Raw genomic sequence first — 576716 nt, forward strand, 5'->3', positions numbered from 1 at the left:
ATAGGGGTAGATTTTATAATTTTGTGCAAGCGCGTACTTTTGTTCACGCACCAGGCGCGAACAAGAGTACATGGGACTTCAATAGATACGCGCGTAGCCGCGCGTATCCATTAAAATCCGGGATCGGCGCGCGCAAAGCTGCCGATTTTGGGCAACCTGTGCGCGCCGAGCCGCGCAGCCTGCCTCCGTTCCCTCCAAGGCCGCTCCGAAATTGGAGCGGCCTTGGAGGGAACTTTCTTTTGCCCTCCCCTCACCTTCCCCTCCCTTCCCCACCACCCCGTCCCTATCTAACCCCCCCCCACCTTTACCGCAGGATTTACACCTGCCGGAGGCAGACGTAAATCTGCGCGCGCCAGCGGCGTGCCATCACCCGACCCGGGGGCTGTTCCGGAGGGCACAGCCATGCCCCCAGGCTGAAACCACGCCCGCAGCGCCGCCCCCGAAACGCCGCATCATGACCGCCACGCCCCCGACACCCCCCCCCCCCAGCACGCCTCTCCATGCAAAATTAGTCTGCTTGTCCAAATCAGTCTGCTTTTGTCGGAGAACCTGCCCCGCCTTCACACTTCTGTGGAAGTGTGCTGCTAATTTCCTGCACTTCTGTATTAACTTATGCAGGTATTCATTCTCTTGGTCATTGGAATCCAACCCCAGAGCTGACTTCATTGCCAGGTGTAGAGTGTGTGCAAAATATCGGATATCCTTAAAGTGCCCATTGTTTATTGCCTTAACCATGTTTGCACCATTGTCTGTGACAAAGAACCCTACAGGAGGATTCCTGTCTCGCTTGTGTAGTTGCCAGCCCTCCAGCATTTGTCTGATACATGTTAGAATATTGGTTGCAGTATGGGCCTAGTCAGTCAGATGGGTGTGCAGTAAAGCCCACCTCCCCCCTGATACCTGTTCAGTAATAGAGCTGCTGCCTGCCCCTGCCTCAGCCATGTCCCACCAGTGTGCTGTCAGGGAGAGGTAAGAGTGTGCAGCATTCATGGCATTCCAGACATCGCAGGTGAAATGCACATTCTCCTGTGCCTTAGCTAGCAGCGCTTGCATGCGACTGCGACACTGCTTGTACAGGCTGGGGAGGACATTTCTGCTAATGTGGTTCTGGAGGGGACTTTGTAATTTGGAACTACGACCTTCAGAAAACGCTTGAAACCCACATTCTCCACTAACTGCAAGGGCTGGTCATCAAGGGCAATCATTTCTCCAATGCTCCTGGTTACAACTTTTGAGGCTGCCTATCTCCTACCCCGGGATAGCGTTACCATACTCCACCCCATTTCCTCCATGGCGGGTTGTCGCTTCTGCCACATGTCAGGGGGTTGCTGGCCTGCCACCTGACTGCTAGAAGGGGATGAGGGTGTGGGCTGACTCTGCTGCTTTTCAACTTCTTTACCCTGCTTGGAAGGGTTCCCCTGACTGGTACTGTCCCCAGATGGCAGTACTCTTTTTGGGTGTTGCCTCTTTATATGATGCGTCATGCCAAAATTAGATAGATGTCCCATTTGCTTGCCTCTGCTAATAGCCCTGCCACAGTAATTACACAGAGCAAAACGCGGGTCATCCGTCACTTTAAAGTGGCTCCAGATCGCAGATGTCTTTCGTGATCCCTTCTCTGTAGCCTTCAGGATGGATGCTGGTACTGGAGCTGAAGTAGTGGGTGAACCCTGAGAAGCAATGCCAGGTGCCTCAGTCACACTCTGTGCCTGCGCTGACTACTTTCCTCCTCATCAGTTTCATCTCTCCCCTGCTGCACTGAAGTGAAGGCTAAGACAGGACTAACTGATCCTCCTAAAACTTCATCAGCTATTACTTCTTCCGTTTCTGATGAGAATCCCACACAAGATGATTCTTCATCTGAATAAGAAGTAAACAGTGCCTGCGCTACATTGTCAATGCTTAGTCGAGACTTTTGTCCCACTGCTGCTTTTCGGTGTCGACATTTTGTCTGGCATGACTCAGCCTCCCCTTTCCTCACCTCCAAAACTACAGGGTCAGAAACAGGTGGTGGCGATGCATCATGTTTAGATTTCATTTTATTCCAGTTGGAACTGCCTGCCCCTACAAAGAGTTTAGATTGCAACAGGTCCTTTTTTAACTTTAATGCGGGACTGGCACTAATGCCTTTTAAGTGCCTCCTCTGGCAGTCCCAATCACACGACTACATCTACCTTTCCCTGACATTATGGATTTAATGTCACTGCCTAGTGCCTATGGGCTGCCCATTGTCACAGTGCCTTGCTATGCACTAATGTAACGTGTGTGCTGTGCACACACACACACAGCTTTCCTATAAGCACAAAAGAGGGAGACTGGGGATTTCACTGCACAGACTGTCATAATAATAAAGTTCAGTCTGTTAAACTACCCACTACCCACTGTCACAGTACCTTGCTATGCACTAATGTAATGTGTGTGGTGTGCACACACATTACATTAGTGCTTACAAGCAAGCTGTGCATACACACACAGCTTGCTTGTAAGCACAAAAGAGGCAGACTGGGGATTTCACTGCACAGACTGTCCCAATAATAAAGTTCAGTCTGCTAAACTACCCACAGCCCACTGCCCACTGTCATAGTGCCTTGCTATGCACTAATGTAATGTGTGTGGTGTGCACACACACACAGCTTGCTTGTAAGCACAAATGAGTCAGACTGGGGATTTCACTGCACAGACTGTCCCAATAATAAAGTTCAGTCTTTTAAACTACCCACTGCCCACTGTCACAGTGCCTTGCTATGGACTAATTTAATGTGTGTGGTGTGCGCACACACAGCTTGCTTGTAAGCACAAAAAAGGCAGACTGGGGATTTCACTGCACAGACTGTCCCAATAATAAAGTTCAGTCTGTTAAACTACCCACTGCCCACTGCCACAGTGCCTTGCCTAGCCCAGAGGGTGAATTAAACAAAATGGCACTGCTAGCAGCTTCTCTCCCTGGCACAGAGAGACCGTCTCAGATCACCTAAATAAACTGCTTAAAAAACCAAACAGGGCTATTTTGCACTGCAGCAAAATAAAGAAATAATTTTTCTCTTAAGTAACTAGCCTAGCTAGCAATTGAATAGATATTTCTGAACTCAGAGTAGCTCAGAGTGCAGCCACCTTCCACAGAGACCACCTTCCCAGACCACCCCTGCAAAGAAAGTGCGTGGCACGCCGTGTGCTTAAGTGTATATAGTGCTGGGTTATCAGGAAAATCGTCACCGAGCACTGAAACAGCGCGACTGGCTGCATTCAGTGCATTTCACAAAATGTTATCACTGATACACTGCATTCCAGTATCCGTGCCAACCTGTCTGACCCACTCTGACAGGGCTGTGAGGTCACTGATGACTCACAGGAAAGGGCTGGTTTTTGGCTCTGGATACACCCAAATGGCGTCCTCCCATTGCAAATGAAGGCAAAGAAAAGTGCACGCTCTGTGCAATGAATGAAACGGATGATACATTATATTCGTGGGGAGTCGCATGCATTTCGCTTCCCCACGAATGTAACGAATAGGGACATATATGTTGCAAATTGCCTATACTTCAAAAATGAATGCACATCCCTACTTGCCAGTGAAGGATGCCCTGGGACTGGGGCGCTAAGGCCCTGGGAATCTATTCTTAAAGGACATATTAAAGAGTTGCAGAATAATAATGGGATATTAAAAGTATGAAGGTGCAGCAACTTCTCCATGAAAGCAGAAAGAATTCAGGATGCCTCATAAGTGTCTGATTCAAGATGTTGGCAACCATTATAATTCCACCTATCTAGTGTTGCAGAAATTAGTGAAATAACAAAGACCCCTTCATGATTTGTCTCTGGAAAAAAAAGATAGATATGGATCGATTTCTGCAGGATCATGATCGGGAAGTGATGAGTTAGCCAATACAAATCTCTGAAGCCCTTCAAATATGACAACTTTGTGCTATTTGTGATTAACTGGAATATATGCCTTGAGGGTGATGACAATGTTGTGCTTTTTGCACTTGCCCACACTGTACATATTGGGGGTTTTAATACCTTTGTGCTATTTGTGATTCCCTGCACTATTTCTTTTGAGTCAGTGCTCATCAGTATAAAAAATGAAAGCTGATGAGGTATATATCACATGCAATATAATCTTCATATAAAGACTGGTATCAGAATAAATATAGTGCTGTATGTTCTAATCTACTGCCTGTTGCCCATAATGGGCAAGCAGTATGGACATTCAATTCATCTATTAAATCTCTACTACCTACACAACTTGCACAAAATTAGACTAATTTTGCAACTTGTCCTGCAGCTTATCAAAACTCAATCAAAAAGTCAAGCTCCTACTTACTAAAGCCTAACATAGCCATTGTTTTGGCAAAACATTTTGCCTTCATCGGGGTCAGAACAGCACACTTCAACAAGAAATAAAACAAAGAATTTTTATTAAGAAAATCAATCTTACCAACCAAAAACCACTTAAAGCATACCCTTCTTATGTGTCATAAAAGTTCTTAACTTTAAAAAATGGTGACATACTCATAGAGATGCCAAAAACTCAACTCCTATTTAAACACTAACTAATCAATAAAACTCATTGATAATCACCTGCCAACAAAAAAATAGCCATACCTTATAAATGTCAAGTCACAAAAAAGCTCAAAAATTTAAAAAACACAGACCAATTTGATTTCTTTATTCAGGCCACAAGGATGGACAATATCAAGATGCTATATCCATCTTTGCTCACATTGAAATAAAAATGAATCAAAATTTCCACTCTGTAGTTGCTGATGCAGATATAACAAAATAGAAAATTTAAGATGTTCAAATGTGTGTTGTGCGCAAAAGCAAGGTTGGACTAATGATGCTTCTATTCTTTCATGTGTAATCAAACTGCAATGTTCTACCATCCTCCTCCTACTACTGCTTAACATTTCTATAGCGCTTCACGACATACCCAGCACATACACATACAAAATGACAGTCATTTTACCTATATGTAAGAGCTTACAGGGACACCATACAACTTAAACCACACCCATTGGTAGCATAAGAAGTATTAGTCCGCAAAACACATCCATTCAATTTAGAGAGTGGCAAGCGATTACTGGCAAATGATTGATCATAGACCAAACAGCGGCCACTTGGATACTGTCCTGCAATTTCTGACTGTAACGTGATGACCATGGCCACCTTATGGTACTCAATGTACTACCTGGCTCCAGATATTATGGCCTCTATGAAGGGCAAACTGTAGGCCAGATTCAAAAACTTGATGTAACTGCAAGACCTGACAGTGTTTGCAGATACTTTGTTGAACCTGAAAAATTTGTGGTGGCTTTTTCTCAAAATATCTTTCCCCCCCCCCCTCCCCCAACTTAAATATAATGGGTGATTAACATTTTTGCCATATGGCTTTTTTCAGCTTTTTCACTCCAGTGGTAAAAGATTATTTGGGTGAATCAATTCCTGAATCCCCATCTGATTGCAAAGAATCTTTAATTAAAAAGCTCTGGCACATTCACATCTTAATGCATTGACTTCAGCAGCTGGGATTTTCCATGTTCCCATACTAATAGAAAATCCATTAGAACAGAGTAGTGGATACACTAAATGCTGTTAAGCAGTTAAGATGTGACAAGAGCACTGACAGCCAAGAATATTCTTTGATGTAGTTAAGAACACAATTGAATTTCTTAATCTAGTTCTTATTTGATCATAGGATAAGTAGCAGTCTGAATTACTATTGTGGAAATAAAACCAAAAGAAGTTTGAATGCATTTAACATTGAATGAAAGAGTACAAGACCATTTTCATTTTATGGACTAACAGACTGGCTGGAGAAAACAGATAATACATGAGACTGAGTTGTTTTTGTTAATTTTTTTTAATTACTAAGTGCTCCCCAATACAACAAACAGCATCAGTAGTGTACACGTTGAAGAAAAGGAAATAGCAGGGTAGAAAACAAAATAAAACAATAATAAACTGAATAAATCATAAGTGTTCTAGCATAAAGAGTTTCTACATCCATACAATATACAGTACAATATATGCATGCCAAAAGATGGGATGGAGATTTTGCTTTTGAAGAATTAAAAAAAAAACCCAAAATAAAACACATCTTATTTGTCTGAGGCTCAGGGATTGTCTGTACACAATCTATACACCAAAAACTATCTTCTTTTGACCTTCAAAAGTCTTGCATAAAAAGTAGCAGCAATTCTTTAGAGGTGTCAAGTCGATGTATCAGTGGATTAGCTTTACAAACACAACAGAAGACAAATCCTTACACTGTATAATACTAGAGACTGTCGAGGTTAATTTTATCTATGTTCTAATTTTATTTCATACAGCCAGACACACAGTTGAGTGTTGACTTCAATCAGCAAATTATGCACAAATATATTTTCTTTTCAAAATGTACTTCATAGAGTCATAATCTAGTTTATATAATTTTTGAGCTACAAATGTCACTAATAAAACAGTTTTCTCTTGATTGACTAACTTAAAAAATTTGTTTTTAAAAAAGGAATTGCACATTTAATTTTAGTAAAGTAATAAAAAACTAGGATGCATGTAATAAAACCATTGTCATAAAATTTAAAAAATATATTTAATCCATTTCCTCTACAGTAGTTTTGTTAGCTTACCTTCCTGTCCTATGCATATTACATAGTGTGTTCCTAATTATACGTCTCTATTTAATATTGGCAAAACAAGTTTATTGCTACTAGTGTAAATATTTAGTACATACAATGCTATAAAGAAAATCAACATTTAATAAATATATTCCATTCTCAATTCTATATACATGTACTTTACAGCAACACATGAGAGAGTACTGTAGGACTGGCTTAACGGTACACAGTATGATTACTGATATAAATTACATTATTGCAGTCAGATGCATTGTGGTTGTGGAAATTCTGAGGTGAACCATAGTGAAATAAATACCTCTCTCACCTTTTGATCAATGTTCTAAACGAGAAAAAAACAAAACAGTTCTAAGCCTTGACACTGCTGCTCATTAGTGCTTAGTGTCTATGATGCTTGTCAATTAAGAACATATAGATAAGGTTACCTTGGAAACACAACTCATGTCTGTCAAGATATGGCTCCGATGCTATGGTAACCCTATCAACCTCCTGAACTATATCATTTTTCTAACAGGTAAAGTGAAAATGTTTGCAAGGAACTTTTTCACTGAACCTGAATAATACCTACTAACTATAGGGTCAAATGTTACTACAAGACATTAACATATTTATTTTTGGACAGTCACCAGACATGTAAATATTTACCTTTGACTATCAATACACAAAGAAAATCAAATCTACTTTTTCACTAAAATATGGCTAGAGTGGATTCAGACCTGTTTTACAGTACCTTTTATATCTTTTTGTGTTAGGTAGCATCATATTTGATAACAAAAAATTGTTTATGTCACTAGCTATAATTTATCCTAAATCAGGGGGAATGAGGATGGGAGGGGGGAATGAGGATAGGGTGGTGATGGTGGTTGTACACAAGGCTGCTTTGAAAATCCCCCTCCTGTAATATACATAAGGCAGTACATAATGGTAGGCACCCAGTCATGTTCAGACATGGAATATACGTCAAGTGTTTGACAATGCAAATTACCTTTAAAATAATACTGGTTTTTGCACTATACAGTATTTACACAACAGCTGCATATTTGTTTATACACAATTTGTTTCCAGAGATATTAAATTAGATTAGATTGCTGCTGCACCTTGAAAACTTTCTGTAGAAGTGTAAACTTTTGGTACCTCCTGGTTCTTTAAAATGTGATTGACGTTAAAAACATACAAACAAAACAAAACAAAACAAAACAGCTGATGTGCAAAATTGGTTCCGGTCACTTTTTCTGTATCAGAGGATGACCAAAACGCTCAGCATTTTTTTCTTTCACTTACTCTGTGAACTTCTTTGGTGCTTTTCTTCAATAAATTCAAGCTAACCAGACAATGAAAAATGAAAGGAGAGCGAAAGCAGCTAGAAAGTGAACCAGCACTTTTTTTGTTCTTTTATGTACAAATTAAAATGGAGTTGATGATCTGCGGACAGTCCTGCTTTTTCAAAGCAGAATGCACCATATGGTAACCACAAAACCTTTGGCTCCTGTCCCTGGAGACCGACCGACCATCTTTCCCGAGCAGCTGACCTTTAAGGATGCCTCTTGTTGACGGACTTCTCACTTTTTCTTGTGGTTCTGGATGAAGAAAGAGTACCTGTTGAACTAGCGTTGACCGCCGCTATGGGAAAAACGTTTACCAAGGCTGAGGAATTATGGAAGTGAGAATTTCCACCTTTGGAGGGTGACTGATTTGGCCCCAGGACTAATCTAAAAGATTTGCTTCTGGCTGGATGAGCCCGCCTCTGGGATGCATCTGCCCCTTTGGGCTTACTATCTGGAAGAGGCCGAGCAGCTGAATCAGGGTTTTCTTCCACTGAAGGGATCTTGCCAAAAGGGTTTCCTTTCCCAGTCACAGACTCTGTATGATGAGGCGTTGACGATGTGGACATCATTGCAGCCTTGGCGAGGTCACTTGGATCAAATACGACGACTCCTTCACTTTCAGCAGCCTCTGTAAGGAAAGGAGGTGGGAGGGTGCCACTGCGTTTGCTGCACGACTCACAGCAAAGTTTATTGTAACCAGGAATAGAGCAATAACGGGCCAGCACTTCCATCTGACAGAATATCGATTTGTCTCCTAAGCATGGTTCATCTATAAGACAATTAAAGAATGGCATTAACACTGAAGCTTTGCAAGTATGCTCAGAAATGACTTTGCAGATGAAATGCATGCACAATTGTACATTGTATCTGTCCTGTCCTGTAACATCATCACAGTCATTCACCGCCACGGAGAATGTGTTATTATACAATCTGTCGGCTCCTGTTCTCAGAACAGGTTTCTCAATTTTTTCGGTTTCCAATTCCGGTCTCTGGTCTCTTTATTCACACAGAGTGAGATGGAGGTTGGCAACAACTTCTTCTACTTCTTTAAAGTTCGAAAGCAAATTGAGTGTGGAGAAGAGGACAGAGTGTGAGGGATAGAAGATGGTGTACAAAATGGAAAGGGGTAAGGGAGAAACTGCAGCTTAAAGAGAATAAAGTAGGGAAGAAGCTAGAGAAAAGAAAATATTTGGGACTAAAAGACGGGAGGAAGAGGGGGAAAATGAACCAATACTTTGATTTTGCCAAATGTCATCACTCCATACGGCCCCACTGACAAACATAAGAGCACATTTTCCCACATACTGAAGAGATTCTGAAATAGTAACCAAGGCATTTAAAATCTAGCAGGTCCCTCTTTTCACAAAGTGCTTAACTGTAGGGGTTAAGTAAAGAAACATTGTCTGACAAATGGCATGTCCACCATAATGTGAAGGCAGGCAAGGAGAAGTCCAGCCTGCCGTAGTTAACATGGAGGTGGCTGCGCCTCTCCCCCTCCCCCTCTTAACGCCTCCCATGCCTATGTTGGGATTTGTTCTCTCTTCCCTCCTTTCATAGACATTGGTTTAGTTTTAAACATTACACAAAAAAAAAGTTAAAGGCATCTACACATGTAGATTTGAACCAAACCAGGATTTACGTGGTGCTGGTTGGTCAGTCTGCACGTGGACTGTGTCCTGGGGGTGGGTTCCTCCATCCTCATGTTTTTTTATTCTCTCAAAGGCCTCACTCAACCTGTTCTAGGCTCTTCCCTCCCTCCAACCCAATTTTTTTGACTTCTGTATTTTTGTTTTGTACCTATTTCATTGCTGTTATTACTTGTCGCAGTTGGGCAGGTAACCTGAAGCTGGATTGTATATCCTGTACAATTTTGTATTGTTGTAATGTTAAAATACAGTAGTGGCGGCGGGGTTTAGCATTGGGTAAGTTGAAAAGCATGAGCAGACATGGCGCGGTGGGGTCGTCGACCATGCGTCAGGTCCTACCCTGCTGGGTTGTGGCAGGAAGGGACGGTTTAGGTGGAGGACCGCCGAAGGGGGGATGGGGAGTGGGGCCGCTTTGGAAGTTGGTTTGTGTGGCTGTTGGCAGTACTGCTGGTTAGTGGTGGACCACCCCATAGCTTGGCTGGATGTGGGATGTGGTACAATTGAATTTGGAATTGAAGGTATTGTAATGGCTTGTTTATTGGGCTCAGGTTGAGTTGTGAATGAACTGCAGCCCTATTTAACCCATTTATGCTTGTCTGACTCTGTTATGTGTGAGAGGTTCTTCTGAATTCTGGATAATTACAGTGCAAGCTAAGGAAGCTTAACAGCACTGTTCCCTCAATGCTGTGACATATGCATACAGGTTGTGAAGTCCATGCACACCGCAAAACATAGAAAGAACAAAAAAGTCTGAAATTATTTGCATTATACTGGCCCAGAGTACACAGATTTGAACTTGGCTTATAAAAAGTTGCACAAAAAGATGATTTTGTGCACACAGAATTTCCAAATGTCGAGGGAACACTGCTTAACATATGTACTGGTGCAAGAGTTTCGAACCACAATAATGCACAATTCATTTATCTATGATTTCATAAAAGCATATTAAATGAAAATCTTTAACAAGGAAAAAAAACTTTAAAAGTCTGCCATTTTTTGGTATTCATGAATGCAGTTTAATGTCATATACTAAAGACTATTTTAGATGAGCATGTTTACGTTATGACATTTAGAACCTATGATGCTTTAACAAATGATAGTCATGAAGGATTACAGGAATATGCTTAATGAAAATAAGCCTAATCACAGCTCATCAGGGAAATAAGTCTACATAAGAACATGAGATATGCCATGCTGGATCAGACCAAGGTTCATCGAGCCCAGAATCCTGTTTCTGAAAGTATCCAATCCAGGTCACAAATACCTGCCAGATCCTAAAAAGTACTCGTTCCCAAGGAGAGCAATGGCTTTCCCTGGTGTACCTGGCAAATAATGTTTATGGGCTTCTCCTCCAAGAATTTCCCACTATGCTAGTTGCCTTGATCTTGTCCTCTGGCATCAGATTTCACATTTTGATAATGCACTGAGTGAAAAGTACTTTGTACTATTTGATTTAAATCTACTAGTTGTTAGTTTCACTGAGCATTCCCTTATTTTAATATTATTTGGAAGGGTAAATAACTGTCCTTTCTTTACCTGTTTTACCCCACTTTTGATCTGATAAACTTCTACTATGTCCTCTCTCAGCTGTTTCTTTTCCAGGCTAAAGAGCCTAATCTCATCACAGGGGAGCCATTCCATTCTCTTATCACATTTGTTGTCCTTCCCTGCACCTTCTTTAGTTCCACTATTTCTTTTTTTTGAGATAGAGCAACTAGAACTGCATCCAATATTCAAGATGAGATCACACCATGGATTGATACAGAACCAATATGATATTGTCTGTTTTATTCTTCATGTCTTTTCAGATCATTCCTAAGATTCAATTTGGTGTTCTGACTACTGCTGCACATTAAGCTGTGTATGTCAATATATTGTCAATATATTGTCCATAAGGATTCAGAGGTCCATTTCCTGGGTGGTGATTCCCAATACAGAACCCAGCATTGTGTACCTGTATTTAGGATTATTTTTCCCTATGTGTATCATTTTGTACTTTTCACATTAAATTTCATCTGCCACAATCTGCTGCTGTATTAACAACTTTGAATATCTGCAAATATGATCATCTCACTCATTCCCTTTTCCAGATCATTTATGAATATGCTAAACAGCACAATTCCCAGTAAAGATCAGTGGGGTACTCTACTATTTAGCTTTTTGCATTTGGAAAACAGACCATTAGTCCTACCCTCTGCTTCCCATCTTTTAACCAGTTACAAATCCACATAGGAAGCTGCCTCCTTATCCCTTGAATTTTTCATGCCTAGAGAACTTTCTCATGGGGACGTTAGTCAAATGTGTTCTGAACATTCAAATATATTATATCAAATGGCCCCCCTTTATTTACATGTTTGTTTATATCTTTAAAAAAAATCTAATAAGATTTGTAAGGCAAAACTTCCCTTTAATAAAACCATGTTGACTCTTCCTCATTATGCCATCTCTATCTATATGGCCAGTAATTTTGCCTTAAAGAATAGCTTCTACCATTTTGCCTGGCATGGATGTCAGGCTTACTTGCCTATATTTTCCCAGATCACCCCGGAACACTTATTAAAACTGGTATTACATTGGTCACCCTCCAGGCTATAAGAACTGTGGCTGTTAAATGTTACAGATTACTAGTGACAGGTCTGCAATTTCATATTTAAGTTCTTCCAAATATGAAAAAAATATGAAAAAAAACAAAAGAAATGAAAGACCTCTCCCTACAAACAGAAAATCACTTAAACAAATGCCCATATCTGGGAACTCTCATGGTTTGGCCCAGAACCTCTGGAGATTTTAAAGGAATTACCAGACTTCTGGACCAACACTGGAAAGCTCCAGGTCTGGCAGGGAAGTACCTGTGTGGAATCTGGAAAAGGAAATCTTCTGGGCTCGCTCAGACATAAAGATGAAGAGTATTGGCTATGTGGGTAGGAATAAGAAAAAGAAGTCATCCTGTCTGTCTTATGGGCGGGAATAAAGAAGAAAAGTCCCATTGCTCTACACACCGGAAAAAGGCGGGGGAAGAGTCCTGTCCATGGTGAAGGCCTGAAGAAGGACATTTTTGCTGCTGATGAATTTGGGGAGAATAAGAGAATATATGTGACAGTGTGTATGTGTAAGGGGAGAGGGAGAGAAGTGTGAGTGGGCATGTGTGAGTGTACATTACAGTATGAGTGGGCATGCATGTGTTAGGGAATATATATAAAGTGTAGAACTTCAGCAGTTAGGCGACTAATCAGCCACATTTTAAAACATGCTCAGCCAGGCCATGCGTGGGCTGAGTGCATTTTAGAAATGGCCCAGCCACGCATGTATCTGATAGTACATGTAAAAATGCTGGCAGATCGAAAAGGGATATGCTGGGGGGTGGGTTCTGGGTAGGCAGGGTTGAGGAGGGGGCTGCCTGGGACAGCGGCCATTAGGCCCTGTCCCGAGGAAGCATGTGCTGGCCGCCAGCAGGCACGCAGAACTTATTTCTTCTATTCAGATGAAGTAAGTTCTGAAATAAAGAAAAAAAAGGTAGGGAAAAGGGTTTTAGGGCTTAGGGAGGAGGGGAAAAGGGAGGCAGAGTAGGAAGGGGTATAGGGAAGTTCTCTCCTAGTCGTTCCTTAATTGGAGTGGACTGGGAGGGAACTGGGAACCGGCCGATTGCATCACCTTGTATAGTTTATAAAATTCACGGTCCGACGCTAGGGTCTCTTACATGATCCATTGGGGGTGTCTGATGGCAAGGATGGGCCTTGTGTTCCGAAGACTGAACCTAGGTCGTAGCCCGGGATCAGGCCCAAGGCTGGGTCATGACATCTGGGCCTTGGCCTAGGCTGGAGCTCAGACCCAGGCCTAATGCTGCAACCTTGCGCAGAGGCCAGGCCCCAACTCTGGGGCCTGGATCCAGGCCTGAAGCCACAACCTGGTCCGGATGGCCAAGTCCCAATGCCTGGGTCTTGGCCTAGGCCAGAGCCCGGACCCAGGCCCAGAGGCCAGGTCCCAATGCCTGGGCCTTGGTCCTAGAATGGATCCTGAACACTGACCTGAGGCCAGGTCCCAATGTCAGAGCCTCGACATGGACCCAGATCAGACACCGAAACCAGGTATGGATGCCGAGTCCCGACCCGCCCACACATGTGAGAGAAAAAGCTCCCGAAAACAAACAAAAATGAATATTTTTCCCCCTGCACATCCCTACCAGCAAACACAAGCTCGGTTAGCAGCACTCCCTCAGGACAAAGAAATACTTTGTTTGTACATTTCTATATATATGTGCTTCTACAATTACTTCAAACCAAATTCTTCAAAATCAATCTCATCTGAGTGAGTCATACTATAAATATTTTAACAAAGTGATCCTCTCAGCTAATCTTCCTTCTTGTCTCTATACAATACTTGTAATTAACACTTTTTAAAATCAAAGTTATTTTTTTTTATAAAAAGGCTTTAAACTTGGCACTCTCATCAGAAGAAATGAATAAATCCATTAATGTTCTTTGTTTCATCACAAATTGGCCTTCACATCTGCATGGGCTACTCTGCTTTGCTAATGATACTGTACCTGCTACAATTTTCTGACAAGCTGTCAAAAAGTATGAGGAAATGAAATAAAAAGGAGATAAGAAAAATTAGGCAGGGTATGGTGGAAGCAAATTGAATACAGTGTGGAATAGTTCTCAGTCTTCTAACATACAATTATCTACCCTAAACTCTTTGTAGAACCTACTCATAGTTCCCCAGTCATCCAGTCATTGGGGGATCCCCAAGAATTGAATGGTGAGTGGATCCTACTGATGTTCTGTAACTGTTACTTCCAGCTGGTGGGTGTAATGCAACCCTGGTGACCTGGTCCTTTCCTAAACTAATGAGCACTAAGGATATACATTCATTTGAAATAAATCGGTAAACACAACAAATGAGTCTATATTCATTTCATTAGTGGACTCTCAAAACAAATGGAGAGGCTCCACAAATGAGCTAAACTAAAAGGAGCTATAATAGTAGCAGCAGAACACAGACTGACCCTTACCTAAAACAGAAATAAGGGACTACAATTTAGAAATAGAAACATGCAAACAAAACCAAAATAGAAAGCCTGAGAAACCAGACTCTGAACAGTGGAATGCTAAGGAGCAAAATACAAAATTATAAGAAATGCACATACCCAAAAATGGCATATTCCAATTGCTAAAATCTAAAAACATATATATATATATATATATATATATATATATATATTTTATGTTTGTCTGATTTTTTCTTTTTCTAATCAGTTGGGTCCGGTCTCTTTTTTCCTCTTTCCCCTTGTCACACTTTAACTAAATCTTTCTCCAGGGTCACGCTTCTCTTTCCATTTCTTCTCTCTCCCCTATCTTTTTCCCTTCCTCTCTCTCTCTCTCTCTTACACACATATACATACACACAAAGGCTCATGCTTTCTCTCACAGACTCCCTTACATGCACAAGATCTCACGCACTGAGGCTTCCATTCTTTCACATACAAACACCAACACTCAGGCTCCCATTCTTTCACACAAACTCATACTCAAGCTTCCATTCTCATGCACAAACACTTATATTCAGGATACCATTCTCATATACACACACCAGACCTCACCATCAAACCTCTTCTTCCGCCACCACAGGGATGGGCTCCTGGCTACGGCTTTACTTTCATTGCATCCTTGCTTCAGCAGGGTCGGACTTCCTCTTCACCGCCATGTGGATGAGCTCCTGTGGTAGCCTTGCTTCAGCTGGACCGGACGTTCTCTTCGTCGCCAGGTGGATGAGCTCCCATGGCAGCCTTGCTTCGGCTGTGCCGGATTTCCTCTTCACTGCAATGGGGATGAGCTCCCATGTTGGCTTTGCTTTGGCTGGGCCAGACTTCTTTGCTGCCATGGGAATGGCCTCCTGGGGCGGCCTTGCTTTGGCGGGATCAGACTTCTTCACTGCAACGGCAATGGGCTACCATGGAGGCCTTACTTCAGCTGGGCCTTCTTCTTCTTCAGCCACCGCGATGGAGATGGTGGTGGCCAGGCTTTGTTTGGTGTCAGATAGCCCTGATTGAGTGGGCCTGAGCCCAAAGTGGGTGGACTGTGGCACGCACAGTCCCACCCATGGCTTCACCACTGCTGTAAAGAACATATTCAGTGATGCTGTGGATCAGTGTTGTGACATTTTACTTCCATTTGTAACAGTAAAGATTTATTTGGACACTAACAAAGTGGCTCCAGTGACTTCTTTGGCACTTTCAGAAAACACATTATCACATCACCCAGGGGAGTTAGGAGAGAAGAGTTAACCACCCCGCACTGAGACCCAAGAGGACTCCTTTCATTCCCCAGTCAAATGGTAAAGAAGGGAGACAGTACAGTTAGCCAGGATTCCTGCCCCAAGGAATTACAAATTAGTTTATGGTCTCAACTGTGCTAAGGTTGCACACCGGGATGGGATTACGTCAGAAATAAAAATCAACATCCTGCAACTCTTGAGTATTCAAGCGGGTTAGTGGTATGTGTCTGGTTCCTGGATAAATTCAGGTTTTAAAATACATTTTTTTGTCTTTTAGAGTTATCAGCATGACAGTGATTAAACTGAAATGAAGACACATTCAACAGAGAACGTAAAGTCACTCAGCTACAATACTGTATATTTATCCTGTTAATGATATTCTTCAGAAAGCCAGGAAGGGTGAAACAGACAGGTGCTTTTGTTGGAGATTAAAATAGCTAGAAGTGGCAGAGAGCAAGTTTTAAGCTAAATTTCTACACATTGTAGTAAGACATGGTGTGAGAAAATCTGCATTGAATTTGCAATATATTGAATCTGCAACATGTCGAGGTCCATATTCAGTAAGCCAGCAAGTGGACAAATTATCTAGCTAAAGTTAACTTGTTCTGGATATTCAGCAGGATAAATGTCCCTCTCATTATACTCATCTAAAATTATCCAGCTATATTTAGCCGGATAGCTTTAAACCTGACCTGCCAGCTTTTGAATATGGCTGGTTAGGTCTAAAGTTATCCAGTCTTGTGTACCATACTGGAGGAAGGCGCCAAAGTGGCATTTATTTTAAGACTTCCCATGGAAACTGCAACAATTTCAGTAAAAACTAACCTTGTATGCTAATACTGATGTTTCTGGTAGTCACAGATACTGCATCATTTTGTTGTGACTTCCAGCACAAAATCTGATCTTTTCTGTTTGCTAGCCTGGTGGCACCACTCAGTGTAATGCCAGAGACTACTTCTTCTGCACTGCCATTATTACGACAAGTAACCATATTGGTCCGCTATGGGCGGACAGGATGATTAGCAATCTTTGTCATGACTGCTGTGAAAACTGTTAGCATTGTATTATACTATCAAATGTCTACACATTTTAAGCACACATCAAGTGAAATACAAATTTCCTCTAACATATCATGTTTTGAAAAATCAAGTTGCTGTAGAAAAATTACCTAAACATGCATTTTATTGGCCTTTGCATATATTGCATTTACATTTTCCCCATTTCTCCTTTTATTGTACCTGCACAGGTTTGCTGAGGTGATTCAGGTCCAACCACTGTTCGAGGACTAAAGGGGAAGCTTGCTCTACTGTCCCTTCCCTACCATTTAGTGTTCCTTTCCCCCAGAGATCCGGTGCACCCTCACACTCCCAGCACAGTTCGTACTACCACTGAGATGCCTTTCTTTCTTTGAGCATAATACCAGGGATGTGCTGTCATCAAAATGATCAATGGGTGTTAAAGTGATTTAGTATGCACTAAAGTGATTTAATGCCTATTAAATCATGGAACAACACAAAGCAAAATAAAAAACAAAATGAAGAGAAGTGAAAATGTTTCAGCTGCAAACCCTTACATTATACGTTTTTTTTTTCCTTACGCATTCAAAGATATCACAGTTGCGATTAGTAAGAACCATTATAGGAGAAACAAGTTGAAATTAAAGGATAAACGCATTTTTGAAATTATTTAAAAAAAATCAATATTCAATTACATACCATTGCAAGGAGTAAGCTTACAAACTTTCACTGACTCAGGTTTCTCTCCATCACACTGGTCACCAGTACGGCACACAACTTGTCTCACCTCAGTTCCTTCACCACAGGTAACAGAGCACTAAGAAAATAAGGGAGAGCAAGACCACAGCATGGTTCATGATGGTTATAGTGGACCAGAATAGCATCCATTTCACCAGTGACATCTGGGCAAGCCAGAACACTACATATGCCTACCTGACAACACACTGGTGGCAACTGAATGAGGCAGGGGGCAGGTAAGCTGTGCTGCATACCCAAGTGATGGACAAGAGCCATATCTCAGTCAATATCTTAGCAGCAATAAGGAAGATAAGGGCTGGTAACTAAACCAGGGAAATAGAATTGTTGTTCCTGTTTTTTTAATTTTGTTTTTGCTACAGATAAGGGTGCTAACATGAAAAAGAGGTGGCTATGAGTTGGCCATTGCTTTACACACTTGCTGCACCTGGCAGCAATTAATGCCAAGTTTCTTTAGGATTAAGCAGCTGCTTAGTTCTAAAGGAACTGATATTGAGGTACAGAAAAATGGAGAAGCATTTCCACCAGAGCAGGAAGGGTGGGCAGCAGCTCTGTAAGAAACAAGAAGCAGTGGCATATTCAGGATGTAGGCAGTAATTCCACCTATCTAATGTTGCAGGGATTAGCAGAGCTATGGACAATCCATCATTTGTTTCTGGAAACAGAAATAGGTTTGGAATACTGGGGCATCATGATTGAGTATATGTGACACAGATGGGATGAGTCATGAACCATGGATCTTAGATCCACAAGAACCACACTGGGCAAGGCCATCCCCATATTTAATATCCTGAAGGAGAAATTAGACAGTTTCTGGCAGGAACAGAGACTGGTATCAGAAGTGGTGTTGTTTGTGGACTCCTTGCAATGACAAGTGTGAGACAGGCTCAAACCCCTCACCCAGCTGGATACTTATATGCTAGCCACATTGTGTAACCCATGGGTGAAAGGGAGTATCATCCTCATGTCTAACGGTCTAATTTACTCAAAAAAGCCACTGGTGGCTATGGTGCAGGAACTAGATTGTCAGAGGCAGAGAGGGTCAGTAGGGATGCAGCACAGGAAACAGTGGGCACACTTCACTGTCAGCTTACACTCACCCCTCTATCTTTATCCACCAACACTCCACTCCCACCCTGCTGTGGCCACCATAGAACAGGATTTCATGACACAGGCCATAACTACAGAAGTTGGCAGTAGAGATTATTCTCTCTTCCTAGCACAAATTTCAGTCATAAACCATCTTGAATATCCCAGTGACGACACATATACAAATCCATTGGTATATTGTGCAAACAAGGCCACAGTCTGGCAAGATCTGGCCAAGGTAGCCCAGCATTTCCTTTTCTATCCACCAATCAGTGTGCCTAGTGAAGAGGTGTTGTCAATGGCAGGGCACATCATGAATCCATATAACTCATGGCACCAGAGTTAGTGAAAATGTTGGTCTTCACTAAAATAAATCTCCCTTTGCTCAGTTTCCCTGAATTTTCATGCATGTGGTAGGAGGACTGAGTGCACAGCTCCAGTGACTCAATGCCCATAGTGTTCATTTATTTATTCATTCATAGGTATTTGATTACCCACCTTTTGAGTAACAACAAGGCGGAGTTACAACAACAAAAATTGCCAAAATAATTTACAATACATAATAATATTCACAATAAGAACAAATAATTCTAGCATGATCAATAAAACCATCCCGGTATTAAATATATAAAGCAATACAATTTTTAACATCCCCTCTCTCCTTGTCAGATGTCACAACAAATATTTAATTCTATGTGGATATAAAAGTCTGCGTGAAAGCTAACCCTTTAAAAAATTATGGAAGTGGAGATAATACTTCTGCACTGGAAACTGGTAAGGCAATTTAAGAGAAGGTGCCACACATATAAAAGCAGAGAAATGCATGATATGTAAACAAGCCTCTTTGACTGTGGGAGTAGCAATCGATGCCTGTTTTGTCCTCAGTTCCTTGCTATGTTGATGCCAGTTGCCACATTTGCCATTGCTGCCCAGCCTGGTACTCGTGCCCTACCTCTCTCCTGGTTCAATTTCCTTTCCGTACTGTTGTAAATGCCCTCGCCACTCTCCCCATTTGCCTCCCTCTTGTTTATACTGGAGTACTTTGGCCCCATAACATAAGCTTAAAAAGAAAAATGTTCTCCTCCCCTGCTGCTCTCTGGATGTCCTGGGATATTGAAGCCATGTTTCTAACTGCAGCTGCCCGGCCAGTGGTTGGTGCCCTGCCTCTTGTTTCAGCTCCTTACCATGCTGCTGTACTACTATTGATGCCTTGGTTGCTCCTCCAACCCTGCTCCTCTCTTGGTTATATTGGGTTCTTTTGACCCCAAACACATAAAAATAGAAAAACCTTCCCCTTCCACCTTGTCTCTCTCCTGGTTCAGTGCCTTGCTGTGTTCTTTTGCTCTTACTGCCCAACCTGTGCCTTCCCCTCTCACTGTGCCTTAGGAAACTTCTGCCACTCCTGGTATCACCATGTCCCTGTCACAGTGCCTTGGTGTATTCATGCCATTGTTTCAGATGATTTGTCTCTCTCTTATTGCCACTGTTGTTGGTACCCTTTGCTTCTCTTTTGGTGGTTTGGGGTTTTGATGCTACTCTCTTCTTCCTGCCATACCCCTCGTTCTGTGTCATGGATGTGGAAACCTTCGTGTTTGCTTCCCTGCTATGCACTCCGTTCTTGGGGTTTTGAGGCCACTGTGCTTGCTGCTTTATCCCTCACTCTGTGCCTTGGGGAATCAATGCCACTGTGCATAGAATGAGGGATTATTAGCCTTTGATAGACTATACCAGCCACTGTATGTTGCATTCCAAACAAATAAAAAAAGAGAAGACCTGATCCTGTGAGCTATGGGCCACTATCAGCCCAACACCAACAAGAGAATGAATTTCAGCCTGGCTTCAAGGAGACAGACTTCCATATGCCACATTTCCTCCATCCACCAGAACACCTACCTATGAAAGTTGCTTGAGAACTGCCTTTTTCAAGGAGTCAAATATTTCACTACTTCTAGCTGAACCTGTAGTTGCTAATCTCCAATATACATCCAGTGCACTTAAGCCCCATTAATAAAAATGTGCAAACAACCTCAAGTTGAATTTGAAACAGAAGGATTTCAGCCTGATGGAAATGTTGGATTTTCCCTATTTCCAAAAGATTTTCTCCATCACATCTGGGGAAAATGTAAAGTGGATCTGTTGATTTAAATAAATCCACTGTGGATTTCCTAGATGCTCCTTTACTTTTCTCAGACTCAATGTAGATTTTACCAAAAATGCAATTTTGCTAAAAAAAGGTTTGTTGAACTGATTTGCCAAAACTATGGAATTTTTTCAGACTCATTGAACTGGATGGCAAACTTCTTTTCAAGATTTGTATAGCTCAATCTACTAACAGCAACTCTTCTTTGTGTGCTGTCTTTGGTTAGCTTCTACCATATCCATAATTATTTCTAACAATTATAATGGCATTGTTATTGTCTCACCTGGAGGTGGACCCATGTCCTGAGGCAGTGAGGAGCGGCCTCCTGGATGGACCCAGGAAGCACCTGCCACCAGGGGGCAGGGCACAGGAGGAGACAGAGGCTAGCTGGAGCTTCACCACTGGAAGCCCGAGGTCCCCCTTGGTGGAGCCTTTGGGGACCCAGGCCGCTTGGACTTAGGTGGGCCTTGAAGGGTCTCCCGGAATGGAAGTGGAGAGGTGTGCCCACCAAGATAAAGGGTGTGTGGTCGATGTTGAGACTGGAGGCTTGAGGAATAAAGGAAGGCCAGAACAGTGTCTGCAATAACAAAGCTAGAAGCAGGGCCAGGCTCAAGGAAGCGTGGTCAGTGGTAGCAAGGGTCAAGTTCCAAAGCTCAGTCTGAAAGTAGTCAGCCAAAGCAGAGGTCAGGTTCCAGAGGTCATACGTGGTCAAGGAGAAGGCAGAGGTCAGTATCCAGGCAGCGGTCAGCGTAGTCAAGGAACACCCATTTTCTAAGTTTTCTTTAATATACTCAGACATGGATAGGGTCTCTGGATGAGAGAAAGGGTAGGTTCTGCCCTTGGGGGCATGGTGCCTGGCAGAAGTTCTATGGGGCAATTCAATTTACGGAGTGGAGGTAATGTGTCAGCTTTCTTCTTCGAGAAGACGTCCTTGAACTCTGAGTACTGGGCTGGCAGCCCGGTAAGGGTGGTGGTTCTCAGGACGGTTACTGCTGAAGATACTTGTCATAGACAGGTCTTCTGGCATTTAGGACCCCATTGCATCAATTGCAATGAATGCCAATCAAATTGAGGTCTGTGGATCTGGAGCCAGGGCAGCCCCAGGATGACTGGATGGGTTGAACGCTTTAGTACGTAGAAAGACATCTCCTCTTCATAGAGAGTGCCCATGGTGAAATGGACGGCCACCGTTCAGTGGGTGATGAGCCCGGGAAAGTGTTCCCCTTGAATGGATGAGATGCGAAGAGGTATCTCTAGGGGTTGTAGAGGAATGTTCAGTAGCTTGACGATGTCGTCCATAATGAAGCTGCTGCTTGTTCCTGTGTTGACAAGGGCAGTAGTGGTGAAGGAGCGAGGCTCGATGCTAAGCGAGACTGGAAGTAGAAGTTGGGGGCCGATGACAGTAGTGCCCAAGCTTGGGACCCCCGCCAGGCTCAGACGTTGCATTTTCCCGGTTGGACCGGGCAAGACTGCCGAAAATGTCTGGAAGCACCACAGTAAAGGTGGAGACCTTCCTTCCTCCGACGTAGATGCTCGGTCGGAGATAGTCGCCCACGGTTAACCTGCATAGGTTCCTCAGCAGGGGGTGATGAGACTGATGGTGCCTTGGAAGGTGGGCTTTGGTACACCTTAGCGTGGAGTAGGAGATTGGGGGGCCTTTACTTCTAGGCGCTTCTGCTGGAGTCGATTGTCGATCCTCCCAGCAAGGGAGATCAGGTCCTCTAGAAATGTGGGAGTCTCACAGACGGCGAGTTCATCTTTGAGAGCATTGGAGAGACCATCTAGGTCTTGCCACCCGAGCTTGGTAGCCACCCGAGCTTGGTAGCCAGGGTCCTGAATTCCACTGTGTATACGGAGAGGGTTCTTGACCCTTGACGAAGGTGGAGGAAGTTATGACTGGCTATGGCTTGATCACCCGTGTCTCCAAAGGTCATAAGAACATAATAGCATAAGAAAATGCCATACTGGGTCAGACCAAGGGTCCATCAAGCCCAGCATCCTGTTTCCAACAGTGGCCAATCCAGGCCATAAGAACCTGGCAAGTACCCAAAAACTAAGTCTATTCCATCTTACCATTGCTAATGGTAGTGGCTATTCTCTAAGTGAACTTAATAGCAGGTAATGGACTTCTCCTCCAAGAACTTATCCAATCCTTTTTTAAACACAGCTATACTAACTGCACTAACCACATCCTCTGGCAACAAATTCCAGAGTTTAATTGTGCACTGAGTAAAAAAAGAACTTTCTCCGATTAGTTTTAAATGTGCCCCGTGCTAACTTCATGGAGTGTCCCCTAGTCTTTCTACTATCCGAAAGAGTAAATAACCGATTCACATCTACCCGTTCTAGACCTCTCATGATTTTAAACATCTCTATCATATCCCCCCTCATTCGTCTCTTCTCCAAGCTGAAAAGTCCTAACCTCTTTAGTCTTTCCTCATAGGGGAGCTGTTCCATTCCCCTTATCTAGCTGCATGAAGACAGTGACAGACTGATAACTGGGACAGCATGGGATCATAGCGTTCCCATAATGGAGAGGCCCATGCTAGAGCCTTTTCCTCCAAGCGGGAAAGGATGAAGTTTACCTTCGTGGTTTCCTTCAGGAACAAGGAGGGTTGCAGTGTGAATTGCATGAAGTAATGATTCAGGAAGCCTCAACAGAGGCATGGATCCCTGTTAAACCGAGGTGGTGCTGGAAGAGCCAATGATGCTCTGGGTAACAGAGAAGCCAATAGGCCCACGGAATTGGCCAGGGCTGTATCTCGCAGCTGGGAACGGAGTTCTTCAACCGAAGAGGCCAAAGATTCCAAGGCTCGTCGATATTCTTGGACAGTTGCGGCCAAAGCTGGTAGGGCCCAGGACGTGGGGGACTCCGCCGAGTCCATGGCTTTGGCAACCTGTTGCACCTGGAGGTGGACCCTTGTCCTGAGGCAGTGAGGAGTGGCCTCCTGGATGGACCCAGGAAGCACCTACCACCAGGGGGCGGAGCACAGGAGGAGACAGAGGCTAGCTGGAGCTTCACCACTGGAAGCCTGAGGTCCCCCTGGAGGGAGCCCTCGGGGACCTGGGCCACTTAGATGGGCCTCGCAGGGTCTCCCAGAAAGGAAGTGGAGAGGTGTGCCCACCAAGATCAAGGGTGCGCGGTCGATGTCGAGACTGGAGGCTTGAGGAATCAAGGAAGGCCAGAACATTGTCTGCGATGACAAAGCTAGAAGCAGGGCCAGGCTCAAGGAAGCGTGGTCAGTGGTAGCGAGGGTCAAGTTCCAAATGTCAGTCTGAGAGTAGTCAGCCAAAGCAGAGAACAGGTTCCAGCGGTTAGACGTGGTCAAGGAGAAGGCAGAGGTCTGTATCCAGGCAGCGGTCAGTGTAGTCAAGGAACAGGCAGAGGTCAGTATCCGGGCAGTGATCAGTGTAGTCAAGGAACAGGCAGAGGTCAGTACCAGAGAGTCAGTCCAAGAGGTACTACCTGAGGGTATGCAGGAACAGACAGACACTGGAACAAGACTGGAACAAGCATTGAGACACTGAGGCAAACTAGTACATACACGTTGTCGACCCAATTGCCAAGGCAAGAAAGTGCAGGCAGGAACTTCCTGATATAATGTGCTCAATCAGGGTGCACCGTGGAGCCTGGTCCTGCCCCTGGCCCTTTAAGAGGCCGGGCGGTCCGCGTGCGTGCACCTAGCGACGGGACCAATGCCACGGAGGTTGCTGAGCTCCGTCGTAAGGCCTGGTACGTTGAGGAAGGCCTGGCGACTGCCACCGTGGGATGCCGAGGCCTAAAGGAGCTAGCTACAGCTGCGGAAGAGGCCGACCTGGGAAGGTGAGCAGGCCCATGTGCGGGCCGAGCGTGGATGGGACACGCTACAGTTATTAAGCCATTCAATTTTTCAAGACAGCCCAAAGCAATCCAACTTCTCCTTTCCTATTGTATACCCTGAAGATTTATCTTATCCCTAACATACAGAGCTATTCCTCCCCCCTCCCCCCTTTTTTTACTCATTTAATCCAGTACTGTCTGAAAAGTATTTATCCCAGTATGGTTCTGATTATTGCTGACCAATGATTCAATGACAACTATATCAAAGTTCAATCCTACCATGGTAGTCTCTAGATCAATGATTTTGTTAAATTATGAGCATTCTACACATGACTTTCCAAACTGCATATCTACCTCTTACTCTCTCACTCTCTTTTGTTGTCTTCCTTTTAAAATTATTTGATCCACCATCCTTATAACTTCCTCTGCATGCCTTCCATTATGATGTTAATGTTCCAAGCTTTCATTCACTGTAGTTGTCCAGTGTCCATTCAGTATCCAAAATGATTTTTAATTCTCCACTTTTTCATCGTACCCAGCTGTATATATCCCTATTCCCATGACTTCATCCTTGTTACTATGTCTTTTTATCATCTGTGGGTTTTCCTTAATATCCACAGATACATTTAGTTGTAGGGAATTGTATTCATTTGAAGTAAAATAGGAAATGTCAACATTATTTCATTTTTAAAATTGAATGAAAGAAAAAACAATCAAATTATGTTCATTTTTCATTTGTTTCTTTTGAATACACATCACAACCCCCCACCCCCAACCTTCCATTAGTGATCTTGGCCTTCCCAGGATTTCCATGAGACCTCCCCAAGGCCTTCACCAATAACCAGGGGTCCAGACCCACCTCAGTGGGGCTAAACCGAATGCAACCGGACCTCCCCAAACCCTTTCATCCACTCCTTATCCCCTGAAAAATCTGCAAAAGCCAGGGTCCTCCCCGGTACCATTTACCCTTCCATGGAGGTCCTGGGTCTTGAAAGGAGCAGAAAAGATGCTCACTTGCCTCCTGCCCCACCGGTGTACCTCTAAAAATTGTGCTTGCTAGTCCTGAGACAAGTTCTATTGTGACATAAAAATGGTGCCAGTCTTAGGGCCGGCCAACACCATTTTGTTATATGGCTGTGTTTGTATGGCCTTACAACAAAATGGCACTGGCTGGCCCTGAAACCATTATCATTTTGATGTCACATAGAAACATAGAAATGACGGCAGAAGAAGACCGAATGGCCCATCCAGTCTGCCCAGCAAGCCTCACACATTTTTTCTCTCATTCTTATCTGTTACTCTTAGCTCCTTGTTCTATTCCCCTTCCACCCCCACCATTAATGTAGAGAGCAGTGATGGAGCTGCATGCAAGTGAAATATCTAGCTTGATTAGTTAGGGGTAGTAGGGGCAGTAACCGCCGCGATAAGCAAGCTACACCCATGCTTATTTGTTTTACCTAGACTATGTTGTACAGCCCTTGTTGGGTTTTTTTGTTTTTTTTTCTTCTCCCCTGCTGTAGAAGCAGAGAGCCATGCTGGATATGCATTGAAAGTGAAGTATCAGGCACATTTGGTTTGGGGTAGTAACCGCCGTAACAAGCCAGCTACTCCTCGCTTTGTGATTGCGAATACTTTTTTTCTTCACCCCTGTCGTTGAAGCTATGCAGGATATGCGTGAAGCATCAGTTTTTTGTTTTTGTTTTTTTTTCCCCCTGCCGTTGTTTATTGTTTGTTTGTTTGTTTGTTTGTTTTTTTTTCCCCTGCCGTTGAAGCAGAGAGCTATGCTGGAAATGCGTGATGTATCAGTCTTTCTCCCATGCCGATGAAGCAGAGAACCATGCTGGATATGCATGGAAAGTGAAGTATCAGGCACATTTGGTTTGGGGTAGTAACCGCCGTAACAAGCCAGCTACTCCCCGCTTTTTGAGTGCGAACCCTTTTTCTTCTCCCTTGCCGTTGTAGCAGAGAGCTCTGCTGGATGTGTGAAGTATCAGTTATTCTTCTCCCCTGTCTTTGAAGCAGAGAGCTATGCTGTATATGCATTGAAAGTGAAGTATCAGGCATATTTGGTTTGGGGTAGTAACCGCCGTAACAAGCCAGCTACTCCCCTCTTTGTGAGTGCAAATCCTTTTTTCCATTACCTCTTGCTGTTGAAGCTTAGAGTGATGTAGGAGTCACAGTAAGCATGTGTATGATTATTTAATAAGGGTATTGTGTCAATAGCCATCATTCTGGTGAGTCACCCACTCTTCATTGGCGGCCTCTTGACTTTATGGATCCGCAGTGTTTATCCCACGCCCCTTTGAAGTCTTTCACAGTTCTGGTCTTCACCACTTCCTCCGGAAGGGCATTCCAGGCATCCACCACACCATCACAATAGTATTACTCTCAGGGCCAGCTTGCACTATTTTTTTAAGAGACATCATTTGGGCAGGAGGCGAGTGGACATCTCTTCTGCCCCTTTTACAGTCTAGGGCCTCAGCAGCATTTTTGGAGGCGGGAAGGAGTCAGAGGGGCCCCTTTTCATTTTTTTCTTTTTTAATGTCTATTTCACTTTGGCAAATGAAGTGAACCAAAATAAATATTAAACAAAAAAACAAAAACCAAATACCATTTTTGGGACTGCATATCCCTAGTAGGTTGGTGAATCTATGGGCAAAAGAGTTCTTCCTTGTAAGATATATCCTTTCTCTACCAACTAAGCCTTCTTAGAATATGACACCATGCTCCAAGAAACCAACGTGGAAACTCCCTCCTAGACCTTTCCACCACATTTGACAACATAGTCCATATGCTCCTGCTACAATGCTTGGGAGATATCAGGATTGAAGGCTTTGCCTTGAAAGTTTCAAGTCATTCCTAACCAATCAATCACAGTCTGTCTTTTGGACCACCATATCACCCACTCCTAGGAATCTCACCTGCGGAGTCCCTCAGAGCTTGATAATTTCCTTGTTCTTTTTCAGCATTCATATTCACTCAATCTGCGACCTCATCTTTCAACATGGAATGTCATTTATTTGTCGATGACATCCAGGTCTGTGTCAAAACAAGACCAAAACAACCAAGCCATAACCATCACTAATCTTAATGATTTTCTCACAGTAGTAGCACTATGGCTAATCAAACATAAGCTCAAACTAAATCCCTCCAAGCCCAAACTCCTCTGATTAAGCTGTGAAAGGTATTCCTTACCTTGCCATTAACCCCTTTACAACTTAAGGACACTGCACATTATCTTAGGATATAATCCGATCATTATCTTACAATGGAAACTCAGATCTCAGCTGCACAAAATATTTCCTTTATGCATCTGTGAAAACTCCAACTGCGCAATTACTTGGAGCATTGTGACCTAGCTGCTGTCAATTGATCACCAATTGCCTTCTATAACTCCCTATTCCAAAGCATCTCAAAATGCAACCTCAAAAGCATTCAACTATTGCAGAACATGGCAGCTAGACTTTGGTACAAGTTAATGCAACAGAACACACAAAGCTGATTTTGTGTAGGCTACACTGGCTCCTGGTTGAAAACAGGATAAAATTTAACACACTTTTCTCAGCCTTCAAATGCATGATTCAAATGTCCCCCTTAATATCTTTCTCAACTTCTATTTTCCTATATTCCCACAAGTGAACTTTGATTCTCCCAGCCGGCCATTTTATCCTCCCCTTCACTGGTTTCAGCTAGAATACCATGCACAAGACTTCATGCATTCAGCTGCTCTGCCCCTAAAAAAAAGTAACAGGTTATCTCTAATGCTCTGCCTGGAAGCCTGTTACCTCTCATTCAAAGAAAAGAAAAAGTAAAAGGTTGGCTGATTAGCCAGGTCTTCCCTTAGACTCCATAGCAGAAATGTATCCCTTTACCACTTGCCAACCAATCTCTTTCTGACCATAAGTTCCACAAGAACTATGACTCTAGGACTGCCTTTAACTGCTAACTCACTGACCATATTTGGCATACTAGCAATCAAACAAGGTGGGTTATAGTATCTAGTAGGGATGTGAATCGTTTTTTGACGATTTAAAACAATCATCAGATATATTTTAAATCGTCAAAAATCATTAGAGCTGCGATACAATAGCAATTCCCCCAATTTATCGTCAAAAAATCGTAAATCGGGGGAGGGCGGGAAAACCGGCACACCAAAACAACCCTAAAACCCACCCCGACCCTTTAAAACAAATCCCCCACCCTCCCGAACCCCCCCAAAATGTTTTAAATTACCTGGGGTTCAGTGGGGGGGGGGGGTGTCCCGGCGCGATCTCTCGCTCTCGGGCCATGGCTGCGTTAATAGAAATGGCGCCGGTGGCCCTTTGCCCTTACCATATGACAGGGCAAAGGTAGCGCCGGCACCATTTTGGTTCCTGTCACCCGACGTCACGAGTGCAGGAGATCGCTGGACCCCCAGGGACTTTTGGCCAACTTGGGGGGGCCTCCTGACCCCCACAAGACTTACCAAAAGTCCAGCGGGGGTCCGGGAGCGACCTCCTGCACTCGCGCCATATTGCCAATATTCAAAATGGCGCCTGCGCTACCTTTGCCCTGTCATATGGTAAGGGCAAAGGGCCACCGGCGCCATTTCTATTAACACAGCCGTGGCCCAAGAGCAGGAGATTGCGACGGGACCCCCCCACTGGACCCCAGGTAATTTAAAATATTTTGGGGGGGTTCGAGAGGGTGGGGGATTTGTTTTAAAGGGTCGGGGTGGGTTTTAGGCTTGTTTTGGTGTGCCGGTTTTCCCGCCCTCCCCCGATTTACAATTTTTTAACAAAAAAAAACCATAACGATCAGATTTCCCTCCCCCCCCCAGCCAAAATCGATCGTTAAGACGATCGATCACACGATTCACATCCTTAGTATCTAGGGCCCTCCCAGCACTGCATCCCTGAAGCAAGGTCCCCTCAAAGGCAATGCCCTTGGCAGCCTTCAGCATTCTCTCTCTTCACCCTAGAGAGACCTCCTACCCCCAAAACAGACCTCTCAATCCCAAGGCACATCCCTCTCCCAGCAGACCCCCACTTTCAAGGCAGACTTTGCTCTCCCAGAAAACCCCTTTAAGAGAGCAATTTTGAGAGATGCCGGGAAACTTGATGGTACACAGGTACTCTGTACTCATGGATCTGTATGGATTTACCTGAGAAGTTTCCCTTTGAAAATGTGGCCTGTCAGGGACTGCTGGTGTGATAGTACCAGGGCCAGCAGAAGCACTAGGCCCTGGTACTGGGTGGCCGCTTAGAGTGTGGGAAGTTTGGGGGTGATAGCCTACTGCTCCAACCAGCTTTGATTGGGGCCCTGTGGGGGTGAACGGAAGAATCTGAGCTGTATCTGGGGCTGGAAGGAGGAGAAGCATAGGCAGTTGGGCCTGTGTGTTGGAAAAGAGCAGAAGCCTCTGCCAGCAAGCACGGCAGCATGGTCATCTGAGGAACTGAGTATCATCGGGTTTGCGGCAGATGACACAAAATGGAGAGGATGAGGGAGCAATACATGTACAAACAATATGTCATATATGTTGATTGTGTGTGTGGGGGAGATCCTGGGTGTGTGTGGGGGGGGGGGGAATCTGTATTTCTGCCAGGGATGCCAAATACCCTTGCACCGGCCCTGGACAGTACCCACAGATTTCTGAGTATCTCACCTCAGACCAGAGTCCTGTCTTCCACTGTGCAGGACACGGTGCTCTGTTGCAAGGCCGTCTACCCTCAGGGCGATCCCCATTACAGTACTTGCTGTGGACGGAGCGGTTCTTTCCATCATGGAGAGGCTGAATGCAGCGCACAGTGCGGATCTGGTAGCCAGAACTTCCACAGGTTTTAGTACAATGTTCCCATTCATCTGAGATCCAGCTGTTGGACATGCAAATATAATAACTATTACAATCCTATACTGTCTGCATATGCGTTAATTAAATGCAATTTGCTTATTGTTGCCTTTAATTGTAAAAATTGTTTTATATTATAAAGCAATTATCTTCATGATTTTAAGCATTTGTTTGTAACCTTCACTTCATAAATAAGTCAGATACATAGACACCAACTTTTCAAAATGATTAGGGGTGCTAAACGCAACACAAATTACTCCTGCTTGGATACAGTGAAGTAGTTTACTCAATATTGGGGGCGCTCAAACACCCACTATGCCCATAGAGCTGGCACCTGTGTAATGATGTTTGTGGGACTGCTCAAGTTCCCTTCATATCACAGTAACCAGTACTGGAGAGAAGTCAGAGCCAAAGCTCTGTTTCCTGTGATAAAGAAGCCACAATTTCCATTTGCTGCAGAATTGCAAGAAAGAGACTGCCATCAGCAAAAAGCAGAGAATTAGCACCAGAACCATGCACCTCAAAGTAAACACATTTGTGCAGCACTGGTGTTAACGTAAGCTTCCGAGTAGTTGTGGAAAGTGCAGTCACTGGAGAGGAAAGGAGGAGCTTGTGCGAGTGAGGGGAGTGAGGAAGAGAAAGGTGGAGGCTGGTGTGGGAATGTGCTTGGAGCCATGGCCATGGCCTACCCACTTTGAAAATAACAAGGGTCTTAAGTTTCCACCCCAAGTGACAAGCAATATTGAAAAAAGGAAACTTAGTAGTTAAATCAGTCCTTTAAAGGGCTAACAATTATTTAGAAAAATTCTTCAGGAATATCGTGCGCTCCTTAGAACGCATCGGCAAACCTTGACGGCGTACCTTTTTTCAATTATGAGTCACCCGGACCTTTACACCATGTGTGCGCACCAATTGTTTTTTTAGTCCAGCTCTACATGGGCTGACGTTTCGCATGTATGCTTCGTCAGGAGTGCTTAGATCTTATTGTCAAAAGAATAATATCCACTGTCATTTTCAGAGATGTTTTAAATAGAAGCAGTTCTTCCGGACATAAAACGTCTCTCCATATGAAGCATCGGCCCATGTAGAGCCTAAATCTAATTGTTTTATCCTTGTTTGAAGGTTTTTTTTTTTTAAGTTTTTAGATGCATATAAAAGATGGATTAAAAAATGTGGTGCATGCACATGGTATAGAAGTCTGGGTGACCCACGTTCGAAAAAGGGTACGCCGTCAAGGCATGCTGATGCGTTTTAAGAAGCTCACGATATTCCTGAAGAATTTTTCTAAATAATTGTTAGCCCTTTAAATGGCTGATCTCACGGTTAAGCTTCCTTTTTTCAATATTGCTTGTCACCCACTTTGAAGCCAGGCCCACCCAATTTCAGCCTCTGTCTGGTCATACAATGCCAAAAAGAGAAAGGCAGGTCAGTTTCTTATGAGATGGGATTTTTAGTTGGGATGGGAGAGTATGAGTGGCGGATTTGAGGTGGTGCTAAATATGTGAGATGGGTGTAACAGCAGGGGACTTAGTGGTGGGGAGGAGGTGAGAGGTGACATGAATGACCTGGAGTGAAAGACAGTGAAAAAGAATGGGAAGGGGGGGGGGGATGGGGAGGGGCGACAGGCATTGGAAAGGTATGGATCTGTGAAGGGAGTGATAGATGATGGAAATGGGGCTAGGAAGGAAGCAGCAGGATCTGGTTAGTGCAGTTAGTGTAGCTGGGTTCAAAAAAGGTTTGGATAAGTTCTTGGAGAAGAAGTCCATTAAAGGCTATTAATCAAGTTTACTTAGGGAATAGCCACTGCTATTAATTGCATCAGTAGCTTAGTGTTTGGGTAATTGCCAGGTTCTTGTGGCCTGGTTTGGCCTCTGTTGGAAACAGGATGCTGGGCTTGATGGATCCTTGGTCTGACCCAGCATGGCAATTTCTTATGTTCTTATGTTCTTAAGCATGGTATAATAGGAGGATAGTTAGGGGATATGTGATATAAGAAAGGAGATGGAAGCAGGAAGGGAATTAGCAACAGGGAAGGAGCTGGGGCTGGTGAGAAAATGAAAGGCAGAGGAAAATAGATGAGGGTTGGGAAAAGAGTGAGTACAGATTACATTTGGGGGATAAGGGAATAGGTGAAGGGGTAATAATTAAAGACAGGGAAGGAGTGAAAGACAGGAGGAATGGGAGTGGGGATGAGAAGGGGTGAAATACGGAGACAAGTCTGGTAGGTAGGTGGGGTGAAATGAGGGATATTAAGGACTGGAGTAATGAGAGGCTAGAGAGATAAAGAAAAGAAAACATTTGATAAGAGAGACGTGAAAGATCATTGTCAGAGACAGATGTTGAAGAGGAAGTGAAGAAGACAGGGGGAGGGAAAAGAAATGGAAAGTAGAAACAAGACCCTGGAAAAAGAGGAAAGTGGAAGAGAAATTGGGTCCAATGCAATAAGAAAACTAAGATGCCCAGACAATAATGGTAGAAAAAAGCATTTTATTTTAAATTTAATGATTGGAATAAGTTAATTTTAGGAATGTGCATCTCTGATATCTTTATATTTTGTTCAGTACAGGAGAAAATGCATTTCTGTTTCTTTTTTTCCCAATGTTGCACTGCAAGCAAAGGTGGCTTCTTGGGGTTTCATGTTTAATTTTTGTCTACATATTACTCTTTGTATTTTTTGTTCATTTACTCTGTACTAGGTAAATGTCAGTTTGTTCTGTGTAGGGATCTGTAGCAGTTCGGCTTGTTCTGTTTTCCCATTTGAAAGTGTATTAGTGTTCTATGGCCCGGTGTAATATATCTGCAGTGCCATCTTTTGCTTGTTGTGTGCATTCTGGGCGTTAGTGCTGTTATAGGTTTTCTCTATAGATGCTGCATGACTTTTGTAGGATAGCATATCTAAAATAAATTGGAGAAATTATTTTTTCACTAAGTGCACAATTAAGCCTTGGAATTTCTTGCTGAAGGATGTGGTCAAGGCATCTAGCATAGCTGAGTTTAAAAGAAGTCTATTTCCTAGAGGAAAAGTCCATAATCAATTATTAGCCAGTAGACTTAGAAAAACCACTGTTTATCCCAAGAGTGAACAATAAAGCACTAGACCTACTCTTTGGGATCTGCTGAATACTTCCTAATGACCCAGATTAGCCACTGTTGGAAACAGGATGCTTGGCTCAATGGACCTTTGGTCTAACCCAGCATGGCACATCTTATTTTCTTCTGTTTTATACTTCTTCAATGTGCCTTGCAGTGGAGAAAATTTGTTTTGCAGTTTCTAAAGTGACACCAGAATTTAAATATTAAAGTTTAGAATATGAAAGTATGCTATACAATTATGTATATTCACAGGGGCAGGGGGTTGGAAATCATAATTGGTTCTGTTACCAAACTTAGTGGGGCCTTTATAGGTACGAGCCCTGAGTTTACATAGCTAGCATTGCTTCTGGGAAGACTTGGTGGCGAGTTCAGTTAAGAGAGATGCAGGAAATGAAGGAGTTTGAGATAGAGACATTGCTGGGGACATTGCTCTGAACCTGAGAGAAAATCTACTGGGGATTGAGGTTGAAGACTTGAGAGAGAGAGACTCATCCCCTGTTATCCATCCTGTCCAGAGCAGTCTCGTGCTCTCTCAATATCCCTCCCCTCCACCAGTCTCTCTGTCTCGCATCATGGGGAGAAGAAGCATTGAGAGAGGGAGAGAGAGGGAGACTGAGTAACTACTTGGGAGAATGGGGGAGAGGGGGGTGTTGGATAAATGTCTAACTAGCATTTGTATGCCTAGTACCCATCCAAGTTAACCTCAGGCCCTACCAAAATAAGAATTCAGGCTTCGCCACTGGCTTGGAGAGAGGAAAAATCAGATTTGTATTGGAGAGGAGGCTAGTGTCTGCAGGGGAGTTGAAAAGAGGAGGTGGATGGATATTTACAGAGGGGTTTAGGGTGCAGAGGGGTGTGGAAATCACTTAGAAAAATCCAATCACTTCAGCTGATTTATTCTTTCCTGTAATAAGCTTTCAAAAGACTATATTTTGAATGTTGATCATGCACGCAAAGACACATCTACTCTTATTTATTTTACTTATTTAAAAACATTTATAGCCCGCTTATAAAGAAACCAGTCAAGTTAAGCAGGTTACAACATATATAATAGATACAATAATAAAACATTAAAAATACATTTTTTAATACCTTGATCATTTAGAAATGTGAACATAAAAGTGCATGCTAATTTAAAATCCTTATGTAAACACAGCCCTGCCTGTAAGAGTTCACTCATGTCTGTACAGTACTGCATAGAAACCATGAAAAAGGCACTTACAGTGGCTGCGTGCATTCTTGGAGATTGCACATTCTACGGATTGGCTTCGGCTTCTTGTTGGCTTCACAGAAGCTGCGATGTACCATTTTACTATCACTTTTCCGGCGACAGCCATATTTAGTATATTGAAAACCTTGGGAATAATTTTAAACAAGATCAATTTTTTTTTTTTTTTTTTTTTACAGAATTTGGGGATAATTCTACAACTGCTCACCTTTTTACCCACAGACTTTACACTAAATTTTCAATGTGCAAGCATTCGTGTACTTTTTCCTTTGAAAATTCTCCCAGCACATGTACCTGCTAATTGGTAGGGCCAGATCTTCAGAAGAAAAACGATGTGCATACTTTGGAAAACTCAAAATGTACGTACACTCCTCTCCAACCTAACCCCCAGGAACTCCTCCCCCATACTGCGGGCAAAAGTACATGAAGAGAGGCCTTACATGTATACTTTTATGCTCAACATATAGGGTGGGAAAATATTTTTAAAGCCCACCCTGTACAATATCGGCTGAATTTTAAATCAGCCACGTGAGCAAATAATGTCACTTACGAGCGCGGTTGGGCCCTGAGCGCGTCGCGCACATTTTCAAAAGGACCTGGCCACGTGCGTAAGTGACAATACACGCATAATTGCCAGGCCCTGAAATGGGGGCAGGATGGAGGGGCAGGGCAGGACGGAGCTCAGGAGCTGAAGTATTTTGAAAACAAAGGGAAAAAACCCTAAAAAGATAAGGTGGGGACGAGAGGAGAAGAGGGAAGGGGTTTAAGTAGGGGGGGTAGGGAAGTTCCTGATCGGGGGAAGGCCTGATTTCGTTGCTACGCATACTTTTACAAAATTAGGCCCCCCTGTGCGTGCTACCTGCACATGCACGTGTGGATTATAAAATCCAGCGCATATGTGCGCACAGCCCACGGATTTTATAACATTGTTTAGAAAGTTTTTTCTTACGTTTTTTCATTTACAGCTGATTCAGAAAAGGGCGCTGCCACAATATTGCATGTTATTTACCAAGCCTTCCATTTCTTTAAAATGGGTTATTCACTAATTCAGTGTTTTCCAGCCCTCTTAAAGCCCTCTTAAAGGTTTACAGGATTGCCACAATGAATATGGATAAGATGGAGTTGCATACACTGTGTCTCCTGAAAACCTGACTGGTTAGGCCTGCCTACAGGAGAGGCTTAGGATACACTGCACTAACAGTATTCATTGCCATGCATTAACATGCATTATCGCAGTTTCCCACTTTCATGAATAGGTCTATTAGTTTCTTCTCATATTACTGACAACCCTTAAAATAATATGCAAGATACATTTTTATGATTCAGGCATCTGATCTTTTATGCTCAAATTATTTTATCTTGTACTATCCTACATAAATCACTGCTAAAACAAAAACCCAACTTAGATGGCAGTCCCAACAGAATCATTAGGATCTTTCCTTTAATTCTGAGCTGACTCTTCAGTACATAAAATTAAATATAGTATGCAAAATAAATGTGTGTTTAATCTAAAACACTTTCTAAATTCTTGATTATCCTTCAGTTATGAAATAGAATTCTGAATAGCAGAAAAAGTTACATAGAAATTTAACAGCAACTCCAGCTCCTGAATGTGTAAAGAGAGATACATTTTCTACTAGCAGAACTGCTCACTGAATCTGCCTGTAGGGGGAACAGGTGAAAATTGATAGGTTGACAAGTTCCTTCCTTTTTAAGTTCCTAGGGTTGCCAGCTGGCTCCAGATTTTCAGGACAGGTTGATTAAGCCTTGGTTTCACCCCACTGCAGGCAGGAACTTGTAGTTCTGACTTCCCCGTTGCAGTTCCTTAGAAAAGCAAGACTGTAAGACCCTGAGTGCAATGGGGTAAAACCAGGACCGGATCAACCTGTCCTGAACATCTGGAACTGGTTGGGCACCTCTAGTCCTACCAAATGCAGCTGAAAAGGTCTCAAATTGACCACAAAGGGAACTCTCTCAAATCTGCTGTGCCAACCTGAAAATAGTTATTGAATCTGCTTTACCTCCATTACAGGCCTTCGAGCACGGAGACCAACTTTTTAAAGCCCATTCAAAAGTATCTACTTCCTCCTGAAGTACATTATTGTTGTTGATTGTAGGTACAGAGTCCTCATGAATGATGTACTTGTAGGTCAAACTTGATTTGGTATCATTTTCCTGTGGAATAACCTATACAAATGATAAGATAATGCTTTTGGAACATGGGGAATTTTAATCATAAAAACATAAGAAGTTGTCATACTGGGTCAGACCGAAGATCAAGCCCAGCATCCTGTTTCCATCAGTTACCAAGCCAGGATACAAGTACCTGGGGCAAGTACCCTTAATAAAACCGCAAACCTTAATAAAACTGCAAATACAAAAGCCTTTTAGATGGCCCTGTTTACCAAATCATTAGTTGTTTGTACGAGAGACCCCCCCCAAAAAAAGATCCCATTAAAAAAATGTTGTTTTTCAGCACTTGCATCTATGCTGAAAATATTGGATTAATTCCCTCTGAATACCTCTCATCCAATTTGTTGTAGGTTAATAATTTCCAATGAGATAGTTTTATCCTGACAAGACATAAATCCATTTTTTCAACAATATAAACAGCATATTTCACAATGGCCTAGTAAGGAAGCAGAAGCTGGCTGGTAACAGTAAATCCATGAGAATGCTGTCATTCTGAAGTTTTTTTAAATTAAAGCACAAACTAAACAGATTGCCTGAAAAATAACTGCAATAGTCCAGAAAGATATATTATCTTCTTGGTTAATTTTTTTTTTTAATTCTTTATTTATAATTTTAACATATAATATAAGAATAACTTGTCATTATGGGAGTTACAGATAAAATGCATTCTCTAAAAGATAAACAAGAAAAAACATTGTTTTTTCTTGTTGGTTAATTTTTAGCTCATTAAGGGTCTAATCTATCAAGGTCTTTTCCCATAGACACAGAATAGGTGACAGTGAATTAGGCCCCCAAGTTTATTTTGGGGTCTGTGTGTGTGCTAACAACAGTTGTCTCTTTCTACTCAACTGAAAAGAGTAAAGCTTTCAGACGCCTATATATAGCTGGATAAGTAATGGCATATCTGGCTATTTATTTATTTATTTTATTTAAGTCTTTTCTATACCGTCGTTTGGTGGGGACCGTCACAACGGTTTACATTAAGGCACATAAAAGTAATCATACTACAATTTGTCCGTTTACATAGGTGCCATAAGGTTCGGTAACATAGTTTGTTATCAATGTTAGATGTTAAATGTGATTCATGTCCATGTCTTTCCTTCTCAGTTTTAATTACAGAGCTAATTTTACAAATGTAACTTATCCATTAGTTATGGTGTGCTATATCTTAAAACTACACACTTAGTGAATTTCTGCAGTGTAGTAGCAGCTGAATATCTGGCTGTGATCAGCGGTTGCCAGATACGTACTTATCTGGCTAAGTTGTTAGTCGGATAAGTGATGGGCAGGATGTGGGAGGATCAGAGAGGAGCTACTTATCCTGTTAACTTAGCTGGATAAGGGCTGATATCAGTTCTAAAGACCTTATAAGACTTATCCAGCTAACTAGCAACTTTTACAGGGATACTCAGAAGCATAGCTGTGCTGCTGAATGTCCCTTGTAAGTTATCTGGATAAATCTTATTTAGCTAACTAACTTATCGGGCTTCAGGGGTCATTCACTAAGCCACGATACTTTTCCTCCCGAGGGAAAAATATCGCAGGAGTCACAAAGCGGTGATAAATGACCCTGCAGTTATGTGAATCCCTGAAGCTTTGTGAATTTCATTGTATTTTTCCCTCACGGCCTGCAGTATTGTCCTATGGGAAAAATATTGAGGTAGCAAAATCCCCCCCCTACACAGCCCCAGGACTGTGAGCTTCCATCAGTTAAAGGGGCCTCTCAGCCCCTATCCCTGCCAGTTAAAACCCTGGGTATCTCTTTAGAACCCAGTCCCACCCCCTCACCACCCTTGCAGGTGGCCCATAGTTGTTATAAATGATACAAAAGCATTTTGTGTGCAAGGTGGGAAACATGCCCCCCCCCCCCACCCCACACACACACACACACACAACACAGCTTTATTGATAAATCTGGACCTCAGAGTCTGGGATCCCCATTTGTTTAAAAAATATAGCCGTGGTGGTCAAGTGGATCACCCCCCCCCTCCCCAATGTCCCTCTTACATAAACAAACCTTCCTGGTGGCTTAGTGGCCCTCTGGCCTTCTGACCCTCTCCCCTGAACCCTGTTATTTGAAAAATGTTTATTGGTTGTTCAATGGGGGCCCAGAGTATCCTGCCTTTGCCTCACATGATAGGGATTATGCAGGCTAGTGAATGAGGCCCTGTGTAATGTATTAATATCGCACTCTCAATGAATTGAACAAGGATGGACCCAAAAACAGAGCAGACTGGTAAAGGGAATAGCAGTACATGAAGGCTTTATTGTTTCACAATGGAAAAAATAACCATGTTCATGTATGGCGTTAGAAGCAAAAATAGGTTAAAAATCATTAGCCCACAACCATTTATTAGAACTATCAGCATATTTCAAATTTTAATTCTCTGATATTACTCTATAGTGTTTGAATATATATAGTGAACTGAAAAATAAGACCCTATCCTCTTCCTCCTCAGCTTGGGGAAGGCTTCCAGGAATTCTAGAGGCAGGATTCAGGATAAGGGTCAGACGTGGGGGCAGTTGGATTTTTTTTTTTTTTTTTTTAAGAGGGGTGAGGGATAGGAAGTTTAAATTATTGTCTAATTATTTTATTTTCTTGAGTACTGCTAGACCATTAGCAGGGATTTCCCTGCTCCTCAGCTGCCAGTGACAAAGGGCACACCCCCTTGATGACATCACTCTTGGTCATAAAAGGGGGAGTGGTTGTGGGTCTTGTCAGTAGCCTCCTGTCAAAGCAACCTGACAAGGATCCTTCACTCTGTGCCCATGGTGTATTGTATTGCTACTAGATATAATAAATAAACTAGATATATGAATTATTTTAATTATTTTTTGTATCCCTCAAATTCATTCCCTAACCTTCAGGGGAAGGGCAGAGAAAGAGTGGAGGACCCCCCTCCTCTGCTTCTGCGTAGCCTGTCTTTCAGGGTGAGGCTTGGACTGGTCTAGCAGTACTCAAGGAAAGAAAATTATCAGGTAATAATAATTTAACTCTCATTGTTGTCTGCTAGACCGGGTCATTACACTAGGGAGATACATAAGCTACCCCCTAGACAAGATGGGAGGAAGACAGGGCTGCTCTGAGAATTCAGGCCTGAAGGCTGCTTCCTTCCATTCGCCTGGATATCCAGCCTGTAATGCTTGGAGAACGGGTGCAGGGATGACTGAGCGACAGCTCTGCAGATTTCTACCCTGGAGAATGCTGACACCTCTGCCCAGGAGGCTACCTGGACTCTCATGGAAAGAGCAGGGAGTACTGCCGGTACTTGCTTAATATTGAGATTATACGCTGATTAGATGGTCTCCTTAATCCATCTTGCTATTGTGGCCTTGAAGGCTGCCTCTCCTTTCAGACATCCTCCAAAGAATACGAATAACATGTTAGACCTTCAGAATGAATTTGTGGCTTTCAGGTAGCATAACACCACTTAATGCACAACCAGTAGTTGAAGGTCTCTGTTCTTCCCTTTCCCTTCCTTACAAAGGCTGCAGTATCACTGCCTGGTTCTTTTGGTAGAAACAAGGGTGCCGGTTTAAATATCACCGCATGTGGTTATATTGCTAAGAAGGGCTCTTTGCAAGAGAGTACCTGAAATTATTAAATGTGCCTAGCAGAGCAGATTATTCTCAGGAAGGTGATCTTCAAAGATAGATCTTTAATGGACGCTTGCTTCAAGGGCTCAAAAGAATGGTTCACTAATACATTCAGGACCATATTGAGGTTCCGCTGGGGGAACGATTGGCCTGAAGGGAGACCAGTTCCTCTTCACCTCTCCCAGGAAGCTTAACACTTCCAGGTGAGCCACCACCTGGGCACCTCTATCCCCACCCTCGTACCATGAGATAGCTGTCACCTGTATCTTCAGTGAGAAGAGGGCTAGGCCTTTGCCTAGGACCCTCTGTAGAAAGTCTAAGATTTGAGAAATGTCTGCTTTGAACGGAGCAATTTTTATATCCTTACAGTGCACCTCGAAGAGTCTCTAGACTCTGATATAGGCTGCAGAGGTTGACATTTTATAGACCTTCCACATGGTGGCCACTACTGCTCATGAAAAACCCTGTGTTTCACAGCTGAGCCCTTTCAAGGGCCAAGCTGTAAGACAGAATGGAGTTGGATCTTCCATTGGTGTGGGGCCCTTTCAGAACAGCCAAAGCTCTCTGGGAAACACTTGGAGGGCTTCCATTAGAAGTCTGATGAGATCCATGCACCAGGGTCTTCTTGACCTATTCAGCCCTATCAGTATCACTTTGGAACGGTATTCTCCACCATCATTATCTCCTTGCCTATCAGTAGCCAAGGAGGAAATACATATAGAAGTCTGTCCTTGGGCCAGGATAAAATCAGCACATCTATGTCCCTGGAACCTATCTCTGTGCAGTGACTGAAGAGCCACTTTGCTTTGTTATTGGCTTGAGATGCCATTAAGTCCACCACCAGGTAGCCTCAGCATTCTACTATTCATCACATGAAAGGCCTCCTGCCTGAGTTCCTACTCTCCTGGGCCCAGCTTTCTCCTGCTGAGAAAGTTTTCTAGCATGTTCTATTTCCCTGAGATTTGTGCCTCTTCAAGTTGGGAGAAGTTTCCCTCTTCCCATCTGAGTATCCACTCACCTCTGCTAGGCTGAGGCTGCATGTTCCCCCTTGTTTTTTTATGTATGCCACAGCTGTGTCATTATCTGAAAGGATTCTTATTTCCTTTCCTTTCAACCAAGCCTGGAAGGCCTGCAACACCAGGCTGATGGCTCTTAATTCTAGTTTGTTGATTGACTATAGTGCCACATCTTCATTTGACCAGGTCTTCTGGGCCACCTAGCCCAAGCAGTGAGCATTCCAACAGCTTAAGCAGGCATCTATTGCCATTATGCCCAAATTTGGTGGCTCTAAGTCCACCCCATTTGTGAAATTGACCAGGGCTGTCCACCAATCAAAACTCTCTGCCACCTCTCAAAGCACTCGTAGATGATGTTCGTAGTCACAAGACACTGGGAACCAATGGGCTAATAGCACCCACTGTAGTTGATGTATGCGTGCTCTTGACCATGGGACCACTTCTATGGTTGCAGTCATGAGTTCCAGCAACTGTGGATAATCTAATAATTTTTGTGGATCTAGTAAATGAAACCACCTCACTTATTCTATCAACTTGTCTACCTTCTTGCGGGGAAGAGATACCTGACCTTTCCTGGCATTGAACAGAGCTCCTAAGAATTCTAGGGTTTGAGAGGGCACTAAATTCCTCATCATATAGTTTATCACCCAGTCCAGATTATGCAAGAGCTGGATCACTGTGGCTGAGGCCCAGTGATTTTCCTGGGCTGATTTTGCTCTCAGTCAATTTAGATACAGATGAATCAGCATCCACAACTTGTGCAGTGTTGCTGCTACAACTATCATGATTTTGGTGAAGGTTCTTGGTGCTGTTGAAAGTTCAAAGAGAAGGGTTTGTGTGGTAACTCAAGTGGTAGTGGCTTGGAAACAGCCAGTTGAAAAAGGAGGCAGACTCTGACTGTTCCTTAAGCACAGTTTATTTACAGTGGACACAAAGCTCAGTGCAAAGCAAAACAAACAAATTAGAAGGCTCATTTTAAAGTTCAGGTATCTCACAAATAACTGGATATCACACATAACAGGTCTTAGCATATTCCTGGATCCTGCCTGCTCCCTGGGGCAGGGTCCCTTCTGGATCTTGTCAACTTATGTTAGGCTGAAGGGATCTTCCCTGGGTCCAGAATAGTTTGCAAAGCTGATCCTTAAGGAAGACCCGGCTAGATCTCTGAGGGAGGTGGTCCTTTAAGATGGTTTGAAGAAGGTTTCCCCCTCAGCTCTTCCTGTACAAGGGATACTTCTCAACAGGAAATTCACATTGGCATTCTCCCTTCCTGCCCTATGCCAGATCTTCTAGTTGAAGGGCTGTAGGCCCAGGAACCATTTCATCATCTTCAGGTTGGAATCCTTATTCATATTCATCCATAGGAGTGGATGGTGATCCATTATGAATGTGAACTGCCATCCCAGCAGGTAATAGCGCGAGGCCTCTAAGGCTCACTTGATTGCCAATGCCTCTTATTTCACTGTTGAGTACCACCTTTCTTGTGGCATCAAATTCCTGCTAATGTATGCCACTGGGTGTTTTTGACTATCACTCTCTTGAACTAAGATGACTCCCAAGCAGACTTCTGAGGCATTGACTTTTCAGGATTGGTTTAGAGTATATTACCTCTTTCAGGGCCCTGAAGGCTTCTCTGCTTCCTCTGACCACTGGACTTTCTCTGGTGCTTTCTATACCAACAGCCTTTTCTGAAGAGTTGAGAATAAACCTTTTATAATATTATGTAATGCCTAGGAATCTTCTTACTTTCACTTTTGTTTGCAGGATTGGCATCGGGGTGACACCTCAAAATTCCTGGTCTGTGGATGGATCTTGTCCTTCCCCAGGATGAAACCAAGATATTAAACTTCTTGTCCTCCCAGCAAGCACTTTGTGAGGTTAACCGTTAATCCTGCATTCTTCAGAGTGGTTAGGATGGCCTAGAGTTGACTAAAATATGTTTTCCAATCAGGGCTGTACACCACGATATCATCCAAGTAAGCAGCTGCGTACCCTTGATGTGGGCAGAGCAGGTGGTTGACCAATAATGGAAACATTACAGAGGTGCCATGAAGTCCAAAAGGGAGGACGGTGAACTAGAAAAGTCCATCTGGCATCAAGAATGCAGTCTTCTCTTTCACTGTTGGCATGAGAGGACCTGCTAATACCAAAGTCTCCTTCTTGCACCATTCCGCACTCCTGTGCAACCCACTTCTTCAGGAGGTTTACGTGGTTGATTTGAGTTTTCTTTCATTTCTCTGGCTGAGCTATTTTCTAACATGAAAAAATTTAGACCCACTAACCTCAAGTTTTATTGAAATGAATTAAAGACGCTGAAATATTATTAAATGACCATCATACTAGGCTTCATCTGATGTCATTTTTGATTGACATCTGTTCTGATTTAAAGATGAGAGAATCTCGCTGAGTTCCAGTTCACGAAGTCACAGGAGTGCAGAATAGTGCAAGAAGGAGACATTGGTCTTAGGGCTCTACCATCCTCTATCCAGAGTGAAGGGCTTCTTCCGGAATCATGGTGATTTGAGCATGGTTTGGGCTAATAACAGGCCTCCGCTACTTCTAGGACCTTTTCAAATGTAAGGCTTGGGTGTCAGCAAACCCATTGTCACCTGGGCCATTCGAGGCTCCTCAGGAACTCTTCCTTCACCCTGATTTTACCTTCCAGTGGCAAGCACTTCCAGGGAACATCTTTAAGCATGTGGAACAGGTTCCTGGGATTTTCTCTTGCCTGCAGAACTCCCTGCTAAAATTGCTGTCAGTAGACTTCAGGAGTGAGTCCCGTTCTCTTGAGAATGCCTGCCTTTACTTCCTGATAAGTGGCCCTCCCTTCCGAATTACCTGTTTGGAAGGCATCTTGTCTATTCCTGTTTGAATAGATTCCCCAAATAGATAGCCCATCTGTCCTCTGGCCAGCCTACCAGTTTTTCTAGAACCCAGAGGAAAAAGGAAGCAGACTCTGGCTGTTCCTTGAGTACAGTTTATTTACAGTGAAAACAAAACTCAGTGCAAAGCAAAACAAACAAATTAGGAAGCTTACTTTGAAGTTTGGGTATCTCACAAATACTGGGTATCACACATAATAGGTCTTAGCATATTCCTGGTTCCTGCCTGCTCCCTTGGGCCTTTCTAACCCTTCTAGGCTCAGCCAATTTATGTTAGGCTGAAGAGATCCTCCCTGGGCCCAGAATCCCTTGCAGGGATGATCCTTAAAGAAGACCCAGCTAGATCTCTATGGCCGGTCCCTTAAGGTAGTTTGCAGGAGTATACTCCTTCACAGCCTGGTATTGAAAATGGTGGCTCAAAATGCAAAAATGAAGAAATCTCTGAAAGCTGAGTCTCATGGGGATGTGGGGGTAAGCCTCAGGCAGATCTAATAATGCCAGGAATTCCCCTTTTCTTATGGCTGCCATTTCCAAGTAGAGAGTCTCCATCCTGAAATGGGATATTTTCAGGCATCTGTTGACTCTTTTTAAATCCAACACAGGATAAAAGGTGCCATCTTTTCTTGGCACCACAAAATAAATGGAATATGCTCCCTGCCCCATTTCTTCGGGTGGAACCAGTGCTATGGCTTCTAAGGCCTGCAACTTTTTAGAGTTGCTTTGACTGCCTCCCTTTTGACTTGTAATTTGCAAGGAGAAATCAAAAATATATTTGGGATTAGCCCCTTGCAATTATCTCCAGAAGCCAGTGGTCTGATGAAATCTGGGCCCACTCCCCATTATACCTTCCTAGGCATCCACCCACTGGGATTATTTGAGGAAAAGCCTCTTGCATATCATTTTTGGGGGAGACTCCTCTCTGTATCTGTGGGGGGACAGGGGGGTCTGTTATTGGTCTCTCAGCACATGAAAGGACTAGGATCTGCCTCTCACACCCTGGGTCTCTTGTACCATGTCTTCACTATGAAAAGTGGGTCCTCCTAGGGGATCCGCTGTCCCTAAGGAGCAGGGGTCCTGTCCTAGGAGTCTTGACTTAGGGAAACCACCTAGGAGGCAGCAGTTCTGGGGAAAGTTACCCCAAAGGGTAGTTGCCTCATTTTCATAATCCTGAAGCCGACGTGATCCTAATATTCGCTGCCTGCTGTTACCACTGTGGCCCTAATTTCCATCTTTTGCAGCAACCAGAGCCCTCATCTTCTCGCTCCTTCCACTGACTCTGTGGCTCTCATTTTTCTGCAGTACTCATTCCCTTCTCTGCAGAGGCCACAAGAAGCTTCCAGCAAGTGACACTGTGAGCCATGTGACTGCCCTGACTGGCCCAATGGGGCATGCCTGAAGCCCCGATTGGCCAATTCGCCCCTGTGGAACACAGAAGTAAAACTCGTTAGTAGTTACACTGACTCACCGTCAAAATCTTCGCTTGGTGGCTGCCTGCAGCACCCTCTGCAAATTGGCACTGTGTAGGGATCTCTAGCAGCTTGGCTTTTTTTGTTTTCTTAATAATAGATATATTGGCTTTTTCGGATCTGGTGTAATAATCGCAGTGTTGCCTTTTCATTAGAGGTGTGCATCCGCTTTCCACGTATTTGTAATCCGCAACTTATTTTGTCCTATCTGTTAAATACGTGGGGAGGCGAAACGCATCGCGACTCCCCACGTATTAAACAGATTTCTGTTTTATTCGGCCTCCTAAATAAAAATTTAAACCCCCCCCACCCTCCTGACCCCCCCAAGACTTACCAAAACTCCCTGGTGGTCCAGCGGCGAGTCCAAAAGCCATCCCTGCATTCTCACACCCACGTTTGCCGGTTTCATCATGACGCCGATAGCCTGTGTCACAGGGGCTACCGGTGCCATTGGTCAGTCCCTGTCAAATGGTCACCGGCGCCATCTTGTGCTCCTACCATGTGACAGGGGCTGACCAATGGCACCGGTAGCCCCTGTGACATAGTATGGGCAAAGGCTATCGGCACCATTTTGAGTCCTGGCATCGGACGGCAGGTCTCTCCGGGACCCCCGTTGGACCCACAGGGACTTTTGGCCAGTTTGGGGGGGCCTCCTGACCCCCACAAGACTTGCCAAAAGTCCAGCGGGGGTCCGGGAGCGACCTCATGCACGCCGGCCGTCAGATGCCAATACTCAAAATGGCGCCTATGTGTGACATAGTGAGGGCAAAGGCGATCGGCGCCATTTTGAGTATTGGCATCTGACGGCCGGCGTGCACGAGGTCGCTCCCGGACCCCCGCTGGACTTTTGGCAAGTCTTGTGGGATGAAGTCCCAGAAGAAATTAATCTCACAGAAAACTATTTGCAAACAGTTGGAATCAGCCTTGATAAATGCACTCTGAAGTTTCAAGCTCTAAAACTGTTTCTTGAAGATCAGCGCAGTGAAAATGTGGAGAGGGCCATTCATTATGCAAGTACAAAATGTGAGGAAATGGGTATGTCCATGGAGAGAAGAGAGAGAATAAAGCTCCATAAAAAGGATGCCAGAAGAACTGGCAATGGATTCTGGACTCACATTGCCAGAGGAAGTAAAAACAGGCTATGCTTGAATGTCTTGATCATTTTCATCAAGAATTGGAGATTCCTTCTAAGGCAATGGATCAAGTTCTGTCAATCTTCACAATTATTTAGCCAAATACTTTGCTTTTTGGAAACAAAGAAGAACTTAAAAAGTATATCCCAAATTTAACTCAGATTTTTGATGAATTCTCTGATAAAGATATCAGTGGAGAAACTGGATGACTTTGGAGGCATTTGAAAGCTGCCAAAATCAGATTTGAAGAGACAAAGAAACAGACAGCATTGCAGTTTCTGGAATTTATTGTGAAATTAGATTTTTGTTAATCTCTGCCAAGTGTGTCACCATGTTTGAGATTCTTGTGTGTGTCTGTTGCTTCATGTGAAAGACGTTTTTCTAAATTGAAATTGATTAAAAATTTCTTACACTCGAACATGAGTCAGACAAGATTGACAAATTTGGCTTTACTTTCAATTGAACATGAATATGCAAAGAAAGTGCATTTTGATGAGATTATCAATCGATTTGCAGAGATTAAGGCTCAAAAGCAGAGACTGTGAATAGGCTGATTGTTGAGTTTGGATTTTGTGTGCTTTTGATTAAAGTAAAATGCAATAGTACTTGTTCACTAAATTATCAATGTCCTGCATTTGGAGGATTATGTGGAGAAGTCTGGGGTTTGGGGATTAATGTTATAAAAACAAAACAATTCAGCAAATGTGTTCTTGCTCTTGGATTAATGTAATAGACATTTGCATTGTGCTTTAAGTTTGAACATAACTGTCTTGCATTTTTCTTATTTCCAGTTTGACAGCTCTGTACTTAATGTAGTATTTAAAAATATACTTCCAGTCAGAGCATTACACTGTACAGACTAGATAAAAGCCTCTTGTTTGTTTGTTTTTTTGCTTGGATTGTATACAGCTTTGTGGTGTTTTATATATTGTTGGTTTTTAATAAAAAGTGAATATTAAAAATTAACTTCCAAACATTTTTCTGTGTATATAAATTTTAAAATTATATATTTGTGGGGTGCCAAAGAAAATATCTGCCAAATACTTTAGGTACGTCATAGGACCCAGGAAACTCTTATCAGACCCAGGGTACTCCATAGACCATTTCTATCAGAAGTTTCTTTCTTATAGTATCTGTAGCGGTTATGCAAGATATGAATGAGTGGAAATAGTGATGAATGACAAGAGTGTGTGGAAATAGTGTCAAGAATATGAGGAAAAGATTTTATACTGTAATTTAGTTATCATACTGCTGTTGACTATCTGTTGTTATACTAAGTAAAAGGATACGTTCTGCCAGATTAATTGCTTAGGTATTGTACAAAATAATGTAACATGACAGAAATTCCATGTATTCATGTGTTTCTTTTTAATGCCATTGATACCAAGCCACCAAGCATCCAATTTTTGCTGTGAAGTCATTAGTATGTGACCTATATTTATAATTTACATTTGTAATTCATCTGAGATCCGTTTATTTGACAATTGTATTTTTAGTACATAGTTGCTCTTTTATTTTAATGATTTAAATGCATCAATAAAACATTGTTTTAACTTTGTAAGATTCTGCTTATATTGTACATTAGTGCTTTTCTTCCTACGTAGGAAGTTTTTCTGTTGTTATTATTATTGAGCACTTCACAACTTTACATACATTGCGTAATTTCTATTAGCTTATATAAACACACAGTATATAGTGAATATATAGATAATAATATGGTGAATGAATAGTGAAAATATAGATAGCCGCACTGGGGTGGCTAAATGTTTACCTCATAATGAATGTTAATAGAGTACATTCTGTGCTTCTGTCATCTTCTACAGTTGGGGTAAATATACATTAAGCTTCCCTAAGCTGTAAACTATCAACCACCTCAAAGACAGTGGGCCGGATTTTAAAAAGGTTACGCACATAAATCCAGAGGATTTACGCACGTAACCGCTCTTATGCACGCCGGGTCTATTTTATAAAGGCCTGGCGATGTGTATAAAGCCCAGGGACGCATCTAAGTCCCGGGGCCTGCAAAAAGGGGCGGGTGGGGGCGGGGCCATTGCCGCTGTGTCAAAGGATCGTGTGCCGACAGGCTGCTGGAGGCAGGCGCAAAAGGTAAAATAAAAGTTTTGGCGGGAGGTTAGAGTAGAACTAGGGGGGAAAGGTTAGGGGAAGGGGTGGGAAGGTCAGGTTAGGGGGAACGGGGGTAGGCGGCGTGGCTCAGCACTTGCAAGGTACAAAATTGTGCACCCCCTTGCACGCACCGACCCTTGATTTTATAACTTGTGCGTGCCTGCGTGTGCAAGTTATAAAATTGGGTGTGCATGTATGCGCGACGGGTGGCGTGTGCACATGTACGCCCGTGCGCACCTTTTTAAAATCTACCCCAGTTTGTTAACTTATTATATAAAACAAAATATGGAAATGTGCACAGAAATATTTTCATTTCGGTTCAATAATTCATTTTGTATGACCCCAAAATTAGTTATGTTCATTTCAAATGGGAAAAAAAGGTGTTTATTTATGCCTTTTGTTAATTTTTTTTCCCGTTAAAGTCAATCAAAGAAGCCTTGTATCCTATTTTGGACTCCAAAATTGGGATTTTCTGATCGGTTGCAGACATCTTCAGAAAAGGGAAGAGCACTCCAAGACAGTGTACCATAAGTGGCATGAATAGCCAGGGTATTAATGCAGGGCAAAGTAGCCAAACAGAGGCAGTCATACTCCATGGCATCATGAGAGGAGCAAGAGTGACAAGAATACCCCAAGGCTCCAAAAGGGAGATAAAGGACATCCGAGTCAACATCCTCTCCTGCTGAATTGGAGATTTTGATCGGAGGGTGATAGTCCCTTTCATCGATGGGTCACACAGCATGGCTAGCATATAACTGTACTTCTTAGTGAGGGTTTTCACTCTATCTTGTACCTGCTGTTGCAAGGAGTCCATGTGTACCAAACACCTCTCTTGTCTGTCCCTCTTCCTACCGGAAACCTTTTAACTTATTGTGCAGGATGCTGATTACAGGGATCACCTCACCCAGGGCATGGAGGTCAACATTTCAAAATTATTGGGGTGCTAAAGTCAACACAAATTACCCTTTGTTCAATATTGTAGGTGCGCAAGCATCCACTGCACCTACAGAGCTGGCATCTTTGACCCAGGGTAGCTCTTGAGAAACTGAAATCCTCCATGACACCTGGAGGTCCATATTCAGTAGGGAGGTTAGTGAACAAGTTATTGGGCTAAAGAAAGCTGGATAACTTGCCCAGTATATTCAGTCGGATAAATGTCCCACTGAATATACTTGCTTAAAGTTATCTGGCTACATGTAGCCTGTGGAAAGCGGTCTTTCATTTTTTTTACAAGTACTCTAGTACTTGTTAGTGTGTGTACTCCTCTTTTCACTACTCTCATGTACCTCTACCTGTGCCCTGGTAATGCTACTATTTTTTTTCCATAGATGATAACAGTTTATGGAAAAAATAGCACAGTGCCACATGCACAGTTTACATTGTTTACCACTCCAAGATGAGACTCAATGAAGCAAAAATCCAATCCTGTCTCTTTTGCTCATTTTCCTAGTCATAACACATAGACTGAAGAGCAATTCTGTAGTTTAAATATCTTGTTGGTATTGTATGACAGAGCTCACACTGAGTTTTTTCTTTTTGCAATATCACAGTTGTACTGTGTGTGCTATATCACTGCAAAACAGATAAAAGGTTAGACTAGAGATGTGATTCAGCTGAACCTTTCGGTTCAGCATTCGTTATCGGCCTGCTGTGGGAAATTTCATGGTTTTCTTATTGTTTTTTGGGGGGAGAAAGGGCACATGAAAAAGAAAACCCATCCCAACTCTTCAGATTTAATTAATGACAATCTCCCACCCTCCTGACCGCCCCCCCCAAAAAAAAAAAACTTACCTAAAGTCCCTGGTGGTCCAGCGGGGTTCCTGGGAGCGATCTCCCCCTCTCGGGCTGTCGGCTACCACTAATCAAAATGGCACCAATGGCCCTTTGCCCTTACCATTTGACAGGGGCTATTGGTGCCATTGGCCGGCCTCTGTCACATGGTAGGATCAATGGACGGCCGGCACCATCTTAAAAAATGGCGTGAGCCATCCATTGCTCCTACCATGTGACAGGGGCCGGCCAATGGCATCGATAGCCCCTGTCACATGGTAAGGGCAAAGGGCCATTGACATTATTTTGATTAGTGGCAGCCGATGGCCCGAGAGGGGGAGATCGCTCCCAGGACCCCCACTGGACCACCAGGGACATTAGGCAAGTTTTTGGGGGGTTGGGAGAGTGGGGGATTGTAATTAATTAAATCTGAAGGCTTGGGGTGGGTTTGAGGTTTGTTTTTTTTTAATGTGCCCTTTCTCCCCCTCCAAAAACCGATAAGAAAACCACACAAAATTTTGTGAGTTTTCCTATTGTTTGGGGGCCCACCGAATCGCGATGAAATAGGAAATATCGTCTATATTTCCTATTTCATCGCAAACGATTGCACATCCCTATTAGACACACAGTAACAAAGTGTGTGTCTGACAATAGGAAACAGTAGAGTTAGCGCCCACCTCACTTTTCACTTCTCTTAGTCCCAGTTTTTCTCACTCTTGTCTTTTTTCAAATGTTATTTAGCACTGACAAGTACATTTTGAAAGGGATTATGCACAGAAATTTAGCATATATGTGAATATATAACATATATAGGTATATCTGCTATTTTATAAACAACAACATTATGTGCATTTTGGGGAAGATTTTCAAAGGGTTACACGCGTAACATACGTATAACATACGTGCGTAACCCCCGAAAATCTGCCCCTGCCTACCCCTATCTTGCATAGGCTCGGCGGTGCGCGCAAGCCCTGGGATGCGCATATGTCCCGGGGCTTTCAAAAATGGGTGGGCTGGGGGCGGGGCCAGGAGCATGGCGGCGGTTCGGGGGCGGAGCCGAATCCTCTGGCACAGCAGCCCATGCCGGGGGATGGTGAGCTGGTGCACGCAAGTAACGCCTGCCTCGAGCAGGCATAACTTTTTCAACAAAGGTAGGGGGGATTTAGTTAGGGCTGGGGGGTGGGTTAGATAGGGGAAGGTGGGGGAAGGTGGGGGGGGGCCGGAGGGAACGGAGAAAGCCATCGGGGCTCCCCTCGGGCTCGGCACGTGCAAGGTGCACGTGTGCACCCCCTTGCGCGCGCCGACTCCGGATTTTATAACATGTGCGTGGCAGCGCGCGCATGTTATAAAATCTGGTGTAGATTTCTTTGCGCCGCGTTACGCAAACAAATCTATGCCCAAGCATAAGTTTAAAAATCTGGCCCTTTATGTTTTCGTATGCACATTTACAGGAGCAAAAAAAGAGGTGGTCTAGGGGCATTTGGGTGCAGAGTTAAAAGGTATGCACAGAAGTTGCTATTTTAAAAAAGAATTATGTGAATACATTAGTCAACTTATTCATGTAATTTTATACCTGCTAGTGAAATTGGTCTTGTCTGCTATTTTTGAGTTGGAGGACTGTGTGAACAGGGGGAGTTCAGGGTGTGGTACTAGAGGGTTTAGGTGAACTGGAAATGGACTCGATGAACTGGCAGAAGTACCAGCAAACTGGTGATTTCAAGTATGCATGCATATTTTAAAATATACCTGCCTCTTCATATACATCAGGGTTTTATGCATAAATGTTATTTAATTTTCACACATAAAGTATGTGTGTATGTTTATAAAATAGAGAAACTAAGCACTTTCATTGCATTTCAAATATTAATGCCTACTGATATTTTCAGAGTTGAACTTTGCTGTATTTTATAAATTATGCAGCAACCCACTGCAGTTTATAAAATACTAGGATAATGTTAAGATTACTTACCTGGTAATCTCCTTTTCCTTAGTGTATGCAGATGGACTCAAAACAAATGGGTATAGTGTGCTCGTGCTAGCAGTTGGAGACGGATCTGACGACAGCACGGGTACATATACCCCCACAGGAAGTGAAGCAATTTAGTAATCTTCCTTGCAAAAGCTGTTATAGCCATATGTGTACTGACCGATCGATTAATCAACAGGATTACCCTGACCAATTGATGGTAGCTGGAGACCGCCAGTGTTCTCAACCGGAAGGCGTCGACACCCGGCAGGGTGGAAGCCCTATTATAAGCAAAACATGGCTTACCGTGAGTCAGCGAATCCCCATGCATACCGGCAGCCGGGCGGGATGCTGAGTCCATCTTTATACACTAAGGAAAAGGAGATTACCAGGTAAGTAATCTTAACATTTCCTAGCGTGTAGCAGATGGACTCAAAACAAATGGGATGTACAAAAGCTACTCCCGGACTGGGCGGGAGGCTGCCCGAGGACCGTTTAGGATTGCCCTCGCAAATGCTGTGTCCTCCCTGGCCTGAACGTCCAGACGGTAGAATCTGGAGAAGGTATGGAGGGAGGACCACTTCGCCGCTTTGCATATCTCTGCAGGCAACAGCAGCTTAGCTTCTGCCCAAGAGGCTGATTGTGCTCTGGTAGAATGAGTCTTGACCTGTAGAGGTGGTGGTTTTCCTGCCTCTACATAGGCTGCCTTGATAACTTCTTTAATCCAGCGGGCGATGGTCGGCTGTGAGGCCGCTTCCCCTTGCTTCTTCCCGCTGTGCAGGACGAACAGGTAGTCCATCTTTCGTACTGCTTCTGACATTTCCAGATATCTGGACAGCAGTCTGCCGATGTCGAGATGACGTAGTATTTGACCTTCTTCCAATTTCTTCAAACCTTCCGTGGTAGGCAAGGATATGGTTTGGTTGAGGTGAAAGTGGGAGACCACTTTGGGTAAAAAGGAAGGAACTGTACGAAGATGGATAGCCTCTGGAGTGATTCTAAGAAATGGATCACGACAGGATAGTGCTTGTAGCTCTGAGATGCGGCGTGCTGAACACACAGCCAGCAAGAACACCATCTTCAAGGTTAACAAACGGAGAGACAAGCCTCGAAGGGGCCTGAAGGCTGATCCTGCTAGAAATTCCAATACCAGGTTAAGGTTCCACAAGGGCACTGGCCACTTCAGTGGCGGGCGAATGTGTTTAACTCCTTTCAGGAAGCGTGAAATGTCTGGGTGCTGGGCAATGGATTTGCCGTCACGTCTGGGACCGTAGCAAGACAGCGCTGCTACCTGTACCTTGATGGAGCTGAGGGAGAGACCCTTCTGAACTCCATCTTGTAGGAAGTCCAAAATGATAGGAATCTGTGCGGTATGTGAATTGGTGCTGTGAGAATCGCACCAGGCTTCAAAGATTCTCCAGATCCTGATATATGTTAGTGAAGTGGAGAACTTGCGTGCTCGGAGGAGTGTATTTATCACCGGCTCTGAGTATCCTCTTTTCTTCAGTCTAGCCCTCTCAATGGCCAGACCGTAAGAGAGAATTGAGCTGGATCCTCGTGGAGGATGGGGCCTTGCCGTAGCAGGTCCCGGTCTGGAGTCAGAGGTAGAGGATTCCCTGCCAGTAGTCTTCTCATGTCTGCGTACCATGGTCTTCTTGGCCAGTCCGGGGCCACTAGAAGAACTAGACCTCTGTGTCGCTGAATCCTGTGAACAATGGCGCCCAACAGGGGCCATGGAGGAAATGCATATAGTAGGATCCCCTGAGGTCACGGCTGTACCAGGGCATCGATCCCCTGAGCTCGAGGATCCCGCCTGCGGCTGAAATATCTGGGAACTTGAGCATTGGACCTGTCTGCTAATAGGTCCATGGCTGGCGTCCCCCAGTGATCCACAATTATCTGAAAGGCTGTGGGTGACAGCCTCCAGTCTCCCGGGTTTAGGGTTTCTCTGCTGAGGAAGTCTGCTGCAGTGTTGTCCTTCCCGGCGATGTGTACGGCGGAGATGTCCTGAAGATTGGCCTCTGCCCAAATCATCAGGGGAGTTATTTCTAGGGACACCTGTTGGCTTCTGGTGCCGCCCTGTCGATTGATGTATGCCACTGTGGTGGCGTTGTCTGACATCACTCTGACCGCTCTGTTGCGAAGTCTGTGGGCAAATCGCAGGCACGCTAGCCTGACTGCCCGTGCCTCTAGTCGGTTGATGTTCCACTTTGACTCTTCTCTGGTCCACCGTCCTTGGGCGGTGAGCTCCTCACAGTGCGCTCCCCATCCGTTCAGGCTGGCATCTGTGGTGAGCAGGATCCAGGTTGGGGAGGACATTCTTGACCCCCGGCTCAAGTGGCCGGACCATAACCACCAGCGCAGTTGATTCCGCACTCTGGCTGGTAGAGGCAGGTGTATGGTGTAGTCCTGTGATCGTGGACTCCATCGAGATAGAAGGGCGCGTTGCAATGGTCTCATATGAGCCCGCGCCCATGGCACCACCTCCAGGGTGGATGCCATGAGGCCAAGGACTTGGAGATAATCTCGAGCTGTGGGCTGGCTGGCGCTCAGCCGACCATGCCGTACGGTCGGCGCCATTTTGCTGTACGGCAAAACGATTCGAGTTTAGGTCGTTCCCGGACCCCCGCTGGACTTTTGGCAAGTCTTGTGGGGGTCAGGAGGCCCCCCCAAGCTGGCCAAAAGTCCCTGGGGGTCCAGCGGGGGTCTAGGAGCGATCTCCTGGACGTGTGACGTCGGGAGCTAGGAATCAAAATGGCGCCAGCGCTACCTTTGCCCTGTCACATGATAAGGGCAAAGGGCCACCGGTGCCATTTCTCTTCACAGCAGCCGTGGGCAGAGAGCGGGACATCGCGCTGGGATCATCGCGCCGGGACCCCAGGTCATTTAAAACATTTTGGGGGGGTTCGGGAGGGTGGGGGTTTGTTTTAAAGGTTCGGGGTGGGTGTTAGGGTTTTTTTGGTGTGCCGGTTTTCCCACCCCCTATTTAACGATACAATACAAATGCCCCTGACGATAAATCGTGGGCATTTGTATTGTATCGTGCACTCTAACGATTTTGGACGATTTTAAAATTATCGGACGATAATTTTAATTGTTCAAAAACGATTCACATCCCTAATATGTACCCGTGCTGACGTCAGATCCGTCTCCAACTGCTAGCACGAGCACACTATACCCATTTGTTTTGAGTTCATCTGCTACACGCTAGGAAAATGTCCACATATCCATTTACATGAGCATATCCAGTAATGCAATTTGAAAGTTATTCTTAAAGAGCTCAAAATCCAACCACCCTCTCCTCCCACCCAGAGACAAATGAGCTGAAATGGTGCTTGGCTCAAAATTTATTTCATTTTCAGCTTGAAAGAAAAAAAGAGGAAGCCATTGTCAATCCATACAGATACCAGCTAGGATAGGCTGGTTAAAAAAATGCTTCACCTTAATTGGTCCTGCTTCTTGGCTTGTTCCCTCTCCCTTCCAACCCTGGCTCCAGTCAGTCTAGGGTCAAGTATGACTTCACAGATTACTAGCTGCCTTCAGGAGAAAAAAAAAACCCTGCAGTTTTGCTTGTCTCATAGACTTTAATGGGAAATGAAAATGAATGCAAATGAAATTTTTCATTGATTTTTGGGGCACTATTCATTTGTCATCATGTTTGATGATCCAAAACAAATCTTCCTGATTCAGTTTAGATTCCTTTTTAACAAATGCACATCCCTAATAACATAGCTTGGGATGGCTCCATTGACAACACTAAGAAGCTGGTTAATATTAGTATTTCATTTTCAATCCTCATTTTTTATTGACTTTCACATATTAATAGTAGCATTAATTTACAAAACATTGTCTTTAAATGAGATGACCAGAAATCTGATTCTTATCTATTCTCATCTCTAGTGTAAAGAAAGTGATATGAAATAACCTACCAGTACAACAACAGTATCATGCAAAGGCCCATCTGTCTGAAGAGTTTCAATATCATCCTCTATGACATACTCCCACTCCACACCAAGATCTATGAATGATCGAGACTTTGCTTCCTCTCTTTTGCCATTTAGAATATAGTGTCCTGTGGCCTGGTTCTTGATTGCTAAAGGAGGGAAAATCATGAGAACTGTGCATCATGTCATTCAATTAACAGACACTGGGGTCAGGATAGTCACAAAAAAATCACTAATTGCATTGCACAGAGGCACATTGCTTTCTTGGCTTCTTTCTGATTAATTTTTTGCAATTTTCTGTACTGCCTCAGCAACCCATGCTATGTCCCAGACCTAAAAACTGTATTATATTGAGCTAAAATATTTCCACATCTGTTCCTTTTATATTTCTCAGTCTGACTCGTTTGAGTTCCTTTCTCTTTCAGTCTTATGCTTTGGAGTAGAGGTACATTATCATAATTTACTTACCTCAATATACGCGCGTGTCCATGTGCGCATGCTACCCAGCACTTCCCAACCCTCTAGCCTAACCTCCGTTCCCCTTCCCCTATCCTGCCCTCCTCCTATCCCTATCCTAAATCCCCCCAAATTCCTTGTCCTACCTTTTGCTCCTGCTTCTGAGCAGGAGCGAGTTGCGCGCGCTGGCACCCTGCCAGCGCACGATCCCCTGGCACAGCGGCAAATAGCTGCTGTGCTGGGTGCCTCTAGCCCGCCCCGGACTTCCCTGTCCCCCGGACCGCCCCTTTCACTAACCCAAGGACTTACATGCGTCCTGGGGGTTTACGCGAATGGCCGGGCCCTTTGTAAATTGACCCGGTGCGTGTAAACCCCCGGGATTTACACGTGTAACCTTTGAAAATCCGGCCCACAATTCATTAGAATGGGAATTAGAAAAAACAGGACTATAATAGTGTGAACCTCAGACTGAGATGCATTAAGTAATAAGTGGCAATGAAGAGAGACTGCTCATCCATTGGTAGTAAGCTAACTAATGTATGCATGACTTGTACCTTTAGAGGAAACTACTAAATGTAATCCATTTATTATTCAGTCCTGGAGTCTGCCAGCTGCCTCAGTAAGATACTATAACCAGCAGCATTAAAGACAGCTAAAGATTTAGGAGGATCAGCAGTGCCCCATCTGGGTGATGCTGGATATTATCAGCTAAAAAAGTAAAGCAGTTTCAGTTCTATACCTAGTCCTAAAGCTGAACTAACATTTCAAAAAATGTTTCTATAAAGGGGGCCTAGTTGCTTAACAGCCACTTGCTCTATTAATTTCTCCAGGAATGGCAAATGTGAAATTGGTCGATGGCTCTCAACAATATTGGAATCTGATGAAATTAAAAAAAACAAAACAGAACAAAACAAAATATGTGGAGTAATGAAGCTCTCAATGAGTCGAGGACAATTCCTTCCACAGGAGAAGTATTTAAAATTCTGAGCCTATCTAGCCAGCTGGTACTCAGGGATCTTAAAAGCCAGGAGGGCAAAAATGGACACCACAATTAGTGGGTCTTGCACTAGCTAAAATTTGTTCCACCTCCTCGATATTCATTCTCTTGAAATTGTCCACTAAATTGTTCCAAAAAATGAAGATGAATGTGTAACTGAGCAGCAGAATTGTCCATGAGCTCTCCATGAATCAGTAAAACCTTTGTAATAAAGACATTTTCACTTTGATCTCAATCTAAAATAGATTAGCCAGCTTTAAAAGGATTGGAAAATTGATGAGTAAATTTATGTACTATATGTAATAACCTTTTGGAGCTGTTCTGAGTTGAGGAAATCAAAAGAGCACAATATCATCATTAGAGATGTGAACCGTGTGATCGATCGTCTTAACGATCGATTTCGGCTGGGAGGGGGAGGGAATCGGATCTTCGCAGTTTGGGTTTTTTAAATATCGTGTAAATCGTGTAAATCGAAAACCGGCACACTAAAACATCCCTAAAACCCACCCCGACCCTTTAAAATAGCTCCCCCACCCTCCCGAACCCCCCCAAAATGCCTTAAATTACCTGGGGACCAGTGGGGGGGAGGGGAAGGGGGAGGGCGGGAAAACCGGCACACTAAAACAACCCTAAAACCCACCCCGACCCTTTAAAATAAATCCCCCACCCTCCCGAACCCCCCCAAAATGCCTTAAATTACCTGGGGTCCAGAGGAAGGGTCCCGGTGTGATCTTTTTCTCTCGGACCTCCGGTGCATTGTAGAAATGGCGCCGGCGCTACCTTTGCCTTGTCATATGACAGGTCAAAGGTAGCACCGGCGCCATTTTGTTTTTTGTCCCCCGATGTCAGGAGCATAGGAGATCGCTCCCGGACCCCCGCTGGACCCCCAGGGACTTTTGGCCAGCTTAGGGGGCCTCCTGACCCCCACAAGACTTGCCAAAAGTCCAGCGGAGGTCCGGGAACCACTTCCTGCACGCGAATCGTTTTTCCATACGGAAAAACGATTCGCGGTAGGAGATCGCTCCCGGACCCCCGCTGGACCCCCAGGGACTTTTGGCCAGCTTGGGGGGGCCTCCTGACCCCCACAAGACTTGCCAAAAGTCCAGCGGGGGTCCGGAACAACTTCCTGCAGTCGAATCGTGTTGCCGTTCGGCCGGCGCCATTTTCCTGCCGCAAATCGTTTTTCCGTACGGAAAAATGATTCGCGTGCAGGAAGTCGTTCCCGGACCCCCGCTGGACTTTTGGCAAGTCTTGTGGGGGTCAGGAGGCCCCCCCAAGCTGGCCAAAAGTCCCTGGGGGTCCAGCGGGGGTCCGGGAGCGATCTCCTACGCTCCTGCCTTCGGGGGACAAAAAAACAAAATGGCGCCGGCGCTACCTTTGCCCTGTCATATGACAGGTCAAAGGTAGCGCCGGCGCCATTTCTACAACGCACCGGAGGTCCGAGAGTAAAAGGGGGGGTTCGGGAGGGTGGGGGATTTATTTTAAAGGGTCGGGGGTGGGTTTTAGGGTTGTTTTAATGTGCCGGTTTTCCCGCCCTCCCCCTTCCCCCGATTTACAATTTTTTGACGATAAATCGGGGGAATTGTTATTGTATCGCGGCTCTAACGATTTTTGACGATTTAAAATATATCGGATGATATTTTAAATCGTCAAAAAACGATTCACATCCCTAATCATCATAGCATCTTCCACCAAGTTTTAATAAGCCTTAAGGTGATTGAAATAAAGAGCTTTATCAGTCCAAAGATGATTTCTGCCACCTCCTTTCCAATTTCCTACACAATTGTTTCATATGTATTAGTACTTCAGAGAACCAGAGGGTTGAATGTGAGGGGTGAATTAAGCAATGTTTCAAAAGAGCAATGGAATCAAGTTCCTTCCACAAGAATATAATCCAACAGTTAACTAAAGAGGTGATTAGTTCACCATTTTTTTTTCTAATGCATTGAAAAATGTTAATGGATTTACCCTAGTTCAGATGCCCTGATCTTTCTTCCCCCTTGCCTAGACCTCCCCCAAAATGTCAATCATCCTGATCCAAACCTCCTCAAAATGCAAATTGCTCTAGAGTTTATCACTGAACAACCCTTTTCTTGAGGAAGTTGATGAGGTAATCTGTTTCTTGAAAGGACAGAGATACTTGTATACCTGGGTGAAAAGTAGATCTGTCTACTGGGTAACTGTTGTCAATTGTAGCCAATCTGGATACTCCAGCAGAACCCCCTTCTCTAAATTTGGGTTGTAAACCCATCAAAAGAGACTGTGATGCACGATTTTGGGTAGGGGAATTTGGACATTGCACCCATCTGTTTGTGGTTTCCAGCTCATCAAAAGAGATAACTGAAGTGCTCTCATGTAGGCTCATGCCCATGGAACTAAATCTATAGTTAACACCATAGTTCCAGGGAGTTGAAGATAATCCCATGTCTTTGTGGTCTGCTGCTCTAACATTCTTTCCACTTGGATATCCCCTTTTTTGAGTCAATGAGACCTGTGATATATTGAAACACGCTCCCAGATGTTCTAACCTTTGCGAGGGCTGGAAATAGCTTTTCCTGAAATTGATTACAAGGCCTAGCCTTTGTAACAAACAAACTACTCGATTCGTAGCCACCACATTCTCTGTATATGTCTTGGTTCTTATTAACCAATTGTCCAGAGAGGATTATACTACTACTCCCTCCTTTCTTAAGAATGCTGCTATTACTCTCATTATCTTTGTAAAGGTTCTTTGTGCTGTAGCTAGACCAAATGGGAGGGCTCTGAATTGGTAATGACTTCCGATTATGCAAAACCTTAAATACTTCTGGCATGGGAAAAGTGGTTGAAGCTTTACGCATTCCTTTTAATACAGTATCCCACACCGAGGTCTCCTCTATCTTGCTTTCGGTTAATCGCAACGCTGAGCTGATGTGAAATTAAGGCTCTCATTTCATTTTTATAGGAAAGCCTTATTAGAACCTACTCTTCACCTTTTTATTACATTTCTCCCTACTCCAGGGAATCATAACTACTGTCAGCATATGCTTCAAACTAGGTATTCTTAATATCTCAGCACCAACTCTCTTTCTCTTCTGAGTGCTGCTTGAGTGGACTGGTATTTGCTCTGCTGTGGATGGGATTGGCTTTGCATGTAGTGCACCTCCCAAGATTCACTCTGTCCTTGCAGAGCCTGAATAGCCTAATGCAGGAACTTATAAAACTGGTGAGTACTCACTAGTTGAGGGGTAAATAACATCTGAAATACTATTTAAAGGTCGACTACTCTCAAGGAATAGAACAAGGGGCTCCTTAGATTGTTCTTTGAGATCAGTACTGGTGCTAGATGCCAATCGAGGTTTTTAGTTTTTAGTTTTTTCAATGGCTGCCGTGTCACTGGCAACAGCCAAATTTCAGGATTTGGGTAAGCTTTTGTGACCAAAACAAAATGCTTATCTATTGATTTCCATAATTCCAACTTGTTCCTTTGCCATGTGATGTCCTATCTGGTATTACATTTAAGGTGCCCTGATTACAAGTACCATAAATTAAAAAAAAACAATTTCCATTGGTTTTGATAGTGTGTGTTTAACGTCAGCTTTTATTTTTAAAAGGGCATTGAATATTTTATTTTTTAAATTAGATGGATATGTTATAAATATGCAAATGGCGCATTTATGAATACATTGACAGTATTACGTTTTTATGTGGAATTGTATTTGCTATCTTTCACAAAATGGTAGCAATAGAAAAAAAGACTCATGGACAAGGTTCCTGCTACTAGACAATACAAGATGAAAAAACAAATTTCAGAAAGATGCCAGGTTTCCTCTGTGTTTAGTTTAATTTAGTGCATTTTCCAATATAATATATATTAGCTGCTGGTTAGTTAATAATTAATATGCTTCTGGTTGTATTAAAATCTACTTTAAGGCAACAATAGTTCAAGTAGTTGTAAAATTTAGTCTTCTGCATGTCATTAGAATGAACAATGAGCAGAGATGTGCCCCAGACTAAAAAATTTTACAGCCTTTGAATGCATATTATTATTTTTATACTCAGTCTCACTGAAGTATACAAAACGATTTGTTAACCTTCAAGCATGGAGGCCAAACCTCAGGAAAGAAAACTTACCAAGAACATGAGGAGAGGCCTCGTCTTCTTGGATAAACACATGTCTGGCACCAGGGGGGATATCAAACATCTTAAGGTAGCCTTTGCATGTGTAGTTATTGAAGAAAGCAAAAAGAAGAAAACAAAAAGTAATAGCAGTTGTTAGTATAGCACTCCATTACAAAGATCTTATTTGCAGAAAAGGGCATCCATAACCTAGAAGCAGAAGGAAAAGAGATTGTAGGTGTGAGACAAGTACATTCAGGATGACTTGTATAGTTTCTACAGAGAACAAATGTTATTCTTCTTACAAACCTTGTTAATTTGATTTAAGGTAACAGCAGCTAACAATGCAAGCAAACAATTGCACAAATCCTTTGTGTGGTATAGTAAAATATTAATTTTCAAGGTATTTATTCTCCTTTAACTACACAAAGCCTTCCAACTCAGAATCAAGAGCCATTCTTCTGTCATTGTAGTGGAAAGAATGTTCAGTATTTCTGAATTTCTTACGAAAAGATGTGCAGAAATTTGAGGAGTGACTAATTGTCATTATTTAGCAACTGGAACCTAAGCTGTTAATATTCAAGACGTGTATTTGTTGAAAAGTCCATATCTAAAAGTCTCTACTGTAAAGTATAATTTTCAAGTTTTTAAACAAAATATAGTAGCTGATAATAACTATATCTATGTTGTAAGTACAAAAATAAATTTTGGAAAACTGTTCTTCTACTGGTAGCTTGTGTCCAGTTTTGCTCTTGTAAAGTTGGGATATTCCCATAGGAAATTATTGTGAATGTTCCAGCAATGGAAGGTTCTAAGGGAGCATGATTTAAGGTCATGGCAGTAACAGTGCCATGATCTCATATCAATTGCCTCACCAATTTGCTACATGTTTTTGAAGGTGTGGATAAACATGTGGATAAAGATGAGCCAGTTGATATAGTGTATATGGATTTTCAGAAATTGTTTTGCAAAGTACCTCATGAGGAAATTAAAAAGTAATGGGATAGGAGGCAATGTTCATCTGTGGATTGAGAACTGATTAAAAAATAGAAAACAGAGAGTAGGGCAAAATGGTTAATTTTCTCAATGGAGAAAGGTGACTACCCCAAGGAATGTGTACTAGGACTGCTGCTTTTTTTTTTTTTTTAATCAACAATTTTTATTGCATCTTTAGGAACAAGTGAGGTGGTCAAATTTGCTGATACTAAATTACTCAAAGTTGTTAAATCACAAGAAGATTGTGGGAAATTGCAAAAGAACCTGGCAAGACTCAAAGACTGGGCATCCAAATGGCAGATGACATTTAATAAGGATGAATGCAAAGATATGCATGTAGGGAAGAGCAACCCAAATTATAGCTACACAGTGCGTGGTTGCATATTGGGAGTCACTACCTAGGAAAAGGACCTAGCCATCGTCGTGGATAATTTGTTGAAATTCTCTGCTCAGTACACGGCAGCAGCAGGCAAGAAAGCAAAAAGAATGCTAGGAATTATTAGGAAAGGAATGGAGAAGAAAACAGAGAATATCATAATACCTCTGTATTGCTCCATGGTGCAAATGAATTTTGAGTACTGTGTGCAATTCTGGTCATTGCATCTCCAAAAATATACAGCAGAATTTGAAAAGGTACTAAGAAGGGCAACCAAACTGATAAAGGATATGGAATAATTCTCCTATGAGGAAAGGCTAAAGAGGTTAGTGCTCTTCAGCCTGGAAAAGAGATGGCTGAGGGGAGATATAACAGAGGTCTAAAAAAAAAAAAAAATGAGTGGAGTATAACAGGTAAATATGAATCCGTTGTTTACTCTTTCAAAAGTACAAAGACTAGGGGACATTCAATGAAGGTACTAGGTGATACATTTTAAACAAATATAATTTTTTTTTTATTCAATGTATAATTAAACTCTGGAATTCATTGCCAGATGTTAAAAAAGCTCTTAGTGTAACGGATTAAAAACGTTTGGACAAGTTCCTGGAAAAAAAAGTTCATAAACCATTATTAAGGTGGACTTAGAGAAATTCATTGCTAACCCCTGTAATTTATCAATTTTTTGGGATCCTGTCAGGTACTTGTGACCTGGATTGGCCACTGTTAGAAATAAGATACTGGGCTTGATAGACTATTGGTTTGACCCAGTATGGAAATCTTATGTTCGTGTTGTGGAGTTTTAGTATACTACCAGAAATCCAATCATTTATCTAAAAATATTATCAAAAAGCTGTTTCCCCTTTGAAGACAAAATCAGAGGGTTGAACTTTTTTCCCTTTGGAAAAAGAGGAAACTCCCTCACTCCCAAATTTAGTACAAATTTAGTATTGTGGACATTCTCTATTGTTTGTACCTGCTGAACTTTTGATTCTTTTTAAGTAAAAGCCATTTTTGGATTTGGAACACAACACTTGGTACTGACTGGTATTGACTGTTTTTATTTGTTAAAAGTGATCCCTTTGTATTATCCAGGTTTTATCCTGTCCCCATCACAGAACCTCTGCTCCTAACCCTGCAACAAGTGGGTCAGTGCTCAGCTGGATTTGGAAGTGTGATTTCCTTGTTTTTTTGGGGTTTTTTTAGCTGAGGAGCGTTACACTCTAATCAACATGTAGCATGTATAAGATGAAACAATAATGTTCCTAATGCAGTAGGAAGGAACACTGGAACATTATGCCAACCAACATGTACATGTATGGAGACCCAAAGGGTTTACATCAAAACAATGCTGTGCATCAATATGTTCCTTTAAATGGCCTCATCTTGCTTTGGGGTATGCCATGGTAGAACAGGCATCTCAAACCTGCCGTCCCTATGAAAGAATGACATTATAAATGGTGTGAAGTTTTTGGGTCATTTTTGTTCAACTTCTAATTCTACTGTAGAATGCATAGATGTTCCTATGTGCAACATACACTTGATGTGATGTATCAAATATTGTATATTCACTAATTTAAACTAAAGTCTGCGCTATTTACTTTTACTGCAAGCAATTAAGGTGTATCTGTGCTTGTGAAACAGGCTGCTTCCTAAGTTGCAATTATGTACTTTTATATAGCTCAGGAGAATGAATCAGTCCAAATACATATTATAACACCTGTACACATTCTCTTTTGTCATTTTGCTTTCTAGATATTTATCAATATAGTACCCCAGTAATCGGGGGCCTGTTACTGTGCAGACCAGCACATGAAACATGAACTGTTTGCTTGCTTTGTTGTCGCCCTGCGAGCAACTGGCAGATGTCAGTATTTGCCAAAGTTGTATGATCTTGATGGATGCCCAACTTTCTGCAAAAAGACGTGACTTACCCAGGAGATTTTTAGACTCCCTTGTTTCAGAAAGAGAAATATTTCGAGCTCCTTTGGGAAGTGTGAATGCTCCTCTTGTCTTCCCTTAAATAGAACACCTTTAGTCAGTTCTGGGGAACCAAGTCTTGCAGTTTCACTGACTATGATTTCAGCCATATGCATGCTATCGCTATGGTGTTATGTTTGCATTAAATTGTGCTGCATGCATTTGTTGAAGATAAAAGAAAAATGAGCTAACATAAATGTTTCAAAATTAGCTAGTAAACTATCATAGTCAATGAAAGCAAGACTAATGTTGGAAGAACCATGTAAGTGATCAGAAGTCAGATACTTGCAGATTTCATTTTCCAGCGACTTGAATTCCTTTTGGCACCTCTTGCTTACATGCTTTCCTGTTGAAAGAGGTTGATTAGTCTACATGATGACTGTGTCACCAGAATTAGATATTACTGTAAAGCAACAGATGGTTACCACTGAAACACAAGCTCAGATTTTGTATGGTGGAGAGCCTGGTGCAACCATCAGATTAAGGCTTTCCTCTCTCACCTTCCCTGAGGCCTTCCTGCATTTTAGGAATGGCACCATCTGGGCCCTTCCATCATACTGTAGATACATCTTGAACCACTCAGGGACTAAAAACACCACCATTTAAATAATGAACACAACCTTCAAAACTATTTCAGTGTTAAAAGACTTAACCACTTTGAAAAGTACAAAAATGATTCATAATGGGCCACAAATATATACAATTATGGATATGGTTCCAAGTTGCTGTTTCCTCTGATTTATATCTAATATGTAAATAAAGCCAAAATTACTTCAGGCATTACAAACAATTGTATGTCAGGAGCAATCCCATTCCACAATGGAAACACAGAATTATTACAGCATGTATGCAATTGCTTAAAAATCCTTTCATAAGAGGTTCATAAAATGCATAGTAAACCCAACCTATATTATTTAAGGAAAATGATAGCACTGGGGTAAATAATCAATATTAAACACAAACTGAAGTTATCAGCATTCTTCAGTGAAATTCTGATTGTGCTGTATTGTAATACGGCATTATTCTTTCTATCTCGTGCCTTACAAGTAATGATTTTTCTATTTAAATTTATGTAAGACTTTAAAGTGAGACTTGACAATGTTATCATAATATTTCACACACAAACAACTTTCTAGAAGAAAAAAACGACTTGCACTGATTAATTGTTATTCACCTCTAACAACAACACATGGAGGCAGTTGTATTAATAAACTTTGAAATAATATTGGAGGGACGGCACTCAAACCTAAAAGTAAATTCACCCAAGATATCATTAACAGAGTCAAGAATCAGCCAACATAACAATTTGAAAAATGCAGGTAGCATCATCAGTTGTCTCTAGAGAAGGCATGCTTTGTCATTTCAATAAGAAATTAGAAGAATAAAATATTACACAGGCATGGGTGATGGGAGTTTGTAAATTATTTATTACAAATAGTTTCAAAAATGTCTAGTGGGGATATGGGTTATTAAAAGGCTAATATACAATATTCAATATAATACTATTAAACATCATTAATTTTGTGCATCCTTTGACAGGAATGGACTTCAATAGTAAGCCAGGGTATGTTGAGTCTGATCTCAGTCTCTCAAATTCACTGCTAAGGCCCTTCGTAATATTTGAATTGGGCCAAAGAGAGCTTCCTCCTGGAATTTATAAGGGGTTATATAACCAGGAAACATGTCTACATGTGCCTGGAAGTTCTTTTTAATCAGGGCAGGGGCACCTGTGTAAATGGGCTGGGATGTACCCAAACTCGTTCACAGATAGACCTGTTCTATAGAAGCGTAACCTGCGTGCAGGTGAACTTACACGCCTACGTTTTAAAATCTAACTACATGTTACATATGTCCTATTCCACCCCTCTCCCCTCCCCCCCCCCAGAATGCCTCTGCTCAGTTTGTGTAAAAGAATGCCCAAAATTGGGTCACAAGAGTACTTTTATGCACCCTAAGCCCTTGGCATTTTATAACAGCCATTTATGTGCATAAAATAATGTTTTATGCACATAAATGGCTTTGAAAATTCAGTCCAAAATAAGAGTAAACAAGAAATGAAAACAATGTTTTAGATGAATGATCTAACAACATAATAACCACCTCTTGGGTTGAGGCGGTAACTGTGGAGCATCACACATAATTTAATTGTCCAATATGCGCATGTTACACCAATCTTCAAGGTGGAATCAAGCGCATAGACCTGATTCGAACATTATCCCGGCAAAGCTGTGTGTACAAGCAGATCAGTTATTAAAATGTGTGCAACACACTTTTTAAAATCAAAATGTATGTGCTTAAATTTCAAACCTCTTCAAACCCTATCCCTTGGGAAACCTTTTCCCCATGTGCATAATAGTACGTGCAATTTTATGCATGTATCGGTCACGCAGTTTTCGAAAAGGTCTTCTGTGTGGGTAAAGCGCTACTTTATCCACAGAAGTCCCTTTGGAAATTATTCTCTAAACCTTTTGTTGATTACCCACAAAAGTACCCTTTACCCATAGGATTTGCATAACAGAATTTTCTTCGCCCAACCTAAACACATCCCCAAGTATGCTTTCTCTAAATGTGGCAAAGAAGTCTGCACAATGCATGGCCATTTTTAGCAGCATTGAAGGAGGGCAGTATTCAGACGGTTGGATTTGCACGGATAGAGATTAAGGCTGTCTGAAAAGTGATATACCTCATGTGGCAAAAAGTAAATGCAGTTATCCTACGATGCATGTATTCTCAGGGGTGTGTTAGGCAGTTAGAGGAAATGTGTACACATGGATGGTATTTTCAAACCCTCAAATAAATGCACTCAAATAAACAGCAGGGGCAAATGTTCATGGGTCCAGCTATACCTCTAGCAAATTTCAAAGTTAAGATAAAGTAAGAGCGTCCTTTCACTTTGAAAATTGGTGCAAGGTCTGCAGGCAACAAGGGCTCCGGGGCTTTGTCCCAAATCTCAGTCTTTGGAACGTGGCCCCCTCCAAGCATATCCTTAGCATAATTATGAGCACTAGAGCATTCAGAGCATGCAACACATTTGAATTCGCAAAACCAAAGAACCTACCAGGCTTCTTGGGCATTCTGGTGAATGTTCCTTTTACAGTTCGACAATGAGAGTTATCCCCTCCACAAACACCGCACTTGTCTTCCACTTTGTTGGACCCAATCTCTTTGTCGCAGCCCACTTTCTGAAAAATCATGAAAGAAATGAATTGCTATATTTTTAGCCCAAATTACAAGCAAGATCTGACTTGCTCTATACGATCCCAGGCATTTTTGCTGTAGTTTGTCCTCATCAGAATTCTGATGGACTACGTTTTCATTCTCTTATGAGGCGATGGGAGAACTGATAGCATATTCAAATAGGGGTAGATTTTAAAATATTTACATGCATAAGTGGGGTTACGCACACTGGGCCTGTTTTAAAAAGGCCCAGTGACACGCGTAAATCCCTGGAACACGCGTATGACCCAGGGCTTCGAAAAAGGGGCGGGGTGATCTGGCAGTGGGGCGGAGCTAGAGGTCCCCAGCACAGTGACCATTGGCCACTGTGCTGGGGGATCGCATGCCGGCAGGGTTCCGGCACACGCAACCTGTGCCTGACCCAAGGCAGGCGCAAATGGTAAGTTAAAGGAATGGGGAGGGGGGGTTAGAATAGGGCTAGGGGGCAGGAAGGTTAGGGGAAAGGGTAGGAAGGGTAGAGTAGGGAGAAGGGAAGTTCCCTCACAGGCTGCTCCTAAATTGGAGAGGCCTAGGAGGGAACGGGTGAAGGCCGCGGGCATCAGCGCACTCAAGATGCACTAGTGTGCACCCCCTTGCGCGCGCCGACCCCCAATTTTATTAACATGCGCGCATCTGCGCAAGTTCTTAAAATCTACTCCATACTGTACTATTTGGAACTGGTTTAGTGGTTTCACATAAATCTGTGCATGGGATATACTATATCATCAGTATATTTTTTGCACTATGATTGTGCTAAAATTTTAAGAGTGAGGAAAGAAGGGTAGCTAATATAGTTTATAGAGATAATTTAAAGAATGTGAGACCTTCCCTTCAGGCTAGGAACATCAACTCTGGTCTTTGAGGTCTACAAACACATTTGGTTTTTCATATGTACACAAAGAATATTCAGAACATATGTCTGCTTATGATCAATCTAATTTAAATAGCTGAACTCTTTAATAGGTACTGCTGTTCTGAAATTTGTGAAGCCTAGTTTGGAGTTAAAACATTTCTATGCACTTTATGGCACTAATGATCTCAACTGGTGTGCAGTGTACTGCCTCCTCATTTTCAAATAATTTAAGCTAATTGGAACTGGAGAGAACCTGAAGTGAGTAACTGGAGCCTTACCAAAAAGAGGAAGGTATGTGATAGGACCACCCAGCCACATGGTGCTAACACTCTAGGTGTAAGCAGAAGTTCAGGGCAGGATAGAGGGAGGGAGTGGTGAACTACATTTCCTTCAGCCATGGGAAGAGCAAAATAAATGAGAGTCTGGGGGAAGGGCCTTTGAGAGCTGGGAAGGTGGAGGCTCCCATAGCCCCCTAGACACACGTATCAGCATTAAGGCAAGGCAGTGAAAGCCCAGACCAGGTGAAGGTGTTCTACCCATGATGGAGGAGGAAGCAATGGAACAGGTGATGGACAGGCCCTTTACAAAGGAAGAAGTCATGGAATTAGACATTTGGTACCTACATAAGAACATAAGAACATGCCATACTGGGTCAGACCAAGGGTCCATCAAGCCCTGCATCCCGTTTCCAACAGTGGCTAATCTAGGCCACGAGAACCTGGCAAGCACCCAAAAACCAAGTCCACTCCATGCTACCGTTGCTAGTAATAGCAGTGGCTATTTTCTAAGTCAACTTAATTAATAGCAGGCAATGGACTTCTCCTCCAAGAACTTATCCAATCCTTTTTTAAACACAGCTATACTAACTGAACTAACCACGTCCTCTGGCAACAAATTCCAGAGTTTAATTATGCATTGAGTGAAAAAGAACTTTCTCCAATTAGTTTTAAATGTGCCACATGCTAACTTCATGGACTGCCCCCTAGTCTTTCTATTATCCGAAAGAGTAAATAACCAATTCATATCTACCCGTTCTAGACCTCTCATGATTTAAAACACCTCATTCATATCCCTCCTCAGCCGTCTCTTCTCCAAGCTGAAAGATCCTAACCTCTTTAGTCTTTCCTCATAGGGGAGCTGTTCCATTCCCCTTATCATTTTGGTAGCCCTTCTCTGTACCTTCTCCATCGCAATTATATCTTTTTTGAGATGCAGCGACCAGAATTGTACACAGTATTCAAGGTGCGGTCTCACCATGGAGAGATACAGAGGCATTATGACATTTTCCGTTTTATTAACCATTCCCTTTCTAATAATTCCCAACATTCTGTTTGGTTTTTTGACTGCTGCAGCACACTGTACCGACAATTTCAATGTGTTATCCACTGTGACGCCTAGATCTTTCTTGGGTTGTAGCACCTAATATGGAACCCAACATTGTGTAATTATAGCATGGGTTATTTTTCCCTATATGCATCACCTTGCACTTATCCACATTAAATTTCATCTGCCATTTGGATGCCCAATTTTCCAGTCTCACAAGGTCTTCCTGCAATTTATCACAATCTGCTTGTGATTTAACTACTTTGAACAATTTTGTGTCATCTGCAAATTTGATTATCTCACTCGTCGTATTTCTTTCCAGATCATTTATAAATATATTGAACAGTAAGGGTCCCAATACAGATCCCTGAGGCACTCCACTGTCCACTCCCTTTCACTGAGAAAATTGTCCATTTAATCCTACTCTCTGTTTCCTGTCTTTTAGCCAGTTTGCAATCCACGAAAGGACATCACCACCTATCCCATGACTTTTTACTTTTCCTAGAAGCCTCTCATGAGGAACTTTGTCAAACGCCTTCTGAAAATCCAAGTATACTACATCTACCGGTTCACCTTTATCCACATGTTTATTAACTCCTTCAAAAAAGTGAAGCAGAATTGTGAGGCAAGACTTGCCCTGGGTAAAGCCATGCTGACTTTGTTCCATTAAACCATGTCTTTCTATATGTTCTGTGATTTTGATGTTTAGAACACTTTCCACTATTTTTCCTGGCACTGAAGTCAGGCTAACCGGTCTGTAGTTTCCTGGATCGCCCTGGAGCCCTTTTTAAATATTGGGGATTTTAATACCTACATTTAGGTAGTTCCCACAAAAGGGAACACTGTCCTTGGATTCCAGCAGTCACTTGGCCTTGGGCGGAGAAAGGGCCCAAGGTTAAAATTTGCTAAAGAAAGTTTAGTGGTGCCATGCGTGTGGCACTGCTGGCTTACAGGAACTCTTTGTAGGCCTTAAAAAACTGCATTTGCCTCAGTCAGCAGGCTTACGCTCCCAAACCTTATGATGGCAAAGGAGGTGAGAAAGCAGCAGAAACAGCATGCCAAGGACTGAATCAATAACCCAGGACCATCTTTCCCACTCAGAAATCGGATGTCCATATCGTGACGGAGTCTGTTGATCCTGAACAGCCTCACCAACATCTAGAAATGAGTAGGGATGTGCATCCGTTTTCCACGTATTTGAAATCCGCAACTTATTTTTTGCTATCTGTTAAATACGTGGGGAGGCGAATCGCATCACGATTCCCCACGTATTAAACAGATTTCTGTTTAATACGTGCTGACCAATGGCACCGGTAGCCCCTGTGACATAGTGAGGGCAAAGGCGATCGGTGCCATTTTGAGTATTGGCGGGACGGCGATTTTGATTCTCAAAATGGCGGCGATCGGCGCCATTTTGAGTATTGAGATCGGGCGGCCGGCGTGAAAGGAGGTCGCTCCCGGACCCCCGCTGAACTTTTGGCAAGTCTTGTGGGGGTCAGGAGGCCCTTCCAAGCTGGCCAAAAGTCCCTGTGAGTCCAACGGGGTCCCGGAGCGACCTGCCGTCCGACGCCAGGCCTCAAAATGGCTCCGATAGCCTTTGCCCATACTATGTCACAGGGGCTACCGGTGCCATTGGTCAGCCCCTGTCACATGGTAGGAGCTCAAGATGGCGCCGATGGCCATGTGACAGGAGCTGACCAATGGCACCGGTAGCCCCTGTGACAAAGGCTATCGGCGCCATTATGAAACTAGCACCTAGGATGTGGGTGAGTTCCCGGACCCCACCGCTGGACCACCAGGGAGTTTTGGTAAGTCTTGGGGGGGTCAGGAGGGTGGGGGGTTGTAGTTAATTTTGTAGTAACGTATTTACAGATAGACAACTTATTGAATTCTCCATACTTCCGCATGAAACGGAATTGACCCCCCACGAATACGGATCGCGTACGCAACGAAAACCTTTTGCCTGCACACCTCTAGAAATGAGCACAATGTTTGAACTGGGGGTCTCACTAATGAACTGTACAAGTTGAGCGTTATGAACTTCTTTTCCTTATTAGTGATGCTTCTCTTTAAACACATAAAGTGGCAATTTTTAGCAGGGCAGGTACTTTTATACTCATGGATCTTCAAGCTAACTTTTGAAGAGAAACTACATGGATAGTTTACCTTTGACAATTTGCTTCTGTGAGGTCCTCAGCCACAAACAGAAAGCCATGGACCTAGCAGATGCTTGAACTGTAGGCAAGGAAAGTATATGAGAGTGGGGATTTGTAAAGCAAATCTCCACACATTGGGGCAGATTTTCAAAGCCCTACGCGTGCCGGGCCTATTTTCAAAAGGCCCGGAGGCACGCATAAAGCCCCGGGATGCGCATATGTCCCGGGGTTTGAAAAAAGAGGCGGGGCGTGGACAGGCGGGGGCAGGATCAAGGCCTCCAGCACAGCAGCAAAGCCGGGGGATTGTGGGCCGGCAGCTGGCAGGCGTAACTTATAAAATAAAGGTAAGGGGGGGATGGGAGGGGAATGTGGGGGGCTGAAAGAAAGTTCCCTCCGAGGCCGCTCCGATTTCAGAGCGGTCTCGGAGGGAATGGGGAAAGCCATCGGGGCTCCCCTAGGGCTCGGCATGCACAAGTTGCACTAGTGTGCACCCCTTGCACGTGCCGCCCCCGGATTTTATAACATGCGTGCAGCTACACGCGCATGTTTATTTATTTATTTATTTTATTTATTTATTTAAGGTTTTTTTATACCGGCATTCATGAAAAATTCACATCATGTCGGTTTACATAAAAACAGGGGTGCGATGAATACAACAACGAACATAAATAAACGTGCTGAAGAGATGCAGTTACAATTAACAAGGGCTGTTGAACTGGGGTGAAGGAATTAAAGAGAGAAAGAGGAGTTTAATTATATGCAAATATACAATATGTACAGTGTATAATATATACAGCTACTGTGTCAAATGTTTGCTGGTGAGGCATATTAGATGGGGTTCGGGAAGGGGTTCGGGAAGTCCTCTGCGGTTAGTACCTCCCTGGAGGTACTAACCGCAGAGGACAATGAGGAAGGGAAATCCCCTCCCCCCTCTGCGGGCTGCAAGGCAGCCGAGAATGTAGACAAAATAGCCGCAATTCCTGCGTTTAGCGCAGCTACTCTGCTGAAGTGAGCCTACCAGGCTCATGGCACCCTTGCGAAAACGACTTCTTTCCCTGATGTGTTCTTTCCACTAGAGAGACACTGGGAATATCGATTGTCCCAGGAGATGCGCGCTTGCATCACCACAGACAGTGCAGGAGGAATGTTGTCTCGAGCCGCTTCAAATGAGAGCCAGAGAATTAGCACCCTGGAGAAAACGTTGAACTGCCTGACCAACAGCACTGGGAGGCAGCCACACCTAGACTGCCCCACAATAAAGTTTGTTCTTTTTTTTTTTTTTACGACTTTAATGAGAACAAATAGTAACAAACATAACACTTCCCTTAGAAAGACTGGCAACAGGCTCTGGTCCTTCCTCAGGGTGCAAAAACTGAAACTACCAGCTATTCACCCTGACCGGTGCCAAGGTACCGAGCAATCAAGGTACCCAACCCTCTGCTTGTTCGCCTCATCATCCAGGGGGGATGGCCTCACCAGGCCTAATAATCCCCTGGGAGGCTCGCTAAATTATTTTTGTCTTCGTCTCTTTTTTTTTTTTTTTTTTTTTTTAATCAGACTGCAGGTTTTGCACATTCATCATCTGCTGGAGACAGAGAAACACTGAGAGACTGCGGGCGGCACCCCGTCCTAAGTGTCAGCGTCAGCAAAACTATCTCTGTCTCCATCTGGAGGGGAGGCAAAACCCAGGAATCTGGACTGCTCTGGGCACATACAGAGAAATAGGAGTGGCAGATATGACATACAACAAATCCAACTCAGGAAATCTTTGGGAGAAAATCCAGGCAGAAAAGACATCCCAACAGTAGCAAGCAGTACTAGCATGTTATAAAATTGGGGGTACATTTGTGCGCACCAGGTAGCGCGCACAAATGTACCCCGCGCGTGTAGGTATTAAAATCCAGCCCATATTTTTCCTCTCCCAGCTCCCCATCTTCCTACCATCAATGACCCTTTATCCCACATCTAAATTTGGCTGCCTTGAGAAACTTGAGGGCTAAGCTTCATCGATGAGGGGATGCCAATGTTCAGCTCAAGGGATTTACCTTGGTGACTTCTTAGTCACCCAATAAACTCCTATGAAAATTGTCCTCCCCATGATGTCATTAGATGTTTCTGATGCTTTATCACACTTATTGACAACCTTCGGGTCATACAGTTTACCAATCCTTGTCCTACTAACTGATAATATGCAATTATAACAAGGAGGAGTCTCTGAAGCTATCACTTACCACACATTCTCCTCGCACGCAGATGCTGTATGGGTCTTTGTAGGAGCAGCGGGTTCCATCATGAGCCAGTTGTTTCATAGACACTACATCTCCAGTCTCTTTGGACTTGCAGTAAAGTTGACATCTTTTGCTGGCTGCCAAATGTAGTACAGAAAAAACAAGACTGTATTTTATACACTGGGTACTCGTTCACTAAGGAAATAATTTTCAGAAGGATTTACATGCATAAAACTGGGTTTTACATGTGTAAATGAACTTTTGAAAATTGCTACTTTTGCTTTGAAAATTTGTTCCATAGAGCTCAATTTTCAAAAGTTTCTGTGTGCCTAAACGGGCTTTTGAAAATTGCTCCAATGTATGCTACTTTTATGTACTACTTTGAAAATTATCTTCTATGACTTTTCTCCCATTGCCTGTCTATGAGAAATAAAATTTTAGTGGTTGCATACTGTAGCAGTTTAATATTTGTAATATTTGTAATATTAATGATGTTTATTACAAAAAAAAAAAAAAGGGGGTGACAGTTTAAAGTAAAAAAATCATGAACCAGCAACAAAACTATCATGCTGTGGAACAATTGTCACTGTGGGCACTATAATTATTCTAAAAAAAAAAGTTAATAAAATGTTTAAAATTTCATACACATCTTTAACAGCTGTTTCTTCATCCAAACAATCTGCAGCAAACTGTATCTTATGTATATATCTAACCTCACCTAACCCATTCTGATAGGGTGTTTTAGCTTCTCTCTCTGAATGCAGTTTTCAGTAGCTCATATTTGCTAGAGATGTGAATCATGTGCCCGATCGTCTTAACGATCGGGTTCAGCTGGAGGGAGAAAAAAATCTGATCGCTGGAGATGTGGCCGGCGGCCATCTTTACGATGGCGGCGGCCATCTTTAAAGATGGCGCCGGCCAGGCAGTGCTCCTATCATGTGACAGGGGCCGGCCAATGGCACGGATACCCTGTCACTAATGCTCCTACCATGTGACAGGGGCCGGCCAATGGCACGGATACCCTGTCACATGGTAAGGGCAAAGGGCCATCGGCACCATCTTTATGATTGGCAGCCGACGGCCCGAGAACAGGAGATCGCTCCCGGGACCACCACTAGAACACCAGGTAATTTTAAAATGTTTTGGGGGGGATCGGGAGGGTGGGAGAAGCTAAGGGGTCATCTTTAAAGGGTTGGGTGGGTTTTTTTTTTAATCGGGCCATCGACGCCATTTTTGAGTGGCAGCCAAAATGGTGCCGATGGCCCGAGAGCGGGAGATCGGTCCCCGCGCCCCCACTGGACCACCGGGTACTCATAAAAAGTTTTGGGAGGTTCGGTGGGGGGGGGGGGGGAGGAAGGTAAGGGATTAGTTTTATAGGGTCAGGATGGGTTTAGGGGTTGTTTTGGTGTACCGGTTTTCCCGCCCTCCCCCCAAATAACTCCCGTTAGTGGACACTAACGGGAGTAACAATTTTTCATGATAAATCGTGAAAATTTCTATTGTATTGCGCACTGTACCGATTTTTGACAATTTAAAAACTATCGGAAGATTTTTTTAAATCGTCAAAAAATGATTGACATCCCTAATATTTGCAATGTATACAAGGCTCTTCTAGCCCAAGTACACTGCAGTCAGTTTTCAAAGGGAACCAATGTGCATTATTTGCCTTTGCACCTATGTGCGCAGTCAATCGAAGGGGAAGAGGTGCAACCCGGCACGCACAAATCTACGCTCAATTTTATAACATGCGCGTGCAGCCGTGCGCATGTTATAAAATTCGGGGTCGGCGCACGCAAGGGGGTGCGCACTTGTGCACCTTGCGTGCGCCGAGCCCTAGGGGAGCCCCAATGGCTTTCCCTGTTCCCTTCGAGGCCGTTCCGAAATCATAGCAGTCTCGGAGGGAACTTTCCTTCCACCCCCCCCCACCTTCCGCTCCCTTTCCCTACCTAACTCGCCTCCCAACGCTATCTAAACCCCCACCCAACCTTTTTAAATAAGTTGTGCCTGCCGGCCGAGCGCTGGCATGCAATCCCCCGGCACAGCCACTGTGCTGGAGGTCTCGTTCCCGCCTCCGACCCACCCCCGGACCACCCTGCCCACTCCCGCCCCTTTTTTCAAGCCCCGAGAAATGCGCACGTCCCGAGGCTTGCACGCATCGCTGGGCCTATGCAAAATTGGCTCGGCATGTGCAGAGCAGATATACGCGCTTAACCCTTTAAAATCCGCCCCATACTGCGCAACCCCCTTGTCTACATTTAGCTGGGTAGAGAAGAAATTTCAGCCATACCATTTTTACCTGGGCAAATCACTATTTAGGCAAATGATTTGAAAATTTCCCTCCCTCAGGTTAAAGTAAGTTAGCTGTACTGAGTTTATATGAGAATAAACAAAAGCATGTTGGTGCAATAACAGTCACAGGCATACTACCTCCAGAGGGGCAGCGTGCAAGCCTGTAGTAGCAAAAATGACATAGCCTATGCAGGAGCCACCAGCCTCTAATAGGTTTATTGAGGCATAAGAGTCCACTTCATCAGATGCAACTGAGCAGGCAGACTCTTGTCCTTGAAGGCTCATGCCTCAATAAATCTTTGAAATGGCACCAACCTCTGAAAGTTAATTTTATAATTGTGCACATGGGACTAAAGTGAGCGAGTAAAAAGTACTCACTTACTTTAGCCTGAATGCTCAGCAGACTTACCCATTTAAATCAGCTTTGAAAATTAGGGCAGACTTTCTTGTGTAATGCTGATTTTCAGCAGCACAAGTGTGACTTTATGTGCACACATTTACAACTGCAAAAATTCAAATGCATAATATTAAAGTACATGATTTCCCCGCCCCCAACTCTGCCTCCCGAATGCACACATTGAGTTATGCATGTAATCTTATACACATAACCCTCCCAGGCAATTTTCAAAAGACCATTTATGCACATAACTCCTTTTGAAAATTCAGCCCTCTGCGTCCTTTAGGAATTTTCCAGTAAACCTTTAAAATATTCTTATATTTTGCATTGCTTTGATGCACATTGGACTCAAGAGGTAAAACTAGCAGAAATATATGGGTACATTTTCAATAAAGCACCAAACAACAAAAATATGCATGCATTTTTCAGCAGTAGAAAGCAACCTGATCTTTCATTACAAACTACCTGACTTTGCGTTTGTGAATGAATTGTCATGTGGGTAAAAAGTATGGACATACATTAAGTCATCACAAATGAGGACGTGCACTATGTGCATTGGCCTCATACATACAGGGGCATATTTTTAAAATTACGCGCGGGGGGGGGCACATTTGTGCGTGCTACCCAGCGCGCACAAATGTACACCCGATTTTCTAACATGCGTGCGCTGCCGCCCGCATGTTATAAAATCCAGGGTCGGCGCGCGCAAGGGGGTGCACATGTGTGCACCTTGCACGGACCGAGCCCTAGGGGAGGCCCGATGGCTTTCCCCGTTCCCTCCAAGGCCGCTCCGAAATCGGAGCGGCCTTGGAGGGAACTTTTTTTTTTGTTCTCCCCCACCTTTCCCTCCCTTCCCCTATCTAACCCACCCCCCAGCCTTACCTAAATCCGCCCCCCCCAGCTTATTTTGTTGAGTTACGCCTGCCTCTGGCAGCCGGCATAACTTGCGCTCGCCGGCTGTCTGCCACGCCCCCAGGCCGCGGCCCCGCCCACGCCCAGCCCATTTTTGCAAGCCCCGGGACATACGCGCGTCCCAGGGCTTGCGCGCGCTTTCGAGCCTATGCAAAATAGGCTCGGCGCGTGCAGGGGGGGGGGGGGGGTTTAAGGGTCACCTGTGTAACCCTTTTAAAATCCGCCCCACATTTTTTAGACTTTACTGAAAGTGCATAGTTTCTATCCTGACCCAGTTATACCCCTGGGAATGCCTTCTTTTAGTGTGGCCTAAAGTAAGTGCATTGTGAAAGGTACGAGTGTGCTTTCAGTCAGCTGAAAATCTGCTTAGGTAGTATTTTTGCCGTATTTTGTTTATGTTAATGGACAGAAAAAAAAAATGTAAAAGATGATACCCCAGACCCTCTAAGGAAAGTAGACTACCAAATCAACTTTTCTTCAATACCGATATTCAATGTTCTATTTTCCAAATAGAATGGTCCTTGACCATTCTAAAGCCTCTGCGACTGATGCATGGCATGGTCAGGAGACCCCATACCCCTGAATTCTGGGCTGTTGATGACAGAGGTTTCTGCTGTTTCACAGTGTCTCCATTTACCCAGAAAACTAGTTGCTTACCATTGTGATGTTCATAGGGCAGCCAATGATGCTTGGTATTTTGGTACTCAAATTGGGAATTGCGTTGTTGACACTGCTGAGCTCTAAAGTCTTCAAAGTGCTTTGGGCACTCCTCAGTGCTACATAGCTGATACTCAAAGTTAACACCTGGACAGTCCTGGCCTCCATTGACTGGCCTACAAAATAAAAAGAAATAACAGATCTTCCATCCTTCGTGTTTATTAGTTATATATTATTGCTGGAATACAAGAAGTGCAGTCTGAGATGTCAGAGGCGGGAGCTGTGAAATTAATGGTATTTTACGTGAACATCAACCTGAGGGACTTGAAACAACAAAATGGACTTGATATGCTGCTAGCACTGAGACAGCAAGGATGCACTTGTAATGATGAGAGCAATTTTCCAAGCAATTTTGTGAGTTTAAAAAAAAAAAAAAAAAAGCTTTATCTGCTTAAATCAGCTTTCTGAAAACATCCCACTCTCGCAGCAGCTAAAATGCCTGTGGGTTGTTCTATAAAATGAATGCTTTTACCACATCAGGAGAAGGTCTTTCGGCAGATGTGATTTTATGCTGGGACAGGAAAAGAGCATGCACAGATGGCATTTTCAAATCGGCCCCACACTTTACAAACAAAATTCTACTCACCCCCCCCCCCCCCCAAAAAAAAAACAAACACAAAACAAAAAAAAAAACAGGTGTGGAATGGACCATCGGAGGTGGGGATGCATGGTGGTTATTTTTCTAATGTGGCTACACTTTAACCATGAAAGGCTTATTTGTTGCATTTTTAGGCGTTCCTTTATAATGTATAGAAAATCTTAGGAGTACATCCTGTCTGCCCATCTGTCTGCCTGTGATATTTTATCACAGGCAAAACCACAGGAGATAGGGTTTTGTGCTGTAGTGTAATTCACCAGTATAGTATCACAGGTGCAACTGTTAAGTTAAACGCTGGTCGGTTGTGTAAATACGATGTGTGGTCATTGCTGAGGAGGCACTGGGGCAGTGAGCTGTTGTGTGCCAGTGAAGCACGACACATTGCATAGAGAAAGTAAGTGAGGCATAGGGAAGCAAATGCTGCTGACATGAGAAGACATGGAACAAAAGAGCAGAAGTACAGACACTTGCAGCTAGAGGGAGTAGAATGCCATTATAGGGTGCATGTGAGTAGGCAGAGAATGACAGAATTACTAGGGATGTGCAGAGGGACGCCATACTTTGCATTCGTGATTCGGATTCGTCGGGGAGCAGATAAGTTGCATTCGACCGTATGGCGCCCCGATGCGTTAATACGGCGATTTCTATTCGTGTCCTAGCTAAAATTAAAATTAACTACAACCCCCCACCCTCCTGACCCCCCCAAGACTTACCAAAACTCCCTGGTGGTCCAGCGGGGGGTCCAAGAGCCATCCCCTGCACTCTCACACCCTCTGTGCCGGTTTCATCATGGCGCCGATAGCCTTTGTCACAGGGGCTACCGGTGCCATTGGTCAGTCCCTATCACATGGTCATCGGTGCCATCTTGTGCCCCTACCATGTGACAGGGGCTGACCAATGGCACCGGTAGCCTCTGTGACATAATATGGGCAAAGGACGGTCGGCCCCTGTGACATAGTGAGGGCAAAGGCGATCTGCTGCCAGTATTCAAAATGGCGCTGATTGCCTTTGCCCTCACTATGTCAGGAGACCCCCCAAGCTGGCCAAAAATCCCTGGGGGTCCAACGGGGATCCCAGAGCGACCTCCTGCACTCCGGCTGTCCGATGCCAGTACTCAAAATGGCGCCGATAGCCTTTGCCCATATTATGTCACAGAGGCTACCGGTGCCATTGGTCAGCCCCTGTCACATGGTAGGAGCACAAGATGGCGCCGATGGCCATGTGACAGGGGCTGACCAATGGCACACGTAGCCCCTGTGACAAATGCTATTGGCGCCATGTTGAAACCGGCACCAAGGGTGTGAGTGCAGGGGATGGCTCCCGGACCCCCCGCTGGACCACCAGGGAGTTTTGGTAAGTCTTGGGGGGTTCAGGAGGGTGGGGGGGTTTGTTTAAATTTTTATTTAGGTGGCTGTATAATTCAGCGAAGATTTGTGTATTCGTGGGGAACCGCGATACGTTTCGCTTCCCCACGAATACTACGAATAGTGCAATATACGTTGCGGATCGCCAATACGGTGAAAACGAATGCACACCCCTAAGAATTACAAGACATGTGTACTCTCAAGGGAGTGCATACTTTTAGATCAGACTTCTCTGTCACAAACTATCACACCCATGCAATGCCTTAACTTGCCCAAATTATTTTGGATTAGTCTACCACAGATACGTTGTTCTATTTATGTTTCAGTAAAATGAATTGACATATTTTGATTGGCAGCTTGCAGAATACTAAGAGATTGATTTTAAAAGCATTGCTTGAGCAAAAATGCCCACACATGAGCGTATGTGGGCCACACACGAGCAATATGGATTTTAAAAAGCCACACAAATTGAGGTGGTGCGGTGAGGAAAGAGCTGCTAATAACGACCCAGGGATGAGGTTTGCTTACCTGGCCCCATTGGAGCACCTGAGGATATTTTGCCTACTGAAATCGCTGGATTGACGTCATTAACCTGAGACGAAGGACTTTAAAAATACCCTTCCTGCGAAGTATTCCTGAGGTGGTGCGGTGAGGAAAGAGCTGCTAATAAAGACCCAGGGGTGAGGTTTGCTTGCCCGGCCCCGTTGGAGCACCAGAGGATATTTTGCCTGCTGAAATCGCTGGACTGATGTCATTAACCTGAGACGCAGGAGGGCTTTAAAAACGCCCTTCCTGCGGCACGCAGCCACGGCCAGCATGTTGCCTAAGCCGTGCACGCCAAAGGGGCATGCGGCTTTGTCTCGTTTGGTTGATATTTTTTCTTTTTACTCTTAAAAGGGACTGAGTTGGTTTACCTTGAATATTTGCAACTTCACCACAGCCTCCACTTGATTGATCCAGTATTTTTTTCAATACAGAAGAGTGGGAAATAAAATCTCTTAAAATACCTTAACTGTGAAATTGATTGGAATGCCTCATACTAAGCGTAAGGGCAGGATAAGAGCCGAGCCCTCAACAGTTCAAGTCTTAGTCTCAACGCAGCCTACAATAAAAGTTTTTTTTCCCCCTGCAAACATAATTTCTCCGGGAGTTTTGTCCGCTACATCGTCTGGTGAGGAGCGCATTCAGGCCATGTTGGACTCACAAACATCATTAAGCCCCGGAGCTCCTGAGACCCCCATCTCACCCCTGCAGTGGGCAAACCCAGCAATCAGGTACTTTTTGACCATCGGAAGTCGGTGAATGAACTGTTACCTGTTGAGACGATTACTGAGAATAAACCCGCTGATATTCTGTCTATTGGAGGCACGGTAATACCACTCCAGCAGCGGCAGCAAGAGCTGGGCATAACTGGAGGGGAAGAACCATAGCCAATACCGAAGACTTCAACATCTTTGGGGCAAATGGATTGGACAGTGTTAATACAAACAAAAAACACACTTTGAAATGTTTGTATGCTAATGCCAGAAGTCTAAGAAGTAAGATGGGAGAATTAGAGTGTATAACAGTGAATGATGACATAGACATCTTAAGGACATGGTGAAAAGAGGACACCCAATGAGATAGTAGGGATGTGCAGAGGGACGCCATACGTTGCATTCGGGATTCGTATTTGTCGGGGGGGGGGGGGGGCAGATACATTGCATTCGGCAAGGGGGCTCCCCGATATGTTTATACGTTAATTCCCCACTAAAATTAAATTAACTACAACCCCCCACCCTCCTGACCCCAAGTCTTATCAAAACTCCCTAGTGGTCCAGCGGAGGGTCCAGGAGCCTCCCCTGCACTCACAGCTTCGGCTGCCGGTATCAAAATGGCACCGATAGCCTTTTACCTACTATGTCACAGGGGCTACCGGTGCCATTGGTCAGCCCCTGTCACATGGCCATCGGTGTCATCTTGTGCTCGTACCATGTGACAGGAGCTGACCAATGGCACCGGTAACCCCTGTGACATAGTAAGGGCAAAGGCTATCGGGCCCATTTCAAGTACTGGCAGCCGACAGCTCGAGTGTAGGAGATAGCTCCCGGACCCCCGCTGGACCACCAGGGACTTTTGGCAAGTCTTGGGGGACCCTTCTGACCCCCACAAGACTTGCCAAAAGTCTAGCCGGGTCCGGGAGTGACCTCCTGCACTCTGGCCGTCGGCTGCCAGTATTCAAAATGGTGCCCATAGCCTTTGCCCTCACTATGTCACAGGGGCCGATGGTCAGCCTCTGTGACATAGTGAGGGCAGCCGACGGCCGGAGTGCAGGAGGTCGCTCCTGGACCCCCGCTGGACTTTTGGCAAGTCTTGTGGGGGTCAGGAGGGTTCCCCAAGACTTGCCAAAAGTCCCTGGTGGTCCAGCGGAGGTCCGGAAGTGATCTCCTGCACTCGGGCCGTCGGTTGCCAGTAATCAAAATGGCGCCGATAGCCTTTGCCCTTACTATGTCACAGGGGCTACCGGTGCCATTGGTCAGCCCCTGTCACATGGTAGGAGCACAAGATGGCACCAATGGCCATGTGACAGGGGCTGACCAATGGCACCGGTAGCCCCTGTGACATAATAGGTCAAAGGCTATCGGCGCCATTTTGAAACCGGCAGCCAAGGGTGTGAGTGCAGGGGATGGCTCCCGGACCCCCCGCTGGACCACCAGGGAGTTTTGGTAAGTCTTGGGGGGGTCAGGAGGGTGGGGGGTTTGTTTAAATTGACTCCTTTAGGCGGCCGAATAATTCGGCGAAGATTTGTTGTATTCGTGGGGAATCGCGATACGTTTCGCTTCCTCATGAATATAAAGAATAGGGCCCTATACGTTGCAGATTCCCAATTTGTAGGGAACGAATGCACACCCCTATGGGATAATGCTATACCAGGATACAAATTATATCACAATAACAGAGAGGAGCATCTTGATGGCGTGGTGGTGTTTTATGTCCAAGATGGCATAGAGTCCAACAGGATAAAGATCCTGCATGAGACTAAATGCACAATCAAATCTTTATGGGTAGAAATCCCTTTTGTGTTGGGGAAGAATATAGTGATAGGTGTATACTACTGTCCATCTGGCCACGATGGTGAGATGGACAGTGAAATGCTAAGAGAAATTAGGGAAGCTAATCAAATTGGTAGAGCAGTAATAATGGGAGATTTCAATTACTCCAATAATGACTGGGTAAGTAAAACATCAGGACGTGCTAGAGGTATAAAATTCCTGGATGGAATAAATGACAGCTTTATGGAATAATTGGTTTAGGAACCAATGAGAGAGGGAGCAATTTTAGATCTAATTCTCAGTAAAGTGCAGGATTTGGTGAAAGAGGTAATGGTGGTGGGAGCTCTTGGCACTAGTGATCATAATATGACCAAATTTGAATTAATGACTGCTGGTCACGTGCTAACCTGAGTGGAGGCAGCTCTCATATGCTCCCATCTTTCTCTGATTTTTTCAGCTATCCTAGCATGAGTTGGGGCCTGTTTTTACATTATGTCACAAGGCAAAGATCAGGGCAGCTGATCCATACCTTCTATATGGGCTGAGGTGACTCATGAAAAGAAAAAAAATGGATTTTGACAATGTCGACAGAGCACGTGTCGCATGAAGGGGAGTCAGCCTCAGAGGAGAGTGAGGCACAGGAAGTGAGGGTTGGTGACAATGTCCAGTATTTATAGCTCATCTTATGAGCATTTTGCTGAGAAAAATCATACAAAACCTTGATGAAACATTCAGCATTATTGTTGAAAAAGTGGCAAAAGTGGTTCAAATGATCCAAAATGGTTTGGAAGACCTTGTTAGTGTTATCCACTATGACGCCTAGATCTCTTTCCTGGGTGGTAACTTCTAAGATAGAACCTAACATTGTGTAACTACAGCAAGAGTTATTTTTCCCTATATGCATCACTTTGCACTTGTCCACGTTAAATTTCATCTGCCATTTGTAAGCTCAATCTTTGTTTTGCAAGATTCTCTTGCAATTTATCATAATCCATTTGAGATTTAAATGTTCTGCATAATTTGGTGGGAGCACTGAGAGGAGAGGATCATCTTGCTAATGGCTAGAAAGAATCAGTAAGTACTAGGGATGTGAATCGTTTTTTGACGATTTAAAACAATCGTCAGATATATTTTAAATCGTCAAAAATCGTTAGAGCCGCGATACAATAACAATTTCCCCGATTTATCGTCATAAAATCGTAAATCGGGGGAGGGGAGAGGGCGGGAAAACCGGCACACCAAAACAACCCTAAAACCCACCCCGACCCTTTAAAACAAATCCCCCACCCTCCCGAACCCCCCAAAATGTTTTAAATTACCTGGGGTCCAGTGGGGGGGTCCCGGCGCGATCTCCCACGATTTCCTGCTCTCGGGCCACGGCTGCATTAATAGAAATGGCGCCGGTGGCCCTTTGCCCTTACCATATGACAGGGCAAAGGTAGCGCCGGCGCCATTTTAGTTCCTGTCACCCGACGTCACGAGTGCAGGAGATCGCTCCCGGACCCCCGCTGGACCCCCAGGGACTTTTGGCCAGCTTGGGGGGGCCTCCTGACCCCCACAAGACTTCCTGCACTCGCGCTGTATTGCCAATATTGTATTGCCAATATTGAATATTGGCAATACGGCGCGAGTGCAGGAGGTTGCTCCCGGACCCCCGCTGGACTTTTGGCAAGTCTTGTGGGGGTCAGGAGGCCCCCCCAAGCTGGCCAAAAGTTCCTGGGGATCCAGCGGGGGTCCGGGAGCGATCTGCACTCGTGACGTCGGGTGACAGGAACCAAAATGGCGCCGGCGCTACCTTTGCCCTGTCATATGGTAAGGGCAAAGGGCCACCGGCGCCATTTCTATTAACGCAGCCGTGGCCCGAGAGCGGGAGATCGCGGGAGATCGCGCCGGGACCCCCCACTGGACCCCAGGTAATTTAAAACATTTTGGGGGGTTCAGGAGGGTGGGGGATTTGTTTTAAAGGGTCGGGTGGGTTTTAGGGTTGTTTTGGTGTGCCGGTTTTCCCGCCTCTCCCCTCCCCCGATTTACGATTTTTTGACGATAAATCGGGGGAATTGTTATTGTATCGCGGCTCTAACGATTTTTGACGATTTAAAATATATCTGACGATTGTTTTAAATCGTCAAAAAACGATTCACATCCCTAGTACTTACTGATTCTTTCTAGCCATTAGCAAGATGATCCTCTCCTCTCAGTGCTCCCACCAAATTATGCAGAACATTTAAATCTCAAATGGATTATGATAAATTGCAAGAGAATCTTGCAAAACGAAGATTGAGCTTACAAATGGCAGATGAAATTTAATGTGGACAAGTGCAAAGTGATGCATATAGGGAAAAATAACTCTTGCTGTAGTTACACAATGTTAGGTTCTATCTTAGAAGTTACTACCCAGGAAAGAGATCTAGGCATCATAGTGAATAACACATTTAAATTGTCGGTTCAGGGTACTATGGTGATAAAAAAAAGCAAACTGAATGTTTGGAATTATTAGGAAGAGAATGGCAAATAAAATGATGAATGTCATAATGCCTATGTATCGCTCCATGGTGAGACCACATCTTGAATACTGTGTGCAATTCTGGTTGCCGCATGTCAAAAAAAGTTAGTTACACTGGAAAAAGTGCAGAGAAGGGCAACCAAAATGATAAGGGGAATGGAACGGCTGCCCTATGAGGAAAGGCTAAGGAAGTTAGGGCTGTTCAGTTTGGAGAAGAGATGACTGAGGGGGGATATGATAGAGGTCTACAAAATCATGAAATGACTTGAAAAAGTTAATGTAAATTGATTATTTACTTTCTCAGATAATAGAAGGACAAGGGGGCACGCCATGAAGTTAGCAAGTAGGGCCTGGCTCGAGATTGGGACCCACTGCAGAGGCTGGGACGAAGCCCAGGCCTGGCACTGGGGCCCAGCCCAAGGCCAGGACCATTGCCAAGGCCCAGATCTAGGTCTAGGCCTGATGCCGGGACCCATCGCCAAGGTCCAGGTCCAGGTCCAGACCCAAAGGCCCAAGGCCAAGCCTGCTGATATCTTCTTTCTTCTTGGATCACCAAGAAATGGCGCTGTCCAGTGAAATGATGCACTGCAGTGATGCTACTGCGGTGTCTTCCTTCCATACAGACAGTGCCATTTTGATATACAGTCATACATTTCAGTGGGCATACATCAACACGGAGCCATCCATTCAGGAGGAAGGTCCCAAAGAAGCTTCACTGTAGCACATCCTTCCACTGGATGGCATCATTTTTCAGTAGTCCAAGAAGAAAGAAGAGGTTGGAAGGCCTAGCCCTGTGTCTTGTTGACATGACTTTGCCTTGAGCTGGGTACTGGCTTTGGGCCTGGGCCTCGGCAATGGGACTCAGCCTTAGATCTGAGCCAAGGCCCAGTTCTTGGCAATGGGACCTCTCCTCTTGCCACTCCTTGGCTTCGGCAACAGGATCCATCCTCAAGCCAAGCCTCACCATCATGTTAGGGCCTAGACCTGGGCATATAAACCTGGTATTGGGCTATGTCCCACCCTCTTGTCTAGGCCTAAACCTGGGACTCAGTAACAAGACTTGACCAAGGGCTGTGTGCCAATATTGGGCCTGGTTCTGGGCCTGGACCTCAGTGATGGGACTTTACTTGGGCAAGGCTATACCATTGGGTCTAAGCCAAAGCAACAAGACCCAGCCTAGGCCTGGGCACAGGACCCACCCTCAGCCCAGGCCCAGGCATTGGGCCTAGGCTTTGGCTTCAGTGATGGGACCCAGCCTCAGGCAGGCCCCGACATTGGGATGGCCTTGGTAATGGGACCTAGTCAGGCTCCAGGACATGGCCATGGGATCTGGCCTCAGACTGGGCCCTAGCATTGTGCCTGGGCCTCAGTGATGGGGACCCAGCCTCAATGTGAGCCCTGGCATTTATCCCTCAGTGTCTGGCCCAGGCCTTGGCAATGGGACCCAGCCTAAGGCTAGACCCTGACATTAAGCCTGAGCAATGGGACCCATCTTTGGCCCATTTTGTATTTTACATTGAAGTCAATGGGGCCTATGAATTTATTGCTTCTCCCACTGACTTCAATGTAAAATGAAAAAAACAAAAACTGAAGACATTTTTTGTTGAGATGTTCCTAAAACAATGACTGTGACCTACGAAATGAATGAAGAAACCAAAACTAATTTTTTGACTCTGTACATCCCTGTGGGTGAGGGGGTAGCCCTTTATGAGGTGATATAGGTAGTATGGGGCCCATTAATGGAGAACACATGCTGACTCTGCCTCCTGCATATTCCAAATATCTATTTCCTGGCCCTTCCAAGTATGTTTTAGAGAGTTTTAAAATAACAAGATTAGCAGCCTAATATTCCTCCTTTTGTGATAGTAGATATTTGTCTGTTTTTTGCCAGGAAAGCATAATCCTCCAGGAACGAATTGCCCTACTAAACAATGAAAGGCAAAGTAAAAAAAAGAGCTAAGTCAGGTCATGCAGGCTTACATTGGATTGTTGCACTGACGGGTTCTGAAACGAACCCCTGTACCACAGGTCCGGGAGCAGGCACCAAACTTAGTCCATGATCCCCAGTTGCCATCCTGTTTCATCTGGTTAGCATTCTTCCACATGCAGTGACCCTTATAGCACCACTGAGGGAGAAAGGAAATCCACAGTCAATTAAATCTGGGGTACTTTTTATATCAGCACAGTTGCATTGCATCAGCAATTATGTAAGTATACAGACCCTTCAGAAAACACTGTTATGCATTTATTTGATCAGACAGGCAATACAAGATTTTTTTTTTTTTTATTTAATTGCTAGTCTTTCAACTCAGCTTGAGGCGTGTTACAAATTACTAGGGATGGGAAGTCATTTGCAACGAAATAGGAAATACAGACGATATTTCATATGTCATTGCATTTCACGAAAACCAAAAAATGAAAGGAAAAACCATGGAATTTTGTGTTGCTTTTCCTATCATTTTGGGGGGGGTAAAAAAATGCAAACTTTAAAAGAAAAAAAAAGGAACCCGCCAAACCCTTAGTATTTATTACAAATCTGAGCCTACCAACCCCCCAGTACTCATCACAAACACAAACAAAGGAGAGCCCGGGAGTGAATTCCTGCTCTTGGGCCGGCAACTGCCCTCATTCAAAATGGCGCTGGCTGCCCTTTGCCCTTAACTTGTGACAGGTGCTACCAGTGCCATTGGGAAGCCGTACTATGTGACAGAAGTTGCCAAATAGCACTGGTAGCCCCTGTCATATGTCAAGGGCAAAGGACAGCCAGCACCATTTTGATTGAGGGTAGCAGCTGGCCTGGGAGCGGGAAATCACTTCCGGGCTCCCCACTAGATCATTGGGTGTTTGTGGTGGGTACTCGGGAGTGGGGGGCTCTGATTTTTTACATGGTGCCGGCCATCCATTGCTCCTACCATGTGACAGGGGCTGGCCAATGGCACCGATAGCCCCTGTCACAAGGTAAGGGCAAAGGGCCATTGGTGCCATTTTGTTTACTGGCAGCCGACGGCCCAAGAAGGGGACATCGCTCCCGGGACCCCCGCTGGACTACCAGGGACTTTAGGCAACTTTGTTTTTTTTTTTTTGGGGGGGGGGGGGTCGGGAGGGTGGGGGATTGTAAATAATTAAATCTGAAGGATCGGGGGTGGTGGTGTGGGTGGGGGGGGGGGGGGGTTTGGCTCAGGACAGCCAAAAAAAAACGGTCAGAACCGCGGGAAACGATGAAAACTAAACTGGAAATGATTGCCGGTATGATGCACATCTCTACTTTATACCCATGAACTTTGCACCAAATTTCAGAGGTAAAATATCTCCGATAAAATCTATTATACCTGTAGAATTTCTACAGCTGATTTTTGCGTGGGTGGATTTTTCATGCAAAATAATGACCATAGATTTATAAATACCATCTGTGAGAGAGATTTACTATACTTCTATATTTTACTGTGGAAGGAGCAAAATATTGCTAGGGGTGTTTCCACAATATTTGGCCTCACCCCAGTAAAATATTTCATCCATTTCCCTGCAATATTTTTTATAATGGAAAACACCCACAATAAAAGATATTGCAGGGAAACATAGAAAAGCACATGATGATGACCCACTTCACCTAGGGCTACCATTGTGTTAAAGGCCACGCGATACAGAAATGAGATCCCCACCCACCCCTGGGGGGTCTGTATAGACCCTTGCCCACCCCCATCACCTGTCAAGGCAGCCCAGAAGTATTTAAAAAACCCATTTTCAATCACAGGGCGATGCCCTGTCCCTTTGACAAACCACTCCCCTTTTTTTTTCCCTTCCAGCCAAATACCCCCACACCCCAGAACCATTCCTTGGTAATCTAGTGGCCCTCCCTCCCACCCCTGGACTCCCCATAACCCCTGGAGCCTCTTAACCTAAAATCTGAATCCCTGGTGGTCCTGTGGCAGCCTGGAATGCCCTCTAGGCCTCAGGTCAGTCAATTCCATTTTCCAAAATGGCAGGGACTGGCCTTTGCCTTTATCATATGATAGGGGCAAAGGTCAATTGGCACCATTTTGAAAGATGGCATCAACCATCTCAGAGCCTAAGGGGTGCTACAGACCTCACTAGAAACCAGGGAATTTTTCTAAAGGTATGGGAGATCCACAGGTGGGCTAGGGTGCAGGGATAGGGAACTAGACATCAGGGACTACTTCTAATGTTGGGGGGCAGGGGCAGAATGTCTTGTGGGTGGGCTGGAACCTAGGAGTGGGACTCTTTATAGTGGAAGGGTTTGGGAAGGGCAGGACATTGCCATGCAGCATTTTCATTTTTCTTTTTCTAAGTATGGGGCCATCTCTAGAAGCGGTGGGAGGGCGTAGGAAAAGGTCTAAACAGATCCCTGGGGGAACATTTTACACATTGGGGGGTTCTGGGCCATGTGACTAATTTCAGCGCAGGAGCATTGGGATGTGTTAATGTACCTATGCTCCTGCCGAAAAGTTATCTATAACTTCCTGAGTTGTAGATACATTTTTGGCAAATAACACGGCTTTGGTTAAATATCATGCGATCTTGCACAATAAATGCTGTTTTCCACACATCATTCGCTTATCGCAGCTTAGTATATCTACTCCTAAGTGTGCTATTTTCCAATTCTGCACAAAGCCCACCTCCGAGAACACTTTCCCCAAATGTTGCTAAAAGCATGAGTGATGGTGGTTGTGATCATGTATACTTTTAGGAGAATTGAGGGAGGGTGATTTTCACACAACTAATTTACGGAAGTAAATCACTATTCACCCACAGAAATATCTTTGAAAATTGCCTTTTGAAATCCCCAGCTCAATGTGCAGCAGTAGTCAAAAATGCAGACACAATGTTGGGAATTATTCAAAAAAGAATAGAGAATAAAATGGAAAATATCATATTGCTTCTGAGTTGCATTTTCAAAGGAGTTAAGTGCATAAAAGTAACATATATCATAGCAATTTTCAAAAGCCCATGCACACTCAAGTCCATTTACGTGCATAAAAACGTTTTGAAAAATCTGTGAAATTTCAAAAAGAGTTAGGTGTGTAAATGTTGCAATTTTCAAAAGTCTATTTATGAGTGTAAAGTCCATTTATGTGCATATAACCCAGTTATATGCTCATTTGAAAACTACCACCTCTGCATTGATCCGTGGTGCGACAACACCTTTAGTATTGGGTGTAATTCAGGTCATCCCATCTCAAGAATTATATAACTAAATTAGAAGATGCACAGAAATGGGCAACAAAACTGATAAAGGGAATGGAGCAGGTGCCTGATAAATAAAGGCTATACAGGTAAGGGCTTTTCAGCTTGGAGAAGAAACATTTGACAGGAGATTATGACAGAGATTTATAAAATTAAGTGTGGAATTGAACAGGTTAATGGGGAGCAGTTATTTTCCCTTTCCAATAGCACTAGGATTATTCAACATGTCATGAAACTATGTGGTATCAGATTTAATAAATATATTTTCAGTCAACACACAATTAAGCTGTGGACTTTATTGTCAGAGGATGTGGTCACGGTCAGTAGTAAAGCTAGGTTTAAAGAAAAGGGTTTGGACCAGTTTCTGGTCCATTAGCAGTTATTAGCCAGATATAGACTTTCTGGGAATGAGCAACAGGGAATATTTCAGCACAAATCTAAATGGAAGGCTTCTGCACAAATTTAGCCTTGTAGTCATGTTGGTCTTTCTTGAGTCCAATTCTATTTATAAAAGAACAACTTCGGATGCCTAGAACTTGCAGAGCCCTAGGCACCAGCAAACAGCCATACAGAAAAGATGCACTGCACTCATAGGGGACAACTCTGAGTATCCCGTGTCAGCTGCAAAGTACACGGGTACTTTTAAAAAACACACTGTCCAGCTAACTTTAAAAGGAAAACTGTGTGTTCAGTTTCCTTTTTTAATTAGCTAGCATAAAGCACACGTAATAAAAGTGCCCACGTGCTCTGCACCTGCTATTTGTGTGGGAAGACGAGCAGAGGTATATAGCGCATGCACTTTTGGAAACCGACAGATGTGTGTTGCATTATTCCCCAGTCTGAACGCACCCGTAGGAAGACCTCTGTACAACCAGGCTAAAAGAACAGGCATACTTGGAAGTGCTTTCTGCCAGGCAGAGAAGGGACAATTTCCACCCAAGTCATGTGATCTGGGTAAATAATCATTTACCCAGGTACAAACTTGGCAGAAAACAGTCTTCCTCATGGCCAAATTCTCTTCTCACTCCCTCTTCATCATCTTTTTTCTTTCCTAGGTTTGATGTGGAAAAAGTTACAAGAAAAACAAAGAATAAACTACAATCACGAGGCACTCACTTTTCCAGGGGCGCATTCTGTTCCATCAAGTGGAGGTCCTTTTTTGGTTTTACAGAAGTACGGGTTGTCTGGATGACTGCACCATAACTGTTTGCAAGGGTCAAAAGTCCGGAACTGAAACAATTGAATATTAAAAGGTAAGTTAGTTCTGACATATGAGAAAGGTAAGCATAAAATGGATGGTTTCAATTAATAATGCATTTGTGACAATTTTCATCTCAGAAGGCAGATTAAAACTTCTCTCTAGGGCACAATGCAAGTACACTGTAGTCACAATTATCTGAATCCTATTTAGCAGACTATGCTTTTGGCTCTCAGAAACTGCATGGTCAGAGAGCATTACCTCTCAGGGGAGCCAGCTGTTGCAATGAGGAGGAAGGATGAGGAAAGTAACTATCACCAGTCCACAGCCTGTTCTGCTAGTGGTCACCGTGTCTCTGCTCCTCTTCCTCCATACACTCCTGCTACTGCCAGCCACCACTGCTCCTTTTACAGGGGGCCTCGCCCATCATTTGCAGGACCAGTGCTAGTGCACTCAGCTGCCCATTTTCATACTTCCATGCCACCCAATATTTTGGACGACTCTCAAGTGATTCAACTACATGGAATTGGTTTGAAAGTCTCCTAGAAATGCAGTTCCCGATTTTCAAATCTGCCCAGATATGTAACTTAGTCTATTATGACTTATCCAGCTAAGTTACAAGGGATATTCAATGGCACGGCAATGCCACTGAATATACCCGTATAAGCCTCTACTTAGCTGGATAAGTTATATCCGATATGTTAAACCTACTCATTGGCAGGTCTAACTTAGTCAAATAAGTTATCCAGCTGAGGTTGAATATTTCTACTTAGCCGGATAACTTACCTAGCTAAGTACCGCCGCCTGATCTGCCCATTGCCCACCCACAAATTGACCGGCCAAGGGATAGCCATATAAATGACTTATTCTGTTATCTAGTGGCAGCTGAATATAACTGGATATTCAGTGGCCCACTAGATAACTGGGTACCCTATCTGGCTATCAAGCACTGAACACACTTTGAATATTGGGCCCCCAATATCTAACTACTGTAATCATATTAAGCTACCATTCTGCAAGCCCTCATATTTCCAACAAAAACATTTAGAACATGAGGGCATAGAGCACACGCAGTTAATGGGTGCAGCGCTGTACCTCCTGCCATTACGCCACCACACACACATTTGTGCTGGCCATGAAAAGTATGGCATTACTCAAAGAGTTAGCCAATTTAGTTGTTAATACATTTATTTTATTATAGTCTGCTTTTTGGCACTTCATTACATTTAGGTACTGTACATATTTCCCTATCCCCAGAAGGCTTACAGTTTAAGTTTGTACCTGAGGCAATGGAGGTAAAGTGACTTCCACAAGGGAAAAAGGAACAGCAGTGGGATTTGAATCCTGGCTTCCCTCATTTGTAACCCACTGTTCTAACCACTAGGCTACTCCTGCACTCTAGTGAATAGTGCTCTATGTTGATTTCAGCTACTAAAATAGATTAACTTCATACACGTCCTGGCAAACTCTAATAACCTTGAAAAGTGGGCGACAGCCACATCAGTTTCCCAACTCACCACAGTTTACTATAGTTCAAGATTTCTGTTCTGAGCAAAGAGTGGACAGTGATGTTGGAAAACAGTGTGTTTTCTGGAAGGCGATCTGGAATCCTGAAAGGTGTGCTGTGGAAACTGACACTGCTGGGGCCCTAGGGTCATTGCTTAAACTAAGCAGCCTTTATTTATTAGCTGATTGCTGCAAATTAAAGACTGTACATTCCGTTCCTTGGGGCATATTTTTAAAGTAAGACAACATGCAATATGTGTTAAAGTGAGAAAATTACCTGCCATCTAGTAGCATTTAAGTAAAGCATTTTAATTTTCCTTGTTGAATGCAACTCACCCGAATCTGTATGTTAAATGAAATAACAAGCATTTGGATAATGCCGAGTTCCAGTAGTCTTATTGGTTCTGGAGAAAACTGGATTCCTTAGTTGGACCATAAGAACTGTCCAAAGTTACTTTTGTACATGAGCTACTGATACCACAGAGGCCTCTTCTTCAGATGGCATGATAGCTTACATTATTATGCTTAGATTATCATTTGGATTAAACGTACACTGTGTTACTGTTTTAAGGAAACTGTATTGAACATACCGCTGTACACATTTTATAGCCAACACCAAAATCAAAGCGGCATTGTTCGTCCATAGAATAATTGATTCCAGGAAGTTCTGGGAGTTTGGGCCAATCATGTTCGAAAGGGTCATCAAGAAGGCAGTCATAAGAACTGTGGAGAAACAACCATGAGAAATTGATATGACAGCAGATAAACACCACATGACCCATCTAGCATATTGCCATACTGCGGATCCTACTTGATCTCTTGCTGCTGCATGCTGTGAAGACAGGTTTTCTCAAATTACTTCTGAGTCTACCATCATTCAGTTTCATACCATGACCTATTGTTCTAGAACTTTCCTTTCACTGAAAAATACTTAGCTCTTGAACATTACTTACTGGATACCTTTGAGGTATTTGAATTTCTCTATCATATCCCCCTCTCCATTTCTCCCTACACATATTTAAGTCCTCAAGTCTCACCTCATAGATCTTGTGGAGCAATCTCAACATCACTTTGCTAGTCTTCCTCTAGGCTGCCTCTACTCTATTGGCTTACAAAATCTGCAGCCTTACAGATATTCAACCTCAGAATTGAAAAAAAATGCTTCACATGTGGGCTCACTATTTATACAAAGGTATTATCACCTCCCTTTTCATAATGGCTAGAATTCCGATGACTATTGACATTGCCTCGTTGGACTGTTTGGCTAAGCTGAGCTCATCAGATATTATTATGCCAACTCCCTTTTTTTTGCGTGGTGCACAACAGAACCTTACCCCATATCATTTACTCGTCCTTGAATATATCCTGATTACAAAAATCTTAACTTTTTAAATTAAACTTTAGTTGCCAAATAGATGAACACTTCTTATTTTTTTCCATGCCATGAGGAGTATCCACCTTGCTGCAGATCTTAGTGTAATCTGTACAAAGACAAACCTTTTCTCCTCACCTCTGTGCAATGTCACCTATGTTGAACATAACTGTGGACAGAACTGATTTCTGAAGCACCACTAATAACCCCCCTTTCCCTTGTAATGAGATCCATTTACCTGTACCTTCTTACTTATCACTCAATCAGTTTCCAACCCAGTTAAGCACCTTAGGATTCAGGCCTCATTTATTAAACGTTCTGTGTGAAACAAACTCTTAGATGTAGTAACTACTAACTAGGATATCATTGTTTCTGGAATCTACTTCAGGTTTAGAAAATGTTCAGTTTAAATTGAGGAGTAACTTCAGTATTGAAACTGCTTTGGTTTCCTTGGATAATGATGCTCTGTTTCACTTAGGTAGAGAAGATTCATTTGTGCTAGTGCTTCTTGACCTCTGAGAAATATATGATACTGGTGAGGAGGCTGAAGCATCAGGATTTGGGGGACAGGACATTGGCTGGATCTCCTCTTCCTTTAGCAAACATCATCAGAATATTAAAGTAGGGAATGATATATCACAATCCAGACTGCTTCCTTGCAGTGTGCCCTGGGGTTCTTCTTCATCACCATTGTTATTTAATATTTATATGGTTCCATTGTTATGATTTCAGCTGCAATGCAGCCTCACTGTACCCTGACTATGATGCCTCCCTACCAGCAGAGGCCTCCAGTGTGCTCCGCTCACAACTGTTCTCACCATCTAGTCTCTTATCTCATGACTCAGCCTGTCTTGCAGCCTCCACTCCACCAGGGGACCTCAACAAACAGACTCTCTAGGCTGGCCAAGCTTCTTCTCTCTGTTCTCGCCATGCCCTGGTCTCTGCCCTATGTAATCCAGCCCTGCCATAACTACCTTGTCGGTTCATGGAATTATCTTTGACTCCTTTGTCCTGGGCTCTGTCTTTCTTGCTACTTTACCTCTAGCCTTGTCTCAAGGCCTTCAGGCCTACTGCTCTTCGTCTTGCCTTGTGGCCATCTGGCCTTCTGCTCCTAGCTTTGCTTTGACTTGTGGCTATTTGGCCTTCTCATTTCTTGCCTTGTGGCCATCCAGCCTTCTTGTTTCTTGCCTTGCCTTGTGATCATCTGGCCTTCTCACTCCTTGCCCTGCCTTACCTTGTGGCCATCGGGCTTTCTGTTCCTTCTTTGTCTTTCTTGTGGCCTATCTGGCCTCATTCTGTTACCCAGTGGCCTATGGATCGTATGCCTATTCCTTCTGTGTTGTCATGCTCAGTGTCTGTTCTGTCTTGTCTCGGGTGTTTTGTCTTGTCTATGTCCTTGTCTTGTGTTTGCTTACAGACTCTACCTTGCTTGATCTAGCCTGTCCTCAGACTTGCCTGGTCCAGCCAGTCTACAGCTTCTCCACATCCAGCCTGTCCACAACTTTCCTGGTCCAGTCTATCTACAGCTTCACCACATCCAGCCTATCCACAGCCTTGCCTGGTCCAGCCTGTCTACAGCTTTGCCTAACTCAGACTGTCATTGCCTTGCCTGATCCAGCCTGTACTCAGATTTCCCAAGTACTACCACTGAACTGGACTCCTACTGGCCCCTAGCATCCAAAGGTCCAATCTGTGGGGGAGGGAGCTAGCTAGGGAGAAGGCTGCCCTATGTCCCATCCTTCCATCCTGCGTTACCCCTCGAGTAATGTTCTCTGAACATGGAGCACATAACACCATTGGCTCAAGTTATTCATAAATTTGATGTCAAATATTTTTTACGCCAATGAAGTCCACCTTTCCCACTGCGAACTGATGCTACTTCTCTCACTAACTGAAAGTTTAATTGGCTATTAGCCAGTAAGTTAAAACTCATTGGGAAGAATACTGAAGTTTTGAGAATAGGTCTGTCTCAGTCTTCTATACCTATTTCTTATATTTCCACTGACAGCTTTACTGGCCAACAATCTAAAAAAGCTAGAGACCTAGGAGTAATCTGGGAAATATTTTCTTATGATTGCAATCTTATTTACTTGATTAATATATGTAATGCCTGTGTTGGGTATTGTCCCAAATATATGAGATAGAATGAAAAGCCTTTCTCAAACTACATATAGTGAGGCAGATCCATCCATTTCTGAAGGCTGAAGCATTGAAAAAAGTCACTCTCTAGCTTGTGACTATTCAGTTAAATTACTGCCATGGTCTATTTATTGTTCTGCCAGTGAGACTGCTAAGAAAATTGCAGTTAATTCAAAATTGAACAGCTCGGTTGATTCTTGATAAATCATATAGACAGAGAGTTACATCTCTGTAAAAGAAACTTCACTCATCTCAGCCAGAATAACATTTAAATGAATATATTTGACATTTAAGGTTCTGAAAAATCTTAGTCCATCTTATCTGAGTGAAAGACTATCCTGGTATGAACCCATGCATTGTTTGAAGTCTATCCAGAAGCCTACCTACTTCTACTGGTGTTTTAAAACATGCTAAAATTTTATCCAAAGCTTTTACTTCAGCATCCTCAATATTCTGGAATCAGCTTTCCCAAGAATTGGGATTGGAGTCCAATTATGTCTGAAAACAAATAATCCTGAAACATGGTTATTAGTGCCATGTAATTGTTTCTTGCTGAATTTTACATAGTTTTACTTTTTAGTTTTGGTATCTTTTTAATTTAGGGATTATTATTTTATTTACCAGTTGGTATTTTGGTGATATTGCTTGTGTACAGTACATAGTTTTATCTGTTACATTGGGTTTTTATGTTTTATATTTAATTTAATTTTATTCTGTTTCATGTTTGCATACCACCTTGGTGCTATATTTTGTTGGCAAAGGTGGTTTAAACCTAGATGAGCCTGACAACCTACATGGTAAGTAAATTAACAGAAACACTAGGAAAGGATAGTGGAGTATTTTGAATCCAAAAGATTACAGAATCTGAGACATGGGTTTTTTTGTTTCTTTTTTCTTTTTTTTTTTTACAAGAGATAAGGTAATGGGGAAGTTCCAGCTCATCTGCTGTGGATACCTGAAGAAATCATGACCCACCGGTACTTGGGCTTCCTCCAAAATTGTGCTTCTTCAGCCAGTGGACCAGTTATGAGGGAGATTGCAGTTTGGCAGTTTGGCAGTGGACACCTAAGGATACTTACTGAGGTTTGGGACTTCTACCACTTTACCCTCATTTAACTAGTGACCCAAAGGTACACACCCTAGAATCAACTGAACAACACAGGTCAGCACTATTTCTTCTTTGTTTCCTATGGCTCAATTATGTTTCCTTTTCCTGAAACTTTTATCTCCCCAATTTTATTCCCCACTGCCTAAATCTGGCCTGTCAGGTCCTCCCTCCCTGTCACTCAAACTTTAAAAACAACTTGAGGCCTGATTACATTCCTTTCCACATGAACTGGAAGTTTAGAAGGGAAGAAGTAATGCCAACAGTCCCCATCACCATTATTCCCTCTCCCAAGAGCTTAAAAAAATGATGCCCACTTACTCGAACTTCAAGTTCAAGTCTGGTGGAATTACTAACAGCCACCACCTCCCCCCAATACCCTCTATGACAGAGCAATGATTGTAAGAAGTTAATTTTAGGCAGCTTAGCTAGATCCCTGGAAGACTTCATGATGCGAAGAGACTATGGGTGAGAACAGGCTCCAATGATTTATGATTGTGGATCTCTATATATATATATATATATATATATATATATATATATATATATATATATATAACATATAATTTAAGTATAAGGATTGTAAAAGCATGACACTATCACCAGTCTTTATTTTCCCTTCATTCCCGAGACTCCCTGGTACCAATGAGCTGATAATGAGTCAAAGTAAACTCAAAAGACATCTGCTGTCTCTTAACAACTGGGAAGATCAGAGACTTAGTACTGAAATACCTTCCTAACAAACCGGTTGAAAATCTTTTATTAAAGTACAAATTGAAACACCTAACTTGCAGACACTGGACTAATGTCAGAGAGAATAAGATATATTCTATAGCAGGGAAGACCTAGGAGGAGAGTATTCTTTGTATAATACCTTTTTTCTTATGATTGCAATCTTATTTGATTAATCTATATAATGCCTGTGTTGTGTACTTGTACTGATATTCATTATGATATTGTTTCTCTTTACTGATTTCACACCATATATTTACAACATTTAGAAAACTAAGTTTTGCATTTATAATATTGTTTATGCATTTTCTGTGACATAATATATTCCCACATGGCACCAGAGACAAGGCCACCAAGCCAAGAGGAGATAAGACTATATCCTCCTGGCTCCATTTGTGTAAGTTTAGGGGTATTCTAAGGATAGAGAGAGGGGAGGGAGAAGGCTGGAAGACTTATGGAAAAATAAATTAAGTTCAGGTGGAAGGAGGGCATTGGGAGGGGGTTCAGGCCCTAAGTTTCTTTTTAACTCCAGTGGGAGGGGAAATTGGGAGGAAGACAAGGCAGCATATTTTGTTTAAAGTTCAAGCCAAAGGATGATGGATTTTCCCATCTTTCTTCTTTTACCCCAACATGGCTTACAATGAAACATTCATAATCAAAGACATACAACTTTTTTCTTTAAAAACTGACCAGCAGGTCCATAGACTTTCAGCTGTCTCTCTAGAACATCTGATTGCTACTTTTTATCAATAGATTTTACGTTGGTTTTCAGAAGGAAATCCTTCCATTGGAAAAGGTATGTGCAGAGATCAGTACTTGCTTTTTTATGTGGGTAATATTTCCAGCACAATTTCAAGCATACATGTATGGACGTGATTGTGCATATGTGGTAACCCTGCCCTAATCTGCCCTAGGAATGTCTCCTGTCTGTGCATAAAAGTATGGCTGTTCCTTTAGCTGATATCATATGTCCCTACAGAACAACACATTATAAAATAAAAGCACTTCTCTTGACGAAAAACTACATGTTGTAAATATATCAACAATAAATATGTTGTATACTCATGATTTAGAGCACTCACAGCATAAAATAATACAAACATAAAGTAGGACCTTACTGTATGTATCTTTTAAGTTCTTGACCACTGCAGCGAGACCAGTGATAGCGATGAAATGCTGCTTGCACCAAGGGAGCCATGACACTCCCCATAGCAGTTTCATCTCCACATCTGTTACCTTGTCCATCATGTTCCATACCCAGTCTGAAAGAAAAATATAGTGAAAGCAATTTTCAAGACATCAGCAATATTCAGCAGGATAAATGTCCTGCTGAATATCCTCAAAAAAATGTTATTTGGCTATACTTACCCAGATAACTTTGAAACCTAACTGGCTATGTTTGAATATCACCAGTTAGATTATAAAATTATCCGGGTATGTGTACCTGGATTACTTTAACCTTAAAAAACACCACAATACTCCCCAGTGTAATTTTTAATACTTGTAATAGAATTCACTGTTAAGTTTGTTAGACCTTTATGGATACAACTTGAAAAAATCAACAAGCTGTGTGTCCCTTTGGTCCCTTTTAATTTTATTTAATTCTGCTTTAATGTTCATTTTTTTCTTTTTTGTCATTACTTTAAAAATAAGTCCCATCACCATGAAGGTCCCATTTCGGGATATCGGCACAAAACCTTAAATCAAAACAACATCGAGAGAGCAAAAAACCTTCCTAACTTATCTCAAATGTCCGTATTGATCACAACCCCGACATGGCCATGTTTCGACAACCACTCTGCTTCAGGGGATTCTCCTTGAACTTTCAACACATGAAATTTTGGTTGACCGAGAGCGTGTTGAAAGTTCAAGGAGAACCACCTGAAGCAGAGTGGTTGTCGAAACATGGCCATGTCGGGGTTGTGATAAATACGGACACTTGAGATAAGTTATGAAGGTTTTTTGCTCTCTCGTATGTGTCTGATAGCATGTTACATTTGTCAAATTTTGAAATATGCTTCTTCTATATTGTTTCAGGTTGTGGACTGTTGAAGGTAGGGATGCGCATTTGTTTGATATGAATGGGTAAAATGAATTGAATGGTTCCATTTTCATTTCATTCATGGACCCCCAAAACAAATGGAAGTTGTCCATAAATGTAAGTGACTATTTTTGTCTCTTGTTTATGTTTTCCATTTTGTCTATGACCCATTCAAATCTATGGCTGTGCTGCGAGTACTGAACAAACAAACAAGTGAAGGCAATTCTAGAAACCACATCCTCCTAATGCAGGAAAACTGAGAAATGATCCCAAATGGAGGATAAATCACAATGAAGCATCTTTTAATTAGCCTATAGCAGCCATTAGGATCAAGTAACACTGACGTTCTCCAACTGAAAGGTCTGAACATGTTCAAGAAAGTCTCTATTTCTTCTCTAGCATATGGTAGAGAAGGTTCTGGTTTTGAGACATTCCTGAGAGCTCAAAGAACAGCTTCAAAATAGTTGGCTTTGAAAGTGGTAAAGAGCAGTTTCTGCAGTGGTCTCAGTCGCTGTAAGGATAATATAGGAGCAAAGGCACTGCATTTTCTCTGTTCTCTGGGAGAGGGTAGGCATGTTTTAATGTGATTAAGTATGCTGTGTCACAATGACACCGGGACATGTTGATAATCGGAAAGCTAGGGTCTATCTGGACAGAATGTGTGATGTTCGATATATATTTATTTGGGATCAACTAGGATGGTAGTTGCTTAGATTTAATGACATATGATTTGAGAGACTAATTCAATAAGTGTGATATGTCAGTTAGGATGTAATGCCCTGCTCTGATGCATACAAATAAAAAAATGGATGCCATGCTGACATAAGAATAGCTTACTGCTGACCATGCTGAATAATGGTGGTGCATAAGATGAAAGTCTGCGGACGTATTGATGTATATAACGCTTTATAAAAATTTTGTTTAATGCATATATATGTTTTTTTGCATTGTTTGGTAATGTGCCCCATGTATTTGCAGGAATAATCCAAGTTCATTGGAACGTTGTGCTGAAGAAATTTTGTGGAACAACTATTAAGGAAGATATCGCTCAGGCCCCAGAAGCAACATCTACAAAATGTGATATCAAATATTTGGACCAATGATTATGCATGACACAGTCGTGCTGAAAGGTAAAAAAATAATATAAGTAACCTCAGTGTGGGTGGTATGATGGTCCTATTTAAAAAGTGATATATAATAAGAGAAATTATTCAGAAACAGCACGAATCTAATAAAGAGTGAATGTGAATTTGCTATTTGGTATGGGTCTGAATATTTGCATTTGACTTTTGGGATCCCAGTTTCTGTTGCTAAAATGTGTATGTGTGTGACAGACATTTCTGCACACAGTAGATGGTATAGTGTCAATAAATAAATTCCTTTCTCCTATCCAAACCCAGTCAGGCACTTCAAATTGCATTATGCCAGTGATAGGAAAAAGCAGAGGAGAGAATGGCAGCCTTGGCAGGTATAGAGGATTTGCTGAAGAACCAGTCCAGCCTAATAGCATTCCTGCCAATAAACTGAAAACCGCAGGATGGCAGGAGTGGAAAGTAGCTCAAGGCAGAAGCAATTGAAATTTGGAAAGCATGTGCTACTACCACCTGTTCCTCTCCCTCCTATTTTGGAGCAAAGGGAAAAGGCTGGAGAGCCATCCAAGGCTGGCAGTAATAGGGCAGAAGCATGGACTGCAGCAGCAAAAGTGCAACAACCAAAGCCAGCAGTATGCTACTCTACTTTGGTTACTTCCCCTGAAGCAATGGACACAGTATTTTCAAAAACTGATTCTGAGGAAGAAGCTTGTCTGGGACTCGCTGAATCATAAATTGAAGAGCTAGTAGGCGAAGAAAATTTGGGAGATATAATCAGTTGTGTCAGCCTCCAGAGGGTGATGCAGAAGATAAATGATACTGACAGTGTTGGGCAGTCGATAGCCTTTGCCCACACTATGTCACAGGGCCGACCTGTGACATAGTGTGGCAAGTCTTGTGGGGGTCAGCAGGGTACCCCAAGACTTGCCAAAATCCCTGGTGGTCCAGCGGGGGTCAGGGAGCGATCTCCTGCACTCGGGCCGTCGGCTGCCAGTAATCAAAATGTTGCCAATAGTCTTTGCCCTTACTATGCCACAGGGGCTACCGGTGCTATTGGTCAGCCCCTGTCACATGGTAGGAGCACAAGATGGTGCCAATGGCCATGTGACAGGGGCTGACCAATGGCACTGGTAGCCCCTGTGACATAGTAGGTCAAAGGCTATCGACGCCATTTTGAAACCAGCTCCGAGGGTGTGAGTGCAGGGGATGGCTCCCGGACCCCCCACTGGACCACCAGTGAGTTTTGGTAAGTCTTGGGGGGTTCATGAGGGTGGGGAGGTTGTAGTTAATTTAATTTTAGCGGCGAAACGAATAGAAATCAACGTATTAATGTATTGGGGTGCCATACGGCCGAATGCAATGTATCTGCCCCCCAATGAATCCGAATCCAATGTATGGCGTCCCTCTGCACATCCCTAGCCAGTACTAGCCTGGGGACCACTTCTGCTACGTCAAGCAAAAGCCAGAAGAAAGGGATTGAAAAGTGGTAGACTTTTCCCCAAGGATCCCAGCCTCTTCCAGGTGGCAGGCAGCATTCCCCTGCCATGTGTCCACAGTGGCAACCCAACACAGAGGAAATAGGGTGGTGTACCGTATTACTGTCCTGGGGCAAGAGGTAGGCAGCATCGAAAGTAATAACTAGGAACATCAGGAAAATGATTGCCCTGGATATCTAGCCCCTGCAGGAAGTACAGAATGTGGATATTAAGTGTCTGCTGCATATGTTAATCCCCAATTATAAAGTACCCTATAGAACTGCATTTATTTGACAGGTTATCCCCATCTTGTACAACCAGTGCCATATTCACACCCAGGTACAGCTACCTAAGGCAGAGAGGAATAGAGTGCATTTTACCAGTGATATCTGGACCAACATGAATGTTATGCGTGCTTACCTCTCCATGATGGCACACTGGTGGGACCTGACTGAGGTAGGGGTAGGCAGCAGCTCTAGTGGGGAACAAGCATCAGGGTGTGGGTGGTCTATGCTACTCATCCAGGTGATGGAGAGCCATCATTCCTTGTGTAATATTCTATCAGGTATAAGAAAGATGCTGGAGGCTTGGCAGCTAAACTGGAAAGTCGGGATTCTTCAGGCAGGTTCCTTCATGAGAAACAATGTGAAACATGATAAGGGCAAAATACGATGGAGGCTTTCAGGGTATTGATTGCTTTGCATACTTGCTGCACCTGACAAGTCAGAAATGCCCTGGCGCTGGAGTCCAAGGACCACTGGAATCTATTCCTGAAGGATCTAATAGGGAGATGCAGTAAAATAGTAGGACACTTCCATTGAAGCATGAAGGGAGTGCCCCTCTCGGTTGGAAACAATGGCAAGCTCATGGTATTTGGTTACTTTCCCATCTTCTGCAGGATTGTTCCCTTCCTTCCTTTTCTGATTTGAAGGAAGTACACTCCTTACCCCAATCTCAGTTTTATGCCTGGTTGCAACTTCATGAGTGTCTGATCCTTGCTCTCCTCTCTCAATTTCATCTTGCTGATTTTCCCCATTTGTATGACATTTATCAGGATTTTGGTCCCATTGGCCATTTTGCCTCTTGGCTCTATAAATCTCTCTTTGTTTCCTGCTCCACTTAGGCTGCAGACTTTCTGGAGCTCAGAAAGCACTTGCTCTCCTCATGATGTGGAATGGAGATATTTTTGGTGTTCCTCACTGCATATTTCACTGCCTTCCAGTTTAACGCAATCTTCTTTTTTTGTTTCCCAGAGGGTGGACTCCTTGGAAGCATTTTCGGGCTGGTATAGCATCCACACATAACTCTTGGCCCTGCTCTTCTGCAAAGACCTCATTATCTCATATGTTATTTTTTTGTACCATTGTGTTTTCTTTCTGGTAACAGGTATGGGTGATAATCTCCCGGATTACATATGGAAACCCCATTTACTTACTGAATAGTTATTCTTCGGGGGGGGGGGGGGCAGCCTTGCCTTATTTTTCTCTTCCCTCCACATTGTAAATTATTGGACTTTTTTCTTGCTGTCACTGTTCATATAATTTTGTCCTTCTGAAAACACAGTGATCTATTCAATGAGCACTTCTGGTGGAACTCCATCTGTTTATATTGTAAATGTGAAAAAGCTGTCACTAATAAAAGTTGTTGTCTTGGCTCATGGTCATGGATGTAGAAACTGCTAGATGGTTATTTTGACTCTCTGGGTAAACCACACTGATGCACAACTCTTTGTACCATTTAGCATTACTCTTACTGTTTTTGTAATTATCTTGTTAGGGGTCCTTCTGTAACCTGTGTCTGTATTTTGTAGATTTTGTTTATTCTTTTTTCTTTTTTAATGTCTTTGTCCTTGGACTTGTATTCTTTTTCTCATGTAATAATTCTTATAATAAAAAGATTTAAACATAAAAAAAATCACTATTTCTCCATTAACAATAGAGTGGAGAATAAAAAATGTGGTGAAAATCTAAAGGTTTCGTCTACAGATACAAACTCAACATTATCTGTAATTGCAGATTTAGGGACATTCACTTGAGCTCTATTCCCATGTCTTGTAGAGGCATGCAGACAAAACATTTCCTGTTTTTGTTTTGTTTTTGGCTATTTAATCATGTCATGGGTTTTTTTGGTTTCATTTTGATTTAATGCACACAAACAAAAAATTAGTGTGCGTGAAATCAAAACAAAACAACCCCCCCCCCCCCAAAAAAAAAAAAGCATCCCTAGTGTTTATAGAAAAAAGCATTGTTGAATTGGGCTCTTAGTATTGATCTCAACACTATTGTGCAGGCAAACCAAAATTGATGGACTTAACCAGATGCAAAAATCCATTTGAGTTCTAGGAACTCTGGAAGTTCTGAAAACTCTGCTGAATAAAAATACCTGAAAAGAAGTAACGAATGGGATAATAGGATTTAAAACCGAGTATCGTTTTATATATGCATTCAACACTGATCCTTTAAATCTTGTGCAGGGTGATTTTCTAAACGATTGAGCTGACTAAATAAAGAGTTAGCTGGCTAGATGAAAGGCTTTTAAATTTGTCACCACAGATTGGCTATTAGGGATGTGAATCGTTTTTTGACGATTTAAAATATTGTCCGATATATTTTAAATCGTCAAAAATCATTAGGGCCACGATACAATAACAATTCCCCCGATTTATCGTTAAAAAATCGTAAATCGGGGGAAGGGGGAGGGGAAGGGGGAGGGCGGGAAAACCTGCACTCTAAAACACCCTAAAACCCACCCCCGACCCTTTAAATTAAATCCCCCACCCTCCCGAACCCCCCCAAAATGCCTTAAATTACCTGGGGGTCCAGCGGGGGTCCGGAACGGCCTCCTGAAATCGAATCGTGTTGTCTTCAGCTGGCGCCATTTTGCGCCGCCATTTTACAAAATGGCGCCATATGGCCGGCGCCATTTTGCACCGCCATTTTGCAAAATGGCGGTGCAAAATGGCGCCGGCTGAAGACAACACGATTCGATTTCAGGAGGCCGTTCCGGACCCCCGCTGGACCCCCAGGTAATTTAAGGCATTTTGGGGGGGTTCGGGAGGGTGGGGGATTTAATTTAAAGGGTCGGGGGTGGGTTTTAGGGTGTTTTAGTGTGCCGGCTCACGATTTTAACGATTTTCACGATAGTTTAAACACCCAAACGGCAACGATACGATTCCCTCCCCCTCCCAGCCAAAATCGATCGTTAAGACGATCGAGGACACGATTCACATCTCTATTGGCTATATTTTATCCGCTCAAAGAAAGGACATTTAAAGAAGTGGGGGGGGGGGGGGGGGGGTTTGGGGGGGAGGGGCTAAACTAAGCATGTATACAGTATTTTCAAATAGAAGTGCACAGCGTCGCCTGGAGACACATGCTTTGCCATTTGGGGCTGGGTCTCAGGTAGCATTTTTAAATTAGCACACGGAATGGCAGAAGAGAGATCAGCTCACTCCTCCCCAAGTCAAGATGGTTGGGCAGGCTTCTGATAAGGGGATGCAGTGCCCGGGGGTGGGGAGGTTTCTCCTTCAAAACTGAGCCTTTACTTTGGGCCATGTAGCATGGAAATCCCAGGCCGCTGCCCAAAATAGTTTCACCGCTGCCATGCTGTTTCTCAGGTGAACATGACAATGCTGCCTGTTCTGCATATCTTTATCTTAGTGAATCGGATGTTAAAGTCCCATCTAATTCACATGTTACTACTTTCAGGTCTAACATGGCATAGTAAATGGGTCCCCTAAGGGCCAGATTCATTAAGGCTTTTCTCCCATTTTGTTTCTATGGGAAAAACCCTTAGTGAATCAGGTACTTAGGTGAACCTGAACAGCTAAGAAGCCTTATCTGTCTACCTGAACAGGTAAGCTGCACTCATCACAAAGTTAAAGAATGGCTTAGGGCCTGATTTACTCACATTCCGAGTCTATTGGAAAAATGCTTAGCAAATCAGGTCCTTAGTTTGCTATACAATAGGGGGCAATATTCAGTAAGCTGTTTAAGGACAAATTATCCGACTACAGGTAGCCGGATAACGTGTTCATTATAAACATCCCGCTGAATATACGTACTTAAAGTTAGCTGAATACATGTAGCCGGATAACTTTGAAACTTAACCGGCTATGTATGAATATAGATGGTTAGGTTATAACGTTATCCAGCCTCATGTGGCCGGATAATGTGCTACTTAACGCTTCAAGCGCTATCTATTTTAGAGCAGCGCGGAGGCGTCTGGAGCAAGGCAAATGGTCTCTTGCTACTGGCAATCTTATTAAAGGTATCGGGGGGGGGGGGGGGGGGGGGGTCAGGTAGATTGGGGGAAGGGAGTGGGGGCCCGGATATTTGGTATATCCTTGTGGGTTAGTGGGAGGGAAGGGAGAGGGCCGCCAGATGTTAAAATCACCGATACACTGGGATGGGGGGTTCTGGTTAACATTTTTTAGGAGTGAGACGGTGAAGAAGGCACAGCCTGACAAAGCCTTTAAAGATATTTTGGGGGGGGGGGGGGTGCAGGCAGGGGAGGGGATGGCTCGCTCTCTTTATGTAATACTTTTCAACTTCTGATAGCGTCACTTAGCCAGATATCATTAAAGATATCCAGCAACGTAGCACATTATCGGGCCACATGAGGCAGGATAACTTCAGAACTGGTTCTGAGCAGGTATAAAGTTATCCGGCTACATAGTCAGATATACCCAATATTCGGCTAGGTTAGCTGATAACGTAACTCCTCCCCATTGAACACCCCGAAATGCCCCTTTTTTATCCAGATAAATTCTAGCCGGGTAACTAGGTAGCCGACCAGAATTTACCCAAATAAGGGCTAAATAGATCGGAGTAAGCCATTTAGATGGATAACTATTATGTTATCCATCTAAATGACTCTGGGAATCTTACAGTACTACCTGTCAGTGGCTCCTACAGAATACAACAGTTTAGCTTCAGCCAAGTTCATTTGGTATATAAATAATCATGTTTGGTTATACAAATTGTGCTTTTTATTACATAGGCATCATTACTGACACTTACACATGGCCTGTTTCATGGGCAACTACAAATGCCGAGGAAAATCCATCCTCATGATTCAGGGTACAGCTTCTTACTGGATGACACATGCCTGTGACTGGAGCATAGCCTGTTGAAAGAAAGGAAAGTTTTTATTTTGTTTTTTATACAATGTAATTAACAGTCTGGAAGATAAAACAGCATCCCTAGTTTTACTGAGAAGCACAAGGTCCTGGGCTGAGTGCATGGGAGCTACATCTCTTGCCCTTTCTCTCCATCCTCCTTCCCTACCTGGTCCACAGCTGTAGCCTGCACTGAAGGTGAGAATCGAATCCCACTGGGGCTCAGGAGGAAGGACTGAAGAAGAAGAAGTTTTTGAGTGAGGGTTTAAAGCCTTGGAGTGTTAAACAGTCAGAGAGATTCTCCAAGAGATTCATATTGAGAACATCTTTCTGGGAGGAGGAGGGCAATGCTGTGGCTTTATATTGGTATTCTCCCTTCCACTGCCACCAACATAGCTTCTGCTTCAGGTACCACTGCCCTGACAGCAGATGTGGCACATTCCCCTCCTACCACAGCTGCTCATCATGCAATTGAGTGTGGCTCAGAGGAGGTAGTGGTGGCACTTATTGGTTATGTGCCTGGGCCCAGGGTCTGCCACCTGCTGTGGTTATCACCTTTTAGCCATGGCGCTGCTCCCGAGTACTCCTTACATAAGCTTCAGCAGGTACTGCTGTGACCCTCACATGGAGGGGGAGTGGCACAGAGGGTAGCAGGATGGATCCTCAGTGTGCCCATGGTCTAGGACAAAGTTCTTCACCACATGAGATTTGAAATTGCTTGTCACAGTGTCAACAGAAGAAACCAAGCAGTGGCCTGCCGCCCATGGACTCATTTAGCTGTTGCAGGAGAGTGGGCAAGCTGGAGGGAAAATGGTGGGGGGATGATGGAGGAGATACTGGAAGTGGCAAGCTGTGGGAGGAACAGAAGTTGGGAAGGGGAGGTTCAAGCAACAGGAAAGAGTGAATGATGGGAGAGTCAATGGATAGATGCTGAGGAAGGGAGGGGGAAAAGGCAGGGGCCAGATGGCAGGAAAGAAAGGGAGATAATCAGGGGGCTGTTGAGATATGGGGAAATGACAGGGGGTCATGCAGGGGGAAGGGGAGTAAGTATGGATGCTGGCTAAGAGAGAAATGAAGGGTTAGTGGAGGCAAAGGGTAAGAATGGAATAAGAGACATATGGATGAGGGATAATGTGGTGGTTGAGGGAATGGTAGAAAAAGGCATGGGATGACGGAAGAGAGAGAAATGAAGAGAGAGGTATGGGGCTGATGCTGGGCAAGAGGCAGGAAGCAGAAGGGGAAGAGAGGGAGAGAAATGGAGGGTTGGTGGTGAAAGCAAGAGGTAAGATGTGGAAGGATGGAAAATTATAGGGATAAGGGATGGAGTAGGGGAATAGGAGAAGGGGGTGGAGGGAATGGGAGCAAAGCAGAGGAATGGAAGTGTAGGAAACAAGAAAATTGAGAAGAGGGGTATGTGAAAGCTGAAAGATGTAAAAAAAAGCAGCAAAATGGGAAAAGAAGAGATGGCTATGAAGTTGTGACAGGAGAGTTGGAAAATAAGAATAGAATTGGGACGGGAGAGCAGAGAGTACTGGTGATTGGAAGGGCATGTGATGGAGAAGAGGGAAAGAGAGAGAGAGAGAGAGAGATGACCAAGGATGGGACAGAGGGAGAAGATTGGGGATGGTGAGTGAGAAAGAGAGGACCCTGAACGTGGTGAGGTGGGGAGAGAATTCTAGGGAAATAACAAAGAAACAAGGGAATGAGAATTGAAGGAGAGAGAGTGTAGGAGAAAGGGGAAGAGAAATGGAGAAAGGAGAGCATGCAGGGCAAGAAAGCAGAAAGAGAAGGAAGAGAAAGGAAAAGAGAATTGAAAAAGAAAAGGAAAACGGAAGAGGCCACAAGAAAGCATAAGGAGGCAGAGAAATAAGTAAGAGAGAACAAGCAGGGATAATAGGAACGATATCAAATTGTAGAGATACAGATTGAAAAATGGATTATTTTAATTTTGGCAAGGGTTTTTTCCCATGCAAGGTAGTTAGTCTAAGGCAAAGGGCTTCCAGAAGTAGGGAACATGGCTACCTGTCCTTCTCATTCATCCTTGCCATTGGCATAAATATGGTATTTTTCTGGAATGACCAGGGAGGGGGCTGTGCCTTGCTATGTGCATGTTGAAGTCTCCCTCTTAAACATTGCTCCCCTTTTGTAGCTCTAGAGGCACTTGCCTTACATGCAGAGCGCTATTTACCTTTCCTTACAATAAAGCTAAGGCCTTATGTTTCCATCACCAATGTGCGCTTATTGAGCTGGAGTGCTGTTCGTGGAAGGGGAGAGGGGAGGCACAGTGACTAGAGTACTCATGTTAAGCAGGACCATTTTACAGTTCCCTGCCACTGTCCAAATCACTTTATTCTTGTGAGAGAGTCAGTGTGTGTCTGTCTGTTGTACAGTTAGGGTATGCCGGCTGGTTTTACTTTTTTCAGGGGAGGTTGATCCAGTCCTGTTTTTACCCCTCTGCATACATGGGCTTGGAAAGGCAGGCCTACACGTCCCAGCATGCATTGGGGCAAAACCAGGACTGAATCATCTTGCCCTAAAAAAAAAAAATGGAGCCAATTGGCAAATCCAAGCACAGTGATTACTCTCCTCGGAATTTTGTTCTTCCTTAAAATTAGTTCACTGAGAATAGGTCTTGCTGAAGTTGTTCGAACATACACAGCTTTCTTTTTCAGCAGCCGGAAGCAAAAGGCAGACACCAGTTTGGTATTATATAGCTAAACCATATGCATTAAGGTGACCTCCTCTTTCTCACTGACATGATTATCCTAGAGATGAAAGGCTTTGGTGCCTACAGACTCTGAACATAAAAGTAGGATCTGGCTTCCTAAGAATTTGCAGAGCACATGGAACTTCTGACACCAACATGCATTAATCCAAATTACAGACTGATTCACAACATAAAAAGCCTAAAGGAGCATGCCCTCAGGGTTTTCCTAAATTACATTCCCATCTTTAATCCATCCATTCTTCCTTTAGTGTACATCTGTGTACCAAAAATAGCTACTGTAGGCTATTTTCTAATGGGCCTTGTGATAAAATTACAGTTTTATGATGAAAATGGATGAAGTAAAAGAGAATCACAATCACAGACAGATGCCTATGAAGGAATCTTAGAATGTTGGCTTTTTTAAGCAATGCAATAGATGAAAAAAGGTCCCAGAAGAGTTCAATAAACAAGCTGAAGATTGTGTGTCCATACTGTAATACCTCAAGGTATCTTCCCTCCCTGAAAGCATTTCTATGATGCCTGTACACTGCAGATCTGCACTCAGCTGATGAAAGGAGCATAGTTTTCAAAAGCTCATCACAACTGTTTCCTGAGTCCACTAAAAAAGGTATCACCTACAAATTGTTTTTTTGACTGTTATTTCTATGTATCTTAGTGGACTGACATGGCAAGTAGGAATGTGAATTTCTTTGAAAAGAAATAGGAAATGACAATGAAATTTACTGTTTCATTTTATTACTTTTCAAAACAGAACAAAAGAAAAACCATCCTACATTTTGTTGGTTTTCTTTGTTTTGTTCTGATAAAAAAAAATAAATAAATAAATCCCAATCCTCCATGGGTTGTGGCCTGCTCCACAGGCTTGTGGCCTAAGGCATGGCTTGCCGTATGGACCCACAGCATGCCCAGGAGCTGGCTTTGTGGCCTAAGCCAGAGCCAACTCCTTGGCTTCTCCAACCTTCCTCCTTCCTCCCCCTTCTCCCTAACCTGAAAGGTACTGGGGCAAAGAACTACCCAGACTCCCAGTTACCCGTCCCATAGGGTCAACTGCAAAACAAAAGGGGCAGGAGGGATGTCCACGTATTTCCTGTCCCATCCCTGTTGTTTTCAAAATGGTCTCTGGGACAACCAGCACCATTTTCCTGTATGGCTGTACAAAAATACAGCCGTACAAGAAAATGGCATCTGCAAATTGACATTACTATGTCACTGGTCTCAGGGCTGACTGGCAACATTTTGAAGACAACACAGATGAGGCAGGCGGCAAGTGGGCTTGCTTCCTGCCCTTTTTACCTTGAAGTTGACCTCACAGAAGTGGTAAGTGAGGGCCAGATGGTTCCCTGTCCCAGCACCATTTCAGGGTGAGGGTACTGGGGGCTCCCTAGCATTTCAGTTTCTTTTTTTCTTTTTGGGGATTTTAAATGTTTATTTTGTTTTGCAAAAGATACTGAAACAAAATAAACATTAAACCAAAAGAGTTTGGGATTAAAAAACCCTCCAAAACAAAACAAAAACAAAGTTTTGGGCCTGCACACCACTAGGGGCAAGCACACAACTTTATTATGAAAAACAAACATTTTAAGGCAATATTAGCCTAATTATGAGTGCATTTAATTTATTAATAAGATCAAGCTTTTAAAAAGCATGTTGCATTTATCTTATGGCACTGTCATAATCGCTATTGATTTACCTTGCATGCCTGCAGGTCCAAAATCTTGTCGTGTCAAGAAAATGGCGTGGTCATGGTGCTCGGAATGATGCAGATCTGACTTTTGCTGCTGGTATGCCCAGCGGCAGACATTCTCCAAGCTCTTTGATGGGTTTCCTCTTTCAATCAAGCTGATAGACTAAAAGAGAGTTATGGATTATACAAAGCACACTCATTTAATATCAAAGATATTATTCTTGCAGCATTTGCACTACCTTTTACAGTGCCTTCCATGCTATTGAAAACGTTTGGGGAAATAGATGTGAGAAAGACAAAAAAAAAAGTGGTTCAACCATAAGGATGAGGCAAAATGATGGCAAAAGTAGCTCAAGTAGTCACATATCAGCATTGGAATGGACAAACGTAAAAAAGATCCCAGACAACACCTCCCATATTTAAATGCAACAACTCCTTTACTATGGCCTACATTTCAGCGACAGAGTTTTCCAGCACCATTTTTAAAACAGCATGTCTTTTGTTCAAGGACTTAAATTTCCTACAATGTATGGAAGAAGGAAAAAGATTAGAGAAAATCTTTCATAAAAAGGGAACTTATATCCAGTCCTCAAATGTATCTTTATGAGGCAAATGTACCACTGTACCTTTTTTATAAGCTTTCCATGTGGTGGTGAAATACTGCAAGGTAGCATCAATCAGTAGCAGCAGTGAGGCTGGTAGGGGGGTTATTGCATCTCTCCTGCCAGTGAAGATCAGAAACCTATGTAATGGTAAGGGATTCATTCCATAGAGGTAGGGGTAGAGAATTAGTCCTTCTCTAGGGGTATCTGTTCTTCATTTTTTTGGAGGGGTGGGGGGCTTCATGGGAAAGTTGGAACTTGATATTGGAAGACTTTTTATGATCAACTCACAAATTATGGACAACTAAGTTGTCTTCAAATGAACATCTGTTTATTCATTACATAGTCAATCATATTCATATGGACAGGGGGCAACTTGGGAGACCAGTTTATGAGTAGTTCTTGTGACTATACAAATACTTTAATTGCAATCTACCATACTTTATTGAAATCCTCAATGATTTGAGATTTATATTATGATGCTTCTGAGACAATGATTGTTAAGATCTTGTTGAAATTTTCAGTGCTTTATGGATTTTAGATGATGGAAGAAACTCTGTGTGAACCTGTAACCTATCAGTGTTTAATTCTGAATCATAATACTTTTGTTGGTAGATAAGTGAGGATAAATATATTTAATGGGTATAATTTATGTTTTTGGAAGGAGTTTTTAATATTTAATGTTTCTCTTTTATGACTTGTATTGTTTATTGTGAGCTCTTGACAGTGTCTTATTTTTTTGTTTTTGTTGTTTGTTTGGTTTTTGCCAGGTTTTTGAGTTTATTTTTTGGGGGGAGATATTGAAAACCTATCCATTTTTCTAAGTTAGCTGAATAGCAAGCGCTACTTAGGTGGATAAGTTGAAGGTTAGACTTTCAATTAAGCAGGTCTAACTTGCCCGGAATACTTATCCGACTAAAGCTACATATTGCTACTTAGCGAGATAATTGCCGCCCAGATCCACCCACTACCCACCCACAATTTATCCAGCTATTCAAATAAGTGACTTATCAGGCTTTGTAGTGGCTGCTGAACATAACTGGATATTCAGTGACTGCTATATAGCTGGATAAATCTTAATTATCCAGCTATCTAGTGCTAAATGTGTTTTGAATATCCAACCCTTTTTTTTGTGTGTTTTTTTTAGGAATGGTCATGAAAAGGGTTTTTGATATATTATGAATATTTTTGTTGATATAAGTTTAGATATTGCTATGTTATAAATTTTCTTTATCTTTGCTTAAAATTTGTGATTTATGATTTGAGGTAAATCTTGTATTGATGAAATTACTTACTTGATAATTTCATTTTCCTTAGAATAGACAGATGGACTCAGGACCAGTGGGTGATACTCCCCTGACAGCAAATGGAGACAGAGCAAGCTGATGTCACAGTATATATATACTCCTGCGGTCACCCCAGCCTATTCTTTTCAAAAGCAACTGTGGACAGACTAGCAAAAAACTTGATTGAAAACATGCAACCATAACTGTACTCAACCAACAAGAAACACTGAACTCACATAAGAACATAAGAGTCTAGCAACCCCTATCTAGGGACTGGATGAAAACTTACCAGTAATCCCTTAGGACCCAAAGCCCCACACAGGAGGACTATTGACACACTCATGCGGCAGCTGAGGGCAGGAAGCTGAGTCCATCTGTCTACACTAAGGAAAATGAAATAATTAGATAAGTAATTTCTCCATTTCCTAGCATGTGGACAAATGGACTGAGGACCAGTGGGATGTACCAAAGCTAATCCCTAACAGGGTGGAAGGATGTCCATGGTCCAGTCTGTGTCCTCCCGGGCCTGCACATCCAGACGATAAAACCTGGAAAAAGTGTGTAAGGAGGACCACGTTGCAGCTCAGCAGATATCAACAGAAGACAACAATCTAACCTCTGCCCATGATACTGCCTGAGCCCTAGTGGAATGAGCCCAAACCTGAGTAGGCAATGACTTCTCAGCATTCACATATGCAGCCATGACCACCTGCTTAATCCAGCAAGCTATTGCAGCCCACAAAGCTGGAACACCCTGCTTACTTCAGCCATGGAGGACAAACAGGCGATCCATCTTCTGGAAAGGTTCAGAAACCTCCAGATACCATACAACAAGTCTTTTGACATCCAAGGGGTACAGAGGTGATACTCCTCCACATTCCTGACCTTATCCAAGGACAGCAAGGAGATAGACTGATTCAAATGAAAGAACGACACCACTTTGAGCAAGGATAGAACAGTATGCAGCTGTGATGCCCCTGGAGTCACTGGAAGGAATGCTCCCAGGAAGATAAGGCCTATGGCTCAGAAATTCGACGTGCAGAACATATAGCTACCAGGAACACTGCCTTCAAGGTCAACAACTGCAAGGAAAGGCTAAGCAGTGGTAAGAACATAGGGCCTGCCAAAAATGCCAGCACCAAGTTAAACCTCCACAAGGGAACTGGTAACCTCAACCTTAAAAAAATGGGCCATATCAGGATAAGACCACAAGAAAGCATCATGCACTGGGCCTCTGAAACAGGCAAGAGCTTAACCTGCACCTTCAAGGAATTAAGGGCCAATCCTTTATTCAACCCATCCTGCAAAAAATCTAGAATGAGTGGGATTTTAACTGAAAAAGGAAGAACACCATGCTCTTCACACCAGGTCTCAAATACTCTGCAAACCCACACATAGGCCAAGGAAGTGGATAACTTTCAAGGGTGGAGTAAGGAGGCAATCACCATGAAAGAATATCCACGCTTTAACAGGCGAGTCCTCTCAAGGGCCAAACCTTAAGACAGAACCAAGTTGGATCCTCGTGAAGAACCAGACACTACTGCAACAGATCCATGTGCGGTGGAAGACGAAGGGGGATCTCCATCAGGGATCTTCACAAATCCATATACCATGGATGCCTGAGCCAGTTCGGCACCACCGGGAGTACTAGCCCCTTCGATTTTGCGAATTATCCTGCCCGGCAATGGCTACAGAGAAAAAGCATAAAGCAATCTGTCTTCCAGCCAGACCTGTATAAGAGCATCTCCACCCAGGGATCACAGATCTCTCTTGCAATTGTAGAATCGAGGAATCTTTGTATTGTGAGAAGTCGCCAGCAGATCTAAGAATAGAAGACCCCAGCGATCCACAATCAGCTGAAAAGCTTCAGCTAACAATACCCATTCTTCTAGGTCCAGACACTCCCTGTTAAGAAAGTCCGCTCTTATGTTGTCTTTTCCTGCAATGTGAGAAGCCAAGATCATCTGTGGATGTCCTTCACCCATTCCAGACGTTGGTCTATTTCCTGCGACACTTGCAGACTATTGGTTCCTCCTTGGAGACTGATGTAGGCCACTGTCATCTCGTTGTCTGACATCACACGGACTGCTTGACCCTGCAGCTTGTGGCTGAACTGCAAGCAAGCCAACCAGACCACCCAGGCTTCCAGGCAATTAATGTTCCAGTGGGACTCTTCTGCATTCCAACACCCTTGGGCCATCTGCTCCTGACAGTGAGCCAACCCAACCCTGGAGACTTGCATCTGTCATGAGTACCAACCAGGTTGGGGAAGACAAGAAAACTCTCTCTCAGATGAGCCTCCTGTAACCACCACTGAAGGCAAGGGCAGATTTCCATCGGCAAGTAGAACCAAACCAAATAGTCCTGAGACTGCAGGTTCCAATGAGACTGTAGTGAGCGCTGAAGAGGATGCATATGCACCCTTTCAAACAGCACCACTTCTAGAGTTGCTGCCATCAAGCCAAGCATCTGTAGATAGGATCACACTTGTCTGGTGTATAGTATTCACCAGCTGACGCACCTGGGACATCAATTTCTGAATGCGAACTTCTGATAGGAAAATGTTGTCCTGCCCCGTGTCGATCCAAACCCCCAGATACTCCGACGACTAGGATGGCTGAAGACTGCTCTTGGCCAGAGTGACCACTCAACCATGCTCTTGAGACATGGGCACCGGAACCACAGCCCTCAGCCTGAGGAGTCCTTGAAGCATAAACTCTGCTGCCTGCAGGGAGTGGCAAGGAGACAGCATGAACACATCCCAAGGAATACTGCGAAATTCCAGCACATATTCTTCACCTCCAGGATCCACTGGTCCAAAGTGATCTCGACCCACCTCTGATAAAAGAGAGATGTCCCCCTATCTCTTAAGAACATAAGAAATTGCCATGCTGGGACAGACCAAGGGTCCATCAAGCCCAGCATCCTGTTTCCAACAGAGGCCAAAAACCAGGCCACAAGAACCTGGCAATTACCCAAACACTAAGAAGCACCCATGCTACTGATGCAATTAATAGCAGTGGCTATTCCCTAAGTATAATTGATTAATAGCCATTAATGGACTTCTCCTCCAAGAACTTATCCAAACCTTTTTTGAACCCAGCTACACTAACTGCATTAACCACATTCTCTGGCAACAAATTCCAGAGTTTAATTGTGCGCTGAGTGAAAAAGAATTTTCTCCGATTAGTCTTAAATGTGTTACTTGCTAACTTCATGGAATGCCCTCTAGTCCTTCTATTATTTGAAAGTGTAAATAACAGAGTCACATCTACTCGTTCAAGACCTCTCATGATCTTAAAGACCTCTATCATATCTCCCCTCAGCCGTCTCTTCTCCAAGCTGAACAGCCCTAACCTCTTCAGCCTTTCCTCATAGGGGAGCTGTTCCATCCCCTTTATCATTTTGGTTGCCCTTCTCTGTACCTTCTCCATCGCAACTATATCTTTTTTGAGATGCGGTGACCAGAATTGTACACAGTATTCAAGGTGCGGTCTCACCATGGAGCGATACAGAGGCATTATGACATTTTCCGTTCTATTAACCATTCCCTTCCTAATAATTCCTAACATTCTATTTGCTTTTTTGACTGCTGCAGCACACTGAGCCGATGATTTTAAAGTATTATCCACTATGATGCCTAGATCTTTTTCCTGGGTGGTAGCTCCTAACATGGAACCTAACATCGTGTAACTACAGCAAGGGTTATTTTTCCCTATGTGCAACACCTTGCACTTGTCCACATTAAATTTCATCTGCCATTTGGATGCCCAATCTTCCAGTCTTGCAAGGTCCTCCTGTAATGTATCACAGTCTGCCTGTGATTTAACTACTCTGAATAATTTTGTATCATCCGCAAATTTGATAACCTCACTCGTCGTATTCCTTTCCAGATCATTTATATATATATTGAAAAGCAACGATCCCAATATAGATCCCTGAGGTACTCCACTGTTTACCCTTTTCCACTGAGAATATTGACCATTTAATCCTACTCCCTGTTTCCTGAAAGTAAGTTAGCAAACCTTCATTGGGGAGCTCAGAAAAATCCACCACCCGAGCCTGCTCCTCACTTGGTCTGTCTGAGATGAAAGGACTGCAACTTACTGAAAGGCCGAGTCCTCTGAAAGGTCGACCCTCTGTAGGGAAGAAACCACTTGGAATCACAGAGATGACTCCTCATACCAAAGGGACACTGCAATTGCTTCTTATCCTCCGGCAACCAAGGAACCGGAGATTCACCCCACTTACTGGCCAGTTTCTGCAACTCACTCCCAAACAAGAGAAAACCTTTAAAGGGCATCTTTGTAAGATTAGCTTTGGAGGCTGCGTCAGTTGACCAACTTCACAACCAGAGTTGATGCCCTGCACTATTACCGAAGCCACTCTTCTGGCCAAGATATGGACCGAATTGCAGCTTGCATCTGCTAAAAAGGCAGCAGCGGGCTCCATAACTGCTCTGGAATTCCCTCCAGAATCATCAACCTCCTGAGAGAGAAGCAGACATGATTGCACCACTAGGGTGCAAAAGGAAGTGATCTGTAAGTCATCACCACTGACTCAAAGGTTTGCTTAAGGATAGCATTAATTCTCTTATCATGCACATCCTTCAAGGCCGCTCCTCCTTCCATGGGGATAGTCGTCTGCTTAGAGACGGCACATACAAGTGCATCTACTTTGGGAAAACGCAAACGCTCTCTCACAGCCGAATCCGGGGGTACAGGCATTCCAATGTCTGACTCACTTTCAAATTTGTCTCTGGGTTATCCCATTCAAGACCAATAAATTCCTGAATGGCGTCTATCACAGGGAAAAAAAGAAGAGGCTTTACGCAAAGAAACCAAAATGGGATTCTTCTTCGGCTCCAATATGGCATCTGTACCAGAAATACCCAGCTGCTTCAAAGTCTGTGAAATCTGGGCTTGCAGTTCATCTCTATGAAAGAACCACAACATGGACCGATACGGTTCCAGCTCCAGAAGAACTTCCCCATCTTCCAGGGAATCAGGATCTGCCTCATCATCAGTACTATCCATGTTCCTGTCGAGAATACCCGCAGGGAGCCAAGGCGAGCCCCGGCGCTTCAGCATAGGACTGGAAGAGGGAGGAGTCATCGGCTGAGGGTCCGACCTGACAGGATTGGGTTAAGGGGAGGACTGCGCCTGAAGTAAAGCTTGTAAGCCTTGAAACAATTCCACCCAAGAAAAAGCAGTCAGATCCAGACCAAGCCCAGAAAGAACTGGAGCGGGGCCCACAGAACTACCCTCTCCTGTGGAAGAGCCAGTCAAGGGAGAACCAAGGTCTGGCGTCCCTCCAGCTAAAGCCATAACCAACCTATCATCAAAATGGGAGGAGCCAGGCTTAGCAAAATCCGAGGAAGACAACTCTCCCTGAGCTTTCGAACAGCGCTGACACATGTTAGACGACAGGTCAGGCTGAGAAGCTAGGGATGTGAATCATTTTTGAACGATTAAAATTATCGTCAGATAATTTTAAAATCGTCCAAAATCATTAGAGTGCACGATACAATACAAATGCCCACGATTTATCGTCAGGGGCAGTTGTATTGTATCGTTAAATAGGGGGTGGGAAAACCGGCTCACAAAAAAAACCCTAACACCCACCCCGAACCTTTAAAACAAACCCCCACCCTCCCGAACCCCCCCAAAATGTTTTAAATGACCTGGGGTCCCGGCGCGATGATCCCGGCGCGATGTCCCGCTCTCTGCCCACGGCTGCTGTGAAGAGAAATGGCGCCGGTGGCCCTTTGCCCTTATCATGTGACAGGGCAAAGGTAGCGCCGGCGCCATTTTGATTCCTAGCTCCTGACGTCACGCGTCCAGGAGATCGCTCCCGGACCCCCGCTGGACCCCCAGGGACTTTTGGCCAGATTAGGGGGGCCTCCTGACCCCCACAAGACTTGCCAAAAGTCCAGCGGGGGTCCGGGAACGACCTCCTAAACTCGAATCGTTTTGCCGTACAGCAAAATGGCGCCAACCGTACGGCATGGGCCCCCAGGGACTTTTGGCCCCGCTGGGCGCTACCTTTGCCCTGCTGTCATGACAGGGCAAAGGTAGCGCCGGCGCCATTTCTACAACGCACCGGAGGTCCGAGAGTAAAAGATCACACCGGGACCCTCCCTCTGGACCCCAGGTAATTTAAGGCATTTTGGGGGGGTTCGGGAGGGTGGGGGATTTATTTTAAAGTGTCAGGGTGGGTTTTAGGGATGTTTTAGTGTGCCGGTTTTCCCGCCCTCCCCCGATTTACGATTTACACAATATTTTAAAAAACAAAACCGCGACGATAAGATTCCCTCCCCCCCCAGCCGAAATCGATCGTTAAGACGATCGATCACACGATTCACATCTCTATGAGAAGCCCTAATAAGACAGGCAACACAAAGAGAAAGGCGCTTAGGATTCTTGTTTACAGGCACCATTGCAGTGGTAAATGTGCGTCTCAATGGCTCGTGCTGAGTTTATGTTTGTTTAACATGTTGCCTATTTGCATTTTTAGGAAACTCAAAAAGTTAATTTCAGACTTTGGCCTAGAATCACTAAGCTGCAATGTTTCTTTGGAGGGGTCCCACTATCGCGATGTATGTGGGGATGTCATCGCGATAGTCTGGCCCCTCCCCCGAAAAAAGATCACGGTTGTATGGTGCGTTCTTTTGTCTCTCGGCCAAACTCTGCAGGACAAAAAATGCAAGCGGCCCTTTAGGTGCAATGGTGGCCCCAACCTCATTTATACAAAATGAATAAAAAAACATTGGTGGAACTACTCATTTTTGCATGTGCTAAAGGGAAGGGAATTTTCCAAGATAAACATGGCGATGCGAAAGGGACTTTCCCCAGTTCCCTCCCAGTCTGCGCAAATAAAGGCGTGGATTGGGATGGAACTTCCTAAACCCCCTACCTACCCTGCCTGCCTTTTCCCCTATCTTCCCTGACTCCTAAAAACCCCCTAACTACTCTTTTTCTTTTTGTTTTTCAACTTACCTGCTCTCCAGAGCAGCAGTAAGTTGCACGGGCTGGCCGGCTGCTGGCATGCGCTTCAGCAGGACAGCACTGAGCTCAGGTATGGTTTAACAAAAAAAAAAAAAAAAAGTTTATCTTTGGATACAGAGACAGTTAGAGCTGTTTAAGGATTTCCTCTGGAGAAGTAAGCACAGCAAGTCACAGCAAGGCAGACACACAACGTGTGCGCCAAGTTAGAACGTTTGAAACAGTTCAAAATGTGTGTGTGTTAAAGGCACGCCCAAACATGAGCGCACAGTGTGTGCGCAGAGCGGACACATTCCACCCACTGTTGTCCTGTAGAGTGCGGCAAAGCAAGCACTGGAGTGCGTGAAAATGCCGCCGCAGCCTACCATATGGCATGCAAGCAAAAATCCTAACTGCGGGACCTAGTCCACCAGAGCTCTTCAAGCTGCGAGGCTGCCCAGTTCCCGAACCCCAACGGGAGCAGGAACGAATGTCAGTGTGGTGCACCGAGCACGGAGACTGGAGGAAATCCTTAAACTGCTCTAACTGTCTCTGTATCCAAAGATAAACTTTTTTTTTTTTTTTTTTGTTAAACCTTACCTGAGCTCAGTGCTGTCCTGCTGAAGCGCATGCCAGCAGCCGGCCAGCCCGTGCAACTTACTGCTGCTCTGGAGAGCAGGAAAGTTGAAAAACAAAACAAAAAAAAGAGTAGTTAGGGGGGTTTTAGGGGTCAGGGAGGATAGGGGAAAAGGTAGGCAGGTAGGTAGGGGGTTTAGGAAGTTTCATCCCAATCCACGCCTTTATTGGTGCAGACTGGGAGGGAACTGGGGAAAGGCCCTTTCGCATCGCCATGTGTTTCTTAGAAAATTCCTTCCCCTTTAGCACATGCGAAAATGAGTAGTTCCACCAATGTTTTTTTATTCATTTTGTATAAATGAGGTTGGGGCCACCATTGCACCTAAAAGGCCACTCGCATTTTTTGTCCTGCAGAGTTTGGCCGAGAGACAAAAGAACGCGCCATACAACCGTGATCTTTTTTCGGGGGAGGGGCCAGACTATCGCGATGACATCCCCACATACATCGCGATAGTGGGGACCCCTCCAAAGAAACATTGCAGCTTAGTGATTCTAGGCCAAAGTCTGAAATTAATTTTTTGAGTTTCCTAAAAATGCAAATAGGCAACATGTTAAACAAAGATAAACCAGGAAGGATGTTCATTTTAACTGTAGCAATCTTAGCAAAGCCTCAACCTCAGATCCCTTCACATGATGTAGTAAATCAATTGAACACCTAAAGTTGTCCACACTTTGTCTGCCTTTTATAAAGTCAGTATGGTCTCTAAGCACTAAAAATGGCAGCACACATTCTGCCTGACAAGCTAAAATCTTGGCTAGGATCTTAGTATCATAATTCAGCAAAGAGATAGGTCTGTAATAACTACATTCAACAGGGTCTTTCCCCCTCTTGCTTAAAACTGTAATAGAGGCCAAAAAAAGAAGAGAGAGGAAGGGAACCACCCTACAGAACACCATTATATAATGCCAGAAACCTGGGTGCAAGGGAATCAGAAAATGTTTTGAAAAACAGACAGGAGAAACAGTCCTCCCCGGGACACTTACTCAGAGCATGGATAGCATTCTGCATCTCAACAACGGAAATTAAGAGCCTCAAGGCCCAAGAAAGCATCACCTGGGATCGAAGGTAGAAGAAGATAATCTAAAAAGGTGCTAATCTCATCCTCACTAGCAACAAGTTCAGAGGTCTAGGAAACCCTAGGAGCCGATATTTTATTTGCAGATATGTTACTATTTATCAATATACAACAATCATGGCCTGTTGTGATGAAACAAATACTGTATATAACAAAGGTTTTATGGAGCAAATAAGTCCTAGGCCTTACCATTGCATCCATTGCTGAATGAATAATGAAGGTGATGTTTTCCTTCAAAATGAACAAACTCCTTTTTTTAAAAATATCTTACCTTGAGCTCTTCGCTCCTCTTGAATTAACATTATTTTATACATTAAAAATAAAATAAATTGCCGAGATGGCAGTATTTTTCTTTATCTCTGTTTAGAATCAATTTCCTTAAACTAGAAATCCTCTCCAATTCTAGCATTTCCCCCTTTCCCCTTCAAATGTTGCCCCCGACAATCACCAGATAGAATTCAAATCTTCTGAATGAGATCATCAATGGTTTCTTTTTTTCATGATTCAAAAACCAAATATTAAGTCTAAAAATCAACAGCACTAAAAGAGAAGGAAGTTACAGGATTCCCTAATATGCGACGATCTAATAAGTTTTCCGCATTGGGGCTCCATCTGACAATCTCATCTATGCGTGAGGACTACCATCCTGCTTGCCCTTGGAGAAGGAAAGTACAGGCTTCCCTGATATGCAACGATATAATTCAGCCTGTAACAGATTAGGTAAAAGAAGCAAACAAATATAGTGGGCTTTCAATAGTGAGTCACTTGAATGCGCTAGGGTTCTTACAAAATATACTGCACACTCCTCTGAGGCTATCTGACTAAATTATCAAGAGCAATATTCTTATTATGCCAGTTCTGACTGCATGGAAAGAGCTGAGAAAGATGTTTATGCCAACACAATTTTGTGTTTCTTCAATTAGAAGGTAATAAGGATTTTTTTTTTTTTTTTACTAGGCACATCAGACCTTGTATTTATTGAGTGATATATGAATTATAATAATTTATAACATTTTATACCTACGACAGAATGATTTTGCCTTTTCAAAAAGCAAAAGACAAATTTAAACTGCAAACTGTTTTTAATCACATTTCTAAAATAAAAAAGTGGTTATGTTTTCAGTTTGTCCATCTGTTCGCCCATTCATCTGTTACACTGTCACAGGCGGGGAATACTAAAAGGAAGGCAGACAAAAGAAAAGATAATCACTGGTGGGGGAACCACTGGTGGAATGGAGCAGCAGGACTGGCCGGGTTCCAAGGTACCAGTTGCTTTTGGCACTTCCTTCCCTTTTGGGCAAGCGTGCTTGCAAACTCACAGACTAACTCAAAAGGGCAGCACAATGCCTTCCTCAGCTTGATGCCCAGGGAGGTCACCCTGCTTGTCCACCCCTTGGGACCGCCTGCCCACATCTCACCTCTCTACTCACACACACACATCCCCCTCTCCTCCACCCCCCCCCCCCCCATTCACCCTCTCTCCTTATCTTCCCACACCACCTCACAGCCTCCCGCCCTGACCCACACTTTGGGGTAGATTTTAAAAGAAGCGCGATCAGCCTACTTTTGCTTGCGCATCAGACTCAAGCAAAAGTACGCTGGATTTTAGTAGATACGCGCGGAGCCGCGCGTATCCACTAAAATCCTGGATCGGCGCGCGCAAGGCTATCGATTTTGTATAGCCTGCGCGCGCCGAGCCGCGCTGCCTCCCCCCGTTCCCTCCAAGGCCGCTCCGAAATCGGAGCGGCCTTGGAGGGAACTTTCCTTTGCCCTCCCCTCACCTTCCCCTCCCTTCCCCTACCTAACCCACCCGCCCGGCCCTGTCTACACCCCCCCCTTACCTTTGTCGGGGGATTTACGCCTCCCGGAGGGAGACGTAAATCCCCGCGCGCCAGCGGGCCTGCTGCGCGCCGGGCCGCGACCTGGGGGCGGGTACGGAGGGCGCGGCCACGCCCCCGGGCCGTAGCCACGCCCCGTACCCGCCCCCAAAACGCTGCCGACACGCCCCCGGAACGCCGCGACGACCGGGCCCGCCCCCCGACACGCCCCCCTCCGAGAACCCCGGGACTTATGCGAGTCCCGGGGCTCTGCGCGCGCCGGGAGGCCTATGTAAAATAGGCTTCCCGGCACGCAGGGCCCTGCTCGCCTAAATCCGCCCGGTTTTGGGCGGATTTAGGCGAGCAGGGCTCTGAAAATCTACCCCTTTACACCTACCTCAGATCCATTGCAAGAGACATGCACATGCAAGTCAACAAATCATAAAACACGCTGTTAAGTTACAATGCAATTCTAGACTTGTTCTCCATTATGGTGGTTCAGCGTCAAAGATTTCAAAATCTATGTTAGAGAGAACGGAAGTACTTTGGATTTACGTATAAGAATACCATAGAGAATCTTAGTCTTTATAATAAACACAAAAGGGGTAGAATTAGAACAGGTTTGAAACTTGTGCTATTTCAGCCTCTATTTGTGTCGTTTACCATGTGCCTAATATGGGGTAGATTTTAAAAGAAGCGCGATCAGCCTACTTTTGCTTGCGCATCAGACTGAAGCAAAAGTACGCTGGATTTTAGTAGATACGCGCGGAGCCGCGCGTATCCACTAAAATCCCTGGATCGGCGCGCGCAAGGCTATTGATTTTGTATAGCCGGCGCGCGCCGAGCCGCGCTGCCTAACCCGTTTCCTCCAAGGCCGCTCCGAAATCGGAGCGGCCTCGGAGGGAACTTTCCTTTGCCCTCCCCTCACCTTCCCCTCCCTTCCCCTACCTAACCCACCCGCCCGGCCCTGTCTAAACCATCCCCTTACCTTTGTCGGGGGATTTACGCCTCCCGGAGGGAGACGTAAATCCCCGCGCGCCAGCGGGCCTCCTGCGCGCCGGGCCGCGACCTGGGGGCGGGTACGGAGGGCGCGGCCATGCCCCCGGACCGCCCCGGGCCGTAGCAACGCCCCCGTACCCGCCCCCAAAACGCTCCCGACACGCCCCCGAAACGCTGCGACGACCGGGCCCGCCCCCCGACACGCCCCCGACACGCCCCCCTCCGAAAACCCCGGGACGTACGCGAGTCCCGGGGTCTGCGCGCGCCGGTAGGCCTATGTAAAATAGACTTACCGGCGCGCAGGGCCCTGCTCGCGTAAATCCGGGCGGATTTACGCGAGCAGGGCTCTTAAAATCCGCCCCTATATGCGCATGAAGTTTTTCAGTCTTTATAAAACAAATTCATACGGTATTACAAAGAGGAAATGCACTTCTTCATGCCAGCTACTAGATGGCAACAAATCTTAAGGAAAGTCCTATGTATATAGTATAGAAAATAATGGCTTTAAACAGTTTTACAATATGTGGGTACTCAAAATCAATTAATATGCACATATAAAAAAAAGAAGTAACCACTAGCATCTCACCTAATATTGTTGTGATTTACAAACTCTCTTTATCCATTTGGCAAATGAATTTTTTTTTTAATAACCAAGATGGTGACTCATAATGCTTTGTTTCTATGAATAAAGTTGGATCCACACCAGCAGAGTGTTAAGCGGGAACAAATTAATTAATGAACGCGGTGAATCCTTAAGAGGTGGTGTTTACAAGAACTTGGTGAATTAATTAAAAATGAGAACAGTGAAGTATAAATCTTTTAGCCCACAAAATTGGATCCAAGATTTCACAACCTTAAGGAAATATATTTAAACAAAAAATCAACGTCTCTCTCTTGGCAAATGACCAGCCCGGTTTTTTCTGTGAAATTAAGTCACTGCTATCCCATTAAGCAGGCAGAGCGATGCAGAAGATATTTTTCTAATAAATGGCAGATAAAGTTCCCCTGACAATACCTACAACGGCAAAACAACGGCCTTTGTAGGGAGTGCTGAGAAGAACTAAATATTGAGACTGGTGAAGACGATTGAATGCTGGAACTGTTTAAATACATTGTGATTAATTAGAACAGCATTAAGTGGAAATAATGCAGTAGCCCTTGAGGCATTTTCAATGTATAACATGAGGTATTGTGAGAGAGCGTTTTAAATGTGCAATAACTTAAATGTTCAATAACCAATTTGTATAATGGTATAAAAGTGCAATATTTTTAGGGAGGTTTTATAGTATGTGTGAGTGGGTGGTGAATGGAGTCTGTATAGAGGAAGATATGAATGTTAAAGGGTTTATATATGTTGAGTATTGGTTCATTTTCAATAACCTGCTGCCTGGTCAGCTTTTTATGAAATTCAATAGTTTTTTGCCAAATGGATAATAAAGAGAGTCTGTAAATCACAACAATATTAGGTAAGATATTAGTGGTGTTATTTCTTTTTTTATAATGTATAGATAGATATTTAGTATATAATCTGCTAAAGGATTCTTTATCACTCCATTAGTCATCCTGAATAACTCATCTTTCTCACAAAATATGTCACTTTCTGCTGGCTACGCTGTCTTCCTTCAGCTCACATCATACTAAACCTGATGTTATTTGGAACAAAAAATTTGTAATTTAAACAAAACAACAGCTTATTACTGGTGCAGGCTGTCCTGTGAGCCATACTTGCTCCAATCTCCCTCAACATGCTGCAGAAAATAGAAGCCCAGCACAAACAACAATGGCATTTAGAAGGCCAATTTGCAAAAGTGTACATAACTCAGCATTTACACGCACAAGACAACATTCACTCCATTTTACAAAAAAAAGGATGGCATTTTGTGGAGTGAAATTAAAGGAACTTTAAAAATGTCCAAAAGAAATAAAAATGAGTGGATATAAGTTTATTAATTGTCCACCAATGTATTCTTGTAAATTGATTTGACAAACTACTGATTATCGCTTGATAGCCAAATTCAATGCCAAGAATATTGGAGACAGATAAATTGACAGTGAAAGAGGGCAAAGATTTACTGATAAACTTTCACAAAAAGTTGCAAAACATTCAAAGGCTCAATGCAGTGTAATCCAGAGATATTACATTTTACAGATAGAGCAACTATTCAGGTCAGATATGGCTCTGGACCGACTTGAATTATACATACCTGGGAACTCTTCAGGTTTGGCTTAGCATCTCCTTAGTTCAGTGACCCATCCTAAGGTCTCCAAGAGATAAAGAATCTCCAGACCCAGTAGCATAGGTGTCACCACAGAAAGGGAGAGCAAGTTCCCCTCCATAAAAATGGCATCCGCCCTCACAGCATTACCAAGGCCATCATTGGGGGGGGGGGGGGGGGGGGGATGGCATAACCACCTTGGGTCCTGCATTTCCAGGGATGCTACACTGTAGATTTAGAAATATCCATGACATCCAACATCAGTTGGAAGCAATGTTCCCTCAACATTTTGAAAGGCTGCATATGCAAACATTTTTTTTTTCTGCAACTTTTCTAAGCCAAATTCAAATTTGTGCAGTATGAGTCAGCATAATGCAAATATCATCGAAATTTCTTCTGCACACTGTGTTTTACTGTATGCAAAGGGTTCACGATGTGTGCACATTAGGGATGGGAACGGGGGGAAATTTTGTTTTGTTTTTCATTTCATATTTGGGGGGGATTTTTCCCCATTAATTTAGTTTTGTGAAATGTTTATTTCATTTCTTTAGTTGAAGAAAAAACAAAATAAACATTGAAAAAAAATGGTAAAAAAAATAAAATAAAATAAACTGGGCCTCCCAGGCCCTCCCAGGCCCTCCTGTGCCCCCCACCTATCCCTCCCACTCAAAAAAATATCAGGGCCAGGATCGTTCACGGCCCCCATTTACCTAGTCAAGAAGGGGATCAGCAGATGAGGATTAGTCCCCGGCCCAATCCAGGGCAGTGGCTTTCCATGGCCTAAGCCTACAACAAGGCCAAGGCTTCAGCCTAGGCCTAGGGCCAGGGTCAACTGATCCTGAAGCCTTGGCCTTGTATAGACCTAGGCCACAATAGGTTGCTGTAACCTTGGCCTACGCCCTACGTAATTCCCGTGCTTGAAGACTAGGTCCTGACACCGGCTTTGGTCTAGCCCAGGGCTTGGACACAGGCCCATTGCTGCAGCCCGACCCAAAGCCAAAGAAAAAAGATGCCAAACAGGAGCTCAGACCCAGGTGACAAGCTCTGGTGTCAGGTACGGGTCCGGGCTCTGGTCTAGGCTGAGGCTTCAGGACCCAGCCTTCTGGCCAGGCCATAGTGTCGGGCCTGCACCAGGGCCCTTGCCTGGAAGCCAGGTGCTAATGCTGGGGCCTCAGCCTAGGCCAGGGCCTGGCACCTAGGCCTCAGAACTCCTCTTTGGCATCTTTTTTCTTTGGCTTTTCTTTGCTGATATCATCTGCTGGGGTCGTTGCACCAGAATTAATTACTAAATCCAGCATCATGTCCTGACCTCTTCCCGATGCCTGGGCCTCAGCCCCAAATTTCATCAGAATTTAACTCATTCCATTTTGAAAATGGTCTGAAATGAAATAAGAAATTTCGTCTTGTTTCCTATTTCATTTCTCTTGAATGCCCATCCCTGGAGCATATGCATACATTCACATTTTAGAGAGAACAGTGGTCGGGAGCACTACAAGGGAAGGGCCAGGAGCAACTGCGACCCATGAAGTAGATATCACCACAAACCTGGGCAGGGCCATGATCAGCTGCAGCCGATGTAGCAGATATCAGCACTGACCTAGGCCCAAGCTGGGTCAGTAGGTACAATTTTTACCGCCATGCACCAAGCCATAACAACTTGGAGGAAGGTGGGAAGGATTCCCCATCCACCCCCACTTCTCAATAGTTCAGAAATGGCCCCCCTTCGCTCTTCAATCTTTGATAGGGAAGGCCTGCTATGGTTGAATCACCTTAGGACCTATACCCAATAGGATCAGCCCTGCATGTGATTGTATCTCTTTCCTCTGGTGTTGGCTATGCATTTTTGGTAGGATAAAGATAAATTAAAGTGAAAAAAAAAAAGAAAAGAAAAGAAAGGGGACCTTGGAATCTGCAAGAGAAGAAGTGGGCAGCAGAACTGAAACATCTAGATGAAAGTCTCAGAACAGAATGGGGGAGAGAAGAAGAAAACAGAAATCAGTGGGAAGCTAGTAAATGAATGAATAAGGAAAAGATTAAAATATGAAAATACAAAATTCAAATAAAAGAATAAAGAAAACATATGAAAGAAACTGGGGTGGGATCAGGAGAAAGGCACAAGAAAGAAAAGGATGACGATAAAGAGAATAAAGAGAGGAAGGAATATAAAAGTTTGAAAATATTTTATTGAAAAATATTACATTACTTTACAGGGTAATTGGCAGAGCAGGAGTACCAGGTAGTAGTGGCCTTGAGACTGTTCAGGCCCCTTAGAGGCTTAATTTTGATGACCTATAAGCATGCCAGACATTTATTTTAATTTCACTTTGCCCTATTCATGAAACTGCAATGAAAGTTGAATCATGAACCTTGTATTATTATTCTTTGGGGGAATTATTTAAATAGTCAAGCGTTAAAACACTAATAGAGCCACTTCCTTGCAGAAACTTCACCCAGTTGCAAAATTTTGGGATCCTCCAAAATTCAAGACAGTTGCCTGGTTTGTCATCCCCTAAAGCCACCGCTGGTACCAGGGTTAGTAAGCACTGGATAGGTATCATGTTGGGGCTGATAAGCCACCCTCATTGTTGCTGTTGTGGGACAGTTGTTATATTTAGGCCCCAAATGTCCAGACCACAAAGATAGAAAAAAATGTATTTTGTTCAGTGATTTGAAGATATCAGCTTTGGGAATGTAAATGTGCTGTATTTTGAACAGTACAGAAAGAAATGTATTTCTGCTGTTATTTCTCCACTGTTGAACTGCATGCAGAGTCTGGCTTCCTGTTGTTTCCAGTTCAGGTTTTTATCTGCACATTTCTATTTTTAATATGTGGCCCCTTATTACATATTCTGTTTGTGACCGCAATGAGGCATTCTGCTAGGGTATTGTTTCTGTGTAGGGATCTATAGCAGTCCTGCTTGTTCTGTATTTTCAATAAGAGGTATGTTGGTGTTCTAGGGACCAGTGTAATATTGTACTGTAATAATACCTTTTTGAGGTTCTGTGGCTGGCTCTAGGAGGCGGGGCTCCCAGGTAGGCATGGCCTGAGCAGTCACCCCACTAAGGATGGACCATCATATGAATACCAGCACCATTTTTTCTAGGAAAAAAAGCACTGGTTATTTGTTAATGCAAAATGAATGTTAATGAGGTTTTGAGATGAAAAATTATGCAAAATAGCTCATTACCTATTACGACACCAAAAAAATATGAGAGTTATAAAGTGCAAAATGCATTGCAGATGCATTAATGTATAAGACTTAACTAGAAGTCTGCAAGGCATAATTACATTTTGACTTACTGTAACATTTATGAGTGTACTTGTGCATGCTTACTTGGCCATCTGTGGTAACACATACCTCATTTGCAACTCATTAACATTAGCTGTTAATAAGTGTGATAACCCCCTATGTTTACAGGTGTGTACTAAAATTAGCACATATCTGCATATAAATTAACGTCAGAGGCAAAATTGGCTTTAAGTATGCTTTTCTCCATGTGTTATTTCACTTATGCTTGCTACAGCTTAAAATTTAACACCTGCTTGACGTGAGTGTTAAATATTAACATGTCTGCAGGATGGACATTTTACACTGTTGAAATCTTTGCTCTTGGGCCTGTCTACAGCCCAGACACCTTTCCCCAGAAACCCCACCACTACCACCTCAAAGATCAAGGGAACACTGTATCCCAATCATCCCCACAATTAGAACTGAGGCACAGAGGACACTTGATCTTGAGTCTCGAGGGGCAGAGTGTCATGTCAGGGGGTGGAAATGTGTGTGGGGTGAAAGAGTGGTAATCTGCCTTCAGAGGTCATGCTACATGACCCTTTCACTGTAGGCTAGTTAGCACTGGGGATTTCAGTAATCAACTATTATGCAAGTAACACTTTTTGGCATAGCTAGCCTGCATGCTATTCTTGCACGCTTGCTATAGCAGCAACATTTTTGCAGAGGCAAAACATTTTTTAGTGCATTGTGTGTTAACAGCCTTTTTAGATTGTGCTTTAGTGCATACAGTAGGTCCCTTAATGCTTCAGGTTAGTGAAGATGAGTTTAATTTCAGGGCACATATAGAATGGATTCCTATCTTCCCATATGATAACTAAATAAAAATCTGCAATTAAAATGTGTTGAGTTGTTTTGCATTTGCAAATGCTGTTGGCAAGATAACATATGCTGCTGTGGGGAGGAGAGCATGGAAGAATACCACTGTAGACTGTGAGATTCATATTTGAATTGTTTAGCATCACTAAATAATCATTTAAAAATAAATGACACCAACAGCTGAACTTTCAGTGAATCCAACCATCAAAACAGTAGCAGAATGACTTTTTTTTTTTTTTTTTTACCTTTGCATATCCAAGCATTATCAGTCGTACAAGAACAACATTTATGTGGACACCAAGAGATTCATCATGGTAAATTTCATTCACCTGTGAACAAAAGTAAATAGCATGGCAGTTAGTAGTAGTTTATAATATTGATCACAGTTATGTTTAACCTTACCATACTCAAAAAAAATTTCAGTAACAAAAGATAAGAAATGATTTATTGCAGGGAGCACATCGACACTCTGAATTTACTACACATTTTGTAGTGCTGAGTTTTAGTTCCCATATTGGTCCTGGTGAAAACTGGAATCTCTGTGGGCTGTAATACCTTTACTCAACAAAGGTAAAAAACATGAGACCACCCTTGAAGAAGGGACCTGCATGATATTTATAGTTCGCGGAAACATAGAAACAAGATGGGAGAAAAAGATCACATGGCCTGTCTAGTCTGTCCATCCACACCAACTTCTCAGCTGTACAATCTCCCCCCCCCCCCCCCCCACTCCCTCAGAGATCCCCTGTACTCGGATCCTGCTTTCTTGAATTCAGATACTGTACTTTGTCTCTACCATCTTCACTGTGAGGCTGTTCAATGTCCATGCAATTACCACCCTTTCTATAAAGAAATTCTTCTTCAGATTACTCCTCAGTCTACTCCCATTCACCCTCATCCCATGACTCTTGTTCCATGCCCTCTTTTCCAAGTCTCCTGTGCATTGATACACTGGAGGTATTTAAATGTCTTTATGTTATCTCCCCTATCCCGCCTTTCTTCTAGGGTATGCATATTTCTACTACATGTACTACAACCGTTTTATTTACTGGGTAAATAAAAAGTATCACAACCTATACAGTGAAAGTACACAGTTTGAAACTGAATCCCAAGAAATCTGAGATTTTGAGTGTCAGTAGGCTGGACAGAGTGTGACTTAGTCATCAAGAAGCTGATGGTGTCAAACTATATCCAAAAGTAATACATAATCTTGGGGTTTTATTACATGCTAAACTCACTGTGGAACCATATATTTCATCAATAGTGTAAGGCACATTTTTTAATTTATGTAGAGAACCCTGTGGGTTCCTACTAAGAGGAATAGTCCATCTTTATAGGGGGAACAGGGATAGTATTATTGTGGGTTTTAGCTCAATCATGGCATGTCAGTCACCAGGTGAGGTATGTGAATCCCACATAAATCAGACTCGTTTTCATTCTCGATTCACCTTAATGCTGAAGCAAGAAAATGGTGGCAGGTCTGGTAAGCAAGATTGTCCTGCGTCATTTTTAGCCGTACAGGATGTGCATTTTGTTATTATGTGAGGCTATACTGTACAAGCAATTAAAACAGTTTTAATTCACAGAATAAATAAGATGGACCTCCACTGAATTGAAAAATTTGCTGAAAACTTCCATAGTACGAGTATCCAGAGATTTCCTACAGCAGTGCTCAGTAAGTTAATCTGAGGAGCGCTCAGTGAGTCAATCCAAGAAGTCCCTGAGGCAGCGGCTCATGAAACGTGTTCACGTCGGACTTGGACTCTTGACTCTGGAACTTGGTCAGTTCAAGAAAAGGGAAGTACCGTTCTTTGAAATTTTATGAAAAAAGTTTAAAACTTAAGAAAAATTGTAAAACAAAATTAGTGGACCGATGATTAAAAAGGACCCGCAGTGGTGAAAACACAAGTCTATTCTTGTTAAACCATGGGTCATATGAAGGTCCCAAAATCACATAAAAATTGTGATGAAATGTTATAATAAAGTATAAGAATACTAAAGGTCCATAGCACCAATAATATAAGATACAAATTTTGTGACACAACGTGATTTCTAAAAGTTACCTTTAGTCATTGTTCTTTGGACATATTGACATATCCATTTTTGGATTTTAGCTTCCCCCATGTGTGGAACTGAGGTGGTGGGCTCTCTGAGTATATAACCCCCTGCCACCATCTTAGGTTGTGGATTTTTCAGTTATCCCTTCTAGGGGTAACATGTCCTTTTGCTGCTCCTGTTTTGGTTATTTTTTCCTTAGAGAAGGACTTTAGGGTCTCTAGGGATGAGACCTTGGTAGAGTAAAGAAGATAAGTCTAAATAAACAAAGACAACATGGCACACATGATGGCAGCTCCCCCACCACAGAGCTGCCATATTTTAAAAGAGCTGTAAGGCCATGTTAAAGCCCCCCCCCCCCCCATACACACACACACACACATGTCCCCTCATCCAGAAATCTCTAATGGTTCATGGGCAACTGCCTCAACCTCCTTTCAAACTCCCACTGAGGCCATAAATTAAAAATTAAGATTAGGCTGGTTAAATCCTGCATCCTGTTCCAAAATTCACCACCCTGAACCTTCCTCATGCTTACTGTAAAATCTCTTATGGCTTAGTGGGGCAGAAGCAATCTCCATGGCATTGGCTGACCCCAAGCACTCCTTTGTCCCTCATATATGGGGCAAAGGAGCACCTGGGATTAGTCAGTACCATTTTGAAAAATGGCTGCCAATGGGGTAGGACTGAGTGGAGATTGCTGAAGGGGGGGGGGGGGGATGAGGGACAGGGATTCAGAAGAGAAGCTGAATTTTTGTAAATGGGGTGGGATTTTGAAATGGGGACAAGGCTTGCTTAACTTCCATACTTTAATTTTGAATTTATGGCTTCAGTGAGGGTTTGGAGAGAGGTTGGGTTAGCTGCCCATGGATTAACATGGATGTTGGACAGGGAGTGGTTGGGATTTTACCACGGCATTGCAGCTCTTTTAAAACATGTTTACAATGTAAGCTACAAATGTATGTGGTCACATACCCTTGCACTCCTGACTGAAGTAAGGGTTTCAGAAAACAATTGTTGGCCAATGAAGACTCCAAGTTCTCCCTTTATACCACCCAAGCTGTACATGCACATTATATAATGTGTTGACCATGAAGGTACAGTGCAGATCACAAACAGGCACATGTAAGCAGGAGTTAACAAACAGTGTGGTATGTGAAGAAGGCAACAAGAGGCAATAGTGAAGGTCCACAGTAAGGAGCTTCATCTTTACCTCTGGCTGTCTTGCTTACCAGCATACACGCAACTTTCAATGTAATGCCAAAGCCCATATGTTCTTGCATTCTCAGTAAGCGCAGAATAGGAATGAGGCAGCACACTGGAGCATGCAAGGTCATGTGGAGAGCAAACCTTTTACCTTCAGTCCCATTAATAGAAAAAGCACACAATGAATGTCACCACTAGGAACTAGTGTATATTTCCAAACAGTGAGCACTTTATTAGCAAACACTTGTTATGCACTGTTTGGAATTAAGACGATGTCTTAGGTAATCACATTCTGAGAGGACAAGATACCAAAAAGCAAAGAAATATGTACATTTCATGAACAACTCATTCAGTGTACACCTGTATGTTAATATATTGAAATAGCATCATAGCATATACAGGCATTGCTTCCTATCCTTAATGCACAATCATGAGTACAACTAAGAACATGGAACAAGGAAGTGGCACCCCAAAAGCTCTAGTAGTGCTGTAAAGTAACAGCTACATGCAGCACTACTATATGTGTAAACATTAAGGTCCCAGACAGTCCATACTGAAAGAGTGCACTCAAAGAGGACAGCCTCAGGGCCACAGCAGCAAAGTCCAAATAAAGGCCCCAGACAGTGCATGTTGAGCCTGTCATGCTCCATCCTCTCAGCACACACACACCTCAGAACACACACACTACTCAATACTCACACACACACACACATTCTTTATCACTCACAAACACACACACTCCTCCTCTCCTCCTCACTAACTCCACACAAAAAGACAAACTGGACTTACTAACTTTCACTCCAACAAATATCACAAAAGACAAAGTTAAAGGGAAACAGATGACTAAAGAAAATAAAACAACACACTCAGCATTTGCAAAGAACCAATCCAAAACTCCTCTAACGACATTATCCACCTCTCCTCCCACGCCAATACCCGACATACCCTCAAAGGAGGAGGTGCAGGAAGTAAGCTTTTATACTGGTGAAAAATAATGTGCTGCGTGATGACGCAACGCACACCGCAATAATGCACTACCGCATGCATTATTTAGCTGTGCGATGCGGCAAGCCGGCAATTTTGACACGCCCCTTTTGTTTATTGCGTACGTTATGCGTGCGAAAAACAAAACATTTTGATGAATCTAGGGGAAAGTGGTTTCCTCTTTTCTGGGATCCTCTAACTATTCTCAAGTTCATCTTTATGGTTATCCTCTATCTTGATCTCCATCTTTTTTCCTCTATGCTACAACTACTACTACTACTACAAATGCCCCTGTGCAACTTTCTTTTCTGAAGAAACCAATGTATAGAATGTGGAAGTAAAAGAAATCTAATAGATTAATATGTCAAGCTAGTAACAAGTGATAAAACCAAGTAATAAAAGTCAAAGTTATCAACATGTTGATACAAAATAAATGAGCGTGTGGTGGAAATGAGCAGGGGTATGAAGAAGAAAAATTTTCGTTTTGTTTTTCATTTCATTTTTGTGGGTTTCGTTTTCCACAAATTTTGTTTCTTCAAATATTTATTTAGTTTAAAAAAAGCTAAATATTTAAACAAACAAAAAATACGAAAAAAAAGTGGGGCCTCCCAAACCCCTCATCCATCCCTCCCACTTGGAAAAAAATGCCGGGGCCATGATCCTCCCCTGACCCTACTTACCCGATCTGGGGTGGATCTGATGCTGAAGCCTAGGCCTTGCATATGATGTTTCCAGAGACCTACCACAAATTAAGCCTATGCAAGGCCGAGGCTGCAGTAGTTCATGGTGACCTCGGCCTATACTCTACACAAGGCTCAGGCTTTAAGACCAGGTCCCAATGCCTGAGCCTTAGCCTAGGAAGGGGCCCAGGCACAGACCCGAGACCGAGTCCAGACACCAGGTCCTCAGCACCAAGCCAGGCTCAACACCAGATCTGAACCCGGGATCTGGGTCATGATACCTGGGCCTCAGCCTAGGCCAGGGCCCCTGGCCCCAATGCCAGGACTCAATCAGGAGACCAGGTCCTGATGCTGGGACCTCTCCTCCCATTCCTGACGCCAGTGCCTCAGCCTAGGCCAGGGTCCAAGCCCAAGACAGATGCCCCACCCCACCCTGGAGACCGGGTCCCAACATCTAGGCCCAGGCTGAAGCCTCAACCTTGAATAGGCCTAGACTATGGTAGGTTGCTGCGACCTTGGCCTATGCCCTAGACAAGGCCCAGGCTTTATGGCTGGGTTCTGACACGTGGGTCTCAGCCTAGGCTTGGGCACAATGCTACGACCTGGTCAGGAGACCAGATCCAGATACCTGTGCCTCAACCTAGGCCAGGGCATGAGCCCAGGTCCATCACTGCAACCTGACCCTTCGGCCGTATCCTAATTCTGAGGCCTTGGCCCAGACCCAGGCCAAATGACGGATCCAGACCTGGAAGCAGTCATGACTCCTGGGCCTTGGCTGACACCGCAACGCCGGGGCTTCAGCTTGGACCTCAGCCTGGACCCAGGCTTGTTGCTGGGGCTGTGACCCAGAAGCTGGATTTCATTGCCTGGATCTCAGCACAGAGTCACTCCTAGGCCTCAGAGCTCTTCTTCATCCTTTTCTTTGGTGCCTGAAAGCCAAATGATACCATCCACTGGCATCGCACCAGACTTAGTTAACTCTGGTGCACTCACCCCAGCAGACACCGCCATTTTGATGTACAGTATTACACAGCATTGCAACCCAGTGCCTGGCCTCCAGACCGGGTCGCTGCATCGGGTCTGGCCTCGGGCCCTGACCTAGGCCAAGGCTAAGGTGTCAGGACCCTTCATCTGGTCCCTGCATCATACCTGGGCTCAGGTCCCAGCCTAGGGCCAAGCATTGAAACCCAGCCTCTGAATCTCATCCTGGTATCGGGCCTGGGCCTGGACTGCTATGCTGGATCCCCTGAGCAGGTAAGTTTTTTATATTTTTGGGGTCTTGTTGAAGGCCCTGGTATTAGGCCTGGGTCGAGACCCCAATGCTGTGCTCAATTCTAGGCCACAGTTTGTGTATCAGACCACGGCCTATGCCTAGGCGAGGCCCTGGCCTTGGACCTAGACCTAGGCATCAGGTCCCAGGATTGCACCCTGGCCTAGGCCAAGGCCCTTGCTTTGTGTCTTTGTCTATTAAATAGGCAAGGCTCCGGCTTCAGATCTGGGCCTAAGTCTGATGGATCAATTTTGTTTTCAAAAGAATAAGTGAAAACAAACAAAATTTAATCCAATTTTCACTCGTTTCAATTTGATAATGAAATGAGATAGTAAATTTCATCTAATTTCCTATTTTGTTTCTCCCAAATGTCCATACGTAGAAATAAGGAACAAGTGGAAGACTAGCACTGGGTTGAGTATCAGGAAAGTTAGAGTTTAAATCCTATTTCTTCCATGTGTGCTGCCCTGTGACTTTGGGAAATTACTTTTATTGCCTCAGATACTAATTTAGGGCCTGATTTACTAAGGCTTTTCTCCCATTCTGGCTGTATGGGAAAAATGCTTAGTAAATGAGGCCCTTCGACTATGTCAGGGAGCTACTGTAATGTAGCTTGACTTAACTCATGTCTGAAAAGCTGCATAATTACATTAAAAAAACAATGATACACTATACAAGGCCACATTCAGAAAATGGAGTTGAGTTTTGCATGTATACAATAAAAGTACAAAAACAGTGGGAACTCAAACACATATCTCAATCCTGTATCAGGTTATCTGTAAATCATTCTTTTTTGCAGTGTTCTAAAATGGCTGTCAAATTAAATTGACAAAACATTTTCTATATTAAAGATAAAAACAGCTAAAGGGGATTTTTGAAACTCTCTTCAAATAATGTATAAAGAGAGGGGAAATCAAATTTAGTACAATTTGTATATTGCTCGCAGAAAACATTACCATTTTAATATTTACCGTAACTATTGTATTCAAGAAAGTTCCCAGTAGATGGTGCTATTTGCATTAAAAATAAGAAATATACACATTCTTTTTGTAATAGAATTGTTCTGCTTCTTATAAAATGCTGGGCATATTTCTGTTTGGAGTAAGAAAAGCAAGATCTGGAAGCCTTGGATATTAAAATTTATTAGAAGAAATTGAATATTCAGTTAGATTCCAAGCATTCTGCTTGACTGACACAAGATATTAATCTCCTAAAAATACCATGTTTTCCTGACATGACTGGCTATTTCCCCACCACATAAAACAAATTTTAACCTTCAAAAGCAATAATCCCCTCTGTACAGGGAATTTACTGTTTGGGTTTAAGGCTAAAGAGAATGTCTCAGGCCTTCAATTGCAAGGATGTAACCAGTACATATCCTATCAATGGAGGGGTATTGCTTAAGAAACCACTCTAACACCAAAATAATTGACAGCTACTACCCAGTCTTCCACTCTTATCCAAACTAGTTGAAAAGGTAGTTTACTTCCAACTACTTGACTTCCTCGAAGAGAGAAACATCTTGCACCCCCACCAATCTGGTTTTAGTAAAGGTCTCAACACTGAATCTGTCCTACTTCATTTAACCAATGGAATCCGTCTAAATGCAGATCATCTAAGTGTTATTGGATCTTTCTTCAGTCTTCAGGATGGTTGATCACAGTCTCTTGATTCAGGATATAGAGAATATCGGCATCAAAGGTAATACCCAACTTTTTCTGTCCAGCAGAATTCAATTTGTCATGTAGGGCAACAGACAGCTCACTCCTAAAAACCTCATTTGTGGAGTACCTTAGGTTCTGTTCTTTCTCCGACTGTCTTCAACATCTACATCCATCCTATCTGCAACCTGATTCAATTCTACGACACTGAATATCATCGTATGTAGATGCCATGAAACTTTGTGTTAAACTCGTATTTGAACAATCAATCTCAACAACTGTCTGACAGCAATGGCTCAACTACCCATAAACTAAAGCTTAACTCCTCCAAATCTGAATGCTTCTGGTAAAGTCAACAGGGTCACCTCCTATATTCCATTTCCTCGCTATCAGGCATTCCCCTCCAACTCAAATATCTGTGCAAAGCCTAGGGGGTCCAACTGTACAAGATTAAGAGCCTTCAGCTGCTATGCTTACGAGATCTGAAATGAGGTTTCTTTACCCATCTGCTAGGAACCAAACTCCCTTGTTTTCTGAAAAAAAAAAGCCAAGGTATGGCTATTTAACATGGCCTTTCCCCAGCTGAATCATTAGGAATATTAAAGCTTTTCCCACACTTGGTGGTCCTTAAGCCTAAAATGGCACTCAGTGTTAACTACTAGAGATGTGAATCGGTTCCAGAATCGTTTCCGGAATCATGTTTGTAGAACCGCGTGAAATCTTCGTTTCCTGCGGTTCTGACTGCTTTTTTTTGGGCTGTCCCGAGTCGAAAAATAACAAACCCCACCCGACCATTTAAATCTAATTATTTAGAATCCTTCACCCTCCTGACCATCCCCCAAAACTTTTCTAAAGTACCTGGTGGTCCAGCAGGGGTCCCGGGAGTGATCTCCTACTCTCGGGCCATCGGCTGCCAGTAAATAAAATGGTGCCAATTGCCCTTACAATGTGACAGGGGCTATCGGTGCCATTGGCCAGCCCCTGTCACATGATAGGAGCAATGGATGGCCGGAGCCATCTTTAAAAATGGTGCAGGCTATCCATTGCTCCTACCATGAGATGGGGCTGGCCAATGGCACCGATAGCCCCTGTCATATGGTAAGGGCAAAGGGCCATTGGCGCCATTTTGATTAGTGGCAGTCGATGGCTCAAGAGCAGCAGATCGCTCCCGGGACCCCTGCTGGACCACCAGGTACTTAAGGAAAGTTTTTGGGGGGTCGGGAGGGTGGGGGATTCTAAATAATTAGATTTAAAGGGTTGGGTGGATTTGGGGGTTTTTTTTTCTGTGTGCTCTTTCTCCCACCCCCCCCAAAAAAAAAAAACCCAATAAGAAAACCACACAAAACTTTTGTGGGGTTTTCCTAATGCTTTCGGGGACCCCCCGATACCTGACGGATTTGAAAATATCGTATGATATTTTCATCCGTCAGAAAAACGATTCACATCCCTATTAAAATAACTACATTTAACCATGTTTCCCTGTCTAATTCTTAATTTCTGATACAAAGTATCTCCTTGAGCTTCCCAGTGTTAAGGCATTTTGTCAGAAGTGTTTATTGAACAGGTCTTTTTCAGGTGTTCCCAGTTTGTGGAATTTGCTCCCTTTAAAATTGAAAGAAGGAAAGGTTTCATAAGAATCTAAAAACTTGGCTCATAACAGTGGCTTATGATTAAGTGTTTTACTTATGTTTTAGTATTTTATTATAGCTGTATAATATATTTTATTATACAGCTGTATATTTTATTATAGCTGTATTTTATGTTATTATATAAGATTGTTTTTATTGTTTGTTGTAAATAACTTTAGGAGATTTGATCAGGAAAGTGATCGAAAATAATTTTAAATACAATAAAAATAAACTCAATCGTAACTTCACTATGGAAGCCCATATCTGTAAAGTACTGACAGCCTCCTTTATGTACCTCCACCAGATCTGGCAACTTTGTTACTACTTCAATCATCACAACCTTGCATCGGTTATCCATGCACTAATCACTAGTCCCAGACCTGCTTGAAATGACTACAACTTGAGCAAAACATGGCAGCCAGAGTCCTGGTAGGGGCCAAAAAGTCAGATCACATAACACCCATCTTCTACGGACTACACTGGCTACTGACCAAAACCAGGATTAAATTCAAAACCTTCTTCTTTGTCTTCAAATGTATGAACAAATAGGCCCTGGAGCATCTCACCAGCCTCCTTGCCTTCTACACCTGGCTAGAGGCCATTCTTTCCTTCCTGCTCTGTTTAGCTATTTAATCAGTCCTTTCCCTAGCTGGATCATTAGGACTATTGAAGTTTTTCCCACACTTGGTCCATATTATACCTGTCTAATTCTTAATTTCTGTAATCTGCTTTGGATAAAATCTAGCAAAAACCAGAAAATCAAATATTCATAAATAAATAAATAAATATAGAGAAGGGAACCAATAAAACCAGAAATCTCCAGAGCTTACTACTGCTAATTAGTTAGTTTTCTGTTGACTGTTCTCAATGAACAGTGTAAACCTCAGAACAGATAGCTCGAGTTAGGGGATGCAAGATATAGCAAAATCTAACAGATAAGGCAAATGCAGACTATTTTTTTTAGTCAAATGGAAAACACTGCCATGGAGGGAGACAATAGTGACTAACAAAATACTGTATTATCTATAGTTGAGAGAGGCAACCCAAAGTGACATTTTTGATGCAGGTCAAAAATGAAAATCTAGTTTTGCATTATGAAATTATTCCAATAAATGAATGTGAAAAATGAAGTTTGATGACATAAGGTTAACTGCTTTCTTCTCAGATGACATCAACTCAAAGAAATAGTACATTTTGTAGTGAAATAGGGTTTATGTGCAGTATGATTTCTTGTCTTGCCCCATTTTCCCCAGAGAGAGCTCATTTCATTTGAGCTGGCCTGCAGGCAGTGTTTGACCTGTATAACAATGTACTTCAAACTGAGGTTTAGGATGGATGCATGCTCAACTCAGAGTGAAGCCTTTACAACATATGTCCTTAGGGAGCTGAAAAATGGTAACATTCTACAGTGCCATTGGTCAGAAAGCTATTGCTAGAACTTTGCATGATTGGTTCTTCAGTCATAGCTGACAGATAACTAGCCTTGAAGTTGCTAAAGCTCTCCAGTCTTGGCTGGAAATACAGATAGATTGCATGTATGTCAAGGCTCTGTTTCAGCTCGTGTGGTCCAGCTCTTTCCTAACCTTCCCAGGAACTTCTAATTACATTGAAATTTGTCTAGTTAGCATTTCCACTATAAATCCTTGTTTTTACCTATTACTGGTTGCAAGCTAAATATTTTTCCATCACCTGTTCCTGATTTTTGTTAATAAACTTTTTGATTTGTAGCTTTTTCAAGGACTGATAAATATTCCAGTATTCTCTGTTTTTGGTCTGTGGGTACATTTTTTAGGAATTGTGTAACCAAAAGGTTGTATTGGGGGGGGGGGGGTCTCAGTATCCCTAGAAACCATCAGGGAATAGCTTGTAGGCATAGTACTTGGCCAGAGGCAAGTGGGAACCCAGTTGGTGGGTATAAGGCTACCAGTGTAGGGGCAAATGCACAGCTGCAGGCAACCCTGAGCAATGCTTGGTGAGACCCACCAAGTGTGTACAAGGTTATAAGGGTGTGAATTAGTTTTCGACGTATTGGCAATTCGCAACGTATATGTCCCTATTCATTATATTCGTGGGGATTTGAAACATATGGCGAACCCCCACAAATACAACATATCTAACAAATAAATCCCCCACCCTCCTGACCCCCCCAAGACTTACCAAAAGTCCCTGGTGGTCCAGCAAGGGTCCTGGAGCGATCTCCTGCACTCGGGCCGTCGGCTGCCAGTATTCGAAATGGCGCCGATAGCCTTTGCCCTCACTATGTCATAGGGGCTACCAGTGCCATTGTCAGCCCCTGTCACATGGTAGGAGCACAAGATGGTGCCGGCCATCCATTGCTCCTACCATGTGACAGGGGCCGACCAATAGCACTGGTAGCCCCTATGACATAGTGAGGGCAAAGGCTATCGGCGCCATTTTGAATACTGGCAGCCGAGAGCCTGAGTGCAGGAGATCATGCCTGGACCACCAGGGACTTTTGGTAAGTCTTGGGGGGTCAGGAGGGTGGGGGGTTGTAGTTCATTAAATTTAAAGGGTTGGGATGGGTTTTTTTGGGGGAAACGAATGCATATGTAAATAATGAACAGATCGGGGTCCCCCGAGAATGGATGCAACGGATTTGGCTCCCCACGAATACGAATACCGAATGGGATGAATCCGTTCCTGCTGCACTAACCCTGAGTAGGTGTTAGTGACAGTGCTAATGTACTACATGACAAATTCCATTTGCCATCGGCCCTTGATTGCTTAGGATTTCATAAATATAATCATCCAGTTAAAGTGGGAAAAGGGAGATAGACTGAGAGAGGTATAATGTAAAGACTATGGGGGTACATGAGAAACTAAAGACAGCAAAGGTAAAAGTGATTACAAATGAATTCTTCATTTATACAAATAGAGCAGAGTCCCACCAAACCCAAATACACTAATCTCCAGAAAGAATCATATATAGAGAAACTGACAACAAACATGCTTTTTCTATTAAAAAAAAAAAAGATTTGATACTTTGTTCATCCGACCTTCACCCATGTATAATAACAATTAACAAGTTTCTTGGCTACTTAGATCTAAATTCTTTAACTACTGGATTTCCTCATTCTCTGTTGCTATTTTTTACTGAATTTCCTCTGCAAAATATATCAAACAACTTTTTGATCTAATGGTCAATAAAACAAGGGAAGGAAGGGGAAGAGGCTAGGTTAAGATGTTTTACAGTATTTAACTTTTTATTTAAGGAGCATTGTTAACTACAATCAAGTCTACAAATACAACAGCTTCATTACCTTCCATTAAAACTTTCTTATTGTAGTATAAGACAGTTATCTCTTTTGAGACTGAATTCCGCCAAATTCCTGTAAAAGTCTTTTTTTAAAACTCTCTATGTATATTAATTCCATATTTACATGCATAACTTGCAGTGCAATACTGGATATAAGTAATAAAGTAAAAATCAGCTGAAAAATAAAGAAATCAAAAATATCCTGACATATTACAATAAATTATTATGGGGAAATCCAGAAAGAAGGAAGAATAAACTGAAATGAAAGTAGGAAAATTCTTCCCAGAGGACACATATACTGTAACAACTATAGAATCATTCCCCATTCCTACCTACTCTCTACTCCCTCAGAAATAGAATCTGAGAGGATTCCTCTAATTCAATGTCTGGAATCAATAAAGAAATTAAACTGAGAGGGTTCAAAAAAGAAACTTTTCAGAAGTAAATGTGACCAGGCATTTACAAGGAAATCTTAACATAAATCAGGCCCCAAGAGTAACACATTTATTACGCATGGTAAGAAATCTTTTCCTATGTTCTTGGGTAGTCCTAGAAAAATCAGAGTATATCCAAACTTTGAAACCCATACAAAGAATGTATATACAATGAAAATATAATTTAAGAAATATCTCTCAATCATCTAATGAAGTGAAGGTAATGAGCAGAGTAGCCCGATGATCCTCATCTATCACAGTAGACTCCAAGTGTAGTAAGATTTAAATACAGTTCTCCTTTATTTCCTTCAATCTCTCAAGTTCCCTACCCAACCCACAGCATAACCAGCACTAGGGAGGTAGTAGGCCTTCAGGATAGTGATACAACCATGGAGGGTATTTTGACAATGTCTCTCATTTAAGATTTTAAAAGTTCTTCTGCAGAAATCATGAAGACTACAGAAAAATGTAAAAGCCGAAGATTCAAAATTTTGTCAAAATTTCTATGTTTTCCCGTCTCTGATTGACTACAATCCTATCTTGTACCAAGGAGGCTTGCACAGACATCACCCCCGAGGTTGTTTGTTGTAAGCACTCAATCCGTGAAATATGAATTGAGAAAGCGTTTCACGAGTTTGGATCTGAATGTAAGCACGTATAGTAAGAGCTGTAAGGGGAATCACAGACTGTTCCACCAAGGAAAGAACTTCCTAGATGTTATCAAGAGTGATAGGAGAGGTTTTAGGAGTCCCAGTTGTAGTCAAAGAGGCCAAAATGTTTCCAGCAAAGCATTGTGCCTCAGAAAAAGGTGTAACTAATCTCCTGACCTCAGCCTCAGCTCCTTCTCTGTCCCCGAGCTCTGGCAATCCAGCAATGCTGCTAACCAATCGCCAACTAGCTAGAGAGCTCACAACAACAGACTGTGACGATTCCCTTGACATCATCAGCCCCCCTGCACCATCATCTGGGGCTTTAGAACCTGCTCCTATGGTGCATTCTGATGTCGTCTGTCATAGTGTTGAAGGGGAAACAGAAATTCTGATATTGAGAGAAAGTTCATCCTTAGCCCCTGGCAGCCACATCTCTCCCTCAGTGCAAACTGCAATGGGGAATGCTCCCAATCAAATATTAAGTGGAAGTGATCAAGAATTGCCAGTTGTCGCATAGGTAGGACTTTGGGGGGTTAAAACCTTTTTTCAGGCACCTTGCCTTTTCTCCATCCACTGACTTTCCTCCTTCTATCCCTATTATTTTTTTAGAAATTCTAAAAATGTTTTCTAAACCTTATTGTTTTAAATACACTAACGGTCATTCATCAACGTGCATTATGACATTAACGCCTGTGATAATGCCATAACACATGTGATACTTATCACAGCATGTGTCGCAAATACAAATTTGGAAAATGTATTCAAAGGAGCGGGATTAATAAAAATAAAGGACATTATCGCACCGTGAGATAGTGTAATGCACACTATCGCATGCTTTTAACATCGAAAATAATTACACCTTTTTTCCTGGCGCTAAGCTGTGTGATATGCCCAAAATGTCAATAACACAATTTGCGATAAAGATTGAAAATTCCGTTTTGAGTGTTTTTGGGCATGGGAGAGAGGGGGAGAGGGTTAGAGTAGAGTGAGTTAGAGTTAGTTAGAGGTAGAGTGAGAGAGAGAGCCTCTGGGGTGGTAACATAGTAGTCAACTATTTATTCTGCTATAGGAGAGCCAGCTAGTAACTCGAGGTGAGGTTTTGGTGGTGGTGTAGGGTTTTGGGTCCAGTTTTACCTGCAGAGTGAGACGTACGAACAGCACAGTACACCTAAGTGAAGATTTGATGTCATTTGGAGTGAGGAAAATCTCACAAAGATAATATTTCTACAGTGTTCTCTCACCCTACCTTGATGGATTCTCTACTAGGGTACTATCAAGCTAGGGCGAGAGAACATTGAAGTAATCTAATCTTAGTCTGACTTTCTTCACTCCAAATGATGTCAAATCTTCACTGAGGTGTACTGTGTTGTTCGCATGTCTCACTCTGCATGTAAAACTGTTCCCAAAACCCTACACCACCACCAAAACCTCACCTTGAGTTACTAGTTGGCCCTCTTATAGTGATATAAATAGTTGACTACTATGAAGACCTTGTAAAGAGTTTCTTCTTTCTCTCTCTCTCTCTCTTCCCTTTAGCAGAGGGAAAGGCTGTGTCTGATTGAAACCATGTGTGTGTGGAAGAGATTGTCTGTATGAGGGAGGTTGTGAGAGGAGAACTTTTGTGCACATCCCACTAATCCTAGACAATCTAAGGGTGAAAGGAAACCAAACATTTTCAGATATGGAGAAGAGGCAGAAAATGTATATCCTCATTAGTTTTACTCATTGGGTGCTATTTGATGTGTCTGCTTTTTGAAATATTTTCTTGGTGTTTAGGAAATTTAAAAACATTTTATGAGTTTTTAATTACTGGATGTTTGATTCATCAGTTGTTTTGAAATATTCTTTTTATTATATGGTTGTACTATTGTGATTGTTTTATATTTCTTTATTTTATAGTTTGATGTTTTACGAGGAATGGCGATATATCTGTTTTCCATTGCTGCATTGCATACAGAATCTGGCTTCTTGTGGTTTACAGTTCAGATTTTGTCTGCACAATTTTATTTATGGTAAGAGTCTGTCTGTGAGCTGCATGTGTGAGCGAAATCAGGTATTCTGTGTAAGAATGTAAAGCAGCCTGGCTTTTTCTGTTTTCCTAATAAGTGTATTGGTTTTTTAGGGCCTGGTATAATATTTGCAGTGTTGCCTTTCATAGATAGGGTTGTTACTGTTTGAGTTGTGGAAATTAGTGCTATTTTGCTATGGGAGGTTTACTATGTTGGAATTGTAATTCAATTTACTAATGGCTTTCTGAGGACCAAGCCCACACTCAACATGTTACTATAGTCTTAATGCCATATGGGTTCCAAATGTCTTTTTTGTTTTTTGCAGGTTTTTCTGATTGACACACAGCTGTTCATACATATAAAATACATGTTGTTGTAAGTAATATTTTTATCTCAGAAGACTATTTATGAATGCCCTTTTTCATGTAAAATCTATTATAAATGCATAGGGGCAGATTTTAAAACCTGTATGCGCAGAACACATTTGTGCGTGCTACCCGACGTGCACAAATGTACGCCCGATTTTATAACATGCACGTGCAGCCGCGTGCATGTCATAAAATCCGGGGTCGGCGCACGCAAGAGGGTGCACACTAGTGCATCTTGCACGCGCTGAGCCCTAGGGGAGCCCCGATGACTTTCCCCTTTCCCTCTGAGGCCACTCTGAAATTGGAGTGGCCTCTGAGGGAACTTTCCTTCGCCCCCCCCCCCCCACCTTCCCTTCCCTTCCCCTATCTAACCCACCCCCCAGCCCTACCTAAATCGCCCCCCCTACCTTTATTTTGTAAGTTACGCTGGCGCGCGATCCCCCGGCACAGCAGCAAATGGCTACTGTACTGGAGGCCTCGGCCCCGCCACGCCCCCAGACCACAGTACAGAAGTAACTTGAGCTGGCCCCAGCTTGATCTGACCATGTGTGCTGGAACATGGTGGTCCATGCAGATACTGCCGAGTGCGGGGCTGGAGATGCTGAGGAGGCAGCTTTGACAGCATTCGAGGAAGAGGGAAACTCCAGTGGTGGTTGAATGCTGAAACATAGATTCAGTATCCACACTTAGTGCATTCTTGAGGGACTTGTAGTCTGTAGCCTCTGGCTGGGGTCCGTTGCTGCAATGCTTGGGCTAAATGGGGGGGGGGAGGGGTTATAAAACAGGGGATTCTGTCCGCACCACACATACCAGGAGGTTGTGAATGAAGGTTCATGGTGCTGTGGCCCCAAGAGAGTCCAGCTCCAACTGAGCTAGAAGCCCAAAAGAGCAGGAGGCAAATGCTGGTTCCAAAAATAAAGAGAAAACAAAGTAAAAACCTTTGGTGAAGAGTGCAGCACAAGTCAAATAAGAGTTTATCCTCTCTTCTACCAAAGTGAAAATAAAAATATTCAGCACCATTACTGCTTCTAAGACTTTGGACTTTATCTAGAACTACGTGTGGGTATGTGTAATGTGTATGCTTATACGCAGGCATTAACAGTTGGACAGCAATATTTGTGTTTACAGGGGATTTATGCTGGTCATCAACACCAGGATTAATCATCAAGTATAGAGCTTCTACTTAGGTCAGCAATTCTCAAATTTTACTACATAAAGCCCCCCTCCCCCAATCATTTTGCTTAAACCCTGAGACTCTCTCCCTCGAAACACAAACACACACACACACACTTTTTAAAAATTACATTTAATAATTTCCTTCTCCACTGTTGGCAGTGCAAAGGGTGGACTTCCCCCACTCTGGGCCCTTTCTCATTCCGCAATGGCTCAGATCGACTCTGTATTCCCTAATTCCTCTCCCCTTCAGCAATGAGGCAGCTCAGGCAGGTGTTTTCCCTCCTCTGTGTCTCTGTTCTTCTTCAGTGCATCATATATCCTCTCTCCTCTCTGTCTCCTTATTCTTTTTCCAGTAGATTATGAGGGGGGTGGGGGATGGTCCCCCAAGACTTGCCAAAAGTCCCTGGTGGTCCAGCAGGGGTCTGGGAGCGATCTCGCAGTCAGCTGCCAGTATTCAAAATGGCACCGATAGCCTTTGCCCTTACTATGTCACAGGAGCTACCGGTGCCATTGGTCAGCCCCTGTCACATGGTAGGAGCACAAGATGGTGCCAGCCAACCATTGCTCTTACCATGTGAGAGGGGCTGACCAATGGCACAGGTAGCGCCTGTGACATAGTAAGTCAAAGGCTATCGGTGCCATTTTCATGCGAGACAGGCCAGACAGCCCAACAGCACGGAGGGAGAAATCATTTGCGGGACCCCGCTGGACCACCAGGGATGTTAGTAAGTTTTGGGGAGGGATTGGGATGGTGTGGGGGGGGGGGGTTGTATTTAATGTATTATAGTAAATTTTAATGCTTGGAGTGGATTTTTTTGAGCTTCATTTTCCCACGTCATTTTTTGGGCCCGTTTCATTTTTCCCCATTCATTTTTTTGTTCGTTTTTCCAAAAACCTAACAGAGGAAAATCTAATTTTACCCCGAAGTGTCCGACTCAAAAGACGACCCCATAGAAAAAAACGAAGCTCATCTCTAATATTCTAGCAGCGGAATTTTGCAATATTTGGAGTAGTCTAATGGTAGCTTGAGGTAGCCCTAATGGCAGAGAGTTACAGTAGTCTGTGCTCGCGAATATCATTGCCTGTAAAACTGTGTGAAAATTGTTCAGAGTTAGCAGGGGTTTCAGTCTTCTAATTTATCTTCTTTTAATTTACCACTCTCTACCTGCCTGAGACAGAAAAAAGGACCAGAGAAGAGCAGTGCTGCTGGCATCAACCACCACCCCTCATCCATCCAAGATAGAGAAAAGAGTTGAGTGGGATTTCTAGTGTGGCACGCCCACAGATTGGCCACTAGATGTCACCATGTCCTCGTAAAAAACTTTAATATCATGAGCTTCCATCCTCCATCAGTCCCTCCCACCTGGAGGGCCTGGATTGGATGCCTCAACCCTATTTAGCTCAGCCATTTTAGAACTCCATGGGATCAGTTTGAAGAAACTTTGAAATAGTAAAGATGTTTAAGTTTTATACTCTGGTAAGGCCTCTCAGCTTCGCCCAGAAGGAGTTTCAGTTTGAAGTGAAATCTCACCCTGTATTGTACCTGCCAGAAGGTCCTTCTTTCACTAATTTACAGAAGAGAGAGTTTTATGCCAGATACCCTCTTGGGCCGCGAGGGCTCTCGTCCAGGAGACTGAAGACCTATGAGTCGATGCTAAATCCTAGGTGGACAAGCGCCAGTGAAATATCCTGCTGAGAGAGACAATGATAGCCGAAGGTATATCCAGTTTTCCATTAGAAGTATTTTTTGAATCTGAATAGTGCAGGGAGGTTTTTGATCGCCCCTCCCCACAGGGATTGCAGTGCTGAGATAGCCTGATCCCATTCTGACTTTTCCCCAAGAAACGTCCCCAGAAATATCAACTAAGGATGAAAGACCAAGCTCAGGAGACCATAACCAGATCTCTATCTAGGACAGATTGGGTGTCTGAGGAGGAGGTGGACTAAGGTAGTTCTTTTTTGCTGTGAAGTTGGGGACCCCTGCAATATGATTCCCAGTTAGATGCCGGGTGCGCTTTGTGCACTTAAAATCATCACGGGATCTCTGCCCAAATGTCTGAAATAAAAGGATATCTACCTACAGAGAAATACACATATACCTACAGTCAGATGTAACTTCAACTTTGTGGACTAATGGACTTGAATTTGATTATTACAGAATCAGTACCCATTTAATTTAACACCTAGTGCCTTGTCCTGTCTGATTTATCACAGCCTCTAACTTCATGGGAATCACCTAGTCTACACACATACACTGAAAGCAAGACACTATTGGTCCGGGCCACAGGCGAGAGTTTTCCCCCATAAAAAGAATCCCCCCAGGATTACGAGTTTGAGTATGGGAGAAAATTGCTAGCTGGAGCAGCCCCGGAGAGGAATAAATAAATGTGTGCACCCTGGGATTAAAAACCCCATTGGTTTTCTGTATCCACAACAAATACCTACAGAACCTGAATGTAATCCGCTCTGAAGTGCCAAAAAAACCCAGAAAATATAAATATAAATAAATAAATAAATCCCCTCTGTTCACTCAAAACAGAGAGTGGGCCACCCCCCTCATAATCTACTGGAAAAAGAATAAGGAGACAGAGAGGAGAGAGGATATGTGATGCACTGAAGAAGAACAGAGACACAGAGGAGGGAAAGCACCTGCCTGAGCTGCCTCATTGCTGAATGGGAGAGGAATTAGGGAATACAGTCGATTTGAGCCATTGCGGAATGAGAAAGGGCCCAGAGTGGGGGAAGTCCACCCTTTGCACTGCCATCAGTGGAGAAGTAAATTATTAATTGTTATTTGTAAAAAGTGTGTATGTGTGTGTGTGTGTGTGTGTTTCAGGGAGAGAGTCTCAGGATTTAAGCAAAATGATTGGGGGAGGGGGGCTTTATGTAGTAAAATTTGAGAAATGCTGACCTAAGTAGAAGCTCTATACTTGATGATTAATCCTGGTGTTGATGACCAGCATAAATACCCTGTAAACACAAACATTGCTGTCCAACTGTTAATGCCTGCGTATAAGCATACACATTACACATACCCACACGTAGTTCTAGATAAAGTCCAAAGTCTTAGAAGCAGTAATGGTGATAAATATTTTTATTTTCACTTTGGTAGAACAGAGGATAAAAACTCTTATTTGACTTGTGCTGCACTCTTCACCAAAGGTTTTTACTTTGTTTTCTCTTGATTTTTGGAACCAGCATTTGCCTCCTGCTCTTTTGGGCTTCCAGCTCAGTTGGAGCTGGACTCTCTTGGGGCCACAGCACCATGAACCTTCATTCACAACCTCCTGGTATGTGTGGTGCGGTCAGAATCCCCTGTTTTATAACCCCTCCCCTCCCCCCCATTTAGCCCAAGCATTGCAGCAACGGACCCCAGCCAGAGGCTACAGACTACAAGTCCCTCAAGAATGCACTAAGCGTAGATACTGAATCTATGTTTCAGCATTCAACCACCACTGGAGTTTCCCTCTTCCTCGAATGCTGTCAAAGCTGCCTCCTCCGCATCTCCAGCCCCGTACTCGGCAGTATCTGCATGGACCACCATGTTCCAGCACACATGGTCAGACCAAGCTAGGGCCAGCTCAAGTTACTTCTGTACAACACAAGTTAAGGAGTCCACAAATAATTTCTTCCTATAATACTTCTTTTAAGCTCCTGGTTATATATGGATTGGTACAATAGAAAAACAAAAAGCAATAAATAAAAACATTAACTCATTAGTCCCATGGATGCAAATAATAATTTTCCTTTTGCTAGCATATACAATATAGACCTTATATAATTGTTCTTGCACGCCATTCAAAACACATTGCAAATTAATTTTAAATGTATTCCCAGTTGAGTAAAGGTTATTTGCTCTGTAGTTTAAAAGAAACGTAACATCAGTTTCTAAGTTATTTGTGCTATATGTTACTGTACTTATTAAATAAAACTATTGTCCTAAATTTTCTTTATTCTTACTAAGCAGATTTACCAAAGCAACACAGTGTTCATTTCAGACAAGCCAATGCAATAAAGGTGTGCTCAGTCGAATGCACAGTTTTACGTGCAGTTAGGTGTGCATTTTATGCCAATGCAGCAAGGATCGGTGTTGGGACCGGTCCTGTTCAATATCTTTGTGAGCAACATTGCGGACGGGATAGAAGGTAAGGTTTGTCTTTTTGCGGATGACACTAAGATCTGCAACAGAGTGGACACGCCGGAAGGAGTGGAGAGAATGAGACGGGATTTAAGGAAACTGGAAGAGTGGTCGAAGATATGGCAGCTGAGATTCAATGCCAAGAAGTGCAAAGTCATGCATATGGGGAGTGGAAACCCGAATGAACTGTATTCGATGGGGGGGGAAAGGCTGATGTGCACGGAGCAGGAGAGGGACCTTGGGGTGATAGTGTCTAATGATATGAAGTCTGCGAAACAATGCGACAAGGCGATAGCAAAAGCCAGAAGAATGCTGGGCTGCATAGAGAGAGGAATATCGAGTAAGAAAAGGGAAGTGATTATTCCCTTGTACATGTCCTTGGTGAGGCCTCACCTGGAGTACTGTGTTCAGTTCTGGAGACCGTATCTACAAAAAGACAAAGACAAGATGGAAGCGGTACAGAGAAGGGCGACCAGGAAGGTGGAGGATCTTCATCGGATGACATATGAGGAGAGATTGAAGAATCTAAATATGTACACCCTGGAGGAAAGGAGGAGCAGGGGTGATATGATTCAGACTTTCAGATACTTGAAAAACTTTAAAGATCCAAAGACAACGACAAACCTTTTCCGTAGGAAAAAAATCAGCAGAACCAGAGGTCACGAGCTGAGGCTCCAGGGAGGAAGACTAAGAACCAATGTCAGGAAGTATTTCTTCACGGAAAGGGTGGTGGATGCCTGGAATGCCCTTCCGGAGGAAGTGGTGAAGTCTAAAACTGTGAAGGACTTCAAAGGGGCGTGGGATAAACACTGTGGATCCATCAAGTCTAGTGGGCGTAAATAAAGAGGAGGCAGCAAAACACTGCACGGAGCGGCAATAGCCACAGAGGCATTCACGGAGCGGGATGCCAGTGGCCAGTGGTTGGTGTTCCACCTTCACGGAGGGCTGCCATCTCCAAAAAAAAAAACCAAAAATCAAAAACAAACAAACAAAGCAGGGGTGGGTAAGAGTATGGGGCAGGGGTGTGGCCTGCTTGTTGCGGCGGTTGCTACCCCTGATTGAGCTGGATGTTCACTGGGATGCGGATACGGCGCTGCTCTCTGCATTGGTGGAGGGGTAGAAGGGAGTTGGGGCCGGAGGGTGCTGGAAGCCAATAGTGATGGGTGGGAGGGAGAAAAAGGGTGGGAAAAAAAATGGATAAACTGCGTGGCTTGCTGGGCAGACTGGATGGGCCGTTTGGTCTTCTTCTGCCGTCATTTCTATGTTTCTATGAGTTTTACGCGCATAAAATGTGCGTGTACAATTGTGCATCCTGCTTAGCGCCCGTGCATGGTAATCCCATGCAAATGAAAGCATTAATGAAAGCATTAAGCATAACCTTAGGAATTTTTATAGTAATTTTATTCTTAGATATCTTTTTAACAGCTAAATTATTCTGTGCTTCCTCTTGTAGTGTTTTTAGCTGTTATTTCTTTTTATCACGCTACTGTATTTCTATGCTGTGATTTAATTGTATACCGTTGTGAAGGCTTTGCTGATGTGACGTTCTAAAAAACCAATAAACTATAAACTATTAGCTCCCCTATACAGAGAGGTGTGCCGGATTAACTCACATTTTCTTAGCATCGAAAACGTTTCCAGTGCTAGTTAAACCCTGATGTCAGTGTCAGGGACTGGCTGCAGGAAGGAGTGACTGCAGTGCTCAGTCTCAGCCTTCACATTCAGCCCAGAAATCTTGATCGCGCTGCTGCAGTCTACACCAACTAAACCCCTGTGAAATAAAGTTTCACTTCCTGACTCGGGGACCGATGAGATCTCCTGTCTGGAGGGTGAACCTACAAGGAAAGACTCCTTCACCCCAGCCCAGAGGATGGAAGCTCCGGATGGGACAACCCTGGGAGCATTTGAAAGCTCCATCCCTGGATCCTCACTGCGTCTCATCTACTCTCAGGTCCTCTCCCCTCTACAGCCAGGACTGCACCCAAAGTACCATATGCATTTAAAATGAGCATTCAGCCTCTGCTAAGCACGCATCTTATCTCCCGATGCATTGGCAAGCATTGGCATACTGCATCGGGAGTTTTAAAAAAATTAGCTTGCTCATTTGGAAATGCGCTGAATTTCAGCGCACAGTCTTAATGCTGAGCTTGCTGCATCGGCCTGAGACTCTGTGTCTAAGGATTATCACCTATGTTACATGAGAGAAAATCCCAGGATAATAAAATTGTATTTTAGGTTCCTCTCCGATGTGTTCAGAATACATTCAATGAGAGTTTTAATTTATTTGTGCTAATGTGATTGAATCCTAAATATGTAATGCATTGCAAACAATTGTGGTGCTCAGTAATACCCCCCTCTTCCTAATCCTTTTTCAGATAATTTAAAATTAGTTCATTCTTCATTGCTGCAAAACAAAATGTATATTCTAATCTTTAATATGCGATAAGTGTTTTAGTTTGGAAGGGAATCAAGCAATACTTTTACCACCTTCCATGAGAACAGCTTATTATATATTGCAAGGCCAAGTACAATTTCAGGTTGGAAAATGGAAACTCACGGCCATCTGTCATCATTGGTCTTCTTCAACTGTAAGCCACTGTCCTCTCAGCCCTAAAGCTCTCTAGAGGGTTACAAACTTAAGTTTGCTGAAAAATGAAAAGCACTCTCACAATTTTAAAACACTTCACTCAGACACATCTTTCTAATACCAGCTACAGTTCTTGAAATTGCAGCTGTCAGGACTGGTTTAGATTTCCACTTAGCCTTTCAGACGAAAAAAGCAAGAGTGAAAAAAACCCCCAAACCCAAAACATGCAAATGTGCCATAAAAAGAAGACAGCTTAAAAGTGACGTTTAAAGGTTGCCAGTAAAAAAAAAAAAAAAAGATGTGATGTTAAATTCCAGTTCAATTATTTTTGATGTGTCAGCTTTATAGCTGGAATGTCCATTTGCACTGTCATATCGAGCTGTATGATGTGTTATGACTGCAGTGCTTACAGAAACCCGAGAGCATACCAAGAGAATGAAGGCCAAAGCTGTAACTGCATATGTTGGAGATTATGCAGCAGCACAGAAACTGCATTCCTTTGGCAGCGCAACTCTTTTGCCACGTAATCTTTCCATAGGGGCTCCGAATATAACTTAGTACAGAGCAGGTTTATTAATTTACTCATGCCTTGATATCACTATACACTTTAGCTCACCTAATATCATCCTTTTTAAACTCAATTGCCAAAGTTTTACCTTGTTTTTTAAACCAAAATCTATCTAAATCTATTTTCTCATAAACTGCTACTACATATAATTCTGCTAATATCACCCCCTTTAGGTATAAGATTTATTACTGAATGGCTAAACATTTTACTGTTTTAATACTATGGGGATATGAAAAACAATTGTCAGAGTTCTATACAGCCTTTTACCTTTAGGCTATAGGTTTAAATCCTGCCCAGCCAGTAGGACTCTTAAAAGCTTAAGAGAAATTATTTAGTGATCTCAGTCTAGTTCTGGGAGCCATGACTGTAGTGTTCACAGTGTCAGATTCCTACAAATCTGGGAATCCCAAACAAATACACAAACGGCCCAATTTTAAAAAGGATGTGTGCGTCAAAAACCGGGGTTATGTGCGGGCATTTTATAACAGGCCCGGCCACTCACATAACCCCTGTTGTGCGCAGAAATACCGGGCCCTGCAAAAGGGGTGGGCCAGGGGGCGTGGTCTGTGACAGCGCCAACAGCCATGGTCCTGAGGCAGCCGGTCGGCGTGCGGAATTTACTACTGTTCAAAGGAACAGGTAAGTTCAAAAATAAAAAAAACTAGGTTAGTTAGGATAGGTTTAGGGGTCAGAGAAGAAAGGGGAAGAGGTAGGAAGGGTAGGGTACGGATAGGAAAGTCCCCTCCCTTCCCCTACCTAACCCACCCCCCCGGCCCTATCTAAACCCCCCCTACCTCTGTCACACGTTACTCCTGCTCGAGGCAAGCGTAACTTTGTGCGCGCCGGGCCAGCTGCCGCGTGCCATGTTCTGATCCAGGGGCTGGTCCGGAGGCCGCGGCCACGCCCCCGGGCCGAAACCACACCCATGGCACCGCCCCCAGATGACGTGCCGACTGTGTTACGCCCCCCGAAATGCCCCCGATGACGCGCTGACCGCGTCACGCCCCCGACATGCCCACCCCAAGAAAGCCCCGGGACTTACGCGCATCCCGGGGCTTTGTGTGCGCCAGAAGCCTATGCAATATAGGCTCGGTGCGTGCATGGGCGTTTTAAAAGGGTTACGCGTGTACCTTATGCGCGTAACCCTTTTAAAATCCGGCCCATATTTTTCTAAAATTCCTCCCCCTGTGCACAGAGCAGGCCACCTGCCGGCACATGCTTGCACGGACATGAAAATTCAGCACGCATGTGAGTGTGGGACCAGTATTTTATAGCATGCGCGCACCAACGTGCACATGTTATAAAATAGCCGCGTCCATGTGCGTGTGCCCGTGCACATACAACAATGGATCTCTGCCATTAACTGCAGCACATCAGTAGGATTCCCAGAGAAGCAGGAGTAGCGAGCGCATAGTTGGTTTATTTCCATGGCAAATATATTTGCGCCAAAAAGGAAAACCTTGGAAAAATCTTTTTAACTTCAAACGCCACTCACAATTTTTTCTAGCATAACATTACAATTTATGAAGAAATGTATGGGTTAAAAACAGCTCATTTAAACGAGCTGATGAAGAAATAAATACATATTACCGATATCACCGTGACTGTTCAAATGAGAGTTTGTTGAAACAATACATATTTAAAATACTAGTTAGCATCATGACTGTTCAAAAAAAGATCTTGACCGCAAATGATTAAAAGACCGGACGGCCTCCTTTTGAATACCGGGTAGGCACTTTGTCAGGCTTGATGATGTGGCCATAATAATAATAATAATAATAATAATAACAATTGCAATGTTATGCTAGAAAAAAATTGTGTGTGGTATTTGAAGTTAAAAAGATTTTTCCAAGGTTTTCCTTTTTGGAAGAAATTGTTCGTGAGGGGAAAACACGCTTAGCTCTTTGGGGTTTTTTTCGTTTCAAACATATTTGCACACCATGAATGGGGAGGGACAAGTAGCTGAGGTGGCTGGTGTAATATGATACGTGTAGCACAGTAAACAGTTTAACCCTCCGTTGTGTGCACATTTTTTGTGCACAAACTGTACTGCCAATACAGCAAGTTCTGAACACAAAAAAACCACGTGCACAACAATGTGAGTACAGTTAACAGCCTCTCATGCAAATCCCATGCTAACGATGGCATTAGTTAATTATTACCCCCCAATATAGAGAGGTGCACTGCTTTATCTTATATTGTCTTTGCACTGGAAATTTAACTCTTAGTCAGAGGTGGAGTAAAGTTTCTAGGGCTAGTGTTAGTCACTAGGCAGAAACTAGAATTCCAGTGCAGGACCTGTAGTTGGAATTTTATGTGCAGAAGACAGGCTTTGTGCACATACAGAATATTTTCTGTACATAGAATATGATTTATGTGCACAAAAAATGTTTACTGCACATGAACACTTTATGAGTGTAAAAAATCATAGAATTCCTTGCCAGAAGGAGTGAACCAAGATCATGGGGAAGTACAATAGATTTGGTGAATAAAGGTTGGGGGGTTTGAGCTCTCCCTTGTGGGAGAAAGAGATGGTGTGTGCTTGAGGCTTTTTAAACCCCTGCCACCATCTTAGGGTGTGGATTACATAGTAATATAGTAACTTAGCAGATAGAGACCAAATGGCCCATCCAGTCTGCCGACATTTACTATGTTACTATGTAATCTACGCCCTAAGATGGTGGCGGGGGTTTATAAAGGCTCAAGCACACACCATTTCTTTCTCCCACATTGGGGAGCTCAAACCCTAACCTCTGTTCACTAAAACTCTCTATAGCCTTAGTTTCATTTCCTTGAGTTGCCTTGCTGTGGGACAGCACTGCTTGTACAGTCTCACTTTTGATTATTTTCTTGAGAAAGAACTCTGAGTGTCTTGTTCATAGAGACCTGGGGGAAGAGAGTGAGAACAGAGTACTTGACTTTATTTTTGGTCCAGTGCTTTGGAGCATTTGTTTTTGGAGAAGGACTTTTTTCCACCCTTCCGTTCTCTCATTTGGTTCCCCTTTTCATTAAGGGGCAGGTTTTAAAACCTATGCGTGCGGCCTACATTTGTGCACACTACCTGGCGCGCATGTTATAAAATCTGGGGTCGGCGCACGCAAGGGGGTGCATACTAGTGCACCTTGCGCACGTCGAGCCCTAGGGGAGCCCCGATGGCTTTCCCCGTTCCCTCCGAGGCCGCTCCAAAATCGGAGGCAGGCGTAACTTGCACATGTCGGATGATTGCCGGCGCGCGATCCCCAGGCCAAGCAGCCATGGAGAGGCCTCTGGCCACACCCCACCCTGCCCCTGGACCGCCCTGCCCACGCCCTGCCCCCAGACTGTCCATTTTTTCAAGCCCCGGGACTTACACACGTCCCAGGGCTTTACGCGCGCCGCCGGGCCTTTTGAAAATAGGCCTGGCTCGCGTAGGCTTTTAAAATCTGTCCCTAAGAGTTTTTGTCTGTGTCTTTATTGACTAAGAACTCTAGGGCCCAGGGACTCAGATTTTTATTCTAAGGAAGAGGGGTCTTTCACCAAGAAAGTACCTGGGAAGAAGCTGTGTTATCGCCGAGGAATGGATTCCCATCCATTAAGAGAGAGACGCCTTTAAGGTATTATTCAGGGGTATTTTGACTCCCGAGCCAGGTGTGCCACACTTGGGAAGAGAGTGCCAAATTCATACTACCAGGAAGACTGCAGAAAGTTAAGAGACTTGGGACTTTTCATTCTGTTAAGTAACTGGGACTAAATTCCCCCCATTACACAGTGGAAGTAATTTTCAAATAAATTTGGGAAATTTGGAGGAAGTTTACCCTTTCCTCAATCTGAATCATTGGAAAGGCAAAGGAGCTAAATCATTAAGGAATTGGCTATTACAGATTCTAAAGACTTTTATTGGCAGAGTAAGATCACAAATTTATTAATTTCAATTTGTAAATCAATTGTATTTAACATCAAAGAGTTGTAAATAACATTTTATCCATCTTATCAACTATCAGTAAAGTTAACTTGTAAACCTCTGTTTACTGTTGCTGTAGACTGTTGGAGATCATCAGTGCTGTTTACAAGGGACTTCCAGGCAGTGTAATTGTTTAACAACGCAAAAGGGCCTTGAAGCTAAGCTTCCCCCCCACAGGGAGATCTGGAGCCTCAGATTTATTGAACATGTGGAACTTTTTGCAAACAGGCTCTGAATTTTTATTGCGTGTCTTTGGGTTCATTATCTGGGTTTTCCCAACCAGGGGTTACATCAGTAGCAAAGTGCTTGGATTTTTATGCACATAAATCATGACTCCGAGAGACTCCTTTTTTCCACCAGAGTTAATATGTGCTATCAGCCTATACAAAATTCTGACTGCACATTTTAACTTGGTTTTGCGTGGTTTTAACTCCCACCGCATTAGTGTACCATTTGCTTACTATATGGAGATAACTTTTTTCTTTTTTTTTCTAAACGCACAGCTTCCTGAATGAGCTAATATAATCAAAATGTCATCTAGACTGACATTTCGCTCCATCACTTCCTATTCCTAGACTTTCCTTTCTCTCAGTATACTTCATTTCTAGTACATAACATACACTACTTCCATTCTTAAAAAAAAAAAAAAAATCCCCCCCAAAATTTGCTATTATTTATTTATTTATTTATTTAACTTCTTTTACTATACCGACACTCAAGACCAGGTCTTATCGTACCGGTTTACATTAGAACAAGGGGAAAAATCAATTAACGTATAAGTGGAAAAGAGAAGTTACATTAAAACAGGGAGAGTAAAAACATGGATGTCGGAAGATAGGACAGAATTAAGTAATTGAACAATAAGTTAACAAAATTACAAACTATAAATTAACATAAAACAATAAATTAATAATACAAAAAACATGGATTATAATCAGCGGAAATATACATGGAAATATATATATATGGAATATATACAGCTGGAATATACATGTTATGTCAGATGGGAGGAGTGGCGGGGGTGAGGGAAAAGGGTGGGTTGAGGTTGCGAGTGGAAAAGGGAAAAAAGAGAAAAAAGTTTGGGAGTGCGGGGAGGGAGAAGGGTGGGTTGGAGGGTGAGAGAGAGTTGGTTAATATGGACTAACTTTATGAAATTATTCCTGTCAAAGTAAACTAATAAAAACAAAAGAATAATTTTGCAGTATCTTGACAACTGATATTTACTGTACACTCCTCTTTAACTCTGTTTTCTCTGAAAAGGATCCAATCTAAACTACCTATGCACCATTACGCCTGCTAATCTGTACACAGAAAATTCCAAGGGAATGTGTAGTTTTGAAAATCCAGCCCTGCCCCTGGGAGCACCTCTATTCAGTCCAGGTAAATTTAAACGTGTAAAAAGGACATACGTGCATATATCAGACAGGCCAGGCCATTTACCTGGGTAAAGCACTGTTTAACCTGCGGGAATGCCTTTGAAAATTTACCCCCACTGTGGCACCTAACTAGTAAAGGTTTAGCCTAGTGTTTCTTTACATTTGTTTTAAACAGTATATTTGCCTTTTCAATATTTAAAAAAAAGGCTAATGGGCCACATGAAGTATACGAAGGATGTTGAGGGTTAAGAAATCAGAATTCTCAGAAATAGCCAGTACCCTCTGGAAAAGTTACTCCTAAAATGTCTATTGGTTGCAGAGAAATCAAGTTACTTCATGTAAAGCTAGCTGGGTTCCACTATAATTCACCCTGAAGAATTTTCCATGATGGGAGGTTCAAGGAGTGTCAGTATCATGGTGAATGATAGGAGGGGTCATCCCCCATAGGGTATGGGCAAATCAGGGGGGGGCATATAGAGTGCTTCTATGAGGCACTGGGAGGAGTTGAAAGGAACTGGTGAATAGGAACTGGAGGTTTTTTGTAGCTGGGAGTCAGGAAGGATCAGTAAAGAGCTGGATTCTGTCCTTAGGGGTCCTGTTGTGATAAGTGGAAGAGAAGAATTCTCTTCTGCAAATAGCTGTGACAATTCAAGAAGATTTTACCATCAAAAGACAGTGGATGGACTTTCCTGGACCAGCCAGCCAAGTGTCAGTAACTAAGGTGAAATATCCCCAAAGCAATTGCTAGTTAGCTGGATAAGACTTATCCACTTTAGACCTGCTGTTGAGCACATCTAACGTATCTACTTAACTTAACTGGATAAGCCCAAATATCGGCACTTATCTGGTTAAGTGAACCAGATAATTAGCTCCTCCCTGAAATGCCCATTTCCTGCCCACCACCTATCCGACTAACTACTTATCCAGATATTCAGCCACCACCACTTAGCTGGATAAGTAGCATTGAATATCAGCCTTGCTGATTATCACAAAGACTTGTAGTTATACATGGGAAAGATGGGGTTCAGAATGTGAACTAAGTGGGGGATCTTGCACGCCCATCTGCCCAAGATAGTAGAGTAGAAAGCAAGCTGATGACAAAAATTGACCTGCATAAGGAACTGTCCATAAATGACGTCACGCTCCAGCGGGAGGGAGGGGGCTACCACTTATGTGATGAAGGCAATTTAGAGATTTATGATGAAGTGTTATGGGGGGGGGGGGGGAGCGTTGATTTCATGCCAAAATAGTATGACATCATTTATAGATGGCCCCTAGGAGACATTTCTGACCAGCAGCTACACTTCAGCTGTCAGATGGGATATATCCTACTAGACTGAACAGGAATATCTGGCCAGATTGAATATGCCAGTCGGTCTTTTACTGCTGTTAGTAGCTATGTTACTATGGAAACAGTCCAACTCAATAAGTCTGGAAAAAGATTTCAGACTGATTTTAAATTTCAGAATGGTTTTGAAACTAACTTGAAATGCATGGAATCTACAGGTGGTTTGAAAATGAATGTAAATGTATTGCAAGAAAGTTAAATGAGGAGTGATTGTATAACAGGAATCATGCAATGGCATTCTTTCACTGGCACCCTATTAAAAAAAAAATAGCACACTCCTGGTAACTCTTACTAGTAACAGAGATAGAAAGTGCCAAATACCCCACAGTATATAGAAAGTCTGGCTCTGCCTCTTCTTATACTGTACATAGCTTAACTAGGACAAGCTGAGAGAGAACCTGGAAATCTTGTCAGCGTGCTCTTGGCATCTGTAACTCACAGCCAGATCTGCTGAATGGCCTTCATGCCACACTATGTCAAAAATGGCCATTGTAACCACAAGGGATGCAGATATCTAAGCGTATTCACTCATAACAGGAGGATAGGCGATTTATTCACAGTAAAGTGAAAGTTCCTACTTGAAAATCTGTAAGAGGATTCATGGAAAATCGAGGGTATCTTTCAGATAATATGCTGACATTCCTCTTCAGGATTTGCTGAAATGTGGATGCTCCACGTGTATACTGTACGGCTTACGTAAGTGGTGAAGAGAAGATTCATTTGTTAATAGTTTCAGAGCTGGTAATGATTACATGTCACCATCTGGTATGCAGAACCTTCAGCCCTTCAAAAAGGTTTGTGCTTTGCAGAGGAATAGTTTTTCAACATTTTTTTTTTGCTATGTGCAAAAAGGAGAGGCATCCAGAGACATGATATAATCTCATCACATGTATTTAATAAACAAAGTCCTGGCCTTCCATGACCTCTGTATAGCACTTGTTTCTAGCTTCACTCTACTTATGGCAAACGGTGGCAAATTTTCAAATCCGTATACCTGGGTAAACAGCAATCCACCTGCTGACTGTCTGAAAACCACCCTGCTTCAGACTGGCTAATGGCACACATGGTGCTGCACAGCATGCACTTTTAACCACATTCAGGAGAGGCATTCCCGGGGGAGGGGTGTTAAGAGCATAGGTCCAGATCTAGGGCAAATGGTACCCTGGGTGAAAATAGACTCCCTATCAGCTCTTCATTTCTTCGGTGCTCCAGACCAGCATAACGGGCGCTGCTGGTGGCTCCCAGGGCACCCTTCAGCTCACGGCACTGCTGGCAACCGTCCAACATGCCCTATCCAAAGGCCGGCACTGTCTGAGCAGGAGTGGAAAATAACGCACGCATATTGGGGTCAAAATTGAAATGGTTTGCAATGCATGGCTAAGTTTGGGGCTTGGCCAGATAAACTGCAAGCTTTTATAATTCCTGTGCTCTGACCGCTGCCATGCTATCCAGCTTAGTAGTTCTAGATAACATGGGAGACAGTCCGGGGACAAAAACTGTCTTATTTTGGGCAGAATACTGGGGCAGAGTTCGCTGGATAGGATACATCATTTGGCTTACTCTGATATTCAGATATTTGTGCCAGAGAGCGGTCCCAAAGTTAGCTGGAAACGATTGTCAGGATAACCAAGACTTTACCTAGTTATCCAAATGTAGCACGTCTAATGAGAAAAGCTTCCCTGAATACCCTGGACGAGTTATCTGACCAACTTTAGCAGGATAATGTGTCTGCTTTCTGCACTGCTGAATATCAGGCTCAATGTAAATTCATGCCTAAGCATATTATTTTCCTTACAAATTTTACTGCACGAAAAACAGCTGCATAGGTCTGTGGGTACTTTTTATCCGTGGTAAAGTTTCAAAGGGAAAGTAACTGTGTACTTCCTCTATGAAACTTGATGCAGAGTTGCAGGAGTAGAAAATTGCTCTGTGCACTTTTCCCCCAGACTGGACAGCTGGAAACTTTCCCCCTTAATTTTTTTCCACCGGAAACATGGGGGAAAACTAAAATAAGAATAGAAATCTATATCCACATTGCTTCTTATAGAATAGGTCCATGCAAGTACTTTGGGGCATATTTAATAAATGAGCTGCTTCCAGATGTGTGCAGCATCAGGATAATGATAGCATAACAGCATATATAAAGATGGACAATGAGGGTCATGCTTATTTTAATGAAGCTAATGATGTACTAAGTGATTCTGAGCAGTCACTAACTTAAGAGCTCATATAAAAGAGATTTATTGGGGATGTCCGAATACACACATGCTTTGAGCTGTGTAGATATATATATATATATATATACACATACATACACACACACACACACACATACACACACACACACATATATTTTTACATTACAGTTTTACTTTTATCCCCCAACCATGCTGAATCTCTCTCTAGTGGAAATTTTAGTAAGCCACAAATTGGGTGAATGGAGCCCTATATTCCCAGGACAGTCATAGAAAGCCCCAGTTACTTCATTGGCCTCACTGGATACTTAGAGACTGCCCTATAGCCAACTATAGACATCTGTAGTTATTCAGTGAGCGAACTATACATCTATACCAAAGATCTTTTTTACTTGGTTATCAAATGCAATTTGACAGCATCTTAAGCTACAAGAAAAATAACAAGTACTCACAATATTCATAAGTGTGAGGAGGTAGTTTTGGACATGTTCTTTGCCATGGAAGCGCACCACCGAGTCGTCTACACCTAGAAGCACCTCAATGTTGTAGTCATTGTCTCCTGCATGCCTGCGCCGTCTGAGGGTTTCATTAACACTCTGCTGGACGCTGCTGTACATACTCTCAAGATCATCGAAACCAGCAAGAGCAGACTCTGAGAAGAAAACAAAGAAGAAGATGAAAGTTGTGATCATCCTTCTTTTTTATCCATTAGTGGTTTTCAACAAAGCAGAGAAGCAAAGAAATGTGGAAGATGAAAGCTACCAACAGGAATGCAGAATTGAAATTATCTAACGGCTTCCACCCAAGCTTGACAAAGTAACCGAGCGCAGGACATTTGATGGTTAGAAAAGTCTTTGCAAACTTTTTCCATCTCTTTTTCAGTTGTTACTGAGCAAGCAACATTTGTAGTGGAGGGCTGTTCACATACCTATTGAAGTCATTGCATGTAAGTTTACCAAGAGAACTATGAGATGAAAGGTTATGTAACAAATGTGCAAGCAAAAAACCTTTGGGCAATAAAAGCACCAACCTCAGCTTGTCTTATTATAAAACACCTACAAGTTTTTCAATTATAGGTGATTTATAATAAAACACCTTCTTTCATTTAAAGAAAAAGTTCCCCATGGATTACAGTGAAACAGTCCAGCTGTAAGGAAATCAGAGACAGGTCACTCAGAAGTCAGGGGACGATGTAATAAGGTGCACTCAGCAGAGCAGCACATTTTAACCTGCAGTTGCATTCATTTTCTGCATGCAAACTTTACTGCTGATGCAGCAAGGAGTTTTGCGCACAACAATGTGTGTACAGGTTAGAGCCTTCTCATGCAAATTTCATGCTAATGAAGGCATTAGCTATTACCAATGCAGAGAGAGATGCACTGGGATATCTCGTGTTTTCCTTGCGCTGGAAACTTAACTCCTAGTTAGTCTACAGGTGGAAGATGGACTTCTGGTACAGGGACCTGTAGTCAGGATCTATGCACACAGAGCATGTTTTCTATGCATAAAACATGGTTTATGTGCTCAAAAATGTTTTTGTGCACTGAAAGCATTTTTATGCACATAAATATTATTTAAATTAAGTGTACAACAAAGTTAGGAGCCCAAAGCTGAGTTCCTAGCTCCAGTTACTCAGGATTATGTGCAGAAAACATTTTTTGTATGCATAAATCATTTTCTATGCACAGAAAATGATTTCTGCGCAGAAAACATGATTTATGTGCGTAAGTCATGTTTTTATGCTCACCTTCCAGTTTTTTCTACTCACTTATTGGATCAGTGCACTTGTTTAAACTCACAATGCTTTAGCATGCCTTAGCTTACTGCATTGAGAATTAAAAATGTTTTTAGAGTGTGCGTTCAAAGAATTTCAGTGTACAAATTATTACATCGCTATCATTAGATGAGCCATTTCAATGACTGAATGCTTCTTTATGCTTTAGAGTGATGTACTAAAGCATTTTGAACTTCATGAATTCTACTATTCCTCGACATGATCTGATTCTGGCAAAGTGTTCATGACACCAATGATTTTTAAACCTATTATCAAGGGTGATAATTCTAATCTGTTGATTTTTCTTATTAATTAGGGATGTGAATCATTTTTTGACGATTTAAAATATCGTCCGATATATTTTAAATCGTCAAAAATCGTTAGGGCCACGATACAATACCAATTCCCCCGATTTATCGTCAAAAAATCGTAAATCGGGGGAAGGGGGAGGGCAGGAAAACCGGCACACTAAAACCCCCTAAAACCCACCCGACCCTTTAAATTAAATCCCCCACCCTCCCGAACCCCCCCCCCCCCCAAATGCTTTAAATTACCTGGGGATCCAGCGACGGTCCGGAACGGCGGCGGTCCAGAATGGCCCCCTCAATTGAATCGTGTTGTCTTCAGCCGGCGCCATTTTCCAAAATGGTGGCCCAAAATGGCGGCGGCCATAGACCAACACGATTCGACTGCAGGAGGTCGTTCCAGACCCCCGCTGGACTTTTGGCAAGTCTTGTGGGGGTCAGGAGGCCCCCCCAAGCTGGCCAAAAGTTCCTGGGGGTCCAGCGGGGGTCCGGGTGCGATTTCCTGCCGCGAATCGTTTTCCGTACGGAAAATGGCGCCGGCAGGAGATCGACTGCAGGAGGTCGTTCAGCGGCGGTCTGGAACCCCCGCTGAAGACAACACGATTCAATTGCAGGAGGCTGTTCTGGACTGCCGCCGTTCCGGACCGTCGCTGGATCCCCAGGTAATTTAAAGCACAGATGCAGCTTTGATTTCCTTAAGAGAAGCAGGACACGGGAGTTGGATAAACCTGTCTTACACAAACAGTGCAGTTAGCCACCTTTGGGCAAACTCAGCTGGAGCTAAGCTAATGAAATATATTAGGGAAAAAATTAAGTAGAGCAAGAAATAAGACCGCCGCCGTTCTGGACCGCCGCTGGATCCCCAGGTAATTTAAAGCATTTGGGGGGGGGGGGTTCGGGAGGGTGGGGGATTTAATTTATAGGGTCGGGGGTGGGTTTTAGGGGGTTTTAGTGTGCCGGCTCACGATTTTCACGATTTTCACGATACTTTACACACCCAAACGGCAACAATACGATTCCCTCCCCCTCCCAGCCGAAATCGATCGTTAAGACGATCGAGGACACGATTCACATCTCTATTATTAATGCTTGCTTGATTAGGTCTTGAGTAGGGTTCTGTCATGATCTTCTAATTGATTAACTTCCTGATGTTCTATGTATCACTGAATCATAGCTATTCGACACTGATCATGCACTTTTATCTCAGCTTTGCCCTAACAATTATAGATCTGGATTTATCAAAATGCACTAAATATCGCCTACGATAGCAAAAAGGGCATGGTTTATGGTAATAGCAGTTTATGAGAGAGAGAGAGAGAGAGAGAGAGAGAGAGAGAGAGAGAGAACCTAGCCATAATGCCCTCATACTAGGTAGGTATTTATACCTCTATATGAGGCCTACCTAGTCACTCGAGGTGAGGTTTAGATATTAGTGTAGGGGGTTATGGGCCACTTTGACATTCAAAGTGAGACATACGAACAGAATAGTGCTCTCTTGTGAAGACTTCATGACTTCGGAGTGAGGAAACTCATACAAAGATGAGATTTGTGCAATGTTCTCTCAACCTAGCTTGATGGACTCTCTACCTGGGTAACATCAAGCTAGATTGAGAGAACATTGCACAAATCTCATCTTTTGTGTGAGTTTCCTCACTCTGAAGGTCATCAAATCTTCACAAGAGAGCACTGTTCTGTTCATACGTCTCACTTTGAATGGCGCGATAAAGCCCTATCGCACGGCTTTACGCAAATGAAAAAGGTCTAGTTAAAATATGCATTAAAGCCGTGCGATACGGCTTTGCAAATTATGAAGTCAGCCCACTTGGCCACAAAACCTGCCCCAAACTCCCCCCCTTTTTCTAATTTGCATCGCACTATGCGTTATGGTGTTTTTGCATGCATTAAAGGTGTTTTTGCATGCGTTAAAGGCATTTTTTGCATGCAAAAATGCCTTAACACAAGCGAAAATGTCATATAGCAGTTTGATAAATGAGCCCCATAATTTTTTGTCTAGAATCAGTATGGTAAAATGTGTAGGAGGTCTTCTGGTTCTATTTAAGCAATCTCTCACTTTAGCTATTCTACTTCAGTTAAATGAACTGTATGTAGCATTGGGGTATTTGGGGTAAATGGGTTATTTGCTTGTTTTATTGTCCCTTTGGGCTATTAGAAACCAACTACTCTCCCCTGATTTAAGAGTGGTCAGAGATTATGTTAGCACTGAACTGCATAATAGTTTTAGAAGATTTTAATTTATATATGGACATTATTTCCTTTCTTTAGTTTGCAAAGATTTTTTTAATTGAATGAATGTTTTAGGATGGGAACAAGTTAGCTCTCAGCCTATGCATCATTATGGTCACACTTTGGATTTTTTTTTTTTTTAAGTAAATTCTACAAAAATAATTTTTCAGGAATTTCCTATTCTGAAATTCCTTGCTCTGATCACTTTTTATTGGCATTTTTTATTGTGATTGCAGACTTTGTTTAAAACCATTCTTTAGGCAAGAGACAAATTGTAAAAAGTTATTTTTTTTGTCCCAGACTTGCTTTGCTTACAATGGCTTCCTAAATTAGCCTTTCTGGTATTACCTCAGATGTTAATCCTTAGGAAACTGTGTTGATGAGATTGTACCATTAAGAGAAATTATTTTAAAGAAAGATCATTGTCCACCATGGCTCACAAATGATTTGAAATTGCAGAAAACTGCTCAGCGAAGTTTGGAGTGCCAGTGGTGTAAAGTCCCATGAAGATGATGATTTATCCAGATACAATATTGCACTAGAAAGCTACAGACAGAAGGTAAGTCAGGCTATCGCTTCCGTCCAGAGTGGCAGGGAGCCAACCCTGCTGCCACTGCGCTGTCGGCTTCTGCCACTGCTAGGCACGCGCGACTCACAGCTAGATTTAAAGGGGCCGCGGCGGGAAAGCTTCCTGCGGCCCTGGATGTTGACCTCGGCTCTAAACATTACTTAAGACATACCTGCTGCCCAATCCTTGACTCAGCAACAGGTCGAGCTCTTTGAGTGGCAAGTTACTCTGCGTTCCTGATGCTGCCTCTGCGTTCCTAACCCTGCCTCGGTGTTCCTGCTTCTGTTTCTGGCTCTGTGACCCCGCTTCCATCCCTGCTTCTGTGCCCCAGTTCCTGTCTCCATGTTCCCGTCCCTCGGACTGATTCTCTGGCTTGAAACTGGTTCGTTCCTCTGACTTCAGATTGTCTGCCGCCTGCCTCCTATGCTCTGCTCTCTTCGCCACCTGCCCTCACTTCTGGCCTCCTTCCAGATTTGTCTGTTTCCTGCCTGTCCTGATCTTCTGCCTGGCCTTGAGATCCCGCTTACTCACCATCGCCCTTGGATTCGTTGATTGGAGAGCTGTGCCTACGTCCAGCTGGCCCCGATACCCAACGGCTCAACCTGCGGGGAATGAGAGCTGGTATTGGTGAAGGTCCTACTGGGTCTCCATATCACCTGTACCGCCTGCAGACAAGGACCTGCAGGGAAATCTTCTTCTGCAGATGGTACCAACCTCGTCTTGGCCCAAGGGTTCAACTCCACGCAACAGTTTCCTGAGGCCATGGACCCGGTGGAACTTTTGGGCCTCCAGGCTATTCCAGGCCTAGCTTTGAAGATTCAGCAGCAGCAGTTTTTTGAAACTCTGGCTGCCTTCTTATAATGCTTGAATGCCCACCTAGACTCCTCCACAACCACTGATATGCCTCCAGCTTCAGCGGCACCTGCAGTATCCTCCCTCTGATTACCGGCTCCTCCCTGGTATGCTGGTGACCCAAAGCAGTGCCAAGGATTTCTCAACCAGTATTTCATGCACTTCATGCTACAATCTGCATAGTTCTCCTCAGACTTCGTGAAGACCACCTTTATCTTCTCCCTCCTCGATGGCAAGGCGATGGCCTGGGCATCCCCTCTATGGGAGCGAGAGGACCCACTCCTCCAGGACCTACAATGCTTTGTCCCGGTGTTCAAGCAGACTTTCGATGAGCCTGGTCGACTGGCCACCACCGGCTCCGATATTCTACACCTCTGTCAAGGAGCGTGGCCATTGTCGGACTAGGCTATAGAATTTCGCACCATGGCCACCGATCTGAATTGGCAGGAAGACAGCCTGAGAAGTATTTTCCTGGAGAGTCTTCCCTCGCGCATGAAGGATGAGCTAGCAGCCCAGGAACTCACAGAATCCCTGGATGCTCTTATCAACCTAGCTGGCAGGGAAGATTGTCATCTCCAGCAATGTACCTAGGAGTTGCGGGTACTCCGCAGACCCGTCTCTTTGGCAGCATCTTTTTCCAGATCACTGGTGTCACCACCTCCGGCATCTGTAACAACATGGCAGGAGGAACCTATGCAGCTGGGGCAAAGCCCTCTGATGCCTGAAGAAAGGCAGCATCGCCATACCATGGGCCTGTGCCTGTACTGTGCAGGGAAGGGGCACTTCCTGGCCCAATGTCCCAAGAAGCCGGGAAACTTCCAGGCCTAGAACCAACTGGGGAGGTGGATCTAGCCTTCACGAATCCTGCTTCCCAACTCTTGCTCCCAGAGGCCCTTCTGACGAATCAGCAAGAGTTCTCAACCCTGGCCCTTCTAGACTCAGGTGCAGGAGGAAACCTTATTATGAAGAACCTGAGTGACCATTTAAACCTGCCCACTTTACTATGGAACACTCCACTGGTGATCTCCTTGATCTCGGGGGACCCTCTCCCAGGGCAAATCACCAGGATCACTCTTCTCTGTGTGCCTCCGGACCGGCATCTTGAAGGGATAACTTTTCACGTAATTGATAGGGCCATTCATCTAATCGTCCTCAAGTTACCATGGCTACAGGGGCACTCCCCGTTATCAACTGGGAGACTCTCCTACTGGCCAAATGGGGTTTCCATCGTCACCAAAAGTGCCTTCTTCCTATTAGGCATTCTCCCTCGATGCTTCTTGCTGCAGCCTCCCTGGATTTGCCTCCACAGTATGCTAGCTACACTGACATCTTCTCCAAGGAGAACGCAGAATTCCTGCCAGAACATCGTCCATTCGACTGCGCCATCAATTTAATTCCCGGAACTACTTCACCTTGGGGAAGGATGTATGCCTTATCCCTTCCCGAGACCGAGGCCATGGCAAAATATATTCTGGAGAACTTGGAAAGGGGATTCAATCGGGCTTCAATGTCGCCTGCAGGGGCCGGCTTCTTCTTTGTGGCTAAGAAAGAAGGTACATTTGGCCCTGCATCGATTACTGGGGGCTTAATGCCATAACCAAGGAAGACCAGTACCCCTTGCCCCTCATCTTGGACCATCTGTTGGACCATCTGCAGGAAGCCCAAATTTTTACCAAGTTATCCCTCCGGGAGACATACAACCTGGTTCAGATTAAAACTGGAGACAAGTGGAAAACCGCTTTTAATACCCGGGACGGCCATTACAAGTATTGGATGATGCCATTTGAATTATATAATGCCCCTGCGATATTCCAACATATGATGAATGAAATCTTTCAGAACCCACTATTGACCAGTGTAGTGGTCTATTTCGATGACGTTGTTGTCTTCTCAAAGGACCTTCAGTCCTCATTGTCGCAATGTTTCGACAAGTCCTCCAACACCTGCGTGCCCATAACTCTACGCAAAACTGGATAAATGTATATTTGAAGAAGAGTCTCTTACCTCCTGGGATACATTATCTCCAGTACAGGCTTCACAATAGAGGCCAGAGAAGGTAGCCTGCATCCGGGACTGGCCCCAGCCCTCAGGCTTATATCTTATCAAACAATTTCTGGGGTTTGCTATCTTCCATAAACATTTCATCCCTCATTACTTTCAATTGGTCACCACACTTATGGCACTCACTAGGAAAGGAGCCAATACTAGAGCGTGGTCTGCAGAAGTGATAGACGTCTTTACCAACCTGAAGTAGGCCTTATTTTGTTGAGATTGCCTAATTCGTGATAAACAAATGCACATCTCTAGTGAGGACTAGCACTGGGTCGTAGGGGAAGCCCGCCAAGCAAAACGTGGCAAGCTAGGCCAAGCTATGTACACTATGTTGGCAGTCCTACACAAACTCTCTTGGGACAATGCATCTTTTAGACTCACTATCAGTCAGAAAACATTAAGCCAGCCACAAGTATTTGGTGTTATCTTTAAATTTGACTACAATCTTTCAGGTACAGTGTACTGCTCCATTGTGGAGATGAAGCCTAAGTAGGCATACGTGTTTTATGTTACACACTGAGCCAGACAGAAGAGCAGTGACTGAAAGAAAGATGACAGAGAGGAGAGCAGCTGGCCTCCCTTCCATAGAAGGGGAAGGGGTAGTTGAGGCCTAATAGGTAAAGTAGCATTCTATGAGGCATTGCCGACCATTGGCACCGGTAGCCCCTGTGACATAGTAAGGGCAAACATTATCGGCGCCATTTTGAATACCGGCAGCCGACAGCCCGAGTGCAGGAGATCGCGCCAGGCATATTGGCGGGACGGCGATTTTGAGTCTCAAAATGGCGCCGATCGCCATCATAGTGAGGGCAAAGGCGATCGGCGCCATTTTGAGTATTGGGATCGGATGGCCAGCGTGCAAGGAGGTCACTCCCAGACCCCCGCTGGACTTTTGGCAAGTCTTGTGGGGGTCAGGAGGCCCCCCCAAGCTGGCCAAAAGTCCCTGTGGGTCCAACGGGGGTCCCGGAGTGACCTGTCGTCTGACGCTAGGACTCAAAATGGTGCCGATAGCCTTTGCCCATACTATGTCACAGGGGCTATCGGTGCCATTGGTCAGCCCCTGTCACATGGTAGGAGCACAAGATGGCGCCGATGGCCATGTGACAGGGGCTGACCAATGGCACCGGTAGCCCCTGTGACAAAGGCTATCGGCGCCATGATGAAACTAGCACCGAGGGTCTGAGTGAGATCCCGGACCCCACCGCTGGACCACCAGGGAGTTTTGGTAAGTCTTGGGGGGGTCAGGAGGGTGGGGGTTGTAGTTAATTTAGTAGTAACGTATTTACAGATCGACAACTTATTGAATTCTTCATACTTCCGCATGAAACGGAATTGACCCCCCACGAATACGGATCACGTACGCAACGAAAACTTTTTGCCTGCACATCCCTATTATCGCCTGCAGCGCTGCCGGGAGATAACTCTGCCCAAACCCCGCCCACCCTCCTCCCCTTCCCCTAATAATACCACCGCGAAAGCGGCACATTCCAGATTAAAGAATGGCTCTGTATGTTCTGAAATCTTGCAATGCAAATACCATTGCTCAAAGTTCTTTGAGGATCATACTTCATGCTGTAGTGTGAGCTGGTCCTAGCGTTGAATCATGCAACTGGGAATTTTCTCCACGTAGGGATTCACAGTGGCTCAAGAGCAGGTAAATTGCTTCCACTGTGATCCATATCAAATAGGTCACCACCCCCCTCCCCCTACACACACACACAAATTGTGCCCAGAAGCCCTGGACCAGTTTCACTGTTCTTTGATCCAGGAATGTGACCACCATGATAGCACACAGTAGGGAAAGTCATACATTGACTGCAATTCTAGAAAATTATCTTGCTACTCTTGGATATTATGTCCAAAAGAAATATATTATTAACACATCTGTACCACTATGGGGTTCATTTACTAAGCATTTTTCCCATAGCCACAGAATGGGAGAAAAGCCTTAGTAAATCAGACCTTGGGCCGGATTTTAATACCTACGCGCGGGTGTACATTTGTGCGAGCAACCTGGCGTGCACAATTGTACGCCCAATTTTATAACATGCGCGTGCAGCCGCTTGCATGTTATAAAATCCGGGGTCGGCACTTGCAAGGGGTGCAGAATAGTGGCACCTTGCGTGTGCCGAGCCCTTGGGGAGCCCTGCTGGCTTTCCCCGTTCCCTCCAAGGCTGCTCTGATATCGGAGCGGCCTCGGAGGGAACTTTCCTTTCGCCCCCAACCTTCCCCTCTCCTCCCTTCCCCTACCTAACCTGCCCCCCAGCACTACCTAACCCCCCTAACCTTTATTTTATAAACTGTGCCTGCCTCTGGGCAGGTGTAGGTTGTGCGCGCCGGCACTCGGCCGGCGCGCAATCCCCCGGCCCCAACGGCCCATACGGAGGCCTCTAGCATCCCCCTGCCCTACCCCCAGACCGCCCATTCCCCACCCCTTTTTTCAAGCCCCGGGACATACACTCGCCCCGTGGCTTTACGCGTGCCGCCGGGCCTTTTGAAAATAGGCCCGGTGCGTAGGGCTTTTAAAATCTACCCCATTGTGTAAGCTATAGTTTATAAACGATGACTCCAAATCATTTCTCAAGGAACATGTCTGCTCCTACTTCCTTTTTTCTTTTGGTTAATCATCTTTAAAAAAAAAAAAAAGTAACCCCTGTATTTGTGAATGGCAGGAAAGAAGATCAAAAGCAATATTCACAAAAAATCAGGAGATAGGCAACATACACTGACCGCATAACTCTGGCAAATTTCTTTTCAGTTTATGTATCTGCAATTAACATATCATTGAGTTTTCCAATTGGACACAAAAAGAAAACCAATTTCTAAACAAAGAAGTAAGTTTGTGTTTCTGCCTTTGTTCCACCCAGAAAAAATAAAAGTTCACCTTCCTGGACAGAGACACCCGCGTGCATGGTCCCCTGGCCCACGCGTATGCATGAATAAAAAGAAACCCACACCTCTTTCAGAGTCTTCGGGTCACCCCTGACATGTGCTGATAATTTGGTGTGGAAAGGATACCAAGAAGAAAAAGTTATTAGGAGATAAACACAGACACTGACATGCACGAACACAAGCACATACAGTGAACTCATAAGCCATCCCTTTCCTTTGGAATGTTAGCTAAAAGCAGGTTTATCAATCGTTGGTATTGATGTGCCTTTAAAATATTGATTTCGTCAGAATAATACTATTTGTTTCAAAATGGCAATTTGCTGTTTTTCGAGAAACACATTGGTTTCTAAAAGTTAAATGTAAAATCTAATGTTTAAATCACTCAAAACAAATGGCATTGATAGAATAATTCCCTTCTTGTATCAGTCCTAAATTATAAACGTATCATTGCATCCTCATATTTATTTCTAATGTTTTGTTTCAGATTCACCCAAAATGCATTTTTTTTTTTTTAATAATAATAAACAAGTGCTTAGTTTGCTTTTCAAACTAGTCTTTCATCTCATTTTGTACTGTATTGTACATTTTGGGGCAGATTTTATAACATAAGCATGGGTGTTCATTTGTGCGCGCAATCCAGCGTGCACAAATGTACGCCCGATTTTATAACATGCGCGAGCAGCCGCACGGATATTATTAAATCAGGGGTCAGTGCACGCAATGGGCTACACACTAGTGCACCTTGTGTGTGCCGAGCCCTCAGGGAGAACAGCTGGCTTTCCCGTTCCCTCCCCCCCCACCTTCCCCTCCCTTCCCCTATCTGTGCCGCCCCCAGCCTGAAAAAAACAAAACTGTACTTCTATTCACGAGAGGCAGGCGTAACTTGCGCGCACCAGCCAACTACCGGCGCACGATCCCCTGGCACAGTGGCCTTGCAGAGGCATCTGGCCATGCCCCGCCCCATCCCGCCCCTGGACCACCCATTTTTTCAAGCCCCGGGACTTACAAGCGTCCCGGGGCTTTACGCGCACCATCGGGCCTTTTGAAAATAGGCCTGGCGCGCGAAGGGCTTTTAAAATCTGCCCCTTTGCATATAATACCATTTCTGACTAGGAGGTGTAATCTTGGGATTCCCTGGCAGAGCTAATAAATCAGAGGTGGCCAACTCCAGTCCTCGAGAGCCACAAACAGGTCAGGTTTTCAGGATATCCACAATGAACATGCACGAGATAGATTTGCATGAAAACTGCCTACACGGTATATAACTCCTTCTCTTGCATATTCACTGTGGATATCCTGAAAACCTGGTCTGTTTGTGGTTCTTGAGGACTGGAGTTGGCCATCCCTGTAATAAATGATGCCAACTCCTGGTATATGAATTTGAATTTTCACTCTACTGCAACTTGGGGCTTGAGTTACTAAGCTTTTCTCCATAGACATAGAATGGGATAAAAGCCTTAGCAAACCAAGTCCTCAGCCTGTGAGTTTAAGGACTGTCAAGTCATATTGTTGATTTATGCTTCAATTTTCTCAACCGTAATTGTATAATGATGATGATAATTTATCCCTTCTCTCTTAATTAAATGCTGAAATAACAGACAACCCAGGCACTGGAAATATTGTGCCAAGCCCCTCACTCCAGGGCTTACAGCATATGTAAGTTCTGAAAGTCTATAATTATTATGCACGCTGGGATACTTTTCAGATAAATGGCATTAAACAAATCCTCATTAATGTAATATCTTCTTGTAGCATTACTTTCCTTTCATCCATTTAATTAGCTTTCTCTTCTATGCTGTCATTGCTAAGGTGAATTAATTGGCAGCACATTTTCATTTATATATGTAAATATATATAAATAGAAATAACATACAAACATAAAGACTTTAATAGTGAATGTACCCCTTTTATTTGGATACTTCCCATTGCTTTCCAGAGGAGATTAAGGTTCTTAGCAAGAGTAAATGCTGTAGTTTTGACACCCCCCCCACCCCAAATACTTTTTTTTTTCTTCCCAAAACTAAGGCATTTCTTTAAAAAAGCTGTATGCAGCTCCTATAACAGCTGCTACTGTGAAAACGGCTGCCATTGTTGCATAGACATGACACCATGTGGCCATGCAGCAGCAGCCTACTAAGGAGACATAGAAAGAGAGAGAGAGACACACACACACACACACCACTGTGGAACAGGAAAAAGACTTTGGAGTTCTAGTAAACAAAATCTTGAAATCTTCGGCTCAGTGTATGGCAGCAGTCAAAAAGGCAAATAAAAGTTTAGGAATTATTTGGAAAGGGGTAGAGAATAAAACTGAGAATATCATAATGTCTTTGTAGAGATCCATGGTGTGACTGCATCTTGAGTATTATGTGCAATTCTGTTGTGCTATGTAAAAAAATAAATAAATAAATAAAAGACATAGTGGACATAGAAAAGGTGCAAGAAGAGTGATGAAAATGCTAATGGGAATGGTAAAAGCTCTCTTATGGAGAAAGGCTAAACGGAACAGAGTTCTTTAGTTTGGAACAAGTTGATAGAGAGGATATGATTGAGATTTATAAAATCATGAGAAGAGTGGAATAGGTAAATAGGAAATGGGTATTTACTAGAGATGTGCTTCGTTTTTCGCCCGAATTAGGAAATTGCACGAGATTTCCTAATTCGTTGCGGTTTCGGAGGTCCCGAAACCCGAAATGAAATTTCCCCGAATTTCGGGGAAATTTCGTTTTTCGGGTTTGCCTGGGGAGAGGGGCACAATTTTTTTTAAAATTAAAAACCACCCCAAACCACCTCAAACATTTAAATTAACTATAATACACCCGCCCCCCCCCCCCCCGATCCCGATCCCTCCCTAAGACTTACGAACATCACTGGTCCAGCGGGGTCCCGGGTTCCATTTGCCCTCCGTGCCCGGTGTGCTACTGCAAGCCGTGCGCCTCAAAATGGTGCCGAATAGCCTGAACTACCATGTCACAGGGGCTTTCGGCGCTATTGGTCAGCCCCTGTCACATGACCATCGGCACCATCTTGTGCTCCTATCATGTGACAGGAGCTGACCAATGGCGCCGAAAGCCTCTGTGACATAGTATGGGCAAAGGCTATCGGCGCCATTTTGGTTACTGGCAGCCGACAACGAAATCGCTCCCGGATCCCTGCTGGACCCCCAGGGATTATTGGCAAGCCTTGGGGGGGTCAGGAGCCCCCTCCAAGGGGGCTCCAGGCTGTAGGCCTGGAGAACCAAGGAAGGCCAGTACAGCGTAGGCGATGACAAGGCAAGGGCAAAGCCAGAATCAGAGACGTGGTCAATGGCAGCAGGGTCAGTTCCAAGGATCAGTCCGAGGAGTAGTCAATGAAGCAAAGGTCAGGGTTCCAGAGGTCAGACGAGGTCACAAGGCAGGCAGAGGTCAAGATCCAGGCAGCGAGCAGAATGGTCAAGGAACAGGCAGAGGTCAGTACCAGAGAGTCAGCCCAGAGGTACTACCTGGGGAGACAGACACTGGACCAGAAGGACACTGGAACAGAAAGGCACTGGAACAGGACTGGAACAATAGGACACTGAAACAATAGGATGCTGGAACAAGGCTGGAACAAGACTGTGAACGCGGAGGCAAACTAATATACTTACAGTGCCGACCTGATTGCCAAGGCAAGGAAGTACAGGCAGGAACTTCCTTATGTCGTACGTTCAATCAGGGCGCGCTGCGGAGCTAGGACCCGCCCCTGGCCCTAAAGAGGCTGGGCGGTCTGTGTGCGCGCATAGGTGCGTGGCAAATGTCACTGAGGACGCAGAACTCCGGCAAGAGGCCTGGTGCGAAGTGGAAGGCCCGGCAACCGCCGCCGCAGGACGCCGAGGCCTGGAGGAGCTTGCGGCTGTCACTGGGTAGGCCGACCTGTGACCTGCAGAGGAGTTAGCGAGGTGAGCAGGCCGGGCGCGAATGGGACGTGCAACAGAACACCCCCCCACACACACACACACACACTTCTAGGCCTCCCTCTACGCTGTCGTGGCTTTTCAGGATAGGCCCTGTGGAATGTCCTGAGGAGATCTTTATCAAGAATGTTGTGGGATGGTTCCCATGAGTTCTCCTCGACCCCATAACCCTCCCAAGCTAAGAGGTATTCCCATCTGCCTCGACGCCGATGGACGTCGAGAACCTCTCTTACCTGGAGTGACGAGTCTTGTTCAGTAGAGATCCGTGGAGGTGAAGGATCTCTGCGAGAGGGCCATGAGAGGACCAATGGCTTCAAAAGGGAGACATGAAATGTGTTGTGAATGCCCATGGCACGAGGTAATTGAAGTTGATAAGACACTGCCCCAACTCTTCGAAGAACTGGAAACAGACCGATGAAATTGGGAGACAGGCGATGAGAAGGGAGTCTCAACTTTGTGTGTCGAGTGCTTAACCACACCTTCTGACCAGGACGGAAGAGTGGAGCGGAACGTCTGTAGGCATCTGAAGTGCGCTTGGAGCGCTCGACGGCCTGGGTAAGGCATTCTTTGACTTGATTACACACCTGGCGGATGGTGAAGGCCATGAATTGCGCGGCTGGAGACGGAACAATCAGAGGAACTAGAAGTGGCAACCGAGGTTGTCGCCCAAATACCACGGAGAACGGAGATACATCTGTGGCAGCAGCGACATGGGTATTATGCGACAACTCAGTCCAGGGTAACAAATCGGACCAGTTGTCTGCTGGTCATTCACGTAGGAATGTTTTCAAGGTCCGGTTGGTCCTTTCAGCTTGACCATTGGCCTGTGGGTGATAGGCCAATGTGAAATTCAAGGCAATGTTTAACTTTTTACATAGAGAGCGTCAGTACCTGGCGGCACACTGTGGTCCTTGGTCGGATATGATTTCCTTTGGGAGTCCATGGAGATGGAAAATATGTTTCAGAAACAACTTGGCTAATTCTGGGGCCAATGTGAGGCCCGGCAGGGGAATGAAGTGACCCATTTTTGAAAAACGGTTGATGATGACCCAGATTACGGTATTGTTCTGGGATGGAGGTAGGTCTGTGATGAAGTCCATTGAGATGCTGGACCATGACTCGGTAGGTGCTGGAACTGGTTGGAGTAGGCCCCAAGCCATCCAGTAGGAGGCTTTTGTTGGGCACAGATGGGACATGTATCTACATAGTTACGAGAATCTTGCACCATGTTGGGCCACCAGTAATATCTCTGCAACATCTCTAGGGTCCTGGTATGACCCGGGTGTCCTGCCAACTTGGAATCATGAGCCCATTTCAGAACTCGTTCACATAACCTATGTGGAATGATGGTTTTCCCAACTGGAACTGTAGTGGTCATGGCAAGGGAGATGCAGGCAGGATTTAGGCTCTTAGGTAGAAAGCTTAAATCCAGAACCTCCAGGGTAGCATTCTCTGAAATGCTCCCTGTTCCACGTGCAGGTCACCAGAGGCAGGCAGAGCTCCGGAGTCTCAATGCGTGGATGAGACGATGATGCAAGGAAGAGGGATTCAGTTTTGTTAGGAACTGGGAAACCTTTTGGGGAAGGGGGAGTCTCTTCCGAAGGGATGGGCTCCACCTTAACCAGGGTGGAACCAGACTGCTGGCGCTAACCTTTTAAAAGGAGATAGAGCAGCTTTTAAACTAGATCAAAGGGGAAAGCCGACAGTCGCTCAGCAGCGCATGGTTCGGATAGAGATATCTTCCAAGGATACTAATGATGCATTAGAATTAGGGCATCCCGACAGTGAGGTTCCAATAATAAGAAAAGTAGTCCAAGTGCCTGTAACTAAAAACTCACCTGAGCTAAAAAAAATTCTAACTTATCCCTATCAATTAAAAAGCAGAATGAAAATACAAACAAAAAACAAACTTTGAAATGTTTGTATGCTAATGCCAGAAGTCTAAGAAGTAAGATGGGAGAATTAGAATGTATAGCAGTGAATGATGACATAGACTTAATTGGCATCTCAGAGACATGGTGGAAGGAGGATAACCAATGGGACAGTGCTATACCGGGGTACAAATTATATCGCAATGACAGAGAGGAGCACCCGGGAGGCAGTGTGGCGCTTTATGTCTGGGATGGCATAGGATAAACATCCTGCATGAGAAAAAATGCAAAATTGAATCTTTATGGGTAGAAATCCCTTGTGTGTCGGGGAAGACTATAGTGATAGGAGTATACTGTCCACCTGGTCAAGATGGTGAGACGGACGGTGAAATGCTAAGAGAAATTAGGGAAGCTAACCAAATTGGTAGTACGGTAATAATGGGAGACTTCAATTACCGCAAGTGAACACGTTGTACAAATATCTTAAATTTTTCAATGTGTTATTTTTTTTTTGGATAAATTTTTTAGTGTTTTTTAAATATATTTGGGACCATGATGGCCATGTCTTGATTCCTTTTTTGAAATTGTGTAAGGATGGCTCTAGACGGAGATCGGTAGGTAGGGAATTCCAGAGGGAGGGGCCAGAAATAGAGAAGGCTCTTTCTCTAGTGAGGGCAGGGTGTGCAGTTTTGAGGGACAGGGTGTGAAGGGTACCCGCAAGGGAGGTTTTGGTGGGGCGGTTAGAGGAACAGAATTGTGGCATTTCCTCGAGCCAGGAGAAATTGTGTTTGTATAGCGTGTTGTGTAGGATGGTAAGGGTTTTGTATTGAATACGGAAGGGAATGGGCAGCCAGTACAGATCCTTTAAAATAGGGGTGATGTGGTCCCTTTTAAGGGTGTTGGTTATGATCCTAGCCATGGTGTTCTGCAGGATTTGGAGGGGTTTAATGGTGGAGAAAGGGAGGCCCAGGAGAAGGGAGTTGCAGTAGTCCAGTTTAGATAGAATGGTCGTCTGAAGTACTATACGGAAATCCTGAGAGTGGAGTGGGGGTTTGAGTTTTTTAAGGATGTGTAGTTTATAGAAGCCCCCTTTAGAAGAGACTTGATGTGGGGTTTGAAATGTAGGTGTTGATCTAAGGAGACACCTAAGCCTCTTACAGAGTGCAGTGGGGTGTAGGCTAGGGCTGTGTTATGAGAGGTAGAGTGGGATATATGGTCCAGTTGATTAGAAAAAATGAGGATTTCTGTTTTTGATGCATTTAGCGCAAGGTGGAGGTTAGATAATAGGGAGTTAATAGAAGCAAGGCATGATTCCCAGAATTGCATGGATTCATTGAGGGATTTTTGAATAGGGATGAGGATTTGCACATCATCTGCATATAAGAAAAACTTAAGGCCTAGGTCAGAGAGTAGGCGGCAGAGTTGCAAAGATAAATATTGAAGAGGGTGGAGGATAGGCAGGATCCTTGGGGGACACCTTGTGTGAGAGGAATGTGTGAGGATTTATACTTATCAAATTTTACTAAGTACTCTCTATGGTTGAGATAGGAGGAAAACCATGATAGGGCTGTGTCAGAGATACCTATCTCTGCTAAACGGGAAATTAGGATTTGGTGGTTGACAGTATCGAAGGCTGCTGAGATGTCTAGGAGGGCAAGTAAATACGATTTTCCATGGTCCATGCCTTTGAGGATGGTGTCAGTAATTGCTAGTAAGAGATTTTCAGTATTACGAGCTTTACGGAAACCAAATTGTGATGGGTGTAGGATACTATGGTCTTCTAAGAAGTCAGTAAGCTGAGTGTTAACTACCTTTTCAAAGATTTTGGAAATGAAGGGCAGGTTGGAGATAGGCCAATAGTTTGCTGGGTCTATGGGGTTGAGGGTGGGTTTTTTAAGGAGTGGCTTGACGACAGCAAGTTTAAGTGGATCTGGGACTTTTCCAGCTGTGAGGGAGCAATTAATTAAGTCAGCTATGGGTTTTGCAATGGCAGAGGGAATAGAGAGGAGAGCTTTCGAGGGGATCATATCTGAGATATGAGTAGCTGGTTTCATCTTTTTTAAAATGGATTCAATTTCCATGGTTGTCGTAAGGTCGAGGGACTCAAGGTTGACCCTGTTGTCATTAGGGAGCGGAGAGGTGGGGGAAGGCTTGGTGGGGAAGCGAAGGAGAATATTGGCAATTTTGTTCTTGAAGTACATCGCTAGTTCTTCACATTTACCACTGGCATTTTCCTTATTGGAGGTGGGGGTGGGGGTGGAATTTGTAAGTTCTGCAACATACGAGAATAGGGCATTTGAATTGAATTGATAGTCATGAATTTTTGAGGAATAGAAATCTCGTTTAGCTTGGAGAGTGGTTTGACGGTAAGTGTGCAGTGTATTTTTGTAAGCTGCTTTGTGTGTGAGGGAAGGTTCTTTACGCCATGTATGTTCTTTAGATCTAAGGTCCTGTTTTATCTTTTTTTAGTTCAGAAGTGTACCATGGTTTTCTTTCTGTTTGCATAAGGGGTATTTTTTTGTGGACAATGGGGCAGGTTTCATTGGCTACTATGGTAGTAAGATTACTCCAAGAAAATAGGGCAGTGTCTGGATTGGTAAGGTCGAGGTTCTTGGCTACTTTGTCAAACGCTAGAGTAAGGTCCTCTGAAGAACATAGAATGGGAGAAATGACTTAGTAAATCAGGCTCTCAGACTGCAAGCCATCTGGGGACAAGGAAATACCAACAGTACGTGAATGTAATCTGCCTTGAAATGCAAAAAGGTGGAATATATAATGTTTAACAGTCTGTGTATGCCAACATGCAAATGGCATTGCAAACAATTTTTTTAAAATTTAGACTTAGCTTATGCCTTTTCAGTGCTAGCTCAAGGTGCGTTACATTCAGGTACATTAGGTATTTCCCTATTTTTAGAGACATTCCTGGAGTCAGAAACCATTTATGCAAATAAATTTGATCTTCGAAGGAATATGTGTAACTGTACACATGCGTATTTATACCTGCTCCTGTCCATAACCTGTGCAGGGCTACTCGCTGGCCTGTTAATTGTCAAAACGGATTGACGTGCATAAGTCTGTGATTAAAATCAGGGCTGCAGTCTGCATGTACTTTGATGGGAACTTTCAAACAAATGCATACAGCAACATCTATGTATGCAAATGGCCACGAGAAGACCTACACAGGTAACTTATAACATGTGTGAGTGAAAGCTGAAATGCACTTGGATTTTTGAGTATTATAAAATATGGAGTCTGTGCCCAGATGCTAAGTTTTGCACATGTAATTTTCTTCAAAATTCACCCCTGAACGTTTGAGTCTGTGAAGCAGTTTGCGAAAAATGATACAAAATGTTCTGAAGAATCATGCAAATCAGATCATTAGCAATTTCCCTATAGTAAAATTACATATGGAAAATTGCACAAAGCCACAGTTTTCCACAAAACATAACTGTGCCTCAGGGATGTGGAACTATTTTCTTTATTTTTTGCGATAAAAGTCTGATTTCGCACAAACTTTACCGCAAATTATGCCATACCATTTGAATAATATTTAAATGGCACTGTACCATAAGAAACACATTTGCATGGTATTGACTCATTCCTGACAACCCACTTGCAGGTTAATGCATAAGCCCAATATGTATGAATGCAAAAAGAATAAGCATACTGTAAAGTAATATAAGCAACACATGACAGAAGGAGCTTTGTACTGTACATGTTTTTCTATACCATCTGATCTGAATCTCCCATAATTCTGTCTGTAAGATTAATTAGAAAGGAAAATATTCACTTTTGTAAATTTGCAATGAGTATTTTTTTCTTCATGAAATGTAGGCATTGACTATAAAAGAAGTTTACTTGTATTCTTGGCATATGGAGGATGACAAAGTCTTTTTCACACGTTCCTTTTGATTGCTTGTTAGGCTATATGATGCACTACCCCAGTAACTTTCCATCAATTAGCAGAATAGGGAGCTACAGCAACCATCAAGGCTGCACTGCTGTGTGCCTGCAGACACTGAATCAGTATATATAGCATGTAATCCAAATACCCTCTAGGGCAGGCTGTGCTCCCGGTCCAGACTACATACCTGAACCGAAATCTCATAACTCACAGCATATGTTACATATTCTTCAGGTCTGGAATATTCTAATCCTTTTTGTTAGAAAACACTCTTAACAGGCCTATCTGCAATGGGCTTTTTCCCTACAGAATCATAAATTGTGAATCTCTTTAAAAAAAAAATAGTGACAAATGTTTTATTTCCTTTTGCTTGATGTGAATCCTAAGGAAATAAACAGCAGCCTAAAAAAAACCCCCACTTAGGATTCCAATTACCCCAAACTGGAATTTAGGAAAATGTATAGTCAAAAGTTATTCATTGACTTGAGGAACAAATATATTAAAATACGTTGAAAGTACTGCTCAAAGGCTCTGGTATATCAGGGAAGTCACTTTAGCATCCTGTATTTATCATTTTAGGCCAGCACCCATCTGAATTGTGTAATACAGTTTCAATATAAGGGATGATTTTCAAAGCCCTTTACCTGCATAAAATCTGCATTTATGTGCAAAAATGGCTCTTATAAAATAGATCAGGGCTTTGTGCACATAAAAATATAGGTGTAATCTGGCTGTGTGAGTTATTGTGAAAGGTAGAGAGGCATTCTGGGAAACAGAGCTGGGGCAACGCTGGAACTTATGTACATAGTTTTTTATTTAAAAAATTATCCACATAAGTTAACCGCATGTGTTACACCCTCTGAAGAGAAAGGTGTAACTTTACATTAGTTAATATATGTGCGTACCATCCCAATTACCTGAGCATTTTCAGAGCAAACTAATGATGAATCCTGTGAAAAAGGGGGTGGAGTGGGCGGGCCTGCGAAAGGCTGCCAGCCGTTCGCACCGCGGCGGTGCAATTTTGCCGGCCACAGTGGGGCCAGCTGCAGCCTTTTGCCAGCGAATAGTGACACCATAAAGGTGTAGCTATTCGCTGTGCTACTGCCGGCGATAATGTTCCTCATATTATCACCGTTAGCGGTGCCACAGCCGACTCCTCCCCCTCCCCGCCCAGACTCCTCCCCTCCCCCTAATTTGCATTATATCACATGAAAAAAGGCCCCCTAAAGCATGCAATATGCTTTAAAAAATAACCCCCTTAGCCTTATATGTTTGCTTTGAAAAGGCTGATAAATGTTTGCACGTACAAAGTGTTTTTTTTTAGTTGTTTGCATGTACAAATTATTGCAGAGTTAGCCCTGCCAGCACAGTTATAAAAACTCCTCCTCCTATGTGTGATCTCTATTTTTCCTTGCTAGATATATAGAAACTGATCTCCTACACCAAATATAGATATACAAGCCGTAAAGCCCGTAAAATGGGCTACATCCCTCTGTCTCTCACCTCCCCTCATTCTCTCTCCCCTCACTCTTCACCACCCCCCTCCCCCACCCACTCCTCTCCACCCTCCCTCTCCTCTCACTCAGTCCCCCCCTCTCACCTCACTTCCCTCCCACTCAGTCCCCCCTCTCCCTCCCTCCCACTCACTCAGTCCCCCTCTCCCTCCCTCCCTCCACACTCAGTCCCCCTCTCCCTCCACTCACTCAGTCCCCCCTCTCCCTCCCTTCACCCACCTCCATTTCCTCCCGGCGCCGTAAGGCGACTTCCCGCAACCCTCACCCGGCTCCATTAACTCCTCCCGCTCCTGCCGGCAGATCTCGGGGGGGGGGTCACTCCCGCGCGCGCGGCAGTGACCCCCCCGAGATCTGCCGGCAGATCTCGGGGGGGGGGGGGCGCGGGAGTGGACACCCCCCCCGAGACTCTGCCGGCAGATCTCGGTGGGGGGGGGCGCGGGAGTGGACTCCCCCCCCCCGAGATCTGCCGGCAGATCTGGGGAGGAAGAAGTCACGGCACCGCGCCGCGCATGCGCGCGGCGCCGCTGCTTCTCTCCCGCTCCTGCGGCCCCCCACCGCCAATTTTTTTTTTCTGATCGACATCCTTGCCCGCACATGCGCAGTAGAGCTGCGCTCTACTGCGCATTTGCGGGCCGTCGGTCACAGGCCATTTATAAGGTAGATCGAATTGGGGAGAGGGAGTGAATTGAATGCATTCTGACAACAATATCAACTTGAACTAAAAGAAAAAGAAAGGTTAAAAATCTTCAGTGACCCTTCAGTCGCCCGTCTGCCTAACTTAAAATGTTTAAACTGTTTGAAAAACCGAGGAGGAGCAATAAAAAAGTATAACATAAGCAAACAATTACAATTCAAATGCCTATCAAGGCCTCAGCTGAGAATCTTATATTTTCATATTTGAAGAAAAAACCAAAACATAATTAGAAAAAAATGTGAAGCAAGTGGAAAATGAGCAACTTTATTGATAATTGAACTTCCAGAAATGGAAACTCTTCACTGTAGGACCACATCACTGAAGGAGCAGAACAATAAATAGGGTACTGCAGTGCTGCCTCTAAGCAAACTAATTCTAGGCAACGCCACACCCTAGAAATTCTTACATTTGTCCCAATGTGATTTATTTTATGCTTATAACAGAGGGTAATTTTATCACTCATGCAGACTTTACCCTCAATTCTTCAAAGGAATTTATGCCCTTTGGCTTTTGAAAATCATGCATAAGTGCCCTTCACTGCACCCAGACTCATCCACACAAATTTTACACTTGCTGTAGAAAACATAACTTGTGCAGGTATTTTTTTTTTAGGTTAAACAGGTAGGGAGGTAATTTCCAAAGAGTTAAGAGGCAAGTTTTAGAAGCCCGGCGCTTGCCAAAATTGGAGATGTACACACAAGTAGGACATACGCATGTCCAGCAGATTTTAAAAGCCGCCAATATGTGCTAATATCTCACTCAAATTCAAAAAGGGGAGAGGTGGAGGCGTGGTTTGGGTGGAGCCACGAGATGGGCATTTGGGGCCAGGGCCAAGAGATGGGCATGCAAATACTTATGCGCCTGCGTGCGTTGCCCAGGTCCATGGCCTCTTTAACTTTACTTCGGCAATGGAGGAGGTGCAAATTTAAAAAAGCAACAACAAAAAGCAGTCATCCCCTGAGGGGTTTTAAAGGGTCTGGGGTAACTGGGGGAGTGCAGGCTATTAAACCGGGGGAGGATGGGAGGACCTAGTTGTACACTAGATGAATGGTGGACAAACTGATGAAACAGGTGTCCCTCTTGTCTGTCTCATACCCAGATGTGCGCAACGGTGCATGCCCAGTTGCAAAATCTGGTACACATACGTGTGCACCCAGGCTATTTTATAACATCTGTATGTTATATAACTGCACCAACCCACATGCATCAAAGTGCGCCTGCATGTCCCTTTGAAAGTTATCGACCCTTCATGTAAAAATTAGTATATATGGGGTTAAATTTTTCAAAAGTTGCTTAAGTTAAAATGGCCCTTTATACAAGAATCTGAGCCAAGCGCGAGCATCTCATTTTAAAACCATCAAATTTTGCATGTACGGTATGGGGCAGATTTTAAAACTTATGTGCATGGGGTACATTTGTGCACGCCGCGCACATGTTATAAAATCCGGGGTTGGCGCACGCAAGGGGGTGCACACTAGTGCACCTTGCGCGCACCGAGTCCTCAGGGAGACCAGCTGGCATTCCCCGCCCCCCCCCCCACCTTCCCCTCCCTTCCCCTACCTGTCCCACCACCCAGCCCGAAAATAATCCCCCCCCCCCGTACCTTTATTACACAAGTTATGCCTGCTAGAAGCAGGCATAACTTGCGCACACTGGCCAATTGCCGGCACGCGATCCCCCGGCACAGGAGTCCTCAGCCCCCCTCCTGCCCCACCCCCAGACCGCCATTCCATCCTCCCGGACTGCCCTGCCCCGCCCCCTGGACAATCCACCCTACCCCCATCCCGCTCCCGTCCCGCCCCCTGCCTGCCCATTCAGAAAAGCCCTGGGACTTACATGCGTCCCGGGGCTTTACTCGCGCCACCTGGCAATTTTAGATCGTGCACGTAAGTATGCACATATCATTTTTAATTCCCCTGCCGCGCATATATGTGCGCTTAATATTAAGAGGCGGTTTGAGTAAATGTCCCGTGTGTATTTCCGCTAATGGGGGGGGAATTGTGCTAATTTTGCATGGCGACGCATCGTGCCCTTCTCCAGTTCCCTCCTAGACCGCTCTAATTTAGGTGTGGACTGGGAGCGAACTTCCCTAACCCCTTCCTCTTCCCTTCTCCTCCCCGCCCCCTTAACCCTTTCCCAACGGCAGCAGTAGCAACTTGCACGTGCTAGGATTCCTTTCCCTGGTACAGCCGCAAATGGCCGCTGTACCGGCCGCCTCCAGCCCCGCCCCTTTCCTTCGGCTCGGCACTTCGGCACATAACAGGAGTTACGCGAGCAGCCAGGCTCCTTCTAAAACGCATGTGTCATGCACAAGACCAGACCACATGCATAACCCCTGTTTTCCCGCACGCATGGGATTAAAAATCAGGCCGTTGGTAACTTGTCTTCCAGCCACTCCTCCACTAGGCCATCAATCCCCAATGACTTCGGATCTCTACTGCGGCTGTAGAGTTGTAGAACATTTGCATTGCGTGAAGTTGACAGGATGTCTAGAAACGGAAGACCCCAGCAGTCCAGAATCAGCTGAAATGCCTTATCTAACAACGTCCACTCTTCTGGATCCAGAGTCTCCCTGCTGTGAAAGTTTGCCCTTACATTGTCTCTTCCTGCTGAGAAAGTCTGCCCTTACATTGTTTCTTTCTGCTTTGTGTGAGGCTGAGTTCATATGGAGATGGACTTCTGTCCATTCCATAAGCTGATCTATTTCCAAGTGACACTTGTTGGCTCTTCCCCTGCCAATTGATGTAAGACACAGTTGTTGCATTGTCCGACATTATTCAGAACAATTAACCTTGCAGCCTGTCACCAAACTGTAAACATGCCAAGTGGACCACCATGGCTTCCAGTTGATTGATATTCAAGAGAGACTCTTCTGCATTCAAGTGTCCTTGTGCTGTCAGCTCCTGACAGTGAGCTCCCCAACCATGGAGATTTGTGGCTGTTGTCAGTACTAGCCAGTCTGGTGAGGCTAGAGAGACTCCCCTCCTTAGATGATCCGCCTGCAGCCACCACTGCAGTTGGAAGGAGACCTCCATCGGCAAGTGGAGCCAAACCAAACAGAGACTGTGGGTTCCACCGAGACAGCAGCGAGCGTGCAGAGGACACATATGCATCCTTACCCATGGAACCACTTGCTGGGTGGCTGCCATTAAGTTAAGTACCTGCAGGTAAGACCACACCGTTGGGTGCAGAATGTTCATCAACAGATGGAGCTGTGCCAGCAACTTCTGAATTCAAGCTTCTGGCAGGAAAACCTTGACCAGCCTCAAGTTGAACTGAACCCCAAGATATGTCAACAACTAAGCAGGCTGAAGACAGCTCTTGGCTAGGTTCACTACCCAGATGAGCTCTCACAACTGGGAAATCACCTTGCAAGTCACCAGTGACTTGGCGAGAATCATCCAGTTGTCAAAACACGGGTGTACAAGGATTTCATTCGTTCTCAACTCTGCTCCAACTACTACCATTACCTTGGAAAAGGTTCTGGGAGTGGTGGCCAGACCAAAGGGCAGCACCCGAAACTCAAAGTGGCATCCCATAACTGAAAACTGCAGGAAGCATTGATGCTCTAGTCTGATGGGAATGTGGGGATACGCCTCGACAGATCCAGAGAGAAATTCCCCTGACTGCATAGCCATTACTACCGAGTGCAATGTTTCCATGCAAAAATGTTTCACTCACAGATGACGGTTGATGCCTTTGAGATCCAGGATGGAACGAAAAGAGCCCTCCTTCTTTGGCACAATGAAATAAATGGAATATTACCCCATATTTTCTTGAGACGTGGGCACTGAGACCACAGCCCTCAGACTGAGAAGCCTTACCAATGTACCCTCTACTGCCTGCTTCTTCTGTGGAAAGTGGTAGGGAGACTCCATGAACACATCCCGAGGAACACTGAGAAACTCCATCATATTTAGTTCTTGTATCACCTCCAGGACCCACTGATCCAATGTGATCTCGACCCACCTCTGATAAAAGAGAGAGAAGCGTGCCCCTATCTCCTGTTCCTGGGGGTGGGTTGGGAGGTTCCACTACCTGAGCCTGTGCCTCTTCTGGGTTGTCGGGGATGAAAGGACTGAGACCTTCTGAAGGGTTGAGTCCTCTAAAAGGTTGCTCCTCTATAGGGTCGAAAACACTTGGATCCTCTAGCACGACCTCTCATGGTAAAAAAAGTCCGAGCCTGCTTCTTAACCTCTGGAAAATGAGGAACGAGAGATTTGCCCCACTTACTGACCAATTTCTCTAACTTGCTGCCAAACAAAAGCAAACCGTTAAAGGGTAATTTGGTGAGGTTAGCTTTGGAGGTTGCATCAGCTAACCAATTTCTCAACCATAATTGACGCCTGGCCACTACTATTGAAGCCACCCCTCTGACTGAAGTGCAGACCAAATGACAGCCTGCATCTGCCAAGAAGGCAGCATCTGGGTTCATGACTGTCCTGGAGTTTACCTCAGAGTCATCAACCTCCTGGGAGAGAAACAAACAAGAGTGGGACACCAAGGAACAACAAGAAATGATTTGCAAGGTCAATGCCATCATTTCAAATGCTTGCTTAAGGACAGTCTCAATCTTTTTATCATGAACATCCCTCAAGGCTGCTCCTCTTGTGGTCCACTTGGAGACTACACACACACAAGTGCATCTACTTTCAGAAAATGTAAGTGTTCTCCTACCACTGCATCCAGAAGGTACAGGCTTTCCAAAACCTGACCCCTTCAAAATTAGCCTCTGGGACACCCCACTGAAGTTCAATTAATTCTTGTATGGCCTCCATCATGGGGAAAAAAATAGAGGCTTCAAGCAAAGAAACCAAAATGGGATTTTCTTTGGCTCAGACACTGAATCTGCCCCAGGATCTCCAAGCATTTTCATGGTCTGGGAAATCAGAGCCAGCAGTTCATCTCTATGAAAGAACCGTAACATAGTTCTATATGTTTGTAATAAAATGAAAATTTTACCATTCCTCAAGAGAATCAGGATTGGCATCATCGTCCATGCCATCCAGATCTCTATCCGGAAGTCCTGCTGCCCCTCTAGGAGTACTTCAGCGATTGACAGAAGGTCCAGGCAAGGATCCTACCTGTATCTCTGCTCTGGGAGCATTGGACAGGGCTGAGGATAGCACCTGAACAAAAGACTGCAACCCCTGGAAAAATTCTACCCATGAAAATGTAGAAGTATCCAGACCAGGAGGTACCTGAGGTGTACTCTCTGAGCTAACTTCCCCTGTTGAAGAACCAGTTAGGGGAGTTCCAAAATCAGATTCCCCACTGAGTCATCTTTACCCAGACCCACATCCGGCTGGGAAGAACCAGGCTTAGTGAAATCAGAGGAAGACAATTCTCTCTGAGCCTCCAAACAGTGCTGGAACAAATTAGTGGGCACTCCTGGCTGAGAAACCCAAATATGACAAGCAGTACAAAGAGAAAGATGCTTAGGTACAGGTGCCATTATGGCTGACAGTGAGCTGAGTGTTGGCCAGAGGCATGCATCTGTTTTTGTTTTGTTGTTTTTTTAATATGCACACTCAGCCTAGGCACCAAAAAAGTATGCATCAAACGCTTATTCATCACACACCTAGGCGCCTACCTAGATGCACAAAAAACAAGCGCACAAAAAACTTAAGTGCACAGTATTACTTGTGCGCAAAGAAAGGTGCACATACTACAAGGCCTGACTGTGTGCCCAAAACCTGGGTGCCCAACCTGGGTGCACAGCTAGACACACACACCGTACAGACAATCCTGTAGAGAGCAGCCTTAGAAAGCATGCAAAATGCCGTTGCGGCCTACCACACAGCACGTAGCGAAAAGCCTCGGAGCAGGGCCTAGCCTAAGAAGGCTGCCCAACCCACTGGGCTGCCCACGTCCCTCGACCTCCCATGGAGTGGGACAAATGTCAGACTGGTGCGCAGAGCACGGAGACCAAGGGAAGGAGGAAGCCCTACACAACAAAAACCTCCTTTTAGGTCTCTGTATTATCTTACCGGAGCTCAGTCTTACCTGGCTGAGTACAGAGATGGTCTCCAGCTGCGAGGGGAAAGGGCATGTGCATTTCACAAATAAACTGATGATGATAATGATGATGATCTCCCATGCATGGAAATATGTCTTACGCATAATCATTGTGGATATCCTAATAAACTGACTGACGGTGGAACCATAGCACAGGATTAAGGAACCACTGTTCTATGGGACTAATACAGCTTGAGAAACCACATGAAACAATACTGCATTCAAGGAATAATTAGGATGCATGGTTCTGCTGGTGGCTGTTTGATATGATAACTAGCGTATATGGAAAGAGATAGTCCAATAAAGCAAATCGGAAGGTGGTCCCACGTAGCCAAGGCAAAAACAACAAAGAGACAACCTTATGCCGTGGAAAGATTTATTATTTATGTATTACAGAGCCCGACTCCGGCTGAGTTTCGCCAATTAAGGCTGCATCAGGGGATGACTTCTGATGTCAAATGAAACTACATAAGTAAATTATTTTGTCAAATTTCAATCTTAATCCTGCATATAGTTATTTCCACTTCACAATCTGGCAGCGTGTCACGCTCAAAATTATGTAGAAATTTTGCAATATCTCAAACGCAATGAGGCAGGTCCTCGTATTGCTAATACAGCCTTAATTGGCGAAACTCGGCCGGAGTCGGGCTCTGTAATACATAAATAATAAATCTTTCCACGGCATAAGGTTGTCTCTTTGTTGTTTTTGCCTATGGAAAGAGATATCAGCTTCCTCATAAAAGGATTTTAGATTAGTTTCTCTAATAATGGGCTGTCCATTCTGCACCTTTATTCTTCCAGTAGTGCTTTCCACAGTGAAACAGCATACCCAGTGCTTTACCCCCAAAACTCCTTCCTTTCTGTTTCACTAATTCACTGTGACAGGCCATCATGTGCCAAGTGATCCAGGAGTATTTTTAAAGCATGAACATGTTTCATGCTTGTTTCTGTTGTTTTTATGTGATAAGGTGGTATATCAAAACAAATGAAACCTTAAACCTTTCACAGGTACAACTGGATTGACTCGGTTGTGCGTGGCATGTGACAGAATTTCATTAATTCCTAAGGAGATGAAATTCAAAATGGAGACACTTTAAATTTGTAATAAATTGATGAATTTTAAAATTAATATAACATGTCATATCGTATTCCAGAAGATCAATTTCTATCTGTTCGTAATAGTGTTATGTCACTTTTATGAAATGTAGAAAGTGTGAATGAGAAGGACTCAGATTAAAAAAAAAAAGCTTGATGTTCATATTTATTTTTTTGTGTGATTTGCGTTTTTTTTATAATAGGAAAAAACATGTTTCCATTGTTGTCAAGGAAATGTTTTTAATCCCTACCACTTGAGGAAAATAGCTGGAAAAGCTGTTCATCATTATTGAGATCAAAACTATGAAAAACTAATGACCTGTATTTAACCAGTCAGCAACAGGATAATGTCTGTAGAATCCCAAACAGTCAATTAGCATTCATCTCTCAAATAAAGACAGTCAAGATCTGAACTCCAACAGCCTTTGGGGTAGTTGGAACCTGGAAGAACCAAGACCTCAAAGCAGAAATTAAGACTAAAAAATGTCCAGAAAGTATATCTAGAAGGTAATTTTGCAACATCACAGATAACGTGCAGCTGCTACGTACGTAAGCCAACAATTTTCAAGGTGAAGTTATGTGCATAGGTTCACATAACTTCAGTTACAACCAAAATTATGAATGTCAATCCAAACTTCACCCCCAGATCTGGTGCCTGGATCTCCTTTTCTTTTGTGCTTGTAAAAGTATGCACAAAATCAGGTTTTGTGCATAATGTTACATACAAACCTGAGCAATTTTATAACAATACTGTACACCTGGAGATCCTGGTTGTCCCCCCCAACCATTTCATTTCTCAAGATTTTCTACAGTCTGTTCAGGTAATGCAGCCAAATCCTAGCTCACCAAGGGCCCTGTTTACTAAGCTGTGCTAAGATGCTTGCATGTGTTAAACAGCATTTATCATGTGATAAAATGTATTAGTGCGGCCTTTAATCTTGGCACATTGTGGGTATGACAATGAACAGCACTGTGTGGAACTGCTTGCTATAACAGCTCATTACGTGCACATAAGAACTCAGCCTGCAGTTCACGCTGCAAGCCCCGTTATTCCCTAACTCCATCTCAGCAGGCATGGTTAACATTCCCCGGGAGCGTTGTACCAGTGCTCCCAGGGCCTGCACCGAACAGGGGCTACCTGTGAGGGGCCAAGGAATGCAGGAGGTCAGCCAGCGTGATCTTGAAATATGGCACTGGTGAGGCAGGAGTGAACGGGGATCCCTCCTGCCTGTCCCGGTCCCCGAGGGATTCAAAGTTAGGTGGGGTCCAAGTGGAGGGAGGAGGGACATTTTTTCCCCACCAGTGTGGGGCTTGGTACCTGGGGGGTTTTATATATGTATTTATTTATTTTTTTTACATTTCAGACTGAGAGGTGGTTTGAAACCAGGATGGAGGGGGACTTTTGAAGGGCCTTGCAACCCCTTTAAAAGATGGTGGCCCTAGGCTGGGGGTGGGGGAAGGCTGCCATTGTGCAAAGCTGCAGCTTATAATAAGTAAAGGTTGTGGCATTGGTAACATGCAGAAAATTATTGTATTATTTATTGATCTGCAGTACTTGGGTACTATAGTTTAATAAATCCCACAGTCATTTTCCTATGCTAATACACAGTGAGGAAACAGCCCCCCATCCTGAGCTTAGTAAATTAGCCCCCACAACAGATTTTAGTGCTGCTTGGTTTTTTTCTTTTTCCTGTTCAGGAAGTTATAGGTTTTACAGAGTTTATGAGTACTACAGATGTCTGTTTTTTTATTTTATTTTCTTTGTATGCTTATGCTAATTTTATTTGTGACATTGCTTTGTGTGCTTTTGATTATTTATCTTTTGCTTTGAAATTTGCTGAGGATAATGATGATTTTAAGATCGGGGAACTCTAAGTATTTTAAGTAAATACATTAATTGACTGAGTACCAGCTTCCCTCACTGCTGAAAGGGCTAAGCTAAACCTGTTGCCCTGTGTCTTTTTTTAATCTCTGAAGGGCTCTCCTCTTTTACTTCAGGATTTGCCTTCCTCCCTGCTCTCTCAGGTCTTTGTTCCCAATACACTCAGCATTCCTTCTCTATTTCTTCATCTGACGAGGGCCTCCGATTCCTTCCTTCTCTCCAGTCTCTTCCCGCTCTCTTCCAGCATTTTCTTTCCCCAAGGAGCCCTATCCTACCTTCTGTCAGGGTTCGTCTCAGTAACCCTTTATCTCTCGCTCTTTTTTTTTCCCCTCGGTCTAACTTTATTCATTTCTCTCCTGTTCCTAGGGTTTGTTTTGCAGCTTTTTGTATTGCCTGCCTTTGTGTTCTAGCTGTGGGACATGTAGACCCCATCACACCCATCTTAAGCTGTTTATGGATTTGTGGGAGAATGTTTGAGACATTTCATGGAAATGAGCAGTCTTCATACAAATTAATAGCTTAAGTTCAATGCTAGTATCATAAGTTTATGCTCATTCTGGTGCAAATAACTAAAAGATGATAGGAATATTTTTCAGACCTGAGATACTTGAACTTTAATTATTATTTACTTAAAAATTAATGAATAGTAACTCAGACAAAACTAAAATTCACATGATATAGGAGTCAAACAGAGAATAGTAAGTCTCCATATGAGTTCACCCTGCTCCTACTTTTTTTTTTTTTTATGCTACTTTGCCCTGGTTTAAGGGTATCAGAGCTGTCAGGTCACCCTCCCATTGGAAAAGCAGAATGCCATTTCCTTTAATTCATAGAGAGGCAGGTTTGACCGTATGGGTAGGACGCGTACCCTTTTATGAAATGGGAAACTTAATTCGATATAGGAATGGCAGATATGGAAGCTGCATGCATATCTTGTAAAAACTGCAGCGTGTGATGCTTGGTACCTTTGATGATACGGATGGTAAAGTTTTCCCTGTAATAAACAGGCTTTCACAAGTTAGAAAATGGTGTGGGAGTTTGTACCTTGCCCAGTGCCAGGATTCCCACACTGTCAATAAATCTTGCTGGTACTGTGTACCTGACCTTAGTGGTTTACTTGCAGCCCTGCTCCTTTCTCCTCCCCCACTCTGCCTTAGCTGAATTTACGGCCCTGAGTTCCCAGAGAAAGTCTACTCAGCCCCTTTGGCGCATGATGGGTGATCTTCTCCAGCACCTCCCCTGTCGTTTCCTCCCTCATCAGATTCAAGGTTTGGAAATTTGCTGTTGTGAGAGTGAGACTGGAACTCCTGGGGGAATTCTGTGCACAAAAACTTAAAATTCTGCAAAATTCTGCAAACTTTATATTGGTCAAAATAACACAATTTACATGACACTCTTTAAGTAATTACATTTTAAATTAATACAGAAAAAAGTTAAACACTTAGATTGTAAGCCCTCTGGGGATAGAGAAATACCTACAGTACCTGAATGTAAACTGATGTGATATTTTGATCGAATGTCAGTATATAAAAATAATAAATAAAATAAATAAATAACTTAAAGATGCAGAATTTGAAATATTTTGAGCAGATTTTCTCTAGAAATTCACTGTACAAGTGTCCCTTCCACGCACTCTCCCTACTTCCCCTGGTCACTTTGCCCTCTCAGGCCCCAAATCCTCCACCTGCCAGTATCTCTCCCCTCCACCTTTAGGCTCAACCCCTTCCACTCTATTGCCAGTCCCAGAGTTTGACCCCGGTCTCAGTACTGCCCCTCACACAGGCTCCCTCTGTCCCTCCCTCTCTCACACGCATGCTCCCTCTCTCTAGTACACATACACACACACACACCCTCATACAGGCTCCCTCACACTCTCGCACACACACATCCCCTCATACAGGGCCCTCTCTCTTGCATACACACCCACACAAGCTCCCTTTCTCTCTCACACATACATCCTCACACAGGCTCTGTCTCACACATACACAATCCCTTCACACAGGCCAGCACCCTACCCAGCGCACACACATGGACGCGCACATGTTATAAAATTGGGGGTCAGTAGAAGGGGGTGCACAATTGTGCACCTTGCGCACGCCGAGCCCGCGCTGAGCCGTGTTGCCTTCCCCCATTCCCTCCCAGGCCACTCCGAAATTGGAGTGGCTTTGAAGGAAACTTCCCTACCCCCACCCCGCCTTCCCTTCCCTTTCCTTACCTCCCCCGCCCTTTCCCCCCTACCTTTCTCTTCATTTTTCGTGTTTTAAAACTTACTTCAGCCCTGGGGCTGAAGTAAGTTGCGCCACACAGCGGCCGACTGCCAGCACGCAATCCCCGGCACAGCGGCAAATGGCCACTGTGCCGGAAGCCTCTGACCCTGCCCCCGGACAGCCCTGCCCCTCCCCCTCCCCACCCCTTTTTGCAAGCCCCGGGACTTACATGCGTCCTGGGGCTTTACGTGCGTCATCGGGCCTTTTGAAAATAGGTCCGGTGCACGTAACCTTTTGAAAATCTGCCTCATATTGTGGAACAACGCGCATGCAGGATGAGAAATATTCAAATAGCCCTTTTACCCATGTAATTAGCTATTTGCACAGGTAAATGGCTTTGGAAATTGTCCTCCCTATGTGTACTTTAGTTACAAATGGAAATGAATGTACTTATAATAAGATTGATATACTTTTATCAATAAACATATTTATACATATATACTATATATATTAGATCAGTGGTCCCCAACCCTATCCTGGGGGCCCACCAGCCAGTCGGGTTTTCTGGATATCCGCAAGGAATATGCATGAGAGAAAATTTGCATGCACTGCCTCCATAACATGCAAATTTTCTCTCATGCATATTCCTTGTGGATATCCTGAAAACCCGCCTGGCTGGTGGGCCCCCAGGACAGGGTTGGGGACCACTATATTAGATCATTGATATTTCTTCTATCCCTTTGTCAGTTGTCAGTTCCCATTCTCTGTCCTCCATTGGTGCAGCTGGTTAAAGACATTGTGCTGGTTTTATTTATGCAATAAATTTAATTTATTCTTTGGTTGGGAAGCATGCAAAACTGATTTAGGACTCCTCCATTGTTGTTTTCTATTGACTTTTACCCATTCTTCCACCTGCCCCTATGACAAACCACACAAGGCACAATTACTTTTTCTAATACTTTACCATGGTCCAAAAAAAATTAAACTGTAGAATACTTTGTTCTTAAATGCAGTCAGAGAGAAAGCTATGGTGAAATTGTTTTCCATCTCATAGACTTTCTACTAGGTTTCTAGAGAATATTCTTCCAGTTTGTTATTTGTGAAGTAAAGTACAGATAGATAAGTAATAGGCCCATCAGAAAAATAAGGAAGTTTACAATTAAGAACAGAGCAAGGCTTAAGGAGCAAAAACCCTTGAAACCAGGCATTGAGAAAAAGACTTATAAAGGTCAAGAGCTCTCAACATCTTCAAAAGAAATTTATTTAATCAACAATTAATTCAAAACCTTTTTGTTCAACACTGTTTTGCAAGCTGTTCCCTAGGCTGCACTGTTCTCATCTGTGTTTTACAAGAATATTCAGTTTAACACTATATTTACTATACAAGTTTTGATCAAAAAATTACCAAGTACCCCCCCAAACTGGCCTTGGAAATTACAGTTTTAACGAAATGAGGAGGATTATAACTTTAACAGTTTATTCTAATTTACCATCCCCATCATTCATCAAAAAAAGTAAATAACACATGCATTATTAAAAAGGGGCACTACCATGTGGTAACTTACCACTTCACATAGGTCTTATCACTTGGCGCACCCTGCAATAAACCCTATTTTTTGTAGCCTGTGCTGTGTGAGAGAGAGAGAGAGAACCTATCTACAAAGCCTGCTTAGTATTTATATCTCTATGAACAGCACAGTTCACTTTGGTATTTATTTATTTATTTTATTTTAAATCTTTTCTATACCATCATTAAGATGGATACCGTCACAACGGTTTACAGTAAGGCACAAAAAGTAATTTTATTAAAATCTAACAGTTTACACAGGTGCCATTAGGTTCGGTAACAGTTTTTAATTAATGCTAGTTATTAAATGAGTGTGATGACTATTGTGTCCAGGTCAATTCTGTAGCAGTTTTGAGTCTGGGACTCATTCTATAGATTTAACTTTTCCTTTAGTGAAGATTTGATGTAATTTGGAGTGAGAAACGTCTCACAAAGATTAAATTTCTACTATGGTCTCTCACCCTAGCTTGATGGACTGCTGCAGCAGTCAAAAAAGCAAACAGAATGTTAGGAATTATTAGGAAGGGAATCATTAATAAAATGGAAAATGTCATGCCTCTGTATCGCTCCATGGTGAGACCACACCTTGAATACTGTGTAGAGTTCTGGTCACCGCATCTCAAAAAAGATATAGTTGCGATGGAGAAGGTACAGAGAAGGGCAACCGAAATGATAAAAGGGATGGAACAGCTCCCCTATGAGGAAAAACTGAAGAGGTTAGGGCTGTTCAGCTTGGAAAAGTGACAGCTGAGGGAGGATATGATAGAGGTCTTTAAGATCATGAGAAGTCTTGATCAAGTAGATGTGAATCAGTTATTTACACTTTCAAATAATACAAGGACTAGGGGGCATTCCATGAAGTTAGCAAGTAGCACATTTAAGACTAATCGTAGAAAATTCTTTTTCACTCAACGCACAATAAAGCTCTGGAATTTGTTGCCAGAGGATGTGATTAGTGCAGTTAGTGTAGCTGGGTTCAAAAATGGTTTGGATAAGTTCTTGGAGGAGAAGTCCATTAACTGCTACTAATCAAGTTTACTTAGGGAATAGCCACTGCTATTAATTGCATCAGTAGCATGGGATCTTCTTAGTGTTTGCGTAATTACCAGGTTCTTGTGGCCTGGTTTGGCTTCTGTTGGAAACAGGATGCTGGGCTTGATGGACCCTTGTTCTGACCCAGCATGGCAATTTCTTATATTCATATGTACTAACACTTCACCTTGACCTATCAGGGGGCTCTCCTATAGAGATACAAATATGTGCACACAGTGAGGCCCTCCCTAGAGATTCTCTCTCTCTCTAAGCCCAGAAATGGCCAAAACACCATTCCAAAAATGTATTACAAATTACATTATGGCCATTTCAGATATATCACACAGCTTTTCTGGCATTAAAACTGCTAACACATGGCACAATATGGCCCCTAATTTAACTAAAACCTGCCCAAGCTCCTCCCCTGAGCCTGCCCCCCTCAAACATTTGCATTCGCATGTGCGCTACAATACTTTTTGCATGCGTTATAGCGTTAAAGCATGCGGTAACCATAATGCATTTTAATGCATGATGCTACATATTTGTTAGTTTGGAACAAGGCAAAACATTTATTCCTACAATTATATAACAATGTAGATTTAATTTTATTAAAATAAGGCATATTAATGAAAAAAACATTATTACTACTGCAAAAAAAAATGTAAGAACATAAATAGTGCTATGCTGCTTCAGATAAATCATCCGTCTATCCCACCATCTTGTCACCAACAATGGCCAATTAATGTCACTTGGAAGACCACAGGGATCTGTAACAGGATGATATATTTCTTGCTACTCATTCCTAGATGTGGAGAGCCCCAAATCTGTCTGGATAACAGCTGCTAATGGATCTATGCTCTAGAAACGTCTTCAAACCTTATTTAAGAATTTCACTCTAAGCAGAAACAGAATGTTTTGGAGTTCCAAGACTGATAAGGAGGTTGATCCACAAGAATGCAAGCTATTTTGGATCTGCTCTGGTCTGGCTTTCACCCTCTACATTCCACAAAAAATTCTTTACCAAAGTCTCCTGTGACCTCTTTGTTACCAGAGCCAAAAGATCTTTATTTGATCCTCATCCTCCTTGAGCTTTTGAAAACACTGATCACTGTTTTCTCCTTAACACACTAAGTCGTCGGATTTTGGATTCTGATAGTTTTCTTCTAACCTCTCCTATTTTACTTTTTTCTATCCTTTGGTGGTTGTTCCTCCACCACTATTCTGCTATTAGTCAATATGCCTCAAGGCTTGGTCCTCTTTTTCTCTGGTGCTCTGAGCTCCTCCCATGGTTTTCTACACCATTTTTGTGCTGAAAACCTCCAGATCTATCTCTAATCACCAGGAATTTCACCAGGAATCTAGTACCACATCTCAGCCTGCTTGTCCAACATCATTCCCTGGATGTTCCACTGCCATCAAACTTATTCTGGCCAAAATTGAACTTCTTATCTTTCCCACACCACCCAACCCATTTCATCTCTTTTCTCTTTTTTCTTCCTCTGTGAATGCAATGGTACTGTCATTCTCCTGGTTCCCTTGGCCCATAATCTTGAGGTCATCTTTAATATCTTTTTTCCCTTTTCTAGACACATCTAAAAACTCTGCTAAAGCATGTTGTTTCTTCCTCTAGAACATTGTTAAAATGCATGTTTTTCTTTCTGAGCATGCTACCAAAACACTCTGATCACCTTCCACTTATATTGACTGCAACTTGCTCTTTGCAGGTCTCCCAATGAACCATATTTCTCCACTGCAATCTATTCAAAATTCACCCGCACAGCCTTTCTTCAACATCACTATAACCATGTAAACCCTCTTATCTACATTGGCTCCCCATCTGCTTCCACATACAATTCCAGCTTCTCTTATTTGAATATAAATGCATTCATACTGAAGTCCTTCATTATTCTTCTTTTCACCCATCCTGGTAAACTCTGTTCATTGGGCAATTTGCTTTCGCCTCCTCTACTGCCAACTCCTGACTCTGCACTTTCCATATTTCTGTGTCCTATGCCTGGAATAGACTTCCTGAGTTAGTGCATCATGCTCCCTCTCTCTGGTCATATGGAAATCCAGTCTAAAAATTCTCATCTTTTTAGGCTGCATTTAAATTGTAAACATTTCTCTACAATAAATGCACTTTCCATAGACTCTTTTGTCATTTATGTTTGTCTTGACTAGGTTGTAAGTATTTAGTATTTATTGTTATATGTATATCGCCAACACCTAGGTCCATGGTGGTTAACAAAAAAAAAAAAACCCATGAAGAATTAAAATCAATCAATCATAAAACAAAATTAACAGTCTAAATAAACAAAATATCTAATGTGAAAATCAACCTAGTCCAAGGAACTCATCAGCCCCCACTAGAACATATCATAACAAACATGCTGAACAAAACAGATGAGTTTTTTACATTGTTATGGTTTAGAGCAATTTGCCATTTGTAACTCAAAGGGAAGTGGATTCCACAGAGTTGGGGCAGCCAAAGAAAAAGCTCACTCTCTCATTTCTGTCAAACCTGCTTGACGTCCAGTAGGGGCTTCCAGTAAGCCTTTTTGTGACAATCACAGTGCCCTTGTTGGATTGCAAATCCATAACTGGGCATTAGCCCATGGACAAGAATCCAATGCCAGGAAGTAAGCTGGCAGGGATAGTCTTTTATATGTAACTGTACAGTACTCTGTATGTCTAGCAGCACTTTAAAAATAAGCAGTAACAGTAGCAGTGAGAATTGTAAGTTACTGGAGATTTTAATGTTCAGATAAATTAAGTTAGGTTTTTTTTGTTTAATGAAAAAGAGCATGCAGCAGGAAAACCTGAAGAGGAGATTTTGCTTAAAAAGCTCCTTCTCGGGAAAACATTGGACTGAAGATTTCTAGCCATCTTTTATTTGTCTTTTGTGTTTCTATACAACCCTACAACACAAGGAAATCAGCATTAAGAATTCCAGTGGTACCCAACACATCGCAGCTGGCTGTATATATAGATAGACAACCAGAGAAAAGGCTAAGGACTAAAAATCAATACAGTTAAGTTGGGAGGGATGCAGGTTGTATTAGCTGAAAGCTTTGGGTATACAAATATGCTTCCTTATCTATTTGGTCATTGCCAGTACAAATTACTATAAAGTTAATTTTTAACCTGACCGTATTACAGCATAGAACTACAAATGTTTATTTCTCCATATACAATTGCCTGGAGCTAATGTTTAACAAAATGTGACTTTGTTGCACATTTACAGCATATCCCGTGGTCAATGAATGGCTCAGATACAAATGTTTTCTAATGGAAATCTGTATGCCCAGCAGTGACCATGTAGAAACTCTTCCCAGAACCTGTGTTCAGAAAGTTAAGGATTAGCACATGGAATACATTTTCTTACTACTATATAATATGTGAAAGGATTTACCTAATCTTTTAATAAGTGAGCCAGAAAAGCGGTCATCTACACGCACATTTTCAGTCAGGACTTATGCCAGGTTGATTTGTTTAGTTGAAAGTTACATGGGTAGGTTTGCTCAATATGTGTTAATACATTTTCGGTCATTTGCAGCTATGCACAAACTTGGATAATGTGCGTTCTTTCAGCCCCATTAAACAACAAAACAAAAACAAAAAAACCACAGGCATTATAGGAGTGTGGTTGGAAACCATACATGATTATTTCATTTTAAACAATGTACACGCTCAATTGGCATGTTGCTAAAGCATGTCCTTTAGGATATTGTTCAGAACCATTTAAGAGGATGAGTGCACTTTTTGTCGCATAACAACTCAACATTCAAACACCATTTACCCAGATACCTTGTTTGAAAATTGGCTGGGTTTGTGCAGGCTGAAAAGTTTTAAGTGTACTTCTGAAGTTAGGCAACCTATTGAAAATGTGCTCCTAATGCAGAGGGTCAGTGCCATTTTGGACAATGGCGCAAATTGGGCCCCAGGGCTAGGGGTCATCCTAGGCCCTTACACTGACCACCAATGCAGGATTTATGGTGATGGGGGGTATGGGAGAGGGTCTGGGAGGGTGGCCCACTATAGCACCACCACATTTTTGGAAGAGTTAGGGGATGAGGGGGAGACACTACCTAAGTATTATTTTAAAGGAAAGGGGAGGCCAGGGAGTGGAGGAGCTACCTCTTGGGGGTGCTTTCAACCTTATGGATAGGGTTTGCTGGGGGTGGGGGGAGGTTGTCATTGTTGCATGGAACAGAAAATCTAATTTTAGACTTTTTATGGCAGGGCCACCTCGATTGGTGGCCCTATGGTGGGGAGGAGGTTCAAGTTAGACCCCCGCAATGCCATTTTCGTTACTTATTGGGGCAATGTAGGTTTCGGCTGCAGGGCCCTTTATGCTTTTGGAAGCCCCATGTTCTGGGGGCCATCATCGCGCTTTGTACAGGCCTCTACCGTGTTGTGTTATCTCGCGGACCTTTACAGTGAGAGAAAACAATGCAGCAATACTGCCACAATATTTTGCCAGGAAGGGGCAAAATATCACAGGAACGCTCCCCAGCTACAATATTAACCCCTCCTGTGATAAAATATAGTGGCTTAGTGAATCCAGGCCTAAAACTGTAAAGATGCTGAGCCAGGAGCTGTAGTCTTTCTTGGAACATAGCAACATAGTAACATTGTAATGACAGCAGAAAAAGACCAAATGGTCCATCTAGTCTGCCCAGCAATAACTGCCACTCCATGCAGGTTACCCCCATGTTTCTCTTAAGGGTAGTAACTGCCACTCCGTGCAGAGTACCCCCATGTTTCTCTTAAGGATAGTAACTGCCGCTCCGTGCCCATTAAGCTTTTTTATTTATTCCCATTCTCTAGCCTTTTATGGATCCACAGTGCTTATCCCCATGCCCCTTTTAAATTCTTCACAGTTTTAGTCTTCACCACTTCCTCCAGAGGAGCATTCCGGGCATCCACCACCCTCTCTGTAATACTGTAAATGTGTCTCTTACCCAGAGTGAGCTAGCGCAGAATTTTAGAAAGGCTGTAATTTCATACTGATTTTGAAAGAAGAGTGGACTGGATTTTAATCTTCCGGATCATTATTGGCCAGTCTCAAATTTACCATTCTTGAATAAGACAATTGACAAAATAATGTATATAATCAGTGAACTGAATATTCTGTTCTGTCGAGGACATAGGATGGAAACAGCCTTGTTAAGCTTTGTCAATAGTGTCAGGCTGCAAGTGATTACATTTGGATACTGTTTGATCCGTCTGCTGAGTTTGACACTCTTGATCATGAACTGCTCTTGACAGTTGAAGTTTAGCAGATTAGGCAGAAGTGATTTTAAGTGGTTCAAGGTGTGTATGTAGTTTTTTACCTTTTAAAACAGAGGATCCCCAAGGGCTCCATTTTATCTTAATATTTACTTAGACTCCCTTGCAGAACTTATTCAAAGCTTTGGTCTTATGTGCCAGCTCTATGCTAATATTCAAATCATAGATCACCAGGATATAGATCAGAGTACAAGGATGACAACTTTGAGTTTGTGTTTAGAGGAGGCAGGAACTGACTGACTGTATTCAGCACAGATTGTGAGTGAACCCTCAGAAATTGGAAGTTCTGTGTATTGATTATAATAAGTCACTTTTTATCCTTCCTTCCATTTCAGTGGTAAATATTTAATTGAAAGAAAGTTTATTAGCTTGGGACTCAAATTTGCTCACAGTTAACTACTCATTCAGATATTGGCAGTGGTAAATGGTGCAGTTAAACACATCTGGCAAATTCAACAATTGTGTTCTTTTTTTGTCATAAAAGGACTTAGCAACTGCTAGTAATGAACAAACTAGATTATTGACATTTATTGTGTCAGTATTTGCCAATCTATATTCTTAGATGCATTCAACTGTTTCAGGATACAATAGTCAGGTTCCTAGTAGGGAAGACCAAAAGGGAACATGCAACATGGAGTCTATAGAAGCTGCATGGGCTCCCTAATGTGGGTAGAGTGAAATTTAAGATCTCGAGTTTGATCTTTACATGCTTCAAAATGTCTATCCCAATACATTTTACTGGTTTCCTGGAGTATTATGAACCAGTTAGGGCATTAAGATCCTCAGAATACACAAGTCAACCTATCCTTCTAATGTTGATATTCAGAGGTTTCCCTCTTGTGAGAGATTAGCTGAATTTTTTGAGAAGAAGGTTGATAAGATTAAAATGCAAATTGGTCTTAAGGCAGATTGTTCCATTCCATTTACCGATGAACAATCTGTTAAGTGGTCTGTTTTTAGAGAGGTATCAGAAAGAGAATTCTCTGACATTTATTTATTTGAAACTTTTATACACCATTGTTCCATATTCTATCACAACGGTTTACAGAAAGTGTAATTAAAAAAATATAAGATACAATAAAATATAAAACAACAGAAATTACAAATAAAAAATTAAATTTAAACAAGTTCAATGCCTGATAAAATTAAAATAAAAAGTTAAAAAAAATACAAAAAACCCCAAAATGACATTTCTCCTTTATCATATTTTGCTAGCCATACTATTATAAATTGATTCAAATTCTCGCTTATCAGAATCAATTAGTTGAACCAAATATTTTATTGCATTATTAATAAAATCTTCTGCTGTTTATTTAGATCCAATTCCTTTTTGTATTGTGAAAAATGTATGATCCGAAACTTTTGAAATATTGAGAATGATATTAAATGCATCAATGTCAGAGGGTAATTTACCAACTCAATTAAAAGAAGCCTCTGTGAAACTTCTTGTTAAAGATAAGGTTGCATTGTTAGAATGAAATAATTATAGAACAGTTTCTCAACTTCCTACTTTGACAAAAATTATTGAGAAATGTATTGTGGTGCAGCTGGAAGGATTTGTAGAGAAGAATTCAATTTTGGATGATCATCAGTTTGGATTTTGTAGGACTCATAATATTGGGCACTTCTGCTTCATAGATAAGTTGTATCAAAGGTTGAAGAAAGGGTTGTCTGGTTTGTTAGTACATTTGGATATTGTATCAGAGTTTGATATGGTTGAACATCATCTTTTGATTTCCCAGTTAGCAATTTTGGGGATTGGAAGTGTAGTATTGCCCTGATTTGGGTCTTTTTTTTGGCAAAAAGAAAGCAATGGATAGAACAATCAGTGTGGTGGAATGTGGGTAGGGAGTACCACAAGGGTCTGTACTATACCCTGTATTGTTCAATATTTTTTTGGCCCCATTGGGTAAGGTGATAAATTCTCTTGGAATTCAATACTTTATATATACTGATGACATCCAATTTTATATTGTGAAAAAGATGATAGTTTACCCTATATGTTATTGAAAAATTGTTTAGGCACAATTAAAAATTGTTTACATAGAGAACTGCTGCTGAATATTAAAAAAATCAAAAATTCTTTGGGTCAGTAGGAAGATTCTTAGTCCAATGAATATTAGGTATCATAATTAAATGCTATTGTTACACACTGAGGTTCGCAATTTGGGGGTTCTTTTCGATTCCCAATTATCAATTAAATAACAGATAAAATATTTTAAGTGTTCTTTTTTTAAGATAAAAATGATCAAACCTTTTGAGACATTTTTTAAAGCCAGACTTGTTTAGAGCAGATTTGCAGGCGATAGTCCTAGGGAATTTAGATTATTTTGGTAGCATATTGGTTGGTCTTTCGGCTAAGCTTAGTCAGGTACTTCAATTGGTTCAAAATGCTGCAGCTAGGATGTTGAGGAGTTGCTTATTTTAAGCATATTTCACAGATTCTTTGTTTGTTACATTAGCTCCCAATAGTCTGGAGATATCAATTTAGAGTCGTGGCTATTTTACATAAATTGTTATATGGGGAAATAGGATGTGTGCTTAGAGAGCAGTTAAATTGGTATGTTCCAGCTCGAGTTTTGAGATCTGCCACAATGCATTTGCTTAGGATAACAATACTCAAGATTTATAGGCTTCAGACTACACAGACATGTGCTTTTTTAATGTTGGGCCTCGAGTTTGGAATGAACTTCTCATAGAAATATGTTCTTTCAGCGATATGAAAATATTTAGGAAAATGGTTAAGGCTCACTATTTTAAGATGGCTTTTACAAATATTGTTTGATTTGTTGAATTGTACTGCTACATTTTATTGTCTAATGATTTTTTTATGAATGTTTTTATTGTAAACCACACTGAACTTGCCAATGGAAGGGGTGGAATATATAAAATGTAAAAATAAATAAATAGCAGTTGCTTGCCATCCCAGCACTGACTGTTGGCTAAACTGATTTATTGCTATGACACTGACATGTGGAGCACTGTCCCTCAAGGGCCTCAGATGGAAAGTAACTGAGATTTTGTAAACAGTTTGAAAGCATGAATCTTTCAGTATTGGATTAGGTGGATGCCATATCTTAGTTTTAGTACTAGGAATCTGGCTCATTTGATTGCTATGGATGGATGACAATTTGTTGATATCAAGGTGAAGACTGCAATAAGAATTGTTTTTATGTTGGTAAAGGCTGGGAAGAATTGGTTTGGGAGCAGAGATTAAATACGGGAAGACGGGTATAGGTATGAGAGAAGGAGTAATACAAAATAGGAAGTAATGGATTTTATGGGGGATTAATTATATCAGTGGTTTGGCTTTGTTTATGTAAAAATATTTTATTTTCTATTTTGTACATTTGCTGTATTGTTTTATAGATAGATAGATTTAGGTATGGCATGTCACCTTGTGCGTTTGGCATAAAGGTGGGCTATCAAATTAGAATAAATCAATCCATAAAAACATGTTAGCCAGCAAATATATGCATACATTGACAAAGCAGATCTACGTGCACAAGTCTACTTTGAAAATCACTCTAGCAAAACTATCGGCCTGATTTTAAATGATTGGCTTGCGTAAAAAATGGGGATTATGTGTGGGGCAGGGCCTTGTGTGTGCCGCACGCATTTTAAAAGGGGCCCGGCCATGCGCGTAACCCTCGTTGGGCTGAAGAAAAGGGGGTGAAGAAAAGGGGTGGTCTGGGGGCAGGGCAGAGGTGGAGGCGGCCAGTCCAGTGGCCATTTGCAACTGTTCCAAGGGATCGCGCACCGGCAACCTGCTGGCGGAGTTCTAAAACAAAGAAAAAAAAAGGTAGGGTCTTTTAAGGGGTTGGGGAGGACAGGGGAAGAGGGAGAAAATATGGGCAAGGGGGTAGGAAAGTTCCCTCCCAGTCCGCTCCTTAATTTGAGCAGACTGGGAGGGAACTGGGGAAGGCCGTGAAGTGTCGCCATGCAAAAATTGCATTTTTCAACCCCCTCATGGGCGCTGCCCTGGATTTTATAACATGCGTGCGCCAGTGCGCGCATGTTATAAAACGGCACTTCCATGTGCACGCATGCATATGTTTTTAAAATCTACTCCCCCCATGTGCAAACAATTACATTTCTTATTTGGGGGTGCATCGTTTTGTCAAGAGAACTAAAGCACAAAAATTATAAAATCAGAGTAGGCTCACACAATCCAATCCTGCCAGACTCCACCTCCTAGAATGCCTCTCCCATATGCGCCTAAGAAGTGTGTGCATAGAGTGCGTGTTCGTGCTAGGGATGTGCAGAAGGAAAACATTTGTTTTGATTCGGTTTTTGTTTCGCCGGGATCCAAATTCATTGCATTAGTTTCATAGGTGGAAAAACCAATTCGTTGATTAGTTTTATTAGTTTTCCGTTTTCCCATTAAAGTCAAAGGGGGAAGTATTTGCAGCCTATTTTTGGCTGCAGAATTGGGGGTTTTCTTATCAATTCTGATGAAACATCTGGGGAGCAATCAACAGAATGAGAAAAGAGCTCTAAGATACTTAGACTGTGGCAAAGTGGCACCAAAGTGGCATGAATAGCCTAAGGCACTGTAAAGGGGCAAAGGGGTACCAGGAGTGGCAAGAGTGCTTTGACAGCTGTGCATAGCAGCAGCGAGAGTGTCAAAAACACAACACAGCTTCAAAAGAGAGCACCTATAACAGGTGCATGAAACCTCGAAGGTAGCACAACAGGCAAAGTGGCAAGGCAAGTGGCATCAACATCCTTCAACACAATGAAGGGGGAACATAGCAAGCAGAAAGAGTGTCAGAAAAAACCACAAGGCGCCGATAAAGGGACAAAGCAGCAGAAAGGCTAGCACCAACACACTGAGGAACTATGATAGTGGCAAGAACACCACAAGGAGTATAGTGAGTCATCTGCTGTATGGCAGCAAGGCAGAGTGGCAGAAAGTTGATAGGGGCAAGACAGGCTGGCAGAGCTGAGGTAGTCAGATCCCTGTGGTTTTGATAGGGGCAATACAGGCTGGCCCCAGAGAGCTTCCTTTCCTTTGTGCAGGAAAGGGCTCCCTAGAATGGGTTCGCCCCTAGAGTGGGGTGTTTCTGTTGGTGTCTAGTGAGCTCTCACTGGTCATTTATAATCTGTTGGACGTAGCAGATATACAAACAATAATTTTGAAAGCTGAGGCGGAGGAGGTTTCCATGTGAAGAGCGGTTCAACATGGGTCAGCGGGTGTTAAGAGATAGACTGGCTACACCCGGGGAGAGTTCCATTTTCTTTGCACAGGAAAAGGCTCCCTAGAATGGGTTGGCCCCTAGAGTGGAGCACGAGCCTTCAAAGCAAGGCAAGTCGATGTGGAGGAGGTTTCCATGTGAACAGCAGATCTGGTTCAACATGGGTCAATGGGTACTAAGAGATAGGCTGGCTACACCCAGGGAGAGTTCCCTTTCCTTTGTGCAGGAAAGGGCTCCCTAGAATGGGTTGGCCCCTAAAGTGGTGGTTCCGTTGGCATCTAGTGAATACTCAGAAGCTATTACCTGTACTTATGCACTTCAGCTGATGACAAACGAACTTGAAGAGCTCTCAGAAATAAGAAAACTGCTACTCAAGTCCAAATCTACAATATCAACCTATGTTGACTTTGTACCCTACAGTGCCTCTGTAAACTATGGGAACACAGAGGATGAACTAGAGTACAACTACCACCCGTTTTCTATAGCAATAGAAACATTAATGTAGGCACCTAAGAAACATCTAGGGAAAATGGCCCGTATTATGAAGGTCATGAAAACTATTGAGCATATGAACTATCCAAGCTCCAAGTTGGACAGACAGGAACAGTGTTAGAGGTCAGACCTTTGTAGGGATATAAGGCCTGGATGGACAGGCACAGCATTAGAGGTCAAGCCCTTGTAGGGATGTAAGGTCTGGATGGACAGGCACAGCGTTAGAGGTCAGGCCCTTGTAGGGACGAAAGGCCTGGACAGACAGGCACAGCATTAGTGGCCAGGTCCTTGTAGGGATGTAATGCCTGGACAATGGATGGACAGGCAGATCATTTGAGGTCAAGCCCTTGTAGGGACGTAAGGCCTGGACAATGGACGGACAGGCACAGCATTTGAGGTCAAGCCCGTAGGGATGTAAGGCCTGGACAGTGGACGGACAGGCACATTGTTTGAGGTCAAGCCCTTGTAGGGACGTAAGACCTGAATGGACAGGCACAGCGTTTGAGGTCAGGCCCTTGTAAATACCCAGAAGCTATTAACGTACTTAATACTTATGCACTTCAGCTGATGGCTAAGGAACTTGAAGAGCTCTCAGAAATAAGAAAACCGCTACTCAAGTCCAAATCTACAATATCAACCTATGTTGGCTTTGTAGTTTACACAGTGCCTCTGTAAGCTATGGGAACACAGAGGATGAACTAGAGTGCAACTACCACCAGTTTTCTATAGTACTAGAAACATTAATATTGGCACCTAAGAAAGATTTACGGAACATAGCCCATATTATGAAGGTCATGAAATATGCAAGCTCCGAACATCTTAAGTCAGCTTTTTATATTCTTATATTCCAAATGTTGCAAAACAGGAAAAAGAATATTCTGTAAAGAAGTAATGCACAAATACATGAAACTGAAATTAGAAATACTAGAACTAAATTCAGACAGGCACAGCGTTTGAGGTCAGGCCCTTGTAGGGACATACTGTTGTGATCCGCTCTTACCTTCTTCTTCTTGGCTGGAGCCGAGCTGTGTCATCCTGCACAGTCCGGAGGCCACCCCTGGGGTCCTTGGCTGGCAGGGAGGTCGTTCCTGCCAGTGCTGGTATGCTTAACGGCTGTGCCGCTGATGTCAGCATCCCGCGGCCAGAGGCCACTGCCTGACATCCCCATGTGGCCCGGAGGCTGCCGACCTACCTTGGGCCCTCCGTGGGGAGAGGGCCTGCATCCCTGACCTCGCCCAGAGCCTGAAGCCGCCAGTGATCCTCCTTCAGCCGCAGGGAGCCATCCCTGATGCTGGGGCCTGCCTTGAGGCCTAGTTCTTCTTCTCCTGCGCTCTGCATCGCAGAGGGTCGCTGTCCATGGTCCTGCTCTGTTTCCTGCTTCTTCCTAAGGGGTGAAGCCGTGCCTCTCTGCCCTTCTTAAAGGGCCAGTGCAGGTGTGGTTATTTCCTGACTCCTCCCTGGGTGTTTCCTGCTTCAGCCTACAAAAGGCTCCTCAGTTCAGTTCTTCCTCGCCTTCGCAAGAAGTAAGTCCTCCTTAGTACTCCATGTCTGCTTCTCCTCCTAGGCACTCTGTTCCATGTGGGATCCCGTGTCTTCATCTTTGTTCCATGTTCCTGTCTCTGCCTTTCCTTGATGTTCCATGTTGTCCAGTTGTCTGCTCATCCATGATGACCAGGTTTTCATCCAGTCCTGATGTCTAGATGTCCGTCTGTTCCAGATGTCTTCAGCTCCGCCTGACCCATCCCTCGTGGTCCGTGACCAGCCCGGCTGGGCTGGTAGGGCACGTAGTGGCCCAGTGGTCCACGACCACCCCAGCTGGGGTGTATAGGGTGCTGGTGGGCCTTTCCATCAGTTGGCACCAAGGAGTCATCTCTTTCCTCGTCAGTCTGTCTTGATATTCGTAACCTTGGTGTCTGCCTTGCCTTGATGTTCTTGCCTGATGTCTTCCTTCCCTGGACAGATCCTGTCCTTTGGTGTTGTCCACAACCAGTCCGGCTGGACTGTGTAGGGCGCCTGAGGGATCTGGCCGCCTGCCCGTTCCTGTCCTTGGATTTCTGTGGCCCTGATGCTTTCTCGTGTGGTCCGCGACTCTGCCTGGCTGGGCTGAGTAGTGCGCCAGAATGGACATTGTCTGCCTGGAGGTTCTGGACTTTTAACCATTGGTTTTTGTCTTGCCTTGCCATGCCTTGAGTCTTCATCTGCCCTGCAACATCCTGAGTCTTTGTTTGCCCTGCAACGTCCTGAGTCTTCGTCTGCCTTGCCACACCTGATGTCTTCGTGTGCCTTGTCACATCTGATCTCTTCTTCTGCCTTCTCCTCTGTCTGGCCTGCTGCTTCCCGCTGCTCCCTAGCGGCAGTCCAAAAGGGCTTGGAATGGTCAGAGGACCATTCAGAGACCACCCTTGCGCTGGTGGTCTCAAGGAAGCATGCAGATCCTGTCAAGGCTCAGGGTAAGGATGTTTCACCGCAAGAGCACACATCTCTAGTCCCACACTGGAGAGCGCCCCCTGGTGCTCTCTCCCATCTGCAGCGCAATACATACAGCCTGGACAGTGGACAGACAGGCACAGCATTTGGGGTCAGGCCCTTGTAGGGACATACGGCCTGGACAGTGGACAGACTGGCAGAGCCATTTAGGACAGGTACATATGCTGATATTATCTGGAGCATAGGAGGCAGTTGGAACTGCTGCAAGGCTTTCAATTCCTTTTATTCATCTTGCCATTCACAGGGAAAATTTGGAATCCCAAGCAAAGGCATGTTTATTTTCAAAAACACTAGCATTTACATCAACTCTGGTGCCAGTCTTGAGCGGTGAGGGCTCATGATATCCCCTGTCATTGAAAATACATGTTCACTGGGCACACTGGTTGGTGGACATGACAGATATCGCTGAGCCACTTTAGATAGGTGTGGCCAGACAGTGGACTTGTGTGCCCAATATGCCAGTGGATCTGTCTGCATGTCCTCCTTAAGGTTCTGAGAGATACCGTGTCACTGACATTTGAGCTGGTGTCTCCTTTGCTTGGGTGGGTGGAAAGTCCTTCATGACAGCTGCTTTCTCTATAGCCTGTTCCAGAATAGATGATTTTTTTTGGGCAACATGCCTTTGGCATTCTGAAGTGGAGGAGGAGGAGGTACTAACTGCTGCTGACAGAGTGCTGTTTTGCTTGGGCTAGCACTACTCTCTGAAGTACCCACTGTTTCCTCCTCTTCTTCATGCCTAATTTGTCTCTGCCTATGGCGCTCCTGTTCACAGAATTTTACTAACAGCAGGTCCTTCACAAATATGAGACAATCGGACTGTAGGGAGAGTTGCCTTTTCACACGAGAATCACAGACTGTGGTGAGCATGTATATGTGGTCTTCTGTTAAAGGTCCTAATCTCTCTTGCACCTGCTTCTGCAAAACATCCAGACAATGCAGCACCTCTGCTGTCATTCCCTCTTCCTGTTTAAAGCCCTCCAAATTTTCCTCCAGAAAATTAACTATAGGGATGATGTCAGCCAAGGTGGCACTTCTGGAACTCAGCTGCTCAGTGGCATCCTTGAAGGGCTGCAGGATTTTACCAGCTGACTCATGACAAACCAATCATGTTGCCCTAGGGGACTATGCACACCTATCTCCATTGAACCAGAATGTTCATGAAGGGGTGTCTGCTGCTCCACTAACCTCTGCAGCATCACATAGGTGGAATTCCACCGGATAGCAATGTCTTGAATGAGACGCTTGTGGGGCATCTCCATATCAGTCTGCTTTTGTCAGAGAACCTGCCCCGCCTTCACACTTCTGTGGAAGTGTGCTGCTATGTTACTGTACTTGTGTATTAAGTCCTGCAAGTATTCATTCTCTTGGTGCTTAGACTCCAACCCCAGAGCTGACTTCACTACCAGGTGCAGAGGGTGTGCAAAACATCGGATGTTCTGAAAGCCCCCATCGGATATTGCCTTTACTATGTTTGCACCATTGTCTGTGACAAAGAACTCTGCCTGAATATTCCTGTCTCACTGGTGTAGCTGCCAGCCTGCCAGCATCTGTCTGATGCATGCTAGAATACTGGCTGAGGTATGGGCGTCATCCATCAGGTGGGTGTGCAGTAAAGCCCACCTCCACCCTGATACTTGTTCACTAATAGAGCTGTTGCCTGCCCCTGCCTCAGCCAGGTCCCACCAGTGTGCTGTCAAGGAGAGATAAGAATGTGCATCATTCAGTGCAGTCCAGATATCGCAGGTGAAATGCACACTCCCCTCTGCCTTAGCTAGCAGTGCTTGGATGCGACTGCTACACTGGTTGTACAGGCTGGAGATTACCTTTTTGCTAAACGTGGTTCTGGAGGGTCTTTGTAATTTGTAACTAAGACCTTCAGCAAATGCTTGAAACCCAAATTCTCCACTATCTGCACGGGCTGGTCATCAAGGGCGATCATTTCCCCAATGCTCCTGGTTACAACCTTTGAGGCTGCCTGCTTCCTTCCCCGGGATAGTGTTAATGAACATCACCCCATTTCCTCCATGGTGGGTTGTTGCTTCTGACATGCTGCTGGCCTGCCACCTGACTGCTAGAAGGGGCTGAGGGTGTGGGGTGATTCTGCTCCTTTTCAACCACTTTACGCTGCCTGAAAAAGGGGTCCCCTGACTGGTACTGCCACCATCCCCAGATGGCAGTACTGTTGGGTGCTGCTTCTGCATATGATGCATCATGCCAAAATTAGTTAGATGTCCCATTTGCTTGCCACTGCTAATAGCCCTGGCACAGTAATTACACTGAGCAAAACGCGGGTCCTCCATCACTTTAAAGTGGCTCCAGATCGCAGATTTATTTCGTGATCCCTTCTCTATAGCCTTCAGGGTGGATGCTGGCACTAGAGCTGAAGTAGTGGTTGCACCCTGAGAAGCACTGCCAGGGGCATCATTCACACTCTATGCACAGAGAGTCAGTCTGCAGTTAAAAAAAAGCCTGGCTGGCACAGCAGCAAAAACGAAGAAATATCTTTTTCAATGGAAAATTCTATCAAAGTAGCTAGCAATTGAATATATCTTCCACCCACAACACCCAAATCCTGCTTGAAACCTACCCCAGGGGGGTAAGATCAGCAGCAAAATGCCACTGCTAGCAGCTTGTCTCAGTGTGAGAGACAGTCTGAGTTCAATTTTAAAAAAATGCAGTTAAAAAATAGCCTGGCTGACACAGCAGCAAAAACGAAGAAATAGCTTTTTCAATGGAAAAATCTATCAAAGTAGCTAGCAATTGAATATAGATTTGAGACACTCAGACTAGCTCTGAGTAAATCCACTATCCCTGGACCACCTCCCCAGACCACCCCTGCAAAGAAAGATCATGGCACGCCGCGAGCTTAATGTATAAATAGTGCAGCGTCATCAGGAAGAGCATCACAGAGCACTGAGTGAGACGGGCGATTGGCTGCATTAGTAAATGCTTAGCTCTGATAGGTTACATTCTTGTCTCCTTGCCAACCTATCTGATCCACTCTATGACAGGGCTGTGAGGTCACTTATGACTCACAGGAAAGGGCTGGTTTTTCTTATGGATACTCCCACATGGCCTTCTCCTATTTCAAACGGCTGCTAAGAAATCACTGCAAACCAAAAGAATGAAACTAATATGATATGTTTTATTCATGGGGGATCGCCATGCGTTTCGCGAACCTACAAATACAATGAATAGGGACTTATTCATTGCGGATTGCACATTTGTTGAAAATGAATGCACATCCCTAGTTCGTGCATCAGTCACACAATTATCAAAAAACATCTTTTCTGCAGGTAATGCACTGCTTTCCTTGCAGAAGTCCTTTTGAAAATGACCCTCTGAGGAATTAATTATATATTAGCATAAAAGTATGGTCTGTAACGTGCCCAAGTTACACTCAGTTTTCAAAGAAACCTAGATGCATAATTTCTCTTTGAAAATAATCACATGAAAACTACCCATGCAAAGTTACACCAGGTACTTTGAGTAGGGAAAGGTTTCAGGGAAATTTAAATGCATAGAAGTGAATTTTAAGATCTGCACGCGTTTGATGGCTCATGCACATAGAAGCAGCGATTTTAGAATATACAATTATATATGTGCATATATGTGTGCCTGTTATAAAATCAGCTATGCACACGTACATGTTCACACAACTTTATATTGATGCACGCATGAGCGCGCAAATGATGCCTCACTCGCCTAAGTGGGAGATTTTAGTAGATAAGCACGTTGATGAAATTAACTGTTTCCCCAGTTCATTCCCAGTTTGCCCCAGAAAAGGAGAGGACTTTCTAAACCCCCTGTTACGTCTGTCGCCCACGCAGGTCATGGCCAACCAAACTTACCCGCCTTCAAGTCGGATCGGCGGCCCCGGAGAAGCCAAGAGGCCTTTTTCCGCGGCAGGAACACTGTCGCCGTTGAGGCCACGCCCCTGACATTACCTAGATGTGCGCAGCGATGTCAGGCCTTTTTTTAAAAGGTCCAGTGCTGGAAATACCTGGGGCCAGCCTTGGAAGTTCCCCACCTTGTGGGGTATTTAAGCCTGTTATCCTTGCTAGTATTTTCAGTTAGCAAAGATCGCGATCGGATTGGATTCATTCCGGTCTGAAGCTGCTCTGCCACTTCTGCTGCTGCTAGAGTCTATCTTCACCCTCCGGGGTTCTACCCGCTCCTCGGGGGCCCTTTGCTTATTTCCAAGTGCCTATCCTGAATCCAGGTACTCGCTCCTCGTGGGCCTGTGTGTCTATCCTGGTGCCTGCTACCAATACTTCTACCTGCTGGAACACTACCTATCAGCTACAGAGAGTGAGTACTAGGGATGTGAATCGTTTTTCTGACGATTGAAAATATCAGAAGATATTTTCAAACTCATCAGAATTCTGGGGGCCCCAAAACCTGATAGGAAAACCTCACAAAATTTTTCATGGGGTTCTCTTATCGTTTTGGGGGAGGAGGGAAGAAAGGGCACTTAAAAATAAATCCCAATGGGGCCATTTTGATTAAAGGCAGCCAACGGCCCGAGAGCAGGAAATCGCTCCGGGGACCCCTGCTGGACCACCAGGTACTTTAAAAATTGGGGGGGGGGGGGAGGGTCGGGGGGTGCGAAAGAATTAAATTTAAAGGGTCGGGGGGTTTTGGGGGGTTTTTTGGCATGACACAGCCGATTAAAACAGGTAAGAATCACGGGAACGAAGATTTCCCGCGGTTTTTACCCGAACTAGATACTGGAAACGAGTCCTGTACCGATTCACATCCCTAGTGGGTACTACTTCTCCCAGTCTGTTCATCTACAATTCCTCATTGTCTATCTGCATCGGGCCCTACACCACCATTGTGGAATGGGACTCCTCTGCCGAGGATTACAGACTGTTGCTACCTATCCTCTCTCTTTAGCTTATTGGGAACTCTATCTACTCAGCTACCAGGGAGTGTGTAATAACATCTGCCAGTCTGTCTCCCCTACAGCGCATCACTGGATATCTCCATCAGGGCCTTACACCACCATTGTGGGACGGGTCTCCTCCACCAAGGATCACAGACTGTTGCTATCGAATCCACTCTCTACTGCCACCTCTGGTGAACCATACAAGTTCCATAATAAAGATATATTCTCTGTGTTTGTGCATCTGAGTCTAGCCTGGTGCTACAGTTCCCTACGGGGCTCCTCCCTGTGGGAGTCATTATCACTGTTGCCCCTAAGAATCCACCAAACACCTCGATTTCATAACACCCCCTAGGTAAATAGCATCCCTTTTACCCTATTAGCCCTGACACTTAAAACCTCACTAACTAGTGGGGATGTGCAGAGGTACGCCATACGTTGCATTCGGGATACGTATTCGTCGGGGGGCAGATACGTTGCATACGTCCATATGGCGCCCCGATACGTCTAATGCTATTCGTTACCCGGCTAAAATTAAATTTACTACAACCCCCCACACTCCTGATCCCCCCCCCAAGACTTACCAAAACTCCCTGGTGGTCCAGCGGGGGTCCGGGAGCACTCGCACACCCTCGGTACCAGTTCAAAATGGTGCCGATAGCCTTTGCCCTACTATGTCACATGGGCTACCGGTGCCATTGGTCAGCCCCTGTCACATGGCCATCAGCGCCAGCTTGTGCTCCTACCATGTGACAGGGGCTGACCAATGGCCCTGTGACATAGTGAGGGCAAAGGCTAGTGCCGGCGCCATTTTGAATACTGGCAATACGGCCCGAGTGCAGGAGGTTGCTCCCGGACCCCCGCTGGACTTTTGGCAAGTCTTGTGGGAGTCAGGAGCCCCCCCCCCCAAGCTGGCCAAAAGTCCCTGGGGGTCCAGCAGGGGTCTGGGAGCGATCTCTTGCACTCGTGCTGTCGGGTGCCAGGAACCAAAATGGTGCCGATAGCCTTGCCCTTACTATGTCACAGGGGCTACCGGTGCCATTGGTCAGCCCCTATCACATGATAGGAGCACAAGATGGCGCCGATGGCCATGTGACAGGGGCTGACCAATGGCACCGGTAGCCCATGTGACATAGTAGGGCAAAGGCTATCGGCGCCATTTTGAACTGGTACCAAGGGTGTGAGAGTGCTCCCGGACCCCCACTGGACCACCAGGGAGTTTTGGTAAGTCTTGGGGGGGATTAGGAGGGTGGGGGGGTTGTTTAAATTGGCGGCCGAAAAATTCGGCGAAAATTTGTTGTATTCGTGGGGAATCGCGATACGTTTCGCTTCCCCATGAATACAATGAATATTGGCACATCTGTTGCGGATTGCCAATATGTAGGGATTGAATGCACACCTCTACTGACTAGCCTAGTTTTTATTTTATTATTTACACGCTGTCCATCGCAGAAGTAAAGTTACACGGTAGGGACCCCAGTGTGTGCTGGTGTGCATAAATACTTATGTTACAGACTCAGCCCACCCGTGCTCTGCCCAATCCCCACCCCTTTTTTGAATTTTGATTTGTGTATGCACCAGGAGATACGCGCATACTCACGCGGTTTTTAAAACGCGAGCAGTGCACACCAGGCTGAGTCACGTGCATATCTTCCATAGGGATGTGAATCGTTTTAGGACGATTAAAATTATCGTCCGATAATTTTAATATCGTCTTAAACCGTTATGGAACACAATACAATACAGATTCTAACGATTTATCGTTATAAATCGTTAGAATCGTGAGCCGGCACACTAAAACCCCCTAAAACCCACCCCCGACCCTTTAAATTAAATCCTCCACCCTCCCGAACCCCCCCCCAAATAACTTAAATAACCTGCGGGTCCAGCGGCGGTCCGGAACGGCAGCGGTCCGGAACGGGCTCCTGCTCCTGAATCTTGTCGTCTTCAGCCGGCGCCATTTTGGAAAATGGCGCCGAAAAATGGCGGCGGCCATAGACGAAAAAGATTGGACGGCAGGAGGTCCTTCCGGACCCCCGCTGGACTTTTGGCAAGTCTCGTGGGGGTCAGGAGGCCCCCCACAAGCTGGCCAAAAGTTCCTGGAGGTCCAGCGGGGGTCTGGGAGCGATTTCCCGCCGCGAATCGTTTTCGTACGGAAAATGGCGCCGGCAGGAGATCGACTGCAGGAGGTCGTTCAGCGAGGGTTCCGGCGCCTCGCTGAACGACCTCCTGCAGTCGATCTCCTGCCAGCGCCATTTTCCGTACGGAAAATGGCGCCGGCCATACGCGTATGGCCGGCGCCATTTTCCGTACGAAAACGATTCGCGGCGGGAAATCGCTCCCTGACCCCCGCTGGACCTCCAGGAACTTTTGGCCAGCTTGTGGGGGGCCTCCTGACCCCCACGAGACTTGCCAAAAGTCCAGCGGACCCGCTGGACCCGCAGGTTATTTAAGTTATTTGGGGGGGGGGGGTTCGGGAGGGGGGGGGATTTAATTTAAAGGGTCGGGGGTGGGTTTTAGGGGGTTTTAATGTGCCGGTTTTTCGATTTTTAACGATTTTTAACGATTTTTCACGATATTTTACCCCCCCAAACGGCAACAATACGATTCCCTCCCCCTCCCAGCCGAAATCGATCGTTAAGACGATCGAGGACACGATTCACATCCCTAATCTTCCAGCTTTGGCGCGCAGAGTGCTTTTAAAATCTGCAAGATATTTTTCAAAACTGAAAATAATCTGTGTGTAAATGGAAATCCCCACCCAGATGCCATCTCCATGAATGTCTCTTCCTGATGCATTTAAAATTAGGTGCTTGCTGTTTGTATGCCTGTAATTTTTCATACCTAATAGTCGCACAGGTTTCTGCTTCGTTTGTAAGACGTTCTAATGCCTTGGTTTGTTTAAATGTATTGTAATCTGCCTTGAGAGTAAGTTTGGGGAAAGGCGGAATATGACGTGTTCATAGATCAATAGCCATTTTTTAAGGTAAAGAAGTTGTGTATCTGCAGAAGTCCTTTTGAAAATTACCCTCTACAAGGACAATTTTGAATAGCCCACATTGTTTGCCATGTTTGCAGTCATTGTTAGCACATATGCATTGCAGGAAATTTTCCAGGTAGTTTCCCCTTCGAAAATTAGCAAGCACAAAATATGCATGAGCACATGCCTTGCATCTATTTATTGTATGCGAGTGGTAAAGGAGGGAGCAGGGATAGAATAGCACGCTCACTGGGGTGCCCCTTATTCCTTCAGCTAATACTATGTGCATCATGGAAGCCAGCGCATACATCTTACTGCCACGTTATCCAGGTAAATAGCAATTTACCTGGGTAAATGGCTTTGAAAGTTGTCCTCTTAAAAGTTTAATTCTGTTGGTGTATCTAGTACTTCTTTTCTCCCATTCTGTATCTATAGGAAAAATGCCTAGTAAGTCAGACCCTTAGGGCCTGATTTTGAAAAGCAAATTCATGCTTCAAAAAGGGTTTTCACTCATGTAAATGCACTTTACCCATGTAAGTGGACTTTTGAAAGTTGCTACAATATATGCCATTGAATTGTCCATAGGATTCACACGAGTAAGTGCACTTTTCACACGTAAGTGGCTTTTGAAAATTGCTATGATCGTATGTTATATTTACACGTGCAAGCCCTTTTAAAATGACCTCCTTAGATTATCAGGAAATCTATTGATCATTAAGCATACTGGTGCTGTAATTGTAACTTTCTTGTTGTTTCATTCATTTAAAATATGACAAGTTAATGTCATTTTAAATTACAAAATAACTTCTTGTGAATTATATAAAAAGATATGAACCCCAAAAATGAAAAAACATCCTCCAGAGGGATAAAAAACATTAAAACTGTTTTGCTTTAACTATTAAATAAGAAATATTAAGACTTAATTTGAATTTGCGTTTTGAGGTAGAGTTTAAAAGCCCACCGCTTGCATAAATTGGAGGATCTCCGTACAAGTCAGGCTTACATGCCGTGCTGCCCAACAAATTTTAAGAGCTGCCCAGATGCGCACACATCTACCACAGCACACACATCTCACTTGATTTCAAAAAGCGGTGTGGTTTGGACGTGACCTGAGTGGTCTGGGATGGGATGCGTGCATGCGTAAATACTTACATGTCTGTGCATGTGCCCATGTCCAATACGTGTACATTTATTTCTGCTATGGAAAAGTGTAACTTAAAAAAAAATCAGCTGTTTCTGAAGGGTTTAAAGGGTCTGGGGAAACTGGGGAGTGCAGGCTATTAAACCAGGGGTGTTTCGAGCACCTAAATCTTGATTGAGCCAACTGATGGCCGAACTGGTGAAACTGACAATGGTATGGACGCATGCTGGTTATAAAATATCCTGACTTACATGGTAGAAACCCAATTTACGCAGCTCGGTGCATGCACACTTAAAATTGTGTGCACATGTGCGTGCAAGTTATAAAATGGCCGCGTTCCTGGGCACGAGCCAACGTGTGTATGTGCATCCATGTGCCAGTTTGAAAGTTAGTCCCTGGATTTAGCTCAACATTTTGTAGCGGTAATCAACTGCTACTGACTTGATTTCACATCTTGACCATTTTGCTGCTCAAGAGCACGCCAGGTCCAGAACAGAGTACAAGTTTATTCATTTAAAGAGCAGTCCTTGTATCAAAATATGAGCTGTCTTTAAAAGAGAAAAAAAAAACCAGTTAGCTCCTACTGAACTATAGTATTAACTATAAAAAATACTCAAAAAACAAAAAAAAATCATTTGGCTAACTATTTTTCTTTTTATATTTTAAACCATATCTTCTTTTCCTTCCTTCTCCCTAATAAAAAAGTAAGGATGCTGAAGAAAAAGTCCCATAGAAAGAGATTTTTGTGGAGAAAGTCAGAGCTGATACGGAACTGTATTTGTACTTTAGCTCAGTGAGCTCCATGTCAATATGAAAAAAAAAAAAAACCAGCCCTCTTAATGCATTACTCAGCAAAATTCCATCCAGAAAGAATACTTTTCCAGAGACAAGTCACTGAAGACCATGTCACAATTACAAGCATGTTTTCTTGCTATGATTATTACTGCATTTTAGAACCAAGTCGGTATGCATAATGGGCAGATTCCGCTGTTAGACGGCTTATGTAGAAATAAACATTTTATGGAGCAAGAAGAAAGGAATAGATTGTATTGGGGCACATAAAAGGCATAACCAAGTGTGGAAAATTGAGAATATAATGTGGAGAAACATTTATGCTGCCCATACAAGCAGAACAAAGAACTTCAAACACTCTTCTGAGGATGCCATGACTCATAAATTGCTCATTTCCTTCCAATGTACCACTATTGAGTTAATTATTAATGTACTTGAAAGCATAAATTGTCCTTAATTGTTTAGTTGTCACCAAGTGGATTCCAACCTTCTAACATTCCAAAGCTCAACAGATGCTGCTGTGGACATTGACCTTTAGAAGATCCCATATGCCTGAAAGGACACTGACCTGGCTCTTTCTGCAGTTTTCTTTTTTTTTTATCCAGCAGTTTCCTCCTACTCATTTGGGTATCTGGACCAATCAGAACCAGAAGTCGTATCCTGGCACCAAAAGCCTCCATTTGCATCTACGTGGAGATGTTTCTTCTATTTTATAGGGCACTCCCCTAGTCTGGTCACTGCAGCAGATTCTCGGCTGGGGGTGCTATGCACCAGGGCTCCTTCCAGAACCTGCAATCATGGGCTGTGAATGGTATACAGACAGCATGGATTTACCCAAGGGAAGTTTTGCCTCACAAATCTGCAACATTTTTTTGAAGGGGTGAATAAACATGTGGACAAAAGGTGAACCGTTCAACCGGTAGATGTAGTATATTTGGATTTTCAGAAGGTATTTGACAAAGCCACTCATGAGAAACTTCAAAGAAAACTAAAAAGTCATGGGATAAGAGGTGATGTTTTTTTGTGGATTGCAAACAGGTTAAAAGATAGGAAACAGTGAGCAGGATTAAATGGTATGTTTTCATAGTGGAAAAAGGTAAACAGTAGAGTGCTTAGGGATCTGTGCTTGGACCAGTATTTTTTAATATATTTATAAATGATCTGGAAAGGGGCACAATGAGTTAGGTAATCAAATCTGCAGATGATACAAAATAATGCAGAGTAATTAAATCACAAGCAGGTTGTGATAAATTGCAGAAAGTCCTTGTGAGGCTGGAAGATTGGGCATCCAAATGGCAGATGAAATTTAATGTGGACAAGTGCAAGGTGATGCAAATCGGAAAAATAAACCATACTGTAGTTACACAATGTTAGGTTCCATATTAGGAGTTACTACCCAGGAAAGAGATCTAGGTGTTATAGTGGTTAATACATTGAAATTTTCGGCTATGGTGGCCAAAAAAGCAAACAGAATCTTAGGAATTATTAGGACGGGATTGGCGAATAAAACAGTGGATGCCATAATGCCCTTGTATCGCTCCATGGTGACGCGGCACCTTGAATACTGTGTGCAGTTCTAGTCACCGCATCACAAAAAAGATATAGTTGCACTGGGGAAAGTACAGAGAAGGGCGACCATAATGATAAAGGGCATGGAATGGCACCCCTATGAGGAAAGGCTAAAGAGGTTGGGGCTGTTCAGCTTGGACAAGAGATGGCTAAGAGGGGATATGACAGAGGACCACAAAATCATGAAAGGACTTAAGAAATTGCCATGCTGGGTCAGACCAAGGGTCCATCAAGCCCAGCATCCTGTTTCCAACAGAGGCCAAACCAGGTCACAAGAACCTGGCAAGTACCCAAACACCAAGAAGATCCCATGCTAGTGATGCAATTAATAGCAGTGGCTATTAGCTAAGTAAACTTGATTAATAGCAGTTAATGGACTTCTCCTACAAGAACGTATCCTTTTTTGAACCCAGCTACACTAACTGTACTAACCACGTCCTCTGGCAACAAATTCCAGAGTTTAATTGTGCGTTGAGTGAAAAATAATTTTATCTGATTAATCTTAAATGTGCTACTTGCTAATTTGATGGAATGCCCCCTGTTCCTTCTATTATCTGAAAGTGTAAATAACCAATTCACATCTACTCGTTCAAGACCTCTCATGATTTTAAAAACCTCTATCATATCCCCCCTCATCCATCTCTTCTCCAAGTTGAACAGCCCCAACTTATTCAGCCTTTCCTCATAGGGGAGCTGTTCCATTCCCTTTATCATTTTGTTTGCCCTTCTCTGTACCTTCTCCATCGCAACTATATCTTTTTTTAGATGCGGTGACCAGAATTGTACACAGTATTCAAGGTGCGGTCTCACCATGGAGCGATACAGAGGCATTATAACATTTTCTGTTTTATTAAGCATTCCCTTCCTAATAATTCCTAACATTCTGTTTGCTTTTTTGACTGCTGCAGCACACTGAGCCAACAATTTCAAAGTATAAGAACAGGTAAATGTAAATCAGTTATTTACTCTCTCAGATAATAGAAGGACAAGGAGGCACTCCATGAAGTTACGAAGTAGCAGATTTAAAACAAATTGGAGAAAATTCTTTTTCATTCAATGCAAAATTAAATTCTGGAATTTATTGCCAGAGGATGTGGTTATGGCAGTTAGTGTAAGTGGGTATAGAAAAGGTTTGGATAAGTTACTGGAGGAGAAGTCCATTAACTGCTACTAATCAATGAGGAATAGTAGCTTGGGATCTATTTAAATTTGGGTACTTGCCAGGTAATTGTGTCTTGGATTGGCCAGTGTTGGAAACAGGATACTAGGCTTGATGGACCCTTGATCTGACCCAGTATGGCATGACTTATGTTCTTATGAATATAGCCACTAGGTGTCACCCTTGAGAGATAGCCATGACCCTCCTCCCTCCAGGAGATTGTGATCACTGCCTCTGCAGAACCTCCAGCCTCAGCTGACCTGGGGAGTAGATGACCAAATTCAAGGACTGGACTAGGGATCTCCCCCCCCCCCCCCCCCCCATGCCAATTCACAGCACTACCACTGAATCCCTGTTTCTAACAATCAACTGATGGTCAGCATCAGGAGCCACCCTAATAAAGAAGTCTGGATACAAAACAGATGATCAAAGGCCACAAAAGCAAATAATAATTCATTTGTCAGTGTAAAAAGTAAAGATAAAAGTCTATCAACTATCTGAAGATACACAGACAGACATATGTGAAACTAGTCATTCCCTTCCAAATGTAAACATTTCCTTCAGTAGTCTAGTCTAGTTGTCTGAATCAATAGGTTCAACTAAAAACTGTTTTCCACTTTGAAATAATGCAGTGCTCTGGTCTGCTTACCACAGATATTTTCAGAAATATTTAGAAAAAGCCATATTAGTATAGCCATATATTTAATATATATCATATACTTCGGGCAGCTCAGGATGATGGGTTATACCACTAAGAAAAATGTCTATTGCTGCCTGTTTACTGTGCAAGGCACTCATACCAGCACGCATGGCTGCCACAGCAATACTAAAGTAAAACCAAAGTAACACAATATTATAGTATAATATTTCCCATACTATACAATTATCAGACTATGGCTCCCCGTATAGTGTGACATGTTTTACATTTGGTATCCATTGGAAAACAAGTTAAGGGCATCCGTCTTCATAAGTATTGTGCATTTGTTGTCTAGATAGCTCATATCAGTGTATTTCTTGTGACATTGCCAGAGTGATCCATAACGAAGCCCACACCGAAAGGTTCGGCCTTTGCACATCCCTAATCCATATGACTATTACGGTACAGAACTAACAGAGCACAATGTACCAGATGTTAGTAAGTATGGGTTAGTTGATTAAACTAATGAAAGAAAAAGATAATCCTCCTTGGGCTGCACACTGTAGCCATCTCTGGGGTAGCATCAAAGCCACAATTTAAAAAGATGAAGGAATGGAGGGGAAAGGTAAATCAAAAAAAGAAAAAGAAAGAAAAGATGAGTGAACATTCATTCACACCTGTGACTAGTTGCTCACTTGTCTGTTTTCTCCAAAATGATCTGGTTCCAGGCATATCTGAAATTCCTGATATTATAATTAGGAGCTGTATAACAACAATGCAGAACACTAAAATGCTGAAGATTTATGGGGAAATCTATGAATTATCTGCAGGTGCTGTGAATAATCTACACATAGCTCCACGTCCACAATAATTTGCAACTATTTAGCTACTTGCACTATATAGTTCATTGTGCCCCTTTCTTCTGCACTGCTTCTATTATATTTATTCAGAAATCATCAACAAGCAATTGAATATTCCTGGTAGACAGATATATCTAATATGGAATAACAATCACTTTTTTATTTTTCAAAAATGTTTGTTTCTTTGCCTATTTGAACAAAAAATACGCATGTTGAAATAAACCAGATTAACAGGAAACAATGTGGCCAATACTGCTTCGCCTCTGCAGACTCGTGAGCTATACACTGCAACCTTTTGCTGTTATCTGTACTAAGGAACACATATGCATTTGCAAATGAACTACCCTCTCCCACTTTTTCCTTGTTGTCCTGTGTCAAACACCCAAGATGCTCCTTCTACCAAACTCACAATCTTTCCCATGCCTTTTGGGGATGGAAAGGTAGTACCAATTCTTGAGGGAATTATAGTCCAAGAAGGTACACTATACAAGAACTGCTTTGTTCCGTTCTTGAGATGCCATCAAGTGTGCTGGAGAAAAGTATAGATAAGAGGAGACAGAGTTCACAGCAAGCTCTGAACACTGATGCTCTCTCATGCGAAACGTGAAAGTGATAGGGTATATCTTGCACTAACAAGCCCATGGATTTCTAATAGAATACAAGGGGGTTAAATCACTGTCTCTTCTGCAAGCAGTATAATAAATGGAGTCTGGCAAAGGAAATCCTAGCTGCCCTGAAATTGATGATGTCAGCTTTTGCATGAGCCTAAGACCACAAGGACTGTGAAATGATTCAACTTTTGCAGATAAATGGACTAAGAACTATAACCGAAATGCTGGGAACGCAACCGTTTGTTTTGCTGGTTGTCTCTGAAAGTTTAAATTCTGGGCTGGTGCAAGGCAAGTCTTCAGCCTTGAAACCCTATTGCCTTTTAGGCCCATGGGCAGTCTGGATGGGCTATATGCTCTTTTTTCTGCCGTCATGTTTTTGTATTTCATGTTTCTTCCCCACCTAAGGTTTTGATAATTAAACTCAACAATCATGAAACCCACCACCACACAACTAAGAACAATCCTGTAAAATAAATAATGGGACAATGCGCATAGGAAGGACAAGACATTAAAAAAAACAAAAAAAAAAACGTTTACCCCAGTAAATAAAGATCTACCCAATGAAGAGGTTTTTCTGCAAAGTGACCTCCCCTAAAAGTTCCTAGAGCACACACAGTTCAAAGGGAATATATGCTCATACTTTGTCTTTGCTACAAAGCCTGTAGGTAAAAGTGTCCATGGATTTTGCAGCAAACAAATGTTTTTCTCTTAAATTGTCCCATATACTTTAACACATTAGTTTTCTATATGTGCATCTCTTTCTTTTTCTCTCTCTCTATATAAATATATATTTAGAAATACATAATACAAATGTTTCAGAAATCATTACAGTGTGATGAATGTTTCAGTCATGATTTTTGAAGGTAGACTGCAAAAAGAAAAAACAATTCAATATATACATATAATTTATAATTTAAAAGATGTCCATATCACATTGGCTGAAGGTAGTCTCTGAAATGATTGGCTGGCCTGGTTGGGTGGGTTGAACTAAAATCTTTCCTCTACTACTCAACATTTGAAAAAACCAAAGGGCCGGATATTCAGAATTACGCAAGCGCATAGATTTGTGCGCGCAACCTGGCGTGCACAAATCTACGCCTGATTTTATAGCATGCGCGCACAGCCGTGCGCATGTTATAAAATCCGGGGTCCGCGCATGCAAGGGGGTGCACCTTGCGTGCACTGAGCTCTAGGGGAGTCCCAATGGCTTTCCCCATTCCCTCTGCCCTCCCACCTTTCCCTCCCTTCCCCTATCTAACCTGCCCCCAGCCCTACCTAAATCCCCCCCTACTTTTATTTTGTGATTTACACTTGCCTCTTTGCCGGAGGCCTCGGTCCCGCCCCGGACCGGCACCCCGCCCATGCCCCTTTTTCAAAGCCCCAGGACATGCGCGCATCGCTGAGCCTATGCAAAATAGGCTTGGCATGCGCAGGGACAGGTTTTCGGGGTTACGTGCATACGGGCGGATTTTAAATGCCCTGCTTGCGTAAATCCGCCCGGATTTACGCGAGCAGGGCCCTCGTACACCAGTGCGCCTATTTTGCATAGGCCGCCGGCGCGCGTAAGTCATGGGGTTTTTTTAAGGGGACGTGTTGGGGGCGGAGCCGAATGATGCGGCGTTTCGGGGGTGGGACCGGGGGCGTGGCGCCGGCCCGGGGGCATGGTCGAGGCCTCCGGCAAAGAGGCAAGTGTAAATCACAAAATAAAAGTAGGGGGGGATTTAGGTAGGGCTGGGGGCAGGTTAGATAGGGGAAGGGAGGGAAAGGTGGGAGGGCAGAGGGAATGGGGAAAGCCATTGGGACTCCCCTAGAGCTCAGTGCACGCAAGGTGCACCCCCTTGCATGCGCAGACCCCGGATTTTATAACATGCGCACGGCTGCGCGCGCATGCTATAAAATCAGGCGTAGATTTGTGCACGCCAGGTTGCGCGCACAAATCTATGCGCTTGCGTAATTCTGAATATCCGGCCCTTTGGTTTTTTCAAATGTTGAGTAGGCGTAAATCGAGGGACAAAGGAAAGGGGGGGGTTTAGATAGGGCCGGGGGGTGGGTTAGGTAGGGGAAGGGAGGGAACGGAGGCAGGCTGCGCGGCTCGGCGCGCGCAGGCTGCCCAAAATCGGCAGCCTTGCACGCGCCGATCCAGGATTTTATAAGATACGCGCGGCTATGCGCGTATCTTATAAAATCCAGCATACTTTTGTTTGCGCCTGTTGCGCGATCAAAAGTATGCGATCCCGCTCTTTTTTTAAAATCTACCCCATAACCCTTTGAAAATCTGCCCCCAAAGGTTTTCTTACTTCAGTAATAGTAACACTAGCACCCCCTATTACCGGGCACTTTGTGAAGTAACAATAAACCTTGCAAAAAAAAAAAAAGACACTCAATTTTATAGCAAACCTATAGCAAAACAGCCCTAACTCCCAAAACTCAAACAGCAACAACCCCTACCTAAAAGACAGCAATGTAAATATTATACTGGGTCCTAGAACAGGATTACTATTCTTTCCAGTGAGCCAGTGGCCTAGTGGTTAGAATAGTGGGCTGAGAAAAAGTGAAACCACTTCATCACTGACACTTATGATTTTGAGCAAATCACTTTGGGGCTGATGCAATACAGTGCGCTCAGCAGAGCGTACTGCATAACCTACAGTCGGACGCGGGATAAATAGATGCTAATCCACCCCCTAATGCAATAGAGGGATTAGCACTTATTTAAAGCATGTCTGATGCAGAGTGAATGAGTTAGCGCTCATCACATGCAAATGCATGTGAATGAGCCTATTACTCATTCACTCCGAATCAAAAAGATAAATGTGCGGCTCAGACGCACATTTATCGCTCAGCTATTAACGCCTGCCTAGAGCAGGCATTAATAGCTGAGTGCATTGAAAAGAAGTACAGAAAAGCAAAAAAAAAACTGCTTTTCTGTACTTCTTTTTTAAAGTAAAAAATATAAAAATAACTCAGCAGACCGCCGAGTTATGAAGACCGACGCCAGTAAACTCAGCCTCAGTTTTCATAACCGGCCATCTGCCAGTAATGAAAATGGCCGCCAATCCTGGAAGATAAACTGGGCGGCCGTTTTTATTACTGGCAGACAGGCAGGTTATGAAAACAGAGACCGAGTTTACCGGCGTCGGTCTTCATAACCGGCAGCGTGACCCCCTAATTTCCATATTGCAAGGCGCCCCCCTTGCAGGCACCATGCGTGCATTAAAAAAGCAGGTGCTGAAAAGTCAGCGCCTGCTTTCAGTCATAATTGCATCCACCCCTTTGTCTCCCAAGTTGCCTTATGTACCCAATTATGGTGAATTTGCAAAATGTTACACATATACACACATAAGAAGCCTCTATTTGCGAATTCTTTATTTTATAAAAGTCAAAAATATGTGCATATTTTCACTTTCATGCACATATATACATGTGTAAAAATGGAGCAATCTAGAGGCATTCCAGGCCAGGCCAACAGTTACATGCGTAAGTTGCTATTTTAAAATACACATGCATTTTTACACCTGCTAATTATCATTTCCCATAAGATCTTTATAAACGAGCATCAGCAGTTAGGAATTAGCCCTTCATAGTTCTACCACAGGCAACCAGTGCAGTTCTGCAAGCTGCAGTGAAATATGATCCCTCATCAAACTGCCAGGGATTAAACTTGCGGCTGCATTTTGCAGCATTTAGAGGGACGGCAGAAAATTCTTAAGCAATGGATTGTACCGCTAGGCAATTCTCAAAGATAAAGTACATGCAAAATTTTCAAGTCCCCCGTATAGTTTTGATAATTGCCCCCTATAAATTTAGAGTATATCAGTAATAACCGAAGTAATGAGGATACATAGGTCCCTTAGAATCTCTGCTTGCATTGGTATATAAGATCTAGCAATGCTAAATTTTTGTAATGCCTATGTGAAAAATATGGTAATTGAATCAATCTACAGAAACACTAACTACTTACCGGTCCTTCCTTGCACATTATAAAAAATTGATAGAAAAATCAAAAAAAGAATACTATGGATCAAAAATTCAAAAGTTCCCCCATAATCCCAGAACATTTTTTAGTATAGTAAACAAACTTATAAATGATAACAATCAACAAACACAAGAACTCCCCGAACAGCAATGTGATGAAATTGCTATGTTTTTTAAAAAGAAAATAGATAACTTACTAGAGAACATAGAATCAATCCAAAACAGGAGATAAAAATGCTTACCAGAGAGGTAACTAAGTGGACCAATTTTAAATTTTAAAGAAATATCGTCACTGGAAGTAGAAAGTATGATAAAGAAACTAAACCCTGCAAACCATATTATTGACGCAATACCCACTCTAGCACTAAAACCTCTAGTACAAATTGTAGCGCCATATATCACTGCCATTATTAATCTATTACTAAAAGAAGGGTCCTTTCCAGATATTCTAAAGGGAGCTGTCGTCAAACCTATTAAAAAGAAAAAAAAAACTTGGATTCATCTGTATTAAGTAGCTATAGACCCATATCTAATCTACCTTTTCTGGCTAAATTAATTGAAAAAAACAATAAAATTCAACTGACTGAGCATTTAGAAACCAATAACATTATATACCCTTCCTAACATGGATTCAGAAAACATTATAGTACGGAAACTTTACTATTATCATTAACTGACACAATTCTCAGGGGATTTGATAATGGCCATCAATACCTTCTGATTTTACGAGATCTGTCATCTGCCTTTGATACCGTGAACCATGCAATATTGTTGCAAAGACTAAAAGAAATAGGACTTAGCGACATTAGCATACAATGGTTCGAATCCTACTTAAAGAATCGTTTTTATCAAGTACAGATAAACAATACCTTTTCAGAGAAAATAATGTTAGAGACTGGAGAACCACAGGGATATGCACTTTCAGCTATGCTGTTTTTTTTTTTTAATTCATATTTTATTGATTTTTCACAAAGTATTTCACACATACTTTGACAGGAAAAAAATAAGACAAGTATTTGTAAACTCAATTTGCACAACAATTCTTAGAAACACAATACCAATACATTTTTATACTGTGAGGTAATATATACTAAAGTACCTAGCCTGGAATTTAAGGGAGTTACAATAACATTTATTATTTAATATAAAGCATAACTGGCTTAAACGCTTATGTCGGTTTACACTTACATGTCTTATTAATCTTCGTCAATAGAAGTAGTCACATTCCTGGCATACAAAAAGGACTTCAGTTGTTCTACAATTGTGAAAACAAAATTCTCATCTTTACGCCAAACACAGCATCAACAAGGATATCTAAGTACAAAAGTGTACCCTAAAGCTAACACTTGGTCCAGCGGGGTTCTGGGAGTGATCTCCTGCACTCGGGCCATCGGCTGCCAGTAATCAAAATGGCGCCGATAGCCTTTGCCCTTACTATATGTCACAGGGGCTATCGGCGCCAAGTTGAATACCGGCAGCCGATGGCGTGAGTGCAGTAGATGGCTCCCGGACCCCCGCTGGACCACCAGGGAGTTTTGACAAGTCTTGGGGGGGTCAGAAGGGTGGGGATTTTGTTTAAATTCGCTCCTTTTATGAGGTCCAAGATGGCTGAATGGTAAGACGCACGAGAGCGTCTCTCCTTAACTTTACCTTTTTACATGCCTCACTCAGGCCGCAAGAAGAGGGCGAGGGAGCACCTTGCTCTGGAGACACCCCCCCCCCCCCGCCTCAAGCAGTCTTTGGTCCTATGGATGCTCACCTGCGTCGGGGAGCAGAAACTCCGGCTGTAAGCTCGCTGGTCGTGGAACAGATGGAAGAAGAGTCCGGAGACGGCCCTGAACATTTGATGTCATCATCACTGGAGGATAAACAGCCTCCACTAAAATCCCACGCTGAAACGTGCTGGTCAACTGTGGGAGGAACCGGAGGCACTGGAACTGAGTGCCGTGCAAGTTTCTTCTCCAGAGCCCGTGTTGACGGGGGGAACTGTTTCAGCGTTGCACCACCTAGAACAGGACAGAGGAGAAGCTACACCTGAAGCTGAACTGCAGCCACAGGGAGTGGAGACACTGAGCAAGCTTCTGGAGGACTCAAGACTTTTAGCCAAATTTCTGAGCTGGTAAGGCCCCAGTTTTTTTTCGTTGGAAACAATTTGGGAAGCTATTAAAGAAACTAATAGAAACATTTCTCTACAAATTCTACAAATTGATAAAAAAGTGGAAAAATTGGAAGTTCGAGTGACCAAAATAGAAAAGGAACAAGATGGGAATCAACAAAAACTACAAGCCTTGGAGGTTAATGTTGTAAGTGTAAAAACCTTACAACATGAAATGCTGAAAGAGAATCAAATTCTACAACAAAATATGAAATCTAGATAACCAAACTAGAGTAAGAAATCTTCGATGTATAAATTTCCCCAAGTTGCCATATAGTACCCCAAAAGAGAGCTGGAGGAAATATATGATGGAGATTTTAAAAATCCCAGAAGAAACATTACCTATTTTATCAAAAGCTTATTATATACCATCGAAGAAGAGAATACAGACTGGCACGGATTATTTTCAAACTTTAACCCCAAGGGAAACATCAGTATTGGACATATCTGCAGTCCTTGAACAATCAGATCAAGCTACAGCAGTTTCTGCGACTTTAATTGTAGTATTTTTGTTAGAATCTGATAGGGAGTGGGTCCTTAAAAAGTATTTTTCCCATTTGAACAGAAACTTTCATTGGCCACAAGGTTCAGATTTTTCCTGATCTCTCGAGGGCAACCCAGAAGCGTAGGCAACAATTTCTTATTTTGAAACCTCAAGTTTTGCAGCTGGGTTGTTTATTCCTACTAAAATTTCCCTGCAAGTGCTTAATCAAGCACCAAGGTAATTCATTCCTATTTTTCCAACCATCACAATTAATTTCGTTTATTTCACGTAGGAAGAATGTTTCTGTTCCTGTTTCCTCTCCCTAGTGACTAAATGTTAACTTCAATAGATGTAACTTGTCTATCATAAAGTATATTGTATCCCCAAATACAATGAATTTGTAATATTGCCTTTAAGGTTGAGTTAATTTTGGATCCAATTAGAGGGCTTGAGATGTGCTTAGAAGCTTGTGGAATGGTTTATTTAATTATTACAGAAATGTGTCGGTGATTAAGAATCTTTAATATCTTAGAGGAGAATTAAATTGTTATATTTGTGATATTGTATTAAAAGAGTGACTAATCATGTATTTCCGTTCAAGTTTATAATACTTGAAATTATTGTAAAAAATTGATAAATAATAAATAATAAATTCGCTCCTTTAGATGGCCGAATAATTTGGTTAAGATTCGTTGAGAATTTGGTTAAGATTCGTGGAAATCGCGATATGTTTTGCTTCCCCACGAATACAACGAATATGGCCATATACGTTGCGGATTCCCAATACGTTGCAAACAAATGCACATCCCTACTACCAGATCAACTAGCTGGGCAGACAGGATAGACCACTTGGTCTTTATCTGACATTATTACTATGTTACTGTGCCACAGCACTTACCCACCTCAAAACTTCTCACAGCACTCACACAGCCTAGATCACTACAAACCACTTACAGCACCATACACACATCATCCAAACATACAACTCTCATACACTACATACTGTGTGTGTATGCACAGTACAACATATACCACACACCCCCACCATACACACACATACATCCATCCAACCTAGTGGCCCACAACCCACCACACATTCCCATAAAACCCACACACAGACTCCAAATGTATGTGATATTACTACATTTTTTATTTTCATTTTTGTTTATGGATGCGTAATCATGCATATCATTCAATAATTAAATAACTTCCTTTTTATTCAGCAACCAAAAAGAAAAAGAACCAAAAAAAAAAAAGACATTAAAAGTCATGGAGAAAAACTGAAAAGATATCAAAGGAAATTTAGCAAAAAGAAAGTGAAGCCATTTTTCCAAAAGAAAGGTGCAGAATATACCTGAACAACAGGTGCAACATCAACAAGCATATGATGGAACAAGTGACTGTATATATTTAAATACACTTATGAGGACCAGCAGAAACCATTCTTGTGCAGCAGAAAATGTCAACGATGAGATTACGCGCACTGGGCCTATTTTAAAAAGGCCCTGGGATGCGCAAGTAAGTCCCGGGGCTTTACAAAAGGGGCAGGGCGGGGTGGGGAGGTCTGGGGGCATGGCCAGAGGCTTCTGTATGGCTGCTGGGCCGGGGATCGCATGCCGGAAGTCGGCCGGCACGCACAACTTACTTCAGCCCCAGGGCTGAAGTAAATTTTAAAATAATAAACAATAATTTTAAAATAATAAACAATAAAATAATAAACAATAAAAAAAATCAACAAAGGTAGGGGGGAAGGGTGGGGAGGTAGGGAAGGGAAGGTGGGGTGGGGAGGTAGGGAACAGGAGAAGGCAACGCGGCTCGGAGCGGGCTCGGTGCACGCAAGGTGCACAATTGTGCACCCCCTTGCATGCGCCGACCCTGGATTTTATAACATGAGCGCCCCTGCACACGCATGTTATAAAATCAGGCGTACATGTGCGCGTGCTGGGTAGCACGCGCACATGTACGCCCATAATTTCACACCTGCTGATTGTCTTGCGGAATTGATATCTGACTTGTTTATTGTGTAGTATTGGCTGAGTCTGGATGAAGTGAGCGGGGGTGGGGGCACAGGTTGACGAAATAGGACAGTGTTGATGACCTGGAAGTGGACTGGGTGAACTGGTGGAATAATAGCTAAACTGGTTAATTTCAATTACACACGCATGTTTTAAAACATGCCATGAGTAAGCCCTATTTTTGTGCGTAAAATATAGCCGCATATATTTTTAAAATAGGTAGGAAAACTGCTATTTCAATGTATTACATATATTCACCATAAGTATACATGTGTGTGTGTATTCCAGGATAAAGATACATGTATTTTATAGTATGCACAAATATGATATGCGCGGTTTCTAAAATACTGTTACGGATCTATGTGCGCCCATATACATGTGTATATGCCATGGTGCACAGTCGTTTGATAGTTTTCCTCTATGCTAACAGACAACTGTCAGGAAGGTATTAGGATTTAACAATAACTGTCTATGAAAACAAAAAAAGAAACAAACTTAAAAAAGTCATTTACAAGGAAATTTAATTTTTGAATACATTATTTTCTCTGCCTTCGTTATTCTCTTTTATTTTTACTTTGCCTCATCCAAAACATCACACTTTTCACTCACTACTTAACCTGTTGAATTTAATTTGATTTATATTCCACCTTTTGTGAATGGCCAGCCACTTCAGAGTGGATTACATTGAGGCTGTAGGTGTTTCCCCTGTCTCCATAGGACTTATAATCTACATTTTTATCTGAGACAATGAAGGGTAAAAATGACTTGCTCAAGGTCACAAGGAGCATAAGAGAGATTTGAGCCTTGGCTTCCCTGATCTGCAGTCCACTGCTCTAACCACTAGGTTGCACTTCCAGTCCATTGCCATGGCAGCCCTTCCTTATATTTTCCCACTAAGCACAAAAACAGCATCCAGACCACCTCCCACGTCAGCAAGGTTGGCAAAGGAAGCGAATCAAGGGTACAGCTCCTAATCACAACACAAGTTAGCAGTATAAGCATCTGGTATTGATATCATCATTTTTCATAAAATGCTGATATATTTCCTAGCAACATTTTTGGACAAATTACAGAGCTTAGAACAAACAAAAAAAACAGTTGCTAGTGAAATAATACAGTAACTTCCTCTACCTGTGCAGCCTGCCCCTTTCTTTTTCATACAAAATTTCCCACAGGAAAGATCGGAATAAAAGGCGAGTCGCTAAACATTAGAAAGGTCTCCAGGCTGACCCCGGGTTACATGGAAAGGGTTCCGAAAAAAAAAAATGATGCAGTAAAGGGCAGAGGAAGCAGAAGAAAAGCCACAAACAGGCACTTCAGTGAGAGCTTCCATTCATTGTGCCCATTAAGTGACCCAGTCTCTTCCTGGGAATTCTTTGTAATTCATTGTCTGCCATAGTACTGAGCTCAGTGCACAAGGACGGGAAGTCATCAGACCACCTTACATGTGTTTAATTAGCAGAGACAAGCTAAAAAGCTTGTCCACATACTCTCACAAAAAAAAAAAGGCAAGGGGACCAAACTGCAAACCTTAAGAATAACTCAGTGGAGAGCTATTTGTCCCTCCTTGGCAGCACCAAGCCCGAAAACAATGACTTCTGCCTTTTCCCTGAATTCTGAAGTATACAAAAGGACCAGTGATGTCATTAGGACAGGAGAGCTCTGTTTTCTGAGAAAATAAGGATTAACGACATTGCATAATGCCGCACAAGGCTCTGGTCTTAGATCTTTGTAAAGCTAATACATTAAGCATTAAAATAAGGATTAGGATTTAAGGGCCAAGACTGGACCAGCAGGGCAGGAGTGATTGGGAATAGCTCCTGACTCTCAAGAAACCTCTGCAAATCGGGCGAGCTGTGATAGTCATAAATCCTGTGCGTGATTTGCATTTACTGTGCACAAATGCATAGTTGAACCTTAATCAATAGGCTCTGAAGTGCCTTATATTGTTTTCATGCTTGTAAACAAAAATTTCAAATCTGACAAAGGCAATGGATAACAGAACCAAGGCATGTGTTTCATTATGTTTTCCTAAATGTTCCAGGTTGTACTTTCTCTTCATTACTAATCAAGAATCCAATTTTTACTGTTCAAATGATAACCAAGTTTCAAAATGAAGTGTCCTAATGCACTACACTTTTTGTTGCAGGCTAAGATCATGCAGTATGAACACCGAATAATGTGGCATTCGCTTAGATGTCAATTTTCAAACTGGTCATATGCCATACTTTGGAAGTTAAGTGCCTAAATTGGCCCCTTTGAAAACTGGACTGGGCTGAGCACCTAAACGTACTAGATACCCATTTCTGGCCCAAATTTAGGTGGCCAGAAATGGGTATTCCTCTATGTTGTACACAAAACAGAATTATCTTGATCATTGTCGCTTTCCAGTAATTATTTAAAAAACCTGCATAAGAATATAAGAACATGCCATACTGGGTCAGACCAAGGGTCCATCAAGCCCAGCATCCTGTTTCCAACAGTAGCCAATCCAGGCCATAAGAACCTGGCATCCTCTTGTAATGTCTGTCCTGTTGCCTATTGCCTGTCCAATACTTTCATTCTACCAGGTTAATATGATACGACCAAATATCCTTTATGCAATATCTTCCATGTTAATATGTTCCACAAGTGAACTATATGATGTAGGGATGTGAATCGTTTTTCAACGATTAAAATTATCGTCCGATAATGTTTATATCGTCTTAAATCGTTATAGAACACGATACAATAGAAATTCTAACGATTTATCGTTAAAAATCGTTAAATCGTGTTAGTGCGCACTAACGGGAGTTAGTGCGCACTAACTCCCCGTTAGTGCGCACTAACTCGATTTAGTGCGCACTAACTGAAAAATGATACAAATAAACACTTTCCAGGTCACTGAAGGTCAGTTAGGAATGAATATGTGTTCCTATTGGCTGGCTGCCCTCTTATCTATTGATTTACCAAGGTTACCACTGAGGTGATGGTTGGGGGGATGGGAAATGGAATGGAAACTAACGAACACCAACAGAAAATGAAACAAAGTGTTCACACTTCCCAGGTCAGTAAAGGTCACTTAGGAATGAATATGTTATGTATGTATTCCTATTGGCTGGCTGTGCTCTTATCTATTGATGTTACCAATATGGTTGGGGGGATGTGAAATGGAAACAGTTGGAAGCTTGACAAAAAAAGTAATGTAATGATCAGCACTCACGTGACTAGAACTTGTTTGTTTATTATTTTTGTTAGCAGGCACCTGAAATGCTAGTGCATGTTGAATTTGCCAATCACTGTGCATTTTAGAAAGGTGGTCCTGGCTGGAACTGTACACAGTTCAAATATATGTAATTGATTGTTGGTAAGTGTATTTTTTAAGTAGCCACACTGGCACCAGTATGTTTACTTTTCCTCCTACTTAACTCACTAGCTCAGCTTTGTAGGAAGGGCTTCTCTGCTTGTGTGTTGTTTTTGTTTGGTGTGAGGAGAGCAGAAACATCATATCTTTATTCAATCTACTACAGTCATCTCTTACAGTGCCCTATCCCTATTAATACAAGGAGTGTTGTGATCTTCCTGCACACAGTGCCCTAACCCTGATACCAGTCTGAGACAGCTCCCTCCCTGCATTACTAGTGAGAGGCTGGCTTCACAGACAGGGGGGAGCTGCCTGACCCTCACTCCTGACTTCCCCCATGTCCCAGCTAGTGAATGGTGTGTGGGTGAGGGGGGGGGGGGGGAGGATGGTGAAGTCTGAGACAGCTCCCTCCCTGCATTACTAGTGAGAGGCTGGCTTCACAGACAGGGGGGAGCTGCCTGACCCTCCCTCCGGACTTCCCCCATGTCCCAGCTAGTGAATGGTGTGTGGGTGAGGGGGGGGGGGAGGATGGTGAAGTCTGAGACAGCTCCCTCCCTGCATTACTAGTGAGAGGCTGGCTTCACAGACAGGGGGGAGCTGCCTGACCCTCACTCCTGACTTCCCCCATGTCCCAGCTAGTGAATGGTGTGTGGGTGAGGGGGGGGGGGTGGATGGTGAAGTCTGAGACAGCTCCCTCCCTGCATTACTAGTGAGAGGCTGGCTTCACAGACAGGGGGGAGCTGCCTGACCCTCACTCCTGACTTCCCCCATGTCCCAGCTAGTGAATGGTGTGTGGGTGAGGGGGGGGGGAGGATGGTGAAGTCTGAGACAGCTCCCTCCCTGCATTACTAGTGAGAGGCTGGCTTCACAGACAGGGGGGAGCTGCCTGACCCTCACTCCTGACTTCCCCCATGTCCCAGCTAGTGAATGGTGTGTGGGTGAGGGGGGGGGGGAGGATGGTGAAGTTTGAGACAGCTCCCTCCCTGCATTACTAGTGAGAGGCTGGCTTCACAGACAGGGGGGAGCTGCCTGACCCTCACTCCTGACTTCCCCCATGTCCCAGCTAGTGAATGGTGTGTGGGTGAGGGGGGGGGGGGGTGGGTGGTGAAGTCTGAGACAGCTCCCTCCCTGCATTACTAGTGAGAGGCTGGCTTCACAGACAGGGGGGAGCTGCCTGACCCTCACTCCTGACTTCCCCCATGTCCCAGCTAGTGAATGGTGTGGGGGTGAGGGGGGGGGGGTGGATGGTGAAGTCTGAGACAGCTCCCTCCCTGCATTACTAGTGAGAGGCTGGCTTCACAGACAGGGGGGAGCTGCCTGACCCTCACTCCTGACTTCCCCCATGTCCCAGCTAGTGAATGGTGTGTGGGTGAGGGGGGGGGGAGGATGGTGAAGTCTGAGACAGCTCCCTCCCTGCATTACTAGTGAGAGGCTGGCTTCACAGACAGGGGGGAGCTGCCTGACCCTCACTCCTGACTTCCCCCATGTCCCAGCTAGTGAATGGTGTGTGGGTGAGGGGGGGGGGGGAGGATGGTGAAGTCTGAGACAGCTCCCTCCCTGCATTACTAGTGAGAGGCTGGCTTCACAGACAGGGGGGAGCTGCCTGACCCTCACTCCTGACTTCCCCCATGTCCCAGCTAGTGAATGGTGTGTGGGTGAGGGGGGGGGGGGGGATGGTGAAGTCTGAGACAGCTCCCTCCCTGCATTACTAGTGAGAGGCTGGCTTCGCAGACAGGGGGGAGCTGCCTGACCCTCACTCCTGACTTCCCCCATGTCCCAGCTAGTGAATGGTGTGTGGGTGAGGGGGGGGGGAGGATGGTGAAGTCTGAGACAGCTCCCTCCCTGCATTACTAGTGAGAGGCTGGCTTCACAGACAGGGGGGAGCTGCCTGACCCTCACTCCTCCGGGGTATTGTGATCTTCCTGCACACAGTGCCCTATCCCTGATACCAGGGGTGTTGTGATCTTCCTGCATGCAGTGCCCTATCCCTATTAATACCAGGAGTGTTGTGATCTTCCTGCATGCAGTGCCTTATCCCTATTAATACCAGGAGTGTTGTGATCTTCCTGCATGCAGTGCCCTATCCCTGATACCGGGATGTGTGCAAGAAGATCACAACACCCCCGGTATCAGGAATAGGGCACTGTGTGCAGGAAGATCACAACACCCCCAGTATCAGGAATAGGGCACTGTGTGCAGGAAGATCACAACACCCCTGGTATTAGGGATAGGGCACTGTGTGCAGGAAGATCACAATACTCCTGGTATTAATAGGGATAGGGCACTGTGTGCAGGAAGATCACAATACCCCTGGTATCAGGGTTAGGGCACAAGTTCTAGTCACATTGACTGATCACATTACTTGTTTTGTCAAGCTACCAACTGTTTCCATTTCCCATCCCCCATATACTGTCAGTAGGAAACTTGGTAACATGAATAAATAAGAGGGCAGCCAATAGGAATACATATTCATTCCTAAACTGACCTTAACTGACCTGAAAAGTGTCAAATTGTATCATTTTCAGTTAGTGCGCACTAACTCGAGTTAGTGCGCACTAATCGGAAAAAACGATTTTTAACGATTTTTTAACTAAAAAATCGTGCCTAAGACGATTTTCTTGCCCTGCCACACAATTTCTATCGTTAAGACGATATGGAAAACGATTCACATCCCTAATATGATGTATGAAAATTTCCTTTTCATTGGTTTCAACCTCACACTTGATAGTTACATCTAGTGCTTCCTTGTTTTTAAACGACCATAAATGATAGTGTGTTATTTTCTCTCTTTTATGGTTTTATATAGAAATATAGAATATGATGGCAGAGAAGGACCTCTTCTATCTAGTCTGCTCAGTTTTATTCCTGGTGCAATGCCATACATCCCATTAGATTTTTGGCTTTCCCTTGCTTCTTCATGACAAGAATCCTCTGTGCTTGTCCCAGGCTTCCTTGAATTCTCTCTCTATATTTGTCTCAACCTCCTCCTTTAGGATGCCATTCCAAATATCCACCACTCCTGGGAAGAAATATTTCCTGATGTTGCCCCTGAGCCTAACCTTTTGGAGTATAACACCAGTTTGATATGTCTTCCTCTTGTCTGTCTGCCACCTGTCTATTTCCATTTCAATGTACAGCCTCCAGGAATGGACACAATATTGCAGATGAGGTCTCAGCAATGCCCAGTACAGAGGTATTGTTGTTTCCCTTTTTTCTATTTGTTACGCCTTTCCCCATGTACGCTAGGAGTGTGCATTCGTTTCCAATGTATTGGTAATCCGCAACGTATAGGGCCATATTCATTGTATTCATGGGGAAGCGAAATGTATCGCGATTCCCCACGAATACAACGAATCTTCACTGAATTATTTGGCTGTCTAAAGGGGCAAATTTAAACAAACTCCCCACCCTCCTGACCCCTCCCAGACTTACCAAAACTCCCTGGTGGTCCAGCAGGGGGTCCGGGAGCCATCTCCTGCATGCACGCCGTCAGCTGCCAGTATTCAAAATGGCGTCGATAGCCTTTGCCCTCACTATGTCACAGGGGCCGACCAATGGCACCAGAAGCCCCTGTGACATAGTGAGGGCAAAGGCTATAGGTGCCATTTTGAATACTGGCAGCCGACGGCCCGAGTGCAGGACATCTCTCCCGGACCCCCGCTGGATCACCAGGGACTTTTGTCAAGTCTTGTGGGGGTCAGGAGGGTGGGGGGTTGTAGTTAATTCAATTTTAGCTGGGAAACGAATAAGAATGAATGCATAAGGACATAGGAACATGCCATACTGGATCAGACCGAGGGTCCATCAAGCCCAGCATCCTGTTTCCAACAGTGGCCAATCCAGGCCACAAGAACCTGGCAAGTATCCAAAAACTAAGTCTATTCCATTTTACCGTTACTATTAATAGCAGTGGCTATTTTCTAAGTCACTTAATTAATAGCAGGTAATTGGACTTCTCCTCCAAGAACTTATCCAATCCTTTTTAAACACAGCTATACTAACTGCACTAACCACATCCTCTGGCAACAAACTCCAGAGTTTAATTGTGCGCTGAGTAAAAAAGAACTTTCTCCGATTAGTTTTAAATGTGCCACAGGCTAACTTCATAGAATGCCCCCTAGTCTTTCTATTATCCGAAAGAGTAAATAACCGATTCATATCTACCCATTCAAGACCTCTCATGACTTTAAACACCTCTATCATATCCCCCCTTAGCAGTCTCTTCTCCAAGCTGAAAAATCTTAGTCTTTCCTCATAGGGGAGCTGTTCCATTCCCCTTATCATTTTGGTAGCCCTTCCCTGTACCTTCTCCATCGCAATTATATCTTTTTTGAGATGTGGCAACCAGAATTGTACACAGTATTCAAGGTGCGGTCTCACCATGGAGCGATACAGAGGCATTATGACATTTCCATTTATGACATCCATTTCACCATTATTCCTTCTATAATTCTCAACATTCTGTTTGCTTTTTTGACTGCCGCAGCAACACTGGAACCGACAATTTCAATGTGTTATCCACTATGATGCCTAGATCTCTTCTCGTGGGTTGTAGCACCTAATATGGAACCTAACATTGTGTAACTGTAGCATGGGTTATTTTTCCCTATATGCATCACCTTGCACTTATCCACATTAAATTTCATTCCTGCCATTTGATGCCCAATTTTTCCAGTCTCACAAGGTCTTCCTGCAATTTATCACAATCTGCTTGTGATTTATAACTACTCTGAACAATTTTGTATCATGAAGTATCAGGGCCCCCCCTTTGCCGAATGCCAACGTATCTGCCCCCGACGAATACGAATACTGAATGCAATGTATGCGTCCTTCTGCACATCCCTATGTACGTTAGCATACAGCTGGCTCTGGCCATCCCCTATCACACTGTTTCACTACCTTGAGGGGATCATCAGACATGATCCCCTCAGGTTTCCCTCCTGGGTTAGTGCACATCTATATCTCAAGCCATCATCATCTATTGTTCCCTGAGATTTCTACATCCATCATGCACTCTTTTGCACTGAACTTGCTACCAAATACTTGTCCACTCCTGAAGCTTTCTTGGATCAAATTTCATTCAATCTACTCCCTCAGGGGTGTCCATTCTATTGCAGATCTTGCACCCTCAGCAAAAAGCAAATGTTTCTTCTAAACTCTCCGCGATATCACTTACAAGAGAGATTGAATAGAACCGGACCCATGACCAATCTCTGACGTGCTCTACTAATCATCCTTCTTTCAGCAGAATGAATCCCATTTTATCAACACTCTCTGTTGTCTATCAATCAAACAGTTTTCTAAATTAGTTCCTAGTAAACTTTTATCATATCTCCCCTCAGCCATCTGTCTTCCAAGCTGAAGAGTTCTAGTTTACTGAGACTCTCTTCCTATAACAGTTGTTCATAGCTAGAATCATCTTGTTGCCAATCTCTAATGTTTTCTTGGTATACTATAGCCTTTTTAGACATGCGTGACCAGACCTGCACATAGTATTTAAGTTGTGAATACACACAAGGATTTACATATAATAAGGTATTGCATGGTAATAACATTCAGAGTTTATTTTAAACAATTTTCTGTATATAATTGTGATTGTGTGTGTGTGTGTGTGTGTGTGTGTGTGTGTGTATGTATGTATGTTTGGTATGTGGTACGAATCTCTTATTAGCACTTTTGTTGATTAATCTTTGAGAAATACCTGGATAGGTTCCATATGTCCAAGCAATTAACAAATAAAGATACTCAAGTCTGAAAGTATTGCACCCTTGATTACAATCCTGATAAATAGAAATTTCCATTAGCGGCTTCAGAATGCTTATTAGAGATGTGAATCGTGTCCTCGATCGTCTTAACGATCGATTTCGGCTGGGAGGGGGAGGGAATCGTATTGTTGCCGTGTGGGGGGGTAAAATATCGGGAAAATTGTGAAAAAATCGTAAAAAATCGAAAAAACGTAAAATCGCAAACCGGCACATTATAAAACCCCCTAAAACCCACCCCCGACCCTTTAAATTAAATCCCCCACCCTCCCGAACCCCCCCCCCCAAATGACTTAAATAACCTGCGGGTCCAGCGGTGGTCCGGAACGGCAGCGGTCCGGAACGGGCTCCTGCTACTGAAATCTTGTTGTCTTCGGCCTGCGCCATTTTCCAAATGGCGCCGAAAAATGGCGGCGGCCATAGACGAACACGATTGGACGGCAGGAGGTCCTTCCGGACCCCCTGCTGGACTTTGGCAAGTCTTGTGGGGTCAGGAGGCCCCCCCCAAGCTGGCCAAAAGTTCCTGGAGGTCCAGCGGGGGTCAGGAGCGATTTCCCGCCGCGAATCGTTTTCGTACGGAAAATGGCGCCGGCAGGAGATCGACATGCAGGAGGTCGTTCAGCGAGGCGCCGGAACCCTCGCTGAACGACCTCCTGCAGCGATCTCCTGCCGGCGCCATTTTCCGTACGAAAACGATTCGCGGCGGGAAATCGCTCCCTGACCACCCTGGACCTCCAGGAACTTTTGGCCAGCTTGGGGGGGCCTCCTGACCCCCACAAGACTTGCCAAAAGTCCAGCGGGGTCCGGAAGGACCTCCTGCCGTCCAATCGTGTCGTCTATGGCCGCCGCCATTTTCGGCGCCATTTTGGAAAATGGCGCCGGCCGAAGACAACAAGATGCAGTAGGCAGGAGCCCGTTCCGGACCGCTGCCGTTCCGGACCGCCGCTGGACCCGCAGGTTATTGTAAGTCATTTGGGGGGGGGTTCGGGAGGGTGGGGGATTTAATTTAAAGGGTCGGGGGTGAGTTTTAGGGGGTTTTAGTGTGCCGGCTCACGATTCTAACGATTTATAACGATAAATCGTTAGAATCTCTATTGTATTGTGTTCCATAACGGTTTAAGACGATATTAAAATTATCGGACGATAATTTTAATCGTCCTAAAACGATTCACATCCCTAATGCTTATATCTTTCACCGTGCTTCCTAAGGAATGAAGCTATTCAGGTGGTTTTCATCATATTTAAATGAGGTAGTGAATCAATTTAAGTGTGGGAAAGTGTTTTTACTTCTTGGCTTAAGTTCAAGGTGACATTATAAAGTGAACATACTTCACTTAATTACAGATTCTCATAGTGTAGTCTACTCCATCTACCAAATGCAAAACTCATTTCACCTCATTTCGAAAGTCCTGAATTTGACTGCCATCACTTTTGTCCAGTTCCTCAATTTGTTTGTAAAAGATAACCCAGAATTATGACAGTCATTACTAAAAAAGCTTGTCCAATGGCTTTAAGCCCTTCAGATCAGTTACTGACTGCCAGAGAAAATATCTCCTCTCTTCACAATTACTGCTTAGGTAAATACTAAGTCCTATTATTTGCAACTTGTAAAACACTTTTGGATGCATTACAGTTTAAAATGGAATAAACCCTGATCAAAACAGAATTTCAAAGTGTGGCCTATGGCAATCTGTATTCCTGATACATTTTGAAGTCTTAAAATCTTTACTCTCCTATTCCTAGAACAAATAGATGCTACCATTCCACTTTCAGATTTTAAAAGCAGGTATGGGCTGAAAGATTATTTTTTTGAAATGTAAGACCATGTGTATTGGCCCAAAGTTATCCAAGTAAAGAACAGAAGAAATCAATGTCATCCCCAAATCACTTTGTCTTGCATTTGAGACCAGTAGATACAGGTACATTTTTATTTCATGATGGGATATGCATAGCATATATTTTATCAATCAACATGAATGTATTATATGCCATCATATATGAAAATTGCCAACTGGCTACACCAAAACAAAGCCTAAATCCCCAAATGTCAGAGATGTTATAGATTGGAAAATAAGAATCCAATCCTGAAAGTGATCCCTGCCAGAACAACTCTAACAGCTATCAAAGCTGGAGTCTAGGCTTTATACTGCACTCCCTATTTACCACCAAATCTCAAGAAAACACAATAATCAAAATGGTTTTCTTCTACCTCCACCCACTATTGGATGCCACTGCCTTTATAAATGTTAACCGGGCCACTGTAATCTCTCACCTGGAATACTAAAACTTATTGTATGTTGAAATCCCCCAATACCCTCAACCACCTCATCCAGAATGCTGCAGCCCGCATGGTAACAAATGTACACAAACTTGCTTGAAAAGCCCCAGCCCTGAAAATCTTGCATGGTCTAGCAATATGCAAGGGAAAAAAAAAAAGGAGCTGTATCTGATCTTGAACCAGGGCCTGGCCCACTGGAGAGCTGAAGCTCTGTCCCTCTATCCCTAGGCCGCAGGATGGGCCAATATATTTGCAGCCAAGCAAGAAGAAAAGGCTTGCATACTCAGTCCCAGCCTAGACCTGCAGCCCTGCCCCTGAGGACTCAAATTGGTCCTCAAGACTTCAGAAGTGTTCCCAGTATTCCCAGCAATTTGAGGGCTGAGGGCCGAGCGATGCAGAGCAGAGAAGACCAGGATGAACTGTAAGGTGCCATTGGAATCTGTGTTACTTGTCATGTAAATCCAAAAATGTGAGCCCAGCTGGATTTGTGCTGTACGCATGGGGATTCTAATATTGAAGCCCAGTTGTTGGATCCATGACTGGAATGGCTTGCTGGCAGGAGACTCTAACCCTACACAATGCTATACCAAAAACCAAATTCTAGATCCTGACCCTAGTGCTCAAATGCTGACTCCAACTTACCTCAGCGGGCTTCTCACCCTCTCTACATCCTCCCATCTACTACCTCTAGGTCTCAGGAAACATCTTGTGGTACTGTCCCCAAAGGAAATGTGCCTTGCAAACACCAGAAATAAAACCTTCACAGGTGCAGCCCCAACCTTTTAGAACATACTTCCCTTTCACATCAGATTTGTTCCAGCCACCTAACCTTCAGAAAACTGGTGAAAGCCGGGCTCTTTGAGACAGCATTATGGCTTCAACTAATAACTTGATCCCTTCAAATCCAGTGCTTAGAAACGAGACATACTGTACCACGTGGACCTGTCAATACTCTCCATCTTTCCAGACTAATGTATCAAACCAAGCACTATATTATGCAATCTACTTCACTGACAGTAAATCTTGTACATATCCCTTTGCCTATCTTACCACTTAGTCGCACCAAATCTCCCCATCCTACGTGAACATATAGCTAATCAAATACACTATATTGACATTTCCCCTATTGACACACTGTATTGCATTATTACTTAATCGCTTTAGACTCTCTTGTTTGGAAAAGCATGTCATAAATAAATGATGAAGGTGATAATGATATAGTATTGTAGAAGGTTTAGACTGGTTAAATAGTATTATGGATGACACTATCCCACAATGATATCTTGCTTATAAAATTCATTATTTTGTAATGCTAGTTCTCATATAACCTGCAGTATTCCCCTATATGCGAAAACAGCGAGTGATAAAGGCCTAGCTCTGATTTTCTCCAGACAATACACAATCCTCTAAAATGAATCTATTCTCTTTGATCAGAACGCACTGTAGGTCATGAGAAATTCTGAATACAAAGAGCCAAAGCATATCCTTATATAATGATAGCTGCAAGGAATCGCTGTGCGTCTCATAAGAAGGCAACAGTCTTCCCACTATTTCAGCTTCTGTTCCTAGGTCCTGCATTCCCCAGCAACCAGGAGTAATTCCCAAATCATTCCTTACTCCTATATGTTTCCCACCTGGGACAAAGACACTCAACCCAGTGTCATGACAACCACATCAGCTTGACAAACACTTTGGTTCATTGAGGAAAATGAAAATCCTGAAAGGAAGGCAGGAGATAAAGGCTCACTATTTTATCCTTCCCACTGTTAGGAAGTAATTACTAAAATGACTTCACACAAAGCTTCTTCTGTGGGCCAGAAGGATTGGCTGTTTGAATCTATGGTCCTAAAGTTGCTAGCATGATGACAAAATAAGAAAACCTTTTTTTAAACAAAGATTTAGGGAACAAACTAACACATTCTTAAAAGAAAACCTATATAAAGTAGGATACGAATTAAATGCTGTTCTTATACATAAGTCTTAGATTTGGATTTAGAAATAACAGGTGTCCAACTCAAACTTCTCCAATAGAATTGGATAACCAAGATTTACCTCCTGGTGTTGTCTTTTTAATCAGGGACAAGCCACTCAAATAATTCCCTTAGCAAATATTGGCAGGTGCAGTGTTATTACAATTTTAAAAGCCTGACAGCTTCTTCTCAGAATGCCAAAATTAGATGTTCTGAGTAATCAGAGTTTTAGAGAGTTGTTTCATAAAGTCCTTAGGTCTATACTGACTTTATAATCCCTAGTAAAATAGGCATATCGTATTAAGAAACGTACATTATGCAGCAAAGATATGTTATCTTTGTGCAAAATTACCAGTTTTAGTTGAATGAAAGTTCTCTTAACTGTGCTTCTCTGCCCTGTAGATCTCACAGTTAATACTTAGGGGTAGATTTTATAAAAGTACGCCCGCACGTACTTTTGTTCGCGCACCAGGCGCAAACAAGAGTATGCCTGATTTTAATAGATACGCGCGTAGCCGCGCGTTTCCTTTAAAATCCGGGGTCGGAGCGCGTGCAAGGCTGTGCAAAATCGGCAGCCTGCGCGCGCCGAGCCGCGCAGCCTGCCTCCATTCCCTCCACCCCTCCGCACCTTCCCCTCCCTTCCCCTACCTAACCCACCCCCCCAGCCCCTATCTAAAACCCCCTACCTTTGTTTGACAAGTTACACCTGCCCGAGGCAGGCTTAACTCGCGTGCAACGGCCGCGCGATTCCCCTGCCCGGGAGCAGATTCGGAAGCCTTGACCACGCCCCTGAAATGCCCCCGGGCCGGAACCACGCCCGCGGCCCTGCCGCCGAATGATGCGCCACCGCACACACCTCCCGACATGCCCCCAGGAAAGCCCCGGGACTTACGGACATCAGAGTCGAGGAGCTAGTTGCCGGTAGGCTACACTGACAGCGCATCGTTCATATTTATGCAGTCACTTGCCATTTGACTGACCGTATTCAGCCACGCAAACTGTACTTTTGGTATGCCGCCACCTGGAGCTCCCTGATGAAGGAGTAACCTGCTCCGAAACACTGCCGTGTCGGAGGAAGAACTTCGGGACCACACATACTACCTCTCGTTTTGTGGACTGAGATAAATACATGCATTAGTGTTTCCATAACACACAGTGCCTACTTTTATGATACAGCCCCGGAAGGAGAATATCTAATATCTACGCAGCCTATGATTAGATAAGCCCAGTGCTACTCAGGTTTCATCATATAAGCCATCAAGCATTCTGTGGCAATTTATGACGGCTGCTAGATGTTCTTTATAAAGAGTTCTCATATATAGCTGAATCTATATGCTTTTGGTTTTTTCCCATATTTCAGCTATTTTTGACTCAATATGAAGAAAACATAAATTATACTTCTGGACAGAAAACCTAAAACCAACAATAAAAATATATTATCCTTGCCAAATAACATTAGGATAAATTTAGTTGACTCAGCTAAAGACTTGGGAATAATCATCGACTGCGAATTAAAATTTAAGAAGCACATTTCCACAAAATTAGGAGAAGGATATTACAAACTGTTAGTCCTCAGACGGCTAAAACCTTTATTGGATTTCAATTACTTTCGTTCAGTGTTACAGGCCCTTATATTTTCATCACTAGATTACTGTAATTCATTATTACTAGGTCTGCCTCAATCATCACTACGTCTGCTTCAGGTACTGCAGAACTCTGCGGCTAGAGTCTTAGCTAACCGCAGCAAACGTGAACATATCACCCCAATTTTGATAAGCCTTCATTGGCTCCCGATAGCACAGAGAATATTGTATAAAACTTGCAGTATTCTTCAGAAGGCCATCCTTGAACAAAAAACGGACTGGCTAAATTTTTCAATCTGCTTCTGTGTTCTCTGAGTCGGACTCTGATGGATCTTGATGTTCGACCAACATAGAGCATAGGGCAGTTACACTGAATAACATACACCACTTGACAGGAATTACAATCTGTTATGAATTTTCTCTTATAAATGATGTTAGTTCATGGATCTGTCCAAGTTGCTCCAATGATTGACATGTGACACATGTCACATTTTCCACATGTAGAATGTGAACCAGTAAATTCCGAATTAAGGGGAGAAGGCAGTGCTGCTCTTACTACGTGATTTTTAATATTTAATCCCCTTTGGAATGGAATTAATGGATGTTCTTGAAATATAGGGTGTAATTGGAGTACATGCCAATGTGCATGTATGCTCTTAACAATGTCCCCAACTTTATCAGTATATTGCAATACATACACATCTTGAGAAATTGGTGTCTTATCCTGATACATTAGCAAAGATTCTCTAGACGAGTACCGTGCTCTTTTGTAAGCTGATTTTACCATACTCAACGGATATCTCCTCTCAAAAAATCGCTTGGTCGAACATCAAGACCCATCAAAGTCCGACTCAGAGAACACAGAAGCAAATCGAATACAAGTAATTTAGAAGCCCTTATGGTAAAACATTGTATTTCAGAAGGTCATAATTTTATTGATTTACAATGGACCATTTTAGATATGGTGCCGGTGAATATTAGAAAAGGAGATGTTCGTGCTATCCTTAATTATAAAGAGCAGAAATGGATCTTTAAATTGGGCTCAGAATCACCGCGAGGAATGAATGACATCATCGATTGGCCTTCATTAATTTAAAGGGCTATCCTTATAGCACTTTAATGACTTCTCTCTGCTTTGAAAGGATTAGTCCTCTGATTGGTTTATTTAGAATGCAAACGTGTCTTTAAAATGTCAGCGTCAAGATGGCAGATCTGCATTTGCCGCATCAACCGTTCCATTCTTTAATGGGATTTTCCCATTTTTCCACGAAAATTCATTTTTTGGATTAGTGCACGCTAACTCCCATTAGCGTGCACTAACAAAAAGTAACAAAAAATAAAATCCAATGGTTTTTATTAGCGCACACTAACGGGGAGTTAGCGCGCACTAACTCAAAAAATGATTTTTCGTGAAAAAAAACCCCGAACCACAAAAAAACCGACATTTCCTGCAGCAGCCGAAAAACAAAGAACGACACGAACACAAAAAACGATTCACATCTCTAAATTTGGAATATGGACATAGCTAGGTTAATGGGGAGCCCACAGCAAGCGAGGTGTCGCTACCGTGGAGCTTGTGGCAGGGCTGACCATGCCCTAAGTGGGCACAGCATGTGCTATTTTAAGGTTTCTCAGAGTACCAGGTGGGTGAGAGTGTGGACAAGTTGCCTGTCAAGTTTTCAGCTTTGACGGCTGGGATTGGCCTGATTCCCCCCCCCCCCCCCCAGAACAAGTGAGTCCTGCTCTTGCTACAGACCAGGACATCATTGGAGGGGCAAGGCTTTGATGGCCCTGCATCCTCCCAGTGCCAGAATATTAAATTAACATGGTACATAATAAGCTTTTATGAACTGCAACTCAGGCAAGAGCATGGTCACCCTATAAAGACTGCATAATGGTCTATGATTTAATGGTTGGATTTTGTATTGGAAATGGACCTATCCTGTGGCCATATTCAACCAATAAAGATCTGTCTTCTCTTACGAATAATATTGTGCCATGGGCTTTATTGACTATGAAATTACCTGAAATGGGGGGGGGGGGTCAGAGAGATATATGGGATTGAAAGGAGGAGGAGAGTACGCACCTGAACACAGTTGTGATTCACTGCACATTTTTTATATACTTCCAGAATACATTTTCCTAGATGAGGCAATCCTGTGATATTCCGTTTAAAGCAGAAGTGAAACTCAGAATGCATAGATCTAATTATACAGTATACATATATATATATATATATATATATATACCAAAAAACCCCCATACATTAACAAATGTATGGGAGACAACTAGCACTTTTGTAAGTTCAAAAATATTTCAAAATGAAGTGTTACTTAAAAAGAATCATTCCTTTATTGAAAACTTGATCACCTATCACAATTCCACATATTGAATTTTCAACATATCACAAAATACATATACATTAAAATGTTGCATAGAGTCCACTAAAGTATGTCCCTCAATTCTCTCCTACTTCTTCCCTCGACCTTACCCTAATTGGACCTTGTGCATCCTAATCCCGTTGATGTTAGTTTAGGTCTTTGTTGGTGAATACACCTCTTACATCAAAAACCTTATATATATTTCTTAGATGGTAACCCTATGTATTTTCAAAAATTATGTGTCCTTGGTGTATTCCATTCGACCAGTTCTATTATCCATCCCAACAAGGACCTCGTTTCGCCACTGCTGGCTTCTTCAGGGGAATACTCTTTTTAAGACCCAACATCAACAGATACCCATGGCTCCCACCACTCGTGTCTACAATACATGAAACAATATTACAGAAAACAAAAAATACAAATTTATCTCATACTCTACTGTGTTTATACCATATTTTATCATATTTATCCAGTTAACCCTAACTTATTGAAAACATTAAATATGTTCAAATATTAATTTATAATACCTAGTACCTTGGAATACACCAAGGACACATAATTTTTGGAAATACATAGGGTTACCATCTAAGAAATATATATAAGGTTTTTGATGTAAGAGGTGTATTCACCAACAAAGACCTAAACTAACATCAACGGGATTAGGATGCACAAGGTCCGATTAGGGTAAGGTCGAGGGAAGAAGTAGGAGAGAATTGAGGGACATACTTTAGTGGACTCTATGCAACATTTTAATGTATATGTATTTTGTGATATGTTGAAAATTCAATATGTGGAATTGTGATAGGTGATCAAGTTTTCAATAAAGGAATGATTCTTTTTAAGTAACACTTCATTTTGAAATATTTTTGAACTTACAAAAGTGCTAGTTGTCTCCCATACATTCGTTAATGTATGGGGGTTTTTTGGTATATATGCTAGTTATAGCACTGGTAGAGACGATACTGCCAACAATTTTTTGATTGCTATATATATATATATATATATATATATATATATATGAATCTTTTTTGGGTTGTCTGAGAACAGGATGGCATAATTAGCCTTAATACAAAACTACTTACAACTGATATATCCTTTAAAAAAAAAAAAAGTTCAGATTTTAATAGACTTTATTTTTTTTAATGGTTTTGTGGTACTTGGTGATTAGCCTTCCAAATACTGACTCAGATTCAGCTTAGAGTGATGGTAGTCAAGCATCATTACTTCTAATAAGCTGTACAAGATCCCAGAAAATAAGTTTGTGGTCCCAGGCACAGTCTCAGTCCCATTCCCAGTTGGCAGCTATTCACATCACAAAAAAAAAAAAATCCCAAAAAAATCCCCCACTAAATCACAGCAGGCATTAATCAGTACCTTGTGTCTACAGTTTCAATAGAGAGGTCAAAGTTCAAATATGCATGGAGGCTGAATCACCCCATCATTTCCGAAAAGCAGTCACTAGGATCACCGGTTTGAGGCACACTGGCAGGGCAAGTTACAAAAGTTTGTATTGCAACTGTTTGTGCTGTACCTGTTCAGTGGCAACGGGGAGGACTTCCATGTCCAGTGATGTCAGCTTGGCATTTTCCAAGAAAAGAGCAATAATAAATTTGAATTAGCGTCTGACATCCAAACTGGATCTCAATGACCTTTGCAATGTACATGTTAGAAACATGCACGGTGCACTCTTTGGAGCAGAAATTCTGGCTACCAATGCTAAAAGTCTGATCTGCACAACAGCTTCCAAATTGAAGAGAGGAGGAGGAAAAGTTGCATTGTTACCTAATGAAAAGCTGCGTAAAAGAAAAACAGGGAAATACTGTGTCTTCCTTATATTCATCTACAGAGAGGTGGGAGGTGAGAAAGATTTGAATTTATGCCTCAGAAGAAACTCTTCTGCCGCACAGTTCATTACACTATTATATCACTGCTATATCACAATTCTCACTGAACATGTTTAAGAAATTAAAGAGGAATTAAATAAGGAGGGGAAAAAAAGGAAAGAAAAAATCCTAACGAGACTCGGGAAGATTCTTCTACTTCCTAATTTGTTGTGTTAACCATTAAATGGCACTTCTGCACAAAAGGAGGAATGAAAGTTACACTGACAGAAAGTTCCTTTGTTTCATGAATTATGTTTTGGTTTGTTTCACACAAAACCTATTCATTGAACAGGCCTACAAGAGTGTAACGAGTGCTAAGCAGAGGTCACTTGCCTGCTGTACTCTATTTTGCCTATGAGTTTTTCTTCTGATAGGCTTTGTCTGTGGAGCGATCCTGTTCTTGTATTTATTTGCAATGAGGTTCATTCATTATTTTTCCATGCATGCAGACCCAATGCATGAAAAGAAATATCCTTTTGACATGCCTGTTATATCTTTAGCAGTAAATAAGCCAGAAGCCAGTCCAGAGTTTTCATTTTGACGTCAATTGCTTGTGGCATTTCGCCAAAAACGCTGTATCAGGTACTTGAATTTGATAGAGCTTCACACTGTATCATTAATGTCCAACTCCCTCGCAAGTTCAAGTGTTCTGTTTGACTTATCACAAGCAGACACAAACAACTGAAAAGTTTAGATGTGATAAAAAAAATGCCAGTACAAGGTTTACTGGAAGAATGTCGTCATTTAGACAAATTATATTTTACCCTTCACCACCTTTATCAACATGTAAAGGTGCTGAACCAAATTCAAATTTTCTGGCTACTTTGCCACCTGTTTCATTTTATGTTGATTCCATCAGTTCCAATGTTTGGCCTCAGCACAGTTTTAAAAATATGCACAAAATACAATAAAAATTCAGGAAAGAAATACATATTAAAACAGCTCACCGAAACATGCACGGCAGTAGCCATGTATATAGTATCATGCTGGCACAGCACATCTTGTATATGCAATCTAAAACCACTTTAACACTGCCCAGTGACAGTTCAACTTCTGGAAAAACAATGCAAAGTTGAACTCAATCTGGCAATCTTCCAATACCGTAAAAATGTCTTACACCCAGGTTGGCCACCTACTATCTACATAATAGGATAACATGCCCAGAACAAAACACATATGACTAATTCACAATACATATTCATAACTTATTCATGTTACTTTACGATATGAAAGGGTTGCAATATTTCTAGTTTCAACCCAGAAGGTACACTAATAATCTTGCATGTATGTATAAACAATGATTCTACAAATGAACAGTGACTGACAAGATCCAGTGGTTACAGGAATCATCTTTCCATTTTCTTTCACTATAAAGCAACCCAACTGCCTGCAGTGCTTGTGATTTAGAGCTCTCATTAGTGGACTGCATCAAGTTTGTGTTTATGGAGAGAATGCTCGTCCAGCAGTGACAGAACTGTGTAAATACATTTGCCACAGAAGTGAATCTGATGTATTTGGGTCTGGTTTGCGTCAAAGCAAATCCGGTGGATTTGGCGCCATTCTCCATGAATAGTCTATGGCAATTATTTTTTCCCAGAATGTCAAGTTTGCAGCAAAATACAGTGTGGATAAGCAGATTTTGCCTTGGATCTGCAGTAAATTATTGCCATATGGTGGATTTTCTATCAATTCACAGTGTATTTTGTGTAAATTATAACATTTGAAAGCACACTCCCCTGTATTTTGTCCATGACTAAATCAGCAATTTTCATATTTTAAAGAAAATGCACAATTATTTTTTAATTGTGTTGAAGCTTACATATCTTTGGTGATAGTACTAATTATTCAGTGTGATACAAGTATACAGACAGTAACTTTCAAACTGGCTCTGGGTGCACATTGGCATTTGTGGCCGGCATGTGCCAAGGGATGTGGTGATTTTATAACTTGCGCACACATAGGTGCGTATTTTATAAAATACAATAGGCACTCGCTTATGTGTGGTCAATTTTAAGCTACCAGGATATGGGATACTTCCCATTTGAATACAGAAATTCTGCTAATCCAGCAGTAAGTGCCTATCTGGGATCAAGGTCCAAGCCCACATGATTTGCATGGATATCTAGGTAACGGACCTACTGAATTTCACACCTCGAGTTAGCAAAGAGAGGCAAGTGCTCAGTGCAAGGAGAAGACAGCCATCTCTTATCTTTAGTCTGTGTAGCCCTCCACAGAACAAACTGGAAACAACACTGCCTTTCTGTTCACTCTTAACTAACTGTAGGAAGTGACAAACATTGAAGATTCCCTGCCTATTATTTTTGGATGAGATGTATAAAGACTGCAATCAGTTTGAAGTGTGCTGATCCTCTGTTTCAATTAGGAAATAAAGAAATGCTTTGTGTATTGTCTTAATTGGAAGAGCAGATATTTAAATTATAGTGTTACACACTAGTAAGATGCTAAAGTGTACACTTTGCTCCTACAGAAATACGGATCACATCTCATCTCCAAGAGAAATATTGGGCTCTACTCCATTGTAAAATATTTCCAGTTATTACCAGAATGAACATAAGAACATAAGAAATTGCCATACTGGGTCAGACCAAGGGTCAATCAAGTCCAGCGTCCTGTTTCCAAAAGTGGCCAAAGCTACAAGTACCTGGCAAGTACCAAAACACTAAGTAGATCCCATGTTACTGATGCCAGTAATAGCAGAGGCTATTCTCTAAGATAACTTGATTAATAGCCGTTAATGGACTTCTCCAAGAACTTATCAGAGCCTTTTTTAAACCCAGCTACACTAACTGCACTAACTACATCCTCTGGCAACAAATTCCAGAGCTTAATTGTACACTGAGTGAAAAATAATTTTCTCCAATTAGTTTTAAATGTGCTACATGCTATCTTCTTGGAGTGCCCCCTTCTATTATCCGAAAGAGTAAATAACTGATTCACATTTACCCATTCTAGACCTCTCATGATTTTAAAGACCTCTATCATATCCCCCCCCCCTCAGCCGACTTTTCTCCAAGTTGAACAGCCCTAACCTCTTTAGCCTTTCCTCATAGAGGAGCTGTTCCAAACCCTTTATCTTTAATTTATTTATTTAAATATTTTTATATACCGCCTATACAAAAAGAAGTAGATCATTTTGGTTGCCCTTCTCTGTACCTTCTCCATCTCAACTATATCTTTTTTGAGATGTGACAACCAAAATTGTACACAGTACTCAAGGTGCAGTCTCACCATGGAGCAATAGAGGTATTATGACATTTTCTGTTTTATTCACCATTCCCTTCCTAATAATTCCTAACATTCTGTTTGCTTTTCTGACTGCCACAGCACACTGAGCCGACAATTTCAATGTATTATCTACTATGATGCCTAGATCTGTTTCATGGGTGGTAGCTCCTGATATGGAACCTAACATCGTGTAACTACAGCATGGATTATTTTTTCCTATATGCATCACCTTGCACTTGTCCACGTTAAATTTAATCTGCCATTTGGATGCCCAATCTTCCAGTCTCGTAAGGTCCTCCTGCAATTTATCACAATCCACTTGTAATTTAACTACTCTGAATAATTTTGTATCATCTGCAAATTTGATAACCTCTCTCATCGTATTCCTATCCAGATCATTTATAAATATACTGAAAAGCACCGGTCCAAGTACAGATCCCTGAGCACTCCACTGTTTACCCTTTTCCACTGAGAATATTGACCATTTAATCCTACTCTGTTTCTTGTCTTTTAACCGGTTTGTAATCCACGAAAGGACACTGCCTCCTATCCCATGACGTTTTAGTTTCCTTAGAAGCCTCTCTTGAGGGACTTTGTCAAACGCCTTCTGAAAATCCAAATATACTCCATCTACTGGCTCATCTTTATCCACATACTTATTAAGCCCTTTGAAAAAACGAAGCAGATTTGTGAGGCAAGACTTGCCTTGGGTAAATCCATGCTGACTGTATTCCATTAAACCATGTCTTTCTATATGCACTGTAATTTTGATCTTTAGAATAGTTTCCACTATTTTTCCCGGCACTGAAATTTAGTTCACATATGAAACAGTAAATTGTAGTTCTAGAACTGAGGAATGAATGCAACACACAGTCTTGTACTTCTCACACAACTCCCTCCTGCTTTCTGATCCCCAAGTCTACCCTATTCCACAAATTTAACACCATGCATAGCCACCGCTTCCTACCAGCAATTTGACACCATTTCCACATTTTACCCTGACATGGTCATGATGTCAGATGACGCCCACACACACTAGGACTCAGGAGCTCCTGAATGTGTGAGCATTATTGTCAGCAAGTAAACACAAGGGCAGCATTCTTAGCATCATCACTGTGGTGTGCTGCAAGGTAGGGATGTGCTTTTGTTTTAACCAAATCTGCAAAATGCAACAAATAAGGAACCATTTGTTTCATTTCAAGAACCCCAAAATGAATTGAAGGGACCCCCAAATTAAACAAATAATTCAGTTTAATTTGGTTAAAACTTCCAGTTGGGCCTACGACTAGTCCCAAAGCCGAGGCCTCACCAAGGGTATAGGCCGAGGCCTGAGCATGATGATGCTGGGGTCTTGGCCTAGACATGGGCAATGAAAGAGCCCCCCCAAATATTTTACCCCACTTACCTGATCCATTGGGTAACCATAGCCACAGCCAAACCGGGTCCTCATGCCAGGGCCTCAGTCCAGACCCAGGCCCAATGCTGGGGCCTGGCCAGGAGACCAGTTCCCAATGCCCAGGCCTCAGCCTAGGTCAGGGCTCAGGGGCTTCAGCCCAGACCCAGACTTTATCCCCAGCGGCCAGGTCTCAAAGCCTGTGGTTCAGCCTAGGGTCAAGCCTAGGCCCGGAGCCCAGGCCTCATAGCTCCTCTCAACATGTCTGCTTTCATCTTCTTTGTTCTAGAACTGATGTGGTCCACTGGGATAGTACCAGTTAATTAATTCCAGCGCAATCGACAGGGGAGGATGTACTATTTTGATGTATTGCACTTAAATTAAGCAAACCAAAGAACGAAACACATTTTTTATCCCCCCACATTCCTACTGCAAGATCTTACATCACCATGATATTTTGTCAAATATCAAAATCTCCATACCATCATACTCTCTGGCTTCTCACTTGGCTAGGTTATTTATTATTTATTTATTAAAGGCTTTTATATACCGACTTTCTTGATACAAATCAAATCAACTTGGTTTACATTGAACTAGGCAGTAACTATAACCAAAACAATCAACAAGAGACAATTCAAGGAGCATAAAAGTTACATTATAACAAGGATGCCTTAACTGGGAGTGGGAAATAAAGAGAGGGAGAATGTAGATAAAGTTCTATATACATAGGAGGGAGGCAAAGGGGCCGACCTCATGATAACTTGTAAGCAGGATTTATCATTTGATTATGTACATAAGTGATGGAACAATTCTAAAAAAATCAGGCTGTTGGGCTAGTAGAGGGGAAGGCTCGGCAGAACAGCCATGTCTTTAGTTTCTTTTTAAAAGTTAGTAGACAAAATTCCTGCCTGAGGTCCGGAGGCATGGCGTTCCAAATGGAGGGACCTGTGATAGAGAATGTCCTCTCTCTGATGTTTGAGTGGTGCACAGCTTTGATTGGAGGTACATGTAAGGATCCCTTGTAGGCATCTCTTAAGGGTCTGGCCGACGAGTGCAATTTGAGTGGGTGTAGCAGATCAAGAGGGGTCTGATGGTGAATGTTTTTATGGATAATTGTGAGTGATTTGTGGAGAATCCTGAAGTTTACTGGGAGCCAGTGAAGATCTTTTAGAATTGGAGAGATGTGCTCTCTCCGATTGGTATTCGTCAAAATTCTCGCCGCTGCATTTTGGAGCAGCTGGAGGGGTTTTATAGTGGAAGCCGGGAGACCTTGCAAGATGGAATTGCAGTAGTTGATCTTGGAGAACAGAATGGCTTGGAGGACAGACCTAAAATCGTAATGGAATAGGAGCGGTTTGAGTTTTTTGAGTACTTGTAACTTGTAGAAGCACTCCTTTGTGGTGTGTTTTATAAATTGCTTTAGGTTCAGGTGACTATCAATTATGACTCCAAGATCTCTAGTATGGGATATTTGTATGCTAGCTTGTGATTGGTGATGGAAAGGACTGCCTTCTGGAGTGATTAGCAATAGTTCTGTCTTAGAGGTATTGAGCACCAGGTTGAGGCTTGAAAGGTGATGGCTGATAGTTTGCAGGTGAGAGTTCCATAGCCTGAGTGTAGATTCCAGTGACTTGGATATGGGGATTAAAATTTGAACATCGTCTGCGTATATATAAAACTTAAGTTTTAGATTTGAGAGTACGTGGCAGAGAGGGAGTATGTAGATGTTAAACAGGGTGGGCGATAATGAAGAGCCCTGGGGGACTCCGAATTTATTTATTTATTTATTTAAATTTTTTATATACCGGCATTCGCGATGGGAGTCGCATCATGTCGGTTTACAATTAACAGGGTGTGACAAGAGGAAAAAAACTTAGAACATTAACATGTGATATAAGAAGAAATAGCAGTTACAATAAAACAGGGACATAATGCAACTTGGAAAGTAAGGAAAGCAATAGAAAATTAACAATGTGATAAAAAGAGTAACAAGGTAATATACCGTATATAATAAATTTATATAATATAATATAATATATAATATATAACATACCGTATATATAATATACCGTATATAATATACCGTATATAATAAAAGCAACATAAAAAACCTGCTCATTTAATGAGAAATAACATTATGGAGTTGTTAGAGTTTATGTTTACCCTGAGGGGAGGTCTTAGTTGATTTGGTTGAGAGAAAGTTCAATTTGTGTCTGGAAAGGCTTTCATAAATAACCAGGTTTTGAGTCTTTTTCTGAATGTAGGAAGGCAGGGTTCCTGTCTCAGTTCTGGTGGGATGGAGTTCCACAAGGTAGGTCCTGCTGCAGAGAAAGCCCTGTCTCTGAGCGTTGTATTATTGTATTATTGAGGATTCCTTGTATTATTATTGTATTGTATTATTGCGAATGGGGCGTTAGTGTAAGAGGATTCCTTGTTATTGATTTTTACCTTATAGCCTCTATTGCTAAGGAAGGAGTCGAACCATCTAAGAGCCGATGATCCTGCAATTCCTATGTCTGAAAGCCGGTTTAGAAGGGTATTATGATTTACCGTATCAAAAGCTGCAGAGATGTCGAGAAGAGCTAAGAGGAACAACTGTCCTTTATCAAAGCCAATGTATATTTGATCAAGGAGTGAGGTGAGAAGGGTTTCAGTGTTGTGTTCTTTTCGGAAACCATATTGTGATGGGTGTAGAATATTATGGTCTTCCAGCTAGTTTGAAAGTTGCTTATTTACGTTTCTCCGTGATCTTAGCTACAAATGGGAGATTTGATATGGGGCGGTAGTTGTTGAGGTTGTCCGGGTCCAGATTCAGTTTTTTGAGTATGGGTTTGAGGGTGGCCAATTTGAGGGCATCTGGGAAAATGCCTTGTGAAAGGGAACAATTGATAATATCAGCTAGATATTTGGAGATGTATTCTGGTATGAGAATCAGGTATTTGGAAGATATTTGATCCAGTGGATGGGTCGACGGTTTCATTCTTTTTATCAGAGTTTCCACCTCTATAGTGTGAGTAGGATCAAAGGCTTCCAGGCTTATGTCTGTGTTCGGTAGGTGGAGGGTATCAGGGAGCAGTGAGTTTGGGCTGGTAGGTAATCTAGCCAGGGTGTTGGAGATTTTGTTCTGAAAGAATAAGGCCAGATCATTGGCCTTCGATTGGGCTGTATCGTCTGCGATTGTAGGAGGAGCAGTTTTGGTGAGTTCCGAAACGTACGAGAAAAGAGCCTTCACGTCAAACATCATATCATGGATACGGTGGGCATAGAAATCTCTTTTTGTTCGAAGCGTTGCCGTTCTGTAGTGGTGTAGTGCGGCTTTGTATATGGATAGAGAATGGGGATTAGGGTTCTTCCTCCATTCTTTTTCTTTCCGTCTTAGGTTTTGCTTCTGGGTGCGGAGCTCATTTGAGAACCATGGTTGCTTGTTTTTTTGAGTAGGCTTTGTGATTTTTATTGACAGTGGGCATAAATTATTGGCAATAGTTTCAGTGATATTTTGCCAGGAGATGATAGCAGAATTGGGGTTAGATAGATCCAGGTTGGAAAGTTCTTTGATCAGAGAGTTGCTGAGGTCTTCTGAAGGGCATGGTTTCCTATAGTGCAGACTAGTCGCTTGAGTGGGCGCAGAAGATCCTGTCAATGACCTAATGGTGGATGTGATCATGAAATGGTCTGACCATGGAACCGGGAGGCATAGAGGGGGAGAAAGTGGAGTGATGTTGGAGTTTGTGAAGATAAGGTCAAGGGTGTGACCTGTTTTATGTGTAGGTTGGTTAATGTGTTGTTTGAAGCCCATGTCCGAGAGGGCTGATAGGAAGGCTTCGCAGTTGGAAGATCGAGGATTGGCATCGATATGAAGGTTAAAATCTCCAAGGATTATGGCTGGAGAATCTGGTTTTAAGTATTTGGCTATGATTTCCACCATAGGAGAAGCGTCTTCATCTAAAAGTCCAGGGGGAGCATAAGTGAGGAGAATTTGGAGCAACTTAGATTTGAATAAGCCTACCTCCAGTTTAGGTATTGTATTGATAGGTTGTAGAGTGAGGTTAAGACATTTTTTGGCCGCTATGAGGAGACACCCCCCCTTCTTTTTTTTCTTTTTTCTAGGTAAGGAGAAGACATCATATATCTGTAAAAGAAGTTGATTTATTAAAACTGTGTCTGAGGGCTTCAGCCAGGTCTCTGTGATAGCACAGATGTCTGGCCTGGCATCAAGCAGATAGTCGTGAAGGATGAGGGTTTTTTTGGTAATTGACTGCGCATTGAATAGTGTTAGAGTGAATAGAGCCAGTCCAAGTAGTTGCGTAAAGGGGGGAGATCATCACCGGAGTTAGATTTCTACGAGTTATGGGTTGGTATTAGGGATGTGCAGAGCAAAATTTTATGTTCATATTTTTTATGTCCGAAAGGGGGTCCCACTTGCGGCCAATATGGACATAAAAAAAATCCAATGAGTTGGGTATATGTACATATGTGCAAAAAAAAAAATTAAACCCCCTCACCCTCCTTAATCCCCCCCCCCAGACTTACCACAACTCCCTGGTGATCGAGCGAGGAGTGAGGACGTCATTTCTGCAATCCTTGGCGAGAAGCATGTGACGTCGGTGGCACGTCGAGTGATGCGGCGTCACGTGATTCCCGGCTCGTTCGCGCCGGACGGCTCGTTCGGCCCAAAAAGAACTTTTGGCCAGCTTGGGGGGGCCTCCTGACCCCCCCAAGCTGGCCAAAAGTTCTTTTTGGGCCGAACGAGCCGTCCGGCGCGAACGAGCCGGGAATCATGTGGCGCCGCGTCACTCAGACGCGACGTCACGTGATTCCCGGCAAGTTCACGCCGGACGGCTCGTTCGGCCCAAAAAGAACTTTTGGCCAGCTTGGGGGGGCCTCCTGACCCCCTCAAGCTGGCCAAAAGTTCTTTTTGGGCCGAACGAGCCGTCCGGCGCGAACTTGCCGGGAATCACGTGACGTCGGCGTCACGTGATTCCCGGCTTGTTCGCGCCGAACGAGCCGTCCGGCGCGAACTTGCAGGGAATCACGTGACGTCGCGTCTGAGTGACGCGGCGCCACGTGATTCCCGGCTCGTTCGCGCCGGACGGCTCGTTCGGCCCAAAAAGAACTTTTGGCCAGCTTGGGGGGGTCAGGAGGCCCCCCCAAGCTGGCCAAAAGTTCTTTTTGGGCCGAACGAGCCGTCCGGCGCGAACGAGCCGGGAATCACGTGACGCCGGCGTCACTCGACGTGCCGCCGACGTCACATGCTTCTCGCCAAGGATTGCAGAAATGGCGTCCTCACTCCTCGCTCCATCACCAGGGAGTTGTGGTAAGTCGGGGGGGGGGGATTAAGGAGGGTGAGGGGGTTTATATTTTTATTTTGGCTCAACAATCGCGATTTCCCACATATCGAACATATCTATGTTCGATATGTGGGAAATCCGATCGTTTATGTCGAATCAATTTTTTAAGTAAAAAAAAAATATGAGTTGCGTTTTACTAATGCGGTCAATCCGAATGCACACCCCTAGTTGGTATCATAGCATAGGCTTCATCTTGAAGCAGGTGTTGTGATGTACTGGGTGTATTGGGTATGCTAGCATCATGATGGGACTACAGAGATCACTTTGTCGGGGTTTGTCAGTAGATGGTATCCTGTGGCGTAATGGGAGTGAAGAGTTGTGGAAATATTTTGAGGGGCTATGATTAAAGAAGCGTGGTGGTGCCGATCCTTAGCTGAATAAATGAATGGTGGAGAGGCTGATTGAGTGCTGAAGTGCTGGGTGGATGCTGAGGAACCTAGATGAAACAATATTGATGGATGCTGGGGAGCCTGGATGCATGTTGAAGAGCTTGTATGAGTGCTGCGGATCCTGGATGAATGCTGAGCAAGCTGGAGGAATGAATGTTGCTGAATGCTGAAGTGGTTGGTTGAATGCTGAGGAGCCTGAGTGAGTGCTGCAGATCCTGGTTGAATGCAGAATTTGGTTGGATGAAAGCTGAAGGAGCCTGGAAGAATTTTAGGAATTGAGAATTTAGGAATTGAGAATTCAGTGGTAGCTGGAAGAGATACTAGGGATAATTTGAGCTAGGTGTGTGCAGGACTCATTAAATGGAGTGTGAAGAGTAGCTGTAATTTCAGTATTATGGTTCTTCTGGTGCGCACGAAGAGGCACACGACGCTGGAGCCATCTCGGCCCTTTAAAGGGCTTTGAGTCGCTGAACGTGACGTCGTGGATTCTCCATGATACCTCAATAACTTATCTCTCTCAGTCATTGCTACTTAGTCTATACCGGCACACCTCTCTTCTGTATCTTTACTACTTTAAATGTGTTATATTTTGTTGGAGTTGTGGGCCCTTGGTCATAGCAAGGGAAGGAGCCCTGTGAGGACTTGCTGCGATAGGCTGGCTCTAATGGTACACACACAGAAGTCAAGAGAGTCTTTATTATACAGCCGATGATGGAAATAACCCGAGGATCGGGCAGACTGCCTCTGCACAGAGGAGGGTGATCCCAGAGGAGTACTCTTGCTGATACTCTGCAGCGTGACTTACGGAGATGAACTCTCACCAAAAGACTGTGGATCTGGTAGTGGTCCGCAGAGCGGGTTACGCCATGAATCCACACTGTAGCAAGGTGAGAGAGAGAGACTGGAAGCTGGGATACTCACTCTGTAGCGATAGGATGAGGAAGGTTGGGACCTCTGAGGAGTGGAGGGCCAGGACAAGGCAAGACCCCCGAGGAGCGGGTACCAAGAGTGTCCTAGCTGGAAAAAGCTGACCCTGAAGGGTGAAACAAGAACATAGCAAGGCCCCCGAGGAGCGGGTACCTGGGTCATCCGGAGAGAGTACAGAGCGAAGGTATCTGTAACCTGAGCAAAATCAGCAGGAACAAATCCTTGCTAACTCGTAGCTGGAATGGAGTTTAGAGTTTAAATACCCGGCGGTAATGACATCATGCAGAGGGGCCGCCCCCGAGGTTTCCGCCATGACGTACATTAAAGGAGGGCCAGCGTGCACGCATGCCCTAGATGATCCCAAAAGGAAAATGGCGAACACAATCGCCCTTGTTGGTCCGGGGATGCCGGAGCGGTCGGCATGTGGAAGCGGAGGCAGCCATCTTGCCAACTGGAATGGAGAAAGGCAGAAAAGAGGTGAGACAGAGAGGCCACAGGCGTCTGCGGCTGAAGGGCGCAACAAAATACATGTCTTCATTCTGATTATATTCTACTTTTTCTTGATTCCTCCGGTGTTATCCATCAGCAATTCTTTTCTTCTGCTACAAACTCCCTGTTTTTACTTGCTTTGTACCCTTTCTCTGATCTTTATTCCATTTTGACTGAGCTCCCTACTATCAATCACTCTTATCCTCAGAAATAAAGGTTAACAAATAAAAACAACAAAAAATAAAAAGGTGTTACCTTTATATTAGACTAACAATACATTTCTTGACTAGCTTTCAAGAGCTAATATTCTCTTCCTCATGTCAGAATAAAATAAACAAAAGATGAAACTCCTGCATTAGGCTATGGCCTAAGCGTAGGCGAGGCCCAGCTTCGGGCCTGGGCCTAGGCTGAGGTGCCAGCATCATGCTTGGCCCTCGGGCTGGGCCACTGCTTTGGGTTTCAGCCTATTCCCTATGTGAGGCCTAAGCCCAATGGATGAGCGTACATATTTTATTTTCACGATTTTCAAAACAGTTCAAAATTCCAACAAAATTGTCTTGGAATATAAATCATTCCATTTTGAAAATGACCAAAAATGAAATAGGAAATTTTGTCACATTTGGTTATGGTTATAGTTCTTTTATTTATATGCCACTTATGTACAAGGACCCTAGGCAGCAAACAATAAAACATACACAGTAAAATACTTAAAACAATAGATAAAAATTAACATAACAAAAATAGATAAATTCATGATAAAATTGAAAAAATTGTCTGCAATTCAAAAATAAAAAGGTACAAAATATCTCAAGAACATTATTGGTAGGCCTGTTCAAAGCACATGGCCCTTTTAAATTCATGTGTGCACGCTACCCGGCGCGTGTACATATACGCCCGATTTTATAACATGCACGCGCTGCCTTCCCCCATTCCGTCCCCCCTAGCCTGGCCTTCTCACCCCTTCCCCTATAACCTTTCCCCCCCCAGCCCTACTATAACCCCCCCGACCTTTATTTTACCTTTTGTGCCTGCCTCTGGGCAGGTGTAAGTTATGCGTGCCAGCCAATTGCCAGCACGCGATCCACAGCACAGCAGCAAATATGGCCGCTGTGCTGGGAACCTGACCCTGCCCCTTTAGTAAAGCCCTGGGACTTATGCACGTCCTGAGGCTTTTGAAAATAGGCCCAGCGCACGTAACCTTTTGAAAATCTGGCCCATTGCCATTAATAGATACAGCAACATTTTCAGTAATGGCTAGAGGTGTACGACTCAGTTGTTTCACAATCTATATAAATAAAAATGTTAAATAGTTTGTATGTCGTCGCTAATCTCGCCAACCGCTTAACCGAATGCGTTCAAATTTGCACACAACATTCACTTCCCATACGGGAAGGATCTTATACACTTACATTACATATAGGTCACACCTGTGACAGGTAATTCAAGTTTAAAAATTGCTTACACAAAACAGCGACATCTGGTGGCCGTCACCGCACCTTTCACACACACTCACACACCACACCCCACCCCCACACAGGGCTATTGTCTTTCATTCACACTCCCTCATAACACACAGAAATCCACACTCATCACACCACACACCCCCACCCACACGCCTGCCAATGTCACTTACTTCACCCACCCTCCCAAAACACACCAAAACACGAATTCCTGGCTGCTACATTGGGAAGCCACGCATTTCACACACCCTCCGAATTTAAATTATAGTACCCTCTTCCACCCACCCACGCACTGCACTCTGATCACACACTACACCTGATACAAGTCCGTGCTTCTCCGCCGGCACCACAGGAACGGTCCAGGACACATCGCATTCAGTAGGGCCGTCGGATGCCAGCAACAAAAATGGCGCAGGCGGACCTTGCCCTTACTATGCTACACAGAGACAATGACGTCGGTACACCATGTGACATAGTAAGGGCAAAGCCCGTTGGCGCCATATACTCAGCGGACATTTGCCCTTATTAGGTCAGGTATCATGACGCACCACTTTCACCGGTGAAGTTTTGCGACATGGCAGACGGCGGAACAAAACCTAGCACACACCCTCGCCACCAGCGAGGGTGTGTGCTAGGGAGGAGGAGGAGCACGGTGGGGGACTGTTCTTATTTTCCGCCGCGCATTTTTCACAGGGGGGGGAGCACTGATTCTCCACATCTCCCGAGAGGGGGGCTGTAGCGTGGGTTGCTCTATTTCGCCGGGTTGGGGGAGGGGGGGGGCCAGGAAGGCGTGCTTGCATATTTAAACTATTCTTTGCTGGTGCTGTTCATTTGGGGTAAAAAAAAAAAAAAAACACAAACTGTAACCTTTACTGCTCTGTTCTGTTTTTTCAACTTAACCAGGCTCAGCTACTGCACCAATTGCTTTCAAATTTGGACACAACCTTGCTTTCACTTTCGACAAGGTTCTTCTCTATCTAGATTACATAGATGTCACACGGTTACAGAAAAAAAACATGTTTTTACATGTGTGTGGGGAAAACAGCGACATCTGTTGGACAGACATGCAACACACGCTATCTACCTTGGGAAATGAAGCTGCTGTACTGCGCATGCGCGGGCGGGAGCGCACGTCGGGCACAGCTGGACCAACATGGTGCTGGGAGGGGCAGCAACAGTGCACGTTGCGCACAGCGGGACCAACATGGTGCTGGGAGGAGCAGCAGCGGTACACGTCGCGCACAGCGGGACCAACATGGCGCTGGGAGGAGCAGCAGCGGTGGACCGGCAGCAATATTGGGCGTGGTGGTGTTGGCCGGCCGAAATTCGACACCTGGGATGAGCTGCAGCGGCGATCTGGTACGGCTCACGTGCACGACAGGGAGAGATCCTCGCTGACCTCGTGCCTTCGGGAACAGGCCACGCAGAACCACACAAGCGGGAGAGGGACGGGTGGGGGGGGGCAGCTGGGAGGGCATTGCGAGCCGGAGGGGATCAGAATCAGGGAATGAGATTGAGAGAGGGTGCGGTGTCACTGACAAAAGGGTAGGGAGTAGGCGGGGAGAGGTGACAGTGAGGGGAGGGTGAATGAAGGGGGCAGTGAGTGTTAGTGGAGAGACACAGAGGGGAGAGGTGAGTGTGAGGGGTGAGAGTTGGAGTGGGGACAGGGGAGTGAAGGCGGGGTTAGTTACCGAAGGGGGAGGGGTGAGTGTGAGGGGAGAGAGCTGGAGTGGGGACAGGGGAGGAAAGGGGGGGTGAATGACCAAGGGGGAGGACGATGTGTGACTGAGGTATATGAGCAAGGGGAAGGGGGAGGGGGGGGGGGGAAAGAACCTGACTCTGCCACTGCAACGCGTGGCCGGGCACAGCTAGTATTAAATAAAATCTTAGGAAGCTTGTAGCTGAGAAAACTAGTAAGGTCTCTTAGCTTCAGTAACTACTGACTGATAATCCTTCAACATAGCTTTAAAGATATTTAGGTTCTCTGCAGACCTATTTTTTCACCATTTTCTTTCATGAGTTCTGAGTTTATGTCTGTGTTCTAAGATCTATGGTCATCCACCATTATGTCTTTCCATAATTCAATTTAATACAGTGTATTAATGACCATCTCTAGTTTCTGGCAGTCAAGGAGCCCCCAGTTAAGCTCCACATCATAATATTTTCAAAACATTTAAAACTTATTTTGTGGGAGATAAAAACAAGAGTGTTAAACGCATGGCCGGGCCTTACACACACTTCACGCATTACCAGAAGGACCTGGCCACACATGTAAACCCTGTTATGCACTGAAGTGCCGGGTCTCTCCAAAGGGGTGAGCAGTAAGTAATCAAACAAAAAAAAAAGTAAGTAGCTAGGAAGGGGTTAGGAGTCGGGGAGGAGAGAAGAGGGGAATGGGTAGGAAAGTTAGGTAATGGTATAGGGGAACTGGGGAATCCCTACTCCTATCGCTGTGGAAGGCCTTTTAAAATCCCCCTCCCCCATGTGCGTGAGTCACGGACCGGCCACACATGCACATGCGGATTTGAAAATCCGGTGCGCCTGTGAGTGTGGCTGTCGGATTTTATAACATGCGTTCGCCGGCACGCATATGTTATAAAATCATCACGCTTCTTTTAAAATCGACCCCTAAGAGTCTAGGTATTTTCATTGACTCAAAACTTTTCCTTATCCCACAAATGAAAGCTGTTAGATCAGGTTTTATAATCTACAATTGTTGCGTCCATTGAAGTCTTTCTTAGAGTCCAACAATTTCATTCGGTGATTCAATTGCTGATAATACCACTTATAGATTATTGCAATTCGCTATACATAGGCCTGTTTGCTGTTGTACTTAAGTCGATTTACCTGTTAAACACTGCTGCTTGTCTAATATCAGGACTTTCCATTTGTGAACACATCACACCAATTTTATCACATCTGCATTGCCTTCTGTTTCAGTATAGAATTAAATATAAAATTGCATTATTGATCAGAAATTTGTTAGCTTTATCACCAGCCCCTTGGATCACAAATATGTTGAAAAGTAGTGCCCTGATAGAGTACTGTGCTTTCTGCAGATATAATTACTTGAGGTCCCCTATCCATGTCAGGTTTGTCTATCCAAGATTCGTAAATGTACTTTTGCGGTTTCCATTTCTAATTTCTGGATGAGATAAGAACAGCACAATGTACAAAAATGTTCAAAAAGCAATTAAAAGAGGGTAGAACAAGATTAAGAACATAAGAACATAAGAAAATGCCATACTGGGTCAGACCAAGGGTCCATCAAGCCCAGCATTCTGTTTCCAACAGTGGCCAATCCAGGCCATAAGAACCTGGCAAGTACCCAAAAACTAAGTTTATTCTATGTTACCATTGCTAATGGCAGTGGCTATTCTCTAAGTGAACTTAATAGCAGGTAAATTAATCAGAGATCACAGGCTTTATAGCTAAGATACAATTTCACCAATGCCAAAACTTTAAAGAATTCTTCCAACCCTTCCTACCCTTTACATGACTCCTCCTTCATACTTCACCAGTGATATATTGCCCATATTTCTATTATTCCTTAAAAATCACAACTTCACAAAATCCCATCCCATCATCAATAGGATACCTCAACTCTTCTTTTATTTATGTATTTATTTATTTTATGTATGCAATTTACAAAATTATACAAGACAATCTTGAAAGAAATAAAAAATTGAGATAGAAAATTTTAAAAAAGGAAAAGGGCAAAAAAATTGCCATTCAATACAAATACTTATTAACACTCTCAATTTTCAATGAGGTGGGGGGAAGGGGGGGGAGAACAAATCCACAACCCAAGGAAGAAAAGAAAGAATAAGCAACAGATCATAGAAGCAACCAGTACAAAATAGGGAACTATAGCGAGACTATTAAGACTGGAGGTCAACAGAAGGATCAGTAGAAGGTGCTTTGTCTATCAGAAATTGGGTCAACTGAGGAGGGTCATAAATATATGAATTATTTTGGTATTTGGCCATACACTTGCATGGGAATTTAAGGAAAAAAAAAAGACATCCCCCCCCCTTGTTGGACCCTAGGATGCAGTAAAAGAACTTGCTTTCGCAAGGGAGGGGTAGGGTGGGGGCAGTGCCAGAGGCTTCAGGCACAGCGGCCATTTGCTGCTGTGCTTGGGATCGTGCGCCGGCAGTTGACCAGCGTGCACAACTCCAGCCCCAAGGCCGAAGTAAGTTTTGAAATAGAAAAAAGAAAAGAAAAAAAGGCAGGGGGGAAAGGTTGAAGGCAGCGCTGCTCGGCGCACTAAAGGTGCACAATTGTGCACCCCCTTGCGCGTGCCGACCGCAAGTTATAAAATCGGGCGTACATGTGTGCACGCCGGGTACGCACGCACATATATGCTGCGCACGCTCCTTTTAAAAATCTACCCCTTAGAGTTGATTCCCCTGGTAATTCTTCATGAAAAGAATTCTTCTTCAGTATCAGGTCCCTCCTTTTTAAGGGGAAAGCCCCTGTAAGGCCCATTCCTAAAGTAGAGGTCCCTGGGCCTAACATCCCCAGCTGGCTGCCTCCTCTACTCCTAGTCCATGGTTGATTCTTTTCTGCAATCCTCCCAACAAACCTTGAACAAAGATTATATACTCTCCCGAACACTCCTCCCAGAAGATCTTATTCCCAATCCCCTTAAAGGATGGTTAACATGTAGTAATCTATCACAAGCCAAAACTGCTATTATTAAACTCAGTAGATCTTCTATTTCTTGTTCACCAAATTTTGTTTTAAGAAATTTTGATTCCCATAGTCGATGAAGTCAGAAATTTGGGAGTCATATTTGACTTTCAGCTTTCATTCAAAGTTCCAATTAGATCAGTCATTCAAAACTCCATTTTTTTTTCAAGGTATGGATGCGAAAAAGCTTAAACCATACTTAGAGACAGATAAACAGTATTACATTCATTACTGAATACTGTCTATATTTGGCCTCCAGTCATTGTTAAAAGCATTTCAAATAATTCAAAATTCTGCAGCTTGTAGATCCTGTATGCATTACACTAGTTGCATTATAAAATTCTAACAATGATTTATAAAGCTTTGAGGCCCCAAAATGTATCAGATTATTAAAAATATATCTGCTGGCAAGAAGTTTGCAATCTTAAGGACAATTCCTGCTGGATGTACCTTCTGCATGCTGTGTGAGATTAGCTGAGTCATGTGAGAGATTGTTGGCAGTAACTAGACCAATGGTGTGAAACTGTTTCCCTGATGACCTCCATAAGGAGGCTTGCTTCAAAACTTTTAAAAAGCAGTTAAAAACTTTTAAAAAGCAGTTAAAAACTTTGTTTAGATAGGCATTTAATTTGAACTGTGATTGTTTATACAGGTAGACTATTAGCAAAAGAACAGATGGAGCACTGTCTGAATAAGGAAGGAATTGAGCAGTATTGGCTGTAGTTTATGTTTGTTTGTAATAATTTTGTTTTTTTTTTTATTTTATTATGAATGGTTTTATATAAGTCACTTAGGACCTCTGATAATGTGTCATAGAAATCTTTAAAAATAAATGAATAAATTAATTCTATCTAGAACCTTCCCCATTGAAATATAAATAAAAAGGTTCATAACTATCACTTATGCCATTTAGGGCCTCATTTTCCGAGCACTTTACCGCGTGCGATAAATTCGCAAATCGCGTTAACAGATTTGCGAATGCAAAGCGGGAACCTGCTAACTACAACTCCAACCTCGCGTTATGGACTGCCCTACGGGCCAGAAAAGGATTATCACCATCCACGATAGTTCCAGACAGCCTGTTAGAGAGAGAGAGAGAGAGAGAGAGAGAGAATGAGAATCTTACTATAGTGCCTATGCCCTACATAGGTATTTGAATCCCTATGGGAGGGCTACCTACTAACTCGGGGTGGGGATTAGGTATGAGCGTCGGGGGTTGGGGGCCACTTTCGCATTCCACATGAGACCTACGGACAGAACAGTGGTCTCTAGTGCAGATTTGCTGGCCGTCGGAGTGAGGACGCTCACTCCAAGCGGAGATTTGGCCAACGTTCTCTCCACCTAGCATGTTGTTGCCCAGGTAGAGTGTCCATCAAGCTAGGTAGAGAGAACGTTGCCCAAACCACTTCTTGGAGTGAGCGTCCTCACTCCGACGGCCAGCAAATCTGCACTAGAGACCACTGTTCTGTCCGTAGGTCTCATGTGGAATGTGAAAGTGGCCCCCAACCCCCGACGCTCATACCTAATCCCCACCCCGAGTTAGTAGGTAGCCCTCCCATAGGGATTCAAATACCCATGTAGGGCATAGGCACTATAGTAAGATTCTCTCTCTCTCTCTCTCTCTCTCTCTCTCTCTCTCTCTCACTCTCACAAATCTCCATTAGTGCCATAAGCAGTGGATTTCTGCCTTAATGATGGTTTATGAACTTTCTCTTAATAGTTTTAAATGTACAACTGAGTGACTGCATTGTGTCCCCCCCTGGTCTTTGTACCTTTTGAAAGAAAAAAACAGTCGATTCATGTTTACTTTATTAATTTATTTACAGACTTTTAGATACCGCACAATCAAAAAATCTGATCAGAGAAGGTTACAACCTAAAAATTACATAAAACATATAGCAGTCATAAAAACAATAAAACACCTTGAGCCGGTAACCAACGTATCTCCATACCCAACTGGGCACTTGGTCTCCAATCTAATCTCCAATGTTACAGAATTCCACAGCACTAGTGTTATACTCACAGCCCCACGTCCGGCCAGCCGCATCTCCCAGCTCCCTGCTGTGAGCTAGGGGGATCCTCCCTGCTGGCAGCTCCGGTGCAGGCTGCTGACGCCGCTGTCTGCTGCCCGACCTCCACCTAGGCACGTGCCTGGGGAGAAGAATTAAAGGGCCCACGGCGGGAAAATGCCGCCGGCCTCTTCCCCTCATGTCAGAAGCTCTGCCCTATATAACAGGGCAACAGTCTGTTCCCCGACGCCTTGGCAACAGGTCTTCCTTGTGCTTCTTTGCTTGCTCCAGCTTTGGATCCTGCTCCTGCTTCCTGTTCCTGCCTCTGCCTGATCCAGACCCCTCTTCCTGTTTTCCCTTCAGATAGATCTCCCTGGCTTGACCTTTGGACTGGACCTCACTTCGCTTGTTTGCTGCCTGCCCCGACCTTCGGACTGGACCTCACCTCGCCTGCTGCTGCCTGCCCCGACCTTCGGACTGGACCTCACCTCACCTGCTCGCCACCTGCCCCAACCTTCGGAATGGACCTCACTTTGCCTACTCACCACCTGCCTTGGACTTCAGACTCGGACCTCATCCTGCCTATCAGCGTCTCTGCAGGGGCCCCACCTAAGACCCACCGGCCATGGTACCCAAGGGCTCAACTTGCGGAGAATGAGGTTTGGTAGTGGCGAAGCTCCAGCTGGCTCCAGCTGCTCAGCTCAGGACTCGCCTCCTAGCGCTGGTGACCAGTGGGGGCTCAACCCTCATGGGCCAGCGCCATCTACATTGCTCCTACCATGTGACAGGGGCCTACCAATGGCACCGGTAGCCCCTGTCACAATGTAAGGGCAAAGGCTATTGGCGCCATTTTGATTCCTGGCAGGCCTCACGGACCAAGAACGGGAGATCACTCCTGGGACCCCGCTGGACCACCAGGGCTTTTAGTAAGTCTTGGGGGGGGGGGAATTGGGATGGTGGGGGGTTGTCATTAAGTAAATTTGAAGGGTTGGGGTGGGGTTTCTTTTTTCCTGTTTATTTCGCTGAGAAAAAAAAAAGAACCATTGGAAAATGAAGTTTTCCAAGAAGCACCTGACCTGATAGCTAAAAGCAATGTACATGTCTAATTATTACCGGACCTTTATCCATAATTACGCTAAATTGGTAGCGCCCTGACTCGTAAAGCAGCGAACCCTAAACTCTGGCCTGCCGCAGCCGTATCGGCCTTCCAGCACCTAAAAGCTACCTTTCTTCAAGAACATTGTCGTTGGCATCCCAATCCACTATGACCTTTTATAATCGAAGTAGATGCCTCCTCTGTTGGCGTAGGGGCAGTTCTGAGCTAGCATTCTCCTTCCGGCACTCTTCACCCATGCTCTTTCTAGTCCAAACAATTTTCTCCTACAGAATGCAACTATGGGATCGGCAATAAGGAGCTCCTAGCAGTAAAACTCGCTTTCGAGGAATGGCGGCCCTGGCTCGAGGGGGCGCAACACCCCATCACCGTATACTTGGACCATAAAAACTTAGAGTACCTTCACCAAGCTCAGCGATTGAATCCCCATCAGGCCCACTGGGCCCTCTACTTTGCCCGCTTCAATTTCAGTCTGTGCTACCATCCCGCAGCCAAAAATCTCAAGGCGGACGCTCTCTCCTGTTCCTTTGTCTCGGAAGACGTGGATGAGCCCCCACAGCACATCACAGACCTGGACCAGGTCATCCTCTCCACAACCATCATCATTCCTATGGGGAAGACAGCTGTCCCTCGCCGACTCCGGAACAAAGTCCTGCAGCTAGGACCTGCCCTCAAGATGTAGTATCCTCTCGCACCAAGAATAAGTCTCCAGGGGCACGTGCCCAGGAGGGAAGGGTTAGGACTGCATATATAGTTGGTGATTCAATTATTATGAAGGTTGATAGCTGAGTGGCTGGTGAACATGAGGATCACTTGGTAACTTGCCTGCCTGGTGCGAAGTTGGAGGACCTCAAATATCACATAGTTAGGATTTTAAATAGTGCTGGGGAGGAGCCAGATGTCGGTACATGTGGGTACCAATTACAGGAAAGTGTAGAAAGGAGGTTATGGAAGCCAAATTTAGACATAAGTAGATAGCTGAAATCCAGAACCTCCAGGAAAGCATTTTCAGAAATGCTCCTCATTCCACGTGCAGGACCCCAGAGGCAGGCAGAGTTCTAAAGTCTCAATGTGTGGATGAAACGATAGTGCGAGGAAGAGCGTTTTACATTTGTTAGGAACTGGGCTTCATTTTGGCGAAGGGGGGGGGGGGGGCTTTTCTGAAAGGAAGGGCTCCAACTTAACCAGAGTGGAATTAGGCTGCTGGCACTGACCTTTAAAAAGAAAATAGCACAGCTTCTAATCCAGATGATGGGGAAAGCCAATAGTCATTCACAAACATATGGTTCAGAATGCTATAGCTAGAAAGGATACTAAGATTACAGGGAATATAGAACATCCCAGTAAAGCAGTTGCAATAAATGCCAAACAAGACCAGGTGCCTTTAAATAAAGTACAGAAAGATTCCAAATTATCCCTGCAACTGATGAGCAGGTTATTAATACAAACAAGAAACATACTTTGAAATGTCTGTATACAAATGCTAGAAGTCTAGAAAAATAAGATGGAAGAGTTAGAGTGTATAGCACTAGATGAATAAACAGATATAATTGGCATCTCAGAGACCTGGTGGAAGGAGTATAACCAATGGAACAATTTCATACCAGGCTACAAATTATATTGAAATGAAAGGATGGATCAAATTGGTGGAGGGATGGCACTATATGTTAAAGAGAGCCTTGAATCAAACAGGATACAAGTTCTGCAGGAAACATAATGCAATGTTGAATCTATGGATAGAAATCCCAGGTGAAAAGGGAATAAAAAGTAATGGGGGTGTATTACCGGTCACCGGGACAGAATGAACTAACAATGAACTGCTAAATGAAATTAGGGAAGCTAACAAAATCAGCAACCTCTCCATTGGGATCCCCTAACTTCCCTGTTCTATTTGTATCCTTCAAAGGTCTGAAGTGACTGTCGGCTTCCCCCCATCATCTAGTTTAAAAGATGCACTATCTTTTTTTTAAATATTAGTGGCACCAGCCTGGTTCCACTCTCGTTAAGGTGGATCCCATCCTTTCAGAAAAGGCACCCGCTTCCCCAAAATGATGCCCAGTTCCAAGCAAACCTAAAACTCTCTTTCCTGCACTATCATCTCATCCATGCATTGAGACTCTGGAGCCCTGCATGTGGAATGGGGATCATTTCTGAGAAGCTATCCTGGAGGTTCTGGATTTGAACTTTCTACCTAAAATCCTAAATTTGGTTTCCAGAACCTCCCTCCTGCATTTTCCTGTGTAATTGGTACCCACATATACCAAGACAGCCGGCTCCTTCCCAGTACTATCTACAATCTTATCTATGTGACCTGTGAGGTCCGTCACCATCGCACCAGGCAGGCAAGTTACCAAGCAATCCTCACGTCCACCAGCCACCCAGCTATCTACATTTCTAATAATAAAATCACCACTACAACAGTCATCCTAACCCTTCCCTCTGGGCATGTACCCCTGGAGATCTATCCTCAATGAGAGAGGATGAAACATCACTTTGAGGGAAGGTCCTGGGTACAGGATTACTTCCTGCCTCATCAAGGTGATGCTCTCCTTCTACATGACCTTTATCCTCCAAAGCAGAACAGGGGCTGCCAGACTGGAGGTGGGACAGTGAAAGTCTTCTCTATATACCTCTCTGTCTCCTCTAGCTTTTCCAGGTCTAGCCTTCACAGATCAGACTCATTCTCCGAGGGCTAGGAGCTCTTTGCACCTAGTTCACACATACAATCAATCATACATTTGAGACTCAGTGCAAATGACTGGATAGCCTCCCTCTCGTTGCTGGACTCCTATCTGCATCTTAATTTTGTTGATTTGTTATAGAGTTACAATTTTTAAGGGAATAAGGCTGAAAAGCTAAAGTACTTTTAGTCTATTGAATTATTTTATATTTATATTTGTCAATGACCTGCAACACACTACAATTAATCTACTTATAACTACTTACTTACCCACCTTATTGACTTTTGTTTTGATTCCTTCTGTATCAAATCAGTAGTAAATTTATAGTAAGAAGTTCTGAGGCACATGTGCCTAACAGTGCATGTGTTGCGCTGGGATGAGTGGAAAGTGCCCTTGGACCTCGGCAAACCGGGAGAGGAGCTCCAAGGAAGCGCTGAGGGAGGTGAGACGGAGCCTCGTCTGGGGGGACTCCAGAAGCCCAGGCCCCTGCCGACCTGCATGGCCTCCGGGAGGCCAAATACGCAAGGTTGGTCTCTGAGTAGTCCTCCGACCACTCCAAGCCCTTTCGCAGCTGCCGCTAGGTAGTGGCAGAGGTGGCAGGCTGGACAGGAGGCTTAGATGGACGAGGACATCTGGTAAGGGTGGACACTAGAAACAACGGTAATGGAGGAGACAGACTCAAGGCTCTGAAGAAGACGAAGACTCAGGAATCTGGTGAAGATGAAGACTCAGGAATCTGGAAAAGACGGCAGAAGAGTTAAAACTCAGAGTGGAGGTAACCGGCCAGACTCAGAAGCAACCACCTTGGACTGAGCTTCAGGAACCCAGCATGATCGACGCATCTGACAGGTCATTCAAAGGAAGATGGAACTTCTGACCTGGCTTGGAAGACGCATCTGAAGGTAACACCAAAGTTGGACAGAGGATGGCCCGCTAGGAGGTAAAAATATGGAACCAGGACATCCGAAGACGACAGAAGACGAGGACATCTAGACAGGCTAAAACGTCAGGCCTCCATGGCAAAGGCTCAGGACATTCACATCAGACTTCCAGGACACTCACTGAAGGGCAGCAAGGAAGAGCGAGGCAAGGACATCAAGAGGACTCCAGACCACGGACGTGGAGGATCCTCAGCCCCGACAGAAGGAGTTATCCCACTGAACGCCCTACACACCCCAGTCAGGGTGGTCACGGACCACTTGGACCACTGTGTGCCCTACACAACCCAGCTGGGCTGGTCAAGGACCATGCAGGGATGGGACACTGTGGACATCAAGACCTCACAGAAAGAAACATCAGAAACTCAGAGAAGATGGACATCAGGACAAGACGAAGGGCATCCAGTGAAGAGACCAGGAACATAATAATGAGGGATCCCAAGACGAGGAGAGATGCTGGGCAGGAGCAGAAAACGAGGAGTCCTCAGGAGGACTAGCCCCTTGACAAGGTGAAGCTGGACTGAAGGCAGGACCCTTTTATAGGGCTGAAGAAGAACTCCCTCGGTGATGTCATCAGGAGGAGCCAGGAGGGCTGGCCCTTTAAATATGAAGCAGAGGCGCGGTCCTGCACCTAAGGATGTAGGAGGCAGGACCAGGGACAGCAGCCATGCTGAGAAGTAGGCCCAAGGCGTCGGAGGCGGCTCCAGCTGCTAAAGAGGAGCTCCAGGCGGCCTCCCGGCCGCAAGAAGAGGAGACTGGTTGGTGGCTCCTGCCACGGGAAATCCCTGCCATGAGCGGCTCCATGCTGTGAAGAAACCCCGGCGTCAGCAGCCCAGCCATGACGAAGAAGAGAGGGACCTCGACGGCAGCGATGGCAGTGGCCCCCAGGCTGAATGAGGAAGCAGAACATCGGCGACTCCATGCCGCAAATGGCGGCAGCCTCCAGGCCGCGAGGGAACAGCGGTGGCCTCCAGGCCGCGTGGAAGCATGGCGGCCCGGCCCGCCATGCAGAGCGCGTCGGGCAGGCAGGCGGAGAAGAGAAAAAAAAAAAGGTGAGAGGCCGCTTGTGGGCTTGATCCCACAAGTGGAATCGCCACAGCATGAGTTCCAATCCTCTTCTGCTGCAAGGCGTGCAGGGCCTCTGGAAGTTCGAGCTGTGGAGACTGTAGTCTAGATTGCTTATGGTGACCTTTGGAGCCCTTTCCCAGGGGCTGTTGGGTAAGGTATGCAGATGAGCCTTGTAGTCCTCTTTTGCTGCAAAATGTGTGGGGCCTCTAGAGGTTTGGGGGTGTGGAGACTGAACTCTGGATAGCTCGCAGTGACTTCTGGAGTCCTGTCCCAGGAGGTTCTGGATAAGGATTCCAGTGAGCCTTCTGGTCCTTATCTCCAAAAAATATTAGGCATATATCATTTTCCCCAGAAACAGAGGGGACACTATGAATAGAAGCATCATTTATTAAGGCATGTTTTTGTCCATATCATGATAAATAAAATGCAGCTTGTGTGTTTTATGGTCTCTAGACTCTCTACAGTTATAGTTGGACAAGAAATGCCAGAATTAAAAAAGGACTTTGAGAATTTCAATGTCATACAAAACTGTTTTCAGTGCACCTTTAATTTCTAACAGCTCCAGAATTGTACACTTTTAAAGCAGCATATAACTATACAAACTATTACAAAATGTTGCAAAGTGCAAAGGGTGATGCATGCTCCCCTCCTACTCTAATACCCAGAATAGTAATACTTGCTTTCCAAGAAATATCTCTGCATGAAATTTTGATAAACTGCCAAATATCTTCTAAGTACGCCAAACAGTGTCACAGCATTTTTGTGTGCTTGCAATCTGCTATTGAACATGAATGTGTGTTCAAAAAAAATGTCTAGGGTGTCTGTCAAGCCTTGAAGCTATTTGATTGAAGAGGTCATTGCTAATACATTTTCTGTATAGCATTTCCATTAAACACAAGCCACAGGGCATAACAAAGTTTGGCTCATAGCTTTATGTAGTTAGATAGCCCAAATCTTTGAGGACTAGGACAACAACAGATATTACCTCATCATAGCCATAACAATTAATCAAAGCAAACCTTTGTAAGCCTGGCAGCAATGAAAAAAAAAATTAGATGTTTTCAATTTATTTCTAAGAAGCAAGACAGGGTTTCAGTTGAAAATCATCTTATCTTTATACCTAGTATATCCTGAAATGTGGAGCTTTCCTCATTACCTATACGGCAGCCCATAGTTTAAAAAAAAAGAGTGCTCTGTCTAACAAGCTGAACTTTACTCTGGTTGCCTAGCACAAACTATGGGCCTTATTCAATACAGATTTTTCCATAAGCACAGAATGGGGGAAGTCCTGTTTGAATAAGGCCATATGAGTGCTGACTCTGTATACAAACTAGTTTCTGTGCATTAATATGCTTTTTGTTCACAAACACAGCATACCCTGACTTCTTTCAGAAGTATTCCAAGTCAACTGAGTTGAAAGTGCTGGTTGTAAAATATAGTTCAGACTTGAATGGTTTCAGTTATTCCTAACATTTAAATTGAAGCGTTTTCCTTTTACTGGTCTTATGACTGCTTTTTTTTTTTTTAAATCACATTAGAATACTCTAATTCCAATTTTAATTGGAAACAAAACAAATATTCTTTCTACTACCAGCTGGGTTAACACAGCCAGGATACACATTGCCATTGCCAGCCACTTTGCATCCCTCACCTCATCCCACCTTTCACCGGTTGACCGATCCTTCCAGGAAGGTGTCTGGTGTCTTCTCGGTGGATGAGGTGTTGATAGTTATCACCAAGCCAGTATGGTCAGACCCTCTTTGAACTCCATAATCTTTTCCCTTCCTCCTCCTCACTCTTGAAACAATTATTATGGTGTCATGCAAGCCTTGTTGATGTGAAATGTTAGTCATCAGTAGTCACTCACTGTAGCATGTTTTGGGTTAATTAAAATTTGTGACAATATGGAGGGCCTGATTTTCAAAACAGTCTACCTGCACAAAACCCCGTTTTACATGCATAAATCAGCTTTTTAAAAAGTATGAGCAAAAGATTTCATGTGCACTTTTACGTGTACCAGAAAGACTTGTTCTCAAGGGAGGAGTTGGCATGAAACCATTTATGTGCATACTTTTGATTTTCAAAACAATGCACATAAATGTACATGTTCACATTTATTCCTGCTTCCAGGTAGCCACAAATGTATGCGCATATGCCATGCTGAGTTCCGCGTATGCCAGCTAATTTTCAAAGCACATTTGCACATGTAAGTCCGCCTTGAAAGTTCAGGCAAAAGTCTCTGTGTAATTTCTACACATGATTCAGCCTGATGCAGGTTATGATAAAATTATCCTACAAATGATTAGGGATGTGAATCGTTTTCCATATCGTCTTAACGATAGAAATCGTGTGGCAGGAGAAGAAAATCGTGTTTGGCACGATTATTTCATTGAAAAATCGTTAAAAATCGTTTTTTCCGATTAGTGCGCACTAACTCCCCGTTAGTGCGCACTAACTTGAGTTAGTGCGCACTAACTCAAAATGATACAAATAGACACTTTCCAGGTCACTGAAGGTCAGTTAGGAATGAATATGTGTTCCTATTGGCTGGCAGCCCTCTTATCTATTGATGTTACCAAGGTTTCCACTGAGGTGATGGTTGGGGGGATGGGAAATGGAACTGGAAACTCATGAACACCAACAGAAAATGAAACAAAGTGTTCACACTTCCCAGGTCAGTAAAGGTCACTTAGGAATGAATATGTATTCCTATTGGCTGGCTGTGCTCTTATCTATTGATGTTACCAAGGTTACCACTGAGGTAATGGTTGGGGGGATGTGAAATGGAAACAGTTGGAAGCTTGACATGTGATGATCAGCACTCACGTGACTAGAACTTGTTTGTTTATTATTTTTGTTAGCAGGCACCTGAAATGCTAGTGCATGTTGAATTTGCCAATCACTGTGCATTTTAGAAAGGTGGTCCTGGCTGGAACTGTACACAGTTCAAATATATGTAATTGATTGTTGGTAAGTGTATTTTTTAAGTAGCCACACTGGCACAAGTATGTTTACTTTTCCTCCTACTTAACTCACTAGCTCAGCTTTGTAAGAAGGGCTTCTCTGCTTGAGTGAGGGTCAGGCAGCTCCCCCCTGTCTGTGAAGCCAGCCTCTCACTAGTAATCCAGGGAGGGAGCTGTCTCAGACTTCACCATCCTCCTCCCCCCCCCCCCCTCACCCACACACCATTCACTAGCTGGGACATGGGGGAAGTCAGGAGTGAGGGTCAGGCAGCTCCCCCCTGTCTGTGAAGCCAGCCTCTCACTAGTAATGCAGGGAGGGAGCTGTCTCAGACTTCACCATCCTCCCCCCCCCCTCACCCACACACCATTCACTAGCTGGGACATGGGGGAAGTCAGGAGTGAGGGTCAGGCAGCTCCCCCCTGTCTGTGAAGCCAGCCTCTCACTAGTAATGCAGGGAGGGAGCTGTCTCAGACTTCACCATCCTCCCCCCCCCCCTCACCCACACACCATTCACTAGCTGGGACATGGGGGAAGTCAGGAGTGAGGGTCAGGCAGCTCCCCCCTGTCTGTGAAGCCAGCCTCTCACTAGTAATGCAGGGAGGGAGCTGTCTCAGACTTCACCATCCTCCCCCCTCACCCACACACCATTCACTAGCTGGGACATGGGGGAAGTCAGGAGTGAGGGTCAGGCAGCTCCCCCCTGTCTGTGAAGCCAGCCTCTCACTAGTAATGCAGGGAGGGAGCTGTCTCAGACTTCACCATCCTCCTCCCCCCCCCCCCTCACCCACACACCATTCACTAGCTGGGACATGGGGGAAGTCAGGAGTGAGGGTCAGGCAGCTCCCCCCTGTCTGTGAAGCCAGCCTCTCACTAGTAATGCAGGGAGGGAGCTGTCTCAGACTTCACCATCCTCCCCCCCCCCCTCACCCACACACCATTCACTAGCTGGGACATGGGGGAAGTCAGGAGTGAGGGTCAGGCAGCTCCCCCCTGTCTGTGAAGCCAGCCTCTCACTAGTAATGCAGGGAGGGAGCTGTCTCAGACTGGTATCAGGGTTAGGGCACTGTGTGCAGGAAGATCACAACACTCCTGGTATTAATAGGGATAGGGCACTGTAAGAGATGACTGTAGTAGATTGAATAAAGATCTGATGTTTCTGCTCTCCTCACACCAAACAAAAACAACACACAAGCAGAGAAGCCCTTCTTACAAAGCTGAGCTAGTGAGTTAAGTAGGAGGAAAAGTAAACATACTTGTGCCAGTGTGGCTACTTAAAAAATACACTTACCAACAATCAATTACATATATTTGAACTGTGTACAGTTCCAGCCAGGACCACCTTTCTAAAATGCACAGTGATTGGCAAATTCAACATGCACTAGCATTTCAGGTGCCTGCTAACAAAAATAATAAACAAACAAGTTCTAGTCACGTGAGTGCTGATCATTACATTACTTTTTTTGTCAAGCTTCCAACTGTTTCCATTTCACATCCCTCCAACCATTACCTCAGTGTTAGCCTTGGTAACATCAATAGATAAGAGCACAGCCAGCCAATAGGAATACATACATACATATTCATTCCTAAGTGACCTTTACTGACCTGGGAAGTGTGAACACTTTGTTTCATTTTCTGTTGGTGTTCGTTAGTTTCCAGTTCCATTTCCCATCCCCCCAACCATCACCTCAGTGGTAACCTTGGTAACATCAATAGATAAGAGGGCAGCCAGCCAATAGGAACACATATTCATTCCTAACTGACCTTCAGTGACCTGGAAAGTGTTTATTTGTATCATTTTCAGTTAGTGCGCACTAAATCGAGTTAGTGCGCACTAACGGGGAGTTAGTGCGCACTAACACGATTTAACGATTTTTAACGATAAATCGTTAGAATTTCTATTGTATCGTGTTCTATAACGATTTAAGACGATATAAACATTATCGGACGATAATTTTAATCGTTGAAAAACGATTCACATCCCTACAAATGATCAACTACTGGCTTAGTCACAAGTATGGGACAAAATATAAAGATTTCTTTGAGGGGGCCTTCCCACAATCACAGTGGAGCACCATTGCTGAATGGATGGTATTCTTTCCTTAACTTGTGGCAAACTTGGACTTTTGAGTCTTCACTAAAGGTCAAAGGAAGATGTTATCTTTCTGGTATGTCTCATTGTAATGTTAAATGTTGTAAAAACATGATAACTGTATAATAAACTACGGTATTTGTCACCTGTTAATAGAGTTGATCCTAGTATTTGCTGGAAATGGCAGGTTCTTATAGGCATGGTAAACATTATTTATTTAAACAATTTACAGTATATTCCACTGATCCACAAATCTCAGTGGATTACTTAAAAACTATTATACTTTATTACTTCTGCAAAGAATATCTACTTAATAATTTGTGCATTTTTAACAGAATACATTCCAGTGAGATTGGTTTCAATTGCCATGGAAGTCGGGAAAATTAGAACTAGATAATTCAGTATTGTTGACTACCTATCTTTCCCTCATATTAGTAGCTTTTTCTAGACATGCCTATGATGAAAATCCTGTTTCTTTCAAAAGATGTCAGTGTGCTATTTGCTAAATTTTTCCTAGTCATATAGTTATATTTTCTCCAACCCTTCAGCTCCTCTAGAATGCACAAAAAAAAATAAATACATTTATCACTAACAAATTATACTAGCAATTATTTCAGATGGATGAGCACATTGGCATTAGAACTAATGGTAATTCAAGGAAATATATTATATCCCATAAAAATCTCCATAATACTAAACTGCATCATTTAAAAGGAATATGCAATGAAAAGCAACCATTTTACCTCCAGATATGCAAACTTTTATTCAAAACATTGAAACTAGTTTAAAATCTGTGATATGTGCGAGAACAAGGAGAGTAGGAGTTTCTTGACATTCCTGAGTGAGCAGTGCCTTGTAATGTAATTTTATTTACCTTGTTGGTTTGTTTTTTTTTAACAAAACTCATGAGCCCACTTTGGCTTGCAATTTTCATCCAAGTAGTCTGTCCTAGGAATGTGGCTGAGGCTCAGAGTTGGAGCCCTCTGGCCTTTCAGGAGAAGAGACATTTCTTGGGTCCAAAGTGGATTCCAAGATTGAGAAAATTAAAAAATAGATGAAGAGTAGTGAAAGGGGAGCTAGTCCCATACTCCTTGTATTTCACTTAAGGTTTGCAGAGTGGATTTCTGCTTGAGTCAGAGTAAGGACTGCAAGACTGGTAAATCTATTTTCTGAGCTGCTGCAAGGAAGGACTGAGCAGAAACTCATCTGTTCAGGAGAATGTTCCAGTTCAGCTATTGGACCACCAGCAATATTGCCACACCAGAGACCAAAAAGGCAAACACCCAGGGAGAGTCCCATTCTTCTAAGAATACCTCAGAACTAATGGGTAGTGAAGAAAGAAAACCCCTAGTGTGTGAAAAATTTGCATTGACTAGCCTTAGGACTGTGCACTGTCTTTTGTTTTGCTATATGGACTGCACTGTTCTTCATTGTGCACTCTACTGATTGTATTCATCTCCATCAATTATTCTAGTAATAGATTTATTTTTAAACACCAGCAGACTGTGTGGTAATGTGTTATTTTTACTGCAAGGTGCCAGAAAACCTCCAGACAACCCAAGGGCAGTGAAAGACTAACTTTCTATCCCGTTAGGATAGAACCCAAGGGAGCATGGGGTGCCTGCGTGCCCCAGCAATACCAAATGTGCCTCAAAGTTCTAGTAATCTTATATAATTCAAGCGAATAAAGCAATAATAAAGTGCATGTGAGGGATACTGCTCAAATTTTAAGCTGATCAGCCAGCAACGTCATCATTGCCACCCTCCATCTATGCCATGAAGATACAAAAAAAATTTGAGAAGTTTTTTAAATGCTTTAATGTGATGATTACAAACAGTCTTAAAATTTGAGCATTATGCCTCACATGCACTGAATTATTGTTTTGTTGCTTGGATTATATATCATATATTTTTTGTTTAACACAAATCTATGATGTTTCATCTGTCCATGGATCTTTTTTAGTAGCTAATGTTTTTTCCATTAATACAGAAGCACTCCAATCTTACACTTTTAGTTACACCAGTGCACACTTGGAAAACATCAAAGTGAGTCTATTTTTGGAGGGGATGTAGCACAATGAGAGGAGACCTGGGAGGATTATAGTTGCATTAATAAATGCCTAATTAGGGCAGAATTGTACAGTGCCCCTTTGGTGGAATAAATCAAGAATGATATGATTCTCAGGGGACTGAGAGTTCCATAGGAAAGAATGTTATTTGCAGATAATGAAAGTTTTGTCACCAAATGGACTGCAATCCTTAATACGTGCAGTCAGGATTTAATGTTACTCATTATTGATCAAGTTAAAATCTACAGTGAAGAGCTTACTGCCACAGATTGCAGCTATTACCTCTAGTATCAAAGAGCAAATCGCTGAGATTACTTTTGTTGATAAATTGAAAGAACACCGGGATTTATTGGATCAATTAGAGCAACCATAAAGAAAAGCAAGATTCAAAAATTCAGAAGAGACCAGACTGATTCTAAACTTAAGTATATAAGTGGACTTATTCTGAAAATCATATCAATCAATTGGCTCAGATAAAAGTCACCTTCGATTTTTCATCAGAAGATACTTCTAGTGATTCAGACAGAGATATTCCTAGAAATGGAGAACCAAGGGTAGAAATAAGGCATCAGGGCCTTATTTTAGAACCAGGCTGACAGAGCCAATCATATTGTTACAACAGAAGATGCCGGCCACAGCCCAGAGGGTCCAGCCATTTAGAACAATGTCCAGCCATGGGGCAGTAGACACAAGCATCCAGTCAGCAGTTATAAATTTGTCTTCAAGTCAACTAACTGCAGACCAGGAAGCCTTATTGAACAAAGGTTTATCTTTTGATCCGACGACACCATCAACCTTTTTTCACCCAGGTCTCTATTCATAAATTTATCAGAACTCTCAATATTAAATTATTTTTTCCATGACAATCCCTCTACATCCGGGGACCTCTCTATTGTTAAAAATAGATCTCATTGTCATCCTCCAGGCCATTTGGACTCTTATTTAGCGACTTTTCTGGATTTGAATCTCAGGGACTTTACCATGACGGAATCAAGGCATACAGGGACTTTTTATAATCTATGGAAGGAAGAAAGTGTGGCATTAACAACATTAGCTCAGTCACAATTTAATAATCAAGCCTGCGGACAAAGGTGGCAAAATTATTATACAAGATAAAGATGTATATCAAGCTGCGATGTTGTCCCATTTGAGAGATGACAAATTTTACATAAGTCTTTCTGAAGTTCTGACATAGTCATTAAAATTGCAAATTGAAGCTCTGGTAAATACAGCACCTTTTCTGATATCCAAAGAAAGCAGATTTCTTCTTGTTAAGCACCCGAGGATTCCAGTTACTTATTCAGTTCCCAATGTTCACAAATCACTGCAGAAAGCACTAGAGATGTGAATCGGAACCGGAATCAGCTCGGATTCCGGTTCCGATTCACATCGTGTTTTTTTTTTCGTCCGGCCCAATCGCGGTTTTGTTTATTGGCTGCGCCTGAGCCGATAAACAAAAAACCCACCCCGACCCTTTAAAACAAACCCCTTAGCTTCCCCCACCCTCCCGACCCCCCCAAAAATATTTTACAGGTACCTGGTGGTCCAGTGGGGTCCCGGGAGCGATCTCCCGCTCCCGGGCGTCGGCTGCCACTAATCAAAATGGCGCTGATGACCCTTTGCCCTTACCATGTGACAGGGTAACAGTGCCATTGGCTGGCCCCTGTCACATGGTAGGAGCACTGGATGGCCTGTGCCATTTTTAAAGATGGCGCCGGCCATAATGGACAGCTGGCGCCATCTTTAAAAATGGCGCCAGCCATAATGGACGGCCGGAGCCATCTTTAAAAATGGCACCAGCCATAATGGACGGCCGGCGCCATCTTAAAAATGGCGTGTGCCATCCAGTGCTCCTACCATGTGACAGGGGCCAGCCAATGGCACGGATACCCTGTCACATGGTAAGGGCAAAGGGCCATCGACACCATTTTGATTAGTGGCAGCCGATGGCCCGGGAGCGGGAGATCGCTCCCGGGACCCCCACTGGACCACCAGGTACCTATAAAACATTTTTTGGGAGGTCAGGAGGGTGGGGGAAGCTAAGGGATTAGTTTTAAAGGGTCGAGGTGGGTTTAGGGGTTATTTTTCTGTGCCATTTTTCCTGCCCTCTCCCAAAATGATAAGAGAACCCCCACAATCAATAGCGTGGGGTTTTCCTATCGTTGTGCGGGAGCCCCCGATTTCTGACAATTTTGAAAATACCAACGATATTTTCAATCGTCCGAAGCCCGATTCACATCCCTAGAAACCACCAATTTGACAAATAGTGTCTGCGACTGGATTCTTGGAATCTTTGGCTATATTTGTTGATCATCTTTTGAAACAGGAAGTTTCCTGTGTCCATTCATTCATACAAGATATTTCACTTTTTGAGAAATTTGAAGTCGATAAGGGTTCAACAGGAGCAAATGATCCTGGTCACTTTGGACATTAATTCATTGAATATTAATATTCCTCAACAGGAATCATTACAGATATTAATCTTGGTTTTACAGCATAGATCTGCACCGATGAGGATAGGATACCAAATTCATTCGTCATTGATATTTCTAGTTGGTTCTTTTTTGAGAATTATTTCACTTTTGGGCAGTTATTTGTATTATAGATACATGGATTAGCAATGGGTTCTCTGGTTGCCCCAAGTCTTGCAAATCTTTATGTTGCTGCATTTGAAGAGCGTCTCATTTATACATCATGTTGGAAACCATTTAGAATGCTTTGGTACCACTATATTGATGACATATTTGTTGTGTGGCTAGGAACTCAACAATTAATGGAGTTTCATCAATGGATCAATTAGACAGTAATCTACAATTTCTCACTTAACAGTAGGGATGTGAATCGTGTCCTCGATCGTCTTAACGATCGATTTCGGCTGGGAGGGGGAGGGAATCGTATTGTTGCCGTTTGGGGGGGTAAAATATCGTGAAAAATCGTGAAAAATCGTGAAAAATAAAAAAAAACGTAAAATCGCAAAACCGGCACATTAAAACCCCCTAAAACCCACCCCCGACCCTTTAAATTAAATCCCCCACCCTCCCGAACCCCCCCCAAATGACTTAAATAACCTGCGGGTCCAGCGGCGGTCCGGAACGGCAGCGGTCCGGAACGGGCTCCTGCTACTGAATCTTGTTGTCTTCAGCCGGCGCCATTTTCCAAAATGGCGCCGAAAAATGGCGGCGGCCATAGACGAACACGATTGGACGGCAGGAGGTCCTTCTGGACCCCCGCTGGACTTTTGGCAAGTCTTGTGGGGGTCAGGAGGCCCCCCCAAGCTGGCCAAAAGTTCCTGGAGGTCCAGCGGGGGTCAGGGAGCGATTTCCCGCCGCGAATCATTTTCGTACGGAAAATGGCGCCGGCAGGAGATCGACTGCAGGAGGTCGTTCAGCGAGGCGCCGGAACCCTCGCTGAACGACCTCCTGCAGTCGATCTCCTGCCGGCGCCATTTTCCGTACGGAAAATGGCGCCGGCCATACACGTATGGCCGGCGCCATTTTCCGTACAAAAACGATTTGCGGCGGGAAATCGCTCCCTGACCCCCGCTGGACCTCCAGGAACTTTTGGCCAGCTTGGGGGGGGGCCTCCTGACCCCCACAAGACTTTCCAAAAGTCCAGCGGGGGTCCGGAAGGACCTCCTGCCGTCCAATCGTGTTCGTCTATGGCCGCCGCCATTTTTCGGCGCCATTTTGGAAAATGGCGCCGGCTGAAGACAACAAGATTCAGTAGCAGGAGCCCGTTCCGGACCGCTGCCGTTCCGGACCGCCGCTGGACCCGCAGGTTATTTAAGTCATTGGGGGGGGGGGGTTTCGGGAGGGTGGGGGATTTAATTTAAAGGGTCGGGGGTGGGTTTTAGGGGGTTTTAGTGTGCCGGCTCACGATTCTAACGATTTATAACGATAAATCGATAGAATCTCTATTGTATTGTGTTCCATAACGGTTTAAGACGATATTAAAATTATCGGACGATAATTTTAATCGTCCTAAAACGATTCACATCCCTACTTAACAGTGATCAACATTCAATTCATTTTTTGGATGTAAAGGTGCAATATATCTTGGGCACCTTTTATACTACTGTTGATACCAAATTGACAGAATGCAACCCTTTTGCAGTTTGACAGTCACCATCCTAGAGCATTAAAAGCGGGGCTACCTGTAAGTCAATTTTTCTGATTGTGTCACATATGCACTACTAAGGAAGAGTTTAAAGTTCAAGCATCTGTATTAATGGAGAAATTCAAAAGGAGAGGTTATCCAACTACATTGAAGAGGGCTTTTAAAAGGGCACTTTATTCTGACTGGGAATCACTGTTGACATATAGAACACAATCATCTGATAATCCTTTAATCTCTGTTTTGAAGTATACCAATAAAGCTATGGATATTGTGTCATCTATTAGAAGGCACTGGCACGTCCTTTCTATGCATACAATTTTTAAATACCCTCCTTTGATTGCATTTGCTAGAGGAAAAAATATTCAGGATAGATTGGTACATGCTACATTCACAGATTTAAGCTTAGAGAGCAGATCTATATCACTGCATACTATATGTAATCAATGTGATTTTTATAATTTTTCTATGACCGGTATAGATTGTTGTGAAATTTAAGTTTCTTACAGATTGTAACACCACTTATGAAGTGTACACTCTCCTATGTCATTCCCTAAATTATACATCTGATGCACCAAAAAAATGTGTCCGAAAGCGGTTGATTGAGCATAGGAGCAGAATACATACACATCAACTGAATGCTCTGTTAGTACTACATTGTATTTCTTAGAATCACACTTTCTCTGATTTCGGATGTACTATCATCGATCATATCCTGGCTTTACTAAAGGGATGTGACCGAGAAGTGGCTTTAAATTCAAAAGAACAATATTGGATTTTTACACTTTAGTCTGTGGCTCCGTTCAGCCTTAAATGAAGAGATTGAATGGCAGTCATCATTGTAATTTGCTTAATTTGCAAAATAGACTTGAGACACTGATGTTTCCTAATGAACATAGATAAAGAGTTTCGGTTCCATTTTGGGGTTATTACTTTCCTCCAGGTTGAGACAAGTACGGTGCAGGTTTTCTAGTAGCTGTTTGTCAGCGATGATATAGGAGGAATAACTCTAAATCTTGCCAGCGGTGATGCAGCAGGAATAATGTTAATTTTCCCCTGAAGAAGAAATGTTCAATTTTGAAACACGGCCGGTGTTGGGTATTTGTGGTGAATGACCCAGTGGTGAGTCTCTGCGCTGTAAAGCTTTAGGGTATTTTTCCTTTTCAGGAAGTAAAGAGAAACTACATTTCCCAGATGCCCTGGTAGTCAGCCCCTGGAAGTGTTGGGGGTCAGGGATACAAAGAGGCGGTGTCTTCCTAGGGAGGAGTAGGCTAACCCATATAAAGGGAGGGGCCCTCCAGAAAGCAGGGGGAGCAGGAGGCAGTCCAGGAGAGCTCAATGGAAGGTGAGGAGGATGGAGAGGCAGAGGCAGAAGAAGAACGGTGCCCAGGTATACATTTATGCTAAAGCTAAGTCAGCCTAAGATTATCTCTCTCTCCCTTTCACTTCTGTGCAGCAGCTTGTTGGTTAAGAATTTCTAGCACTGTTATGGGTTAATTAGAGTTGCTGGGTTTATTACTGAAAAAGCAAAGGTAGAAGGTTTTATTTTAAATGCTGAGAACACTTATTTTTGTTGTTGGGAACCAAGTAGGAATTACTATGAAGTAAAGGACATGTTTTGGGGGTTAACAGTAAATATGAGCTAGTAGCGGTGTAAATAGGGTTATGGTATCAAACTATTACAGCTGTTGAGAATTGTAATTAAGGCTACATAGCCTTTCTTTTAATGGGGTTTTTCCAATAGAGATGTGAATCGTGTCCTCGATCATCTTAACGATCGATTTCGGCTGGGAGGGGGAGGGAATCGTATTGTTGCCGTTTGGGTGTGTAAACTATCGTGAAAAATCGTTAAAATCGTGAGCCGGCACACTAAACCCCCCTAAAACCCACCCCGACCCTTTAAATTAAATCCCCCACCCTCCCGAACCCCCCCTAAATGCTTTAAATTACCTGGGGATCCGGCGGTGGTCCAGAACGGCGGCGGTCCGGAACGGCCCCCTCAATAGAATCGTGTTGTCTTCAGCCGGCGCCATTTTTCAAAATGGCCGCCGCAAAATGGCGGCGGCCATAGACAAAAACGATTCGACAGAGGAGGTCATTCCGGACCCCCGCTGGACTTTTGGCAAGTCTTGTGGGGGTCAGGAGGCCCCCCCAAGCTGGCCAAAAGTTTCCTGGGAGTCCAGCGGGGTTCCGGGAGCGATTTCTCGCCGCGAATCGTTTCCGTACGGAAAATGGCGCCGGCAGGAGATCGACTGCAGGAGGTCGTTCAGCGGGGGTTCCGGACCGCCGCTGAACGACCTCCTGCACTCGATCTCCTGCCGGCGCCATTTTCCGTACGAAAACGATTCGCGGCGAGAAATCGCTCCCGGAACCCCGCTGGACTCCCAGGAAACTTTTGGCCAGCTTGGGTGGCCCTCCTGACCCCCACAAGACTTGCCAAAAGTCCAGCGGGGGTCCGGAACAACCTCCTCCGTCGAATCGTTTTTGTCTATGGCCGCCGCCATTTTGCGGCGGCCATTTTGAAAAATGGCGCCGGCTGAAGACAACACAATTCTATTGAGGGGGCCGTTCCGGACCGCCGCCGTTCTGGACCACCGCCGGATCCCCAGGTAATTTAAAGCATTGGGGGGGGGGGGTTCGGGAGGGTGGGGGATTTAATTTAAAGGGTCGGAGGTGGGTTTTAGGGGGTTTTAGTGTGCCGGTTTTCCTGCCCTCCCCCTTCCCCCGATTTACGATTTTTTAACGATAAATCGGGGGAATTGGTATTGTATCGTGGCCCTAACGATTTTTTGACGATTTAAAATATATCGGACGATATTTTAAATCGTCAAAAAACGATTCACATCCCTATTTTCCAACACTACTTGGAAAAACCCCAAGTGGAGAAGTAAGAGTGACACCATTGTATTAAACCTACATTGTCCATATGCATGTGGTTGGAAAGCATAGTGGAGCACAGAGAAAGAAGCTTGTTTTATTTTAATGAATCACTGGATTAAAAGGATAGGAAATCAAAGCTCACATTAATTAGGTAGAAATGTGTTTTGGGCAACACTTTAATAATGTGTGTAACCTTTTTTATGTGAAGTTAACTTCAATAAACTCCAGAGACTATATTAAGTTACTGCCTTGGTGTGCAATATGTCATTTTAAGTTATGGAAAAAGGTCACATGACTGGAATGTGACTCTTACGTTTGGCAGGGGAGAGAGAATGAGTATAAACCTGCCTTAACCTCCTATCTTAATGAGAATCACCCAGTCTAAGTAACTTTAACTGATAGCCTCCTTGCCTAAAGGTTCCAGTGTTAGTATCACCTCCAGGGGAAGCCTGAGTGCTGCCACCACCACAAAGAAACTTACTACAGCAGTGATCAAGGATAAGTTTCCAAGCAAGAAGCTACCCCAAGGACCCGCCACTAGGGAGTGCCATGCCACAGTATTTAAAGGATCAGCAAACATGCGTGGATTCAGATAAGTTTGTTATCAATAATGAAGTGATTATCATCTTTATAAGACTGTTTTTAATCATGTTAAAGAATTTTTTTATTCTCATGGCATGGATGGAGGGGAGTGAATGTGACATTGCTGCCTAATCACTAAAAGTGTTGCTGGTAGCTTAAAATTTGAGCATTATCCCTCACATGCACTTTATTATTTTGTTTGCTTGGATTATATATCAGATGCTATTTTTCATTTAACACAAATCTATGGTGTTTCAACTTTTTCAGTAGCCAACTTTCTAGTAGCCATTGGAAGAAGGGCTACACAAGTTGAATAAGAATCCACACAGCCACCAAAATTAATGAGACTGTTGTTGAAAAACATCTGGCCTTCCCATGCTCATTTCTGTTCAGGTTTTAAGGGTGGTCACTGTGCAGGTTACCAAAGCCTTCCTGCAAGCCTGATGTTTAAGACTACTCCAATGTGTTCTTGGAAGTTTGATGCAATCATGCCACTGCTGTTTAAGGCCAACTACTAAAATCCTGGCTATTTATTTATTTATTTAATATCTTTTATATACCGACGAACGTTGGGAACATCTCGTCGGTTTACAGAGAACAGAACTTAGCAACAGGCTTTACAATTTTCACATGATTATAAGAGGAACAGATGAGTTAGATGAGTATACAAGATCCCGTGCTTAATCCCGCACTTTGGAAGAGGAAGACATAACATTACACCATGTTTGCCCAATTTACCGCAGGTTCTACATATTTCAAATCACTTAAAAAAATATAAAAATTAAACAAGAAAATATTTCATTAAAAATAAGGAAAAACAAAAGATATGATTGCTCCGGTTATAAATAGACCTTGCAAGAAAGGGTTAAGGCCTCAACGTACAAGATAAGCTAATTTCCTTAATAAACTAGCTGTTACACAAAAATCAATGCCTTACCTCTACTGCTATGGAAATCGTTAAGTATGTCAGTAGGCGTTTCTTTCGCTGTAGACCTCCTGTAAATCACATGAATCCTGCCTTTGTCTTCCTCCATTTGCTTGCCCTTTTCCAAAGGCTCAATGAAGTATTCATCTTTATCAGTTCTTATCATTCCAGCCTAAGGGAGACACACAGAGAACATCAAAATTCAACATGCCTGATACCGCAATATATTCTGATGAGCTCATCAAGGATATCGAAGAGCAAATAACTGAATACAGTAACATAGTAGATGATAGCACTTAAAAAAAAATCAATAGGGCCCATCTAACCTGCCCAATTATAAAGTCCATATCATCACTGCCAGCTGTGAAAGCGTTACCACTTTTAGGATATTGCTTTCTATGCATGTCTGTTTTTCTTGTGTTCCTCATTGGTTCTCTATCATTCTGGATAGCAGTGGTAATTTTCTAAAAAAACAAATAAATAAACAGTACCGGGTCAGGGTCAATGGTAGTCTCTGCCTTCCCTTCCAGCTACAATGGAGAAAATAAGCAAGTTCAAAAAGGCATAACCTGGCAGAAAATCACCACTGCTGGGCAAATAAACATACTTTTTTTCTATACTTAATCCAATAACCAGACCCATTCCTATCCACTATGTCTTACCACTAAGCTTTGAAAAATTTTAAAAAAAGTTTCACTAGCACTAACTTTACTTCCCTTCACATTTCACCAAGGGGAGATATGAAACGGCAGCCTTCGGGCTCAGGAGCAACAATGCTGCCACTGAGCTTCAGGCACACACCCAAAGGAAATGGGTAAAGGACAGAGTTGTAAAAGATATAGAAATCCCATATGCTTTCTTTCAATTCATACATAACAGAATTTACTTTGGCTCACTGATTTTTATTTTATTAAAGACACTTAAAAGCGCTGGTTGAAACGTTTTAAGTATTCCTTTCACATTTGGATGAACAGGAAGGGCTAATATGGCAAAGACAGAAGAAATATTGTGAAAAAGATGATTTGAATAAACTGGTGGCCTGGGCAAGTAAATGGTAAGTGATACAATATGGACAAATCTAAGATCCTCAGACAACAACAACAAACATATCTATGGACTGACTGGTAAGGAAAAGACCAATAATAAAAAGCAGAGAGGATCTGTGAGTTACTTTTAATGAGTGACTTATTTACATCACATTACAAAGGGCTGGTGCATCCCATTAGGCGAAATAGGCAGTTGCCTAGGGCGCCAACCATCGGGGGGCGGTGAAGAGCAGCCATGTGGTGTGCCTAACACCCTTGCACCGGCCTTGTCTTACAGCTATTAAAGTCAGGCCCGGTGCAAGGGTAGTAGGTGCCCTAGGCAACCTCTGCCTTGTGCCTGACCCCCCCCCCCCCCCCCCCCCCCGATTCGCACCGTGCCACACCCCCCATTCACGCTGTCCCTGCCGGTCTCTGGCCCAACTCCTCCTACCTTGTTTGCGCCGCCCACTGTATGCTTCTCAGGGCCATGAGTAGTACGTGCTCGTGGCCCGATGATTATCTACTCCTCTTTGCTATGAGTGGCTCCGCTCATGGCACCACCTGGCTGTTCTTCAGCGCCTCCTAAGGGTCGGCACCAAAGGCGACAGCCTATGTCCGCCTAATGGATGCGCCGACCCTGATTAAGGCACAAGATCTAATGTTTCATAAAAGGAGGAATTGCATGCAGGGATCCTGCTCTTTATTCCACAGTTGTGGGTAGGCCAATTTACAGACTTACCCACAGGCTGCTTTTCCTGCCTCGGGGAGTCCTATTCTGCATGAGAAGGGTAGGGATGTAAAAATGAAATCCCCAGTATGTACGTCACTGACTCTGCCCTAACCCTACCTCCAGCACTGCATTTTAACCCCACCAGTTGGTCTTTGAAAAATTAGTGTAAATTATGCATGCTAAAAGTACCCAAATAATTTTGTTTGATCTTTTGTGCAGGTGTTCAAGAGGGGTAAAACAGTGCACATGCTTGTATAAATATTATGTATAAGGGCTAATTTCCTCTCCCAGCCTAAAGAAGCCTCTAGGAATATCCCCTAACAGTCCGGCTACAAATATGCATGTTATGGAAGCCAATGCATGCTTTTATCCAGGATGAGAATGATCATTTTCAGTGAATTGAGGGTGTGAAATGGTCATTCCAAGTATCTCTATACAATAAAGAGGAAAGTTGTGCCATGCTTGCAGTTCTGGTATGCATATAGGGCACCACTCCCTGAGGGAGTGAACCTAGAGCCTAGGGAGTGAACATTCTAGGCCCACACCAACAGCTGGCGGACGTACCCTGGGATGAGACTGGTCCCTTTCCCTGCAGGTTGAGCCCTTGGGTTCTAGGGGTCAGCAGGACTTAGGCAGGAGTTTTTCAGGGTATAGAGTGATACAGAGTTCAGGTCCAGGCAAGGGTCAGTGGCAGGCAGCAAGCAAGAATGATCAAGATACAGGCAAGGGTCAGATCCAGAAGTCAATCTGTTGAAGAGAAAGGGTGAGGCAAGGGTGACTAACAAGATAGGGCAGGCTGAATGGGATGAGGCAAGTGCTGGGCTAGGTAGGCAGGGTAGGCAGGAGAGATGATACAAGGCTGGGCTTGGCAAAACGAGGTAGGGCAGGCTGGAGAGATGAGGCAGGGAAGTCAAGACACTGGTAACACACACTGTAAAGGCAGGAGACCCATTGCTGAGGCATCTGCTAGTCCTCCAAGGAAGCCTTATATAACAGGGAGCCAGTGATGTCATCAAGAGGTACAGAATATCTTTTCCCGCTGCAGGCCCTTTAAATGGCAGGAATTCAGGCACATACATGCCTAGGGAGAATCAGGGAGAATGTGGCGTGGCATTAGTCATCAGCTGGCAGTGTCCAGGCTGTGAAGAGATGCCAGTGGCATCGAGGTAAGGCAGCTCTTGAGGCCGGCCTGTGAACTGCCAAACATTAACAGATCAGTTCATCTGCCACAGTGCAACCCTCCATTAGTGGTCCTATTAGGGATGTGCTGCCAGAAAGTATTCATTGCATTCGGGATACTTATTCATCGGAGGGCATATTCGTTGCATTCGTACAATGGCGCCCCGATACGTTGATACGTGCATTCGTTTTCTGGTTCCCATTAAAGTCAATGGGGGAAGTATTTGCAGCCTATTTTGGGCTGCAGAATTGGGGTTTCATTATCAATTTTGATGAAACGTCTGGGGAGCAATCATCAGAACAACAAAAGAGCTCCAAGGTAATTAGACTGTGGCAAAGTGGCATGAATAGCCTAAGGCACTGTAAAGGAGCAAAGGGGTACCAGAAGTGGCAAGAGTGCTTTAAAAGAGGCACAAAGCAGCAGCGAGAGTGTCAAAAACACAACACAGCTTCAAAAGAGAGCACCGATATCAGATGCATGAACCCTCAAAGGCAGCACGACAGGCAAAGCGGCAAGACAAGTGGCATCAACATCCTACAGCACAATGAAGGGGGAACATAGCAAGCAGAAAAACTAGCACCAACACACTGAGGAACCATGATAGTGGCAAGAACACCACAAGGAGCAGAGTGAGTCATCTGGTGATTGGCAGCAAGGCAGAGTGGCAGAAAGTTGATAGGGGCAAGACAGGCTGGCAGAGCTGAGGTAGTCAGGTCGCTGTGGTGCTGACGAGGCTCAGCATGTGGCTGGACTGTCAACTGGGCGTACTGTGCACCCGACCCATCTTGAAACAGGGACCAGGGAGTCTAACACGAGTGCTAGGACCTGAAACATGAAGAACTATGTCTGGGTGGGGTGAAGCATCTGCGGGTGCAGATTTTGGTGGTAGAAGCAAATATTCAAACAAGAGCCCCGGGGAGAGTTCCCTTTCCTATGACCAGGAAAGGACTCCCTAGAATGGATTCGCCCCTAGAGTGGGGCGTTTCCATTGGCATCTAGTGAGCTCTCGCTGGTCTTTTACAATCTGATGGAGTTAGCAGATATACAAATGAGAATTTTCAAGGCTGAGGCGGAGGAGGTTACCATGTAAACAGCGGTTCAACATGGGTCAGAGGGTAGATACAGGCTGGCTACACCTGGGAGAGTTCCCTTTCCTTTGTGCAGGAAAGGACTCCCTAGAATGGGTTCACCCCTAGAGTGGGGCGTTTCCATTGGCATCTAATGAGCTCTCACTGGTCTTTTACAATCTGGTGGAGTTAGCAGATATACGAACGAGAATCTTCAAGGATGAGGCAGAGGAGGTTACCATGTAAACAGCGGTTCAACATGGGTCAGAGGGTAGATACAAGCTGGCTACACCTGGGGAGAGTTCCCTTTCCTATGAACAGGAAAGGGCTTCCTTGGAATGGGTTGGCCCCTAGAGTGGAGCATGAGCCTTAAAGCGTGGCGACCTGGAGCAGGGTGCCATGTGAACAGCGCTTCAACATGGGTCAACAGGTCCTAAGAGATAGGCTGCAACACCAGGGAGAGTACCCTTTCCTATGAGCAGGAAAGGGCTCCCTGGAATGAATTGGCCCCTAGAGTGTATAATGGTACAAATTGTTAGGATTTAAGCATTTGCAAACAGATCATGACTTCATAAGCAAGACAGAGGAAGTTCTCTTCTCTGCCCTGAAACTAAAGAAAACTGTTTGTTTTATTTAAGGATCCATGCTGTGAAGGAATACTAGTTTTAATTGCCAGAGACTGGTGTTTCCCTTTGCAACGAGGGTTCAGCCGTTAGGACTGGACATAAGGCCTAGACAAACAAGCACAGCATTCGAGGACAGAGGTGTATCTCACCTAGGGACATAAGGCCTAGATGGGTTTGACCTCTGTCCTCGAATGCTGTGTCTGTCCGTCCAGGCCTTATGTTCCTACAAGTGTTTGACCTCGATTGCTGTGCCTGTCCGTCCAGGCCTTATATTCCTACAAATGTTTGACCTCAATTGCTGTGCCTGTCTCTCCAGACCTTATGACTCTAGGTGGGATTGACTTTGTCCTCGACTGCTGTGCCTGTCCTTCCAAGCCTTATGTCCCTACAAGGGTTTGACTTAGATTGTAAGCCCTCTGGGGATAGGGAAATACCTACAGTACCTGAGTGTAATCGACTATGAAGTGCTGGAAACATTTGAAAAGAGGAATATAAATAAATTTAAAAAAATTGTTGTGCCTGTCCATCCAGGCTTGACCTCTGTCCTCAAATGCTTTGCCTGTCCATCCAGGCCTTATGTCCCTACAAGGGTTTGACCTCAATTGTTTGCCTGTCCATCCAGGCCTTATGTCCTTAGGTGGGATACACCTCTGTCCTCGAATGCTGTGCCTGTCAGTCCAGGCCTTATCTCACTACATGGGCTTGACCTCTGTCCTCGAATGCTTTGCCTAGGGACATAAGGCCTGGATGGACAGGCACAGCAATCGAGGTCAAACACATGCAGGAACATAAGGCCTAGTCTGACAGACAAAGCAATAGAGGTCAAACCCTTGTAGGGACATAAGGCCTGGACGGACAGGTAGAGCAATCGAGGTCAAACCCTTGTAGGAACATAAGGCCTGGATGGAAAGGCAGAGCAATCGAGGTCAAACACTTGTAGGAACATAAGGCCTGGATGGACAGGCAAAACAGTCGAGGACAGAGGTCAAGCCCATGTAGGGATATAACGCCTGGAATGACAGGCACAGCATTTGAGGACAGAAGTGTATCCCTCCCACTTAGGTCACAAACTCTTCTATTTACAACACTGAAGAAACATAACATTTCAAATGGATTTCCTCTCCACAATCTTCCATCGACCAGCTATTAAACTGATGCACAAATTCTCCAAATCTTTAAGGTAACAGAGACTCTAAATGCAAAGTTTTTTCAAACTTAAAAGTAGCGGAGTCATCTAGAAGTGTTTGTGCATCAGTTTAATAGCTGGTGGATGGAAGATTGTGGAGAGGAAATCCATTTGAAATGTTATGTTTCTTCAATGTTGTAAATAGAAGAGTTTGTGACTTTTTGAATATCAACCTACAGTAACTGGATATTTAAAATTTGTAAAAAATTATTTTATGTATATTTTAAGAAGTGATAAGTATCCTTGGATTGCTTGAATATTTTGTTAAATATAATAAAAGAAAAGAAAAGCAATTTTTGGGGTTCCTGCAATAGTGATATTATACGTGTATTGGGTGGGGACTGGTTGTTAAAAGATTTGTCTATTTTGGATTATATATATAATTTATTTTTTTTTAAATAAACTTAAGCAGTGTGAAACATTTTTGCTATCATATAATTCAGCAAGTACCACCAAGCCTTTTCCCCATTCCTTCAGACTATATTCATATATCCCAAACAGTCTCTTATTTTCTGTTCATTTTTATATGTTCTCTCAACCTAGCTTGATGTTACCCAGGTAGGGAGTCCATCAAGCTAGGTTGAGAGAACATTGCACAAATCTCATCTTTGGGTGAGTTTCCTCACTCCGAAGGTCCTCAAATCTTCACAAGAGAACATTGTGCTGTTCGTACATCTCACTTTGAATGTCAAAGTGGCTCCTAACCCCTACACTAATACCTAAACCTCACCTTGAGTTACTAGGTGGGCTTCCCATAGAGATATAAATACCTATCTAGTGTGAGGGCATTATGGCTAGGCTTGCTCTCTCTCTCTCTCTCCCTTCCCCCCCCCCCTTCAAAACTACTAAAAATGGTCCACCCAGTGGTTGTATGCAGGAAATAAAACAATTACAAAATGTACTTTGAGATAAACTGCCTATTAGGGATGTGCAGACCAAAAGTTTAAGTTCATAAGTCCATAAGTCAAAAGGGGGGGTCATTTGCGGTCAATATGGACATATGGAGAATTCCATAAGTTGAGTCTATGTCCATATGTGCAAATAAAAATTTAAACCCCTCACCCGCCTTAATTCCCCCCCCCCCCCCCCCCAAGACTTACCAAAACTCCCTGGTGGTCCAGCGGGGTCAGGACGCCATTTCTGAACTCCTTTGCAAGGAGCACGTGAGGTCGGTGCCACGTCGGAGTGACGTGGCGTCACGTGATTCCCCTCGGGTCCGCTCCCGGACCCCTCGTTGGGCCCAAAAGGCACTTTTGGCCAGCTTGGGGGGGGTCAGGAGGCCCCCCCAAGCTGGCCAAAAGTGCCGTTTGGGTCCAACGAGGGGTCCGGGAGCGGAACCGCGATGGACCACGTGACGTCGGCATCACCTCGGAGTGACGCGGACGTCCCGTGATTCCCCGCGCGTCCACTCCCGGACCCTCACGGAACTTTTGGCCAGCTTGGGGAGTTTTGGTAAGTCTTGGGGGGGGGGATTAAGGAGGGTGAGGGGTTTAAATTTTTATTTAGATCAACAATCGCGATTTCCAACGTATTCAACATAGCTATGTTGAATAAGTTGGAAATCCGATCGTTTACGCCTCATCACTTTTTTAAGTTAAAAAAAAATAATAAGTTGTGTTTTACATTTAAGTTCAAAACGAATGCACACCCCTACTGCCTATTACCATAAAACACACCCCTTTTCCTATCACATGCGATATTTAGTGCATTTTGATAAATCCAGGCCTAAGTCAGTAATTTTTTAAAACAAGCATGTGTGCACCCATACATATGCATATCAGTGCATGAGCGAAGATATGCTGAAATTTTAAACTGCGTGCACTTTAGTGCTTATGTTTTAAAATACACCAACCGTGGGTAAGTATGTTCCTAATTTTAAGAATTTACTCAAGCACAGCACATAGGACTTTGTTGGGTTTTATGTGCATATGTTAGCAGATTTTAAAACATTATGTTATAAATGTCTATACTACAAATCAATTTTACTATCAGTTTACAAGCTAACATCCATCAATAAATTATATTAAAACATAGTATGCTATACAGTAAAATAATAAAACAAAATGAAATAATAAAACCATGAACAGGATGTTAAAAAATAAAATAAAAAAATAAATACACCCAGTACTGCATGCCTGCTTATAACAATATAGTATAAAACGAGAATCATGATTTCAGACACCTCATTTACTAGACCAGAAGAATGATCAGGCAGCTGCAAGCTCATAATATAGCCTGTATTTCAAGTACTAAATGCTTGCTGAAATAAATAAATGTGCCTTAAATATTTTTCAAAATTTCACCAATGACTGCCCTTCCTTTAAAGCTCCTGGCAGTTCATTCCATAATATTGGTTCTTGAAAACATAAGAGCCATTCTTGACACTCATCAAGTCTGATCTTCTTAAAAGATGCTACACCCCACTGATTCTGAGATGCAGATCATAAGTTTCACATTGTTTGGTATATTTTAAGAGCTGCATTGAAAGTAGATGGAATCAAACCATTTGGGCCTTTAAAAACCAATAATATCTCCAGACAATTGGCAACCTGTGTAATTTTGCCAATACTGGTGTTATATGGTCCCAGATTGAGGTCCCAGCCACAATTCTTCCAGCAGCATTCTACAATACCTGAAATGCTCACAGTGTAGAATCAAGGGATGCAATAACCAGCATATGCATCACTGTTTAAATATCAGACTTATTTAGAAAAGGACGCAACCTACATAACATACATAACTTTAAGAAGGCATTCTTAATCACTTTACTAATTTGTGGCCGAATCAACAATGAGGTCTACATTATGAACCTTAGATTTCAGTCCTGTCTGGTTAAGGAAATTCATATATTATCAACCATTAAGAAGTCTGGTACATAAGATACAAGATATCTTGTCAGATATAATATTTCTGTCTTACCTATATTTAATAGAAGCGTATCTTATAAAATCCAGTGTACTTTTGTTTGCGCCTGGTGCGCAAACAAAAGTACGCGATCGCGCAAGTATTTAAAATCTGCCCCTAACTGTGCTAACCACATCCTCTGGCAACAAATTCCAGAGCTTTATTGTGCGTTGACTGAAAAAGAATTTTCTCCGATTAGTCTTAAAATGTGCTACTTGCTAACTTCATGAAATGCCCCCTAGTCCTTCTATTATTCGAAAGTGTAAACAACAGAGTCACATCTACTCGTTCAAGACCTCTCATGATCTTAAAGACTGCTATCATATCCCCCTCAGCCGTCTCTTCTCCAAGCTGAACAGCCCTAACCTCTTCAGCCTTTCCTCATAGGGAAGCTGTTCCATCCCCTTTATCATTTTGGTTGCCCTTCTCTGGTACCTTCTCCATTGCAACTATATCTTTTTTGAGATGCGGCGACCAGAATTGTACACAGTATTCAAGATGTGGTCTCACCATGGAGCGATACAGAGGCTTTATGACATTTTCCGTTTTATTAACCATTCCCTTCTTAATAATTCCTAACATTCTGTTTGCTTTTTTGACTGCTGCAGCACACTGAGCCAACGATTTTAAAGTATTATCCACTATGATGCCTAGATCTTTTTCCTGGGTGGGAGCTCCTAATATGGAACCTAACATAGTGTAACTACAGCAAGGGTTATTTTTCCCTATATGCAACACCTTGCACTTGTCCACATTAAATTTCATCTGCCGTTTGGATGCCCAATCTTCCAGTCTCGCAAGGTCCTCCTGTAATGTATCACAGTCTGCTTGTGATTTAACTACTCTGAATAAGTCACTATTTTCTTTGTATCTATATTTTTTTTAAATCATTACTTTCTATATTTGCAATGAATTCTCCCTATTTTTATTTCTCCTGGTTTATTTCTCCTTGTATGCTTGCTTCACAGACAGTGTGATTATCTTTCTCCAAGGGTTCCCCCTGAGGAAGCCAGTTTTGGCGAAACAGGGCCTTGTTGGGGACTCAACTCCTTTATCCTTGAAGTCTGATTATTATTGAAAGAAGATTGATACGTGTCTTAACTTCATAATAGTGAGCACTTCACATTCATAAGGGAGACTGCTTGACTACACGTTTTATTTGCATCAAGCCTGTGATATTTTTTGTATTGTGTTTACTTGTCTCACTTGTACCAAAGCCTATGATGCTTTTGTATCTTATATTTAACTGATATAAGCTGTGTGTAATTGTTTCTTTCCGCATTCTACAAGTGCTACTTTTGTATCTCACATTTAATTGAGTTAATTCTTTAGTTACTCTAATTAGGGATTGTTATGTAATTGAACTCAATCTGATGTGTTTGTCTTTGCTTCACAAATAAGCCTATTTATTTTATGTAAGAGCTTGTTAGCTGTCAATAACGATTTTATTTTTAATGTTTGCAATACTACAGAATCATTTGATGCATTAATGCTTCTTTTCCCTTGGAGCAATTTTCAAAACTGTACATTTTGGTGCAAAGTCCAAGGTTACTTTTACCCATGGGATTTGCACCAATTTTCTAAGGAAAGTATCAAAATTTTAGGGTAGTCAGTTTTCAAAATGTCCCTTTATCCTGTTAAATCTTTATTTTCACATAGAAACTACTTTTGAAAATTGTCTATCCAATGCCCAATTATATGTGTTTACAGAATTGTTCTGGAATGTGTGGTGGTGGGGGATCATCATAATTGTTGCGTTTAATTATCAAAATTTCTGGTAGGGTGGTTACCTATGAGCCTGAAAATTAATGGAAAAAAGTGGAACAGAATGCCAAAGGTTCACCTAGGGATGCCAAATACCCTTGCAACTGCCTGCTTCCAAGTGCACCCTGATATGTTCCCAGTATGTATTTTATCCTATGAGTTCCAGAAGAAATCTCTGTTTGACACAATGGGGTACATTTTAAAAGATAGCACGCACGCGTACTTTTGTTTGCGCATCAGGCGGAAACAAAAGTATGCTGGATTTTATAAGATACGCTCGTAGCCACGCGTATCTTATAAAATCCGGGGTCAGCGCGCGATGCCCGTTCCCCCCGAGGCCGCTCCGAAATCAGAGCAGCCTCGGAGGGAAATTTCCTTCCACCTTCCCCTCCCTAACCCATCCCCTCGGCCCTATCTAGAACCCCCCCCCCCCCCCCCACCTTTATTCGAAAAGTTACTACTGCCTCCGAGCAGTAGTAACTTACGCGCGCCGGCGCAGCAGGCCCCGACACAGGCCGCTGTGTCGAGGCACTCGGCCATGCCCCCGGACCGCACACACGGCCCCGATCCGACACCATGCCCCCTGGCCACGCCCCCGACCGCCCCTTTTTGCAAGCCCCGGGACTTATGCATGTCCCGGGGCTTGCGCGAGCCGCCGAGCCTATGCAAAATAGGCTCGGCACGCGCAGGGGGGTTTTTAAAAGGGTTATGCGTGTACCTTATGCGCGTAACCCTTTTAAAATCCTGCCCAATGTGAGTATTAAGAAGAGCACTAGACCTGAGAAATTGAGGTCATACCTAATATAAGCTGGCTTAAGAGTGAGGTTAAATCCTGACATGGTGGGTGATAGATAAACCTGTCTGGAGATACTACCATTCAAGAGCCATGCCATTTTCTTCAATTCTTTTTTTTTTTAGGGGCAGAGGTGGAATGAAATTTTATTTTCTTTGCTGTTTAAGGTGGTGTTTTGAATTTGCAATGCCCAGTGGAGAGCTATTAGTCATGCATTGCGTAGCATGATAAACACTGTGCAAGGTGCATGACTCAACTAAGGATGCCTATGTTTACCTGAAACTCTAAGTATCACCAGTTAACCAATGACAGAAATCCAGTGGATGTCAGTTTAACAGTTAAGAAGCCACCAACATTCAATAAGCCAGCAAATAAATTCCTGTGTCTTCATAGTTCTTTGCCATGTTGTCTTTTATCATTTTAGAGTATTCTTTGTTTAACAGAGCAAATGATAGCAGTCAAAAACAAAATTGGCCCATCCATTCTGCCCAGCAAGGTGTTCAGGGTTATAACTATGACACTGTATAGGATACCACCCCATGCAGAAAAGTTATCACAGGTTACCCCAGTGCTTCATTTCCATCCTCTTGACTCCGACTCTCTAGGGATCTTCTGTGTTTGTCACATGGCCTTCTGAATTTCATCATTTTTTTTGGCCTTCACCATCACCTTCTCCTCTAGATATGCATTTCAAGCATACAGTATCCTTGTTAAAAAGTATTTTCTGTCCAAATGGAAATGATGTAGTGCTAAGAACATCAGGACAGTGTAAAGAAAACCAACCAATGAGAGTGTAAGGAAAACAGTATATCCAACAAATCAGCATCGCCAAACTCACAATAGAATAACAATGGTTGAAGCCCCCTGGATGTTGTAAATAAAAGTTGTAAATGCTTGAAAAATATCTTCAATGATTTTTTTTATTTGATCACCTTCACAAGAATCCTAGAACCTCTAGCTCTATACCATTCACACATAATTTGAAGCCCCCTTAAAACATTTGTAGCAAGATTTGTATAAGGAACCCCATCAGGCAACATCAAGGAAGCTAGAAATGCATCAAGAGCTTGTAAACCAGAAATAAAGCTGCTCAAATCGATCTTAACGGGAACCCCCTTTGAGGTAACAAATGTCAGCTGTCAGCTTCAACAAACAGGGTGAAAGGAGCTTCTGGTTTTGGGCTTCGTTCTGACCCTCCCAATGCAGCCGGAGTGACGTAACATGGTCCATGTCAGGGGACCAAAATCAGCTCTTCTTGACATTGGCTATAATAAAAATGGAATTGCTTGGCAATCTTATCTGATTGCATCCTCTTTATCTTGTGGATCCTATTGTTCTTAGCACTACACCATTTCCATTTGGACATTTCCCACTGAGTATCCCAGTAGTCTTCTCCACCTCTCTTTTGCAAAACATATTTTCTGACATTGTTTCCTGAGTCTACCCTCTGGAGTTTCAGATCATAGCCCTTAGCTCTACAGATTCCATTTTACTGGAATAGGTTTGTCTCTTGTGCATTTCAGTTATTTAATTTTCTATAGAATATCCCCCCCCCCCCCCCCCCCATCTCTCCTCTCTTCTAGGATAAATATACTTACGTCCTTATGTCTCATTTTATATGAGTATTGGTTGCATGTCCCTGGATCTCTTCTATCCCCTTCATATTTTTTATGAAATATGGCCTCCAGAACTAAACACAGCACTCCAGCTAAGGCCGCCCCAGTGATCTACACAAGGGCCCTATCATCTTTTTCTGCTGATTTTGCCTCTCTCTGTGCAGCCCAGCATCCCTCTAGCTTTAGTCAATGCCTTATCACATTTCTTCTCTACCTTCAGATCACCAGACACTATCACCCCAAGGCCTCTTTTCCAATCTGTGCTCACTGCTCATTAGTATTTCAGACCCTCACCACTAGAGTTCCTTTGTATTTCTGCATCCCAAATGCATGAATGCTTACAATGTTGTATCACAGAAGATGGAAAATGTTTAACAGGACGAAAAAAGTACCATGAAAGTTCAAAATGATTTCTGGGATTGTAAACAGTTCCTTAGGAAAAATTTAGACTAGGTTAAAGAAAAGGCTGCAGGCCGTGTATATTATAAGATATGAAGGTAAAAGATTGTTACCAAAGCAAATAAAAGAAAAAACATGCATTTTGAATATGTCATCACAGAAGAATTCTGAAGATTAGTTAGAAGGATGTGGTCTCAAATAAAAGTGTGCATGAGATGATGGGAAGTAGAATTTTCCTGACAGAAGATCTAGTCAATAGTAAAATTAATTTTGCTGGTCATGTAGTCAGATGTTCCATGACAAACTTGCTAATTTAGGGACTGATTTATTAAGATTTCTTTTCCCCATAGACACAGAAAGAGACTTGTTCTGCTCTGAAATGCCCCTGGCCCAGCCTGACTTACCTGGCTAGATGTTTAGCTGGTTAACTACTTAGACGCATAAGTCAGGGGAGGTGAAACCAGCAGGATTTTCAAAACCCCCTATTGGTTCAACTAAGTCTTGAACTTTGCCAGACAAACCTTTTGTCTATGACCCCAGAGGTTTCTTGAAACTCGCATGTCCTAGAATTACCCACTGGAGATATTTTTAGTGTTTTTAGAAAAAGCCCTGAGTTTTGCCAAGCAATTTTAATCAAATCTTTACAAAAGAATCAGATATCTCAAGAAGCTTACTCATCCACTGCAAAATCTGCTGAAAACTGTGTTCCAAATCTTAAGGTATGTAAGAGCAGTTATTAGCTGATGATTCAGAATCTAATGCCACTTTCACTGGATCGTTGCCTTTGCCAACAATTAGTATGACCGCTCAAAGTTAAATTTACTTCACAGATCTCTGGGGTGGTTGGCAATCTTGGGAAATGGAAAAGTCATTCCAATTGCAATTCAAATTAGGTTTACACTTACTATAATGAACAGAGAGCAGAAAAGGAATGCTATGTTAATCTGCCAAAAACACATTTCTTGAACAAAAACCAACAAAGTATTTGGAGAGAAATGATACCTTGAAAGGATAAGGGGCATGCTTAAAGATGTAAATTCCTAGAACTACAGAGGTCTCTTGCTTCGACAATCCATGAGAAAAGAATCCTAATACTACAGAAAGCTTGCATTTTAGAACATTTTTGTAAGCGTTAGAACCTGTTTGTAATCATTAAAAAGATATTGTATACAAAACTTCTTGCTGCATTGGCAGTAGCGTTTGCACATAAAAATTGTGCGCACGACTGATGGTTAAACCATGTGCTCTGTGCACCTTTTTGCATTAGACCCTATGAAGGCAACTTTCCACTGTGTGCTTTTTTGTAAAGTCCATGGGGACTTTGTACCCAGCTGATTTTGCACCAGGTTTCAAAGAGACAGTCCATGCATATTTTCCCATTTTGCCCCTGCTTTCTCTTCAGGTAAATTTTTCACAGAAAATAATACAACTTTCATTATCCAATCCTGCCCAAACCCCACCCCACCCCTGAGAACGTCTTAACCTAATCTGGCTAAAAATTGCTTTTTACCCTATTGAGGGAGGGCAATTTTCAGCCAGTTTGCACAAGGAAATCACTGTTTACATGCTTAAATGTCTCTGAAAATGGTTCTTCTTGGGCTTAATTCAAACTCATGTAATGGAGACAAACACAGATGAATATCTTGCAATACTGCCTCTCACTTATGTGGAATCCACATACACATTCAGAACCTGATGTACTAATGCTTTGCTCCCTTTCTGTGTCTACAGGGGGGAAATTTGGAAAATCAGCATCTCAATGCATTTCCTGTGAATCTCTATGTGGTCACATAAAGTACAGTAACCAACTATGAAAACCCAACATCCCTGGGTTCCTGTTCAGATAGTTCCTTCCCAAGTGCCCATATAGTCCCTGACCACACCCCAGAGGTGACTGATTACATGCTCTATAGCTCATATCACACACCCATGCTCGTGCTTCTCTGATGCATCCAATGTACAAATACCGAGAAAGTAAAACTAAGTTGATAGGAAATGTTTTGTCAAATGCAGTCTGCACAGTGCCCAGATATAAAAGTTTCATACTTCTGAAATCATTTGAAACCTACAAACATGGCAATATATTTTGGTATCAAGTTAATATGAAATAAAATGTGTTTTAAACAAGAGTCTTTGTTGTAGGTTTTAATTTGACTAGTTTCCAGAAAAAAAGAATTGCTTAAAGAAGTTGCTATGAGCATGTGTAAATGGAAGTAGTCATGCTGTCTATCACATTGCTATGTCTGCCCCCTAGGATGATGTCAGTTGTTTGCGTTAGCACTTGCACCCCAGACAACAGGAAGAATAACCCTCATGCAAAAAAAGACATCAGATGTACCTAATGGGCTCTGCTATATATGGATAATATGAAATCAGGTATGACTAAGGGTAGTATTAAAGTAGCCATTGTTAGATTAAGCATAGGCTTGTTGGAACAGCCAGCTCTTAAATTTTTTCTTGAAGATTCAGGGGTTTGCTTCTAGTCTTAGGTCTTGTGGCAGGGAATTCCATAAGTGAGGTCCTGCTAGGGATAGAGCTCGCTCTCTGACAGTGTTCAGGTGTGCTAGTTTGGGAGAAGGTGTAGATAAAGTACCATTGCTGGCTGAGAGCGTGTTCCTTTGTGGAGTATGAAAATGGAGGGCAGCATTGAGCCATTCAGCTTTGTTGTTATATAATGTTTTATGAATTAGAGTAAAAATGTTGAAGTGTATTCTGTGTGATATTGGCAGCCAATGCAGTTCCTTTAAAACAGGTATTATATTGTCAGCTTTTCTGGTATTAGTAAGTACTCTAGCAGCGGCGTTCTGCAGTAATTGGAGAGATCTGATGGTGGATGCCGGGAGGCCTAAAAGTATGGCATTACAATAATCGATTTCTGGGAAAATGAGAGCTTGAAGTACAGTTCTAAAATTGTTTGTGTGGAGCAGGGGTCTTAATTTTTTAGGACATGAAGTCTGTGATAACAGTCTTTAATTAGGGTACTTATAAATTTCTTTAGGTTTAGTTCACTGTCTAAAATTACTCCTAGGTCTTTTACTTCGTGCAAAATGGAGTATTTAGTCTGTACTGTTTTTACATCAGAGATAACTATTGTTCAGTTTATGGCATAATATGAGGAATTCAGTTTTAGACGGGTTTAAGGATAGGCTCATCTGAGTTAGGAGTTGATTTATTGTGAAGAGATAGACTTCCCATAGTTTTAGGGCAGTTTCAATTGAGTCAATGATGGGAATTAAAATTTGGATGTCATCGAAGTAAATGAAGTGCGTCAGCCCTAGTCTGGCTAGTAGTTTGCACAATGGCCACATATATATGTTGAATAGTTTTGAGGATAGGGAAGATCCTTGGGGAACTCCATGGACCAATTCTATCTGCTTCGATTCAGAACTGCCTATGTTAACCGTATAGGAACTATTTTTTAACTACAATTCAACCCAGTGAAGGGTGGCATCAGTTAGGCCAATTTCCATTAGTCTATCTAGTAAAATTTTGTGATTGATCGTATCGAATGCGGCAGATATATCGAGCATCACGAGGAAATAAGATTGACCATTGTCAAGTCCTCTAAAGACTGTATCCGTGAGGGAGATGAGAAGTGTCTCTGTACTAAAAAATTTCCAGAAGCTGAACTGTGAGGGATAAAGTATGTTGTGTTTTTCTAAATGCTCCGAAAGTTGTTGATTTACAACTTTTTCCATTAATTTAGCCAGACATGGAAGGTTGGAGATTGGCCTAAAATTGGATGGGTCTGAGGAGTTTAAGTGTGATTTTTTTAGAATGGGCTTTATTATAGTGCATTTTATATTGTTTGGAAAACTACCTTGAGTTAAGGAGACATTGATGAGGTCGGCGAGTGGTTTAGCAATTAAATTAGAGATGAGCTTTAAGGATTTGATGGGAATAGCATATGAGGGATGGGCAGCGGGATTAATTTTTTTGATAAGCATCTCAATTTCAGTGGATGATATGCTTTCAAAGGTGGACCATGTTAATTCTGGGTTTTTCGGCAGGGTAATTTTAAGTGTTGTGGTTATGGGAATATTTTTTTAATTAATTTTAGAATATTATCTCTAAAAAATTGTGCGAAATTGTTACATTTGGTTTCAGTGTTATCATTGGGTATAGAGTTCGGAGCAGATTTGGTTAAGTCTGCTATATACGAGAAAAGAATTTTTGGGTTAAATTGGTAGTCATGGAGTTTTTGGGAAAAAAAAAGTCTCGTTTAGTTTTAAGATATTGGTTCTATATTTGCAAAGCATTGCCCTATAGATGCCTAATGTGGTCGGGGTTGGGTTGTTTCGCCATTTTTTTCCTGCATTTCTAAGAGAATGTTTCATCATTTTAAGGTCAGATGTATACCAGGGAGCTTTATATTTATATGAGGGCTTTATCTCTTTTTTTACTATGGGGCAGCAAATATTAGCTAGATCATTGGTAATTGTGTTCCACGATGTAATAGCGGAATCGGTTTCTTTCAGATCCAGATTTTGAAGAGCTTTTGGATTACATCTGCTCCATATTGTAAAGATAAGTGTATAGACTGGAATTGTTTTGGCATTTTTTTCATAACATTATAGAAAGAAATATCAACAAGATGAATATAAGTGGGGCTTTTTAATACATTTTTCACTAAAAGCTTTTCACAAAAATTTCTGTTATAAATATAATTTTTATGTAGGAAAGAGAAAATAAAGTGGGAAGGTGGCTTTGATTAGAAAAAAAAGACACCATAACCAGGGTTGGTAGGGTGGCCATATTTTATTTTGAAGTAGCCATCTACACCTTTAAAAATGCTTTTTCTGATTTGCACACTGCTTTGGGTCTTCATGGTGGCATGTTATGCCGCATAGTAGGAATGTTTTTTTGTGCGAGTGTTTAATGCACATGCAACATTACTCCCTGCTAAACTGCAGGGGGAAAAAAGGAACTGGATTCAGACGACAACTGAGGGATCTGACTTCCACAGTCTGGGCTCCTGATAAGCAGTCATAAGGGGAAAAGTACAGGACTGCTTCTATGGCCAAGTCCTAAATGAAATGAAGAAAGCATGTAAAAGAGTAACTTGCTGGCATGGCAGTTACTACCCTTAACCAATAATCCTGGATACTTTTGATGCAACTCCAACATTACTCTCTGCTTCAATGGCAGGTGGAAAAGTGGAATTGGATAGGGATGTGCAATTGTTTTCCCCAAATTAGGCAATGTCAACAAAATTGCCTAATTTGGAATGGTTCGGGAAAACCCAAAACAAATTGAATTTTTTCTGAAACTTCGTAAAAAATTCATTTTTGAGTTAGTGCGTGCTAATGGGAGTTAATGCGCGCTATCTCCCGATAGCGCACACTAACTCTGCCAGGTTAGTGCGCACTATCAGGAGTTAGCGCACTAACCTGAAAATCGGGGCCCCTGAAAAAAAAAAAACACGAACCACGGGAACAATGAAAAATACCCGCGGGGTGGGGGGCCAAAAACGAAGCCAGACATGAAATTTTTACCTGAAGCACATCTCTAGAATTGAATTCAGACAGCAGCCAACAAGGGCCCTGACTTTTACAGTCTGGGGAACTGATAAGCATGGGGGTAACTGCACAGAGCAGCAGTTACTACCCTTAACAGAAGGCATGGGATTATTACCCTTAACCAATAAGCCTTGATGCTTTTGATGCAACTGCAACATTGCTCTCTGCTTCGATGGAGTGGGTAGGGGTGGAGGCATGGAAGAATTTGGATTCAGAGGCAACCAACACGAGCCATGAATTGTTTACAGTCTGAGGTACTAATGCACAGACATTAAGGAAAAAACACAGGACTGCTTCTATGGCCAAGTCAATAAGCAAAGCACGTCAGGCAGCACTGACTGATACATGGGGGTAACCTGCACAATGTGGCAGATACTACCATGGGAAGCTTGCTGGGCAGACTGGATGGACTATTGGTCCTTTTCTGCCATCATTTCTGTTTCTATGTTATTTTAATGCAGGAAGGCAGAAGGGAATGGATGAAAAAATCAAGTTTCTCCCTGTACTATTTACACAGAATGACCCCTGCAAGACTGACATTTGTCACTCATACCATAGGCAGCCTGCACAGAAAAGCAAAACCTGATATCACAAAAGATTTCATTTGAACTTAATGCTACTGAAAGCATTAATGTGTGTTAAGCGCATGCATTATCGATTCCATGTATGTAAACTAGCTTGCAAAAATTTTATGACAATACCTGCGATAACTAGGCAATGAGATTCAAAAGTATGCAAAACAGCCCATCATATTTATGTTATTTATTTATTTAACAGTTTTTTATACCGACCTTCATAGTGAATAACCATATCGGATCGGTTTACATTTAACAAGGGTATAACTGGCGTGACAATTCAAGTGAACGAAAGATAAACAATTGGTAGGAATAAGTCAAAGTTACAATCAACAGGGAAAGAGAACTTGGAAGCTTGCAACAAGCTGGAAAGAAGATAAGGCAGGAAATAAATAAACAGTGATACCATAGAGCATACGGTTAAAAGCTTAATGGTGCTTTAACCTGGAAGAGTCAGAGTCCATTCGTGGGTATCCATGCCAGACCGGGTAAGAGTGAAGGACAATTAGTGACTGTCTGGTGGATCGGCGAAGGCTTGGTGAAAGAGCCAAGTTTTAAGTCTTTTTCTAAAAGTTAAAAGGCAAGGCTCCAATCTGAGATTTGATGGGATGCTATTCCAGATAGATGGGCCAGCTATCGAAAAAGCTCTGTCTTTGGTCGAAGAGAGGCGTGAGGCTTTAGTGGGTGGAAATTTCAGAGTGCCTTTGAGAATATCTCTAGTTGGTCTGTTAGAGGAGTGGAGTATGAAAGGGATTTCCAGGTCGAGTTGAAGATGTTGATGGATGGTTTTGTGAATTACGGTGATTGATTTGTATAGAATTCTGAAATTAACTGGTAACCAATGTAGGTTCCTGAGAATGGGTGAGATGTGATCGCCGCGGCTGGTACTGGTCAGCAATCTCGCTGCCGCATTTTGTATCATCTGCAGTGGTCTGGTAGTGGATTTGGGGAGGCCTAGGAAAAGGGCACTGCAGTAGTCTATTTTAGCGAACAGTAGCGCTTGGAGGACTGTCCTGAAGTCATGGAAGAATAATAAAGGTTTAAGTCGTTTTAGAACCTGTAGTCTGTAGAAACAGTCTTTGGAGGTTGTGTTGACCATTTTCTTTAGGTTTAGTCGATTGTCTAGTATTACCCCAAGGTCTCTAACCTGTTTACAGGTAATGTGAGAGATGTGTGGTGAAGGGGGGGAGATATTGTTTTCATTTGAGGAGATGTGGAGCAGCTCTGTCTTGGAGGCGTTGAGAACCAGGTTTAAGCTGTTGAGAAGATTAGTGATGGATAGCAGGCAGTTATTCCAATGGGTGAGCGCTTTTGAAAGTGATTCTATACAACTGTAGCAAAAAAGTATGAGTGTTAAAATATGCAAAATGCAATTCTAATGCATCAACACACACACACATCTTTGTGACATATGCACACCATTCAATCCTCATGCCCCAAGTGACAGGATCACTAAATTCTGTCCACATTCACACTTTGGAATTTCAAAGAACTTTGGATGCAGGTGACTTGAGGTGTCCTGGATGTTTGTTTGGGGGGGGGGGGGGGGGGGGGGGGGAGTTTTAATATGGAGTTTGTAGTACCAATGAACTGCCAACTGAATGGCCTTGGGTACAGTCGTGGGCTTAGCATTATTGTGTTTTAATGGAAATATTCATTTGCGGGTTTTGTTTTGTTTTTAAGGGATTCTAGTATGGCTTCCCCTCTTAAGGGAGATGAAAGATGATCCTTTCTAAACCTACAGGAGAGTACATAACTGGCAAAGTCTGGCAGGATTTCAATTCTGAGGGAGTCTCTAGAAGCGAGAGGAGCCTCCAGGATTTAGGAGGCTGGAGGGAGACAGCCTTCAGGATGATGAGCCCGGGAACCCCTTCATGTGGAGTAAGCCTTGCAGGAATTCTCTTCAAGAGGGGAGGCCTAAAGTGTTTGGTGTTTCCCTCCCCCCAAAGAAATGGCCAGGGATCAAGAGAGTGAAGGCAGCGGCATTTTCCAAGAGCAGGAATGCCACCAAGGAAGACCAGAATGTGGAGGAGACTGAAAAAATCCTAACTTCTCCCTGTAAAGGAGAGATATCTGGTGGTCTGTGGCATGTGAGTACCTCCATTAGAGGATCTCTGGCGGTCCGGGGGCAGGGTCAGATGCTACAGGCACAACAGCCATTTGCCGCTGTGCTTGGGATTGCGTGCCAGCAGTGGCCGGCAGGAGCAAAAGGTAAATTAAATTAAAAAAAAAAAAAAAAAAATTTTTTTGGGGGGGGGTTTGAGTAGGGCTAGGAAAGGTTAGGGGAAGGGGTGGGAAGGTCAGGTTACGGTAGTAGAGGGGGAAAGAAGTGTAAGATGTGTAGGGTGTGTTAATGACCCCCAGGAGTAATTTATGGATGTGAGCCCTTGTCACACTAGTGAATCAGCTGAATGAGTGAATTGTACCTTCCTGCTGAAAGCTGGTTCAAAGGAGTAAAGGGAATTAAGTCAGGGATGTGAACTCTGTACTCCTGTGAGGAGTAGATTTTGGAGGAGGAGGAAAAAGGGAAGAATGGAAAAAGGGGAGAAATGTTTTCAGTGCTGCAGCGCTGGAAGCAAAAACTGGAGCATAGCTTACATGTCCAGCGCTGCCTATCAGAAGCAGCGCTGGAGCAGCCCGGAGTGGGCAAGTAGTGACTCTTGCCTCCGGCAGGGATGGATTTTGGTCACCAGTGGGGGGGGGGAGGTAGGGGAGTCCGAGGGTGATCCTCTTTCTTGTTTGACTGTGAGGAGAGAGGTGTGAAAGTCCAGGGGGTGGGTCCAATTGGATCATTTGAAATCAAATCATGGAAAGGTTGGTTGGGGGGGGGGGAGAGGAATCAGGCATTTTTTTTTTTTTTATGGGCGAGGAATGCTGTGCTCGATAGGGACTTTCATATAGAAGCTGGGTAGGCTGACATTCAGGCCGCAGGCCCATTGATTTATTTCTTTATAAAAATCACAGGCTACTTAACCAGATATCTCTGAAGAAAACCGGGTAAGCAGAAAGTTTTTGGGCCACACAAGACCGTATAACTTTAGACCTGCTCATGCAGATATACTCGATTTTCAGCTAGGTTAGCCAGATATCTCAGCCCCTTCCTGGAATGCCCCTGAAATGCCCATTTTTTATCTGGCTAAATTATAACCAGATAACTACTTATCCGGCTATAATTTAGATGGATAAGCGGCTGAATATGCCATATTTGCCATTTAGACAGCTAACTTTAGTTAGCTGTCTAAATGGCTTTAGAATATGCACCCCAAGTGTACAATGCATGCAAATTATCTCATGCATATTCACGCGGTTTGTGGCCCTGGAGAACTGGATTTGGGGTATGGGTGTAGTCACGGCTGGGTCTAGGCTGACACCAAAGAGGAAGTGGTGGGATCGGTGTTGGCACCGTGCAGGCTGAATGAAAGAGGCAACCCAAGCAGGCATACACACAAAGCATCAGCGCTGCAGCAGTTACTGAACTAGGGACGTTTACTTGTTGGATTACGTCATTTGCTCTATGAGAGGGATTTTTTGACTGTTGTTCGTGCGCTCATATTTCCGCATATCGATTATTGTAATGGACTTTACATTGGGTTACCAAAATGTCAAATTCATTCTATTCAGTTGTTATTAAATTCAGCTGCTCGGTTGGTTTCTAACCTAAAACGTTTCGAGAGAATTTCACCAGTGCTTTGTCATCTTAATTGGTTACCTGTTTGTGACCGGATTTCCTTTAAAATCGGTTTAATTGTCTTTAAACTATGTAACTCCAACTCGTCACATTGGTTTAATGCTTTATTGAGAATACATAAACCAGTTAGATGCCTGAGATCTTCACAATTAAATAATTTTGAAGTCCCTTCTGTTCGTCAAGCCCGTCTGTTTTGTACCCGAGAGACCTCTTTTTCAATTGCGGCACCCTCTCAATGGAATTCAATCCCTATAGAATTGAGATCTATGGATGATGTTAAGAAATTTAAATCATCCTATAAAGAATTTCTCCTTCCCCGTGCGTTCAGGTTGTAATGCATTGTTTTGATTCTCATTTTGCTTCTGTGTTCATGATTATTGTATTGAAGTGAAAATGCTTATTTTATATTCAGATGTGATATCATTGCATTTTTTATTATTTTATATAATTTATAATGCTTGTTTGTTTTGGTTTTGTTAAATTTTTTTTGTTTTTATGTATGTTCATTTTGTATATCGCTTAGGCCTTTTGTGTTAAGCGATTATTAAATTTTTTAAATGAAATGAAATGAAAATGAAGAGGAGCACTCAAAACAGCTACAAGAGGCTCAGTGCTCACCAGCTGCCTCAATAAACTGCCACTGTTTATCATTCGAGAGAGAACCACCACAGCATTACTGCTGAATTTGACTGCAAACGTCGGCACCTCGCTCTTTAGTGAGCATAGCAGCACGGTAAATGACGGCAGAAAAAGGCTGTCTGGGCCATCCAGTCTTCCCAGTTCACCCTGGCCACACTGCTAAGGCAACTTTCTCTACGCCGTCCTTAGCACAGATGAATTATGGTGGTGAAAGGAAGGTTAATCATTAGACAGCAAAAGTGACAATACAAATGATTCTAAAAATATTAATCACTTATCGTACTCTTCATTCATTTAAAAAAGCCCAAATTTCTCTTTATGAAACATCTGATTTTGCTGTCATTTCCTCCAATGAAGTTGAGAGTAAAATAAGTCCAATTTTCCAACTGAGCTTTCCTTGCCTGAGGAGTATCGACTTCAGCTTTTAAGTGCCAGGTGCCAAACCACACGTTTTACCTACACCATCACTGCAGTTTCTTTTGAGGTAAAAGAATCCAAGAATATGACTAAGCCTTCAATTATATAACAGACATCTGTTTTCAGAGTTTATGCATATTTTATGGTTAACATGTTTCTTAAATATATAAACTCTCAAACTGAAGCTACTGCTGTTTCAGGTTTATGCATCTGCTTTGTTTTTTTTTCATTTATAATGCAAAGGAACTCTAATTATTGTGCTCTTGAAGTCATTTCCATGTTGGGAGAAAGTCCCACCTTCATAGCCATCAGTTTTTCCTTTCATGTGGATGGATAATCAGCAATTTTTGCCTGGTACAATGGCTTGCAAGCCAGTGGCTCATTTTCTTGCTATATTTCAGGACAGAAGTCAGTCTACACGTCCATTGTTCCTACCATGTGACAGGGGCCGGCCAATGGCACCGATAGCCCCTGTCATATGGTAAGGGCAAAGGGCCATCGGCGCCATTTTGTTTACTGGCAGTTAACTAGGGATGTGAATCGTTTTAGGACGATTAAAATTATCGTCCGATAATTTTAATATCGTCTTAAACCATTATGGAACACAATACAATAGAGATTCTAACGATTTATCGTTATAAATCGTTAGAATCGTGAGCCGGCACACTAAAACCCCCTAAAACCCACCCCCGACCCTTTAAATTAAATCCCCCAACCCCCAATGACTTAAATAACCTGCGGGTCCAGCGGCGGTCCGGAACGGCAGCGGTCTGGAACGGGCTCCTGCTACTGAATCTTGTTGTCTTCAGCCGGCGCCATTTTCCAAAATGGCGCCGAAAAATGGCGGCGGCCATAGACGAACACGATTGGACGGCAGGAGGTCCTTCCGGACCCCCGCTGGACTTTTGGCAAGTCTTGTGGGGGTCAGGAGGCCCCCCCCAAGCTGGCCAAAAGTTCCTGGAGGTCCAGCGGGGGTCAGGGAGCGATTTCCCGCCGCGAATCGTTTTCGTACGGAAAATGGCGCCGGCAGGAGATCGACTGCAGGAGGTCGTTCAGCGAGGGTTCCGGCGCCTCGCTGAACGACCTCCTGCAGTCGATCTCCTGCCGGCGCCATTTTCCGTACGAAAACGATTCGCGGCTGGAAATCGCTCCCTGACCCCCGCTGTACCTCCAGGAACTTTTGGCCAGCTTGGGGGGGGCCTCCTGACCCCCACAAGACTTGCCAAAAGTCCAGCGGGGGTCCGGAAGGACCTCCTGCCGTCCAATCGTGTTCGTCTATGGCCGCCGCCATTTTTCGGCGCCATTTTGGAAAATGGCGCCAGCTGAAGACAACAAGATTCAGTAGCAGGAGCCCATTCCGGACCGCTGCCATTCCGGACCGCCGCTGGACCCGCAGGTTATTTAAGTCATTTGGGGGGGGGTTCGGGAGGGTGGGGGATTTAATTTAAAGGGTCGGGGGTGGGTTTTAGGGGGTTTTAATGTGCTGGTTTTGCGATTTTACGTTTTTTTGATTTTTCACGATTTTTCACGATATTTTACCCCCCCAAACGGCAACAATACGATTCCCTCCCCCTCCCAGCCGAAATCGATCGTTAAGACGATCGAGGACACGATTCACATCCCTACAGTTAACAGCCCGAGAGCGGGAAATCACTCCTGGGACTCTCGCTGGATCATCAGGTACGTTAGGAAAGTTTTTGGGGGGTCAGGATGGTGGGGGATTCTAAATAATTAGATTTAAAGGGTCGGGGTGGGGTTGTTTTTTTTCGGCTCAGGACAGCTGAAAAAAAAAGCTGTCCGAACTGCAGGAAACAAAGATTTCCCATGGTTCTACGAACACGATACCGGAACCGATTCACATCTCTAGTACTTATATCTGTAGAGACCCACTGGCCTCCACCAGATGGCCCTAGATCCCTGCCCTGGGTTTTCCAGCTTACTGGGAGACACCATTTCCATTCACAGCCAGCCTCCTCTTGAGGCTGGCTGTGAATGGTAGCTCCTTAGCTCACTTGGGGAGGGTGGGGTTTAGTGACTTAGAGAGTGTGGTCAGTTTGAGTTGGCTTCTGGAGAGTAAGGAACCTTTTTTGGTGGAATCTTTTGAGGAGACAAGTGTCAGCTCTGCCTCTAGTTTGAAAGCTGGGCTACATTAGCCTGTTTTTGTGAGTATGACCTGTTCTTCAGAGAGATCACACCAGAAGGAGTCTGAGGAGCAAAGAAGAGACAAGATTTGGGAGACCCACAACTGGATCTCCATCCCTTGGGACACAGGACCCAAGGCTAGAAAAAGAGGGGCTCATGTGGGCCTCAGGTACTGTTCTGATACACAGGGGATCTTCTCCCCACATAGGGATTCTCCAGAACAATTGGGGTTTTTCTTATCACCTCACTCCCTGAGGGAAAAGGTACAGAGGAAAGGAAGAAGAGTCCACTCTGCAACTGCCTCCAGTGACAACACAGATGTTAAGAGGACAGTCTTTAATTGATTGGACATTTATTACTGCAAAGATCAGTAAATTTATTTTGAACACGTATCCCTGTGTCCTGACTGGTTCCTGCAGCACAGCATCACTTAAAGACATTATTCAGCCAACCACACACAGGAAGGAAAAATGATTTCCACACCTGAGTCTAGGTCAGCCTTCCCCTGTAGAAAGGAGGACCCACACTTTGAGACAAGATGATTTGGGGGAAGTGGCAGAAGAATTAGCTCCAGAAAATAATTTTGTGTACCCTCAGGAAACAGTGAAAATCCTTCAGAAAAAAAAGTTACATATCTAAAGGCATTGTTTGATAATTCCCTCCCAGACCCCCATAATGATTTTCCTTTTCTGTTCAGCCTAGGGTCAACATAATCCAATATTTATAGAAAGATCACCATTTTAGTCTTAACGAGTTGCAGGTTGCAAAATCTGTTCCTAGGGCAACTTGTACTAGCAGTACTAAATAGGGATGTGCAGTGGCAATATTTCTATTTTGGTTTATTTGTTTCATAGGTCACCTCCATTTGTTTGGTTCATTTCAAATGAAAAAAGTGTTTATTCGTCCCATTCAGTTTTTTGTTTCCCATTAAAGTCAGTAAGGTATAGTGGCAGCAAGATCCCACCTCCGCCAAGGTGCAGAATCTGGGGTACGGCACCAAGACCCCCAAGGAGGAACATCAGGAGTATAACAGCAAGGCAGAGTTGTTGAAAGACCCCCAAGATCTAGGACAAGGAATAGTGGCAGTAAGACATCCAAGGAGCAGCATAAAGAGTATAGCAGCAAGGCAGAGTGCCAGCAAGCCACAAAGGGCCGGATTTTCAAAAGGTTACGCACGTAAATCCGCCAGGCTTATGAGCGCCGGGCCTATTTTCAAAAGGCCCGGCGACGCGCATAAAGCCCCAGAACGTGTGTAAGTCCCGGGGCTTTACTAAAGGGGCGGTCCAGGGGAGGGGAGGGGCGGGGTCAGATGTTACAGGCACAGCGGCCATTTGCCCCTGTGCTTAAGATCGCGTGCTGGCAGTTGGCCAGCAGGCGCATAAGGTAACTTAAAAAATTTTTTGGGGGGGTTAGAGTAGGGCTAGGGGAAGGAAAGGTTAGGGGAAGGGGTGGGAAGGTCAGGTTAGGGAAAGGGAATGGGGGAAGGCAGCGCGGCTCGGCACACGCAAGGTGCACAATTGTGCACCCCCCCCCTTGCACATGCCGACCCCTGATTTTATAACTTGCGCGCGCAAGTTATAAAATTGCGTGTACATGTGCTGGATAGCGCTCGCACCTTTTTAAAATCTACCCCAAAGTGTAGCGTCAGGTGCATGGCAGCTATTCAGAGTGGCAGCAAGTCCCCTAATGTGTAGAGTCTAGGTATGGCAGGATGGCTGAACAATAGCAAGACCCCCAAGATGTATCAACATAAGCAGGGCAGCTTCACCTTGCCTTGCCCCGCATCCTCTCTTCCCCTGGCTACTACCTCACTCAAGAATTTCTTGGTTGCTAAACTTACCAGTCTCACTGCAGCACTTTTCAATAGGCCATAGATTTGAATGGGAAACAAATGAAAGAAATGAAAATTTTTGTTTAAATTTATGACCCAGAGAATAACTGTATAATTGTGATGATTCTGAAAGCAGAGCCATTCCCCCTAACTCTCCTTTCTATTTGCTCACTCTTATGGTCATCAAACCGAAATCAGTAAGATAAAGCATAACAAATTCATACATCCAAACCTACTTTTAAATCTGCAGTCTTAGAGATACTCAGTCCTTGGACAAGAGAACAGGAGAGATGAAGCTGTATACTAGCCATCAGGAAGATGATGCTATCTAACTTCTGAAGAATATTTCCCTGAAAAAATTAGCAAAAGTGCATGCTACATGACCAAGAAAGGGGACCAAGAAAACAGAACACAGCATAATTCAGGGCTCCAAGTTTTCTGTGATTATGTGACCATTCAATGGTTGAATAATTTGTTCTTGCCACTGGGTCAAGCTTTAGAGCCTAATGTTATCACATACGGCTTAGGGCTGAAGTATATATATATATATATATATATATATATATATAATATCGCTCAGGTATTTAAATATCTGTATATCACCACCTCTATATCTCCTCTCCTCTAATGTTTACATATTTAAGACCTCAAGTCTCATCTCCTCTTTCACTGCAGACCCCGCACTGTTCTGGTTGCCTCCCTCTGAACTGCTTCTATCCTTTCCATAACTTATAGAAATATGGTCTCCAGAACTGAACACGTACTCCAGGCAGGGTGATGAGATACCTTTGTTGATTGAGCCTAACAATAATATGCTGATTTGAGTTGGCCCTCTTCTTTTTTCTGTCTATACTTTTTCCCTAAGGTGTTCTCATGTCTTTTCGCAGCTTCCAATACCATTTTTATGCTGATGACTCCCAGATCTAATTCTCTAAAATAGAATTTTCACCAAGAATCCAGTCTCAAACCTTAGCCTGCTTGACTGACATTTAAGAACATAAGATCATAAGAAATTGCTTTTGAAGAATTTCTGAAAAACCAAATCTTTTTCTTTTTCTGAACAAAAAGAGACAAATAGTGTAGCTCTTTTAGAAATCACATCAACTGACTCTTCAAGAAACGTAATACCTGGAATAGTTAGTATCTCTTCATTTTCTTTCTGATCTATAGTTACATTACCTCTGTTTAAGAAAATTAAAGATAATAGATATTTTAGGAATTTCACCTTCCTCATAAGACATCTATTTTAAACATATCATACGAAGAAAGTAGATGAGTATAAGGAAAATTTACCAATCGCAAATTCTTAGATCTAATCAGATTTTCTACAATTTCCATTTCAATATGTAACAAGATATTATCCTTAATGTGCATACTCTCATTATTTTGTAATAACTGAACTCTAGTATTTAGAGTAGAGACAGAAACCTCTACGTCAGATATTTCTTATAGAGATGTGAATCGTTTTCCATATTGTCTTAACGATAGAAATCGTGTGGCAGGGCAAGAAAATCGTGTTAGGCACGATTTTTTAGTTAAAAAATCGTTAAAAATCGTTTTTTCCGATTAGTGCGCACTAACTTGAGTTAGTGCGCACTAACCGGGAGTTAGTGCGCACTAACTGAAAATGATACAATTTGACACTTTTCAGGTCAGTTAAGGTCAGTTTAGGAACGAATATGTATTCCTATTGGCTGCCCTCTTATTTATTCATGTTACCAAGCTTCCCACTGACAGTATATGGGGGATGGGAAATGGAAACAGTTGGTAGCTTGACAAAACAAGTAATGTGATCAGTCAATGAGACTAGAACTTGTGCCTTAACCCTGATACCAGGGGTATTGTGATCTTCCTGCACACAGTGCCCTATCCCTATTAATACCAGGAGTGTTGTGATCTTCCTGCACACAGTGCCCTAACCCTGGCACCAGGGATGTTGTGATCTTCCTGCACACAGTGCCCTATCCCTATTAATACCAGGAGTGTTGTGATCTTCCTGCACACAGTGCCCTATCCCTATTAATACCAGGAGTGTTGTGATCTTCCTGCACACAGTGCCCTATCCCTATTAATACCAGGAGCGTTGTGATCTTCCTGCACACAGTGCCATAACCCTGGCACCAGGGGTGTTGTGATCTTCCTGCACACAGTGCCCTATCCCTATTAATACCAGGAGTGTTGTGATCTTCCTGCACACAGTGCCCTAACCCTGGCACCAGAGGTGTTGTGATCTTCCTGCACACAGTGCCCTACCCCTATTAATACCAGGGGTGTTGTGATCTTCCTGCACACAGTGCCCTATCCCTATTAATACCAGGAGTGTTGTGATCTTCCTGCACACAGTGCCCTAACCCTGGCACCAGGGGTGTTGTGATCTTCCTGCACACAGTGCCCTATCCCTATTAATACCAGGAGTGTTGTGATCTTCCTGCACACAGTGCCCTAACCCTGGCACCAGGGGTGTTGTGATCTTCCTGCACACAGTGCCCTATCCCTATTAATACCAGGAGTGTTGTGATCTTCCTGCACACAGTGCCCTAACCCTGGCACCAGGGTTGTTGTGATCTTCCTGCACACAGTGCCCTATCCCTATTAATACCAGGAGTGTTGTGATCTTCCTGCACACAGTGCCCTAACCCTGGCACCAGGGTTGTTGTGATCTTCCTGCACACAGTGCCCTATCCCTATTAATACCAGGAGTGTTGTGATCTTCCTGCACACAGTGCCCTAACCCTGGCACCAGGGGTGTTGTGATCTTCCTGCACACAGTGCCCTATCCCTATTAATACCAGGAGTGTTGTGATCTTCCTGCACACAGTGCCCTAACCCTGGCACCAGGGGTGTTGTGATCTTCCTGCACACAGTGCCCTATCCCTATTAATACCAGGAGTGTTGTGATCTTCCTGCACACAGTGCCCTAACCCTGGCACCAGGGGTGTTGTGATCTTCCTGCACACAGTGCCCTATCCCTATTAATACCAGGAGTGTTGTGATCTTCCTGCACACAGTGCCCTAACCCTGGCACCAGGGGTGTTGTGATCTTCCTGCACACAGTGCCCTATCCCTATTAATACCAGGAGTGTTGTGATCTTCCTGCACACAGTGCCCTAACCCTGGCACCAGGGGTGTTGTGATCTTCCTGCACACAGTGCCCTATTCCTGATACCGGGATGTGTGCAAGAAGATCCCAACACCCCCGGTATCAGGAATAGGGCACTGTGTGCAGGAAGATCACAACACCCCTGGTATTAGGGATAGGGCACTGTGTGCAGGAAGATCACAACACTCCTGGTATTAATAGGGATAGGGCACTGCATGCAGGAAGATCACAACACCCCTGGTATCAGGGATAGGGCACTGTGTGCAGGAAGATCACAATACCCCGGAGGAGTGAGGGTCAGGCAGCTCCCCCCTGTCTGTGAAGCCAGCCTCTCACTAGTAATGCAGGGAGGGAGCTGTCTCAGACTTCACCATCCTCCCCCCCCCCCCTCACCCACACACCATTCACTAGCTGGGACATGGGGGAAGTCAGGAGTGAGGGTCAGGCAGCTCCCCCCTGTCTGTGAAGCCAGCCTCTCACTAGTAATGCAGGGAGGGAGCTGTCTCAGACTTCACCATCCTCCCCCCCCCCCTCACCCACACACCATTCACTAGCTGGGACATGGGGGAAGTCAGGAGTGAGGGTCAGGCAGCTCCCCCCTGTCTGTGAAGCCAGCCTCTCACTAGTAATGCAGGGAGGGAGCTGTCTCAGACTTCACCATCCTCCCCCCCCCCCCTCACCCACACACCATTCACTAGCTGGGACATGGGGGAAGTCAGGAGTGAGGGTCAGGCAGCTCCCCCCTGTCTGTGAAGCCAGCCTCTCACTAGTAATGCAGGGAGGGAGCTGTCTCAGACTTCACCATCCTCCCCGCCCCCCCTCACCCACACACCATTCACTAGCTGGGACATGGGGGAAGTCAGGAGTGAGGGTCAGGCAGCTCCCCCCTGTCTGTGAAGCCAGCCTCTCACTAGTAATGCAGGGAGGGAGCTGTCTCAGACTTCACCATCCTCCCCCCCCCCCCTCACCCACACACCATTCACTAGCTGGGACATGGGGGAAGTCGATTGAGGGTCAGGCAGCTCCCCCCTGTCTGTGAAGCCAGCCTCTCACTAGTAATGCAGGGAGGGAGCTGTCTCAGACTTCACCATCCTCCCCCCCCCCCCCTCACCCACACACCATTCACTAGCTGGGACATGGGGGAAGTCAGGAGTGAGGGTCAGGCAGCTCCCCCCTGTCTGTGAAGCCAGCCTCTCACTAGTAATGCAGGGAGGGAGCTGTCTCAGACTTCACCATCCTCCCCCCCCCCCCCTCACCCACACACCATTCACTAGCTGGGACATGGGGGAAGTCAGGAGTGAGGGTCAGGCAGCTCCCCCCTGTCTGTGAAGCCAGCCTCTCACTAGTAATGCAGGGAGGGAGCTGTCTCAGACTTCACCATCCTCCCCCCCCCCCCTCACCCACACACCATTCACTAGCTGGGACATGGGGGAAGTCAGGAGTGAGGGTCAGGCAGCTCCCCCCTGTCTGTGAAGCCAGCCTCTCACTAGTAATGCAGGGAGGGAGCTGTCTCAGACTTCACCATCCTCCCCCCCCCCCCCCTCACCCACACACCATTCACTAGCTGGGACATGGGGGAAGTCGATTGAGGGTCAGGCAGCTCCCCCCTGTCTGTGAAGCCAGCCTCTCACTAGTAATGCAGGGAGGGAGCTGTCTCAGACTTCACCATCCTCCCCCCCCCCCTCACCCACACACCATTCACTAGCTGGGACATGGGGGAAGTCAGGAGTGAGGGTCAGGCAGCTCCCCCCTGTCTGTGAAGCCAGCCTCTCACTAGTAATGCAGGGAGGGAGCTGTCTCAGACTTCACCATCCTCCCCCCCCCCCCTCACCCACACACCATTCACTAGCTGGGACATGGGGGAAGTCAGGAGTGAGGGTCAGGCAGCTCCCCCCTGTCTGTGAAGCCAGCCTCTCACTAGTAATGCAGGGAGGGAGCTGTCTCAGACTGGTATCAGGGATAGGGCACTGAGTGCAGGAAGATCACAACACCCCTGGTATCAGGAATAGGGCACAGGTTCTAGTCATATTGACTGATCACATTACTTTTTTTGTCAACTACCAACAGTTTTCATTTCCCATCCCCCCAACCATCACCTCAGTTGGAACCTTGGTAACATCAATAGATAAGAGGGCAGCCAGCCAATAGGAATACATATTCATTTTTAACTGACCTTTACTGACCTGGATAGTGTCAATAATTTGTATCATTTTCTGTTAGTGTTCCTGAGTTTCCATTTGCATTTCCCATCCCCCCAACCATCACCTCAGTGGGAACCTGGTTAACATCAATAGATAAGAGGGCAGCCAGCCAATAGGAACACATATTCATTCCTAACTGACCTTTACTGACCTGGAAAGTGTCAATTTGTATCATTTTCAGTTAGTGCGCACTAACTCGGAGTTAGTGCGCACTAACTCCCGTTAGTGCGCACTAACACGATTTAACGATTTTTAACGATAAATCGTTAGAATTTCTATTGTATCGTGTTCTATAACGATTTAAGACGATATTAAAATTATCGGACGATAATTTTAATCGTTAAAAAACGATTCACATCCCTAATTTCTTATCATGTTGTTCAATAGAAACTATTAGCATTAACTAGAGAGGAAAGATGTGCATTTACTTGAGAAACTTTTAGATCTAACAGCTAACATCCTCCACAAATCTGTGAGTGTAATATTCCTGGGTTCATCTAAACCCTGTTGTACCAATCCTTCATTAGTTGTTAACATGGGTTCACTCATAGTTCTTTGCTGGAGTTCCACATAGGTCTTCCTTGGTTGAGTTGATTCAAATAATACTTCATTACTATTCTGACAAGGATTCAACAATTCTAAAGGTTGCAATATTTCAACCGGCCGGAGCTCCAACTGGTTGTGGTGGAGATGGGCCTGTGCCTGGACTCAGAGAGGCACTTGACATGCCTACAATGCAGTCACCCACTGGCGTCCATCGGGCCACGAGTTTGCTGACTCAATGGAGAGGAGGTTACGATGTTTGCTTTTCTCTTCTTCCCCATCAGCTAGGGAAGAGACAAAGAGGAGGGAGAGGAAAAACCAACAAAGCCGCACTCCCCTTTGGTGCGCATGGCTTAGGTGGCACGCCAACGGCAGCAGTGCACTACTAAGCCAGCTTCTTTATCGAGCCGGAAGTCGCAGGGCTGTTGACGTCACCCTCTTGGAGATTCAGGGTGGGCCCCTCAATGGGGCTGTCCAGGTGTTGAGTTAGGCTCCGAGTCTCACCAGCAGTAGGGGAGAGCCCTGGACCTCCTCTCTCCCTCGTAGCTCCCCCAATAGTGCTCATTTCATGTAAATGCCATGTAGATGAGGATATTAGCTATTGCTCCAATGCAAAAAATAACTGTGCACCCAACGTACATGTTTTTCCACACAAGAATTAACACCAGCCTCGGAGCTGGCATTAAGTCTTGATGCATGTCAAGAGCACAAAAGAAAAGGCAGAAATTACAACTATTCTGTGGTTCTTCTTACTTTTATCATCCTGAACCAAAGGAAGCAGCTTGAAAAAAAATCTTCACAGCAGTCAGATTAGGAAAACGGACGCTTGTTAACTGTATATCCGATTTCTAACCCGTGCACAGCCACATCTCCTGGGTGCCCGATGCCATGGACTTGCTAGGACCACATAATTTATCCCTAGTGTGTCCTCTTTAGTGCAGCAGCTCATTTGCCTATTTCATCCACGCCCAGGAGAGGGGGGATGTGCGCAAATTGAAAAAGCATACGCCCAGTTTGGACGCATGTTTTTTTCACGCTTGATATTGTATCGGCCACTTTGTGACTTTGGTAAATATGTCCTAAAGCACTTTTTCCCATAAGTACAAACCCTTTAATTCACATTTCTTCAGGTATCCATTAAGACTATAAATTCTTTAAGCCAGGATCTTGTAGCATATGTAACTTTTGTAAAGTATCTTAGTGTAGAATGTTGCATAAATGCTAAAATAAATCTATTTTTAAAGTATATTTCCTTAAGAAGTAGCAGCACTCAAGACTATTCAATATGAAAGTAGACAGTCCACCTCCCAAGACCCAACTCCAAAGTATTACGTTTGGCCGGTGGAAGGATAGGTCCATAATAGGCTGTACTCTACAACTCACCCCAGCAACCTCTTGGCACAGAAGGAATGATGCTGCATGCCAACAGGCATGAACACCACCATGCTCCTGATGTGGCTCCAATGAAGCCTGAAAGCCACCATATTCCTGCTCCTCCCCAGGGTCTCCATAGGTGCGTGCAGGCGCACATCGCCTCTTAAAGGGCCTGTGGCGGGAGAAGCCCCGTGGTAACTTTTGATGGCATCAGCAAGCCCTGACTATATAAGGGTTCCCTGGACTGCCTAATGCTGCCTCAGTAATGTGTCTCTTACCTACAGCAGTGCATGTTGCTCCTGCATTCCTGTTGTTGCTGCATTCCAGTGGTCCAGACTTGCCTTATCCAGCTTTGCCATGCCCAGCTTGACTCGTCCAGTGTCTCCCTCCCCTGTCCTTATCCATCCTTCGGCCTGACCTCATGGTACTGAATTCTTGCCTTGGACTTGACCACGTGTGCCTGCTGCCTGGACCTGATCACATGTGCCTGCTACCTGTACCTGGCCATTGCCTTGGACCTAACTATGCTTGCCTCTTGCCCCAACCATTAGCCTGCCTCCCGTATCTCCAGTCTGCTGCCTGTCCTGACTCTGGCATGTTCCTGGACTTTCTCATCCCAACACCCTAGGGACCCACCCTAAGTCCTGCTGGCCTCCGGCACCCAAGGTCCTCAACCTGCAGAGGAGGTAGCTGGTATAGGTGAAGCTCCAGACTGTCCCACTTCAGGGCACATTCACCAGCTGTCGGCATAGGCCTCATAGATTAACGCCCAAAGCTGTGTCAACTATGCCACAGCACTAAGAGCTCACTCCCATGCCACTCATCACACAAGGTAACTTATGCAAGGCAAAAGATCAGCTTTAATACACAGTACTGGATGGTGGGTGCTACTGCTGTCATCTAAGTAGAAGCAGCAGACATATTAGGATAACATGCAGAAGAGGGAGGTGTTTCATGTACAATAACAGCTACATCAAAATGAGTGTAGTCTATAAACATACAGTATGGTTATTATGTATTTACAAACATTTGATATTCCACTTTTATCTGGCTTGGAGTCAAAATGGACTACTAGAGTAGTTTAACAAGTCAATATCAGAGCAGTCGCATGCACATAAACAGTACAGAATTATTTTAATTTAACTTAGTACAAAGCATAGGTCAAACTATGATAGACAGTGCCAATACTAATAAAAATTAACTGAAATAATGTAACTTATATAACTTAGATGTAGACAAAAGAACAATAGCACTATTGCCCTTCTGCCAAGTGGTGAATAGTAACACAGACTGATTGCAGTATGTACGAGTGGCCCAGAAATACCATTCTGTATCAGTGTCTCGGGAGCTTTAGTTGTCCTTATGTAAAAGGATTAGATCACTTATCAAGCAAGCTGGGAGAAGGCCTTGTTAAATAGCCATGCCTTCTAGAGATGTGAATCGTGTGATCGATTGTCTTAACGATCGATTTCGTCTGGGGGGGGAGGGAATCGGATCGTCGCGGTTTTGTTTTTTTAAATATCGTGTAAATCGTAAATCGGGGGAGGGCGGGAAAACCGGCACACTAAAACATCCCTAAAACCCACCCCGACCCTTTAAAATAAATCCCCCACTCTCCCGAACCCCCCCAAAATGCCTTAAATTACCTGGGGTCCAGAGGGGGGGTCCCGGTGTGATCTTTTACTCTCGGGCCTCCGGTGCATTGTAGAAATGGCGCCGGCGCTACCTTTGCCCTGTCATATGACAGGGCAAAGGTAGCGCCGGCGCCATTTTGTTTTTTGTCCCCCGACATCAGGAGCGGAGGAGATCGCTCCCGGACCCCTGCTGGACCCCCAGGGACTTTTGGCCAGCTTGAGGGGGCCTCCTGACCCCCACAAGACTTGCCAAAAGTCCAGCGGGGGTCCGGGAGCGACCTCCTGCACTCGAATCATTTTGCCGTACAAAATGGCGCCGGCCATACAGCATATGGCCGGCGCCATTTTGTACAGCAAAACGACATCAGGAGCATAGGAGATCGCTCCTGGACCCCCGCTGGACCCCCAGGGACTTTTGGCCAGCTTGGGGGGGGCCTCCTGACCCCCACAAGACTTGCCAAAAGTCCAGCGGGGGTCCGGGAGCGATCTCCTACGCTCCTGATGTCGGGGGACAAAAAACAAAATGACAGGGCAAAGGTAGCGCCGGCGCCATTTCTACAATGCACCGGAGGCCCGAGAGTAAAAGATCACACCAGGACCCCCCCACTGGACCCCAGGTAATTTAAGGCATTTTTTTTGGGGGGGGGGTTTGGGAGGGTGGGGGATTTATTTTAAAGGGTCAGGTGGGTTTTAGGGTTGTTTTAGTGTGCCAGTTTTCCCGCCCTCCCCCTTCTCCTCCCCCTTCCCCTGATTTACGATTTTTAACGATAAATCGGGGGAATTCCTATTAAATATCGCCTCTAACGATTTTTGACGATTTAAAATATATCGGACGATATTTTAAATCGTCAAAAAACGATTCACATCCCTAATGCCTTCACTTTCTTTCTAAAAGTTAGGTAGCATGATTCAAGTCAGATGGGAAGCAGGTCCATGTTCAAGATTTTGGGGGCAGAACAGCTGAAGGCCTTCTTTCTCGTGCAGGTTAGTTCTAAGCCCAAAATAGTATGACACTTTGAAATTACTTATGGCTTTCAATTACAAGGTCTTGCAACAAGAGGCCTTGAGCCACCTCAAAAAATTCTAGAGAAAGGAAGAGATTAGTCTTGCAACAAGCAATGTTTCTTAGATGTAACACATAGTACTATTGTTAATTTGTTAGCCTGATGATGAAAATTATGCTTAAAGTGATTCAGCAACGCAAATGGAAATGCAGTTCAAATTAGTTTGAAAGTGTTAAATGAGGATTAAAACTATAATTGAATGTATTTCAACGTCACTTGAAAAAGAGTTGGCATTCTTTTTTTCTGCCCAATGGTTATTATGAATGTAAAGAACGGCTACAATAAAATTGTTTCCATAGATACAAAATGAGAAAATGTCTTTTTTGAATAAGTCCTGATAAATCTTATTTATGGAGTGAAGGACTCTTCCACATCAGTATTTATTTGTCACTGAGCAGTACAAACATTTAATCAAGGATTTAGGAGCATAAACTATGGAATTATGAACGTAATTTGGCCATATATACTCAATGTGAATTTTCAGTCACAAAATCATGCATCTAATTTTACTGCATGCCTAATTTTGCTCACACAAAAAGGGGGAGTAGCATAGTAATCACAACTCTTCCTGGTATCCCTCCCACCCCCTTCTCCTGAATGACACAAAGGATTCAATCAAAATTCAACTAACACAGTTTTGTTGGAAACTAAGGTTGCAACTTTATTAATAGAAAGAACTCATACACCTATGCCAATTGCCTATGAATAAGATGGCCTGCCTGCGGTCTAACCAAGCTAGATAATCTTGTAGTCAACTCTGTTGCCGTCAACCTGAGGAGTCCGTAGCATTAACATAGCTTTAGGCCACTCTGGCTCTTTAATATCCTATGCAGGGTCCTGCTTCTCTTTCTATGTCCCCTCCTATCCTCGCAGGATTTGATTCTTGTCATGGCCTGCATCCCAAAGGATGCTGGGAGGGATGCAAGGAGAAGAGGATGAGGAAGAAGGAGTGTCAGGATGCTGCCACCATGTAACAGCACTGCGGCTGGGGTCTCCTTTACTTCTGGAGCCATATTAAAGATTTATGTGCCTGACCAGAATTTTCAAAGGATTTGCAATGGATAAAGTTACACACACATATTTGTTGCATAGAAACCCAGTTTTCAAAGTCAATTTGTGTGTGTATCTTATCTTTGAAAAATGGGATGTTTTTGTGCATGCTTGAAATTATTTGTGAAATTCTGCGGTTAAGCCCACTACTGAAAACATTATTCTGATAGTCAGGTTTATTTGTCCTATATCATGCTATAAATTATCTATTGATCTGGGCTTTTTAAATCTATGGGTTTAAACATTTTTACTTAAAGTTCATTTTTCTGGATTCATTATTTCAAATACTTTGTAAATCTCCAATCTTCCGGGAGAAAAGAGTCACACTCAGATGTGGCTGGGGACCAGAGAAATTTATCTGGCAAGGGGGAAGTTAGCGCTTCATTATTCTTGACGATGAGGGTCCCAGTCTGGTAAATAAAGCTTCTCATACACCAAACTGTTGAACCAATGAATTGAACGTTTACTGATGTAAGCAACCTTTGGTTTCATTACCCAACAAAATGTACTATCTACTGGGGAGGTTCAGAGAGATTTAGTGAAGAGAAGTTTGGGTTTCACTCCCCCAAGTGGGAGCTGCAGATGGTATGCTCTAGCAGTATATAAATTCCTGCCACCATCTTAAGGTGTGAATTGTTTATTTGTATTTGCTTTGTGGATTTGTTGTTGTGGATTTTCCCGAGATGCCTTCTTGTAGATCAGCTTTTGAGTCTGACCTATATTGGATTACTTGTTTTGATCCATTTTTGGAACCCTTTTTCTGTGAGAACCCTGGTACCCCTTCACAGAGAATTTGAGGAGACCCTGTGCAAGGTTAGACTGAGGGGTAGGGAAGATATGTTGCTATCTATCTCACCTCAAGTGGATAGATCAGTTAGTGATCCATTGCAGAGCTGTTTCAATTTTGAGTTGTTTGTTTCTTCAGACACTGTCTTTTCAGTTGGAGACAAGGATGTTTTTGCACCCTTCTTGTCTCTTCTTTGTTTTTTCCCTTTCGGGTCAAAATCTGCTTTTGGGACCCAAGGACCCAGTTTCCAAATCATTGGGAATAAGAGGTATCTTTCTCCAAGGAAGAGCCTGAGGAGTGGAGATTTCTTTATAGAGGAATGTATTCCTATCCATTGCCAGAGCAAAGGAGTGGAAGGTAGCATTCAAGAGTTTTTGCTGACCCAAATGTCCTACATTTGTGAGAAAAGTGCTAACCTGGTGCTTTCAGAAGGAGATTTAGGATACTTAAAAAGACTACAAGAGAGGTATGAGAATTGGGACTATCTGTGCTCTAGTAAGTAATTGGGACTAAATTATAATCATTCTGCAGTGAGGAATTGGAAGGAGGATTTAGGATTATACTTTCTTCAAGCTGAGACATTAAAAAGGAGAAGGAGATACATTAGAAAATTGGCTTCCAAAGTTTCAAAGACTTTACTAGCAGACTGAAGTCACAAATGTATTAATCTTTTTCTTCATTATTGTTCATCAGCTTTATTTGAGACCTAACTACTCTAAAGATTCTTCAGCCAATTTATCAACTATCAGTAAAGGAGATGGAAACCTCATTGCTTCTCAGTGTGATTATTGTTGCTGGAGACTGCAGAGATTATCAGTTCTGTTTACAGGGATTGGAAAAGGGCTGTATATTTTGGTTAATGCAAAAGGGCCTTGAAGCTATGCTTTCCCCCGCAGGAAGTGCAGGATCTTTGAGTAAAAGCTATCTGTGGAGAATTGGTGCAATTAGTGTCTATTGTATTTCTATGTGCCTTTGGGTCAAGTATTAAGGTTTTATCCCACCCAGGGGCTACACCTCAAGGTCAATTTAGTTGACAAGAATTATTTATTCCAGAAATACAGTCTAGTGCAAAACACAAACAGTAGCATATGAAAGACTGTGGAGTATCTTTGGCCTACCTTGCCTGCAAGACTTCTCTTAGAACAAATATGTGAATTTTCTTTTGCTTCTACAGACTCCCCTCTTGTACCTTTAATCTCTGCAGCCCATCAGAATGGCTCTGCTCCTCTGGTGGAGATGGAAGCACTCAGTAGATGTAGGTACCAGAGGAAGTTAACTCCATTTCTCTCTAACTCCAGCCTACTTCCACAGAGCATACTAGTGTTCAGCGGTCTCTCTCTTACACTTCTCTCAAAGATTCTATAACTTCTCCTCAGTATAAACACCTGTATAATAGTGAAAACCCCTCTCATATGAGGATGGATTAGGCAAATGCAAAATGACCTCTTTTATACCATCAGAGTTATGGGCTCTCTTTGTAAAATATATGTTTGCTCTTTGTTATGGACCTAGAGGCCTCACACACATTAAAATATATTATTGAATAATACACAATGCGGTCAATATTCAAAACTGGCCGGTTAAATAACTTAGCCTGTTAGAACTTATCCGGCTAAGTCATGATGTATATTCAGCGGCACAGCAATGCCGCTGAATATACCTGTATGACTGAGCACTTAGCCGTATAAGTCTAACCAGCTAAGTTTAGCCTTGTTCTATGGCACATCTAGCTTAAGCCCACAGCTTATGCGGTTAAGTCCGAACATTGGCAGTTAGCCACATAAGTTATATAGCTAACTTGCTCCACCCCGATCCATCCACTGCCTGCCCACAACTTATGGCTAAGGATATAGCCATGAAACCTAGTACATGTCATGTCACTGAACTGTGACTGCTAAAACATTTGAGGCACTTATAAATTCTGGACACCACAATCTCACTGACAGAGTCATTCTTTAAAATGCAATAGGCCGGTATCGCGCACATTACGGCGGTACTGCATGCGATACTACCGCAAACTGCGCTAAAACAGCCAATCACAAATTGTTTATGCAAATGCAAAAATTAGTATTCAAGTGGGAGGAGTTGGGGTGGATACTTGTAAAGTAGGGAGTGGTAGTGTGGCATGCAACAGATATCGCACGTTATCGCTGGTCAGTAACGTGGGTAATACCTAACCTTGTTTCCTGGCGGTACTGTCCAAAAAGTGTTTATTGTGGGCAGTACCGTGGCCTGTGATATCACGGCATTATAAACATTACAAACAATCCCCACAAACCTACCAAGCATTCCTGGACCAATAAAAATGGCTGTTTTAACCAGGTCAACCTTCCTAACACCATTTTGTCACTGTCAAATGTACTTGAACAAGCATACTTCATGCCTCGCCAGGCTCACTGCAGATGACAAGTGGAAGAAGAACAACAGCCAAGGCCACTTGCAAGACATCTGAGGGAAGTATCAGAAGCACAGGCACAGACTCCAATACCACAGGCTCAGGCTCAGGCCCCAGCCCAGCGGCCGGCACATGGGCGGCCATAGCGCGGGAGATACAGGGAGCGTATCTTTCCTCCCTGAACATCCGTGCTGGGCATGCCTGAGGACTTAGTGGTTAGCAGGCATCGTCTCAGCTCTCGAGTAATCCTGGAATTATATGAAGACATCCGAGGGGATCGTGATATGGTCACCACAAGGTTCCAAGCTGTCCCTATCCTCACCAAATGCTTAGCCGCCCTCCATTTCATGGCAAGCGGCTCCTTCTAAACCATAGTAAGGGTTGTGGGGGAAATATCGCAAATCACATTCTCACACTGTCTGGACCAGGTCATCGAAGCAATCACTGAATACATTAATAGATACATAAAATTTCCTCACGATGGACTTGAAGAGAGGTTTCTATGCCTTTGCACAATTTCCCAATGTTGTTAGAGCTAACGACTGCACTCACTTGGTCATCGTTCCATCCTGTCAGAGGGAGGAGACATACCGCAACAGACAGCTCTTCACTCCATCAATATGCAAGTACCGTATTTTCCGGCGTATAAGACGACTTTTTAACCCAAGAAAATCTTCTCAAAAGTCGGGGGTCGTCTTATACGCCGGGTATCGTCATATAGGGCACACTTGCTCTCTGACCAGTTTCTCTCAATCACACACATGCTCTCAATCAAATGCATTCTCTCACTTACACACAGGCTGGCTGGCTGGCTGCTTTTCTCTCTCTCACTCACTTCCTCTCCCCCGCCCCCCAAGCACAAATAGTAGCTGCAGCCCCTGCAGGCCAAGAAAGAAGAATCCCATCAGCCGCGGGAGGCTCATGGTGCTGTCTCCTTTCCCTATTATCAGCTGCTTTGATTGCTCGGGGGCCGATGCTGCTGTCGCCGCTGCTATTTTTTCATGCAGCACGGCTTTCTCCTTCCCGCGCACCGCACTGCCGTTGCCGCTGGGCTATCAGCACGTTCAAGCCCAGCGGGAACGCAGCGGTGCAAAAAAAAAAAAAAAGCTGTGGCATCTGCGGCTGGCCTTTTCTTCTTCCCGCCCCCCCCCCCCTTTGAACCAGAACAGGAAGTGATGCGCGGGAAGAAGAAAGAGCCGTGCCGCATGAAAAAATAGCTGCGGCGACAGCAGCATCGGCCCCCAAGCAGTCGAAGGAGCTGGTAATCGGGAAAGGAGACAGCAGCATGAGCCTCCCGCGGCTGATGGGTTTCTTCTTTCTTGGCCTGCGGGGGCTGGAGGAGGAGGTTGCTGCAGCTACTATTTGTGCTCAGGGGGGGAGTGGGAGTGAGTGAGAGAGAGAGAGAAGCAGCCAGCCTGTGTGTAAGTGAGAGAATGCATTTGATTGAGAGCATGTGTGTGATTGAGAGAAACTGGTCAGCGAGCTCATGAGTGTGTATATGTGAGAGACAATGAAAGTGACTGCTCAGAGAGATGACTGATGTGTATGTGAGTGTGAGAGAGAGAAAAAGCATGGAAGTGAGAAATCTGGGTATGTGAGAAAGCATGGGAGTAAGAAGCCTGATTAAGTGAGAGAGAGCATGGGAGCGGGAGGGCTGTGTGTGTGCGTGCATGAGAGAGAGACTGGTTGATAAGGTGACGGTGTGTGTGAGAGAAAGAGACTGGTGTGTGTGAATGTGAGAGAAAGAATGTGATTCAGGGAATGAGAAGCCTGTGCACGTGGAGAGCAAGCATGGAAATGAGAGAGAGACTGGTGGTGTGTGTGTGTGTGTGTGAGACAGAGAAAGTGATTATGAGAGTGAGAAGCCCGTATATGTACGGTAAGCAGAACACGGGAGTGGGAAGCCTGTGTATGTGTATGGCATGAGAGAAACTGTTCAGGAAGGTGTCTGGTGTGTGTGTCAAAGACTGTTTGGGAAATGATTGGTGTGTGAGAGACAGAAACTGGTCATGGGGGCATGACTGGTATGGTGTGTGTGTGTGTGAGAGACATGGGCCCTAAGGAAGAGGACCATGAGTATAGAGCTTAGCCATTACTGCTGCTTCTGGTGTGTGCTACGGCCTGCATGGAAGAGGAGTAGGAGAGCTGCTGGAGGGGGGAAGTAAAGGTGGCTTTTAAAGTTTATTTTTCTTGATTGACTGCCATTTTAATTATTTAATATTATGTGATGTGTCTGCTTTTTTGAAATATTTTATTGGTGTTTGGAGAATGTTTAATAGTTTTTTAATTGTTGGATGTTATTCTGTTCATAGCTGTTTTGAAACATTTATTCTGCTTATTAGTATAGTTTTACAATTATTTCTGGGTGGGGATCTATAGCTGCTTGCTAGTTCTGTTTTCCTAATAAGAGGTGTATTGGTTTTTAGGGCCTGATTTAATATTTGTAGTGTTGCCTTTTCATAGATAGGGTTGCTCCTGTTTGAGTGTAAATTATTTTTTTTCTTAAAAATATGTATAAAAAAGGGGGGGTCGTCTTATACGCCGGAAAATGCGGTAGTCTGCGATGCTCAAATGTGTATCCTGGATGTGGTGGCAAGGTACCTGTGAGCCTCGCATGATTCCTTTATACTTAGGTAATGGACCCTCTTTGACAAGTTTGAGGCCAGCCTGTACAATGATGCTTGGCTTGTAGGTAAGACACACTTTTCTTTCTCAATTGCATCTCTGCCTATGGGTATGTGGTTAATGGCACCCACATTTGGGGGTGGGGGGGGCACGCTGTGGGGGAGGATGCCTTGTGCATTCATAAATGCAGCTCATTGGCCACAGCCATGCCTTTTTCTGCCCGTGTTTCTGACCCCTGCCAAAGTAGTGCGGCCAAACAACACACAGGACCTACAAAGCAGGTCTTTATAGCCTAAAAGGCACCCTTGGGAGCTGTTACAATATGTCAGGTGAATTCAAACCATGCACTGTCCACACTGCCGGTACAGCACCATCACTTGTGGTCCATTACTGATGCATCAGGAAGATAGTCGCAGTTTCTGTACAGCCTCACACACCTGTACCACGAGCAATCTTCAATGCATGTTGCTGGCCTGTCGTTATCACCTGTGTGTGGGCTCACTAATGGATTTCTATGCAGGACAGATTACACAGACACATAATAAGAGCAAAGGGCCACGGCACCATTTTGTTTCCTGGCAGCAGATGGCCCAAGAGCAGGAGATCGCTCCCGGGACCCCCACTGGACCACCAGGGACTTTAGGCACTTTTTTTTTGGGGGGGGGGGTCAGGAGGGTGGGGGCTTAATTAAATTTGAAGGGTTGGGGTTGGGGGGGGGGTCCGTTTTTTTTCGGCAAAAATTGCCGAAAAAATGACCAATTGGAAAACAGTTTTCCATGGGTCGCCCGACCCTAAGCCTGACCCGGCAGATAAAAATGAAGCCCATCCCTAGAAAACAGCACAACTCAATCAGCAGTAGCAAAGAACTCCTCCAAAACTCCTCTAACACTAACCTCCTCTCCTCTCACTCCAACGCCCGATACTCCCTCAAAGAAGGAGGTGCAGGAACTCAGTATTTAAACAGGGGAAAAAATAACGCACTGCGCGGTGACGCACCCCTGCAGACAATAATTAACTGTGCAATGCGGCAGGCCGCCAATTTGAATACAAACGGCCCTTTTGTTTATCGTATGCGTTATTCGCGCAATAAACATTTTAATGAATCTAGGCCTGAGTGAGGTAGCATGCTATCCATGGTCTCCTCCAGTAAACCAAATGTAACTTCCAACAAATTCCCACATCTGCAAACTGTCATTTACTGGCTATCATTTTCCCACTGCACATTCATCTTAAAAACCATGATCGTTCCCAATCAAGGTTAGACATTTGAAAAATGAAACCTTAAATGATTGAAAATATCAAATTGCTGGGGCAGATTTTATAAATCTGCGCACACGCGTACATTTGTTCGCGCACCAGGCGCGAACAAGAGTATGCGGGATTTCAATAGATACGCGCATAGCTGCGCGTATCCATTAAAATCCGGGGTCGGCGTGCTCAAGGCTGCCCAAAATCAGCAGCCTGCGCGCGCCAAGCCGCGCAGCCTGCCTCCGTTCCCTCCGAGGCTACTCCAAAATCAGAGCGGCCTCAGAGGGAACTTTCCTTCGCCCTTCCCTCACCTTCCCCTCCCTTCCCCTACCTAACCCCCCCCCGGCCCTATCTAAACCTCCCCCCTACCTCTATCCCGAAAGTTACGCCTGCTGGAAGCGTACCCCTTTGAAAATCTACCCCATTGTGTACAACATGCAACAGGAAGTATTTTGGGCAGACTGGGCAGGAATCTACAATCCTCATTTGTCTTCGTATTCTCTGGGCTGGATTTTAAAAGCCATGCGCGCGTAAATCCAGCCAGATTTACGCGCGCAGGGCATAGGCCGCCGGCGCGCGCACAGCCCCAGGACACGCGCAAGTCCCGGGGCTTCGTAAAAGGGGTGGGGGGGGGGGCATGTCCGGGGGCATGTCCAGGGTCAAGGGGCGGTTTGGGGCAGGACCGGAGGCATGGCGCCGGCCCGGGGGCGTGGTCGAGGCCTCCGGACCAGCCCCCGGGCCGGCGCCATGCCTCCGTGTAGCCGCGCGTATCTTATAAAATCCAGCGTACTTTTGTTCACGCCTGGTGCGAATTTATAAAATTTACACCTCTGTTTTTAAATCATACATTGGTATTAAATACCGTACAAGTATACCAAAGGCTAAATGAAATAAAACACAATCTGTAATGATGATTAACTGCACTTTATCAACTAACTAAAGTGCAGACTGCTAAAAAAAAACAAAAACCTGCAAGTTTGTCAATCTGTGCAAACTTCATGGCAGACGTGCAATTTGAAGTGATCTGATTCAGTGGTAAAATCTTTGATTTTGTTTCTGCACTTAAATGGATCCCAAACAGGTTGAAATGTGCGGATCCACAGGGTCAGCCAGATCGAAGAAAGATGGAAGGTACATCACAGTTCACTTTTGAAAGAAATATTACCAATGCACTCTTAATAAAGTTTGTTATCACACACACACAAAAAAAAATGAATATCTTATTTCAGGAATTTTCCTTCCCCTTCCCCTCCCCACCTCCAGCACTTTCCCCTCTTTGCATTTGGACAATTGCAGGTGGCTGACAAGAGCTCTGTCCTGCCATTACCTAAATAGAAGCCCCACTGAAAAGGATCAAGAGCTCTGTGTTCCATCAATTTAATATCCCCAGCATCAACGCCAGCCAAGCAGACACTGCAGCCCTGCCAAGACAAACACATGGGGCTGGGCTGAAAGGGGGAGGGGGGGCAGTTTTTAGAGACAGCACGCCAGTCTAAACTTCTTAAGGAGTCGGTATAAGTATCCTTTTATTAAGAAGGTGCTGCCTCATCTAAAATGCATTCATTTTGCTCAAACACTACCACCTTTCACCCTCTCTGTTAGTTTAAGGTGTGTTCGGTTCAATGACTGTGCAAAACCTGCGTCACAGCTACCTGCTGGTCCCCTTTTCTATTTCACCAAAGATGACAAGAAAGCCTGGGAGTCACGTTAAACACTGGCTGATTTAATCGAAAGAAAAATAAAAGCAGAGGAGGACACAGTCACAGTACAGGCTCTGATCCCCTCCAAAATAAAATTAGACAAAAATGGAAGGGTGGATATTTTTGAAACTCAGAGGCACTTTTAAGATATTCAAATTATTCTGTTCTCTAGTTCTTTTTTAAGAATTTTTTTCAAGCTCCAAGCTGGGTTTTTAATATGGATATTTGAAAGAAAAGGCAAATATTTTGCAAACACTGTAAGATACACAATCTAGACTGTTTTTTGATTTTCGCAGTCTGTTACAGCGTTAAACTATCAACTTCCATAGCTCATAGCTTACATCCACAATCATCCAATTTCATCATTCAGAAATCTATCAAAACTCAAATCATGCCCTCTTTTGTGCGTGATTCACTGCTCGTTCTTGAATTTACTGCATGCCATCACATATTTTTTAACTAGCTAGTAAAACAAAAGAGACATTAGTGCCTGCCTGGAAATCTCATGGAGTACATTTTCAAAGGTGTTTCACGTGCAAAAATAGCATACACATGCATAAGTAGCAGGTACATGTGGATATGCTATTTTAGAAACATCAAGACTACGCGCATATTTTCCATTTGGTACCTACATTTTACCAGCAGAAAAAAGGAGTGGGCTAAGACGTATGTAGGATAGTTGCTATTTTGCAAGAACTATACACAGGTCATTAGAAAACTTATTCATACACTTTTGCATCAGTTCATTGCCTGGCACAAGTGAAATCTAACTTGTCTGTCGGCTCCAGGTTTTGGATGGGAGGTCTGGGTGAACTGGTGGGTGTTCAGTGTGACTTGCTAGAGGGTCTAAGTGAACTGGAGAAGGACTGGATGAGCAGGTGGAGGTATCAGCAAACATATTCATGTATTTTCAAAATAGTAAACACGCATACCTTATAAAATATCTGCCTCCATGTATAAATCAGGGTTATTGCACGTACAAGTTATATTTTCTTGTGCACCTGGAATACACATGCAAGAATCATTCCAGGTACTTGTAATCCGGATTGGCCACTGTTGGAAACAGGATGCTGGGCTTGGCTGGTCTAACCCAGTATGGCAAAACTTATGTTCTTATGTTTATAAAATAGGTAGAGAAAGTATGTGCTTTACTTCCATTGGAAATATTTGCCTGCACTGAAACATTTTCACATATTTTCTGAGCAGAACTATGTGGTATTTTATAAACTGCTCACACCAAACAGCTTATAAAATACGGGCATAAATCTCCCTGCATCTACTAATGGATGTAAATGCTCTACTGTGGATAGGTTTGAAAGTTAAGCTCCCTGCACATACATTTTCATGGCAAAACTACCTGCATCCCATAAAAAGTATAATTTTGTGCAGGCAGATTTGCTGGGGTAATTTTCAAAGCAAATTTACACATGTAAGTTAGTTTTCAAAGGAAAATGTAAATGTAACATACTATCATAGCAATTTAAGTGCACTTAATGTAGGAAAAATCTATTAACAATTCAATAGCGTATATTGTAGCAACACAGTTTCGTGTTGAAACTATGCTTCCAACGTTACATAGGTAATAGCCAATATTAGGCTACATGCAGCCAAGATCACTGAGAAGAGTAATCCTGGTACAAAAGGGCCAGTTTTGGTAGCGACAGGTGAGTGGGAGGATGACAGGAGGGGGCAGAAGAGGGACAATTAAAGTATTTTTAATAGGGAGGGAGAGGCCGTGCCAGCAGTGATCATCAGATGAAACTTTTAAACTTTTCAAATTTTAAAGGTTTGGGCCAGCTTGTGGAGGACCTCCAAGGGGAGAGGAGGAACGTAAATGTGGTGTTGGGGACTGGGCATCGGGCTTGGAGGCCTGCAACTTGGTGCTTATTTTATTTTTACTTTATTTTTTAGAGGTATGCTACTTTTTCTGATATCTCTGAAGGTATCCAGGTAAGTAGCTAGATATACCTGATATTTGGCTAGGATAGCTAGATAACTAGACCCTCCCCGGAATGCCCCCAGAACCCTCCTTTTATATCTGGCTAAATTATAGCCAAATAACATATCCAGCTATAATTTAGACGGACAAGAGGCTGAATATGCACTACAAGCCATTTAGATGGATAATTTGTGAGTTATGCTTCTAAATGGCTTTTGAATATCTACCCCCTGGAGTTTATCCTCGAGGAGTGGGATACTGTTGGGATAAAACCCAAGAGGGATTTCAGCAGTATCAGTCCCAGGGCTCAGGGAAGAGTCCTAACCCTCAGACTATCTGAAGACCAAAATCAAGAGGAAGAAGCAGAGAAGAAGATAACTTTGAGTAGCCCCTAAAGTCAAAAAAAGGTTGCAGAGGTACAGGAAATTGTTTGCAGCAACCTGAAAACTAACTCACCCACTATTGAATTTGCTAAACACCAAACCCAGCCTCTCTCCACTTCTCTGTGAGTTCAGCCTTGTAGTTCTAGTCTTCCAGTTCCTTCCTGCAGCTTCACCAGTTCCAGTCTTTACTAATTTGACTACTGCTTGTGACGTGTTCCTGACCTGCAATTTCAGCTTGCTTCTGGTATCTCTTCCAATCATGTAATTAGCCTGCTTGCCAGTTCCTGGCCTGTAGCCAAGCTCTAGATCCAGTTCCACTTCAGCTTTTGTTGTGGGGAAGCAACTGTTTGAGGTTTACAAAAAAGACTTTTGATTGTTATGGGAAAGTGCTTGCTCCTATCCCTACCCCAACTTCCACTTGGTATAATGACTTCTGCCCATATCTGGGTTTGGGAAAAATAATTGTGTATAAGAGAAGTCAATTAGTAGCCTCACACAAACCCTGACTAAAAGTCAAAGAAACAGTAAGTCAATTCTAGATTTTTAGCAAACAAATTGGGCAGAATTACTTGTCATCCGGTGAAGAAAATTCTGCTTTGTAATAGCTATTATTTGAAACACTCTTCCTGCTCACATTCGGCTTATCACTGATACCAAAGAATTCAAAAAAGCAGTCAAAACACACCTTTTCAAATCTGCTTTCTCTGACTTTTCTAGCCCTTAACCTCCCTAACGTGCTTCCTTTGTATTTTTCACTTCCTTATTTTCTCTGTTGACTCCTTGCCCATTTCTATCTAGCCAGTATTGTTTCTAGTTTGTGTATTAATTTTATCTCTATTTTTATGTTTATTGGTTTATTCTATTTTATTGGTTTTTTAGAATTTTATGTATGTATTCTTTGTAAACTGCTCCAAACTTCGTCGGAGGCAGTATATAAGAACTATTAAATAAATAAATAAATAAATAAATACATACATACATACATACATAAATGGTATTTTCTTCAGTCTTCCCAGTCAAGGATAAAGACCATGGCAGAGAAAGTTGCATTATGGAGACGAATGAATGCCTGTGTAAATGGTGTCAGTGACAAGACTTCAGCTTCCTAGACCATGAGATATTAAGATAACATTCCAAAGATTGCTGAGCAAAGATGGGGTCCACGTGATGAAGATGTGGTGCAGTGTCTTCAAAAACACGGTAAATTGAAGGGTTTTAAATTATGATCCTCAAGAATAGATGGACAACGTGCTAAGGTAAGTAAAACTTTTCAGGTTACTAAAACAAACAGAGAGAAATGGGGAAAAAATGGGCAAGGGAGAAAAAGGGCAATATCTGGAAAGTTATGCATACTAATGCTCATAGAATAGGAAATAAAATCCTAGATCTAGAGCTAGTCATGGAAGAGACTGACTTGGATATAGTAGTGGTCAGTAGTAGGGATGTGAATCGTTTATCTGACGATTGAAAATATCGTCCGATATTTTCAATATCGTCAGATATCGGGGGGTACCCGATAGCGAAAGGAAACCCCATGATTAATTTAGTGGGTTTTCTTATCGTTATGGGGGGGGGGGGCAGGAAGAAAGGACACAACCTAAAAACACAACCTGACCCTTTAAAATGAGTTTGTTAGTATCCCCCCACCCTCCAGACCCCCCCCCCCCAAATTTTTTAAATACCTGGTGGTCCAGCGGGGGTCCCGGGAGCATTCTCCCACGCTCGGGCTATCGGCTGCCACTAATCAAAATGGCGCCGATGGCCCTTTGCTCTTACCATGTGACAGGGGCTATCGGTGCCATTGGTCGGCCCCTGTCACATGGTAGGTGCACTGGATGGCCCGCGCCATTTTTAAAGATGGCACCGGCCATCCATTGCTCCTACTATGTGACAGGGACCGGCCAATTGCACGGATATCCTGTCACATGCTAAGGGCAAAGGGCCATCGGCGCCATTTTGTTTACTGGCAGCCGACGGCCCGAGTGCGGGAGAATGCTCCTGGGACCCCCGCTGGACTACCAGGTATTTAAAAACTTTTTTGGGGGGGGGGGTTCCGGAGGGTGGGGGGATACTAACAAACTCATTTTAAAGAGTCGGCTATATTTTTTGGTTATTGGCTCGGGCGCAGCCGATAAAAAAAAAACCCGATTGGACTGCAAGAAAAAAATTTCACGATGTGAATCGGAACCGGAATCGGTTCTGATTCCAGGTTCGGGGACTATCAGGGAATTTTTTTCGTGTGGTCTGATCATTTTTGTTTTTTGGTTTTTTTTAAATGGGCTGCGCCCAAGCCGATAAACAAAAAACCCACCCCGACCCTTTAAAACACATTCTTTAGCTTCCCCCATCCTCCTGACTCCCCCCCCAAAACGTTTTTAAATTACCTGGTGGTCCAGTGGGGGTCCCGGGAGCGATCTCCCGCTCTCGGGCCGTCGGCTGCCACTAATCAAAATGGCGCCAATAGCCCTTTGCTCTTACCATGTGACAAGGTATCCGTGCCATTGGCCGGCCCCTGTCACATGGTAGGAGTAATGGACGGCCAGCGCCATCTTTAAAAATGGTGCGGCCAATGGCACGGATACCCTGTCACATGGTAAGAGCAAAGGGCCATTGGCGCCATTTTGATTAGTGGCAGCCGATGGCCCGAGAGCTGGAGATCGCTCCTGGGACCCCCACTGCACTACCAGGTACTTTTAAAACATTTTGGGGGGGTCAGGAGGATGGGGGAAGCTAAAGGATGTGTTTTAAAGGGTCGGGGTGTGTTTAGGGGTTGTTTTTGTGTGCCATTTTTCCCGCCCTCCCCCAAAACGATAAGAGACCCCCATGAACAATTTTGTGGGGTTTTCCTATCGGTTTCGGGGAGCCCCCGATTTCTGACAAGTCTGACAAGTCTGACAAGAAAAATGATTCACATCCCTAGTGGTCAGTAAGATATAGTTTATAGAGAACTGTGATTGGGATATACAGTAGTTATACAAGGCTATAATATAATCAGGAAGGACAGGGTAGGAAGAAAAGGAAGAGTAGCAGCACTGTATATTTAAAAATATTAAAGCAGCCAAACTGCAGCGCTTATGAGGTAAGGAGATGACACTATGGGTTATTCTGAAAAGAGTGAATGGAACATCCATTTATATTGGTGTGATATACAGACCTCCTTCACAGGCATACGAAATGGACAACAATTTAATTGAAAATATTCACAAAATTGCCTTGAAAGGGGAGGTACTATTGCTAGATGATCTTAAATTGCCAGATATTGATTGAGACACCCCTACTGCAGGGAGATCCAGCTGGAAGCAGGGAGATCCTGAAGAATCTTAGGAAGAATTGTTCCAGCAACTGGGAACAGAACCAACAACACATAAGGAGATGGTGCTTACAAATGGGAAAAGTGTTTGTGATGTTATTGTGGAGGAAAGGAATGGACAGGGAAACATTTTCATTTCAGTTTGTTTTTTCATTTCAAGGGGGTTTTTTTAATTCAGGTTTTGTTCTGTTGAGTGTTTATTTGGGTTTGGCTCATTTGCTGAACTTAAACATTACATTGAAAAAGGGCTTCCCCAAGCCCCTCAGCCACCTTCCCCCACAAATAATCTGGGGGCAGGGTCTCTCTGGCCCCCACTTACCCCTTCCATGGGGGTCTACAATGTAGAAAGAGGCAGGAGTGGTCCCCAGTCATTCCTGCCCTGCTGGCGCTGGATCCACAATAGTGCCAGTCTGCCCTGATACTGATACCAATGCTTTGCATAAAACAAAGGGCTGACCAGCACCACTTTGTTGTATGGTTATATGTTTATACACCTATACAATAAAATGACATGACCGTAAGGCCTGCCAGTGCTATTGTGAATCAGAAGTCAATAGGGAGGAGTGAGTGGGATGGCTCCTGGCCCTTTGTACACTGAAGATTCCTATGAAAGAGGTAAGTGGGGGCCAGGTAGGCCTCAGTTCTGGCTTAAGGTACATACTAAGGGACAACCTGAGAGTTCAGTAAAAATGATCACAATCATGGATTATCAGAGTAATAAATCACAGGCCAGGTCAGAGTTTTTACTTGTTTAACATTCGAGAAGATAATTTGTCCTATATATTGAGAATATGTACAGAGATAATAGAGATCACTGGGAAGAGGATGATTGGTTATGAGACAAAAATTATAGATAACAGCATTGAACTCTTTCTTCCTACAGTTATAGAATGCCAGACAATAGAATGAAATTCCTATGCTACAGGCTGCATGGTATCAGCCCCATCTGAAAGCTACAGCCAACTGTACCCCGTCTTTATATCACAATGCAAAGATCCTACTTCTAATTGGTAAGGATATGCTGAGACTTCACAAGGTTTGTCAGCAACGCAACGGTCCTCAAAACACTCCATATGACCAGAGACTGGATCTTGTTTGGGTAATAGTAGGTGGTGACATTTGCATTGACAGAGCACACAAGCCAGATAGTGTTGATGCTTTCACTACCAGTGTGCTAGAAAATGGATGTATATCTTTTTGCAAACCATTTCTTCATTAAAACATGCCTGACTACAAAGAACAGTCAGGTCATTCTGCACAGACCTATTTGAATACTTTCATTGCAGAGAACTGGTATGCACTCTGCTCATTAGACAAGTCACTCCTATCTATGCATTTTCTCCTCTACCGTCAATTCCCAACCCCGTGCTTTCCACTTGGTTACCAATATGCTTGGAATAGTCTTTCTGAGTCGGTGCCTCATGCTCCCTTTCTCACCTTATTCAAATCCAATCTAAAAACTCATCTTTTTGAAGCTGCTTTTAAATCTTAAGCCTGTTGGCCCACCTTCAGCCTCATTAAATATGTGTAACTGTAGGGGGGGTCCCCATTTGAGTTATTAGCTGTACCCGGGGTGCTACATTTAGCAGAGGTCATCCGGCAGGGGGAAAATAAATTTCTACGGCCCTAGGTGTCTCTAAGGAAAGCTTCTGCATTCTGGGGTGCCACTTAAGTGTAGGGGTAACCACAATAACCACTGAAGATAATATTAAACACAGGTGGAGAAGCAAAAATAAAAGGGTAGAGTCCACTTTGGGGTTCAAAGTAAAAGTTTAATTGTAGAAAAAAATAAAGTCCCAACCAGTATGGAAATATCAAACTACATAAAAATCATAATAATCAAAACCGTGGTTTTTGTATTTCCTTGTTGCTCCACCATTCAGGCTTAATGATCCTTTCCCATTAAGTACCGAGCAGCTCCAGCACGAATTAAAAAAATAGAAAGTACTAGGGATGTGAATCGTGTCCTCGATCGTCTTAACGATCGATTTCGGCTGGGAGGGGGAGGGAATCGTATTGTTGCCGTTTGGGGGGGTAAAATATCGTGAAAAATCGTTAAAAATCGTTAAAAATCGAAAAATCGAAAAATCGAAAAACCGGCACATTAAAACCCCCTAAAACCCACCCCCGACCCTTTAAATTAAATCCCCCACCAAATAACTTAAATAACCTGCGGGTCCAGCGGCGGTCCGGAACGGCAGCGGTCCGGAACGGGCTCCTGCTCTGAATCTTGTCGTCTTCAGCCGGCGCCATTTTTCAAAATGGCGCCGAAAATGGCGGCGGCCATAGACGAAAAAGATTGGACGGCAGGAGGTCCTTCCGGACCCCCGCTGGACTTTTGGCAAGTCTCGTGGGGGTCAGGAGGCCCCCCACAAGCTGGCCAAAAGTTCCTGGAGGTCCAGCGGGGGTCAGGGAGCGATTTCCCGCCGCGAATCGTTTTCGTACGGAAAATGGCGCCGGCAGGAGATCGACTGCAGGAGGTCGTTCAGCGAGGCGCCGGAACCCTCGCTGAACGACCTCCTGCAGTCGATCTCCTGCCGGCGCCATTTTCCGTACGAAAACGATTCGCGGCGGGAAATCGCTCCCTGACCCCCGCTGGACCTCCAGGAACTTTTGGCCAGCTTGTGGGGGGCCTCCTGACCCCCACGAGACTTGCCAAAAGTCCAGCGGGGGTCCGGAAGGACCTCCTGCCGTCCAATCTTTTTCGTCTATGGCCGCCGCCATTTTCGGCGCCATTTTGGAAAATGGCGCCGGCTGAAGACGACAAGATTCAGAGCAGGAGCCCGTTCCGGACCGCTGCCGTTCCGGACCGCCGCTGGACCCGCAGGTTATTTAAGTTATTTGGGGGGGGGGTTCGGGAGGGTGGGGGATTTAATTTAAAGGGTCGGGGGTGGGTTTTAGGGGGTTTTAGTGTGCCGGCTCACGATTCTAACGATTTATAACGATAAATCGTTAGAATCTGTATTGTATTGTGTTCCATAACGGTTTAAGACGATATTAAAATTATCGGACGATAATTTTAATCGTCCTAAAACGATTCACATCCCTAGAAAGTACCAAAATCCAAAAAGAGAGTCCATGATTATCACAATCTCTATAAATCTTCTTGTCCTTCATTTTGCATTGTAGTGTGGGCTTAAAGATCAGCAACTCAGCCTTTCCGGATGAAGAGAAGGATGAGCCCTACCTTCCAGACTGATCAACTAGAAGTCCAAAAATCTTCTTCAAATCTATCGCAGACCCACGCCGGTCAAAACTGAAAAGGGTAAGGCTATGACCATTCACGAAATTCCACTGCCACTACTCTCCCTCTCTTCTCCAGGCCAACTCCACACTCTCTCTCTCTCTTCTGGTATTGCCTGTCCTCTGACTCAGAGCATGCTCATGGGGATATTTGTATTCCACACAAGTCTCCCACAAAAAGGTGGGATCAATGCAAGGAGAGGGTTCAAAAATACAAACATTACTCCCACTTCCCATAGCTGGAAAAATTGGTGGGGATTGAAACAGTGTTGGGCATAGCCGCCATCACATAACAACTGTCTGTTGACCTGTATGCTTGTCTTGATTAGATTGTAAGTTCTATTGAGCAGGGAATGTCTCCTGAATTCTGTTTGTGCATCGCTGCATGTGTCAAGTAGCACTACAGAAATGTTAAGCAGTAGTAGTAGTAGCAGTAGTAGTTAATAAATAAGTCGTAGAACAGTGATGGGAATCTTGGAAGCAGTGTTCTAGACTATAAGAGATGATGAACCAGCACATTCAATGGAAAACAAAGAGTTCCTGAAGATAACGAATAAGGAATGCTTCAAAGATGAGTCAAAAGGCTGGGTGGCACCACGGTCATTCTTCACACCCAGGCCTTGGCTTCCCAATAACCGAGACCGGACCCTGTCCAGGCTTAATTTCTTGCATCAGACTCTGGAGAGAAAACCAGACACAAAGTTTAATTTTGTGGCCTTCCTGGAAAATATATTTGACAATGGTCATGCCGAGCCAGCTCCACCACTGAAGGAAGGTGAAGAGTGTTGGTATCTTTCTTCCTTTGGCATATACCATCCTCAGAAACCTGATAAAATCAGGACTGCATCTGATTCAAGCACTCAGTTTCAAGGAGTTTCTCTGAACAATGTACTTCTTACTGGACCCAACTTAAATAGCCTTTTAGGTGTCTTAATACACTTCAGAAAATAGCCTGTTGCTGAAACCGCTGACATCCAGCAGGTGTTCTACTGTTTTGTGGTCTGAGAAGTTAAGAGAAATTACTTAAGGTTTCTATGTTACCATGACAACATTAGCAATGACATCGAGTACTGTATGAGTGCGCATGTCTTGGGCAACAGTCCATCGCCTGCCATTGCTATTCATGGACTGAAAAGGACAGTACAAGAAGGAGAAATGGTGTATGGTGCAGATGTCAGAGAGTTTGTAGAATGGGATTTTTATGTGGACAATGGACTCGGGTCTATTCCTACAGAGGAAGAGCCCATTGACCTGCTAAAAAAAAAAAAGACACAACAGATTAGCCATCGCTAATCTTAAGTTGCACAAAATAGCTTCCAACAATACAAAAGTAATGGAAGTATCCTCTTCAGAGGATCTAAAGGACCATCACCAATTCAGTACAGCCATGGTCTCAACTGGGATCTCAAGAAAGATACATTCACCTTTCAGGTACCAATTCAGGAAAGTCCATATACCAGACAGGAGATCTTATTGATGGTGAACAGCCTATATGATCCACGTGGATCTGTAGCCCCAGTTACTTTGCAAGGGAAATCTTTGCTAAGCAAGCTATCAGAACAAACATGAGAATTTGATAGCAAAAAGCTGCCCCTAAGCAAGAAAGGGGAGTGAGAGGCCTGGAAATTCTCCCAACAAGCTCTTGATCAAGTCTAGACTCCATGTACATTTACCTCTATTTCTCTCACTATAGCACAATACAGGGAAATCTATGTATTTTCAGATGCCTTGGTGAAAGCCATAGCTGCATTGATCTACTTGAAGATTATAGATAACGAAGGTAAGCCTCATATGAAATGTATCCTTGTTAAAGCTAAATTAGGTGCACACAGACTAGCCACACCATTCCAAGACCTGAATTGTGTGGAGTAGTGTTAGCAGTGGAAATTGCTGAATTGATGATAAATGAAATGGACTTGCAACCAGACATGTTTAAATTTTACACTGACAGTAAAGTGGTTTGGGGTTATATAAACAATCAGAGCAGGAGATTTTATTTTGTATGTTAGCAATAGGGCTGAACGCATCAGAAAATCAACCCAGCCAGAACAGTGGCACTACATTCCCACTGAAATATACCCTGCTGACTATGCCCCAAGGTCCGTCTCTAAAGCTCACTTAATACAGACTACCTGGTTGACAGGGCCAAAATGTATTTGGAGCTATGGTGAGACAGCACCAAACTCAGCTTATTTTGAACTGATAAATCCTGAACTGGATGCAGAGATCCGACCTCTGGTGACTACTCTGGTTACCAATGATCCATGTAAAAAGTCACTAGGAATACACAGCTCCAATCAGGTTTCAAGATGGGCAGCACTCTGACTACTCTGATGGTTGTACTCTCAGCCATCATCAATGCCAAACCCTTGTTTCCTGTTATCAATAGACCAAGAGTCTCCAAACATCCTGACTCCTGCTACAATCCTTACTCAACACTGATATGACTCTGGCACCACCTTTAAAAATGGCAATGGTGACAAGTTCAGGGCTCTGCCAATACCTTGTGGGATCAGTGAGGGCTGGGGGGGGGGGGGGGGAGGAGAATAACTAAGGACTTTGCAGTACGTGGCAACACCATAAATCTGAATTCCAAGTGGGTGACCTCTTTTTACTTAAAGACATGCAAGTCCCACAGAATGAGTGGCCAATGGGGCTCATCGCCAAGACTATGCCCAGCGGAGATGGGAAGATCCATAAAACTGAAATATGGACTGCCAGATAAGAGGCTGTAAAGACCTTTGCTAGAACCATCATTGAAACAGTGCTTCTCTTGGCTCATGGAGAAGCGTGAGCAGTTCGGACTCCTTACACTGATTGCAATGTTGTAATCAGTGTTTGATTAAAGAAAATTTAATAGTGGAATCTTATAATTTCAGGTGGGGAGTGTTCGGTCTCCACAGGTGCTTTCCTGCCTATTCACTGTTGCCTTGCTTCCACAGCAGCCTGCCTGTTTCAGTTACTTATGCTGTTTATCCTTTACTTTGAACAGTTTTGGTGTTTGCTGTTATACTGCCATCTGGTGGTCAGCCTGAATATTCACAGCTTCTGCTGTACTCAGTGCACTTGGGTTTGCCCTTGTGGTCTTCTCGCACCTGGTCAGCTCTGAACTGGCCAGGCCTGTGTGACTCAGCAGCTAATCTGGCTCTCCCTGAGTAATTATTTTCATTTTACTTATCCTTATTTCTGTGGCCCAGGTTGCTGTTAACTTCAGTTTTTGCAAAGTAAGACCTAGCTATTTGTTTGGAGTTGTAAAAGTGGCATCCTCTGTCTGTGAGTAAAGACTGAGTTAAGCTATCATAGGAAACGCATCACATTCCCGTCATATGTTAGGAAGGAAATGGTTGAGAATAAGTGCAGCAACATACTAACCCTTACTGCTTAGTCTTGTAGAACTATCATTTGAGTGACAGGTGGTGCGGATTGTGGGGCACTCAATCATTTTGTGGGCAGGAAAATGAAGTCATCAGTCATATGTTAGCATGGCAATAGAGGACATGCAAGTGCAATTGATTGGTAAACAGATGTGCTGGGAGCAGTTCATCCCCCTTTATGGCAGCAGGTTTATCCACCCTGAGGCTCTTATCTTTCACCTGGGTGGCAATGGCCTGGACAATTGGTTTCTTCTGCAGTTGATAAGATCAATAAAGAAGGATCAATAAATAATTTAAAAATTTATTGAACATAAAATTACATAGGGGCCGATGCAATAAAAGTGTGTTGAAAGTGGGCGCTCAATGTTAGGCACCCACTTTTCTAACGCGCGCCCAGGCACCTTTCCTGGGTGCACAATGCAATATTTAAATGAGGGATCGTGCTGCCAAGGAGGTACCAGGGTCAATTGCACGTCTCTAGCACCTCCTTGACAGCGAGCACCCAGGAGACGTTAGCTATCCTCAGGTTAGGAAAACAGACACTCAATTTTACGAGTGTCCGTTTCCCTAACTTAACCACCAGCACTTTTTTAATTTTTTTTTTCAAACTTTTTAACCTTTTGGTTCCTCCGACTTAATATCGCCACATTATTAAGTCAGAAGATGTACCAAAAAGCAGTATTTTCTGCTTTTCTGTACAACTTTTTGGGCTGCTCAGAAATTAACGCCTGCAGGTCCAGAGCACATTTTTTTTGCATGTGGAGTGAATAACTAATAGCCTCATCAACATGTATTTGCATGCGATAGGCCCTATTAGTTTTGTGGCGTGTTGGACATGCTAATACCCTTATAGCATAAGAGGCTATGGACGTGCATCCAAAACGCGCATCCAACCATGGGTTAAACAGTGCGCTCGGCTGAGCTCACTGCTACCACTGGAGAATTAAACATTATAGAGCAGGGGAATCCTGAAAGTTGGCAGGCAAGTTATATTATGAAATGAGCAACTAGGTGGCATGCAAAGACACTATAAATGGGCCACCTCTGGTTGTGTTGGATTATACAGAGGTGATTTACCTTTCAGACATCGGTAGTACATATTTAACAACTCCCTGAAGAGGGCATGGAGACAACATTTGGGGCTGGGCAAACAGAGCCAGAGCATTAGATGAGGCATGGGGCAAGTTTCTATCACTCAGTCTTTCCCATCTGCAGAATCTGGATTGGATGCCTGAAGACTATTTAGCTCAGCCATGTTAATACACAGTGGGGTTTAGTTTGAGGAAGCAGACAAGGAGTAAAGATGTATTTTTTCCACACTCTGGTGGGCCTCCCAGCTTCACCCAAAAGAGTTTATTTTAGAAGTCACACCTCCCTTATCTATGAAAAGGCAACACTGCACGTATTATACCAGGCCCTAGAACACCAATAAAAGCTTTCATTGGGAAACCAGGCTGCTATAGATCCCTACACAGAAATTACATGCAAGCAAAATACTTCAACTCTGTGAAATATGCAGAACAAAGACAGACCCTCACCAAATACAGAATAAAGAGATCAGAAAGTATAAAGAGAAACATGCTGAGAAGAACTGAACTGGAACCCACAACAAGCCAGCCTCTACATTCACAGCAACAATGGAAAAATAGAAACATTACCAAGCTTCATAAAACATTAAATAATAAAAATCAAGAAATATAAAACAATCATAATAGTAAAATCATATTCATAAAAAATATTTCAAACAAGTAATGAATAGAATATACATTTCCCAAAACACCAAGAAAATATTTCAAAATATCGGAATAAAAAATCCAATAATTAAATAATGTTCTATTCCCCCCAAAAAATGTAATATTTTGAAAGAGCAGAATTATCAAATTATACCCAGTAATTAAAACTAATAAAGATTAAAAAAAATCTCCTGCTCTCCATACTGTGATCTTCTGATTCCAGTAACCCTGAGATGGTCATGGATAGGGGACGATAGGGATGCCTAAATTTTATCTTCTGTCTCACACACACGCAAAATAACACATTCATTCTCTCACACACAAACTTTCTAACATACACAGGCTCCCTCTCCCTCACAGATACATTATGTGTGTGGGTGTGCCTGTAAGAGCCTATATGTGACACATGGGCTCTCACAGGCACACAAATATATACACAGGCTCTCATACAAGCACATTCACAGGCACACAGGCTCTCACACAGACACATACACATGCACAAATACACAGGCTCTGACACATACATGCTCTCAGTCACTCACACACATGGCCTTATGATGTCCACGGGGCTTCCTGTTTCGGGGGGTGGGGGGAGTGGAAGGTGTGCACTCGTGCGCACACACGCACCCGGAAGATGGGCCTCTACGATGGCCGCCGGCAACTTGAGCACAAGATCACCGTGGGCTTTACCCAGAGGTCCGGTAAAAGGACATCAGATGTAAATTCAACTTTAGGATAATGGACCTTAATTTATGAGTAATAATCAGTAAACTTTTATTTAACACCCAGACCTGGTCCTGTCTGAATTATTACAGCCTCTCACCTCATGGGAAGCACCAAATGTCTACACACACACTGAGGGTTCTTTTGCATTGTCTGAGTCATAAGAGAGAGCTTCCCCCCATAAAAAGCCCCCCCCCCCCCAGGAATTGAGAGTCAGCATGGGATGAAAGGGTTACCTGGAGCAGCCCCGAAAATATAAATTAGTTGTGTGGCCTATGGAGCAACAATCCTCCAGAAAAAGGGTTATAATTGTTTGGCCTGTTCAGTTGGTGAGTGGTGCAGGGCTGGGAGCCCCCAGGAGGCCGCTTGGAAGAAGGTGTCAGGGTTCGTCACAATTCACCATGTTAATATGTCTATATACAGTACATATTTGTAATGAATGCCTGGAGTTCATTACTAGTATTTGCTAGGGATGTGCAGAGCAAAATTTTATGTTCATATTTTTTATGTCCGAAAGGGGGTCCCACTTGCGGCCAATATGGACATAAAAAAAATCCAATGAGTTGGGTATATGTACATATGTGCAAAAAAAAAAATTAAACCCCCTCACCCTCCTTAATCCCCCCCCCAGACTTACCACAACTCCCTGGTGATCGAGCGAGGAGTGAGGACGTCATTTCTGCAATCCTTGGCGAGAAGCATGTGACGTCGGTGGCACGTCGAGTGACGCGGCGTCACGTGATTCCCGGCTCGTTCGCGCCTGACGGCTTGTTCGGCCCAAAAAGAACTTTTGGCCAGCTTGGGGGGGCCTCCTGACCCCCCCAAGCTGGCCAAAAGTTCTTTTTGGGCCGAACGAGCCGTCCGGCGCGAACGAGCCGGGAATCACGTGGCGCCGCGTCACTCAGACGCGACGTCACGTGATTCCCGGCAAGTTCGCGCCGGACGGCTCGTTCGGCCCAAAAGAACTTTTGGCCAGCTTGAGGGGGTCAGGAGGCCCCCCCAAGCTGGCCAAAAGTTCTTTTTGGGCCGAACGAGCCGTCCGGCGCGAACGAGCCGGGAATCACGTGACGCCGGCGTCACTCGACGTGCCGCCGACGTCACATGCTTCTCGCCAAGGATTGCAAAAATGGCGTCCTCACTCCTCGCTCCATCACCAGGGAGTTGTGGTAAGTCGGGGGGGGGGGATTAAGGAGGGTGAGGGGGTTTATATTTTTATTTTGGCTCAACAATCGCGATTTCCCACATATCGAACATATCTATGTTCGATATGTGGGAAATCCGATCGTTTATGTCGAATCAATTTTTTAAGTAAAAAAAAATATGAGTTGCGTTTTACTAATGCGGTCAATCCGAATGCACACCCCTAGTATTTGCCCTAGTAACTCCTTTAGCTAGGGAAGACAGACTGGAAATTAAGGGGAGGCACCCTTTGTGTATAGTCCCTCCTTTTGAGGATGCTGGGAATGGCCATCCCCTTGTGGCTATAAAAGCAGCTCTCTTCCTTAGACAGCTTGGAGCAGTGCAATCGAAGTTTTGGGGTTAGAGGAGGTTCAGGATCTTTTACACATTTTGGACTTTTAGGCCTACTTTTGGGATTCAGGCATTCTGGTCTGGTGTCTCTGTGAGAGGTTACAAGGTTGCCCTTCCAGTCCACTTTCTGACTGGTAGGGTTTGCATTCCGGGTTGCTTTTTTTTTTTTTCCATTTCTTTTGCTTTGTAAGATGCCTTGTGAAACCCTGGGAGTTGCCTGGCGAGAGATCATAGGGAAACCTTCCCCTGGGGGGGGGGGGGGGGGGGGGGCAGGGTAGGGAAGCCCTGTCCTTTTGCACCCTCCTGCAGGAAGAGTTTTGCTGCCCCCTATCTACCCTGAAGGAGGAACATTGGAGAGCTTTATGTTCCTGAGTGGATCCTTTTCCATCGAAGGATCTGAAGACTCGTGGGCACATTTGAAACAATTCTGAGGACCTGCACTTGGAGTCTTTATCCCTGGGGGAAAGAGAAAATTGGGACTCTGTGCAGAGACTTTTTTTTTCCTGGCCAGCGTGGAGGAGTTTTTTCTGCCCCCATAAGTACTGTAAGGAAACTACGGAGTTCAGAGGAGGAAACTGCATGGAAAGGTAGGAGATAAATGACTGTGCAAAATGGATTTCATCTTTAATACTTCACCAACATTTGGAAGGAAGCACTAACTTGTGCTTTGCCAAAGTGACGGAAGAAACATTAAATTACAGATTGAATCAATTAACCTTACCATCTTAAACTTTAAAAAAAAGACTTTGAGAAGTCACAAATTTATTTAACAGCACTTGTAACATCAATAAGTGACTTAAACAGCTGTAAAAGTATTGTAAGCCATCAAAATATTCAGTTTGTTTTACTGCACAATGACTTATCTGTGCTGTTTTCATCACTGCTGCATACAAGATGTTAAAATGGCACTTAAGGGTTGCAATATCAAGGATCTTGAAAGAACTTCCCCCCCACACACACACACTCAGGGAATCCTGAAAAAATACCTTTTAAGATGTTGAGAAGTTTAAAATCTAAACTGTAATTTGAGATATGGCCTCTGGAACCACTATCCAGGTTCAACTAGCCCAGGGGTTACATTAGCAAGCCAAAATCCATTTGGGGCGTACATTCTTTCTGTGAACATGCCCTTCGTGAGTCATTTTTAAAGTGTTTTCAACAATAAAATTTATAGCAGACTTTACATGCATAAAATCTCTTTGAAAATTCTCAGGCAGTTTGCCATCTACATGCACGCTTTGCATGGCGTAAAAAGCTACACCTGCTCTTCAGAAGCCATAACTTACGTGGGGGTAACTTATGCATATACTTCTAAAAATCAAACAGTATGCACATAAGCTCCAGCTCTGCCCTGAAATGCCTCTCTGCAGTTCACGTAAAAGTACAAGGTGCCACAGAGTTAAGCTTATACTTTTATGCTCACGGAGCCCCGGGCCATTTTATTATAGCTATTTATGCACATAAAACCCGTTTTTATGCTCACAAATAGCTTTGAAAATTATCCCCTTAGAAAATAATGATAAGAGTTGGACAGGCAATTTTGTAACTGCAATTTCCCTTGATGGGAAGAACCAGTAAGCAGCCCTAGAAGTGGATGAAGAGAAACCATTCCAGGATAAGGAGGAACTAAAACCTGCAAGCCTCAAAGCTGCGGCCTCAATAACCACTGCACCTAAGAGGTGGAGGATAGTAGTGGTTGGTGACTCTCTTTTGAAGGGCAGAGACATCTACCTGCCGACCAGACATGTTGCCCCAGGAAGTGTGCTGTCTGCTGGGTGCCAAAATCCACGACATTATAGAGAGATTACCAAAATTCTTCAAGCCTACTGAATACTATCCAAAGCTGCTCATCCATGTTGGCACAAATAATACTGCTAGGTACCACACAGATTGTATCAAATGTGTCTTCATGTCTCTTGGATAAAGCAGATAGGTGCAGAGGTGGTATTCCCTTTTCTTTCAGGATAAAGGCCCAGGCAGGGAAACTTGCATTCTGGAGATAAATGAATGGTTGATTAGATGGTGTTGGCAAGAGCAATTTGGCTTCCTGGACCATGGGCTGATGTTTCAAGAACTGCTAAGCATAGATGGCGTCCATCAATCAAAGAAGGGGTGCAGTATCTTCCAACACAGACTGGCATCCCTACTGACAAGGGCTTTAAACTATGATCGTCAGGGATGGGCAAGCAAAACCCTAAGATAAGTAATAGAAGCATAGGTATAGAAATTAGGAAAAAAGGGCAATATATGGAAAGCTATGTTCACTAATGCTCACAGTATAAGAACATAAGAACATGCCATACTGGGTCAGACCAAGGGTCCATCAAGCCCAGCATCCTGTTTCCAACAGTGGCCAATCCAGGCCATAAGAACCTGGCAAGTACCCAAAAACTAAGTATGGGAAATAAAGTCCCAGATCTAGATGCAATCATGGAAGATTTAGATGTAGTGGCTGTCATGGAGACATGGTACACAGAAAACCATGACTGGGATATAGTTATACTGAGTTGGGTAGGAAAGAAGAGAGGGAGTGGGCGTGGCACTATATGTAAAAAATAATATTAAAAGAGAATTGCAGGTCTTACGAGGTAAAGTATTTTATGAATGTATTTCTGTAATCCCCCTGAACATTTTTAAGGAGATGGGGCGGGGGGGGGGGGAATATAAAACAATGTAAATAAATAAATATGGAGGCGGCACTGTGAGTTAATCTGGAAAGTGGTATAAGATACAGACCTCTATCACCAGTGCACTATGGTTTTCTAAAGTAGCTGAAAAGGGAAGGGAGAAAAGGTTAGCATTTATAAGCTACAAGTGATCACAAATGGAGGAAGACAGGCGACAACATTTGTAAAAGCTAAGAGAAGCTGGGAAAATAGGAATGCAAAAATTCAAATGGAAGAAAACATAGCAAACACGATAAAACAGGCACAAGATTTTTTTTTTTAAGATATGTTAGTAATAGAAATAAGTACAATAAAAATAAGACACAGAGGTACAGGGGAGGATATGTAGAAGATCATGAGAAAAAAGTAAAATTGCTTACAAATATTTCTGTTCGGTGTTCACTGTAGAAGGGCCAGGAGTAGGATCACATAAAACAAATACAAATAAGACTGGAAGTGAGGTAAGCCTTAATCGATTTTCAGAAATGTATGTTCATAAGGAGCTACCTAAACTTAAAGAAGATAAGATGATGGCATCAAATGGGATAGATCTAAGGGTACTAAGAGAACATAGAAAAATCCTGGCAGCGACACTGGCTGACCTTATCAATGCTTCTTTAGAGCCGGGAGTAGTTCTGGTGAACTAGAGTCGGGCGAATGTGGTTCCTATTCATAAAAGTGGAAGTAAAGAGTAGACTGGGAACTACAGCCTGGTTAGTCTGACCTCTTTGGTGAGTAAATTAATGGAGTTGCTGCTAAAACAGAGGATAGTGTACTTTCTGGAATACGAGTTGCAAAATCTGAGACAGCATAGTTTTAGTAGAAGAAGATCCTGTCAGACAAATCTGATCAAGTTATTCGATTGGGTGACCTGAGATTTGGATTAAAGGATACAGCTAGATTTCAGTAAGGACTTGATATGGGCCTAGAGTGACTGACTGGGTTAGAAATTGGCTGAGTGGGAGGTGACAAATTGTAGTGGTAAATGGAGGGGGCATGACTAGCAGTGTGCCTCAGACATTAGTTCTTGGACCGGTTCTTTTCAACATTTTCAAGAGCAACATAACAGAAGGACTGTCAGGAGAGGTTGTCTTTTTGCGGATGATACCAAAATCTGCAACAAGCCAGGAAGGCATGAAAAACTTTAGGAAGGATCTAGTGAAGTTCAAGGACTGTTCTAGGGACTGGCGACTAAGATGTAATGCTAAAAATGCAGAATAATGCATTTAGGATGCAAAATCCCAAGGCAGCGGTACAGTATTGGAATTGAAATTCTAAGCATGAAAGAAAAACCAAGGTGGTCAATCAGGCAGATAAATCGATGGCAAAAGCCAGAAAGATGCTTGATTACATAGGGAAAGGAATGGTCAGCAGAAAAAGGGAGGTGATATATAGGTCCCTGGTGAGATCTCACTTGGAATACTGTGTACAATTCTGGAGACTGCACGTTCAAAAGAATATAAACAGGATGGAGTCAGCCCAGAGGGTGGTACTAAAATGGTTAGTGGTCTTCATTCTAAAGCATTGGGGTAAACAAAGATCTAAACATGCATACCCTAGAGAAGAGGTTCCCAAACCTGTCCTGGGGGACCCCCAGCCAGTTGGGTTTTCAGGATATCCACAATGAATAGGCATGAGATAAAATTTGCATGCTATGGAGGCAGTGCATGCAAATTTATTATGGATATCATGAAAACCCGACTAGCTGGACTCCTCCAGGATAGGTTTGGGAACCACTGCCCTAGAGGAAAGGCGAAATAAGGGAAATATGATAGAGACATTTAAGTAGCAGAGGAGGTGAGCCTCTTTCAACAGAAAAGAGGCTCTAGAACAAGGGGTCATGAGATGTGGATGAAAGGGGTTAGACTCAGGAATAATCTCATGATTTATTTATTTTATTTTTTTATAGAGAGGGGGTGGTGGATGCATGGAATGACCTCCCAACTGAAGGTGGTGGAGACAAAACTGATATCTGAATTCATGGGATAAACACAGGGGATCTTTGAGGGAATGATGGGAATTATAAAGCTAAATTAATTCGGAAGATTGGCAAATTCATTAAGTCATATGGTCTTTTGCTGCCATCATGTTTCTATGTTAAAAGAAAAGTATTAAAATATTTGGATTTTGATCCTATCATCATAAGGTTAATGAATGTTTAAGATGAAAGCTTCTAGGAAGCTAAACAACAAGAAAAATCAACCTGTAACATTTCCTAGCACTTTCTCCTGTTCTTCTAGCTCATCCTTTAATTCATCAGAATGTCCTATTCATTTTCTGCTTTTTTAAAAGCTTAATAAAATAACTATCATAAAACATTCTTCCTTTTCATAATCCATGATTGCCTGCAGTATAGATATATTCACAACAAACTGAATGTAGACATGAGTAAAACATTAATAAGAACGTTCAAATCGGTCTTAAAATAATAGGTTATCCCTTATATAGCAATATAATAGGGATGTGAATCGTTTTTCAACGATTACAATTTTCGTCCGATAATTTTAAAATCGTCTTAAATTGTTAAAGAACACAATACAATAGGAATTCTAACGATTTATCGTTAAAAAAATCGTTAATCGGGTTAGTGCGCACTAACCATTGTTAGTGCGCACTAACAGAAAATGATACAAATTGACACTTTTCAGGTCAGTTAAGGTCAGTTTAGGAATGAATATGTATTCCTATTCGCTGGCTGCCCTCTTATTTATTGATGTTACCAAGGTACCCACTGAGGTGATGGTTGGGGGGATGGGAAATGGAAACGGTTGGTAGCTTGACAAAAAAAGTAATGTGATCAGTCAATGTGACTAGAACTTGTGCCCTATCCCTGATACTGGGAGTGTTGTGATCTTCCTGCACGCAGTGCCCTAACCCTGATACCGGGAGTGTTGTGATCTTCCTGCACTCAGTGCCCTAACCCTGATACCGGGAGTGTTGTGATCTTCCTGCACGCAGTGCCCTAACCCTGATACCGGGAGTGTTGTGATCTTCCTGCACGCAGTGCCCTAACCCTGATACCGGGAGTGTTGTGATCTTCCTGCACGCAGTGCCCTAACCCTGATACCGGGAGTGTTGTGATCTTCCTGCACTGAGCAGGGATATGGCACTGCATGCAGGAAGATCACAACACTCCTGGTATCAGGGTTAGGTCACTGCGAGCAGGAAGATCACAACACTCCCGGTATCAGGGTTAGGGCACTGCGTGCAGGAAGATCACAACACTCCCGGTATCAGGGTTAGGGCACTACATGCAGGAAGATCACAACACTCCTGGTATTATGGATAGGGCACTGCATGCAGGAAGGTCACAACACCCCTGGTATCAGGGATAGGGCACAGCGTGCAGGAAGATCACAACACTCCCAGTATCAGGGATATGGCACTGAGTGCAGGAAGATCACAACACTCCCGGTATCAGGGATATGGCACTGTGTGCAGGAAGATCACAACACTCCTGGTATTAGGGATAGGGCACTGCATGCAGGAAGATCACAACACCCCTGGTATCAGGGATAGGGCACTGCGTGCAGGAAGATCACAACACTCCCGGTTTCAGGGATAGGGCACAAGTTCTAGTCACATTGACTGATCACATTACTTTTTTTGTCAAGCCACCAACTGTTCCATTTCCCATCCCCCATATATTGTCAGTGGGAACCTTGGTAACATGAATAAATAAGAGGGCAGCCAATAGGAATACATATTCATTCCTAAACTTGACCTTAACTGACCTGAAAAGTGTCAAATTGTATCATTTTCTGTTAGTGCGCACTAATCGGAAAAACCGATTTTTTAACTAAAAAATCGTGCCAAACACGATTTTCTTCTCCTGCCAGACGATTTCGATCGTTAAGACGATCGGGCACACGATTCACAACATCTTTTAATCTAGGATCAGCAGCAAAGATGGAAAATCCCACCTCCTAAAGACTCCAGGCTTGGCTAGGTTGGACCTCTGAGCATGCCTGCTCATCTTTCATTCTCATCTGAAATTCTCTTCTGATAGAAGCCAGTGACATACTGACATTCTGCCGTACAGTGAGAAGCTGGATCTTCCGCCAAGCTTACCCATGTTTGCCAGCAACGACCCCTTAGTCACGCTAGTAAATGGAAACACCGGCTCATAACTCTACTCTGATGCCCAAGATCCAACACTCTGGTCTTCAACTCCAGAGTGCTCCTCTATAATCCGTCTTGGAGTGTTATGTATTTATGCTATGTTTGCGCATTTTATATTACGTTACCTAATTATATTATGCATGTAACAATCTTTGATCCTGTACCATCCACCGAGTACTCCTGTAGAAAATGAGTAATAAATCCTTGTAACAAACAGATAAAAATACATAAAAAAATAAAGGAAAAATCAGACAAAGAAAACCCAGCTTAATAAAACATCTTATCAAACAATCAATGTTATGATTCCATACACCTTGATAAATATTCCTTACATGGAAATACAGTGTGTACTCTATTTACTGATTATTTTTATTCAAAATGCTTATAAAAACATTTTTATAAAAGCATTTTATATTATATAGAAAATATTAAATTTAAAGCAGTATATCAGTAACGATACAAGTATGATGCGATATTCTTAATCCATTTTTGTCTTGTTTTTGTTTGAATTTTTTGCTTTGTATTGTGATGTTTTAATGATTGTGTGTTCATTTGTGATCCACACTGAACATTCAGAATACAAAAGCAATAAATAAATATGTGCATATTAAAATAGGATTTAACTTGCTATACAAACATTTTTCAGACCAGCTAAAATTTTTCCTCAAAAGCATGGCCCATAGGTAGGTATTTGTATCCCTATGGTAGGCCCACCTAGTAACTCGAGGTGGGGATTAGGTAAGAGTGTAGGGTGTTAGGGGCCACTTTGACATTCTACGTGACACCTATGAACAGAACAGTGGTCTCTTGTGAAGATTTGATGGCCTTCGGAGTGAGGAAACTCACTCCAAGATGAGATTTGGGCAATGTTCTCTCATGACATTATGGCCAGTCTCTCTCTCTCTCTCTCTCTCTCCTTCAGTTCACCTGAAATAGACCTTATGGGAGACATCACAAAGGGCAATGAAACCTTACCACACAATTCAAAGAGGTGTAGTTAAAATCAGCATTACAGCTGTGCTATAGCTCTTTGCAGACAGGCTAACCCAGCCCTAACTCCTCCTATTTTCTGAATTTGCATCGCACCATATGATCGCATGTGTTAAACACATTTTCGCATGCAATAGGCCTTTAACGCATGCGAAAACGCCTTATCACATTTTGATAAATGACCCCCTTAGTCGGATAACATTAATCCAGCTAAGTAGCATTTTGTATGAGGATATTCAGAGGCATAGCCATGCTGTTCAATATCTTTGTAACTTGGCTGGATAAGCTATATCTGGCTAAGTTACTTAGCGGCTGGTCTTTGAATATCTACCCCAGAGGATCTCTAAGGGAGTGATAAGTATCATAAAGCTGAGTAGTTGGATAGGCTGTAATGGCCTTCTGCTGTCAGAATTCTATGTTTCTATAGCAACATGTGCATATTCTAACAGAAGAGACATGCCAAAACTTTCACTCTCCTACTGCCTGCAACCTAAACCTAACCCTGCATTTTCTGACCACTGCATGCTTCTTCTTTTGCTCCAGTGGCCTACTTCACACTGTGCAGCTCTGAGGTTGGATTCCAGATACAGGCAAGCACAGCACTGAATAAACAAAGAACATCAAAAAAGCTATTACTGAATATAGCTTCTGTATTTACTCTTTGCAAAAAAAAAAAAAAAAAAAAAGCTTCAAATTCAGTACAAATATTACAGTCAGTAAGAGCTCTGAAAGAGGCTACAAAGATTAAACCATGAGAAAATTTGCCTCTCTTTAACCCAGACACATACTTTATCACCCTTGATAGGTGAAGAAAGAATGTGAGTGAGTACTCAGTTCATCCGTATGTATCGGCTAGCAAAGGCCTGTACAAGTCACACAGTTTGCCATTTTATTGCTAAAACAAAATCAGTTGCATTTTACCACGGGTGGTTTGCAGTATGATACGGTGCTGTATTGCAGGGGTTATGAGCTTAGGGAGACAGGATGTAGGAAAGCAGACGCCTACTCGTCCTTAACAAAAGCAGAGACCTGGAAGGGAAATTAGTATCTGTGAAATTGCCATAAAGCGCCACAAGCCATATTCCAACACAGTGGGATGTTATTGCATTTCCAAAGCAAACAGTGCACCTAGAGAGGCATCCAACTGCCTCCCACTTCTTCCAGTTTATTTTTTAACCATCTGCAGTCAAATGGCCATCCTCTTCCTCCCCCTCTTTGGGACAATCCTATGAATTTCCATGTGCAACACTCAGGACCTTATTCAATAAAGATTTTTTTTTTCCATAGGCACAGAAAGGGCCTGCTTCATTAAAGCCTTTTTTTTCCCTCTCCATAGACACAGGATGGGAAAAAAGCCTTAATGAATGAAATCTTTAGTGCACCACTGCTGCAACCGTATGCTTCAGTGGTATTAGAACTCTTCTAATGAATGAGAGAGGGGCGGAGGGGAGGGGAAGACTGAAAATTAGAGAAAGGAAGAAGAGAAATAAGGAAAAGAGAACAAGAGAGAAGAGGATGATCACAGAAACTTTTCAACACATAAAACTTCTAGAGAATCAGAGCAGCAAAGAAGAAGCAAATTGCAGCTATCACCAAATCACTGTCGCTGCAATATCCAGAGGGACATCAAACGTAGAAAGAGATTTATCAAGCTGTGATAGAGCTATAATGAGCATTAAACAGAACATATCACAAGATGCTTTGACCTGAAACTCGTCCCTACTACAATGAGCCCTATTGCATGGCATTTGCATGCATGAATTTTGCAATTCCATGCAAAGCAGCTCATACATACCTAAAATAACACGACTGAAAAATGTTTAAATCAGCCATGTTTTATGGCTGATTTAGAATTTTTTCAGTCACATTATTTTATCTATACCTTATTTAAAAACTCTATTCTACTGCAGGAACAAGGCTCTAATGCGGGTCCTGATTCTCCCATGATAAAATTAAAGAGCCATGAGGCCCAATGCGTCCTTCCCCCCCCCCCCCAAAAAAAAAAGTAAAAAAAAACAGTCTCCCTGGGACCACCATTCGAGGAAACCCCACAAAAAAATACAAAATAGAATGAAGCTGCCACACAGTGAATCCAGCCTCCTTCCCAAACACCTTCCCCAATTCAACAATCCCCTGTCCTCTAGAGACCCCTCCCACCCCCAACCTCCCCTTTCCATATTAAAAATAGGCTGGTAGGACCCCCCCCCCCCCCCACCAACCCAACCTCCCAAAATTGGGATATTCTACAGTCATCCGCCCTGGCCTCCCCTCAACATCCCTGTAAAAAACAAATCATTAGTGGCCAACAGGAGGAATTATTTCTGACCCTTCTGCTGGTCACCAATATTTTATTTTATTTTATTTTTTTAACAGATACAGGGGTGTTGTAGGGTGTTGGGGGGGGGGGGGGGGGTGGAGTGGAGGCCTCTAAGACAAATACAATTTTTTGGGGAGGTGGTGGGCCCCTACCGAAATAGACTTAATGTGGAAAAGGGAGTTGAGGAGTGGGAGACTTCTAGAAGACACAGGGTAAGTTGTTGGACTGTTGAAGGGGTTTGGACAGAGAGCCAGATCACCACCACATAGTGTTATTCTGTTATTGATCTGATGCCTGATGGGAGGAGTATTCAGATAGTAGTTAGCAATCTGTTCGGGATCTGTAGTTATATATGAGAATTGAGGGTAGATCCTTGGACCAGTGACAGATGACCATGCCCCCAGGGGATGATCCCGATAGGGACCACCAGTCAGGCTCAGAGTTAGGAGACAAACACACACTAGTTCTTTTATTAGACAGTATACTGAACCATCAGAGATGGCAACAGAGAGCTGATAAGCCCGGCAGGGTTGTAGTCCCTCAGATACTGGAACAGCGATCCCTGGAGGCTGAGCTGAAAAGAGACTGAGATATAGTGAGTAGGCAAGGTATGCAGATGGTAACACTCACACAATGTCCCAATGAAGCCCAGGAGCTGGAAAGTATAGGCCCTCGAGGAGCGAGTACCTGGTTCCAGGGACAGCTCAGAGAGAATGATGGTAACTCACTGATGTAGCTGATATAGTTGGTAGTGAAGACTTCCAGGCAGAGGAGTATGCGAAGCAAGTCTGGGATCAGGGCCCTCGAGGAGCGAGTACCGGTTCCAGACAGTCACCTGAAAAAACAAGGAGAGAGTGAGGCCTCCGAGGAGTGGGTACCTCTGGTAAGTCTGAGGAGGCAGAGTAGCTTAGGTAGCGAAACCCTTGCTAACTTGATGTGTTAGCAAATTCCAAGACCTTAAATATCCGTCACAGGTGACGTCATCTTCGGGGGACGCCCCCGAGGTTCACGCCAATGCCAGTACTTCCAGGAAACATGGCGATTGCAGTGTCGAGCCGGTCCGGGAACGCCTGAGGACAAGTGGCAGGAGAACGCCGCGGCAGCCAGTCTTCCTGCAGACAGAGAGGGAGGCACCAGAGAGGTAAGGAGGGCGGAGAGAGGGCGTCGGGCACTGACAGACACAACAGTAACCCCCTTCAAAGGGCGACTTCCTCTTCTGGTACCAGGCTTAGGTTTAGAAGGATGCGCGATGTGGAACTGACAAAGCATCTCTTTGTCCAGGATATTGGTCTGAGGCTCCCAAGAGATCACTTCAGAGCCAAAACCTTCCCATTTTAGAAGGTATTCAAAAGTCTTGCCTCTTTTAGGAACATCCAGAATCTCTGTGATTTTGAGTTCTAATTTGTCTTCAGTACTGAAGATAAGTGAGTCTTGAGATATTGAAAATAGTTCACTAAGAGTTGTATCCTCTTCATCCTGATATATTGAAGGACATTCACTGATTAGTGTATTGTCTTCCTCTTGAGATATTGAAGAACATTCACTGATTAGTGTATTGTCTTCCTCTTGAGATATTGAAGAACATTCACTGGTTAATGCATTGTTTTCGTGTTGAGGTATTGAAGAACATTCGCTGGTTATTGCATGGTCTTCTTTTCCCCCCAAGGCAAATGTCCACACCAGCTGGCGACTCTGATGTTTGAATAAAGCCCCTCTGGAGATTTTTTTCCGATGTTGCTTTATTCTCGAATGCTGAGAGAGAGTACACCTGTCCCTTCAGAGACTCAGTCTTAGACTTCCTTTGAATGGCACAATCATAAACATAAGAACATAAGAAAATGCCATACTGGGTCAGACCAAGGGTCCATCAAGCCCAGCATCCTGTTTCCAACAGTGGCCAATCCAGGCCATAAGAACCTGGCAAGTACCCAAAAACTAAGTCTATTCCATGTAACCATTACTAATGGCAGTGGCTATTCTCTAAGTGAACTTAATAGCAGGTAATGGACTTCTCCTCCAAGAACTTATCCAATCCATTTTTAAACACAGCTATACTAACTGCACTAACCACATTCTCTGGCAACAAATTCCAGAGTTTAATTGTGCGTTGAGTAAAAAAGAACTTTCTCTGATTAGTTTTAAATGTGCCCCATGCTAACTTCATGGAGTGCCCCCTAGTCTTTCTACTATCCGAAAGAGTAAATAACCGATTCACATCTACCCGTTCTAGACCTCTCATGATTTTAAACACCTCTATCATATCCCCCCTCAGTAGTCTCTTCTCCAAGCTGAAAAGTCCTAACCTCTTTAGTCTTTCCTCATAGGTGAGTTGTTCCATTCCCCTTATCATTTTGGTAGCCCTTCTCTGTACCTTCTCCATCGCAATTATATCTTTTCTGAGATGCGGCGACCAGAATTGTACACAGTATTCAAGGTGCGGTCTCACCGTGGAGCGATACAGAGGCATTATGACATTTTCTGTTTTATTCACCATACCTTTTCTAATAATTCCCAACATTCTGTTTGCTTTTTTGACTGCCGCAGCACACTGCACCGACGATTTCAATGTGTTATCCACTATGACACCTAGATCTCTTTCTTGGGTTTTAGCACCTAATATGGAGCCCAACATTGTGTAATTATAGCATGGGTTATTTTTCCCTATATGCATCACCTTGCACTTATCCACATTAAATTTCATCTGCCATTTGGATGCCCAATTTTCCAGTTTCACAAGGTCTTCCTGCAATTTATCACAATCTGCTTGTGATTTAACTACTCTGAACAATTTTGTGTCATCTGCAAATTTGATTATCTCACTTGTGGTATTTCTTTCCAGATCATTTATAAATATATTGAACAGTAAGGGTCCCAATACAGATCCCTGAGGCACTCCACTGTCCACTCCCTTCCACTGAGAAAATTGCCCATTTAATCCTACTCTCTGTTTCCTGTCTTTTAGCCAGTTTGCAATCCACAAAAGGACATCGCCACCTATGCCATGACTTTTTACTTTTCCTAGAAGCCTCTCATGAGGAACTTTGTCAAACGCCTTCTGAAAATCCAAGTATACTATATCTACCAGTTCACCTTTATCCACATGTTTATTAACTCCTTCAAAAAAGTGAAGCAGATTTGGTAGGCAATACTTGCCCTGAGTAAAGCCATGCTGACTTTGTTCCATTAAACCATGTCTTTCTATATGTTCTGTGATTTTGATGTTTAGAACACTTTCCACTATTTTTCCTGGCACTGAAGTCAGGCTAACCGGTCTGTAGTTTCCCGGATTGCCCCTGGAGCCCTTTTTAAATATTGGGGTTACATTTGCTATCCTCCAGTCTTCAGGTACAATGGATGATTTTAATGATAAGTTACAAATTTTTACTAATAGGTCTGAAATTTCATTTTTTAGTTCCTTCAGAACTCTGGGGTGTATACCATCCAGTCCAGGTGATTTACTACTCTTCAGTTTGTCAATCAGGCCTACCACATCTTCTAGGTTCACCGTGATTTGATTCAGTCCATCTGAATCACCACCCATGAAAACCCTCTCCATCACGGGCACCTCCCCAATATCCTCTTCAGTAAACACCGAAGCAAAGAAATCATTTAATCTTTCTGCGATGGCCTTATCTTCTCTAAGTGCCCCTTTAACCCCTCGATCATCTAACGGTCCAACTGACTCCCTCACAGGCTTTCTGCTTCGGATATATTTAAAAAAGTTTTTACTGTGAGTTTTTGCCTCTACAGCCAACTTCTTTTGAAATTCTCTCTTAGCCTGTCTTATCAATGTCTTACATTTAACTTGCCAATGTTTATGCTTTATCCTATTTTCTTCTGTTGGATCCTTGTTCCAATTTTTGAATGAAGATCTTTTGGCTAAAATAGCTTCTTTCACCTCCCTTTTTAACCATGCCGGTAATCATTTTGCCTTCTTTCCACCTTTCTTAATGTGTGGAATACATCTGGACTGTGCTTCTAGAATGGTATTTTTTAACAATGACCACGCCTCTTGGACATTTTTTACTTTTGTAGCTGCTCATTTCAGTTTTTTTCTAACAATTCTTCTTATTTTATCAAAGTTTCCCTTTTGAAAGTTTAGCACGAGAGCCTTGGATTTGCACACTGTTCCTTTTCCAGTCATTAAATCAAATTTGATCAATATCAACTATTTCCTTGGAGAAGACATCCCCAAAGAGGGTGCATTGAAGCGGCAGGCCCGGTACTGCTGGAGTCACAGGTCTGGCAATAATACTTCCTTAAGGCATTTCCCATGACATTCTGGGCCCAATTGGGAGAGATCCAGAGATGCCAGTTGAATTGGGGTTGGTGCACTTGCAAACAGGGTAACCAGGACGATGGGGTGCACAGCCTTTTCCAGTACGAAGAAGGAGAGTGATTCCGTATGAAGAGCTCCGGTGCGGAGAGTAACTGTTTCAGTTTGGCAAGTAACATCTCCCGGTAATGGCTCTCCATAATTGGAGGATAATCGTAGTGGGTTTTTCAACTTGATGAAGGGAATCCTCAAATATTCCACTAGACTTCTGAGAATGAAGTCGCCTCCTGATTCCGAGTCCACCAGGGCAGGAGTCTGAACCGTGACTGGTCCATAGGTCAAGGAGACCTGAAGAGAGAGAGAAGGAGAGGGCATAGTGAGGCCCAAGAATAGTCCTCCTGTAGGACTTTGGCCCATTCGTGCTCTCAGACGAATAGAACATGTAGAGAGATTGTGGCCGGACTGATCACAGTACATGCAAAGGTCACTCTTCTTCTGAAATCTTCTCTCTTTGGTAGTCAAATGTCCATGACCCAGTTGCATAGGTTCATCTGTATCAGCAGCAGGGTTTACTGGAACCATATGAGGTGTAGAGACAGCACTGGCCTGTTTCAACCTGGGTACCACCCTAGGCCGGAGTTCCTTCATCTTGTCCCGGAGTCATAGATCAATCCAAGTAGCTAAGGCTATTAATTTGTCCAGCGAGTCAGGTGTTTGGCGAGTGGCCAGCTCGTCCTTCAAACGGATATCCAGGCCTCTGCAGAAGAGAGTCTTGAGACATCTGGGGTCCCAGCAGGTTCTGCCGCAAGAGTTTTGAACTCTTTGGCAAATTCAGCCAATGATCTGCTGCCTTGCTTCAAATCCACTAAAGTAGAATCAGCTACAGACATTCGAGCAGGGTCATCGAAAACGGATTTAAACAAATCCATAAATCCTTCTATGTCCTGCAAAATACGGTCCTTGCGTTCCCACAAGGTAGATGCCCACGACAAAGCCCTACCATCCAGGTATGAAAGGATGTAGGTAGTCTTGGAGAGAGCTGTAGGAAATAGAGATGGCTGTAAAGCAAAGTGCATGCAGCAGTGGTTCAAAAAGCCCCGGGTCTTCTGGATTTCTCCGTAAAAGCGGATTGGAGCCGCCAGTGGTACAGCAGTCTTCGAAGTTACCTCCTGTGATGGACCTTCTTGGTTGGAGGTTGTATCTTGAACCTTCTGTGTGTGTAGTTGATGAAACGCTGAACTAAGCTTCTCCAAAGCATCTTCCTGCTCCACAATGTGTTGGGCCAGGCCGTATATGGCCTGCAAAGCACTGAGTTGTGCCGGATCCATGGAGTTAGCAATCTGTTATTCTGTTATTGATCTGATGCCTGATGGAAGGAGTAATCAGATAGTAGTTAGCAATCTGTTCGGGATCTGTAGTTATAATTGAGAGTTGAGGGTAGATCCTTGGACCAGTGGCAGATGACCACACCCCCAGGGGATGATCCCGAGAGGGACCACCAGTCAGACTCAGAGTTAGGAGACAAACACACACTAGTTCTTTTATTAGACAGTATACTGAACCATCAGAGATGGCAACAGAGAGCTGGTACGCCCGGCAGGGTTGTAGTCCCTCAGATACTGGAACAGTGATCCCTGGAGGCTGAGCTGAAGAGAGACTGAGATATAGTGAGTAGGCAAGGTATGCAGATGGTAACATTCACACAATGTCCCAATGAAGCCCAGGAGCTGGAAAGTATAGGCAGTCGAGGTACTGGAGAGGTGCCCCATGTGCTGGCCAGTTTATCAAGGTCGCTGCCAAACAGGAAAGAACCCCTAAAGGGCATTCTGGTGAGGTGTGTCTTCGAAGGAGCATCGGCTGACCAATTCCGGATCCAGAGCTGGCTCCTGGCGGCCACGGAATATGAGACCCCCTTGGCTGTTGTACGGACTAGATCTGAGGCAGCATCCATGAGGAACGAGAGAGCCGACTCCATGTCTGTTGCTGGAGCATTGTTCCTGACCTGTGACAAACAGGAGCGCGTCACCACTGCACAGCAGGTTGCAATCCACAAAGATAGAGCTGCCACCTCAAAGGTCTGTTTCAGGATGGCGTCCAGTCGCCGGTCATGAGGCTCCTTGAGGGCCGCCCCCCCCTCAACTGGAATGGTAGTGCGCTTGACCACAGCGCTAATCAAGGCGTCCACCTGAGGGCACGCCAGTAGCTCCTGGATAGCCGGTGCCAGGGGGTACATGCCCGTCAGGGCCCGACCCCCTTTGAATGAGGCCGCTGGTGCAGCCCATTCTAAATCGATCAGTTGCTGTGCTGCTTGCAAGAAAGGAAAATGGCGGGCTGTAGGACGAAGGCCTTCCAGCAGAGGGTTCTGCGTAGAGGGTACCGTGGCGCTGGGACCTGTAATAGCCAACTCCGCCAGGCACTGAGATACCAGGTCGGAGAGATCCTCCTTAGGGAAGAACCGCCTCATGGTTCGCTATGGCTCAATCCCTGAGGGAAGTTCCCCCTCGTCCGGGGGTTCGGACTCGTCCGGTGAAACATCAGAGTCCGTCTGAACCGGACTGTCTGGAGGCGGGAGGTCCTGCCCACGATAAGGGCGCGAAGGTCCAGGGACAGGATCCACAGGAGCCGCAACAGCAGCAGCAGCCACGGCAGCAGCACCAGGGCCTGGACGGGAAGCTGATTGCATTTGTACAAAGGCATGAATTCCCTTAAAGAGATCCACCCAGGAAATGGAAGCGGTCTCTAATCGCCGGGGTACCAGGTTCCCCGGGATTCCAGGTTGCTCGAGACTGCCCGCTAGATCCGGGGTAGCCCCTGGGGAACTGTCAGCAAACCTCGGTTGAGACTGGTCCTGGCCCGAGGCTCCCACGGCCTCCTCACATTGGGCACAAAGGGAGTCTAGCTCTTCACTGTGCGTGGCTCTAAGCTGACATGCAGAGCAGAGGCCGAGGGCTTTAATGCCGGAATCAGGAGGCGCCGCCGCTGAAGACGCTGAGGCATTCTGTTCCATCGTGGCTTGAAAATGCAATCTGCGCTCAATAGTATGCGGCAGCAAAATGTGCTTAATAGAACAGGCGCTCAATAGTATGCGTCAGCAATATGCGCTTAATAGAACAGGTGCTCAATAGTATGCGTCAGCAATATGCGCTTCATACAACAGGCGCTTAACAATATGCGGCAGCAATATACGCTAAATACAACAGGCGCTCAATAATATGCGGTCAGCAATATACGGTCAATAATATCCAATATGCGCACATTAATATGTGGTTAGCAATATACGCTTAATACAACAGGCACTCAACAATATGCGGTCAGCAATATATGCACAATGATATACAATATGCGCTTAGTCATAGACAGGCGCCTATCATGGGCGCTCAATACCTGAACTAGGCCAACAAAATGGCGCCCTCCACGGCGTGCCGCCTACAGGCCACGCCGCCGATCCTCGTCCCTCGGAGACCAAAAAGTAAGAGATGTATGCCTTACCTGATCCTCGGCGCTTCCCGGCTGTAACCCGAGCGGTCTCCGGCTGCGGGGGGAGAGGGTAAGTACCTTCACCGCCGCGCTTGAGGATTTTCACCCGCTGCCTCTGAGCCGCCGAACTCGTCTCGCTCTGGGCTAAGTCCACGCCGGGACCGAGGCGCCTCTCAGCCCGACCCGAGCCTTTCACACTCATCCCTGCCGCGATTTGGCCACCGGACCGAGGCCTAGACCTCTGAGGGATCACGGAAATCACCCCAGGAAACTCAACTGGGGGAGGGACCTTAGGGTATCACCGCAGGAGTGCGGGCTTGATGTTCCTGGAAAAAGTTTAGTAAGTAGAATAGGGAAAGTAGAAAAATAGAAAGTAGTATTGGAAAACACGCTCAGCGAGCGTGCAGGCTCTCCAAACTGCTTTGGAGACGGAAATTACTGAGTTGCTACGCTTCCTGTGGGGGTATATATACCCGTGCTGACGTCAGATCAGTCTCCAACTGCTAGCATGAGCATACTATACCCATTCATTCTGAGTCCATCTGGCTACACGCTAGGAAATGGGATATTTGTAGGATTTCTGACATAGATACTATTGTGGTTAGAGCAGTGGGCATTGAACCAGGAGACCAGGATTCAAGTCCTACTGTTGCTCCTTATGACCTTGGGCAAGTCAATTTACCTTCCATTGCCTCATGTACAAACATATGGCATTGGTAGCCAAGTCATTACTCACCACCACATATACTATGTACTGTAATTTCTGTGGATGAGTCCTAGGGGAAAGCACACTGTCTTTGGTGTCAGAGAGTTAGCATGCAGGTCCTGGGGCAAAACTTGTGACCTAAGGAGGTGGCAGCACTCTCAGCTCTAGTTGAAGTGGAGGATGCAGTCAAGGATTCCTCTCCAGCAGCAAAGAAATGGACAAAGGATGAGGTTTACAGCCTCTTTCTTGTTGGCAGTGGATATCCAAAGGTCTTTATTGTTGCCCGAGTGACAGGATTGTTTAATATCATGAATTGTTGACATTGTCAAAGGCACATTTGGCTGCCCCAGTAATGTCCATTTAGCAACTGTGTCCATAGAAAGGGGGTCTACTTTTTGGGGTCTAGATGGTAAGAGAAGCGGGGTGGTCAGGCCAGACATATGACAGTATGCTCAGGGTTACTCAGAAGTACTGGGTCATGGCATCAGGCCTCCAGAGGACTATTTGTTTTTAATGCAAGAAACCAAAAATAGTCTCTGATGAAAATACCCGAAAAGCATTAGGTACTTTTGTATTTCTTGTATTTAAAAAAAAAAAAGTCCTCTGGCGGCCTGATGCTATGGCCCAGTGCCGCTGAGTAACCCCAAGCCAGGGCCAGGTCTTTCAGAAGTGCCGGGGACAGGGAGCTAACATCCCAGCCCACTCTTACCTCCTTCCCTGATCCAGAATTGAAACAGGCAAGGGAAATGCCCAATTTCTCTCGCTGGATCCCAACATTTTAAAAACAGGGATGATGCCAAAGTGACATTATTTAGACACCTTCCACTGGTGTGGGCAGCACCATTTGGATGTATGGCCATATAATTCTACAGCCACACAATAAAATGGTGGTGGTGCTGCTCTAGAGGAAGATGCTGAGGTTATATCACTTTGGCACAGTCCCTAGGCAGATGGCACTCTTTTTAAAGCACTGGTTGCTGGTGGAAAGCGATTGGGCATTGCTCCTCCCATGGCAACACTGGAACCAAGAAGGGGGTAGGAGGGGCCAGGTTGGGAGTTCCCCAGTCCTGGAACTTCTGAAACATCTGCTCTAGGCAGGCCCCAGTGCTAGGCCCGGTGCCGAGCCCAGCGTGGGGCTAGGCCGCAATGCCAGGCTCTGAGCTGGGCATGTCCTTGGCACTGGGCCTGGCTCACGGCATTCTGTATCTATAAGGGGGAAAAAAATGAAAACAATTTAGTGACTCAATCTCTTAGGGACTGCTTCTCAGAATGGTGTCGAGTAACGACTTGGCTACCAATGCTATAAGCAGCTAAATTTAGGGAATCTTTCAGCCACAAGCTAGGCTGTGAAAATTCATCAAAATCTAGCTGGCTATAAGCATAGCCATCCAAATTTAAGTCAGCTCTCCCTGCTCACTTGCAAAACCAGCTGAACTTTGCTGGCTAGTATTGAAAATCTGTAATAGCAGCTAAAACCCACTTAAGTCACAAGCAATATATTTATGTCCCAAAAAACTAGACAACTTTTCTTGTTTTTCCACTTAATCTTGTAGTATTGTAACTCTCCAATCTAAAGAAGGAGAAAATTTTAAACCAAGTAATATTTAAATCTTAGAAAGCCCAGACAGATTTCCCTGAAAATGACAAATTCAGAGGAAAGATAATTTGGGACACACAACATCACATTCAAAATTTGTGGTGAACAAATATTAAATCTTCAGATTTAATATTTGTGCAACTGACAGAAAGCATAAAATGCAGGATGTATTATAAAGGTCTTGAACCAAAGATAAAAACATGCTATTCTAAATAAATAAGACAAACCAATTCAAATAATCTTTCTTTAAAAAATATAATAAAACCACTGGCACAATGCACAACTATTCAAACATTTCACAGTATAAATACTGTTTTGACATATGCATAGTTTCTGTAAAAAGGTCAAAAATTGTTTTTCTTAATCTCTACAGCTGTCCAACTCACATCTATAATCAGTAATAATAAATTATTATTTATTTGGTATGCACATCTTATTACAGAATATCTCATATTTCAGATCTGGCTGGGATAAATGGAAGGGAGGAGCCACCCTTACAGCACTCTAATAATGAACCAATCAACATCAAGATACATGCCTATTTGTTTCATAAACGATGAAAGGTATTTATAAAAACATCCAATCATAATACAACAGTTACACCTAATGGCCAGTTTCAGGATGTGAGCATACCAACTTCCAGGACAGCCATGGCCTGTGGCCAACTGTAATAGTTGGGTCTAGATATAAAAGGGAAGATTTGATCTCCAAATAGTTGGGAATCACAGCTTATGGTACCATAGCCCCAGTATGGCCCAGTTCTGATTGAGTTGGAAGTCCAAAAAGAACAAGAGGAATCTGCAAGTCCAAAATAATATTTATGTCTGAAGATTTAATATTTGTTCACCACAAATTTTGAATGTGATGTTGTGTGTCCCAAATTATCTTTCCTCTGAATTTTTCATTTTCAGGGAAATCTGTCTGGGCTTTCTAAGATTTAAATATTACTTGGTTTAAAATTGTTTTCTCCTTCCTTAGATTGGAGATTTACAATACTACAAGATTAAGTGGAAAAACAAGAAGAGTAAGGACAAAGTCATCCCAGACCCAAAGTTTCCATCAGACCAGAATTTCAGAAGTTACTTTGTCACCAATCTACTCCAACAAACACAATGTCATCTATACTCATTTCTACTGTAAATAATGTTTCCTTCAAAGGATAGGATGAGTGCCGATGACTAAATTTGGAAGTCTGTATTATAGATTTTTCTGGCACTTACATTTGTTATTGTGCTATTCAGGAGCATTTACACATGTTCACAGTCAAAGAAACCACAAAATCCTAACACTGGAAAATAAAATGTTTTTCTTATAAAATTAGTTGATGGGATTATGTAGAACAAATTTTGCAATACTGGAAAGAATTGTCCAGCAACGCGTTCTAAAGAGTTTTGAGAAAAGTACACTATCTGCCTTGATTTCTGCATCAAATGTTTTTCTTCAAAAGGTCAAATGATGCGGAAAAAGTTCCAAGGCAGAAGTGCTTAGATATGACTAAACAGTAAATACTTCCACTGGTACTCAGTGGCTAAAGGATCAAATGAGGCGTAGCCTAGTAGTTACAGCAGTGGGAGGGAAGCCAGGGTTCTAATCCTGCTGCTGCTCCTTGTGACCTTGGGCAAGTCACTTCATTTTCCATTGCCTCAAGTACAAACTTTGATTGCAATCCCTTTGTGGATAGGGAAATATGCAGAGTACCTGTATGTAATCTGCTTTGAAGTGCCTGAAAAGCGGAATATAAATCAAATACATTCTCCACCATGCCTTAGGGCCTCTGCTTCACTCCTCTACAATTTAGAGCATGTTGTGTTTCTCCATATCTGCTGATAAAACAAAGGGGGTCAATTCGCAAAAAGGCCACTAATATTTACTGTGCACTCTAAACTGGTAAACTTGTTCTTTACTAAAGCCTTAATATGCAAATTAAGGCACCTGCTAAAGCCTTAGCAAGCAGACAGTAGCTATAGTGTTGTGGCACATGCTAATGAGTATAATGAGATGCAAATCAAAGAATAATGACCTCCTAAGCATTATCATCCTATTTACTAAATCACTTGCTAAGTAATGATGGCATGCTATGGACAAAAGTGCCAGAACATGACAGGCACTGATTGAACAAGCTATATACAACCCGCCTGCTGGCCAGATGAAGGTTGTAGGAAAAAAATAGAGGCATTTTGGCTGCTACACTAGAAAATGCAGCAATAAACACAGAGAAGAGTTGATGGAAAAGAGATTAGCAAGATGAGAGAGAGAGAAAATAAGGAGAAGGGGAGAGAAAGAGGCAGCAGAGAAGAACAAGAAGGTGGCTGCATTCCTGACTTTCTGGTCTAAACAACCTGCTGCTGGCAACAATGCCACCTACCTCCTTCTCTAATGCCAAACCTCATTGCAAAGCTTGCATTGTCCTCTCTTACTCCTCAGCTCATTGTGGGATAAGAGGAGTCAAGGGCTAGACTGAATGGAAGCAGAGGAGGACAGTATTGCTATGGGATAATGGAGGGAATGAATTGTTGGTGATGTGGACCATGGGCTACAGAGGCCTAGCATGAGCTGATGGCACGATCCTAAACTCCTGAGAAGAATGCAAAGAGGGACACAGCAAGAGAGGGGAGGCAATCTCCCTTCCCTTGCACCTCTGTAACTTTCATATTCTTCTCTTCTCTTATCCACCCCTTGAGCCTCTCGGAGGAAAGAGGTGATGTAACAAATTTAAAAAGGCCCCTTTTCCTGACATCCAGACCCACTCAATAAAAGCTATTTTTTTTCCAAAACAAAAATCTTGTATTGAGAAAGCTTGTATTGCTACGCTGGTTTACAGCACAAAAGGCAACAATGAAACAGCTACAGCGTAGCATGTATAAGGCAAAATAACAGGACCACATGCAAAAGACAGACAGACAAGGAAATCAGTTCACTGGTGCAACCTGCCAGTCATGGATAGTCAGAGGATGCAAAAGACACAATCCTTCAGCAGTTAAGCCTCGCAGGACACCTTCATGCTCTGTGGATCTGTCACCTACAGAGTGCAGTAGATGGTCTATGACCCCCCCCCCCCCCACACACACACACACACACACAGTGAATGCCCATCTCCCATCCTTCCACCTCTGGTCTGCAGGTTTCTGTAGGGTGGGTGTAGTGTGGAGTTGACAGAAATGCTAGACAAGTGTGTTGTTATTAGGAAATTACTGACCTTCTGCATAGACACAGACTAATGGGGCACAACCAACATGTATTTAGCAAAGGGAAGTCTTGTCTTACAGATTTATTAGATTTTTTTTGTATCAGGGTTAACAAACATGTGGACAATGGTGAGCCAGCTGATATAATGTATTTGGATTTTCAGAAGGCATTTGATAGAGTGTCACATGAGAGATTCATCAGTAGATTAGATTCCAAAAAGCAAACAGAATGTTAGATATTAAGAAAGGAATGGAAAATAAAACATAATATAATAATGCCTCTGTATAAATCCATTGTGTGAAAAAACCTTGAGTATTGTGTGCAGTTCTGGTCGCCACATTTCAGAAGAGACAGAGGAACTGGAAAAGATGCACAGAATGCATCGAAAATGACAAAAGGGATGGACTGGCTCCCCTGTGAGGTGTGGCTAAATAGATTAGGGTTTTTCAGCATGGAGAAGAGATGGCTGATTGGAGATAGAGGTCTATAAAATCATGAGTGAGGTGGAACAAGTAAACAAGGAACAGTTATTAAATTTACCATTTAAAGTAGTACTTGGACTGGGGATTCACTCCGCAAAGCTAGTAACTAGCACTTTTAAAACAAATCAGATAAAATATATATATTTATTTTTACTCAGCGCACAATTAAACTGTGGAACTTATTTATTTGACAAATAGATCGAAGTGGTTTACATAATCACATACATAATAAAAAACGTAAAACCAGTGTAGGTATATTAAATTTATTTATTTTATTTAAAGGCTTTTATATACCGATGTTCATGTACTACTACATACTGCGTCGGTTTACATAGAATGAAAGTTGGAAATTACATCAAACAAGTGGGTACAAATAACAGGGATAAATTAAAGGAAAACAAGGATAAATTAAAGGAAAACAAGTCATAAAATCAACATGTCATAATAAAACAAAGTGAGAACAGTAAACAGCATTCCTCAAAGATGTAACAATTGAAATCATAAGAACATGCCATACTGGGTCAGACCAAGGGTCCATCAAGCCCAGCATCCTGTTTCCAACAGTGGCCAATCCAGGCCATAAGAACCTAGCAAGTACCCAAAAACTAAGTCTATTCCATGTTACCGTTGCTAGTAATAGCGGTGGCTATTTTCTAAATCAACTTAATTAATAGCAGGAAATGAACTTCTCCAAGAATGTATCAAATCCTTTTTTTAAACACCGCTATACTAACTGCACTAACCACATCCTCTGGCAACAAATTCCAGAGTTTAATTGTGCGTTGAGTAAAAAAGAACTTTCTCCGATTAGTTTTAAATGTGCCCCATGCTAACTTCATGGAGTGCCCCCCTAGACTGTTTAAAAGTGATGGGACATAGCTAGGTTTTCAGATTTTTCTTAAACTCCTTGAAATTAGATATTAGCCTAAGGAAATCAGGTATAGAGTTCCAGAGAATAGGGCCTGCGACCGAAAAGGCACGCCTTCTAGTAAGAACAAGCCTGGTTAATTGGACTGAAGGGACTTTGAGAAGACTTTTGTTGTCAGAGGATGTGATGAAAGCAGTCAGAGTAGCAGTCCAGAATCATTATTAGGTATGTAGACTTGAGAAAGCCTCTGCTTATCCCTGGTTATAAGCAATGAGGACTGGATTTATTCTTTGGGATTCTTCCAGAAACTTGTGACCCAGATTGGCTCTGTTGAAGACAGGATACAAGACTTGATGGACCAATGGCCTGACATATTCTTATGTTTTTAACTGTGAAAGGTGAAGCAGAGCTTGATGATGGCTGTTGTCAGTCTATCCATGGACCATTACTGCTGATCAGACTATTCACTGCCATGGACTTTAACAAAACTTGCATCTAATGGGGTCTACCAATGCATTGCATTTGCCATAGACATGAAACCTTTGATTGTTGTGTTTTTCAGACCCTGCTATCCCAACAATACTGAGGGGCCAGCAAGTGGGACAGTTGTGTAGGTATGGCCTTCCATTATCTATTCAAGATGTTTCCACCCAAGCGTTAATGGAGATAGATGTAGGTAACTAGTGTAGTGCCTCTGATGGCAGAAACTCTGCTGCTCATTGTTGGGTAGATTTTAAAAGGGCAGTGTGTGCACCCATCTCTTAAAATACTCTTCATGTGCATATGTTTGCAGCTTTTACCTCATATTATACACACTCAGGGGGGAGAGAGACAGAGAGAGAGAGAGACTCTCTTTATAGAGCTCAGCCTGACACTCAATATATGGATCATTGTAAACGGGCACTTTGATTCGGGGGACAGTTTTTGGGAGGTGGGTTGGGGTTTGGAGGGTAGTGGTACAGATACATTCAGAGATAGTCATAGTAAAATTGACATCATTAAAGAATTGTAGCCCTTATTAGCGATGAAAAGGAGTTGATTTGTAAAATGTAGCTAGCACAGACTGCAGTATACAAATCAACTCCTCTTGTTAGAATTTTCATTGCTTATAAGGCCTAAAATTCCTTAATGTTGTCAATTTTACAATGATACCTCTGAATTTTCCTGCTTGCCTAATTAGGGGTGTAAAATAGAGTAAGCGTATTATTCCAATTTTAATGACCTTACATTGGCTACACATTTTGACTCAAGCTCATTTTATGCTTTTAGTTTTCAAAGCTTTATTTGGCCTTAAGAAGAAGAAGAATATGCCATACTGGGTCAGACCAAGGGTCCATCAAGCCCAGCATCCTGTTTCCAACAGTGGCCAATCCAGGCCATAAGAACCTGGCAAGTACCCAAAAACTAAGTCTATTCCATGTTACCGTTGCTAATGGCAGTGGCTATTCTCTAGGTGAACTTAATAGCAGGTAATGGACTTCTCCAAGAACTTATCCAATCCTTTTTTAAACACAGCTATACTAACTGCACTAACCACATCCTCTGGCAACAAATTCCAGAGTTTAATTGTGCGTTGAGTAAAAAAGAACTTTCTCCGATTAGTTTTAAATGTGCCCCATGCTATCTTCATGGAGTGCCCCCTAGTCTTTCTATTATCCCAAAGAGTAAATAACCTATTCACATCTACCCTTTCTAGACCACTCATGATTATAAACACCTCTATCATATCCCCCCTTAGCCGTCTCTTCTCCAAGCTGAAGAGTCCTAACCTCTTTAGTCTTTCCTCATAGGAGAGCTGTTCCATTCCCCTTATGATTTTGGTAGCCCTTCTCTGTACCTTATCAATCACAATTATATCTTTTTTGAGATGCGGCGTCCAGAATTGTAAACAGTATTCAAGATGCGGTCTCACCATGGAGCGATACAGAGGCATTATGACATTTTCCGTTTTGTTCACCATTCCCTTTCTAATAATTCCCAACATTCTGTTTGCTTTTTTGACTGCCGCAGCACACTGAACCGACAATTTCAATGTGTTATCCACTATGACACCTAGATCTCTTTCTTGGGTTGTAGCACCTAATATGGAACCTAACATATTGTAATTATAGCATGGGTTATTTTTCCCTATATGCATCACCTTGCACTTATCCACATTAGATTTCATCTGCCATTTGGATGCCCAATTTTCCAGTCTCACAAGGTCTTCCTGCAATTTATCACAATCTGCTTGTGATTTAACTACTCTGAACAATTTTGTGACATCTGCAAATTTGATTATCTCACTCATCATATTTCTTTCCAGATCATTTATAAATATATTGAAAAGTAAGGGTCCCAATACAGATCCCTGAGGCACTCCACTGACCACTCCCTTCCACTGAGAAAATTGTCCATTTAATCCTACTCTCTGTTTCCTGTCTTTTAGCCAGTTTGCAATCCAAGAAAAGACATCGCCATCTATCCAATGACTTTTTACTTTTCCTAGAAGCCTCTCATAAGGAACTTTGTCAAACGCCTTCTGAAAATCCAAGTACACTACATCTACCAGTTCACCTTTATCCACATGTGTATTAACTCCTTCAAAAAAGGGAAGCAGATTTGTGAGGCAAGACTTGCCTTGGGTAAAGCCATGCTGACTTTGTTCCATTAAACCATGTCTTTCTATATGTTCTGTGATTTTGATGTTTAGAACACTTTCCATTATTTTTCCTGGCACTGAAGTCAGACTAACCGGTCTGTAGTTTCCCGGATCGCCCCTGGAGCCCTTTTTAAATATTGGGGTTACATTTGCTATCCTCCAGTCTTAAGGTACAATGGATGATTTTAATGATAGGTTACAAATTTTTACTAATAGGACTGAAATTTCATTTTTTAGTTCCTTCAGAACTCTGGGGTGTATACCATCCGGTCCAGGTGATTTACCACTCTTCAGTTTGTCAATCAGGTCTACCACATCTTCTAGGTTCACCGTGATTTAATTCAGTCAATCTGAATCATTACCCATGAAAACCTTCTCCATCATGGGTACTTCCCCAACATCCTCTTCAGTAAACACTGAAGCAAAGAAATCATTTAATCTTTCCGCAATGGCCTTATCTTCTCTAAGTGCCCCTTTAACCCCTCGCTCATCTAACGGTCCAACTGACTCCCTCACAGGCTTTCTGCTTCGGATATATTTTAAAACGTTTTTACTGTGAGTTTTTGCCTCTACGGCCAACTTCTTTTCAAATTCTCTCTTAGCCTGTCTTATCAATGTCTTACATTTAACTTGCCAACGTTTATGCATTATCCTATTTTCTTCTGTTGTATCTTTCTTCCAATTTTTGAATGAAGATCTTTGGCTAAAATAGCTTCTTTCACCTTCCCTTTTAACCTCCTTGCCTAGACTATTTGATTAAAAGACTACTTCCTTATGAGTTTTCAAGAACCAATCAGTCCTCGCAATCTGACCAGCTTAAAATTCCATCGGTAAAATTGATTAAGTGGGGAATCCAAGATGGCGTCCCGGGTAGGACGTTGACAACCCATGCTCATGCTTTTGTTCGAATTCTGTTTATTTGATTTGAATTGACAAGGGGTAGAAGAGGAAAGGATGGATTTAATCCTCTTTACCTACATTGCATTCAACGACTCAGATGTCCATGCTGAGCTTTGTTTCAACGAGCTCTTGGGGGTCTTCATCTGGGCAGTTTCCTCTTGTTGCCAGTGGAGAGAAGGTAACCTCTCCCCAGTTTGAGGCTGAACTCTCACTTAGCCCTGGATTTTCTAGGCTCGCAGACCTTAGAAAATCCGGCGGTAATGGGGGGCAGGGGGGCGGGCCTGCAATCGCTGCAGGCTTTCGCACCCAATAGCACCATCATAAAAGGTGGTGCTATTGGGTGCACTACTGGCAGCGAAAAGGGTTCTTACCTTTTTGCCACCAGCAAAGTTTACGCCACGTCCGCCCTGATGACGCCCTGACTCCTCCTCTTCCCAGGCTACGAAAATGACCCCCTTAGCCTGGATTAGCACCAGACTCTCCCCTTCCCATGATTCCAGCTGGATTGGGAGTTGAAATACCATGGGAAGTGAGCCCCTCCAAGGGTACCGTGCTGAATGCAGAGAGATCTTCAAATGTAGAGAACAGAATGGTGGTGACATTGATGCTACTTTGGGGTCTGAGAAGGCTGGGAGAGACTTTAGGATATATTGGGAGAAGTGAGAGTATCCTAAGTGATAGGAGTGCCTGGCTCTTCTTGACTTCCATCTGGTCATGAAGTAAGCATGACAGAGGAGTCTGGAGTTATCACCCTGGAATCTATTTGGTATGCTATTAGGAGTTTGGACTATGTTTAAGAGATTAAAAGGCATTGAGACTTTGCTGAGGCATAATAGTAACCAAATTGCAAGTGAGGAACAAACTGTTAAAGAGCATTCTGAGAAACCAATACTTTCATGAAGAAAAGCTGTAATCAATTGAGACCCTCAGTGGCGGCTTATTGAAAGACAGTTATACAGTGCAACATAGGTTGGAGTCAATTGAAAATAAGATTTGGAATTTAAATTTGAGAATTATGAATTTTCTTCAATCCCCTATGATTGGTCCTTGTTATTGATTGTAAGGATTGGACCCCTGGACTCTGTGGCTGCTGACCACGCCCACGGTGGGAAGTCCCGTAAGGGGCCACAGGTCAGGCTCAGCTTTTGGACACACACACAGTTAGATCTTTTATTAAACAGTATTGAGGAGCCACCAGAGGTGGCGATAGTGAGCAGGAATGTAGCCCGGCTGGGCTTGCAGTCCCTCAGGCTCTGGAACAGCGATCCTACAATGGCTGTGCTGTAGTGGAGAGAAACTGAGATCGTGGGTACAAGCAATATATGCAGGGTTCAGGAATAGAGCCTTGTTGGTATAGTACTCACACAGTGGTCTCTTGGTATGGAGCACAGGAGCTGAAGTAAAGTCAGGCCCTCGAGGAGCGAGTACCTGGTTCCAGGGAACAGCTCTGAGAGAAGTAGATGGTAACTCATTGATGGTATAAGCAGCGGTGTCTTCCAGGCAGAAAAGAAGTCCAGGTAGCGAGTCCAGGAACATGGATCCTGGAGAAGCGAGTACCGGTTCCAGACAACGACCTGAAAGAGGAGAGAGAGAGAGGCCCCAGAGGAGCGGGTACCCCAAATAGAGTAGTCCAATGGTGGAGGCAGAGTAGCTAGGTACGGAGAAGGAATCCCATCCATTAGGAAACCTTTGCTAACTCTACGGCTGGCAATCTCGTAGGCTATTTGTATCCATGATGCCACAGGGGGACGCCCCTGAGGCTCATGCCAAAGAAGGTACTTGAAGCAGGGCCGTGCAGCACGTGCGCCCTGAGGCAACTGGACAGCATGGCGGAAGGCAGTGCCCAAGCCAGACCGAGGATGCCGGAGAGGATGTTAGGCAGACACCGCGGCAGCCAAATGTCCGTCAACCGCAGAAGGAGTCACCAGAGAGGTAAGGAGGGCGGAGTGGAGACGTCGGGCAGCGACAGTCGTAACAGTCCTAGTGTGTGATACTTGACTATTTTACAGGTTGAGCTTGACATGCATCAGAACCCAAAGAATGTTAAGCATATATTGAAGTTGTACATTTCTAATAAATAGTTTAAACATAAATGAATTGAAAAAGAAGCTTATGATTGAAATTTTGTAGATCCCTGGGGAATCCCTACCTCCACTGAATAAATTGTATTTGCCATCTAAGAAGCATACTAAAAATGTTGTCGAGTTAATACTGTGCAAGAGGCTATGACTATAGATGTTCTTGTCTGAATATCTGGAGAATTCCCAAGAAGACAGAGATGTGAAGGACCACCCTATTAGTATTTTCTCTTCAATTCTGAGAAAATTCTATATTGCATCTTTTCTTTAGAAACAAAAATTGTATGTTTAAGGGTAAAAAAATATGGATTTTTCCTAACGTTTTTTTTGAAACAATTTTTTTTTTTTTTTTTTTTACTTATGCACCAAGATATCTTGGTTATTGGTGGTGAATTTTTTGGTTTCCATGCAAATGTCTTATGCAATATGAAGGAGCACAATATGTCTGACTCTAAACAACTTAAAGGTTTTTTTTAATGTCAAAATTGATTTATATAATGTGAGCACTATTTAATTGTTTTGAATATGAATTTAATAAAAACGTATAGTCCATTTTTTGGGCATAGGTTTGTAGTTTTAATGAATTTGTGTAAAACAATTTCTTACTGAATCCAAAAATAGTGTACAGCTTAGAATTAGCAGTTACTGTTAAACCTCAGGCGTAAAACAATGAGAACTTAGCCATCAGCCAACATATTTTAGGACCGCTAACTTTTTATCTAAATATTTTGCCGATTTTTCAGTTTTGTTTTTTCATTTTTTTTACCTTTGTTCTCTTTTTAGACTCTCCTCACCCTGCTCTTCTTCCCCTCCACTACCTCCTTCTAGCTACATCATCTCTTTCACTGATTTGGGACAGTGACAACAGTGGTGTCTCTTCTCAGGCCAGGCCAGAAATGGCAACAATAGTGTCTTTTGCAAGCTCTGATATGGTGGCAGCAGTGTCCTCTATCCATGAACAAGTGCTGATAGTACCAGGCCACAAGTTCTAAATGTTATACATACCTGGAAACACTGAGTTTTACCCAGATACTCTGGGAATTTGCAGGGGCATCACCAGGCCAGTGCCCTGTGGGAGTTTATTGCTCTAGCCCCTCCCTTTCAGGCAGCACACAGTAAACAGGATTGGAGGGGGCTGGAAAAGGAAGCAGAGCAATTATGCTCTGCTCTGTTATGCCTGCTCCAGCCTCACACAATCTCTTCCTGCCCCTTGGGTGAAAAAGCAGCATACCAAAGGGAACAAGAGGTGAGGGGGGTGGAGCAGGTGGGAATAAAGTCTTGAAGATTAGGAATGAAATGGTTGAGAAAAGAGTTCCTAATGAAATGTTAGTGTTGGCCACATGGGAGATTTTTCAACCTACCAATTCAGCTTCTTCGTACTAGTTCTAGGAACTATGAAGCTCACTCATGTTGACCTGGATGTTTGTCCATCTAGTTTTGTCAAAACTGCTGGAGGAGAGAGAGGTTATTGTTGGATATACTGGTCATTATTTTTTTATTGCTCTTTGGAGTAAGGTATTTTCCCTGAATCATTTAAAAAATGGATTGTGAAACCTTTTCTGGTCTGGATCCATTGGACAAGGATATTTATTGTTCTGTCACCAAATTCTCATTTATTAGCAAGGCACTGAAGAAGGTGGTTGAATTACAGATTGACAATTTTTTTTCTCCTCTAATAACAGTCTACACACTTTCCAATTTGGCTTTCAAGGTTTTTTATACCCCTACTTGTCACCCTTCACAGAATTTTGGATAAGGGGAAGTGCAATTTTAGAGCCTCACTATGCTTTTTTTCCCCCATACAGAAAGAGTAAGAGAAAAGCCTTAGTAAATTAGGCACTTAGGCCTGGATTTTCTAAGGTCACAGACCTTAGAGAATCCAGTGGTAACGTGGGCAGGGGGTGAAGCAGGGGGTGGGCCTGCAAAAGCAGGCAGCGATCGCACCTCCACGGTGCGATCGCTGCTGGCTTTTGCACCCAATAGCACCATCATAAAAGGTGATGCTATTGGGCACACTACTGGTAGTGAAAAGGGTTCTTACCTTTTCGCCGCCAGCAAAGTTTCCGCCACGTCCGCCTCCACGACGCCCCAACTCCTCCTCTTCCGGGGTCGACTCCGCCCTGATCTAGCGATATGCTACGAAAATGACCCCCTTAGTTTTATAAGATCTCGCCTCTGTCTTTGTTATGGTTGACCATGGGTTGATTAAATAACTTCAAGCATTAGGAATAACAGGTACAGTACTTTACTAGCTCTCTTCATATTTGCAGGATAAGCCACTGATTATTTCAATGGGTAAATTATACTTTTTCCCTGGGTGGCTTCCTGTGGGATTCCCCAGGATTCAATTTTATCCCCTTTTTAAAATATTTTTATGCTTCCCTTATGTAGGCTGTTGAGGTTTATAAGCCTTAATATTATATTTATGTAGAAATATTTCCAGTGAAATCCTAAATTATTGATGAGCAGCTATTTAACAATGACTGTCTTTCAAGAATAGCTGAACAGTGTCAGATTACCTGTCTGAAGCTTAATTTTAAAAAGACTGATCTTTGTGGGTGGGCAGGACTGGGCCGGGCCAGAGAACAATCTTGCTATTTGCATGAAAGATTATAATCTTCCATTGAGTACAGTTGTGAGAGATCTGGAGGCATCGATGCATTCAGATTTATCCTCGCAAAATCTATTTCCTTAGTTGTTACGTTTATTTTCATCTATGGATTGCTGACACTTAGGCCAATTCACTACTACAATATAATGTTTCTTGGACATTCTTAAAAAAAAAAAAAAAAAAAAAAAAAGTTAAAATGCCTCCAACTTGTACCGAATACCAATGCCAGGTTGGAGAATTAGGAAAAATCTGTTTATTGAGCAAAAGGCTTTACAAAGTTAAGAAATACAACTCTTGAATTATAAACATTACTAACATAATACAAAGAGAAATTTCTAACAATTAAATATTATGGATCTTCCTAAAACAGAACATCTTATATCACCCCCAGCCCTTAATTCCCCCTTTTATTTCTTCCCATCCTAACCTGCCCAGATGATTTTCATATATTCATTCAATGCATTTACAATCATAAAGGTAGATTTTAAAAGCCTTGCGTGCACAAGTGGCCCGAGTGGGAGCTATGTGCATTTTAAATATATGCGCCCAGAAAAGTGAGTGGAAAAGGGGCAGGGCATGGATGTTCCACAGGCAGAGCCAGGACTGATGCACGGAGCCTCTAATTTTCCTCAGCTGGCGTGTTTCACATATGCTCCTTGTTAGGCGCAGGAGAACATTGTGGTGGCGGGGAGAGAGCGCCTCTTCGCAGGAGTCAGTCTGATACTCTATACATGGACCATTGTAAGGGGGCACTTTGCTTCGGGGTGAGTTTTCGGGAGGTGGATTGGGGGGCGGGACTGTTACAGACACACTCAGAAATATCCATTGTAAAACTGACCGCATTAAAGAATTTTTAACCTTATAAGTGAGGAAAAGGGAGTTGATTTGTACAATGGATATCTCTGAATGTGTCTGTAACCCCCCCCCCCAATCCACCTCCCAAAAACTCACCCCGAAACAAAGTGCCCCCCCCTTACAATGGTGCATATATAGAGTATCAGATTGAACTCTATAAATAGTCTCTCTCTACCCCCCTCCCCCAGCAATGCTTTCCTGTGCCTAAATAAGGAGCAGTAGCAAAGTGGTGTGTGTATGTATGTGCGTACAATTTCAGACATGCGCGCATTTTTGTGCCCGATGCGATACACACATTTATGGGAGCACACGCCGCCCTTCTAAAATCTACCATATACTGTGGATTCTAGTAGAACACAATTTTAGGTATGGATCTCAAATTAGAAACTTTTCATGTTTTCTTTTAGTATTTTTAAGCACAGTTAATCTTTCCATAAGCTATGATTGTGCATAGTGTTACACCACATTTCCAGGGTAGGAGAATCACTAGATATCCATTGTATTAATATATGCTTTTTAATCATGCAACATGCCTTTCATATAAAAGGCTAGCAAATTTGCATCTGCTATATCACAGTCATCCAAAATATCCAAACATATAGGGTCATTTTCAAAACATCATGCGAGGTTATCGCGTGTGTTAGAGCATTATGGCACATGATAATGCCCTACCACACACAATAACTACCACATCACAGCGGTAAAATTTAAATGAGGGAAAGGAGAGGGGTTAGGGCAGGGTTTGAAAAATCTCTTTTCCAGTACTGCTGCGGGCGAGAATGTTTTAGACATTAATCGACCGCAGCAGTACCGGAAATACCACCTTTTATGGTGGCACTATGGGGGCGATAGTGTGACCTACACCACAACCGTGGCAGGTGAAAATGCACCACCACAATGCAGCCGTGTGCACACTATCGCCCTCCCGCCCCTTTTCCCTTCGCGGCTCATCATTCTGCTGTAAACATTGTTTGACATTCAACATTACGGAATACTCTGCCGAAATTGAAATATGCACAAAAACCTCTATCCAAAATTGTTGAATATTTGGACAAGACCAAAAACAATGAAAAAAGTGCCCTCCAACACTGCACATTTTAAACATTATTTATTCTTAATGATATGAGCCTTATAAGCTCGTGAAGGTGAAAAGTAGAGTCTGTGCACTATTTTGCATTGCATTTCATGCATCTCTGCATTCTCAACTAGTTTTGCCAATCTAGTGCTAAATGAAGATCATCTTCTTCCAGAATAACATTCACATCTGCAGACCATTTGGCAGTTCTCAGAAAGAGGATTCAAGCTCCATTCACCCAGCATATTTCTATATAATTTATAAAGTATTCTAATACTCAAATTTGGGTGAACAACATCGGTTTCAAAATTACCTGCTGAAAAACATTTTATTTCCTTTTAATACCAAATCAATATAGTGACACAACTGTAAGTATGCATAGAAATGTTTATGATTGGAGAATTAAAAATGATGAATTATGTAATGTATCTCTTCTGTTGAAGGTAATTCATTGGCTCATGTTTAAATGAAATTGTTGGTTTTGGTTTTTAAAGCTCTTCGTCACATAGCTCCTAGTTATCTCTCAGATAGTTGAATCAATATGGTCCATTAATACCTTTATATTTTCTTTGCAATTGGGCCTTTTTTCAGTTAAAGATGTTAGAGCCGTTAGATTAAAGATGAGTAGAACTATGATCTTCTCTATTGCAGGCCCTAAACTTTGTAATTTTCTTTCCGTGGAGCTGAGATTTACAGATGATCTGACTAGATTTCACAGCTTGTTTTTCGGCTGTAGTTTTTAACGGAATTGGTCGTGTCCCAATTTCATTATTGTATAATTTATTTATGCATATGTATTATGGTAGATTTAGGTGGGTATAAGCAGGGCAGGTGCTTTCATTAGGCAAACTGGGCAGGCAACTAGAATACCAAAATTTTGGTGTGGCAAAGCCTGCCAGCATGAGGCTCAGAAGGGTGCTTTTCCAGAGCCAATACCCCCAAGGAAAGGAGCACTGGCTGCAGCCTTTTCCACCAGGAGGGAATGCTGTGCTGGAGCTAACGCCAATAGGCAACAAGGTGGGGAGGACAAATGATTAAAGGTTCACCTAGGGTGCTAAATACTCTTGCACTGGCCCTGGTATAAGAACACGTTTAAAAGATGGCATGTTCCCTTTTATCTTGTTTCTGATGTTCATTATAGTTAAAGTTTGATGAGTTTACATCCCTAGTACAGATATGTTAAGATTTTCATGGTTTTATCTATCATTTTAAAATGTGAATATGCATAAGAGTGAGCGATAAGATTGTAATTTATTTTGAAAGAGTAAATATAATTAAAGTATTATCTATACGTATATAATATATGTTATTAGTGATGCATCTATGCAATGATTTGATATTATTTTATTTTTATTCTTAGATAGTATACTGTATTAATTTGTTTTCTTATTATGGGTTAACTATTTGATTTTTCATTTGTTTTAAGTTGCTTTGCAAATTACATTGAGGTTTCTATGTTATGAGATTCATAAATTTAAGCAACAAATAAACCCTGTGATCCAGGACTCAGCTGAGGACAAAGTAAGGAAGGAGGTCACCCCAAAGCACAAAGCAGGGAATTATGAGTGATTTATTATGGGGCGGGGGACAGGAGGAGAGTGATGGGGGCTGGTTCTCAGGAAATGCTGGAGACAAGGGGTGGAGAGTTCTGAGGTCAGGGAGAAGGGGGAAAGGGATTTTGTGTGTATGTGTGTGTGAGAGAGTATCAGATGAATTTTCAAAGGAGTTACTTATGTAAATATTACATACTATTGTAGCAATTTCCAAAAGCCATTTACCCACCTTAAGGCTCTTACCACAGGTAAAACCTATTGACAATTCAATGGCATACATTGTAGGAGTTTTCAAAAGCCTTCTTACACAGGTAAAATGTATTTATACATATAAAACCCAGTTTTAAGCGTTTAAATGCTTTGAAAGAAGACCTTAAGTGTGTAGAGAAAAGTATGTGTGTGAGATACTGTAGTGCAGTGGTCCCCAAGCCTGTTCTGGGGGCCCTTCAGCCAGTCAGGTTTTTGGGATATCCACAATGAATATGCATGAGAGAAAATCTGCATGTTATGGAGGCAGTGCATGCAAATTTTCTCTCATGCATATTCATTGTGGATATCCCGAAAACCCGACTGGCTGGTGGGCCCCCAGGACAGGGTTGGGGACCACTGCTGTAGTGGATTATCCAGAGAGAGGTATTGTAAGAGAAACAGTTGATGTGCATCACCCCTCCCCTCACTAGTCAACACCAATCCCAGGGTGATCACAACTCTAAAGTTCCCAAGTATGGTTACGTGTGTTTCACAAGGAGTGACGGAATTCTCATGCTCCTATATCTTTTTCCCAAATTCTAGGTTGATCTGGCACCTGCAAATTTTTTTTCAGGCGTGGTAAGCCTTATTGGTTTCTTTTCCAAATTGCTCTTCTAAAATGTCACATTTTCATATATAATTAGTAGCCAGTTTATACATGTGCGTACCTCTGTTTTTGAAGCTCAGCTTTATTTCCAAGACTTATAACTTCAAAAACAATGCAAACTACTGGTAATGCCATCCTAAGTACATTTTAATTAAGTTCAGAACTTGCCCTGCTATCAGCAGGTACCATACAATTTATGACAGGTGGAGAAAAAAGTCATTTAAGATTAAACATGAAACAAAATAAATTAGCTTGATTTTCATTTTCTGGTTATAAGACAAGCTGTATTAGTCTTTAGTTACTCTGACTATTAATGGCACAAAATGTGTTTCTATTCATCTGTGAAATATTACCATAGTAACAGTTTTAAACACAGAAGAAAGTTGCTGACCAAACTGGGAGCCCCCTGTTTCATCCTCATTTAAGCTGAAATACATTTCCACAATGGCCACAGAAACAGTCAAAAGATTTCTCCTGCTGCCTTTCAAGACTGAGTCACATTTAACTCACTGCAGGTAAGAGAACTCAATGAAAATGAAAAATAAATCAAAGCAGAAGGCAACACAAATAAAAACATTGAAATGAGTTGAAGTACTGGCGACCCAACAGAGTCCTGGGTGGCTCTCATTCTCTGGACATGTCTTATGTGACTCAAGTGGACAATCAAGATCATGGGAATTGATTTTATTTAAAAAGTATGTTTCTCATTAGCTCTAAACAGAGAAAAACTTTGAAAAATGAAGCCTATAATTTCATAAAGTGCTTCCAGTATCTACAAAAAAAAAAAATAAAATCATTCATGCTGCCTGAAGTGTTTCCTAACTGCATCTTAAAAAGGACATAAATGATCACAAATTAAGGCCACATTGGCTCACGTAACATTTCTAAACCCAAGTTTAGAATTTCTAAACCCAAGTTTCAAATCACAGATCGTAGAGAAGAAAATGGCAATGATGTACTGTGGGAATGGTAGCATTTCGCTTCCACATCTGACTTGCTCCATTCTACATGCACGCCTGGGTATGGATGTGGCAATCAAAGAGCCAAAGTAGGAAGTTAATTTCTTGTCTAAGAAAAGTAATACGTCTAGCCATCCCTAGCTACTGGCATTCTCCTAATAATGCAATAATCTACTAATACATTTTTCCCACAGATACTTGGCCCAAATATACATAATGGGCTTTACCAGTTTTGCAGTATGGATAATATATCATAGAAAGAGGTAAAACATATGGCAATACATCCTAAAACTGAGCCATGAGACAGTCTCAATTAGCAAAGCTTTTCATCATAAATTCCATACACATAGGGGCCTATGCATCGATGGGTGTTAGTGTTAATGCCTGTGTTAACCCAAGCATTAGCCACCATTCAGGTGGTAAGCACTGTATTAATGCATGCTATTTATAAACACTTTTGTGTTACTGCCATTCATAAATATGCCCAAATTTTAAACAAACAATTATGTAAATTGCTTCAGTGGAAAAGGGTAAACAGTGGAGTGCCTCAGGGATCTGTACTTGAACCAATGCTTTTCAATATATTTATAAATTATCTGGAAAGGAATATGATGAATGGGGTTATCAAATTTGCAGATGATACAAAATTATTTAGAGTAGTTAAATCACAAGCGGGTTGTGATAAATTGCAGGAGGATCTTGCAAAACTGGAAATTGGGCATCCAAATGGCAGATGAAATTTAATGTGGACAAGTGCAAGGTGATGCATATAGGAAAAAATAATCCATACTGTAGTTACACGATATTAGGTTCCATATTAGGAGCAACTACCCAGGAAAAAGATCTGGGCATCATAGTGGATAGAGATGTGTTTTGGGTTTTATTTTTCATTTCATAGTTCGGTTTGGGCCCCCCTGTGGGTAATTTTGTTTTTTCCGCGGTTCCCAAATTTCATGTTAGTGCGTGATAACCATTTTATAGTTAGTGCACGCTAACTCCGGTTAGCATGCACTAACACAAAATATGAATTTTTCTGAAATTTCGGAAACGTTTTTCGATTTTCAGCGCTCCTGAACCATGACATGATAGAGGTCTTTAAAATCATAAGAGGTCTAGAATGGATAGATGTGATATCAGTTATTTACTCTTTCGGATAATAGAAGGTCTAGGGGGGCACTACATGAAGTTAGCATGTAACATATTTAAAACTAATCAGACAAAATGTTTTTCACTCAACGCACACTTAAGCTCTGGAATTTGTTGCCAGAGGATGTGGTTAGTGCAGTTTGTATAGCTGGGTTCAAAAAAAGTTTGGATAAGTTCTTGGAGGAGAAGTCCATTAACTGCTAATAATCAAGTTTACTTAGGGAATAGCCACTGCTATTAATGGCATCAGTAGCATGGGGTGTACATAGTTTTGGGTATTTGCCGGGTACTTGTAGCCTGGATTGGCCACTCTTGGAAACAGGATGCTGGGCTTGATAGACCCTTGGTCTAACCCAGTATAGCAATTCAAAAAATTAAAAATAAAAATTGGATTTACTTGTCCAGCACTAATACCTAAAAGGATGATTTTCAAAATCATTTACAGACAAAAACAATTTTATGTACATATATGAATCTTAAATGTTAGATTGAGCTCTATGGATGTAAAAGTAACCCAGTTATGATCATACTTTTACACGAATTGCAGAAAGATGTTCCAAGGCAGAAATGGAATGGAGTTGAACTTATATGCATACTTTTTAATTTTTAAACATATATGTATGTAGGTTAGCGGACATAACTTACACCCTCCGAAGAGGAGGTGCAACTTTACATGAATTAATCTAAGTATTTAACAGTTTTGAAAATGTTCAGGTAAGTGCATAAATTTGCACTGAAAATACTGGCTAAAGTCTGCATGTACACAACAAGTTACGAGCAGATTTTAATCTAACTCAGGCTTTCAGCCCACCCATCCCCCATTCAAGCCTCTAAGTCCACCCACCTTCCCTCCAGACCAAACTCACACCCTTAAGTCTTCCAAATCTTCACCAGCAGAAGGGTGCTGTTTTCCTTCCTGCCAGCTGTGGCAACAAAATCAAATTGGCATTCTTGACACTCTGACCTATATGTACTGTATGTAGGTCAGAGTGTCAGCAGTGCCATTTTGAATTTGGTGCCACAGTCAGTAGGATTAAAAACAGTTACTTCATGCCAACAAAAATTTAGAACAGGGGTGGGCAATTCCGGTCCTCGAGGGCTGCAAACCAGTCGGGTTTTCAGGATATCCTTAATGAATATGCATGAGAGAGACCTGCATACACACTGCCTCAGTTGTTTGCAAATCTATTTCATGCATATTCATTAGGGGTATCCTGAAAACCCGACTGGTTTGCAGCCCTCAAGGACCGGACTTGCCTATCCCTGATTTAGAAGTTAAGAGCGTGAGAATGATCTAGGGCAGTGATGGTAAACTCTAGTCCTCAAGTGCCACAAACAGGCCAGGTTTTCAGGCTATCCACAATGAATATGCTTGAGATAGATTTGCATAAAATGGAGGCAGTGCATGCAAATTTCTCATGCATATTTATTGTAGCTATCATGAAAACCTGGCCTGTTTGTGGCACTCGAGGACTGGAGTTCACCATCATTGGTCTAGGACAGTGGTTCTCAACCCTGTCCTGGGGACCTCCCCAGCCAGTCGGCTTTTCAGGCTATCCACAATGAATATGCATGAGAGAAAATTTGCATACACTGCCTCTATAACATGCACATTTTCTCTCATGCATATTCATAGTGGATAGCCTGAAAACCCGACTGGCTGGGGGGGTCCCCAGGACAGGGTTGAGAACCACTGGTCTAGGAGATGGAGATAAAGAGGCGAAGGCCATTGTCTACTTCAGGGATGGTGGGTTTGGAGCAATTTAGTTAAAGGACCATGGAGACTTGATGATTTCATTTATTAAAATTTTATGTCCCGCCTGTAAAAACATTATCCAGGAGGTACTTGATGACTTGGAGAAGGACTTGGTGAAGTGGTGTTGGTATCGGTAAACTGATGATTTCAATTATGCATGCAAGTTTTAAAATATACTGATAACTTCCATATATGGATCAGGGTTTTACATGAATAAGTGTTTTTTTTTTGGGCCTAAAAGATATGCTCGTATATTTATAAAATAGGTAGTAAGGGTACATGCATTCAATTCATTGCAGGTATTAGTGATGAACAAATGTGCGTTTGCTGGGGATGGTAGACATACATATCTGTTATAGAAGATCACCTCACAGCCATATATGTGCGTATACGTGGCTGTGCAGATTTCTTTGAAAGTTATCTTCTAAGAAGAAAAATTGCCATGGATTTCCATATCTTTTAACAGACTGAAACACAATACTTGATAAACTGTGTTGTGCATCAAGGAGCAAGTCCAAAGGCAAAATACGCAACAGAAATAAGACTATTTCAGAGTTTTTATATTTGTTACATATATGTGAACCTTCACAAAAAATGTCAAACACGCTTGGTTGGCTCCATATTCATAGAAAAGACAGTTTTCCCCCAATTGATTTCTAATTTCATTAGAACATAAGAACATGCCATACTGGGTCAGACCAAGGGTCCATCAAGCCCAGCATCCTGTTTCCAACAGTGGCCAATCCATCCTACTGTTGCCAGTAATAGCAGTGGCTATTTTCTAAGTCAACTTAATTAATAGCAGGTAATGGACGTCTCCTCCAAGAACTTATCCGATCCTTTTTTAAACACAGCTATACTAACTGCACTAACCACATCCTCTGGCAACAAATTCCAGAGTTTAATTGTGCCTTGAGTGAAGAAGAACTTTCTCCGATTAGTTTTAAAAGTGCCACATGCTAACTTCATGGAGTGCTCCCTAGTCTTTCTATTATCTGAAAGACTAAATAACCGATTCTCATCTACCTGTTCTAGACCTCTCATGAGTTTAAACACCTCTATCATATCTTTTTGTGGTTTTCCTTTTTTTGGTTGAATCCTATAGAACAGGGCTGTATAAGTGCTTTAAATGAGGCAGTATGCTAATTGAAGGATGGACAAACATTTTTGCTTCTTGTCCTTACTTTGTGATGATCTCAAGGCAGGAATAAGATCAAATGACTCTATCCAGTTTAAGGGTCAGTGATGTCAGGAGAATAAGTGCATTTTATGAAAGTTATAATGAGATTCCTAGATCTAATAAACAGCTGCTTCCTTCTTATTCACACATACACATCTATTCATTCTAACCAACTTTGAGGTAGGAGGCCAAAACTTTGCACATTAATATATTAATTATTGAAATGAAGAGAAAAAGGCACAAAAATCAAACTTATGTAAACATATATGAGTATTCAAAATAAATAGAACCTTTATATGTAAGAAAAGATAATACAAAAAAGTACAAGGATTTCTTACTTCTTGGGTTGAACTTGTAATAAATGTTGTATTATTTCATAGCAACTGAGTCCTGGATGACTTACCAGGTGACCCTTAGAGCGGAATGCTTCTGTGTGCTTTCTCAGTATAGTCATCGGTTGCTATTGTGACTCAAATCATGAATCCCATATTGTAAATGGCTAAGCAGAGAAGGTGCTTTTCTGCATCAAAAATAATTAACAGAAAGGCACTCAAGTTAAATGTTCTTTAACTGAGCAACTTTTCAGCAGATTATGTATCTTTGGTAAAAGAACATTTAACTTGAGTGCCTTTCTGTTAATTATTTTTGATGCAGAAAAGCACCTTCTCTGCTTAGCCATTTACAATATGGGATTCATGATTTGAGTCACAATAGCAACCGATGACTATACTGAGAAAGCACACAGAAGCATTCCGCTCTAAGGGTCACCTGGTAAGTCATCCAGGACTCAGTTGCTATGAAATTATTTATTTATTTATTTATTTAAAACTTTTCTATACCGTCGTATAGTAGAGCACCATCACAACAGTCAGGCACAAATATGTGGTTTCTCAATTATCCATAGGGTGCCATTATTATACGGTTACATAGTTCAATCATATACTTTAAATGGGGAATGGGTGTGGTTACCATTTATGATTAGCTGTCTTTCTAATTTAATACTTAATTGTGAGAAAATAATATAAATAAGCAATTCTGCTTTTTTTCTCTTGTTGACTTCCTGCTTTGTGTATGTGTTGTTATTCTGCTACCTCACTGTGAAATGCTTTTTTGAAGAGCCATGTTTTTAAGCCTTTTTTAAAGAGTTTTAAGTCCTTCATTAGTCTTAACTCCAGGGGTAATGTGTTCCATAATAATGGTCCTGCCAAAGATAGTGCCCTCTCTAACTTGGGTCAACTTTGCTGTTTTGACTTAGGGTATGGTTAGCAGAGCTTTATTGGCCGATCTGAGATTTCTTTGAGGGACATGTAATCATAATGCGGTGTTTAGCCAGTCAGAATTTTCGTCATTAATTAGCTTATGAACTGTGCATAGTGTTTTAAATTTAACTCTCTGTTCTATTGGGAGCCAGTGTAGATCTGCAAGTGTTTGGGTGATATGATCTCTTCTGCCTTTACCAGTAAGTATTCTGGCAGCCGAGTTCTGTAGTATCTGCAGTGGTCTGATAGTGGTGTATGGTAATCCTAGGAAAAGTGTGTTACAGTAGTCCGTGCTGGCAAATATTAATGCTTGTAGTACTGTACGAAAGTGTTCCTGATTTAATAAGGGTTTTAGTCTTCTAAGGACCATTAGTTTGGCGTAGCCTTCTCTTGCTTTCATTGATGTGTGTTGCTTAAGGCTCAGTTCAGTGTCTATAATTACTCCTAGGTTTCTAGCTTTATCAGTTAATTCTACTGATTTGTCATTTTTAAGTTGAATGGAATTTTGAATTCTTTCGATGTTTTTTCATTCAAGATGTATAAATTCTGTTTTTTCAATGTTGATTACTAGTTCCATTTGCTTTAATAGTTGTTTAATTATGTCTAGGTATAACATTGCAAAGTTTAGTGTTTTTTCAATTGATTCTTCAACTGGTAGAATTAATTGAATGTCATCAGCATATATGTAGTGTATGATCCCTAGCCCAGCCAGTAGGTGGCAGAGGGGGAGCATGTAAATGTTAAATAGGGTTGCCGAGAGTGCCGAACCCTGGGGGACTCCTGTCTCTAGTGTGATTTTGTCTGATATTGAGTTTTTTATCTGTACCTGATAAGATCTATTGTTAAGGTAGGATGTGAACCATTTAATTGTTTTGCTTTGTAATCCAATTTCTTCCAGTCTTTTCAATAGTATGTCATGGTTTACTGTGTCAAATGCTGCGGACAGATCTAGCAGTATCATGATGTAGTGTTTTCCGCTGTCAAATCCGTGAAGTACTGTATCTGTTAGAGAGATAAGTAACATTTCGGTGCTATAGTGTTTTCTGAAGCCATGTTGTGATGGGAAGAGTATGTTATTGTTGTCTAGATGTTCTGCTAGTTGTTTTTGTACTGCTTTTTCTATTAATTTTGCGATCATAGGTAAGTTTGAAACAGGTCTATAGTTACTTAATACGGTTAGGTCACTGTTTTTCTTTTTCAGAATCGGTTTTATTATTGCATTTTTGAGTGAGTCTGGCATAACTCCTTCACTGAGTGATAGGTTAATTATTTTGGTTAGTGTGTATGTGGTTATATCAGCTAGTTTTTTTATATCTGTGGTGGGAATGGTGTCAATTTTGTGTGGGGCGGGATTCAGTTTTTACAAGTTCAACCCAAGAAGTAAGAAATCCTTGTACTTTTTTGTATTATCTTTTCTTACATATAAAGGTTCTATTTATTTTGAATACTTATATATGTTTACATAAGGTTGATTTTTGTGCCTTTTTCTTTTCATTTCAATAATTAATATATTAATGTGCAAAGTATGCATGAGACAGATGAGTATGCATATGAGATAGATCTGCATGCACTGCCTCCACTGTATGCAGATTTATCTCATACATATTCATGAAGGATAACCTGATTGGCCATGTGTGTCCCAAGGACTCAGTTAAGAACCACTGCTTTAAGAGAGTACCTTTCTAATTTGGTACAATATGAAAAAAAAAAAAACCCCATCACCCTTAGAAAAGACACTAATAGTAAACCAATTCAAAACATTTCTATCCAGAAGAGTAGTGCATAAACTTAGGGAGATAAACCAAGATGCTCTGCTGCCAATGTGTATTAACTAACATCCAGTTTAGGAAGAAGGGGAGGCTGTTGCTACATGAAGTCTACAAAATAACTCTTGTTGGACTTTTTTACAAACTGATTGAATTAGTATATGTGGCTTACAAGCAGTGTGTATTTGGGACACTAGAATGTTTTCCTGGTAAACCACTAGCTTACCACAGTGAATTCTTGTCTACTCCTGCAAGTTGTGCAGAAATCATGTTATATATCAGGTTTCAGAAAAGCAAGCCAAAGCATCATAGGGAATTGCAGTGACTGTTGTCCATTGGATTCTCTCCCAAATACTCTAAAGTATATGTGTGTATGTGCGGGGAGACAGGGATAGTGTAGCTTAATAATCAATAGGACCTACAGTATTTGCCTAAAGAGAAAATATACAGAAAACATTTTTTCTTAACTTTGAACTCTTTCAACCTGATTTTCAAAACAGCTCTGGATAGAGAAGGATTAGAGAGGTTTCATTGAAACTAAGGCTCCTCTAATTTATCACCACTGTTTGTAAGGTGAACAATTCAAAAAATAAGGGTGCTAAGTTTTGTGACTGCCATTTAAGTACCTGATATGAGTCACTAGCAAAATGCCTATCATAAATGACAAGATTTGACAGTTCAAATATTTCACAGCATAGTACAAACTTAGGGGGTCATTGAGGAGTTGGGGAGGCAAGGGGCAGGCTCCGTGATGTCTTCGCTGGCGGTGATAAGGTACGCCACGTTATCGTCGCCAGTAGCGTGCCCTACAGCACCACCTTTCATGGTGGCGCTATTGGGTGCGAAAGCCGGCAGCAATAACACCGTGGTGGTGCGATGCCTGCTGGCTTTCACAGGCCCACCCCCCCTTCACCCCTCTGCCCCCCGTTTTCACTGGATTCACCATTCTGCAATAGAATGGTGAATCCAGGCCTTAGTCCTGTCCAATGTATTTCACCTCCCTCACCATCTCATAAAATTACCAATTCTTCACACGGGTGTGTGTATCTTATTTATTTATTTAAAAACTTTTCTATACCGTCGTTTAGTAGAGCACCATCACAACGGTTTACAGATAGGCACAAATATGTTTGGTTTCTAGATTATCAAAAAGGTGCCAGTATTATACAGTTACATAGTTCAATAATATATTCTAAATGGGGGATGGGTGTGGTTACCAGTTATGATTGTTAGCGCAATCATATGTTTATACTGTCATTCAAATATAATACTTAAATAGGAGAAAAAATAATAAAATTATGCAACTCTGCATTTTATACTGGTGACTTTCAGCTGTTTTTGTGTTGTTATTCAGCTACATCACTGTGAAATGCTTTTTTAAAGAGCCATGTTTTTAAGCCTTTTTTGAAGAGTTTTAAATCTTTCATTAGCCTTAATTCCAGGGGTAATGTGTTCCATAGTAAAGGTCCTGCCAAGGATAGTGCTCTCTCTCTGACTTGGGTCAACTTTGCTGTTTTGACTGATGGAATGGTTAGTCGAGCTCTATTGGCTGATCTGAGATTTCTTTGCGGGACATGTAATCGTAGTGCGGTGTTTAGCCAGTCAGCCTGTTCGTCATTTATTAGTTTATGCACTGTGCATAGTGTTTTAAATTGTACTCTTTGTTCTATTGGGAGCCAGTGTAAATCTGCAAGTGTCTGGGTGATATGATCTCTTCTGCCTTTACCAGTAAGTATTCTGGCAGCTGAATTCTGTAATATTTGCAGTGGTCTGATAGTATATGGCAATCCTAGGAAAAGTGTGTTACAGTAGTCCGTGCTGGCAAATATTAATGTTTGGAGTATTGTACGAAAGTGTTCCTGATTTAATAAGGGTTTTAGTCTTCTAAGGACCATTAGTTTGGCGTAGCCTTCTCTTGCTTTTATTGATATGTGTTGTTTAAGGCTCAATTCCGTGTCTATAGTTACTCCTAGGTTTCTAGCTTTATCGGTTAGCTCAACTGATTTGCCATTTTTTAAGTCGGATGGGATTTTGAATTCTTTCAATGTTTTTTCGTTCAAGATGTATAAATTCTGTTTTTTTCGATGTTGATTACTAGTTCCATTTGGTTTAATAGTTGTTTTATTATGTCTAGGTATAACATTGCAAAATTCAGTGTTTTTTCAATTGTTTCTTCAACCGGTAGAATTAACTGAATGTCGTCAGCATATATGTAGTGTAGATACCTAGCCCCGCTAGCAGGTGGCAGAGGGGGAGCATGTAAATGTTAAATAGCATCGCCGAGAGTGCTGAACCCTGGGGCACTCCTGTCTTAATTTGATTTTGTCTGATATTGTGTTTTTTATCTGTACCTGATAAGATCTATTGTTCAGATAGGATGTGAACCATTCAATTGTTTTATTTTGTAATCCAATTTCTTCCAGTCTTTTCAATAGTATGTCATGGTTTACCGTGTCAAATGCTGCTGACAGATCTAGCAGTATCATGATGTAGTGTTTTCCACTGTCAAATCCACGAAGTACGTTATCTGTTAGAGAGATTAGTAATGTTTCAATGCTATAGTGTTTCCTGAAGCCGTGTTGTGATGGGAAGAGTATGTTATTGTTATCTAGATGTTCGGCTAGTTGCTTTTGTACTGCTTTTTCTATTAATTTTGCGATCATCGGCAAGTTTGAAACAGGTCTATAGTTACTTAAAACGGTTGGGTCACTGTTTTTCTTTTTCAAGATCGGTTTTATTATTGCATTTTTAAGTGAGTCTGGCATGACTCCTTCATTGAGTGATAGGTTAATTATTTTGGCTAATGTGCATGAGGATATTTCAGCTAGTTTTTTTTATATTTGTAGTAGGAATGGTGTCAATTTTATGAGGTGCAGGATTCAGTTTTTTTATCATGCCTTCAACTTCGGTTTGTGATACCTCATCAAATGTGGAGAATTTGAATTTGAATGCAAATGTTTCTGGGCCCATGTGATGCTGTAAGCAGGAAAGAATATGGTTCTTCTCTGCTCGCCTCTTCATCCATCTGTCCCAAATCGCTTAGCAGTGAAACTTAACTTGCTGGGCGCTGGGGTGAGAAAGTGATGTGAAAAGTACTATGTCCAACTGTTTTACCAAAAAAGAGAAGCAAAAGAGGAAGAGAGTTGAAGCAAAAAAAATAGTGAAGAACCACAGGGCAGACAATTCAGGGCTGCTGTCCACAGCAACAGTAGCATAATTAAAGGTGGCAGATGTAACAGCTCTTGAATCAAAGTTTCTGAATGGTGCAACAAATGAGAAGTATTTTCAACAATTGCTGCCTATAGCCAGCGTCTTACAGAAATATCATGTAGGGTTTGCAACCTTCAAGACGATCTTAAAGACCCAACTTGAGATGTGAAGAGATAGGTGCAAAATGTCTGGAAATATGAGCAGAAACTCTTAAGACTGGGAATATAGATCTAGGCACAACAATTTCCGTTTTATGGGACTTCCTGTATCCTTGTCAGACGGTGAGCTGCCAGGGTTTCTTGAGGTATTACTGTTAAAGGAGCTCAGCCTGGGAGATCATGTGGGTGAACAGTAGCTAGGCCTGAAGAAGGATTTGTAGACTATGCAAGGGAAGCCTCGAGCGGTTATAGCCCAGATTTTGAATTGTTGGCACAAGCCCGCAATATTGAAAGCACCAAAGACTAGTAAGAACTTGGTACACAGCAACTTAAAAACCATCCTATAATTTCAAGATCAGTCTGCAGGGGTTGTTGCTCAGTGGTGGGAGTTTGCTCCAGCCTGTGCTAAACCTTATGAACATAAGATTTGTTGCATGTTATTGTATCCTGCAAAGTTGAAGGTAACGCATGCTGGAAAACTGGTGTGGCTCAATTCGCCTTTGGAAGCTATCAAATATGTGGCTAAACTGGGCTCTGACCTGGCAGATAGAGATAGAGATACACTGGAAGCTTGTAGAGTTTGTAGATGATATGCATTTGGTTCCATGATATATAATTACTGTTGGGATTTAGGATCACCTGCAATGGAGTGATGCAGGTGATTTCCATGTTTGATTTACATAAGTTGTGCATTTTTAGATGGAGGGACAAGCACATCAGTGTTCTGGAGGTCAGCGATTTGGATTAAATTAGGCCGCAATAGGCTGGGTGATTAATTGAACCTCAGACTAAAGCATGTGTTTTGGAAAGGCTCCTCAGGGAATCTGGAAATAAGCTCCAATGTTGGCGTATTGCATTAAAGTTAAAATTATAAATTAAATGGACTGCAACAATGATACAACACGACAGGATTGAGGCCCCATGATACTTCAGCCGTGGAATGGCAATATGTTGTGTGTGCGTGCATGTCCATGTGTGTAAAATCCCAACGAATTTGGTCTTGGCCTAATGCAAAAATGCTGCAACTTTAGCTGTGAATAGTGATGCTGGCTTTCAAAGGGGATGAGAGGACTGGAAAAGTAGGGAAATGTTTTCTCTTTTCTCCCTCTCTTTCTTCTTTTCATTTGGGATTCTTGATATCCTGAAAATTTGTGGAACCATTCTTTGTTTATAGATTCTTTGACTACACGTTGGGGTGTGGTTTAGTGGAACTAGGGGAAAATTTAAATAATGGGTTTGAAAGGAGGTTTTGACAAATGAAGTTGGGTGGGGATGGGAGATGTACCTTTTTGTGAGATCCATTTGGGTTGTGTACACCTGTTTTATGGGATTAATGGGTTGGATTAGGGGAATTGGGGGGGGGGGGGGGGGGCCCAGTTATAGGGAAACGTATTAGGGGAAATTTCAGTTACAACTTTCACTTTGTGATAAGGAAACAGACCACTAGTATTGCTCAAATGGAAGAGCTGAAGGTACAACTTAAGCATAGATACTCGTTTGTGTGGGGGGGAGGGGGGGGATCTAGGCTGGGAGGTCCCCTCATGTGTATAGACATCGAAGCTGCATTAATTTTCCACAATATATTTTCCAGTAGGGATAAAAATAAAAAATAGTGCATTGGAATGTGGCTGCAATTAATTTTATCAAAAGGCATAATATTCTGAGCAATCTAAAATTAAAAGGTGATATCTTCAGAGAAGTATGGTGTAGCAAAAAGGACAAGAGGTTGGTGGCACCTTTCAGATTAACCAATTTATTGAGGCATAAGCTTTCAAGGACAGAGTCCACTTCATCAGATGCATGATGTGTAGTACAGGCAATGGGTAATATATATGGGGACTGGAGTGGGGGAGAGGGGAAGGATACAGAACAAAGAAGGCACTGAATTAGGCAGGTAGAGTGTGGAAACAGTGTTAATATCATAGTTCAGACTACTGACAACTGAAGTAAGTGTGAAAAGACAGAATGATCTGAGAATAGTTACGTTTATTGAATGACAAGGTGATAGTGTAGCTATGCTGCAACAAACATCAGTGATAAAAATAAAACATGACAAATTGAAGAAATAGTGGGTAGGGGAGTGTTTGGTATGCATCAGCAAAGGGGGGAAGAAGACTGGAATAAATTTAATTCACAAATCACTAGTTTTCACCTGGGTGGAAGATTTATGATTCTGGAAGCTGAGTGTTCTGGTGGCCTCTAGTTTTGTGTGTCTGTGCACCCAATATGATCATGGTTTTGTTTTTTTTGCAGAATTGATCAAATGCTTATTAGTATACAATCTGGATTCTGTGATATTAGGAAAGGACTTAAACTGTGTTCACAATGCAACCTTGGATAGATTGTATCAACCACCTAATGAAAAACTGAATACAAGTAAAGGTTTACCATATCTTTGTAAAACTGGGGGTTTATTAGACATTTGGAGTGTTACACTTGACTGAGAAGGACTTTACACATCTCTCAAAGGTGCATTCAACTTGGTCTCATATTGATTACTTGCTAGTGTCAAGGAATGCATTCCAGTGGAAGCACTGAGAGGAGAAGAAGATCACCTTGCTGGTGCTTGGGACATTGTCTTTTTTAAAAGTATTGGGGCAAAGTTAACTATTTGGGAATATTATTTAGTGTGTTTGTCCTTTTAATAGTCAGTAAGGCAGCAAATAAACAAGTTAGACTGTTTGTATTTTCAAACAGTCAGTCAGTAAGGCACCTAGTAAGCAGTAGTTAGTGTGTTTATTTTTAAAAGTCTGTAAGGCAGCTAGTAAGCAGAACTGAGTGTTTGTAATAAAAAAAAACAAAAAGTAGCCAGAAGCTAGAAATAAGCTAGTAACAGTGTATACCTAAGTAAAAAGGTTGAAAAGTTCAGCTCAGTTAAACACCTTGGAAAGGTGTTGAGATAGTGTGATTTGGTTTGATTAGGTACCAACATTTGTTAATCAAGAGAGCAGTGAGTCACTCTGGCTGACTAACTGAAGAGGCAGGCAGAGCTCCGGAGTCTCATGCATGGATGAGGCGATGGTGCAAGGAAGAGGGATTCAGTTTTGTTAGGAACTGAGGAACCTTTTGGGGAAGGGAGAGTCTCTTCCAAATGGATGGGCTCCACCTTAACCAGGGTGGAACCAGACTGCTGGCGCTAACCTTTAAAAAGGAGATAGAGCAGCTTTTAAACTAGAACAAAGGGGAAAGCTGACAGTCGCTCAGCAGCGCGTGGTTCGGAGAGCAATATCTTCAAAGGATACTAATGATGCATTAGAATTAGGGCATCCTGACAGTGAGGTTCCAATAATAAGAAAAGTAGTCCAAGTGCTTGTAACTAAAAACTCACCACACATTAAGAAAGCTGGAAAGAAGGCAAAATGATTACCGGCATAGTTAAAAGGGGAGGTGAAAGAAGCTATTTTAGCCAAAAGATCTTCATTCAAAAATTGGAAGAATGACCCAACAGAAGAAAATAGGATAATGCATAAACATTGGCAAGTTAAATGTAAGACATTGATAAGACAGGCTAAGAGAGAATTTGAAAAGAAGTTGGCCGTAGAGGCAAAAACTCACAGCAAAAACTTTTTAAAATATATCTGAAGCAGAAAGCCTGTGAGGGAGTCAGTTGGACCGTTAGATGATCGAGGAGTTAAAGGGACACCTAGAGAAGAGAAGGCCATCGCAGAAAGATTAAAAGATTTCTTTGCTTCGGTGTTTACTGAAGAAGATGTTGGGGAGGTACCAGTACTGGAGAAGGTTTTCATGGGTAATGATTCAGATAGACTGAACCAAATCACGGTGAACCTAAAAGATGTGGTAGACATGATTGACAAACTGAAGAGTAGTAAATCACCTGGACCGGATGGTATACACCCCAGATTTCTGAATGAACTAAAAAAATGAAATTTCAGACATATTAGTAAAAATTTGTAACCTATCATTAAAATCATCCATTGTACCTGAAGACTGGAGGATAGCAAATGTAACCCCAATATTAAAAAAGGACTCCAGGGGCGATCCAGGAAACTACAGACCGGTTAGCCTGACTTCAGTGCCAGGAAAAATAATGGAAAGTTTTCTAAACATCAAAATCATAGAACATATAGAAAGACTTGATTTAATGGAACAAAGTCAGCATGGCTTTACCCAAGGCTTTACCTGATAAGGAAACAGACCACTAGTATTGCTCAAATGGAAGAGCTGAAGGTACAACTTAAGCATAGATACTCGTTTGTGTGGGGGGGAGGGGGGGGATCTAGGCTGGGAGGTCCCCTCATGTGTATAGACATCGAAGCTGCATTAATTTTCCACAATATATTTTCCAGTAGGGATAAAAATAAAAAATAGTGCATTGGAATGTGGCTGCAATTAATTTTATCAAAAGGCATAATATTCTGAGCAATCTAAAATTAAAAGGTGATATCTTCAGAGAAGTATGGTGTAGCAAAAAGGACAAGAGGTTGGTGGCACCTTTCAGATTAACCAATTTATTGAGGCATAAGCTTTCAAGGACAGAGTCCACTTCATCAGATGCATGATGTGTAGTACAGGCAATGGGTAATATATATGGGGACTGGAGTGGGGGAGAGGGGAAGGATACAGAACAAAGAAGGCACTGAATTAGGCAGGTAGAGTGTGGAAACAGTGTTAATATCATAGTTCAGACTACTGACAACTGAAGTAAGTGTGAAAAGACAGAATGATCTGAGAATAGTTACGTTTATTGAATGACAAGGTGATAGTGTAGCTATGCTGCAACAAACATCAGTGATAAAAATAAAACATGACAAATTGAAGAAATAGTGGGTAGGGGAGTGTTTGGTATGCATCAGCAAAGGGGGGAAGAAGACTGGAATAAATTTAATTCACAAATCACTAGTTTTCACCTGGGTGGAAGATTTATGATTCTGGAAGCTGAGTGTTCTGGTGGCCTCTAGTTTTGTGTGTCTGTGCACCCAATATGATCATGGTTTTGTTTTTTTTGCAGAATTGATCAAATGCTTATTAGTATACAATCTGGATTCTGTGATATTAGGAAAGGACTTAAACTGTGTTCACAATGCAACCTTGGATAGATTGTATCAACCACCTAATGAAAAACTGAATACAAGTAAAGGTTTACCATATCTTTGTAAAACTGGGGGTTTATTAGACATTTGGAGTGTTACACTTGACTGAGAAGGACTTTACACATCTCTCAAAGGTGCATTCAACTTGGTCTCATATTGATTACTTGCTAGTGTCAAGGAATGCATTCCAGTGGAAGCACTGAGAGGAGAAGAAGATCACCTTGCTGGTGCTTGGGACATTGTCTTTTTTAAAAGTATTGGGGCAAAGTTAACTATTTGGGAATATTATTTAGTGTGTTTGTCCTTTTAATAGTCAGTAAGGCAGCAAATAAACAAGTTAGACTGTTTGTATTTTCAAACAGTCAGTCAGTAAGGCACCTAGTAAGCAGTAGTTAGTGTGTTTATTTTTAAAAGTCTGTAAGGCAGCTAGTAAGCAGAACTGAGTGTTTGTAATAAAAAAAACAAAAAGTAGCCAGAAGCTAGAAATAAGCTAGTAACAGTGTATACCTAAGTAAAAAGGTTGAAAAGTTCAGCTCAGTTAAACACCTTGGAAAGGTGTTGAGATAGTGTGATTTGGTTTGATTAGGTACCAACATTTGTTAATCAAGAGAGCAGTGAGTCACTCTGGCTGACTAACTGAAGAGGCAGGCAGAGCTCCGGAGTCTCATGCATGGATGAGGCGATGGTGCAAGGAAGAGGGATTCAGTTTTGTTAGGAACTGAGGAACCTTTTGGGGAAGGGAGAGTCTCTTCCAAATGGATGGGCTCCACCTTAACCAGGGTGGAACCAGACTGCTGGCGCTAACCTTTAAAAAGGAGATAGAGCAGCTTTTAAACTAGAACAAAGGGGAAAGCTGACAGTCGCTCAGCAGCGCGTGGTTCGGAGAGCAATATCTTCAAAGGATACTAATGATGCATTAGAATTAGGGCATCCTGACAGTGAGGTTCCAATAATAAGAAAAGTAGTCCAAGTGCTTGTAACTAAAAACTCACCTGAGCTAAAAAAATTCTAACTTATCCCTATCAATTAAAAAGCAGAATGAAAATACAAACAAAAAACAAACTTAGAAATGTTTGTATGCTAATGCCAGAAGTCTAAGAAGTAAGATGAGAGAGTTGGAATGTATAGCAGTGAATGATGACATAGACTTAACTGGCATCTCAGAGACATGGTGGAAGGAGGACAACCAATGGGACAGTGCTATAAATGGGTACAAATTATATCGCAATGACAGAGAGGAGCACCCGGGAGGCAGTGTGGCGCTTTATGTCCGGCATGGCATAGAGTCCAACAGGATAAAGATCCTGCATGAGACTAAATGCACAATTGAATCTTTATGGGTAGAAATCCCATGTGTGTCGGGGAAGACTATAGTGATAGGGGTATACTACCATCCACCTGGTCAAGATGGTGAGACTGACAGTGAAATGCTAAGAGAAATTAGGGAAGCTAACCAAATTGGTAGTGCGGTAATAATGGGAGACTTCAATTACCCCAATATAGACTGGGTAAATGTATCATCGGGACACGCTAGAGAGATAAAGTTCCTGGATGGAATAAATGATAGCTTTATGGAGCAATTGGTTCAGGAACCGATGAGAGAGGGAGCAATTTTAGATCTAATTCTCAGTGGAGCACAGGATTTGGTGAGAGAGGTAATGGTGGTGGGGCCGCTTGGCAATAGTGATCATAATATGATCAAATTGAATTAATGACTGGAAGAGGGACAGTAAGCAAATCCATGGCTCTTGTGCTAAACGTTCAAAAGGGAAACTTTGATAAAATGAGAAAAATTGTTAGGAAAAAACTGAAAGGAGCAGCTACAAAAGTAAAAAGTGTGCAAGAGGCATGGTCATTGTTAAAAAATACCATCTTAGAAGCACAGTCCAGATGTATTCCACACATTAAGAAAGCTGGAAAGAAGGCAAAATGATTACCGGCATAGTTAAAAGGGGAGGTGAAAGAAGCTATTTTAGCCAAAAGATCTTCATTCAAAAATTGGAAGAATGACCCAACAGAAGAAAATAGGATAATGCATAAACATTGGCAAGTTAAATGTAAGACATTGATAAGACAGGCTAAGAGAGAATTTGAAAAGAAGTTGGCCGTAGAGGCAAAAACTCACAGCAAAAACTTTTTAAAATATATCTGAAGCAGAAAGCCTGTGAGGGAGTCAGTTGGACCGTTAGATGATCGAGGAGTTAAAGGGACACCTAGAGAAGAGAAGGCCATCGCAGAAAGATTAAAAGATTTCTTTGCTTCGGTGTTTACTGAAGAAGATGTTGGGGAGGTACCAGTACTGGAGAAGGTTTTCATGGGTAATGATTCAGATAGACTGAACCAAATCACGGTGAACCTAAAAGATGTGGTAGACATGATTGACAAACTGAAGAGTAGTAAATCACCTGGACCGGATGGTATACACCCCAGATTTCTGAATGAACTAAAAAAATGAAATTTCAGACATATTAGTAAAAATTTGTAACCTATCATTAAAATCATCCATTGTACCTGAAGACTGGAGGATAGCAAATGTAACCCCAATATTAAAAAAGGACTCCAGGGGCGATCCAGGAAACTACAGACCGGTTAGCCTGACTTCAGTGCCAGGAAAAATAATGGAAAGTTTTCTAAACATCAAAATCATAGAACATATAGAAAGACTTGATTTAATGGAACAAAGTCAGCATGGCTTTACCCAAGGCAAGTCTTGCCTCACAAATCTGCTTCACTTTTTTGAAGGAGTTAATAAACATGTGGATAAAGTGAACCGATAGATGTAGTATACTTGGATTTTCAGAAGGCGTTTGACAAAGTTCCTCATGAGAGGGTCTAGGAAAAGTAAAAAGTCATGGGATAGGTGGCGATGTCCTTTCGTGGATTACAAACTGGCTAAAAGACAGGAAACAGAGAGTAGGATTAAATGGACAATTTTCTCAGTGGAAGGGAGTGGGCAGTGGAGTGCCTCAGGGATCTGTATTGGGACCCTTACTTTTCAATATATCTATAAATGATCTAGAAAGAAATAAGATGAGTGAGATAATCAAATTTGCAGATAATACAAAATTGTTCAGAATAGTTAAATCACAAGCAGATTGTGATAAATTGCAGGAAGACCTTGTGAGACTGGAAAATTGGGCATCAAAATGGCAGATGTAATTTAATGTGGATAAGTCAAGGTGATGCATATAGGGAAAAATAACCCATGCTATAATTACATATTAGGTGTAACCCAAGAAAGAGATCTAGGCGTCATAGTGGATAACACATTGAAATCGTCGGTTCAGTGTGCAGCGGCAGTCAAAAAAGCAAACAGAATGTTGGGAATTATTAGAAAGGGAATGGTGAATAAAACGGAAAATGTCATAATGCCTCTGTATCGCTCCATGGTGACAGCGCACCTTGAATATTCTGTACAATTCTCGTCACCGAATCTCAAAAAAGATATAATTGTGATGGAGAAGGTACAGAGAAGGGCCACCAAAATGATAAGGGGAATGGAACAGCTGCCCTATGAGGAAAGACTAAAGAGGTTAGGACTTTTCAGCTTGGAGAAGAGACGGCTGAGGGGGGATACGTTAGAGGTGTTTAAAATCATGAGAGGTCTAGAATGGGTAGATGTGAATCGGTTATTTACTCTTTCAGATAATAGAAAGACTAGGGGGCACTCCATGAAATTAGTTTTAAATGTGCCAAACGCTAATCGGAGAAAGTTATTTTTCACTCAGTGCACAATTAAACTCTGGAATTTGTTGCCAGAGGATGTGATTAGTACAGTTAGTATAGCTGTGTTTAAAAAAGGATTGGATAAGTTCTTGGAGGAGAAGTCCATTATCTGCTATTAACTGAGTTGACTTAGAAAATAGCCACTGCTATTACTAGCAATGGTAACATGGAATAGACTTAGTTTTCGGGTACTTGCCAGGTTCTTATGGCCTGGATTGGCCACTGTTGGAAACAGGATGCTGGGCTTGATGGACCCTTGGCATGTTCTTATGTTCATGTTTGACCTCAGCAACTAATGGGAATATTGTGATACCAGACCATGCACCAACTGAGAAAACACTAGAGTGTGGGGCAATGCCCAAGCACAGGTAGAGGTTGGAGATTGACAACTTATTATAGGCAAAGGACACTCAGTTTCAGAAATTTCTTCATAGCAAATGGGTCACTTTTGTAGAATTTAATCATGCACATGCATTTAACATGTTTATTTTGGGAGTTGATGAAAGCAGTTTTAAGGGGGGATGTAATAGTATATTCTGTACACAAGAGAAGAGAGTTGGACAGCAGGATACTTCGGCTGGAAAAACAATTGCAGAAAGCCAAGTTTAAGTTAAAACACACATTCTGCTGAGGCCTGAGAGAATTTTATTGCCACATAAATATCATTAAATACTTTGATTCATCAGAGGGCTAAAAGAGTTTATTATATTATAAGTTTGATGCACATGGAAACAGAACAGATAAACTGATATCTTCTTTGGTAAGAAGATGGGCAGGGTCTAAGTTGGTGGTGGCTCTGAAAGACAAAACTGGAAGGTTAGATAATACTACTGGGGGTACTGCAAAGATTTTGTTGAATTTTACAAAAAGCTCACTGCAGATAAAAGTGATCAAACTTTGGGTACTTACTTCCTAAATCAGGTGTATTTGCCTAGATAATCTATCAAGCCGCTAGATAAACTGAATGCATCTTTGATGGTGTAGGATGTGAATAGGGGAATTAAATCGACTACATTATTCAAGGCACCTGATCTGGATGGTTTTTATGTAGAGATGTATAAAATACTGATTTATAAAGTCCGAAAACCACTGAGGGATATTTTTTTGGAGTTGATAAATTAGACATTTTTCCCTTATGAGGCAAAAAAAGCAATGACTTTGGTGATCCCTAAGAGTGGCCATGATGCAATCCTTCCAGAGTCTTATAGACCCATCTTCTTGTTAAATTTTGATGTAAGCTCCTAGCAATTTTGGCTGTAATAGAGCAGTCTAGTAAGATGCAGTTATAATCCCTGACAGTTTTAATGCTGAAAAAGCATTTGATTGAGTAGAATTGGCTTCTGTTTAATGTGTTTGTGTATTTTAGGTTTGCAGGTGACTTTAATATCATACACCTGTTCTATAATTTTCCCAGGGTAGTGGTGGCAGTGAATCGAGAATTTTCAGAAAAACTGTACTTAGAGGGACTACACAGAGGTGCCTGCTCTCTCCACGTTTGTTTCTCTTATCTTTAAAGCTGTTGCTGCTTAGCTGAATTCAGAATGGAAGGCATTAATTGCCTTGGCATTCAATTTAAAATTGCCATATTTGCAGATAACATTTTGGTAATTTTAAGGAATCCAAAGCATTTTTGGGATATTTGATGGATATTATTCTGGAATACGGGGACTGCTCTGGATTTAAATTGAATCTGATTAAATCAGAGTTGCTATCTTTTCCAGATGAGATTAGGGGATGGTGAGATGGTGGGGGGGAGGGGGGGGGGGTCAGCTGAAATGGGTAGACAGCTCTGTTATTTGGGGATTTGGGGAACCCCGAGATGTATAAACTTAGGGGTGAATTTTCAAAATGTTACATGTGTAAAAATTAGCCTATATGCATATAAGTAGCCTCTACTCACATATTCCATATTTTATAAAAGTTGAAAATATGTGGGTATTTTCACTGTTGTACAAGGAAAGAAAAGGGTGGTCCAAGGTCTTTCCAGGGCAGGGCCAACATTTACATGTGTAAGATGTTAGTTTAAAAGATATTTATGCATATAGATTTGCCAATTTAGTATAATTTTACAACTGCTAATTATCTGATGTAAATGATATTTAACATGCTTATTTTGTAGTACTGACTGGGTGGTAGGCCTGGTGAACTGAGGGAGTTAAGATGAAGAGCCAGGAGGGTCTCAATGACCTGCAGAAGGAGTGGGTGAACTGGTTAACTAATTGGTAAAACTGGTAGTTTCCTTGACACGCATGTATTAAAATATAATGATTTACACGTGTATCTCTTTATATATGCGAGTAAGACCTACTTTATTTTCGCAAGTAAAATATACACATTTTTTAAATAAGTAGGAAAAGTATGCATGTTCAGTGTATTAATATATATTGTTTCAATGTGTTGCATGTATGCACGTGTAAGCCTATCTACGCACATATTTTGTGGGGTAGATACACTTGTATTTTATAAAAAAATGCATATTTCATATGCGAGGGTTAAAAAAAAACGTATAGATCGTTCACAGCCATATATGGGCGTATATGCCACTGTGCACAGGTTGAAAGTTATCCTCTTAAGGCCGGATTTTAAAAGGGCCACGCATGCAAATACCAGAAGTTATGTACGTGGCCGGGCCCTGCGCGTACCGCACGCATTTTCAAAAGGGCCCGCCCACACGGGTAACTACCGACACATGCACAAGTGCCGAGCCCTGAAAAAGGGGCGGGCTGGGGCGGGATGGAGGCCAGCCGGGACAGTAGCCATTAGCTGTTGCTGTGGGGAAGTGCACGCCGGCAGCTGGCCAGCGCTCGCAAGTTGCTTCTGCTCAGAGCAGTAAGTAAAAAAAATAAAAAAAATTCTTATAGTTAGGTAGGGGTCAGGGAAGGAAGGTTAGGCAGGGGGTAGGGAAGTTCCCTCCCAATCTACTCCTTAATTGGAGCAGACTGGGAGGGATTTGGGGGAGGCCTGATAAAATCCGACACACATGTTATAAAATCGGCGCGTCCATGTGCGCGCACTTCTTTTAAAATCTACCCCTTAATGTGGTAGATCGCCTGAATTACTCTAAAGGTCAAAATGCATCAATAGCGATCTTTGCCACTTTCATTAATGGGCAGAGTTTATATAAAAAAATGGGATATTAAGGGCCATGATAAATCAGGTTCCTTTGGAACAGGCAAAAGGCTAGAATCCCAGGTGCTGAAATATAGCTGGAAACAGGGATATAGATATGCAATAGTTTCAAATGAATGGGGAAAAAGAAACAAATAGGATCTAAAACAAATTGAGAGGTACCATCGAATTAAACAAATCTTATTAGTTTCATTTGTTTTGAATACAATGATTTCTATAAGCCATTAGTCAAAGGACTCATAGAAACCAATAGAAGAGCAATAGTTGTACAGTTAGAAATTGATACAAAGTATAGAGCAGGCAGCTAGTAGACATTGGTAGGATGGACATGATGATGCTTTGCAAAGAAGCATTTTTTCAATCCACCATATCACTGATCTCTGCGTACAGTGACTCTGATCTTGAAATCTGAGCATATCAGAGATTAGCTGTGCATTCCTTCTGAAGACATTGTCTGTGAAGAAGCTATTTTTTTAGCTTTCTCTGAGTTCCTAATTAACGCTTCCCAAACAACATTTTGGCTGCTTTCTATTTTAGACTGTTACTGTGCTAGTCACACAGTAAAGGAAAGTAGCCAGGCAGGCAGCAGTGCATCAAGAAGTTCTGTGTCAGAGTAGACTTGGTGGGGTTTTTTTGCTTTGTGGAGACTGGACATATCAGGTTGGAGTTGTAGAGCTGGTTACTAAGCCGAACAGTGTCAGAACTAGTGCACACAATGTCCCTGTGCTCCCTACACACACACACACACATTAGCATGGCACAATCATTGGGCAAACAGCCTCTCCATGAGCTCATCTTGGTTCTCCCACCCCAGCTGATGTTTGATTACAATCGGGTGGTTTGTCCAAAAATCCCTCATTCAGAGGAAGAAATACTGGTACAAGACAAAAGTTGCTCAAGAGAAACCATTTCCTGTACTGAATGTCATGAGAGGTTAGATAAGTCAAAGGGAACTCATGCAAAAACCATAAAAATCAGGAAATGCAACAGCCAGTGTTCAGGATATGAGAATTTTTTTCTATAAAAAAGTAACCCTCACAACTTAATATAAAATCCTATCATTGTGAAAGCATTTTCATGTACTACATGTGACATTTTCATTCGGAGAGCCCATTTCACAAAAAAATACAAAATTCCGCCCTGCACCTTGGGGGTCTTTGTGCCTCTCAGCCATAATTCCATGCCCAGACCTTACTCCATGGAGTTCTCTTTGCCTATGGCCATGCTGTTGTATCCAAGACTATACACCTGGAGTTGCTCTTGCCAGTCTGGCATGCATCTCATGTTGTTTTGGTATCTTGAAGCCACTGTTTGTGCTGCTTGGTTCTTTTATCAGTGCCTGCCTTGGGTTTTTTCTGTGACCTTTTCTGCTTTATTCCCACATACCCAAGTATCTGGGCCATGCATCATCAATGCAGATTTTAAAAGCTGCAAATTACACATGAATGTGCATGGGCTTGAACAAAAAAAAAGGGGGATGGAGTTGTGGTGATGCATGGACATTCTGGGGAGCTGCCAAAAGTCATGCGCGTAAATCCTTATTTTAAAACTGGCAGCTTCAGCGGGCTGTTAGCCGCGCATGTTTACTTCTACTTCTGATGAGGTGTAAGTCTTCAAAAATCTCTTTTCAGGCCTAAAACTACTGGGTGAGGGGTCTGGGTCAGTTAAAGGGAGTGCAGGCTGAAAAACCAGAGGGGTCCAGATGGTCTCGAGATGGACTGGGAAAACTGGTAGACTAATGGCTAAAGCTAGGAATATCCTTCTCGCGAGTGTGTTTTAAAATTCACTTCCCTGCATGCATTAAAATCTGATAAAATCCAAGGAAGATACATGAAATATGTTTGCATGAGCAACTGCTTAAAATTAGGCACACACATATGTATGGTAGGCATATTTTAAATCATGCGTACATGATTTAAAAATTACAGCATATGTTCGCTCGTGCACCCATATGCACGTGAATGGGTACCCAAGTGCTTGTTTTAAAATTATCAGCTATGTGTATGTTTCTGTGGGTATTTCTTTGTTTTAGTGTTTGTGTGCTACGTATTTATCTGTGTAAGGCTGACTAGGTCTCCCTATCTCCTTTAGAAAGTGGAAGCTTCCAGCAATGGGAAATTCCAGAAATATATACCAAAAGTTTGAATGATAGTAATGGACTATCCTCAACAGGAAGGTCATTGATCAAAATCTGTAAAGGCGACTCTACAAGTCAATGGAAGGAGTTTCGTTGTCGAAAGAAGTAAGAAAGCAACAGCAAGGACTGTGGCTCTCCTTAGCTCTAGAAGGGGAAAGAGTGTTGCTTTTTCTTTCCATTAGGAAAAGTTTCCTTGCTCTTAAAGGACTGAAGGAATTCCAGGAGAGGCCCATAGTCTGTAATACTTTGGAAATTGTGTGTACACAGGTCTCATATAGACAGGACAGCTTATCTGTAAGGCTGAAGACACCAACCAGGTATTGCCAAACTTTCCAAGTGGAAGAGAAGAATTATTTTCTGAGGAGTATGAAGGGAGAACTTATGTCACTTGGGCTAGGAGAGGGACCCAGGTTTCCTACTAATTGACTCATGAAGCATAAGAAACAGTGGGTCAATGTTCATTGGCTATCTGACTGCATAAGTTAGCTGGATGAACTTATCTGGTTAACTTGGACAAGAAATTCACCAATGTGGCCACCTTACTGAATATACTTACCTCACATATGGTTAGCTAGATAACTATTTTTTGCTTATTTTTGTACTGCTGAAAGAGAGATTCTTTGGGGTAGATTTTCAGAGGGTTACGCTCGTACGTTATGCGCGTACCCCCCGAAAACCTACCCCAAACCCTCCCGCGCGCACCGAGCCTATCTTGCATAGGTTTCCAGCGCACGCAAAGCCCCGGGACGCGCATAAGTCCTGGGGCTTTCCTTGGGGGGGGGGGGGGGGGGAAGTCACGGCCGGTGCATCATCCGGGGGTGGGGCCGCAGCCTCCGGACCAGCCCCCCGACTGAAACATGGCGCGCCGGCAGCCGGCCTGGCGTGTGCAAGTTACGCCTGCCTCGAACAGGTGTAACGTTCACGAAAAAGGTAAGGGTGGTGGCTGAAGGAAAGTTCCCTCCGAAGCTGCTCCGATTTCAGAACGGCCTCGGAGGGAATGGAGGCAGGCTGCGTGGCTCGGCATGCACAGGCTGCCGATTTTGGGCAGCCTTGCATGCGCCGACCCCGGATTTTAATGGATACGCGCGGCTACGCACGTATCCATTGAAATCCTGCGTACTCATGTTCGCAACTTCATAAAATCTACCTATTTGTGTGTATGTATTTGGGTGAGAGAATGTGTCTGTGTAGGAGGAGTAAGATAGAATGTAGCTGTGGGTGTTTGTATGTGTATATGAATGAAAGAGGGAGATTGTGTATTTGAGAGTGAGAAAAGGGAGGTTGTATGTGTGTGTGTATATGAGCCCTCCTCAGCTGTCTGCTAGAGATGTGAATCGTGTCCTCGATCGTCTTAACGATCGATTTCGGCTGGGAGGGGGAGGGAATCGTATTGTTGCCGTTTGGGGGGGGTAAAATATCGTGATAAATCGTTAAAATCGTTAAAACCCGCTAAAATCGTTAAAACCCGCTAAAACCCACCCCCGACCCTTTAAATTAAATCCCCCACCCAAATAACTTAAATTACCTGGTGGTCCAGCGGCGGTCCGGAACGGCAGCGGTCCGGAACGGGCTCCTGCTATTGAATCTTGTTGTCTTCAGCCGGCGCCATTTTCCAAAATGGCGCCGAAAAATGGCGGCGGCCATAGACCAACAGGATTCGACGGCAGGAGGTCCTTCCGGACCCCCGCTGGACTTTTGGCAAGTCTTGTGGGAGTCAGGAGGCCCCCCCCAAGCTGGCCAAAAGTTCCTGGAGGTCCAGCGGGGGTCAGGGAGCGATTTCCCACCGCGAATCGTTTTCCGTACGGAAAATGGCGCCGGCAGGAGATCGACTGCAGAAGGTCGTTCAGCGAGGGTTCCGGCGCCTTGCTGAACGACCTCCTGCAGTCGATGCAGTCGATCTCCTGCAGTCGAAAATGGCGCCGGCAGGAGATCGACTGCAGGAGGTCGTTCAGCGAGGGTTCCAGCGCCTCACTGAACGACCTCCTGCAGTCGATCTCCTGCCGGCGCCATTTTCCATACGGAAAACGATTTGCGGCGGGAAATCGCTCCCTGACCCCCGCTGGACCTCCAGGAACATTTGGCCAGCTTGGGGGGGGGCCTCCTGACCCCCACAAGACTTGCCAAAAGTCCAGCGGGGGTCCGGAAGGACCTCCTGCCGTCGAATCCTGTTGGTCTATGGCCGCCGCCATTTTTCGGCGCCATTTTGGAAAATGGCGCCGGCTGAAGACAACAAGATTCAATAGCAGGAGCCCGTTCCGGACCGCTGCCGTTCCGGACCGCCACTGGACCACCAGGTAATTTAAGTTATTTGGGGGGGGTTCGGGAGGGTGGGGGATTTAATTTAAAGGGTCGGGGGTGGGTTTTAGCGGGTTTTAGTGTGCCGGCTCACGATTCTAACGATTTATAACGATAAATCGTTAGAATCTCTATTGTATTGTGTTTCATAACGGTTTAAGACGATATTAAAATTATCGGACGATAATTTTAATCGTCGTAAAACGATTCACATCCCTACTGTCTGCAGCTAATTCCCACTCATGGCGCATGCAGTCACTACCATGACCGTGATCCCTTCCCCTCTAAGTGCCACAAAACAGTTTCCTACCCCTAATCTCCAATGCTTCCTTCTCTTTCACACACCCCATTGTTTCTTCTCTCAACTCTCCCTCTTTGCTCACACTCCCACACATTCTCACTTTCTTACCCTCCCTGACACTGCACTTTCCAGTATCTCCAGGACCCTGTAGGCTGAACCTACTGATGTGGCCTGTCACCATTGCAATCACTAAGGCCCAACTCAGGTCCCACCTTCTTCTGCCCATAGCAGAATGGTCTTGGTCAGGTGCTGTGGAGGGGGAGGAGTTAAAGCTTAACTGTATCAGTGGAAGCAGAGACCGAAATTTCATGCCAGGTGGCATTTTCCTCTGGGGGCGGGGCAGTAGGGAGGAGGACAGAAAGCTGTAGATAACATCTGGTTCTTCCTACTGCCCAGTCATACTTATGGCTATTAAAAAGTTGCCATAGCTACCACATTTCCTAGCATTTGTATTAACCGTAACCAATACCACTTTGTCTTAGATTTGTTTTGACTAATAGGTAGTCTCCTATAAAATATTGAGAGAGAAAGATGCTAGCTTTTATTTTATGCTGGGTTATGAAAGTTTACTTCTCAAATGCCTGCTTATCCTCTCTTTGAAGTGCTATTATCAGTCCAGAACATTCAGCTGGCATCACACAACATAGAAAATCCCTGTTCATTTTCCACTCTTAATTAGAAGGGAAAAGTTGTATGTACGTTAAGGATCCTAAATTTATTCTTTAAAAAAAAACAGCCTACAATTTTTGCACAACAGATACTTAAAACAGTAACAAATGCTTTTGGAAACAGAAAAAGAGATGGAATAAGTCTTACCAGACCATCGCAGTTGCTAAGGGCAACTGAAGCTCCTGGGATGTCGGTGATGTCTCCAACATAAGCACAGTTAGTCCACAAAGTCTCTCTTTTCCAGAGCTTCTCTGTACTTGTTCCAATCTGACTCTTGTTTCCAGCATCTGTCCCATTTCCAGTTTCCACCCAGTCTTCATACCACTCCACGACTGCATCAGGAGCCACAAGGTGAGTATTGGGTCTCAGTCTCAGATGGAATTCTCTTCCAAAGGCAGTAACATTAAAATAGAGTTGTTTGGGGATCTGAGATAGATCTCTTGCTGATCTTCTTTTGCGACTGGCAGAGAGAACGCTAGAAACATAATTCCCCTCTGCATCTGTACTAAAGGGAGTCACTAGCCCATACTCTCTCATTCTCTTTTTTGGTAAATCTGTTAAATAAAAAAAAAGAAAAGAATTAAAAATGAAATTGAGTTTGTCTGATTGTACTGTAACAAGCTATCACTTTCTCCACTTCTCTCATAACTACCTAAGTGTTATGAGAGAAGTGTCCTTCATGACTCTTTTTTTACCTGGAATCACAAATTTATATTGCCATAATTCATCATAATTTATTTACGTTATGCTTTTCTAGCAAATGAGCTTATAATAATACAACTGATAACAGCATTATAACACGTGACAGTACATTTGATGAGTATAAATAAATATAGATGGATAGATAGATAGAACAAGTGTGCAGTCTATTTAATGGGTATGTTGTTTGCTAGGAGTTAGTCAAAGATCATTTGGGTCTTGAGAACCTACACTGTGGTTGAAAGAAGCCAGGTTGGAGGATTCATGGTTCTGGTTTTGTGCTGAAGGCTGCCACAAATAACCAAAATTTTAGTCACTTCCTAAAGATGAAGAGGTATACTACAAACTTGATGTCTAGAGTTAGGGAGTTCCAAAGTGTAGGAACCAATCCTGAGAAAGTTCTCTTCCTAGTGATGGTGAGCTCTGTTTCTTTAGTGGCTGGTACCACTAAGTGGGTTTGAGGCAGTGAGAGCAGTGGATGAGGGGGATATGTATAGTAGGGATGTGCAGCAGGGACGGATTTGTCCGATTCAGTATTCGTCGGGACCCAAATCCGTTGCATCCATTTTTGGGGGACCCCAATTCATCCATTAGTTACATATGGTATTCGTTTCCCATTAAAGTTGAAAAAACCCCCATCCCAACCCTTTAAATTTAATTAACTAGAACCCCCCACCCTCCTGACCTCCCCAAGACTTGCCAAAAGTCCCTGGTGGTCCAGCGGGGATCCTGGAGCGATCTCCTGCACTCAGGCCATTGGTTGCCGGTATTCAAAATGGCGCCGATAGCCTTTGCCCTTACTATGTCACAAGGGCTACCGGTGCCATTGGTCGGCCCCTGTCACATGGTAGGAGCACAAGATGGTGCCGGCGTCCATTGCTCCTACCATGTGACAGGGGCCGACCAATGGCACCGGTAGCCCTTGTGACATAGTAAGGGCAAAGCTATCGGCGCCATTTTGAATACCGGCAGCCGAAGGCCCGAGTGCAGGAGATCGCTCCAGGACCCCCGCTTGACTATCAGGGACTTTTGGCAAGTCTGGGGGGGATGGGGGACACTTCTGGTCTCCTTATCACTCAAACTGGGAACGAGAAACATGAAAATGCTTCTAGCCCTCCAGATTAGGATTGGGTGGGCCAATAATGTTAAAGGAAAAGATATTAATTTAAGCACAGCAAATACTTTTGCCTCTCCTGGAAATAAAAAAGCCTGTATATAATTTGCTACTTTTGTTTGTTGATAATTCTATCGATCATGCTGGAAATATGTATGCACTGACTTTTTGGGACATTTAGGGGGTAATATTGTAATACTGCACACAAGTAAGCTGAGAAATGTGTCCCTAAGTTACACCATCTTTCAAAGTAGATTTATGTGTATCAATCCACTTTGAAAATTATCCTAGCAAAACTACATGTGCACAATTACATCTGCTATTTGATGTGCACAGTTTTGCCAAGAGAATTTACGCACATAGAGCTTGGTTTGAAAAGCATTTGCACACTTAAACTGTGTTTTCCACATGTTAATGCACTTTACCTGTGTAAGTCAGCTTTTGAAAATTGCTACAATGCATGCCATTGAATTGTCCATAGACTTTATCCTTGATAAGTGCACTTGCTGCAGGAAAATGTCTTTGGAAAATTGCTACAACATTATTACAACAAGAGGGGGGCATAAAGGGGGGGATACTGTTATGCGTGCCATCCGCAGCAGACCCACAGCACGGCCCCTTCACCTTTCTACAATGACTCCAGGCTCTGTTTCCTCCTCGCTGGCAGCGGTGGGCCGTCAGCTCCGTTCCATGATGAAAGTTCAGGAGGGAGGGTTTTGTCCAGGATGTTCTGAGCTGGTTCCCAAGAATTTTCTTCAGGTTCATAACCATCCCAAGAAAGGAGGAATTCCCACCAGTGGCCCCTACGGTGGATGTCGAGGACTTCATGTACCTTGTACGTCGTATCAGTTTCAGCCATGAGTGGAGGTGGTTCGGGAGCCTTTCAGGCAGGCTAGGTTTTAAAAGAGATATGTGAGACGTATTAGGTATTCCCAGCATAGGAGGCAGCTGAAGTTGGTATGTAACTGGTCCAATGTGTCTGGTGACCGTAAAAGGTCCAATGTACCTTGGAGTGAACCTTTGAGAAGGTATTCTGAGTCTGATATACTGAGTACTTAACCAGACTTTCTGGCTAGGAAGGAATTCAGGAGCCGAGTATCGGTGACTGTCAGCAGTTCTCTTGGCCCGGGAAGCATCTTGACGTAAGCGAAGATTCGTCTGTTCCCATAAAGTCTTAAGGGCATCCGCAGTAGCCTGCGCCACAGGGGATGGTACTGCAAAGGTATGGGCAGCGGTGGTTTTGGTTGTTTTCCATAGATGATGGAGAACGATGAAATGCCTGTAGCAGTGGCAATGTGGGAGTTGTGAGAAAACTCCACCCAAGGGAGAAGTTGAGACCAATTGTCTTGGCGGTCGTTGATGTAAGCATGCAGGAAGGCCTTCAAAGAGTGATTCATTTGCTCAGCTTGTCCGTTTGCTTGGGGGTAATAAGCAGTTAAACTGATATCAATACCGAATTTTCAGCAAAGAATGCACCAATATCTTGCAACGAACTGTGGACCTCTATCAGAGACAATGTCCTTGGATAGGCCATGCAGTCTAAAGATGTGGCGGAAAAATAGGCGTGCCAGTTCTGGAGCCAATGGCAGGCCTGGTAAAGGGATGAAATGGGCCATTTTTGAAAATCGGCCCATGGTTACCCATGTAATGGTATGACCCTTAGATGGAGGCAAATCCATGATGAGATCCGTAGCCAGATGGGTCCATGGTTCCTTGGGAGCTGGAAGTGGTTGCAGGAGACCCCAAGGTTGACCAACCGGGGTCTTTTGCTGTGCACAAGCCCTCGGATTTGATGTGTGCTTTAGCATCAGAGACAATAGTAGGTCACCAGAAGAACCACCTGAGCAGTGCCAATGTACATGCTTGCCTTGGGTGACCAGCAAAACTTAGAATCATGCGCCAGTGGAGGACTCTTTCTTGGAGTCATCAGGCCATGACAGTCTTCCCAGCAGGGACTGGGTGAGTAGCAGACAGACATGCAAGTTTGGTCTATTATATGGCTGGGTTCTTCTGGAGTGTCTTCAGTCTCGAAAGAGCATGATAGGGCATCTGCCCAAAGGTTTTTATCAGCTGGATGGTAACAAACTCAAAATTGAACCTGGAAAATAACAGGGCCCATCGGGCCTGACGGGTGTTGAGATGCTGGGCATGGCTCAAATGTTCCAGGTTCTTATGGTCGGTGAACACGATGAACTTATGTTGCGCGCCCTCTAGCCATGGGTGCCATTCTTCAAGGGCTAATTTTATGGCAAGTAACTCGTAATCTCCAATACTGTAGTTCTGTTCCGCAGATGAGAATTTGCGGGAGTAGAATGAACATGGGACTGTAGCACCGAAAGCAGTACGTTGACTCAAGACCACCCCAGCTCCAATAGCAGAGGTGTCCACTTCCACTTGAAAAGGATGGCTCGGGTCTGGGTGATGTAGACAAGACCTCACCTGGAAGGCTGCGACGGCTTCCAGAGTCAAATTTTGAGTATCTTGGTCCTTATGAGTTAATGCTGTCAGAAAAGCAGCCAAAGTGGAATAGTGTGGGATGAAATGGCGATAGTAGTTTAGAAATCCCAGGAAGCACTGGAGGGCTTTAAGACCTACGGGTTGCGGCCAATCCTGGATTCCTTTCAACTTGGCAGGGTCCATAGAAAATCCTTGTTGGGAGATAATGTATCCGAGGAAAGGAAGACTGGATTTCTCGAATAAGCATTTGTCCAATTTTGCAAATAAGTGATTCTCAAGAAGGGGTTGGAGGATGGTATGGATATCAGTGTGGTGTGTGGCCAGATCCTTAGAAAAGACAAGGATATCGTCTAGATATGCCACAGCCTTGGTATACAGCAAATCTGAAAATTCTGTTCATCATTCGTTGAAAAACCGCTGGCGCATTACAGAGGCTGAAAGGCATCACCAGGTATTTGTAATGCCCATCCCAGGTGTTAAAGGCAGTCTTCCAAATGTCTTCAGGACGGATCCATACCAAATTATACGGTCCACGTAAATCCAATTTCGTGAATATAGATGCTCCCTGCAAGCGATAGAATAATTCTGATATTAGTGGCAGAGCATACTTGACTTTGTGGTGATGGAGTTTAGGCCGCAGTAGTCAATACATGGCCTGAGCAACCCATCATTCTTGGTCACAAAAAAGAATCCCACCCCAGCAGGAAAAGTTGAGGGGCGGATGAATCTCTTCGCAAGGTTTTCTTGGATGTACTCTGTCATAGCCTTTGTCTCTGGCAGAGACAGATGGTAGGTGCATCCTTGGGGAGGCATGGTCCATGGGACAATTGAACCACTGAAGAGGCAGAAGAAGGTCTTCTGCTTGCTTGGAAAACATCTTCAAAATCTGCGTAAGGAGCTGGTATACCTGAAGAGGTGGCAGCCAGAGGAACCACGCATGGCGGTACCACTTTCTGAAGACAGGTCTGGTGGCAGGCGGACCCCACTCCACCAATTTCAATGAACACCAGTTAAAGAGTGCCTTTGAAGCCAGGGGAGTCTGAGGACTACTGGATGGATGGATTTCTCCAATACCAACAGTTCAAGTTCTTCTGTATGCAGGGCGCCAGTGCGCAGCTGGACTGGTTACATGGTAAGGAAGATTTGACCGGGTAATGGTTCTCCGTAAATAGATGCTATACACAAGGCGGTCTCATGCAGATAGGTCTTTATACCCAGGAACTGGACTAAATCCTTGAGAATTAAATTACCTTCTGCTCCGGAATCCACCAGAGCAAGAACTGGAAAGGACTGGGAGTCCCAGATCAAGGTGACCGGTACAGACAATTGAAGGGCCGGAGACGTTGCACCCAAGTTCAGGACCCCTACTGAACTTAGGCCGGGAAGTTTCCCGGACAGACAGGATAGGTCTGTAGATGGTGGCCAGGTGCTCCGCAATACAGATACAGACAGACAGGTTTGTCGCTGCCAGAGGCACTCTTCCGGTATCAGCCGCCCATAACCCAACTGCATGGGCTCTTCCGTCTTAGCCACAGTAGTGACCCTGCTCGGGGCAGGGCTGGTGGGCAGTGATGAATGGGATTGAACCCGAGAGGGCTTCTTGGGCATCCGACTCTCCCGATGAAGCTCTTGGAGACGGTGGTTGATTCGGCCTATCAAGTCTATAAGGTCCTCAAGAGAAGAAGGGAGCTCCCTTGCAGCGAGCTCATCCTTCAGCTGTGAGGAAAGTCCATCCAGCTAGATAGCTTGTAGGCAGTCCTACCGCCAGGCAAGCTCGGAAGCCAAAGTCTGAAACTCGATGGTATAGTCTAAGAGACTTCTTTGACCTTGACAAAGATGTAATAAGCTGGTGCTTGCCATGGCAAACCACCCAGGATCATCAAAGGTCCATGGAAACACAGCCATGAACTGAGAACTCCCTTAGGAGGGAGTCCAAGCGTTCCCATAGGGGGGGAGCCCAAGCCAGTGCCTTCCCTTTAAGATGAGATAGGATGAAGGTGACTTTGGTCAAGTTGACTTACGCCAGGAACAATGCCATTTAACCTTCAGAAAAAAACTTAAAACCTGGCTGTTCACACAAGCCTATCGTTGAAGGATTCCATTTTAACCAACTCTCTCTCACCCTCCAACCCACCCTTCTCCCTCCCCGCACTCCCTACCTTTTTCCCTTCTCCCCCCGCAACCTCAACCCACCCTTTCCCCTCACCCCCCACCACTCCTCCCATTTGACATACCATGTATATTTCAGCTGTATATATTTCCATATATATATATTTCCATGTATATTTCCGCTGACTATAATCCATGTTTCTGTACTACTAATTTATTGTTTTATGTTAATTTATAGTTTGGAATTTTTGTTAACTTATTGTTTGATTACTTAATTCTGTCCTATCTTCCGACATCCATGTTTTTACTCTCCCTGTTTTAATGTAACTTCTCATTTCCACTTATACGTTAATTGGTTTTTCCCCTTGTTCTAATGTAAACCGGTACGATAAGACCTGGTCTTGAGTGTCGGTATAGTAAAAGAAGTTAAATAAATATAAAATAAGTTGTTCTTTAAGATGGAGGGCTGCAGAGCGAATTCAAAACAGCATTAGTTCATCAATGGCAACTCCAGACTCTGCAGTGGGTTTAAGCGTGGGGGTGCTGGTAGGGCCAGCAGGGCTTGAGGCATCGATGGCGATAGCTGGGAATGAGGAGGAGTCGGCATAGGAACCGGATCACTGGTGCGGTCATTAAGTTGGGTGTGGAGATGTCCAATGGAAGAGGCCAATGCCTCATGGAATTGCTGCTGTTCTTGTACCTTGGATGCCAGGTCAGATATGGCCTGGAAAGCACGCAGCTCCGCCGAGTCCATGGCCATGGCCTTTGCAATCTGTTGCATCGGAGGTGGACCCTTGGGCCGATATGGGGTTGATGCAACCCGTAGGTAAAGAACTATGGGTCCACACCGTCAGCAGGCGGAGAGGGCTAATAGATAGAGGCCGCTGGAGCTTCACCTATACACCTCATTCCCCGCGGGTTAATCCTTTGGGTGCCTGGGCCAGCAGTACTTAGGTGAGCCTCTGTATGTAGTTGCAGTAGGAGTTGGTTCAGCCCAGAGACAGCAGGTGAGAGATGATACAGTCTCACTGCAAACTGGGTAATGTCCTGGAAACTCAGGCGCCAATGGAACGAAGACAAAAGCAGGCTGAAGCCTGAAGAAACCACATCCAAGGAGTAAGCTGGAGAGGCGTCCAAGGGCAGGCTTGAGTCAGTGCTGGCGGCAATCCGAAGGCAGTGGCAAGCAAGGCAGAAGTCTAATCACGGAGACGGTCAAGAGCGTAGTCAAGCAAGGCAGAGGTCTGATCACGGAGAAGGTCAAAAGCATAGTCAGGCAAAGTGAAGGTCTGGGACTGGAGATAGGCAATGTGTAGTCGGATGAAGCAGAGGTCTGGGTCTGGAGATGATCAATGGCAAAGTCAGGCAAGGCAAAGTCAAAGTCCGTGTAGTCAATCTGAAGCATAAAGCAGGGCAGAACGAAGAGACAGGAACCAGGAACAATGAGGAACAGGAATGCAGGGATGAGACAAATCTCTAAGAGGCAATGAGTACTCGACCAACGATGAGAGCTGTTGCAAAGGCAATGCTGGGGAGTGGAGCCTGAGCTTAAAATCTGTAGTTAGGTTGACATCATCATCTGGGGCCGTGGCTAGGTTCCCACCTCCGTCCATACTTAAGAATCAATGATGCGCGTGCCTAGGGAGGGGCACGGCGCAAGTAGCAGCATCTCTCTGTGGGCCACACAGAGAGGCCCGACGAGAAGTGGAAGCAGGACCGGGAACACCGGGGACTGTAGAAGAGCCAGAGGCACCGGGGAGGCCCTAGGATGGAGCTGACGGCCCACCACCACCAGTGAGGAGGAACCAGAGGCTGGAGTCATTGTAGAAAGGCGAGGGGGCCATACTGCGGGCCTGCCGCAGATGGCACGCGTAACACCTGAATTGTTCTATAAATGTTTAGACATAGGTCATTTTCTAAGGTGCGATAGCACACGATAATGGGCTTATCGTGGTGGTAAAATTAAAAATTAGGGGAAGGGTGGAGTTAGGAAGGAGTTTAGGGAAATGGGGTGATGGCACCACTGCCAGCGATAATGTTTTGGACATTATCGCTGGCAGAAGCACGAGAAATAACACCACTTTTAGTGTGACACTAAGGGGGCAATAGTGTGCAGCATGGCCACATCGTAGCAGGCGAAACTGCACCACCATGATGCGGCTGGCTGCACACTAGCACCCTCCCACCCCTGTTTTTTCCTGCCCCATTTACTGCAGCAGCTCATCATCCCGCGGGAATGATGAATCTAGGCCAGTGTTTGCAAAAAGCATGTTTTCAGAGCATGCTAATTGCAACAGTGCAGATAAAATGGCACCAACAAATTACTTCATTTATTGAAGACTATGTTGGCACTCGGTCTACATGAAATTGTTAATCACCCCACCCATAGGGCTGGGCACACGCTCGATTTGATCTTTATTAACCAACATATTAACAATTTGACCCCACCTATATGTCTGCCGGTACCTTGGTCTGAACATTACATGATTCAATCATTTTATCAATAAGCCAGACATGTAAGGAGCCTAATCGCCAGTCTACCTGCTTTGCTTTGAATACCATCGTCCTTTTTCCACTGATGATTTAGTTGAGTAATTGCCAGATGCTCTATTGAAATTAAATCATGATAATATTGATTCAGCGGTTAGGTCATGGGATTCCTCTACAATTACCTTTGCTAATAATATAAATCCTATTAGAAAAAAAGAGTTTAGGTTGATGCCAAAATTAATGACTCCTGATATAATTCTGAATTAAGGGAACTAAAAAGAGAACGGTAAGAAAAAAGGAGAGAGCTTATTTTTATTTAGAGGCATTTTTTATACCGATATTAGTGGGTACATCATATCGGTTTACATCAAACAGTAGATGGAAAGTACAAAGAACAGGGAAAAGGGGAGGGGATAACATAATGCAACAACTAGAGAAAACTAAATAGAGGAACAAGAAAAAAAAACTGGAGAGATAACATATTAACATAATAATGTAAAGAGAAAGAGAAAAAAAAATTAATAACTTAGAGGCTTAAGTTTGTAGTAATGAGTTAATGTGCATGGACCTAGTCTGGGTAAGCCTGGTTGAAAAGCCAGTTGAAAAAGCCTGGTTGAAAAGCTTAATGGAAGAATCCTTCCCCTCAATCTTTAGCAGCCTATTGAGTGCTGCTACCTAAGTACAGAATTAAGACTTCAAATGCTAAAGATTTCTTTGATAAAAAAAAATTCACGTTTTTTTTTTTCAATCCAAGGATGCTATTCACATTTTACACGATCTCATTGCCAACTCAATCAAACCTCTCTCATGATATCTCAGAAAAAAACATGCAATGATTTTGGCAGTTTCTTCAAGAATAAAATTACAAATGTAATTGATAGTATATCTACTGTGCCTCCCAAAGGCAATAGAGCATGTTTGATCAAACTTTGATACCATATCCTCTACCGAAGTAGAACTGTTAATTAGGAAAATGAATCCAGCAGCCCACCCGATTGATGTAATCTCCATAAAATGTCTCAAAACAGTTTCAAATATCATAGCAAGGCCCATTGCTGACATGCGTCCCGGAGCTTTACGTGCGTCTCCGGGCCTTTTTAAAATAGGCCCGGCGCGCATAACCTTTTTAAAATCCTGCCTTTAATGTGAGAAAAACTTAACAATTCAATGGCATATACTGTGGCAAATTTCAAAAGCACACTTACATGGGTAAAGTGCATTTACACATAAAAATCCCAGTTTTAAGAGTGTAAATACTTTTGAAAATTACCCCTGAGTGAAACTAAACCTAGGCAAATGAATAACAGACTGAAATTTAGGGACCTAAGTTTTAGGTCACTGAGAAGACAATTTTTACCTCTACTTACATTGATAAGTTAGGACTTATCTGGCTAGGTAGTGACAGCTGAACATCTAGTCCCAGTAAATAGCCACCATTTAGCTGAATAACTGGTTAAATAGTTATCTAACTAAGTGGTGGGCAAGGTGAAGGTGTTCCAAGGAGGAGCTAACTCATCCAGCTAACAGGGTCATTTATCAAATCGCATTAAGGCATTTTTGTATGCAAAAAATGCCTTAACGCATGCAGAAAACAACATAATGCATGTTGCGATGTAATTTTTTCAAAAGGGGAGGGATTAGGGAAGAGTCAGGGGCAGGTGGGAATTCTGTAAAAGTGGGCTGGCTTCATGAAGCCATAACGCATGATATCGCACAGTTTTAACACCAAAAATAACTCCACCTTTTTCAATTGCATTAAGCTGTGCAATATGCCCATAATGCAATTTTTTTGCAAAATCTGTTTGGGCATTTTTAGGCTGGGGAAGGGCGAGACAGAGAGACTCTGGGAGTGACACTATTGTAAGCAGCTATTTATGCTACTATAGGAGGCCCACCTAGTAACTCGAGGTGAGTTTTAGGTAGTAGTGTAGGGCTTAGGGGCCACTTTTACGTGCAGAGTGAGACATACGAACAGAACAGTGCAGTCTTGTGAAGATTTGATGACCTTCCTAGTTTTGATCATGCATATAGTTTTGCCAACATAAAGCATCTAGCACGGACATATAATGACGTAAACTACACCGGACGTGGTGCAATTTGAACTGAAGTGCGATGGGAAAGTTCTATAGAGAGTGGGGTGTTGAAAGGAGGATAAAGATAGCGATAGTGAGCAGACAGAACAACTACCACATGGGCCATGTCCCTCAAAACATGACACTGATGAAGTACCTGAAACCAATTCAGAATGAACTAAAAGGTCTCTTAGATTTTTCCCTCGATGAAACATAAAACGAATTGGGCAGGAGAGACAAATAACGGCAAATAATGGATGTAAGAACTAGGGATGTACAGCAGGGACAGATTCGTCCCATTCGGTATTCGTATTCATGGGGAGCCAAATCAGTTGCATCCATTCTTGAGGGACCCCGATCCATTCATTAGTTACGTATGTATTCGTTTCCCAAAAAAAAAAACCCATCCCAACCCTTTAAATTTAATTAACTATAACCCCCCACCCTCCTGAACCCCCCCCCCCCCCAAGACTTACCAAAAGTCCCTGGAGGTCCAGCGGGGGTCCTGCCATGATCTCCTAAACTCAGGCTATCGGCTGCCGGTATTCAAAATGGCGCCGATAGCCTTTGCCCTCATTATGTCACAGGGGCTACCAGTGCCATTGGTCAGCCCTGTCACATGGTAGGAACAATGGATGGCCGGCGCCATCTTGTGCTCCTACCATGTGACAGGGGCCGACCAATGCACCGGTAGCCCCTGTGACATAGTAAGGGCATTCTGTGGCGGCACCAACAGTTGCGCACATACTCTCCATTTTAAAACTGACCACGCAGTGTGCGGCGGGCTGTTAGCCATGTATGTTTACTTCTGCTTCTGATGAGGTTTGTCTTCATAAATCTCTGTTTAGGCCTAAATCCAGTAGGTAAGGGGTCTGGGTCAACTGGGGAGAGTGAAGGTTGAGGAACCAGAGGGGTCCGGATAACCTCAAGACAGATTGGGCAAACGGGAAGACTAATGGGTAAAACCAGGAATGTCCTTCATGCAAGTATGTTTTAAAATCCGCCTTACTGTGTGTGTTAAATCAACAAATTCTTAAGGAAGATGCGTGATTTACATTTGCTCGAGTAACTGCTTAAAATTAGGAGCACACTTACATGCGGTTGGTGTATAATAAATCACAAATTCATAAATGCACGCGTGATTTACAATTCCAGCGTATGTTTGCTTGTGTGCCCATACGCGCGTGTATGGGTGTCCCTGCGCTTGTTTTAAAGTTACCATCTTAGGGTTCTCCCTTTGAAGACATTAAAATACTAGGCAGAGAACCTTAAAAGTAGATCTAGCAGAGATAGGTGACCAGTGCAAATCATGAAGAATTGGAGATATCTGATCACATTTTTTTAGCACCAATTTGTAGATTTGTGACAGTATTCTGTAATACATAGTTGCCATCGTTTTATCTTAGCCTTAGGAAGACCTTGGTAAAGTGAATTGGCATATTCAAGTTTCAAAATGATCAGTGCATGAATAAGTACAGGCCATTCTAATTTATCTAAATATATACAGCTATACTATGCAGGAAATCTGGGACCCCATCAACGGTGCAAAATATAGTTGGAAACATAGATTTGTAACAATGGAAGATAAACTTGAGTGGCATCTGTCAACTGGAAGTAAACTTTATTAGGAGTAGAGATGTGAATCGGAACCGGTATCGGTTCGGATTCCGGTTCACATTGTGAAATTTTTATCTTGCAGTCCGATCAGGTTTTTTTTTTGTTTGTTGTTTTTTTAATTGGCTGCGCCCGAGCAGATAACCAAAAAATATAGCCGACTCTTAATAGCTAGCTGTATGCAGATTCTTGCCAACAATACCAATGATTGGATATTATTGGCAAACATATGAAAATCGACACCAAATTTCTTAATCTCCACTGCCAATGAGGCTAAATAAAGATTAACTATGTTTGATGAACCCCCCACCCCAGTTCCTGCAGTATACCATCTAGCAGTGCATAGTCATGGGAACATTCACGCTCCCAAGCGTGCTCAGCTATTTATAAAGGAAGCAAACCAATCTAAAGTTATAACCTTAACACCTAAGCTGTCAGTACATTTCAGCAGGAGCCTGTGATATAAAATGTTGAAAGTTACCGATAAGTCTTATTGAATTAGAAGGCATCCATTCATTTACTGGCCTGCATTTGAATCCCGCCCAAGAGAACTACTAGAATGGATTCAGTGCTATTATCTGCATGGAACACAGACTGCAAAGGGCGAAAAGCATTTATTTATGAAAAATATTCCATGAATTGAACATACCCTACTTTTTTCAATTACTGTAGATAATAAAAAGATAAGTTATACACTGGGTAATAATTGACATTATGTCCCCTGTCCAGTCCCCCTTCTTCAAAAATGGTCTAATTATTGCCTTTTTTTTTTTTTTTTTTTAAATCAATTGGGTAATTGAGCCTGGGTTAGCAAGGTATTACAGCTTTCTGCTACCCTCCTGGAGTCATGACTCAAAGGCTCATTAGGCTGGCTATCTGCTAGATTAAAGGGCAAATCACTTTTTTGAAGGAAAGTGAAAAAAGGATGTTTTGAATAACCTTAATCTTGTGGTAAAAAAAAAAAAAAAAAAAAAGAGAAATCTGCACATAAGGCCAGACTAGATATGAGACGTCCCTGATGCTTATCACTAGTGAATTGCTTAGAATGTTTATCTGCTAAGCAAATTTGCTGTTTAAAAAAAGCTAATTTAGCTTCAGATCTAAAGCCTGTACTGGGTAAGACAAACATCTCTATCCTGAGGTAATGTGGCCTTTCACCATTTCCTCTCTAAGTGGCACTAGTTTTGTAAATGCAGACCTATACATGTTGTTGCCTCCTCTGACCTAATCCCACCTCAGGAGCAGCTCCACTCCTTGAGGGGTTAATCCATCCCTAAAAATAGTGGTGGAGAGATCACAACCGGGGTAGTGCCCCACTTCCGGAGCCCAAGGCTCAGGGCGTGGAGGCTGGGGGGGAACCGGTGACCACAATTTAATGGTTGGGCAGCGAGCCCTCCCACCAGCCTCTTGTTTGGGTTTTTTGGGGGGTTTTTTAAGCACTTACATTCTTGCAATCTGTGATGCTGCTGTCCTGGGTTCTGTGCATGCTCTTGGTACAATAAAGAAACATTGGGTGGGGCAAGGCTTACAGGCCCTGGCTTTTTCTCTGCCGACTCAGTAGTTCATAGGACCAAGCCCATTCCTCTGGCAGAGCAGAAGTTCCCCCACCCAATGGTGCAGATAGTTTCTCCACTCAGGTGCCTGTTGGGTAGTTTTAAAAAAAAATCCCATCTTTGCTCTGATCAGCCTACCTGCAGTGATTGAGCTGTCGATCCATCAGGGCCTGTGAGGAGGGCCTGGAGCATTAGTACAATACAAGGTCTCTCGCTGGAGTGGATGATCATGCGGGTGCTGGGTGTAACATGCAAGATGATGTGTGTGCAATTGTCTGATATGATGTGGAGTGAGGACCTTTCACTTGCATTTGCAGGCTTCCCCACGTGTGCCTGATCAGTAATTTGTATTTTGTAAAAAAATGTAAAAAAAAAAAAAAACAAAGAAAATTGTGCCACTAGGCCTGTGAACAGAGGCAGATGGAGCAGCACCTGCAAGGTGTTCCAGTTGCCACCTTAGATTGCTCAGTGGGAGCATGCACGGCTTAGGAGCAGGTGTTCTAGCAGTCAACTGGGGTGGCTCCTGCATTGCCTGGGGGTCACAGTGTAGCTGTACATTGAGCGCCATTTTCAGATGTTGGGGGTATGGCCTCGGAATCCTCCCTCCCCTTCTACTCAATCAAGCAGGTAGGGAGGAGCCCCACATGAGGAAGTCTAGTTGCAATGTTGGAAGACAATGCGGCCAGTGCATGGGGAGGCTGCCGGTGCATTGAAGCATGTTGTGACATGCAGGAGAGTGCGAGTGCTTTGGTTATGGTGGTGGATTTTTGTGGCTCCTGGGCTCTTAACCAAAGGAATACAGGTGTTACAGTCATCCACAACCAGCATTGTTTACCCGCCTGACGCTCAGCTTTCTGAAGCAGCCTGGAGGTTACCATCACCTCTAAATGTGGCTGGCAACTGCTGACCCTGGCCCAGCATGCCATCATTGCTGCACGCCATCTGCTTCATTAGGCATGCACACAACCCTCCTTTGAAGGCCCTGCAGCAAGAACTCGCTCCAGGTGCAATCAGACGACCTCAGCCCTGCCAGGCTATTTAAGCCATGGTCCTACAGCACCTCTTTGCCTCAGCAACAGGACTCCTGACTAGTAGCAGTGCACTGGAGAAAGTTCAGAAAAGGGTGACAAAAAATGATAAGGGGCATGGAATGGCTGCCCTATGAGGAAAGGTTAAGGAAGTTAGGGATGTTCAGTTTAGAGATGACTGAGGAAGGATTTGATAGAGGTCTACAAAACCATAAAAGGACTTGAACAAGTTAATGTAAATTTGTTATTTACTCTCTCAGATAAGAGGAGGACTAGGGAGCGCGCCATGAAGTTAGCAAGAAACTCATTTAAAACAAATCAAAGAAAATTCTTTTTCACTCAGCACATAGTTGAGCTCTGGAATTCATTGCCAGAGGATGTGGTTATAGCAGTTAGTGTAACTGGGTTTAAAAAAGGTTTGGATAAGTTCCTAGAGGAAAAACTCATAAACTGCTATGATTAATACGCATTAGTAGCTTGAGATTTATTTGGGTACTTGCTAGGTAATTGTGACTTGGATTGGCTACTGTTGGAAACAGGATACTGGGCTTGATGGACCCTTGGTCTGACCCAGTATGGCATATATTATGTTCTTATGCAAGAGTATGCAGTAATCCAGATATCATGATTACTGCTTTATTTTTTTGTTTGGATGGATAATTTCCTTCGGCATGGTGAATGATTCATAGAAACATAGAAACATAGAAACATAGAAATGACGGCAGAAGAAGACCGAATGGCCCATCCAGTCTGCCCAGCAAGCCTCACACATTTTTTCTCTCATTCTTATCTGTTACTCTTAGCTCCTTGTTCTATTCCCCTTCCACCCCCACCATTAATGTAGAGAGCAGTGATGGAGCTGCATGCAAGTGAAATATCTAGCTTGATTAGTTAGGGGTAGTAGGGGCAGTAACCGCCGCGATAAGCAAGCTACACCCATGCTTATTTGTTTTACCTAGACTATGTTGTACAGCCCTTGTTGGTTTTGTTTTTTTTTCTTCTCCCCTGCCGTTGAAGCAGAGAGCCATGCTGGATATGCATTGAAAGTGAAGTATCAGGCACATTTGGTTTGGGGTAGTAACCGCCGTAACAAGCCAGCTACTCCTCGCTTTGTGATTGCGAATCCTTTTTTTCTTCACCCCTGTCGTTGAAGCTATGCAGGATATGCGTGAAGAATCAGTTTTTTGTTTTTGTTTTTTTTTTTTCCCCCTGCCATTGTTTGTTTATTTTAGTTTATTTTATTTTTTTTTTTTTTTTTTTTTTTTTCCCCCTGCCGTTGAAGCAGAGAGCTATGCTGGAAATGCGTGATGTATCAGTCTTTCTCCCATGCCGATGCAGCAGAGAACCATGCTGGATATGCATGGAAAGTGAAGTATCAGGCACATTTGGTTTGGGGTAGTAACCGCCGTAACAAGCCAGCTACTCCCCGCGTTTTGAGTGCGAACCCTTTTTCTTCTCCCTTGCCGTTGTAGCAGAGAGCTCTGCTGGATGTGTGAAGTATCAGTTATTCTTCTCCCCTGTCATTGAAGCAGAGAGCTATGCTGTATATGCATTCAAAGTGAAGTATCAGGCATATTTGGTTTGGGGTAGTAACCGCCGTAACAAGCCAGCTACTCCCCTCTTTGTGAGTGCAAATCCTTTTTTCCATTACCTCTTGCTGTTGAAGCTTAGAGCGATGTAGGAGTCACAGTAAGCATGTGTATGTTTATTTAATAAGGGTATTGTGTCAATAGCCATCATTCTGGCGAGTCACCCACTCTTCATTGGCGGCCTCTTGACTTTATGGATCCGCAGTGTTTATCCCATGCCCCTTTGAAGTCTTTCACAGTTCTGGTCTTCACCACTTCCTCCGGAAGGGCATTCCAGGCATCCACCACCCTCTCCGTGAAGAAATACTTCCTGACATTGGTTCTGAATCTTCCTCCCTGGAGCCTCAAATCGTGACCCCTGGTTCTGCTGATTATTTTCCTACGGAAGAGGTTTGTCGTTGTTTTTGGATCATTAAAACCTTTCAAGTATCTGAAAGTCTGTATCATATCACCTCTGCTCCTCCTCTCCTCCAGGGTGTACATATTTAGATTCTTCAATCTCTCCTCATACGTCATCCGATGAAGATCCTCCACCTTCCTGGTCGCCCTTCTCTGTACCGCTTCCATCTTGTCTTTGTCTTTTTGTAGATACGGTCTCCAGAACTGAACACAGTACTCCAGGTGAGGCCTCACCAAGGACCTGTACAAGGGAATAATCACTTCCCTTTTCTTACTCGATATTCCTCTCTCTATGCAGCCCAGCATTCTTCTGGCTTTTGCTATCGCCTTGTCGCATTGTTTCGCTGTCTTCACATCATTAGACACTATCACCCCAAGGTCCCTCTCCTGCTCCGTGCACATCAGCCTTTCCCCCCCCATTGAGTACAGTTCATTCGGATTTCCACTCCCCATATGCATGACTTTGCACTTCTTGGCATTGAATCTCAGCTGCCATATCTTCGACCACTCTTCCAGTTTCCTTAGATCCCGTCTCATTCTCTCCACTCCTTCCGGCGTGTCCACTCTGTTGCAGATCTTAGTGTCATCCGCAAAAAGACAAACCTTACCTTCTATCCCGTCCGCAATGTCGCTCACAAAGATATTGAACAGGACCGGTCCCAACACCGATCCTTGCAGCACACCACTTAAAACCGCTCTCTCTTCAGAGAAGGCTCCATTTACCATCACACATTGTTTTCTGTCCGTCAACCAATTTGCAATCCAGGTCACCACCTCGGCACTCACTGCCAAGCTTCTCGTTTTATTCACCAGTCTCCTGTGCGGAACCGTATCAAAAGCTTTGCTGAAATCCAAGTAGATGACATCTAGTGCTCTTCCTTGATCCAATTCCTTGGTTACCCAGTCAAAAAAGTCAATCAAATTTGTCTGACAGGATCTTCCCCTGGTGAATCCATGCTGCCTCTGGTCCATCAATTCTCCAGACTGTAGATAGTTCACTATTCTCTCTTTCAGCAGTGACTCCATTACTTTTCCCACCACTGAAGTGAGGCTAACCGGTCTGTAGTTGCCTGCCTCTTCCCTGTTCCCACTCTTGTGAAGCGGGACCACCACCGCTCTTCTCCAATCACTCGGCACCACTCCCGTTTCTAGGGATCTATTGAACAAGTCACACAGCGGACCCGCCAGAACATCTCTGAGCTCCCTCAATATCCTTGGATGAATCCCATCAGGCCCCATGGCTTTGTCCACTTTCAGGTTCTTTAGTTCTTCCCACACATTTTCTACTGTAAAAGGATTTTCATCTATTCCCCTTCCCTCCAGTTTCTTGTTGTTTAGAGATGGTCCTTCTCCAGGGTCTTCTTTAGTGAACACAGAGCTGAAGTATTTGTTTAATATTTCTGCCATTTCTTCGTCTCTCTCTACACATTGATCATTACCACCTTTCAATTTCACTATACCACTTTGGACCTTTCTCTTTTCGCTGATGTATCTGAAAAATGTTTTGTCACCATTTTTTATCTCCTTGGCAATCCTCTCTTCCGCTTGACTCTTTGCCAACTTGATTAATTTCTTTGTCTCCCTCAGTTGATACAAATATTCTTCTTTGTGCTCCTCCCTTTGGGATCCTTTATATTTCTTGAATGCTGTTCTTTTAGCTTTAATTTTGTCAGCCACCTCCATTGAGAACCAGATAGGTTTCAGTTTTCTTTTGCTTTTCTTTACATTTCTAACATATAGAGCAGTTGCCTTGGTGATTGCTCCTTTTAGATTGGTCCACTGCTGATCCACATCTCTCTCGTTCTCCCATCCTTTAAGTTCTTCCTCCAGGTAGTTCCCCATTTCCTCAAAGTCTGTGTTTTTGAACTGTAAAACTCGGGTCTTTGTGGTTCTTTTCCCTATTCTTTTAGTGATATTAAACCATACCGTTTGATGATCACTGCTGCTGAGGTGGGCGCCCACCTGGACATCTGAGACATTATCTGCATTAGTGAGCACTAAGTCGAGTATAGCTCCTTCTCTCGTGGGTTCCAACACCATTTGTTTGAACAAAGATACTTGCATGGCATCCACTATCGCTCTACTATTTTTAGTTTCTGCAGATGGGATTTTCCAGTCTACATCTGGCATATTAAAGTCACCCACGATCACCACTTCTCCCTTCTTACCTATCTTATGGATGTCTTCAACCAGATCTCTGTCCAGCTCTTCCTTTTGGTTTGGAGGCCTGTAAACCACTCCAATATAAATGGATGCTCCGTCATCGTTTTTTAGGTCGACCCATAGAGCTTCTTCGATACCCCAACTTCCTTGTAGCTCAGTTGCTTGGATGTTGTTTCTGACATAAAGAGCCACACCTCCCCCTTTTCTATCCTCTCTGTCCTTCCTTAACAAGTTGTAGCCTGGTATTGTTGTATCCCATTCATGAGATTCTGTGAACCATGTTTCTGTGATAGCAACAATGTCCAATTCTGCCTCAGCCATTAAAGGCCTGCAGATCTGGGATTTTATTTCCCAAACTATGAGCATTTGTGGTCATAGCCTTCCAGGTACTCTCTTTACGGTTATTGCATTTCCTGGACTCCTTGTGAGATATTTGTTGAGATTTGTTATTCACTTCACTATTCCTTTTTGCGGTAGTGCCACTGTTGACAGAGTTTTCCATCTCAATTAGATTTTTTTTTTGCTTATGGATCTTTAAATACTGCATGCATTGTGTTTTCTCTCTCTTTTCTGGTAATACTGCAATGCTTTTCTCAAGAACTTCTTCAGTTTTTATTTTAGAGAAGGCTTGTTGTTCTTTTTGCATTTGGTACATTGTGTGTCTCCTCATCACAGGTCTAATTCTACCAGAGCCAACTGTATTCCTGGTTTTTAAAGAATTTCCTAATGACCTGTTTGAGTGGGGCGGTATACCTGTTGGCTGCTCTTCTGTCAAGAATGGGTGACTGTGGGTCCTACCTGAGCCTAATGGATCTCCTTTTCTTGACTCCTGGTTTGTTTGTGGTATTGGGGAATTATTTTCTGAGTAATGCAATGTGGGTGTAATTCTTTTAATTGAAGCTAATTGATCTTTAATCACAGTCAGCTCCATTTTCAAGGAAGAGAGTTGTGCACAAATTGGGCAATCTCTAAGTTTCCAGATGCTTTCCCTCAGAATAAAGGCTCCACAGCAGTTACATTGGATAGTCCTCATCTTGGTAATTTGTGACTTTATTTCCTTGACTGTAACCAATGTACTAAGTTATCTTGCTGCCAATGGTAATCTAGGCAGTCTTTATTAGAAACAAGCCCCAGGGGTGGGTGGGAGTCAAACAGTTTAGCCTGGGACAAGCTGGGTAAAGCAGGGCACTACTGGACTGTTGTCTTTGCGTTTTGGTCAATTCTTTTTTTAAAAAAACAGTCTTTATGCCCCAGTTTTTTTAGTTGTGCCAGCTAACCCCAAACTAGAGAGATTTTCCCAGTTTAAAAGCTGATAGCTTTGCAGACAGGAAATAATCAACAGAAGCTTTCTACACAAAATGAAACAGACTAGAAAGAAGTTAAAACACAGGCAGTAAATAATCACAGAAGCTTTCTACACAAGCTTTCTACACAACTTCAGATCAATAAGCAAAAATAAGTAAAAATAAGCAGAAAATACTTAGCCAGAATGAAGATTTTGCAATGCAGTTAAACAGTTCCACCAGAGAAATCCCTAGCATGTGCTCAGGACAACAATGGCTAACAATGGCTCCCTTCCTTGCTCTGATTACCTTGCACAGGTCTGAGTCACACCCAATTTAGTTAGATTACGTCACTTCTGGACTGTTGTCTTTGCCTTTTGGTCAATTCTTTTTTTAAAAAAACAGTCTTTATGCCCCAGTTTTTTTAGTTGTGCCAGCTAACCCCAAACTAGAGAGATTTTCCCAGTTTAAAAGCTGATAGCTTTGCAGACAGGAAATAATCAACAGAAGCTTTCTACACAAATTGAAACAGACTAGAAAGAAGTTAAAACACAGGCAGTAAATAATCACAGAAGCTTTCTACACAAGCTTTCTACACAACTTCAGATCAATAAGCAAAAATAAGTAAAAATAAGCAGAAAATACTTAGCCAGAATGAAGATTTTGCAATGCAGTTAAACAGTTCCACCAGAGAAATCCCTAGCATGTGCTCAGGACAACAATGGCTAACAATGGCTCCCTTCCTTGCTCTGATTACCTTGCACAGGTCTGAGTCACACCCAATTTAGTTAGATTACGTCACTTCTGGACTGTTGTCTTTGCCTTTTGGTCAATTCTTTTTTTAAAAAAACAGTCTTTATGCCCCAGTTTTTTTAGTTGTGCCAGCTAACCCCAAACTAGAGAGATTTTCCCAGTTTAAAAGCTGATAGCTTTGCAGACAGGAAATAATCAACAGAAGCTTTCTACACAAATTGAAACAGACTAGAAAGAAGTTAAAACACAGGCAGTAAATAATCACAGAAGCTTTCTACACAAGCTTTCTACACAACTTTAGATCAATAAGCAAAAATAAGTAAAAATAAGCAGAAAATACTTAGCCAGAATGAAGATTTTGCAATGCAGTTAAACAGTTCCACCAGAGAAATCCCTAGCATGTGCTCAGGACAACAATGGCTAACAATCCTCTCATTATGGTTTAAATATATGATTGGCTAGTTAAATTCCTGTATAATTTCTTACTATATCAATCTTTCTTAAAAGTTTCTTGGATGTTTTAATTGAAATTCTTATAAATAAAAAAAATGTAGAAAATAAACTGAAGAGGTGGCAGTGGCAGTCACTGGATGTGGCTTTTATATGTTTGTGGCAAGAACAAAAGAACATAAGGTTTACCATACTGGGTCAAACCAAGGGTCCATCAAGCCTAGTATCCTGTTTCCAGCAGTGACCAGGCCAGGTCACAAGTACCTGGCAGGATTAGAAGGGTTAGATAGATTCCAAGCTACTTATCCCAAGAATAACCAGTGGATTTCTGCAACTCTTACCTTAATAATTGTTAATAGATTTTTCCTCCAGGAATTTGTCCAAACCTTTTTTTAAATGCAGCTATACTAATAGCTTTCACCACATCCTCTGGCAACAAATTCCAAAGTTTAATTATGTGTTGAGTAAAAAAACCATTTTCTCTTATTCTTTTCAAATGTTACCCAGTAACTTCATTGTGTGTCTTTGTACTTTTTGAAAGAGTACAACTGATTAAAGTTTATTCATTCCATTCCACTCATTGTTTTATAAACCTCTATTATATCTCCCCCTCAGCAGTCTCTTCTCCAAGCTGAAGAATCCTAACCTCTTTATCCTTATTTCATAGGGAAATTGTTCTATCCCCTTTATCATCTTGGTCGCCCTTCTCTGTACCTTTTCTAATTCTGCTATATCATTCTTGAGATGTGACCAGAACTGAACATAATACAGAAGATGAGGTTGCACCATGGAGCAAAACAGAGGCATTATGATATTTCTCTGTTTTATTCTCCATTCCTTTCCTAATAATCCCTAGCATTCTATTTGCTTTCTTGGCTGTTGCTGCATACTGAGCAGATGTCCACATATTTTCACTGATGCTACCTAGATCCTTTTCCTGAGTGGTGACACCTAATGTGGAACCTTGCATTTTGTAGCTGTAATTTGGATTACTCCTCCCTAAGTGCATCATTTTGCACTTGTCTACATTAAATTCCATTTGCAAGCCCAGTCTCTCAGTTTTGTAATGTCCTCTTACAATCCTCTTGTGCTTTGACAACACTGAATAATTGTGTGTCATTGGCAAATCTGGTCACTTTACTTGTTGGTCCCATTTCCAGGTCATTTATAAATATGTTAAAAAGCATCAGTCCTGGGGGGGGGGGGGTGATGTTGAGCAGCAACCAAAATGGCTGCCTAATCCAACTGCTCTGTGAGATCATAGCTAATTTGGGCTCTCTCACTTCTTTTCATAATGTGCCTTTTTGGGGGGCTATATTTCTCTTTGTAATCATATCAACTGCCAAGTCTGGGAAGATTGAAGCTGCCTCTGCAGCTGGAGCTGGGACAAAACAATCTATACCTGACCTCCATCCCAAGACAAGTTGACCTCCACGAAAAACAAGGCGTCGGTGGACCTTGCCTTGGCCGAACTCTGACTATTAAAGGATATGCTTCAAAACAATATAGATTCAACCGCTGCCATCCGCTCGGACCTCTCTGAGATGTCTCAACATTTCACTATTTTTGTGGAGCAGCTGGAAGGTATAGAAGCACAAATGGATTCTCTTTTATTAGCAATGCCTCAGCTTCCCCTGAAAACGGAATGCTTGCATTGCAACCTGGAAGATTTTGCCAACCACAACAGGTGTAATAACGTGTGCCTGCTGGGGTCCCTAAAGGTCTGGAAGGATCAGATATCCAAAAATTTCTTACTACCCTGATTCCAGCCTGTTTGCAGCTGCATTTTGATCTGCCCTTTGAAATCAAAGGGACCCACCAGATCCCCTCCTGGTCTCTCCAGAATTCCAGGTATCCTCGGCCCATTATTTTCAAGCTCTTACGGTACCCGCAAGTTCTAGGCGGTGCTTATAGCAGCTTGGGCCAAGCCACTGACTGTGTGTCAAGGGCACACTTTACTCTTCATTCCAGACCTGGTAAAAACCACTGCAGCCCATAGGAAGGTCTTTTTAGCATTTTTTCTCCCATCTCCACGCCCTGGGAGCTCGATTTGGTCTTCCCCATGCAGATGTGTGTCACCTGGACATTTCTTTCGTCGCTGGAGTCATCTCAAGAGATAGTGACCTGACTTTCTGGCTACCTGTGATTTACCTGTGGCTCTCATTCTTTATTGCCTAAAGTGACTTTCTTCATATGTATGGTACCAATCCACGAGAGAATTTATTAGATCCCCCAATTATACTAGCAAACATACATCACAATGGGAATCATGAAAAACCAAAACCTAGTAAATCTACCCCACTGATTTCACCCGGCACTATACAGTCTATATTTTTTAGTTTTTTACACACACATTATGTATTTTATAAAATATTATTTATTAATTTAATGCATTTCCTCCCTTTGTAAACATCACACATTTATTACAAAGATTATCATTAATTTATTACATTTCATACCTTGATAACCAACACAAAATTTATTACAAACATTTTCTTCATAGTGCATACCAATCTCAACTAGAATGGATATGTCAATATGATCAACTCATTACAATTTAACACAAATTCAACAAATGGACATGTAATAACCCATTGTCCCTATACATACTATCCTCATTCACACTTCATTCATTCATAATAAAAATGTAATCCCATAAAATCTAGAGATGCTTGTATATCCAGACCTGATAAACCTAAACATACAACTTCACCTAGCATCTTATAGCTATTATGAAACTCTGTACCGTACCTTACAGGCATCTGTCTAGAGGTTAAAATAACAGTTAAGCAACATTATTTTAAGTGCCTTAATGTTAACCGTTGTGACGGCTTCTAGCTTAACGATGGTATAGAAAAGAGTTTAAATAAAGATAAATATCTTCTTCAGGTGCCAAAGATGTTCTGCCCCTTTCTTCAATGATATTCACCTCTTTCTTTTTATTTGTTTCTTGTCTCATTTCTTTTTCAAGTAGTTAGCCAATAAATGTCCACTTTTATTATTCTCAGCATAGTATTGTGCTTTTTGAGAAAAAAGCGCTTTCCCAGTATGAAGATTTAAAAGTTTATTATACTCATACCGTACCTTCTGCAATGAGAGAAGGTTGGAAGGTGAGTGATGAGAGCGATAAATCACTGAAGAAATGGGTGAATATCATTGAAGAAAGGGGCAGAACATCTTTGGCACCTGAAGAAGATATACGAGCATCTCTAGATTTTATTTATTAGAAGCCTTAAAATGGTTTGGTTATGGTTCCTCTTTTTTTTTTTTTTTTTAACTTGGATTCAATTACTGTACTATCGCCCCTCTGCTTTTCTCTACCTCAATAATAAGTTGTCTCCTCGTATTACCTTCCATAGAGGCACCAGACAAGGATGCCCCCAGTCTCCATTTCTTCTTAATTTGGCATTAGAACCATTACTTTTAGCTATCCGTTCTGACCATGCTTTTGAAGGGTCTGATGCTAGGTATGACTTCTTATAAACTTTTTGCTTATGTTGATGATGTCCTACTCTATCTTTCTAACCCCCTTACTTCCCTTCCTCGGCTGCTTTCTCTTATTTCTCGCTATTCTCACTTCTCCAGCTACTGGGTGAACTGGCATACAACTGAGTTGCTTCCTTTAGATTCTTTAGGCACTTGCATGGATTTCTCCATGTTCCCGTTTCAAGTGTTGAATAAGGGTCTCAAATATTTGAGTGTTCTTTTCTTTTCGGACATTTCTACCACTGTATCACATTGTGAGAATGCTTTATAATGTATGTTACAAGATGCTGTTTTACAATGGTCCCCTCTTCATCTGACATGGTGAAGATGCCTTGATACTATTAAAATGGTGCTAGCCTCACATCTCAACTTTATCTTTTCCATGGTTCCTACTTTTTTTGTGCATGACTTATCAGCAAGTGGAACAGATTCACACATGCTTTTTATGAAAATCAGAAGTCACCATGCATCACACTGTCCAAACTGAAAGCAGATAAAGGTTGTGGAGGGCTTAATTTTAATAGTTACCATCAAGCTTTTATTTTACAACAGGGTTATCACTGGCTCTCAGATATATTGTCTTTATTCGATCCCCCTCGTTGGCTGGAAATAGAACATGACTTACTATGTCCTTTTCACTTGGAGGCAGCTGTAGAGATGTCCTTTGTTGTACTTCTGAAACCCTATCCCATTATTTCTTCTACACATTGGGCTTTTGTGGAATTTGACCATTTGGTGCCCTCTTCTTATCCAGCCTGGGGATCCTCCAAATTAACTTCGACATGGTTACATGCTCGTCTTCACATTGGGGGTTCAACCCTTAATTGGGAATTATGGCAAGTTCAGGGTCTTCTCTCCCACTTTTTACGGGATGCTCTTTACTTCCTTTCTCTGAGCTACGCAACTCCTCTGTCCTCTCTCATACTCAGTTTTATTCCGGGCTTCAGCTTCAAGCCTGTTTATTTTCTACCTGTTGTCCCTTTTTATCTTGATGACTTTCCCAATGTATTTGTTTTATATAAGGATTATGGCTCTATTGGCCATTTGGCTTCTTGTATTTATAAATCTCTTAGGAGCTCCCTGTTTCATGGCCCCCTTGGGCTTCAATCATATTGGTGCTCAGAATGTGATTGTTCTTCTGAAGATGTGGATTGGGGGTATTTTTGGTGTTCATCATTACGTATCTCACTTTTATACAGCTTAAAAAAATCTTCCAATTTTATTTTTCAGTGTGAACTCATAGAAGCTCTTCCGAGTTGCCATGACATCCATTCATAATTTTTGGTCCTGTTCTCTCCCTAAGGTGTCATTATCCCACATCTTATTTTTTTGTCCCATTGTACTGTCATTTTGGAACCAAGTGTGGTTAACAATCTCCTGGGTATTGCATAGTTATTTTTCGGGAGCAGCCCTGCATTTACCCCTCTCTTCTTCCCACCACAAGTTATTAATTTTGTTTTTCTAATGGTTACAATTTCTCTCATTATGTCCTTCTGGAAACACAGGGATTTATTTAATCACTGTGTTTTTTTGGTGGAGCTCTATTTGTCTATACTGTAAATATGAGAAAGCAGTTGTAATCAAGTATCATTGCCTTGCCTCCTGGTCTTGGGTGTGGAAACTGTGAATGATTATTTTGATTCTCAAGAAATAGATGCTAGTAGCACAACTTCTAGTTCATTGTAATCTCCTTGCTTGAACAAGCTTTTGTATTTCCTGTGGTAGTTTTCAGTTTTTGTTTTTTTTCTGTCTTGTCTCTTGCTAGTTTGTTCCTTATAGTTCTTGTCTTGAACTGTTTTGTTTTTGGTACCTCTATACTGGCCAATAAACATATTTGAACATAAAATAAAGCATCAGTCCCAGAATATGCAGTATACATTAGTGTCATAAATGGACCTCGATAGGTGAATTGCAATATGAAGCATGTATACAGCAATTAGGGATGTGAATCATTTTTGAACGATTAAAATCATCATCAGATAATTTTAAAATCGTCCAAAATCGTTAGAGTGCACGATACAATACAAATGCCCACGATTTATCGTCAGGGGCATTTGTATTGTATCGTTAAATAGGGGGCGGGAAAACCGGCACACCAAAAAAACCCTAACACCCACCCCGAACCTTTAAGACAAACCCCCACCCTCACGAACCCCCCCAAAATGTTTTAAATGACCTGGGGTCCAGTGGGAGGGTCCCGGCGCGATCCCAGCGCGATGTCCCGCTCTCTGGCGACGGCTGCTGTGAAGAGAAATGGCGCCGGTGGCCCTTTGCCCTTATCATGTGACAGGGCAAAGGTAGTCCGTATGACATAGTGAGGGCAAAGGTAGCGCCGGTGCCAATTTGATTCCTAGCTCCCGACGTCACGCGTCCAGGAGATCGCTCCCGGACCCCCACTGGACCCCCAGGGACTTTTGGCCAGCTTGGGGGGGGGGGCCTCCTGACCCCCACAAGACTTGCCAAAAGTCCAGCAGGGGTCCGGGAGCGACCTCCTGCACGCGGGCCGTATTGCCAATCTTCAAACTGGCGCCGGCGCTACCTTTGCCCTAACTATGTCATACGGGCTACCTTTGCCCTGTCACATGATAAGGGCAGAGGGCCACCGGCGCCATTTCTCTTCACAGCAGCCGTCGCCAGAGAGCGGGACATCGCGCCGGGACCCTCCCACTGGACCCCAGGTCATTTAAAACATTTTGGGGGGGGTCGGGAGGGTGGGGGTTTGTTTTAAAGGTTCGAGGTGGGTGTTAGGGTTTTTTTGGTGTGCCGGTTTTCCCGCCCTCCCCCGATTTTTAACGATTTCAAAACAAAACAAAACAGGACGATCCGATTTCCCTCCCCCCCAGCCAAAATTGATCGTTAAGACGATCAATTCCATGATTCACACCTCTAACAGCAATATACTGCTTTACTGAGTTTGGAATATGGACCCAGATATTTCTGCATATAGCAGAGACTATGGACACAGCTAGATTAGTGGGAGCCCTTGCTACTATGGACTGTAACAGGGTTGACCAGTAAATCCATGACCATCAATTTAACCCCAAAACCTTATTTGCCTACATGACAGACCTGATACAACCAACCCCCAACACACCTAATCAAGAATACTCCTCCAAAAATTGTGAAGAACTCACCAACTACTTCAACAACAAAATTACCAAAATAATCGCCGCCAAACCGCACACCAACCAGCCTGCACCCACATCAGCACACCTCACCACACCATCCTGGACCCAATTTGAAACAGTTGCCTCAACCGAAGTAGAATCAATAATTCAAAAACTAAACCCAGCTGCACACCCCCTCGACCCCATCCATCCCTATAAAACTTCTAAAGCAAATCCCAAACACCATAGCCAGACCCATAGCAGACAGTCAATATATCACTTGAACAAGGCACTTTCCCTGACTCTGTCAAATGTGCCAGCATCAAACCAATCCTCAAAAAACCACAACTCAGACACAGCTGATCCATCAAACTACTGACCCATCTCCAACCTCCCCTTCATCGCAAAGATCCTTGAAAAAATTGTCAATCGTCAACTTTCAGCACACCTGGAAAATCACAATATCCTATCTCAATCCCAACATGGATTCAGAAAATACTTCAAACACCAAAATGCTACTCCTATCCCTCACAGACCACATCCTCAGAGGCCTTGACTACGGCCAATCATACTTCCCCATTCTACTCGATATCTCTGCCGCCTTTGACACTGTCAACCATGAAACCTTATTAAACAGGCTAAGTGACATCGGCCTAGCCAACACCACACTTACGTGGTTCAAATTTTACCTGACAAACCGATCATACAAAGTCAGACTTAACACTGCTGATCCAAACAAATCCCCCTCACACATGGTATACCTCAAGTTTCATCTCTATCCTCCACCCTTTTTAACATCTACATCCTCCCCCTATGCATGCTTCTAACCAGATTAAATCTAACCTTCTTCCTATACGTTGACGATGTTCAGATTCTATTCCCCATAAAAGAAACTATCACAAACACACTGAAAACCTGAGACAACCACCTTCCGAAGATAACACAACTACTATCTCAACTGTCCCTCAATCTCAACCACAACAAAACCAAAATACTTCACATTAACAACAAGACCATCTCTTCTCTCAAAGACAACAACTCAACACCTGCCACTGATGGTAAAATTACCTCCTCAGCCAGAGATCTCTGTGTTCTCATCGACAACAAATTCAACATGAAGAAACATCAACTCAATAATAAAAGATGGATTCTTCAAACTGCAGATACTCAAAAAAAAAAAAAAAAAAATCAAACCACTGCTCTACGCCTCAGACTACAGAACAGTACTCCAAGCACTGCTATTCTCCAAACTCAACTATTGTAATGCACTACTCCTGGGCCTCCCAGCCAATTCTCTCAGACCACTACAACTCCTCCAAAATGCAGCGGCAAGATCACTCTCAAACACCAAAAGATCTGAACACGTCACACCAATCCTCAAAAATCTGCATTGGCTACCCATTCCACACAGGATTCAATACAAAGTTCTTAACACTCATACACAAAGCACTTTACACCGAAAAATTCAACTGGCTAAGCCATGCCCTCACTTTCAATCCACCCAGAGAACACTCCGCACCACCAATACTAGACTTATCCCAACCCCATCACCAAAAATCGCCCACCTAACCTCGGCAAGGGACCGATCCCCAACAGTGGCAGGCCCTTCACTCTGGAACAGCATACCACCCCAACTCAGGTTCAACCCCACTACCCAATCACTCAAAAAAGAACCTTAAAACATGGCTCTTCAAAAAAGCATATCCAACAACCACCCTTCACCCACCACACCAAGATGAGCACTCCCCCCCCCCCTCCCTCAAACCCCCTATACAACCGTGCAATCATATATTATAGTCAACCCCAACGGCCCAGTTTTTCTTATCACAGTTGACACAAAGTTCCAATGTTTTCTCTACCTCGACTATTAATTATAATGACTTTCCACAGACCAATTGCTAGGCATATTACAAATGTGCAATGCAAAATGCTATAAAGCTCTTTATAAAAAGTTACTAAGTTCAAGCTATAATGTTACACAATGTTACAAAGTTCAACATAAAAATGTCACAAAGTTTCAATGTAAAACAAGAAGTCTATGCTAATAGACTCCTCTGTTACACTGTAAACCAGTGTGATATGTCCAATGAACATCGGTATAGAAAAACAAATAAATAAATACGGTGTTGAAAACTGGTTTGGCAGGGAATACCAATTGTTCTTCCTGACCCTACACTGCATAAGTGGGAGACAGCTGAGAAGAGGTGCCTGTCAAGTCTTCAGCTTTGATGGCTGGGAGTGATCTACTTACCACCAAGAAATTATGTTGCATATTCATAAGTGGCTCCTGCTTTTTTTTTTTACAGACCAGTATACATCACACTGCAGAGAGTATTTTTACAGATAATTAGGGATTAACTTGCAGGATAACTTGAGGGGCAAGGCTTTGACAGCCCGCCATCCCAGACAACGGAATGTGTACAGGGGTTTGGCTTCTTCAGCCAAAGCTGCAGAAGCATGGTGCTTATTGAGTGCTTGCAAATTGAAATTCAGCAGGCGTGAGCATGGTCACCCTATGTCAGGGCTTCCCAAATGGGGTCACAAAGCCTTCAACTGGGGTCACGAGTGCCTCAAATAACAGTGCTCTTCAGGAGCCAGCAACATAAATAGTGGAAATCAGCATCAGGCTTGTCAATCGGCGTGCACCTGCAGACCCTGCAGTGGTACTGCCCTCAAGAGTTTGGGACTAACCAAGAGGGAAGGGCTAAGTGCACGAGCCAGGTGGAGATTGCCACAACTTTTTTCTCCTCACTCACCACTGATCCTACCCAGGAGTAAAATGTTGCCCTAGTCATCAGCCTGCCCTCTCTTCCCCACCAGTTGTCATCCACCTCTAACCTGGGGCTCAAAGAAAAATGTCGCTGCTGATCCTGGCCAGGGGGATGTTTTAGAGGATGGACTGTTTGAAGGGAAGGATCACATGCAGTAGGGGTTTGAGGGATGGATCAGGTGGAAAGGGATTAGCTCTGGAGGAAGAGAGGAGGGAATGTCAGAAGATCAATTGGGGGAGGCAGTAATTGAGAGAGAGAGGGGGTGGGGATGAGAGTGAGGAAGGAATGGAGAATGGGTTGAGTCAGGGGATGACAGAGGTTCACTTAGGGGTTATAAAAATGGCTTGGGGTAAGAGAGGGTCAGCTGGGGGAATGCAAAAAGGACTGGAGGGGGTAAGAGAGAGAGGATGGGTGATGTAAGAGGGCAGAAGTTGAGAGATTGGGTCCACTAAAGAACAGGAAGGATGAGAGTGAAGTGATTGTTCGAGGGAGACTGCACACATGCTAATTTGCTTTGATTGTCCTCTAAGGTCATGTGATATTTCAAGTGCTAAAATGGGATTGCACTGGTGAAAAGTTTGGGAAGCCCATTTGTTTACATTCAATTATGTGTTTGTTATATGCAGTTGACCTATCCTGCAGCCATATACATCCAATAAAGCGCTGTTTCCCAACTTTTCCCAACACCTACATTAACCAAAATGTTGTTTGGCACATCAGCGCTCATGGGGCAGGCAGTGCAGCCATGGAGATGCCTTGTTTGGTCAAATGAAGGGCTGGGGAAGCACTGAAAGCCCAACAAATCTCTTTCAAATTTTAAAACAAAAAGGAAAGAGGGGGCTGAGACACACATGAACCCATCACAACAGAGCAGCTCCCTCTACATACAAGAGTAGGAGAAGGGAAATGTCGGTGAGGTGCTGGCAACCAACTCAGTTTCCTTGGCTGCTACAAGCGGCTGCCAGATTTCATTCTGTGCTGCTACTCCCAACACTCAGGGGCCGATACAATAAACTGCACTCAGCCTGGTGTACAGGTTTACACGTGGTTGGATGTGCATTTTGGACACGTTAGACCAGCATCCGATGCAATAAAGATTAGAGCATCCAAAACATGCGGCCAAACAAATGCATAGCTGATAGCACCTATCACATGCAAATTCTATAAAGATGAGGCTATTAGCTACTGCCCCCTGATGCAGAAAATCGTTGGGTTCGCAACACACGCTTTTTAATGTGACAAATTTAACTCCAGCCCTGGAGATGGTGTAAAGTCAATGTGCAAGTGAAGAGCTCAAGAGAAATTAAAAAAAAAAAAAATTATATGGTTTTCAGTGGTTCTTCCTACTTAGTATCATTGTGACACTTAAATTTACTACTTGTGGTGTTGAAAAATAAAACGTACATTGGCTTGGTTTAAAAAAAGATAAAATAAATTTCTTCTGGATGCACAATTTAGATGCCCATAGCGAGGGGTGGTTAGCTATGGGTATCTTCAGCAACCTCAGCATAATCAACCAGAAGCAGCGGGATAAAAACTGATACACATATCGAGCACCCCTTTCAGTTGTGGGCGCCTGATGCATTTGAGCGCTAGGGATGTACGATTCTTCCCTAGTGCGTCCTTTTTTATGGAGGCCCTCATTTAAACACTACATTGGACACCCAGGGGATATGGCTGCATGCGGATTGGGTTTCAACATGCGTCTTATTGCATCGGCCCCCGAATGAGTTACATTCATTGCTCAGTGCCCCCCTGTTCCACTCAGCCTAGTGATAAGAGGTTGGAAGGACTCAAACAAGGAAGCGCAGATGGAGGAAGATGAGGGGGTGCTGTGTGCACCAAAGAAAGCGGGGCCCAGCCAGCTATGCCCTGCATACTGCTCATTAATTTTCACACTCCAGGGCTCATGATGTAGCTTAAGTAAAATAGGCATGCAGGATTACATGTGTTCTCAGAAAGGAGATCCTGCATGTTTGAAAGCAACAGCTGGTGACTTTTGTTGCCATGAGGTGCTGAGAGCAGAGCAAAGCTGCTGGTCTGGATCTGAGTATCAGGCAGTGGGTGACTCTTCCATAGGGATGTGCATTTGTTTTTAAAGTATGCGCAATTCGCAATGTATAGGTCCCTTTTCATTGCAATCATGGGTCCACAAAACGGATGGCGAACCCCCACGAATGCAACATATCATTACCAAATTTCTGCGTCTTAAGGAGCGAATATAAAAAAAACTAACTAAAACCCCCACCCTCCTGACCCCCCCCCCCCCCCCCCAAGACTTGCCAAAAGTACCTGGTGGTCCAGCGGGGGTCCTGGAGCGATCTCCTGCACTAGGGCCATCGGCTGCCAGTATTCAAAATGGTGCTGATAGCCTTTGCCCGTACTATGTCACAGGGGCTACCAGTGCCATTGGTCGACCCCTGTCACATGGTAGGAGCACAAGATGGTGCCGGCCGTCCATTGCTCCTACCATGTGAAAGGGGCTGACGAATGGCACCACTAGCCCCTGTGACATAGTAAGGGCAAAGGCTATCGGCCCCATTTTGAATACTGGCAGCCAACAGCCCGAATGTAGGAGATCGCTCCAGGACCTCCGCTGGACCACCAGGGACTTTTGGCAAGTCTTTGGGGGGGGGGGGGGGGACTCATGACCTCCCCTTTGTTTTACTGCACTCAGATTGTCTTCTCTGTCTCACCCACATAGACAAGCTGCCAGCAGTGGCATTTTGCTGCTGATCTTACCCCTCTGGGGTAGGTTGCAGGGAGGGTTTGGGTGGTGTGGGTGGGAGATAGTGTGAGAATTGCAGTGGTTGTCTGGCAGTGGGTATTTTTCAACTTCAAGCAGCATCACAGTGAGTACTGTAGGAATTGGGCTTGCAGACTCACAGCAGGAGTAGTCAGGCTGAGGCTTCAGTCTTTTATCAGGAGTTTCAATGCTGTTTTTGTACACATACAGCAGTCTCAGTTGTAGTGTACAGCAAGACACTGCACTATGTGTCTGTAGTTTTCCACACTCACATATATTGGTACAATGGTGTTCAGTACAACCATTAAAGAAATAATCCTTTTAATACAAATCCTCAGTAGGCAGTGACATTAAAATCCATGATGTCAGGGAAAGGTACACGTCAAGTGATTGGCACTGGCAGAAGAGGCACTTTAATGGGGGACTGCCTCTTGAAGTTAAAAAGAGACCTGTTCCAATCCAAAATCTCTGGAGGGGCAGGCAGTTCCAGCCAGAAAAAAAACCCTTAAATTTAAAGATGATGCACCGCCACCACCTGTTTCTGACCCTGTTTTGGAGGTGAGGGAAGGGGAAGCTGAGCCATTCAAGGCAGTTGGGATAGCAGAGAAAGCAAAAGAGCGATACCCAAAAGCAGCAGTGTACAGCATTCTCAAGTTAGCGCTGACAATGTAGCGCAGTCACTGTTTACCTCTGATTCCGATGAAGAATCATTTTGTATGGGATTCCCTTCATCAGAAATGGAAGACATAATAGCTGAAGAAGGTTTAGGAGGATTAGTTAGTTCCGTCTTAGTCTCCACTTCAGTGCTGGAGGAGAGAGAGGAAACTGGTGATGAGGAAGAGCAGTCAGTGCAGGCAGAGTGTGACTGATGCCCCTGGCATTGCTTCTCAGGGTGCACCCACTACTTCAATTCCAGTGCCAGCATCCACCCCGAAGGCTATAGAGAAGGGATCATGACCAATGAAGACCAATGAAGGGGGTCGACCAATGAAGAGTAGGTGAATCGCCAGAATGATGGCTACTGCCTGGAGACAATACCCTTATTCAATAAACATACACATGGTTACTGTGACTCCAACATCACTCTAAGCTTCAACAGCAAGAGGAAATGTGGAAAAAAGGATTTGCACTCACAAAGACGGGAGTAGCTGGCTTGTTACGGCGGTTACTACCCCAAACCAAATAACCAAATTACTACCTCCACCTTCCTCTATTCCTGATGCCTTTCAACTAGCTTGATCACTCCATTCTTATACTTCACTTTCAATGCATATCCAGCATAGTTCTCTGCTTCAATGGCAGGGGAGAAGAAAAACTGTTACTTCACACATCCAGCAGAGCTCTCTGCTTCAACGGCAGGGGAGAAGAAAAAAGGATTCACACTCACAAAGCGGGGAGTAGCTGGCTTGTTACGGCGTTTACTACCCCAAACCAAATGTGCCTGATACTAGGGATGTGCAGAGCAAAATTTTATGTTCATATTTTTTATGTCCGAAAGGGGGTCCCACTTGCGGCCAATATGGACATAAAAAAAATCCAATGAGTTGGGTATATGTACATATGTGCAAAAAAAAAAATTTAAACCCCCTCACCCTCCTTAATCCCCCCCCCCAGACTTACCACAACTCCCTGGTGATCGAGCGAGGAGTGAGGACGTCATTTCTGCAATCCTTGGCGAGAAGCATGTGACGTCGGTGGCACGTCGAGTGACGCAACGTCACGTGATTCCCGGCGAGTTCGCGCCGGACGGCTCGTTCGGCCCAAAAAGAACTTTTGGCCAGCTTGGGGGGGCCTCCTGACCCCCTCAAGCTGGCCAAAAGTTCTTTTTGGGCCGAACGAGCCGTCCGGCGCGAACTTGCCGGGAATCACGTGACGTCGCGTCTGAGTGACGCGGCGCCACGTGATTCCCGGCTCGTTCGCAGGCAGGCACAACAATGAGGTCAGGCCCTTGTAGTGTGACATAAGGGGCGAGACAGACAAGCACAGGTGCTGCAAGGCCTGACCGTCTCGTGCCTTACGTCACACTACAAGGGCCTGACCTCATTGCTGTGCCTGTCTGTCTTGCGCCTTATGTCTATATCAACTAACAGCTTTTCTGGAGTCTGATGGGCGTCAGCATGGGGTGCCTTAACCCAGCGCTCGGTTCATCCTGCAGTGCCAATTCTGCTTACCAAAAGTGGCCCACTAGGTACTCGCATTCCATGCCCGGCTCCACACCAGTGAGCTGGGCGTCTTACCCATTTAAAGTTTGAGAATAGGTTGAGATTGTTTTGGCCCCAAGACCTCTAATCATTCGCTTTACCAGATAAAACTGGTGGACGGCCCGAGCACCAGCTATCCTGAGGGAAACTTTGAAGGGAACCAGCTACTAGATGGTTCGATTAGTCTTTCGCCCCTATACCCAGGTCAGATGACCGATTTGCACATCAGTTTCCTCTGGCTTCGCCCTGCCCAGGCATAGTTCACCATATTTTGGGTCCTATCACACGCTCATGCTCTATCTCCCCGACCCGGGGGGGGGGGGGGGGGGTGTGGTTTGTGAAGAGCAGTCAGGCTGCTTCTCCCCCCTCCCCCACGGTACTGGTAATGATCCTTCCACAGGTTCACCTACGGAAACCTTGTTACAACTTACTTCCTCTAGATCATGGGTGGGCAAGTCCGGTCCTCGAGGGCTGCAAACCAGTCGGGTTTTCAGGATACCCCTAATGAATATGCATGAAATAGATTTGCATACAACTGAGGCAGTGTGTATGCAGGTCTCTCTCATGCATATTCATTAAGGATATCCTGAAAACCCGACTGGTTTGCAGCCCTCGAGGACTGGAATTGCCCACCCCTGCTCTAGATAGTCAAGTTTGATCGTCTTCTCGGCTCTCTGCCAGGGCCGTCACCAACCCCGGTGGGGCCGATCCAAGGACCTCACTAAACCATCCAATTGCTAGTAGTGACGGGCAGTGTGTGCAAAGGGCAGGGACTTAATCAAAGTATGCATATGACCTGCACTTACTGGGAATTCCTTGTTCATGGGAAATAATTGCAATCCCCAATCCCTATCTTGAATGGGGTTCAGCTGGTTACCCGCACCTGTCTGTGAAGGGTAGACACAAGCTGATCCTTTCAGTGTAGCACACATGCAGCCCCGGACATCTAAGGGCATTGCAGACCTGTTATTGCTCAATTTCGTGTGGCGAACGCCACTTGTCCCTCTAAGAAATTGGACGCTGACTGCTGTGGGTCGCATAACTAGTTAGCATGCAGGAGTCTCGTTCGTTATCGGAATTAACCAGACAGATCACTCCAACTAAGAATGGCAATGCACCACCACCCAAAGAATCGAGAAAGAGCTATCAATCTGTCAATCCTTTCTGCAGCTGGGCCAGTCCCGAGAGTCATACATATGGTTTGCTATCTTGCGCAGTATGGCAGCAATAATAAACTGTGAATGATGAAGAGCTGGAACAATTTCATCTTCCTGGTGGTGCCCTTCCATCAATTCCTTTAAGTTTCAGCTTTGCAACCATACTCCCCCCGGACCCAGTGGCATTATTCCCATTACCTGCTCGGCAGGTAATGGGAAAAATGCCACTGGATCCTAGTCGGCATAGTTTATGGTTGGAACCACGACGGTATCTGATAGTCTTTGAACCTCTGACTTCATTCTTGATTAATGAAACATTCTTGGCAAATGCTTTCGCTTTGGTTCATCTTGCACCAGTCCAAGAATTTCACCTTTAGTGGCACAATACGAATGCCCCTGGCCGTCCCTCTTAATCATGGCCCCAGTTCCGAAAACCAACAATATAGAACAAGAGTCCTATTCCATTATTCCTAGCTGAAGTATTCAGGTGACCGGACTGCTTTGAACACTAATTTTTTCCAAAGTAAACACTTTGATACCACGTAATATTGATGCACTGTAGGTGGCACCTGATGGTATAGGACAGAGTCAGTCAAAACCTCTCTGTCTCCATCTGCTGGTGGGGAGGCAAAGTTCAAGAGTCTGAACTGACTCTTGTTGAACTGATGATCACATGGAACCCTTCTCCCCTTCGGCCTTCAAAGTTCTCATTTGTATATCTGCTATTTCCCCCAGATTTTCAAAGATCAGCGAGAGCTCACCAGATGCCAATGGAACCACAACACTTTCCAAGGCTTGGGCCGCACTCTCGGGGTGAACCCATGCCAGGGCACCCTATCCTTCACAAAGAGAACTCTCCCCTGGGCTCTTGTTTGAAAATTTGCTACTACCACCAAGATCTGCACCCATGGCAGCTCCACCCAAGCATAGTTCATCATCTTTCAGGTCCTAGCACATGTGTTAGACTTCTTGGTCTGTGTTTCAAGATGGGTTGGGTGGACAGTACACCCCGGTTGACAGTCACGCCCAGAGAGGGGGGACCCATCTTCCTTTCCTCCTACCCCGTCCCCCCCCATGAGGGGGAGAGGGTTCTGGAGGAAGGAGCAGCAGCGGTCATCTCTCTGTGCCTGCCTGTCTTGCCCCTATCAACACAGAGGGAACTGACTATACCTCCACTGTGCCTGCCTGTCTTGTCCCTATCAACTTTCTGCCACTCTGCCTTGCTACCATACACCAGACGTCAGACGACTCTACTCCTTGTGGTGTTCTTGCCACCATCATGGTTCCTCAGTGTGTTGGTGCTTTATCGGCACCTTGGGGTTTTTTCTGACACCTTTTGTGCTTGCTATATTCCCCCTTCATTGTGCTGTAGGATGTTGATGCCACTTGTTGTGCCACTTTGCCTCTCGTGCTGCCTTCAAGGGTTCATGCAACTGTTATCGGTGCCCTCTTTTGAAGCTGTGGGATGTTTTTGACACTCTCACTGCTGCTTTGCACCTCTTTTAAAGTACTCTTGCCACTCCTGGTACCCCTTTGCCCCTTTACGGTGCCTTAGGCTATTCATAACACTTTGGTGCCACTTTGCACAGACTAAGTACCTTGGAGCTCTTTTGCCTTTCTGATGATTGCTCTCCAGAAGTTTCATCCAAATTGATAAGAAAACCCCAATTCTGCAGCCAAAAATAGGCTGCAATACTTCCTCCATTGACTATAATGGCAAATGAAAAACTAATAAACGAATATTTTTTTTTTTGCTTTGAAACTAATGAAACAAATTGAGGTCCCAACGAAATAAACAAACCAAAACAAATTTTTTTCTTCTGCACATTTCTAATTCCATTGTTTCGTGAATTCAGGTACCATCCTCATCTCCTGCACCTCCATTGGGAAACCTGTTCCATGCACCCACCACGCTTTATATAAAGAAGATTATTCTTCAGTCTACCCCCCTTTTGCCTAATCCCATGACCCCTCATTCCAGAATCTCTTTTCCATTAAAAGAGAGCCACCTCCTGTGCCTTGATACTACCAAAATATTTAAATGTGTCTATCTCCCCTATCTAACCTTTCTTCTAGAGTATGCATGTTCAGATATTTAAGTCTGTTCTCATATGCTTTATGATGAAGACTACAGACCGTTTTACATTTATAAACATATACAGAACTCACCTGCCAGAATACTTACTGGAAAAGGCAGAAGAGATCATATCACCCAAACACTTGCGGATTTGCACTGGCTCCCAATAGAACAAAGAGTGCAATTCAAAACACTATGCACAATTCATAAACTAATAAATGACGAAAATGCCGACTGGCTAAACACTGCACTACGATTACATGTCCCTCAAAGAAATCTCAGGTCGGCCAATAAAGCACTACTAACCATTCCCTCAATCAAAACAGCAAAATTGACCCAAGTGAGAGAGAGAGAGCACTATCTTTGGCAGGACCATTATTATGGAACACATTACCACTTGAGCTAAGACTAATGAAAGAATTAAAACTCTTCAAAAAAAAAACAAAACTTAAAAACTTGGCTCTTCACAAAAGCATTTCACAGTGAGGTCGCTGAATAACAAATACATACAGCTGAAAGTCACCTAGAAAAAAGTAGAATTGATTTTTTATTTTCTCATAATTAAATTAAAAACAGTATACACACATATATGATTATCACAACAATCATATAAATAGTAACCCCAACCCACTTCTCATTTAGAGTATATTATTGAACAATGTAACCATAAAATATTGGCACCCTATGGATAACTCAGAAACCAAACCAACCCTACTTCGTGCCTAAATGTAAACCATTGTGATGGTGCATTACTAAACGACGGTATAGAAAAGTTTTTAAATAAAATAAAAATAAATAAATAGAAACACTTTGTAAATCAGACCCTATTTTGTGCTTCTATAGGAAAAAAAAAAAAATCAGGCCACGGAACATGGAAACATAGTGACATTCAAATCTTAAGCTTATTCAAGTATCTCAGACGGAATGAATTAGGTAGAAGAGGGACCTAAGACTGAAACAAAATTTTTTAGAGAGAGTTGGGCAGCAATTAAAAATATAACAGACACACAACCACAGGGACATTTCACACAAAGTATCATTGTTAAATAGTGTTGTAATAACCCTTATTTCTGTTCTTTCCTTGTTTGCAGCCACCCCCTCCCCCTTTTCATTTCCCACACTGAGTGCAAGAACTCTTTTCTCCCCTATTGAGATTCTAACTCATGGTCCCCACAACATTTTCTGAGTGCTCTCAGAATGTGGCCATGAGCTCTTTACTGTTTTCTGCTGTGACAATTTTCCCTCAATGTACTTGCTCATCTCTTTCCAATGCACTCATTCCCTCAGGCCCCCTTCAGTTGCACTCAGCCTTCCCGCCTCTTCCTTGCAATGAATTTCCCCACTAGACCTGACACATTCAACACCCCTGTCAAAAAATTCCCCTTTTGATGCTCTCAACTATCCCCCAGATTCACCACATGCACTCACCCTCCAGATTATCTTCCCTGATGCACTCACCCACCTTTTGAACCTTTCCCATTCCACTAGAAGAAGAAGAGCAGAGCAACATATTTCTGCCAGCCGGGGTAGGGTGAGGGACTGCATCAGGAAGTGCGTTGGGAGTCCTGGTGCCTGCACATTCTTTCTGCCATCAGGGGCCTCATTCACCCTTCTGTCCAGCTCTCATCCTAGCAGCTACCTGCCCAACTGCTGCACTTCTATGGCGCTGCACAGCACTGGGATTTTGAATCACAGGGTGCCTGTACTTCTGCAGGGTTCTCTTTCTTGAAAGAGAAAATTGCAGCGCAATGGGAACCATATAGATCAAACTCTCAGAACCATGCAAAAAACATAGAAGTGCAGCAGTTAGGCAGGGAGCAGATGCTCAGAGAGTTAGACGGCATCACTAGCAAGACCCCCTACAGAGAGTGATTCTGTGGCCACCGAGGAAGCCACTGGTCTCCACATGTGACATGGTAGCCACATTTGAGAGATGTTTTTTTGAATTTTCTAGCTCAGAGCTGTCTATTGATCCAGTTTCTTGAAGGAGCTTTTAGGCCAGACTTTTCCTTTTGACACATATTTCCATTGATATTTGGTAACTACGGTACTGATTTCAAATAGAAGCAGCAGGACAAATACCACAATGTGCTTGGATATTAATTCAAAAACAAGACTTGCCAAAAATCTCACACAGAAATGGGCCACTTGGTAGCTCTGGTACCTAAAAATAGATTGTCTCCTTCTTAAATAGCAATATGTTATACCAGTGGTCCTCAACCTTTTTCCCAACGTGACACACCTGATGGACCAACACTCACACATGTGACACTGCTCATTACAATCCTTGGCGGAAATTTTTTAAAAAGTTTAAGTACTACTTTTCTTGTTAAGGATGACATAAGGGAAAGATAAGAGTACTCACACTGAACAGAAATTACATATATAGTAATCTTCCCATACCAGAACAGCACTAACTACCAGCATTCAAACAGTAACAACCCTACCTAACAGGCCGATACAGTACAGTGCGCTCCGACGGAGCGTACTGTTAATCCGCCACTGGACGCGCGTTTTCCCTTACCCCTTATTCAGTAAGGGGCCGAAAACGCGCGTCCAATCTGCCGAACCTAATAGCGCCCGCAACATGCAAATGCATGTTGATGGCCCTATTAGGTATTCGCACGCGATTCACAAAGCAAAATGTGCAGCCAAGCCGCCGGCAAAATGGAGCTCGGCTGCCAAACCCGCTGACAGCCGCCACTCCGGTCCAAAAGGAGGTGCTAGGGATGCGCTAGTGTCCCTAGCGCCTCCTTTTGCCCGTTTTTACCGCCGGGCCTCATTTAAATACAGAATCGCACGCACAGGAGAGTGGCCTGTGCGGGCGCCGGGAGAGCGGGCATTCGCCTGCTCTCCTGTGGACTTTACTGTATCGGCCTGTAAGAAAGGCAACACTGGATATATTACAACAGGCCCTAAAATATCAATACACCTCGTATTAGGAAAACGGAATAAACCAGGCTGCTATAGATTCCTACAAAAAAGCTACATGCCAGCAGAATACTTCACTTCAGTCACATGTGCAGACTCTCACCTAACAAAGAATAAAGAGACCATAAACTATAAATAAAAAACATGCTGACAAAATCTGAAGTGGAAACTGTAACAAGCCAGAGACTCTGTATGCAGTGCAACAATGGAAAAACAGAAACATCACCAGTTGTCGTAAGGCACATCAAGAAATATAAAATCAATAGTAATAAAACCATATTAATAAAAAGAACAATTTATTTTAAAACAGTTTATGTATGGAACATTAAATAATTAAAACCTTGTATAAAACATTTTCAGACATCAATAAAATATTTCAAAACAGCAAATACAAAAAAAAAAATAAGGATAAAAAAAAAGTTATCTGCTCTCCATACCTCGGAAAGTTTTAATTCTAGGTGCCCTGAGATTGTTGTAAATTAGCAGAAGAGGAGGGGGTGGGGGTTTTGCCCTGCAACGTTCTCCTTTCTCTCAATCATATAAGCATGCACACAAACTCTCTCTCAAACAAGCTCTCAGTCACACACTTACATATATGCTCCCTCTCTCTCATACACACAGGGTCTCAATCACACACATGCTCTCTTTCAATCACGCATTTGCACCCATGTTCTCTCTCTCACACATGCAGGGTCATACTCACATGCTCTCTCATACACACAGGCTTTCAATGACACACTTACACACACAGGCCCTCAATCATACACACTCACACACATTTGCTGTTTCTCTCACGCATACAGGCTTTTGACCACCCACTCACTTGCTGTCTCTTACACACTTAAAGACATGCTCGTTACCCATAAGAACATAAGAAATTGCCATGCTGGGTCAGACCAAGGGTCCATCAAGCCCAGCATCCTGTCTCCAACAGAGGCCAAACCAGGCCGCAAGAACCTGGCAAGTACCCAAACACTAAGAAGACCCATGCTACTGATGCCAGTAATAGCAGAGGCCATTCCCTAAGTCAGCTTGATTAATAGCAGTTAATGGACTTCTCCTCCAAGAACTTATCCAAACCTTTTCTAAACCCAGCTACACTAACTGCACTAACCACATCCTCTGGCAACAAATTCCAGAGCTTAATTGTGCTTTGAGTGAAAAAGAATTTTCTCCGATTAGTCTTAAATGTGCTACTTGTTAACTTCATGGAATGCCCCCTAGTCCTATTATCCAAAAGTGTAAATAACTGATTCACATCTACTCATTCAAGACCTCTCATAATTGTAAAGCATCTATCATATCCCCCCCCAGCCATCTCTTCTCCAAGCTGAATAGCCCTAACCTCTTTAGTCTTTCCTCATAGTGGAGCTATTCCATCCCCTTTATCATTTTGGTCGCCCTTCTCTGTACCTTCTCCATCGCAACTATATCTTTTTTGAGATGCGGCAACCAAAATTGTACACAGTATTGAAGGGGCGGTCTCACCATGGAGCGATACAGAGGCATTATGACATTTTCCATTTTGTTAACCATTCCCTTCTTAATAATTCCTAACATTCTGTTTGCTTTTTTGACTGCTGCAGCACACCATTTCTCTCACTTTTACATACAGGCTCTCAATCACATTCTTGCACGCATGCTCCTTCACAATCTCTCACCACCCCTGCACCAAAGAACAAGTGGTGGCAGCAGCAATCTCCACCTCCTCCAAACCCCATGGCAACAAAATAGGAAGAGTCCCATTGGCCCTGGGAGCTGATGCTGTTCCTTTTCTTGCTCCGGGCCTTGCAGCTGTTCCCCCTACTCAGGCCGATGCTGCTTCTACTTGTGACGATGGCATGGTTTCTTCCTTTTTTCCCCCGCCTCCGTGGGCACCCTGCACAGCACTTCCTCTTCAGGGCCATGGGGACAGGAAGAGGAAGGAGAGGCCATTTCCTCTAGTGCCGCTGCCCCAAACAGTTTCTAGCGGTAGTTTTCCCGCGTTCTGCCTGGGCTATCAGCATTTCAAGCCCAGGCAGAGGAAGATTGGGACTCGGAGCGGAAGAGAGGGAGAAATGAGCAGCTGAGCTAGTGGAAGACCAGGAAGTGGGGAGACACACCTGCATGTGCTTGGTGACACACAGGTTGAGAACCGCTGTTATACACTAACCCAATCAGAAACACTCTGAAGCATAGGCATGTGATTTATAAAGAGGTATGAGGCATCACAACCTTCTATAGCCATTATTTTTTTTGGTTGCCTGCCTGGCATTTCAAGTTTTTGCACAGTATAAAAATTCTGCAATAGATTGCCAATCATTTTGGAACGAGGGCTGTCATCTGCAGCACAGCTAAATCCTGGAGCAACCTTTGTCCCTGATATTGCGTGTGTGGATTCTAAACTTCAAGAGTTTTGTGTGGCATTTGAATTCTAGTGTTCAACATGTTTTTTTTCCCTTTTGATATATACTCCCAGTCCTCCAAAGGCCACTGTATAAATGTAGGCAGTCGTTGCTGCTTTTGCCCCGACCCTGTCTGTATCAAAATATAACCTGCACCCACAACTTGGCAAATCTATCCCTCCTTGCAAGGCTTCAAAGGTTGAGGCTGGGATTGGTGTTGGTGGGGGGGAGGGGAGGGGGGAGGGGAGGGGGGAGATGCTCTATGACCTGCTTCTCATTTCTCATTTACTGATTCATCTGTATGACTGGTTGCAGTATTTGCAACCTTCTTGAAGGGCAAGAACTGACTGACGTCAGGCCTCTGACACACTAAGCTTGTACACTCTAAATAAAATATCTAATGTATAAGCCAAGCAGACAAGAAATGGAAACTGTGCTACTATATGAATTCCTTTCAAGTTTGTTTTACGCTTCATAAGAAGGCCCATGACATTTAACATACACTGAAATCAGAAGAATGTTATTAGTTTTCTTTGCCATGCCCACAGAGTGCTTCTTCATTAAAACTTCAGGAGGAGGAGGAGGAGGAGACTCAATAATAAATTAACTAGCCTGCTTCTACTTAGCTAATCCAGTCACTCGTAATCTTTGTGATTTAATGGTCTTACCTATTTGGATCAGTTCTTCATTGCCAGCCTGGGGAGGAAACAAAGGAAGGTCATTAGTTTTCCACTGATGTGCAAGTTAACATCACAGAGGAGAAGAAAAAAGGGACAGAATTTGGTATTGAAGGCCGAGGATCCTAAACCTTTGCCTAAGTTTGGGCATCCACCTGCAGACGGAATTTATCATAGAATGCAATCACTAGAGAAAGCATTGTCTATATCCCAGATATTTCCCTTGATTTCTAGTGATTGAATTATTATGATTTGAGATCCCAAGCCAATAAATCCTATGAAAGGGCAGTGTTTAGGACTGTAGCTGTAGAGCACAAGCTTTACTGGGCCACCTCGCCTGAGAAGGACATTGGTTAGGTTTGGCTGTGCAGGCACCGGGGACGCTCTTAAAATTTATCACCACCAGTTATTGTTTTCAATAGCTCAACAAGCAGCAGCTGTTAACTATCTATATTCTAACAAAGTCCTGTGATGCATTAAGCATCATAGCAGGAAGGAAAAGTTCAACGCTGAATGAAAAAACCGCTGTCATGATGCCAGCAAAGACCAATAGCCAAAGACCTTCATATCAAAGTAAACTTTCATCCTTTGGAGGAAGTGAAATGATCTCAAAGAGGCGGTGTGGTCATTGAGGCTTATGGATTCTCAGTTATCCGCCTGGGCGAGATCTTAAAGCCCAAAATAGAATTCTTGCTTTGCATTATTTAAACAGCTTTGTTTTATTATTTTGACATGTGACTTCCTGCTTAGTGACATGGGATATAGCGACACTGCTCCCTGCCCCCACCCACAACCTGAGAGCCAGAACGAATTCACCAACTGTATTAAAGTTGCTGCTCAGGACGGATAGGCACAGGAGAGAAGGGAAAGCATCCTGTGAGTAAAATCAGCCTTTCATCCACATAAAATTTCCTTCTGTTTGTTCAAGTCAAAAGTCAAATAAAAATCAGAGCGTGACCTTGAGTGCCCCACTTTGTTATTACTGCCAAAAAGGGAACAAAAACCGAAACCTGGTTTCCAAACTTATCAAAGGAGTAGGAAAATGTTTTCCATTCTGAACATACTGTAAATTGGTAAGAGGCATTTAAGTAGTGTTTGTGGATACTTTGGGGGCTACTATCAGTGTATAAGAAGTTCAGACTACCTGCTATTTCGGGATAATTTCCTGATATTGTAAGCATGGAAGCTGGGAATAGATACATCAGGGCTTCCCAAACAGCCAGCCAGGTTTTCAAGATATCTACAGAGATTATGCATGAGAAAAATGTGTATTATACTAGGTCAACAGTTTATGCTAATTGAGTGGAGAAGCATCCCTAGTGGTTACTGCAGCAGTCAGGAAGCCACTCCTAGCGACCTTGGCAAGCCACGCCCCCCTCCATCCTCAAGTACAAACTTAGGGCTTGATTTATTAAGGCTTTTCTCCAATTCTCTGCCTCTATAGGAAAATGCCTAGGTAATGCCCCCCCTTAACGTGTAAGCCCTCTGGGGACAGGGAAATACCTGCAGTACCTGAATGTAACTTGCCTTGAGATACAAATGAAAAGGCATGAGCTAAATATATTAAAAAAAAAAAAAAAGTATCCTATGGAGATTTATTGGCTTATTGTGGTTATCCTGCAAACCTGACTGTGGAGTTATTAGGAGTGGTTTAGGAAGTCCTGACATAGACCCCCCAAAATAATGTGAAGCAAAAATACCCTTACAAGGAGCACACATCACTGGCCAATACCTATGTTCATTTTTCCCATCAACAGTAAGAAAACCAGAGACTGATACTTTTAAAATTACTCCTATTTAATTGTGATCCAAAAAGAGTATTTATTAACCATATTTTTTCCAAAAGGCTGACAGTTCCCCCTTTCAGCAGAAAATCAAGTATGTCAATATACTTATCAGGTTAGTGTCTTTGTTATAACCTCAACTTGGCAGACTCAGTAGGAGGTTTAAGCAAGCACCGATTCCTGAATAGGAAACTTTAGTCTGCTAATGGAGAAATCAATCATATCCTGTTGGTTTCAAGAGTGATCTTTGTAGCAGTGAAATCAATAACAAGGAATTTCCAGGCAGGTTTACTTGGGGGAGGGGCTGAGGCAATCACAGTAAGACACACATTGAGGCAGCCCACATGCAGCGGGAAGGATGGCAGCTACAAAAGTAAACTTGGGGAAACACAATCCAGGGCATTCAGCTATCTGGTTTTGACTAACGTGTCAGTTTACGGTTCACTTTGCCGTCCCAGTAATTACAGGGGACCCTGCGGTTAGTTCTGCAAGGAAAGGCATCCGCGGCGATTATATACTTACAAGAGAGACTCGGGAGCCTCTACATAACGCTGGAGCAAAACCCGGCACAATATTCCCGTGGCACTGCTACAGCAAGTATAGTCAAAGCATTTCTCATACTTTTCTGCACCTTTCATAGGAGCCAAACTTTTCAAAATGATTGGGGGGGGGGGGGGGTGCTAAACGCAACTCAAATTAACCCCTCCCTGGACGCAATATAGGAGCCTGCTCAGTAAGCGGGAGGAAGCTCAAGCACCTATTCCACTCACAGGGCTGGCATCCATGATTGCGCCTCCCTTACCTCAAAAGCACATTTACTTTTCATGGACAGGAACAGGAGGATAGAAAAGTGATTCTGCAAATCCCGTCATATAGTGCTTGTCAGCTGCAAGAGGCACCCTACAGCACCAGCCCCCTATACTACTTGTGCAGCGTGTGGAAGATATGTATCCCTGTCCAGCCATGTGAAGAAGCATATGAGCAGGCTCACTTAACAATATATATCTAAGTGGACCAATATCGCAACCGAATTGCGATATTGGTCCACTTATCCACAAAGAAAAATGCAAAAATGTTTTTTAACCCCCCCAAAAAAAAACAAAACCAAAAACATTCAGTTTGAATGCCTGCAAATATATTTCCTAGAGTGCAATCTAACCTTCCTGGGCTAGGCAGGCAGGAAAAGTAAAAGTGCATGTGCATTTCACTTACTTGTTCAGCTGAAGTCCTACACTCTACCAGAGCGGCTACTACAAACCAAAGTGACAGGACAACCATCACGAGTCCAGCTCTCCTTCCACAAGGACGGCTACCTACCAACCCACAAAAATAATGAAAACAAGAAACCCCCCCTAAGAAGAATATGAAAGGAACGAGTATTGCTTTGCTTTCTTGGAGATTTTTTTTTTTTTCAGCAGCACTGAGAGCTCTGTTCCTTCATGCTGGATCTTGGCAGCAGTGGCAGACAACTCCAGGGGACAAGAGGTGGAGGGGGGGGAGCACCCCAGCCTGCTCCTCAGACAACTTTTCTGGTTGTGGAAAGGGGAAGAAGGAAGGGAGGGAGGGAGGGAGGAAAGTAGCAGCACAGTGAAATGGATTGCTTTGGGCTGGACAGGAAGACTTGCAGGGGAGAGTGTTAGTAAGGAGGAGGAGGAGAAGAAGAAAGGAAGAAGGTGTGAGCTCCTGCCGCACACGGAGCGGTCTGCACTCTGCCTCTGGGCTCCCAGGACTCTAATAGATCCCCAGCCGTCCCCGGGACACGCCCCTCCCTGACGTCATGGCATCCCACACTGGCGAGGCGGCGGAGAGATAAAACCAATGATCCCATAAGCACCTTCCTCACGCATGGTTAAGGAGCCGAAGAAGTAAACGGAGTCCCAAAGTCTTGCCTCCTAGCATCCCCGCATCTGAAAGCTCTTAAGAGAGGGAGGGAGGTGTCTTTTTAACTTCCATTGGAAAGGAATAGCAAACCTTTAAATGGTGTAGAATTCAGGCACGGTTCTCTACCCTCTCCCTAAGAAGATGAAATAGTTAATATTAAGAAAAATGTATTAATAGTTTAATAATCCAGGAAAGGGGGGGGGGGGCACAGAACAACACACCATTAGACGTTATGCTAAATGTTTTTTTTTTTTTTTTTAAGATGGGGAGATCAGAACAGCACACAATACCGAAGGTGCAGTTACACCACATATATATAGAGGCATTGTGGTATTCACTGTTTTATTCGCTGCATTCCTTTCGGAATAAATCCTACCATTCTATACACTTTTTTAACTGCTACCACACACTGAGCAGAGGATGTCAATGTCCACAATGACTCCAAAATCCTATTCCTGGGTGGCAACTCCTAATATGAAACCCAGCATTGTGTACCTGTAGTTAGGATTATTTTTCCCTAAATGCATCACTTGTCCATAATTCTCGAATCTGGCAAGGTCTTTCCGTAATTCGTAGTTCCTCCCTGTCTGTCAGATTTTTTTTTAGTTTGGTTATTTTTGCGTCATCTGCAAATCTGATCACTTCACTCATTGATCCTATTTCCAGATCATTAATGAATATGTTAAACACCGCTGATCCCATTATAAATCTATGTATGTTTCTCCACTGGGAAAACTATTCAGTCCTACTCTGCTTCCTATTTTTTTTAAAACCAGTTACCAATTCATAGTAAGATATGACTGTCCCATGACTTTTTAGTTTTCTTTGGAGTCTGACTTTATCAAATGCCTTCTGAAAATCCAAATACCAATCAGCTCATCTTTATCCACATGCTTATTCACACTTTCAAAGAATTCTAATATTACAATCTTCTTGTACTAAATGCACTGCCTTAGGGTGACATTTATAGAAGGGGATTCAGTCTCACCACCACCCCGAGTCACCAGCAGTCTTGCTCGTTCAGTTCCCTCTCCCAGGTCTCCTGCAGTCTCACCCCCTCAACCCCCTTCTCCACCAAGACACAGAAGATATTTGGAACCCATATGGCATTAGGCCCATTTTAACATGCTTTGGGTGTGGGCTTCACCCTCAGAAAGGCATGAATAAGGAACTGCAATATAGTAAACCTCACATACCAAAAAAAGTGCTCAAGCAAGAACAACCCTATTATAAAAGGCAACACTGCAAATATTATCACAGGCCCTAAACACCAATACACCTCCTATTAGGAAAACAGATCATGCCGGACTGCCTAAAAATATCTGTAAAATAAAATTACTTGTATCTAATAATATTTTACAAAAGCTTTTAAAGCTACATAGGGCTCTTCTTCAGATGTCAGATCAGAGACATTTACAAGACAGGGCCTACATTTTCTCAATAACTCACATACAGCATTTTTGCATAATACTTAAACACAGTCCAATAAAAGTTAAGAACATAAGAACATGCCATACTAAGTCAGACCAAGGGTCCATCAAGCCCAGCATCCTGTCTCCAACAGTGGCCAATCCAGGCCATAAGAACCTGGCAAGTTCCCCAAAACTAAATCTATCCCATGTTACTGTGGTTAGTAATAGCAGTGGCTATTTTCTAGTCAGCTTAATTAATAGCAGGTAATGGACTTCTCCTCCAAGAACTTATCCAATCCTTTTTTAAACACAGCTACACTAACTGCACTAACCACATCCCCTGGCAACAAATTCCAGAGTTTAATTGTGCATTGAGTGAAAAAGAACTTTCTCCAATTAGTTTTAAATGTGCTACATGCTAACTTCATGGAGTGCCCCCTAGTCCTTCTATTATCCGAAAGAGTAAATAACCGATTCACATTTACCCGTTCTAGACCTCTCGTGATTTTAAACACCTCTATCATATCCCCCCTCAGCCATCTCTTCTCCAAGCTGAAAAGTCCTAACCTCTTTAGTCTTTCCTCATAGGGGAGCTGTTCCATCCCCATTATCATTTTGGTTGCCCTTCTCTGTACCTTCTCTTTTGCAACTTTATCTTTTTTTAGATGCGGCAACCAGAATTGTACACAGTATTCAAGGTGTGGTCTCACCATGGAGTGATACAGAGGCATTATGATATTTTCCGTTTTATTCACCATTCCATTTCTAATAATTCCCAACATTCTGTTTGCTTTTTTGACTGCCGCAGCACACTGAACCAATGATTTCAATGTATTATCCACTATGATGCCTAGATCTTTTTCTTGGGTGGTAGCTCCTAATATGGAACCTAACATTGTGTAACTATTAGTGGTGTGAATCGTGTGATCGATCGTCATAACGATCAATTTTGGCTGGGGGGGGAGGGAAATCTGATCGCCGTGTTTTGTTTTGTTTTTTTTTAATTTTAACAATCGTAAATCGGGGGAGGGCGGGAAAACCGGCACACCAAAAAAACCCTAAAACCCACCCCGAACCTTTAAAACAAATCCCCCACCCTCCCGAACCCCCCCAAAATGTTTTAAATTACCTGGGGTCCAGTGGGGGGGGGGGTCCCGACGCGATCTCCAGCTCTCTGGCCACGGCTGCGTTGAGAAATGGCGCCGTTTCTCAACGCAGCCGTGGCCAGAGAGCTGGAGATTGCGTCAGGACCCCCCCACTGGACCCCAGGTAATTTAAAACATTTTGGGGGGGTTCGGGAGGGTGGGAGATTTGTTTTAAAGGTTCGGGGTGGGTTTTAGGGTTTTTTTGGTGTGCCGGTTTTCCCGTGCCCTATTTAACGATACAATACAAATGCCCCTGACGATAAATCGGGGGCATTTGTATTGTATCGTGCACTCTAACGATTTTGGACGATTTTAAAATTATCTGACAATAATTTTAATCATTCAAAAACGATTCACATCCCTAGTAACTATAGCATGGGTTATTTTTCCCTATATGCATCACCTTGCACTTATCCACATTAAATTTCATCTGCCATTTGGTTGCCCAATTTTCCAGTCTCACAAGGTCAGCCTACCAAGACTACAGTTTACCCCAAGAAACAAATCTGCCATATCAAAACTATACTAACTCCCAGGTATCAAACAGTTACCATCGAATTCAGGAAAGAACAGCACTGCAGATATTACAACAGGCCCTAGAAAACCAATACACCTCCTATTGAAAACAGAACAAGCCAGACTGCTATAGACCCTGCTAAGGAGCTACTCACTAGCACAATCCTTCCCCTTGGTTACACTGGAAGATCGACAAACAATAAAATCAAGAAATATTAAACATCAATCTTAATAGCAAAACTCTACTAATAAAAAGGATAAATATTTCTCGACAGCTGATGAATAGAGCCTTCAATAATAAACCTCATAAAAATATTTATAAATTTCCCAAAACACCAATATAATATTTCAAAAGAGCAGATACATCAAACAACATCCAGTAATGAAACTTACAAGAATGAAAAAGTTTCCTGCTGTTCATACATGGGATTTTTTTGACTCCCAGTCACTGAGATTGTCATGAATTGGGGGAAGGGGACCACACAAACCTTATCCTTTCTCATGCACGCACGCTCATATGATTTCACTCACACTCCCTCTTCTTTCTGTCTCATACACACACACACAAAAATGCCCACACAGTACACCTTCTTCCCCGGTTCCCATATACATGCTCCCAACTCCTCTACCCACCCAGTTCCGAGCAGTCTTGCTCCCCAGCCCCCTCTCCTCACCCAGACCCCAGTTCAACAGCAGTTTTGCTCCCCTGCCCCCTCTCCCCACTGACCCCCAACAGTTATGCTCCCCAATCCCCTCTCCCCACTCAGAACCCTAACCCCCAGCAGTCATGCTACCCAGACCCTATCCCCCAGCTCCCAGCAGTCATGCTCCTCAGTCTCCTCTCTTCTTTTAGCCCCCAAACCCCAGCAGCATAGTTCCGCAGCCCCTCCCCTAAAGACCCCAGTCATGCTCCCCAGTTCTTCTCCCCATTCCCCAGCAATCATGATCCCCAGTCCCCTCTCCTCACCCAGCCCCCAGCTGCCTTATTGTGCAGCCCCTCTCCTTCAAGATCCCCCAGTCATGCTCCCCAGTCCTCTCACCCCATCCCCCAGCAATCATGATCCCCAGTCCCCTCTCCTCACTCAGCTCCCCAGCTGCCTTATTCTGCAGCCCCTCTCCTTCAAGATTCCCCAGTCATGCTCCCCAGTCCTCTCTCCCCCTCCCCCAGCAATCATGATCCCCAGTCCCCTCTCCTCACCCAGCCCCCATCAGTCTTGTTCTCAAGCCCCTTCCCTCTGATATGCTCCCCAGTCATGCTCCCCAGTCCCATCTCCCACCCAGACTCCCCAGTCCCCAATAGTCTTACTTCCTCACCGCTCCCCAGTCATGTTGTGCTCCAGCCTCCCTTCCCCTCTCTCTTACTGTCACTTATAAGTCATTGAATTTTTCTGAGCTTAGCTTAAACACCAGCACTGAAAACTAAGAAGAAATAGCCACACAGCATTGTCTTATCCTCCTACCACCTGCCATTAGATCCACATGAGTGTAGAAATCAGCTCCAAGTTTGAAGATTTTAATTACAGTTAAAAGCCTCACAGGATCATCGGCCAGCACTGCAGAAATGCTATTCAAATAGTCAGTGACAGTGTCAGTAGAAATCTTATTCAAACAGTCAGTGACAGTAGGACATTAGAATTTCACCCCCAAATACAAATACAAATGCAATAAAAAAGGGCAAAGTGGATAACAAAAGTCAGCTAAGTAAGTCACATAGAGAGACCAAGAAAACCATTAACCTGTACCAGAATAGCTGGAAAGCTATGTGCACAAATGCTCACAGTTTGGGCAATAAAATCCCAGACCTCAAGCCCTAATGGTAGAGACGGACTTGGACATTGTTGCTGTCATGGAGACGTGGTTCACGGATTCACATGATTGGGATACGGCAATGCCGGGATATAACTTATTAAGGAAAGACAGAGATAACAGAAAAGAGGGAGGAGTGGCTCTTTATGTCAAAAACAATATCCAAGCATCCGAGCTGCAGGGAAAATAAGGCAAAGGAGAAGCTTTATGGACAGTCCTAAAAAAAGATGATGGGGTATCCGTTTTTATTGGCGTGGTTTACAGGCCTCCAAATCAAATAGAAGTAGTTGACAGAGATCTGATTGAAGACATCCAAAAGATGAGTAAGAAGGGCGAAGTGGTGATTGTTGGAGATTTTAATCTACCGGATGTAAACTGGAGAATCCCTTCTGCGGAATCTAACAGTAGTAGAGAGATAGTGGATGCCCTGCAAGTGGCTCTGTTCAAACAAATGGTAATGGAACCCATGAGGGAGGGAGCTGTGCTCAATTTAGTGCTCACTAATAGAGATAATATCTCTAATGTCCGGGTGGGTGCCCACCTCAGCACCAGTGATCAAATGGTATGGTTTCATATCACTAATACATTACGGAGAAGTCGCACAAAGACCAGGGTTTTGTGTTTCAAAAACACGGACTTTGTTGAAATGGGGAAGTACCTGGAGGAAGAACTAGAAGGATGGGACAAAATGAGAGATGTGGAACAACAGTGGGCCAAACTAAAAGGAGCAATAACTGAATCAACTAATATACATGTAAGAAAAGTAAGAAAAAGCAAGAAAAGAATGCAACCTATCTGGTTCACAAAGGAGGTGGCTGATAAAATAAAATAAAAGATAAAAGAACAGCATTTAAGAAATATAAAAGATCCCAAAGGGAGGATCACAAGGAAGAATATCTGATAAAACTGAGGGAGACGAAGAAAGCAATCAAGAAAGTAAAAGGTCAAGCGGAAGAAAGGATTGCCAAAGAGGTAAAGTGAGGTGACAAAACATTTTTCAGATACATCAGTGAAAGGAAAAAAGTCCAAAGTGGTATAATGAAACTGAAAGGTGAAAAGGATCAATGTGTGGAGTCAGATAAAGAAATGGCAGAAATATTAAACGAATACTTCAGTTTGGTGTTCACTAAAGAAGACCCCAGAGAAGGACCGTCGCTAGTTAAGAAGAAACTAGGGAGGAGTGGAATGGATGAAACTCCATTTACAGTAGAGAACGTATGGAAAGAGCTAGGAAAACTGAAAGTGGACAAAGCCATGGGGCCTGATGAGGTTCATCCCAGGATACTGAGGGAGCTCAGAGATGTGCTGGCGGCTCTGCTGCGTGACCTGTTCAATAGATCCCTGGAAACAGGAGTGGTGCCGAGCGATTGGATAAGAGCAACGGAATTGGGTGACTAAGGAATTGGATCGAGGAAGAGCACTTGATGTCATTTACTTGGATTTTAGCAAAGCTTTTGATACAGTCCTGCACAGGAGGCTTGTAAATAAAATGAGAAGCTTGGGAGTGAGTGCCAAGGTGGTGGCATGGATAGCAAACTGGTTGAAGGACAGAAGACAATGTGTGATGGTAAATGGAACTTACTCGGAAGAGAGTGCCGCAAAGGTCGGTGTTGGGACTGGTCCTGTTCAGTATCTTCGTGAACGACATCGCGGACAGGATAGAAGGTAAGGTTTGTCTATTTGCGGATGATACTAAGATCTGCAACAGAATGGACATGCCAGAAGGAGTGGAGAGAATGAGAGGGGATTTAAGGAAGCTGGAAGCCTGGTCGAAGATATGGCAGCTGAGATTCAATGCCAAGAAGTGCAAAGTCATGCATATGGGCTGTGGAAATCCAAAAGAAACGTATTCGATGGGGGGAGAAAGGCTGATGTGCAAGGAGCAGGAGAGAGACCTTGGGGTGATAATGTCTAACGATCTGAAGACGGCAAATCAATGCGACAAGGTGATAGCTAAAGCCAGAAGAATGCTAGGCTGCATAGAGAGAGGAATAATGAGTAAGAAAAGGGGAGTGATTATCCCCTCTTACAGGTCCTTGGTGAGGCATCACTTGGAGTACTGTGTTCAGTTCTGGAGACCGTATCTCAGAAGGGACAGAGACAGGATGGAGGCGATCCAGAGAAGGGTGACCAAAAAGGTGGAGGGTCTTCATCGGATGACTTATGAGGACAGATTGAAGAATCTGAATATGTATACCCTGGAGGAAAGGAGGAACAGGGGTGATATGATACAGTCTTTCAGATACTTGAAAGGTTTTAATGATCTAAAGTCAACGGCAAACATTTTCCGTTGGAAAAACATCAGCAGAACCACAGGTCATGATTTAAAACTCCAGGTAGGAAGACTCAGAACCAATGTCAGGAAGTATTTCTTCACGGAGAGGGTGGTGGATGCCTGGAACGCCCTTCCGGACGAAGTGGTGAGGACCAAAACTGTGAAGGATTTCAAAAGGGAGTGGGATAAACAGTGTGAATCCATAAAGTCTAGAGGATGTGAATGAAATGAAGAGGCATGGGGGTGGCTTTGTAAAGTTCAGTGATGTGTGGTCAGAGCCTTCAAGGGATTCAGTGAATCCCAGGCCCTAGACCTCAACTATCATTTTTTTTTTCAGCCTTGGATCCACTCGTGACTTGTCTATAGAAGGAGGAACATAGCATCCAGCATTGGGCATCCTGTCCACTACGTGCATAGTGAAGCGGAGAGGGGCTAGGGCCGCTGAGCAAGCCAATTAGCCAAACCTGAGGTGCAGGAACTAGGACGGGATCCTCAGAGTGAGGCTAATAGGTACAGCAGCGGCAGCAGCAGATGCATGTTTGCACAACAAGATGCAGAGCAGCACAGCATGGGGAAGAAGACGGGACCTTACTTCAGTGAATCTGCTCAAAGCAATTTCCTGCCTTTTCCTTTTGTGAAAAGCAGAGTACAAGTGCGGGATGGCAGAGAGCTGCTGAAAGAAGCATCCAGACAGAGACACAGTGAATGTGACGCAGTTTGTGGCTCTGTGCAGAGCGCGCTGGAGTATTGGACTGAGGACAGGACCTGGAGGTAGGATATTCAGCAGGATATATAATCTGCTCTGTGCTTTCACAGCCTCCATTTCAAAAGGCATGGACTCTTTTCTGTATACAAAACCCTTATAGGTAGTACAGATTTTCTTGTGGTTTTCTAACACTGTGTGTGCATGGACTGGGAACAAATATCCCTACATATCTGCTCCCCCACTGATATTTACATTTCTTAAGGAAAGCAAGTCCTTAGGAGCTTGCAGCTGAAATGCACAGCTCTTTCTGAACTAAGCATGAGATGAGTGAATGCTAGATGTAGTTCCACCTTAGAGCTCTTTTTATTTAAGTACTGAGTGCTGACTGGACTCAGCTGGCTAATGAAGTCTTATTATTCTGGTAGCATTTGAGTATGAAGGTCCATTATAGTCTAAGAGAGTATGGGAGGCTTCCCAGACTCTCATGGACCTCAACACAGAGGGAGGAGGGGGGAGCAAGACTGTTGGGTTGGGTGTGAGAAGGGAGATGGAGCTGCAGTGGCATAAAAGGGGGGTTGTGGTTCACCCCTGGTGACAGCCAGCATGGGGGTGCCAGCCGGGAGGGGGCAGAACCATCGAGAGGAAGGTCAATGGCCGTGAGCAGAACTCATTCCACTCACAGCAGAAGAAGAGGAGGAAGGCTGCCAGGTCATGAGCGGTGGAACAGTGAAGACAGCGAGCAGATAGGCATATGAAGAGGGAGAGGGCTAGAATGACTGCACATGAGCCTATGTGATTGAGAGAGGAAAGGGTGTGTGATTGTTTATGTATATGAGTAAGAGATTAGGAGTGTGTGTGTGTGTGTGTGTGTGTGTGTGTGTGTGTGAAAAACTAAGAGACTGGGAGCGTGTGTATATATGGATGTAAGGGTATGAATTTGTGAGTGAGAGGGAGCCTGTGTGAAGGGGTGTATGAGGGAGAGGGGAACAGGAGATCATGGGGTGGGGGAAGAAGTGAACCTTAAGGGCGGGATTGCCAAAGGAAGTATCCACCCTGGGTGCCAAATATTTTAGGCTTGCCACTGGGGAGCTGGGCAGCAAGACTTCTAGAGACTGGGAGGTCTGGAAGGATACTTAAACTTTAGCTTAATCACATCAATATGATGTATGCTGACCCTTATTTAATTTAGATTCCACTTTTGAGCTTCTTTAATTTATATTCCACCTTTTTGGCACTTCAAAGCGGATTACATTTAGGTACTAGTGTGGGAAGGAGAGAGCCACTGAGTGTGAATGTGTGTATGTGTGTGAGTGTGAGTGTGAGGGAGAGAGAGCCACTGAGTGTGAGTGTGTGTGTGTGTGAGGGAGAGAGAGCCACTGAGTGTGAATGTGTGTGTGTGTGAGTGTGAGTGTGAGGGATAGAGAGCCACTGAGTATGAGTGTGTGTGTGTGTGTGTGTGTGTGAGGGAGAGAGAGCCACTGAGTGTGAGTGTGTGTGTGTGAGGGAGAGAGAGCCACTGAGTGTGAGTGTGTGTGTGTGTGTATATGTGAGAGAGACAGAGCCACTGAGTGTGAGAGAGTGCCTTTTTTGTGAGATAGTGCCATTGTGCGTAAAAGCCAGAGTGTGAGAGTGTATGTGTGAGAAAGAAAGACACCGAGTGTGAGATGCTGCCTATATATATGTGAAGGAGAGAGAGCCTCTGAGTGTGAGATTACCTGTGTGTGTATATAAGAAGGGCAGAGAACCACTGAGCGTGAGAGCATACTTTTGTGTGTGAAGAAGAGGGAACCACTGAGTGCAAGACAATTTCTTTATATGTGTGAGGGATAAAGAGCCAGTGTGTGTGTGTGTGTGTGTGTGAGTGAGAAGAAGAAAGAGCCACTGAGTATGTGTGTGTGAGTCAGAGTGTGATATTGAGGTAATATTTACAGTGCTGCTCTTTCCTGGGTAGGGTTGTTGCTGTTTGAGTCCTGGGAGTTAGTGTTGTTTTAATATGGCAGATTTGTTTCTTGGGGTAAACTGTTTTCTTGGCAGGCTGTGGTAGCTTTTATTGGAGCTATGTAAGTATTAGTCCAAAATACTGTACGTGAGCTATTGAGACAATATAGGGCCCATCTTTATATGTGAATATCTCTGATCTGACATTTGAAGAAGAGGGCCTAAGTACCAGTTTTAAAACCTCTTGTACAATATTTTTTGGTAAAGAAATGTACATTGCAAGTATTTTTAAGCAGCCTGGCTTGTTCTGTTTACCTAATAAGTGGTATATTGGTGTTTTAGGGCCTGATGTAATATTTGCATTGTTGCCTTTTTATATGCAAGGTTTTTACTGTTTGAGTAGTGGCACTGTGTGCTGTTTCGGTGTGGGAAGTTTACTATATTGTAATTGTTTATTCAGGGCTTTCTAAGGGCCAAGCCTACACCCAATCCATATTACAAAAAGCCGAATGCCATATGGGCTCCAATTGTCTTTTATTTGTTGGTGAAAGGGGACAGAAGGAGCGAGACTGCTGAAGGGTTGGGGAGGGGTGAGGGAGGGTAGAGGGAACAGAGGGATCAAGATTGCTAGTCACTCAGGAGTTGGAGGGGGGAGTTGGAAGTGGAAAGGGGCTGAGGGAGCGAGACTGAATCCCAATCAATGTCACTGCATGCCACTAGTAACATTATTTGCTACTGAAAACATTTTATTTATTATTTTCATTTCAGAAATTATCTCAGATTTGATTGCTTTGTGATCATCACAATTGCCAACAGTTTCACTGTCATTACCTCTTGCACTCGATCAGGCATCAGAGTGAGAACTAGATCTAATGAATCCTGTCTTCCTCCACTTGCTCCCTGAAACAGATATTTATGGTATCTTGAAATTTAACTGAGAAAAAGCTAAAAGGATTTTTATTTTATCATATATTTAGAGATTAATTTCACTCTTGCATGATTAACAGATTGTATTCTTATGATGAGACTGTAGTTTATTTGTTTCTAATGGCTTTGTGGATGATAATAATCGTTCACCTACCATGAAAAGTTGATTTTGTTTGTCTGTTTTTTTATTAGAGATGTGCATAAGAAAAAATTGTTTCATTTCATTCATTAGTTTTGTATGGACCTTTATTTGTGTCAATAGTTTCAAAATGAAAAAAATATATATTCAAATATTTGTTTAATTTGTTTTTTTCATTTGCTATTAAAGTCAAAGGAGGGAAGCATTGTAGACAATTTGGGACTCCAGAATTGAGATTTTCTCTTCAATTCTCATGAAATTTGGGGAAATAAATCATCAGAAGGGGGAAAACTTGTGGGAAGAAATAATCAGAAGAGGGGGAAAAAAAACTCCAAAATACCTAGACTGTGGCAAAGTGGCACCAAAAAGTGATAAGGCCCCCATAAAGGGACAAAGGGGTACCAGCAATGGCAGGAGTTTTCCAAGGCATAGTCAGAGGAGCTAAGCAGCAGCAAAAAGGGAAGAATACCCTAATGCTCCAAAAGAGGTCACCAAGAACAATGGCATGAACCCCTGAAGGCAGCAAGGGAGGCAAAGTGGCACCAGGAGTGGCATCAGCATCCTAAAGCACCATGAAGGGGAAATGAAACAGAAAAGGTGGCAGGGAAACCCTCAAGGCACTGATAATGGGCAAAACAGCACATAAAGTGGCACCAACACACCAAAGCAACAGAAGAGGTGCAATGCAGTCTGCCCCCCCCCCCCCCCTCCCCCAGAGTGGCAGGATCTGGAGTATGGCAGTAAGACAGAATGGCAGAATGGCAGAAAAACCCATAAGGTGTAAAGTCTGGGAATGGAAGCAGGGCTGAGTGGCATGAAGACTGGGGCAATGCAGAGTGGCATGAGTGATGTCTATCTTCGTTTGGATGTTCTTGCTACATGTCAGATTTAGTGCAAGACAAAGATCTGATGGCAGAATAATTTTTGTGACATGAACTTTTATTTCATTCTCTACTTGAGCTTGTTCTTGCTACTGGGAGGAATTATGGATTTATTGTGAAATGGGCTTTCCAAATTAAACTTTTACCACATTCAAAACATGTGAATGGTTTCACTTTCTAATCCATGTAGTTTTCCTAGTAAGCTGTGAGGTTTACTTTATTAAGAAAGCTTTTTCCATATTCTGTAGATGAACTCAGGTTGTTCCATTTCTTGATTGGCTGGTTTTGAATGAGTTCTCTCTCCCTACTACGTTTACCACATTCTGAACATTAAAATGGTTTCTCATCATCATTATTTCTCTTGTGTCTGTATTTCTTCCTTCTGACTCAGGTTTTTTTGTGAGATTTTCCCATATTCTATAACTGAACTCAGACTCTTCCATTTCTTGATTTTCAGACTGTGACAGGTAGAAATGTGGCAGCAAGTCCCCTATGGTGGTATTAGGGTTATAGCAGGTAGGCATGCCACATCAATTCCCCTAGAGTAGAATAAGCGGAATGGCCATAGGTATTGTAGTGGCATTAGAGATAACAAACAAGGTAAAAAAAACCTATGATATTAAACACAAACCACTAATGTCATTATAGAAATACAGTATATCCCAAAACTTTTATTATATAGTATATGAGTGTATGGGGTAAAAATTTAATTTCAATTTTCATTTTATTTTAGAGAGCTTCCCCCCCCCCCCCCCCCAAATATTTATTTCATTTTTTTAGTTTAAAAAAAACAAAAGAAACATAAAAAAAAAAAAAAAAGAAAGAGAACCTTCCAAGGCCTCCTGTTCCTACTACCCATCCCTCCCACCCATAAATATGCCAGAGCAAGGATATCCCCAGTACCTACTTACCTGTTCCAAGGGGATACGCTGATGAGGCTTAGGCCCAGGCTGATGCGTAGCCTTTGCCATGGTTGGTCAATGAGACTGCTACCTAGGCCTTACACAAGGCCCAGGCATGGAGGCCATGTTCTGATGCCTAGGCCATGACAGTTACCTGAGTCTCGCCCTAGGCCAAGATCCAGGCTCAATGTCAGGAGGCAAGGTCCTGAAGGCCTGGGCATCAGCCGAATGCCAAGGGTCTAGTCCAGATGTGGGTCCCTGACTCCTGAGCCTCAGTCTAGACCAAGGCACGGGCTTGGGCTCGATGCTGGAGTCCTGTCCAGAGGTTGGGTCCCAACACCAGGTCTTGGCCTGGAGGCAAGATCTTGAGACATGGGCCTAGGCATGATGGTGGGTCCTGGTCCAAAAGCCGGATCCCAATGCCCGGGCCTCAGCGAACTTATAATTTTAAAACAGTGTCTATAAGTTTAAATGCTGTTGATTTTTGGTATTTAATTGCTAAAAAAAAAAAAAAAAGCATCAAATGATCCTTATTTAAAAGGTACTGATTAACCATGATGAGATAAAGGATACTTTGATTTAGTTCATTGTGCTTCGTTTCTGCTGCTTTGGCAGTATATAAGCTTAAGCATATGGTCCTTTATATTCTTTAATTGTATTGTATAAAATAATATATAATACAATTTTTGAGATATATTATGATACCACTGTATTTCTTTAATTTTTAGATATTAGGAATATGGTAGGTAGCCTTGTGGCAACAAGTCCCCTATGGCGGTATTAGGAGTATGGCAGGTAACGTCTTCCCAACAGAGAGAGAGAGACTCTTTATAAGGCTCTCATATAAATAAACTATTTATACTACTGTAAGAGGGGCAACTAGTAACTTGGGGTGAGGTTTTGGTGGTGGGCTACATATTGAGGGGGGAGGGTGTTATGGCATTACGGCCTTATTGAGGGTGTTAGGGCCCTAACACCCATGATGAGGCCCTAACACGATTTGAAAAATGACCCCCTAAGTCTGGTCGGGCCAAAGAACTGTTCTAAAGTTATCTAGCTTTCTTTAAGATAGCCAGCTATATTCAATGGTGCAGCTGTACTATGGAATATAGCTCCAAAATTAGCCAGATATTCAGTCCGGACAGTGGCTGAATATGGAACTCATTGTTTTTATTTTTTCACATCCTACTAGTAGTTGATTGGGATAATTTGGAATTATTTATATATGTCTGCTCTATATGTAAATGCACCCAGGGATCTCAGATTCTTTTATATCCTCACAGTCAAGATCTCATAATTTCCCTTTTTTAATGATATCCTTTTTAGATATCCTCTTCTGAACCATGCACTTCTGAGTGACTTTTGCCTTTCTTCGATAATCTACTTTAAAAGCTGATCTATCTCCTTCTCAATTACTAACCTTAGCAGCCGTATTTCATTTTGGATATGGTAGAGCCCATCCTGCCGGAATAGTTTTCCTCTTCCTGTAAAGTGCTCCAGTTCCCAATTAACTCAAAGTTCTCTTCACTGCACCATTTTCTAATCCATGCATTGAGACTCTGGAGCTCAGCCTGTCTCTGGGGTCCTGTCTATGCCCTCATTCAGTTCAGAATGCACATCCCTAAGAAATTTCAGAGAAATTCTGAATTCTTCTGTTACACAGAAACCCATTGGTAACGCATTAGGGGGCGTTACCAATGCAAATGAGGCTTCTTTCGTGCAGTGGGGAAACATCGCGTGCGGCGATGTTTTCGCCATTCGCGAAAACATTAGCGCCGCACACGATGTTTTCCCAGTGTGCGATGATTCGGTGCAGATAGTCCCAGACAGCCTGTTTCAGAGGAGAGAGAGAGAGAGAGAGAGATACGTGAAGTTGGGTCAGCACATGCTGTGCGGATTATAAAATGTGCCCTCATACGCACATATCTCCCGGTACATGCACAACATTTTTTCATGAAAAAGGGGCGGGGCATGGCATTCCTTGATTTATGAATGAAACCAGCGCATAAATACGTATGCGCACAACTACGCGCCCCTTTACTTCTGTTTTGGATGGCGTGTAAGTCCTAAAACAAAAAAAACCTAGGCTTGTCATTGGGATTTTAAGGGTTGGGGCTAACAGGGTAAAAGGGAGGCTAATTAATTAGGGGGTATGATTTCCTATCCTTTACCTGGGTGAGCTGGGAAAGAACTGAGGAAACTGGTAATTGCGTTGGCGCATGTCTACTAAAATCCTCCCACTTATGCAGTAGAAGCGACATTTGTACGCACATGTGAGCATCCATATAAAACTGTGTACACATGTACGTGCATACAGCCTATTTTATTCCTAGCATGTATATACAGGCATATGTTATAATATGGCCGCATCCTTTGGCACGAGCCAGCATATGTATGTACCTGTGTGCCTGCGTAACTGTTTCAAAGTTACCGTCCCAGTGCGCATAAGTGGGCCCACAGAGATTTCTGCTAGTATTTTATAACCTGTGAAGCGGTAGCCACACATTATATAAAATACTACATATTTCTGCCCAAAAGTATATGCAGATATTTTGGTATATGTATATATTTGTAATGCTCAAAAATGTATGCCTTTTTTATTCACTTTTAAAAATACTCACGTATATCTTTAGTATATTTGTAACAATTCACATTTAGTAACCCAGAATTATTTATTTATGTATTTATTTAAAAGTGTTTCTATACCGCTTTTACAAACAAAGCTTAGTCAAAATGGTTTACATAAATAAGAATCATAAAAAAAATAACTAAAAGATTACATAAATCTCATAACAGTAAAATAAAGGTTAGTAAATTATCAAAATCTAATTAAATCAAACATATCAAAATAAAAGATCAGGTGCCACCTTCTAGCCACTGCGTATGTATGGAATTAAATGTAGAGGCAGATATATTTTGAAGAATACGCATACACCATTCTGAAAATACTTAGTTGCATGTGTACTTGGAATCACTAATTCACAGATACCTTGAGAAGTTCACCTAGACCCTCTAGCATTTCACCCTTCCTAATATGTATATCTTTCATAAAATAGTAACAATTGTATGTACTTCATAATCATGCCCCTGAACATCCCTAGACTGTTCCTTTCTCCCCCAGTTAAATTTTATGCATAATACTGCAAGTATATACATATGAGATTTATAAAATATAAGCGCATGCATGCTATTTCCACACATATGCTATTTTCACATGCTTAACCCTCACATAAAGCTATGAAAATTACCTCCTATATTTTCTGAAAGTTGACTAAAAGGCCTATGTAGTAAGCATATTTCCCACAGGCACAAAAGGGTCAGTTTTCAAAGGAACAATAGCCTGCTAATTTTATTCAGTTATCTTTAACCAAATTTTTAGCACAACACAATCAACTAGCATTTCAAATGAAAATTTGACTGTCTAGATTTTAGGACTCCCACTTGTGTGGATGGAGTAGTCTAGCTAAACTCAGCAGGTTAGCATAAAGGTTAGCATACTAAGTCAGCACTAAGGGCCTCATTTTCTAAAGTATTGCAGGCCTGTGATACTTTAGAAAATCGTGCTAACGGGGGGGCGGGGGCCGAAGCGGGGGGCGTGGTCCGGCAGCGATCGCACCTCCACGGTGCGATCGCTGCCGGCATCGCGTACAATAACTACACCATAGAAGGTGTAGTTATTGGGCGTGAAATAGGCAGCGAAAAGGCCCTTACCTTTTCGCTGTCCATGGCGTCGGCGCAAGGTTGGCCCCGGTGACGCCCCAACTCCTCCTCTTCCGGGGCCGACTCCGCCCCCATCCTGGTATCGCACGCGATAAGGGACTTTTCGGGTGCGAAACGTCCCTTATCGCATGCGAGCCGCTTAGAAAATGAGGCCCTAAGTAGCTAAATTTTGAGCCTGCCCTGTGAATGTCCACAGAGCCACCTCTGTTTTGCAGAGCTAAATTTGGCTACCTTGAGAATTGAGGGACGGACACAAATTTAGCCAGTCAGTGGGAGGAAATTTTGAAAAGCAGAGGTTTAACTGGCTAATTCGAGAAATTAGCTGGTTAACGCTTGTGAAAACTGACCACAGCCTGGGACAAATTCTTTAAAATATCTGGCCCTAAACAATAGGGATGTGCATTCTTTGCAATGAAATAGAAAATAGACGGTATTTCCTAATTCGTTGCATTTCGGGGGGCTGACAAAATAAAAGGAAAACCCACGAAATTTCGTGTGGTTTTCCTATTGTTTTTTTTTTTTTGGGGGGGGGAGAAAGGGCACATTTAAAAAAAAACCCAAACCCACCCCAACACTTCAAATTTAATTAATTACAAACCCCCACCGTCCCGACCCCTCAAGACTTGCTGGAAGTCCCTGGTGGTCCAGCAGGGGTCCCAGGAGTGATCTCCCCCTCTTGGGCCATTGGCTGCCAGTAATCAAAATGGTGCCAGTGGCCCTTTGCCCTTACCATGTGACAAGGGCTGCCGGTGCCATTGGTCAGCCCCTGTCACATGGTAGGAGCAATGGATGGCCCTGCACTATTTTGATTACTGGCAGCCGACAGCCCGAGAGGGGGAGATCGCTCCTGGGACCCCCGCTGGACTACCAGGAACTTTCGGTAAGTCTAGGGGCGGTTGGCAGGGTGGGGGGGATTATAGTTAAATAATTTGAAGGGTCGGGGTGGGGGTTTTTTGTTTTTTGGGATTTTTCCCAAAATAGAAACGAAAAACGTTTTCGGGTTCGGGAATTGGACCGAAATGGCCCACCCGGGACCCGAAAATGAAACACCAATGAAAAAAAAATGTGTGCACATCCCTTCTAAACAATGATTTCCAGAGTGGGTAAAAGCTATTTTCCCCGTCAAGTGCTTTTACTCACAATCAAACAGGAATATTACTACTGCCATAGGAGGTAATTTTCAAAAGGATTTTGAAACTAGGTTTTACATGCATATATACACTTTACACTTATATAAGGGCTTTTGAAAAGTCTCTCTATAGGTCTGGGCTGAATTGTCAAAAGGTTTTACAAGCATTAATTAATATGCTTTTGAAAACTGATATTTTTACGTGCGTTATTCCTTGGAAAATTCACTCCAAAACATGTAGCTGCAAGTATTTGCTCCAGTTCAAAAGAGGTTGTAGGAAAGATAATTTGTGGAGAGAAAAAAGTTCTCATTTGGTATTGTTTCAGAAAATGTACCAGTGCTTATATATAATGTTTTCCAACTATTTATTTATTTATTTACAGTTAGTTCTTACCCACCCAATTACCAGATATTCATACTGAAAAAAAAGACCTAGGCACCTCATTTTTGCTGAAATTTTGCTGGACTTCAGCTACCTACAACTAAGGTGCCTACGTCAAGCTCTCAGTTTCCTTTAGGAAAAGTGGGTCCCAAACAGCCAGAAGTTTTTCCCGGGACCCTTCAGAACATCTGTCCACAGCTAGACCTTCTTTTCTTCATAATATAATATTAAGGGTTTCAGGAACTGAAGAAAGATTTTCCCTCCTGCAAAGTTTTATTACTCGCTACGACCCTTGAACTGCTGTGTTTTTTTATTTTATTTTTTCTATTTTTTTTTTTAACTAAAAAATACCACCATTTCCCAACCATTGCACCAGGACAAGAGGGTAAGGAAAGGTAGGAAAGTTATGACATCACCAGCATGGCATGTCTGAAATCATAATCATGTCTAATTTCAGAAAATGCAAGCCATTACAGGACGTTTTATTCTTTGGTAATGAGAATTACAGAAAGAAGGGTGGATACAAGAAAAAGGGAGGGGTGGAGGAGAAGCCGGAATCCAGACAGCAAGCATTGCTTTCCAGTCTGTGTTGAAATAATCTCAGACTTAACCCTTCTTTTCTCTATGAAAACAACTGCATCTCTGCAATGAAGCACCCCACCAAACATTATATTTGCTGAAACCAGACAAAATAAGGATGACAGGAATTGAGAGCGAAACTCTTAAAACTCCCTTGAACTAGAAAACCGTTGCTGAAAAGTTTTTGGAATTCCATGGTTTTGCTTCAGAATTTGGGTAAGAATTTTAGGAAGGGGGCAAAGGGGAGCTACAGCACATCTGGCACTATTTTGGATTCCGGCGTTGGTAGGGTAGGGGCGATTGGGGAGCACAACTGCACTTTTACTACCCCTGAGGACTTTGAATTGTATGGGGGGGGGGGAGGGGTCATGGGGGATCCTCCAGCCGAGGGATGCTTTTTTTCATTTTTAGATTGGGAGTGAGATGTGCACCTAGGGAGCAGGACGTTACACCGTATGGTTTGAGGAGGTTCATGGGAACTTTTTGGTGTAGGGTTTGGTGCCGGGGATTGGAGTGGGAGTAATTTCAGGTTTCAGGTCTCTTTAGGTATCAACCGGGAAGGAAGGAGAGAAGGGGAAGTGTGTTGCCACAGGCATGGTCATTACTGATACTGAATAACATCCATTTGCACTCATAGATGCCTGGTTTTAAAGCAGTTTAGTAAATAGATCTAAAGAATATTATATTCTAACATAATCAAAAAAGACTGAGGCATATCATTTCAGGGGAAATTAAAATATCCTTTCAAATGTCCTTTGACAATCTTTTTGCTCCATGTCCACAGTACTAGTTTGTCAAAAAAAAATATGAGATGCAGGATCAGATGTAATAAGCCATCTGCAAAATCCCTGAAACAGAACACAAAATTACAGTTAATTGCAGAAAATGTAAGCCTTATGCAAAACATAACGCTGCTCAGAAAGTGGAATATAAAAAAAAGATGCAGTGGGAAAATGTTTTTTTATGTTTTAATTCCGCAGAAAGATGAAAACGAGCAAGATTATTGGGATTCCCCTTTATTCTGAATTGTTCTTCGTTCAGGACGGTAGGTTGGAATTGACAATTTCGGAAAACTACTTCTACTTAGCACTTCCAACCAGATGAATCATGGCACTGTTGCAGTGATCTTGATCACAATTTCATGCAGACATCACATGGGTATACATGTAAAGCATGAATATGACATGAACACATACCAAGGGAAAACCTGGAGTATAATGTTTAGCCAGAAAGAAAAAGAGAGAGCCTGTAAGTCACAGAAACCTAAAAACTGACAGAAGATAAAGTGCTATAATTCCATCTGATCTGTTCATCTTCCCTACTGCAGTCTCACTGATTCAACTTTACTCTCAATTTATCACTGCTCTGTATCACTCTGTACCCATCCTATGCCTTTCTTAATTCTATTGGTGTTGCAATACTTCTTTTGAAAAGTTGTTCTCTTGATCTTTGCACCACCCTTTCTGTGAAGAAACACTTCTCATTCCCGTTCACCCAAATCAGGTAGTCAAAAACAGGCATTTTCCCAAACAGACATTGCATTCCTCTTTCAAAGTGGAATATCTGCCCTTTGAATATTACAAAATAAAATCCTAACCCTACCTGGAATCTATGACTGCAATTCTACCAGCTTTCTGAAAGTAGTTCAGTCTGGTTTCAAACAAGTCAAGTCCCTGAGGATGAACATATAATCACACAACTTGTTTCTGGCAGCAATCAGAGCAAGGCTTTTTCCAGACCTCTGGTCACCAGGTTTATCATGTGCTCTTTTTCTTTCAGCAGCTTGATCTTAACTTATTAAGCAGTTAAGCAGTTCAGAAGCTACTCTGCTTTAAAACAGGCTTCTCTTTTCTGTACCATCTTGTAACCGTCTCTTTTTAGTCAGTAAGGAGGCCCAGACAACTGATCCGTAAAGAAAAACTTTTATTGCCAGCAAGATGCAGCTAAGACAACGGCTTAGTACAACTGCATGCCACGCCCCCTTTGCAGCAAACCTTTATACACTTTACAGCTCTTATCTTTCACACATGCGTTCTGGTTTTGCTGAACAAACAATTTACAAACTGCTGAATAAGCAAAAGCTAGCGTGGTCTTCAGGAGGTGTAGCTTATTATCAGACTATTGTTTCGTCATTTTATTGACAGGTTAGACATTTGCAGCGGCGTTCGTATTAATACAATACAAATTATAATTCCAAAATGGAGTTACGTTTCACTAAATGTTAGTGCGTGAGTACGTCAGTACGTTACTACGTATTAGGTTCCGTTTGCGTTGCAAATGTTAGTGAATCAAGATGGCTGTGCGTTTCACTGCGGGGATGATGAGACGAGAAGCGTCTTCGTGGTGCAGTCTTCAAGGGTTCATGGAATCGAACTCCTTCATTCCCCCCCTTTGATACTTCAACGTTGTTGAAAGGTAGAAGTATCATTAATAGTTGTTGTGTAACTGAAACGAGAAGCAAAAATTAATACATAATGGGGCGGATTTTCAGAGCCCTGCTCGCGTAAATCCGCCCAAAACCGGGCGGATTTACGCGAGCAGGGCCCTGCGCGCCGGGAAGCCTATTTTACATAGGCCTCCCGGCGCGCGCAGAGCCCCGGGACTCGCGTACGTCCCGGGGTTCTCGGAGGGGGGCGTGTCGGGGGGCGGGGCCGGAGCGCGCGGCGTTGCGGGGGCGTGTCGGCAGCGTTTTGGGGGCGGGTACGGGGCGTGGCTACGGCCCGGGGGCGTGGCCGCGCCCTCCGTACCCGCCCCCAGGTCACGGCCCAGCGCGCAGGAGTCCCGCTCGCGCGCGGGGATTTACGCCTCCCTCCGGGAGGCGTAAATCCCCCGACAAAGGTAGGATGGGGGTTTAGACAGGGCCGGGCGGGTGGGTTAGGGAGGGGAAGGGAGGGGAAGGTGAGGGGATGGCAAAGGAAAGTTCCCTTCTAGGCCGCTCCGATTTCGGAGCGGCCTAGAAGGGAACGGGGGTAGGCTGCGCGGCTCGGCGCGCGCAGGCTATACGAAATCGATAGCCTTGCGCGCGCCGATCCAGGATTTTAGCCGATACGCGCGACTACGCGCGTATCTACTAAAATCCAGCGTACTTTTGCTTGAGTCTGATGCGCAAGCAAAAGTAGGCTGATCGCGCTTCTTTTAAAATCTACCCCAATAAGTGTAAGGTGGACGCTAAGAGGTTGCCAGGTCGTTGGTTTCTTCACGGGTTTGAGACGGATGGACCCTATTGGTGTCACCCCCCTTTGTAGCCCGGCTTGCCCTAGCAACCATGTGGTCCAATGGGATCAGTTACAGTTTAGTGTCAAAATAATAATTTTCGTCATCAGAATCAAATGTGACATCAGAATCGGATGATTCTTCAGAAGTAGGGAAGGAGGAGATAGACACATAATTTTTTATCATCATGACATGAGCAGCTGCTCTGCGATCAGCTATGGTTTCAATCATGGATCGTAGATTTCTGAAAATGAGAGGTAAACAAAGAGGGAATAAAATGCAAGATAAAATAAAAAACAGCAGAGGGATAAGAATATCTTTCAGTCCTGGAATTGAAGTAAGCCAATTTGGTAAGGAACCCGTCCAGTCAAGGACACCGGTCCATGTCTGAACAGGAACATGGGCCAGACGGATCATCCGATCAGTGATCTCTTCGATGACTTTACTCTTATCATCAATCTGTAAACAACAATTAGAGAGATTAAATTTCCCACACACACCTCCTTCTTGTGCTAGGAGGTAGTCTAAAGCCAAACGGTTTTGGTATACAGCTGTGATGATTTTGGTGTTCTGCTTAGCAAGGATATTGAGAGCCAGTGCCGAATCATTGGTCAGGAGTTCCAACACTGCTTGCAGTCGGATGATGCGGTTTAACATATAAATTGGAGTTCTATATCCATAAGAACCATCCTCAGCCCAAGTAGCAGGGCCATAATATTGTACAATTCGTTCAGGAGGCCACTCCTGATCTGACCAATCTCCAATAGAAACTTTTGTAGCTCTACGACGTTTACTTGGCTTTATAGGACTGTAGACAGGCACACCTAGGGTTTCTCCAGCGGTGATTGGTAAGAGGAAAAAACTTGGCCGAATGGTGGCCAAGAAACAGGTGCCGTACCAGTGGAGTGGTAACTGCTCATAAGCTCTTCGGCCACAAACAAAGTAGTATCCATCTGGAGCAGCGAAGAGAGTGGTGGGCACCCCAGCGGCAGTCCATGTTTTGTTTAAGGTTGATTCAGTCCACAGGGTCGTGGGCATAGTCAAATTCTCCGTTTGCCACCAAGTGAGTTTGGTTGAGTTGGCAGTGAGGACCCCTGTACATGGTGAATTGCCAACAGAAGTGGTGTAGATTCGGGAATGTTGTCGTGATATACATTGTCTGCCAATAACATCTGTTTGGAGAGCCCACTCGTATGGATGCGTCTTTCGTTTGTAAGATATAGTTGTGTTTAAGTGATCGAGGTCGGTTTGGAAGACCTCCTTGGCTTCCCACGGCCATTGCTCTCCTGTGTGTGTGCCTCCGCAGACAAAACAATTCTTAACTTCGAGAGAGAGAGCTATGTTCTCCGCCAGATTCACAAACATATTCTTTGCTTGATTTGAAAAGGTATGCTTCTTCAATTCTTCTGATGCGTGGGATATTTCATCAAAGAAGGATTGGTAACCAACCACAGTGGTCTGATGAATAACTGGTCGAGGCTTGTCTCTACGCTGGGTGATCGTGATGTAAGTCATTGGGTCTTTTCCAGTTCCGTCGATGCCAAATCCCCAAGTATCTTGCCAGGGGGAACCTTCACCTCGTATAGGCCATTGTATGGACACAATATTACCAGTTCCTGCCGTCAATCTGCCAATGCCGTGGCAACCATGATAGCCTCCTCCTGTGTAGTCACACACTAGAGCCCAACCCGACAAAATCAGGTCTCCCTGACACGGTATCCAACCGGATGGATTGGCGGCTCGGTTGTACGGGCAAAGGTACTTGTGGTTATGAACATAGGAGTTTTTCCAGGCTTGAGACCCGCAATGAAGTGCATTCGGATGTTTATCAATTGCTTCGCATGCGTCAAAGGTGATGGTAATGCTTGACCCACTTCCCATGAGAATTTTAGTTGAGTTTATGTAATATAGGATTCCCTTGCCTTCGGGAATTATAGTGGAAGTATAGCTCTTTGGCAATCCAGCAGTTAGGGTGATGTTGTAGTACTTTGGAGTTGTTGGCGTGTGACAAATGACTTTGTCACCCTCTAGACACCGGTGAAAAGACTGATATCCTTGAGTAGTATTTAGAGCGCATGCAGGTTGCGTTGCACAGGAAGTGGGTGGCTGAGATTGGTGTATGATGGTAGAGACAATCTGGAATCCATCTGGAGTTGTGGTACGGATTAATTTGATGCATTCTGAGCAATTTTTGCTTAGTGGTAAAATAAGTGAAGTAGTTGAGGAGCAGGAGATCAGTAGAATAACTTGTAGAAGACTGTATCTCATGGCAGGAGAGATTTAGTAAACACCTTATGCGTTGCCTTGTTAGTAGTTCAGTTGATTGATTCTGAAAGGAAGAAAAATGTATAGGTTAGTACCGTTGTGGCAAAGTACTAGAATCAAAGTCATTTACCCCGGATTAATTTGCTGTCTGTAGTGGGTGAACTTTAACTTGTTGTCGCCTATCCTGGAGACCTGCCAACTGGAGGCAGCAGGTTTCAAGCGGGTCCAGTGAATCCACGAAGGGCATCCAGAGACCTTGACAGCAGTAGGAGTAGTTAATAGCACTGTGTATGGACCCTTCCATCGTGGTTTGAGGAAATCTGATTCATCCCAGTCCTTCACCCATACAGAATCTCCAATTTGAAATGGATGGGTCGGGGTTAGCAAGACAATCGGTTCAATGTCACAGGTGTAATTCTGGATGGCAATGACTGTGTTATATAGCCCTTTGAGCTGGTTGTTAAGGGACAATTCCCCTTGTATCTGTAGTGATTCAGGAAAAGAAGGTAGAGGTGGAGGTCTTGCATACATCATTTCATATGGGGTAAGACCGGACCTTCTTGGACTACACCGTATATGCAGCAAGGCTAAAGGTAGGATATCTGGCCATTTGATCTTTGTTTCTTGGCATAGTTTAGCTATCTGATTTTTCAAAGTTCTATTAGCTCGTTCAACGGCTCCACTACTTTGTGGTCGCCATGCGCAGTGCAGATGCCATTTGATACCCAGAATTCGACTCAGCTGTTGGATAACTTCACTGGTGAAAGCTGGTCCATTGTCCGAGTTTATCTGCCTTGGTAATCCGTAACGTGGTAAGATTTGGTGAAGTAGCAGAGACACAACTTCTTTAGCAGTCTCAGTTCGTGTCGGTGTGGCTTCGATCCATCCAGTATAGGTACAGACAGCCACCAACATTGCTTTATATCCTTTAGATGGAGTCATGTGAGTAAAGTCGATTTGGCAAACTTGAAATGGCGTTGTCCCTCTTAGAATATGTCCAGGTATAGGACCAGGTCCGGTTCTAGGATTATTTTTTGCACATGTGATACACTGACTGATAGCATGCTTTGTTAATTGTACGATTTTGTTAATGTAGTACGTTTTTCCCAACAGTTTTATTAATGCATCTCGACCAAGGTGGGTTTTGTTGTGGGCCTCTTTGACAATAGTCCAAGCTAATGCTTCAGGTATCCATATTTTGTTATCTTGCAGTATCCACCAGCCATCACGGTTGTGGAATTTCTCAGACTGTGCCCACTCATTCTCTTCCGTTGAATAGGTAGGGGTTTCTGTTGGGAATTGTAGAAGTGGATAGGTTGTAGCTGAGGTGTATGGTATATGGGCACGGGCTGCTTCTTTCGCTGTTTTGTCTGCCCATTGGTTCCCTTTAGCCACGGGATCTGATTTTCCTGTGTGGGCTTTGCAATGCATAACAGCTACCTTTTGTGGTGCCCACACGGCATCTAGCAATTGATGTATTTCGGATGCATTGGCCAATTGCTTTCCTTCGGCGGTAAGGAATCCTCGCTCTTTGTAGAGGGCTCCATGTACTTGGATGGTGAGGAAAGCATATTTGGAATCTGTATAAATATTCACAGTCTGTCCTTCTGCCAATTGCAGAGCTCGAGTGAGAGCGATTAGTTCAGCTTTCTGTGCTGAGGTCCCGGGAGGTAGGGACTCAGCTTCAATGATGTCATCTTCAGAGACAACAGCATAACCAGCGACCCGAATTCCATCAACGACTTGGCTACTTCCATCAGTAAATAGAGTCCACGCTCCCTGCCAGGGTTGATCCCTCAGGTCGGGTCTACTGGAATGTATTGTAGTCATGACTTCTTCACAATCATGGGCAACTGGTTCAGGTGCCGGCATAAGAGTGGCCGGGTTCAAGTTCTTACTGTCTTGTATTTGAATTTCAGGCGTTTCACATAGCAAAGCTTGGTATTTTACAAGACTTGAGTTAGTCATCCACTTTGGTCCATGCGTTTCTAGCAATCCTTGAATGGTGTGAGGAGTTGTTACGTTCAGAGTTTGACCAAAAGTTAATTTGACTGCTTCTGGAATGAGTAAGCATGCAGCCGCAATGCTTCGAAGACAACCTGGCCATCCTTTTGCAACATTGTCCATTCCTTTTGACAGATATGCAACAGGTCGTTCCCATGAGCCTAGAGTTTGAGTCAATACCCCAATGGCCATTCCTTTCTTTTCATCGACGAATAGATGGAATGGTTTCATTACATCTGGCAACCCTAGAGCAGGGGGTTCAATCAAGGCATCTTTCAGTTGTTGTAAACTTGTCAATTCTTGGGTTTTCCCACTGAAAAGGCTGGGATTCTGCCTCCTTTCCCCGCAACTTGTCGTACAGGGACTGGGCAATGACAGCGTAGTTAGCAATCCACAGTCTACAGTAGCCTGCAGCTCCAAGGAACGCTCGGAGCTCCTTCTTGCAAGTGGGTACAGGTTGACCTCGTATTGAACTGGTACGGGATATTCCAAGACAGCGGATACCTTCCCGAATTTGGAATCCCAAGTATTCTACTTCCAATTCACAAATTTGCGCCTTCTTTTTACTTGCACGGTATCCTTTTGAGTACAACGTCTTTAACAAGTGGAGTGTGGCTACAGCACATTCGTGATACGTGTCACGAAACAACAGAAGGTCATCCACATATTGTATGACTGGCCCATACGTGACTTGGTACATCTTCAAGTCTTTTGCCAGTTGCTCCCCGAACATCGTGGGTGAGTGCTTAAATCCTTGCGGTAAGCGAGTCCATGTGTACTGCTGCTTGATTCCAGTTTGTGCATTTTCCCATGTGAAGGCAAAGATCTTCTGGCATTCTTCAGCTACTGGAACGGAGAAGAAAGCATCTTTGAGGTCAATGACACTGTACCACTTGGATGTAGGGGAAACTTGAGCCAAGATTGAGTATGGATTGGGTACGAGAGCTACTAGATCTGCTACTTGATTGTTCACTTTCCGTAAATCTTGTACAGGTCGGTAGTCAGAGGAACCGGGTTTCTTTACGGGCAGCAAAGGGGTGTTCCAAGCAGATCGGATTCGCCTAAGAATACCCAAATCATACAGTCTTTGCAGATGTATCTGGATTCCTTGCCTGGCCATATATGGAATGGGGTATTGAGGTTGATTGATCACCTGTGCATTCTGTTTCATCTCGATCCATACTGGGTTGGCGTCCATGGCTACTCCTCCTGGATTTTGCTCGGACCATACTTTGGGCACGCTATCCATTAGCTGTCTTCGTTGTTCGTTCAGAGGAGTATTCACTTCATATCGATGTTGGGTGATTTGTTCGACAACGGGGAGATGTAGCCTCCATTCCTCTTGGAGTGGACAAATGAGAGAGACTGGATTATCGGCAAAGGATGCCTTGATTTCACCGGTGGGTTCAAATTGCAGGGTGGCTCTTAATTTACACAGGAGGTCTCTCCCTATCAGTGGTACTGGGCACCCTGGCACGTAAAGGAATTGATGGGACACTAATTGTCCTCCTACTGTAACCTGCCGTTTCTGGAGGAAGGGAGCAATTAGTGGTTTTCCAGAGGCTCCAACTATGGAGATATTTTTCGACGTAGGTATAGTGATGGCTGTGGTCATCACGGATCTTTGCGCTCCCGTGTCTAGCAATCCCTTAAATGTTTCAGCCCCAACTTTTATTTCCACCAGGGGGTCAATGGGAAGTGCTCCCCTGTCTAGTCATGCTTCACTATCTTCGCCGGAAGTTTCGCCCACGGTCATCTGCCATCCTGTTTCCTTAAGTTTGGACGGAGTATCTCCTTCCTGCTTTGCTTGCAGGGACTCCGGACACTCAGCCTTCCAATGTCCTTCTTGTTTACAATATGCACATTGATTGGTTCCCAATGGCATTCTTCCGCCTCTAAGCGATCCTCCTCTATTTGCTCGTCCTCTTGGCGGCCCTCTAGAGGGCGATCTGCCCCTTCCTCAGGGTCCGGGATACCCGTGATATTGCTTGGACGGGTTCCCGAAATTAGTTTCTTCCAACGCTGCGGCTAACAAACTGACACTTTCTCTTAACTTTCTAGTTTCTTTCTTTTCCTTCCTGTCTCCATCCGGTTCTCGGTTTACATAGACTTTATCGGCCATGGCTTTTAATTGGCTAATATTCATTCCCTCGAACCCTTCCTGTTTTTGCAACTTCCGGCGAATGTCTGGGTAAGACTGTCCAACGAAGCTCATTACTATAATGGGTTGATACTTGGGGTCCTCTGGATCAAATGGGCTGTATTGGCGATATGTATCCATTAATCGCTCCAAAAAGTTTCCAGGGGACTCGTCTTTCTTCTGCAGCACATCTTGGATTTTGCCCATGTTTACAATTTTCTGCTTTCCTTTCCTTAAGGCTTCAAGAAACGCGGTCTGATAGGCGGTGATTCGTTCCCGCCCTGCCGCGGTCTGGAAATCCCAGTTAGGATCTGCAGTCGGGGCTAAGTCCCTTACTACGTCTTCGGGACGTCCATCTGACCCGGCTCCTAATCGGGCTGCCTCTTCCATGTTTAATTGTATTTGTCGGCGTTCTTCAGTGGTAAAAAGAATGGAGGCTAGATGCCGAACGTCAGCCCAGTTGGGGTTGTGGGCTGCAAAAATGCCCCGTAAAAAGTCTATCATCTGTTCTGGCTTTTCAGCGTATGATGGCCCAAGCTGTTTCCAATTGAAAAGATCGCTAGATGTAAAAGGTATGTAAGTAAATAATTTTATCGTTTGCGTAGTGCGATGTTCGTTTTCTTCAGTCGGGACTACAGGAACTACAGTTGATGTTTCTCTAATTGGTAATTGCAAACTTGCTGCGGCTTGGGTTTTACTGCGAGTTCCGTCGGCCACGGACGGCTCGCTGCCGCTTTCTATCTTCGCGGTTGCCGCTTCAGGTGGTTCTTCATGAGCCGGTGCGACTCTAGGATCAGCTTGCGCATTGGAAGGGGCTTGAGGGTTTGGTGGCGTAGGATATATGAGGGGACAACTAGGGGCATATGGTGGCGGCAAGATAATTTCAGCGTCGGGCACTGCTGCGGACGGCAGGGGTTTAATTTTTTTTTCTGGAGTCCGTGAACTCCCTTGCACTACAAATATGGCCGCCGCAGATGACGCATGCTCTTTAGGTTCCAATATGGCCGCCTTTCCCCTTCTCTTCCGGATTGAGGACTTCCTGTCCTCCATCTTGCGTACTTGAGTTATCATTACAAGGGCGGCTCCCTCTACTAGCTTTTTTGCCCACTTCGGAGGATTTTCAATAACTGCAATCCAAGCGGTTATGTACGGTATATCCTCAGGGCAGCCCGGATTCCCCTCTCGTATGACTATTTTCTGGACCCTTGTGGCCGTTTGGAAATTGAAAGTTCCTACTGGAGGCCAATTTACACACAAACTGGGCCACCTATGGGTGCATCGTTGAATCATTCCGGGCTTTGTACATTTATGTCCATCGAACACTTCACTATAGTGTTCCGTCATGACTTTTAATGGAGTCGAGCCGCCCCCTCCCATCAGGATAGAATTCACAGACAAAGAAGGGAAGGGAAGACGGATAGGTAAGGGGTCCGTATCCGTCAGACACAAAAGGGTCACAATCGCCCCGACTAGGACGCGGTCAGCCCGGCCTAGAACTGCGAGGCCATTCACTCTCTTTCACACAACAAGAAACCTATTCCCACTAGCATATGCTTTACTTATTACTTGTACTTTTTCCTGTTCATGCGCGTGGTCTTCGGAACGGGGTTCCTACTAACACACTGCGTGGGGTGTGATCAAGGCCCCCTCGGTCCGCCGGGGATGGACCGGTTATTTCCTTAGCTAGCTAGTCTTTACTTATTTCCATGTACCCATAATACTCGCCTGCAGGGGTCTTCCAATCGTCATGAAAGCCTTCTTCCCGAATCATCAACCCAGAGGTCCCAGCAGAATTTCTGTGGAACGGTCCCCTCAGAAACCTGATCGCTGAACTCAGCGGTGGCCACTCACCAGGTACGTCTGGGGGACTGCTCCGCCACCAAACTACCGGACCTTCTGGAGAGCTAAAATAGCGTCTCCGGGACCTCCTGGCTGGCTCGCCAATGTAACCGTCTCTTTTTAGTCAGTAAGGAGGCCCAGACAACTGATCCGTAAAGAAAAACTTTTATTGCCAGCAAGATGCAGCTAAGACAACGGCTTAGTACAACTGCATGCCACGCCCCCTTTGCAGCAAACCTTTATACACTTTACAGCTCTTATCTTTCACACATGCGTTCTGGTTTTGCTGAACAAACAATTTACAAACTGCTGAATAAGCAAAAGCTAGCGTGGTCTTCAGGAGGTGTAGCTTATTATCAGACTATTGTTTCGTCATTTTATTGACAGGTTAGACATTTGCAGCGGCGTTCGTATTAATACAATACAAATTATAATTCCAAAATGGAGTTACGTTTCACTAAATGTTAGTGCGTGAGTACGTCAGTACGTTACTACGTATTAGGTTCCGTTTGCGTTGCAAATGTTAGTGAATCAAGATGGCTGTGCGTTTCACTGCGGGGATGATGAGACGAGAAGCGTCTTCGTGGTGCAGTCTTCAAGGGTTCATGGAATCGAACTCCTTCAATCTTACACTTCATATCACGGTAACCCTTCCAGAACTCAATCATGTCACATAGGCACAGGGGCGGTTCTGTAATGGCAAAGTTTGGAAGCAGCAAAAACTGTCCCTCCAAACACCTCTAGCGGCTGCCTCACCCTGCTGCCAAAACAACAAAGGATCCGCAGGCCTCTGGTGGATAGTCCCAGGGAAACTGCGCTACTGTGGAGTGCAGCATTTGTACAGAATCCCCCCAAAAATGGCAAAGATGGAGGAGACCCCAGCATGCCGCATGCGGAGCACGTCCCACTTGAGGCAAAGATGAAGGCTCCGGCGTGCCTTTTATGTCTAAGGTCTTAACATATATATCAAGAGAAAAAAAAAAGAGAAAAAGGCAGGAGACCTTGCTATAAGCCTGCAGGTAAGGTGTCTTTTTTTTTTTTTGTTGTCAGAAGAGGCAAGAGCGACAGGACAGGCCCAGCTGACTGGCACTGCTTCTTTAAGACATTCCACGCCCCCTTTCCTTTCGGAAGGTTCCTCAGCGACGCCTGTACACACGCTAACCCCTCCCCTTCCCATGCCCCTCCTTGTTTGGCTTTGATTGGGCTAGTGTGAAATCAGTCAGTGCTGGGGGGGGGCGTGCCTGCTCTGCTCACGGTAAAGATGAAGGCCCCGACATACTGCGAGTGGAGTTCGTCCCACTTGCGGCAAAGATGAAGGCCCCAGTGAGAGTGAGTGTGTGTAGAGCAGTGTGTGTGTGAGAGAGAGAGAGATTGTGAGCCGGGAGGGTGAGAGAGCATGTGTGAGGGAGCTTGAGGGGGTAAGAGAGAGCATGTATGAGGGTGCTTGGGGGGCTAAGAGAGCATTAGGAGGGTACTTGAGGGGACAAGAGAGCATGTGTGAGGGTGCTTGGGGGGGCTAAGAGAGCATATGTGAGCAACACATTTAAAATTGACCTCATAGAATGTAGTACATTGGCAAATAACAATACCCTATTTGTTTTTGATCGGCGCCATTTTGAATACTGGCAGCAGATCGCCTTTGCCCTCACTATGTCACAGGGGCCGACCGTCGGTACCTGTGACATAGTGAGGGCAAAGGCGATCGGCGCCATTTTGAGTACAGGCATCGGACTGCCGGCGTGCAGGAGGTCACTCCCGGACCCCCGCTGGAATTTGGCAAGTCTTGTGAGGGTCAGGAGGCCCCCCCAAGCTGGCCAAAAGTCCCTGGGGGTCCAACGGGGGTCCCGGAGCGACCTCCTGCACTCCGGCCGGCCGATGCCAGTACTCAAAATGACGCCGATAGCCTTTGCCCATACTATGTCACAGGGGCTACCAGTGTCATTGGTTAGCCCCTGTCACATGGTAGGAGCACAAGATGGCACCGATGACCATGTGACAGGGGCTGACCAATGGCACCGGTAGCCCCTGTGACAAAGGCTATCGGCGCCATGATGAAACCGGCACCGAGGGTGGGAGAGTGCAGGGGATAGTTCTCGGACTCCCCGCTGGACCACCAGGGAGTTTTGGTAAGTCTTGGGGGAGTCAGGAGGGTGGGGGGTTGTAGTTAATTTTAATTTTAGCTGGGACACGAATAGAAATCGCCGTATTAACGCATCGGGGCACCATACGGCCGAATACAACATATCTGCTGCCTGACGAATCCGAATCACGAATGCAACGTATGGCGTCCCTCTGCACATCCCTAGCATTCACATCTGTAATCCTTAGAGAAAGAAAGTGGTAAATGTAGACTTATACCTCTGATTTGTGGTCTCCCTTACTGTTTGGTTTCTCAGGGATGCAAGGTATAGATAGAAGAACCAAAGTAAAACTCAGTTTTAAGGATAGAAAGGAGGAGAATAACAATTAGTTGACTAACCTGCATGGCAAGCAACATGTCTGTGTCGGTCAGAAAGTTATGGCTATAGGATGTCCTTAAAGGGAATTTACTATTGTAGTAAATAAACCCTAGCATGCAGCAGAGATCACAGACACACATCCACATTGATTTATCAAAATGTTTATAAAATATTTTTAAAAAATTTAAATAGCAAACGATTTACACATTTTCCATAATAAAATAGGACAGAGGTAGGATAAACTAAGGATAAAATTATGTACATAACCAAAAATGGCCCTGGGACGGCCAGGTCCTGAAGGCCTAGGAGGGTGTTGGCATTTGTGGTAGCTTCATGCCCATCAGCTCAAGAGCAGCTATATGGCTCTCTGGAGGCTTGGCTAGTTGCTCCACCACTTTGATTAGCCTCCTGAGGTTAGCTCAGACACCTCTCAACTCCTCCACTATCATTTGTATCCCCTGACCAAAAGTCTCCTGCAAGACTAGCTCCTGGCCTGTAGCAGGTAATCTGGCCACTGAGGCAGGGCCTGCAGCTCTTGCCAGCTCAGCAGAGGATGGCAAGAGAGGTCGGGTGGGTCTTCACATCCCTCAGCCAGCTATGGCTGGGCAGCCTGTGGCCCAGAGTTCCCAGGTCCCACGGCTGAATGAGGAGGAGGCCCTATCACAGAAGGGAAGGGGAATGTCGGGGTCTCCCATGGGAGGAAGAGTAGTTGGTCCCCTGCTGGAGATGGTGGAGGGGATAGTGGTTGTGCAGGCTGCTGCTCCCCAGTGGTGGCATCAGCTGCTGCAGCATTAGGAGGGACTGAGCCCTCATCGTCATCTCCTTCCTATTTCTCTGACGATGATGAGGTGGTGTCATCCGTGAAGAGAACAAACATTGTGCGCATTTTATGTTCTCATATGCTGCAGGGTATGATGTATACGATCACACAAGCAATCCGAGGGAATTCCTTTTCTGGGAGAAGTGTAGGCAAAAGGATGTGCTCCTAGCTGTGGGATACCCATGTCTTATAGGTGGGGTTAAGGACATATATTGGTTACTTGAGCTATGGAAGCTTCAATTCAGCAGTATTGTACCACATGATGCCCAGCTAGTGTGATATGGGCTCGGAAGTCGACTCTCTGTCAGGATAGTTAGCATTGGGGTGTGATCTACATAGCAAGGTTTCAAGGGCCATGAAGTGGAACCTAGGATAGGGGATAGAGACTTTCCCTAGAAATCATTTTAGAAGTTGATTTTCACACCCTAATGAGTTTCAGACTAAGCCTAAGGGTGCATTACAAGTCATGCTTCATGACAGTGCTACCCTTGACTCAGAGAAATGCCAAGGACAATGTTTTTTTGCATGAGGGATTGCTGAAGCTCATGGCAGAGACAGGGTCTTGCAGAGTGGCAAAGCCAGTGAGACCGGTGATGGAAGCAAAACAGACAGACCATGTTGTAATCTCCTTGATGGCTATATCATGAACTTACCTCTCGCTCCATCCCATCTCGCACAAAGCCGATCCAGCTGTGTTTCCTGCACAGCTCCCAGGCCTTCTTCTTCAAGTCCTCAATCTATACAGAGAAATAGAAATATGGGCCCTAATATTCAGAAGTCACTGAATGCTATTTAACTGGATACGTAGTGACTTATCTGGCTAAGTAGCAACTGCTGAATATCCAGCTATTTTCAGTGGTCACCACTTAGCCGGATAACATACTTATCTAGCTAAGTAGATAGCCAGATATGCAGTGAACATGCAAAGGGTATAACAGAGCAGCACTACTTAGTGGGATAAATTAGCTGGATAAATGCTGATATTCAGATTTATCTGATTAAATTATTTGGATAAGTTAGACCCATCATAGAACAACTACAGTATTATACTCTTGCATTATATAAATTTTGAAACATTGATCATGCCATTAATGGAATGTAATTCAGTTACAGTATCCATATATACATATTGCATCTTGCCCTACATGTAGGCCAAATTGGGCCCCCCTAGTGGCCCCCTGCACACCCTTAGCAGTCTCCATCCCCATCCCTATATCCTTAGTGTCCACCCAGTGACCCCACTTAAATACCCCAAGCAACCCCTGTCCCTACTACTCATAATCTACTTACCCCACGTAGGTAGGATGCTTCACAGTTGAAACGCATTGCAGGCATTTCCAGGCTTGCTCCATCATTCTCAGGTTTTTCATTGTCCACTTATGGGAAAAAGCAGATGCTTCTTTTTCACCATCAGGGATGCCAATCGTGACATGTCCCTGGTGGTGAAATTGGGTTGGTGCACTGGTGGAGGCATTGCTGAATACCCTCACCCCGGAAGAAACACAAGTCGTAGGTCATGGAAAACATGTGCGTGTATGATTCACGCACAAAATATACATACAACATATGCGTGCAACATACATTTATTTCATATTTTGCGTGCATTTATGTATGCTCATTATAAAATTCATGTGAGCCCATATGCACACTCATATGGGCTCGTGCACTGTTCATTGAAAGCAATCAACGTCCACGACCACATCAGATTCCAACAGAGTTTTTAAATACCGTAGCCAAATTGGCATTATGTGAGAACTTTTTCGTATTTCAGGATGTATGGTATAAACAAATACGTGGGACAGCGATGGGAGCAACGATGGTTCCAAGTCTAGCCAATTTGTATGTAACGTATTTTGAAGAAGAAAAATTGTATTCTGCACCACAATTCCAACAAGTCACGAATTGGACTAGATACATCAATGACATCTTCTGTCTCTGGCACTCTGATGTAGCAAGTTTGATGCAATTTTATCATTGGTTAAATACATTAGATGTTAATTTACAATTCACAATATCATACCATCTTGACAGCATCAATTTTTTGGACATACAGATCACTAAAATAGATGGAAGATTATCTACATCCCTATTCAGAAAACAATGCAAGAGGAATACATTGTTGGATTACACCAGCTTCCATCCACATCATCTTCGCATGAATTTACCAGTGGGCCAGTTTTTACGCCTCAGACGATTGTGCGATACGAAAGGTGAATTCTTAATACAATCTGACGTTCTTAAACGTCGCTTGTTGGTGCGAGGATACCCGTATAAATATATTTAAAAAAAGCTTTTAAACGGGCGTAACATGCTGAACGTGAATGGTTGCTATTGGAGCAAGAAGCAAGTCAGTCTGATTCAACATTAGTATGCACCATTCCTTATTCCACCAATTCTGGTCAAATTGCTGCACTTATTCGACAACATTGGTCTGTGTTGAAAATCCATGCAGTTTTTTCAGAGTTACCAATCATCACATATTGCTGGGGTAGAAATATCGGTGATATGGTTATGCATTCTTTTTTGCCAGGGTTGTTAACATCTGATTGTGATATGCAATTAGGCCATTGGCAATACAATCACTGTTCAATGTGTAATCAAGCCATCATAGGTCCAAATTGGATAGATAAATTTGGTCGGGTACATAAAGCTTACACACACACAGATTGTTCATCCACAAGTGTCATTTATCTTTTAATGTGCCCCTGTAATTTATATTACATAGGACGCACAAAACGCACTATCAGAGTGAGACTAATAGAACATCGGAGTTGCATCTCTACAAAGAAATTGTTAGCTCCGATGGTAACTCACTGCGTGGAACAACAACATGATTTTCAATCTTTACAGTGGCGAGTATTAGAACAAGTTTTTCAAAATCCACGAGGTGGTGATCCTAACTCAGTGTTAAATTTGGGAGAACAACAATGGATATTTCGTATGCAATCAGTATCTCCAGGAGGTTTGAACAGTTCCATTGAATGGAATTCTTTAATTTAATATGATCAGTTTGAGTGGCTCCCATTGCAAATAAATGTTAGAGTTAACAAGGAGGTGGAGTTTGAGTTTGGTGACGTAGGTGACCAATATGGGGGCACAAACACGTGATCAGTGACGAAGGTGACCCAATATGGCGATCAAAACAGGTCATCAGTGACGTAGATAACCTAATGTGGATATATGGTAGATCCGGTGTTCACCGGAAGAGAAATGTGCCGAAAACGCCGAGAGAAACCATGTTGAATATATAGTGAGTATTTCGCTGAGTAACTTTTAAGTGTATAACGTTGGACGTTGGTCATGATTATGTTATTCTAATGATTATGAATATTCGTATTTCTGATGCAGAAACAAGCCCTTGAGAAAGGACACTATCTAGTCCGAAACACAGCACTGTGTCGGGCATGGAGATTATAACATGTGGGCAAGGAGAAGTTTATAAATTTAAAGACTACAACAATTTACAATATTTTACAGAGAGCTCGGATTGAACATGAAGATTGCAACATCATCAGAATTGGAATCTAAGATAAGTTGAAGTTTTCATAGATCATGGACGTATTTTAATATCACGGGTGTTGAAGTATAGAAAAATATAAAAAAGTAACTGAGGTGATAATACCGACCTATGATTATAAATAAGGCAGAGTGCAAAATTCCGAAGAAGCATAACACAATGATGCCTATTATGATGGTCAAAGATCTCTAGCGTTCTAAGTTCTGTGAAGTAGGGAAAGTAGTCATTTAGTATTGTATATCTATCAGACCGACAATTCCCACAAAAAAAGGGACCGTGTAGCATCAAGAGTTATAGATTTATAAATGAGATAGAATATGTGTGTGATTGAGAGCTTGTGTGTAAGTGAAATAGAGAGAGCATGTGTGTGGTTGAAAGCCTGTGTGCAAGAGAGAGCAAAAGCACTGTGTGATTGAGAGACACTGGTCAGAGAGATGACGTATGTATGTGTGAGAAAGACTGATCAGGGAGATGACTGGTATGTGTGTTCTTGTGTGTGTGAGAGAGAGAAGAGACTGGTTGTGGTCCCTAAGGAAGAGGACCGTGAGGACAGCTTCAGCAGCTACTGCTGCTTCTGTTGTGGCCTCAAGGGAAAGGAGTAGGAGAACTGCTGAAGAGGGTAAGTAAAGGTGGCTTTTTAAGTTAATTTTTCTTGATTGACTACCATTTTAATTATTGGGTAGTATGTGATGTATCTGCTATTTGAAATATTTTATTGGTGTTTGGTAAAGCTTTCAAAATTTGCATGAGTCTTTAATTATTGGATATACTGTTCATCAGCTGTTTTGAAATTATTTTATTAGTATGATTTTACTATTATGATTAATGATTTATATATCTTGATTTTATTGATTGTTTCATGAGGAATGGTGAAATTTTTGTTTTTCCATTGTTGCACTGTATAGAGTCTGGTGTGATGCATATTACAGTTCAGTTTTTGTCTGCACATTTCTATTTATACTTTGTGGCTTTATTCTGTATTTGGTGAGAGTTTGTGTTCTGCATGAAAAGACTGAGATGAAGCATTCATTTAGCATGTGGTTTCTCTGTAGGGATCTGTAGTAGCTTGGCCTGTTCTGTTTTCCTGATAGGAGGTGTATTGATATTTTAGATTCTGGTGTAATGTTTGTGGTATTCTTTTTCATAGGTTGTTATTCTTTGAGTGTTGACAGATAGTACTGTGTTGATACGGGAGGGCCATGCCAAAATATATCACAATAGGTATGATGCCATATAAATTCCAAGATGCAAAGTTTTCTTGTTGGCATCACAACAGTGCATGAAATTATCACAACAATGTGTATATTAATTTTACCTCAGAATGTCATTTTTCATGTAAAATATGTTGTTAAAAATGCATAATTTAAAATTGTGTATGGGGAGGTAGGGGGAGGAGACACCAGCCTGTAAGGTTTGCCTAGGGTGCCTAATACCCTTGCACCAGCCCTGGACCTAGGAATATGTCATCCAGAAACATTTGAGTTGAGGGATCCAGGGAACCCCTGCCAAGGCCTCAAGGAGTGTTCCTGTGGTGACCTGGAAGCTAACTGTGATGCACAAAGGTGGTAAGAAGAATTTGTGATCTTCTATTGGATTTGAACTCTCAAACTCAGCTGAAGGCATTTCCTGAAGTAACAAAGGGAGAAGTAACTGGAGAAAAGGCATTCTGTAACATTATGCACGAAATCAATTTGTAACCCTAATGTTATGCAATATGCTGTTAATGGGTAATGATGCTGCTGCTTCAGCTCGGCTGTGGGAGTATATGGACTCCTGATTTAATCTGTGACTTTCAACATTATCTCATAAAATCGGATTGCTGTTTACCCCAGAAAATAATAGGCTTTTTTAAAAATATGAATACATCTTTGAAGTGAGTCACTAATTTTATTTATCTACCAGTGTGAGTTTCTGGGGACAAATTTGGAAGAGCAGTCAGAAGGGATTCATCTGGTTTGGGCATCCTTGTCCTGTTCAGGAATCTTGCCCTTGCCTCTGGACCTGAGTTCTTCTGATTTGACTTATTTATCATTGAACCCTAAGGAGAGGCTGGAGTTGTGCTCCAAAACAAGTCTCAGACCCTCTCACATTTATGTGCACTTCCTGGGAGGGTTACATAAAATTGCCACTTGAACAAGGATCCAGCGACCTTTTACAAAGGTTTAATGTACAGTTTTAATATTTTTTGGAAGTTTTTGTGAAGTTGCATGTGTGTGTGTGTGTGTGTATTTTTTTACACCATGGAGAAAGGGGTAAGTAAGCATGCGGATAGAGGTGAACCAGTAGATATGGTGTATTTGGATTTTCAGAAGGTGTTTAACAAAGTCCCTCATGAGAGGTTTCTAAGAAAATTAAAAAGTCATGGGATTGGAAGAGATGTTTTTTTGTAAATTGCAAACTGGTCAAAAGCAGAAAACAGAGAGTAGGATTAAATGGTCTGTTTTCACAGTGGAAAACGGTAAACAGTGGAGTGCCTCAGGGATCTGTACTTGGACTGGCGCTTTTTAATATATTTATAAATGATATGGAAAGAGGTATTATGAGTAAGGTGATCAAATTTGCAGATGACACAAAATCATTCAGAGCAGTTAAATCACAAGTGGATTACATAAGAACATAAGATACTGCCATGCTGGGTCAGACCAAGCATCGTGTTTCCATTACAGAGGCCAAACCAGGCCACAAGAACCTGGCAATTACCCAAACACTAAGAAGATCCCATGCTACTGACGCAATTAATAGCAGTGGCTTTTCCCTAAGTAAACTTGATTAATAGAAGTTAATGGACTTCTCCTCCAAGAACTTATTCAAACCGTTTTTGAACCAAGCTACACTAACTGCACTAACCACATCCTCTGGCAACAAATTCCAGAGATTACCTGTGCGTTGAGTGAAAAAGAATTTTCTCCGATTCATCTTAAATGTGCTAGTTGCTAACTTCATGGAATGCCCTCTAGTCCTTCTATTATTTGAAAGTGTAAATAACTGATTCAAGACCTCTCATGATCTTAAAGACCATGATTACGACAAATTACAGAAGGATCTTGCAAGACTGGAAGATTGGGCATCCATATGGAAGATGAAATATTATATGAACAAGTCCCAGGTGATGCATAGGGAAAAATAGCCCATGCTGTAGCTACATGGTTTTAGGTTCCATTTGAGGAGCTACCATACATGAAAAAGATCTGGGCATCATAAATGATATTACATTGAAATCATCAGCTCAATGTACTATGGCAGTCAAAAAAGCAAAGAGGATGTTAGGAAATATTAGGAAGGGAATGGCAAATAAAACAGAAGATGTCATAATGCCTCTGTATCATTCAGTGGTTAGACCACACCTAAAATACTGTGTGCAATTCTAGTTGCTGCATCTCAAAAAAGATAATGTTGCACAGGAGAAAGTACAGAGAAGGGCAACCAAAATAATAAAGGGCATGGAATGGTTCCCCTATGAGGAAAGGCTAAAGAGGTTAAGGCTGTTCAGCATGGAGAAGAGATGGCAGGAAATGATAGAGGTCTATAAAAGGACTTGAACGGGTAAATGTGAAATGTTTATTTACTCTTTTGGATAAAACAAGGACTATGAGGCACTCCATGAACATAAGAAGATAAGAACATGCCATACTGGGTCAGACCAAGAGTCCATCAGCCCAGCATCCTGGCAAGTACCCAAAAATTAAGTCTATCCCATGCTACTGATGCTAGTAATAGCAGTGGCTATTTTCTAATTCAACTCGATTAATAGCAAGTAATGAACTTCTCCAAGAACTTCTCCAATCCTTTTTTAAACCCAGCCTCACTAACTGCACTAACCTCATCCCCTGGCAACAAAGTCAAGAGTTTAATTGTGCATTGAGTGAAAAAGAACTTTTTTCCGATTAGTTTTAAATGTGCCACATGCTAACTTCATGGAGTGGCCCCTAGTCCTTCTATTATCCAAAAGAGTAAATAACCGATTCACATTTATCCATTCTAGACCTCTCATGATTTTAAACACCTCTATCATATCCCCCCCTCAGTCGTCTCTTCTCCAAGCTGAACAGTCCTAACCTCTTTAGTCTTTCCTCATAGGGGGGCTGTTCCATCCCCTTTATCATTGTGGTCGCCTTCTCTGACCTTCTCCTTCACAGCTATATCTTTTTTGAGATGCGATGACTAGAATTGTACACAGTATTCAAGGTGCAGCCTCACCATGGAGCGATACAGAGGCATTATGACATTTTCCATTTAATTATCCATTCCCGTTCTAATAATTCCCAACATTCTGTTTGCTTTTTTGATTGCTGCAGCACACTTAACCGATGATTTGAATGTGTTATCCACTATGACGCCTAGATCTTTTTCTTGGGTGATAGCTCCTAATATGGAACCTAACATTGTATAACTATAGCATGGGTTATTTTTCCCTATACCTTGCATGCATCAACATTAAATTTCATCTGCCATTTGGATGCCCAATTTTCCAGTCTTACAAGGTGTTCCTGAAATGTATCACAATCCACTTGTGATTTAACTACTCTGAATAATTTTGTATCATCTGCAAATTTGATTACCTCACTCGTCATATTCCTTTCCAGATCATTTATAAATATATTGAAAAGTACGGGTCTCAATACATATCCCTGAGGCACTCCACTGCCCACTCCCTTCCACTGAGAAAATTGTCCATTTAATCCTAGTCTCTGTTTCCTGTCTTTAGCCAGTTTGTAATCCATGAAAGGACATCGCCACCTATCCCATGACTTTTTACTTTTCCAAGAAGCCTCTCATGAGGAACTTTGTCAAATGCCTTCTGAAAATCCAAATACACTACATCTACCAGTTCACCTTTATCTACATGATTATTAACTCATTCAAAAAAGTGAAGCAGATTAATGAGGCAAGACTTGCCTTGGGTAAAGCCATGTTGACTTTGTTCCATTAAACCATGTCTTTCTATATGTTCTGTGATTTTGATATTTAGAACACTTTTCACTATTTTTCCTTGCACTGAAGTCAGGCTAACTGGTCTGTAGTTTCCTGGATCATCCCCTGGAGCCCTTTTTAAATAGTGGGGTTACATTAGCCACCCTCCAGTCTTCATGTAAAATGGATGATTTTAATGATAGGTTACAGATTTTTACTAATAGATCTGAAATTTCATTTTTTCGTTCCTTCAGAACCCTGGGGTGCATACCATTTGGTCCAGGTGATGTACTACTCTTCAGTTTCTCAATCATCTCATTTTCTAGGTTCACCATGATTTGGTTCAGACCATCTGAATTTATTGCCCATGAAAACCTTCTCCGGAACGGGTATCTCCCCAACATCCTCTTCAGTAAACACCAAACCAAAGAAATCATTTAATCTTTCCGCGATGGCCTTATCTTCTCTAAGTGCCCCTTTAACCCCTCAATCATCTTATGGTCCAACTGACTCCCTCAAAGGCTTTCTGCTTCAGATATATTTTTAAAAGTTTTTACTGTGAGTTTTTGCCTCTATGGCCAAATACTTTTCAAATTCTCTCTTAGCCCGTTTTATCAATGTGTTACATTTAACTTGCCAACGCTTATGCATTATCCTATTTTCTTCTGTTGGATCCTTCTTTCAATTTTTGAATGAAGATCTTTAGGCTAAAATAGCTTCTTTCACTTCACCTTTTAACCATGCTGGTAATTGTTTTGCCTTCCTTCCACCTTTCTTAATGTCTGGAATATATTTGGACTGGGCTTCTAGGATGGTATTTTTTTTAACAGTGTCCATGCCTTTTTACCTTTGTAGCTGCTCCTTTCATTTTTTTCTATTTTTCTCATTTTATTAAAGTTTCCCTTTTGAAAGTTTAGCCCAAGAGCTGTGGATTTGCTTGCTGTCCCCCTTCCAGTCATTAATTCAAATTTGATCATATTATGATCACTATTGCCAAGCGGCCCCACCACCGTTACCTCTCTCACCAAATCCTGTGCTCCACTGAGAATTAGATCTAAAATTGCTCCCTCTCTCTTCAATTCCTGAACCATGTGCTGCTGAGCGACTGTCGGCTTCCCCCTTTGTTCTAGTTTAAAAGCTGCTCTATCTCCTTTTTAAAGGTTAGCACCAGCAGTCTGGTTCCACCCTGGTTAAGATGGAGCCCATCCCTTTGGAAGAGACTTCCCCTTCCCCAAAAGGTTCCCCAGTTCCTTAGAAAACTGAATCCCTCTTCCTTGCACCATTGTCTCATCCATGCAATTAATAGCAGTGGCTATTCCCTAAGTAAACTTGATTAATAGCCATTAATGGACTTTTCCTCCAAGAACTTATCCAAACCTTTTTTGAACCCAGCTACACTAACTGCACTAACCACATCCTCTGGTAGGAGGGTTGGGAAATACAGTCTAACTTCTGTTTATTCACTGCCTTCTGACTATTAATAGCACAAACATACTAAATAATATTCCCCAATAGTTATCTTCACCCCAATACTTAAAAAAAAAAATTCCCAAGCAAAACTTAGATTCTTTTCAGCCAGCAGCAAGGTGATCCTCTCTTCTCAGTGCTCCCACTAAATTGTGGGTTACTGAGCTCTTCCCTTGCAATATATATTGTGCTTCTAAATTAAATTAGTGCAAAACAATCCCTTTGGAGATTTACACTACAGTTACTTATCCTGAATGACTTACTGCTGTTCTGATTAACAAATAATGGTACCTAATCAAATCAATCACACAATCTTAGCACTTCAGTTAGTGAGCCAGAGTGACTCACTGTTCTCTTGATTAACAAATGTCGGTACCTAGTCAAACCAAATCATACTACCTTAACACCTTTCCAAGGTGAGTAACTAAACTTTTCAACCTTTTTACTTAGATATATACTGCTCCTAGCTTTTTTTCTAGCTTCTGGCTACCTTTCATTTTTTTTTTTAATATACAAACACACTGACTTCTTATTACCTGCCTTACTGACTATTAAAAATAAACATATTAACTACTGCTTATTAGCTGCCTTATTGACTGACTATTTAAAAATACAGTCTAACTTCTGTTTATTTGCTGCCTTACTGATTATTAAAAGCACAAACACACTAAATAATATTCCCCAATAGTTAACTTCACCCCAATGCTTTAAAAAAAAATTCCCCAATCAAAACTTACTGGTTTCTTTCAGCCACCAGCAAGGTAATCATCTCCTCTCAGTGCTCCCACTGAAGTTAGCAAGTAGAACATTTAAAACAAAGCAGAGAAAATTCTTTTTCACTCAATGCACAATTAAACTCTGGAATTAATTGCCAGAGGATGTAGTTAAGGCATGTTAAGATGTAGTTTGGATAATTTCTTGGAGGAGAAGTCTATAAATTGCTAGTAATCAATAGGGAATAACCATTGCTTGTTGCCAGCACTAGCAGCAACAAGCTACTAATTTAATATCTGGGTACTTGCCAGATACTTGTGACTTGGATTGATCACTGTTGGAGACAGGATACTGGGCTTGATATACCCTCAGTCTGACCCAGTATGGCACATCTTATGTTATTATGAATAGACCTCCATAGAGTTCTTTGGAAGAAAGATGGTCACCTGTTAATAGAATGCATCATTGGAATGCAAAGACTCTCACAACAGAAGAAGAGGAAGAATCTTCAGAATCTTTGTTAATCAGAAGCCTGCTATAAAGAAATGGAGATGGAGCAATGCATACAGTGAAGCAGCAGAAGTTGAGCAAAGGATTCCAGAAAGAGCCACACATGGAGAGTCACATTTTCTTTGGCAGAAGAAAGCAGAGAAAAGCATGGGTTTCCTGATTTGGGAGAGTTGGCTGCATGGAGGTCTTCAAGTACAGAGAGAAAATCTGGAGTCTGGGAGCATCCAGAGTTATCTGAGCCTAACTAAGGAGTTAAAGAATGGAGCTTGAGTTGAGGAGCAAACTGGTGCTTGGCATTGAATGAGTCTGGATAATCATCTGGATAAAATGTGAAGGCTGTGGTATCTGCAGACCCCTCCCAGATTGGAGTTCACTTGTGATGAGTGCAGTGAGCTGTACATTGGAGAGTAGCAGCAGCAGGAGTTGGTGAAAGCAGTGAAGGTTCTTCAGCTGGCGGCCACTGGTGATGTGCAACCACTGAGGTAGTGGAAAAGCTCCCACATTAAGAAGAGGCATGTGTGGCTGCTGAGGAGTGGAGCTGTTGAGAATGCAATGGTGATGCTTAATCAAGAGATGGTAAGTACCCCAAGCAGTGCTAGTGGGGAGGGGGTAAGGGCCGCATAGGTGGCAAGCATTAAGGAAGATACCATGGTGAGTCTTAAAGCTGGGGCATTGCCTGCTATAGTAGTCAGGGAGTAGTCGATCAGAGTGGCGAGGATTGAGAGCAGCCAGAAGTTAGCATTGAAGAAGCCTGCAAGTACAGTGGAAACTCTTAAAGAGAGTGTGGAACCCAAAGTGGTAGAGGTGCCTCCAATGAAAGTGGGGTGAGCAATCAAAGAGACTGGGTCAGAATCAATTGGGCCAGATTTGGCTGATCAGGTAGATGCAAAGGAGAGAGTCATCAGAGATTTTTGCAATATCCTTAGTAAGAATTCTGTCTTCCCATCTATTGTCATTCTTACTCCTTAATATGGAATGAACTGCTTTATTTGGACCGCTTTTGGCCAAAGTTAACTAAGTGAAATTGAAAATGGATGAGCTCCCTTTGGAGGACTGGTAGCACCAGCAACCTAGACTACACTTTGCTCAGGTGACTGAAGTCTGGACTTCTAGGATCATATCACTGGAAGATGTGCAAAAGCAGGTAAAACAAGGAAGGGACTTGGTAACAATGGTGTGACTGAACCTTGAATATTGTGTGCAGTTCTGGTAGCCCCATCTCAATAAAGATATAGTGGAACTAGAAAAGGTAAAGAGAAGGGCAACCAGAATAATAAAGGGGATGGAACAGCTCCCCTATGAGGATATGCTGAACACATAAGGGCTCTTCACCCTGGATAAAAGAGAGTGAGACAGGTTAAGATGAGATATGATAGAGTTCTATAAAATCATGAGTGGGGTGGAACGGGTAAGCTGGGAACATTTAATTACCCTTTCAATTAGCATTAGAACTCGGGACATTCCATGAAGGTAATAGGTTGTACATGCAAAATAAATTGGAGACAGTATCTTTTCACTCCATGCATATGTAAAATGTGGAATTTATTGCCAGTTGATGTGGTGAAAGCAGTTAGCATAGCTAGGAAGGGATTGCTGCCCCAAAATTTTCAGTTCCGTTTACTTTTTTGTTTGAATTTTTCCCCCCTCCCTTCTTTTTCAATTTGTTTAATGCTATTTGCTGTTCAGTTTGTTTGCAAACTGAAAAAAAAAATCATTAAACATGAACTGCCCCCCCTCCAAAAAAAAACAAAACAAAAAACCAACAAAAAAAAAACTGAACCAATAAAAAAGAAAACAGGATTCCAGCAGCTCTGGTTGGACCTTCCTGGGCCTAAAAACTGCACAGCACTGAAGCCTTCCCAGAACCTGTGCTGGGTCCCTCCCCCCATTTAAAAGTGCAGTGGACCTCCCACCCTGGCCTCTGGGAGGTAAGTGGGGACTGGAGTGGAGGTCTCCAACCCTGGCACTTTTAAAGAAGGAGATGAACCCAGTCTAGCTGGTTCTGTGGCAGGCCAAATTAGAATGTTGGTCCTGGGAGATCCAATCAGGGCTGTTTTAAGTTTTTTCCAAAATGCCACAAATACAAAAATACCCTAAAGTCTATTTTTTATTTCTTTCATTTAGAAGAAACCAAAAATGGCCTAATACATAGCATTTTTGGCATTCATTAGGAAAAAATGTGCATCCTTATAGCTGGGTTTAAAACTGGTTGGATATGTTTCTGGAGGAAAAGTCAATAAACCATTATTAGCTAGCTAGACTTGAGAAAGCACTGCTTATCTCTGGTTATGAGCAAATAGGATTGGATGTCCTCTAGGGTATTTGAGACCTGGATTGACTATTGTTGGAGACAGGATGTTGTGCTTGTTGGACCTTAGGTCTGACCCAATTTGGCATTGCTTATGTTCTTATTCTTTATTTAAAAATAAATTAGTAATTGAATAATAGATTTTTCTTATAATTTTAATAAGAGGTTCCTTTTTATGATTATTTCTTGTTTAATGATACTGTTAGTGGTGTTAAGGGCTCATGTCCTCTATAAAGATCTTTGTCAAAAAAAAGACATGATACTCAAAAGCTTTAATGTGATCTTGTATGTATTTAGTATACCTGGAAAGTGTCACAAACTGTATAATATTCTAACGTGTTTTCTCTTGTTTCAGAATTTTTAGTAAAATAAGTTACAGACAGAGATTGCTATAATCTACTCAAATGCTAAGTAGTTCAATATGCCATAGTTCAGAAGTCTGATTTCACCATCAGCTATCTTCAATAACTTTGCAATCAGCTGGAATAGGCCATGTCATGAGAAAAGAGCAGGCAATGAGCCAACATATGGTGAAATGCTGGAGTTAAAGGAGTTGTGCAGTCATTACAGTAAAATAAATTATAGATCATGGTGAGGGAAGAGCTGTTCACACACTTCCTTAGACTCCCCAGTAAGTCATAGAACGAGCCTTCGAAGACCCAGGCCCACATTCACCAGGAGTCCAACTTTCAAACCTACCCACAGTACATCATTTGCATGTTGCATGCTTAACTGGATGCAAAAGAGATTGCTAGTATTTTATAAACTGTGCTGCAGGAGACGCACAGTTTATAAAATACAACATATAGCTGTTTCGAAAGTAAGTGCGTATTTTTCAGTATGTACATTTATTTCAAATGCAAGAACATATTTTATTAATATATGCATGTATATTTAACATGAAAAATAATTGTGAGACTGTGTGAGTAAACACTCAGAGTTAAACATAGAAGCACGTATTTTATAAAGTATGCACAAATACTGACAGTCACCCGTTCATCGATATCTCCACCAGTTCACACAGTCCTTCTTCAGCTCACCTAGACACTCTAGCACTTCACCCTGAACCTTCTTCATTCGCACTTCCCACCCAAAGACTACAGACAATAGACAAGTCAAATTTAATTGAATGAGTCAATTAGCAGGTGTAAAAGTATATGAACAAGTTTATTAAGGTATATGTGCATCTCTTACAAAATAGCGACTACTACGCGTACTTCTGAATTCCTCTACCACAGAACACCCATTTTCCGCCCTTTTCTCCCTAGTAAAATGTACAAATGAAACTAAAAATACAGCGTACTCTAAAATAGCATATATATTCATACCTGATAATTAGCACATATAATGCTGTTTTTACAAACCACTTTGAAAATTCACTCCATAGTGTGTGTGCATGTGTGTGTATATATATGTAGGGATGTGCATTGTTTTAGACGAAATATAAACAATGGCAACAACATTGTCTATTTTGTCTTGTTTCGGGGGCACCCTGAAAAAAAAAAGACAACATATCGTAAAATTAGTATTTTGAGTTAGTGTGCACTAGCAGGAATTAGTGTGCACTAACTATTGGTACTGCACACTAACATTAAATCAGTGCACACTAAATCCTTTTAGTGCGCACCAAGTCCAAAATTAGGGAAACACAAAATAAACACCCCCAAACCATTGTAAAAACAAAATTAAATAGATAACCCAAAATGAAAACGGCACCAAAAAAAAAATAAATGCACATCCTTATATATATGTGTACATTTCCATTAGTATAATTTCTAATTTCCTTTCAGAAGCCACATTATCAGATATTTCAGATACAATTATTATTAACGATAATAATAATAATACATTAAAGGTAATTTTTTACCTTTGCTGTGCTTTCCTTTTCCTCTTCTTCTTATTATTATTTCTTGTGCTCTTTGGACCAATAGACCAATGACTTTTAAAATTTTTTTAAAGGGTCAGGGATGGTAACTTTGAAACTGCTATGTGGGCATTTGCCGGAGCATGCAAATCGACACACCGATTTTATAACATGCGCACGTTTATTCACGCATGTTATAAAATTAGCTACCCACGCACCCATACCTGCACAATTTTACATTGACATGCTCATGTGCGCACGAATCCCGTCTCGATCGCGTAAGGGGGCGGAATTTTAGTAGGTACGGTGACGCGATAGGCCAGTTTATATTTTTTTTTACTTATTTCTTCCACTTACAAACTGCCCCACTTCAGATACTCAGTTCTGGATATAGCCAGCTAAGGTAAAGTTATCTGAGTATACTTATCTGGATAACTTTAAACCTGCTCTGTTCTACATCCATACTTGGCCAAAAGACTTATCTGGCTAATTCTTAATATCAGAGCTAGCCAGGTAAGTTATGTAGCTACTGTAAGTTAACTTTTATCTGGATAATGACTTAGCCACATAAAAGGGTAGATTTTAAAAGAAGCGCGATCAGCCTACTTTTGCTTGCGCATCAGACTCAAGCAAAAGTGCGCTGGATTTTAGTAGATACGCGCGGAGCCGCGCGTATCCACTAAAATCCTGGATCGGCGCGCGCAAGGCTATCGATTTTGTATAGCCTGCGCGCGCCGAGCCGCGCTGCCTCCCCCCGTTCCCTCCAAGGCCGCTCCGAAATCGGAGCGGCCTCGGAGGGAACTTTCCTTTGCCCTCCCCTCACCTTACCCTCCCTTCCCCTACCTAACCCACCCACCCGGCCCTGTCTACACCCCCCCCTTACCTTTGTCGGGGGATTTACGCCTCCCGGAGGGAGACGTAAATCCCCGCGCGCCAGCGGGCCTGCTGCGCGCCGGGCCGCGACCTGGGGGCGGGTACGGAGGGCGCGGCCACGCCCCCGGGCCGTAGCCACGCCCCGTACCCGCCCCCAAAACGCTGCCGACATGCCCCCGCAACGCCGCGCGCTCCGGCCCCGCCCCCCGACACGCCCCCCTCCGAGAACCCCGGGACGTACGCGAGTCCCGGGGCTCTGCGCGCGCCGGGAGGCCTATGTAAAATAGGCTTCCCGGCGCGCAGGGCCCTGCTCGCGTAAATCCGCCCGGTTTGGGGCGGATTTACGCGAGCAGGGCTCTGAAAATCCGCCCCAAAATGTATTCAGTTGAAGGAATCAGATTGTCTGGCTAACTCAAAAGTTATCTGGACAAACACCTTTGATTATGGGGTTGCTGCCAGTAATGGAGCACCTGGACCTCTTCCCCACCTCCTTGCAGCCATATCAATCTCATCCCCCTCCTGGCAAACGGGAAGGAAGGCTGGAAACCTATTGGCCAATGCGTGCATTAACGAGGCAGGGGCATTCATGGTGGAGCACTGCGGCATGGAGGAGCTGCCCCTCCTTTTCCCCTACACGTGGCCACCAGGCCATGCGTTCAGCACAGTGTCTTCCAGGTCCATTCCTGGTGCATTGCAGCCACACGGTGTATCAGCAGGCACCCAGCTCCAACAAGGGACCTAACTGGCCTGATGCCTACTGAGAAGAGGGGGGGGCGGAGATAAGTTGGCAGGGGAATAAACGGGAGAAAAGCCAACCCTCTCCCCTTTGGATTGCCATCTCCCCTGCCAGCAGCATCGCTTCCCTTCTGCCTACTCCATTTTGTTATTTGCAGTTCACGCTAGCATTAGGTCTTCTCTATTAGGTGTTAAGGCACTTTGAGCATGAATGAACAAGCTGTGCAATACTTGCAGTGTGTTTTTGAGCCTCTGTGGGGAATGGAGGGTAGGGGGGGGATCCTGGTGGCCAGGATATGGTGAGCTGTCTTCAATGTAGTGAATCTGGGCAATTCACGGCCCAGGCAATTAATTGGCAAGGCCTTGCATTCATGAAAGGCCTTGGAATGTAGTGCCTTGCCTTTGGCAAGACTAGGTCCACCACCAAGGCAAGGCCCCCAGTGGTCCTCATCAACAGGAGGCGGTACAGGTGGAGAAGACCCAACTGGAGCTTCACCTTTATCAGCCCACGTTCCTTTCAGGTTGAGCCCTTGGGTGCCGGGGCCAGCACGACTTAGGTGCGGGTCTCTCACGTCGAGGAATCCAGGAAGAAGACAAGGTGGCAACAGGCAGGCTGGGTCGAGGCAGGTGGCAGACAGGCAATACCAGGAATAGGCTAGAGGTCAGGGCAGGCAGCAAACAGGCAGAATGATGAGACAGGCCGGAGGTCAGAACATAGAAGCATAGAAATGACGGCAGAAGAAGACCAAACAGCCCATCCAGTCTGCCCAGCAAGTTTCGCACTTTTTTTTTTTTCTCATACTTATCTGTTACTCTTGGCTCTTAGTAACCTTTTGGTTCCATTTCCCTTCCACCTCCACCATTAATGTAGAGAGCAGTGATGGAGCTGCATCTAAGTGAAATATCTAGCTTAATTAGTTAGGGGTAGTAACTGCCGCAATAAGCAAGCTACACCCATGCTTATTTGTTTACCCAGACTATGTAATTCAGTCCTTGTTGGTTGTTCTTCATTCCCCCTGCCATTGAAGCAGAGAATTATGCTGGATATGCATTGAAAGTGAAGTATCATATTTTCTCCCCTGCCGTTGAAGTAGAGAGCTATGCTGGATATGCGTGAAGTATCAGTCTTTCTCCCCTGCTGTTGAAGCAGAGAGCTATGCTGGATATGCATTGAAAGTGAAGTATCAGGCTTATTTGGTTTGGGGTAGTAACCGCTGTAACAAGCAAGCTACTCCCCGCTTTTTTTGTGAATGTAAATCCTTTTTTCCACATTTCCTCTTGCTGTTGAAGCTTAGAGCAATGTTGGAGTCAGAGCAATGTTGGAGTCGCATTAACCGTGTGTATGTTTATTGAATAAGGGTATTATCTCCAGGTAGTAGCCGTCATTCCCGAGAGCCACCCACTCTTCATTCACGTCCTCTTGACTTTATGGATCCACAGTGTTTATCCCACGGCCCTTTGAAGTCCTTCACAGTTCTGGTCTTCACCACTTCCTCCAGAAGGGCATTCCAGGCATCCACCACCCTCTCAGTGAAGAAATACTTCCTGACATTGGTTCTGAGTCTTCCTCCCTGGAGCTTCAAATCGTGACCCCTGGTTCTGCTGATATTTTTCCAACAGAAAAGGTTTGTCGTCTTTGGATCATTAAAACCTTTCAAGTATCTGAAAGTGTATCATATCACCTCTGCTCCTCCTTTCCTCCAGGGTGTACATATTTAGATTCTTCAATCTCTCCTTATAAGTCATTCCATGAAGACCTTCCACCTTTTTGTTCGCCCTTCTCTGGACCGCCTCCATCTTGTCTCTGTCTCTTCAGAGATATGGTCTCCAGAACTGAACACAGTACTCCAGGTGAGGCCTCACCAAGGACCTGTACAAGGGGATAATCACTTCCCTTTTCTTACTTGATATTCCTCTCTCTATGCAGCCCAGCATTCTTCTGGCTTTAGCTATCGCCTTGTCACACTGTTTCGCCGACTTCAGGCAGCGATCAAGCAGAGATGAAGTACAAGGCAGGATTCAAAACCGAGGAGTCAGTCCGAGGGCAGGAGCAGGAACGGAGCTGGGACAGGAACGCAGGATCAGGAAGACGAGGCTGGAAAGCAGGATCAGGAAGGCAAACTAGAACGCAGGATCAGGAACAGGCAACAACGCACTCAAGGCTGAGCAGGACCTATTGCTGAGGCAAAGTGCCAAAGTCAGGGTCGGGTTTAAATACCCGGATGAGGTGATGTCATCTTCTAGGGCCACGGCAAAGTTTCCCACCGCAGGCCCTGTAAGAGGCGGAGAGTGATGCAGGCGCTGAGGCTGAGCTGGCACCGTGTCGTGCCATGTGGGCAGGACGTCACTGCAGGGTTCTGGGCCTGGCCGCCTCGTGCAGTGAAGAGGAAGACCGGGGACCAGGTGCCTGCCGGAGTAGGTAAGGGGGCCTGGCCATGGCAACCCGCGGCCAGGAATCCTAACAATAATATGGAGATAGTGGATTATAAGAATTGCTAAATAAAATAAAATAAAAATAAATAAATATGAGGGCAATTGTCAAAGCAATTTGCTGGAGGCAGATAAAAAGTATTTTATCCACCTTAATTGGATGTCTAAAACTTGCCCTCTCTCAATGCTGCTACAAGTCTGTATAATGCTCTACAACTCTTGTGCCTTTAGCAGCACCAAGAGGGGGCATTTTAGGTCATGGAAAGTAAAAGTGCATGTACGGATGGCATCTTCACATCAACTTTTCCAGTAAAAATCTGCCTTCAGAAAAAGTAGGCACACGTGATCCAGCGTACTTTGTACTCACAGTATTTCAACGTGAAAAGTACTCTCTCTTTGAAAGCTGGTGCAAAGCCTGTGGGTAACAAGCTTGTGTGTGGCCTTTGTCCTAACGTGAGCAGTGTGAAAATTGCCCCCATATGACAGGATCAGTGAACAATAGACTAGAGTCACAGCCCTGCCCCAGAAATGCAAAATAATACATTTAACATTAATATAACTTATTAAATCCAGTAGAGAAATATCTTTCAAAGGAAGAATGGAATTTCTTACTCCCTGGGTGGAAAATAATTAGATTTGTTCTGTTCCTACTATGGTAGCCATTGAAGTACCTCAAGAATAAAGAACATGCATTAAGTGCAGTGATTTTTTTTTTTAATTAAATTTAGTGCTAATTCAGAATAATTGTATCAATGCTTACTCACAATTCTAGGTGGGACTAGTATAGATATTCTTATCCTTTCCTGACATCCTTCAGAACTTTTTTGTTAACTAGAAAAGGAAAGTACATATCTTTGCATTCTTTTGAAAAATAAATCCAGTTCTGGAGCTCTCCTTTCACACTTTCTACTTCCAATGTGTTCCTCTCATTTCTCCAAGCAGGAGTCATCATTGAAAAAACCCATTGACACTGGGAGCCGTGACACCTCTCTGGCTCCCTTTGGCATCCAACCCCTTTTCCATCCCTGAAATAATTGCACGTTAAACATTAATCTTGGTATTAATTGGCCACAGGTTTTATTAATATAACAGTTAATATGAACTCAGCATTATAACAGTTCACCCACCCAGGCCAATGCTACGGTCTCACCGCTACTGGAACCCGCCCCCCTTTTGCCGCCCGCCACGCTTCTAGCAAGGCGACATCACTTCCAACTCCCCGCCACATTTACAAGCAAGGGGGCTCTGCCTCCGGGCGTGGTCTCCACCCCATTTACAACCTGCCTTTTGTCAGCCCCGCGGCTGACCTATGTTTAATAATTCTCTATTGGCCCGGGTACCCGCCCCCAAGCTGCGACATTACCCATGCGTACATAGGCACCCTGTCCCCATACTGATCCTTGACACCTTTAATCCCTTCCTTGGGCGGGGGGGGGGGGGTGGGATGTTGGTCCCCAGAGAGAGGTGAAAGAGGCCAGCTGTGGCGCAGCTCGCGTCTTAAGTACTCGGGCCGACATCATCAGGGCCGGCCGTGGTGCAGGAACGTCACCCCCAGTGCGTGGCGATGTCACTGATGTGATCGGGACGCACCGGAGCGCCCCGATGACGCCAGCCCATGCTGCCCTCGGAGCGCAGAAGCACCCCAAGGCCATCAGCCAGCGCCGCTCCACTGGGGAATCCCGCCCGTCTTTGGCCCATGGCCCCAGGTAAGTCGTGGGCCCTTTGCATGCACCACGGGCCCACCTATTCTGTGTGAGTTTTGCTGCATGGTATTGAGAATGTATAGAAGCTGATAATTTTCATGTTCTTGAAAGGTATCTGGGCTTTGCGGAAAAGTTTCATATGCCTCTCCTCACTCGTCTTGTCATCTTTCATTTCCGGAAAGCATGTCAAGCTTTCTACAATACAAAATTCTCTGTGAAAATAGGTCTTTTGTAGTTTCTAAAACAGACCCAAGATTATACTATAAAATGGTCAACTATCTTGGTTAATTTCTCCCTGTGTTCGGGAATTATGCCTGTTAATTTAAAGTCCACTTTGATTCATCTGGTAGTGAAAAAGCAGCTTTACATCTTCAGGAGCCGTTAAATTATAGACCAATCTCAAATAGTCTCTTCTTGGGTAAACTTATTGAAAAGATAATTGTAGATTAGCTGACAAATTTTTTGCAGATTTCTAACTCATTGGACCCTCATCAATCTCAGTTTTGGAAGGGCCACAGAACTGTATTTATTTTGCTTGCTATGGTCAATGACTTCCAAGACACTAAAATTATATAGAGAACACTCATCATTGGCATTGCTTGATCTCTCCTCGGCTTTGGATACCATCAGCCACAATATTTTTTGTCAATAGAATAATTGACTTGAGTCTCAATGTTTTGAAAAGGTTTAGTTCATTTCTGCAGGGAAGGATCCAAAAACTGGTCATATGAAATTTAGCCTCCATACCTTGGCCAGCTAAATTTGTCCCACAGAGTTCCTTATTATATCCTTTTCTTTTTATCATTTATATACCTACTTTGGATAAACTTACTAAAGGTTTTGGGCTTCATTATTGTATTTATACAGATGATATCCAGATCTATCTTCCTCTGGGTTTGAACCCAAAAGGGAGCCAATGAGACTTTGAATCTTTGAGGCCAATATTCAGTGTCATTTGTCCAGCTAAATTTGGACTTGGTTGTACAAGTGATGGGATTTTAAAATCCCATTATACTGACCAGCTCTGAACTAGCCAGATAACTCTTAATCCAGGAGAGGTCCCTGGGCACACCAGCCTTAGCTAGCTGCTCTTTCTATGGCTAATCCATGGTGGTGTATCCCTTGGAAAAACCTGCTGCCAAACCTTGAACCCAGAATGATATACTCTTAGCCACTCCCCCTACAGGATATTCTTTCCATTGACACATATCCAACTATCCCTTTTGCCATTTAGTGCCAGTTTGCTTGTACTATGTGCACAACATTGTTTTCCAGCTTTCTCATAGAGACACATTGAGACTCCCCCACCTAAAGTCACCTACAGTTCAACGCTGCTGCTCCAGCTCCAAGGCCTGCGCAATCGGCGCCGGCGACCCATCGGGGTAAGGCCTTCTTTTACACCTCTTACCCGGACGGGGCCACCGCCGACAGCGCAACCAGACCGAGCAGTGCTCCAGGCCCTCTACTCTCGCGGCCGAAGCCCGCCCCCCACCGAGAACCGGCCAATCAGTCGACGGCTGCAAGGCAGCCAATCAGCCTGGATCGGGCGGCTCTTTAAATTTTAACGAAGCCCGCGAATCGCCCTCTTTACCCGGCTCACCTGCTAAGAAACGCTGCTGTTCCAGCTCCAAGGCCTGCGCAATCGGCGCCGGCGACCCATCGGGGTAAGGCCTTCTTTTACACCTCTTACCCGGACGGGGCCACCGCCGACAGCGCGACCAGACCGAGCAGTGCTCCAGGCCCGCTACTCTCGCGGCCGAAGCCCGCCCCCCACCGAGAACCGGCCAATCAGTCGACGGCTGCAAGGCAACCAATCACTCGTAATCCAGCAATACCTTTAAATTCTTAGTCTATCCAGGCGCCGCGCGCCGAGCGTCGCGCGCCGAAGGAGCACGACAAAGGGGCCTGCCCCTTTGTCGTGCTCCTTCGGCGCGCCCCTTCTTTGCAGCCCCTGAGGAGCTTCGACCACCACCCTTTGAGGACCCACAGATAAACACTACGTAAGCACAAAACCTGACAACATAAGAGTTTACAATTCAAAGGTTTTCGCAGCTATGTTTGCTACCCTCTGCCTTACGTAAGCCCAAATTACATCACATCACTCTCCATTGCGGTTATACCACTAATCTCTCACAAGAATTCCATATCACTCACTAACAACACATCATGCCCCCTTTCTCTATACCTTCAATCCCATACAATCACCAACCTACACCCAATAAACCCAGGACTCTAGGCATCCGACAACAAAGATTGATTCCTATCATGATCTCTCCCATCGCCCAAACACTGGGACTAGCCCTATTTACGCTCACATTGTTCAACGCACAGTCGATCACAAAAAAACTCCACCTTCTCAACGATCACCTGACTGATGACAACCCTGACATCTGTGCCATTACAGAAACATGGCTGAGACCCACTGACTCAGTTCTTTTGAACTAACTTCCCAACAATCTGTATGACTTACATTCTATCCCCAGAATCAGAAAAAAAGGTGGAGGGATCATGCTTGCCTCCAAAAAGAGCCTAAGGCTCTCACTACAACTATCCACCACTATAAACAATACTGAAATTGCCTTCTTCAATTCAGACCATCTACAAATAGCTCTAGTATACTCACCTCCAGGTACCTTAGATACTGCCCTTCACCATTGATTGAATTCACTACCAAACATTTCAAACAAGACAAACCAGCTATTCTGATGGGTGACTTCAACCTACATGTAAATAGCACTCGTTTAACCCATAACTGCGACATCCTCCTCACAGCACTTAATCACCTTGGCTTCAACCAGATCATCAAAGATCCCACGCACAAAGCGGGTCACACACTAGACCTGATCTTTCTCAACAATGGCATATCTTCCACTAACAACCCCACCTGTGTCCCAATCCCTTGGTCTGACCATTACTTTATCTCTGCAGAACTTCAAATCAAAGACCAGCCTCGTCTTAGTTTCCCAGCAACTACTGTTCACTATAGGAAACCTTGCACCATTGACAGTCTTAATAAAGTGCTCTCTAAAGAACTTGACCGCCTGGATCTCTCAGACGCCTCATCAGCGATTAACTCCTGGATTAAAATAACAAAGGAGGTTGCAGATCTAACCTGCCCTACCATCACTAAAACTCTGAAACCACCGCAAGCCAATAGACACCCGTGGTACACCCCAACTCTAAAAACTCTCAAACAAGAACTTAGGAAAAAGGAAAACAACTGGCGTAAATCTCCATCCACCAACACGAGTCTAATCTATAAATCCCACCTCAACACATACAGACTAGCTATTCTCAAGGCAAAAAAAGACTTTTTTGCAAAAAAATCCATAACTTCATATTTGACTCTAAAGCCTTATTCTCATTTGTATCATCCCTTACTAAACCCTCCCCACCAACCATCCCGGACGAACAAGCAGCCAATAAAGCTTTGGAATTAGCAATCTACTTCGACAACAAGATCACTAATCTCCTCAAACCAATCACCACCCAACAGCTGAAAACAACAAATACCCTTAGCACCGCTAGGTCAATTTCCTCCCAACCCTGGACATCTACACCCACCAGCACTCCGACTCACAACAAAAAATGCAGTTTATCATCATTCGAGACCCCATCATCCCTGGAAATTGAAACCATCCTCAATAAACTTAAACCATCTTCTCACCCTCTGGACACTATTCCATCCAATCTATTACTATCGACTCCCAACACCATCTCCAAAGCATTAGCTAACATCATTAATTGTTCTTTAACCCAAGGAAAGGTCCCAGAACAACTGAAAATAGCCATTCTTAAACCACTACTAAAAAAGCCTAACTTGCCAACAGCAGACCCTGCTAGCTTCCGCCCGATAGCTAACCTGCCTCTAATCTCACGAGTAATGGAGAGATTTGTCAACAAACAATTGTCTGATTACCTAGAGGACAATAACATCCTCTCCCCCCTACAGTTTGGATTCAGGAAATCACAAAACACAGAAGCTCTACTAACTTCACTATCTGACACTATCCTCCTCAACCTTGAAAGAAAACAATCATACTTCCTCGCTCTTCTTGACCTATCCGCCGCATTTGACACCGTAAATCATGAAATCCTCCTCGAGCGGCTTTCGGACATAGGAATCCAAGGAGAAGCTCACAATTGGTTTCAATCATTCCTAGAAAATAGATACTACAAAGTCAAGATAAACAACGTAGAATCACCTCCTATCAAATCAATCAGAGGAGTACCTCAAGGTTCTTCACTCTCCCCTACCCTTTTTAATATCTACTTGCTTCCACTCTGCCACCTACTCTCCAGCCTCAAGCTAAAACACTATATCTTCGCCGATGACATTCAGATACTTCTTCCCATCACAGAATCACTCCAAAAAACCTGGGCGCATTGGAATAATTGCTTACTATCCATCAACTCCCTGTTATCCAGCCTCAACCTTATACTTAACACAAATAAAACAGAAATCCTCATCATATCGCCCGACGAAAACCTCACACTCTTCAACGTCCATAATTCAACTCAATCCTTATTCCCACCTATCAACCACTCACCTTCAGTCAGAGACTTAGGGGTGCGCATCGACAATCAATTCAACCTTAAACCTTTCATCCACAACACAACTAAGGAATGTTACTTCAAACTACAGGTACTAAAAAATCTTAAACCTCTCCTTCACTTCAATGACTTCCGCTTAGTAGTCCAGTCTTTAATATTGTCCAAGTTAGACTACTGCAATTCTCTCCTATTAGGTCTTCCATTATCATCCATAAAACCTTTACAGATGGTACAAAACACCGCGGCGAGGCTACTCACCAACTCCAACAGAAGAGACCACATCACTCCAATTCTGCACTACCTCCACTGGCTTCCCATAAAAGCTAGAATAACCTTCAAGACACTATCAATGATCCACAAGGATATTATGGGAAGCGCCCACCTAAATCTTACCTCGCAACTCCGCCTTCACACATCAAAAAGACCTATCAGATATAACTACAAAGGTTCTCTACACACTCCCCCGATTAAAACCTCGCTAGCCAAATGAGCACTCTCCACAGCGGGGCCCACCCTTTGGAACTCACTACCGCCAGATCTTCGACTCGAAACTTGCCATCTAACATTCAAGAAAAACCTTAAAACATGGCTCTTCCGGCAAGCCTACCCAGAATTGCAGGATCACTTCGACACAGGACAAAGAACAAAATAGCGCTATATAAAGTCCACCGCTAACTTATTACCCTCAGGAACATCAGGACCTTATTGCTTGTTTTAAAGTAACTCTACACATTCTCTGTTTAATACTATGTTTACTGTTTAATTGTTTAATGTAACGACCTTATTGATTGTTAAATGTAACGCTACACGTTCTCCGTTCAATACTTTGTTTATTGTTTTATGTAACGCCCCCCCGGCGACAGTTGTGTTAAATGGAAACCGACTTGATTTGATATATATATATCAAGAAAGTCGGTATATAAAAACCCTAAATAAATAAATAAATAAATAAATAAATAAATAAATACTCTTTAGACTAGGATTGAGCAACCTTTTTGAGTCATGGATCCCTCCCCCTTCTATTCATGCAGTTGGTTGGGGGCCCCCCAAGATGGGTTAATATAAATATATATACATATATGTACACACAGACATGCATATGTGAAGGGTATTCATTAGGCAGCCTCACTGCCAACCAGTGACTCAAAGCCCCCATTTTGTTTCTCTCCACATTGGTGAAAAGAGTAAGCTCACACATACACATATGGGTACTTCATCCCTCTCTCCCCTCCACTTCTTCATTCTCTCTGGCATCTTTGCTCATTCCCATCCTCAACCTCAACACTTCTTTTGCCCTGGCAGACAACAACTGTGATTTCTCTCCCTGGCTAGGAAACCTTCAGCATCAGGAACTCCTCTCAGGCTGAGGCCTGAGGGTGGCAGATCTTCCTGGGTTGTGGAACACTGCAATGGCTGTTCCCATGTTCAGTTCTGCCACAGAGTAAGCATCTCCCCACCTGCACCCATCACAGCAGAAGCAGCTCCTCTCCCTGACCCTCCAAAAGAGATGCATGGCTAAGCTGTGGCATATTTATGATGGTGTCACTTCATTCTGGCAGCCCCATCCCTCCAAAGTTTGCAGTACCTCCACAGTATCAAGACTCGACAGCACAGCCATTGTTTGAATTCCTGAATGGGCAGCCAGTGTGTACCACTTTAAGATTGTTCAAGCCTTTCCCGGGGGCTCCCCCCCCAGTTTGCTCACCCTTGCTCTAGATGGGAAACCAATTTGGCAGTCCCATCACAATTAAATTAAATCCATGTAAGACAAAGGTTCTCTGGACAAGAAACTCATCTGATCTGTCATTGCCTTTAACGTCTACACTAAATAATGTTCATCTTGGTTTGATCCTTGATCCTTCCTTTAATTTAGAAAGGCAAATTGTTGAAGCTTTGAGAAAGCCATTTGTGAAATTTGCTACTGCTACTACTATTTAACATCTCTAAAGTACTACTAGCCATAAGCAGTGCTGTTCATATGCATATGAGACACTTCCTGCTCCTTGAAGCTTACAATCTAGTGAAGACAAAAATGAATGACAACTAAGAGACTATGGGACGTGTATTTATTGTTGAGAAGTGCTTAGAAATTAAACACAGCTTCAAAAACATGAGTTTTTAAACCAAACTTGAATACGGCCAGAAAGGGAGCATGGACACACAAATTCATGAAGTCTATTCCAGATATAGGGCACAACAAGATGGAAAGTGCGGAGTCAGGAGTTGGCGGTAGAGGAGAAGGGCTCAGATAAGAGTGATTAGCTCGATAAACAGAATTCACAAGAAAATATGTAGTGAGAGAGAAAAGAAGATAGATGGACATTACCTTTCAAACGGGTACGTAGGCACACATATGAATGTGTATATGGGCAGGTGGCCAGATACGCTGCAAATTTATATAATGTGCAAATGTTATAAAATAGCCTTGGAGCATGTATGTGTGCTCCTAATTTTACAAGTGTGTGTACACAGCTTTGAACCGTGCAAGTGAGGGCATTTTATAACAGGTGCGTGTCCACGCCATGACCAGTTTCACCAGTTCGCGCACCAGTTTGCCCAGTCTACAGCTAGGTCCTCCAAACCCCCCTGGTTCTTTAGCCTGCACTCCCCCAGTCATTCCAGACCCCTCAAACATTTCATAGATGCCTGGAAGTATTTTAAAGAAGACTTACACTTCCTCCATAGCAGAAGTGACTTTATGCTCAAATATACCTTGGTGAGCGCCCAGGTGTTTAGGAACTTGCGCACACATTTCTTGTTCCCGCCCCAGAACGCCCACACTAGGGGTGTGCATTCGGATTGACCGCATTAGTAAAACGCAACTCATATTTTTTTTTTACTTAAAAAATTGATTCGACATAAACGATCGGATTTCCCACATATCGAACATAGATATGTTCGATATGTGGGAAATCGCGATTGTTGAGCCAAAATAAAAATATAAACCCCCTCACCCTCCTTAATCCCCCCCCCCCCGACTTACCACAACTCCCTGGTGATGGAGCGAGGAGTGAGGACGCCATTTCTGCAATCCTTGGCGAGAAGCATGTGACGTCGGCGGCACGTCGAGTGATGCCGGCGTCACGTGATTCCCGGCTCGTTCGCGCCGGACGGCTCGTTCGGCCCAAAAAGAACTTTTGGCCAGCTTGGGGGGGCCTCCTGACCCCCCCAAGCTGGCCAAAAGTTCTTTTTGGGCCGAACGAGCCGTCCGGCGCGAACGAGCCGGGAATCACGTGGCGCCGCGTCACTCAGACGCGACGTCACGTGATTCCCGGCAAGTTTGCGCCGGACGGCTCGTTCGGCGTGAACAAGCCGGGAATCACGTGACGCCGACGTCACGTGATTCCCGGCAAGTTCACGCCGGACGGCTCGTTCGGCCCAAAAAGAACTTTTGGCCAGCTTGAGGGGGTCAGGAGGCCCCCCCAAGCTGGCCAAAAGTTCTTTTTGGGCCGAACGAGCCGTCCGGCGCGAACTTGCCGGGAATCACGTGACGTCGCGTCTGAGTGACGCGGCGCCACGTGATTCCCGGCTCGTTCGCGCCGGACGGCTCGTTCGGCCCAAAAAGAACTTTTGGCCAGCTTGGGGGGGTCAGGAGGCCCCCCCAAGCTGGCCAAAAGTTCTTTTTGGGCCGAACGAGCCGTCCGGCGCGAACGAGCCGGGAATCACGTGACGCCGCGTCACTCGACGTGCCACCGACGTCACATGCTTCTCGCCAAGGATTGCAGAAATGACGTCCTCACTCCTCGCTCGATCACCAGGGAGTTGTGGTAAGTCTGGGGGGGGGATTAAGGAGGGTGAGGGGGTTTAATTTTTTTTTTTGCACATATGTACATATACCCAACTCATTGGATTTTTTTTATGTCCATATTGGCCGCAAGTGGGACCCCCTTTCGGACATAAAAACTATGAACATAAAATTTTGCTCTGCACATCCCTAGCCCACACCCCACTCACGTTCTGCCCCTTTTTTCTCCAGTGCGAGATATTAGCACATTGGGATTTGTGTGCGGCTTATAAAATTGGATGGACAAGCACATGTACTACATGCGCACCCATCTCCTGATTTTGACACGCGCCGGGCTTTTAAAATTCACAGTATAACGAGGAGCTGCAGAGTGAATGCATCTATGGAAGAGTAAGAGAAGATGGAACTTTATGTGGAAGCAGACAGAGAACTAATGTAGCAACTTGAGAAGAGGGGTTACGTACTCATAAGGATGCTGAAGGGAGATAAGTCATGCAGACGAATTTTGAATAGATTGCAATGGAGAAAGATGATTCAGCGGGAAGCCCTTGAAAAGCAAATTGCAGTAGTCTAAGCGGGAGTTAAAAAGAGAGTGGATGAGCATTTTGGTAGCATGCACAAAAGGAGGGGACAGATTTTAGCGATGTTATAGAAGAAAAACAATAAAAACAAACCAAAAAATCTTTACCAAAACCATTTTTTTTATTTTCCTTGATAACGTGATCCCTTCGATAAACTTAAAGTAAGGAGGAAACAAATTCAGATATTCAACTTGTGTTTCAGCACACACTGTAGGGCGAAAAACAATCATCAGCCAGAAAAACCTGCTTACATATGTAACCCTTACCTGGGATGTTTAGTCCCAAGGGTACCCAATCAACATTTATAACCTCTGGGGCTGCTCCGGCTAGCTGACATCTTCCCAGCACGACTCTTGATCTCAGGGGGGGTGGATTCTTTCTATGGGGGGAGACTCTCATTTATGGCCCAGACAATGAAGGAAACTTTAGTGGGTCCCTTGTGTGTATTTGTAGCTGTGGCATCCTCTGGAGGGAGATGCTGTGAATAACCAAACAGGACCAAGTGCTGGGTGATATATAATAATTTACTGATTGGTTTAAGGCAAACAAAAGTCCATCTTTAAATACTTGTGCAGATACAGATGATATCTTTACAGATAGAGAGTGTTTCACTGTGGGAAGGTGTCCTTTTCTTTCAGCACACCGGTTGAGCTTCCCATGGTGGTGAAAATGTGCACTCAAAGCTCCCCAGCGACTTATCCGGGATTCCCAGGTCAGGAGTCCCCTACTTGCATAGTAAAATCCTTCCTTACAGTCCAGCGTCTTCCTGAACAGCCAGCCCTGTATCCTGGTCCCTAATTAGTGAAGATCCTTGACTCAATTAAGTGGATCTGGAAGGGTGACGCCTTAGGTTGAAAAGTCTTTTGGTGGGAACCTGCTGATCCAGCCTGGCTCCCAGTGAAGAGGGGTGGCTTAAAATCTCTCCACAACAAAAAATGGTATTTTCCTTCTTGAAAAACAGGATACATTTCAGCCATCAAAAAAAAAAAAATCTCACTTAGATCTGACACTGGTCTTGCCCACCTAGGGAGTAGAGTGGTGCACACGGGTCTTCAGTCCTCTGGTTTGAGAGCCCTTTGTGCCCCAAAGGGAAATCTGGCAAAAATTTATCTTACTGAACTACATACTTAGGGATCCTCTGGCAGGTTGTGCACAGAGATCAATCCCCCTACAAAAAAGGGGACACCTGATGAGGCAGGAGGCCTGAGCAGGGGGAGAAAAGAATCCTACATATTGCTTCTCTGGTGTCTGATCTAAAATGAAACTAGCCACACCTCTTAGTCACAAAATGGCTGTTTATAAAGGGCTTGAGTAACTAATCCCTGCTTTCCTAGGTGGGAGAAAGGCAAGATGGGATGGATAGCTCAAGATGTTATATTTCTGGAAATGAAACTAGGGATATTTAGTAGGGATGTGCATTCGGATTGACCGCATATGGAAAACGCAACTCAAATTTTTTTTTTTACTTAAAAAAAAGATGGGGCGTATACGAGCAGATTTCCAACATAAATGAACATAGATATGTCGGATACGGCGAATCGCCATGCGCGCGCTTTCTCGCCGCCATTACCTGCGACTCGAGCTCGGAGCCCCGGATTACCTGAAAATGGCGGCGCCCCTGCGGTAACCATGCCAACCTGTCTGACCCTGTCCTGTGAGTTTCAGTGACTCACAGGAAAGGGTGGGACAGGTCGGCATGGATACCGGAACGCAGCGAATCTGCGTTCACCTTTTCAGAGAAGCACTGAATGCAGCGAATCGCGCTGTCATTCCGTGCTTCTCTGAGGATTTCCTGACGAGCCAGCAGCACTATAAAAGCAGCAGCAGCACGAGGACTGACGGACATTTTCAGCGATTCAGTGGGGAGGTGGGATCGGGATCGTGCAGGGTGGGCTTAGGCAGGCTGAGGCAGAGAAGATAGCAGAACCCGATTTGATAGACAACACAGAACAGAACCAGATTTGATAGACAACACAGAACAGATTCTTTGTTAGGGAAAAAAAAAAAAGAACATTCTTATTGAGTGAGTCTGTACATTTTATCCTGGGCAGTGCCAGGCAGGGCTGGCAGTACTCTGCCTCATATTTGCTATTTTTAAACAGACTTAAAATCATTCTCCTTGAGTGGTTCAGTGCTGGCTGGGCAGCAGTTCCAGGGCTGGGAGTACTCTGCCTCATATCTACTTTAGTTCTATGTGCACTGCAGTGCACACAGACAGACACATTCCGTGCATTGCCAGGCAGACAGTGAGGCAGTGGGCATTGTAAACAGAGTGAACATTGCCCTTCAGCAAGTCTGTTACATTTGCTATTTTTAAACAGACTTAAAAGCATTCTCCTTGAGTGGTTCAGTGCTGGGTGGGCACTGGGCAGCAGTTCCAGGGCTGGGAATACCCTGCCTCATATATACTTTAGTTCTATGTGCACTGCAGTGCACACAGACAGACACATTCCGTGCATTGCCAGGCAGGCAGTGAGGCAGTGGGCATTGTAAACAGAGTGAACATTGCCCTTCAGCGAGTCTGTTACATTTGCTATTTTTAAACAGACTTAAAAGCATTCTCCTTGAGTGGTTCAGTGCTGGCTGGGCAGCAGTTCCAGGGCTGGGAGTACTCTGCCTCATATCTACTGAAAAGGAAGCTTGTTCTCTGTGCACTCACTGCACACACACAGACACATTCCGTGCATTGCCAGGCAGGCAGTGAGGCAGTGGGCATTGTAAACAGAGTGAACACATTCTCCTTCAGTGGTTCAGTGCTGGGTGGGCAGCAGTTCCAGTGCTGGGAGTACCCTGCCTCATATCTACTTTAGTTCTATGTGCACTGCAGTGCACACAGACAGACACATTCCGTGCATTGCCAGGCAGGCAGTGAGGCAGTGGGCATTGTAAACAGAGTGAACATTGCCCTTCAGCGAGTCTGTTACATTTGCTATTTTTAAACAGACTTAAAAGCATTCTCCTTGAGTGGTTCAGTGCTGGGTGGGCAGTGCCAGGGCTGGCACTGGCAGTACTCTGCCTCATATCTACTGAAAAGGAAGCTTGTTCTCTGTGCACTCACTGCACACACACAGACACATTCCGTGCATTGCCAGGCAGGCAGTGAGGCAGTGGGCATTGTAAACAGAGTGAACATTGCCCTTCAGCGAGTCTGTTACATTTGCTATTTTTAAACAGACTTAAAAGCATTCTCCTTGAGTGGTTCAGTGCTGGGTGGGCAGCAGTTCCAGGGCTGGGAGTACCCTGCCTCATATCTACTGAAAAGGAAGCTTGTTCTCTGTGCACTCACTGCACACACACAGACAGACACATTCCGTGCATTGCCAGGCAGGCAGTGAGGCAGTGGGCATTGTAAACAGAGTGAACATTGCCCTTCAGCGAGTCTGTTACATTTGCTATTTTTAAACAGACTTAAAAGCATTCTCCTTGAGTGGTTCAGTGCTGGGTGGGCAGCAGTTCCAGGGCTGGGAGTACCCTGCCTCATATCTACTGAAAAGGAAGCTTGTTCTCTGTGCACTCACTGCACACACACAGACAGACACATTCCGTGCATTGCCAGGCAGGCAGTGAGGCAGTGGGCATTGTAAACAGAGTGAACATTGCCCTTCAGCGAGTCTGTTACATTTGCTATTTTTAAACAGACTTAACCGCATTGTCCTTGAGTGGTTCAGTGCTGGGTGGGCAGCAGTTCCAGGGCTGGGAGTACCCTGCCTCATATCTACTGAAAAGGAAGCTTGTTCTCTGTGCACTCACTGCACACACACAGACAGACACATTCCGTGCATTGCCAGGCAGGCAGTGAGGCAGTGGGCATTGTAAACAGAGTGAAGATTGGCCTTCAGCGAGTCTGTTCAATCTGCTATTTTTAAACAGACTTAACCGCATTGTCCTTGAGTGGTTCAGTGCTGGGTGGGCAGCAGTTCCAGGGCTGGGAGTACCCTGCCTCATATCTACTGAAAAGGAAGCTTGTTCTCTGTGCACTCACTGCACACACACAGACAGACACATTCCGTGCATTGCCAGGCAGGCAGTGAGGCAGTGGGCATTGTAAACAGAGTGAACATTGCCCTTCAGCGAGTCTGTTACATTTGCTATTTTTAAACAGACTTAACCGCATTGTCCTTGAGTGGTTCAGTGCTGGGTGGGCAGCAGTTCCAGGGCTGGGAGTACCCTGCCTCATATCTACTGAAAAGGAAGCTTGTTCTCTGTGCACTCACTGCCCACACACAGACAGACACATTCCGTGCATTGCCAGGCAGGCAGTGAGGCAGTGGGCATTGTAAACAGAGTGAACATTGCCCTTCAGCGAGTCTGTTACATTTGCTATTTTTAAACAGACTTAACCGCATTGTCCTTGAGTGGTTCAGTGCTGGGTGGGCAGCAGTTCCAGGGCTGGGAGTACCCTGCCTCATATCTACTGAAAAGGAAGCTTGTTCTCTGTGCACTCACTGCCCACACACAGACAGACACATTCCGTGCATTGCCAGGCAGGCAGTGAGGCAGTGGGCATTGTAAACAGAGTGAACATTGCCCTTCAGCGAGTCTGTTACATTTGCTATTTTTAAACAGACTTAACCGCATTGTCCTTGAGTGGTTCAGTGCTGGGTGGGCAGCAGTTCCAGGGCTGGGAGTACCCTGCCTCATATCTACTGAAAAGGAAGCTTGTTCTCTGTGCACTCACTGCACACACACAGACAGACACATTCCGTGCATTGCCAGGCAGGCAGTGAGGCAGTGGGCATTGTAAACAGAGTGAACATTGCCCTTCAGCGAGTCTGTTACATTTGCTATTTTTAAACAGACTTAACCGCATTGTCCTTGAGTGGTTCAGTGCTGGGTGGGCAGCAGTTCCAGGGCTGGGAGTACCCTGCCTCATATCTACTGAAAAGGAAGCTTGTTCTCTGTGCACTCACTGCACACACACAGACAGACACATTCCGTGCATTGCCAGGCAGGCAGTGAGGCAGTGGGCATTGTAAACAGAGTGAAGATTGGCCTTCAGCGAGTCTGTTCAATCTGCTATTTTTAAACAGACTTAACCGCATTGTCCTTGACTTGGTCCGTTCATTTTGTTATTTTAAACAGACTGAGCATTCTTCTTGAGTGGGTCTGTTAATTTAGTTATTTTAAACTGACCGAACATTATTATTGTGGGACAGTGGGCAGTGTTACCACTAGTACTCATTGACATTAAATCCATAATGTCAGGGAAAGGGAGATGCAAGCGACTTAGTGGGAATGGCAGCGGAGGCACCGCAAAAGACACCAGCGCAACACCACCAGTACAGGTAAAAAGGCAACTGTCGCAATCAAACGTCTTTGTAGGGGATGGCAGTTCCATGGCAAAAAAAAGAAATCAGACCATGAAACTTTGCAATCGCCAGCACCTGTTTCTGGCACTGTAGTTTTGGAGGAGAGTGAAGAGGAGGCAGAGTCTAGCCAGACAAAAGTTACACACCCAAGAGCAGCCAGGGGACAGAAGTGTCCTGCAAAACTTTGCGGTGACAAGGTAGCGCTGGCACTGTTAGCTTCTGATTCAGAAGAAGAATCTTCTTGGATGGGATTCTCATCAGAAACGGAAGATGTTATACCTGAGCAATCTTCGGTAGAATTGTCAGTTAGTCCTGTTTTAGCCTCCACCTCCAGAAATCTGCGGCAGGGGAGACATTCCACTGATATCGAGGAGGAGGAAGAGCTGTCAGAAGGGAGACAGAGGGTGACTGTTGCCCCCGCTGGCATTGCTTCGCCGGGTGCAGTGGGTGCACCACCCACACCCAGTAGTACCTCAACTCCAGTGCCACCATCCACCCCCAGGGCGGGAAAGAGAGGAGGATCACAAAAGAAATCTGCGATCTGGGCACATTTTAAAGTGACAGAAGACCCGCGTTATGCTCGGTGTAATTACTGTGCCAGGGATATTAGCAGAGGCAAACAACTGGGACATCTGTCAAATTTTGGCATGGAGTATCATGTTAAGAGGCAACACCCAACAAGATTACTGCCATCTGGGGATGGTAGCATTTTCCGTCAGGGGACCCCTTCCCCTTCCAACCAGGGTGCAGTGGTAGGAAAGCAGCAGAGTCAGCCCACGCCCTCATACCCTTCTAGCAGTCAGGCGGCAGGCCAGAAACCCACTGACATGTGGGAGAAGCGACAATGCACCATGGAGGAAATGGGGTGGAGTGCGGTAACGCTATCCCGGGGTAGGAGGCAGGCAGCCGCAAAAGTAGTAACCAGGAGCATTGGGGAAATGATTGCCCTTGATGACCAGCCCCTGCAGTTAGTTGAGAATGTGGGTTTCAAACATTTCTTGAAGGTCGTACTTCCAAATTACAAAGTCCCCTCCAGAACCACATTTAGTAGAAAGGTCATCCCCAGCCTGTACAAGCACTGTGTCAGTCGCGTGCAAGCACTGCTAGGTAAGGCAGACGGAAGAGTGCATTTCACCTGCGATATCTGGACCGCCATGAATGCTGCACACTCTTACCTCTCTCTGACAGCACACTGGTGGGACATGGCAGAGGCAGGGGCAGCCAGCAGCTCTATTACTGAACAAGCATCAGGGTGGAGGTGGGCTTTACTGAACACCCACCTGACGGACCATGCCCATACCGCTGCCAATATTCTAGCATGCATCAGAAAGATGCTGGCGAGCTGGAAAGTACACCAGCGAGACAGTAAAACGCGGGCAGGCTTTTTTGTCACAGACAACGGTGCAAACATGGTTAAGGCAATAAGCGATGGGCGGTTTAAGAACATCCGATGTTTTGCACACACTCTGCATCTGGTAGTGAAGTCAGGTTTGGGCTTGGAGTCCAAGGACAAGGAGACTGAATACCTGCGTAGGTTAATACAGAAGTGCAGGAACATAGCAGCACACTTCCACAGAAGTGTCAGGGCGGGGCAGGTTCTCCGAGAAAATCAGACTGCTTTGGATATGCCCGAGAAGCGTCTCATTCAAGACGTTCCCACCCGGTGGAATTCCACCTTTATGATGCTGGAGAGGTTATTGGAGCTGCAGACACCCCTTCATGAACTTTCTGGTACAATAGACATAGGTGTACAGAATCCCCTAGGGCATCACGATTGGTTAGTCATGAGTCAGCTGGTAAAAATCCTGCAGCCCTTCAAGGACGTCACGGAGGAGCTGAGTTCCAGAAGTTCCACCTTGGCTGACATCATCCCTATAGTGAAATTCCTGGATGACCATTTGGAAGGCATTAAACGGCAAGAGGGAATGACTGCTGAGGTGCTGCAGTGTGTGGACGTTTTGCAGCAGCAGGTGAAAGACAGATTAAGGCCTTTAACAGAGGACAGCACATACATGCTCGCCTCTGTCTGTGATCCCCGTGTGAAAGGTAAAATCGCCCTACAGACCAATTGTCTGTCATTTGTGAAGGAGCTGTTGTTAGCACAGGTCCGTGAACAGGAGCACCATAGGCGGAGACAGATTAGGCTTGAAGCACAGGTGGAAACAGCAGGCACGTCACAGAGTTGTGCTGCTGCTATCCCTGGCAGGAGAAGGACTGTGTCAGTGACAGATACTATTACTAGTGCCTCCACCTCAACGTCAGAACGCCCAAGGCATGTTGGCCATAAAGATACATCAGTAGTGCAACAGGCGAGAGAGAAAGTAACTGGATTGAGTGACTCTCAGCCCTCCCAAGCACAGGAGGAGACAGCAGCAGAGCTGTCAGTGAAACGGTATCTCTCAGAGCCGATAGAGAATACGCAGACAGATCCGCTGGCATATTGGGCACACAAGTCCACTGTCTGGCCACACCTAGCCAAAGTGGCTGAAGGATATCTGTCATGTCCACCAACAAGTGTGCCCAGTGAACGTGTTTTTTTCAATGACAGGGGATATCATGAGCCCTCACCGCTCAAGGCTTTCACCGGTCTTGATGGAAATGCTAGTGTTTTTGAAAGTAAACCTGCCAGTGCTTGGCTTTCCCGATTTTCCTTGTGAATGGCAAGATGAATAAAAGCTATTGAAAGGAGCCTTGCAGCAGTTCCAATTGCCTCCTATGCTCAAGATAATGTAAGCAGTAAGCACTGCAGCACATGTTCTTGACATGAATCGCTGTGTCTGACCGGCATCTACTGTGCAGCCCTAGTGTTCCCACAAGTGTTTTAACTCCGTTGCTGTTCCTGCCTGTACCTCCAGGCCTTGTGTCCCTAGCTGGGCAGTTCCATTTTGTTATTTTAAACAGACTGAGCATTGTCCTTCAGAGTGGGTCTGTTGATATTGCTATTTTAAACAGACTGAGCATTGACCTTCAGAGTGGGTCCGTTAATTTTCTTATTTTAAACAGACTGAGCTTTCTTCTTCAAGGCCGAAGTGGAGAAGGGTTCCATGTGAACAGCAGTTCAACATGGGTCAGCCGGTCCTAACAGATAGGCGAGCGCCGTTCGGAAGGGACGGGCGATGGCCTCCGTCGTCCTCGGCCGATCGAAAGGGAGTCGGGTTCAGATCCCCGAACCCGGAGTGGCGGAGATTCGGCGCTGGGCTCTTCCCTCTTCACTCGCCGTTACTGAGGGAATCCTGGTTAGTTTCTTTTCCTACGCTGCTTGTGTCCCTAGCTGGGATTGACATCTGTCCTCAAATGATGTGCCTGTTCATCCAGACCTTGTGTTCCCACGCGTATTCTTATTTCTGAGAGATTTTCCGATTCCTTTGTCATCAGCTAAAGTGCATAAGATGCGTTGATGAATAGTTTTGAAGATGACACATATGGCTTTATAGATGATACGGAAGTGGACGGGTAGCCAATGTAACTCTTTCAGAATGGGAGATATGTGGTCTCTCTTTCTTGCGCCTGTTAGTAATCGGGCTGCTGAATTTTGAACCATCTGTAGTGGTTTGGAATAGGATGAGGGCAGACCTAGCAATAGGGAACTGCAGTAGTCTAATTTCGCAAAAATGACTGCTTGGATGATCGTTCTGAAGTCTTGAGCATGGAAAAGAGGTCTTATCCTCTTCCGAACCTGGAGTTTATAGAAGCAGTCTTTGGTTGTTTTGTTGATATGTGCCTTGAAGTTTAGCCGGTTGTCTATTATCACTCCTAAGTCTGTAACTTGTGTGGTAGGTAGGTTGGTGGGAAGAGTAGTGTTGGAGATATTGTTTTCAGGAGAGATGAGTAGGATTTCTGTCTTGGATGAGTTTAAGATGAGGTGTAGGTTGTTTACTACTTGTTTGATTTTCTGGTGGCATGTTTCCCAGTAGTCAAGAGTTTTAGAGTATGTGTCTTTGATATGGATGATGATTTCAATATCATCTGCGTAAAGGAAGTACTTTAGATTGAGGTCGGTAAGAAGTTGGCAGAGAGGAAGAAGATAGATATTAAATAGGGTCGGAGATAATCAAGAACCTTGAGGGACTCCTAAGAGTCAAATCTTGAGGATTCCTTGTTTTGGAGTTTAACTTTGTAACCTCTGTTATCGAGAAACGTTTTGAACCAGGATCGGACGGTGCCGCTGATTCCTATGGACGAAAGCTGGTTTAGGAGGATGGCGTGGTTGACCGTGTCGAACGCTGCGGAAAGGTCTAACAAGATCAATAGGAAAGAGTTTCCTTTGTCGAGGCCCATTAAGATATAATATTATATCTTACAGTTGTGGTTTGGATCATATTCTTTAGGTCAAGACGGTTGTCTATAATTACTCCCAGGTCTCTCACATGGTTGTGGGTGAGAAGGTGTTTGTGATGGATCTGAGATGGGAGGTTTTCTTGCTTGTAGGAAATGAAGAGGAGTTTAGTTTTAGAGGCATTGAGGACCAGGTTTAGACTGTTGAGGAGATTAGTGGTGGCTTCGGCTTGTAAGCTGTTGTTCCAAAGTGCGATGGCTTTCTTAATAGATTCTGTTATGGGAATAAGAATCTGAACATCGTCTGCATAGATGTAGTGAATGAGGTTAAGACTACTTAACAGTTGGCAAAGGGGAAGGAGGAAACGGCGGGGGTAACGGCAAAGCTGCTGCCAGGGGGGGCTATAACACGCGCCGCCGGAGCGGCGGGCCACCTGCCCCCCCTGGGCCTTCCCAGCCGACACGGAGCCGGTTGCGGCGCTCCGCCGCGGAGGAAATGCGCCCTGCGGCCGTCCGGGAGGCGTTCCCCGCCCCCCCCGCGAAAGGGGTGGGGGATGCGCCGAAAGCCCCCCCGGTCCCACCGAACCCGCCGCCGGGTTGAATCCTCCAGGCGGACTGCACGCACCCCACCCGTTTACCTCTTAACGGTTTCCCGCCCTTTTGAACTCGCTCTTGAAAGTTGTTTTCAACTTTCCCTTACGTACTTATTGATTTTACTGCTTTACTTTATTTTTTTTATTCCTGGACGGGGCCGGGGCCGTCCGGGAGGCGTTCCCCGCCCCCCCGCGAAAGGGGTGGGGGATGCGCCGAAACCACCCCCGGTCCCACCGAACCCGCCGGGTTGAATCCTCCAGGCGGACTGCACGCACCCCACCCGTTTACCTCTTAACGGTTTCCCGCCCTTTTGAACTCGCTCTTGAAAGTTGTTTTCAACTTTCCCTTACGTACTTATTGATTTTATATATTTACTTTATTTTTTTATTCCTGGACGGGGCCGGGGCCGCGGACTGCACGCACCTCACCCGTTTAACTCTTAACGGTTTCCCGCCCTTTTGAACTCGCTCTTGAAAGTTGTTTTCAACTTTCCCTTACGTACTTATTGATTTTATATATTTACTTTATTTTTTTATTCCTGGACGGGGCCGGGGCCGCGGACTGCACGCACCTCACCCGTTTAACTCTTAACGGTTTCCCGCCCTTTTGAACTCGCTCTTGAAAGTTGTTTTCAACTTTCCCTTACGTACTTATTGATTTTATATATTTACTTTATTTTTTTATTCCTGGACGGGGCCGGGGCCGCGGACTGCACGCACCTCACCCGTTTAACTCTTAACGGTTTCCCGCCCTTTTGAACTCGCTCTTGAAAGTTGTTTTCAACTTTCCCTTACGTACTTATTGATTTTACTGCTTTACTTTATTTTTTTTATTCCTGGACGGGGCCGGGGCCGTCTGGGAGGCGTTCCCCGCCCCCCCGCGAAAGGGGTGGGGGATGCGCCGAAACCACCCCCGGTCCCACCGAACCCGCCGCCGGGTTCAATCCTCCAGGCGGACTGCACGCACCTCACCCGTTTAACTCTTAACGGTTTCCCGCCCTTTTGAACTCGCTCTTGAAAGTTGTTTTCAACTTTCCCTTACGTACTTATTGATTTTACTGCTTTACTTTATTTTTTTTATTCCTGGACGGGGCCGGGGCCGTCTGGGAGGCGTTCCCCGCCCCCCCGCGAAAGGGGTGGGGGATGCGCCGAAACCACCCCCGGTCCCACCGAACCCGCCGCCGGGTTCAATCCTCCAGGCGGACTGCACGCACCTCACCCGTTTAACTCTTAACGGTTTCCCGCCCTTTTGAACTCGCTCTTGAAAGTTGTTTTCAACTTTCCCTTACGTACTTATTGATTTTACTGCTTTACTTTATTTTTTTTATTCCTGGACGGGGCCGGGGCCGTCTGGGAGGCGTTCCCCGCCCCCCCGCGAAAGGGGTGGGGGATGCGCCGAAACCACCCCCGGTCCCACCGAACCCGCCGCCGGGTTCAATCCTCCAGGCGGACTGCACGCACCTCACCCGTTTAACTCTTAACGGTTTCCCGCCCTTTTGAACTCGCTCTTGAAAGTTGTTTTCAACTTTCCCTTACGTACTTATTGATTTTATATATTTACTTTATTTTTTTATTCCTGGACGGGGCCGGGGCCGTCCGGGAGGCGTTCCCCGCCCCCCCGCGAAAGGGGTGGGGGATGCGCCTAAACCACCCCCGGTCCCACCGAACCCGCCGGGTTCAATCCTCCAGGTGGACTGCACGCACCTCACCCGTTTAACTGTTAACGGTTTCCCGCCCTTTTGAACTCGCTCTTGAAAGTTGTTTTCAACTTTCCCTTACGTACTTATTGATTTTATTGATTTACTTTATTTATTTATACCGGCATTGCATCCGCTGTAGGCTTCCCTGGTCGGTCTTGTGCATTTGAATAAACGGAGAGGAATTTGTAGGTCGATAATGGTGTGTTGGTGAATGATTTTTTATATCAAGGTGATGGATTTGTAAATGACTCTGAACTGAATTGGTAACCAGTGGAGGTCTTTTAGGACTGGGGAAATGTGGCCTCCTTTCCTAGTGTTTGTTAGTAGACGGGCTGCTGCGTTTTCAACCATTTGGAGTGGTTTCGTGTATGAGGAAGGGAGTCCAAGTAATGTAGAGTTGCAGTAGTAGAAAATGAGGGCTTGGAGGATGGTTCTGAAGTGTTTGGCGTGGAAGAGTGGTCTTATCCTTTTTTAAACTTGCAGTTTATAGAAGCAGTCTTTGGTGGTTTTATTGGGGGGCCACTACCGGCCTAACACCGTCCGCCGGCTGATCCTCCATCAGAAGGACTTGGGCCCCCGAGCGGCGCTGGGGAGCCGGTCTTCCGTATGCCACATTTCCCGCGCCCGCCGGACAGGCGGGGATTCGGCGCTGGGCTCTTCCCTCTTCACTCGCCGTTACTGAGGGAATCCTGGTTAGTTTCTTTTCCTCCACAGCTTGTGTCCCTAGGTGGACCCTGCGGGTCGGTACGGCAAGAGCGGTATTCAAACAGCAAGCAATGGGGTATGAAAATACAGACCCCTGTGTACTTACTTGGTATAGGTTTTGCTAGGAGTAAGAATTTGTTGAGGATAATGTCAGTTTCTTAATAAGATCTCATGCTTTGACTGTTGAGGAGATTAGTGATGGCTTGTAAGCTGTTGTTCCAAAGTGCGATGGCTTTGTTAATAGATTCTGTTATGGGAATAAGAATCTGAACATCGTCTGCATAGATGTAGTGAATGAGGTTGACTACTTAACAGTTGGCAAAGGGGAAGGAGGAAACGGCGGGGGAAACGGCGAAGCTGCTGCCGGGGGGGGGTGGGGGGGGCAATAACACGCGCCGGAAATGGTATTTAACCTTAGATGGAGTTTACCACCCACTTTGGCCTGCATTCCCAAACAAACAGACTACGAGAAAACCCGGTCCCGGAGCGCCGGGGGCCGCTACCGGCCTAACACCGTCCGCGGGCTGAGGCTTGATGAGAAGGACTTGGGGCCCCGAGCGGCGCCAGAGAGGCGATCTTCCGTACGCCACATTTCCCGCGCCCGCCGGACGAGCAAGGATTCGGCGCTGGGCTCTTCCCTCTTCACTCGCCGTTACGGAGGGAATCCTGGTTAGTTTCTTTTCCTCCGCGGCTTGTGTCCATAGGTGGGATTGACCTCTGTCCTAGAATGATGTGCCTCTTCATCCAGGCCTAGTGTTCCTACTGGTGTTTTAAGTCCATTGCTGTGCCTGCCTGTTCATCCAGACCTTGTGTTCCCACACGTATTATTATTTCTGAGAGATCTTCCAATTCCTTTGTCATTTTCTGAAGTGCATAAGTAGGGTAGCTAAATGAGGAGAATATTGGAGGGGCGAAGTTCCATATTGAAAGCTGAGTAGCTTTACTTATCTAGTGAAAGTTTGAAGGATCAGGGAAGGCTTGTAAGAATAGCCAAGTTTGTTAATAGATTCTGTTATGGGAATAAGAATCTGAACATCGTCTGCATAGATGTAGTGAATGAAGTTAAGACAAGTTAACAGTTGCCAAAGGGGAAGGAGGAAACGCCGGGAGGGGGGGCTATAACACGCGCCGCTGGAGCAGCGGGCCACCTGCCCCCCCTGGGCCTTCCCAGCCGAACCGTAGCCGGTCGCGGCACACCGCCGCAGAGGAAATGCGCCCTGCGGGGGCCGGGGCCGTCAGGGAGGCGTTCCCCGCCCCTCCCCCACCCCCCGCGAAAGGGGTGGGGGTGGGGGATCCGCCGAAACCCCGGTCCGACCGAACCCGCCGGGTTGAATCCTGCGGGCGGACTGCACGGACCCCACCCATTTACCTCTTTACAATTTCACGCCCTCTTGAACTCCCTCTTCAAAGTTGTTTTCAACTTTCCCTTGCGGTACTTACTTATTTATTTTATTTATTTAAGGTTTTTTTATACCGGCATTCATGAAATCGTTCACATGATGTCGCTTTACAGAAAACAGGGGTGCAAAGAAAACAACCTATAACATAAATACACGTGGTGAAGAGATGCAGTTACAATTAACTGGGGCTATGAACTGGGAGTGTAAGAAATAAAGAGGGATAGAGGAGGTTAATTATATACATGTGTAGAATATAAAAATATACAAGAGTACATTACAAATATGGCGTCCAATATATACAGCTTCTGAGCTGAGAATTTATTGATGGTGTGTGTTAGGTGCAGTTCGGGAAGGCTTGCCTGAAAAGCCATGTCTTGAGTCTTTTCCGAAAGGTTAGGAGGCAAGGTTCATTTCTGAGATCTGGGGGGATGGAGTTCCATAACGGTGGACCTGCTGTGGAAAGGGCTCAATCTCTAAAGGTGCTGTGATAAGTGGTTTTGGAGGGTGGAACAAGGAGGCATCCTCTGTAGGCTTCCCTGGTCGGTCTTGTGCATTTGTATAAACGGAGAGGAATTTGTAGGTCGATTATGGTGTGTTGGTGAAAGATTTTGTATATCAAGGTGATGGATTTGTAAATGACTCTGAACTGAATTGGTAACCAGTGGAGGTCTTTTAGGACTGGGGAAATGTGGTCTCTTTTCCTAGTGTTTGTTAGTAGACGGGCTGCTGCGTTTTGAACCATTTGGAGTGGTTTTGTGTATGAGGAAGGGAGTCCAAGAAATGTAGAGTTGCAGTAGTCTAATTTGGAGAAAATGAGGGCTTGGAGGATCCTGGTTAGTGTCTTTTCCTCCGCGGCTTGTGTCCCTAGCTGTGATTGAACTCTGTCCTCGAATGATGTGCCTCTTCATCCAGGCCTTGTGTCCCTAGCTGGGATCGACCTCTGTGCTCGACTGCTGCGCCTCTTCATCCCGGCCTTGTGTTCCCACAGGTGTTTTAACTCAGTTACTGTACCCATTCTTCCGGGCCTTGTGTTCCCACAGGTGTTTTAACTCAGTGGCGGTGCCTGTTCATCCAGGCCTTGTGTTCCCACAGGTGTTTTAACTCAGTGGCTGTGCCTGTTCATCCAGGCCTTGTGTTCCCACAAGTGTTTTAACCTGGTTGCTGTGCCTGTTCATGCAGGCCTTGTGTCCCTAGCTGGAATTGACCTCTGTCCTCGAATGATGTACCTGTTCATCCAGGCCTTGTGTTCCCACACGTATTCTTATTTGTGAGAGATCCTAGGCTCCAATTCGTTTGTCATCAGCTGAAGTGCGTAAGTACAGTCTGAATTCACTAGACGCCAATGGAATTCACTAGACGCCAACGATATTCACTGGACGCCAATGTAAACACCGGGTACACACAACTCTAGGGGTGGACCCGTTCCAGGGAGTCCTTCCCTGAACAAGCATGAGGGTGGAGGTGGGCTTTACTGCACACCCACCTGACGGACCATGCCCATACCGCTGCCAATATTCTAGCATGCATCAGAAAGATGCTGGCGAGCTACCAGTGTTTTAACCTAGTTCCTGTGCCTGTTCATGCAGGCCTTGTGTCCCTAGCTGGGATTGACCTCTGTCCTCGAATGAAGTGCCTGTTCATCCAGGCCTTGTGTTCCTACTGCTGTTTTAACTCCATTGCTGTGCCTGCCTGTTCATCCAGACCTTGTATTCCCACACGTATTCTTATTTCTGAGAGATCCTCCAATTCCTTTGTCATCTGCTGAAGTGCGTAAGTACCGTCTGAATTCACTAGACGCCAACGGAATTCACTAGACGCCAACGATATTCACTGGACGCCAATGTAAACACCGGGTACACACAACTCTAGGGGTGGACCCTTTCCAGGGAGTACTTCCCTGCACAAAGGAAAGGGAACTCTCTCCTGGGCCAATTGATAAGAAAACCACAATTCTGCAGCCAAAAATAGGCTGGAAATCCTTCCCCCATTGACTTTAATGGGCGACATATGTACATATACCCAACTCATTAGATTTTTTTTATGTCCATATTGGCCGCAAGTGGGACCCACTTTCGGACATAAGAAATATGAACATAAAATTTTGCTCTGCACATCCCTAATATTTAGTGGCAGACTGGAGTGTCCAGCCACACATATATTATTTTGATCATGTGATTCTTGAATATATCACTTGCCCACTTACATCCTACATGGCCAACATTTCACCTGAATGACTTCCTCAGGGATTAGCTTAAATGATTCTACAATACAAAACTGCTTCATTTTAAAAACATAAACAAATTCTACAAAACTTTTCACACTGTAAGTGTCACTCACAACCTGTGAAATACTTCAAAAACCTCCATTTGCAAAGTGGCTACTCGCCTAACAATTCTTTCATTGTAAAAACATACAACTCACACCAGTGCAATACAAAGACATCAAATATTCACAATCACAAATCCTAATGCTTTCTCACAAATTATTCTCATTGGCTCAAAATTTAAAAAAACTCTTAACTACAGCCAATTGCAGTGCATGAAGTCGACAGTCAACTAATCCCAGTGCATTTCAAAAGCCATTCTAATTAGCTCAAAATGTAAAGGACTCTTAATTGCATTCTTCTTTTTCTCAAACATAATTGAATAGAGTGCAAATCTTTCATTCCTGCACATCATCACCTCCTTCATTCTATCAGAATTCAATAATACTAATGGCCACCACACAGAACAAAGTATTATGAACATGTATAAACTCTAAAAGCTGCCCCACACCCATTATTTACCAACTAGGATATTCTGTTCTAAACAAATATGAATACCATCCTAGTTCCCATGAACAAGATACTTTTTTGTTATTCTCATAGGTTTATTTGTTTCCTGACCATTACACAAGGAAAGAACTTAGAATAGATAACTAGGGCTTGCAAAATCTAAGAATAAATTTTGCCAACTGACCATATGCTGTTGGACAGTATGTTCGTGTAAGCAAATGTTTCAGACTCTTTCAGAGGGAGGACTATGCCTTCTACAGCACCAGAAATAAACTTCTATGTGGATTGTCAAACCTCACATTTTAGATAGAGATAGTTTTTACATGAAAAGGAGCACAGGTTTGTGTTACTCTAATATTTGCTCATTTCTGGAATTTGTTGCTGGAGCATGTAAGTAAAAACTATTAGAGTACCTGGGTTTAAAAATCTTTGGACAAGTACTTGGAAGAAAAGTCCATAAAATATTACTAAGGTGGATTTGGGGAAATCCATTGCTAATCCCTGGGATAAGCAGCATGGAATCTATCAATCTTTTGAGATCCTGCCAGATATTTGTGACCTGGATTGGCCAATGTTGGAAACAAGATACTGGGCTTGATGGACCTTTGATTTGACCCAGTATGGCAACTCTTATGTTCTTGCTTTCAAAACCATACAAATTTAACATTGGCTTAAAAATGACTAAAGAAGGGGTACTGTACATTTAAATGTTATATATTGGCATTGTTATTGAAATTGCTAAGTCAGCAATTCATTGCTTATTGCTTTCATTCACACTGAATGTCCATGACAAGTTTATTTAGACTTTCTTGAGGGATTAGAGTTTTTGGCCTAGAGCAAATAGCATGGTCGCCATGTTAGTTCACTGCAACACAGAGAAACAAAGGTCAGCAAATAGGATGTTGTGGATAAAATGCTGGAAAGAATTATGTAAAAGGGATCCATGTCTATCTGTCTGCCCATCTGACTGGGAGGCAAATTAGCTCTCTAAAGAAGGGACAGAAACTAGAAAGGCATCAGAATTGACTTGCTGGAAGAAAATGGAAATATCTTGGATGAGTTTGAAAACCAGAAATACTGATTAAGTATGTTCATAGCGTGAATCCTCCCCCCAAAAAAACCTTTGTTGCTTTACTATGGCAGGCAGTTAGAGGCTGTGAAATGCTGACAGACAATTAAAAAATCCAAAACAGTTAGTGAAGGATGGCATTTCTTAAACTACCTCCCCCCCACTGCACACTTCCCTACCAACAACCTCCATGCTCCCTCTGCACAATCAGCCACACCCTCTTCTCTCGAAACCTAATCGCAACTTCATCCACCACACATAGAAACCACACATACACACTGTTTTTTTTTTTTTGTTTGTTTGCTTTTTTAATAGAACTCGCCATGGCTTTTAAAACATTTTCTAGGAATAGCCCATCCTGAAGAATGCATTCATAATTGACAACTGCCTCTTCACATTGCTTAACAGGCCAGACAGGCCAGACATTGCTTAACAGGCCAGAGTCTTCTGGACTCCCACTTGGTTGGATACTCAAAAGGGAATGAACCTCACCCAACAAAAGTGACTCAAAAGAAGTATAACTGATCCACAGTTTCCCCAGATGGTAACAAAATCGATGGCAAGATAGAAATCCCATCCTTCGGCAAAACCAGATTTCACTTCTTCAGGTCTACACGACTCAAATCTAACTTTTTTTTTTTAATTCAGCACACACACACATCTCCCTGGATTTCACACCACCCTTAACTCCCTGGAAGGGAGAAACTTTTCTGCATACATCTCTGACTATATAAAATAAAGTTTATACCACCAGATTCAGTTTTATTGGTGTTATACTCCCACTTTATTTCCTTAATCTTAATATTGTATCCATGCAAATGCTTTTTTTTTTTTATCTGTTCCTATCGTCTGTATCCTGTAACTTGTGCCATTTGCTCTTCAAACATCTTCCCTTCTATTTAAAGGAAGATGTTTGTACCTCTAGAGCATACCAAGGCACTAATTTCTGTGCTCTCACCAGCATTTATTTTTCAGAAGCTATTTTATACAATGTCTGCTTTATCTTTGTGTCCCAAATAGATGCTAATTCATTTGGGCCAAAACCTGCTAAAAACTCCTTTGCATCAAATTAAGTCTGAAATCTAGGATTTGTGATATCTGCTAAGATTCTTAGACCTAAATACTTTTGATTTTGAAACTATGGGTAAAATGTTTAACCCAGCCAGGTGAAACCATATCAGGATGTGGTCTGACCAAACTGCCCACCTGCTGCAAAATATCCTGTACAATCCAGCTTGAAGTTGCCCATTTAAGTACAAACACAAGATCCAAAAGATAACCCATTTCATGTGCTATTCTCAAAATCAGTTAAGCAAGGGGGAAAGTGATATCATGGGTCAAGATGGATGCCTAAACAGAGAGCTTTAACCAGATGTCTGAATGAGTTTTAAAATATATAATTTGCATCAAATTAAGTCTGAAATCTAGGATTTGTGATATCTGCTAAGATTCTTAGACCTAAATACTTTTGATTTTGAAACCAGATATCTGAATGAGTTTAAAGAAATATTTAATTTGCAAGCAAGCTGAAAGTCCTGTTGGTACATCCGTACCTGGATGACTGGTTGATTTGAGCGAAGTCGGAATCTCTTTGTTATTATACAATCAACAGGGTAATCAGCCTTTTGCAGTCTCTAGGCTGGGTGATCAACGAAGACAAGAGTCACCTATTACCTTCCCAATCTCTGGAGTTTATGGATGCATTGTTCGACACTCGTCAAGGGATAGTGTTCCTTCAGGAGCATCGCCTTCTCAAGATTCAATCACAAATGCCTAGTTGGCATGTCAACCCAAAAAAAGACAGCAAAAACAAAGAGTTTCTTTGCGACAAGTGCAACTTCTTGAGTGACGCAGGATCATTCTCCGTCCTGCTCCAAGGAAGAGGGAGACTACGTGCAAGCAACGAGTGTGGAGGGAGAAAGCTCTGCATTTGAGAAAATGATAGCATGATTCAAAGAGTTGAAATGAGACATAGCATTGATTAAAAATGAGATGTTGGAGACCATGAATGAGCTAAGAAGAGAGGTAACTGAAATCGAAATCTGCATGGATGAGGTAGAACAGTGGGTAGAGGACCATGCAACAAACATGGAGGAGTGGAAAAAAGAAACCGAAGTTCTCCAGGAAAAGAAAGAGGAACTGTGAGATAAACTTGCAGACATCAAAGATCAAGCACGCAGAAATAATCTGCGTATAAGAGGCGTCCCTGAAGGGAGTGAATACTAAGATTGCATTGAGGTGATGAGACGCATATGCAAGGCTCTGAGGGAGAGGCTGCAAAGGGTGAGGTGCCTGCAATTAATAAAGAACAAGCTCACAGACTAGGAGGTTCAAAGAAGTAAAATCTCCCTTGGGATATTATAGTTAGTTTATGGGAGTATCACTGAAAGGAGAGTATAATGGGGAAAGGCAGAACCCATGATACCTTTCAATGGGAGTCTCACAAGATTGAATTTTATGTTGATCTGTCTGCAGTGATTCTGGGAAGGCACAGAGAAATGAGACATCACTGATGTGTTGAGAACAGGCAATGTGCAATATAAGAGTCTGTTCCTTTTTGGCCTGCTTTTCACTTTCAACAGAGTGATGCACAAAGTAAAGCCAGTGCAGGAGGTCAGAGCAAAACTACAGGATGCAGGTCTACTAAATTCTCAAGAGAATCAACAAAGTCAGGAGCGTGCAAGGCAGGGATCAGCGACACTTCCTCACAATCATTGAGATTTTGCTAAGTGGCAGAGGGTACCAATAAAAACGAGGCTTGGCATGCAATCAGATGGAGAAGCATGAGGGAATCTAGACTCATTCTGGAAAGTTTCAGTCCCCAACATGGTCTGTGTTTCATCACATGGGCTACGTTGGGAGGGACAGAAGCCCAAGAATTCAACAGCAACCTGTGGGCATAAATCTTTTGACACCACTACACTTCCAGTGTTTTGTGCGGTCCTCGCCTTGCCTGTCCAGGCACCCGCCATTATCAACTGATTCTATAGCCTAAATACACTGCAGACAATATACAGAGGGTACTGAATGTAATATGGGTGGTGCAAAAGGATAGAATCCCGGCTTTGTTATTAAGAATTGATGTGGAAAAAATTTCAGTTGGGTACATTGGGCTTTTCTGTGGGTGGTCTTGAAAAAGGTGGGGTTAGGCAAAGTTATTAAAAATGGGTTAGTCAGATGTATAACTCCCCACTGGGAGATTACAAATCAATGGAGGCTATCCAGATCCTTTTGGGCTAGGGTAGAGAACGAGTCAGGGCTGTCCTTTATCCCTCTTGCTATTTGCACTTGCCATGCAGCCTTCTGCAACCTATATTAGGGCCTCACAAGATTTTAGGTGAATTCCAGTTGGGACTGAGGTTATCAGATATGCTGTTGATGATATCCTGTTTATGCCGCCAAACCCTAAAAAATCCCTACATACTCTAATGGGGGAACTTGATAGATTATAAAAGAGTACTGGGTTTTAAAATAAACCATACTAAATCAGAAATATTGATTATAACGGTACCAGAGATGGATAAAAAGGATTTTCAGGACCGGTTCCCCTTCAATTTGGTGGCCCAGTTTATTAGGTACCTGAGTATATGGCTTACAGTGCACAGACATCAGTTGTTAGAGTTAAATCATGCTGCCTTGCTTACAAAATATACAAAGACTTGGTGATATAGTCGAATGACAATTTCTTGGCTAGGAAGAGTGGCATTGCTGCAAAGGAATGCTTTGGCACATTTATCATATTTATTTCAAACACTTACAACTGAGATTCCCAAGCATATGCTTAATCAAATTCAAAATAAATTTGTGTTTTATATGGAGACATAGGCCCTCAAGGATAAGTTGTCATATATTATAGGTCTGAAAAGTCTATGAGGATTAGGAGCACCACATATAGAGAATTGTTATGATGCTTTCCAACTTCAAGCTTTTGTGGAATGGCAACAGATAGGAGTGGTTAAACAATGGGCATCTATAGAACAAACATTTATAAATAAAACTCCCTTCGAGTGTACCCATGGATGGAAAAGAAGTACAGAATCCCAGGGAAATTCATAATCCATATGTTAACATACTTTGAAAATCTGGGATAAATATTTTCCTCAGTTGATATCATGGGGGAGACTCTCCACTTACACCAAAATGATATAAAAGAGGGTTTTTTTCCGGGTTTGAATGGGGGAGTATTTCAAAATTGGGAAGGATTGGGGCTTATTTGTTTGGGGTAGATTGCTTCTAAATGGATAGTTGCAATCTTTGTTGACCTGAGGACACATATTCTCTGGGCCAGGGGGATTTGCATGCTTGCTTCAAAATAAGGGGGTTTTTTTAGACCATAATAAGGGAAAGGTATGGTTAGGTAAGGAGATATTGGGAATGGGAGGGATATGCTCCAAGAAAAGTAAACCTAAAGGGTTGACATCTCAACTGTAGAAATCACTCGAGTTAACTGTATTTATTTATTTTATTTAAAAGTGTTTGCATACCGCTTTTACAATTGAAAATAAATCAAAACGGTTCACAATGTTAAAACATACATAATCTGTGTAAAATAATAAAAAGCATAAAACATAGGGGTAAAACAGAAATAATACAAAACACAACTCTGTTACAAAATAAATACAGAAAAGTGCCAGTAGGTGAGGAAGTCAGGATGGGAGACTGAGTAATACTTAAGAACCAGTACTAGCAGGGGAATTAAAAACTTTCTGAAATAAATTTGCTTTTAATGATGTCTTAAATTGTTGTTTAGCTCGTATAAGACGGAGAAAGTCTGGCAATGAATTCCACAGGATAGGGCTCGCTACAGAGAAGGCTGTATTATGCATTATATGTAATCTGGCAAGTCTGACGGATGGTATATCTAAGAGGTTTTTTGAGAAGGATCTTAGCTGTCTCGCTGGTTTGTATATACGTAGTGAAGAACAAAGCCATGATGAAGAAGCAAACTTATGAGATTGCATGGGAAAAGGACCTCATTTGATAATAAAATAGGAAAAATGGGAAAACATACGATGGTTAGTGGTTAAATTATCTTTATCAGTGCAGTTTATGGAGAATATACTTAAGAGTTATTATAGATGGTATCTTACTCCACCCAAATTGCATACAATGTATGTGACTGCTGGAGGGAGTGTGTGGAGGAGGGTGCTATGAGGCATATTTGGTGGCACTGTGTGATGATTGTTTTGTATTGGAGAGACATTCAGCAGTATATAAAAAACTATGAGAAATTATAGTTTAATGTGGAATCCTACATTTATTTATTCCTTTTTAATGCAGTAGTGGAGGAGGTCCCTTGAGAGATAAACAAGCTAATTTCTCTTTGAGACTAGCTGGAAAATAACGGAAGCCCCTGCAACTTTTGCAAGTCTATAAATGACTGATGGAGAATGGAACACCTGATGGCCATGAGTAAAGATAGGCTGAAGATATTCACAGATACGTGGAAGCCCTACATAGACAAGAGAACTGATGACTGAAGGGGGGTGGGGGTGGGAGGATGGCGGAATGGGATGAAAAATGAGGAATGGGTTGTGCAATGTGGAGCAGATTTTAAAAGCCCTGCGCGCCAAAGGCAGGCGTAAATAACAAAATAAAGGTAGGGGGGATTTAGGGAGGGCTGGGGGGTGGGGTTAGATGGGGAAGGGAGGGGAAGGTGGGGAGGAGCGGAGGGAACGGGGAAAGTCATCGGGTCTCCCCTAGGGCTCGGTGCGCGCAAGGTGCACAAGTGTGCACCCCCTTGCTCGTGCCGACCCCGGATTTTATAACATGCGCGCGGCTGCACGCGCATGTTATAAAATCGGGCGTAGATTTGTGCGCGACGGGTTGCACGCACAAATCTACGCCCATGCTTAGTTATTAACATCCAGCCCAGTATCTTTTATTGTGGTTAAGTCTTTTCATGATTGGTGGGAGTGAGAGGTGTTATTATTTTTGTTTTTTTCCTCAAGAAAAGTTAATTGAAAAAAATTATTAGTTAAGCAAAATCCCGTGCTAGCATAGTTTTGTAGAAATCCCTTTCCCCTCCCTTACATTCACATCCTGAATAGGAGCATTAATCCCCCGTCCCCCCCAAAAAATATTAGGTTGGGGTATTCAACTAATTGGTAGACACCATGGGGTAGATTTTAAAAGAAGAGCGCGTGGGGTACATTTGTGCACGCTACCCGGCACGCGCAAATGTAGGCCCGATTTTATAACATACGCGTGCAGCCGCGCACATGTTATAAAATCTGGGGTCGGCGCGCGCAAGGGGGTGCACAATTGTGCACCTTGCACATGCAGAGCCCTAGGGGAGACCCAATGGCTTTCCCGTTCCCTCTGCTCCTCCCCACCTTCCCCTCCCTTCCCCTATTTAACCTACCCCCCAGCCCTACCTAAATCCCCCCTACCTTTATTTTGTTATTTACGCCTGCCTTTGGAAGGTGTAACTTGCGCATGCCGGTCGGCTGCTGGCGCGCGATCCCCCGGCAGGGTCGATGTGCCGGAGGCCTCGGTCCCGCCCCCGGACCAGCGCCCCGCCCATGTCCATGGAAGAGGGACTATAGTTCAGTTTGCTCATCCTGGGGCTTGGTTGTGCTCTAATTCTTAGTTATTCAGGAAAAATATGGAATTTACATTAAGGTATATTTTGGTTCCAGGTCACATAATGGACCTCTCAAGGGTCGGCTTGCCATGCTTTTGGGAGCTGTTAAACATGTGCTGCACAGAAAGCCCACAAGGATGTCAGGCATATAACCCGTGGGCCTATTTTGAAAAACTCCTCCAGGCCTATATTTTCCTACAATCTGCCCCTGAACACACGTTACAATAGCCCTAATACCATATGAGTTCCAAGTAAGTTTTTGCAGGGATTTCAGGTTGGCATCACATCAGTGCATGTAAATATAATCAGGCCGATACAGTAAAGCGCGGCCACGGTTACCCTGCTTCTAACCCGCTTCTAACTCACAATTTGGCCGCGTAAGTCCAACCCGCGATTCACTACCCCTTTAAACTCATCCTTACCGCTTCTTTAAATCAACCGGTAACCCTTTCTGCCTGCAGCATGTATATGAGATGTAAACGCTCCGATTAGCTATTCCCTCCCATACAGCAATGTGCGCCCTGACTATCTCCTTTTTAACCTGTAGTTTTGCCGCGCGTTTAACCTGCTAACTTACCGCCTACCCTTACCCCTGCGTTAGTGTGGAGCGTCGGGTCAGAGAGACGAAATTTCATGGGCAAATGACCCCTCACCCCCCCGGGACCCTTACCCTGGCGTTAGTGTGGTGTGACAGCAATAGGTAGGCTCCGGTCAAAATCCCCCCCCTCCCGAAGCAAGGCGCAGGGCGCAGGGCGAAAATCGACATGTCATTAAAACAAAAGTAAATAAAGTATAATAAAAGTAAACTTACTGCATGTGAATTGTCTTTGAAATATTCTCTCTCTCTCTCCTCTTCCCGAGGCGCTTACTGCGGCTCCCCTGCCTCACGGGGGCAGCCGGCAGCGAAAGTGGCGGGCGAAAGCATACGGGCGGGCGGGCGAAAGCGTACAGGCGAAAGCGTGCGGGCGAAAGCATATGGGCGAAAGTGAATGAATGCACGCCCGTACATGGCGGGAGCCGGTGGGCATGCATTCATTCACTCACCTTCGCTGGTGGGCGTGCATGCATCCATCCAGCGGAGGAAGCCAGCGGCGAAAGCGGCTTCCAGCAGCCTCTGCCGGCGAAGGTGAATGAATGTGCGCCTGTGTACGCCTGTGCGTGCAATTTGGTCACTCAAGGCGTGACATCACGACGTTTGGCGTCACGGCGTGTGACGTCGGCGTTCCGTAATGCACTGCCTTGAGCGCCCAAATTGCATTCATTCACCTTCGCCGGCGGGGGCTGCTGGAAGCCACTTTGACTCCCCTGCCCCCGCCGGCGAAAGTGAATGAATGCACGCCTGTGTGTGCAATTTGGGCGCTCAAGGCAGTGCATTAGCAAACGCCGACGTCACACGCCGTGACGCCAAACGTCGTGATGTCACGCCTTGAGCTCCCAAATTGCACGCACAGGCGTGCATTCATTCACCGCCGGCGGGGGCTGCTGGAAGCCGCTTTCGCCGCCGGCTCCCTCCGCTGGATGAATGCACGCCCACTGGCTCCCTCCGCCTCGATGAATGCACGCCCACCGGCTCCCTCCGCCTGGATGAATGCACGCCCGCCGGCTCCCGCCGCATATGGGCGTGCATTCATTCACTTTCGCCCGTACGCTTTCGCCCGCCCGAGAGGAGGAGAGAGAGGACTGTTCAAAGAAAATTCACATGCAGTAAGTTTACTTTTATTACTCTTATTACACTTTATTCACTTTTGTTTTAATTTTTGCGCTGCCTTGCTTCCGGAGGGGGGGAAGAGGACTCTCAATCCCCCCTGGTACCTGTCATTTCAAACGTCATTTGAAATGACGTTTGAAATGACAGGTACCAGCGCACCCAGGATACTGTATAGGCGCTGTATAGCGCTCTATACAGTAAAATGGATTGCGCGGGCCAAACGCTTCATGGACGCTTCTTGGACGCGGCTTGCATTTGCAAGCTATTTAAATACAGTATGGAGCGGTAGGTGATCCGAACTGTGCGTGTGGCAAACACAGGTGCGCCCGGCCGTAACGCACCTCTTCCTACCGCTCCTTACTGTATCGGCCTGAATGTAAGTGAAATTTTTACCTCAGAATACTGTGTTCTGATATTTTTCATGTAAAATGTTATTATAAATGCAAAACTCTTAACTGTGTGTGTGGACCTGCCCAAGGGGGAAGGTTTTTTTTTTTTTTTTTTGGGGGGGGGGTATTCTGCAAGGCTATAAGGTTTGCCAGGGGACGTGAGGTAGTAGTGTCGGTATTTAAAGTTTTTATCACTGGAGGGAGCTGGGAATTTTTTTGGTGAGCCTGGGACAGACAATGAACAAACAAGGGGAGGAGGGGCAGCCCCGGACCAGTGCCCCGCCCATTCCCCGCCCCTTTGTCAAAGCCCCAGGACATACGCACGTCCCAGGGCTTGTGCGCATCACCGAGCCTATGTAAAATAGGCTCGGCGCATGCAGGGACAGGTTTTCGGGGTTACGCGTGTATGGGGGCAGATTTTCAAAGGGTTACGCGCGTAGGGGTTTATGCGCACTGGGCCTATTTTCAAAAGGCCTGGCAACGCGCGTAAAGCTCCAGGACACGTGTAAGTCCCGGGGGTTGAAAAAATGGGCAGTCCGGGGGCGTGGCGGGGTGGTCTGGGACGGGACCAGGGGCCTCTGCAAGGCCGCTGGGCCGGCAGGCGTAACTTGTGAAATAAAGGTATGGGTTTTTTTTTTTCAGGCTGGGGGGTGGGACAGTTAGGGGAAGGGAGGGGAAGGTGGGAACGGGGAAAGCCAGCTTGTCTCTCCGAGGGCTCGGCGTGCCCAAGGTGAACTAGTGTGCACCCCCTTGCGCGCGCCAACCCTTGATTTTATAACATGCGCATGGCTGCGCACGTATGTTATAAAATCGGGCGTACATTGTGTGTGCCGGGTTGCGCGAACAAATGTACGCCTTGCGCGTACCTTTTAAAATCTGCCCCTATGTTTGTGCTTTCATTTTAAACTACATAGACAATGTCAGTGAAATAGTCTGTATTTTCATGATGTTTTTAAAAATAAATGATAGATAATGACATTTCATTTTTTCTGTCATTTTTAGTGTGCACTATTTGCAAACAGTGCACAGAAGTTCCAACAAACATTCCAACCAGAGGGTATCTGGAGGCTCCCTATCCCACCCCTCTGCATCTCCCGAAGGTGGCTAATGTTCCCCCCAGAAAAGGTTATAGATATGAGAAATTCCAGTCACAGGACCTTTCCCCAACCCCCTAATCCCTCCCCTTTGTTAAACAAATAGCTCACTACCCCCACCTGAGCCCACCCCTCCTGACCCCATCAAACTTACTAAATCAGCTCTGGTAGTCTGTGCTCTGGACCCTATGCTCTGGACCTAGCAGCTGCCATTTAACAAAATGGCTCCTGCTGGCCCTTGGCCCCTATTATATGACAGAAGCAGCTGGTGCTATTTTGGAAAATGATGACCTCCATGACTGGAGTGTAGGGAACATGACAGGCCTCCACTAGACCACCAGGGAAGACTTGGTAATTCTAAGGCGGGTTCGGGAGGGTGGGGAATGATGGCAGCGACTCCTGGGGTGGGGTGGGGTGGGGGACTATTTTTTTAACAAAGGGGAGGGATTGAGAGGTTGGGAGTGGGAACTGTGAACAGCGTTTCTTACAACTATAACTTTTTCTGGGAAAATTCAACCACCTTCAGTGGGAGCAGAGGGTTGCAGGACAGAGGTCTACAGAGAACCCTGGGTCTGAGACATTTGGGAGTTTAATATTTGTTGAAGTGATCAGGTTTTATCCTCTTTTTTTTTTTTTTTACATTTTTTAGGTGTTGGAAAAAGCATGCATTATTTGCAAATAGTGTTCACTAACTTAACTGGATAAGACTGAATATTGGCACTAAGTTAGTCAGATATGTAGCCACGCCCCAGAATGTCCTGCCCCACACATCACTTAGCCAGATAACTATTTAGCCATATAAATAGTTAGCTAGCTAACTGGAAGCTGCTAAATTCAGCCAAATATTCAAATGGTGTCACTTAGCCAGATAAATCTAATCTTACCAGGCTAAGTGGTAGGAATGTGCATCTGTTTGAAACAAAAATGAAAAAAAGGACGAATGAGTCCATTTTTATTTTTTATCAAATGAAATAAATTTGTCAAACAAAACCCAAGAATTTTCATTCAGTTTTGTTTTTGTCAAATAGTGAACATTGTTTGCTGAAAATGAATCTGGACGAAAAATAAAAATATTCAAAACATAAAACATTAAAAAAAGACAAATGAAAAATAAAAATACACTAATTTTTTGGCCCTGCTCATCCCTACTAAGTGATGTTGAAGGTCAACCTCTTAGTTAGGTTCTGCTGAATATTCAGGTAAAGTGTGTCAAGAAACTTTCCTGCTCACTGGCTCACTGAATATCAATTGCTAAAGGTCTAGTTTCAGTTGTAAATGAAGTTAGTTTGGCAGACCAAAATTTAGCCAGTTAAGTCAAACACACAGATCCTTTTTGAACATTAACCCCATAAGCTTTTTCCCATAGACACAGAATGGGGTGGGGGGGGGGGGGGGAAGCTGTAGTAAAATAGGCCCTATATGGGAGGGGGGTCTGACTCCTTCATGCGCTGGATACCTTTTTATATGCCCTTTCAAATACATTAATAGTGTTTCAAAATACACTGACATGATGGAGTACATGGACAACTCCCTCATTCTACCTTAAGGAGCCCGCTTCAGGCTTTTAACCTAGGTCGCATTAAGGCAGAAGGCTGCAAGGGATTCTGGGTGAAGGGAGGGTCCCTTTACCCTGCCATAAGAGCCCAGGCCTAGAGAGCTTGAGGAGACCCCCAGGGTGCTGGAAGGATCTCACGATACACTCAGACAGTGGATGTTTACCTGTTAGTTCTGCCTGACGCAAGGTGAGCTACTATTTTGATTCTTGTATATTTGAAACACTGTAAATAAATACCTGCACCATAAGTAAGTTGGCCCAGTCTTATTGTATTCCTGAACAATTTCTGCTGCTGCAGCAGGCCCGAATACTCTCATGTGGTGTCAGTTTGGGGATTGTTTTTGCTTAAGAATGAAACACAAGTAAAAACCCACAGCCTCCAAGAAGAAAAAAAAAATGATTGCAGAGGTTTTTTCCTGGGGCCTTCTTACTTCAATTTCTACTACCGCAGGCCAAGGGGGCTATCCCTGCCTGATGAGTCAGGGGTCAAGTAGTAAGTTGGGGCCAGACAGGCCAGAAGATGTTTTTTGTTTTTTCCGCCTTGTGTGAGTTATCCACTTGGCAGCTGGCCCCAAAGGGAGATAAAATGGAGCAGGCAATACAGGTCCTAGCCACAGGACAGCAACAGCTGCAAAATGCTGTACAAACACAAATAGATAAACAGCAGCAACAAGGTGCAGTTTTAACTCAGCTAGCTGAGGCCCTGCAATTGGCTATGTCCAGAATACCTCAGGCACCTTCGTCTTTGCATATCCTATTTAAGATGAAGGGAAGAGTGGACCCGGAGGTCTTTCTAAAGAACTTTGAATGAACTGCCTGCCTCTCAGTCTAGCCAGAGATCAGCTAGACAACTTACTTGGCTAATTTGCTCACCAGCAAAAGTCAAGCTGCATTCATGGCTGCTAATCCAGAAGGGAGGGCTTCTTATGAAGACGTCAAGGCCTCTATACTCCAGTGAGCAAAGTACTCCCTGGAATACTATCGGCAGCAATTGCAATGGGTGACCCTACAGCCTGGGGAAAGCCCCAGAAACCTCTTTAAGAACATAAGAACATAAGAAATTGCCATGCTGGGTCAGACCAAGGGTCCATCAAGCCCAGCATCCTGTTTCCAACAGAGGCCAAACCAGGCCACAAGAACCTGGCAATTACCCAAACACTAAGAAGATCCCATGCCACTGATGCAATTAATAGCAGTGGCTATATCCTAAGTAAATTTGATTAATAGCCAATTTGAAAGATGTCGGATAGAAGTGGCTCCAACTGGAGGCAAGGTCAGGACTGGAAATGGTTAATCAAATACTCCTGGGACCAGTTCCTGGATGGTCTTGACTGGCCTATGTGGAATTGGGTCTGCCGACACACCAGGCTCACCCTGAAGAGAACCCTGGAAGTGGCAGAAGCCTTCCACTAGACCCAGTCAATGCCTTCTGTTATAAGGGGCTTGGAGAGACAACCCATAACAGTGCCCTGGCATGGTACAGAAGATTGAGGACCTCAGCAACAAAAGTCCAAGATAAGGGGTTTGGCCTCCATACCCAGCTTCCATACACCAATCGTGTCCATATGTTTTAACTGTGGACAGAAAGGACATTTGGCAAGGGACTGTTAAGTATGCCTGAAGTGAACCTATGGACATTAGCCTGGTGACCCAGCCAACTCAAGAGAGACAAGTTTGCATACTCAAAAATAATGCTGGGAAGCAGCAACAACCAGCAACCTGGAAAAAAAAAGGGAATCTGGAGAGGCGGGAACAACCCAGAATCGGGCATTGCAGGCGCAAAGAAGACCACTGCCCATATAGGCAGCTGGAAACTGAAGAATCTTTAAATGAACCAGATAGGGCAGAAATCTGACCGGCCCTACAAATGTGTGCTTTCTTAAAACAGAATGTCATTCAAAGGAAGAATGTCTTTGGCTTGAGATCCTGGAATTCAAACGCAAAGTAGCAGAACAACATGAGAAGGAACAAAAAAACGGGGACAGAGCCCCAGAATGTTAATGACACGAGGAAAAACGCTTGGGATCACAAGTTGTCAAAACTCCAAAACTGCAATTTTGTGGGTGTCCCACGTGCATGTCTTAAGGACTTTATAATCTATGTGGAACTGGAAGGAACCTCTACCCAGGCCTTGGTAGATTCCGTGTGCAGTAAAACAATAGTTCGCCAGGACTTTCTATTTCAAGGACATATTAATGATAAGAAAATAGAGAAAGTAACATGTATATATGAGACAAACAAAAATGTTCAACTTCCTATGTCCTCTTGATGACCGCCGCAGGATAAGCCATGTTAGAAGCAGCTGTCCTCGCCGAGCTTCTGTACCCATTACTTCTGGGGCACGATTATCTCAATTTTGGAACACTATGGAGACAACTCATGGGTGTTGGGGACAATACAGCCAGAGGGGTAGGCACTTGAAACAGAGCTAGGGTATGCCCCTAGCATGTCTGGATGCTTGGCCAGACATGGCCGAGCTGAGGGGGAAGGTACGTGTCGGAGTGTACAGATAACTCCTTCATTCTACCTTAAGGAGCCCACTTCAGGCTTTTAGCCCAGGTCTCCTTAAGGCAGAAGGCCACAAGGGATTCTGGGTGAAGGGAGGGTCCCTTTACCCTGCCATAAGAGTAAAGGCCTAGAGAGTTTGAGGAGACCCCCCAGAGTGCTGGTAGGATCTCACGATACACTCAGACAGTGGAGATACCCTCAGACAGTGAACGTTTACCTGTTAGTTCTGCCTGATGCAAGTTGAGCTATTATTTTGATTCTTGTATATTTGAAGCACTGTAAATAAATACCTGCACCATAACTAAGTGGGTCCAGTCTTACTGTATTCCTGAACTATTTCTGCAGCTGCAGCAGGCCCGAATACGCATCAGCCGAATAGTGACTGACTATCTCCTTTTATGACAGCAGTGATTTGGGAAAAAATGATATTAGGCTGCTTTTCAGCTAGTGGAGGCCCAAAGCACCAGAAGTAAAGTGAGCCCTATAAGATAATATAATATATTGTTTAATGTACAAAGTGAAAAAGAAACTAATTTGTCTGAAGTCTATGGGTCTCTGCAAGGCACAAACAATTTCCAAGAGCTGATTTAAATCAGTTGTTTGTGGCTTTTCATGCTGAACCAAGGCAGTTCCAGTTACCATATATTATTTCACCTCGCTGACAGAGAAAGTACACTGCATACCATTAGTTGTAACTTAAGAAAACAAGAACTACATTACACTAATGAAGTCTCGGCTCCATTTTAATGTTTTTTCTTCAAGCCTATTACTCATCATGACCCTTCATCACAGTCTCTCAAGATATAAAAAACTATCCAGAATATAAGCAAGTTTAAGAAAGGTTCCAGTATTTGCAGCCTTTAAGCCTGCAAAAATATAATTTAGACAAGCTTGTCTGACTAAGCTAACTTCCAGTTGTTTCAATTTTTTACAAGATTCCCAATAAACCTTTAATGGATACTATACTGTGCTTTCTCTCAATCTATGTTAGAATGTATTTATTTATTTTATTTATAGGTTTTTTTTATACCGACCATCATCAGAGATATCATGCCGGTTCACAATTAAATAGGGAAAAAGAAGTGGGAAGATATCAGTTACAAAAACCAG

At 43.6% G+C, this 576716-nt stretch overlaps 1 protein-coding gene across 1 annotated transcript; it reads right to left on the reverse strand.

Annotated features, from left to right (window-relative positions):
* Positions 1 to 5847: 5847 nt before the first annotated feature.
* ADAMTS3 (ADAM metallopeptidase with thrombospondin type 1 motif 3) lies at positions 5848 to 480668 on the reverse strand. The gene is made up of 22 exons (XM_029598748.1): positions 480165 to 480668; positions 477160 to 477187; positions 432009 to 432415; positions 301819 to 301978; positions 168543 to 168742; positions 134786 to 134869; positions 114823 to 114979; positions 110307 to 110412; positions 101797 to 101940; positions 95921 to 96053; positions 93743 to 93856; positions 89405 to 89550; positions 79868 to 80043; positions 75616 to 75749; positions 68895 to 69018; positions 62503 to 62583; positions 56922 to 57085; positions 36867 to 37032; positions 34840 to 34972; positions 30342 to 30549; positions 17592 to 17709; positions 5848 to 8726 (listed from the first exon to the last, which is right to left on the reverse strand). The coding sequence occupies exons 1-22, from the start codon at positions 480228 to 480230 to the stop codon at positions 8164 to 8166; spliced, it is 3612 nt and encodes a 1203-aa protein (XP_029454608.1). The 5' UTR covers positions 480231 to 480668; the 3' UTR covers positions 5848 to 8163.
* Between the last annotated feature and the right edge of the window lie 96048 nt (positions 480669 to 576716).

This window comes from Rhinatrema bivittatum, chromosome 1 (genome assembly GCF_901001135.1).
Source record: "Rhinatrema bivittatum chromosome 1, aRhiBiv1.1, whole genome shotgun sequence".
NCBI classification, from domain to species: Eukaryota; Metazoa; Chordata; class Amphibia; order Gymnophiona; family Rhinatrematidae; genus Rhinatrema; species Rhinatrema bivittatum.

What these genes read in the sequence shown, in the direction of transcription:
- ADAMTS3 (XM_029598748.1), bottom strand. Translation starts at nt 480,230, where the DNA reads ATGGTTGTCCTGTCACTTTGGTTTGTAGTAGCCGCTCTGGTAGAGTGT. An exon ending in CGATTTCCATAGCAGTAGAG is followed by an intron (nt 168,743 to 301,818) that starts GTAAGGCATTGA and finishes TTTTCTTCTCAG; the next exon opens with AGTCTGCTCTTGCTGGTTTC. An exon ending in GCCCATGAAACAGGCCATGT is followed by an intron (nt 101,941 to 110,306) that starts GTAAGTGTCAGT and finishes TTTTTCTTTCAG; the next exon opens with ACTGGGTATGGAACATGATG.